The 576,716-nt window shown below is 41.3% G+C and overlaps 1 protein-coding gene and 1 non-coding gene across 5 annotated transcripts; one reads left to right on the top strand and one right to left on the bottom strand.

Annotated features, from left to right (window-relative positions):
- Positions 1-148,183: 148,183 nt before the first annotated feature.
- On the top strand, positions 148,184-448,545 carry FSTL5 (follistatin like 5). Of its 4 annotated transcripts, XM_060278679.1 has the most exons (17): positions 148,184-148,513; positions 183,033-183,173; positions 222,226-222,259; positions 245,458-245,706; positions 305,600-305,796; positions 306,595-306,615; positions 313,006-313,126; positions 347,125-347,291; positions 376,711-376,831; positions 384,539-384,700; positions 385,914-386,048; positions 401,376-401,402; positions 405,052-405,170; positions 414,918-415,067; positions 422,305-422,412; positions 425,558-425,682; positions 445,952-448,545. In XM_060278679.1, exons 2-17 carry the CDS (start codon positions 183,051-183,053, stop codon positions 446,652-446,654), a joined length of 2,562 nt encoding a protein of 853 aa, XP_060134662.1. In that variant the 5' UTR covers positions 148,184-148,513; positions 183,033-183,050; the 3' UTR covers positions 446,655-448,545. The 4 variants fall into 4 exon arrangements, with proteins under 4 accessions (XP_060134662.1, XP_034968705.2, XP_060134663.1 ...); XM_035112814.2 differs by lacking the exon at positions 306,595-306,615 and having other exon boundaries at positions 148,185-148,513; XM_060278680.1 differs by lacking the exon at positions 401,376-401,402 and having other exon boundaries at positions 148,185-148,513.
- A 99,864-nt stretch (positions 448,546-548,409) lies between these two features.
- TRNAT-UGU (transfer RNA threonine (anticodon UGU)) lies at positions 548,410-548,482 on the bottom strand. The gene has a single exon. It is a non-coding gene; the product is annotated as a tRNA-Thr (tRNA).
- Positions 548,483-576,716: the final 28,234 nt, after the last annotated feature.

The raw sequence follows: 576,716 nt of genomic DNA, 5'->3' as shown, positions 1-576,716 counted from the left end.
AATAACATTTCACCAAGGCAACATTTACACCATACACTGAAAGCAATATAATACCACTTTAAAGAGTTATGGCTTCAGGGGTCTCAAATTTCAGCAGTGTCCTGCACAACACTAAAATTTGGTGCCCCTCCACATCTTGCAATCCATTCTAAATAATTGTTGGGAAGTCCCCTGCAGTGGCCCCCTAGGCTCCATGCCCAGAGCGACCCAACTGGTTGCATCTCCCTATACAGAAGATGGCTTCTGTCAAAGAATTCTGGAAATTAAGATGCTGAGAAAGCATCTCCCAGAGCAACAGTTCCCTGAGTGGTTTGGCAACCAATCCCCCTTCCTAGGGAACTCTGGAAATTCTAGATCTGTGAGGGGAATAGAGGCCTCCTAGGGACCTTTCAGCCAGGGCCGTCTCAAGGATATCTGGCGCCCTGGCACCGTGGTTCAAAAATCCCTCCGGCACCCCCCCCCATTCAAAGATCCCTCCGGCGCGCACACACACACACACACACACACACACACACACACACACCTCGTTTCACCTTTTTATAGCGGGGAAGAGGCGGAGGCTCCGGGGCTCGCCCTCAGCAGCCGGCCACCTCCTGGCAGCCCTCACGCGCTGCAAGGGTTTGGCGAAGCGCGTGCACGTCGTGGTAGGCCTTGGCGCTTTGGCAGCTCCCACCGCCATGCCCTGAGGGCCCCCCGGGCAGGCAGCACTCCGATGGGCGCCGCTCAGTATGGCGGAGGTGGGCAAGGGCAGCAAGCTGATGCGGGGAGGTGCAGGCGCAGCCCGGCTGTCTGGCGGGCGCTGCAGCGTGGCGCCCCCTGGCAGCCCGGCGCCCTGGCACATTGTGCCACCCAGCCTTGCCTTAGGGCTGGCCCTGCTTTCAGCACGCTTAATGAACCCACAGTTTCTGAAATTCTTTGAGGGAGCCTCAGCTGTTTAAAGTGGTACGCACAGTGCTTTAAACATATGGTGTGAATGTGAAGCCACAAACATGGCCCAAGATGGAAGCTTTTCAAGGTGTCATCACCAGATATTTCTAACTTAGCTGCTCTGTGATTCCCTCGCACTGTCTCCAGCTGGCTCAAGTGTTGATCCATCCTTCTCTAGAAATGACTAAGCTAATGTGCTTCTGCCTTTGTAGTCAATAGAAAGGCTGACTCCAAAGAAGTGCAGAACCATCAGTGAAACACAACAGATGGCAAACCACAGCAACAAGAGAGAACGGGTGGGGCAGAAAATTGGTAAAATGCAAAATACAGTACATGTACTGCACTATCAGTAAAATCTTGAAGTAATTGGAGGTTATCTTTAATAGCCCAGCCATGCCACAAATCCACATACAGCCTGCTTGAAGGGGAGACAACCATCACCAGCATCTGTAGCCAAATGGCATGATTGCTCAACATTTAGAATTTCTGAGCAGTTCTACATAAATTGAAATGACAGATACAATGCTTTGCTGGGCTAATGGAATAAGTAAGGCCTGCACATTAGGGACTTTTATGAGGAAGGGCTAAATCTCAGTGGTATAGCATATGCTTTGCCGGAAAAAGACCACAGGATAAATACCACGTGTATCTTGGTAAGGCAAGGAAATAATATTTTCTGATGCCCTGAAGAGCTATTGCCAGTTATTGTAGACAACATTGAGCTAGCTGGGCCAACGACCTAACTCTGTGTAAGGTAGATTCCTATGTTCCCGCAGCAAATCTCACGCTCTAGAAAATTATCCGAGACTTCAGAGGACATGCCTGATGTGCTTGTAATTAGAACACACGCCCCGGGAACTAGAGGCACAATATGAATCACATCACTTCCTCCTAATGGTGACATTGCACATAGGAGATATATGCTACATTCTTCTTCTTCTTCTTCTTCTTCTTCTTCTTCTTCTTCTTCTTCTTCTTCTTCTTCTTCTTCTTCTTCTTCTTCTTCTTCTTCCTTTTGCACCACAAGTCTTGGAAAGCTTTTTACAAGTCTTTGTTCCCCAAAGTAAAGTTGAGATGGAAGAGCTACTGAATTGGAATGCAGCCTGAAACAGCAGCTGCCTCCATGCTGGGAGTTAGTCTGAGCACAGTAGCAGAAAGCCCAGAATGGGTGCTTATCAGTTCCAGAACATAAATAAAACTACTCATCCACCTGGTGTTTATTAGCGGTAACCCTTTCATTTTTTGGGGGGGGGGGAATTCTGATCTGAATAAGCATTCCTGAATAAGAATTCCAACTGACAATTCAAGCATAACATTCCTCCCTATATATTTGTCTCTACATCGGGTCAGCTCAGTGGCACAAATGGCCAGTGCATCTCACTGTTAATCCTGGTTGGGCAGGATTGGTCTTGTCTGCTAAATCCACCAGAGTCTGTCTTCACATGCAGGGGATATCACTAATGCACTGAGTGTTTGAGACCATCAACTACCCTCACTTGGTTTAGCTAGCTATTCAAAGCTATTTCCCAGGTTGTGGCTGCTGTCAGATGCTGACAGCTTCTAGGAGGCATAGAGTGCAAGGTGTGGACCAAAGGACAACAAACTACCCCAGAAGGAGCACAATGTGTTCTCCACACTACTGCCCCTCCTCTAACTCCCCATGCACACCTCTATAAATCTAGGATTCTGTGTCTTTACTTGCAAATATAATGCTCGTTTAATTTTATTTATGCTTATATTCTTCATTTATCCACAATATAATCTATTCCTTCCCTGCTTGGAAAATAGAAGATCTGATAGCTTTTGTGTGTTGCAGCACCCTCCCTCTGTTGGCACACAAAAAGTGGCCAATTCTCTGGTTGCACAATCTGATTCTTGAGTAAGCCCCTCTGACATTTGCATTATGTTAAACAGGCACTGATATCGCTGAGGGCAAAGCTGGCGAATGGTACATAGGACATAATTAGAACATACTGCAGCAACCATCTTCTCCCATCTGGCAATATTTTGTTAATACTGCCGAGTGGAAATGTAAAAACATGTTAACTTAAGAGAGGCAAACTATGAAACATTTGGGTTCCTTCTGGCAACACAAACCTTTGGGGATAAAAACGAGATGGGGGATATTTAAAAGCATAATGGACAGAATAAGGCATATTCTCTAGATACAAGAATGAAGTCTCCATTGCAGCATATGGCTGGGAGGCACAAACATTCCTCATGTCTTCTTTGTTAAAGTGGGGAGAATCAAGTCTGCATACAGTAGGAGGTGATATTCAAGAGCTCCTGCTGTTCATAGCAAACATCTGCATGAACTTTGTTTTCTTGGTTGTGTATTGGAAAAACTTGTAAACCACCAACACCCAATCCTACCCTTTCCAGAGGGTAGAGGATAAGGCTGTCAGTGACGATCTTGATGATGATCTTACCTTCGGTATAAGAAACAGTATGCCTCGACTGAGCTTCCTGTAGGCATCTTGTTGGTCACTGTGAGATCAGAAAGCTGGACTAGACAGGCCTTGATTTGATCCAGCAGAGCTTTTCTTAAATGTCTAGAAGCAAATTTCAATCAGTTGACTGGCACATGCCTCCCAGGTGAGTCTGCAGCTTTCTGTTGCAATCCATTGCACAATTACCCCAGATCCAAAGTAGATTCCATTGAATATAACAGGATTTGCTTCTGCGTAGATAGAATTGGGTTGTATAGACACAATCCTGTGCAGCCTGACATTGAAGTAAATCTTGTTGAAGTTAGTGGGATGTACTTTTGAATAATCACTGTGACCTCATGTGGCCTAAACATAGGATCTGGCTGCATGGCTGCAATCCTATATATGCTCTCCCGTTTGTTTCTGTAGCCCTGCAAAAGGAGAGAAAACCAGAGCTGCTTTTCTTAGAAGTGAAATTGACTAGAACAGATGCTTCTTGAGAACCTGCCTAGTTAATTTTGCCACTTCATTGATTTGTATAGGTTGAAGAGCAGCGGTTGTAATTAAGAACACAGAGCATTCTGGCTTTCCCCCTCTCCAGCAGTGAGGCTCCCCATTACCTTTTCTAATTATCAAGCTGGATCTGGGCTAGGGCATTGCACTGTTGGTGGTGGTTATCAGGGGAAACTGTCCTGTTGCTCAAAACATATAGTTGTCTGGGCAATCCATATATCTTTCAGCCTGAGATGCAATCCTTTGCACTGTACTCTGCAGACTGACCTTTGCCTCCAACTTGAGACCTCATATTAAGATTTTGCAATCCAGTATTGCTCTTGACGGCTTATTCTTTAATCCAGTTGTGAGCTATTGTGCCTTAATAAGCAGGGATAAAAAATATAGCACAAAGTGCACCCCATTGTGTTCATTCTTACTTGTAAGTGTGATTAGGATTACATTCCTAGAAACTCAACATGCATTATTGCTTCATCGTAGAGAGTTAACTGTTTCCATTTAATATGCAGTAACTGGATGTTTTCTTGTTTTAAATAAAAGCAACATTAAACCTTTGATTTATTTTACATGCAAAGTTATTGTTATATACTAAACTAAAATAAAGAAAAAAGATAACAATCACCTCTCTTGACATACAACTACACTCTTGACATTCAGTGCTTGTAAGAATATCTTCTCTGGTACAAGACTGTCATCTAGTGAATGCTTTGCATGAGAAACACTCAGCTGAATAGTTTATTTGATGCTGACTTTTGCTAGGGTTGTAGGGGATGGCTTGTATGCATAGGCTGCATATAAAAATTCAAGTACTGTTTGTCATTCAAGATAAAAGGTGTGCGAATTGTGGGCAGATATATTGGGACTTGACAAAAATTAGCTATATCTGAAATATTCTCTGAAAAGCTTGCTGCAAGATATTTTCGAGTTGCAGGAATACAGGCAAATATTTGCTGCTCTATATCCATATGTAAAAAATGTAAAATAAATTTTACATTTGACAGTATCTGAATGGATACTCAAGAACAGTCTGCACCTGATGGAATATGGCATGCAGGTGCCAGCATTTGTTGGTATCTGACAGCGGCACGCAGCTGCACACAGCTGTTGTTGTTGACAAGATTTGATGCACAGCACTCGGCACATGCTAACACGCAATAATGCAACATGCAGCTGTCACCACTTGGCAATGGCATTTGTGTGCCATTTGTATCGGGATCCAATAAGGCCACAACTTTATTAATTACAGGTGTCAGAGGTTTGGCATAGGCACTGGGTACCACACTGAGGACTTCCAGGCCCACCTGCCAGAAGTAAAAAGCTCGGTCAATCTGACAGCAGATGAAATCTCATTTCCAGAGATGAGCAAGCTCTTGGGTACTGGCTAAGCCAAGGGGCACAGAAAAATTATCCACCCACTTACACAAACATGAAGGTGGCAGATGGTTGGTGGAAAAACCGTAAGTGAGCGGCAAGAAAGGCCAATATTTATGGGCAGGGGAGTGATCCCCCCAATATTGAGGAGGTCCCATTACCCCCTGCCAAAGGGTGAGCGCTGGCATGCTGGAAGAGGGTGGGATGCACAGAGGGTGAATATCACCCTCCACATTCCCCATCCCCTGCCACCGACGGGCGAGTGCTCATGTGCCAGGCAGGGCTGCATATGGAGGGCGAACCTTACTCTCTGTGCTCTCCAGCCCCTGCTGTCGGCAGGGTGCAATGGGGAGCACCTGATTTGTGCCGCCATCTTGTTGCCCCTGTCCCAGGGTGAGAGACCGGGAGAAGAAAGGAAATCTTCCAGGTGAAAGCTTGGAGGGTCCACCACTTTCTGTATTAAGAGCTTTAATAGAAGCTTTAATAAAATCTTATTAGAAAGAAAAACAAAAATTATCCATCAACAGAAGTAATTTTTGCCAGTACCTGTCCTCTGAAACACACTTCCTCCTCTCTTCCTTTCTTTTGTAATTGGCGCATTGGCATGAGCAGAGGCATAAGGTGTAAGAAGAGGATCTTTTTTATTATTTCTGCTTCCCATTCCTCTGCAGTTCTATCACACTGATCAGTAGAATGCTGGGACAACATTGGCCACTGGCCTGTGAGAGATGTTCTCCCAAAGGCCACTGCAATTGCATTGCTACACAAGAGTGCGGGAGGAACTGGGTTCTCAGCAAGACACTTGGGGATGTATCTGCACTCAGCTTTGACCATAAGGTGGCATAAATAGTAATAAAAAGTTTCAAGCATATCATCAACCCCTGTCTATTTTCAAGTTGTTTTCTGTGTGGGAGCATGGAATATCAAACTCCTATGACACGTAAATATTATTACATGAAAAGGCAAACATGTCAAATCTAAATAAAGACTTAATGGTGCTTCACAGCCAGTAAAGTCCAAACTGAATCTTTATTTAGAAATTAAAGTCCTTATCCATAATCAAGTTAGAACAGAACACTTGAATCTAGCAAATTAGTGAAATCAAAGTTTGTTGGATTTCATCAGGCTTGGATATGGTTTCCAATGTACATTTAGAGTCATATTACTAAAGATCATTTTCTGAAGCTTATTATTCTCCTATTCTGGGCAATTAAATAAAAGTTAATTACAGTGAAATTAAAATTTGTACATAAGACTATTAAAGTGATACCAAATCCTATTATTATATAGATTATAAAGATGTCTTTTCCGTTTTGCTTCAGCTGTTCCTTCATGTACTTGTTATTTGTAATCATTCTTTGGCCCCCATCCGAACTTCCTTTCAATTATTTTCTTCTTCTCTTCCAGCCTCTTCATCATTCCCCGAAGCTCCCTAGCTGTTCTAAGCCGTTGCCTCTTTCCTGACACATCTGCTGTCATTAGCCTTCCTTCCAGAGAGCGATACATCCCTTTTTAGTTTTGGAGGAGGGGAGGGGGGAAAACACATAAATAGAACTGCAGCAGATTCAAACACACACACACTCACACACAGAGAACTAAGAAGGGAGGTTGAAGCACGACTTTGCTCCTGCTGCTGACTGAATAGCTGAAATAAGATTTGGTGGCAATCGGATTCAGGATAGGCAAGAGCTAACAGGTGCTTGCATCTTCTGACAAAATGACAGAAACGACAGCCTGTCTTCTTCCTTCACCATAGTAGGTGCTCAAGGCTTTCATTTGTGATCACTGGCTTCCAGGAGTTGCGTACACTCTGCTTTGGTCATCTCATCAAAACTCTTTCCTCACAGTGAAGGTTTTGGCCAATCTTTCTGCCTGCATAATAGTTAAGTGTTACCTGAGTTTGGGTGATTATATTAGTTTTTTTAATAGGCCCAAATTCTTCTCCAGCCCCCCACCTCTGTTTGTTATACATGCAATTTACAATTGTGTCAGTCCCAAAAGAATATACATCTGCCAGGTGTTCATAATTTTTGCAAACAGGACCTGTAGCAGAAAGATTCTTCAGTCCTTTTCAACTGACTCATGTTCAGACAGCCATTTCGTTCATATCAAAATGAATCAGATAGCACTTTTTAATATGTAGACCTTGATGGCATTGACTGAGCTGGCTGTAAGAATCTGATTACCTTGTCATAATTAGCACCCCATAAAGAACTGAGCCTTGACTTTGAGTTCATTCAGAATGGTGCTTTCTCACTGGGTGGTATCCAATGGTGTCAGCCTATTGGCAGAAGGCACCTGTCAGTGAAACAAGGAGGGAGAGCATTTTCAGCAATTCCTGTCCTTCTACAGCCCCAGATGGTCTCTAAACCCTCTGAGGTAGATGTGGGGAGGGACCTGGGACTGTAGTGGGTAGAGAGAATTGCTGGGAAATGCCTCCCTCCCTGTTTCACTGATGGATGCCTTCTGTTAGCAGAGCGACACTGTTGGAAACCATATGGATGCATTTTAAATTGCAATGTCCTCTTGAATATGGCAGCTAAACATCACCACCACCACCACCTCCTACTCTTGTCTAAGTGAACACATGGTTTCTACCCATTCTGGGCCCTGGTTGTAATAACTTAAAAATAAAATAAAATACCCTTCCACTTAACACCAGTTGGGTGAGGCATGCAGCGGGTGGGGATTTTGGCCCTCATGACATACATGTGTGTATTGTAGAAACATCTGGCTGGCCGCTGTTGAAAAAGTATGATGGACATTTGCTCTGATGCAGCTGGGATCTTATTGTGTTCTTATAAGATCAGTGGTCGAAAATCTGCTTTGCATCACAGAAAGACCTCAGCATTTCTGCCAGGTATCCTTGGGAATGTTCCTAATAGCTGTTGCAGTCAGTGTAAACCAGATGGGTGGATGTTCTAACTTAAAATAAGCCAACTTCCCATGATTGTGTGTAAAAAGGTGGGTATTTATTTACTTATTCCTCTTTTCCATCTAAAAGAAGTTACGTGCCTGCTGACTCCTAACATTATTGCTCTAAGATGTTGCAAGTTAGGCAAGTACCTTTGACATTGCATGTTTATTGGAATTTCTTGCCCGCTTCATACTGAAGGTTTAGGGCAATTTTCTATATACTGTACTTCAAACAAAGGGGCACAGAATACTACTGAAACAACTGTAAAGTATGAAACTTCGAAAGTCCAAGTTCTGCCCCCACAAAATCTTCTGGCATCACCATTAGGGAATTATACGGCCCACTCTTCACTGCTGGCATGTGATGACTCACTCATTCTGTTACAGGAACATTCTTGAAGAGCTAACGCTTGAGAAACTCTTCAAGTGCTATTTCTGCCATGATAATCATGGTGTTCACTAATTAGGAGCACTCAAGGAATGTAATGAATTCTGTTATTCCATTACTACGTTGTGCTATTTAGGATACTCCAGCCAAATCTTAACAGTATCTTCTTAATCAGTGCTGTGAACTTGCACATTTTTGAGGATTTGGCAATAAGAGGGTTACGCGTGATCTGTGTAGCCTCTTTCCTTGCTTCATTTCCTTCTGTACACACACACACACACATATAAACACACAGACAGATATCAATTAATCAACTTTTCTTAGAAGATAAGGCAAAGGAAGGAAGAAAGAGGGATAGTATGTGTCTTTAAAAGTCGGTCAATGTGCTTGGAACAGACTGTAGCAACAGAATGCTCTGATGAAGGTATATAATTATGCTTTATTCTGCCTGAACTTAGTATGATTTTATGCAGAAAAAAAGAGCATGGTGATTGCTAACAGAATAACTTTACTGCTGTTTCTCCTACATTTTGCCCCGACTCCCCATAAACAAAAAGTCACATTCATCTCTTAGCTTATCTTCAAGATTCATATTCCTGAGCCATTGTAGTTTGCTTGTGACTGAGCCCCCAAATGCATTGGCTCTGGAGAGAGAAATGATTCAAAAGTCCTTGAGTAGCACTTACTGAAGGGACAGTGTGCACTGCTGATTCTTGAAGACTTATACAAGAAATTCTCACCAAAACTAACTTGATTCTTGATGTACCACAAAGGTAGCATCAACAATGAGTATTTGAAGTGCTATTTTTAGACAGTTTGTGCACCAGTTGGTAGGAAAGTTAGAGTCTGTAGTCAACAGTAGATTCCAGATGAATTAGGACCAATTATGTAATCAGGGATGGGTCAGGGAGATCAGCAAAGTTGTGATTTGGGGTGGTGAATATGTGTGCTCTGCCTCCCCCCATCCCTTCCATTTCCCCCCAAACCATTCTCTATCAATAAGAAAAGAAAATGCATCTGAAAATTATGCAAAGGGAGAGACTATTTCAGTGAAATTCTTGGGAAGAGGAGTGAAATACTTATTTTCTACTTATCTTGTTTAGTGCAGGCTAAGTGGGATAAGGGTTCATTCTGCAAAGTGTCTCTCCATTCTGCAGCCAAACCTCTTGGTGCCAAACCTCCCGAAAACCTCATAGCATGCTTGACTAGGGTTTATTGTAACCATGGGGAAATGGAGTGGTTGCCTGTACCATGAACCTAACAGCTGTTCACTTTTTAAAGTGACTTTTTTACACTCAAATAAATCAATGTAGAAAGATTTATTTTAATAGAAACAATTTCAGCATTCTGAACCCAGCAATCTCAGGCATTCATGAGACGGACTTCCTGGCTTCCCATACTTCTGTTAAAGCCCCAGATTGATGGAAAGAATGTGAATGCATTGTAATGAGGCACATGAGAAATTGTGGCAATTGAAAGAACTTGGTTCTTTCATCTGAGACTTCAGTCCTCGGCATTTGTACTGGCTGATAGTGAAATGTAATGCACAAAAGTGATTTCATTATGGTAGTATTTGCAGAGGAGGCTAAGCTTCTCACAGTGATTGGCTCAGCTTTCTCTCTGTCACAGAGGGTTGTTCAATCACAAGGGCTTCTGGTGCTATTAAATGAGTTGCTTTAGAGTGAAGAATTGCTGGCTGCCATCAACTCAGTTGCTGTGATCCTGCGCAAATGCTGCCAAAGTGTAAGATCATAGGGAGAAGAAACAGAAGAAGTAGGATAAAAAATGGCTACAGAGGAGAGCAAATTGAGCAAGGAATGCTGAGGTTCTCATATGGGTTTGGTGTTACCGGTACCTGCCAAATCTTTGATTGCAGGCTTCTGGGTTTTTATATGGGGTGTGATGATGAAGAGGGTGGGATAATAATGCCCATGTCTTGCTGATTTATTAATATGTCTGGTAATTACATATCTACTAGTGTACTACTTTGGATGTGCCATGCTAAATAACTTTTCTTTTTAGTTAAAAGAGAAACCTTGCACATTAAAATTTAGCATGCTAGCCTATTAGCACAGTTGCATCATTAACGGTATGCCCAGAAGGCTGCATAAACTTCAATCTTTGTTTGAATATCTATCGATCTATCTATCTATCTATCTATCTATCTATCTATCTATCTATCTATCAATCTAATAGATAGAAACAAGGCCATATTCATTGTGCTGGACCACTCTACAGCTTTTGATGCCACCAACCAGGGTATGTTTCTAGGCCAGCTGGTTGGGATAGGCCTTGGGGCCTCTGTTTTCCAATGGTCCCAATCCTTCTTAGAGAGGCAGTTCAAGAAAGAAGTGCTGAGGGACTCCATTTGGGTGCCCTGGCCATTGGATTATGGTCTCGCTCAGGTTCTTATCTCATCTCCACAGTTATGAAACCACTGGATGACATATTTGGGGGGTTGCCAAAGGGAAAAAATACATGGCAAAGTCTCAAAGCACTACTACGCGTATAAGATAGATCTTTCACAAATGATAGAAGTCCTTGTGGAATAATAAAATTGCCAACACATATTAATGAATGACAACATGAGAGAGACACTGCCTTAACAGAAAAAACTTGCACTTCTGGAAACACAATGACCATTTGTTTCACAAGGACTACCATTATTCTAATAATAATAAATTGTGTGTGTGTGTGTGTGTGTGTGTGTGTGTGTGTGTTTCTGCCCATTTCTTTTGCTTCTTCTGTTGTTTCATGGTTTTCAAATTATTTTCATTGTTCTTATATTGCAATCTTAATGGCAAAAATATCAACTAAGTTTTAGAGTGATGGATGCTTTAATTTATTTATTTATTTATTTATTTAACATATTTCTCCAATCCTGAACTTCATACCTGGCACTGTTACAGAGGTACAGTGACTTAAAACTGATTGGCAGTTAGCTCAGTTGCCTAGAGCAGTGTTTCCCAACCTTGTGCCTCCAGATGTTTTTGGACTACAATTCCCATCATTCCTGACCACTGGTCTTGCTAGCTAGGGATGATGGGAGTTGTAGTCCCAAAACATCTGGAGGCACAAGGTTGGGAAACACTGGCCTAGAGCATGGTGCTGATAACACCAGGGTTGCAGGTTTTATCCATGTCTGGGACAGCTTAATTGCAGGGGGTTGGCCTAGATGATCCTCAGTGTCCCTTCCAACCATACAACTCCATGATTCTATGGTCCTTGGTCGCACCTGGTATGTGCATATCATGTTCCTTCTGAGTCTATTCCTAACCTGATGCCAAAGTGCCAGCACAGGTGCCAAGGGACCTACACTGTGCTGCAATGCTAAACACATTAATGGGTACTGCAGATCAGAGTAGCATTTCTTCAGTTTCTGACACACTGAGCAGACTCTACTTTCACTCTACTTTGCTGCCTCAGAATGACTCCAGACACCTTTTGTGTTAGGCACCAGATGTGGTAGGAGTTGTACAATCTGTCAGCATCAATCTGTCCTGAATCAACATGATAATTGACATTATTTGCAAAGGAAGATTCTGACTGACATTCATTATTGCATCTGATAATACAGATGGCATATACCACACTATCTACTCACAATAGCTAGTTTCTTGAATTGAAGATAAATGAGCAAGTGCCAGTGGAAAGATGGATTTATGCATGTGGGTGCTGTTGAAATCTTAATGTAACAATGCTCCTATCAGACAGGAAAAAAATGTGAGGAGGAAAATAACATGAATTGCTGGGACTAAGCAAATCACATTGCCAGTTTGCCAAAGCTCTTGACTTTCAACTACAATGCTCATGTAGAAGCTGTAATTGTTGATTATTGGATCTTATCTGAATTAAAAGTTTAATTTCCAAGGTTTTGAGATTATTAAGAGCATGTTTCTAATTCAAAATAGGTTTTTTTGTAGTCCAATCCTAAATATATTTACACAGAAAGAGAGCCCTCTGATTTCATGTTAAGGACTGCATCCTAAACGACATCAAATCATTACCAAGATGGCACTAATAACATGGTAGAAAATGTTTGGTTTGAAATAACACGGCAGTAAGAGTATGAGGATGAAAAAGAAATGTTTCTCAAAACATTTGTTTAGTCAGAATCCACACAAAGAAATAACAGTTATAAAAAGTGAGTTTACAAAGACAATTTCTGCAGTGTTTCTAAGATTCAGAGACCTGCAGCTGGGTATCTCCATGTAATCCTTAGGAGCGGCCTGCAGAGCCCAATTTGGCCCAATTCCTCCAATTGCCTTAAGGTCAGCCCTGATGAGACTGTGCAGGGGTTGGACTGACAAGCCCTGCACCTTCTAGGTCCCTGGTGTCACCATTCAGAGTAGAGACTCAAGGACTTGTTATGGAAATAAAGAGGGGGCACTTATTGGAAATCAATTTTGTCACCTCTTCCTCCCCAGATCCCTAGACAATGGGCCCAGCCACCTTTTATTCACAGCCACATAAGTACTACACTACAGCATGGCCATAAACTTGTACGTTCAGCCGCTGAAATATACATCCAATATGTAGCAATGGAGATTTATGTTACTGCTTTATGAATGAACACGGTGTTTTATGAATGGACTCTGTATTTTGTGAATTACCTAAGAGCCACCAATAGGGAGCTCTAGAATCTGACAGTTAACCAATTGGGTACTACCAAACAGCGACCCCTATTGCTGAAAGCAGGTAACCAGCACGGAATGCTTCAGCTCAGCCTTTGCTTTGACTGAACACCCCCTGCTTTGCAGATAATGGAGAAAGCTCGTAAATTGTATCCCTTTTGGCATCCTGGCCAACTCTCTTATGCTGATGTAAACACTGGTGCACCAGAAGCACAGAATAGCAGCAAATAAAATCCGCTCATACATCAGCAACTGATAAGACTTGTCAACCAGTTCTTCCAAAGTCTTCCTAAATTATGAAGCTCCAAAATACAGGCCAAAAGAGAGCAGGTCTGGGAAAAGCGAGGCATACAATGGGCACCACCAGTGAAAAGCCTGCTCCATGTAACTCCTGCCCTGTCATTTGACAGAGTACCCATTTGCCCTCCTTCTTGAAATGGAATGCTCTCTATTGGGATCTTCTGGTCCAGTACAAAGACCATAAGAAGGGAGAGCAGGGACCTTGAAGTTCCCAACAGCTGTTGATCAATCAATCAAGCAAGCACACAGGTCACCTTTGTCACAGTCAGGATACCTATGTCCTGGCCAGGCTTGCACCCAATCTTGTTTTTGTACAATCTTGTTTGTCCTCGGTAACCAAAATTATATTATCAACATATACAAGCAGAAAAGTTGTTTTCCTTCATTTGCAAGGAATCGTACAAAACAAAGTGGCATTAATAAAGAAAAGTTCCAGGGTGGCAACAGAAAGCAAACTAAAAATGTTTTTGCAGTTCATCAAAACTATCCAGCAATATCAGGTTATAGGAAAACAACCAACTGGTGCTATTAACAATAATCCTTCTAGTTGGTTAATTGGTTTGGCAACTTCCATGCACATGACGTGTGATGCTAGTTATTTCCCCCAAGAGTTAAATGATAAATAATCAGAGGCAGCTACAGGAGAGCTATGAGATTCATGGGAGGGTCAGATGCCTTGTCAATCCCAGCAGGTATATAAGAGGATGACCAGGCCTGCAGCCTGCCCAGGCAAACAAAAACAATACCCCCTACTACAAAGTTTGAAAGGGCATAGATTGTTTAATTAGACAAAGATATGGGAGAAGAGGAAAGTTTTTGCCTGGTGCATAAAAATATATAAAGAAGGTGCCGCCCGCATGAGTCTCCCTGGGGAGAGCATCCCACAAATGGGAACTCATATGAACAGAAATATTTTCTGGCATGTAGTCTTTGCACATCTGGGAATATATTTAGTCTGGTGCTGTGCTTCAGGGAAGTTTTTAGTGTTTGATGTTGTATTATGCTTTTACTATTTTTTGTTGGGAGCAGCCCAGGGTGGCTGGGGCAACCCAATCAGATTGGTGGCATATTATTATTATTATTATTATTATTATTATTATTATTATTATTAAATTCCCCCTATCCATCATGGCCCTGGCCAGCCATACACTGCATGGAGAGGGAAGGTCTGAAATGTGGAGGCTGCCCTACATATATAGGCTGCTTATGCTATTTAGAACCTTGATTGTTTCATATATGCTGATAGACCAAGTTCTTGGTTGAAGATGAGTCCTGCTTAGCTTTAAATACCAGCATTTTGTGGCTTGTGGGTGGCAGGAGGTGGGGTTGTTACGTTGTGTGTGGCAGCAGGGATGGGGCTAGCAAGCGCAACCCTGCTCTTCCTCCTCGTGCAATTTGGCACAAAAGGGTATTGCTGAATCAGACCTGTGTGCAGTAGAAGGAGATTGTGTCATTTGCAGCCTAAATTCCATGTTTGTGCAGATGAATGCAGATTCTAAAGAATGCTGCAATTTCCTGCAACCAAAATTAGTGAGAGGGCTTGTTTACAGCTGCTGCAATCAAACTAAAAAGAGATGTGGCCAAACCGACAGCAAATAGGGCTGTGATAATTTGTCAATACCTTTTAAGGGCAGAAAAGGTGTTCGTTCGTAAGTGGAAAGGCGTGATGAGGCAGGGTGGAAGGAGAATGAAGGGCAAAAGCAATTTAATCAGCCTCTAATTTTATTGTGCTTAGTTCTTCTTTAAAGAACTAAGGACCATAAAGAAGGCTGGTCGCCGAAGAATTGATGCTTTTGAATTATGGTGCAGGAGGAGACTCTTGAGAGTCCAATGGACTGCAAGAAGATCAAACCTATCCATTCTTAAGGAAATCAGACCAAACTGCGGGAGGCAGTGGAAGACAGGAGTGCCTGGCCTGCTCTGGTCCATGGGATCACTAAGAGTCGGACATGACGAAACAACTAAACAACAACTTCTTTAATAGATATGGTTTTTTCTGTGCATCTCCAAAACTAATTGTTGTAATTGTGACAAATGGTTCCTTGAACCAATATGCACTTTCATTAAGCTGTGAAACAATTGCATAGTGGGATTTTTAATTTGTCTGTTTCCTGAACAAAGGAGCTAACAACTTAGAAGATAGCAATGCATACTAGGCTTATAATATAAGGCAGGGATTACTCAGACTGCACTAATTGTTTAGCTGCAATTCATCAGTATGTTAATAACACTGATAGAGCAGTGCTATTAGTCTGGCACCTCTAGGAACACAGTTGTGTTTGTTGTCTATGATGCTCATTCCCTTTTGCAACATGATGACCAAGGCAAATAAGATAAATTCATTAACTGAAAAATAAAATAAAATATTTTCATACCTTATAATAAAATAATTCAGTAAAAATGCATTTCCTACCAACCTCTGTCCCTTTAGGACAGGCATCCCCAAACTGCGGCCCTCCAGATGTTTTGGCCTACAACTCCCATGATACCTAGCTAACAGGACCAGTGGTCATGGAAGATGGGAATTGTAGTCCAAAACATCTGGAGGGCCAAAGTTTGGGGATGCCTCCTTTAGGACATTAAGTCACCATTTGAGAACAACAACAAGAAGAAAAATTATCTCTATTACATTTAACTGATATTTGCTTCAATGAGATTAATATGGCCTGCTCAATTTATGTTGCTGCCTTATCTTAGACTCTCAAAGGCATATTTGTATGCAACATAGTATATTAATACATTAATGAAAACAGATCCAGTAATGAGAGATTAAGATTTAATTTGTCTCAGGCTTTTGCCAAAACTATCTCTAAATTAGCCAAGAACAAAGTGGCTACATTAATCTCTGACAGAGATCAGTGAAAGAGATGAATTCTTCTCCAGAGGGGATCTGGAGATACAGACATGCAAAACAACACTCAGATGCCTAAGGACAATATGAACCTCGGAAGTGAGAAATGATTAGAGCAGATCACAGTCATCTTACATGTGAGTCTTGGGTCTCTTTTAATGAACAAGAGGTGCAGGTGAATCTTCCTTCCAACTGATTCAGATTGCTGCCTCTACCCCAATATTCTTGACTCTATTAAAATTCCTTGCAAATATTGTGCGAAGACTAGAAGGTACATTTTGTGTAACCTACATAAAACACCATGATACGTCTTCCCCCGTACAGTATATTATGAACAGTCACATTTGTCTGCCTAAAATATTCCCGAAAGACACCTGCAATCAAGTTTCCCCTGAAATGTTGCATTTCTTTTCCGAAATCACCATCATTAAGGTCAACAGAATATTGCTGTGATAAAGATAAAGCTTTTCCCCCCACCTTACTTTGGAAAACAGTGAGATATTTCCAGAAGAAATAATTTCCCCCCCTGACAACTGCTTAACAGCATTGAAGCAGACAATTAATCCTGATATGATACTGTCTACCAAAACATAAAACACACACTTACTGAATCAGGCCTCTTCTAGAGTATCATCTGTGTCATTCATTTCTTCTAAGTTAATATCAGGTGTGCTGTCATCGTGCAGCCTTGTCCTCTTGCAGCTAACTCCATCACATCTACAGAAAAGGTTTATTTCTATATTTAGCTTTGATGCAACCAATTTGGCTTCATTCCACATGCATTTCCAGTTGTTTTGAATTTTTTTCAGCTCTGTGAGAAGAGCTGTTGTTGTTGTTGTTGTTTTGTCACTTCAACATCCGGTGTGACATCTCTAGCTTGGATGACCTTGTTGCAAATATCTATGCCAGCTAATATTTTGTACCACACGGCTGTCATTAGCACACAGGCAAAAAAATGTGGACTTCATTTCTTGTTTTGACCATTAAATTTAGTTCTAGGCAGTCTTTCAATGCTAATTAAATGCCAGTCAAGAGAGCTGGGAAAGGCTTTAAACATTCAACACAACCTGACCATTTTGTTAATCAGACATACCATGAAGAGAACGACCAATACTGTTTTGCAGTAATTCCCACCACTTAGGTAGTGCACAGTTTGAACAGCTCTTAAAAAGGTGATTGCTTCAGGTATACATTCATCAGCAACAGTTCCACTTAAGTTGAGTGTGTGACCATAAGGTGAAAAAATTGCTGTTGAGCATTATTCTTGTGCTTCATTGTCTTTTCCAGCCATATTTGACCCATTGGTCAAATGGTAGAAATTACATGTACACATATATTGTTTGTTCATTTAATATACTGCCCTTCAGCTTCCAAGGCTTTTTACAAAAACAAAACACAAACATTGCAATGCTGTGCATGTCTACTCAGAAGTAAATCCCGCGGAGCTAAATGAGACTTGCACCCATATACATGTGTACATAACTGCAGCCTAAGATGATTAATTAAGGTTCCTTTAGCATTAGCATCAATATGCAGCTATACTAAAGTCATTTAATGCAACCAGAAGGAAAACGAAGGAGCCTCAGAGTGATCAAACTCAAAATGGGCTGAGGTGCTGACTCAGGCATTCGACTGACCACTTTGTCATTTATTCATTTTACGCTGTCTCATGCTGGAAGGAAGAAGAAAAGTTAAGTAAGATGAACAGGCACACACTTTCTGCTTTGACTGATGGAAGAAGGAGAGCAACTTGTTTTGCTCTGGTTGATTTAACCAGAGCTATCCATCATAAGATAGCTGGAAACCAACATTTCAGATAATATATAACCAGAAAACTGAATACCAGCTCTTCTCTGGGCCAGCAGAATACCCTGTCCCACTCACTATTCTTCTTTATTTTTTTACAGCCTGCCCATGGATGCTCTGATTAATATGACTGAGCATATTTAATTTGATTACACATTTCAGTTATCGACTGTTCTTTAACAATAGCACTTCATACTGGGACGTGGGCTGGGGCTAATGGCTAATGGCTAACACCAGACCCTCCAAGCATGGCCGTAGCCAGGATTTTGTTGTGGGGGAGGCAGTGTGGTAGTGACAGAGACACAATACACATGTAGACAAGTTGAATCAAAGCAGAAGACAACCCTGGGCAAGCCAGAGAGCTCCGTTTTTATTGAAACCCAGCTTAACAGGTTAATATTCAACAGGAAGAGTAACTTTAGACCAATCATGGTAAAATGATTCCTTATATGCTAGTGTTCCTGAGCTTGCCACGCCCTTTTGATTCCTTATATGGTAGTGTTTCTGAGCTAGCCATGCCCTGAACCTCCCCCAAGTGTCCATCATTGCAGGAGGTGTTTCCCACATGCACTCTGCACGTGCTCTAATCACATGCCTGCTCTCCCACCTCGTGCTCTATCCTGTTCTTACCGGTTTCATCCTGTTTTATCCCCTTTGGTGCTGTCTTGGTGACCTATGTAAGACCCCTAACCTCCAACCTGGTTTGCCAAAGCTGCTCTATCCTGCGCTAAAGCAGCCTGGCTTGCCAGGACCACAATCCCTTGCTTGCTTTTGGCATGGTCTGCCAGTGCCAATCCTAACCAATGCCATCCCTACAAGGCAGAACATCAGTTAGCTATGTATTTTTAGTGATTTGGGGCGGGAATCTGCCCCTCCCTGCCCATGCCTCCAAGTGTCCTTATTTTCCAGGAATAGTCCCAGATTAACAGAAGCCCTCCCAGTTTCTGATTCGAATGTCCCACTTTTCCTTAGGATGTTCCTATTTTTATTGGAGAAATGTTGGAGGGTATGGAGTTATCTAACCCAGAGCCAACGGAAGGCAGCCCTTTATAGGGAAGTGTTTCTTTTTTTTAATATTTCATTTTTTAAAAAAATGTTTTTATATTTGTTGGAAGCCACCCAGTCAAATGGGTGGGGTATAAATTGTAAAATTATTGTTATGGAATTTGTTGTTGTTTAGTCGTTTAGTCGTGTCCGACTCTTCGTGACCCCATGGACCATAGCACGCCAGGCACTCCTGTCTTGCACTGCCTCCCGCAGTTTGGTCAAACTCATGTTCGTAGCTTCGAGAACACTGTCCAACCATCTTGTCCTTTGTCGTCCCCTTCTCCTAGTGCCCTCAATCTTTCCCAACATCAGGGTCTTTTCCAAGGATTCTTCTCTTCTCATGAGGTGGCCAAAGTATTGGAGCCTCAGCTTCACGATCTGTCCTTCCAGGGAGCACTCAGGGCTGATTTCCTTAAGAATGGATAGGTTTGATCTTCTAGCAGTCCATGGGACTCTCAAGAGTCTCCTCCAGCACCATAATTCAAAAGCATCAATTCTTCGACGATCAGCCTTCTTTATGGTCCAGCTCTCACTTCCATACATCACTACTGGGAAAACCATAGCTTTAACTATACGGACCTTTGTCGGCAAAGTGATGTCTCTGCTTTTTAAGATGCTGTCTAGGTTTGTCATTGCTTTTCTCCCAAGAAGCAGGCGTCTTTTAATTTCGTGACTGCTGTCACCATCTGCAGTGATCAAGGAGCCCAAGAAAGTAAAATCTCTCACTGCCTCCATTTCTTCCCCTTCTATTTGCCAGGAGGTGATGGGACCAGTGGCCATGATCTTGGTTTTTTTGATGTTGAGCTTCAGACCATATTTTGCACTCTCCTCTTTCACCCTCATTAAAAGGTTCTTTAATTCCTCCTCGCTTTCTGCCATCAAGGTTGTGTCATCTGCATATCTGAGGTTGTTGATATTTCTTCCAGCAATCTTAATTCCGGCTTGGGATTCATCTAGTCCAGCCTTTCGCATGATGAATTCTGCATATAAGTTAAATAAGCAGGGAGACAATATACAACCTTGTCGTACTCCTTTCCCAATTTTGAACCAATCAGTTGTTCCATATCCAGTTCTAACTGTAGCTTCTTGTCCCACATAGAGATTTCTCAGGAGACAGATGAGGTGATCAGGCACTCCCATTTCTTTAAGAACTTGCCATAGTTTGCTGTGGTCGACACAGTCAAAGGCTTTTGCATAGTCAATGAAGCAGAAGTAGACGTTTTTCTGGAACTCTCTAGCTTTCTCCATAATCCAGCGCATGTTTGCTATTTGGTCTCTGGTTCCTCTGCCCTTTCGAAATCCAGCTTGCACTTCTGGGAGTTCTCGGTCCACATACTGCCTAAGCCTGCCTTGTAGAATTTTAAGCATAACCTTGCTAGCGTGTGAAATGAGCGCAATTGTGCGGTAGTTGGAGCATTCTTTGGCACTGCCCTTCTTTGGAATTGGGATGTAGACTGATCTTCTCCAATCCTCTGGCCATTGCTGAGTTTTCCAAACTTGCTGGCATATTGGGTGTAGCACCTTAACAGCATCATCTTTTAAAATTTTAAATAGTTCAGCTGGAATATCATCACTTCCACTGGCCTTGTTATTAGCAATGCTTTCTAAGGCCCATTTGACTTCATTCTCCAAGATGTCTGGCTCAAGGTCAGCAACCACACTACCTGGGGTGTATGAGACCTCCATATCTTTCTGGTATAATTCCTCTGTGTATTCTTGCCACCTCTTCTTGATGTCTTCTGCTTCTGTTAGGTCCTTACCACTTTTGTCCTTGATTATGGTAATCTTTGTACGAAATGTTCCTTTCATATCTCCAATTTTCTTGAACAGATCTCTGGTTTTCCCCATTCTATTGTTTTCCTCTATTTCTTTGCATTGCTCATTTAAGAAGACCCTCTTGTCTCTCCTTGCTGTTTTTTGGAAATCTGCATTCAGTTTCCTGTATCTTTCCCTATCTCCCTTGCATTTTGCTTGCCTCCTCTCCTCCGCTATTTGTAAGGCCTCGTTGGATAGCCATTTTGCTTTCTTGCATTTCCTTTTCCTTGGGATGGTTTTCGTTGCTGCCTCCTGTATAATGTTACGAGCCTCCATCCATAGTTCTTCAGGCACTCTGTCCACCAAATCTAAATACTTAAACCTGTTCCTCACTTCCACTGTGTATTCATAAGGGATTTGATTCAGATTGTATCTTACTGGCCCAGTGCTTTTTCCTACTTTCTTCAGTTTAAGCTGGAATTTTGCTATAAGAAGCTGATGATCTGAGTTACAGTCAGCTCCAGGTCTTGTTTTTGCTGACTGTATAGAGCTTCTCCATCTTTGGCTGCAGAGAATATAATCAATCTGATTTCGATGCTGCCCATTTGGTGATATCCATGTGTAGAGTCGTCTCTTGTGTTGTTGGAAGAGAGTGTTTGTGATGACCAGCTTGTTCTCTTGACAGAACTCTATTAGCCTTTGCCCTGCTTCATTTTGAACTCCAAGGCCAAACTTGCCAGTTGTTCCTTTTATCTCTTGATTCCCTACTTTAGCATTCCAATCCCCTGTAATGAGAAGAACATCCTTCTTTGGTGTCATTTCTAGAAGTTGTTGTAGGTCTTCATAGAATTGGTCAATTTCACTTTCTTCAGCACCGGTAGTTGGTGCATAAACTTGGATTACTGTGATGTTAAAAGGTCTGCCTTGGATTCGTATCGAGATCATTCTGTCATTTTTGAGATTGCATCCCATTACAGCTTTTGCCACTCTTTTGTTGACTATGAGGGCCACTCCATTTCTGCTACAGGATTCTTGCCCACAGTAGTAGATATGATAGTCACCCGAACTGAATTCGCCCATTCCCTTCCATTTTAGTTCACTGATGCCCAGGATGTCGATATTTATTCTTGTCATCTCATTTTTGACCACATCCAGCTTACCTCCACTCATGGTTCTTACATTCCAGGTTCCTATGCAATATTTTTCTTTACAGCATCGGACTTTCCTTTCGCTTCCAGGCATATCCGCAACTGAGTGTCCTTTCGGCTTTGGCCCAGCCGCTTCATCAGCTCTGAATCTACTTGTACTTGTCCTCCGCTCTTCCTCAGTAGCATGTTGGACGCCTTCCGACCTGAGGGGCTCATCTTCCAGCGTCATAACTTTTATATGCCTGTTGTCTTTGTCCATGGAGTTTTCTTGGCAGGGATACTGGAGTGGCTTGCCAGTTCCTTCTCCAGGTGGATCACGTTTAGTCAAAACTCTCCACTATGACCTGTCCATCTTGGGTGGCCCTGCATGGCATAGCTCATAGCTTCTCTGAGTTATTCAAGCCCCTTCGCCACGACAAGGCATTGATCCATGAAGGGGATTGTTATGGAATAGGACATCCCTATTTTCATTGGAGAAATGCTGGAGGGTATGCAAGACCAATCCACCTCTGGTCTATTTTGCTCAGCAGGCTGCCTGCCTCCCCCCCCCCCCTATTCTAATCAACCCAAAGAAGAACAGAAAAAGCACACAACTAGATACATAGCCTTCTTGTGCGGGTCCATTTGATGGCCCAGGGGAGTGGAACCTGGTCCATGATTAGGGCAACCAGAGCATAGCCCTATCAAACAATTTTTAGAAAAGCCCCCCCCCATATCAAAACCACACTTTTTCTGTCCCACACATCTTTCCATAACCCATTTGAACTTAGAGAGGCTCCTGGAGACATTTATGTCAATTTTCTGTTTTCTGGCCAATCAGGGAAGCATTTATTTTCCAGGCTTAAATTACTGTTGTGGGAAACAGAATTTCTTCGTTGGGGAGGCAGGTGCAGTCTGCGCAGCATATGCATGTTCATTCCATTTGCTCAAGAGGCCCATCATTCTTAATCAGCTCTCCCCCACCCCAACTGATTCCTCTTAGGCCGTGCCACGCTTTGATTGGGCAGAATACTGCCTATTCTCTCTCTCTCTCTCTCTCTCTCTCTCTCTCTCTCTCTCTCTCTCTCTCTCTCTCTCTCTCTCTCAGCAACAGCCTTGTGTTTACACCAGGTCAAATGGGTACTAGTTGCCACTGGTGAGGGTCACATTTGGAAATCTAAAAAAATTGTGAGCAACCACAAAATGCCTATTTCACTGGGGGGGGGGAGCTGAAAATACTCAATACATTTCACAAACAGCCAGAATACTTACCACCCCACTCCCCAATGAAGCACAGGGAAACAATCACAAAGCACCCAAGCCATTGCCACTCCATTAAAAGAATAAAAATTGGGAGAGGCAGAGAACGTTTGCGGGCACTAAGGAAGGGTACCCTGGGGACAAAAGACATCACATCTAGAGGAGAGAGTTGTAGGAAAGTTCTTTCCTGGGTTTTCATGATAACTATTAGAAAGGAAACAACCCATTCTAGTTAAGAGTCTTTGGCAGGCACCTCCAAACTGCGACCCTCCAGATGTTTTGGCCTACAACTCCCATGATCCCTAGCTAACAGGACCAGTGGTCGGGGAAGATGGGAATTGTAGTCCAAAACATCGGGAGGGCCGAAGTTTGGGGGTGCCTGGTCTTTGGGGATCAGACCAAAGTTTTTTTTCTCACCCAGCATCCTCTTTTGCACAGTGGCCCACCTGATGCCAGCCTGAGTTATGGGACAAAGCCACTTTATAGGTCCCCAAAGCATTCAACGTTTCCATGAACAAGCAGAAAAGCATTGTGAAAACAAACCTTTTTCAAGCAATGCTCAGAACCCATCCATATTAAGGATCCTCGGCAGCATGCTTCAGATGAGGCAGCATGATTCAAATGAGGAGTACAGCTTATTTGCTAAATGCAGACTAAAGCACATACGCACAGCTGCTGACCTGCCACTCTAACTTTCTTGGCTGCTATTTTCTGCTTCATCACTTCCAGGAAACAACAGAAGAACAGCCAAACAGCTCAGACAACACCCCATCAGAGGCTTCTAACAACTCTGCAAAGTGGATGGGTTTGTTCAATAAATACAGCTGTGTGCCGTTTAATATGGAAAACTGAATCCGTGTTCTTTTATATACACTGGGATTTTATATATGAAAAGGTATTTTTTTAAAGTCAGGGGTTAAGAAATCCATGCATGGATTAATTTACTTCAAAAAGAATTAAATGGTGCCTTGTTTCTTCATGAAGGGAGAGAAAAACCTTTTAGATAAGATCTGTAACCTAAGTATATACAATATGATTATTGGGTTCACTATTGTGCTACAGTTAGGATGCAGTCCCAAAATTAAGGGGTGTGAGTCCAGAAACAGTTCACCTGCTTTATCCAAGACCTTGCCAGGCTCTGTTGACAAGGTTTTTTTGTGTGTGTCAACCATTTACCTCCCATTGGAAACACTGGGTTGTGTTCAACTAACTTCGGTTCATTCATTTCAATGGGCCATTCCTAAGTAAAAGTTAGTTGAATGCAACCAATTCCTTCTGAATAAAAAGGAAGCAAACTACTGGTGCTCCACAGCTGGTACAATTTTGCCTCTGATTGCAGGACATTTCAGGTATTAGGACAATGTGCCACAACACACCATCTTGGCCGTGAGTCCTGGAAGATCTCTTCCCTGCCTTGCAAGCATTTCCCTACCTAGCCTGGGAAGGTAGGGTCCTGACTGACTGCAGCTACAAGAGCTGAGGCTGCTGAATATTTCTTACCCACTGTTCACCACAAGGTCCCAGGGTCCATTACAACAATGTAACACACAACTATAAACCCATTATAATTTTAAAAACAACCCAGAACAATATAATTTCAGCAAAAGAAGTGGGTCCCACGAAATAAAATGGCTAAATAATATGTTGATACAGTTCCACAATTGGCAATAATGAACATCTTTCTAATTAAAAATAAATATTGAGATGATTTTATTTTTTTATTGTTTAAAAAAAGATGTATAAAAGCAACCTCCACATAGTGGTAGTACTTTTATACTGTAGGTTTGGGTTACTAAATTCCCAGGAATTTACCTTGCTCTGTATTTAATACAAAAACATGATTTAGGAAAATGGAATGTTTTTTGTGGTATAAACTGGGAATGGGGAACTGAGCAGAAATGGAGTCATAGTTCAATTTTAAGAGGTGGATGTGCCTTTTTTTCTGAAACAGAATTGGAAACTATTTCAGAGAACAATACAGTATTTGGAAAACTGGAGCCTGACAGTTACGAGCATTTTCTAATACCAAAGAGCCTTTGTGTCATGAACTTCAATTGTGTATGTCTCAGTAATTACATTTTGAAAGCAAATGAATAAATTGAATTGCCACAATGTCATTCCAGGAGACTGTTTCAAGAGAGGCAATGTATTTTTCTTTTAACCTGGCATTGTCAAGTTAAGTAAGTGCAACTCATTAAAAAGCGCATATTTCCCTCTAAATCGTTGTTCCCGCAAGGGGACAATGACAATAAAGATATCTTATATATCTTATCATGCCAAAGGGTTTGAAAAGATCTGGATTTGATTTAATACTTATACTCTGAATTTCTATTAAAATATTTGAAGTAGTTTACAATTAAAAGCAACAGAAATACAATATAAAAAGCTCTAAAATTTAAATGAATGAATGAATGTGTCGGAATCAAGAACAATGATAATATATTTCATCTAATGCTTCTGATGCTGTGTCCTGGCAAAGGACAATTTCTGGGGTTCTGATTGGTTTTCCTTTGGCAGTCACCCAAAGGCAGTCTTTTTTCTAGGCAGCACCTCTCATCTCTATGGTCTCCCGTGGCCTGCTCTGGACACTGATGGCAACTATCTCTATGATAATTTTAATTGCCATCTGGCTGATCTTTCCTTAACCTGTGAGGCTATAGCAAGGTCTTTCTGACCCTTCTGATGTTTCTGCGTCTGCTGAGTCTCCTGGTACAGAATCACCTGTATTTCAAAGACCATAAAAATATTTGCTAACATTTCATTGGACAACAAACACAATTCCTACCGTAGGACTTTGCCATTTCTGACTGAACACAGCAACTGCACAGCAGTAGGTAAGTGAGCACTGAATAGCAAGCTATTCAGATTGCTATTTTCTTAATTGGCAAGTATTTTATCACTCAAGAAGAAAGCAAATGGGTGGCAAGCTTCTTACATGGAATGTTACTCAATGTTCTTATGCTTCACGGCACTGTGTCTTAATAGCACAACCCTATATAAGTTTGTCTAGAAGTTTTTATCCATCTAGACTTACTGTCAGGTAAGTGTCTTTAGGATTATAGCCCGAGTAATCCAATTGCTAAGAAACAACTAGCTTTACTTACTGATTTCCCAGGCTTCTGCCCTGTTGATGTTAGGGTTACTAGTTTTAAAGGTATTCCTTGTCAGGCAATAAGGTCAAGGCCTTTTCGGTGGTGGCTCCGTAAGGGCTGACCCAATACACTTTGAGGGGTGGGAGGCACTCCCCACAAGGTGCATAGTGCACAAGGCAAGCCAGTTTGCTTTGGCACCTAGACAGACCATTACCTAGGGAGTAAAGGAACAGTAGTGGCAAGTGATGTAATAACTAACAATTTCCTTCCATTGCATGTCACCCCAAATCATCTGCCTGCAGTGCCTGCCTCAGTCCACCTAATGGTAGGGCCTCATCTTTGTGGAACTCCCCCTCAATGGACATATGCCTTTACTATATTTTAAATGGGACTTGAAAATCTTTTTGTTTCAATCTGCTCTTAGATATGATGTTGGGATGGCCATTTAAATTGCTAATTGTTTCATCTCACGTCATGCTGGTCTATAGAGTGCTTAGACTGCAGTTTCATATTTGCAGTTCTAAAGCTGTAGCTTTAATAGCAACTGATAGCTTCAATTCTGTATGTGGGAAACCTTAAGCCCAGGAGCCAGATGGTTATACCTTAATCTTCCCAGCATCTCCCTTTGGGATTCTTCCTGACTCCAGTTGCCACAGGCAGCTTGTTCTCCATCTTCAAGCCTGGATAACAGGACCTCCAGAAGCAGGCATTCAGGATTTCTGCATGATACATAAATTAATAATTGTTCAGAGAGAAATAGTAACCAGTTACAGGGCAGAATAATCCCTGGTGCTGCTAGAGGTACAGTACCTGCTCAATCACCTCAAGATACACAACTTGTTAAGGGCTGTTCATACAGATTGTTGTTTATCTCTGTTGTTCAGGTTGAGGATAGTTTATAATGCAAAGGAGGGGAAATATGCTGAAATATGACCCTTACATGGTACCATGTTATGACAGGTGAAACTAGAACTGATGCAGGGCTGTCTTAAGCATATCTGGCGCCCTGGCACCGTGGTGCGATGGATCCCTCCGGCGCCCCTCCCGCCCCGTTTCCCGGCACGGCGGGCGCAGCACGGCTACCACAGGCACAGCTGCGTGGCGCCCCCCTGGCGGCCTGCGCCCCCCAGCCTGGCCATTGGGCCGGCCCTGAACTGATGCACTGGAAAGGTCTGCCATAGTGAGTTTGTTAGGGCTGAGGTATAGTCACTTTTGGACAGTAAAGGAGAAACTGTTAACCTGCTACAGCCTCTGGCACTCATTAGCTGCCCCACTGGACTAATGGAGAAAGGGCTGTTATGAAACATTTTTATGTCTGGCGTCTGGCCAGAACTGGTTCTGTTGGAGACCTGTAATTGGGAAGGCTGGCAATAGTAGATAAAAAGGAGCTGATAGCTGGCTTGACTCTTCCTAGTAATTGTTATGAAAAAGCAGTGCGCCAGGATATTTTTTTTTGCCACAATGTGTGTGTGTGTAAGAACTGGAAATGTACCTTCACATTCGCGGGTGAGGAACCTTTTTTTTAGTCTGAAGGCAACATTCTGTTCTGGGCAACACTCTAAAGGGCATGTACCAGTGGTGGACTGTACAAGAGTCAAAAGTGGGTGGATCAATGAATGTAAATTTTGTATTTGTACAATAGCTTGTTTCTACAGACATTCACGTATGCATTAAGATTCAACTCACACATTATGTTCAAGATTTTATGACTTGCTAGGGAATCTAAAGCAGCCACAATGAATTAAGGCCACCTTTACCTGAGAGTGTGTCCTCCTGAACTTAATAGGTCTTATATGGGAGCTGACATACACAGGATTGCACTGTAAACCACCTTTATAATAGTAAAAGTAAATTTCACAAAATGGAACAAATTGGTTTCCTTCAAAAACAACCCCATAAAGATTGCAAATCAATTAGATGGTGCATTTCAGCTTTCACCAAATAATCTGCAAAGTACCAAAATGCATTTACATATCTAAATCATTCTACAGTGTCAAAAAAAAACCCCCAAAACATTTAAACAATTTAGGAATGTAACAAACAAACAAATTGCTTATTTGTAGCACAGATCTGAAAACAGAAAGGTATTGCCTCTTCCATCACAAGAGAGACTTCTGCTCCAGAGATTCAGGGTCTACTGATTCCGATGGCCAAATTAAATTAGACGGAATGTTTCTCTTCTCGTAAACATCCTCCCACATATCACGTAGGGATCAGGGTAGGTTTTTTAGTGTGGAAAGGAAGTGTTAAATTTCCCCAGACCTCCAGATGCTTTTTCCTAGCAACACCCCCCTCCCAAACACACACACCTTATATGTGAGTTGAGAGGTGTTAATGGTAGTTCCAGCCTGACTAATTCTGATTCTTGTGCTGTAAAGGTCACAGTCCTAATTTTGAAATGGTGGTATGGGAAGGAGGGGGTGAGATTTAAAGTAAAGGAGGTGAATCCATGATTTACAGTTTTGTGACCTTGATTTAGCCCATGAAGCTGCTTCTTGTGGCCTCCTGCCAGCCCTTTGCCAAAATCAAGCACTTATTTCCTTGAAGTGCAAGACTATGCCTGTTTCCTATTGTGTTCAATGGGGCTTATTCCCTAGTAAGCACGTTTAGGATTGCAGCCTAAGATTCCTTCTCATTCCCAAGTTTATCTAGAAACAGCATAAAATGGCACTAATTAAAACTCTGTGGTTGCTATAGTGAAAAAGTTCTTTCCTTATTTCAGAACAGCTCTGGATAATTGGTACAGTTAAAAAAAAATCCAATGAAGGAAACTTCATGATTATGCTAATATTTCTGTCTTTTAGCAACTGTTTATGAACATTTGCATTTCGTTTGCTCATATCATTTTCTTCCTTCCATTGTTTGGTAGCAGTCCAAGTTTCTGTATACACAAGGAATGCCAACTGGGACGGTATTTGACAATAACCACCCTTGTGATAAGTTTTCCAATCAACTATTTCTGGCTGCAATATAATGCTTCGCAATTGCTGGCTATAGACCAATTCTGCCTTGCCCAAGATTCTGCCAAATGCACTAAAAAGATATTGCAAAACAGTTTTAATAAGAGTGCATTTGAACTCCTCAGCATGCAGTCTGTTTACCTTGTTTTGCTTTACCCACAGATGGTACTGATGCAAGCCCATTCTTTGGGGGCAGAGTATATTTCCAGTCTGTTCCCTATTAAAATGCAGTAATATGCTGGGCAAGATTATTTATGTGTTGTTTTCCTTTTGACATTTTGTGGAGGTGGCAAATGGGCACTGCAAGCAAAGTAAGAGATGCAAAGGCTATAAAATGCCAAAGCAAACAATGCTTCTTGCATTTGGGAAGCATAGATTCCTGGCTGCTGATGGAAATCCACACCCCTACATAGCTGAGCATTATTTTAGCTTACTTCCTTTTTTTCATATTTAGCAGATTAAGAAATAGGCTAAATACTTCATTTTACATTATGCCATTTTTATTATCATTGCCAACTTTCCTGTTGCCTTTTCATACAGCTCAGCCCACTATGCTGTCCGGTAGAGAATATGGGGATGCAACAAAGTCTGCTTAAAATGAGCATGAGCAGTGATGTAGGCCCTGAAAAGTCCCTCTTTGCTCAATTAACCCAATGTAACTGGAGAAATGGCCTGCAAGGTTGATGCTTAAAATTTGTGGAGTGTCAGAAAAATATAGGGACCTGAGTGAAGGGGGGGTCTGTATCTGTATCCCTGAATGTGTTCATTTATTTTGAAAGAATGGAATGAAATCAAATCCAGGAATCACAGATGGTCAGAGTTTCGTTTTTGTGACAGTGAGTGGAAGGGGCCTGGGGCAATTCTTCAAGAGAGATACAGAATACAACATTAAGAGGCAATGTGTAGACTTAGCTGGATGAGTTCTGATGGACATCCATTTTGAAGTAAGGAAGGAGTTAGGAAATGTCACTCTAAAATCTAAAATAAACCTGCCAGGTGACATATTTACGATATCTCATAAATATCTCTGCTGCATTAATCTGTCTCCTCACAGCCACTGCAATTTGTAAGGATGAGCTGAAAGTTATCAGGCATGAGTTTGTTTGTTTTTGAGTGGGTGTTATGTACTAAGCTTGGATCCTAGAACAATAAGCAAGTAGGATCCTAGAATGCAACAACTGATTGGCTTGCAGGAGAAGACCAATCAAGCTCCAGGGAGAAGTTAATCTGCCTGTTAGGCTGGTAGCATTGTAGAATGCAACAACGGATCGGCCTGCAGGAAAAGACCAATCAGGCTCCAGGAGGGAAGCAGAATCAGCCAATCAGACGGGGCTCATTGTGTAAATAATGTATATAAAAGCCTGAGGTTCGGGGGGGGGCATTTCATTCACTGTTTTACAAGCTGCATGAAGTCACTACATGACTCCGAGTATATTTCAGTGGGATTTCCCCCCAGGATAAAGTGCATTCTGGGCATTTTGGAAGAAAATGGTAGCCATCAGCTGGCAGCTGCTAAAAGAAGCACCACCACCCATGCAGAAGCCTGGAGCTCACATACCGTGGAAAGAAGAAGAATTGCTGTGCTATGAATGGTAAGTTGCCCAAACATCTTCCCCCAAATTGCCATGTTTCTCCAAATCTCTACCTATTAAAGAGACAGTTAACTAGAGAGGGGGAGACATTCTCACACAGACCTGTATGTTCACAGGGCAGCCTCCATGCATTTGTGTTGATTGCTAGAACTGTCCACAGCCCACCGATATGTCCTTGAGCCCCTCGATCTTGGTCCCCTATCTAGAGTCAAATAGGAGACCATCCCAGATCTGATCCTGAATTGCTTCGGGATCATAGCTTAATTAGTTTGCGTGTTGTTGTTTTGTATAATAAAATAAAATAAACAAAAGATCATGAGGGGAAACGGTGGAGACATTTCACCTTCTTCCCCTCCTCCTGACTAGAAGTAAGGAAGTTCAATTCTGCAGGGTGTTCCTTTGCAAGTGATTTTTCTCTGAGGAAGGTATGCTTGCAAAAAAGCATCCAACACTTCGCAGGTTCCGAGGACCTCAACTTTTCAGTGAAGGCGTTGCAGGGTTCTGATTCAAGGACAGACTGTTAAGCAGGAAGGAGTCGCGCTCTGTCAGGCTGGAAAGGGGGTTGGTCTGAAGAGAAGAAAGATGCACCCTTAAGATATCCACACTCACTCACTCACACACTCCTACCTTCTCCCATGAAGACTCAGCCTGCAGTCAGGTAACTCTTGACCTTGCTATGGCTTTTCCCACCTGATACTGTCTTCTCCTCCCTGCTTCATGTTCTGCTCCCTGACAGCTCCAGACCAAAATATCTTCCCCACATTTGTAACACTTTTCATAATTTTGCCCTGTTTTCCAATAGTTCAGTGAATGTCAATGTGGTGCATCTGATAAAATAGAGATAAAGGTAAAGGTAAAGGGACCCCTGACCATTAGGTCCAGTCGTGACCGACTCTGGGGTTGCGCGCTCATCTAGCATTATTGGCCGAGGGAGCCGGCGTATAGCTTCCAGGTCATGTGGCCAGCATGACAAAGCCGCTTCTGGCAATCCAGAGCAGCACATGGAAACTCCGTTTACCTTCCCGCTGTAGCGGTTCCTATTTATCTACTTGCATTTTGATGTGCTTTCGAACTGCTAGGTTGGCAGGAGCTGGGACCAAGCAATGGGAGCTCACCCCGTCACAGGGATTCGAACCGCCGACCTTCTGATCAGCAAGCCCTAGGCTCAGTGGTTTAACCACAGCGCCACCTGGGTCCCAAAATAGAGGTAGAAAACACAATATTCCCAACATTCACGAACAATGCCTATTCTGGATGAGATTGGTGGGAGTTTGAGGCCAACAATGTCTGGAGGGGAATAAAGAGGGGCGGTGTGTCCAGTTTCACTGCTTGAGGCAAAGTGGGAAGTGCCGCCCTCCCTTCCGCTGCTGCCGCCGCTGTTGCCACCACACCTGCAGCTGTCGCTGCCACAACTAGTGGCCGCTCTGCTGCCACTGTGCGCCTTGCTGGATGATGCTGATTTCAGGCAAGATCACACTGATTTCGCGGGACCACTTGCCAAAATCATATGAGAGCTTGAGTCCACAAGATCTCATGTGATTTTGGATGAGATCCCACCCAAAACGGACGTGATCTTGCCTGAAATCTGTACCAAAGTTGGTGGCACTTCTCTGCTGCTGGCAAAGGTGGCAGGGCAGGTGGGGTGCCCATGAAAGTACCACCTGGGGTACTACTGACATCTGAAGCAGTGGCACTTTAACTGAAAATTCCAAAATGTCTGAAGTAATGATGAAACTCACCCTGACCCTCCACTGAGAGATTTGAGCTATGCAAAAAGCTGAAAAAGGAAAGACTTGGGGGGGGGGAGGCTGAGGATGATGTGGGCAACTCTTCTCACTGAAATATTATACACTTTATGGTGTTATTAAGAAATTAGAAGAGGGTGGCTTTGAAAACTTTCTGACAAGATTTTGGAACTATTTTATGGAACTAGATGATGTTGCAGTAACTGTCAAAAAAGCTCACTGAGTAGGAGTTCTCACTTGAAAAGCTTCTAATAATCAAAAAGACATTAAAGTGTGATTTATGGATCCATTCACCGCACACACAAAAGATTATGAGAGAGGCCAGGTTTCCTCCCTATAATTAGTAACAAATTGAACTCTTAAGAGATAGCAACAACTAAGATCCAGTTACTGAGGCTCTAGTGAAGGGAGGCCAAAAGTATACATGCGCCTTGTAGTCCATAAATGTTTCAGTTTATATGCCTCTAACTTGGAAAACAGTGTAAAGTGGTACCTTGGTACTTGAATAGCTTGGCTCACGAACAAATCGGCTCCTCAACGCTGCAAACCCGGAAGTGAGTGTTCCAGTTTGCGAACATATTTTTGGAAACCAAACGTCCAATGCGGCTTCCGTGGCTTCTGATTGAGTGCAGGAAGCTCCTGCAGCCAATCGTGCCTTGGTTTTTGAACCATTTTGGGAGTCGAATGGATTCCCAGAATGGATTAAGTTTGAGAAGCAAGGTACCACTGTACTGCTGTTATTGAGAATTGGTCTTAACTCATATAGACTCTAACCATGTGCTCCCCCATAACTAACAACAGCACCAAACCCTTTCACATTTGCCCTGGTGTATACTCCACATAGGATATGGGGCCAATTGCTGTTGCCAAAAAGTGCCTCCTTCAGCTTCCTAATTCCTATCCTATACCAGGGTTGGAGAACCTGTGGCTCCCATGTCAGTGGACTACAACTTGCATTATCTCTGATAATTGGCTATGTTGTCTGGGCCTGATGGGAGTCCAGTAATTTATAGAGAATAGCCGTTTCCTTATTCCTGTCATAGACTGTTGGAGCTTAATTCAGAGAACTGGGATCACTAATCCCACTTCTGGTCCCTTCTGTGGCCAGTCTACTTCTGGAATTTGGTAGTCTGAGGTCAGCAAGAGTTGACTTCATCTTTCATCACTCTTTTGTATTTATTGTTTAGAGTTTGGAGCAAAAACAAAAGCACACAAGATCAGTTGTGAGCTCTTTTCAACTTTGTCACAATGTTTGCAGCTGCCTCCATAACTAAATACTCTCAAAAACAGCCTTGAGAGAGAAGCATGTGAAGATAATAGGAACAGGGAAGGTGAGTTTTATGAATGTCTCTGTAACCTTTATATTCTTAATTTACTTCAAAAATTTGTTTCAAAAGAATATATTTGCGTGTTCAGACCCAGAAACCTCCCCCCTAAAAAAAATTCACACATGACTCAAATTTTGGTTTGGTTTTTGGCAGAATTTAGGCCACAACTTTATTGATTACAGAAAGTGAGCTGTTGCATAGGCTCTGGTTCCAGCATAAGTCAGCCAAGGGTGAACACCTGGATAGGCGGAAAGCTGGGAACAGGCTATGTCCGCCACCCAGATGTCCCCCTGGGCACAACCCCCTCACAGGGGTTGACCAAACCATTTGAGTTCCTGGATTCCTTTAACGGAATACCCTTCACATAGGGATGATGAGAGCGTTCTCCCATCCCTATCACCTGAACCAGTGCCTATCCGCAACCTTACAAGTTGTGACAATTTGCTACATGGCAGGCAAAACCCAAATGGCACCAGCCAACCAGCCAAGTGGGGGAAATTCCTGCCATGCCCCTGTCCCAACGACAGATGGCACACAATGGCATAGCAAGGTCAAGCGCAACAAGCCCTAAAAGTAGGGAGAGGAAGCTCTGGGTCACGTGCATGGGCATATATAGGTCCCTTGATCCGTTTGGACTGCGCCCCATTGGCCAGATTGAACCCAACATCGAGGGACTTACCAATCGGGTGTTGTGGCTGACCAATCGTAGCCACCCACAACACAGGGTGTCAGTACCTATACGTGGGCAGGACAAAACAAGGAAAGATCCATACAAGAAAGTCTACATGTTCTTTGAGTTGGCGATTCTCAATTCTGAAAGCCTCTTGAAAACATTCACAAATCCATTCACAAATCCGTATTCATCCAATTAAGTGAGGAAGAAGTGGCCTGTAGTGTCTTCCTTCTATGCAGGCAGGCTCTGTGTTGCAGAATGGGTGAACACACAGAAGTGTGAGTCAAGGCTAGCAGGTAGGCTTCCTCCCTGGACAAGGATGAATTCATGAACTGTTGTCTTGGGCCCAGTGGCTGCCAATGGGCTACTGGACCCAATCAATATGTTAGCACTAGAGTACAAAGCCAAAAATGACTTTGGACCTGAGTACCTAAAATCAATAGGGGGGTGCCCTGCTGCTGGTGGTACCGCCACTGGCATCTTGTACCTGAAAGATTTTGTTTCTGGCAAATTTGAAAACATCTGTTGTGCAGATATTTGGTTTGTCTTTAAATGTTTTTATTTTTTTGTTCATACAGGGCTCATTTTCCCAGAATGGAACAACAACAACTACTACTACTACAACTTCCCATTATTAATTAAACTCAGGGTTAGCAACCATCTCTGCTGCTGGTATTAGTTGGGTTCGCCCTCATGTGTTCTTTTCAGGAGGTGGTTCATGGATGGCAGGAATCAGAAATATGAATAAGTGATCCTTATAATTTTCAACAGTGATAGAACTAAGATATGAGTGTGATGTTGGACAAAAAGTAGGCTCAGAGTGCCAAGGCACACAGCTATAATGAGTTGTTCAGGAACACCAAGAAAGCAATCAAACAGAGATGTAAAACGAAAATGTTTGTTGATCCATGAAGCTATTGAAAATGCAATTGCTTTAATGTTACACTTGCAAAATCTTTTCCAGCCATGCTCCTCAGACGAGAACTATAAGACACACCATGTGGCTGAACCAACATTTAGCAAGCATAACTATTTTTAGATGTCAGAAAATTCAAACTGTGAATGTATTGGATTTCAGAATGTAGCAGACGGTTCAGTTTTGAAAATCAAAATCCTAGGCTTACTTCAAGCCCCTTTTTGTATCTGAGCCATAACAAATTCGTATTATAACTTTTTTAAGTGTGGCAATGCTCCTTAAAACTCAGCAAGCACAAGCAAGGGATGAGAGCTGAAGAAAAGAGGAGAAAATGTACAGCTCAAGCTGGGCTAGTGGAGGTTAGTCTATTGGTGTAAATGGGGCGCTGCCCCACCAGCCCCTGCCTGGCTGCCTGCCAGCTTCCTCCTTCTTAGTCTCGGTGCTGTCATTATAGAACTCAATAAGGCACGTGGCCTATCTAGTCGAGCATCCTGTTCCAGTCAACCAGATGCCTATGGGAAATCTGCAATCAGGACCTGAGCACTAGTGCATTCTTCCATCCCTCAGATGCGTACTACCTCTGGCCAAAAAGGCAAAGCATTGTTTCTATGATCCATGGAAACAAAGCAGAGCATCCACCATAGCTAGCAGCCACTGATAGGCTTATCCTCAATGAATTTGTCTAAAGCCATCCAAGTTGGTTGCCATCACTGCCTCTGCTTGAGTGAATTCTGTGGTTTAACTCTGCACTGAGTGAATAAGCATAACTCTACACTTCCTTTTTTCTGTCCTGAATCTTCCAGCATTCAACTCCAGTGGATGCCTGTGAGTTCCAGGGTTAAGAGAGTTGTTCTTAGGTCAAACCCTAGGCAACAGCTCATGGTTAGTGAGAAGTGAGCTTAATCATGAGACCACGTTCCAATGACATGATAGTCCAAACCTTAACACATGATAGCAGCAAAAAGGACCGGGGAGGAACAAAGTGGCCATGAGTTCCTCTTCAGGAGCATGCACATTCGTAAGGTCTCACTAAGCCAAGGTTTGACTTTCAGTGTGGTGTAAACTAGGACATCCTTTCAATAAATAATCCCAAAGGAACTATGGAACACACCATTGTTTTAGCACACTCAGTGCAGGCTCCACCCCAAATATAAGCCCCAGGAGCAAACCGGAATAAAGCCTGCTCACCTGCGATCCACTCAACTGGAACCATCCCCAACGGCACCACAGATAGGCGCGTTTGAACAGGGGGGTTGGCGGGAACCCTCCAATGCTCCATGGTACTGGGAAGGCAGGCCACCTCCTGGTGAGTCTAGGCGAAGATCGGGGGCATCGAAAGCCAGGGGCCGCAAATGGAGCCCACCATCGCAAAAGGGGTGGTGAGCGCTTATTTTAGTCAGTGAAGCCACTCTCAAAAGGAAGACTCAAGAATACAACCTTTTTATTTATTTTTTTCTAATAAAAAACAAAGTAAGTAAGCAAGCAAACAAACAAACGAAGCATTTGCAAATGTGCCCCTTAGCTTGTATAATTGATTGACTGTAATATTCCAGATACCTGTGTGAAATGCAAATCAAAGATATGAGGAATGCAGCAAAAACTGTTCTGTGTTGTTTGGCTGGTGCTGAATGTTGTTTGTGCTATAATTAGAGAGAAGCAACTGCCCTGGAAGCCTGCCATTCACCACAAGTGTATTTTCTGCAATGTTTACAGCTTCAATAAAATTGATGAAAAATTTAAATGATGCTCTACAACTATTAAAGGAAAATTGGCTTTTGGACATATCTCTGTTAAGTGGACAATTACCTTTTTCCCCCCAAAAGAAATGCAAATAAAAGCAAATGAAGCAGAAATGGCAATGTTCTGGAGAAAGATTAAGGCCTGTTAAAGGTAGAAATGAAATAACTAGGATGTAGTCAACACCATATTGAAGACCTTAAAATAAGCAATAGAAGCCTGAGCACACATCCGTCCTTGTTCACTTAAACTGGTTCTATGAAAAAGTAAAGTTCCACTAGGTCTGTATACAGTGGTACCTCGGGTTACAAATGCTTCAGTTTACAAACTCCGCTAACCCAGAAATAGTACCTCAGGTTAAGAACTTTGCTTCAGGATGAGAACAGAAATCATGCTCTTGAGGCACGGTGGCAGCAGGAGGCCCCATTAGCTAAAGTGGTGCTTCAGGTTAAGAACAGTTCCAGGTTAAGAACGGATCTCCGGGACAAATTAAGTTCTTAACCAGAGGTACCACTGTATAGCCATCCTTCAGCTATATAGATAGAGTGAAAGCCAATGGTGTCTGTCTGCTAGCGCTGACTGTTACCAGGGCCAGCTCAATACATTTTGCTGCCTGAGGCAAAGGACAAAAATGGCACCCTCCACCACGACACATACAGAAAGCCAATTTAACTAGTCATTGATTCTTACTGCAATGCTGGTAAAAGGACAGTATCTTCCACCACTTGAGGACAGCAGGCTGGCACAGATGGTACTGGGAAGTCCATATGACCCTCACAGCTGTATCCACTCCCTGAACCTCAGCATCTTCCACCTCACTTTACCTCATTGTAGGGCTGACCCTGTCTGTTTCCACTCCCGATACAGCCCCTGTGTGACCCAACATCTGCTGAAGAGAATTAGGGGACCTTTCTGACAAATTTGGACAGGGGGAGGATAGGAAGGGGAAGTCCCATCTACACACATGACTCACATGTTGCCCATAATATGAAATCTCATTCAAATGTATCTATTGGGAATTATTACATGCACAAGATCCTGTGATTTAGTACAGCATTGTGCTGGGATAAAGGATTATTCAGGTACATTCCAGTGATCTCATCAGACTATTATTTCCTGCTTTTTCAACCAGGCAGCTCTTGTGCCTTTGCATAAACAGAACCTAACTGAAAGGAGTATGAATTTATTCATTATACTCCCAATCACTACAAGCTTTTTCTGAGCAATTACAGTAGGACTTACACCCACAAAATGTATCAGAATCCATTTATTCTGTTTATCCAAATTTAACATGCCGTATTTGTCCATTCTTCGTTTCTGACCTTTCACATGACATAAAAGCCACTTCTGGATATCTAGCAGAATACTGCAAGTTTATCACTCACTTCCATGTTATTTGCTTCCATAAACAATATATTTATTTGCAAGCTTGGAAATCCAGAAAACCACAGGAGCTTTATGCAGGACTGTGCACTGGATTCAGCTGAGACCCTGCAGGGTGTGGGGGTCTGCAAGAGACTTTACTTTGGGAAAGCCATTTACACCACTACCCCGGTCCAGGATCACCCTTTCCCTCAACAGCCATTGAGCAGAGGAGGAGATTCCAATTACTTTCTCGCTGCAATACCTACTGGTGTGAATGAAATTTAGTGTGGTGTGGCAGTCTAGAGGTACTTCTGTGTGAAAAGAACATTAGAAATCTGAAGTGCTAGTAACAGAATCAGTAAAACTGATGCAATCAATACTCCATCTGAACACAGCCCATGTTTTGTGCTACTATCTGTTTTAATCCCAAATAGGGAAGCATATACGGTAAACTCTGTGAATGGGCTGACATAGATGACTGGTCCATTGTGATGGGTTTGGAAGGTCACATTTTGGCATGTAAGCAGTATATATAAATAAAAACAACGTGCAGATTTATTCTAGCAATTGGTCTTATCATAAGAACTGTACATAAATTCAGTTAGCAGTTCTCCTTAGTCCCTCACCTTACGTGGGAGAGATGTTCAATCTAGTTTTACATGTTTTCAGGCAAGGAGCTTTGCACTTAAATGAGAAAAACACATGTTTTACACCCACCAATAAATACTTTGCTCTCAAAGGAATAATGGTGAGAGGGGTATCTGCTTAATATTCATATGCAAAGCAAAACAAGTAATGCATAGTCTCCCAAGGAAAGTAACTGGAAGCAATTACCACTCTTTTAAAGGTAATTATGAGTCTAGAGACAGATTAGAAATAACATTTGCTTACTCGCAGTGCAGTTCATGATCCATTTGAATCAGATCAGTCCTCCATACTAATATGAGCTTCACTGAAATTACTCCCCAACTTGTCGTTCAGTCTGTATTTCCCTGGAGTTTCTCTGAATCACATGTAGCAAGTTATATGGAACTCTCCTTCAGTACTTCCACATGGATAACCAAAAGCTTTTTAAAACAAATTAGATATTGTACAGCCTGCGACTGCTTACCTAGCTGAGCCAGTTTGCTTGTTTCCCCTTTTTAAACCTTCAAACATTCAAGAGCTTGCTATGTATTGAAAAGAGGAACGGGCGTCAATCACACCACTCACTCCATGGGCTGATTTGGACAAACACTATGGCTGGTGCAGTCCATACATGTTGGGAGAATACAATCATGCCTTGCACCTTCCAGGCCTGCTGAACATTCATGTGTGAGATATGACCTTTGTTGAGAACCTACACATGTAGTTTGTTGGCAGGCATACAATACAGGAAAATCTCTGCAGAGTTTGTGGCCGTAGTGATTCATAGAGTTTGCTTCAATGCTGCCTTCCCACAGTGTGTTGTACACAAAGCAGCTTGCAACAAACATTCACAATTATCAAAGCACTGGGTTGGGGGAGAGAAGTCAGCCTACAAATTCAAAGAGGACAAAAATAATCAATTTAACCAACATATGATAAATGCAATGCTGCAATGAATAGCGATAATAATCTAGAGTTCAACACATGCGTACAGAGGTTAGCAAACAATGATGTTCCACTGGCTGTTGCATTCCAGGGAGCCTAAGCAGCCTAGCTTGAATGTTCAGAACAGAAGGGTCCTCTCACTAGGCTTGGTGGCTTGCAGCTGGCTACCTTTTCTGTACTCCATACACCTCAGAATTTACAACCATTAAACCTATAGTACCATGATCTTGCTATAGGAGAGTGCCTATGCACAAATGCACAACCGTTTTAAAGATACAGGCAGCAACTATTTTGTGCAGAGGGTCCATTCCTGGCCTTCATGCTGTCAGGTTTCAGGGAATCCTATCCCTCCTATGTTGGCAGCAAAGAAGCAGATTTTAAAAAAGAGTTCTTGCCAATTAGTTTATTCAATAATCACAGCAAGAGGCAAAGGAAGGCGGTCTCTCTCTAGTCTAGATAATGGCGTTGCTATGAGTAAAGCCCAACCCCCTCCGTCTCCCTTATCCTATGTCATCCCTGTGCTGGCTGATCTGAGCTTTCTGCCTCTGAGCGCTCTGTTCTACTACTCTCACTGCACACCTAGTCCTGGGGGAACAGGGCTTAGTTAGTAATGCTCTCCAAAGACACTGAGTCTGTCAGCTCTCTCTCCCCCGGTGCTGCTTCTTCCTGCTGTTCCTCTTCCAATATTTCCCAACTTCTGCTCTCTGCAGCCTCTGAACTATGCCCTTCTGCAAACCACTGATCTAAATCTATACTGTCCTACTGTTCTCAGGAAGGTGCAGGAGAAGGGGAGCAGCCCCCACCATTCCTCTTCAGTCCAGCTCCTGACACATGTGTGTCAACAGAGTGCGCATAAGCCCACCCCACCCCACCCTGTGATGCTCTGTTATGTGCCCCCAATCCACCCCCCATTCCTCCTGTTCTGCCCTCTTCTGGGTCCAGATGGACCCACACATCAGTGGTTGCACATTGGTTGGACACATGCAAAATGGTCGTTGCACACACACAAACACACAAAATGATATCCATGCATACAACATTATCCATAAATTTCATGTTTGCTGCATACAACACCAATATATCACTGGTGAGTCCTGTAGCTTCCTGTGACAATTGTAATGCATGGATCTGCTCAATGGAAGGGTTAGGGAAACAAAACAAAATCTTTTGGGGACCCCCATGGTTCATTGTCTACAAAGCAATAGCTGCTACAAAGCTTTCCTTTTTTGTCTTTGAAGCAAATGCCAAAATTGTTTCCTCACAAATGCAAGCTGCTTTAGGCCAGATTTATACATTTTCTAAGAAATGCATTTGTGGGGGATCAGATTCTTATTCACAAACATCCTAGAAAAACCACAATAGACAAAAAATAATTTGGCATATTGATTTTGGCCTGCTGTGTGAGAGAAGTATTGAAGTGAGTTTCAAGGTAAAACATTCATTTTCTCTGTAGACTAAAGAGAATAAGTTACTAAATTTAGTAGCTGTTGGGTTATTGCAATGAGCCTATTTTAAGATAAGAAGACATGTCTGATTACTTACTTCAGTGATCAGTCTCTCCAGTATTTTATCACAAAAGTCACATTTTTATAACCATTCATTTCCTTTTTAAAATGCAACATAAAAAACCCAGAGCTCTAATCTTTTTCCTTAAAAAATAGTAATGAAGGCAATCTGTAGATATAATCCTGCTTCTATGCTTCCATTTATTTCAGTGCTGCATATGCAGAGGCCCTGCTCCTGAAATCACAGTGAAATAAATGGTGATTATAAAACAAGTAGAGTTTTTCCATGCAGTTTATTTAGATGAAGATCTTTTTTAAAAAGAAAAGAAAATGGAGTTAAAAGGACCATTTGCATGCATTTTGCACAGTATTTTTTTGCTTGCATCTTTGAATAACGTTGTGTGTGTGTGTGTGTGTGTGTGTGTGTGTGTGTTTTAAACTTCCAGGGACATGATTTAAAATATGTGCACAGTCTGTCTGGTGAATTTATGTGTTGTTTGTTTGTTTATGTAGTTTTAAATCTTATATGTCATCCTTTTACCCTATAAAGGAACAAAATATTGCCTCCATTAGGGAGATAATGCTACCAAACAGCCAATCATAGCCTTGCTTCTGCAAAGAATGGGGATGAAATCACCTAGATCACATAGCTGTTCATCCACAAATGGACCTGTATTATACACAAAGCAAGCAAACAGCAAAAGTTAAGAATGCCTTCAGCATTGCTATGGCCTATTCAGAATATATTCACCTTTTAGAATAACGTCCAGTGAACATTTTTGTGGTAAGGATGGTAAAATTATGGCCTTTATGATCTAGCTCTTTCTTGGCTAGGTATTATGGTGAGGGACGCGGGTGGAACTGTGGTCTAAACCACTGAGCCTCTTGGGCTTGCCGATCGGAAGGCTGGTGGTTCGAATCCGTTTGACGGAGTGAACTCCCGTTGCTCTGTCCCAGCTCCTGCCAACCTAGCAGTTGGAGAGCACACTAGTGCAAGTAGATAAATAGGTACCGCTGTCGTGGGAAGGTAAACGGCGTTTCCGTGTGCTCTGGTTTCTGTCACTGTGTTCCGTTGTGCCAGAAACAGTTTTAGTCATGCTGGTCACATGACCCTGAAAGATGTCTGTGGACAATGCTGGCTCCCTCGGCCTGAAAGCAAGATGAGCGCTGCAACCCCATAGTTGACTTGACTTAACCATCCAGGGGTCCTTTACTATGGTGAGCACCACAGTAAATATTATCTGTACTGTTGTACATCTTTCAATCTTACATATGGCTTGTTACATATCTTTATATAACATGTATCTATTTAGCTAACTTAAACTTGTCAGCATAGTTTTGTGAGAACTACTTATCCCTAGGAAGAAATATGGTTGCAGAAATATGAAGGTTGACTGTCCTAGGATCTGGCCAATCATAAAACATTATGCTCTCCTATTTGTCGATCCAAAGCCACCTGGAATGCAATACATGAATATATTGAAAAAACATAAATGTGTCCAATGGATTTCAGCCAGCCTGGACCATGTTCATGCATCATTAGAAAAGGTTGCAGATTGGCCAGATACAGCAATATTATATTATTAGACAATCAGTTTGTCTGATTCCAATAAAATTCTGATTCCAAAACTAATTATCACTTTCGACTTTTACAGCTCAAATAAGAATTTCAGCACTATGTGCAACTTAATAGATCTGATTTAATATTCAAAACACAGTATTAGATGCACACCTTATGGAGGAAATCAAGTAGCCCATCTATAAATAAAAAAAATCATAGTTTTTAAAAGCGCAATAGCATTGGCTTCAGCAGCATGAGAAATGTTGCAGTAATTGACATAATGTTTTACAATTGATCATTATCGTTTATACAACCTCTAAAAATAAAAGTAAGAAACTGAATGAGTGCCAGTATTGAACTACTGTAGTTTTATGATCCAGCACCATGATAAGTTAATGGAAGCAAAGGCTAGGGCAGATTTATATGCTTAATTAGATATTGAAAACATTGATTTCCCCAGGTGGTCACACTGTTTTCAGCTTTTCTATTTCAAGCCATTTATTCTGGTGTCAAAACATTGATTTAAGTGTCTTGAATTAAGACATGTGAGTTTGAAATGTTTAGTCATAATACAGGGCAATCAAGAGTAATGAAATATGCATTCTTTTCTCGCAGCTAAACCTTGGCAACTAATTTGCATTGTCTGCCATATGAGTGAATGTACCTTGGACATTCACGTTCTGCGTTCCATTGCCCCATTCACAAGTCTCACACTTGAATATGGCCAAGACATTTTAAGGGCTTATTTATATAAAGGGTTTTCCTTGCAGCCTCACCCAGTGGCTGGTTTTGTGTGAGTTTTGAAAGACTTTTTCTGACCTTCTTAAACTAGATTTGAGAATTATAAAGTTGGAAGGCCCTAGTAATAAACCTGCATCATTCTGAGTTTATCATACTAACTGGGCTTAAGCTTTCCCAGCTGTCTTATTATTTCTCTCAAAAGGTAATTGGGCCCAAGTAAACTAATTCCATTAATTTCAATGGATCTACTCTGAGTAGGACTAACACTATCTATATGCCATTATATGAAACCTCTGAGACATTAGTTTTGCATGTGAAGCACATAATTCAGGTCAAATAAAATTAGGATAATACGTCTTACATTTGTGAAGGAAATGAGTTTATTCTTATTAGAGACCACTGCTAAACCAGGAGTTTAAGGCCAAGGTATTTAATATGTAAAGGACATCTTGTTATATATTGTACAGTATTAGGAAGTACATGTATTTGAGAAAGAAAAGAACGAACCTTCTGGTTAACAATTCATCCCAGATCACAAAAGACTAAAAATTGTTGACATCTGCTTACTCCTCATTTATGTAAAACGAGTTAGTGGTTAATCAGTCTTGCTCTCAGGGATTAGATATTTCCCTTCAGATTACAGGGACCATTAGCAATTTGGCAGCTTTCACAGAGCTAAACTTGATATTTATGCAAATATTATGCAGCATGAAGGAGCCATTTGCTTGCTGAATTTTATTATGTGCTAGTCATGAATATTCTGACAACTGTTGGTTAATAATAGAAAAGCTGGAAAACCAAGCCTTTTGAAATAAGAATATGTGCAAGAATCAGTATCAAATGCTTCTTGTGTGCAAATGGGGCACTGTGAAAAGACCCAACTTTCTTTCTCACAACATCACTGCTGTTTCTCAGAACTGAGGCTCCATCCACACTAACATCTAAAGCAGTATCATGCCACTTTTACCTGTCATGGCTTTCCTCAAAGAATCCTATGATCTGTAGTTTGTTTGTTTTTTCAGTGTCATGAGAGTTGTTAGGAGACCCTAGATTCCCAAAGTTCCCTGGGAAGAGGCATTGACCATTGAACCACTCTGCAGAATGTAGTTATGGGGAGGTCATAGGATTTATTTTATTCTTGTTTCATAAAATTTATATCTCACTTGATCGTATTTTTTTAAATCCCCTCAAAGCAATTTACAATATGATACTGCTTTAAATGTATAGGGCAGATGGGGGCTCAATTTAAGACTCTAAACTGAGAGTAGATTTTCTTTGCTCTGCGAGTCTCAGAAAACATTCTGTTCCTTGGTCAATCTGAATTCCTGTTTGTAAATTTAGTTCTATCATGTTGTCCAACAAGTATTAAGCTGCTTCATTGTTAAGATAATAACCAGACATACATACTTCTAAGATGAAGGTAGATGGCTACCAGAGATAAAGTTATCTTGGTAGTGACTAGTTATGATGTTGAAATTTGGTTCATTTCACATTTTATTGTGAACCTACCTAATTTGAACTTCTGAAACACAACTGTCCTTCAAAATTCACGCTTGCAAAAAAAAGGGGGGGTACAAAAATGCATACCGTATATAAAGAGAGCAGTGTGCATAAAAGTGTATACATTTGCGAAAAAAGGTATACAAAAGTGCATTGAATTAGATGTTACTTGCAAAACTGTATATTTAAAATTGCATGCTGTTACATTCCACCCCAATCTCTGAGTGCTGAGAGATTCTAGGAGTTTTGTTTCCTTGGAGTGAAGGTCAGCAGAGACTGTGATTTAATTAAGATATATGGTTTTATTTACACATATATACAAACACAAATATATATGTGTGTATATTTACACATATATACAAACGGGCTCATAGGATTAACACCCCAGAAGCTCTTGCTTCTCCATTAGTCACAGCTTTGAATACTGACACAACTGTCAGTTAGAGCAGAGTGGGTTTTTTCATGCTGGAAGGGAGGAAGCAAGCTCCTTTCAGCTGTTCTTTCTCTGGCTTGATGGGGCCAAGTTGATGTTCTCTTCCCAGAAGGTTCTTCTGGAAGTCAAAGGTTCATTCTTTCCATGGCCCTTAGTCCCCTGGCCAACTGCAGAGACCAGAGTGTCATATATTTCATCATGTTTCCAGTGATCTTGGTGTAAGAAATTTTACAGAAACAGATAAAATATTCCCAGTGTTGTCTGGAACTCTGCATGCCCCCTGGTAATGTTGTAAGCTTCCTTGGTAATTTTTGAATACATATTAAGTAACTAAATAAAATAGTTCCCGTGTGGTCTGGAATGCCATGTTTGCCTGAAGACTCTTGGCTGGTTAACACATGCATATAATTTGCTTGATTGTGGTATATTTTAAGGATAGGCGTCAATTGTAATAACTCCAGTGAAAATCTTTATGCTTAAGGTGATAAAATATTAGGAACCTGTTAGTACTTAATGCTGAGTCAGAATTTTGATCCAGGTATTAAACTTGGGACATTTCACATGCAAAGCAGGTATTCTGCTGAAAAGCTACAGTGAAGAAACATTCATATGTACAAATGATTGCTTGCTGTTATGTTCGTTATATGATGTACACCAGGAGTGGGGAACCTTTGAACATCCAGTTGATGCTGGACTGCAGATCCAGGGCCGGCCCTATAGCAAGGCTGGGTGGCGCAGGGCCGCCAGGGGGGCGTCGGGCTGCTGCGCCCGCCAGACAGCCGTGCTGAGAAATGGGGCGGAGGGATCTTTGCACCACGGCGCCAGGGCGCCAGATATACTTAAGACAGCCCTGTGCAGATCCTATCATCCCTGAACATTTGCTGTGATGCCTGGGGCCGTTGGGACTTGCAGTCCACCAAGATATGGAAGGCCAAAGGTTTCCTACTCCTGCATTTCTTAGGAAGAGAACACTGACTGGCTCTTCTAGACAGACAGTATTTTATTGACCGAATTGTACATTACCTATTTCACTCATCTCTAATTGAGAGGGGGGGGGGGTTATTGGTTTGTTTTTGTTCTTGCAGGATCCAAGAAAGCCTTTATTTCCTCTGTTAGTGCTGCCACCACTGAGCTTGGGCAGGAGGATATGCTGGCACTAGTCCTGAGTGGCAGCGAGGGAGCATCCCATGACTTCTTCATGGCCTCTCCATGGTGACTGCTGCTGGCCTCTTCCCTTGGAAAGTTTGTAGCAGGGACTTGAAAGTGGGTAAGAAGGAGGAGGAGAGGTTGACATCACTGAGACACAGCCCCATGCGATGTGCTGGCTCTGAGGGGCAGGCAGAGGGCAGGGCCACCCTGGGTGGGAAGAGAGGAAGAGGGAGTGGAGCACAAAGAATCTTGATTTTTTTAATAAAAAAAAATACTGTGTACGTCTGCGTCTAATCTTGCCCTTTTCTAAAATTTATTTATTGGCGTGTGTTTTTCTTTTTCTAAATCTACTAAAGAATAAAATAAAATTAAGGATTTTTCTTAGTTTGATGGTGTGTGTGTGAAAAAGATACGGCACAGCAGCTGAAGCATAAGGTAAAAAAACCCCTATCTGCTCACTAGCAATGTCCAGCTGTGCCATTTCGCCCAGTATGCTCCGTGCTCATTACTGCTGCCAAAGTCTAAAAAAACTTTCTTTCCAGTTCAAATCAGCAGAGTTTCATCAGCAGCCAGAAAGCTTCAGCCTCCGTGTCTGCAAATAACTGCCGGTGACTCCTTTCCATAGCTGCCAAGTTTTCCCTTTTCTCGCGAGGAAGCCTATTCAGCATAAGGGAATTTCCCTTTAAAAAGGGAAATTAAAACACAGATGTTTATTTAAGAAACTCCGCTGCCAAGAGTTTTTGCTCACTCTCGGCTGGAGAGCTGCGCACACAGTACAGAATAATAAGGATGTCTCACATTACACAGAGAATACAACAGTACACAGCATTCCTGGATGTAGACGTCATAGGCCTGCGATTGAAGGGCAAACGCTGAGCTATTTAACCCTCTCAGCTCACAGTGTGTGTGTGTGCACGCACACTGTGTTGGTAAGATTCCTCCTACTTCTGATAGGAATGCTCTGCAGGGTGGGGACACGAAAAATGGAGGGTCAAGGAGGGTCCATTGGTAAGGAGTGAGAAATTTCCCTCTTTTCATCTGAGGAACGTTGGAGGGTATGCATTGAACACATGGGGCATTAGGTAGGTTGTTAGAAACAGCTGCCTTAAATTTGAATCAGGCCATTGGCCCACCTAGCTCAATAGAGTCCAAGGGCTCTCCAGGACTTCTGACTGGGTTCTGTCCCAGACCTACCTGGAGATGCTGGGGATTGAACCTGGGACCTTCTGCATGCAAAGCAGCTGCTCTACCACTAAGCTATATCCCTATTGGCTTGAAGCTATCCTCTGAAGTCAGATGAATATACAGAAAGACAGAGCCATAGCTATGGGTGGGCTAGCCAAGTTTTTTTTTGCTCTAGGTGAAGCCTCCAGAGGGGCACCATTGAGGCTCCCATTGTGTGTGTGTGTAAAGGCACATAGCTCTTTGACTTGGGTGAAATAAAACTTCGCCTCACCCCTGGGAAATGTACAAGTAAATTAGATGAGTAAACAGACAAATGGTGGTTCAATGAAGCATAAAAGAGAAAGCACACTCCAGAAAGCCAAAAGAAGCAAGGTAACCTGTCCTCATCTCCTTCGCTCTCCTCACTTTCCTGTTGTGCTTTACAAGTATCTTTTCTCATAAAATGTGTCTGAAGCTCCATCACTTTGAATGCTTGCTCAGATTAAAGCATGTATTGAAGGCAGACAGAATGGGTTCAATATACAAATACTGAAAAAAGGCTTCTGCTTAAACCAGCCCCATGCCCATCTAGCCTTCTGTTCTCCTCTCTATGGTTACCACCCCTGATCCAAAGAGACTCCTGGGAAACCCTTCTACCTCTATGTTCATGGGAGGGGGCGTGGGTGGGGGAAGCCCTTATGGAAAGTTCCAACCATTGTCTGCTTCAGGTATAGAAGACTGCAGAAAATACATCACGAGAGAGAAGGTTCACTTTCAAACTGCCCACACAAAATGAAGGTAGCAAAGTCCCTGTGTACATAATTTTACACCTCGGAGATGCATAGCCCACAAATCTCTGGGACTTGTTGCATCTCTCTGCTTGACACAAGAACAGATTTCCTTGGTGTGCACTTGTTGCCATCTTGTGGTTTGATGTGGAATGTGAGCAGAAAAGTGGCAACTTCAGTATCAGTCTTATTTGTATTGAGGGATTATATATAATTTATCCTTTGAGGTTTGCCCTCTCTCTCAATCAACAGAGATTGTAAAGCATTATTATTATTATTATTATTATTATTATTATTATTATTATTTGTATATGTTTCAACAATCCCAAAGTTTTGCAGTCAGTAGCACAGATGTTGTAAAGGTGTGATGATCTGCCATAGAACAACACCATTATAAAAGACAGCAATGGTTACCAAGACCTTGTTGCTGGTTGCAAAGAGGCCCCCATGACAGTTTAAGTTTCAGGGACCCAAAAATATAGGTCTGGTGCTGCTGACAGGTGTCCCCCAAAGGTTGCTCAGACGGCTTTCTTACCCATGCTGTAAAGTGGAACTGCTGTCATGTCACCTTTGGACTCTAGTATTTGAAATCCCAGCTTGAGAAGTTCAAATCACAAGACACATAGTGATGTGCATTTATCTCCAAATTGTTTTTAAGTAAATTTGTATAACACTGGCTGTTTGAAGACATGAACAATCCTATGGGTACTTGTCTAAACTTTCTTTCAAGAAAAGATGCATGTTTTTGCACTGTTGGGTATTTTCCATAACTTAATCCTCAACAACTTGCTTATGTGCGAATGTAAAATATTATTTTTAAAGCCCTGAACCTATGCACAAAAATATGTTGCTCAATCTTTATATTGTAACTGTTGACTTTTGGGTAGAAATAAATGTTGAGTTTGATAAGTGCGCCAGATTTGGTCTAGCTTGTGCTGCCACCATGTGGTCCACTGTGAATAAGCTGAAGCCATAAGATGAATTCAACAGAATGAAATGTGTTGAATGGGGTGGACCTGACTCGGCAACTGTACACTTGAAAAAGGATGCAGATTTCCAGGAGTGACTTATAAGTTGTGTGAAAGCTCAAATATAATATCAGCATTAACAGCTGGGGAAACATTGGAGAAGTGCAATGCACTACCATGCTAATGCAGCTTGTAGTCTGACAGTCATTCGGCTCTGTATGCCAAACAAGAGTTCAGGGTGTATGTGCATTGGAAGCTTGGATAGCAATCTGCAAGCAATGACAGGAGATATGCTTTTGTTTCAAATATGCCTTCCCGGTTATTTTCCATCACTTGACTATGTTGCTTTATCGGGTCCTCCCTGCAAGAGAGGACAGGCATTGCAGTGGGTCCTTGCAATCAGGCCTAGGTGTTGGGGTGGGGACTATTGGAGCAGCCACAACACCCTATTGGTGGTCTCTCTGATGGGGTGCAATTGGGCTGAGGGCATGTCAGTCTTAAGAGTCAGAGAGACCACTATGTAAGCGCTGCACGTGACCTTAGAGATCCTCTTCTTGGGTCATTATGCACCAAAACACCTGCCCATCTCTCCCTAACTTTAGGACTTGCGCTTGACCTTGCTATGCCATCATGTGTCACCAGCTCTTGAGGCTTGGGCACGGCAGGAATTTTTCCCACTTGGCTGATTGGCTGTTGCCACTTTGGTTGTGCCTGCTGCGTAGCAAATTGTCACAACTTGTAAGGTTGGTGGATAGGCTCTGGTTCATGCTGATAGGGGTGGCAGGATGCCTAGCCAACCCTATCCATGGGTATTCCTTTAAGTGGAATCCTGGGACTTCTGGTTGGTCTTCCCCAAGTGGGGTTGTGCCCCCTCCAGAGTTCGGGGCATATCTGGGGGAACCATGGGCCAGGCTGTGCGAGGGCCCCCGTCCCAGATGTTCACCTATCCTATGCTGACTCATGCTGTGCCCAGAGTCAGCGCTACCTTAGGTAGCTTTGGAACCAGAGCCTATGCAACCACTCACTTGATTTGTAATCAATAAAGTTGTGGCCTAAATTCTGCCCCAAACCAAACCAAAAATCTGAGTCTAGCCTGAATTTATTTCTAGGCCAGGTTAAAGGGTCTCCACCTTAAATAAGCCAGGGTGGTGTAGTGGTTAAGAGCGGTAGACTCGTAATCTGGGGAACCGGGTTTGCTTCCCTACTCCTGCACATGCAGCTGCTGGGTGACCTTGGGCTAGTCACACTTCTTGGAAGTCTCTCAGCCCCACCCACCTCACAGAGTTTGTTGTCGGGGAGGAAGGGAAAGGAGAATATTAGCCACTTTGAGACTCCTTCGGGTAGTGATAAAGTGGGATATCAAATCCAAACTCTTCTTCTAGGTTGCCCAGAGGAAGGATTTATTTTCTGTTTGTAATCCTGTTTCTCACTTTGCCCCATTATAATAAAAGAGGATTCATCTGAAAACAAGGCACTGCCTTGTTAGTTTGACTCTACAGTCGTACTTTGGATCCCAAACACCTTGTGAGTCAAACGTTTTGGCTCCAGAACACCGCAAACCTGGAAGTGAGTGTTCCGGTTTGTGAATGTTCTTTGGAAACCGAGAGTCCGATGGGGCTTCCTGCAGCCAATTGGAAGCCACACCTTGGTTTCTGAATGTTTTGGAAGTCGAATGGACTTCTGGAATGGATTCCGTACAGCTTCTGAGGTACCCCTGTACATGAATACATTTGCAAGCCTAAAGCAAACCTGAGCGAAAACTGCTTCTAAATGCTAAAAGCTCTACCTGTCTACTGAACTATTTCAGAGGGAATGTCATTTTTGCAATCTATTTCTCCACTGTTAATCCATTATTTTAACTGAAGAGTGTATTTTGATGTCATAAACAGTCAATTTCATTTCCCCCCTATACACGTGAAGCTCCCTGTGAAGTCCAAGGGAAGTCCAGTATTCCAGAAGCAGCACAAAGGTTTGCATTAGCATTTGTGAATGCTTCATTTGGCCCTGTGCATGACCTCTTTCCTTCTTGGGTAGAGATAATGAGGTTCTCCCATTGACCTGGAAGACTCTCAGAAGAAGAAGAAGAAGAAAAGCTTATATGCATTTATTATAGGAATTTTGCTGGAAATTTATACAGGCAAGTGCCATAGCTCAGTGATCGAGCACGGCTTTTGCATGCAAAACTTCTCAGGTTGAATCATTGGCATCTTCAGGTAAGACTCTTGCCCCAAATGCTCAAGATTATGCAAGTCTCCAAAACACAGAGGAGAAAAACCTACATATGTTGAAAATCTAAAAAAATCAAAACAGAAGCCCCTGTCAGGTAGGGAAGTAAATCAGCCTGGTCTTATGATTATCTAAGGGAGGGCTAAGGTGAGCCTTATTATATTTTATATATATATATATATATATATATATATATATATATATATATATATATATAATAAGGCTCACCTTAGCCCTCCCTTAGATAATCATAAGACCAGGCTGATGAGAGAGAGAGAGAGAGAGAGAGAGAGAGAGAGAGAGAGAGAGAGAGAGAGAGAGAGAGAGAGAGAGAGAGAGACCTTTGGCAACTGTCGATCTGCTTATAAAACATTTGCTTAAATGATTGCATTCTTATGCACCAGCTGAATAGGCAATGATGTGAATCTTGATGCAAGAGGCCTTTTAAAGTTCTTAATCATAAATCACTATGATCCAGATGTTAAATTTAGTCAAAAGAGTTATTGTAATAAAGTTATTCTTGTATAAAATGGAGGAAGCCTTTTTAGCAATAAAAGGTTAATATATGCAAACTGTCAAGCATGCCCATCACTCTGAAATGAAAGCTGGTTAGATGGAAATAGCCTTGATTTGAGATTTAGCTTGTGCATGATGCTTGTTCTTCTGCCAATTGGTATACTTTTCTGTAAGACCAGCATATATTGAACCAGGCAGAGGGCCTTCTCGTTAGTGGTGCCCACCCTGTGGAATGCCCTCCCATCAGATGTCAAGGAAATAAACAACCATCTGACTTTCAGAAGACATTTGAAGGAAGTTTTTAATGTTTGATGTTTTTATTGCTTTTTAAAAGTTTTATTAATATTCTGTTGGGAGCCTCCCAGAGTGGCTAGGGAAACCCAGTCAGATGGGCGGGGTATAAATAATAAATGATGATGATGATGATGATGCAGGCTGCCATAACTGTTGATACACCAAATCAGTGTTATTCTTAGCTATTTTTGCACCTAAGGAATGAAAATATGATTGACATATAGAAATGATGATTGGAAATACTGTAGGTAAATAGCACACCCTTTTGAAATCTGCAATGGCTTCATCATTAGTCTAACCCTGCACCTGATTCCAAGCACTTATGTCATGGGGCAGCAAACCTGAGATTCTTGCCTGCATTTCATTGAGTAGATTCTTATGATTACACTGATACACAATGTGAATTATAGTTGCCGGACTAAAGATTCATTCCTAAGCATGTTTATTTGTTTGCTGGCCCCATTGAACACGATGAAACGTACTTCTAAGTAAACATGTATAGGCTCCTGTTGTAAGGTCAGTGGCTCTTTCTTTCTTTCTTTCCTTCTTTCCTTCTTTCCTTCTTTCCTTCTTTCCTTCTTTCTCTCTCCCCCTCTCTCCCTCCTCTCTCTCTTTCTCCCCACCCCCCAAGAGGTACAAGTTATTTATTTAGGAAAATTAGGGGTGTATATGGGCCACGAGATTCACCTTCCCCCCATATTTGTATTTATTTATTTTTAAACAATTCTGATTGTTTCTTAGTCACTCTCTGCATTGATCTGTGATTTGGGTTTCAATCTAAATCGAAACCCAAAATTAAGCTCTGTGTTCCCCATTCATTCGTACAGGTAATCTAAAAATGGCTATGCTGTTTTCCCCTTTTGGCAGAAGCAGATAAAATTTGCAAACACGGGAACTCCTCTAGAGTAGGTTAACTCTGCCAAATTGCAGACAAATAGATCAGGGGCTTTTGTGGAGGAAGTAAAAGGGTCACTTTCATCCATAATCCATATTAAGGCAATACCTTTATTACTAAAACTGAAAAATATGAAGCTAAGCTGGATTTTTGAAGATTAGAGTATGTTATCGCTTGTACATTGTTATTTTTATTTTGCTAAATATATAGCAGCTTCATACTAGTTGGCAGCGGCGGAGCATATGATAAGATAAGATAAGATAAGATAAGATATCTTTATTGCCATTGTCCCCTTGCGGGAACAACGAAATTACTCGGTTGCTACATCCACTCAGATAAAGCATTCCGCATAATCCAAAATTACAAAAACCTAATTAAAAACAGTAAATATAATACAAAATAACAAGTAAAATAAGATGACTTCAAAGTCCAGGCTTTCCATTTAAGGCCAAAATTGCTCTAGAGAAGAAACTGTTCCTGAGAGGGCTCGTTCTTGCCTGCATTGTTCTATTTCTCCGTCCCGATGGCAGGAGCTCAAAGAAATGGTGACCAGGGTGCGTTGGATCTCTTGATATGTCTAGTGTTTTTCTATGGCACCTGGTGGTGTAGATTTGTTCTAAGGTGGAGAGTGAGCAGCCAATAATGCTCTTTGCTGTTTTAATAATTCTACACAGCCCTGCTCTATCCTGAGAAGTACAGCTTCCGTACCACACACATAAACCGTACGCGAGCACGCTCTGTATCGCACAGTGATAGAAGGCAAGCAGCAGCTTTTGTGGAAGATGGTTTTCCCTTAAAATTCTCAAAAAATACAGTCTCTGCTGCGCCTTCTTCACAAGCCCCCTTGTATTAACACTCCAGGACAGATCCTCCTGTAACTCAATGCCTAGAAATCTAAACGTTGTTACCCTCTCCACACAAATTCCGTCAATCAAAAGTGGCTGGACCTCGTTCTTCTGTCTCCTAAAGTCCTATATGCCCATGCTGCCTAGGGCGGGCATGCTCCCGGTGTGTGTGTGTGTGTTCCTGAGGGGGGAAGGGTGCAGAGAGTGCCCTCCCAGGCACTGGATAGCCGCTTGGGTGCATGGAGTGGCGTGTGTGGCCTACAGCCGGGGGTGGAGCGAGCTGCCCACGGGGGTGGAGCAAGCCGCTGATGGCAGACATTCGGCACGCTGCCCACCCGCCCACGATTCCCAAGCCTCCCCCAGCTGTCAAAATGAAGGGGAAAGGGGGGGATGCCGCCCGGTAAAGTGGTGCAGCTCCCCCCTTATCCCAACAGCTCTTGGGAGTCGCGGACAGGCGGCGCACCAAATGACACCCCCCTCAGAAAAGACACCCAGGGCGATCCACCCTCACCGCATCGCCCTTCCTCTGACCCTGCTGGTAGGGTTAAGTTTGTGTCATGCATTTGCGCTGGAATGGGAGAAAATGCCCTCCAATAGTTATTACCAAGTGAGCCTGTTTGGAATGCTGCCTGCAGTATCATGGAGTGCTTCAGGCGATTTAAAAAATTTTTTTTAAGCAGGTAAAGGTAAAGGTAAAGGGACCCCTGACCATTAGGTCCAGTCGTGACCGACTCTGGGGTTGCGCGCTCATCTCACATTATTGGCCGAGGGAGCCGGCGTATAGCTTCCAGGTCATGTGGCCAGCATGACAAAGCCGCTTCTGGCAAACCAGAGCAGCACACGGAAACACTGTTTACCTTCCTGCTGTAGCGGTTCCTATTTATCTACTTGCATTTTGACGTGCTTTCGAACTGCTAGGTTGGCAGGAGCTGGGACCGAGCAACGGGAGCTCACCCCGTCACAGGGATTCGAACCGCTGACCTTCTGATCAGCAAGCCCTAGGCTCAGCGGTTTAACCCACAGAGCCACCTGATGCAGAGCATCAGGTAATTTTAAACAAAGTTACACTTAGCTTTTAACTTTTTAAAAAAATCATCTGTTGCTCAGCTTTAACAACCGAAATCTTCAAGAAATGTCCAGCACTCCACAGCCTTGCTTCTTGCAAAGTCCATGGCAGGGGTAGGCAACCTAAGGCCCGGGGGCCGGATGCGGCCCAATCGCCTTCTCAATCCGGCCCATGGACGGTCTGGGAATCAGCGTGTTTTTACATGAGTAGAATGTGTCCTTTTATTTAAAATGCATCTCTGGGTTATTTGTGGGGCATAGGAATTTGTTCATATTTTTTCTTTCAAAATATAGTCCAGCCCACCACATGGTCTGAGGGACCAGCCGACGGCTGAAAAAGGTTGCTGACCCCTGGTCCATGGCTTTAGAACAAAGCAATACAGACACATAGAAAAACGCTTTGAATGCATTGCAGGGGTGGGCTTGGATGAGGGCTAATGGACTGAGCAAAAAATCTGAGACACTTTGGGGTTGTGGTTCCTACATCCATGAAGTCAGTAAATAACCCCTGAATGGGGTCACACTCTCCCTTAAGCAGTGGGTAAGTAGTTTGGGGATGTTCCCCAGACCCACTGGAGGTGCTTAAATGTGGCTAGGAGTGCCTTTTAACAACTTTAGCAACTGCCATTCCTGAATTGGGGTAGCTTTTACCAACCCACCTAAAAAGTCATTGTGGGAGAGAGTTCTATCATTGCAGGGCTGCCACTGAGAAGGCCCTGGGTGATCTATTGAAAATGAAAAGCAGTTTAGCAACTCTTCAACGAAATTGAATGGTGAGAAAATGAGATGCTTATTGAATTTGTTGAAATGTGTATAATCTGGTCGAACTCACTGTTGGGTTACAGAAAATCTATGCTGCTATTTTCCACTGATAGTATAACAGCCTCCTGCCGGGTAGCATATTTATAACCCTGGAAGAATGGTAGCTAATACAGCTAACTGAATCAATCCCATCTGGAAGTCAGTTTGATAAAACACCCTATAAAGCTAATATTCTTATATTTTCTCTTTAGAAGTAGTAATTAGCATACTGATCATTTGAAAAATGCAGGAGATATATTATAGCCGACTGTTATGCATAGTGACTCAGAAGGAAGTCCCACTCGGTTCAAGCATGTTTAGGACTGCATCCTTAAATATATTTACTAAAAACTGAGTACAGAATTATCTGTCCCATTGGCTTTTATAAGTGACTTGTGACACGACTGATGCAGCAGTGCTAAGCAAACTTACTAAGCCGTAAGAAATATGTAAAATGTTGCTGTAAATCAATTTCACTAACTCCCACCCTCCCTCTCGCAATCTTCTTGATGTGTTAACTTCAATTGCAGCTTGGATGAAGTTATTCTGTGTTAATATCCTACAAATAATTCTATAATGTAAAATCATTAATGTAAGAAACGAATTGATCTTTAACCAACTGATTTTCCTTATGCAGAATACAAATACAGTACTTGGGTGCAATGTGTCCTGTAAATTTCGTCTTGGTACAAATATCATTTCTTAGTATTGTCCTAATATTATGGAAGACATGTATTGCCATCTTCAGTGCTCTTTTTTCTAGAGAAAGAGGTGTCAGAACTCACCATGAACGTTCTCTTATAATGCCAATGGCGCCCACCTGAGAGGTGCCAGAACTGAGCTCCGGCGAGTTCTGATTGGAAAAAAGCCCTAGTCTATTGGACCTGTTCTCCATTGCTTCAAACAGATTTCCTTCTTTGAATACCAGATCCCCTATTTATTTATTTATAGCGTTTACAACCTCACGCTTCTCCAAGGGGCTCCTGGTAAAACACATGGTCCATCTCCCCACGACCACCCATTAATGCTCACAGCAATTCTCTGAAGTAAGCTAGGCTGAAACAGCAGAGGGAGAAACTTATTTCAGCAACCTCCATGACTAAGTGGGGATTTGGATTCAAAACTCTGACCCTGGGATTTCTAATGTGGCACCCAATGTTGCTAGCGTGCCTGCTAGTACCTAATATGGCCCCACAAAAGGTCTCAGTAAATGTCCCATCAAAAATCTACAATGCAAAAGACACTGCTTGCTCTTCCCGCTCAGCTCCTGTTTGCACTGACTCAACCTGCCCCACACTGAATGTGCCCGCATTTCATTGGATGCCAAGATGGAACATCCACCCACCTTCCCATTTTGAACAGAGGAAAAGTGCAAAGAGTTTCTTTCTGTGATTGAGCGCTGTGTTGACTGATGTAGATCACTTTTCCTCCACTTGTGGGGTGGGAGTGTGGGATGCCTGTACTGTTTTATTGTCCTGTCTCTTTTCCTGCTCTTTTAGATGTGGCAGCCATTTTTTGTTATGCCACAACCCCACAACACTTTCTCAAAATTCCAGATGTGTCCGTGGCCCAAAACCACTGCACTTCATCCTTGCGTGCCCACCTTTCCGTGAAAGAGCAGACACAGGATGAAGCATTGCCTTGTGTTTCAACACAGGCTAACCCTGAGATAAAAAGGATGAAGTAGTACCCTCCCCTGCCTCTCAAAGTCCTGGTCAAACAATAGCCATGCTCCTTCTGCCCTGTGTGCTTCTAGACTGTGTCCCTTCTGTGAGTTATATTTCCCCCCTCTTCAGTCACAAGCTCCCTTTGTGCAATGAGCAGGCAGAAGATGGGCAAGAGTTTAAATGGGTTTAACTTAACAAGGCATGGGTAGGGTCAATCGATACAAAATAAAAAGGGAAACTGAGAGGAGGAGGAAGTTGAGAGGGAGAGGAGGGGCGCAAGCAAACAAACTGGGAAGTGAGGGAAAGGGTATCCCTGTGCCTTGGACCAGGGGCGTAGGAAGAGGGGGGCGATGGGAGCATGTCGCCACCAGCAGCACGATCCCGGTAGGGTGCCATCACGGCTGTCCCCGCCCCCAGAACGCATGCCACGCCCCTGCAGGCGGTGCGTCAACCCCCCAGAACATGCACCACACCCATGCAGGTGGCGCGCTTCGCCCCCGGGACGCGTGCTAACCCCGCCCCCTCCTGCTGTCTGCCCCTGGTGCCGGAGCATGAAGCTCTGCCACTGCCTTGGACCACTACATTTGGCACTAGAGTGCAGAAGCTGAGACTAGCCAGGAACAGGGAATATGCCATAGGATTAGGAATCTAAATTGTTGCAATTGTGTCCTGAATGGGAAACCCAACAGAAGCAAGAAAGAATGTGTTAAACTCCCTTCCCCCCCCTCTCTCTCTCTCTGTGTGTGTGTGTGATTAAAAATACTCCTCTGCCTCTGTAATTTTTTAACTGACATGAGTGCAAAATGTGTGTTAAGCCTCATAATTTTGCATTCATGAGTTACTCCTAATGAAGGTATCGCCCCGATTGTAGCATACAGTTTCTGGTAGAAAGCATGCTTTTATTCTTCTCCATCTCCAATAGATGGCAGTACAGACTTTGAAACCAAGTCACCTTTGATTTAATTTCAGCAACTCTTCTGGCCATTTTCTTATTATTGTAGAGCAATGCAAAAAGCTACATTTCAGCTTGGTGTATTTAATTTGGAATCAATAATATCCACCCTAGTGCCATGTAAAGCATCAAGTGGAAAAAAATGTTAACCGTTTCTAATATTAAAAATCAAATTAAAGTCACATTTCCCAGACATTTCCGAGTAAACATCATTAAGAATGCATTTCCTCCCTCATCTGTACCTCAAGCAGGCATGTCTTTCTAAAATGCCTCCTGGCTGCAATGTGCATTAGAGAGAAGGGAAGCAACACCGAGCTCTCATTTAAGGTTCGAGAGTAACAAAGGTTGGTCCTCACCTTCTGCCAAATATTTTAGCAGCAGGGAGTGACATTTTTTTACCTGGGAAATAATTTATGAAACAACCTTTTTCAAAGGTATCTAAGATACATGCTTCTTGGCATGAGAGGAAGAACGCTGAGAGGAAGAACTTGAGACAAAAGATGAAGAATAAAATGACAGCGTGCAGGAAATTTAATCTCCAGTGTCAGGGAAAAACTCTCTCTCTTTCCCACTCTAGTGTAAGGTTGGCATAAAAAGAAGAAGAAGAAGAAGAAGAAGAAGAAGAAGAAGAAGAAGAAGAAGAAGAAGAAGAAGAAGAAGAAGAAGAAGCCAACTTTGGCAAAACAAGGCACATAACCTGGGTAACCTTGTCTTTTGCTTTTGGATACTTTTTGCTTTTGGATACTCCCTTGCCACCTTCATATATACGTCTTGTCTTCACCTGGATGCTCCGCTGCCACCTATACTTGTCACCGCGCTTGGACAATCCATTCTGTGGAATAACTGCTAACTGACATCGTCAGACACAGTATATTCCAAACTATATATATTCCTGTTAGCGGTGAACAACAAAAAAACCCTCAAGTATTACACATCCATTTGGAAGTACCTTTGAACCAATTTATATGTCATATGGATACCCAATATGAACCACAACATATGACTGAATACATTGAACTGATGTTGGATTGAATCACGAGTGATAGGATGTTTATGGTTGTGTTATTTAAGTTATTCTGCATTATACGTTTATAAATTAGTGATTGAAGTTATTCTGCATTATATGTTTATAAATTAGTGTTTGATTATAGCAGCCAGTTACGCTTGTTGTATAATTGATACTTGCTACTCGTAACCTATGGGACCCAGATGGCACTGTGGGTTAAACCACAGAGTCTAGGGCTTGCTGATCAGAAGGTCGGCAGTTCGAATCCCTGCGACGGGGTGAGCTCCTGTTGCTCGGACCCAGCTCCTGCCCACCTAGCAGTTCGAAAGCACATCAAAGTGCAAGTAGATAAATAGGGACCGCTCCGGCGGGAAGGTAAACAGCGTTTCCGTGTGCTGCTCTGGTTCGCCAGAAGCAGCTTTGTCATGCTGGCCACATGACCCGGAAGCTGTCTGCGGACAAACGCCGGCTCCCTCGGCCTATAGAGCGAGATGAGCGCCACAACCCCAGAGTCGGACACGGCTGGACCTGGTGGTCAGGGGCCCCTTTACCCTTTTTACTCGTAACCTAGGTTTGTGTTGTGTGAGTGACAAAGGACAGCTGGACATATAAAGGGGCCCATTACCTCCAGTAGTTTAGGGCCTCATTAAACCTAAATCCAGCCCTGCTCAGTATAAGACAGCTTCCTATGTTCTTTATATCCCTAGATTTAACCTTCAGTTAGCCGGTGGTGATCACTACCTCCAAAAAGCAGAGGTGCTACAAGTACCCTCATCCTGTTCCACCATTCAGGGCTGGCCCTAAGGCAAGGCTGGGTGGCGCAAGGTGCCAGGGCGCTGGGCCACCCGGGGGGTGTTGCGCTGCTCCACCTGTGCAGCAGCCACGCTCAAAAACGGGAGGGGGGGTGCCGGAGGGATAGTTCGCGCCACATCACCAGCTATGCTTAAGACGGCCCTGCCACCATTCACAGGATGCCTTCTCCTGCTTCCACTCACTCTCAGCCAAAATTACTCCACTTTTGTTTCGCCAGAGGTAGGTCGTGTCAACTATATCATGTCCTCCCTCAAAGAGGGCACATGTTGCGATGAGACCTGGCAACCAAATCCTTGTGTTGTGGGTGGGTACGATTGGATAGCCACAACACCCAATTGGTAGGTCCCTTTGATGCTGGGTTTAATCTGACCAATGGGACACTAGCCAAATGAATCAAGGGACCTATATATGCCAATACACGTGACCCAGAGCTTTCTCTCTTGGTCAGTGCATCGGAACACCCGCCCAAATCTCCTTATTTTTCTGGGAAAAGAGGTGCCAGAACTCACCATGAATGCCTCCCTTATTCTCTTATAATGGCAATGGTGTCCACCTGAGAGGTGCCGGAATGGAGTTCTGGCAAGTTCCAGCTGAAAAAAAGCCCTGCTTATTTTACATAAATCAAATTATAGGGCTTGAGAGGCCAGTATCTTTCTCAACACTACAATGCATAGGTGGGATCCAAACCCTAGCATCAAACTCTATTAACCTCTTTCATGTCCATTCAATAAATTCTCTTTTGATTAAATTACCCTCCCATTTCCCACCTAGACTTGTCCCACATAATTTTCTCCCCATCTTCCCAAAAGAAATAAAATCCCCACTTTCTGTCACACTCCACTTGATTGCAACCAAACCATCCAGGCCCAGCTGTTTCTCCTGCAGTCATGCAGCCTCATCCTATGTACTAAAACAGCCTCTGCTCTCCCCTCTCTCTGCATCCAGTCTAAAGTGGCAGGAGAGAAAACAAAGCTACTGAAAAGTAAAAGAGTAAATGAAGGGGCAGGTGTCCAAACATCAGCCTGTGGTGCCACCATGAGCAAAATGCATGACTCCTTCCTCCTGCACAATCCACATCCTCACATTACAGGGACCAATGCTTTGCTCAGCTCTCATGTGGGAGGGCAGGCTGGGAACAACCTCCATGAACTATTTTCATGCATCTGAACATCACAGCCATACATTCTGACCACCACCTTAAAAGAGGGAAAGCACGGTTAAAAAAATCAATTTCACATTGATTTCTACTGTGGACTTGTTTTGTTTGGGGTTTTTATGTGCCATTAAGATGGCAGTTCAGCACATTGTGTGCACTATACGATGAGCAGCACCTGCTGGTTATTGTAAAGAGGGTCAATAAGTTTTCTTCTTCCAAAGGAAACCCATCTGGTACAGATTGCCTTGAACTTTGGCTGCCTCTGCTGTAAAGGGAGTACAAATATAATTGCTCAAAATTCTCACATTTAAAGCATCGTTTTGAATTACTGTCCTCTGCCACGTCAACATCTGGAATGGGTCCCTTATGCTCTCCCTCTCCCTTGCATCAGCTTTCTGTCTCCGCCTTTAATGTCATTTGAAAGCATCTCTTTTTCCTCCGCTGCTCATGTCTCTTAAATAATAAATAAAAGAGAGGGTAGAAATAAACTCCGAAAAACAGGCTGGTTGAAGTTGAGAAGGAAAGCACTTAAAAAGTGAAGTATGGGAAGTCTGTCGTTGCCAATTATTGACTTTTGTGATCCCTTTATTACTGGTCTGCAAAATGTTCTCTTACTATAGCAATAAATAGCACAGACTTTAAGGACTCTGGAGTAAGTGGGTGGCCCAGCAAAACAGCATGGGCACTTCCTGCCTGTTGCTATTTCGCGAGTGAGATTCAGTTGCAGATTCAGATTGTACAACTGAAGTGGATTTGGTGCTCTCATGCAACGATGCTGGTTCCCACATCTTCCCCTTTAAAAAATTAGGCTTTTGTGATAAGGAAAGTAATAGGGAAATGTGTGGGCCAGGGGTCAGCAAACTTTTTCAGCAGGGGGCCGGTCCACTGTCCCTCAGACCTTGTGGGGAGCCGGACTATATTTTGGAAAAAAAATACGAACGAATTCATACGCCACACAAATAGCCCAGAGATGCATTTTAAATAAAAGGACATATTCTACTCATGTAATTCCCAGACCATCTGTGGGCCGGATTTAGAAGGCGATTGGGCCGCATCCGGCCCACAGGCCTTAGTTTGGGGACCCCTGGTGTGGGCTAACAATTGCTTGTTGCGAAGTCATATAACCTGCTTGAAAACACATCAAAATGAATGCTGAAAAAAATAACTCACATTGTATTACCTCCCCGCAAAATGTGCAAAGAGTTCAGGATGAATGCTCAATAAGCAGGCTAAGACTATTGTGTTGTCCTCATAAGACTCAAGTCCACAACATCTGGAATTGGGGAGGGGTCGCCTAATAAAAGTTTTTTTCCTCCTTATTGGAAGGTTTCAGGTAGGCAGCTGACTGAGAGCAGGCTGAGCTTGGTAGGGCGGTGCCTCACTTGCCCTTATGGACCAACCACCGCTGGTGATGAGTAAACTCATTCTGAAACAAGTGAAAGAGTGTTCATTACTTCTCTCAATACAGGCTCACTGGCAATCTGTATGCATGGTCAATCTGACATTCAGTGCTGATGATTTTCAAAAGCAACCTCAGCACAGTAACATCTATCCTACTATGCTAGCACAGATGGTATAATCCACACCATGTTTTCTCTAGCAAAGTATATAGCCAAAATGACACCCTGCAGATGTTATTGACTCGAACTCTCATCAGCCCCAGCCAGCATGGTCTGTGCTTAAGGAAGAAGGCTGCAGTTCAACACATCTGGCCTCCAGCTCCCATCAGCCCCAGTCAGAGATGCCAATGTTTAGGGATAAGGCATATAGTCCAAAACATCTGGACAAAGGACTGTCTATGTTGACTGCCCCATTCAATTAAAACAACATAAAACCAAGCCATTTGCAACTAAGCCTTCATACATCAACTGTACTGCATAAGCTTCTGCTGTGTTGAAGATATCTTTGCAGATATCCTTGTATGTGCACCATGAGCAGAATGCGGTCCCTTTAGGGAAGAGAAACCTAATCAGGGATAGGTCAGGAGAGCTTTTCTTCTTAGCAAAACTGCAAGCAAAGCACAGGGTGCAGTTATTATCCAGTTTTTCTGCTGAAAAGAAAGCAGACTATCCTGGATACATTATGCTGGGACTCCTGGCACATGTTCGCAACTGTTCGAAACCATTATTTGCAATGGAATTGTCAGTCAATCACAGAGACCATGCTTATAGGTCTTCGCACACCAAACACCGTCTTCCAGGAGGTTTTACTGTATCATCTTGGTAATTTAGTAGCAATGGTTCCCCCTCCCCTTGCTCTCCTTTCAGAATAGGGCATATAAATATTATTGGTATCTTCAGCCAATTTAAGAAACGGCATTTAAGAGAAGTACAGTTTTGTCTGAATGTTATTACATCTCTGTGCTCTTTGAAGTTGATATCATTACCATGAGTTCAGAATAATTATATAGCAGAGAATGGTAAGCTGGAACAAGAAGGAATCTAAATTCGACAGGGTGTTCTGTATATTTTTACTGTATCATTAATTGTATGACAATGTAAGAATTGTACATCTCGTTTAAAGAATCTAACCTTTTACACATCATTGAGTACAAATGTGGTATAAGACAAAGCCATCTTATTTAGTTATTTCAGGCCTGTCAGGCAGAGGCAGCTCCAGAAGTTAAATAAGGAGCTGAGCAAAAAACAAGTAGAAATCAGCTGAAGAATAATTCCCATGCACACTGATTCAGTCATTGCCAAAAGGCTATCTTAACACTTGCTTACAATTCTCAGTCAAATACAAAATTCTGCATGAAGTCCTGTGCTGTATAGTTCAGGTCACCTTCAGGCACTTAGAATATTTCAGGAGGAATTCAGCTGCATAGCAGAAATTTAGGCTTTATGTAACTTAAAGTGGATCAAAGTGCTCTGAAAGAAATCCACTAAAAAAAACAAAACCCACAGAATTTTGTGGTTAGGGAAGTGTTGGGGAAATGCGCTAAAAAGTGTGCAATATAAGACTGATTAATTGGAAGACATGTGACTACCATGTAAGCAAATCAGGATGAATGCTCATTGTTGTATAAGCTCCCTGCACACAAATCAGAACTGTCATAGTCCGGTCGGCAGACGGTTGAAGCCCTGGCGGAGGACGTCAGGACCAGAGGCAAGATGGTGGTGTAGAAGCAGGAACAGGTGCAGGGCTGAGGGTCCAGCAGCAGGCAGTCACAGGGTCAAGGAGCAAGGCAGAGGTGAAGGTCTGGGAGTCAAGGAGCAAGGCGTCGGTAAGGCAAAGGTCCAAGGGTCGAGGATCAAGGTGTCAGCAAGGGCAAGGGTCCAAGGAGCAAGAGGCCAGAGGCAACCAGGCAGGGATAACCATAATAGGGTCAATTTCTTTGGGAGCAGTTAGGATTCAGGTAGGAAGAGAAACTTGTTTTATGACTTCTGCAGCAAGCAACTCGTGTCCCGTCTGTCAACAGTCATAAGAATGTAAGAACATAGGAAGAGTCTAGTCCAGCATGCTTTTTCTCGCACTGGCCAATTAGATGTCAATGGGAAGTCCAAAAGAATGACCTGAGCATAATGACTGCTCCACACATCAATGGGGGGCGGCTTTTGCGTGGACGCACGCAGCCCCCCTGGTCCCAGAGGTGACTCCCTGGTAGTTCAGAGCTGGCATCGCCTTCCCAGGTAGGATGCCAGGGGCTGCGTACCAGATGGAGCTGGTAGACAGCCACCCTGGACACAGAATTAACCTGTGCCTCCATGGACAGCTATGAGTCCGAAATGACTCCTAGACTGCACCCCTGGTCCTTCAGGGGCACAGTATTGGCAATACTACCAATAGCAATAACAATATGAATGTGCAAATGAGAATTATCTCTGTCTCACACTTCTCTAACTGCCTGCACATGCCCACATGGCAAGCATGGCACACTATGCTGGCTAACCTGCAGACAGAAGCATCCAGTTGGACAGGTAATTGCTTTTAAAGGGCTCTGTCTGACCTGCATTGTGTATAGGGTCTGCTCAAGGTAGCTCATAATTGCCTTTGGCTGACATATGGCATTTGCCAGGTCAGCATAGCTGCAGAAATGTATTAGAGTGACAAGCATTACAGACCTCTAAGCACCTAACACCAAAGGTATGTGAACAGGTTATATATAGATTGGGGGGGCACTAAAAGCATACATCCTTTAAAAAATGGGTATGGAATGGCTTTGTAACTCATGTTTTCAGGTTGACTTGTTTCAAATAAACCACAGCTAAGATTTACCACAGTAGGTCAGGTTCAGACAAAACACAAAAAGCATGCTGAATTGAAATTGGAAGCAAAAGCTTCCAAATTCCTCCTCATGGTTGTGATGAAGAAGGAGTGGTGAGTGCCTGAGACTGAGAGTAGGCTCATTCCCGTCATCCTAAACCAGTGCTGGATTTAGGGAAGTGCATGCTGTTCCCCCACCCAGGGTGCTAAGCCAAGGAGGTGCAAAACTGATAAGATCCATAATTGAGAAGATCAATTTGGGGGTGCCAAATTCTGGGCTTGCTCAAGGTGCCATACTACCAAAGATGACCTAAGTCCCCCCTTGTGCTAAAATGACATCTAAATGCAGCCATTGACTTTGCAGAGGTAAATACAACACACTCATGTCTGCCATAGGGCTTATTTCAAGCCACAAATCCAAGGTGAAATGCTCCACCTAACTGACAGATCCTTCTCACATTTTCTTTCAAATGTTGTTCACATACAAGCCCTAAGGGACACAGGCTCCAATGTTTATTAATATGCTAATTAAAACAAAAGTCATTTTGCGCCTTCAGTGCAATTGGAATTGTACCTATTGTCGCCTTGGTCCCTCTGTCAATCTGGAGCTCTGAACAGGAGCTATGTGTGTGCAACTGTCCACACTGTACATGTTTGGGAGGTAGGGCATATATGTGCTATTAAGACTCCTGAATGAAAGTATGGAGGTTGGGAGTTAGGGCAACAAGTGTGGTCCTAATTCTCCTTTCCTCCACGCATTCAACGAGGAGTGAAAAATGACCATGATTGTGAGCAAACCTGCAAAATAGTGGCTGGATTTCTCCTTTCCACTCACACTAGTGTGGTTGTTGGCAGGAAGTAAGGCCTGGTCTTTGAGCTACTGGCACAGCTACAGTATAAAATAGTTTCATTCAGTATATGAACTGAGCATGGATTTATCCGTGATTAAGTTCCATTTCTTTTCAATTAGACTTAAGTGGGCTCCATTATACTTGGTGGTGACCCTTGATTGTGATCCATTTCCCATGCAGGTTAATGGCATAACTTGCATTGATCCTCTGTTCAGCTGGATTGATTCCATTGTTTCTAATTAGTAGAAACTATTCAAGTTATTATTTATTTCCATTAAACAATGGTTCTAAATCCATGGAACAATAGTCCCAGCAGCATGGTAATTATCTGCCCCAGCCATCTATCCCAATATATTTGTTCATTTAGCTATTGGAAGGCTGGGGGAACCTGTTGAACTCCAAGTCCCATTATCCCTGACCATTCACACTACTGGAAGGAATTGGACGGAACTAGGTGCAGTTTCCCTGGCCCTGTTCCATTTGAAAGGGTTGAATTCACTTGCTTTTTGTTATGGTGCAAGGGATAATTCAGTTAGCACAGATTTTTTTCTCAGGGTGGGAACAACAAGATATATATTCTATTGCTTGGCCAAATGTTATTTACGTGAGTGATCCACCAACTGGAGCACTACCTGGAAAGATTTATGTACAGGAAATTCAATAACCATTTAAGGTCAATTTTTCCCATGTGTTATAGTGATAGAAATCTAGAGTAACTCCACAGCATCAATCATGTCTCACCAGATTTATTAAACCCATGTAACTCAGCAGAAAAAAAGATGGGTCTTCCAAATCAAGAAATATAAACCCTATTACATTCTATAGCGCTGGCATCTGAGAAAATGCAGACTGCAACACTGAAAATCTAGGGTGTCCGAACCACTTTGGGTGCGCTGTTTTTCCTTAAGAACTGCAGAGATCCTTGAAAGAAGATAGGCATGTTTCATTGTTTATATTGTTTTCTCAATTATACAGAATTACTCAATCTCCTGTATGATCTCTATTCACAATGAAGTCTAAAGACAATCTAGATGTCACAAAACAGGACAGCAGTGATGGTTTACCCCATACTCTGTTCTTTTGCTCTAACTGTCCTTGTTTGTAGCAGTGTTATCATGTACTTCTATCTAACTTCTTACAATATTCCCTCACCAATCCGCAAAGATTTGTTCCACCCCCAGACTGAGACTGAACATTCCTTCAGAATTCTAAGTTAAAATATCACATTTAAAAACTAAAACGCCAAACCTCAAAAATCAAAACTTACGGTTCAGGTTTCAAGCCATGTCACACTGATTTTGAGCTACCTTAAAAGGGATGCGGGTGGCGCTGTGGGTTAAACCACAGAGCCTTGGGCTTGCTGATCAGAAGGTCAGCAGTTCGAATCCCCACGACAGGGTGAGCTCCCATTGCTCAGTCCCAGCTCCTGCCAACCTAGCAGTTCGAAAGCATGTCAAAGTGCAAGTAGATAAATAGGTACTGCTACAGCGGGAAGGTAAACAAAGTTTCCGTGCGCTGCTCTGGTTTGCCAGAAGCGGCTTTGTCATGCTGGCCACATGACCTGGAAGCTGTACGCCGGCTCCCTCGGCCAATAACACGGGATGAGCGCCGCAACCCCAGAGTCAGTCATGACTAGACCTAATGGTCAGGGGTCCCTTTACCTTTAAGCATGCTGCTTTCTTTTGGCCTCAGATCGCTATTTATAGAGTGGCAAAGGAGGTAATGTGGTTTTGGTGAACATAGCATCTGGATTCTGGAAACAGTACACCATAACTGTCAAGTTTTCCCTTTTCTTGCGAGGAAGCCTATTTCAGCATAAGGGAATTTCCCTTAAAAAAAGGGAGAACTTGACAGCTATGCAGCACACCTACAACTTATGTGAGGGTTGTTATTGTTCTGGGGATAGTGCACAAAGCCAAAATCTTTGTGTATAGATAAAACACACTGGGTGCAATGGCAGGTGGGATTGCCAAAGTTTTTTCACCCGATGCCAACCCCTTTATGCAGAATTTAAATGCACATAATTGTGGGGCAACTATGTAGTATGCACAGGGAGAAATATCTGGTCCACAGGACTAATTCACCCTGTCAGTAGTCCCAGTTTGACCCATGAGGCCATTTACCGAAGCTCCATGCCACAGTAACTAAGGGTATTTGCCCTCACCCTGCCTAATGGCTGGGCTTGTCCTGCTCTTCTGTGATGTAAAGAAAGGGAAGCATATTAAAATACAGAAATCCTGCAACACAACCCTATGCATCTCTACTCATAAGGAAGTCACATTGAGTGTGTAAGATTGTAGCCTCAAGACCTCAGCCCACAGGAAATTCAGTGTATATGGGTGGCCCCATTACTGATCCCAAGCAATTATGAATAGAGTTCCAGGTGAGCAGCAGGGTGACTTAGGAGGGATAGTGTATTTTGTTGTTGTCTGTTTATGTCTGTATTTCCCCCCAGTCTTGGTCTTGTGAGAACTAAAATATGGACTAATATAAAAACAAATGTTCTCCAAAATAAGAGTCACCAGTAATGGTTTTGGGAAACCGATGAATATTGATGAGCCACCAGACTGAAAACAACTTCAGTTCTAAAGGAAGCAGGAGCTCTGGTCCATAAATCATGTTTCTACTTTTCTTCTGTTTTATGCCTGTGAGGGAAAAGCAGCTTGAGAGTGTCCCCAGCAGAAATCTTCAATGATAGGAAGCAAGTGCTGGTTATTCAGGAGAGAATGGAGACATGCCAGATCATTTCATCAGTTCTGAATCAGTACGCATCTGTAAAAAAAGTGGTACAGATTTTTACTGGTTAAAAGCAGTGGCTAAAACGAGTGAGTGTTCCACAGGGATTGCTGTGCATTTAAGACCATTTACCAGAGGTGGAGAAAACAGCTCCAGGAGCCAAATGCAACCTCATCTATTTTTATGTCCCCCAGGCCACACCCCTCAACAGCACTGCTCCAGTCTGCTCGCTCCTTTTTGCCTGTCTTTGTTGTATTGTTATAGGTTGGGGGGTGGGGCTCCTGTACCTTAGAGGAGTTTGATTATTTGGGATATGAAGGGAGGAATACTTAGTCTATGCAAAACAGCTGGGCTTGCTAGGCCATTAATGCAGAGGCATTGAGGGCCATTGGCAATGCAAAAGAACTGTCCTCTCCTCCCCAACCTGAGGTGTAAACAAAAACAGGAGATTTTGAAGGTTACTCCAGGGTGACTGGAGTTCAGGGCATGAGACAAGACAGAGATCTAGCTTGGGCCGGCTAGCTAGCTGCCTTGGACACAGCTGCACTGCTGTGGAAAACAAGCCCCTCTTGAGATGACCATGCTGTAAGATCTGGACTCCCTCCATCTAAAGCTATGACAGTCTCTGCTGCATCTTAATTCTCACAGAAACAGAGACCATGGAAGAGCTCCTTGAACCCCACTGGAATCTTGTTACTGCTTGACAGAGAGTGAGGTTGAATCCCAACCTTTGTAACAGTATCCTTGAACTGTGAGAATGTGTCTTCCCTGGTTTGGGCATGGAGAGATATGTGTGGGCCCATGTGTAGAAGGCACTGACTTTTGTATGGTTGGAATGGTTTTATACCAAGGTAAGAGTTACATCAATTTATCTGCCCACCTTTGCCTCTGGTAATGTTCACTGCTGCCATGCAGTCCTCAAAAGGTGGATACACCTCAGGCTGATACATGTTCCTCACCTCAGCTCTACATTGGCATTGGTCTTAAATGCCTGCTCATGACTCATGATTCCTAACCTAGTACTAACATGGGATGTCAGTCATTATATCTAAGCAGCTTAATGGCCAAACTACATGTTACTGGAGAAATATGGGAGAGGTTTGTGCATATCACTAGCTATCCGCTTGACTCAAGACTTTATTATGGTTCATATATATCCCTCATTGTGGATTTGTCTGAATTTTTGTAAGACCACCTAAGTGTTTAGTGCTTTGATATTTCTTTAAGGGTTCTGAGAACTCTCAGTACAGACTATGGTGATTATATCCTAGCGCAAAATCCAAATGTCACTGTCCACCCATCAAAATAAATGGAAAGAAAGCCCTATAACTAGATAAGAATTCCCAGGACAGCCGCAAAAGGTTAAATCACTCACTCTGTTGAACACATTGAGCCTCTGCACCTTATTTTCAACCCTTAATCTGGGTAATAATAATAATAATAATAATAATAATAATAATAATAATACTTTATTTATACCCCACCCATCTGACCGGGTTCCCCCAGCCACTCTGGGCGGCTTCCAACAAAATATTAAACTACAGAAATCCATCAAACATTAAAAGCTTTCCTAAACAGAAGGGAAAATATTGAGTTTTAATCTTTCCAATCCTGCAACACCTTTTTGAGAGCCTTGTCTTCACAGGTTTATTCATAAGATATTCCAAACAGAAAAAGTCTCTTATGAGCTGTGCTTCAGTTGCAAAGCAATTTCATAATTAAGTGACCCAAATACTGCTAAAACAGCAGTAAGCAATACTATTTTTCTACAAAAAGAGGTGCCAGAACTCATAATGGACACCTTCCTTGCTGTCTTATAATAGCAATGGTGCCTACCTGAGAGGTGCCAGAATTGAGTTCCTGTGAATTCTGGCTTTAAAAGGGGGTGGGGGAGCCCTGGCAACAAGCTAATTCAGATGGATTTCTACCTCCTACTCCCTTTCACACCCAGATTTTGTCTTTGCAAATTTCATATTCATGGATTAGATTTAGAATTTATGGCCAAGTGGCTTTTCAGGTAAGAAACTACACATGATCAATACAATAGTTCAGTTGATTGTTTAATCAACTAGCAGGATGCTGATAATATACCAGTGATGGGCAGAAAGAAATAAGGACAGAAAGCTTTTAAAATAATAATAATAATAATAATAATAATAATAATAATAATAATAATAATAATAGTAAGTTAAAGGAAAAATTTTCCCTTAAAAGCATAATTCTAACAGTGATTTCAGGTGTTCCAGCTTTCCACATGCCATGTCATAGGCAGCTGCAGAATGCTGGAGACATTTTTTAAGAGCAAGAACACAAACACATGCTACCCATGGCAACTTTGTAATGTTAAATTAAGCTCAGTCCTGTATATAATTTAAGTTCAATCCAATGAAAGTATAAAGACATTCAACAGAAGAGCTTCATGAAAGAGACGGGGAGCATGAAGGCCCTTAAACAGATGGAGAAAATGTTTGAAAGACAAGTTTTGGCACAGTGCTACCGGTAATTTAGATACAGGGACCAAGTAAAGTTGGCTCCATCCGGTCAGGAGTGACCCACTTATTCCACTTGTGATGACCATCACACTTCAGAAGCCTAGGATATGCAAGACCATCATAAAGCATACTGCAGTCCCTAGAAATGTTTCCAAATAGCAGCACCTCCACAGTGAGGAGCACAAAATTTGCAAGCTGCTTACTCAATAGATTGACTACCCTGTATGCTGCACTCTATTAACATGCATGCACGCACGCACACACAAGAAAACATGAATGGATGTGTGTGTGTGTGGGGGGGTTATTTAAGTAATTGCATTTTAATATGAAGAGCCACTTGTTTGCTGAAAAGAAACACAGTTTCAACGTGAAAGTTATTGGGGTCAATAGTAAACACTAAAGACCCAGCAGCAATGCTATTGAAGTTGCATTAACCCTATCACCCCCTCATAAACGCCACACCATGCCCGTGATTTACCAGTATTAATTTTACAATTACTGAAAAGCATAATAATGACTTAAGAACATTTTAATTCAGGCAGCCTTATGACCTATTGTACATGCAAACAATATGGCGGCTCATTTCTGAAATGTTCTTTTTCTCCCCTCCGGCCCAACAAATTTATTTGATTGGCTTTGAAGCAAACCTTGGTTTAACAACAGCTAATAGGGTTGCCAGACTCCATAGTGGACAGGACTTCTGTGCCTTTAATTGCCCTGCTCTCTTTTGAGTCTGGAAACCTTAAAGGGAAACCAGCAGACCCTTTGTTTAATTTCCAAGCAAAGGGTCTGCTGGTTTCTCTTTAAGGTTTCCAGACTCAAAAGAGAGCAGGGCAATTAAAGGCACAGAAATCCTGTCCTCTATTGAGTCTGGCAACCCTAACAGCTAAGCACTTTCAGGATGACCCAAAGGTGAATGTAGGAAGGTGGCAAGCAGCAAAGAGACCACAGAAGCTGCAATTTAGCTTTGCATTAGCAGCAGAGTGATGCAGTTTAGTGGTGTGTGTCATTGTGTGTCAACTTTCAGAGTGACCCAAAACTGAGTCAGCTGAGCTTGTAAGTGGTTTGCAAGAGACCCTAAATCCAAACAAGTCAGCCTGTGGAAGCCAACTTTAAACCATGGCTTTACACATTTTTCCATTCATTTGAATGGGACTCTGTTATATCCCAAAATTATTCAAGTACCCTTCTTGTTTTTTTTAAAAAAATACAAGTAACTCAAAGGGTGGGGCTGTGAATGAGGCAGAAACAATGGGGCACAACTGATCCCATGATTTCTGAGGATATATGAAGTAAAACCATTTTGCTTTTAAAAAGCTCTACGGGGGGTTTGGCGGCCATGGGGGCACAACTTCTGGGTAATATTGCAAACCCATTGATGGGAGAATGTTCTGGAACATTTGGCGGTATGGCTACAGACACAACATACCAACATTATCATAACTACAGTGCATAGCTGCCAAGTTATCCCTTTTTTAAAGGGATTTTCCATTATGCTGAATAGGCTTCCTCGCGAGAAAAGGGAAAACTTGGCAGCTATGCTACAGTGATATTAACTGAGGATATTAATCTACATTCCAGCTGAAGGGTATGGTAATTTTGCTTATGAACCAATTAGATACCACTCAGAAAGTATATGCCACTATAACACAATTGCATCTTTTGAGTCACTATGCAAAAAGCCCTAACTTCATTTTTGATTACTCCATTGTCATAATAATTTGGTGTTAAATTGTCCAATCCAAAGTAAGGCTTCAATGCTGCAATACAATATAATCTTGCTTGTCCATAAAAGCTGGTGAAAGTTAAAGAATGCTTGTGTGCATTTCCCACAGCCTGAGTCATGTCCGCTGTGCTCTTAGCTCTTTCATTTTTGCACTGTCTACAAATCAGATTAATACAAACTTTTTGTGCAACTCCTTAAAAGGAGGAAAATATCAAGCTGTGCGTAAATCATGCATAAATGTCCTGCCAACTTAATTAAAGCAGTTAGATTCAAATGAAAGACTTTTGTCACAGCAATTAACAAAAATTAGCATGCTATTATGGAATGTGGACGAGGTTTTCCCCAATTCTGTATTCAATACGAACCCTTGCAATGTATGAAATGAAATGTGCTGAATATAATGAGACCATAATTTTAGAGACAGTATTAGGAAGATACTGCAAAGTCTAAAGATATGAGAAAAGATTATATCATCAGCATTTTGCAGCATATATATATATATATATATATATATATATATATATATATTCTGTGGATGTGAGCATGAAACTAGATTTCATGAGGAAACTTCAGGATTTCAAATCCAAGTTTTCCTTATAATGTTGGGGCTTGAGGAAACTGGTAAAGCGGGGCAAGATGTTTTCCCCTACTTTTACTGTACCATTCACATTCAGCAAACTGTGTTACAGTGGAGGGGGAGCTCACAGAAGAACATAGTTCTAGGATGTTTTTCAGAGCAGGACTGACAATGTTATCTGACCAAGCACCAGAGTAATTTAGACATTCTCATACTTCTGGCAAGTCAATGAAGTGGCCATGTGGCTTTCAAGTTTGTTTATGACTGATTAGCATCAAGGAAACCAATGAGGAAAAATATCAGCTAGAGTCTAGACACCTCCCTCCCCTTTTTATTTCTTGGTTGGGTTCCTGCTTCACATTAGTCATTTAAATGGTAATACTTATCAAGGTTATTTGCAAAGGTGTCAACTCCCTGGGGCCCTGGGTGCCCAAGCACTCACAAAATTCCCCACAAAGGGGCCAGGCACTCACAAAGTTTAGTGCCAGGGCCATGCACACTGCATGGCACCCACAGCCCCGGGCACCCAAGATTGTAGGGCCAAGTTGGCAATCCTGGTTATTTGCATTTCTAATTAAAAGCTAACCATGCCTCTTTAAAGTGGTATGATCGTGCTTTAAATTTTTGTGCAGATTGTGGCATAGTTATGCCAGGGGGAGGAACCTGTGCAGTATGAAACCGTGAGTGGATGAGGAACGTATGACGTGAACAATGAATACAGTTGCTTGGAAACGTGAACAGTTCTTTTTTTAGGGAATGTCATACAATTGTTGTGTAGGCCCTCCAACAATCCCATTACTATTATTTGCATAAAAAATAAAAAAAATATTTGGGTCAACTGAAGGAGGTAGCTAAAGTAAGTGTGTTCAGACTTCAGGTATACACTAGCTCAGGCATCCCCAAACTTCGGCCCTCCAGATGTTTTGGACTACAATTCCCATCTTCCCCGACCACTGGTCCTGTTAGCTAGGGATCATGGGAGTTGTAGGCCAAAACATCTGGAGGGCCACAGTTTGGGGATGCCTGCACTAGCTGAAAACTGCAAAGGCTATGTAGAACAAATTCAGATGGCCAAATACACCTCAAATCAATGGTCATACCATTGCAATTCAACTTATGCACCAGCCAGCATCACTGAAAGTTCTGTCATCTCCCAGGTCCTCTGGATACTTCAGTGACAGCATTCAAATAATGTCTTTCCTTGGCTTTAGAGGTTAAATTGGTGACAGCGGTGCAAAGCCATAATAAGGTCCCTGGGGAAGACCTTATCCATGGAGGTGTTTCAACTTAACCCTGACTTGAGGGCACATTTTCTCCCATTTTTTTCCATTTTAAGATACAACAAAGTTACCTGATGGGAGGGCATTGAGAGACACAGAGGCAGAGAGACTGCTTTGGGGGAAGAAAAAGAAAGAAAGCATACAGCTGGTCATGCAGCTAAATAGCCAATTGAATAGCCAACATTTGTTCTACATGTCCATTATTAAATTGTCTGCTAAGAAGGAAGGCTTCTAGCAGAAGAAAAGAAATGTTTCATAAAAAGTGATGTCCCATCATTAGGGCTGCCTGAATAGTGATACCTTTTTCCTAAGCACATAAATGTATGTTAATGTTATAGGTTTTTGGGTACCAGAGTTTGAGGGTGCTTGGATTTAGTATGTACTAGAATTTAACCAGTGCTTGACTGAATTTAGCAGTGTCAAAAGAGCCAGGACAATGTGAAAGGCTGAGTCATTAAGCTTACAACGAAGGAAGCCATCAACAAGGCAAAGACACTCCGATGGATGCAGAGGGGAGAGACCCTTTAAAGACAATGGCAAAGTTGGGAGGGGGAAGTTTCAGAATTACAGTGGGCAGTAATGTAAGCTGAAGGAAAAACAGTTGCCTTTTGCAAGTGGTTTGCCAGATGGAGAAGGTGGAGGGTCAGAACATTATGAGGGCTGGCACTTTGGATGCAACATGGCACCGTCAAAGAGGAGCCACCTGAAGCATAATTATTTGAACCCATCCACCATAGGCTGAAGTTGTATATATGTGAAAAGAAACCTTATATCATAAAGACACCACAGTCAGACTTCTGAGGGAGGAATCATGGCAGACTGAAGCTCTCTCACAGTTCCTTACTGTCAGAGATTATAGCATGGCATCTCTTTGCAGGTCTTATAGGTACTCTCCTCTCATCTTTGCTCCCACTCTCACCATATCACTGCTACATAGATCTTCCTCTTTCCTGCCAAATTAACTTTGAGTCTCCCCCCCCCACACACAAACACTGCAAAAATGATACAAAGCATTAAACATAAGTTAGATTTTGCATTTAGAGTCATAATTAATATTATTAGCACTAGCAAATAAATCGTTACAATCTGTGGAATTTTTGCAACATTTGGGAATGAATGTATTAGAAATATATTTCCTTCTCAAGGGCATATAGTGCAGTAAAAACAATTATGCCAACAGCTTCCTTATTTACCTTATTGCAGCTATAAACTTACTAGAGGAAATTAATCATTATATGTGAGGAACGTGGTGCCTACTTTTCTCCTGATACCTTCACGAATGACAGAAATAAATACAAGGACAGATGGTAAAATAATTGCACTCTGAAGATATTAGGGCTGTTGAGAGAGCTACCTCATCAACAGTTGTGAAAGCGCCTGTCATACCCAACCATACCTTTGTTGCAACTCCCACACAATGTTTAGTAAGTACCACTGGATGCCTATCATTTACTTAAACGGCAAACATGAGCAGAATATTTATAATATGGCCTATAAAAATCATTTTAATTAATAGACAAGTAAGTCAATATGGTGCATATTAACATAATTAGTTGTCAACATTGCAAGCTTAATTCTGCTCTAATTAGTGCTGTGAAACCTAACTATTTCCTTCAAACTCAAAAAACTTTGGATTCCAAACTGATTGAACAGCCCGCCATAAAACATGGCTCTGAAATATGATTTGAACCAGCTTACATTGCACGGTCTTGCATACTAAGCGAGAACACCGGCCAGTACTGGTAGTTTTGTTGCCTGAAACGAAACCCAAATTCCCTCCCCACTGGGCTCAACCCCTGATCTGCAACATATGTAGCCCTTCTTCACTCTCCATGGTACTGTCTGAAGCAGGGCGCCTTGCAGTTCTGTAGAGTCCCAGTCAGAGTTCATTCTCAGCTTTGCTGTGATCCTTTAAGTGGCTGTGCTAGGGCATAAGCCTGGTATGACAGACATGCTAAGCCTGCCTCTAGCTTCAAGCTGTGGACTTCTCACTATGCAAGTGATAGGAAACTATCTCTAAATCATGTCAAGCAAAATGCTTTGATTTGAACAACTTTACCCTTTGGGCACAGTCCCTTTTCTTTATCTTGTTCAGGTTTAAGCTTGGTGTGAGGAAGAGGCCACATCGCCTCACAACTGTCTTGCCTAGAAGAAGCATTGTGACACGTTGTGGCATCTGACCATCTGATCCACTCTAGGCTCCCCTGTGGTTGCCTAAAAAGAAATAATAGATAGTTATGTTTTGATTTTAGTCTTGTTTTCAGAAGTTTTAAAATTTAATGTTGCTGCTTCGCTTTCATTCGCTTATGATAGGGCCGGGTATGTTTGTGTCGCCTGATCCCTGGAAACAATAATCTCCTTCTGTAGTGTGGGGAACCTTTTTCAGCTCAAGGGTTGCCACCTTCCAAGGGTCGCATGCCAGAGGTGGGTGGGATCAGAGGGGAAATTGTGTGGAGCAACCAACGTAAAATTCACCTTTGAGCAGCAGGCTAGTTTCTACATGCACTAACACATCCTTCTTTATCCTCGTCCAGACCAGCAGGGCTGCATTTGAAGCCTGGGCCTAAGGTTCCTCTGCCCTGTTCTAGTCACCTGCAGCAGTGGTGTTGCAGTACAGTTAAAAGACCAAACCAGCTGTTTCTGCTTCGTTCAAACTGCCACATTAGTGGAGGAAAGAAGGGGCTTGGTCCTTGCTACAACTGCTACAGGCCCTCTCCTCTGGTGCCCTCCAGTCATCTCCTTTGGCATCTTTGCCAACAAAAGTTCCACTACAAAGCAAATCTCTTCCGTTTGCCTAAGAAGACTTTTGAGTGTTTGCTGCAGCATGGTGCATAATACTGTCTTTGTAATTAAATGAAGGTAAAAGTGCTATTTAAGGTTCACAGAAGGTGGGAAGAAAGATACATGGCCGACTTTGAATCTCTTCTCCTGCAATCAAACAGAGTGCCAACAAGGCGCAGGTGTACACCACACAAACAACTAAAATTACAATTGTGATGGATGTGATTATTATTCATCTCAAACAGCCTTTTTTCCCTGACTATTCTAATTAGGTAGTTTCCAGCTGCTCAACATTTGCTGCTGAGCTGCGCCATCGGAGAAACGCATCTAAAACAATTCTGCTACCGACAGCAACTCTTCCTCTCCGAATGTAATTTCAGATGGCAAGGCAGGCAATTATGTGGGGCCTGACATGGGAAGCAACCACTGAGAAATGTCAGGAGGAAATCCTGAAGTAAGTTGTGCCAAAGAAGAGAGGGGATCAGAACAGAAGCAAGTTAGCAGAAGAGCCAGATCCCATGGAGATCCTTCGCAACATTATTTTCTGTTTGATCTATATACAAAATGCTTATGAGTTGTCATGATTACATTTCACATGCTTTCTGTCCCTTTGTGACTGCGAGTGTAAAGGGACATGAGTGACTCATTGACTGGATAAAGGGCTGAATGATATGTTTGCATCCAACAGACAGATATGGCCATGAGTTTCCCCAGATGACCTGTTTATTGAGCAGTCATCCTGATATGAATTCACAAAGCTTACATAGAGGCTAGACTAGATCAAGTCTTTATTAAGCATTCATTGTACAGTTGTACCTTGGTTTAAGAACAGCCCTGTTTACGAACTATTCGGTAGATGAGCTCCGCAAAATTGGAAATAGTGTTCCTGTTAGCGAACTTTACCCCAGTGAACGGACGGAAGCCGAACGATGGAAGGGCGCCGGCGGTGGGAGGCCTCATTAGGGAAGATGCACCTTGGTTTAAGAACAGCTTTGGTTTAAGAATGGACTTCCGGAACAGATTAAGTTCATAAACCGAGGTACCACTGTAATATGTTTGCAGGGCAATGAGTCTTCATCCTGATTTGCTTGCAGGGCTTTTATATGTCTTCCAGTAAATTGTTTGTTCATCTCCCATGTTTTAGTGTATGTTCCTGTCACTGAAAGAATGTCATTAAAAAAAAAAACGGCTTGGTTAGACGCAGGTGGTAGGGTACTTTCATTGCACAGACCTAAATCTCTGTTATTGCACAGACCTAAATCCCTTCCACAAACTGTTGGCAGTTTTTCTTCCACTGATTACTCTCTCGGCCATTCTGAACAGGTCAAAATGCAGTCTCTTAACTTTCCAACTGGGTCTCTGTCACAATCACATAAAAGCCAGAACAGAACTGGCTTCATAATGGATCTCTTTCACACATTTGGGCCATATTTCAAGACATCTGGAAGGTCCATCTACTTGGGTTTTTATTTCCTTTGAAGGGAATGGGGTGGTTACCTCAGAAGCTAACCTAATTATATCAATATATATCTATATATCAATATATATCAATATATATCTATATCTATCTATCTATCTATCTATATCTATCTATCTACACACACACACACACACACACACACACACACTGCAGCTTGCTGACAAAAGCAAAGGAAAACAGTATCTTTCAGCTTACAAATTCTTGGACAAAGCTAACAACCTAAAGAACGAAGTATTTTTATTCAAAGTAAATATTTTATATCATAACTAGAGCCAGTAAAATGTTAATTGGATCAGACATTTTATTTTAATGAAATTGTCTGAAATACAAAAACATCTCTTGTCTGCATTTTTCCCCCATCTGTAAATGGAAGCCCAAATTTAGGTATATTTGTATTTGGCACCAAGCTTTGGAAGATCCCACTGAAATCTTGTTCTTTCCACTCCTTGCTGACCTTACCATTCTTCATCCTGGGATTTGCCCTTTTCCTATCATATACAGCATAAATCCGAGGAAGCTCTGGTAACAGATTTTTTTTTTTATATGCAGCTTCCAGAAGTTTTGTTAGATTTCCGTTGACTACAGCAGAATATAACAAAAGAAGCTATTTGTCTTCTCTTCTCTCACCAAGAATTAAGTCCAGACTCTGTGTTAACAGTCCAAACCTAATTATTTCTTTTCACAAAGCTCCCTGCAAATCATTGCCGAGTGCATTCAATTAATAGAAATTTAACAAATGGTGAGAACCACAAAATAAATGTTTATGGTGATGGTTTTTTTAAATAAAAAAATCCAAACAACCTTAAATTGTAATATGTGGGCTATTGAAAACATTCTTGTTAAAAATACAGCTATTTTTAAAAGTTTTCATAGTTTGAAATTTCAAGATGCCCAAAGCACCTTTGTCATTTTGTGTCCTGCCCTCAATGGAAACCCCCATGCCCCAAACTCTGTAATGTCCTCAAATGTCTTCAACAAGGCAGCATAGCAGCAAAGGTGGGGTGGAACATTTCTTCATAACCTATATATTTCAACATTTCATGGATGCTGATTTTAAGGTTGTGCTTGCACAGATACATCATTTTTGTTTCCGTTTTCAGCACTGGAGGTAGAAGCAGGAAACACTGTTTGCTGGGAGTAGGGATGATGTACAACACCAGACAAACAAAGAAGGCATAGCTCCTGCCCTTGTGTCGAGTGTGTACAATAGAACAGGACATGTGATCATTAATTATCACCCTTAGATAAGGATGTGGAGTGGGACATGGTAGGTGGAGAACTGGTGCCATGCAATTGATAGTGGCCAAGAAAAACAGCCAGTATGGTACCTGCCAATAGCTCCTAATTTCCGAGACAGCTCCTGTTTTCAGTATTAGTCACTGATAAATGACTGTATTTTAGGATGGGGGAATCACTTGCTGGAAAAAGTGGGGAGGCATTTAGGGACATACATAGGACTGGTACCAAAAATAAAGCATCTGTCTCTGGAAATGAGGTGTGCATGTGATTGCCCCCATCATACAATTTATGTTGAATGAATGCCATTTTTGGTCCATTATGATCGTCTTCTGCCTGAAGTTTCTTAGGACCATTCTTACTTGACAAGCCACACTCAACTACACATATTGAAAAAGACAAAATATAAGCCCCTCACATCCGAGAGGTGCATTCTAGGCGCCTTACAAAGAATGAGGCATAGATAAGGCCGGGCTGCAAATATCATGAAGAATAATTAAGCATATGACTGCAAGAAGAATAAAAGCAGCTGTGAGATTAAATTAGATTTTTATCTCATAGGAATTGCAATGATTTTTTGGGGGCGGGGTGGTATGCCCTTTGGCAAAAAGCCAGTCCCAAAAAGGTGGCTGTATTAGGAATATGTTTGCTGAATGTCTCCTTAAATAAACAACTCACATATTTCCTTCTTGAAATATTTTGCAGTCTGTTATTTTGATGTGAGAAGTTAAACTGCAGTCTAACCTGTCAGAATGGAGTAAAGGTATATGCTGTTTTGATTTGTTTTTCAAACAAGCAAACAAAAAAATCTTCAGAGGCCGCCGTTCTTTACTCTGTACAGTAAATAAATGGGTGTGAGATGATTTCTACATCTTCAAGGAAACTAAATAACAAGGACAGAACAGACAATTCCATCAGATTTGCCCTTTAACAACTGGTATGAATGTGCAAAAATAGGTAATATTCAGGGTGTCTCCAGACTGTCAGAATTTTGTGGGAGGAATTTGAGCACACACCACAACTTCAGGTTAAATGGATTAAAGACCATCTCATAGTGCAACAAATCCACTTAATTAAAAAAGAAACTGACTTTGCAGGGTTTAGAAAATAATGGGGAAATGCACTGAGAAATGTAGAATGCATGAATGATGAAGAGGAAGATGTACAAACACACTGGAAGCAAAGCAGGACGAATGCAGGATGCCCTGTAAACAAACCAGAATGAATGGTCAACAATAACTGGATTAAATCTAACCATAAACTTTGTGCAAGCAAATTAGAATGGATGCTCAATGAATATATATCATCTGGAGGAGCCTCCAACTTCATGAAACACATGTAGTTTCAAAATCCAGATGAAAAAGAATCTTATTTTGACTTGAAGGCTACCACGCTGGGTACATTTATGACTATATTTTTAGTCTCCTATTGTATACTGGGGTAAAATGTAACCAGAGAGGAGGGTGATCGATCACAGGGCCATACAAACTAGCTTTTCCTTCATTCCACCAATGCACCTGGTAGCAACAACCACACTAATATGCTGCTTGAGAGCATCACCGTATCTGGTTGGCCACTGTGCAACCAGGATGTTGGACTAAAAGGGCCTTTGGCCTGATCCAGCAGGGCTGCTCTTATGTTTTTGTTACTGTTGATTAACTCTTTGGGTTATTCCAATGCCAGGGTAACTCCAGATGTTACATTAGTGCTGCAGCCAGCCAGCGATTCTTAGAGAGTGGCTCCAGATTATACGCATATTGGCTTCATGCATATTTAATTTGGACATCAGTCATTATTATAGATTGATACAGCTGGTTGTACACTATTCCCTTTTAGCGGCAAAACCTACATTTTAGTGGTGAAGGAAAAAAAATTAACAGCTACTCTCTTTGTGTGATTTAGAAAATAATTGGGGCTGCTGATGAATTTGCAACCAAGCAGTTTGAATAAATCATGACATTATTTGTTAGTCAACTTAAAACTAACAGATCTAGAATAATTTCAGCAGCCAATTATATAGTAAGCCATTCCCTTACGGTATGTAAAACACTGTTTATATCTGCATTTCAGTAGTCCTAATAATCACTGAAGAAATACTTAAATCCCAGGCTCTCCACCCCCTTGCGAATTACGCTGTTCTTGGAATCTGAAACGAAGCAGTAATAGCCTCCCCGTGCAATGCTAGAGTTTAGACTACTTCCAGCACAGCCTTGCTGATCATTTCAGACTCTGCATTATCCTGCCTAGGAAAAGCCAGATAAATACAGAGGTGAAGATATGGGGGGGAGAGAGAGGGGAGGAGGGAGAGGGAGGGAGAGAGAGGAGGGAGAGGGAGGGAGAGAGGGGGGAGGGAGAGGGAGAGGGAGGGAGAGAGAAATATTCGAAGTAGCCACCGGGTTTGTTGGGGGCGCTTTGTGTAACTCATGGAGAGGTAGAAAAACTCCAGAGAAATTAGAAATTTGGAATAATAACAATACTAATTAAACCTTCTGGGTTTTGTGATTCTTGCCTAAAGCATTCTTCCAGCTATGAGACGACTACTGTAGAAATGAATGATGTGGTGCCATTTTTTGTTTGGTTAAGGCCCTCCTGTACATTTTCTAATACTTACAGCTGGTACTTTGAGGTATGCATATGCAACTGCAGTGGTACGCACTTCTCTCAGCAATGTACAATGCAACACCATATGTCAAGTATATTGCTTGAATGATCTCATTGCCCAGAATGCTGTTAGGCTTGTGTCCTGCTTGTGGACTTGCCACAGGCATCTGGCTGGCCAATGTGAGAACAAGATGCTGGGCCACTCAGCAAGCTCCTCTTAGGCTCTTATGTCTAGTACCAATGTGCATTAGCAGATATGTAGAGGGAAGGGAAACAGCTCACAAGACCCCGGGTCCAGTTTCCAGCCTCTTCACGTAAGGCTAGTAACAACCCGCAAGTGAAGCCCTGGGGGTTCACTTCTCATCAGTGTAGACAATTCTGAGCTAGATGGACCAATGTATAATAATGCAGTTTCCTGTGTTTTTAATATTTTCTTCTTCAATTTCTGCCATAATGGGGCGCATACAACCCCACTTTCAAGCACACATTGCATTTTGGTTCTTTACTCCCAATCCAAGAAGCCCTACTACTTGCACCATCAAGCTAAGCATCATTTGACTAACACAGTACACCTTGCTGAGCTCAAAACAAAATAAAAAAAATCCTTCCAGTAGCACCTTAGAGACCAACTAAGTTTGTCATTGCTATGAGCTTTTGTGTGCATGCAGACTTCTTCAGATTGCTGAGATCAGTTAGGGAACTGCCACAACCTGTTGATTGTCAGGCTGCATTCACACGGCACTTTATGATGTTTTCACAGCATTTCCCTAGCTGTTAATTTCCATGTTATATTTGAGCTTTCACATGATGTAAAAGCCATTTCCAGAACTGCAGTGGAATATAGCACATGTTTAGCACTCATTACCATATTATTTGCCAACAGATGTTTTCTGTAAGCAAACAACACAGAAATGAGCACCAAACTTGCCCTATATTCCACTATAGTTCTAGAAGTGGCTTTTACACCATGTGACAGTACAAATAAAATGTGGAACTTAACAGTTAGTGAAAAGACGTAAAAACAGAACAAGCTGCCATGTGAATGCAGCCTCAGCTGATGTGGCAACAGGACTGTCATTTAAAAACTAGCAGCCTGGACTCCAATCTGCTTATTTACAGAGGGCAGTCCCTATTTTCAGACACCTTTCCCCACTATTCGTTCACTGTCCCCTTTGTCTCCCTGTTGCACCCATGGATTAGATGTTTGGGGATGTACCCCTCCTTGTTTCCTGGCTGTTAATCTGTCTCTAGGCAGCAAAGCAATATAAGAGAGGAAAGAGCTTTTTTGGTGTGGTAGGGCTGTAGACAGGCATGAGGCAGAAGCATAGCAAGCCCAGGTGGTACCCGGTGTGGTTTTTTTTTGTCACCCCCCCCCCACGTGGTCTGGCTCTGGTGAAAAGTGAAAACATGAATTGCAAAAAAAACAACCTAGAGCTTACAGAACAAAACCGACTTCAGATATGAAATCAGCATTGAACGAACATATAAGAACAGTTGAAAAATCTCATGCAACAGAAAATTAAAAAAATTGTTCCCCAGTGGGGGGGGGCGCCGAGTGTCATCTCCCCCTCCAGGGTGGCACCTGGGGCGGACTGCCCCCATCGCCTCCCCTTGCTACGTCACTGGAATGAGGATAGGAGTATTCCAAGTACAGTACAGATGAGTATCCCTATTTTCATCTGTGAAACACTGGAACTATGTTGCAACCTTCTGCCCTCTATGTTTTCTTAATGAAACATCAAAACCCAAAATGATCTGCCCGACCTTTGCCTGCAGTATCATCAGCACAGATTCCAAGTCAGTTGGTTTCCCCTTGGCATTCAGGTTTTCGTCCCGTGAAAAGGTCCCTTCTTGCCCTGAGCTTCTGAAAATTACTGAGTATCTCTTTCAGGTCAGACTGTCCCTAAACTATTTTTTTCTTCTACGCTATGGTGTCTACAGCTACGAAGAAAGCTAATGATCTCCCTGTATTGTGCTGATGAAACGTTCACAAGATGCAGGGGACTTTAAAGGTTCTTGGCACAGAGGGAAAAGGGATAGCTGCACAGCAGGGAGAGAGAGGCTAGTTTCACAGATCCTTGGCTTCTGAACAGCCCTTTGAGGCAACAACAACCAAGTAAAAGAGCCTAATAAAACAACATTCAGTACTGCCAGTACCAAAATGTTCAATTGCTGGTTGAGTGCTTGCAGTTTTTAGACACAGGGCTAAGATTCTAAGCCCATTGTCCATGCAAACAGAAGGTCCAAATATAGAAGTTCTAAAAAGGACAGCAGAAGCGGTTCTTAAAATATCTCCCAGCTCTGCTTCCTCTCCCTGCCAAGGTCACACCCACACCATACATTTAAAGCAAATTTATAGCACTTTAATGGTGATGGCTTCCCCCAAAGTTTCTTGGGAGCTGTAGTTTACACCTCACGGAGCTACAGTTCCCAGCAGCCTTAACAAATTACAGTTTCCATGATTCTTTGGGGGAAGTCATACACTTTAAATGTGCTACAAGCACGGATCCTTATGTAGTCAGGAGGAAATTATCAGCTGGACCCAAGGCTGGCAGAAGTATAGAAATATTTAAGGGCTGGGGGAGAAAGAAAAATGAGAAAGCCCAAAGAAGACTGAGCATGCTCACTTTACACATAATGCAGTTTGATGTTGAAGTATAACAGAGAAGGGTGGGAGAGTGGGATGGAGTATCATTGGAAAAGGCGCAGCTAGCAGGCTGGACCATTGAACATGAACATTGCACACTGCAAGACATTGCTGCAAGTCCAATTTGCTTTTTATGATATTTTGTTTCCAGTGTGCTACTGTAAAAGGGACTTGAATGCAAACACTAAAGATAGTGTTTCTTTCTAACAATGAATGCTCTTTTTTGTGTGTCACATTGTAAGCTACCTCCTACTTTGGCTCAATCAGGCTTTTGTATTGAGATTCTGATATTATGGAAATTTAAATTGAATTGCTACATTCATTGATAAAAAAAATCATCTGACATTTGACTAATGAATGAAATATTCTTCAACTGCTTGCAGCCCTAATATTTGCTACACGGATTAGTAGTCCATAAGACAAGGAAACCTTTGGCCCTCCAGATGTTGCCAAACTACAGCTCCTACCAGCCTCAGCAAGCATTGCTAATGGGATAAAGTTCTAGTTCAGCAACATGGCCAGAGGTTCCCCACACCTGCTATAAGACATCACCCTTTTCGGTCTTCACATGTCTGCTTCACAATCATGTCTTCTGGCTATACTAATTGCCTGTCCCCCTCTTTCTCTCTTGCTTTCATAAGGACTTGCCTGATTATTTAAATAATAATAATCACTTTTACTCCTTGAAAAGTTATTTACAGTTTGGGTAAATAAATATTTTATCTTATCAAACAGTGCAGTAGCTGCTTTAAAACTTGCTTACTTTGAACAAGATAATTGCTGGTTAATAAATAACACATTTTCGGTAGCTGGATGTTGCGGAGATGCGGCCCTTCCAACAGCACCATCAGCGATTGCTGCAGAGGGACTGGGGAAATACATTCTTATTAGTTAAGTGGCTGAACTGCTACGAGACAAGCTAATAGAACTGCAGTAAGCTAGCAGTTTAACCCACAGCATGGGTGGTGCTGTGGGTTAAACCACTGAGCCTAGGGATTGCCGATCAGAAGGTCAGCGGTTCGAGTCCCCGCGACAGGGTGAGCTCCCGTTGCTCGGTTCCAGCTCCTGCCAACCTAGCAGTTCAAAAGCACTTCAAAGTGCAAGTAGATAAATAGGTACCACTACATTGGGAAGGTAAACGGCATTTCCGTGTGCTGCTCTGGTTCACCAGAAGCGGCTTTGTCATGCTGGCCACATGACCTGGAAGCTGTACGCCGGCTTGCTTGGCCAATAACGCAACCCCAGAGTCGGTCACGACTGGACCTAATGGTCAGGGGTCCCTTTACCTTTAAGCTAGCCTTAAATGAAATTAATGGCAAAAGAACCAGAAGTACTTTCAAGTATCCTGCGGGGAAATGATGGCAAAGAGGCAGTGTGGTCCATTCTGCATTGCAGTATATACAATGTCTGGGACTTGCTACCCATTGATTGCAGCAGGAATGTAGGATCTCTGGCCCTCCGAGCTTTTCTATCTGGCCCTTGGACAGATAGTGTTTTCCTGTAGTGCAAAGCCACCCACAGTATTTTCCTATGAGTAAGTTTATAAATAAAAAGAATACCATTTCCACCTCTCTAAATGCATAAAACATTTCCTTCCTTTCATTAAACCATTGCTTTTGAGTCTGTACATCTGAAGGAGACACCAAAATGAAATGGGTGAGGGGAGAGAGGTTTGAACCATTCCAAGAATTAAACAACAGATTACCTGTCAAAGACTAAGAACATACCCATCCATTTTCTCAGAGCATCTTTAGCTTCTAATTGTTTTTAATCCATACCTAGAACAATAAGGAACACTACCATAATTGTTATTGTGACGGCCTTGCTGCTTTCTATTCATTTGCTCTGTGGTTGCTAAAACTGTCACAATCCTGTTGAGAAAGCCAGTTTTGTATTTGCAGTACTGTGATGCACAAGAAAACAAAAGAATTGTTTTGATGAAAATAAATGAATGAATGGTTATAACAAAGCATAAGTATACATGGCTCCCTAAGACATCACACATGGAGATTCATGTTTTGTATGTTTGTACAGTACTAGGTTATGAACCATATTCCCATATTTGTTAAGTATGACTGCAGAATTCTGGTATCTCCAAAAATGGTACTCCCTGTTATCAACAGATTGGGAACATGGCTTGTTGGCTAGCCTATCTCAGATGTTCCAGCACACTCTCAGTAGTACTCCCAAGACATGGTTCAAGGCTGTTCTGTTGGGATCTTCTTGAGGAAGAGCTAATCTTGTTTGAGGAAGCAACTACCCTGCATAAGAGTCTGAAGAGATGCAATCCATCTCCTTGGAGTTTGTGTAGCTTTAAAGCAACCTGCTCATACAAGCCCATTAAGAAGGCCAAGCTCACACTGATACACAATTTAATGGTGTTGGCATGCTGTGGTTATCAGTTAAGGTTTCTAGTGTAAAGACACTACTTAAAACCAAAGGTAGATTCTGAAATCATGATCACTTTTGATAGTTGTTGGGAGATATTACTGAAATATTTCAGACACTGAAGAGTCTTCACTAGCACATCAACATAGTGTTTCTCCTGAAGAATCCCAGGGCAGCAAACAAACAAAAGATAAAGCAGTTAAAGCATCTGAAAACTTCTGAAAACAATTCCAATTCACGAGCCAACTGGGAAAGATATTTACTTAAAAGACTTGTTGAAAGAAGTAAACACCAAAAAGACAACAGAGATGGTACCTTATGTTCATCTGTAGAATAGATTCCTTGTAGGTGTCATTTCAGTTTTCATAGAATCATACCCTTTCAACAGTTTTATGCTTATCCAACCTAATCACAATTTCACTCTGTTGGATTTTGCACAAGTCTCATTCAATCTGACATTTAAGCAATAGCCTTTTATATTTTTTAAAAAAGAAAGAAAATAGCATGGGGATACCAATTCCAACAACACATCTGGTTGGCTTTTGGTGGGGGAAATGGGAAAAGGAAATAAACAACAGCTAAAATGATGCAGGACTTTATTTGTCTGTTTTGCTCCTGTGTCACCATTCCTTTTCAAAGATCAGCAAGGCAGTCTTGCTCCAGCCAGTCACCCACCCTGGAGCTGAGCTGATCTCTACATACTTGGACTTCAGCAACGATACAGCATGAGGTGCTCCCAGGCTCCACTATGAAAAGCTGGATTTGGAGGTAATATTAGCCTCCCCTTACATTTAATCTGCCTTACCAAATCAGCTTTCCCACCCGCACTGTCTTTGATCCTCAGGCCCAAGGACTAACTATATTCAGTCCTTCCTAGGTCATGCCACACCCCTCACTAGCCCTCACTGCACCGCCCCCCCCAAGCAGTTTTACCTGGTTGGAATGTGTTCTTGAATGGCCCTGATGCCTCTAGCTTGCCCGGATGGAAAAGTTGGAGAAACCTGGTCTGAATAGAGATATTGGATTCTTGTCTCATTACATGTGCTAAAGCTATTTTTGGTTATCTGCATACTATCCCTTGCTTTTTCCTGTAGGGCTAATTGCAGTCATGAACAGTCGTCAACAGGTTTACCATACCCATTGAGTCAACCACCCATCTCTTACTACCCTTCTGAGAAAAAGCCCACCCCACCCTCCAACTATATATAAGGGTCTGGTCACTTCTGTTTCAGTGTATCTGAAGAAGTGTGCTTGCACACGAAAGCTTATACCCAGAACAAACTTAGTTGGTCTCTAAGGTGCTACTGGTCAATTTTTTATTTATTTCGACTGCATCAGACCAGCACGGCTACCTATGTTTCTGGATGGGAAGGTGTGTGTGTCTCCATGCAAAACCTCTGGCTTTTGTGTGATTGTAAAATATCCTTCTGTGCAAAGGTCAGAATTATATCCCCCAGAAAGTTCCCCATGAAGGAATGTGGCCCTTGAGCTGAAAAGGATTTTCCAACCTTTTTTGTGTGTGCAATATTTTAATATGTTTTAATTGCTGTTGTAACCTGCTCTGAGTGGTAGAAATGTGGCTAAGGGATATTTTTAAATAAATAAAGGACTGGGTGGCATTGGTGATTCAGGAATGGAACCTCACATAAAAAAAAGAGAGCAGACTAAATCCTGTTTCCCATCCTGTTAGTAGGAACGTGCATTTCCTAAAACATGGGGCTGGCCTTGATGTTTAAAAGATTTGAGAAAGATTTATTCATCCAGACAGTATAATCAGACTATCAAAGAAATGAGACACTGGGCACAATCACCACAAATACAGACCTTATTTCGGAGACTTGGGATGTGTAGGAGAGATAAGCCAGCTGAATGATACACCGGAGATTGCAATTTCAACAGCAATTTACTAGAAAGTTAAAAGTAAAAAACCTTCCTTTCACAGAGGAATGTAGATTAGGTTTGCTGCAGAAAATCAGTTTTATTTACTAGAACGGTGACACAATTTGCTTCTAATACACAAACACATATATATGTAGAAACAAGAATATGATTTGTACCGCAGCATTTCAGAACACAACTTTTGCTTTGGGGATCTGTACCATAAACTTGGTGCTGGAGTCCCATGGACTGCAAGAAGATCAAACCTATCCATTCTGAAGGAAATCACCTTGCCGACAAAGGTCCGTATAGTTAAAGCTATGGTTTTCCCAGTAGTGATGTATGGAAGTGAGAGCTGGACCATAAAGAAGGTTGATCGCCAAAGAATTGATGCTTTTGAATTATGGTGCTGGAGGAGACTCTTGAGAGTCCCACAGACTGCAAGAAGATCAAACCTATCCATTCTGAAGGAAATCAGCCCTGAGTGCTCACTGGAAGGAAAGATTGTGAAGCTGAGGCTCCAATACTTTGGCCACCTCATGAGAAAAGAAGACTCCCTGGAAAAGACCCTGATGTTGGGAAAGATTGAGGGCACTAGGAGAAGGGGATGACAGAGGACGAGATGGTTGGACAGTGTTCTCGAAGCTACCAACATGAGTTTGACCAAACTGTGGGAGGCAGTGGAAGACAGGAGTGCCTGGCGTGCTCTGGTCCATGGGGTCACGAAGAGTCGGACACGACTAAACAACAACCATAAACTTGCTTCTGTCTATATCTTGTATCAGATATATACAAGATAATAAGGGATAGGAACAAGGGACTCAAGCACTTCATTTAAAAAAATCTGCAGAAAAAACACACGTGTGTCAATGTATTTTATTTTTTAAAAAGTGAGTGTGCTTATTGCCACATTTTAAAATGTTCTCGAGATTAAGTAGATTTTAAAAAATATATACACTCAGCATTTTACTGAAGTTACTTGGAAATACTCTCCCCCCCCCCAATTTCTGTGTTAGACATAGAAAAGAGCAGTGTGTTATGTTGAATGCAGATTTTCTGCATCACAAAGATTGCTGCCACAACCAGGCACTTTCCAATGAATATCATTATCATACCCATAAAAAGGAAACAGAATCCATAATGAACCAAACTGAACTCACAGAAAGTTTAAAGGCATCTCAGCTAGCTGTGTTTCCAGTACATCAACCATTTCTTGTCCTAGATGTTACCAGTTTCAACAACAAAGAGATAACTACCCCCATGTATACTTGTTTGAAAAGAATTCACAATAAATTCAAATGACACATCAAAGAGGCTGATCCTGGGATTATTATGATTATAGATGATGATCATCAGGGTGCCTGGACCCTGGCACTGTGCAATAGATGCCTGTCCCAAGGCACTTACAAGCAGAAATTCAACACAGGGGGAACAACAAGGAGATGGTGGAAAGAGTAGGCAGGGCTAAGAAGGGAAACAATTTGCTATTGTTTCCAATGCTCATGCTTAGGCTTGGTTGCAGGTTTAGTTGCCATAAGGCATTGATGGCCAAACTTGGCCCCTCCATCTGCTTTTGGACTACAGCTCCCATCATCCCTAGCTAACAGGACCAGTGGTCAGGGATGATGGGAATTGTAGTCCCAAAACAGCTGGAGAGCCAAGTTTGGCCATCACTGCCATAAGGTATAGGAAGTAGAGGACTGAGCCAAAGACATCATGGGAAAGAGAGAAATTGGGGAAGGGTCTGAAGGAAGAGAGATGGTGTCACACAGATGATCCTGGAGGCACTTCCAAGAATATGGGGAGGTGGCAAGGTTTGTGAAGGAAAGTCAGATAGTCATGGTTGGTGAAATAAAGGTCAAAGGTCAAAGGGACAAAGGTCACAGGCAGTGATGCATTAGGATATAACAGCAGAAAGATAAGAGGGAGAAAGACCATGGGCAGACATATGCTGGATCAGAGAATGTAAGTGAAGAACAAAACCAGTCATTTTCATGGGATGGGATTCTTCCACACTAGATCAAGCAGGTGGGGCCTTTGCCCCAGTGGCATATCTTTCCAGGTAGGGTAATTTGTGAGGTCAGACTCAGGGAGCTGGATGCATTAGCTGCTCAGCTGCAAGCTTCCCCTATTTGCCAGGAAGGGTGGAAACCTGAGCTATTTAAACCCAACTCTATATTGGAAGATCTGAGGTTGGGATTCTAGTCAGGCCAGGCCACCACCCACCCTGGTTGCTTATGTCCCTTATCTTGACCTGTTAGTCACTGCTGGGGCCAAGAATGTGTTTTTTTGCATTTCATAGTGGTTGGCCTGAGCATGAGCCTGGAAGGGAGGTCCTTTTGATTGTATTAATTCAGTTCATTTTCTTTGGCAGATGGTTGAAAATACAGCCAATCGGAGGAATCACTGAATAATAATTATGCCATTATGAGAGCAAGTAGGAATTTTAGGACAGCTGTAGGAACTATCTTGGCTTTGAGATCTGAGGAAGGGGCGTCGGCTAGATGGCAGGACCAAGAGGCAGCTGCAAGACAGGCACACCTTCCTCAAGCAGAAAGGCAGCATTGCCTGGAATAGGGAGGTTCCAGGCCAGTCAAGTCAAGCTCAGGGGCACAGGGAGAATAAGGGGCTCTCCTTCCTCACTGGCCAGTTTTAGTTACTGCAACATTTTGCAGGCTTCAGAAAGTGTTAACAAGTCTTAATGGTTAACCAATAAAGTTATGGCTTATTTGAATTCAACATCATCACTGTGTCTGGCTCTTTATTGCAATCACAAAAGAAGCAGCCATAGAGACAGTAACCTCCTGCGCTTGCTACAGGATAGCTTCATTGAGGAAAAAAAGGTTATATTTCAGTGATGATCGAAGAGGGCAAATATCTCACCGGCCCTTTAGATTTTTAGCCTATAGGACCATTGGATCACTAAGTCATATGATGAAAACAGTGTAATGGAGTTGACTAAATACACTGTCCAACATGGGTTGGGGACAACTGGGCTCAAACTGCTGCTCCCATTTTAAGCTCATAGGGTGCTCTTGATTTTTTTTTCATAGGTTATTATGAGGCTAAAATGGCATAATCTTTGTTTCCTTGGATGAAATGTGGGGTGCACATATGAATAATAAAATAAGCAGGATAGAGGTTGACTGGTAATCAGGGTGCATTGGGCTGTTTTACCAATAAAAAAAATACTGCAAAGCATGGTCATCATATAAATTTTCTGCCTCCGATGCCGAAAGGTCTTGGAACCAGCCCTCCTAGCAGTTTCATTGCAGTCTCAGCTTATGTTGCTGCTGAGAATGAAAATCCATAGTACACAAATTACATTGAAGCTGGTTTTCAGATTTTACAGCTTTGGAGAGCTCGTCCCACATTGACTCCTGCCAGTTGCACAGTATTTCTGAGAAGTGTTCTAGAGTGCTCAGAGTTCATGCAGGTCTCTCACACACTCTTTCTCTGTGAACTGAGATTAAAAACTGATAGATATGTGTGTATAGGTGAATTATACAGAGGGGTTGTGAGCCCAGCTTCTTCCTGGCTTTCCATTTTGCACAACAGACAGACTGGCCACCAATTTGGTTCTCAGTATTGCCTCTCCCCCGCAAGCATCAGACAGGCAGCTTTCTTTTAAAAAAAATAAAAGGAATAAAGGGTGAGCATCACATCTACATTTATTCATTTAGAGAAATGAATATTTGTTTTGGGGAATGAAAGTTGTGCTTATGCCACCACAGAGCAACAGCCAATACTTCACAGGAAGATCTTCTTCATTCATGTTCCACCATGCTGAAAACTTGCTGAAAACTTGCACACAACTTTTCTTTTTTTATCATTCTTCCTGGAACAGAAATATGCCTGATTGCAAAGCAGCAAACAAAAAACAAAACAAACAAACAAACAACAACAACAACAAAACAACGCTGCAGCCTGCTAGTCTCACATTATAAAAATTTGTACACACCATGAAGAGTATACCCTAGAGCAGACCTAACACTTCCCTGCAATTGTGTATTGCAGAGATTGGGAGAACTGGGCAAGCTCTCTTTAATGCAAGCTTGACCATCGTTGTAGATCTGATTTCAGTCTTGTAACTGGAGTATTGTGTCTGTGATTTTATATTGTTCTTATTTTACATTGTTTTGAATATTATTGTAAGCTGCCTTGGAAGGGCTTTACCTCGAAAGCTAGCATATAAATGTGTTAAATAAGTAAGCAAATTGCCTGGACTTGAAGCCTTTTACAGGTCTGTTTAAATCTTCCTTTTCAAATAAAGTAAAGAATGGTTCTAAGGTTACATCTGAGCATACCTGAATATGTGAATATGCATTCAAAGTTTTGGAGAGACTGTGTCACATTTCAAGTGCTTGCAAAAATGTTAATACTCCAAACAGAGCTGCTCCTCCACTTAAGTCTTCCTTCATCAGTCTCTTGGTGTCACATACAGCCTTGAGGATGACCTCCCTTTCTTGTATCAACACATTTGACTGCCAAGTAGTCCATTCATTTGAAAAAGGGACTCTGCTGATAATATTTCTGAATGACACTCAGTGCGGGATTTTATTGGAAGACTGCAAAATCGCACTGCCAAGCAACCAGATAACCTTCTCTCACCCCACCATTGACAGAAGCTTATTTGTCTAAACAAATGAGCGGGGGAAAGAGAGAGGACAAAGAGGAGAGCAAAAAGGTTTACTAAACAGACTGCACAATTTTCAATGAAGTATCAGTAACGGACGAGTGTGAATGAGATGCAGTGTTGTAAAAAGAAGAAAGAAAGAAAGAAATTTTAAGGGGCAAGGTGATGGATGCAGCTATGTATCTTGTGTTATAACATTGTAACCTGCCCCAGGACCTTAAGGTGAAAGGTGGTTATGAAATCCAATAAAACAACTACTACACAACTTTGTACCCTACAATCTAGCAACAGTTCCTTTGCAGCAGACTGCTGGGAACAATGTATTTGAAACACTGTACAGTACTTATATGATATGTGACTTACTAACCAGTTTAAAATAGATTCACTGTGGTTAATCGTATAAACATTGATCATAGGCTTCACAGTTTTGCCTCTACAACAGTCTGCGTTCCCAAGAACTATGAAGCAAGCATTGAAGATAGTTGGTTCAGTTTGGGCAAGGCAAGTGTCTTCAGAATTTCACAAAATTGTGGGAGGATTCCGCCCTAGAAATTTTGATTTTTCCAAATTAAAGCAGATTGAACAGCTGCGGCCCACAGCAAAAAAAACAACAATTTTTTACATTAAAAAAGTGGACTTTGGTGGTAAGGAATGTGATGCAAGTTGCACTAAAAAGTGCATTAAGAACCAAAGAAATAAGAACCAACTGACAAGAACCTTTGGGCAAGAAAATTCTGGATGAATGCTCAAGAAACAGGCCATATGAAGGGACGTAGTGTGTTTTCTCCTGAAATGACTGGATGGGAGCTGTTTGCAACAAAGCTGTGGCTATTTTGGAAAATGCTGTTGTAGGAGGGATGGTAAATATCATATGAGAACTTCAAAATGAAAAAAACTACTAAACAGAAGGAACCCTTCTACACACACACACACACACAAGTTTTATATTGGTGTGGGAATGAAAAGGAGGACACATTTGTCACTGTCAAGAAGGAATGCATTGCAAGAAAAAGTAGAGTACTGTGGCCTTGTCAGTGATTTTCCCCTGAAAGAAAAAAGTGCAGCTTCGAGCTTGCTTTGCAGAACAATGTCATTTATTGTTTTGAGAATGGAGAGGAAAATGCTACTGCCTTCTGTAGGATGACCAGGAATCCAAGACTCAAGGAGCAACAACAAAGCTTGTCATGGCATCTTTCCAAATAACTAAGGCAAAGGAGGAACAATTACAATGATTATTCTTAAGAAGTAACTAATTATGAATGCAAAAAGGTTAATACTATTTGAATCATGTATGTTTTAAATGGGGATGTGGGTGGCGCCTAGGGCTTGCCAATCAGAAGGTCGGCGATTCGAATCCCCGTGATGGGGTGAGCTCCTGTTGCTCTGTCCCAGCTCCTGCCAACCTAGCAATTTGAAAACACATCAAAGTGCAAGTAGATAAATAGGTACCACTCCAGTAGGAAGGTAAACAACGTTTCCGTGCACTGCTCTGGTTTGCCAGAAGTGGCTTAGTCATGCTGGCCACATGACCCGGAAGCTAAATGCTGGCTCCCTCGGCCTATAGAGCGAGATGAGCGCACAACCCCAGAGTCGTCCACAACCGGAACTAACAGTCAGGGGTACCTTTACCTTTATGTTTTAAATTATTACATTGTAGCTTTATCTGCAAGTATCATTTTACTGTTGTGTGAATCTTACAATTAGTAGCTGTAAAAGTTAACAAATAAAAATACTTTCTTGGATTTCAGTATTTTTTTCTCCATTCCTCAACTAATCCTAACAGTAGGCTCTCTTACATTTGTCCCTTACTATATGCTTTGCTCATTTTGTTACTTATTGAATTAGCTGCTTAATAAGAATGTGCTCTTATTAACTTCATTAGGTGTTAGATCAGGTCCTAAGAAATTACTTGATCTTGCTCTAATTGAGGTCAGCAGTTGAAAAAGGCAAAAGCCCCGAATGGCCAATGCAATAAGCCATCATGCATAATGTATTGCTAGATGTTTTGTTCAATTATTGTGACAAATGTAGCTTTCCCTTTTCATTAATTTATTCATGACATTCCATAATAAGCCAGGCCAGATATTCAGCAGTCGCCATCACCCCCCACCCCCACCGCTCCTATATTTCACTGGATAATCCAACTGCTGCTTATATGTGCAGACTCCTCACATCCTGTCTGGCACCTATATTCCCAGGAGGAGGATCCATTTCAATGTACTTTGTTTCTTCTAGGCTGGTCTACAACAACGTCCTCTATGTGGGTTTACCCTTGAACACTGACTTGCATTCAAAGAGCACCACAGTCCTATTCACACATTACTTGTGTGTAGTGCAGTAATGTGTCAAGCAAAGAGCAGGGTTGCACTTTAGGGCCTCTCCCTGACGTTGTGCATTTTTTCTTTCACTAATTGCATGGTTGTGTGGGAAATAATACAGTCAGCAAGATGAACCAATGACCTGATTCAGTATAAGCCAGCTTCCTTTGTTCCTGACTCATAATGAGCAAGTGGTTGTGTAACTGAGAGCAACTAAATTATGCCAGTCCTGTAGTGCATGCACTGGTTCCCTCCTGTCTTCCCTGTTGGTGTTTACCGTTTCAACCCTATTGCTTTAGGCCCACCCTTAAATAACACCTCCTTTCCTTTTATCCACTACAGTTTCAAATTCCGCTGCTGATCCCTCCTTCTGAAAAATCCATACTGTACTACTTATATAATGGAATTTGTGGCAGTTTATATTAACAGCCACCATATATGAGATTATGACCAAATCAGAAGAACAGGTCCTCCTAAAGCATATGATCATTATATTCAGTGTGGCACATAGAGGCAAAGGGTTATACCGCCCACAACATGTCCACCTGGTTACTTAAATGCTGGCCTAGTTCTCTCCACCCAACAAATCACACAGTAATTTATATGAATAGACCTAGAATATCAATAATATTGTACAGTGCCCTATAATATAGCACAAAGTGCCTTCAACCATCATTTTGCTCAGTTCATATAACCACAGTGAGTTTCACTCAAAATCCTTCTCACTTATTTTTAACAAGACCAGGCCCTATTCTAACTCTGGGCATTAATTATTTACATGCATCATTTCTGTGGGTACACACACACGAAACAAAATTATTGTAAGAACTGTCTAAAATAAAAACCTATCCTGGGCATAAGAAGGTGGGGTAATGGAAATTGCTCCAAACTGAATTGGCATCATTACAGGGATAAGGGAAAATCATGGTCTATGGTTTTCCAGGGTAATAATTACAGTCACACAAAGTCTCCCAATTACCAGCCACTGCTGACAGTGTTTATTAGTTTGTGTGAAGAAAAGGAATAAAGAACAGAGAAGTGTTTCCAGCCATTTTTAAGCACACCATGGATGAGATTTGGAAACTTGCTTCCTGGCTGCAAAGTGACATTGGTCTCTTGCAAAGTATTTTTGTGTGTGTGCTAATTCTACAAATACCTCCTTCACCAGCAACATTGCCAATATTCTTGCATACAATATGCTAGGTAGAATGGTATTTCCTGATTAGGAACAGAGGTAGATGTCTTGGAAGAGCTGGGTGTCCCTCCCTCCATAAGCTGAAGAACACCATCAACTCGCAGGCCTGTGGTAAAGCCCCAGGACAGGATGGAATCCTAACAGAAGTGCTGAAAGCCAGTTTCAGTTATTCCCTCATGTTGCACCTCCACAATGGAGAGGTTCACATCATTACATTCCAAGAGGATCTTGCCTCCTCTTTAGGCACAGCCTTGGATTCCAACAGATATCAGCCATTGCTCTGCCTCCTTGTGACATAACTCTTCCCTGACATCTCTCACCTTATCTGTGGAGCTAAAGGGGCCCCACCTCTTTGCCATTTCACACAGAGTTTCCCTTGATGCTTTGTGTTATTCTTAATGATTCATCCCCAAGCTATCACCTCACAGAGGTGGCTAGCCTGACTGAATTAGCTCTAAACACATGTTAACTCCAGAAGATTTAGAAGTGTCTCTTATACAGTCTAATACACAGGGTTTAGCTATCATCTCACACAGGAATCCAGTCTAGCTTAGCTAGCTTTTGACAACCCAAGCCTTAATTAAATTCTAGCACCTACTGAACCCAGGAATTTGGGGGGAATGGGCTAGCACCCACAAAATCACAACACTACAATACATTGGGTGGTGTCCATTCTTGTTACTGATTGCACTGCTGAGCATAACTGAATTTACCCTCTATTCTTCTACCAGTACGTTTCCGAGCACAGTTCAAAGTCTTGGTGCTGACCTTTAAAGCCCTAAATGGCCTCGGTCCAGTATACGTGAAGGAGCGTCTCCACCCCCATCGTTCTGCCCGGACACTGAGGTCCAGTACCGAGGGCCTTCTGGCGGTTCCCTCGTTGCGAGAAGCCAAGTTGCAGGGAACCAGGCAGAGGGCCTTCTCGGTAGTGGCGCCCGCCCTGTGGAACGCCCTCCTATCAGATGTCAAAGAGAAAAACAGCTACCAGATTTTTAGAAGACATCTGAAGGCAGCCCTGTTTAGGGAGGCTTTTAATGTTTAATAGATTATTTTATTTCATTTTTCTGTTGGAAGCTGCCCAGAGTGGCTGGGGAAACCCAGCCAGATGGGCGGGGTATAAATAATAAGTTGTTGTTGTTGTTGTTGTTGTGCAAGCCCTTTGCTTGTGTAATGTTCCTTCCACAAGCACTGCCTGGCATTTGCTGAGCCTGTTCAGTCCTCTGTTTTCCATTGATTTGCTTTCTCTCCTGCCCCAGACAAAAGTAAACACCACCAAGCAAAGTGTCTGCCTTTGTCTTGTCTTCATTACCTTTTAGCAGACATGAACAGTTTTAATATTGACTTGGGGAAGCTTGCTATTAACACACATTTAAAAATCCCTGTCCCACAAGGTCAGCTGAGAAGAAGGAAATTAATTGTCACAATTAGCAAATAAATTTGCAGAGACACAGGAGGTAAGGCAGCCACCTTCCTTGTGCTCTTGACTCTTTCATCCTTTTGCCACTCTGTTTGCTTTTCTTGCATTTTTCATGATGCTTTTAATATAGCGACAAATTGATAGTGATGTACTGAGAACAGGACTTTGAGGAACCCCACTCAACAAAATGAGCAGGAATCCCACCCAAGCAGAGCTGGCAGAGCTGGGCAGAGGGACACCTCCACGGCATGCAGCCTCCTGCAGCATAGTAGCTTGATGGTTTTGATGCCCATTTTCCTGGAAGTAAGTCCCATTGAATACAGTGATACTTATCTGTGAGTAGACCTGACAAAGGTTTCACTGCATATTGCTACTGCAAGGAGGCATTTAAAAGTCTGGTGTGTGTGTGTGTGTGAAACCAGGTTGCAGTTTTTGCACTTTTAATTTGATGAAATGAAAGGTTGCTACAATTTTAAGTCTGCTGGTTATTTGTTACCTAACATGATCAGTGGCAAGTTTATTTTCAAGTGTTAACTTTTTGTTTTTGTCACTGGCAATGCTAATAAGGGACTCTGATCTAGTTTACACAGTGCCTCTCAACCATTCTCACAGTGAACAAGAATTCTCACACGCTCTCCCTTTTCATATCTGAATCTCAACATTTTATCTCCTTCACTTCACACCCGTGATTTGAGTATTTATGTAACATTAATTACATCCTTTAATATTATTTCCACAACATGAATGCTAAACAAATTTACATGAAATCATTGTCATCAATGGGATTCATCTCCATGGAAGCATGGTTAGGTTTTGAGGCCATAGGCATGAAAAGGGTGGCTTTGACTTCTTGCTGCTGTATCGTGATGTATAATACATAAATAACCTTTATTAAACTACCCATGGTCATTTAAGGAGGATACTAGTTTTTTAAAAAACATGGCTGAACTTTCAGGACATTTTGAAAAGATCAAAAAGATGGTAACATATAGCACATCAAAGCACAATCTGGTGCTGGTCTGAAATGCTGTATTTGCAACCATTCCAACCTTCACACTTTAAATTAAAGCTTAAGAAATAAACATCTAATTGTTAGTATAATATGTTACCAATAAAGTTTTTCATCTTTGTTTGCCCACTTATGGCAAACTATGTTAATTTGAGTTTCAACCAATATTAGCTGAATTCTGTTTATCAGGAAATAAAGATGTTGTCTGCAAGTCAGACCTCTGTTGTGGGAATATTTTCTGAATCTCTTGTTAGTTATTTTTAGAATTACCTGGCAATTCTTCCTCACTAACTGGTCTCCCATGAGAAACACAGGCATCTCCTGTGGTATATCCTCATGTCCCTGTTCAACATATCAACCATCTGCAGCAGATCTAGCAATTTTTCTTTGGATGAATCTGTATACGCATTATCAATGTGCTAAAAAGGGATGAAATTTTCATTTTCCTCACCTGTGCTACTTTTTTAAAAACAAAAGGAGTCCTCAGGTCACTAAAAATATGTTCATAAGTTAGTCACATATGTGACTGGTGGCAAACTTGCCTACCTGTGCTGCCAGTGTCATGAATACGCCAGCTCCAAGTGTAATTTTACAGCCAGCTGCAGAATGCAGTCAGGAACAGAGAGACTTGGCTTTCACACTGGCAGAGGAGAGCCCACGGCTGCCAGCGTCCACTCCCCCTGACCTTGGATGGCCGGCTGCCAAGGGAGTAACTGAGAGCAGGCTGGAACACAGCCAAAGCTCTCCAGAAGCCCAAACAGGTGCAAAAAGCTACAGAGACAGCCTTTGGGAACAGGAAGGGGATGCAGCTGACCCAATAATCCCAAGGCATAGACAAATAGGATGACTGCTAGACAGGAAGCAAAATAAGAGACGTAAGGGTCGAAGGTTCAATATCTTCTTTCGTCATAGGAAGAACTCTTCAGAAGGGTCAACTTGAGTGATAATGCTGTCAGCTTGGCTAGAGCAGTCCAGAGCTAACTGTTGTTTTTGCAATAAATCCTCCTTTTAATTATGTACACTTACTGTGTTATCAAGCTGGGAACCTGGACTCCTGACAGCCAGATGGTCAAGTCACATGAAAGCATGAAGCTGTAGAGCCCAAAAACTTGGTGTACGTAAGGTGGTGCCCTCCAGATGTTGTTGCAGGTACACCTCCCATCATTGCTGGGCTGGAGCTGATGGAAGCTATTATCTATTAAATATGGTGTATTGCATAGACAACTTTATTGCAGAACAACTGGAGTACAAAGTGGCTACTTTTTAAGGTGGTAATGGTATTAAGATTGGGATCACCCTGAGCTCCTGTTTTTGTTTCACTATGTTAAAAAGGGAAAAAAGGTAAAGAAAAAGAAAAAAGAAGGAAAAGAAAAAAGAAAATGGAATGCAAATTATTTGTACATGACTGGTAGACAAATACCTTGTTCAGTTAATACACGATTGTATCTGAAATCAGCAGAGGTACTGAAAAAACAAAATTGATTAGAAAGGACGTGACTTCTTCTTTGAAGATACAGAGCCATTTTTTCTGTGTCTGTTACCCAGATAGATGTCTTTATTGGTTGAAATTTAATAAAAGAGTCCAACTGCATCTTCAAGAATCATTATTTGATTGATTGAATAATTGATTGATTTCCTAATATTTATCTTGTTTTTCTGCCCACAGATCATCAAGGCAGATTAAGGAAGAATTCAAGTGCTTAATGTAGGCTATGACTAAGTTCTACTCATTCATTTAAATTAATGAATCCAAGTTAGTTATACCCATTAATTTCAATAGGCCGACCCTTTGTGTTTCTCTTTCCTGACAAGCACATTCAAAGCTTTCTTTCTATTTTTATCAGCACTCCAATACATAACGGAATGCAGGATTATTATCTCAGAATATGTCACAGAATAATTAAAAGCACTAGTGAGAGAGACTGAGCCTTGAGAGTGGTGTGAAAAACCTTTAACCACAGTTAATGCCATAGTTAAATTGTTGGCTTGTTTCACACATGGTTTAAGCTGACTACACTGGTGGCCAATTAGTTTCCAGGCCCAATTCAAAGTGCTAGTTTTGACCTATAAAGTCTTTAATGGCTCAGGACCACAGTAATTCAAGGACCATCTCCCTCCATATGAAGTGACCAGGACTCTGTGATTATTGTCTGAGGTCCTTCTTTGTGTGCCTCCTCCATGAGAAGTCTAGAGGATGGCAATGTAAGCGGACCTTGGCTTTCCTGTTTGTGGAAAGCTCTTTTCAGGAAGGCTCTGTGATCTTTGGATGAAAGGCAGCAAGCTAAATCAACCAACCAACCATGGTTTAGTGTTATATGAAAACCAGGGTATTAAGTCCACTTCAACATGGCACTTACAAATATTTGCAACATTTTTAAAAAGTTGGTCTTAACATTATTTGATGTGCCCTTCATGTTACTTGTTGAGGCTATTAATTTTTGATGGAGATTGTGTTTGTGCTTGAGGAGAGGATTCTATTGTCAACTGTTGATCTGCCTTGGTTGGTTGGTTTGCATTTATTATACAGGTTGTATTTGTTGGTTTTTAAGTAGCTTCTTTGTAAATCACCTAGAGGCTTTAAAATAATAATTATTTATGTATTTAATTTGAAAGCTGCCCCATTCCTCTTTCAGCATTTGTATGGATCCTACACTTTTATGAATCTGGTGTGAATAAATTGAAAATGGAGGCCAAACAAAAGAAATCTGGGTATCAGATTCAGAAAATGCAATTCCCAAGCCATTTCCTACTTTTGTCGTTTGGACTTAATGTATTCATGATAACATTTTAACCCCCCATCCAAATTATGGGTCTTGATGAAAATCCAGATTGTTCATTGATGAAAAAGACAGACACGTGTACTTTTCTCTCATGGGTAGCATTCCCTGAAAATATCTAAGCCAAAATGAAACTCAGCAATGGTTATTTTCGGGTATCCAAAGAGCACAATTTTCATATTTATTCAGCACAGCCTGAGGGCCAGAGAAAGCTAACACAATCAGAAGACATATCACAGTGGAGACCTTTTATAAGCATAAATAATACCCAAGGAGGCAAATGAAAGGCAAACAAAAAAAAGAGGCTAAAATAAAAGTCCCCAGGGAGCCTGAGAAACTGTTATGGCAAGAGAAAACATGAAGTCTCCTAACAATCGCTTTTAGTCTGCTGAATAAACCAAATCAGATAAAGGAAAAAGCTGGAGAAGGCCTACATGAGCACTCGTTAATGCCAGTGACAGCTATTGTGGTCAAAAGTGTCAACCACTATTCAGAAACAGTGAAAGGGAACAATGTGAGGGGACAAAAACCCCACTCAGCATAGCTGCTGCAGGCAGGTCATTGCAGATGCAATTGTGTGTCAGAAGAACAGAGCAAGGCCAGAACAGAATTTGTCAAGCACGTCTTTATGTGTAAGGTATTCCCAGGCCCTTGCCACAGACCCCTCGGTGAAAAAAATTGACAAGACAAAAGAAAATGAGGTGCTCTATATTTTTATACAGTACTTCCTGAATATCAGCATGGCAAGAAAAACATGGATGAAAGGGGTGTTATCATTCCACAGCATACACAGTGATTTTAACTGTGGAAAGGAACATTTTGCATGCCATTGTTAACCCAGCTCTACAGGTGAGATCCCTGAAACAGGTGAATTCTTAGTGGCACAAAAATATATATTGACATTTTGAAGCTGAGAGCCTTATTTGCCTCAGCGGGTCTTTCAGTGGCAGATTCCTGCTCTGATGGCATTTGTTTTTCTTTATGTTATGCAGGGGTATACTGTGGGGAAACTATGATTTTATCTAAGCCAACACCTATCCTTGGAAGCAATTTTCAATGTCAGGGCTGAGCTCTGAAATTTGTGACAGTGTGGTTTAGCAGTTGGGGGAGCAGGAAAAAAAAAGTTTGACCAGAAGCAGTAACAACACTAAAATATCAGTCCAGATTAACATGCAAGAGTAGTGCTTACGGTAACATCATATATGGTAGTGTTTAGTGTTGGGCTAGTTAAATAGGATTAAAATCTCACGCCCTCATAAAGATCACTGGGTTATTTTAGGACAGTTACTTTCTCTCAGTCTAAATTACTTCACAAAATGGCTGTGCAGGATTAATCTAATATATGCCATCCAGAGCACTTCAGAGAAAGTGTGAAATACAAATGTAATAGCCTATAACAACAAGAAGAAATTGCATCCAACATCACAGGATGCTGTCAGACTATTGAATGATTCATACTTCTGATAAAACACAGTTCAGCATTTAACATATAAGCCTGTTGCTCCCTTCCCTCCTCAAGCATCTGCTTCCATTTTAAACTTGTCACATTTTGTCATTTCTTTTTTCATATATAAATTTATTTATTTGGTTTTTCAGATTAAAATTTTACAGTCACATGTCCAACATGCAACATCAAAACAAGATTCCAAGGAATCTCTTGGACTTCCCTATTCCCCTTTGTGGGTCCTATTGTTAATCATTTCCTCCTACATCTTTTATAATAATCCAAATCTTTTATTTCTCCATTGTATCCAAAATTCACCCATTAAACTACAAGTGATATTCCAATCCTACTAACGATTTAAACTATTTACCATGGTCTTTAAAATAAGTTTTAAATTTCCCCCATTCCTTATTAAAATTTTGGTCTTTCTGATTTATGATTCTTCCAGTCATTTTAGCCATTTTGGCATAATCCATCAACTTGATCTGCCATTCTTCTCTGGTAGGTACTTTATCTTCTTTCCAACATTTTGTCATTTCTACTGAAACTGATAAGTTTTAAGGATTGTTTATCTGAATGGGATCAGAAATCACAGTTTAATCTTGGCTTGTTTGGGCAAACCACACTTTAAACTAACCACAGTTTGTCTGGGCTATGATGGCATACTGTGGTTAGCTGAAAACGGAACTCAATGCCTCTGATGGCCAGATAAAGAGAAGGGAGCACACAAGCCTGAGGTTTGTTCATGAAATGGTGAACTGTGGTTCATCTTTTAATCTGAATCCTCCACTTTGTCCCTCTAACCCAGTATTGTTTATTCTGACTGACATTAGCTCTTCAGGAACTCAGGCAAAAGTATTCTTACACCCCTTTTGAGCTGGGAATGCCAGGAGCTCTCCCATCATCATTTCTACATGAGAATGTGTAACTGCAACTGCAACACAACTGGGATTAGAATGAAGGGTTTGCGGATCAGATGGTGTGATTTCAAGGGATGCTGGTACTTTTTGAAAGGCGCCTCACTGTTTTTGAAATCGATTTGCCACACATTCATGTTTGTGTTTTAACAACTATGCTTGGACTTCCTAGGTTTATGTGTAGATTTTGGGAACTTACAAAAAGAAACTTTGCATCAGGAAGAAGTAAAACCACAGATTGAATATTATTCTGAACTGATGCTGCCAAAACTCAAATTTAGTTGGTTCATAAATTCAAAATTCAAGGTCCATAAATCCGTAATGTATACTGAGTCCTGGCTTTGTTCCATGTTTTCCCCCAATATTTTCATTATTCAAACCAAAATTGATTTTGAGTCAATTTATATTTTCTGTGCATACACAGTCTGTATGACTAAGCACTCCATCTCAGTCCTTTTGGCACAAGCTCATATGCTGATTGCTGTAACCCTTAATTTTATTTGGGAAATGAAAAAGTCCCATTTGCAATGTGTATGTGCATGGAATGATCTTTCTTTACAGAAACAGCAATGTTGTGGTAAGCAGGCATTGTTTATGTTGGTGCTTCTGCTCATTCTGCTTGTGCTGCATCCATAGCTGCTGTCTCCATCCTCCTGTTGTGTAAGAAAGCCTACATGAAAACATATAAAAAAGCACAAAGCACATGTGAAAATAGGCAGAGAAGGGTATAAGCATGTTACGTTCCCAAGATGTACTTTGATGAAGTGCATAGACAAAAATGTATAGATACTTCATAATCTCAGGATAACAGAACCTTCACCTGAGGTTGCAACCTTGTTCACAAGATCACCATATGATTTCTGAAGTTCACCCACCTCTATTCTGAATGATATAAAAGAGTTCCTTCTTCTACATGGCACAGTCACAGACTTCCTACCTGAACACCATTACTATAAGATTAAAAATTCCCTTGGCTGTCTGCACGACACATTGCAGGTGGATTCACATGGATAGTCTTCCTTCAGGGGCAGTGAAATTATGAACACAAACTAGAGCACTAAGTGTATGCAAAGCCTTTATAGACCTGCTTCCAACACTGAAATTCATCTGCCATTAAAAGATATGCCTACAAAATGTTCTCTCCAAGCACTGAAAAGCAAATGTATAATGCATGCGTGCTAGTTTCAGGAAATGAATACCCCGCCTTGGTATTAATAAAGGTTAGATATATTTACTGAAAGCATACTTTCCAACATTTCACAGATTTAAATATGCACATGCTATCTCAGATCTTCTGCCATGCCAATGAAGACAACACTTTAGTCTCCCACTAATGATCAATACAAGGGACGCAGGTGGCGCTGTGGGTTAAACCACAGAGCCTAGGGCTTGCTGATCAGAAGGTCGGCAGTTCGAATCCCTGCGACGGGGTGAGCTCCCATTGCTCAGTCCCAGCTCCTGCCAACCTAGCAGTTCGAAAGCACGTCAAAGTGCTAGTAGATAAATAGGGACCACTACAGTGGGAAGGTAACGGCATTTCCGTGTGCTGCTCTGGTTCACTAGAAGCGGCTTTGTCATGCTGGCCACATGACCTGGAAGCTGTACGCCGGCTCCCTCGGCCAATAATGCAAGATGAGCGCCGCAACCCCAGAGTCGGTCACAACTGGACCTAATGGTCAGGGGTCCCTTTACCTTTACCTTTTAATGATCAATGCAGTCTAAATGTTCCAAATATCTACGGCACAATCAGCTACAAAGGGAGGTAAGCTTGGGCATTTGCCAACAGACGGCCCACTGTCCTAACAATTGCAACCATTTTAAGTTTGCACAGAGTATCCAAGAAGATCAGTTGAAGGCTTTTCATGTCCTGCATCTTCCAGATATGGGCGTAAGGGCCCCCCAGAACCCTGGAGTTAGAACTGATCTGTGGAACTATCCAGTAATGCTGTACTGGTGAAAGAACCATGCAAAAAAGTTCAATACCCCTAGGCTTATTACAACTTTTAAATATGTTTACATTGGAGAAGGACATGTATAAACCATATATTAATGTGTAAGACCAAGCAGTTATCATAGTGCAGTGTTTGGGCAAGAGCATCAGACTGACAGGTTCTTCCAGTTCAAACTAACCAGCTGGTCTTTGGAAATTTCTTATTGCAGAGATCACAGGGAGAGAAAAAAACTTGTTTGCAGCCAGAGTGCATATGGTGATCCTACTCAACATATAGTATCTTTGGTTCTATCAGTACAACGCTACAACACTCTGGACTAGTGTTTGCCAAAACAGTAAAGATTCCACGAACTGTGCTCAGGACACCTGCTCATTGATGTCTGTGAGGGTATGATTGGGGTGATAAGGATAGAGTGCCCATAAATAAAAGTGGCTTCATTGCCACCCCACAATAACCAGCTCTGTCCAATTTCACTGCTTCGGTAATTCTAATGTTCTCTTCTTCTATAAGAGCAATCTCTCCTGGCACAACAAAGGCTTATATGTCTGTCAATAGGATGTTTATAGTGACTTGATGCTTTTTCTTTCATCCTGATACATCTCAATAACATAATAACGCTACGGGAGTGACTGATTTTTCAAAGTGCTATCATAAAAAGCCATTGAGTGGTCGCACTGGGTTTTGGTGTCAATAACACCAAATGCAATCATTTGCCAACATTTTGGTTCCTGGGGAACAAAACACAGCTAATATGAGGCAACATCATCTAATTTTGTTTTCTAATGAAATATAGTTTCCCACCCCAAAATTCCTTATATGCTTGTGAGCTTCCAACCCTTTCCCCCCACTCCACTGTAATATATGATCATATATATTTTGGAAGGATTCATGGCTCATGTTTCACATACATTCAAAAGTAAGAGCCACTTCATATGTTCTTCTTTCAGACATGGAAGTTAACCTCAATATTGGGAAAATAGTATAATTCACATGCATGGCAATGCAACTGTGTTTTCTCCCACAAGAACATTGAGAGGAAATGTACTGTATGTGTTGGCTTCCTAATTTGTATGCCTGTGACCTGAAACAGACCTGCATAATATTTTGTACATTACAAAGCAAGTGTATGGGGTATAGGGGAGGGTTGTACCTCTGATGAGGGACACATTGGGCTCCTTTTGAGGTAGCTTGTCCACCTTTGGGCCTCACCCTGCACTCAACTCTCACCTGTGGCTCCTAGAAGATGTCAGCATGTGATAGCCCCCACACCCCAGAGAAAATAAAGCATACATGACAGATGGCCACCCAACCTCTGCTTAAAAATCCTCCAGTGAAGGAGAGCCCACCGTCTCTCTAGAAAGTCTGTTCCACTGTCAAACAGCTCTGACTATAGAATGCAATACTGTAATTTAAATTGAAATACATCTCATCACAGGTGATCTGTGCACCTGCTCAGTCGGCTGTTCAGGTGGAAACTGATGATAGGCAGCTTCATGGCTCCTGCTCTCCCTGCTTATGGTTATTCATATTGAAACAGGACTTGAACCTGATGCAGCTTTTCAAACAGAGGACTCCTTCAAATTGAAAATTGTCCTCTGACAGACCTTCAAGCAAAGTCCTGTCCTCAGGAAAGTAAAACACACAACCATCTTTGCCGTCACTTGGGGCTGAGGAGGATTTTTCCTTTTCAAACTGCATTAAGCTTCGAGGTAAGAGATTTTTCACCCACTCTGCATTTTACTGCTTGGGGAATGACATTCCTTACTTAGCAGGGCAGGGGAGATGTGTTTTATCTAGGTGGTAGCAACCTAGGTCACAACAAGCTGGGGCAGCGTAAGGTGAGGGAAATAGGAAAGATAAAATGCCCTGAGGCATCAATTTGAGGGTGAAGGGGAGTTCCCTGGATCAACTTCCCAAGGATTGAAACAGGAATCCCCTTCAGGCATGCCTGCCAGCCTGCCTCCTGTATCCAAAGCAAATATGTTTGTGAGGTAATATCTGTCAGTAGGCCTCTGTCCACACACAGTTGCGCTTACAATGGTCAGGAGCAAGGCCCACTTATAGCTCCAGGGGGTCCAACCCCTCCTCCCATTTCATTGTTTCATTTTGTGGGCCCAGAAGTGGGACACTTTTAGATGTAGAGGTGGGGTGGTAGGATTGCCTTTTCTCCATTTTCATCCCTATCACAGGAAGTTTACAGGAGAATTCACTTCCCCACTCAGCCCATGGATCTTTTCTGAACTTTTAGTACCGATGTAGTTAATAAAGTTGGGCCGTAGTTAAACCCTCAGGTTGTATCGCTTTTCTTCATGCTCCAATATGTGCAGAGTAAAATTTGTGTTGGGGAAAAAAAAGGTAATATATAATACTAGTGGATTTTAGCCCGTTTAAAAACGGGCGCTAGAGGAAGCGGCCTGCCGGGACTGGCTTGGCGGTGGCGGGTCTTCCCGCCACCACCAAGCCAGTTCGCAGCGGGGGCTTTTCGCCGTTTGCCTTCCCCTGAGGGGGAGGCAAACGGCGAAAAACCCCGCCGCGCCGCAATTCGGCTCCGGGACTGGCTTGGCGGTGGCGGGTCTTCCCGCCACCGCCAAGCCAGTCCGCAGCGGGGGCTTTTCGCCGTTTGCCTTCCCCTGGGGGAGGCAAACGGCGAAAAACCTCGCCGCGCCGCAATTCGGCTCCGGGACTGGCTTGGCGGTGGCGGGTCTTCCCGCCACCGCCAAGCCAGTCCGCAGCGGGGGCTTTTCGCCGTTTGCCTTCCCTCGAGGGGGAGGCAAACGGCGAAAAACCCCGCCGCGCCGCAATTCGGCTCCGGGACTGGCTTGGCGGTGACGGGTCTTCCCGCCACCGCCAAGCCAGTCCGCAGTGGGGTTTTTTCGCCGTTTGCCTTCCCCTGGGGGAGGCAAACGGCGAAAAACCCCGCCGCGCCGCAAATCGGCTCCGGGACTGGCTTGGCGGTGGCGGGTCTTCCCGCCACCGCCAAGCCAGTCCGCAGCGGGGGGTTTTCGCCGTTTGCCTTCCCCTGGGGGAGGCAAACAGCGAAAAACCCCGCCGCGCCGCAATTCGGCTCCGGGACTGGCTTGGCGGTGGCGGGATGTTCCCGCCACCGCCAAGCCAGTCCGCAGCGGGGGCTTTTCGCCGTTTGCCTTCCCCTGGGGGAGGCAAACGGCGAAAAACCCCGCCGCGCCGCAATTCGGCTCCGGGACTGGCTTGGCGGTGGCGGGTCTTCCCGCCACCGCCAAGCCAGTCCGCAGCGGGGGCTTTTCGCCGTTTGCCTTCCCTCGAGGGGGAGGCAAACGGCGAAAAACCCCGCCGCGCCGCAATTCGGCTCCGGGACTGGCTTGGCGGCGGCGGGAAAAAGGGGAGGAATTCCTCCCCTTCTTCCCGCCGCTGCCAAGCCAAAGCGGGCCTCCCTCCGCGCCCGCTGCCGCTTCGGCTTCCTCGGGTTCCCCGAGGAAGCGCCGTCCCATGCCGGAGGTGTGCGGCAAGGCTGCCGGGGGGGGAGCGCTTCTCTCCCCCGCCGCCTCACCGCGCACCTCCAGCATGAGACTGGGCTTCGGAGCGGCGGTTGGCGGAGCGGCAGTTGGCTGTTCCCTGTGTCCCGAGAGCACGGGTCCAATCCCTGTGTCCCTGGTTGTCCCTCCGTCCAATCCCTGTGTCTCTGGGGGACATGCGCAGTACCCCAGGGACACACGGGACATCTGGACGCAGGGACAACATGGACATTATTATATAGGATGATGCTAACCATCGCCAAATGTTGGTGGCCACCATCACTAAGAGTTGTATGCAAAAATTTGACTTCTGTGATCAGAGTATGTTAGGCAAATTACGGGGGAATTGCATAAATCCACTAGCTTTTTGAAACAGAATATGCTTCCAAGATTCAGGAAAATTTGAAATGCATTTTCCATACAGGTGTGGGAGAAAGGTGGGAAGGAAAGGGGAAGTGTTAGTCCATGGGGAAATGCTGATAGATAAGCAGAAGAACTGATAATACTAGCCACAAAAACAAGCAGCCGTGGAAAACACTGCAGCATGCCTGCACAAGCAAACTACTGGAGGATGAATCAAACATCTACTATCGAAACCTTCACTAGACATTGTTCACACATTTCCATTCCAAGATGCATAACATTGAAATCTGCACTCTTGTGCTTATTTAATAAAACCTGAGATTCTCAGGATGTCCAATTTTACATCTGTTACAATATTCAGTGCTAGCTTGAACTGGTATATGTCCAGGATATATACAGGTGTGAATATATGAATATTAAAGTATCACACTTTTCCTTGCTGCTGTTTCCTGTTTTTCTGCATATTCAAGTTTGAATTTATTAGGTCTTCCATTGTTGTTGTTGTTTGACTAGAAGAGGGAAATTCTGAAACAGTGCTTTGTTGTGGGCTCAGGTGAAGATGTGGATTAGCACTAACCTGTCCCCCCTTTTCACTTCCATAGAGGAGTCAGTTTTTAATGTAGAAAGACAAACATCTGCCGAATTGTGAGGGACAGGGGATACCGGGAGGTCCCTCCCATCTAATGTACCAGCTCATCGCCAAGCGCTGAGGAAAGCGGGGAGGGTTATGCCTCAAGCGGAGACTCAGGAAGTGGTGACCGAGGCTCCAGCAAGGTAGCGGAGCCCATACACAAGGTGGTACAGGAAGGGGGGAGCAAGGGGGGAAGGCCGATCCCGCCGACCCCGGAATTACGCAAGAAACGTCGTGGGAGGAGATTAGGGCTTCCCAAACTTCTTTGCTGGAAGAAGACGCGCCAACCTCCATTCGGAGGTACTGACGCCTAACTGACAACATGTATATAGATCACTCCGAGCACTGTAAATAATCAGCACTTAATAAAGCCTAAAAAGACAATGCTGTGAGGAGTCGTTACTCTAGAGTAGCCACATCGGCATCTTTGACTTGAATGATACACACTGTGCTTGAAAGGAGTGTGGACAGCAGGTTTCTACAGGAGCTTCATATGCATATCAATGCTTACATGTCTTTATGGATCAGGAACAATTATGCCCACAATCTGCATGAGCCCAGGAAAGTGATATATATTTTTCAGAGCACCACATGCTTATGTAGCATTGAAGTCTGGTTTTTAATCTTCCCCATGGGGCTGGTGCCCACAGAGCTATCTCCACATCCGAGAGGATTCCATGGAAATCTAGTGTTAGTTTTCCTCATCAATAGGCAGTCTCCTCCTATTTAATTCCATCTAGATGCAGTGACAGGTGGGTGAGCTTTCCACAAGAGGAATATGAAAATGGTGGCAGTGGTACTATGAGTGGCTGACATTATAATTGCCCACAATGGCCTGAAATGCCAGGCAGTGACATATCATGACTGTGAGCATTGTGGGCCATTATAATGGTGGCCAACCTGCATTCACTGGAGTGCTAGAAAGTGGGAAGTATCAGTAATTGTGGTATTTGGCAACTGCCCAAGGATGGTGCCAATGTAGGACTTGGCTGTCTGTCCTGGCACATGCCATCTTTTATAAGTGTGCATCATAACTTATTGACTCACAGCTGGGCATTGCAACTCCTCAAATAAACGTTAAGTATGAAGCTTTAGAAATGGAGCAAACCATTTTAATTCCAAAATAGCAACCCTTTTGAACAGGAATTTTGCCTGCTTATGTTCAAAAAGAATGATCTGGCCACATCACGTAAGGAAGTCAGTCCGGAGGAGCTTGTATACATGGCTTGTAATTTGCCAGACAGAAACCTTTTAATTGTTTTTTAAATAGAAGACTAATGAACTAGGGTAATGATTTATAAACCATCTATTCCTCAATACTTAAAAATATATGGCTTTGAATTTTAGTGAGTTCATTAAAAACTTCAATTATTTAATGACAATTGCCAAGAGACCCTCAAAGTTAATAGTGTTTTTACAGCATTGTTTGTTGCAAGAGTCAGCCAGATAAACTGAATAAAACATGACTTAATTTGTGTTACAGCCACAAAACAAAGGGCTCCAATAAATACACACATTTTGTATTGGTTGTGGCCATGTTATAAGTACAGTTTGATGCAATTTTATACAAAGAAAACAACGGTAGCCTTGCAGGATACTTGTGATAACTGATTGCATTTAAAATGTCCACACTTCTCTAGAGGGTATTTGTCTGCCTAGCAATCCAGATTTTAATTGCACAGTGATTTGCTGAAATCCCAAGAAAGATGCTCTTTGCATGCTTCTCACATTTTCGGTAACGTTAATTTCTGAAGAGTACCACACCACGATGATGAATATTTTGCAGACTGCTTGATTGGAGTCCATGTAATAATTTGCAGTCTATGTCTACTTTTTAATAGATGGGGCAATAAAACATATAATTTATTAAACATAGTTAATTCTTTGCATGCAGGTGTAAAATATCCAGGCACATATGAAGTTATGTGTTGCTTTTCCATTTTCAGGTATTTTGTGCTGCAATACTTGAATCAGCATATTGAAGTCCCATTGATTTCCAAAGAATAACGCACAATTGTGAATAAAAGGCCGTTTTCCAGAGCTCCGTATATATTCTGAACTTTATGTACATCCTTGCCATGCATAGATCTGTACCTTTGACTGAATTAATGAGCATGCCTGACACATGGGCAAGCATTATTTGCACACCAGAAGTCCCACACCTGCAAGGAATCAGTGCAAGAGGATGTAAAGGTTTTCAAAATATATTTACTGTTGATATTTTCAACTGAGCCAGGGTTAGTGGCAAGCAGCCATAGAATCACCAGTGCTTTGTAACCAAAGATCTTTTCCATGTGGAATGGCACATCATTGTTCCAGCAGAGATATCATGGTATCAGAAAGGTTAACTTGCAGTGTTTCCTCTCCCAGCGGGAATCTCTCCAAATTGCCCACCGACTGAAGCTAATGGGAAAAGGCTTGGGGCAAAATGTGCACTTTGGTAGAGGTTGACTGTTTAGAAACGATCTGAGAAATGTCTTTTAAACTAGGGTTCCAACAAATTATCCTAAATATGGCCTCAAGTGTAATAGCATTGCTCAGGTTAATTTCCCACTATTCATTTTACAAGAAAAAAGTTAATCCACATTTAATTAATGAGGTTGTGAAGAATTTTTAAACTGCCAGATTTTATTATTCTGTGTTGTTTTCCAGGGATTGCTGGTCTGGGTTTGAGTTGTCTTAAGTGGCTTTTTTTAGTTTAATACTTTTATCTCTCTATATTTTATATTGTGAAATCATAATAATGTTATCCGGACATGAACTAAATGTGCCCCCTTCCCATGAGTCTGGAATGTATGGCATGGAGCAACCCAACACTATCCTATCACCATTATTCAGAGCCCCATATGTGCTAGAATGGAGCTTCTGCTTGTGTGGAATTCCCCATTCACTTTAATGGAAGGAAAGCTTTGCAAGTGCATTCCTTTATACATAAAGTATATGAAAAAGTTTCAGGAAATGGCTTGTGAATGGGGAAGATCCATGTGCTATTTAAGAAACTGTAGTAGAAGATGCCCATTGAAGAGAATATGTTCTTTCTGTGTCATACAATGCTTGTAATTTCACTAGTATGAGATAATACAGGATGTTACAACAAAAAAGCCGGATTTACTATAGAAATCTTATTGATGCTATTACAGCTTAAATCTAATGACAAGTACTTGAAATATGTGAAGGATCTCTAAACATAGTACGAGAGTCTTTTATGGAGACATATCACAAGGGAATCTCAAGGTGCCTTACAATAAGATCAAAAGGAAAATCAATATGGCTGAGCTATAAGCTAAATTGAAATGGAAACCTTTGCCCTTACTCTTAAAATCTCTTACAGGGGGTCCTTATTCAAAAGATTTGGAAGGCAGTGCCGGAGTAAAGCAATGGCTCTGTGTTCAAATACCCCAGTCATAGACTGAGTTTGCCTTGAGAATGGAGAGAATATTATTGACGTAAAAACATAAAGATTTGGTTACAGTTTCGGGAAGTAAATCTCTGAAATGCACATAAAAACACATGGCTGGACTGTTAAAAAAATAAAACTTAAGGTAAATCTAAAGTTATTGAACTAATATGGATAACCAATGTTATGTTTTATATTTGACATTATGTACTAGAGAAACTGGAGAGTGGTAGTTGTCAAAAGAGGAGAGTTGGCAGGGGTAGAAATCATCTAATCAAATCTACGTGCAGTAAAAGTGTCATTAAACCCTGAACTGGCAGGACAACAGGGAGGAGGAAAAGGATCCCGGTGAGGGGTGTAGCCAAGACTGGGACACATCAGGGAAGCAGAGGATGGGGAAGAAGAGGTTGGTTTAGGGATGGAATGATGGAGGATGACGATGGGATGGAGGTTAGTGCACAGGAACCAGAGCCAGAGGGATCCCTGTCTCCATGAACACATGGGCATACCCAGGATCAAAACTGGGGGGGGGAGGCAGGCAAGCCACAGGGTCCGGCCACGCCCCCGCCACCTGATTGGCTAGCTGACGATGACATGGCTGGGATCCCCCCAGGAGGCGTGGTCTACGTCCCCAACCCTCCGGAGGGTGAGCATCCCGGCTGGGGCGGCGGAAGGCGGAGCCTCGACGGGGCGGCAGGGCCCGCCGGAGCGAGTGCAAGGAAGGCGGGATTAACCGCGGGATGCAGCTGGGGCCGGAGCCATCCACCTCCCAGACCGCAAACAGGTTCATGGGCAGTGGGCCTCCCGGCGCCGCCACACTGCCCGGGGGGCTGCCTGGATGCCCGCGCGCTTCGGCCGCCATCGCTGGGTCCTGGTGGAGGGGACGGGGTGAGCTGCTTGCCTTCTCCAGCCGTGATGGCCCTTCAGGTCCTGCAGCCTCTCAGCGCCGGCACACCTGGCGCGGACCTTCACCTGTGACCGGATGCAGGGGGAGGGGTGCCAGGAGGGTGACGTCACAAGAGAGCCCCCCCCCCGCGTCCTGCCCCTCCAAGATGGGAGGGAGGGAGGCAGATGGCGGCGCTTGTTCCGCCGCAGTGCTAGAGGAGCAGCGGGACTGCTGCTGCTGTGTAAAAAAACAGCGGCTGTTTTTTTGTGCCGAGCTGTTTTACACCTTTTTCTTTTTGGCTTCTGGGGGGGGCAGCTGCCCCCTCCTGCCCCCTGGCTACGCCCATGCATGAACATGGTGGGCTCTGAGGCATTGGGAGCCAAGGGAGGGGTGTTCCAGGAGGCTGAGGCAGGCAAGGGCCCACAGCCCCGCTCTCTAGCTGGCCAGGTGGGACTCGCTAGCTCTGGAAGGAGGGGTGTGATTCCTCAGCTGGAGTAGGCTTGGAACAGGTGTGGGTCACATGCCTTGTCAAGCGCAGGCGCTGCAATCAGCATGAAAAGTACAAAAGGACAGCAGAGGCAGAGGTGTTGTGTCTGTTCAACTGCCCACATTGATGGACCTTGACTTGGATACTCCTGGACCTCCACAGGACTGTGTTTTGGGTTTGACACTAGACCATATCCTGACTGCTGGACTTTGGACTAGGCTACTTGGATTGACCCTGGACCCTGTTTCCTGACTATTGGACTTCAGAATTTTTTGTGTGTGGATGGACCCTTGGACTTTGGACTTGGCATACTGACTTGCTGCCGGGGTAGGCCAGGGGTTGAGAACACCTTGGTGTTGTCACAGTGTTGAGAAATGTGGTTTGTGGTGAGAACTGGAAGGCAGCACCCTGTGCTCTTGTATGCCAATCTCCATTACTCTGCTTTACTGTGGGTTAAACCACAGAGCCTAGGGCTTGCTGATCAGAAGGTCGGCGGTTCAAATCCCCACGACAGGGTGAGCTCCCGTTACTCATTCCCAGCTCCTGCCAACCTAGCAGTTCGAAAGCATGTCAAACTGCAGGTAGATAAATAGGTACCACTACAGTGGGAAGGTAAACGGCGTTTCCATGTGCTGCTCTGGTTCGCCAGAAGCGGCTTTGCCATGCTGGCCACATGACCTGGAAGCTGTACGCCGGCTCCCTCGGCCAATAACGCGAGATGAGCGCCACAACCCCAGAGTCGGTCATGACTGAACCAAATGGTCAGGGGTCCCTTTACCTTTTACTTAGGAAAAGAATATGCAAATATACACATGACATTTAATGTGGTGCTTGTTTAAGTGTTCTTAAGAAAACTGCTAGATTGATAATTCCTAAATATAAACATAATTGTCATGCAAGCTTTGGTCCAGGCAGCATTAAAAGATATGTATAGTTGAGGCTGCATGGATTAACCCTTTAAAACTGTGACCAGCAGGGTTCATCCTTAAATCCCGCTTACCCCATGGAAAGTAATATCAGACTCTTATTAGGGACTTGTAAATGCAAAACATCTTCGAAAACCATCACAATAAACCCAGCAATAAACCCAGATGCCAACTTTGCTGCCACATACACCCGGGCAACATCATTACTGGCCCCAACAACATCCAACATACCATCTCAGGACTATTTAATTGCTCATCCTCTAACATTGTGTATGCCATCAAATGCCAACAGTGCCCTTCAGCTCTCTATATTGGACAAACAGGCCAAACCCTACGCCAAAGGATAAATGGACATAAATCTGACATCAGGAACCAGAAGACAGAAAAACCAGTAGGAGAACACTTCAATCTCCCAGGACATTCTATACAAGATCTCAAAGTAGACTGGAAAGAGAAGTTGCTGAATTACAACTTATCACCAAGCTCAAAACCATGGAGGGACCTGGTTTGAACAGAGATATCGGATTCTTATCTCATTATACATGATAAGCGATCTTCAGCCATCTCAACCCTTGCTTTTTCATGCAAAACCATTTGCAGTCGTTTTCGGTCATCAACAGCTATCAGTCAGTCAATCACCCACTTCCACCACCCTTCTGAGTGATCTCCCCTCCCCATCCCCACCCCTCCCCACCCTTCTCTACATAAGTGCCTGGGGACTTCTATTTCACTGTATCTGAAGAAGTGTGCATGCACACGAAAGCTCATACCAAAATAAAAACTTAGTTGGTCTTTAAGGTGCTACTGAAGGAATTTTTTTACATCACAATAAATGTTTTCACAAATAGGAATGTTGACTTGAGGTCACCAATGGAAACACTATGAGAGAGATAATTTCAAAGATAACTTCTGTTAAAAGCTTGGACATATATTTTCCCCTTGGTGCAGTCAGTAGCAGACCTCTGATGCTTATTACTATGATCACATTACTGTTTTCATTGCACTATTCCCATTTTTGCTTTGCTTTGTTACGTTATTTTCCTCTGCTTTCATTGTTACTCATCAATTAGTGGTGAAAATAGCAGTCCTCGAACTAAAACCCCACTGTAATCTACAATAAGATGCCTGTAAATATAGAAAAAGCACAAAATAATTTATGTGATAACAAAAGCATGCCATCCTAGCAGTTTGAAAGCATGTCAAAGTGCAAGTAGATAAATAGGTACTACTCTGGCGGAAAGGTAAATGGCATTTCTGTGTGCTGCTCTGGTTTGCCAGAAGCAGCTTAGTCATGCTGGCCACATGACCCGGAAGCTATATGCCGGCTCCCTTGGCCAGTAAAGCGAGATGAGTACCACAACCCCTTTTACTTTTACCTTTAAGCTGTATATATAGTGTTCATAAACTGAAGAATGGTTTTATTCCTGTAAATTTTCTATCATATTGTAGAAGGCAAAAATTGGGAACTCGCTGCTGGTTCTGTATGCTGGGCCTGCTTATAGGCAGAACTTTTGTTTCTGATGATTTCATTGAGCATATTAAGGGTACACTCCTAACCCCACTTACCTAGGAGTAAGTCCCATTGAATCCCACAGGACATATTTCTGAGTGGGGATACTTAGGATTGTGCTGTAACTCTGGTCAATGATGCACAACCCAATGGAGGGCTGTAGCTCAGTGACAAAGCATCTGTTTTGCACGTAGAATGCCCCAAGTTGCACCCTCAGCATTGTCCCTCAGAGAGCAACAAGTTCTGAGGCTCTACAGCAGGCTTCCTCAACCTCGGCCCTCCAGATGTTTTGAGACTACAATTCCCATCATCCCTGACCACTGGTCCTGCTAGCTAGGGATCATGGGAGTTGTAGACCAAAAACATCTGGAGGGCCGAGGTTGAGGAAGCCTGCTCTAGAAACAAGAGATTTTGTCTCAGGGTAGCCCAGAAGCCCTAGTTCTGAACATAGCTATCTGCAAGATATTTGAGAAAGAGTGATGGAGAAATAGCTCCCCACAAGGCTTGCCATCCTCCCCATGCCCCCTAAATTTTTCTTTCTCTTTCAGAAATATGGAACAAAGCTCACTCCCTCATCAGAATATAACCCCTGATTGATTGATTGATTGATTGATTGATTGCCCTGGCCTGCATGTATTGCTGTACAGCACTGCATGTGTGTGAAAGGTTATGTAATTATAGCTTTGGGTAGCAAAGCACAAACAGATTTACAAATTTGTGGGTGGGTGACGAATTCCAGGAGGATCATCTTGTTAGACCCCCAATAGATTGTAATGGACTGATTTGAAGTCATTTCAGTACCAGGTTGGGGGGGGGGAATTGCCTCCCAATCCTCCTCACCATCCTGTTCTGAATTTTGCCAGGACAAATGTGCTGTCATTGTAAATTCCCATTCCTATTAAATCTAAGTTCTTAAAAACATGAGATATATCTGGGGGAATTAGTATGTGCTGTGGAATGAACCCTCTCCTCATCATTATTTTTCTAATGACCTAATCACTCTGATAGATAGGTATTCATTCAGTCTTTCAGAGCGTAAGGCTGGCTTCTCTTTCTGAGCAAAACACATCAATTTTGCATCTTCAGTGGAATAATGTGGAATAGATGCAGCAGTAGCAATCTGAAAACTGAAGAGGCCCTGGGACTTGATACTGTGTAAATCCATGAAAGATTATCTTGTGCCCCTTCTGCTTAAAGTGTAATGTGAGGCAAGAGAGGTTAACAAATTATCAAATTCAGAGCACAAAGCCAATATTTGCGTTATATTAAAACGAGGTAGACATCCTTGATTTTGTTCCAGTTATCGATCACTCTCATAAATCAATGTAGACACCAAATTCTTTCCAAAGAATAATCAGAGTGCTTAAAAGATTCTCTTTCAAATTTTTCATCCAAATCAAGCAGGATGGATCTCAGCAAAACTACGGGCAGATCAAACTTGGCATTTTATTGGTTTGGTTTTCGTAGCTGAACAGAGGAAATGGTTCACATTTGTCCCTTTCACAAGAAAGTTTCATTGACAAGATTCAGCTAAATTTCCTATACAGCACACTAGCAAAGTTTAATTTTCCTGCACAGTTTATCAGTAGGGTTGCATTTATGCATCTTAGTCCTTCAGCGAATGTAATTCCTTTACTGTTTTTTCTTTTAAGTACAGGGTACTAGAGATGGTATCTCTTATTATTTGCTTCCATTTTATTTTTTAACATTATCAATCTGTTCTTGGGGTCCAATAGCCCCCTTAAATTTCTAGCTGGAAACAAAGATTTTGACTGATTTCAGTTTAACAGGAGTGGGGAAACATAATTATTAACATCAAATTCAGACATAGTCCAACACACGAGATATTAGGGTCTGTTTGGCCCCATAATGTTATTTTAAGAGGAAATAAAAGAAGACAAAACCATTCCTGGATAAAATACTGAGCTGAGAGTAAAATAAAAAATGGGAGGGGGTCTAGTAAACCCTATTAGTCTAAATAGGGTTGCCAGACTCAATAGAGGACAGGACTTCTGTGCCTTTAATTGCCCTGCTCTCTTTTGAGTCTGGCAACCCTAAGTCTAACAGGAATCACACTCAGAGAGAGACAGAGAGAGATGGGTCAGGAGTCAGCCTCACCTGCTGAGCAGCAGCCTGAAGGAGCAGAAGGTGAAGTGACTCCACCTGCTGCTGATCAGCCTTCTTGCTCCTGATGAGAACCAGCTGGCTCCAGCTTTCTTAAGCAGGGCTTCCAGGCTCAGTAAGTTGCTGGAAACAGCATTCGTCGTTCCTGGCCAGTCCTTGCTGCTTCTTGCGACCCTCAGCTTTCTTGAGCCCCAGATCATCTAACTATGTGAACTGAGATACTCCTGACCTTTGGACTGGGCTGAACCTTGCATACAGACTCTGCTTCCAGGTAAATACTGTTAGCATATTCAATTCTGTCCACTGCCCAGCTGCATGTAAGGCAGGATAATGTTGGCTGGTTGGCTGCCTTCTCCCTGCACTGCGCTCTGCTGTGGCTGGCAGCACAGGACTATGACACATGCACACACACACACACACACACAGAGAGAGAGAGAGAGAGAGAGAGAGAGAGAGAGAGAGAGAGAGAGGGCCCTTTACAAATAGGAAATCGGTATTGGAAGATTGCACTAGGAAAGTGTTAAGTTCTGTGTCAAGATAAAAACCAACTTGAAACAGATGCCCTTGTGTATTAATGCCCTTGTGTAACATTTACTGCTGGAGTCAAAAAGACCCCGACAGTCCTTTCGTAATTGTTTTTTTTTTTTTTTTGGTGCACGCATGAATGCACATTCTTTTTTAACAAACCCAGAAAAATACACACACACACACACACACACACATACACACACACACACAGAGCAGTGCTCTTGAGATGGTATTACCAAGTTTTCTACTTTGTGAAGTGGCTTGGGATAGAATGGACTCCATTAAGTTTAAGCATTTGTTAAATCATGTCCTCCCTCAAAGAGGGCACATGTTGCGGTGAGACCTGGAAACCAAACCCTTGTGTTGTGGGAAGCTACAATTGGATAGCCACAACACCTGATTGGTAGGTCCCATTGGGTTTAATCTAACCAATGGGACGCTAGCCAAATGGACTAAGAGCCCTATATATGCCAATGCTCGTGACCCTGAGCTTTCTCTCTTGGTCAGTGCATCGGAACACCCACCCACCTCTCCCTATATTTAGGGCTTGCACGCTCGATCTTGCTATGCCGTTGTGTGTCTGTCGTTGGAATAGGGGCATGGCAGAATTTTCCCCACTTGGCTGATTGGCTGGTGCCATTTGGGTTTCACCTGCTGCATAGCAAATCTTCACAACTTGTAAGGTTGCGGATAGGCTCTGGTTCAGGTGATAGGGATGGGGGAACGCTCTCGCCATCCCTATGTGAAGGGGTATTCCATTAAAGGAATCCAGGAACTCAATGGTTTGGTCAACCCTGCAAGGAGTTGTGTCCATGCCTGAGTCCAAGGGGACACCTGGGTGGTGGACATAGCATGCCCCCAGCTTTCCACCATTCCAGGTATTCACCCTAGGCTGATCTATGGTAGAGCCCTGGGTCAGCGTACCTGCCATGGTGCAGGAAGCTAGTCAAACCAGAGCCTATGCAACCACTCACTTGCTGTGCTCAATAAAGTTGTGGCCTAAATTCTGTCAAAAACCAAACCAAAAATTTGATTCTTGTGTGGATTTATTTAAGGGGGAGGTTTAAAGGTCTAAACAAGCAACTTCATTTTCACATTCATTTCATTAGCGGTAAATCAAATCCCTTTAAAGAATAATAAGTTAAATTTTATAGAAAATAAGGTTAAATACCACAGGAAAACGGAGATGTTTATTGGGCAATAATGTTTTTAAAATATATATATATATGTCAAAACGGTTTTGTTCTCTTTCTAGACTATACAATGAAAAATGAGTTAATCTCAATAGAACATTAATAACAAGAAGCAGAAAGCAGTACTGAATGAGCTTCAGAAAAGAATAGTAACATATAATCTGCATGTACTGTAGGTTCTAAGATGATACATTAGGAAGATGGTCCCCATCTCCTGCCAGAGAAAATTAAAAATGGGTCCTTTTAAAGTATTCATTAAAAAAGTAAAAGGGATCTCACACTGGTGGAATGGAAATTAAGCAGTATCTGCACTGCAGTCTTGAAATCTATTATTTTCTTTTGTGGAGAAGCAGAGATAACCTTTTGCATATATAAAACTGCAAAAAAATGAAATTTGATTTCTACGTTGGTTTTGGCAATGGATTTCATTAATCCATAGGTACTGCCAGGAAACCTAATCCTAATAATTACTTACAATAAATGAAATATTTTTAAAATAATTAGCCATGGATAATTGAGAATTATATGCACTTGACCTTAAATCCCGATTACCTTCCAGAATAAAATTATCTTTGGATGTTTGTGTAGTGTGAAGCTTTGTCCCTCAAATACTGCCTTGTATGACTAGTAGATAACTGATTTGTTGATTCATCAAGCAGTCTGTTGGGGACCATTCATGAAACATAAATCAGTGATTGCTGTATACTGACTTCAGTGTGCTTTGTAACTGGGGGAAATATGACCTCGGTAGAGCTCGACCGCATTGCCCAATTTGATTCATTTTGATGCCTCTAAACTCAAAATGGGGTTTGCCCACACTGGGTAGACCACCTGAATGGGGAGGGGGCTCTCCTACAGCTTCTAAACTAGAAGATATAACACAGCATGATCTGGAAATTACGGTAATTTCCTGCCAAGGGACATGGGGGTGAACTGAACTAAATTGGGACACACAACTACAAATCCTGTGATCCCCAGACATCATGCCTTGCTGGTGATCCGATTTTGAAGGTGGGGGAAATTCCCTAGGAAGGATTCTTAAAAATTAAGAATATTTTACAAATTTATAAACCACTTCACAGCCTGAAACCATTAAAGTACAGGACAAAATCAAAATCAAATACAAAAGCATTATTCTCATTATTCTTAAAAACAATTAAACCAGCCTGCAAACAATAAAACAGAAATGTCTTCAGTAGACATCATGATGCTTGTTTAATTTCAGCTACCGGTAGTAATGCCTCTGAGCAATCTCGGAGGTCTTTTCCAATTTTGGGAGAGGCTGTCAAAGTTCCTGAGTTTCCTGCAACTTCCTCCCCCTTGTTATTGCTTACCCACTTCCTTCTCTCAGAAACTTCACCCACCTTTTCTTCTCTAAGCTCTCTTGCAATGTGTCTGTGTCTCTGTGTGCTTCCAGTGAGGATCCTCCGGCAAAGCTAACAACCAAATGGACTTTGGGGGGAGTTGAGGGAAGCTTGCTTATGGTGACTGATTAATTTCAATTGGCTTGGTGATCACATTGCCATTTTTTACTGCTAGGAAATTGAATTCGTTTCCCACCAATACTAACAGGTACAGAAAGAGTGCATATATTAACTGTTGGCCAACAACCAGTGTGTGACCACATAGCAAGGAACCTCAACATGGGGCTAAGAGCTGAGCACAAGTAACCTGCTCTGGCTGCCCTTGGCAAGAGCATGACTGCTGGATCTCACTATGGGAGTGCCCTTTGATGCTCCCATTGTTTTAATTACTGGAAGCATTGCAGCGCACTGACTCTAAATGAGCTCCTCTCTAAGGACTGGGGGCAGGAGGGGAGGGCAGTTAAGGTCTCCATGGAAGTCTATGGGGATCTCCTCTGTGCATGCAACTCTGAATATGGGGAGGGCTATGCCAATCATATTTTTGACACCTTGCCTAGTGCTTTTTGTTTCAGCAGTCAGGAAACAGACTATGGCTAGGAGTGTTTTCATACAGGTAGAAGAAAGATGATTGCTGATACTCAGCTGTATTAGGAACTTTGAAATCGGATCTCTTCAAATAATCTTTCCACATTGTCAGCTATGGAACATTTGCCACAGAACCCAGTATGCTGCAGAGGGTTATGAAACACCCTCCCCCAAAGCGTTGTCTGGAAAGCGTTGTCTGGTTTTTCTTTTTTAACAGAAGTGTTCTTGTCTTAATAATAATTTTATTATTTATGGGTTTCCCCAGCCACTCCGGGTGGCTCCCAGCAGAATATTAAAAACATGATAAAACATCAAACATTACAAACTTCCCTGTCTGTTGCAGCATGGTTCCCACCCAGAAACACTCAATTGCACCACAATGACATCTCAGGATTATGGACCATGCCATGTGATCAAGCAGACTATAGTTCACCAACACTTAGGCAGTAATAAGTTTGTTAGTCTTCAGGTGCCACAAGATTCTTTAAGATTGTATTTATGTGTATGTGTATATATGTATGTACATGCACAGCTCTCATGCCTTTAATAGCCAGGGCCGTCTTAAGTGGGTTGGGCGCCCTGGCGCCGTGGTGCGTGAATCGCTCTGGCGCCCCCGCCCCGTTTCTTCACCGTGCAGCGCTCCCGCCTGCCGACTCAGCGCCCTGGCGTCCCGCGCCACCCAGCCTACCCCTAGAGCCGGCCCTGTTAATAGCAGTCTTACATGCACAAAGATAAACGTGACTCGTAGCATTTCTGTCTCGTCTGAGTGTTCCCTTCTGTCGCTCCGAATTTTCCCACACTTTTCTTCTCCCCCCCCCAAAGTCTTTTGTCTCTGGCGTGTTTGCTTGCTTTTCTGGGTGAGGTGGGGTGCAGTCTGTATGTCTGGTGCTCTCTGGGTGTGTTGCACTACAATTCCCATCCACACCAGCTGGCGCAAGCAATGTTGGCTGGGGCTGATGAGTACCGTAGTCCCAAACACCTGGGCGGCTTCCAACAAAATATTAAAAGACAATAGTCCATCAAACATTAAAAGCTTTGCTAAACAGGGCTGCCTTCAGATGTCTTCTAAAAGTCTGGTAGTTGTTTTTCTCTTTGACATCTGGTGGGAGGGTGTTCCACAGGGCGGGTGCCATTGCCAAGAAGGCCCTCTGCCTGCTTCCCTGTAACTTGCCTTCTCCCAGAGGGGGAACCGCCAGAAGGCCCTTGGCGCTGGACCTCAGTGTCCAGGCAGAATGATGGGGGTGGAGACACTCCTTCAGGTATACTGGACCGAGGCTGTTTAGGGTTTCAAAGGACAGCACCAACACTTTGAATTGTGCTCAGAAATGTACTGGGAGCCAATGTAGGTATTTTAAGACCGCTGTTATGTGGTCTCGGCGGCTGCTCCCAGTCACCAGTGTAGCTGCCGCATTGTGGATTAGTTGTAGTTTCCAGGTCACCTTCAAAGGTAGCCCCACATAGAGTGCATTGCAGTAGTCCAAGTGGGAGATAACTAGAGCATGCACCACTCTGGCAAGACAGTCCGCGGGCAGGTAGGGTCTCAGCCTGCATATCAGATGGAGCTGATAGACAGCTGCCCTGGACACAGAATTGACCTGCGCCTCCATGGACAGCTGTGAGTCCAAAATGACTCCCAGGCTGCACACCTGGTCCTTCAGGGGCACAGTTACCCCATTCAGGACCAGGGAGTCCTCCACGACTGCCCACCTCCTGTCCCCCACAAACAGTACTTCTGTCTTGTCAGGATTCAACCTCAATCTGTTAGCAACCATCCATCCTCCAACTGCCTCCAGGCACTCACACAGGACCTTCACTGGTTCTGATTTGAAAGATAGGTAGAGCTGGATATCATCATCATTTCAAAAACTAATTAAAATCAGTGATAAGTTGAAAACCAGATTAAAGGACATGCCAACATTCTGCATAGGTTGCCTAAACAAAAACATTTTTAGCAGGCACCAGAAGAGCACAGTGGGGGAAACTGCCTAATGTCCATAACCAGGGAGTTCCCAACTTTGGATGCTGCCACACTAACAGATTGCTATCTTACGAAGGCAGAATAAGTACTATGTGGCACCTATAACAGTGGTAGTTTATTTAAATAAAATAAATTGAGCCAATTGGAGATCATCTGGCATGGAAATGAAGCCATGTGATCAGCTTCACCTTCTTAATTTCTCACCAGGGAGGGGCGAGAGAGGGCAATCACCTTCCTAAACAAGCTTATTCCCTCCCTCCTTCCATTGTTGGACCCCAGTGGTTACTTGAAGGAAATGTACTCTCTGCAGGCACCAGATCATAAACCAGACATTAACGTCAGGCAGCAATGCTAAGCATCCCCAGTTGGAAATAAGCATCGTTGAAATATGTTTAGCGTTGGTGGAAATATGCCTTGATACCTCATGTGGGACAAAGCGCACATACCCAAATGCACTTTGCCTCTTCTGTGCAGAATCCTTCCTCACCACCCTGAATAACACCACTGCAGCCTTATGTACACACACTTTCTTGTTTCTGTGCATGGCAGGGAAAGATGGTTGGTAGGCAAGCTTATTCTGGGATGCCTATCCCCTCATTGAAGAGCCCCTGATAAACTTTCAAAGAAATCCAGGCTTTCTGAAAGACAATTTGAAAAGCACTGTGCTAAATAAATGAGGCCCATATAAGTGGCAAACCATTTCCTCTGCTTCTGTTTTTCTTCTTCTGATACACTGTTTCCTCACCATTATTTACTACCCAGTTCTCCAGCTGAGTCTTACCTCATGATTTCTTTGCCAAACCATTGTCTTCGCTCCTGGTGCAGTCCTATTTACTGGTTTTAATATCGCTTTGAAGTTTGGCCGTAAACATAATAAGTGAGCTATATTAACATCATTTCAAATCTTATTTCAAGGCTAATCTTCCATGCTGTCGGTGCCCCTTAATTCCTGCTCTGACTAGTTTTCTGAGTGAGTGCTTCAATTTATTTACTGCAGGGTGCATTCAGTTCAACACTCACATAAGCTTATCTTAAATCTAGTTCCAGCATGTTGTCATCAAGAAATGTTGCAATCTACTTAAACCTGCTCATAATTGGGCAGTTTTTATGGTGAGGCTGAAGAAGCAGTATTTCTTTAGGGCCTATTAATATGGAGAAAATCCTATATACTAAGAGCAAATATTATCCAATGGTGAATCTGTTAATAGCCTTAATGTCACCATCCATGCAAGTGAGACTCCAGAAAAACCCAAGGATTTCTGATATACAAAAGTCTTTAGAAAAGTCAGGAAGGGGAATCAGATCCCTTAACAGATCATACTCGGAAGGCGCTCCTTAAATTCCCTTGGTGTCCAGAGCTCAAAGCAGTGATTTTGAACTAAATCTGTTTGGGATTTCTTAAGCCACAGCATGATTACAGTGTTCTGCTGAAGCCAACTTTAGGATCTTTCAATAGAAGGACAGGGTATAAATCTAAGCCAGGGAACCCTCTGGGGACCTCATTCATCTGGTTGGAGGGGGAGTCTATACAGAAAAGCGGGCAGAGAAATGAAAGTCTACTTTGTCCAGTAGACTGCTTTACCCATATACTCACACACACATACCCCTCTTATCCTCCATTCAGACAAGCAAGAAGTTTTATCGGAGTTCAAGGACCCATTCCACCCAAGGAGGGTGCAGATCCAGACTCCTTAGGGGTGTGGCCTGGGGAGGGGGGATGTGACCGAGGAGAGCCCCATGGGACAGACAGAAAGACCAGAGGGGCAAATTTGATCCCTAGACTTGAGATTCTCCAACCATGGTATAATTTTTTTAAGAGCAGAGAAACATTGCTGATGAAGAGCTTACTGTAGTTTGTCTCTACACGGAAGCTGTGTGAGCAGAAGTGCCATCTTCCAAAGAACATTGAGGGGCCCCAATGTGATGTCCTGACGTCATTTCTCGCCCAGCTCCATGTTTAGCCTTAACAATGGGCCCCCCAACCCCCTCAAAAACAAAATTTAAAAAATCCTTCCAGAAGTACCTTAGAGACCAACTAAGTTTGTCATTGGTATGAGCTTTTGTGTGCATGCACACTTCTTCAGATAAACTGAAACAGAAGTCACCAGACCCTTATATATAATGAGAAGGTGGGGAGGGGTATTACTTAATTTCATATCACCAGATATAACATGGCACTGGTACCAGAGCCTGCAATAAACCCGGATGCCAACTTTGCTGCCACATACACCCAGACAACACCATTACTGGCCCCAACAACATCCAACATACCATCTCAGGACTATTTAATTGCTCATCTTCTAAGATTGTGTATGGCATCAAATGCCAACAGTGCCCTTCAGCTCTCTATATTGGACAAACAGGCCAAACCCTACGCAAAGGATAAATGGACATAACGGTAAATATGACTTCAGGAATCACAAAACAGAGAAACCAGTAGAACACTTCATTCTCCCAGGACATTCTATACAAGATCTCAAAGTAGCTGTCTTCTTACACAAGAATTTCAGAAATAGATTGGAAAGAGAAGTTGATGAATTGCAACTTACTACAAAACTTAAAACCATGGAGAGACCTGGTCTGAATAGAGATATTGGACTCTTATCTCATTATACATCTCATTTAGCCATCTCACCTTTGCTTTTTCCTGTAAGACCAATTGCAGTTAACAGTCATCCACAAGTTTACCTATCAGCCAATCACCCATTCCCACCACCCTTCTGAGTAATACCCCTCCCCACCCTCTCACAAGAGGGTCTGTTGACTTCTGTTTCAGTGTATCTGAAGAAGTGAGCATGCACACGAAAGCTCATGCCAATGACAAACTTAGTTGGTCTCCAAGGTGCTACTGGAAGATTTTTTTTTATTTTGTTTCAACTATGGCAGACCAACACGGCTACCTACCCCTCAAAAACAATTAAGGGGGCCCGAAGAGACTCAGCCCTCAGGACCCATAGCCTATGTCAGTTAAGAAGTTTGCTTTGTGATCTTTTGGGAAGGGGCTCACAATTATGGTTGCAGAACTGGCCCTCTCCATACACTCAATGTTCAATTTTTGGTTGCTGTACCCAGTGGCTTCTGAGCATATGGTGTACAATGCATATGTTCCAACCAACATGGATCCTGGGCAGGTAGAACAGGGAGGATGAGCTTCCACCACTCTAATATTCCCCTGTTCTCACAATGCATACAAGATGAGTGTGATGATAATTAATTTTATTATTTGTACCTCACCCATGTGGCTGGGTTGCCCCAGCCACTTTAAGATGAACTTAATAAATTGAATTGCCAATTATTATAATAATTTTTGTATAGGAAGATGCCTTTAGCAAATTACCATAACATTGGAGGAATTGCCTTAAAAAAAATCTAAATATTCTTGTAAGCCATAGTTTGTCATGCATTTTCACAAAGGACTTGACATTTTCACCTGAGTTCTAATTGTCCCTTGTTGTGGCATACTAATTGATTCTTTTGATATTGGCTTCGGAAGAAATCACTCTTTTATCTTCATGCTAATTAAGAGAAAGCCTAGAGCTCTATCTTCTAGAAGAACAGGGGGGGGGGAACAATATTGGCTTTGAGTTTAAAATGCACACTTTATTATTGGAGATGGGAAGTGGACTGGTTGCAACTTATAACTCATTACTTCCTTAGGGATAAAAAGAGCACATTGTTTTTGCCATGTACATTTTGGGTGACAGTCCTTGCAGCAGAATATGTTACTGGATAGTCCAATCTCTTTGTACAGAGTCCTGTAGCGGTTCTTTGTTGTCTAATCCCTGTGGCTGTGCAAGCAGGGGAACACATGCAAGCCCTACCCCAAACATAATTGAAAAGACTTATAGAATCATAGAGTTGGAAGGGCTCACAAGGGTAATCTAGTCCACCCCCCAGCAATGCAGGAATCTTTTGCCCAACTTGGGGCTCAAACCCATGACCCTGAGATTACGAGTCTCATGCTCTACCAGAAATTTGAGGTGAGACTTGAATCTCCTAGGGGAAAGGATTCCACAGGTGGAGCACCACCACTGAAAAGGAACTGTTTCTGCACAATAAGTTTCTGCTGTTCATGGGACAGGATGCAGGACTTTCCAACAGCTCTTTAAGCCCAAGCCAGAAGGAACTTGAAGAAGTGTTTCTCTAAGTTTTTGGGTCCCAAATCATTTAGGCCTTTATAAAGGTAAAGGTAAAGGACCCCTGGATGGTTAAGTCCAGTCAAAGGCGGCTATGGGGTTGCAGCGCTCATGTCGCTTTCAGGCCAAGAGAGCCAGCGTTTGTCCACAGACAGCTTTCTGGGTCATGTGGCCAGCATGACTAAACCACTTCTGGCACAACGGAACACCATGATGGAAATCAGAGCACACGGAAATGCTGTTTACCTTCCCACCACAGCAGTAACTATTTATTTACTTGCACTGGCATGCTTTCAAACTGCTAGGTTGGCAGGAGCTGGGATAGAGCTACGGGAGCTCATCCCGTTGTGTGGATTCGAACTGCTGGCCTTTTGATCAGCAAGCCCAAGAGGCTCAGTGGTTTAGACCACAGCGCTACCCGCATCCCTTTATATGCTAATATCAAAACCTTGCATTGGGCCTGGTAGTGCATTGGCAGCCAGTGCAACCTTCAGGGAATCAGTATTATATGACTCCAGTTAGAAACGCTGCTCATTTATCAATTCTCTCAAACGAATTTATTTGGAGACAACATAATCACAAATAAAAATTCAGATTCCCCTATCACAGGCATGTCCAACTCCCAAGAGAATGTGATCTACTCCCAGTATTAAAAAAAACTGGCAGTGATCTACCCATTGTCATTGGAGGGAGGAGGAGCGTGCATGGGGTGGGTGGATTGCCCACAGTTTTTTAGCTTTTCCCCATAACTTTTTGTACACGATAGGGATCCCACAATCTACCAGGATCAGCCAGGGATCTACCGATTGGACATCCCTGCCCTGTCAGAACTAAGCTATCTCTGATCTAGGTTCTATCACTTTCCAACTTGGCCTCAGACAAAATGTCAGTGCTTGGAATTCTGGGCTCCAGTGTCATTTTCATTAATTTTCTCAGACTGCTTAGATGAAAATAGTTCCGTTTCTTAATATGCTAGCTATGTATTGTCCAGGTTTCACAAGCATAAAGAAGGAGAGTCAATACCATGGCTTACACCTGTCTTCTCCCAAAGCCACTCATAAAGTCTGTCCAATACTACACTACTCTTGACCATTTGATTTGTGAGTTCATCATCAATATTTGATTCATGAGACACGGTACTTTCCAAGTATGTGAATATATCCCCCAGCTGGTCTCCAATAGTAATTTCTGGTGGAGCATAAATCTGAAACCTCGGTTGTTTGATATAAAACCTCTCTTTCTCAGGCTAATGATTAGCTCAAAAGAAAAGTGTACAAGCTGCTGAAAAAAGATCCATCACTACTTGTATATTCCCTTGAGAATTACCTACTAAGGACCAATCATCTACAAACAACAATTCCTCAACCATTTCTTCAAGCACTTAAGGTCTCCTGTACATGAATCTGAGGAAATAAACTGTTGCCAAGCTTCTCCTGGGAATGTATCAAACTTCTGTCAATGTAGTTGGACTTTCTTGTCAGCGTAACACCAACACTGGTGTGTGTGTGTGTGTGTGTGTGTGTGTGTGTGTGTGTGGTTTTTGTTTTTGTTTTTGTTTTGTAAACGCAAACCCTCCAACATTCTTCAGATGAAAATAGGGATGTTTCTCACTGCCCCTCCTCAACCCTTCCTTTTTCTCTCCCTTCCCCTGCAGAGCATTTCCACCAGCACTACACCAACGAGACACAGCAGATATCATCCTTAGAAAGCCCCATAATCCTTATTTTAGTTTAGTTTATTCTTTGGTAGATTTCCAAAAAGAAAATCCCTGTCCTAAACACTGACTGGCTGTTTTTAGAGAGCCGAACAGTGTTTAAAATGTTTATCATTGGGAATCTTTGTATATAATCTCCTTGATTTCATTGTAATCTGCATTATCATCATGTTTGTTGCAGGATTTAAGGACACCATTTTTATTTTTATTTTACAGTAGGATAATACCTGCCTCATTATGTTGCAAGGGAAGAACTGGAAGCATCATACCCTAGATTGGAATCTTGGTTCCTTGCCTTCTTTCTCTCTGTTGGAAGTTACTCACCCAGCATGAGTGATGGGATAAAGAATGATGAACTCCGAGGTGAGCCTAATATTTCATTCTGCACAACACTTCATCTCTGCAGTATAGTCCCATGGGAAAGGTAAAGGACACCTGGCAAACAAACATGTGGCCCAAAGCAATTATATGCATATAAGAGTTGGAGTAGTAGAGCAGTTTCTATGGGAGCAACCTGTTTGGCCTGATGAATCCCTTGTTTGTCATCCTGGCTAAGCTCTAGCATCAAGCTACAGCCAAGGACAAACATCCACAGCCTCTTTAGAATGATTGTCTTTCTGACTGGCATCATACCCTACATCGTTTAATAGATCTGATAGGAATGTTTACTTCTCTCAGCTGACATATTGGTTTTTTGTAACTTGGATTATTAAGTTCCTATGAGCATGTAGATTTTTTAACAGGGTGAGAACAAACAATTGGTAGCTTGAAGTCTCAGTTCTCCATTTGTTTCATACCATCAGCTAGAGGGCAGCATTATAAACTTGTAGATGCAGTAGTACTGTTGAGGTCTTACTCTGGTGCCCACCAAGCCTCTGGGCCCTTTCTCATTGCCCCCTTCACCATTAGGACCCTTCCCCCCCTCCTTTGAAAAGTGCAAAGAGCTGAAGGAGGAAGTTGGAAGGGTGATGCTCTTTGCCACTTCCTCTTCTCCTCTATGTGCTTTTCAAAACTCTGTTCAACACCCAAGCTGCTAATCTGAGACTTGAAAAGCACATAAAAGTGAAAGAGGAAGTGGGATGTATGCTGTTCTTCGCACTTTCTCTTTTAGCACTGTGCACACTTTTACCTAAGGCATGCATTTTTGTAAACATTTGTTGCTTGGAGAAGTGGATAATTGCAAAATGTGTATAAGTGTGAATTTTGAATGAGGGCTGTGCTTCAGTTCTCATGTTGCTTCGGAGAGGGCAGATTTGATAGATGCTCCTTTAAATGTGAATCAAATCACATTTCTCCACACCATCCCTACATCACAAACAGATCCAACTTTGGCATCAACTAACCAGATTCAGCTAGCCTTCTAATAAACAGGGTGGAGTAACCTGCAAATTAGAAAAGCACCATTAAACTTAGATCTAATAATTCTCTCTCTCTCTCTCTCTCTCTCTCTCTCTCTCTCTCTCTCTCTCTCTCTCACACACACACACACACACACACACACACACACACACACAGAGAGAGAGAGAGAGAGAGAGAGATGAACCATAGAAGATTACTAAAATTGCTTGTGAATTTGACTTCACACTTGCAACTGATCAAAGGTCTGTGGGGGTTCCTTCTAGGTCAGGCATCCCCAAACTGTGGCCCTCCAGATGTTTTTGCCTACAACTCCCATGATCCCTAGCTAACAGGACCAGTGGTTGGGGAAGATGGAAATTGTAGTCCAAATCATCTGGAGGGCTGAAGTTTGGGGATGCCTGTTCTAGGTGGTTTTCACCCAGCTATGCAGCTGAATGCTGCAGAACACCAATTCCAAAGGAGTGCTGTGGGGGTTTAAAACACTACAACCCCTCTAACTAAATAAGAATACTGAATGCTATTATTAGTTTGGTGGGGGAGTTAAGTAAGCTGTATGTAAGACCTTTTTAACTCCTCAATCCAGCCAGTATTAAAATGTTGAGGTGATGACCTGGGTGATGGGCCATTAAGGGAAGCAAAGGAAAGGGGATCTGTGTGAGATGGCAATTGGGTGGGCCCCCTCTCTCAGTGGAAAGCAGAGTTTGGGCAGTGATGAGACCTAGAAGAAAAGCAGCAAGCTGGAGAGTTAGAGCGATGTTTGATTTCTGTTTGAATCCAATGCTGCAGCTATGGGAGAAACAAGATCCTTTTGGGGTGTTAATGCTGTGAACCTCTCCATCATAGGCTCAGATAGTATATACTGTATGTTTAAATAAACCATATATCATAAAGATACCACAGTCTCTGCTGTGCCTTGTTCCAAAAGAAAACATGAACGCTGGGTAAGTGACTGAAACCCCTGGGATCAATATGTTTGGGGGGGGGATAGAGTTAAGGTTAAAGGAACTGGCAGAAAACAAATATGAGGGAAGGGTTATTGCTAGTGATTTCTTTTCTAGAAAAAAAAAGATGCCAGTACTTAAAAATGACCCTCTCTCCAAGAAAAGAAGAACTGGCAGATACCTAGCATGACTGGACATGCATCTGACCCCTTAACCGGCAGGGGGAGGGTTGGAGAGGGGATTGTGAACAGCAATGCCCTGCACGACCTTAGTGGAGAGACAGCCTGGCCCTTCCCCTGTCGCCGGAGTGAGGCAAGGTGCTGCTTAGCTGCGCACAGAAGGAGACGTTGAACAGGTGGCCAGAGGCAGCAGCTGGTGGGCCAGGAATAGACCAGGCAAGCAGCAAGAGAGCATGCCCACCTAGCACAGGTGGCAGCAGTAGTGCCCTGCTCCTCCTCCTCCCTGCAGCCCACAACATGTGAATGGGTTCCCAAGTCTCCCCCTTCGTGCTGCGATGGGAGTCCACCAACTTGGTAGCCGCAGGCTCTACCAGCTGCCTGCCTTCAAGCCAACCTCTCACTTGGCGCTGGTGGCCGGGCGCGGAAGTGGTACAGCACGAAGGGCAAGCCAAGCACTACTCATCTCCCTCAGTAGTGCCTATTGCACTTTCCATGTTGCAGTGAGCTCCCAAACTCTTGTATCAGTTATTGTTCCAGAAGAGAAGGTGTGAGTGAGAGAGGGAGCATAATTAGAAATGGGACGCTTCTGAGTTTGGGGGGTGACTGAACCTCATGGCTCCTTTTATCCCTTTTGTGCTCCTTAGCTGAGATTTGCGGTTGCTTTTTTGTTGTTGTTTTGGGGAAGAAAAGTGCTGGTACTGCGTACCACTGAGTACCGTCAGGGGGGAAAGCACTGGTTATTGCCTATTTTAAAAAGGAAAGAATTGGGATGAGGCACAATAAGAAAAAGAAGGCAAGTGAAAGTATCTCCTAAGATATTCCAGGTGTCTCGTAGTTAAGATGCAACCCAGGCAAGTTTCTTTTCAAGAAATGAAAGTGATGGATAGATAGTATGACACAGTATGAGGTATCAATTTTAATTTTCGAGTGAAAATAAAACTAAGAGGGAGCCCTATCTTATGAATCATAGATTGCAGAGTACCATATCTGATGAGAGGTTGAGCTAGTTCTAAAGGTGGCTAGAACATATGCAAATGAGAGGAAAGTATTGTGATGGAGTGAGTGAGCTGAATTGTTATTAAGAAGAAGCAATGCTAAAATCTGTTGTTATACTTTATTATAAAACAAAGAAGTGTAAATAAGGTGGGAAAACTGACCTTCTGGAGTAAAATCCAACATTGGTATTCTGATACAAGAACGTTAATATGAACGGCAGAATATATTATTAGCTTATAAAAGCATGAAATAGGACCTAACATCAAGAGCTTGATTCATTCATTTTCCTGTCTCATGTAATTCTAACACCTACCAATAGATGCCCTAAGAGATCTCTTAAAGTGAACTAGCTGGTACTGAAATAAGACCAAATAGTAACCTCAGCCCTTTTTTGTTTATAAGGTGTACTTCTATACATGCTTAAGTCTTCATATTTCAAAGCTATATTGACTACTAGTCTCCCTCAAGTCAGCTCCATTCATGATTTTTTATTCCTAATTCTCATTTTCAATGACAATTTAAAGAAAGTTTATGATCTCATTAAAACATAATCATTTTTAGTTTTACTTGTTCAACTAGTTAATAGATGCAACTTCACATCACCATGTATCCTTATTATTAGCTTATTTCAGGCTTCAATAAAACCAGACTGTTTTTACCAGAAAGAATAGAGTAGGTTGCTGCCAATATAGAATTGCATCAAGCTCTCCTTACTGAATTTAACATTACTAGATGCTGTGTGTGTGGCTTTCTAATATGCATGTTATATGCATAATTAGCCATTGCATAGTCCAAATACGATTATGGTTACTTCCTGTATGATATCTCGCTTCTAACTCATTCTTAGCAAACCATATATATATATATATATACCCTGTTTCTCATATTTTAAGACATACCCATAAAATAAGCCATAGCAGGATTTTTAAGCATTCAAGGAATATAAGCCATACCCCGAAAATAAGACATAGTGATAGGCGCAGCAGCAATGCCGGCCGTGGCAGGAGGAGGAGGAAAAAAATAAGACATCCCTTGAAAATAAGCCATAGTGTGTTATATATATATATATATATATATATATATATATATATACACACACACACACACACACACACACACATACATACATACATACACACACACTCTATGCCTCCTTCTCTGCTTAGAGGTAGGTTAGGCTCAGAGATACAGACAAGCACAATGAACTTTGTGGCTAAGTAGGATCTGAATTCAGAACTTTCCAGTCCAAATGTAAGGTCACATCCACACTACATATTTAAAGCACTCTTAAACAACTTTCACAGTTGTGGCTTCCCCCAAAGAATCATGGGAACTGTGGTTTGTTAAGGAGAGAAACTTAGGAGAGAGTGGCAGAAAGAGAATGAGAATAAAAAAGTGGAATAATAAAAGCTAGAAAAAAGGGGTGAAAGAAAGAGAAAGTGGCTCCAGATAGCTAACATTTATATATATATATATATATATATATATATATATATATATATATATATATATAATAATAATAATAATTAATAATACACATTTTTACAGCCTTCATTTTATAATAAAATAAAAATAAGGGTGTATTATTTCACTTGCAATGGATGACAATAAGAAACAACCTGGAAAATGTGTGTGTGTGTGTGTGTAAAACCTACAAGGGAAGGGCAGTATGCACCTGATCCTCCATTTGTCAGAACATGTTATGGTTAACTCATTCAATCATATTCACTGTGTGAAAACTACAGCTATTATATATTAAAGCTTGACTGTGTGAAATCAGAACCACAGGGACTATCCCAGACACAGCCTTCATATCAATCAAGTAGGCATGCTTATCAAATGGCATACTTATTACCTTAGATGTGAGCGATGCGTTCATCAAAATTATGAGGTAGAGCTATTGCTAAACATGTAGTTCAACTCCCAGCTGAACCTGGTCCATAACACTGCCAGCCTAGGCCGAAATAGAACCTTTGCTTTGCCAGGATGTGGGCTTCCAAAGGGTTAGATTAACTGCAATAGCAAAAGAGTCAACATGAATCGCATTGTTAGAAACATAGGATGCTACCTTGTACCAGGTTAGATGATTTCTCCATCTGGCCTAGTGACTCTGACTAGGAGGTCTTCTTCCCCAGTCCTGCAATCCTTTTAACTGGAGCAAGGATTGAACTGGTGACCACCTGCAAGCCAAGCTTTTGCTTCACCACTGAGCTATGGTACAAAGCCCCCATTGGCAAGCTGGGCTCTCTTCTGTCTTTCCTACTTACATCAAGTTTTAGTTTACAAGCAGCTCTTGCATGGAATTTTTAGTTCTAAACATTTGAAGAAGCACTCTCTGAGGACTAGTGCAGGCACCCCCAAACTTCGGCAATCCAGATGTTTTGGACTACAATTCCCATCTTCCCCGACCACTAGTCCTGTTAGCTAGGGATCATGGGAGTTGTAGGCCAAAACATCTGGAGGGCCACAGTTTGGGGATGCCTGGACTATCAGCATAATCAAGAGGAGAATCCTAGGCTGAACTTTTCTCTCTGGTAGGCTACCTGCTGGAAAGTTGTGTGTGTGTATATGTGTGTGTGCGTGAAAGAGAGAGAGAGAGAGTGTGTGTGTTGTTTGTATAATTTACTATATATACTATATAATTATATATTGGTCATCACCAGAAGCATAGTGCAGAGCACCTTCTGGCTCCAGATGAAATGGGGTCTGGGAATTGTCAACGCTCTTGAGAGGTCTTTCATTCAGAGCTGAGAAGTCCTTCTTGTCAGAGTTGTTTCTCTGAAGTTCTGTTGATGTTCTGAGAACTATTAATCAAAGAAGAATACCTTTACACCAAGCTGCTTCCTGTATGTTCACAATGGAAAAGTAGGAAGCAGATGGTAGAGTGGATAGCTACAATTTCCTTTGCCAGCTTGCCTAGAGCAAAGACCTCCCTTGAGCAGAGGACCGTATCTGCTGGCAATCCTCTACTTTCCATCTATTTTGTGCAATTTGAGTAATGCACTGAAAATGCACTGGAGCAAGGAATATTGCTGCCATGAATAAGGATGGCAGAGCCTACTCTGAACAGAAGATCAGTGTGGAATACTTTTTATTATAAATGATGGTGATTAAGGGAAAGAATTAGGTATGAAGCCTGTCACTCTAACTCAGCCATTTATACACATCATGAGCAGGAGTGGGAGGATCAGGCAATCAATGTTTCCTCATTTTCTTTCCTCATGCTGATTGATCACAGTACTAGAGAGGGAAGAAAGAAGCCCAGATGTTAGGTTCACACAGATGCAGAGGGAAAAAAATATTTTCATCAGAATGTCTGCTGGTGGGGGCACATAAGTTTTGTTTTCTTGAAGTAAAGTAGTCCTCAGTTCATTTCGGTGGAGGGAAGATTTCAGTGTGCAAAAAAATTAAATGCATGCACCTATCTAGTTCTTTTAAAATGAGCGGGGACATTTGTATGGGTGGAGAACTCAAGACGTTTTTTGACTACAGCTTCAATCAGCACTAGCCGGAATGGCCAATGGGCTGGAATGATGGAAGTTGTGGAGCCACAGAACCATAGAATTTAATGCAGGAATATGCAACTGTCCCACACAGGAATCAAACCTGCAGACTTGGCATTATCAGCCCAATGTTCTAACCAACTGAGGTTTCAACAACAACTGAAAAGCAACTATGATTCTAAATTATCCATGCTTGCCTTATGTAATTCAAGGCTCCCATGACTGGGAGGGAAAACTAGCATGTAGCATTTGTTTCTTTTACCTTCCTATGGTATGATGGCCAAGCATACAAGGAAATCTCTTAACTTCCCCGTTTAACTAGCTGGAGGCCTCCTAAACAAGAAAATGTTTTAAATATTTGTCAAATGAGCAAAGGAGATGAATCAAATATTCAATTTTTATGTTATTTCACCTGCCAACCTAATGAATTTTCAGTGTTTTATCTATCACCCATGACTTGCTGCTTCTTAAATCCTTCAAATGACAAATCTTTTAAAATGTAAAGTTAAATAAGAGTAATTGTCCTTGTGTACAAGCAGACTACTCTAAAATTCATTACAATATATCACAAACCCACTTAATGAAAGATACAGGATGCATCCAACTATTGCACAGCACTGGTGGTGAGTGCTTTGAATGTAACTATTAAGGCTGCAGAATGAAAACAAAACAAACATGAACAGCTAGGCAGCATGCATTGGGAGCCGTTAAATAAAACAAATTGTAAAGAATATTGCAAAATGTAGCATATTATAGTGCATCTGGCAAGATACTGTCAAATACTATCCAAATTAAAGAGCTCTGGAAAGCAAAAACAGGAAACTAAGCACTAGGAATTCCTTCTGCCTACCGGCTAATTATGAAATACTGCATATGTTCACCATAAAGAAGATTGTACATGCCTACATTAGAACAAGGTACAAATATATAATCAAGAGACAGTTAATGTTGTAGCACAGCTGAGGCCTAGAAAACCCCAAACCATCAGCTTTAAGCTACAGGGGGTAATAATGAAACAAACTAGTCCTTTATTTTTATTTTTATAAAAACCACTGATGCACCAGATAATGCAGTTGCCTAAAGATTTTCTTCCTTCTCCTACTTTTCTGGAATGTGCCACATGAAAATAAAAGTACATATTGGCTGCCTAGATGTAGTGTTCAGAGTCATTTCCCCCCAATAAACATGTTTTCCCCCCCTCACCAGCAGTAAATGTTGTTATAATAACCCAATGCATAAAGAGGAAAGAATTAACAAAGTTTGTGTACAACAAATGAACAGAAATAATTATAATTAAATGAGAGCTTGTAAAATTAGATGTCACAGTAGGAGTCCAAAAATAGAAAAGAAACAACAGGAATGTGATTAGTAGATAAATATAATTCATTATACATACAGGGAAAATGGAGAATGAGATTTTCCTAATTCATGCTTATTGCATTCTCTTGTGTATATATTTAGTGTCTAAATGATAAAATTGCAGCGGACATGGAATTAAAGAACTAGAATATTTTCATACAGTTCTCTTGCTGTCTGTAAAATCAGCATTCTATTGACACAACATACTATAAATTGCTACAGGTAAAGCTGGTCAGAGCACAGAGGAGAAGGACAAGTTGTCATGACATCATAGACTAATGGAAGCTGGAAATGTACAATTTGTTGGCAGTATCTTAAACCAGCTGCATTATGAGATAGTTTAAAAGCCTATCTGGGTAAATATCCTATGAGCAATTCAAATAAATACCCTAATGTATCCAATGATTGTTTTGCCTTTGCAGACTTGGGACACCTCATTTTTGCTGATCCTCCTCACCCATGTAACCCCCATTCCCACCCCTAGAAGACCCTTCAGCACAGAATGGGATACACTGTGGAGGGACTACAGTGGGGAAAGGGGACTAGCCAAAAACTAAAATACCCTGATTTGTGCTAGCAGAAGGCAACAACTTCATTTTCACCTGCCCATCTGGCTGGGTTGCCACTCTAGGTGGTTTCCAACGCACATAAAAACATAATATAACATCAAACATTAAAAACTTCCTGATGCAGGGCTACCTTCAGATGTCTTCTAAATGCCAGATAGTTATTTATCTCTTTGACATCTGATAGGAGGACTTTCCACAGGGCAGGCGCCACTGCCAAGAAGGCCCTCTGCCTGGTTCCCTGTAACTTCACTTCTCACAGTGAGTGAACTGCCAGAAAGCTTTGGAGCTGGACCTCAGCGTCCAGGCTGAATGATGTGGGTGGAGATGCTTGTTCTTCAGCTATACAAGTAAGGCAAAGTCATGATTGGATGTAAGCCAGCTGTGAGAAAAATCCTGACAATTTGAGTATTGTCAATGCAACTGAAAGGACACATAATTCTTCTTCACCTTTTGTCTCTATCCTTCTCTCTCATCCACACAGACAGTGCCAGAATATTTGTATGATCCTCAACACTACTTTGTGAATGGTCCACTGTGCTTAACCTACATACATTTATGCTTTAACAGAATTATTAGAGTGAGATGGAGATACTATATATATATATATATATATATATATATATATATATATATGCATTTTCTCACTGATCTCATAGTTGTAGATTCCTCTATCTGCACCCATGTAAAACCCTGTCAAATTACGATAAGCATGCTTCCGATGAGGTGGACTCGGGTCCAAACATATGTCACAATAATAGTCTACCTATCCACATAAGCACTATTTCATGTAAGATAATATAGGAGATCTCCAGGCAAGTCAAAGGGACTTCTCAAACACTTTGAATTAAGTACATCATCTGATTTTGCAGGGTGATGCTGACCTGGGATACTCAACACGATAAAGACAGTAAGTATTAACACTGTGGCCTGCTAAACTGCTTTCCAGTGTATTATCATCATTCAGTTTGCCGACTGATGTTTTAGAGCTAATTTCATAACTACCATTTCACTATGAGAATGTAAACACAATATGATCTGAGTTCAAGAGGAGAGCTATTTGCTATTTTGTGAATTGATAATCACACTTTTAAAAAGTGGGGAATTTGATCAAATGCTGAAAGTTCCATGTTGTGTTTGTTTTCCATTTATTTAAGATAAATATTCAGCCACATTAGAGAAACAAAGTTGATAGCTCAAACATTGAGGTCAGAATGAGGTCTTATTCCCTTCAATAAAATAATGTTTATAACACACACACACACACACACACACACACACACACACACACACACTGTAGACCTTGGATGATTTCTGTTAGCAGAAGACCTCTTTCCATTTGTGGAAGGTCTTAAGAGCCAGTGGGGGCTCCAGCTTTAGAAAGCTTTCACCAATTTTCCCCACTTCAGGTCTCAGTCCCACTTGAATGAGAAGTGTTCTGGAGGTCATCAAACCCTCTTATGGCATTGGGAGAATTCCTCTCATGGGAATTCTGAATCCCCTCCAGATACCTTCTTTTTTAAAACTAGCATATTCCACAATATTCACCACTCTGGTCACTGCTCAGATATTTTGATGTTACTCCATGCTCACTTGAACTCAGAAAGCTCATCAACTACTACCGATATTTCTGCCACCATCTGGGATAATAATCTGCTACATGGTACTGACTAAAGTATTAAAGGGACCAAGGATATGACTCAGAGCAAAAAGCATAGGTAGCATTGAGAAACAGAACAAAGTACAGTTTTATTCTGCTGTTCCATGTAAGCTTAACATCAAAAGCACAATTTTGATAAAGCAATGAAATTTGCGTTTTTTAAAAGAATAATTTTGCCTCTTGCTCAGCTGTTCACTCAGAACTCATTCACACATTAATGTTTCACCACTGATACCCTGTTGCTTGATGACTGCTAGTCTCGGCTAACTGTGTGAAGTTTATTATGAAATATTGTACAGTATTTGAGTTAAAACTGTATATGAAAGCTCTTTGTGATGACTGATTGACACATACAGTCAGCACTTGACCCTAGACAACTGATATGGTAGCTTTTGTATGAAGTTGAGTACACTGTGGTCTAAACCACTGAGCTTGCCGATCAGAAGGTCGGTGGTTCAAATCCCTGCGACGGAATGAGCTCCCATTGCTCGGTCCCTGCTCCTGCCAACTTAGCAGTTCGAAAGCATGAAGTGCAAGTAGATAAATAGGTACCGCTCTGGAGGGAAGGTAAACGACATTTCAGTGCGCTGCTCTGGTTCACCAGAAGCGGCTTAGTCATGCTGGCCACATGACCCGGAAGCTGTCTGTGGACAAACGCCAGCTCCCTTCTTGCTACTTCTGAGCAAGTATTAGTGCAGTCAAAATGAAATATGTACATTAGACATAAATTCCACATTTGTTGATGAAAGTGTGGGTGGGCAGTTCATTGGTTTCTGAGCTGCTGCTGTCAAAGATAGACAGAGGAAGTTGGCAGTCTAAGCGTCCAAGTGATAATTTCAGGAAGTACTGAATTTGGTGGTGTATCTGACTGCAGAAATTTACAGAGTAGGGGGAAAGAGATGGTAGATGACTCAGACTCCATCCAGTCAAGTGTGCAAACCCTATTCTACCATATAAGATGAAGGGAAAAAATTGAGGGTAAAATTTTGCAGTGACAATTTCCTTATACTCGACTTCGCTTCATTTGACTTTAGGTAAAGAAGCAAAGAAAGATGCATAGTCAGTTGATTCATTTTGATAAGTTTTCATGCAAAAAATATAGTAGAAAATGTGAAGATGTAAGCATTTTCTGATTTGGTGGGTTTTAGCTTTTTATGTCCTGGGCACTGAATGGGAAACTAAGAGTTAATGTGTCCTCTCTGTATTGGCTGTGTGTAAAAATTTGCTGGCTTATGCTCAGTTGGTTTGTAGCATCTCAACAGGAGATTTGGGGAATTTCCCCCATGTCCTTAAAGACATCGAAAAAGAAAGGCCAGTTCTAGCAGGCAAAAATTTCTCATTTCCTATTGATCCCTGCTGTGAGTTGTATAATGTTACATATCATTATGTAACACAACGTAAGAATTCTGGATTGCTCTACTTTATATTAAGGCTATTCCATACAAACGTACCTGGGACTTGGGAGTAAGTCTTTGAGTTCAACAGGCCCTAATTCTGTGCAGGTAGCACAGGATTGCAATGCACATATATGTATACTGCGAACTTTCAGCACACAAGCAGTTCTTGGGAAGGCTAACAATTGAATATACAAATAATACAGTCAATCAATAAAAATCAGTAGTACAATAAAGGACAGGAGATATAACACAATCAATCAATGGGGAGAGCAAGTAACTACAGTGGTTTACACATGGAAGAATATAATAGACACTGCCTGGCACCAAAAAGGTAAGACATATGTCAGCTGAGATGTCAGATGTCAGCTAGGGGTTCTGTTTGTGAAGGCAGACGAGATGAGTCATATTTGAAGTACTGTACTCCAGACAAACAGTTCAGTATGTGTTAAAAAGAAAACCTCAGCCCATCAAGGATACTATGCAGTTTTCTCTCTGATGGACTAGTTTACTGCATGCAGGGTGGGTTTTTTGTTTGCTTCCCCACAAAAGATTATTTTATTCTTTCTTTCTCTTCTCTTTGGTGATCACTCGTAGCTGAGTAAGATTGTCTTCCATAAACATGGTCTTAACAATGTAAGTGACTTTGGAAGCCAATTCTGGATCCACATGTCCTTCCACAGTGGGGACATTGGTTTCCGGGTGGGAGTTGATCACAGTGTGGATTTGCCAAGCGTGCCTTCCTCTTAGCACATTTCTCCCTTGCACCCTGAGATCAAGTGTCTTCAAAGCCCATGACAGCTTTGGTAAAGGCTGTTCTCCAACTGGAGGGCTCACAGACTAGTGTTTCCCAGTTGTCAGTGTTTATACAGTACTACATTTTTTTAGATTTGCCTTGAGACAGTCTTTAAACCTCTTTTGTTGACCACCAGCATTATGCTTTCCATTTTTAAGTTCGGAATAGAGTAGTTGCTTTGGAATTATGCAGCTTGTGACTCCCTTAATCACATTATCTTTGTGACCTGGGAACCACAACAATGTGTCTCCTTGTTTACAATTACTCCTGCATTGTAAATGTAATTTCAGATGACTCTGAAGCTCCAGTTGTGGGGAGCCACCACTCACAGGAATCCTTCCATCATGTTTTCTTTAAAGATTTCCTAGACTACCTTTGCAGATTGGCAGCCAGTCACACAAAGTGCTCTACCAGCCTGAGCAGACAAAACAGAGTTAGGCAGTCACGTTTTGTGCAGCTTTGGCACAGACTTATGCATGCAAGTCTTAAGCGTCTTCCTCGCCACCATGCCACGTAAACTGCCCAAGCCTCCTTGCTTTTTCCCTTTTTTAGGGGGGGAGGGGCGTCCCTTGGATGAGGGAGGGAAGAACCGCTCCGCTTCTGACAGAGCCGCCTTCCCTGCTCCCGACGGGATGGCTCCCCCTTCCCTGCACCCTCTTCCTGAGGGATAGCTCAGTCGGTAGACTCTCCATCTCAGGGTCGTGGGTTGGCCCTGGTGCTCCCTTCCAACTCTACAATTTTAGGATTCTTCCCTCCCGCCGGCCAGAGCGAGTGGGGGACGGGAGGAGAACTCCCTTCCTGGCAAAGAAGGCGTGCTTTTGGTGGCACGCTTGGCGCTCCCTCTGCGGCGCCGCCTGCTACCACTTGCCGACCCTGGCGGCGGGCGTGCGCTGTCACTACAACGCCGTCTGCTCCCGGGGCCGTCTGCAGCTGCCCACTCCCCCCCCCAAAGCTTCTCGGCTTTATGCAAATGAGGGCAGAGCTCGGGCTGACGTGAGGAGAGAGGCGGGGCGCGCGCGCTGGGGCGGAGTGGCGGCGAGGAGGGAGCGAGCGAGAAGCTGCCGGCTTCAGTGCCTGAGACTCGCGGGAAGGGGAAGGAGCTGGTGCTGTCCACTGTGCCGCTGGTGCTGAACCCGGGAATCCCGCCTGCTCGCTCTCTCCTCTCCTCTCAGCCCTCTTGGCCCCGCCCGCCCGGAAGGTGTCCCGCCCCCCTCGCCCTCCACTCCGCCCCTCTGGTCAGAAGCAACTTGGCCAAGGAGCTTACCGGACGTAAAGGAGATTTTCTCTCTCTCTCAGTCCCGTACTGTGTTCCTTGGTGCTCAACTAAACGTGGACATTTCTTCGGAGTTTTGCCTACCCCAGTTTATTGGGATCGTCCTCCCCTCCCCCCTCCTTTGCAACCTTTTGCATTTTGGACTTTTTTCTTCTCCCCTTTGGTTCCTAAAGCAGAACACCTAAAAAGGAAGAGAATATATATGCACGATCCTTGCGACTAACAGGACATACCATTGTCCCCCTGCTTGCCTTTGGGGACTTTAGTGACTCTTCGATCAGGTAAGAGCGAAGGGTGATCGGGCTTGTGACAAATGCAAGCTCCTTTTGGAATGAACGTGGCTAAGGAAGCGGGTAGAGTTTGGGGGCGATGCCAAGGGACGGGGGAAAGTTGCGAGCCTGTTAGTCCGCAGATTAATGCAAAGAAGGACGGGGCGGGGGGGGGGGATATTTCGGCGGCTCAGCTCAAGATCATCGTGGGCTTGGTAAACAAGAGATGAATGCAGAATGAAGCCCAGGAGGCTGACGAGGTGGGGTGCTCGTGGCAAAGTTTTCCGCACACGCTTCTTCTGGTCGTGGTCTCGGGGCTTTTGAACAATGTTATTTCGCCTTGGAAGGGGAGATCGAGAGGTGTAAACAGGCAGATTGATTTTCGTTCTTGTTCTGGGTTTTAATTAAAACGCGTTAAAGAAGCTCCTCCGAAGAAACGACGGCGTTGGAGGGCGAGTAAATTTCTCATTGATTCCGACGGGAGAAAAGAAGGGGGCAGACAGGGAGGGAGGATGTGAGGTCAGTCTGGGAAGCAGCGAGCAAAGCAGGAATTAGAGAGGATTTGTGGAGGAAATGCCTGATGTGCCCTGCGTGTGTGTGTGTGTGGGTTGGGTGGGAGAGAGAGAGATCAGGCGTGATCCTTAGAGGTTGTGGAGGATGACGATGATCATAATCAGCCAGATCTGTCTGATCTGAAACTTACGAAACTCGGTTTTACAAAGGGCTTGACCCCTCTGTTCCCAAGGTCAGCCCCCAGGATTGAAAGTTCCCCGTTGTCTGTTCCACAGTATTGATTTGGTCAATGTCAGTCAGGCCTTCCCTCCAGGCTAGAAGTAGATGCAAATGTGAAGCTCCAATTTAATAGCACAGTAGTATTACGTCTGGTGTTACAGATCCTCTCCTGTTTGGAAAAGAACTGGGGAACGTAGGCAGATGGAAATGTCTCACTTTTCCACCCAAATTTAACCTTTGGCAAGCCCTTCTCTATTCCAGTGATCTGCTAAGGTAGTTACTGTGAGTTGCCAGACTTCTTTCTATACATAAACGAGAAGAAGCTGGGGTATTTACTATGTGAGTTAAATGCTGATTCTAGAGTGGAAATTTTATAGCCAATTGGGAGGGAGATGACTGAACTGAAATAGGAAAGCAAATTATGTTTCAGCTTGTATTGCATCATGTTGCAGATCACTCGATTATGTGAGAACATGTTTTTTTATTTACATTCTAGAACCATAAGATATCAGTGACATTTGTATTATAGCTGTTGTCCAGCATTTCCCCTATCAATCTCTCGCTCTCTTTTAATGTTTGGTCTGGAAAGAATGAGCAGATCAATGGCAGTTATGTTCCAAAGTATCATGAGTATTTTTTTACTTTAAAATTCTTTATTTAAAGTTGAACTGCGATGTTATAGTTAACATCTGCTGAAATAATGCAAGTTTTTCAGCAATTCAGAAATAGTGGGAAGTAAGATAAGCAACTGTTAGTAGGGAAAAGTTTTGAAAGCTAAACTCCAGTATTATGATCATTTAATATTGAAATTTTAGCTCGAAAAACAATGAATTCAGTTCCTTCCATTAATCAGTTATTCCCCTTTAGTACTTTAGGAATAAGTGTAAAATATGCTGTGTTAAGATTTACAGTCTAATGACTGCACACAAGTCTATTTCCAGGGTATTATATACTTCTATATTAGTGTAAAAAATAAATGAGGATTCTCAAATGATCCCTTTCCTCAATTTGGGTATGAAGGAAGGGGATATGAAATGTCAGAATATCTGTTTTCAAAATATGTGAAGAAAACTATCATTAGTAACTATGGAAATGAAGAAAAGCATTAAGAGCTAGCTCTCTTGCAGTGCCAGGATAGACATGCAGAGGGCCTGAGCTTGTAAACATGTTTTTATATCATAATAAATGCACCCATGCAGGTATCCTGGTTAAATGTTTCAAGTACATATATACAGCTGTGAATGAGTATGTCTTTTGCTGTTAATATAGTCCAGAAAATGGTTTACAATCAGAGCTTTCCAAACTTTTCATGTCGGTGACACAATTTTTAGAAATACATCATTTTGCAACACAGTAATTCAGTTTTACAAGCAAACCAGAGGTTAAACTAAGCCCTTATAAAAGCATTCCCCCGATCACACCTGCACACTGCACCCAACACACTAATGTGACATGACACACAGTTTAGAAAGCTCTGGTCTACATCATAGAAAGTTGTAGATATCCAACTTGGAAAGAGAACTTAATATTCTTTGGAATCCCTAAAAGGAATGGGCTAAGTTACTTCTTCAGTCTCTGCTCCAAGTCTCTTCTTTATGAGAAAATGGTTCCACAGTTGGGACCACAGCTAGTATAAAGATGGGGAGGGTGTGTGCACCATCTTGAGCTCTTTGGAGAAAAGGTGTGATATGAATATAACAAAATATTAAAAATGCATATTCTTCATATGATAGTTGCAACATCATGTGATGAGTTGCAAGTGTAAATGGGTCATCAGAGATACAACACAGTAATACAACTTGAATTTTGTACCATATCATCTCAAGCATCATTCTTTTCAATAGCCAGTTCACAGCTGCCAGCCACCATGTACAGCAGGAGTCAGCAACCTTTTTCAGCTGTGGGCTGGTCCACCGTCCCTCAGACCATGTGCTGGGCCATACTATATTTTGGAGGGGGAAAAATGAATGAATTCCTATGCCCCACAAATAACCCAGAGATGCATTTTAAATAAAAGGACACATTCTACTCATGTAAAAACACACTGATTCCCGGACCATCCGCGGGCTGGATTGAGAAGGCGATTGGGTTGCATCTGGCCCCCAGGCCTTAGGTTGCCTCTCCTGGTGTACAGCAACCAAGTGATGGGTAATGAAGGCCAATCCTAAACACATTAAACTGGATTTAATCCTTTTTTATTAATACAGAATGTCCAAGTTTGTGCATTTAGGACTGGAGGCCTTGTTAGGATGGCAATCTTAGAACCAACTGGATATAAAATAGTATACCTCCCTTGAACAATGGACTTTCTGCAATCTTCAATGCAGTTCTCAACTTCATGATTGGGATTCTCCTTAGCCCTATTAAGTTGTTACAATGTGAGTACAAAGTGGCTCTCTCTCTCTGTGTGTGTGTGTAGCCCTTTCCTCATCGCATGGCTCCTTCGAGCAAATGTTGAATCTTTCAGGGTTCTAAGTTACATAGGAAGCCTACATTAGTAGAGGAGAAGTTCTCTTCCCAACATGCGGAAGGTGATGTTCCCAGTAACAGGGATGTGATGATGGTTTCTGAGTCCAATTTAAAGTGCTGGTGCTTTCCTTTAAAGTTCTAAACTGCTAAATATCTAAATACCCAAATGACTGACTCTTGCCACACCGGCCTACCTGTGTCCTGAAGCAGGAGAGGCCATGTTTCAGTTAGACCTGTCTGAATATTTGAGACCTGCAAAGGATACCATGTGGGTGGTTCCATCACTATGTTAAGTCTGCAGGACAGGAGCAGTGGTACATGAGAGGGCCTTCTTTGTGTGGCCCCTAGGTTGTGGAATGCTCTCCTCTCAAGGATCCATCATTGTATATATTTTGACAGTAGGCAAAGAGATGCCTTTTTTTTTGTAGAGGCTCTTGTGATGTGGAAGTTGAGATCAGAGTATACATTCCATTACACTGTTGTATTTTCTGATTGCTGTTGATTCAGGTTAATTTATGGTCTTGTAATGTTTATGAATTTCATTGTTTGTTGTATTGAGTGGGGTGTAACCTACCCTTGGACTACATGATGGAGGGTGGGACTATAAATGTGTGTGTGTCAGTCAGTCTTTATTAGAAGTGTATTATGTTTCTACAAAGGAGTGGGCCTTTTCCTTGGAGATACCACATGAAGACCTTTCTGTTTCGTACAATCGGAAGGGACCCTGAGGACCACTGTAGTTTGTTTCTGGAATTGTATTCTGCTTTTAGCTTTCTTGTCTTATCTTAATATATTTTCTTATGCTGATTTGTTGGTTTTAAATAGTATTTATATTGTGCGTGAATTAATTTTATTCATACTTTTGTTCATTGCTCACCGAAAACTTTTTATAGGTGGTTAACAAATATTTTTACTAAATGAATGAATGAGCAAATATATATAAACGCTACAGAACATAGATATCCAGATAGTCGGAATAACAAACAAGGCTTTTGATACTACACTATTATAGTGATAAACTCCTGGCACATCATCTTACAGGATTGGGCTGACAGGTTGTAATTAGAACATTTTATTGCCACAGAAAGTCAATTTTGTTCCCCTGACCGTGTTTAATCATGTCCGATTCGAAGTGCAGTGCCTTGGTCACATAATTCATGAGAGTATGAAGTTTAAAGAGTTAAGTGTGAAGCACAGCTGGCAAAACTGATTGCTTGAAGTGTGTTAAAGTTTACTCTATTTGCATTTGAATTAATGGAAGGTGGTGTCCAGCAGGGTTTTATAGAAGGAGATTCTAAAGTGTTTGGCATGTGGTGATGTACTTGAGAAGTACGGTACTTGAACACACTAAATTGAGTGTGATTCAAGGTTGTATGTTAGCAGAGTTGAAGAGCTTTTTAAAAAGTAATGTGGTTATTTCATTGAACAAGGTGTATAAAATTTTCATTTGTATGGGTGAAAATTGTAGGCTGAAGACTGAAATGTTTTCATTGTTACTGAACTTCCATGATCTCTTTAAATAATAAAGAACATAGGCAATGATCATTGACCTAGAAAAGCACATTAAAAATGAAAATTATTTTTTGGAATGCTTGGATGATGAAATGACACCATCGTCATGACTTCATTTCAGGCAGGACCCATAAGGTTTCACATTTTCCTGCATGGTAGCAATTTTGAATACTAATCAGGGCTAATTGTAAAGGTTTAACTGTATCTGGAAAAGTTGTTTGTTCTGCAAACTTTGGGGTGGTTCCATATACCGTAAGTAACCATACACAATTGCTGCACATTTACTAGTCTTCTCCTCTGTAGTTTGCCAATGGGTGAACCATGTCCTCAGGCTGGGATGGTATAGAAGTGGACCTAAGGACTCCTGCTGAGTGACTTATGAGTCATCTGAGTTCTCCTCAAGTCAACACTGGAACCTAGATGCAGGGGCCATGGCACAGGCATTTATAATTCATTTCATTGCGGGGGGGGGGGGCAGCATCCAGGCACACATTCCTTGTCACAATTAGCTGCCCTCCACACTGTACTTGACTAGGTAACCTTCATGTGCTTATTGCAGCCCCTGGACCTGCAAATGATTTCTGGGTCAGTATTTTTTAATTTTTTTATGCATAAAATGAATTTATGTGAGGCCACTTTTCTTTGTGTTGGTTTCGAAAAGATTGTCTTCAGGAGTAGACATACGAGTACAAAACAACATGTTCACCATGGTCGTTGTCAGCAATATATATGTTGTTGTTGTTTTTTTACAGAATTGGCATCAGTGTAAGAAAATGGTGGTGTATGAAACAGTTCTTAAGCTTATGCCTGCGCCTTGAGGTCGTTAATGAACCAGTACAGGTTCATCAGACTCTACTGAGCATTATCCAATTCATGTTGACAGTGGCGTGGCATGTGGGGGCCCACAGGGGTGGTTGCCCCAGGCACAAAATTGTTAGAGGAAGAAAATTTAAACACCTGGTGCTGCCTCAATACAACTGTGCGCATCCATTGCTGGGCTGCACCTCAATGTGAACTAGGAAGTGACCTCTGCAGATAACAAAATGACTCTTCTTTTCTTATCTCTGTGGTTGCAATCTCCTGAGTGACATGGATGCCATTAGGCAGTTGAATGTGCATGTGTAGTCCTGTCTGTATCCCTCCCACCCACCCCCTCTATGGGCCCGGGCTCTGGCAACCCATGATCTTTGTCTTGTTAGTTTCTTCATACGAAGGCCTTACTCTCCATCAAATAGTTGATGAGCTGGAAGCATAAGGATAAGAAAATCAAGTTTTCCCGACACCCCCAAAGAAAGCTTGAGAACTAACATTTTGGTGGAATGGTTATATTTATTGAAAAGAGGATGAACAGGTGTCAGAGGGGCCCTAAATTGGTCAGGGCCTTGGGTTGCCTTCTTGCCCCTTAGGAAATTCCTGTGGAGTTTTCTTCAGGTTAAAGCGTGTGTGTAGCAAATTTGCCACTGTTAAAGGTGGCACTGTGGGTTAAACCACAGAGCCTAGGGCTTGCTGATCAGGAGGTCGGCGGTTCGAATCCCTGCGATGGGGCGAGTTCACGTTGCTCGGTCCCTGCTCCTGCCAACCTAGCAGTTCGAAAGCATGTCAAAGTGCAAGTAGATAAATAGGTACCACTCCAACAGGAAGGTAAATTGCATTTCCGTGCGCTGCTCTGGTTCACCAGAAGTGGCTTAGTCATGACCTGGAAGCTGTCTGCAGACAAACGTTGGCTCCCTCGGCCAGTAAAGTGAGATGAGCGCCGCAACCCCAGAGTCATCCATGACTGGACCTAACAGTCAGGGCTCCCTTTACCTTTACACAAATGAAAATTAAGAAAATAATTTTAAAGAAGCTTTAGCAAAGTAAAGGAACGCATTATTTGCACAAGAAGGTGGAGGTCCAATCTGGTTTTCATGATCACTGGACACATGGCAGCAACTTGGAAATCTGCTGGAAATCTCTGTACCTTTACACCAGTGTTAGAAACTGAGAAATAAAAGCTAGGAGACAAATAGCTCCTGGGACCTGAGTTGTGGGCGCCAAAACAGAATGTCTAGTTATCATTTGAGGCGCTTACAAATGCAGAATCTTTAGGTGTGAAATGTGTCTGGCGTCCTGATAATTTCAAACCCTGCTTCACATATAAGTATGCCCAGGCTTGTACTTTAAGCACTTGACAACATTTAAGATGTTTATGTAAAAAAAATGAAGAAAGATAATAATTTGCATGGTAGAACCTTCAAATGTTCCACATAGCAATTATAGACAGGTTCCCAGCAAATAAACAACAAACTTCATATTTTAATTGCTTAATCTACTGTTTCTAATAGTAATAGTGAAAAGATATCAAATACCAGAGCAGGGGAATATCTCTAACAGAGATCCTGAAAATGTGGGGCTGAAAGCCCTCTTTTTACTATATTTACAATAAAATATAGCTGTACTGGTTGTGGCCAAAACAGACCATTGGTCTGACTAGGCATAAGAGCGCTGTTCCGACTTCAAGGAAGGGATAAATAAGAAAGTAAAGTATTGCCAAATGATGTGTGCTATAAAATGTACCATTCATTTTTTTTCCCATTTGCCCTTCTCACATTACAAAAGACATTCAACTCAATTTAAAAGCAATACATTTAAAAACCGTGAATGTACTTTTTATGCAACCTATAATTAACTGTGAGCCTTCACTGCCATTTGATTCTATTGAAAATAATTACTTAGCAGGACTGAATCATGAACAAAGTAATCAGAGGTGGAGGTTTAAAAATTTCAAACACATTTCTGCAAAAGTTGAAACACTCCTGTGCACAGAAATAATAGTTCATTATTGAGGTTGCACGTGGACTACTCCCCACGCCCTATGGCACAGTGACTTTTGCAACCACTGGCTAGAGCAGGGGCAACCAGTGAGGTATCCTCCAGATGTTGTTGGACTACAATTGCCATCATCCTTGTCCACTGGCCAGGATGGTCAATCAATGGCTCAGGCTAATGGGAGTTGGAGTGCAACAACATATGGAGGTCACAACTTTGGTGATTCCTAAATTAAAAGGATTATCATGAAACTAAATAAGTCCAAAGGACAATCTACTTTTCTACAAAGTATGAATAAAATAAGGTTCATGAATAGGTGGTAGAGTCTTTCATGTATTGTTCAACCTCGGGCAACTCTGTTTCACAGAGACTGAAAACACCCCTGCATTGTGGGGGAGAAATATCTGACCATCTGAATCTACTCTAGATTTAAAAATGTTGACTTTTAGATTAATTATTTGAACAGTACATGTCCACCCCCCAAATTAATCTATTTGAGTCAATGTGATACATTGAGTATTTGATTTGACAGACCAAACTAGCACACAGTTATTATGCATCAGAATGGAATATCTATATATGTATCATTCCCGGTATATGTTATAATTATCCAGCGCACAACTGTGCATATGTATATTTTGTGCAGATATTTTTGAGATCAGTTGTTGTATGAATCATTCTCCAAGAGGGCGAGCTCACCAATCAGATAATGTATAAAGGAAGTGTGCAAAGTGCAACTGAGGTATCAATACAGGTGTTTTTTTTAAGGGTATGCTTCCTATGTGTACCTGTGGCTTCTTAGAACAGTGGCATAATGTGAGAGGTGAGCAGGGTAGAAGCTGCAGGCTTGCTGCCATAGACATGGAAGGAAAAATTGCTTTGTAAGCTGCTGCATCTTCCCAAGGCTTATGTTCCAATGGTTTTAGCCTTGTTCTCTAGCAAGAGGACTGCTGTCTTTTCTTCTTGGGTGTTGCATTTTTAAAAACTATTTTTGCATCTCACTATTTGCTTTCATTTCTCAGTAGTTAACTGCCTTGTTATTTATTTTTAATTGTTGAGGCTTCTACTTAAGAGACAGACTCTCAAAGATCCCGATGGAATAGGTCCTAGGCGACTCCCTTGTTTTCATGAAGGATGATGTAACATCAACTCCAGAGATCAAAAGTCTACAAAACAAAAGGTGAATTGTGGGAGGATAAGGAAAAAAAATACAATTTCCAGACTATGAAGACTCCCGTAGGTCTTTGCACAAGGCACTTCCTCCCTCAGTAGCCTCACCTTTCCAGAAGGAATGGAAAGCTTGTCATGATGTGCCAAAAGAGATGTCAGAAATTGGAGGTTATACTTTCTAGCCCCTCCTGCATTTATTACTTAAAATTGATTTCTGGGTCCCTGTCTCCTCCTCCTGCAGGTAAATTGAGGGAGGATTCTACAATACTAGAGAAGGATGGGAGAGCAGGAGTTGTTTAGAGAAGAGGTCAAATGCACCTACTTCTCTAAAATTGCCTAATGCTCTGCAGTGCACATAAGAGTTTTGCTATCTCATTGTCTTAGCTGCTTAGCATGACATGAAAATTGTGTGGCACTTAGCCTGTGGACCCTGTACTGGCTTCTTGGCTCAACCTTGCAGATCTCTGGGACCACCCTTGCATCCTTTGGCCTGAAAGGCTGTAGAACCTGAAGCTGACATTGAACTCCACCCAATTACTTCCATAACCATCACTGCATTCCATTTGCACCACTTTTCTCATTTTCTCAAAAAGTCAGTCAGTCTTTTGAAGTCCATCTAGGTGGGCAGCCTCCTTTGTGATAATCATGTACTTTGTTTCTCTCCATTGTGTCGCCCTCGTTCTCTGCAAACTGTGAAAATTCTCATGTATCTGCATATTTCCCTAATCCTTTGTCCTTCATAAAGCAGGACATAAGCACTATTTAGGAGTGGAATGGTCTTTCTTATCTTGCCTTCCATTCACCCTTATGCAATGATGATCTCTGGGGCCTCTGATTTTGCCAGTGCTGTTATTATAGGTGGCATACTGATTTGCAGCTACTGCAGCTTTAGGCACAGTTGTAACGAATAACTTAAAAGTGAAAGATTCTTTATCCCTGTACTAATCTCCTGACTCATAAAGTCCCCAGCCAGATGTTTGTTGTCTTTTTTTTAAAAAAATAACCTCACATAAAGCAATCTACAGGGTATTTGCAGAAAGGTCATACAGGCTAACGTTGTATTCCCCCCCCTTCAAAAAAGGACTTCACCACCAACAATGGAGTTATGAAATATTAATCCTTAGACTCTTGGTCGTCCACTGCTCCTGTAATCCATTAGCATTACATTAAAATTCTTGTTCCTTTGACTACTCAGTAAATGGTAATCTGGTGGTTACAATGAAAGGGGAAATTTGTATGGTTTTCCTATTGCTAGTTTTGATAGTGTGTGTATATTTCATTATTGCTGGTTTTGATAGACAAATCTATTCTGGTAAATGCTATGTTTAATATTAATGTGTGGGGCGATTTATTTATTTACCTGGGACATTAGGACCCAAATAATATAAATTATGTTTAATCCTTGTGTTGTGCCAAGCAGTGCCTGGATTGCTGACATTGTCTCCACTGATTTTGTTGTTTGGTGTTCCCTAGCTGCTGCCAGAATGTAATTCAGAGAATTATTACCAGGGAGAAATAATTGAGTGTCTTGTATTTTCATGATCCTTTTGCCTTCAGCAGGGAGGGATGGTAGTGTTATAGGCACCTTACAGCTTTCATCTAAAGCTCCTTATGCACCTGAAATTAAAAAGTGGCACCCCTGTAGGCCAATAAACCTGTGGATTAATATATTTGTGCCCTTTTACATATTTTTTTATTTCTTGGTCTATATTACCTGCTGCTCAGGGCTCATACCTAGTAAATTTCCTTTTGCATATGGATTTTAAAAACATGTTTGTGTGATAAATTCGTTACTGCAGTCTGACAGCTTTCTTTCTAATATTATGGGATTTTGAAACCCTACAGCGCCATACAAAATGAGTTTACCAAGTTGAGCAGGGCTGCTACATTAGCTTCCTGGCAGGTAGGTTGCTGTTGCTGACCAGGCAGAAAAAGGGCAAGATGGCAGGGAGGTTGCTACAATGCAGATGATGATGATATAATAATAATAATAATAATAATAATAATAATAATAATAATAATAATAATAATATTTTTTTATTATTTATACCCAGCCCATCTGGCTGGGTTTCCCTAGCCCCTCTGGGCGGCTTCCAACAGAATATTAAAATACAATAGTCTGTCAAACATTAAAAGCCTCCCTAAACAGGGCTGCCTTCAGATGTATTCTAAAAGTCTGGTAGTTGTTTTTCTCTTTGACATTTGGTGGGAGGGTGTTCCACAGGGTGGGTGCCACTGCCGAGAAGGCCCTCTGTCTGGTTCCCTGTAACTTGGCTTCTCACAGCAAGGGATCCGCCAGAAGGCCCTCGGCACTGGACCTCAGTGTCTGGGCAGAATGATGGGGGTGGAGACGCTCCTTCAGGTATACTGGACCAAGACCGTTTAGGGCTTTAAAGGTCAGCACCAACCCTTTGAATAGTGCTCGGAAACGTACTGGGAGCCAATGTAGGTCTTTCAGGACCGGTGTTATGCGGTCTCGGCGGCCACTCCCAGTCACCAGTCTAGCTGCCACTTTCTGGATTAGTTGTAGTTTCTGGGTCATCTTCAAAGGTAGCCCCACATAGAGCACATTGCAGTAGTCCAAGTGAGAGATGCACTGGTGGAGCCCATTGGTGGGCCTGCAGGTGCATTTGCAATCTGCCTACCTCCCAGCTGTTTTGCCTCGCCCCCCCCCTTCGTAAGCAACAACAACCTGCCTGCCTAGACACTAGCCAAGCTGTTGCACCCCATGCAGAAAGATACTTTGCCTATTGGATTCTGCTGCACTCGGATATTTTAGCACGCATGTGTCTAGAAATGTAGCGCTCCCAGTCCAAAGTACTTTAGAAACTCAGATGCAGTTCCTCAGGCAGTGACTTTCCCATCAGTTCTATGGAGAAGACTGTTCCACTTCTGCCCCCTTTTGTGAACTCGTACATGCTAACAGTGAATTGCTTGATTTGGGCAAATAACTTTTCAAATTATTTCTAATTGATATTCAATGAACAGTGTAAGATGCATATCTAAATTTGATCATCATTTGCATTTTTAGTGAAACTTTGATGTGATTGAACATCCTTTGGCACACCCATCATGGCTATGTAGCATCTTATAATCAATAATGAGCCAAGGCAAAGGATTGGCTCCCTTAGTAAAATTCCCTTTAGTCAAATGTGAGAGTATCAGCATCATCATTCTGCTCTGCTTTGTCGACCCTGGCCAAATTGTTAATATAACTGAATAGTATAACTGAATATAAGACAACACAGTGGAACAATACTCAAAGCTAAAAGCCATACCCCAGTCCCCCAGCTCTGCATCTGTATGGTTCAAAGTTAAGGCTAATACTGAGAGAAACTTTGAGCACTGGAAAGTTGGGCTTATATTGTGAGCTTATTTAAGTCTAGAATTGTAGGTATATATTTCTTTTTCATCTTAAAAGCAACTAAGAACTATGGCTGATATCCAAAGTGCTACTTTTTGACATTCTCACTGTCTTTGAACAGCAGGCTCTTGTGTTATATCACAGATTTCTCTTGAAATATCCCTCAGTTAACCCCCCCAAACAAGTCCAAGCCTCCATTGGGAGCACAGAATTAGCTATACTGTTGTTTGGTTCTTATTTCTTAAAAATAAATTTCACTAAATTAACTTCCTTTTTTAAAATGTATATTAAAAATACACACATTTTCCATGCTCACCAGCAGAGTGATGAATGCTTCTCTTACAAGCCCACACTTAGGCTGGACTGTTTATTCAAAGGGGAAAAGTATGAAAAGTATGAAGAAAAGTGGAAATATTTTTTTTTCACCCACTTCAAGGATGTGACACAATCTATAAATCACTGCTGCAGTGTGGCCTTTTGTTCAGATCAATGCAGGGCAAATGCAGATCAAATTCAGGTCAATTGCACTTAGTGGAGTCTCACTTGGTAGATAGGCCCAGTAGGATTTCTGTGAAGAAAAAATTAGATAGCTCCTGCTATCAGATATATTTTTGGAGAGATTGCAACATAATTTCCCCTACCGCCACCATCATCTTCATGGGGGCAATTATTTATTACCTTTATTCACCACTTACTACACAAAGTGTCCTGAAGCAACCTACATTTTTTTTAAAAAAAGGAAAGAAAGCCCTATACAGTTGGCCCCATGCAAAGCTAAAGAAGTCTCAAGAGGCAATAAGCTCATAGAAGAAGAAGAAAGTTGTATTTATTAAATATAGCAAAAAGAAGATCTACAAACTAATTGGCAAAAGTGTGACCAGAAGAGATTCTGTGTAAATCCGTCAGGGATGTATCCCTTCAGCCCCCTGGGTATGTTTATAGCCACAGTCAAGAATTGAGAGAAGATTACTCTCTCCTTGCTAAGTGAGCCTTGGGTATATGAACACAACACTAAGATCACATCTTTGCTATCCAGCATTCATCAAAATGCACATGTCAGTGCAATCACCACTCTGTAAGGACATAGCAAGGCAAATGATGCATATAGACTGTCCTTAACTCAATAATGCCCCAGTGTACATAGCTTATATTTCATGACCAGCCCTTTCTAAATGTCAAAACCAAATTAGTGAAGCACCACTCCCAGTTAGTGTGAAAAAGAGGGTTCTAAAAAGCCAGCCAGGGAGTCCCTCCACAAATTCCTACTTAGCCTCTTGAAAAGGTGACTAACAGAGCCCCAGCTGCTGTGGGGATGGTGCCACAAAGAGAGTGTGGGGCAGCCTCTTTCTTCCTGGGCTATGTAGCCCATGTGCTTCTCCCACTCCATCCCTTCCTTTGGGAGTAAATCTCCCAAGACTTGTTTAAGCAAGGGCAGATGTAGGCAAACACTCCTCTGCCTCTAGATAGGAAGCCACAATAATGAAGTTGTAAACAACATCAAAAGAATAAAACAACATTATTTACTAAAAGCAAATGGTATAAAAAGGAGAAATCTTACTCTACCGCATAAAAAATGACTATCACAGCATCATTTATTGCAAGTGCTCATCCTGCAATATGATAAAAAGGATGACTCTTACCCCAGCCTACTAAAAGATGAGCACCACAACAGTCTGGGGTATCATGCTACCATATGTTCCCAATTAAAAACCAAGTGCCTGCATAAAGAGGAACGCCTTTGCCTGGCGCCTAAAAGTTTATAATGATGGCGCCAGGCAAATCTCCCCAGAGAGAGCATTTAGGAACAATTAAGCGCTCAGAATATTTATGTGCTTTGAATACTCAGCTTGTTTGTCACCAGTATTCATGAATTTGTTATTGCTTTTGACAAGCCTCTAAGATGCAGTATGAGATTAGTAGTTTTGTTCGTACCTCAGCTGTCCTAATAGCAACCTTGGTGTTAAAGGACTTGAGTTTCCATGCTCCTGGCACACCCGCTGCCCATCCACTAATCACATGCATTATTTTCCCCACAAGTTTTCTAGCCTTTGAATTTCATATTATTTGCTTCATTTGGTATCCTTGAAATAATATTTGTGATGCATTATGGTGGTTATGAGTTGAAGCTGATGTGTCTAGGTGTACAAAAATTATTCCCTCTATCCATTCTATCTGTCATTCCTTGCCAGCTGAGAACATCTTTATTTATTTATACATATTTATTCAAAATATTTCCAGCTCGTCCTTCAGACTTGGATTTTCAAGGCAGCTTACAAAAAACATATTAAAGCCATAGATATAGTAACACCATAGTTTAAAAAAAAAAAATCAAAGGGAGGGATGGAGATTTTCCAGAATTCTTATGTCTGGGGTGGGGCTGTTGCAGCCTTCTAGGTGCCCCAGTGGTGGAAGGGCCCTTTTGCCACAGTTGATGCCCCTGTCTCTTGGTGAGTTCTGCAGAAGGGAAAAGGGTAGTGAGCCTTGGGCAGGAGTAGCTCACTAAGTGGCATGGAGCCACAGCAATAACTTCTCAGCAGGACTGGCACTCCTGTTTCTTGGGAAGGGTGATGCAGCGGCGATGTCAGGGCTTTGTGGGCATGCTGGATTGTGGGAGCAATGATGGTGTATTCAATTTCTATCCTGCTTCTACTCCCAAAGGAGTCAAGTGCAGGAGGAGTTAAAACAATGCAATTTCAAACAAAAAATCATTTGACTCCAATCCATAGAGTGTGCATGAAACATCAGGGGCGGTCTATACAAAGCTTTCTATATTGCCCTAAACCTCTTTTTTTTGGGGGGGGGGATATGTGTGGAACCTGACTCCAACTGTGACATTCACACAAAGCCCCCGGTTGTTCCATGGACTATTGACCCTGCACCACCACAGCTTACCTCTTCCACTGCCACCAACCAGGTTTCCCCGGTAATATATTCAGACTCAGTCAGGTTGTAATGTATTAACAAAGATTCCAGTTTATTGTGAACACAAACAAGTTTTAAATACTTTGAAACACTGTAATCCGATTCACACTCTCTCTGTCTCCCCTCTGTCTCTAACTCACTCTGATTCCTTTGCCTCCCACCCACAAGAAACCAACCGAACTAACTGCCAAACCCCTGTGTTGAGCCTTAAACACAGTTAGGCTCCAACTGACTTATTGGTCAGTCTATTAACCCTTTCTCTCTCTTCCCCAATACGACATCTCCAGAATGAGTGGGCAAACACCACACCAACCTTCTATTTCTCTTTGAGCACCTAATGTCTGAAGGGATATGTGTGCAGCACAGGGTTGACTATTGACATGGGAAGACAACATTCACAAATGGCATCCTTTTACACATGGGGCTAGTCATCCAACTAGAGATATATTTACAGAAGTCTGCTTCCCTGTCCATCTAATTCCTAGAGGACGTGTTGTACTCAAGCTGCCACGCCTAATCCATTTGTAAGCACAATCACACATAAGCTCAGATAATGCTGCCAGGAAACCTTGTTAAGTTGACTAAAATGTGGTATTGGGTATACAATTGCTGGACAAAGCAAACGCTAAAGATTAAAGAAAAAATATATTTGAAGCACAGCAATATGATAGTAAGTAAAATGCGACATGATAGAAGTATATAATATTATGCATGGCATGGAGAAAGTGCAGGAGAGAGAAAAGCTTTTCTCCCTCATAACACTAAGATTCATAGGCATCCAATGAAGATATTGGAAGATTTGAGACAGATAAAATAAAGTACTTCTTGCAGCACATAGTTAAACCCCCTCCCTGAGGAGGCAGTGAAGGCCAACAACTTGGATTGGCTTTAAAACAGGCATAGGCCAACTCGGCCCTCCAGATATTTTGGGACTACAACTCCCATCATCCCTAGCTAACAAGACCAGTGATCAGGGTTGATGGGAGTTGTAGTCCCAAAACATCTGGAGGGCCGAATTTGCCTATGTCTGCTTTAAAAGAAGATTAGACAAATTCATGGAGGAGAGGGCTATCAATGACTACTAGCTGTGATGGCTATGCCCTACTTTGACCATTGGAGGCAGCAGTGCTTCTGAATGCCAGTTGCTGGAAACTACGGGAGGGGAGAGTGCTCTTTTGCTCATGTTCTGCTCCTTGGTTTCCCACAGGCATCTAACTGTCGGGAGTACAGGAAACTGGGCCATTGGATTGATCCAGCAGGCTATTCTTATGTTGTTATGTATTTGTCTGCATTCAGGGTACATTCCCATGGCAAGACGTTTTCATAGGGCGGCTTGATCCAAGGAACTTTGATGCTCTTTGAAATCCAAGGATATGTTTTCAGCCAAGTTAATCAATAAATGTTGGAACTAGGGAACTTTGAAATAGTTCACATTAGGAAGCTTATCATACTCATTTTCAGGTAATAAGCCAAATGAGCTAATATACTTGAGTACATACAGTGGTGTTCCTTCCTTGTTCCCAGGCTGCGTTTATTGTGCCAAGCTATTTATTTCCAAATGCAAGAGAAATGTTTCAATCTACCTCAATCCATCATTTTGAAGCAGATGACAAACATAATTGGGAAGAATATAAATGGCTTCTGAGTTAATATTAAGAATAGCTACCGGAGTGAGCTGAAAACATTAAAAGGTTATTGCCATTCATCCGGTCTTTTAGAACATCCTAACCATCAATAAGATGCTGTGGTACATGACTAAGATGAAAATGCTTAGCTTGAAATTAGTCCAAAATAGAACCTAAAGAATGCAATAATTTTAACATGGACAACTGGGTCCTTTGACTGCATTGCTATCTACTATTTCATGTGCTTGAGTTTAACTTAACTTCCAGGTTTTCTTAAAATTGCTTATGTTCCATCAGCTCAGGGATTAACAGTCTGTGGCCTTCAGGTTGGTGGATCACAACTCCCATCAGCCCCAATTTATGGAATTATCAGGTGGTGTGAGTTGTTGTTGTTGTTTGTTGTTTAGTCGTTTAGTCGTGTCCGACTCTTCGTGACCCCATGGACCATAGCACGCCAGGCACTCCTGTCTTGCACTGCCTCCCGCAGTTTGGTCAAACTCATGTTCGTAGCTTCGAGAACACTGTCCAACCATCTTGTCCTCTGTCGTCCCCTTCTCCTAGTGCCCTCAATCTTTCCCAACATCAGGGTCTTTTCCAGGGAGTCTTCTCATGAGGTGGCCAAAGTATTGGAGCCTCAGCTTCACGATCTGTCCTTCCAGGGAGCACTCAGGGCTGATTTCCTTCAGAATGGATAGGTTTGATCTTCTTGCAGTCCATGGGACTCTCAAGAGTCTCCTCCAGCACCATAATTCAAAAGCATCAATTCTTCGACGATCAGCCTTCTTTATGGTCCAGCTCTCACTTCCATACATCACTACTGGGAAAACCATAGCTTTAACTATACAAACCTTTGTCAGCAAGGTGATGTCTCTGCTTTTTAAGATGCTGTCTAGGTTTGTCATTGCTTTTCTCCCAAGAAGCAGGCGTCTTTTAATTTCGTGACTGCTGTCACCATCTGCAGTGATCTGAGTTAGAGTCAAGCAACAACTGGTTAGCCACAGATTTCCCATCCCTTCATTAACTTGAATTAATTTCACATACAGCTGTGTAGTTGTGTAACTGTAAACTTCAGAAACATATCGTTTATGAACAAAACCATTAGATGCAATGCACTCTATTCCTTTTATAATATTATATAAAACACCAACATTATTTATTTGTTTTCAAAAAGGTCTGCTTAGAAAAAAGAATCCTTCCAATCCTAATATAATTACTGTACAGTATATGTTCCAGTAAGTGAAATCCATCTTTCTTGAATCTCAGCTTGGTACCTCGGTACCATTTTTTTCTGTCAAATTTATGGGTTAGTTTTTCAGCTTTGCTGGCCTCTAGGAATTTGTTTAACAATTCCCCTAACTGTTTGTAATTAAAGGCTTTTTATAATATCGGAAAGTACAATTTTAGTAGCTAATGTAAGATTAATCATAAGAAGCCTTATCGTGAATAGCTTTTTATCCAAGGCAACATATAATGCAGTTGTCAGATAAAAAACCAGATGAACCAGGTTATTTGAAAAATTGTTGCAACCAACAGCGACCACAAGTGTTAAAAGGGCCACCAAAGTTTGTTAGGATAAATGCATATGACAATTATATTAATATAAGTTCTGCTATCTTTAATGGAACTTATAATAATAATATTTATTATTTATAACCCACCCATCTGGCTGGGTTTCCATAGCTGCTCTGGGCAGCTATCAGCAAAATATTAAAATACAATAATTACAGGAAGTTACTAGGAAGTGTGTTTGGGCTAAGAAAAGCAAACCATATACAGTCATACCTCGGTTTAAGTACGCTTCGGTTTGAGTACTTTCAGTTTAAGTACTCCGTGGACCCGTCTGGAACGGATTAATCCACTTTCCATTACTTTCAATGGGAAAGTTTGCTTCAGGTTAAGTACAGACTTCCAGAACCAATTACACTCATATTTCGGGTTAAGTACGCTTCAGGTTGTATACTCCACGGACACATCTGGAACGGATTAATCCACTTTCCAATACTGTCAATGGGAAAGTTCACTTCAGGTTAAGTACGCTTCAGGTTAAGTACAGACTTCCGGAACCAATTGTGTACTTAAACCGAGGTACCACTGTACAGGACTCATCCACTCTTCTGCTTGTCCCGCCACTTTCCCCTGAAGAAACCTGCTCTTTACTGCTGAATTGGAGCAAACATCGATCAAGTTTTCTGCAGATTGACATTTGCTCCAATTCAGCAAACAGAAAACTGCTCGGGCACATACCTAGAAAGCACGAGACAAGAGGAAAACGTCTTGGGCTCCTGCTTTCTAGGCATAGGGAAAATGAAGTGTGGACAAGCACTTTCACAGAAATCAATAATACTAAGGGCTGGTTCACATTCAAATGTGCAAACCCTACTGGCTGCCTGGAATAGTACACTTAGATCTACTAATTGTACAAACCTGGCCTCACTTTTAAAGTTTGGAGCAAGAGTTTTTTATGCAGAATGATGGATGGAATTCAATTTCTAAACTGGATGTTAAAGAAACCATTTATGTTCTTATGGACTGGTTCATGTTTCTTCCAAACCAGTGGCTTTAGTGAATAATCAGCAGGGAAATTTGTCCTTTAAAAAAAAAGCCTGTGGATTTGGGCAGGTCTGTGCTGTACATTCTGACTTTAACTGGCAAGCCCTTCATGCTAATATGAGGATCATCAGAGAAAAGAGCTCAAAATCTTGTATTGTTACTGTTGTTGTTGTTTAGTCGTTTAGTCGTGTCCGACTCTTCGTGACCCCATGGACCATAGCACGCCAGGCACTCCTGTCTTGCACTGCCTCCCGTAGTTTGGTCAAACTCATGTTCGTAGCTTCGAGAACACTGTCCAACCATCTCGTCCTCTGTCGTCCCCTTCTCCTAGTGCCCTCAATCTTTCCCAACATCAGAGTCTTTTCCAAGGATTCTTCTCTTCTCATGAGGTGGCCAAAGTATTGGAGCCTCAGCTTCACGATCTGTCCTTCCAGGGAGCACTCAGGGCTGATTTCCTTAAGAATTGATAGGTTTGATCTTCTAGCAGTCCATGGGACTCTCAAGAGTCTCCTCCAGCACCATAATTCAAAAGCATCAATTCTAATTGAATGTTTATCTTTTTCTCTAATATATCAAAGACATTCACCTTTTTATTTGAATCTTCCAAAATTTACATCCCTCACCCCCAGTAGCTGATAAAATTAAAGAAACAGCCTTACTGACAGTGCTCTCTTCTGTTAACGGATACTGGTTAGTTTCACCTTTGGACTGGAAATAAATATTTCCTTTCTTATAAATAGTTAATCTACAGCCTGATCCATAATATCTATATTGGATGAATAGTCTGAAAATTGTTGTGCTATGATTTAATGAACTATTTACAGTTCCAGAAATATTTGCAAAAGCATCCTGGTGTATTCAATACACATGCTTCCCCCAAAAAAGTTTCAGCAGACAGTTTAATCTGCATTCCCTTTTCTAATTTTAGTTAGCTCAGTTGGTTAGAGTGTAGTGCTGATAATGCCAAGTTGCAGGTTTGATCCCCATATGGGCCACCTAAATATTTTTGCATTGCAGGGGGGGTTGGACTACATGGCCCTTGAAGTCCATTCCAGCTCTACAATTCTACAATTCTACCCTGCTCAACATCAAAAACACTAAGATCATGGTCACTAGTCCCATCACCTCCTGGCAAATAGAAGGGGAAGAAATGGAGGCAGTGAGAGATTTTACTTTCTTGGGCTCCATGATCACTGCAGATTGTGACAGCAGTCACGAAATTAAAAGACGCCTGCTTTTTGCTGCATGAGTCTGTGCTCTTTTGCACCACAATGATACTTGACGTTGGCTTTATCTGTATTAGGAATTAAAAATTAAAAAGTTCTATCAAAGGCTGCAATCCTTGGGATGCAGTGGATGAGAGTGCTTTTGATATGACTCTGCCTAAGTGGGGAGGAAGCAATCACCAGTAGCTAATGGAAAACCCCCAAATGGGTTCTTAGGGGCATATTATGGGGCAGGGTACTGGAGGCTTCGGATGTGGGAACTAAATACTGCAGTTCATTCAACAGGCTCAATCTTCAGGATCCTCAGCAGGTTGAGCTCTGGAGCTGGTGCAGCAAAAATGAACAATACCCAGTGCTGCTAGCCATGTAAAGTAACTAATCTTGACTTGTACCTTCTCCACATTAGTTCATTTCCTTAGTTCCACTATTGTCAGCATTTATGCTTCTCACATACCTCAGGCAAAAGAACATTTTGGCCATCAAGATTCAGGCCCATTTCAGTCATCAGCCAAAGTTTTCTTCCATTCTGCTACACAGCATTTGGGGTGATCTCATTCTCTATGCACACAGATTTGCCTTCAGTACTGAACTGAGTAACATACTTTGCCCCTCATTTTCTAACCTGACCAGCAGGATATGGCAGGGCTTTGAATGTGGCAGTGGCTCTACTACTACAGTCTCCCCCAGCCTCACTTAGGACTCCATGCAACCAGTACAAATATTCCATATAGTTCATTTTGTATTAGCTGCTCCCACCTTCCAAGGCAGAAAAAGCCAAAGGATTCATTTATACCTGGGGGTTGCTTTCCTCCAAACGCCTTCTCGTCCCCCCCCCCCCAAAGACTGAAATGCTGCTGGAGAGCTGGGTGCTTCTTCACCTGACAGATCTAAGAGACCTGCTGGATATAATAAATTACTGTAGTAACTCAAGCCTCTTTCAAGTCTTGACAGAACAAGTGAAATTTCCAGCAGTTATTTCGTACTATGCTACATTCTGCCTTATCAAAAAAGTTGACCTTTCTGGCTTCAAAGTGAAACTCTTTCTTCAAAGCAAGAATGTTTGGGAAGAAAAACCCAAGCAATTAGAAAGACAAAACTCAACACAAATATCAGTATTTACCCTTTATTGAGTGATCACCTTAATTTTTATTAAAGTGGGCTATCACTTTTTTTTAGAGGTAGGCAGTGTTGTCAGCACTTATGTTTTTCACATACCCCAGGCAGAATAACATTTTGGCCATCAAGATTCAGGCTTATTTCAGTCATCAGCAAAAGTTTCTCTCTCTCTCTCTCTCTCTCTCTCTCTCTCACACACACACACACACACACACACACACACAGAGAGAGAGAGAGAGAGAGAGAGAGAGAGAGAGAGAGAGAGAGAGAGAGAGAGACTGTATTCAGGAATAATAGGGTTGGCAGATACTAAAAACCCACTGACTTAAAAAAAAAACCTATTTGAGGATTCTCTCCTTTATCTGTTTGTGCAGATAATAAATTCATAACATAATAAGAGGTCTGCTGGATCAGGCCAAAGGCCCACCTAATTCACCTAATCCAGGCAAACCCCACCTAATCCTGTTTTCACAGTGCCCAGTATGCCTGTGGGAAATTCACTGGCAGGACATGAAACCAACAACACTTTCCTCAGTTGTAATTCCCAGTAACTGGTACTCAGTGGCAGACTGTCTCCGGTACTAGAGGCAGTACATGGCTATCATGCCTAGGGATGGGTTTGCTGTTCTGTACCTGTTTGTCATCTATGCACTTTATGGTAACTCAAACTCAGTCTGCTGCAGTTTGCATTTCATTAGGTTTATGTGAAGTTGTCCCATCTGGTGGTTTGTAACAATTGCAGTGGTTTTTGACCCTTCTGACAGTGTTGCTTCAATAATAGATACAGTACTGATATTTACAACACTGTTGCTGTTATTCATTGCCCATCATCAAGTAGCCATTTGTATGCCCTCAGGGATATTGTTATATGTTTGTCTTGCAGTGCTATCTTAATTTTGTCATGCCCCTTTATCCTTTCTATATTTTTAAATGAATTTTAAAAGGCTTGTGCACAAAGTACTTTGAATGAAGTACTTTGCCTTTCTATTTTACTCTTTTTAAAGTTTACTCAATCATTGATCCTCTCCCCCGCTCCTTTTTCTCTTTTTCTTTAACTATACAGTGGTGCCTTGCTTAACGAATGCCCTGCTTAACAAAATTTCCGCTTAACGAAAGGATTTTTCGAGTGGAGGTTGCCTCACTAGACGAATTCGTTTTACGGAGAATTCGTCTAGCGAATTGCGGTTTCCCATAGGAATGCATTGAAATTCAATTAATGCGTTCCTATGGACAATTTTTTTAAAAAAAATATCAATGCATTCCTATGGTATTCTCTAGACAAATTTTTCGTTATAAGAAAAGACCCCTGGAATGAAATAAATTTGTCTAGCGAGGCACCACTACTTGCAGTGCTGCATTCTCTTCTTGTTGGCTTTACAGTTATATAGTATGATTGTGAAGTGTGACACAATCCCAATGGGTAAAGCTAGATCCACCACCCAGTGCAGTAATTAGTTTTGCTTCCATCCACCATCCTTTCCTTCAGTCTCCTCTCATCCTATGTGCTCTGTAAAGTCATCTACTGGCTCTTTCTTTCTTTTGTCCCTATTCTGATCCAGCAGCCCATTTAGGAATATGTTCCCATCTCCTCTGTTTAAGTAACCTTCCTTATTGACGAGAAAGCTAATATCCCCACTTGCACTATACATTTAAAGCACTTCAAACAGCCACTACAGTTCCCAGGATTCTTGGGGGGTGGGTTGGGGAGCAGTGACTTTTAAGTGGTAGGATAGTGTTTTAAATGTATAGTGCAGATGGGGCCTAGATGTATGTGCACGCATGTTGTGCATGTGTTGTGTGGGGAGCTAAATCAGGAAATGGGGATGGGGAAAGGGGCTTTAATGCATTGCCCCTGCTGTTAGGGATCCCATGCCTGCTGCTGTTGATGATAAGAAGAAAACTCTCAGTGGTGAATGTTAAAAATACCATCTGTTCCACCCAAACTAGTCCAAATGTTTTAAAAACGCACCAATAGCAGAATACTTTTCAAACATTCTCCCTCTTGTAATATTTGTGTCCCATCCTCATACAGCTGATGCTAATTTCCCCCAATGTGCCTTCCAGAAGATATTGAGGAAGCAGCAGTAAGAAGAAACCCAGTTTAGAAGAGAGGGAAGGAGTCTCGTGGGCTGTGGCTATATAGGTTCTACCCAGTAGACCTGATAACAAATACCAATGCTGGTAAATACTGCAGTTTCATGAGATTGAGCTGTAGAGCTTTATGGGAAAACGAGATCAACAGACACAAGTCAATTCTATTAAAAAGACTCCTCTGAGGCCACTGAAGGATAATACCTTTATCGTGTTTCTTTCCCTACAGCATTGCAAAAATGACTATGAGATTACCATCTCAACAGTGTAATGAGAAGGGGTTAAGTCTGTAGTGTTCCCCATTTGATTACATTCCATTAAAATCTGTGTCATAGGAACGAAAGAAGCTGGGTGAAATCATTGCCCCATTTAAGTCAATTGGTGCTTTGAGATAGAAATCAATGCACTTGAGTTTTAGCCTTGACATCTTTCAGTGTTTTGTTTTTAATTTTCTTGCATGAAAATAGATGCACGGCTAAGTTCAGCTTTATTGGATTTGTATTAAATCTGAGTATTTACCAGCTAAATTTTAGCTCCTAGAAAATAATTTCACTCAGAGTGACAATGGAGAAAAGGGTATGACACATACTTAACTATTCCCTTGGAGGTTTGGGCTAATGATAGCCATTTTCAGTCTGGCTGTATATTTGGTCCATTGAGCAAAATGGTCACAGCCCTTCCTTACTGCCAGGCAAAGGCATTGTTGTGTCACAATGATTCTCCACACATTTTCACTATTAATTTAATTCATTCCACATATAAGGGCCAATACACATAATACTTTTTTCAGTTATGATAGATGCCATACCTAGTAATAAATAGCCATACCTATGAAATAAACAGAGCCTGCTATCTCACCTACAATCTTATTCATGTTCTAGAAAGGAGTACGTCAGTTGGCCTGTGTGTCATACCCATACCATCATAACACCTGTATTCCTCATGCTCAAAATAAAAATAAGTCACACCAATCAAATAGGCTGTACTGCCTGAGAGTGTACAGCAATAAGGGCATTTTTCAAAGGTCTTCATTGAGAGGTTCCACTTTATCTCTGCTCTGTTTTCCACAATGACAACATTTCCCAGAATGCACTTGGACCCAGGTAGGCACAGTAGTGTGAGTTTAAAATGATCAACAATATTCATTAGATATAATTAAGGATCTGTGGAGAGAGAAAAACTTGACAAATGCTCCTATAAGTCTGAGTGCTATGAAAATTAAACCAACTCAGATTGAGCTATCTTGGTTTAAGTACCCAGAATAGCTAATTTATCTACTCGTGGCTCGTCATTGCCAACACATCCATTGTTCCTAGGAAATTCTGTCGAGGTCATCCTCTGCTCCAGCTTTGAGGCACTGGTATCTGTGAGTTGAGCAATCATGAAGGTGAGATCCTGTCCCCACTATATAATTATGGGTAAATCATGGGACATGGGTGGCTTGCCGATCAGAAGGTTGGCGGTTCGAATGCCTGCGACGGGGTGAGCTCCCGTTGCTTGGTCCCTGCTCCTGCCCACCTAGCAGTTCAAAAGCACGTCAAAGTGCAAGTAGATAAACAGGTACTGCTCCGGCAGGAAGGTAAACGGTGTTTTCATGCACTGCTCTGGTTCGCCAGAAGCGGCTTAGTCATGCTGGCTGCATGACCTGGAAGCTGTCTGCGGACAAATACTGGCTCCTTCGGCCTATAGAGCAAGATGAACGTGCAACCTCAGAGTCATCTGTGACTGGACCTAACGGTCAGGGGTACCTTTACCTTAATCTGAGAAGCCCCCTTTATATTTAGAGTGTGCTACAAGGTGCTCAACAGATTTCCTTCCCCCAACTCTACACTGGCTCAGCCAGACAACAATTACGGTAGAACTATAACTCAGATCACCCCATTTAAATTCAGTGTAACACAGGCAAAACAACAACAACCTCTCAACACTGTTGAAGGCCAATCAGGACACTGAAAGGGAAAATTCCTACATGGTCCCAAAATTGGCAACTGGCAAAACCCAGGCTGAGGGAAAGGGGTAGAGCAGGCACCCCCAAACTGCGGCCCTCCAGATGTTTTGGCCTACAACTCCCATGGTCCCTAGCTAACAGGACCAGTGGTCAGGGATGATGGGAATTGTAGGCCAAAACATCTGGAGGGCCGAAGTTTGGGGATGCCTGGGGTAGAGTGTGGTTGCTGCCGAAGGCCCAACTGAGAAGGCAGAGGAGAGGCGCGAGAGCCAGATTAAGAAGCCAAGCCTGCACACTTCACCAGGCAGACTCAACATCTGCACATGTCCTATGGGGTCATACTCCATCAATGATGGGCCAAGTGTAAAAGGGCCCCCTCAACAGTTGAGCCTAGGTGGGGGAGTGGATTTCAGTTCTCTGAATTTTGATGCCATGCATTGCTTGATCTGGATTGCCAAAAAGTTCTGGTAGAACATATAGAAGCTGTGCAGTACGTACTTTCAAGGGCACGGTGGAAATCACATAAATTGATAAAGTTCTTTTAGCAGCTTGCTGTAACTAATCTCATCAGTTTGACTCTCTTATTTAGAAACATGGCCCTTAAGGAGAAGTAGCATTAATATTCCAGCCTTGTTGTACACAATAAAGCTGTAATAAAAATCAGATATTGTTTTAAGAGAAGCTGAACTCCTTTCCAATGATTTTTAAGGAAGAAATAATCACCCAGGCAATCAAATTATGCAATACATTTAAGAAACAGTTTGTGTGACTTTGACAAAATATGAAATAATTATTCCGAGAGCAACAAATAGGAGATGCAGAAACCATACACCTGGGATTTAGGCAGTCTTGGTCCTAACAGGAAAGTTCTTTAATTTACATTTTAAGTGCTCATCAAGGTAACAGGCAATGAAGTCAGAAGAATGAATGTGTAATAATTTTACTTTCTCTTGGAGCAGCATAGAAGGGGAAACCCTTCAAGGTCAGATAATTGTAAAAATTCTAATGGCTTTATACTTGCACATGAAACTAAGGTATATGCAATTTAGAAAACAGAGTGGGAGGCTGTGACTGTTCTATGTCTTTATGTTCTTCAATATCTATTTTTAGCACACCTGAGACATTTCTATGACTGTATCATTTTGCTTAGAGGGTGACTGGCTTTGCATAATTGTTAAACTCCAAGGCCAGGACCCAAAGAGCCTCTTAATTATTATTGCAATGGAATTCCAACATATCACTGGAGCTTCAACATTCAATCCCACCCCTGCAGTTCCTTGCGTTGCATTACAGCATCCCCCAAAGCTTTTCCCAAATACATCCCCCTTTATCTTAATCCCTCCTCTTTAAAAAGAGGTCCACTTTGTATAATTTTCTCTGAATATTCTCCACCATATATTTTAGTGGCAGCCATTCCCTCTTCCCCCACAGTACTCCAGAACAACATTAGGTCTGGAGCACTGCAGAGGATGCAAAATTATTAAAGATAAAGTAGCCATTGATACCCTTATTTTGTTTAATCCTCTTTTAAAGCCATCCAACCTTGATGGCAGAAAGTAAGGAGGAATTAAAGAACCTTTTAATGCCGGTGAAAGAGGAGAGCACAAAATATGGTCTGAAGCTCAACATCAAAAAAACTAAGATCATGGCTACTGGTCCCATCACCTCCTGGCAAATAGAAGGGGAAGAAATGGAGGCAGTGAGAGATTTTACTTTCTTAGGTTCCATGATCATTGCAGATGGTGACAGCAGTCACGAAATTTAAAGACGCCTGCTTCTTGGGAGAAAAGCAATGACAAACCTAGACAGCATCTTAAAAAGCAGAGACATCACCTTGCCGACAAAGGTTTGTATAGTTAAAGCTATGGTTTTCCTAGTAGTGATGTATGGAAGTGAGAGCTGGACTATAAAGAAGGCTGATCGCCGAAGAATTGATGCTTTTGAATTATGGTGTTGGAGGAGACTCTTGAGAGTCCCATGGACTGCAAGAAGATCAAACCTATCCATTCTGAAGGAAATCAGCCCTGAGTGCTCACTGGAAGGACAGATCCTGAAGCTGAGGCTCCAATACTTTGGCCACATCATAAGAAGAGAAGACTCCCTGGAAAAGACCCTGATGTTGGGGAAGATGGAGGGCACAAGGAGAAGGGGACGACAGAGGACGAGATGGTTGGACAGTGTTCTCGAAGCTACGAACATGAGTCTGAGCAAACTGCGGGAGGCAGTGGAAGACAGGAGTGCCTGCTGTGCTCTGGTCCATGCGGTCATGAAGAGTCGGACACGACTAAACGACTAAACAACAACAACAACAAGCTTGTGACCATTACTATGAACTTTCTTTAGTCTGTCCTGACTATATTGTATCTTCCAACATACAACTGAAGCTCTCCATGGGCCAATTGCACAATCCTATAAGTGTTTAACTGGAATTAGATCCTACCATGTTCAATGGGACTTACAGTCAGTGCATTTAAGACTGCAGCATAAGACTTACATACTGCAGAGTCTGCTTCTTACCAACATGTGCCTATTCACCAACAAGACCTGCAAGGGTGGGTTATTTTTCAATGTGTTTATTGACACAATTGCTTGGGACATGAGTCTGTATACATATCTGCAGATTACTTCTATGTCTTCAGAGAGTTGGGCATTTCAGAACACAAAGGATTACAGAAAATTAGTTCAAATAGGCTAGTGGGTAACATTGTTTTACTGCGTCCCTGATTCTCTTCTGTAGGAGTTTAGGGATTCAGAGGTGAAAGACTGGGCATCCAGCCAACAGATCCAGAACTTACGTAGGCAGTGTGACCACCTGAATAATTAACAGAGAAGATTTGGGAGGCTTGTGGAGGAGTAAGGGGGCTTTTGGAGTTCAGTATTCCAAGCGTTTACAGGTTTGAGTGGTGAAAGAATCACAAAAGAACAGGGTGGCTTTGAAAGGATGGTTTCCTGGTGATCAAAAGAGGAATGTTTGTTTCGTTTCTGCTTAACTAAGAAAGGGGTGAATCTGGGCTTTAGGATGAGTTTAAAATAGGGTTCTGCACAGGGTCTCCACCGACCCCGTGGCTATGTTCCAGGAGCTCCCTATCAGGATGGCCCAGGGACCATGTGTACTGAGTGGAGGTCAAATGTAATTAAATAAATATTTTTCCATTGCTTAATTATGTGCAGTAGAGAAATCTTTGTTTCCATTTAACAAAGACCTTGGGATCCCACAGAGTCCTGCAGCGTCAGAAGCTGCAGTCTCCAACCAAGGAGCCAGACAAAAGTGCAGGACTCTGAACTTGTTGCTGGAGATCAGGAAATCACTGGACATATCATACCTGTAAGGCTGGAAACCAGATCTTCACAGGCACCTTACCCTGAGGAGCCTAGTGCCCCTCATAAGACCACACTGATCCAACATTACAGGACGAGCACCAAGCAGGAGGCTATGGAACTGAGGCAGTGTGCTGGTTTTCAGGACAGAGGGTTGGCCCTTTAAGAATCTTAAAGTTATCTACTGGTGTGTGTGGGGGTGGACTCTGAAGACTGCATAATTAAAAGCCTCAATTTTCTCTGAACCTCTTCAACAGAGCAATGTTCTTCTCTTGTAGCTATCTGTTCTTCTCTTGTAGCTATCTGTTCTTCTCTTGTAGCTATCTGTGGTCAAGCAACTTCTAATGTGCATTGCCTCATGAGTTCCGACTTCAGACTGACCATGACAGTAAATGACTTTCCAGCATTCTAGACTGTATCTTTTCTCTGTCCTTAGATACCTACCAACTAGGTTCTGCTCAACTTCCAAGTATTCAAATTGAAGCCAATGGGTTATAAATGCTTCACTTTTCCTGTGCTAGTGCTTTCTTTGTCTGCAGATTCCATTTGCTGTTTACTCTGTGAAAAAAGCAGATCAATTCCTATACTTGTTGCCTCCAAAGTCGAGTCTCTAGCTCAGTTCTTCCATGCAGTGGTTCACACTGTGGGATAGATATTTTGGAATTACAAACTTGACTAACAAACCCGTGTGTGGTTCAGTGGATGAAACGTAGTGCTTTCACTAGTGTCGTACCTAGTAGGGTTATGGATTTACACTTGGCATTTCTCCATGCTCATGGTAAACAGAAATCTATACCTTTGGCAGCAGTATGATATTGTTGCTTGAGTGCAGGATTTGGAATGTGAAAATCTGTTGGTTTATTTCTCCAGGTGGTCATGAAGCGCAATGAGTGACCATAAGCAAATCATAATCTTAGCCCATCCCATTTTATATCTCAGCTTAATTTATTGGGGAGGATAAAATGGAATGGCTCCATACCCTTCTTTATTTAAACTTATTCATACCTATACCCACCTTTCTCCTAAAAAAAAATTGAAAGCTGATGACAGTATAAATAAACATGCCAGTCTAAACTCCATTTATTTATCTATATTTGAAAATCTATGCCCTACCTTTCTACTAAATAGCCTTCAAGGTGTCTCCAAGGAACACTAGGATATAAATGAGATATATATTCTTGTTTTTTTTTTCTTACAGGATACCATAAACTGGACCATAAAACTAGAATGCATCTATTTAACTGTACTATGGAATGGAATGAACTATACCATAAACTGGAATACATATTCAAAAATGTATTTTAAAATACAGAAGGGTTTGTAGCTAAGAGAAAGACATTTCTCAAAAGAAAGACTTTGTGTCCTCTGTGTTGGATACAGGAGATTTTAATTTGATGCCTGTACTTTCATGGATCTATGGATTCTTCTAAGCATTGAAAGATGCTGTTCTTCACTACTTTTTCCTGTTGAATGCATTTGATAATGCTTTCCTTTTTTTGTGGGAATGTGGCAAAGATACTTTATCTAAGATGGATGGAAGAATGAGCTGAGCCTAAATAGAATTTTCTAGAAATCTTATGCAAATTGCTTTCTTGGCTGTATATCTATTATCTATTTCTGTGTCATCCTTAAGTAGCAAGAAACAAGGCAGTTATTGATTATTGCGGCTCCGACTGTCTGAATCCACATTTCACGGCATTGGCCTTAATTGTGCAATATGTCAAATATGATTTAGAAACAGGCCAAATTCACAGAAGTTGGCATTCTGCCAAACATGGGATATCCATGCTTCCAATCATCAGTAAATCAAAACTACAAGAGACTATGATGAATTTACTTGAATAGATGTCTTCTGCTTTCCTAAGACATTATTATGTCACAAGCTCTCTCTTTCTAGGAACCCTAGTCAGTTGGGTGTATTTTTGCACTTTTTTGTTGTTGTTTTTAATGCCAAAATTCCACAGGTGAGAAATGCACAAGGATCAGAAGAAAAATTCTGATTCTCAGTGCAAGGTTTGGAATATACCTTTGTATGATGCAATCTAATCTCAGATGTCTTGCCCTGCAATCTTATTGTCCCTAGAAGACAGGCATATCATTGAGAAGACATTGGTCTAACCTTGAAGATGAAAATGTGATATCTCTTTCTCAATATTCTTATATATTTATTTATACATTGCCTTTTCCTGTTATGGGATTCAAGGCGGCTTACAGATAAAAACATAGGGGGGAAAACTATCATTGAAAACAATTTAACATTAATACTGCTAGAAGCTTAGGTGCAATTCGCGGGCAGTAGCACCTTTTACTAGCTTTTGCTGGTAAGACAGCCAAGGCCATTATTAGATTGGGATAGCTTGACTTCTGTTGTCCATGCACTAGTAGCTTCCAGTTTGGATTATTGCGACCTAGAACTGCCCCTGAGGTGGTCCAGAAGCTAGTGCAAAATGTAGTAGTTCGATTGCTCTGAGGGCCAGGCTATTACTATCATGTTACACTGCTGCTAAAATAATTACATGGGCTTGCATTTTGGCCCCCAGGCTAAGTTCAAGGTGCTGGTTTTAGTGCATGAAACCTTATAAAGCTTGGGATCAGGATTCCCGAAAGATCATCCCACCCTTTATATATCCAAATGATCACTGTACTATGCAGGGCCTCCTGCAGATATCATCTCACCAAGACCTTCATTCCATACAACATATGACTCTGGTCTTTAAGTGTGGTGCCTACCTATTGGAATTCCCTCCTGCTCAATATTAGACAGGGTTGACTCTTTTCAGGTGGACCTCCTTCTTCCAACAAACTCTTTAAGAAGAGATCTTTCCCAGACTGCATCTGTACTGGAGATGTTTTTAGATATTTTACTATTTGTATGTTTGCCGTTCTTGGTTCCTTTGGAAAACAGGGTTGGATATCAATTTAAGAAATAAATAAAATCTAATTATGAATTGAGAGCTGTGCCAAATTATGGTTTCCTTTGACAGAGAAAGAGAAATTTAGTTATACAGTGGAACCTCGGTTTATGAACACCTCGGTTTATGAATTTTCGGTTTATGAACGCCGCGGACCCATCTGGAACGGATTAATTCACTTTCCATTACTTTTAATGGGAAAGTTCGCTTCAGTTTATGAACGCTTCAGTTTATGAACAGACTTCCGGAACCAATTACACCCATGTTTCAGTTTATGAACGCTTCAGTTTAAGTACTTCGTGGACCCGTCTGGAACGGATTAATCCACTTTCCATTACTTTCAATGGAAAAGTTCACTTCAGTTTATGAACAGTTACTCCGCGGACCGTCTGGAACGGATTAATCCACTTTCCATTACTTTCAATGGGAAAGTTCGCTTCAGTTTATGAACGCTTCAGTTTATGAACAGACTTCCGGAACCAATTGAGTTCATAAACCGAGGTACCACTGTACTCTAAATGGTATATCAATGACATTCCAATAAATTGGAAACAATCTCAGGTCTACGTGTTTTGCTTTACTTGCATGGTTCCCTGTGTTGTCTTGTCAACAAGCTGCCAGTTATCTATATGAACAGTTGTTTGTATGAAGACTTGTAAAAGCTCATTACAACACTTTTTAATTAAAAGATGGTACCACAAAACCTTTTTGCCAGATTCTTGGGCTAAAATGGTTTGCTTTTACATTGTAGAAAAAAATAGCTCTAGGTGAATTTTAGGTTCAAAAGGAAACTTCTTTGCCTTGTTTTTTTCAATTATTCCTCAACATGAAGCACACTAGCTAAGTATCATTAGTTGCAATGAAATTTTATTTTTGACATTCAAGAAAACAAGCTATCTAGTGGCTTGTAAAATCCATTTTACACCTTGATCCTCAAACTATGCATAGTGTGGCTTACACAACAGAGCTGAATTAGCAAGCTGCGTGCCAGGCAAATCTGTTCTGCTGTGCTTTCCTGTTCATATCTGTAGAGTTTCTGTATATGCAAAGCCATCAAACAGTAATGATATCATTTGTCTTGAGAACAACCTAGTGTCATTAAGATTCCCATTTTACAGATGGAGAGCTGGGGCAGAGAGAGGGTGAATAGGAACTGTTTTTTCTGCTGCATGTGAAAGATAGCTTTCATGTATTTTTAATTGCTTACAATGAAAAGCTCCATGGTTTGTTGCTTGCGTACACCTTGCCTTACCCCTCCCTCCAAATCCACACATTTGCATAAAATTTGCACATGGTAATTTATATCTACAGATGCAAATTTAGAAATAGTTTGACTATCACTGCATCAACTTTTCAAAGTATTTTATTTTTAACATGAAAAATAAGGTTTCAAGCAGTTCTCCCCAGGAGTTTGCTACATTAGTGGCATTTTCCCAGCTGTCTCCAGTTGCTCTAGCCTGCTATTTTAAAAAAATGTTTAGAGGTTCTTTGCTACAGGATCCCATCCATCCAGAGATCATTGAGTGAGCATGATGACCTGAATATGCTGCAAAGCAAATAATAAAATTATGCAAATGAAAACCACTCTGAATGAGGAGGGTAGCAGATACTTTCCCATTGCTAAGAGAACCAGGTCTTCTTCTTCTTTGGCGATCACTCAAGCCGAGTAAGATTGTCTTCCATAAACACGGTTTTAACAGTGAGTCCATAAATGACTGTGGAGGCCAGTTCTGGATCCACACTTCCTTCCACAGTGGGGACATAGGTTTCCGGGCAGGAGTTGATCATGGTGAGGGTTTGCCAAGCGTGCCTTCCTCTTAGCACGTTTCTCCCTTTTGTCCTGAGTTTGAGCGTCTTCAAAGCCCATGACACCTTTGGTAAAGGGTGTTCTCCAATTGGAGCACTCGCAGACCAGTGTTTCCCAGTTGTCAGTGTTTATGCTACATTTTAAAAGATTTGCCTTGAGAGGGTCTTTAAACCTCTTTTGTTGACCACCAGCATTGCACTTTTCATTTTTAAGTTTGGAGAACTATATGAGATATCACTGGCTGGCAGCAGTTTTCTTACTTGCCACACTGAGTTTTTCTCCAATCCAGCTAAAAAGGGGTGCAATTTTTTTTAAAAAAGGAAGTGTGTATGTGTGTGTGTTTTAGAGGTGCAATGTGCCCTGTTTTGGCTCAGAACCCATGACTTTTGCCTCTTAAGAACATGTCTTTTGCCAGAACATATACTGGCAGCTCTGCGAATGCCCTCCTTTGCCACAGTCTCAAAGCAGCCGCTTGCTTGGAAGGGTTCCATATCTCCTGTCCTTCGTAGAGCATAGACCAATGTGCTCCTTTTTTATTGGTTTTCCTCATTAGTAAAATAGACAGACATTCAAAAAGGAATGTGTTTATAAGGAAAAGAAAAAGGTTAGATGCTCTTATCTGTTTTCTCTGTCCTTCAGTGTTTTTAAAAGAGCATTTCCTTTGCAGTGCATTTCTCTTATGTTTCTCGCCTTTCAAGATTTTATTGGTTTATTTTTCGCTGCTCATGTCAGGATATGGATGCTGACTGTTGATTAGAAAATATTGAGTACAGCCCCAAACAGCTGTATTAGCTCCCAGTTCCACCCACCCATATATCTGTATTAGCCCGTGCTGGTTTTCTACTGTTTGTTGAAATCTATAAATTAAATTCGAACTTTTTTAAAAAAATATTTATGGAACTTTAACAAATCCACTATATCTCTGATTCATAACACTTTCCTTTTCATCTTGTTTGTTTAGGCAGAGGGTCTCGAAAAGATGTTTAGGTGGTGGACAATTGTTTCTTTCCTTGGAGGCATCTTACTGGGTGTGGAAGGATGGCCAGCAAAAGAAGGATATGACTTCAAAAGCTATCAGCCTCTTGTACGATTACGCCACAAGGTACTGATGTTCTCTGCCAACACTGTTTTCTTTTCCCTTTTAAATTTTATCCCTAGGGCTGCATATTATTCACATGAATTCTTGTAGAATTGTAGAATTGGAAAGGACCCAAAAAGTCTAGTCCGTGCCCCTGCAATGCAGGAATCACAGCTACAGAATCCACGATACAGTAGATGCTATAAGGTTTACTTTCATCAGTATACTCTTTGGAAAAACAATGACCGCTCCACACATCAATGGGGGGGCGACTTTTGTGTGGTCGCGCGCAGCCCCCTGATCCCAGAGGCGACTCTCTGGTAGTTCAGGGCTGGCACCGCCTTCCCAGGTAGGATGCCAGGGGTCTCCGCCTACCCGAGCCGAGCGTCCAATCCTGCCTGGGGAGGTGTTGCCAGGGGATGGCCAGGTAAGGGGAGGGACTGTCCGGCTCACACAATAGAATTTGAATCTTACCTCCAAGCACCAGTCGGTTCCAGAGCTTCTCCCACCCTCCACAGCTTTCATTCATGTTCTTTTGCAGGTTAACCTTTTCTCTACAGGTACACAGGCGCTGCTACGTCAAGGCCGCTGTTGAAGGGTCGGGAAGGAATTTTCCTGCATTGGCAGGTTTTGCCTTTCCCGTAGCAATATGTCACAACTTTGGCAGTGTCAGGCCTTCGGCAGAATTCTTTGGCGATTTTCCTAGAGGGAGGGGTGTGAGGTGGAGACCTCACCCCCCTTGCGGCAACAAGATCAGGGTATTGGGGGAAGCCTTGACCATGCCAATAGGCGTCATCACTTCCCCCTTCCAGCGGTGGCAAACAGGGGGCAGGCTCTCTCTGCTTGAACATATGTTCTCCAGAGCCAGCCCCAACCCGCATACATGTGGATGACCCCGAAGCCTCCCAGAACCCCGGCTGTGGACTGGGAAGGATAACGCCCAATGCCTGAGCCAAGGTCTCCCTACATCTGAATCTTAATAAAGTTGTGGCCAATTTGAATCCTATAGCACGTTGGCCTGCATTTTTATTCTGCTCAGGGGGTCGCCTGGGGGTTTGGGGGACTCTGCCTTTCCACGCAACATAAAATTATTCATTGTATTTTGAAAGATTGCTAAGATCAGCAGAGAAGCTCTTTGTTCCACCACCCTCAGAGGTTCAGTGGTGATGGTCCAAAAAGGGCATTCTTTGTGGCAACTCCCCCCACCCCCCAAGTGTGAGATTTGCTCCCCATGGGCATGTATCAGGTGTCCTTGTTGAACAGCTTTTGTCATATGCTGAATATGGAGCTTTTTACTCTGGACATTGACAGCTGACAGATGACCTACCTTTATTCTCCGAGTTAAATTGTTTATCAAGTATTAGTCTTATCTGATTTTAAAGTGTATAATTTAAATGGTTTTGCTGTAACATACCTTTATGGTGAAAGACAGCACAATGTATTGTATTGTATTGTCATAGTTGGTTGATGGTATAGCTTACAAAATACTATCCTACCCATTTGTTAAGTTATTCCCACTGTGGCCCTATTGCAAATGCCTGCCTTATCTGAAGTGTGCAATGTAATCACAGGGAAAAATCCAGAATTCACTGACACTGGAGTAGCTTCCTCAAAGAGTAGGTTTGGGAATTACTTTACAGGGTTTTTTTTTTGGAGGTGCAGATTAAGGTTATTTTCATTTAGCCTGCTTTTAAGGATATCATCTGCCTTCTTTATTATGGTTGCTAATGTCAGTGTTTATTGTACAGGTTTGGGGTTTAATTAATTTGTTATCTATACTGTTGTATACCTCCCTGGAATCTCTTTTAATGTAATGCAGTGCAGGAATGTTTCAAATAAACAAATCTTAAACACTGCAGACACTGAGGTTTGGTGCTCAGAAGACCCAAGACTGGAGGGTCTAATCTGGCCCGGCGGTCAATTTAATCCGGCCCCCATGGCAGTATATGTTGTCCCGGGTTAAAATCTTTAAAAAGCTCAACAACTCTGGGGTAAATCCTAAAAAAAAAAGGTGAACAACTTTGGTTGGCCCATACACATGTTCACTTCATCAAATCTGGCCCTCTTTGAAAAAAGTTTGGGCACCCCTGTCTCAGATCATGTACATATTACATACAGCCCAATTGAATGGTACAAATACAGGAATTAAGACTTGGGAGCAGGGGCCGTTTCTTTAAATAGTAATTTGTCCAGGTGGATTTGTAAGGATACATTACCTTTCTGACTGGACTCTTTTCTTTTGTATTGCAAGCAGTAAATAAATAACAAGCACTGAGGCTGTAGTTCATTGCAGTTGAAAAAATGAGTACAGAATATCAACCCCCCACCCTTTCACTTGTTGCTGGAGTGATGGTTGCTTTGCCCCATCCTTTATGAGTGAAGGCACATGGCTGGGGTATCCAAATTCAACAGGCTGAATCCTGAATCCATCTTATGTCTCTGGTTTGCCAGCAAAATACTGACGAGAAGGCTGTAGTTATGTAGAATCTTCAGCTCTGCACTTAACCTTATTTTAAAACAGAGGAAGTACCAGAAGGGAATGTATCTTTACCGCCAGCTAACAGAAGTGGATGTTTGTTGTTTCTGAAAGTTGCTACATTTTGACACACCTTTGAAATCCAATTATAATTTTACTGATATAAACTAGTATTAATGCACAAGAAATAAAGATAAGGGAAATCTCCGAAACGTGGGTATTTAAAAATAATTCCTGTATGGCTTCACATACAGAGTATTCCTATAATAGTTTTGTGTAGTGTTTGATATGCACTGTGATAATCTTTGCAATTTAATCTGCAACCATCAGTAATTCCATATTTCTATGTGTTTCAAGAGATACAATTTTTTTGTAGTGTTTATCACTTATAAGAGGAAAAGATCCTGCACATAGACCAAGCACTGAGACTTATAACTGTTTTGTGGTTTGCTTCCTGATGCAAAGAAAGGACACAATTATGGGCTGGCTGCTTGTAGTTCAATGGGCCATATGATTGGAAGAGAATCAAAGTAACACATTGTTTTTTATTTGGCATCACCAGATTCTGATTTGACAGCAGCCAGGCTGATCCATAAAAATACACTCCACTCTCTCTCTGTGGTTTTTTTTTTTAAAAAAATTAAACTTATGTTATTTAAAAATAAAACTTCCAGTACTTCACCAATATGTTCATATAGAGTTTGAATATCAGGGTTTCTTCTCTTGTGAGGTTCCACACATTCCTCATGTTTCTTGGTGATGTGTGCTAAGTGCCTACCATGTAGACGTGCTTTATGTGCTATGAGTGGTATAAGAAATAAGAGCTTCACACATGAGCAATCTGCATTACTATTCTTGGGGTCACAATGATGGTCAGTTCCACAGCAGACAAGCTGATTGACAGAGGCTGCAATCCAGAAAGTCCCTTCGAACTCAATGGAGATTACTTCTGAGTAGACATGGATAGGCTTACACTATAAAAAATCTAAAATTTCTATAACAGAGATTGATACGATCAATAGAAAGTGTAGAATGGTGTCAATAGCCAACTTCATCATGAATCTACAGTGATTTTGTGGTATACACACAAATTTGTGTGCCCCCTGCTCTTTCTGTTTAATTTTTTTTTGTTTTTTTAAACATACATCTCATTGCTGATACAGTGGAACCTCGGTTTATGAACACCTCGGTTTACGAATTTTCGGTTTATGAACGCCGCGGACCCACCTGGAACGGATTAATTCACTTTCCATTACTTTCAATGGGAAAGTTTGCTTCAGTTTATGAACGCTTCAGTTTATGAACAGACTTCCGGAACCAATTACACCCATGCTTCGGGTTACGTACGCTTCAGGTTGAGTACTCCACGGACCCGTCTGGAACGGATTAATCCACTTTCCATTACTTTCAATGGGAAAGTTCACTTCAGTTTATGAACGCTTCAGTTTATGAACAGACTTCCTGGAACCAATTGTGTTCATAAACCGAGGTACCACTGTACTTCCTTTTTATACCAATTGGCAACATGCAATATTATAAGCAAGGAAAGACCGCATTGCATGATAACGTATCGATCTGCACCAAGCAGTGCTATTTTTCAAGGAAAAAAGAGGTGCTGGAACTCACCCTTGTTATCTTAGAATGACAATGGCACCTACCTGAGAGGTGCCGGAACTGAGTTCTGGTGAGTTCCCACTGAGAAAAAGCCCTGACACCAAGGATGAGCAAAAGGTAGTTGGGGATCTAGTGGAAAATTTAGGTTGATATGTAGTAGATCAAAAATGGTTTCTAAATTTCAACTGCTTAACAAGTAATTGCCTCACCTAAAATAGGTTATTGAAATAAAGAAAGCTACCCAATAGTGGACTTCTATGCAAACAGACTTTGAGCTCTCATCTGTTCTGGTACTGAAACAATTCCTAGGCTCAGAATGTGGTCAAATGCACCATGTTCTTCACTTCAAATTGTGTTTTAAGTAAATAGATATAACTCTAGCTTCCCCACCCACCCAGTGGATTGGCAGAGGCAGCTCCCCACCACTACTGATACTGAACTGTATTACTTATTAGGTTAAATGAATGATGTTGTTCTCTGTGTGAAGAAAGAGAACTAAACTTTGTAGAGTACTCTAGATTTTATTCAGTTACAAATATGTGCATGACTTTTAAATGCCTTTTGAAAAAAATCAATAAACATCTTTTCTCTGTGCTAGAGAAACAAACAAGCTTTTATGGGTAGACTTCTTTTCTTTTAACATCAAAATGAATGTCCCAGGAGGCAAGTCTCCCATTTTTCAAGCTAGATGATTTTGCCTCGATTCCCACCAGAATGAAACTAGATTATTTTTAGAAGTTTGTTTCTTTTTGCAGATAAGTGTTTCAGAGGCAAAAACGGGCCTCCTGAGGGGCTTTCAGGCCCATGGTTTAATAGTTGCTCAAACTCAACTATCATAGGAAAAGATAACTTCAGATAAGTTTGAAATGGAATAAACTTATTTCATACTTTTGTACTTCATTTCATGTGCTCTTTCCTTCTTCAGTAGATTGTAGATGCAAGCGAAACACAGCAAAATCCTATGCATGCTAATCAGAACTAACCCCCATTTAATTCAATGGGATTTACTCTCAGGTATATTGGATTGCATTTGGAGGTTCAATGCAGTTACACTTCCTGATTTCTTAAACCTGGTGAAGAAATGTGGAGTGCTTCCCCCACTTCATCTCTTCCCTTCTCAGCCCTAACTATAGCCCTATTTAGATATTAATCTTCACAATTCTAGGTATCTCAGGAGGAAGAGCTGAGGTCCCATCACTGCTATTAGCCCAACAGCCCTCATGCATTAGGGCTGATCATCTGTTCTGAGGAGCCTCCCAGCACAATTTAGAAATCTAAACAATCAGGGATTTAGATGGGCAGAAAAGCTTCCCTGCTGCAGAAATTCACCACCCCCAACACTTGAAGGATTGCAGGGCCAGCAATGGTGGATGCAGCAGAGGAACTTTTCTCAGCCAAAATGTCTTCACCTGGTGGTTGAAGACCCTACATGGATGGGTGATGTGATCTTGGCGGAAGACCACAAATGAAAAGATGATTTCCATAATCTGAGTGCTTTCATAGAAAATGCTACTTTGGGGATTGCAATACATGTTTGTTATTTTTTTACTCTGCCAGTTGCTGGGAATCTTAAGAAATTATTGAACAGGATGTGTTCATTTTTTAGTCTCTAGTTTAAAACTCTCTACGATAGCTTGTATAATTGATTTAATTGTCTAAGTACCTTCCTTTTTTACATTGTTCTCCTAATCAGTCAGTGTTACCGCTTCTACAGAATCTATTTAATTTTTATGTAGGCAGTATTATAAACCCTGATGGCACATCAGTTAAAATGATTTCTGCAGAACATAGAAACTTCATCCTCTTGTTCATTACAGCAGTATAAAGCTTAATAGACTTATTGCCCATATCTTTCGGAATGTAAAATAGTATGTCACAAAACTTTCTGAAAACTTTCTGCATTGAGTCCTCAAACTTTCTTTTAAACTTTGGCACACCTTTTCACTTGTTTATGGAAGATGAATGTAAAGCAAGAAAATTATTCCTGGAATATTGCTTACCTGGCAATGGTCCATCAACATTTGCAGAATGGTCACTTTCAAGCATTGTACTTCATATGTTTAGCATTATACAGTCTCAATAAAAGATTGCAAAGAAGGGTTCACTTCAGCTTTTCTGAACAGTGCATGTTGGAGTTTTGGCTATTGTCCATCCTTCTGCCTGTCCCTTAGATAATTTTTTCCATGTTTATTTTCCTGTTGTAAATTACTTTATTCTTTATTCTTTAGAAAATAGAACCTCCACTCTGTGGCAAAACCACATGGAAATAAAACAAAGGACACAGAGATTCAACCAGCAAATCTCTGGGAGGGAAAGTGCGTCCCTCTTTCCCTTCGCCAGATCTTTTTATTACAATATCAAAAGGTTACAAAGATTCAAATCATCCAATAGAATTCATCCTAGTTTCTAAAACCCCTCCCAGGTTTCCTCCCACCTTGAATCTGATACTGTTGGGAAGATCTGGAACTAACACCAAAATGCTAAAAAGACTTCCTGGACTTCAAAAGACTACTTCTAAGGACAGGAAAAGGGCCAGGAATTCTTGTAGAGATTAGCACAGGTTTCACAGGTTTCCAAAGGCAAGCAGGAAGGAAGATTTGCAATTGACCTTTTGTCCCTTACAAACACCAAATGGCAATGGCAGCTAGAAAACAAACAGGCACAGATGCCTGATCTTTCGAACTCAGCTTGGAAACGTGATTCCAGCACCAAGAGAAATGGAATTTAGCAAGGAATTTATTCTCAGAAATCAGAATCCCTCAACCCAGGCAGAAAAAGTCTGTCCGAAGAACCCTTGGTTCTAGACCTCCTTCTCAACCACCACTTGGTTAAGTTTTCCTGATTTCCTACATTAAATTCCTAAAAGAGAACACTACACCACTCCACTCTTTCCAGTTGCTTTAACGTTCCCTGGCAAAGATTCCTCTTCAGATTCCATTTCTTTCTTTCTTTCTTTCTTTCTTTCTTTCTTTCTTTCTTTCTTTCTTTCTTTCTTGGAAGTGAACACATAAGAATCTTTAGTTCTTCACAGAAATCATTCAGTGGCTTTTGTAACTTGCATTGATCTCCCAGTGTCAATTCAAGACTTCTTTGGGAGTGTGTAATATCTCTCAGTATATACCAGATCCCTGAGCCTCAAGTATTAACGGATGCAGAAATGCACATTAAACACTGGATCACTTGGATTCCCACAACAAATAAGCATTTTCATGGTATGATTTTCCAAAAACAAAAAACAACCCCCCCCCAAAAAAAACAATCCAGTTGTAATGTTTCATTGTTTGCTTTATTTGGTGGCTGTTAATGTTCTGCTGTAAGTTTAGCTATTTTTATTCCCTGCTCCATAAACTCTCCCAGCCAGAACTAGCAGCTGGTCACTTCAATTCATGTGGGTTTTTAGTAGGAAAAGTAAACCCTGCTGACTAGCTTGTTCAGAATAGCATCCCTGACATCTTGCTGGGGAATCAAATTTAACACCAAGTGCCTTTCAATAAGAAATGGGTATTGTTCTTGTAGGAGCTTGTAAAAATGATATTTTAAAAGGAACTCTTTCCTTTGACTGAGCAAACCATTCCATTTATTGTGTCTTTTTCTACTTGAACAATATTGCAGTCTGTAGGTGCAACAATAGAGCAGTTTTCAGGAAGCAAATAAGGTTCTTGTCTTAATCAGTCTCTTTTCCCACTTTCTTCTTGATAGCTAGCTTTTATGAAATGAAGAAAACAGCTTTATCTTGGGCAATGACTCCTACATAGAATCCTATCTTTATCTCACTCTTGAATATTGCAATTCATTATAGGTTGTCACAGTGGTCCGATTCAAAACCAAACAACTCTGGGTGCAATCCTAACTTCCCAGTGTCAATGTCTGGGTGGGGGGCGGGATGTTTGGCCCTGCAGTATAGGACCCAAGCTCCACCATGCAGTGACAAGGTACTGCCAATGTTTTGATGGCAGGCATAGTCTGCAGAAAGCCATGAAACAGATTGTTTGGGGGCAAAGAGCTGGAGGCTTTGGATCATACATTTTATGACCTTTCTTCATAGTAAACTGTTAGAACATTGTTGGAGACCATGGTGATAAACTCTTTTACATGATCCAAAACCCTGCAAATGGACACTTGGTGCCCAATCATTGGACACTTCAGGTGCACCAGACTGGAGCTGTTGCCGGGGGGGGGGGGAGAGAATCAAAGGGGGAGGGGAACTTTTGTCCAGGCCAGCAAGAACCAACAGAATAAGATTTATAGAGTTAGAAAGTAACACAAGGGCCATCTAGTCCAAACCCCTGCAATGCAGGACTCTTTTGCCCAACATGGGGCTTGAACTCACAACCCTGAGACCCTGAGTCTCATGCTCCACCAACTGAGCTGTCCTTGAGTTTGATGATGGTTCCATCAGTGGCAGAGCTTCATACTCCACCACCGGGGGCAGAGAGCAGGCGCGCTGCCCCCAGTGACGTGGCGCGTGTTCTGGAGGTGGGGCGCGGAGCATGTTTGGGGGCGGGGCACATCATGCACAGTGACATGGTGCACATCTGGGGGGCAGGGCGCGCCATGTTAGCATAAATCCTCTGCATGGCACAGATGCTGCATGTGGATGAATGTTTACTTTATATGATTGCTGTAACTTTCCCACACAGGAGCTCAAGCTGTAACCTGATCTCCTGTCATGTGATGTTCTTTGTTCTGTTTCTACTTTCACTTTCTTCTGAACTGGAGAGTGATGGCTGAACACACACTCTCTGAATAAACGTAGATTAGCACCTACGATTGTTTGCTGTCTTCTTTACCGAAGCCAGTGGCAATAGTAAGAATATTGGTGATTTACACCCCAATATTCCAACAGTGGTAGCAGAGCAGGGGTTTCGATCCGCGGACCTCTGAAAAGCGTGAAAACAGGCACGTAAACAGGCCTCAATCTGCAGCAGCTGATCCTGAGGAATTTCGCCTGCTTGGGAGTCACCGGTTCCTGCGTTCCAGGGGAGGAAGTGCACGGATAGTCTGCGTTCCTTATCACCGGAGCAGTGAGTAACCGGGACTGATTTATAGCGGCAATAAAACCTCTAAAGCGGCAGCTTAATTGCAGATGCCTGCCGAAAGCCTAATTTGCAGCTTCTTTGTACTTTGAAGTCAGAAGCTAGCAGCACGCTTACAGTAGCAAGATGGCTAAAGCCGGGGATTCAGATCAAACACCCAAGAGTTTGTGTCCTCTGTTAAATGACTCAAATTACGCAACGTGGAGTGTTAAAATGGAATGTGCTCTTATCCGGCAAGGACTTATTGAGTTGATTCAGAACGCACCGCCCGTTTTGCCAGGCCAAAGGTGGTTGAATCGCAACGCACAGGCAAGGGCAACAATAGTTCTGCATTTGGACCCATCACAGCTGGTTCATATTCGGAACTTAGATAATGCTTATGATGTTTGGACTCATCTTCGGGACGAGCACCTTAGGTTGCGCACCGGATCAACAATGTTATACTTTCAAAGATTAATTAATTTGCGTCTGAAGGAGGGAGGAGACCTGAGAGCCCATTTGCATCAGATGCGTCAACTACGCCAGGAGCTAGTTGACAGAAACGTCAATTTGGATGACGACATTTATTGCTTTACAGTGCTAAATAGCCTTCCCAAGTCCTATAATGCTATTGCAGCCCAGCTGGGGGCTCAAGACCCTCAGCAAATGACTGCAGCAGGAATTTATGCTTCATTGCTTAATGAGGAGGACAGGACCCGCGCACAGGTGGAGGCCAACGGGGAGCGCTACTCACCCTCACCTGGTGCATCTGCAGAGACTGCACAAGCCCTTAAAACTGTGGTCAGATGCCAGTTATGCAATATTCCTGGGCACACAGCCAAGACATGCAGACGACCCCAGAAGGACTCAGGAAGTCAACAACAGGCTTCTGGGCCTAAGGGGCGAGGCAGCGGTGGTAGCGGCAGCAGCAGCGGCGGCGGCAGCAGCAAGGGCCCTACAGCACGCAAGATGCTTGTAATGCTCACTCAGCTTGATGACCAAGACGACGACGGGTCTTATCTGATCATAGATTCGGGATCTTCGCACCATCTGGTGAACAACAAGAGACTGTTCCAGTCTTTTGAAAAGCTGGACTCCATCGTGTCACAGGCAGATGGCAATTCCTTGAAATCCATTGGAAAAGGAACTATTTTTCTGAAATCTCTAAATTTGAGTATCAGTAATGTGTATCTTGTTCCAGAGCTGAAGCAAAACCTTTTCAGTGTTTCTCAAATTGATGAGAAGGGGTTTGAGCTGTGTTTTCACAGGGGCACCTGTGCGATTTCTAAAGATGGAGAAGTTCTTTTGACGGGACACAGAGACAAAGATAACCTTTTCAGATTATCTTATGATAAAAGTGATGCATGTTTTAATGTTGTTGATGATTGTTTGACAGGTCCAGAGGAGCCTAAGGTGGCAAAGATGCAACCAAGCAAGAAAGGTCTAACACGTTGCTTCCAGATCGTTTCTGCTCATGTTTTTGGTCCTATGCCAGAGTCCCTTGGCAAGGCCAAATATTATCTTCTGATAACTGACCACTTCTCTAAGTATACGTGGTTTTATCCTCTGCAAAAGCCTCAGCAGGCTATTGTGAAATTTTCTGAATTTCATGCTAAGGTTGAACTGAAACATGGTTGTAAAATTGAATGTTTATTGACCAATGACATTCCTCTTTTTACTTCACAGGAGTTTCAAGCTTTTTTTGATGACAAAGGCATTCACCACAAGTTTGCCAAAACTCAGGCAGCTTGGGACAAAAGCTTATGTGTTAAGGTTAACACTGAGTTAGAAGCAGGCATGCAGGCGCAACTGCTGAGTTCAGGATTGTCTGAACAACTGTGGGCTGAAAGCATCTCATTTTTCCTTTACCAGTGGCTCAGACAGGTTCCTAAAGGACAGAAGCGTTCTCCTTATGAGATTCTGTTCCAACATAAGCCTGATGTGAGCAACACTAAGGTTTTTGGAACCAAAATGTGGGTGGCTTCGCTTGAGGGCAAGCCAGTCCAAGGCATTCTATTGGGTTTTGAGGAAGGTCAATACAGAGTTATGTTGTCTTCTTCCAATGAGGTGATTCTTACTCAAGAGGTAGAACACACTCCTACGCCACAAGAAACATATGTTCTTGATGAATTTCCCATAGGTGCCAATGATTTTGATGCTTCCTACACTGACACAAGTGGTAGTGATAATGATTCCTTTGCTGAAGGCTCTACCCCGAGTAGCTCTGAAACAGGGGAGACAGTCATACACAAAGGAACTCATGCTGTTTTTAACAGACCTTCATCGGATGATGAAAAAGTGCTAGAAGCACTTGATTCACTGTTTACCATTGGTAAGAGTTCTCCCAAAAGTCCTGAGGGGGAGAATCTCAGTAAACAGGATTTGCACCTCTCACGCAGGTCTGAGAGGATTAGAAGAGGACCCAAGAGGTATTCTCAGGAGTTTGCCAACACAGCAATTGCAAATTTAGCTGTGCTTAGAACTCCAAAACAGGCAGCAGTCACACAGGCTAAGCCACAACAACAGGTTGTCAAACGCAACACTGTTTCTGTCAACAGAGCAACTGCTCTGGTCCCCTGGAAGCCAAAGCTGGTCAATCCAGTCTCAGAGAGTTCCACAGCAGGAAAGTCCTACTTTGTTTATGACAACTGTCTGTTCACTTCTCTTAATGATGCTCTCACATTTGCATCTTTTTCCATTTCAGGATTCAGGGGAGATGTTAGCATAAATCCTCTGCATGGCACAGATGCTGCATGTGGATGAATGTTTACTTTATATGATTGCTGTAACTTTCCCACACAGGAGCTCAAGCTGTAACCTGATCTCCTGTCATGTGATGTTCTTTGTTCTGTTTCTACTTTCACTTTCTTCTGAACTGGAGAGTGATGGCTGAACACACACTCTCTGAATAAACGTAGATTAGCACCTACGATTGTTTGCTGTCTTCTTTACCGAAGCCAGTGGCAATAGTAAGAATATTGGTGATTTACACCCCAATATTCCAACACGCCATGCGCAGTGATGTAGTGGCGCGCTTTGGGGCGGGGCGCGCCGTGCACAGGGGCGGGGCACGCGCTTTGGGGCAGGGCGGGCAGCGGCGATGGCGCCCCTGGGATCGCGTCACTCGGGGGGCGCCGTCCCCACGCCCCTATCTTCCTATGTCCCTGGATTCCACCACTCTGATTCTCCTTTATTTTCCTCATCAAGTTCCTTAGCTATATGCATGCCACAGGCTAAGGCTGTTTTCAGCTTGTTCATGTTTTATAATAAGTAGGAAACTTCCTGCAAACCAAGTTTGACCATATTTTTGAGGTTAGAATTGTGCATCTCAATCCAACTTCAATCACTTCGGCCTTTACTTTAAAAAAACGTTTGTTGGGGAGAAGAGGCATCAAAGAAGATCATAAAGCACACTTTCATAAAGAAAACAAAACCAAGAATTTATGCTATTTAAAGGCAATATAGTGCATAGTCATTTTATTTCTTCCTTTGCACAAACTGAAATGGCTGTGGAGAACAATCGGTTATAATGAGCATTATTCACCAATGGTCTGTTTTCATAATTAACCCTTTGAGTGTAACATTGTAGGCCACCATCTGAAAATGTTCATGGTTTGCACACATCTTAGCTGGAAACATGTATGAACCAAGTTTAACCATATTTTTGAAGTCAGAATTGTGTATATCAAACAAACTTCAAACACTTTGACTTTCTGTTTCAAAAATAGTTGAGCTTTTTTGGGGTGGGGTGGGGGGAAGGAACATAATAATACCTACTTTCAAAAAGGAAAGAAAAATGAGAATTTGTGAAGAGTTTTTTGCTTTGAAAAACAGAATATAAATTCTGAAAGAAATATAAATTACATACCAGTGAACATTTCACTGCAGAGTTTACACAGATTTAGACCTACAAGGTCTTCTGGGACAAGGTCAGCAGCAAAGTAGTAAACAACACCCTCAAATCAGTAGAGCACGAGTCTCTTAATCTTAGGATCATTGGTTCAAGCCCCACATTGGGCAAAAGATTCCTGCATTGCAGGGGGTGGACTAGATGACCCTTGTGGCCCCTTCAGATTCATTCTTTGATTCTACATTTCAGCCACTTACCATTTACAGCTTGCTTCCTTTACACAAAAAGCACATGGAACAAGCTAACCCAAGAAAATGAAATGAATGGTGGGGTCTGTTTTTTTTAGGTGGCCAGTTGGCTAGGAGTGCCTTTTACCAACTTTGTTGGTAAGATAGCTAAGGCCCTTCCTGGAATGAGATAGCTTGAGCACGGTTGTCCATACATCAGTAACCTCATGGCTGGATTGCTGCAATGCTCTGTGTGTGGGGCTACCCTTGGGGTTGGTCTGGAGGCTGAAGTGGATGCAGAATGCAGTGGATAGCTCGCTTGTGGAGGCCAACTACCACCAAACTATGACACATTGCTTTCAGAATTTGCACTGGCTGCTGATACTATGCCAAGTTCAATTTGTTGATGCTGATATATAAGGTCCTGAGCTGTACAGGGCCTTTGAGAGACCACCTTATCCCTTATATACCTAGAAGGCCACTGCAATCTGTGGGAGAACCCAAAGAACTCAGAAGCCTGTTCCACAGTAACTCAGAGCAGAGCTTTCAGTGTGGCTGCTCCTCTTCTGTGGTATAGCATTCCTATTGAGACATGACAGGCCCTTACAATCTGTACTTCCTGAAAACCATTGAAGACATTTTTGTTCTAATGGTTTTTATCAGCTGGATGAATTGGTCTTTGCCATGGGTGTTTATTTCATATAGATTTTGTGTGGTTTTTTTGTGTGAATTTTGTGAATTGTGCTATGTTTATTGCACATCACCTTTATATGCTTATTCAGAAAGTGATTAATAAATTCACAATAATGAAATAATCATACCATAGAGAACGTTAGCCCTTCAGCCAAGAGTATTTTTCCATGCCATAAGACAATTTAGATGAACAGATCATTGCTGAATCCACAGTGGATAGTATGACCTAGCCACTTGTGTAATGGGGTAGCTGTATAAATTTAGGGTTGGATTGAAAGAAAAACCCTACAAATTGATGGATTTCAGTTTAACAATTCTTGGACAATCCTATATAATAAAGTCCAAGTGTCTCTGCGTCCAGTCCCTGTGTTCCTGGGTTTGCGCTACTGCGCATGTGCCCCACGGACAGCTGTTGGGACTTGGAACACAGAGACACTTGGACGACGACGCAGCCACGACGCCCCCCGCGGCCGCTGTGCCACCCGACGATGACAAGGACGAGCCCAGTCCAGCTCCCGCCACCGCGGCCCCAGAGCCCAATGCCGCCATCTTGGGCCGCCGCCGCCTCCTCCTCACAACCCTCCCTGGCCCGTGAGAGGAGCGGCTTTACTTGCGTTTCCGGTGCGTCCCGTGGCCGAGTTCACATGTGTTCTAGCGCCTGTTGGCCCGTGAGAGGAGCCGCGGAGCCGCGGCTTCCCTCCCTCTCTGCGCTCGGCCGCGGGGCACGACAGGAGAGCGAGTTCGTTTACTTGCATTCCCGGCGCGCCCTGCGGCCGAGCGCAGAGAGGGAGGGAAGGCCGCGGCCCCGCCGCTCCTCTCACATATGTTCTAGCGCCCGTTTATTTAACGGGCTCAATGACACTAGTTGATTATATAAAAGGGATCAAAGTTAGTGACTTTAAGCAGTGGTTCCAAAATGTATGTAGACTGGGGGACGGACTAAAATTATTCTTGCTGCTGCAGTTTTAATCCTCACAGCTATGGATTTGGTACACTAAGTTAATCAAGTATAATGGTAATAAATTATTGATATAATTGTTGATATCAAAATAAGCATAATGGTGTGTTAGCTGCTAATTTGAGCTTATAATTACAGTTTTTACACCTGAATTTCATGCTCCGTATTTATTAAAACAAAGTAATAACAAAAAGTATGGAAATAAAATCTGTGTGTGCCCATGCAATCGAAGAAAGAAGAATTAATGTCATACCAGTGGATATACTGTAGAAAAATGACCCATAATGAAGGTGGTAATTTTTATAAATAAATCTTGGCATTTGTCAATGCTTTAAATGCCTCTATAAATCTTTCTGTCACAATGCTACATTACTGATACAGTATAAAACATGTATTTCCAGTCCCAGACTCATAAAACTGAGTTATATAAGCTTACTCTTGAGTCATGCATTCTTTAAAAAATAACTTCTTTCTGGATCAATATTGTGGGGTCATCACAATATTGTGGAGTTGTTCGACTTTGGAAGTCAAATTAAAATTGAAATTTTAAACAAACAGACGAACCCAAACTAGATTTTAATATAAGGTTTTTCTGAATGGTAACTATTGGGGAGGGGAGTATGAAGGCTTTAGTCTGTACTAATTCATCTTTGTGCAAGTTCTGCACTCATAAAACTGCTAGGACATTTGCAAAGTGAAAGGTGCAGTGTGGTTTCAAATTGGATGGGGGACCTCGTGTTGAGATTCCTGCATTGCAAGGATTGGACTAGATGACCCTTGGGGTCCATTCCAACTCTCCAGTTTTATTATTCTATTAACTCATTGGGACTTACTTCTGATTAGATATGTGTAGTGTTGCACTAATTAACTAGTTAAAAGAGCTAAATCAACTACACTCGTACCTTGGAAGTCAAATGAAATCCATTCCGGAAGTCTGCTCGACTTCCAAAATGTTCAGAAACCAAAGTGCAGCTTTTGATTGGCTGCAGGAAGCCGTGGAAGCCCTGTCAGATGTTCGGGTTCGGAATAATGTTCAGAAACCAGGATCCAAGGTATGATTGTACTACATCAATCTCACTGCAACCGAAATGACTCCTCCAGAGTAAATTATAAGCTAGTCAATATTATCCAGTGTATCTAGGAGTGATCATGGTAAAGATAGTGCTTTACTACTGATGCAGTGTCCTACAGGATAATGTTGTGTTCCAGAGAAGGAAAAGGGGTATTGGGTGGCACAACATAGATTATAGCAGGGAGTGCAAATTTCATCTATAAATTCTAGTTTTGTAACATGGGAGACTTGGGAAAGCTAGCGAAAGAAGAATGACATATGCCAAGTGTCAATAGAGCAGGTGCCAATTGTTTTGATTGTCTCCTGTAATTTCAGAATATGTTTCATTTTTATCATGTTGTGTGTTTGCTCTCTGATCTGAGTGCTGGTGGAGCTGTTCAAAACAGAAGAGAAAACATACAGCAAACTATACTCATGGGTTCAATTTGGAGGGGTTAAAAACTGCAAGGCAAGTTTCCAAGGCATCAGAAAATTCCCAGGGCACAAATTAAACAGGGGGGGGGAGTACCTGACAGAGGATCAACAAAACAAAGACATCATTGAAAAGCATGTGAGTGTGTCGGGAATCTAAAAATCAATACAGTCTTAATCACTGCAGGAAGTGCAGCAGGTGTGACATATTCTGGTATTCTCTGGAAAAGACATGAACATGAAGATAAAATAGATAAGAAATACTCAAGTGGATATGATTTATTTACCATGCAGGGATCCTGCCCATCATCAAGGAGTTTGCTTGATTTTACCCACAACATTCTTGGTAGCTTAAGCTGATATCACTCAAAGCAACTGGATTATTATTGCAAGACTGAATCATCTCTGCAAATTAATCTAAGATTGCCTCCGTAGTGAAAAAAGCAAACTTCGTGTAAGCAGTCCACATGTTTAAAGGAACACATTCTTTACAGCTACATGCATTTTTGCAGCTTATGACATTGCTTGCAATAAAGTTTGTTCTCCAGTTTCTGCATGGCAACAGCAAATATTTCAGTTCTTAACGTAATCTATTTCTCTGAGATAGAAGGTGAAATGTTTTAGCTTAGTTGTCAAAATGAGCCAAACGCTCAAGCAATAATTTAGTTGATTTCCTCCTGGGTTCAATATAACTCTAAAATTGCAATAAAACACATAATGGAAACATTCTCAATCTCAATGACACAAGCTCCACAAATATAAAGATATTTGTCTAAAGCATATTTCAAGAGGGTCCCTCAATATATTACAGCATATGCAGTGGTGCTGTTTTTGCCTCTTTTTCACCCTTTCCCCTTCATACTGCTCCCCTCTGTGCCATATCCCATCCTACTCCAGGAGAGCTCCAGCTCTCAAGAACAGTAGGGTGCCTAGCCTTGCATGAAAGCAGGTGCTTTCTGCTAGCTGCAAGTTGCTATTGGATACAGCTTACTGAGTATGATAGTTTAGAATCTGTGTGAAAAGGACCTTCTGCAACAGGGCAACTAAGTCATAGAATCATAGAATTCTCAGAAAGGACTCTGAGAAACATCTAGTCCAACCCCTTGCAATGGAGGAATATGTAACTGTCCCCTATGGGGATCAAACCTGCAACCTTGGCATTATCAGCACCACACTCTAACCAACTGAGCTATCCACCCACCCAAGTAGATTTCAAGAGTATTGAATGTAATGGAAGAAATAAAATATATAACTCTTAATTGACATGTCCAGTTGCTTATGACTTGAATTTGGAAACATTGTCATTCAATTTGAGAAGCTTACGGTAATATGTTTGAGTTTAGGCTGCTAGGGAGTGCCACACTTGAGGCTAGGTGGTGATCTTTATTGAATAAGCAGCAGTTGGAATTAAAATTTTCCACAACCAAATTCAATGTGTTGCCCACTGCAAAACACCGTCAATTGATTTTTATCACGTTGACAAGCCAATCTTACAGTGCTGCATTTCTGAGTTGTAATGTAACAGTTGAAGTGGCTGTTTTAGGAATATAGGGTAGACTTGTCCAGCTCCTTTCTATTTGCCTTTTGAAAGACCAAACTCCCATTGCCAATGTAAATTGCTGACATTTTATACTAGTTTTAAGGAGAGAAGTATTTTCAAGAGTCCTTAAGGTGTGTTGCAAGAAGTTATTATTAAGAAGATTACACAATGCAAGGACATTCTTGTAATGCTGATATAAAAGGACAATGTGTCCACTGCTGTAACAGCACAGTGAATGGAGTTAAATAAACGAGGCGTCCATTGGCATTGAGACTCCAGTATATCTGGTGCAGGCAGAAAGTTTAGCTTGCAATTCGCAGCATGTCGATCAAGAGATTCAAAGCTTGCTTAACATAAGATAAGAACATAAGATCAGGCTATTAGCATGGCAAAAATATTAGATATATATTGGCTTCCTGATGGAGGAGAACCTAAAAGTGTCAATTTGAGGTTAAGGGAGAGAGAAAGTGACAAAGTAGATGGTGCAGGATACATAATTGTTACCCTCTACGTACTGGGAGGTGTATTCAAGTTTAAAACTCTGGTAATAAATTATAACTCCTGGCCATGTAGCTATAGCGTTTTATTTTTTACAAGCTAGTAGGGCTGTACAAGGTACCCCAGTTTGCTTTGGGGTCTGTATTGCTGATCTTTTGTTTGGAGTTGTGTTGTTTTGCATTGCTGGCTCTTGCTGTAATATAATTGACTGACTGCTTTGGGATCTGATTTCATAGGTTGAATTAGACTCTGTTTTAGACCAAAGTAATCCAACCAGTTCTGGATGCAGGATCTGAATTGTGATTTGGAAATTAGGATATTTGGCACACACATTCACTTGCATTGGACCTTAGTGATATGGTAGCCCTTCCAGGTGAGACTAATCCTACAAAATTGGATATCTGCTAGTTTCTTTTGTCTTGTTGTTGTTGTTGTTGTTTAGTCGTTTAGTCGTGTCCGACTCTTCATGACCCCATGGACCATAGCACACCAGGCACTCCTGTCTTGCACTGCCTCCCACAGTTTGGTCAAACTCATGTTCGTAGCTTCGAGAACACTGTCCAACCATCTCGTCCTCTGTTGTCCCCTTCTCCTAGTGCCCTCAATCTTTCCCAACATCAGGGTCTTTTCCAAGGATTCTTCTCTTCTCATGAGGTGGCCAAAGTATTGGAGCCTCAGCTTCATGATCTGTCCTTCCAGTGAGCTTCTTTTGGCTAGTCACCTTGAAATCTTGTACAGTCTGTTGAGTGTTCAATCCCACCAATTCTCATGTTCCTAATTTGACCTGTTCCATGATGATGGAAAAACAAACAAAAACAAATTGATTGAAAGGTGCACCTCCATCTTCCAGGTAGCTAAGTCAAAAAAGACAGACAGCCTAGCTGCTTGTGAAGGAACACACACATCCTGCTTTCAGTCAGGAGAGAGGGAGATGCCATGTTTTATTGAACATCAGCCCGACCTCTCAAACTTATTTGGGACTGGGTCTGAGGCAGGTGATCCTTGTACTGGCCAAGGGAAAGTGGGCCTGATGGCACCCCCCAGATTGGAGCCATGGGGTGGATTGGGGGAGCTGTGCACAGCTCCACTGAAAAGCAGCTAGGCGGGCAGGGAAAGGGTGGCAGAGGTTAGCAGGCACTAGAATTCGTGCGTGTTGGTCAAGTTCTAGCTCTAGATTGGAAACAGGAGCTTTTAGTGAGCGCAATCTAGTCTCCCACCCCACCCCCTTGGGATCCTTCTTATATGAAGTTGGAAATTATAATTGTAACACTTTGGGGACAGACTGTCTGGCTTTCTTACAGTGTGTTTTGAGCTTCAAACTGCTCTGTATCACTCCTGGTTGACAGAACTTGCTCCGGACTGGCTCTTATTTAGCCCAATTTGATTTGGCCTGAATCGGTTGCACAGCCTTACTAGTTGAAATGCAGGCTTCACACATAAAATAAACCTGAAAGGCTCCGACTTCATAAAAAGATACCATCTTAATTTTGTATTTGAGTTTCTGAAATGTCACACAGTGGGCAGTATAATACTATAATATAATCTCTCATCAAATCTCCTATTTGAATGTGCTTTGTCCTGTTAAGGTTTTATTCAGCACTTCACCAAAGGAAAGAGACAAATTATTAATATTTATAGCACATCCACCTTTTTCTCCATACAGCTACACCACTGCCTTATCTGCCCTTTTAAAAGGAATAGTGTAAATAACAATTCGCCCCTAGAAAATTTTGAATTTCCTTCTTTGTTAATCAGTGCAGGTGGGGAGATGTATGATTCCTTTATTCAATTTCTTTCCCCAAGAAGCAGCTCCAGTATACATGGGTCCATAATTGGTAATGAAGATTAGATATAGTTGGATTTTATTGTCTAATTCTTGTCCTTGTCTGAGATTTATTATGTCAAGTTATTTTTTAAAATAGATGCTATTGTTATTGCAGAGAGCTATGAACAATTTGCTGCATTTGACTTGATAAGATCTGGCTGTTCCCAGCAGAAGCAGAGAAAAAAAGGAAGTACAAATTATGTGACTTAAAAGGAAAAAATGACACTAAAATGCTATTTCTGAGAGAAGGGTTTTAGGGAAATAAGTAACATTAATAATTTTGTAGCTATTAACTACACAGTGGGAATTGTGTGGATGCCAAATTGTACCTGTGCATGCAGGGGGGTAGGAGTATAAATTATGTGTAATTTGGAAAACAGTATTTTTTCCTCAGAGACTATTGAAATATCTTTTAACAAGTTTCATTCTGGGGGAGTGGAGGTGGTAAACCACAGCCCAGTCCTATGCATGTTTACTCTGAAATTTATTGGATGAGATCCTGTGCACACTTGCATGGGAGCAAGCCTGGGGGAGATTAATTTTATTTATTAAAGAGAGGAAACTGTGGACTTTTAGGACTGTGTCCTCACAAGATGTCTTCCAGTATATAAAACACAATGCATCATTGTAAAAACCCATGAAAATTTCATAAAATGTCATTTTATGAAAACACACAAGATAAAACTATAGTAGAGCCTGACAACACTTTAACAACAACAACAACAACAACAACAACAACAATAACAACAACAACAACCCAGCAACAGAACCTTGGAAATAGCTAAATGATTTTAAATAGTTGGCAATGGTTAAAACCCTTTCTAGCCAATGTATACCCAATTTCAAACCAACCCAGTCATATGTCCCCCTTCCCATGCTGCTTCTCATTAATTTCAGGTAGCTCATCACCACACATTACAATTCTGGTCTCCAACCAGGAAAAGCGTTTTGGCATACAGTTCTTTCGCCAAGCTAGTTACTCTTCCCAGTTCTCACTGGACAATGATTCAGTCCTGCCTCTCCCTGCTTCTTTTCACCTCCCACTTGTGGTGTCAGGTAGAATCGCAAATCACATAAGGGAAAAGCAGCTAAAAATGGTGGTGTTTAAATTAAAAAAAAACATTTTAAAAAGTGCAGAAAGCTCTCAGGCCACATTGTAAGTTGTTTTTAGATTTATTTATAATGCACGGTTCTAGGCATGTTATTTATTTGTTTGTTTCCATTTATGAATTGCTTCCCACAAAATATCTCAAAAATGACTATTGAAAAAGGAACATGTTCCACAGGCACCAAAACACCACTACAGATAGGGCCTCTCTGATATGTAATAGGTAGGTGTTCCAAAGCATAGGTGCCACCGCATTAAAGCTCCAGTTTCTACATGGTGGGGAATGAGCCTCTGGATGAGATAATTCCTGCCAATGTTAAGTATTTTCCCTTAAAAATCTGCCTGAAAATGGGACAGATCAAACACAACATGTCGGCTAATAGTTCGTAGACAGTATATAATAGAATAATGATATCATTCAAATTATAGGAATAAGCCAATCAAACTTCATATGTACAATATAACAGTGTGGTAGCGAGGACCGCCAAGCCATGTGTTCAAAACAGATATCTAAGGACAGTCTCACAATACAGTAGTTTCAACAGAAGACATCTCAAAAGTTTCAAAACTAAAGTCTCTCAATGGTCTTTCAAAAGTTTCAATGGAAGACGTCTCAAAAGGACAGTGTCTCCAGAATGATACTACTGTTTCGTAATAGTCTTCGTCAGCCAACATTTTTCAACAGAATATGTAAGTAAGATTCATGCTAAGGATCAGTGCTCACTAGATAGCAGCTACACTATCTAGTGAGCACTGATCCTTAGCATGAATCTTACTTACATATTCTTACTAACTATTAGCCTATGTGTTGTGTTTGTATTGTTGTGTTTGGTTCTTATTGCAACACGGGTTTGTTTTTGGTTGAAAATGGGACAGGGGAGACCTAGGCCTCTCTGTTCTAAGAACTGGGATGGCTCAGAAGTCAGTGGTCCATCCATCCCTGGTTGCAATTAAAGAGAAAAGAGGATGGGGAGTTGGAAAGAGGGGAAAGAGAGATGAGGAACATGAAGCTTAGAGGGAAGAGTGTGTTCTGGGGATCCTGTAGACAGGATCTGTTGAAGCAGGCAGCAGAGGCTAGAGACTGAGTGATACAGCCAGACCTATGATCAGCATCATTTGTTAGGAGCAGGGGATCTGGCGGCCTGTAATGCAGGAAGGATCAGCGTGACATAATCTCATTGTAGCCTCTGGGCAACACCAGCGCAACAAATCAGACGTCATTAATACAGAGGGCTGACAAGGCAACGTATTGTGTAGGGAGGCATACGAGATTAGGAAAGGATCATATACTGAAGGGGCAGTATTTATTTATTAAATAAAGCTGTTTAAAACTTAAGCACTTCTTTCTGGGTTCAAACTCTCCCTCAAAACACGCAATTAGACTGCACATGCGAATCACTTTCCATGGCTTGTGTGGAAAAGGAGGGCTTGTGATTCATTACAAGGTCAGAAACTCCTTGCTCTATTTAGCTAAGCCATTCAAAAGAGGGAGCTAGTTAAATGTGCAACAAATCCGCTTACAAAACTGTTCTAGGTAAAGGACTTGTTGAGGTCATACTGTTAACTAAATTAGTTTCTTTACCTCTGTACTAAACCGGAGAGAATCTTGTATGATGAAATCAATGCAGAAATGCCAAAGAACATTTGTAAGTTTGAGTAAGTATAGTCTAATGGTGAAACTTTATCACAATTTCAGCATGAGTGTGTGTTGTTGGGGGGGGGGGTTAGTGTAGCATCATGATATTGTTTGCTGCTGCAGTAAAATATTGCAGATCTCAATAGTATCCTCAGATATTTTAAATAAACAAGTAATATGTTCCATTATTATGGAAGTTAAATATTTGCATTAAGCATAATAAATATAGTGGTGCTAGGCATGGACCCTGGGACCAGGATAGGTTTCTAGAGCCCCCATTTTGGAGTGGGCTGTAACAGTTCAACATAATCCCAAGCTTTCTGCTCCCTCCTCCAGTGCTGGGGAACTGATATACAATATCAATACTGCGTATAGTTTAAAAATGGTAATAGCAATTGTATTGCTTGCTCCTGGTCATTGTGTGAATTCTTTTTTTATTTTTTAGCTGTCTGTTGGGGGTTCAGCTAGGGTTGCCAGACTCAGTAGAGGAAAGGACCTCTGTGCCTTTAATTGCCCTGCTCTCCATTGAGTCTGGAAACCTGAAAGAGAAACCAGCAGGCCCTTTGTTTAATTTCCAAGCAAAGGGTCTGCTGGTTTCTCTTTAAGGTTTCCAGACTCAAAGGAGAGCAGGGCACTTAAAAGCACAGAAGTCCTGTCCTCTATTGAGTCTGGCAACCCTATTTGGGGGTTCAGCAGAGGGCTCTTTGCCTTAAACCTGGAAATGGCCTTCATTAATACCGTATAAATAAAGCAGTAACGAAGCCTTTCAGTAATTCTTCTATCCTGTTGAGGTACCTGGTCCACTCTACAGAGGAGTGTGTGCAGGAATTAAAATGAGGAATGTGCTTGTCATCGGGTGGAACAACTTCTTAGAATTTAAAAGACCGGATAAAAATAGAAGATGCTGGCAGCTGCTTTTAACCATGGTGCTAATCAGAGCAAATGAGTCTAACTGCAGCTGGAATATGTAATTCCTGCAGGAGCTACTTGCAACCTGCTGCTCATTCGGTCTCTTCACCTTAGGCAGCAATTTCAGGGAAAATGCTTTTTCAACTAGGTGTGTGTATGCATGCATACATTGCATGCATGTGTAAGCTTAGTGACAGTAAATTGGTTGCTTTTAAAGCAGATTTGTCTTCCTTATTACTGTCTCTCAAATTGCTCCCGTTGTTGTGCTGCTATCCGTGGAGTTTGAATTTTGAAGGAAAAAACAGGGCTGCTTTTACCTGGCTGCAGAACCTCCGTCTAAAATGAAAAGGGAAAGGACAGTGTCCAGTAAATGGAGTGGTGTTCCTCCCTAAGTAAAGGGGAATTGCATCCTCCTAACAACCTGCCTCTTATCAGGAGGAAAGCAGAGTATGTTCAATTTCTCATTCTCACTAGCCGGCTTATTCTGTTATAATACCATTCCAGACCAAGTCTCATTTTAGATGGATATCTGTAACTCTCTTCTGCTATGTGCTTCCTGGCTGTCATTGCATATGGCAGGTACGCTTAGCTTAAATTGCTGGGAGAGCTAACAATGATGTTTGATTAATCACTTTAGTCTCATGGAAATCTGCCCTCTCACATTATGCTCTCACTTTCTCCAGATCTGGAGGCTTAATGACATTTCCACACCTGAGTCTTTGCCTTACATCAGTCTATAGCACGAATGTAAAACCCCACATTGGCTGTGGGTGTGCATCTGAAGTCTCTTCTGTAGTCTGTCTAACATTACCAGTATTAAAGCCAAGGGTGGATAAAGGCGGTTGGGTGCCCTTTTGGGCTGCACTTCCCAAAATATGGACCCCCTTCCCCAAAAGGAACACATGAAATAAGGTGCCACCTCTTGTGGTATCCTAAAGGCTAACATGACTACATTGGCATACACATTTGTGGACTACAAAAAAACAAACAAAACCTCAGCATTCTCAGCAAATTTAAAAGCTTTTTTTAAAATACTGATTTTTTTTAAATACTCTGAGCATGTGGGCTTAATTCACCATTAACTCATCAGGGCTCACTTGTTGCCCTAGACAAGTCACCATCTCTTAGCTGTATTATGAAGATATGGAATATGGTTTAGAACTTGTTGTTGTTTAGTCGTTTAGTCGTGTCCGACTCTTCGTGACCCCATGGACCAGAGCACGCCAGGCACTCCTGTCTTGCACTGCCTCCCGCAGTTTGGTCAAACTCATGTTCGTAGCTTCGAGAACACTGTCCAACCATCTCGTCCTCTGTCGTCCCCTTCTCCTAGTGCCCTCCATCTTTCCCAACATCAAGGTCTTTTCCAAGGAGTCTTCTCTTCTCATGAGGTGGCCAAAGTATTGGAGCCTCAGCTTCACGATCTGTCCTTCCAGTTTAGAACTTAGTGCTTATATAATAGACATCAAATTGTGGTTCCTTTAGGCAGGCTGGAATAAGGTGAGGGGGCACAGAAACTCCCTATATCTAGGGTTGCCAGACTCAATAGAGGACAGGACTTCTGTGCCTTTAATTGCCCTGCTCTCTTTTGAGTCTGGAAACCTTAAAGAGCAACCAGCAGACCCTTTGTTTAATTTCCAAGCAAAGGGTCTGCTGGTTTCTCTTTAAGGTTTCCAGACTCAAAAGAGAGCAGGGCAATTAAAGGCACAGAAGTCCTGTCCTCTGTTGAGTCCGGCAACCCTACATCACAGCTTCTTTTTCCATTCCTTCAAAATCTCTGCTGTCCACAGCAAGTATATAATGGGCGAGTGGATGAGGAGAAGTCTGGGAGGAAACTCTTTCATTGTTTATCTTCCCTCCATTCTGTTCAAAAGTCCTTCTGCCATATTTTGTCCTCAAACACCCTTCCTCCAAATCCTGCAAGTAGCAGATAGACTTGCCTTTGACTGCTGCAACCACCTTCCCCCCCCCCCAAAAAAGCCTAAGAGGTGGTTATTTCACAGCCAGAGTGGAAGAGCAGTGACCTTTCAGACTTCTGGAACTGCTCTATATGAAACCTGTCTCCTTGACTTCTGGAGGGAAAAAAACCAACCCAGTCATTACTTGTCTTCTGTAAGGGCTAGATACTTACATTTTTTAAAAAATGAAAGCTCAGATTCTGGGCACCCTAGCATTCATAGGAGCAAATGCATACACAATTGCATTGCAAGATGATTTGTTGTTGTTTAGTCGTTTAGTCGTGTCCGACTCTTCGTGACCCCATGGACCATAGCACGCCAGGCACTCCTGTCTTGCACCGCCTCCTGCAGTTTGGTCAGACTCATGTTGGTAGCTTCGAGAACACTGTCCAACCATCTCGTCCTCTGTCGTCCCCTTCTCCTTGTGCCCTCAATCTTCCCAACATCAGGGTCTTTTCCAAGGATTCTTCTCTTCTCATGAGGTGGCCAAAGTATTGGAGTCTCAGCTTCACGATCTGTCCTTCCAGGGAGCACTCAGGGCTGATTTAGTTCAGAATGGATAAGTTTGATCTTCTCGCAGTCGATGGGACTCTCAAGAGTCTCCTCCAGCACCATAATTCAAAAGCATCAATTCTTCGGCAATCAGCCTTCTTTATGGTCCAGCTCTCACTTCCATACATCACTACTGGGAAAACCATAGCTTTAACTATACGGACCTTTGTCGGCAAGGTGATGTCTCTGCTTTTTAAGATGCTGTCTAGGTTTGTCATTGCTTTTCTCCCAAGAAGCAGGCGTCTTTCAATTTCGTGACTGCTGTCACCATCTGCAGTGATCAAGGAGCCCAAGAAAGTAAAATCTCTCACTGCCTCCATTTCTTCCCCTTCTATTTGCCAGGAAGTGATGGGACCAGTGGCCATGATCTTGGTTTTTTTGATGTTGAGCTTCAGACCATATTTTGCGCTCTCCTCTTTCACCCTCATTAAAAGGTTCTTTAATTCCTCCTCGCTTTCTGCCATCAAGGTTGTGTCATCTGCATATCTGAGGTTGTTGATATTTCTTCCGGCAATCTTAATTCCAGCTTGGGATTCATCTAGTCCAGCCTTTCGCATGATTAATTCTGCATATAAGTTAAATAAGCAGGGAGACAATATACAACCTTGTCGTACTCCTTTCCCAATTTTGAACCAATCAGTTGTTCCATATCCAGTTCTAACTGTAGCTTCTTGTCCCACATAGAGATTTCTCAGGAGACAGATGAGGTGATCAGGCACTCCCATTTCTCTAAGAATTTGCCATAGTTTGCTGTGGTCGACACAGTCAAAGGCTTTTGCATAGTCAATGAAGCAGAAGTAGACGTTTTTCTGCAACTCTCTAGCTTTCTCCATAATCCAGCGCATGTTTGCTATTTGGTCTCTGGTTCCTCTGCCCTTTCGAAATCCAGCTTGCACTTCTGGGAGTTCTCGGTCCGCATACTGCCTAAGCCTGCCTTGTAGAATTTTAAGCATAACCTTGCTAGCGTGTGAAATGAGCGCAATTGTGCGGTAGTTGGAGCATTATTTGGCACTGCCCTTCTTTGGAATTGGGATTTAGACTGATCTTCTCCAATCCTCTGGCCATTGCTGAGTTTTCCAAACTTGCAGGCATATTGGGTGTAGCACCTTGACAGCATCATCTTTTAAAATTTTAAATATTAAATTTTAAATTTTAAATGCAAGATGATATGTGGTTTATTTACACATATATACAACCTGACCAAGATGTGGAGAGTGCAGTGTTCACATTCCAAGAGGGTCCTGTTCCTCCTATTGCTGCAGCCTCAGATACCAAGAGACCCTAACCATATTTGAGGCTCTCTGCAGCTTACTTCAGCTGACCACTGCAATTCTGGAAATTCCCCCCCCCCAACTCTGGGATTGTCTTTTACTAATTACCCAGAGCTCAGTGTGGGATCTGCCCTCTCTGTGTCTGGCAAAGAGTCTTCTGTTAATTGCCTTCTTAATGGGTTAATGACCTTTGTTCGACCAATGGCCTCCATCTGCCAAGCTGGTCTGGCTCATTAACATAAACTAAATCCAGGGGTTTCCATGTTTGGCACAGTTTAGTTAAATCTTGACTAATTCTAACTTTTACTGAATCCAAGAATTATGGGTGACTTACACCCACAAACTGAGGCACCCAGAACCTATAACAACAGCATACAGTAAAGCTGATGACTAGCTTTCATTATCCAAAGTATGTTAAAACAAATGGGTTTGTACACCCTCTTCCACCCAACTTCCTTTTAATTAGTGATTTATGTTTGCAGCATTCTAATAATTCATCTGCATGTCAAATAACAGATGACATTGTGTGCTAGACTAATGAATGTGCCTGTTGGAAGGTGTTTAGATCCCACTGTTTTATTTTAGTAGAAAAGATATAGCTAAGGTTAGATGTTGTGGGAGGATATGGAAGCACAATTTGTTCTTTTTAACTTCAGTTTAAAAAGTTAAAATGTTTTCTACTACAACTGAAGAAACTGATGAGTTTATTCTCTCTCTCTATGTGGTTCTTATTTCCATGGTCTTTGTTAAAATAATACAGCCGTAGATTACAATCATTATTCCAATGGATATTTTCCATTGCATCAGCCACCCCTCCTCCTTTCATGTACTCTTGGCACATCAATCCTGGTCTGTACTAGATCCTGGTTTATACCAGTGTTCTCTGTTTTATCCCAGATGGAGGTACTGTGGTTTCATGTTGGCTGATATAAAAAGCCAAATTTTGTTCCTGGTTCAAGATCTTGCTAAATAAACTCAAATTCTGGACTGAGACAGCACTGAATAAAAAGTGAGCCCACTCAGGTACCTTCTGAGGTCATATTGCCCAACAGCACCCCAAAACCTGAAGCCAGCACTATGTAATCTCCTTACAACCCTATTTTCCCAGCATATATACATATGGATGCTATGCTAATGGTTCCATCTTATATTGAGACATGGTTGGAAGCCAAGGCTTTGATGGGGATTGGTAATAAGATATATTAAACATATTTCATACTTAGAGACCCGTGTATGTGGGTTAACAACATAAGCACACATTTGTGTTCTGGGAGACCGGGTGGAGGGGTGCTGGTCACAGCAGGAGGGGGGACGACTCACTGGATTATTTAGCAGCCTGCCTCATCTCTGTCTCCTGGTCCCTGTCCTCCTCTGCCTCAAAGTCTGGACTGATCACTGCTACAGCCTTTTCCTGCTCACTAAACCCTGTTGCCTCTTCAATTTCTGACACCTCCTTCTCCCAGTTTGTTCCTTCTGACCACTCATCATCGTCCCACCACCAATTCCCTGGATCTGAGCCTTCTTCCCCTGGGGGTTCTCCAGCTGGTGCCTACCACCACTCTTCTCCATCCACCCAGTCCATGGCAGGACATAGGAAGTTGAATTATACTGAGTGAGACCATTGGTTCGTCTACACAATCCTTCCTGAATCTGGTGCCGTTCAGATGTTGGCATGGTCAATAGTCAAGAATGATGAGATCTGTATAAAATAATCTGGAGGGCAAAATATTGAAGAAGCTTGGTCTAAGATGACTGGTAGTGGCTCTCCAGAGTTTCAGCTTTCCCAGCCTTGGCTAGAGTTGCCAGGCACTGAATCTGGGACCTTTTACATGCAAAGCATGTGTTTCAGCCCTTCCTGTCGAAAAAGCAGTGATTGAGCTAGCAACTGCAGTTTTCAATTTGTTCAAAATTATTGTTCAATGTATGACCATGTTGTTACAGCATGCCATAGAAATTGGCATACTGCAGCCTAACCACCCCATGGGCTCAAGGTTGTCAACATTTAGAAATTTAGCAAGTGAGTCTAAAGGAAATAGTTCTTCCACCTTTAACATACTCCAGAGGCTTACAAAGTGGTAAGGGTAGGGCTGCATTTCAAATCAGACACTCCGTGTAGATTCAATATGGGAGCATGTCTTCTAACATTTGCCACTCTCATTGTGATTTTCTTTGCTAGGCAAGATGTTATAACAGGCAGGCATTCCTTACCACATACGTAGTAATTTCAAGCCATGCCTGTGGTGTTCACTCAGCACAGCACTGTACAATGATAATGTCAGGATATCTAATACATCGTAAAAAGAATTGAGCTGATCTTTATATGGAGACTGTCACCCTGACCCTAATCCTTGGAAGTGAATACCCTTGATTTTTATGTAACTCATTTCCAAGTAAGTGTGCCCTGGATTTCAGCTTATAGCAGCTGGAATAAGGAAAGATTATATTTTTACTCTTGCTAAAGCATTTCAATGCACTTAAATCAGGGTTTTTTTTATAACAATGCCAGGTTAGATATATTGCAAGTAGCTTGAAGCTCGTAATATGCCAGAATAGCAATTTGTATGGTCAGCCATCCAGAATCTCTTCTCGTCACAAACCCAGTGGAAATTTCTTCTCCCCTTTTCATCCGCTGTGTATTGAAAAGACTGGATTGAATGCAGCCTGCCTGACACAAAGGAGAGAATTCTTTTCAGCAGCGGTGTGCTGTGCATTGCTACACCTCACTGGTTTGGGCTGACATAAGATGATGAAACATAACATGATGCAACATGGTGCAAATCCTCTGGTATTAGCTTGGCTATTTCACTCTGGGTTCCAACCTAGTTCATACATTTAAGCAAGCTGGGGATTCTGGATAGTAAAATCACTTCTTCTGTTGGTAAAGGCCAATATTAATTAATAACAGTGTGTTGTTTATGTTGCACCACCTCCATATAGTTTAATATGAGGTAATATGACTGTTGCTGTTCTGTGTGCTGCTCAGAGAGCATATGGGCAACCAGATATATTCAATCGTCATTATAATATCTTTGCCCTTTAACTGTGGCAGTGTGCTAGGCATTGTGGAATGGGATGAAAGCTGGAGTTCTGAGAATTCCAATGGCAATTCTTATATTTCTATGCTTTCGACAAATCTATTTATAAGACACACTTTAGCAAGGCATTTTTTAAAAAACATCCATTGTCCAAGGGGTCTTTTACCATAAAGATACAATTATGCAAAATTACTTTTGTGTAAGTTTCTGTTGACATCAGTGAATATTCTCTTCCCCATCTGGTTTGTATAAGAGAGCATCTCTTGCATGGATTGTAAACTTCCCTATGCATACAACTTTCATCTAAAATATGCAGCTGGTATCTGTAGATGCACTAAACTCATACATGACCTGCATATTTATTTATATTTATGCTAGCTGATAGATTCTTCTAAATAGTGAACAGATCCCTAAGTGGTGTGTGTGTGTGTGTGTGTGTGTGTGTGTGTGTGTATAATTTTCAATATATAAAATCAGCAAAATTTAAAATCAAGTATACATAATCTTTGTACATGTCCTTGCAGGCTTGTGGAAACCAAAGTTTTTAGCAGGTTCCTGAAATGGCACAACCACACAAATAGTTTGCAGTTATGCCTGTGCGTGGTTTCACTGTATGCATAGTAACTTGCCCCAGCTGGTTATGGTCTAGCATCAGAGAACTTTAAAACACACAGCTTTGGTACAACAATATGTTCCCCTTCTGGTTGGAGATATGGGACAACATTTCTAAATGTTCTCCCATGGGAAAAAGTCCTTGTAAAGAGAAAACCAGAGCACTAGTTAGAAAGTACTAGCCTAGCACTACCTGTTGTACTAGCTTTCGACATGCAGTAAGGCAGTGGTGTCCAATTTTTTTTCAAAAGGGCCAGATTGATGAAGTGAAGGGCCGTGGGAGCCAACCAAAGGGCCAACCGAAGTTGTTGACCTTTTTTTAGGATTGAAGTTGTTGAGTGTTTTTTTAGGGTTGGAGTTGTTGAGTTTTTTTTTAGGATTTTACCCCAGGAAATAAACTAATAAACTGCGACAGATTAAACCAACCTGCAGGCTGGATTAGGCCCCCAGAATGGATTTTGGACATGCCTGCAGTAAGGTGTTGCTGTTGTTGTTGTTGCTGCTGCTGCATGAGGAATCATTCAGAAATGTAATTTCCCCACCTGGTCAGAAGTGCCTCCTCAAAGAACTGCTACCTCATATGTTTTGTGTCAAAGTGTGTTCAAAGATCTTGTGTCCATTTCAAAGATGGAATTGTTAGGTACTTCATTACTATCTTGCTTCTAACTTGATCTAATTTTTGTTAATGGAGCCAATGGAATTTGGCATTGCAATGATAAGCAGAACTTTATTTTGTAGAATATTCCTTTGGATTACTGGGTAAGGTCTAGTGACTTTTGTTAGGAAGACAGAGAGAACTCTATTGAATGTCTCTTGTTAGTTCACTTTGATGCTCTTATATTTTGTAATTTCCTTTTGTTAGGCAGACCTTGATTGACAGCGGATTGTAATTTGTTCTCATTCTTCCATTGATTTAAATCCTGAGCAGAATTTAACTAAAGTGACTCTGATATGCAACAGAACAGAGCAACGTGTATTCAAGCCTAGGAAGGAATGTGGAAAGCAACAATATCAAGTGAATCTGAAGCTTTGATGGGCCATTTCTGATTTCATTAACACTGGGCTGAACTTTCAATTAACTCTGATGATGCAAGACGACCTGTACCTTTATTCCTCACAGAGGCACGGCATCTAATAACTGCACAACAGGCAGGGGGGGAAATTACCTTCCATGCTCTTAAAAGTAATGAGCCTTTGAGTGAGAAAATGACAAGCTGGTCCCACTCCAAAATTCTTGGAAAACATTTTCAGGCCTCTCTAATTTCTTGTGAATTTTAATACTTATTTGCAGAAATGCCTCAGAGCACATTAGCTTGGAGACTCAGGAAAATCAGCAGAATTATTTGATAATAACTAAAACACAGAAAGTTGCCAGGAAAACTTGAAAATATACACAAGGGGTAGTCTGAAAATCTTGGAACAGGGGAACTGAAACAGGTATTTTTTTGCATGCAAATCAGGTGTTCTACTCCTGAGCTATGGCTCTTCCCTGTAAATACAAACCCCACAGTAACATGAAAACATACAGCATGCTGTCTTTGGGAATAGCTGTGTGGCTGGGGCAACCCTGATTTCCCAGCGCTGATAATATTGTTTGTTGTACTTCCAAATTTGTTTTGAGTAGAGGCATTTCCTGCGAGTGATTCCTTTGTGCCCCACTACCAAAGCCAGGAGACAGATTCCCCCATCCTTCATACTCCTCTCCCATCAAGTAAGTGAATGAGTGGGTGCAACCCTGCTACTGCTGGCATAGTTCGAACCTTCTGGCAGTGGCCAAAAATGGTCTTTTCTGGTTGGTACTTGGTGGAATCTGGGCCTCCTTTCAGGGCAAGGTGCTGGCAAAGGTCTGGCAATTCCCTATGACCCATCACCCAAGTCATTTTGATGGAATAACCAAGGCGAGGGAAGGAGAAGTGACTCTCTCTTTTCCTTTCTTCTGTTGCTGTCACCAGCACTGTTCTTGCCAGGGAAGTCCCAAGTTCCCCTTGGTTTTCTTGGGTGAAATTCTGGAAAATCGCAACCCTGTTTGAGGAAACCGCCAGAGAATTTATCCATCCTCAGTTAGAAACAGCAGATCAGAGAACTACCCCCTATTGGTAGAAGTGTGGGCCTTGAGAATCTCATTTGGTTATATAAGTGATCGACAAATATGGCTTTGGATGGGTAAGAAGCCTGAATGAGCTTGGAGAATGTGCTTTTGTTATAACAGCATTTCCTACTGCTTTGATATACTCATGTTAGTATGTAAAAGCATAGAAATGGCCTTTTGTAGTGGTGTTGTGCTCAAGAGGAAGAAGCTGGTTAGCTAATGCCAATAAAAAATAGAAAAATAGAATTATTGTTAACTTTGGATAAGCTGAGTGGGGGAAGGTTAGTTTACAGTTGAAATTCCGGTAGAAGCCAGCAGGATAATCTGCTTCTAATTTATTTTCTCCTCTTCCCTGCTGTTGCAACTGCAGTGACTATAATCAGTGCAACTACAAATGGCGAACATACTTTTCATATGAATATTACAACAATGTGCTCAACTTGTTCATAAACTCGCTTAGAAAGCAATCCTCCCTTTATATGCAGTTACCTGAGAGTAAGAGTCTTTTAACTGCATGGAACTTGCTTTTGAGTAGACGTGCATAGGTTTGCAGATTCGTGGCTTCTGAATAAAGAATGTTGATTTCCCCCAATCATTGGGAGAGATTTAGCAAGAGAACCCTTTCCCAGAATTGAGTTGAAATTTGCAAAACAAATCACCTGCTTAAATTTTGCCAGCAAAGTGGCTGTTAAAAGTCTCAAGGCACCTTCCAGAAACAAAGATGGTCACCCTATCCTGAACATATTTGAATCACAAGTTGTTCAAAGAAAGAAGTTGGAACTTGAATTTAAAAAAATAGATACAATATTCAGAATTTTCAGGTGTGTTTTGGTGAGTATTGTAATCCAGGCCTTCACAAACCAAGCCAAAGTCATGTAAGGAAAACTTTCTAATTTTGCTGCTTTTTTGGAACTATAAAAATATAGGGGGTTGTCAAGAACCTGACAGGCCACAATCCATTGCTGCATTTTGCCTGGTGCATCACAAGCTGTGCAGTCTGTCTTAACCTGTGCCAAGACTTGTAAACAACGAACATCAGTTTGTTCAGAAAGAAGAATGCTGTGATGTTTGCAAATTGCTTTAAAGAATTAAGCTTCAAAAATCATGTTACAGAAAATCACATTCTCTTATGATAACAGGAAAATAGCTCTTGTTTATTTTTGCAAGTAAATATATGTTTCAATAATATTTTTTAAAACAATACTAATTTGAGGCATTGAGTGTCATTTCATTTGTTGCCATTGCACTCCTGTGCACAACAGGTGATAAAGAATGAATATTTTCAAGGTAGGTTCGCCAAAATTAAAAGACCTGTTACAATAGGTGCTGAATCAAATTAGAGGCTTGGAAAGATAGAGCCCTGTTTGCCAAGTCTCAATTCAACTTTGCAAGTAATCTTGATTTATGTGAAGATTTAGACTCTGATTTTCCAATAAGTTCAAAATAAAATGGTCTTAACTTAAGACGAAGATAAAGGACTCCTCTCCCTCAAATAATTCTTACATCAGACTCTATTATGAAGCTGCCTGTATATCATGATTGAGGGAATGGATGAAACTTGATAACACCAATGTTCTAGACCTGGAAGGGTTCACATGGAAAGGTTAACATACATTGGGATTTCTTAGATCATATTATAAAAAGACCATTATATGAAGTATGGATGAGATATAAAGATTTGTTTGAAAGGAAAATACCGTGGTAGTTGTCACCCCAGGAAGCTTTTTCAGTTAAAAATTAAATATGAAAGGAGATGGGATAACCTATAGAGATTTGATGAAGGAAGACAATAATATAATCAAAATTAGACCTTATGAAGAACTAAAACCTAGATTGTCAGGATGGATGGAATATCACCAAATTAATGATATATTCCTTAAAGTTTAAAAAAAAATGGATTTAATAATGATAGATCAATATTGGAGACTGGGGTGTTACAAGGTCATACAAAGATGTTGTCTAATGTATATGAATTTTTGCTGGAATGGCATACAAAAGATGAAGAAATTAAGGAGGTCATGACTAAATGGGCAATGGACCTAAGATATAATATCGAATATGAGAAATGGACAAGACTATAGAATTTAAGAATAAAATTTACCGCATACATGACCTTAAAAGAGAATTTGTTTAAAATGATGTACAGGTGGTACTTAACCAGTGTGGTGTAGTATGGTGTAGTGGTTAAGAGCGGTAGACTTGTAATCTGGGGAATCGGGTTCATGTCTCCGCTCCTCCACATGCAGCTGCTGGGTGACCTTGGGCTAGTCACACCTCTTTGAAGTCTCTCAGCCCCACTCACCTCACAGAGTGTTTGTTGTGGGAGAGGAAGGGAAAGGAGAATGTTAGCCGCTTTGAGACTCCTTTGGGTAGTGATAAAGCGGGATATCAAATCCAAACTCTTCTTCTTCATCTTAACACCCACCAAACTAGCAAAGATGTACAAACTGAAAAATAAGAACTGTTGGAAATGCACTGTAGAAGAGGGTAATTTTTTCCACATGTTGTGGTTGTGTGACAAGGTGAAGACTTTTTGGCATAGTGTGTATAATGAGTTAAAAAAGATATTTAGGTACACCTTTTATATAAAAAAAAACGGAGGCATTTTTGCTAGGAATGGAGAGGAGGACATTAAAAAAGGAAGAGGAGAGGACATTAAGAAAGGAAGACCAGAAATTCTTCCTGTATGCCACAACAGCAGAAAGAGTACTCTTCACACAGAGATGAAAACAACAGGATATTTCCAACAACTGAAGAATGCCAACAGAAAATATTGGAGTATGCAGAAATAGCAAGGCTAACTGGAAGAATCTGACAGCAGGACAATGAGAAATTCCAAAAAGAATGGTCTAAATTTATGGTATACTTAGAGAAAACTGTACATAAATAAAGACACTCACAGGACTGAAATAAATACTCATAACGTTTATTGTAAACATTTGGTTAGATCATAGGATGTAATGCTGTAGTATAATAAGAAATGTATGTTTAAAGTATAATACAAAAATTTATTAAGGAATTATAGACATTTATGGAATGTATATATAGTGAACACACTTAAGTAAGAGTAATGTAGAGAAGCCAAAAGAGGGGTGGAGGGAAGTTAATTCGGATAAGATACAGATTTAAAGGAGAATAATATTGTTAAACTGTATTGTGTTTAAGATATTTGAAAAAATTAATAAAAATTGTTGCAGGAAAACCTCCAAAATGAAATGGTGTTAAAAGGATAAATTATTGTTTTATTTATAACCAAGCAATTGCTTATCATGCAACATTTTATGTGGGTTTAATTCAATCGACCTCAGTATGCCTATTGGAATATAGAGTTATAATGCCACCTCCATGTGTCTCCTCAGAAGTAAACGCCACTTTCAGTGTCTTGTAAGTGTGTTTAAGATTGCAGCTATAGTTCTTGACAGGGAGTGGGAAATGCAGGGTGAGTCATTTAAAAGAGGCCCCGTGGAACATGTGTACTCCCTATCAGGGCCAGCTCTAGGGGTAGTCTGGGTGGCGCAGTAGGGGGGTGCCGCATGGAAACCGTGTTGCACACTGTGCCCACCCACCAGCCGCGGCAAGAAACGTAGCGGGGCGGGGGTGCCGGAGCGATCTCCGCACCACGGCTCCAGGGTGCCTGACGTGCTTGAGACGGCCCTGCTCTCTATCCACAGGGCTTCTTTTAAAGGACTCACCCTGTATAATATGTAGTGGGGAGCTCGTGCAGTTGTTCAGAACTCTGTGTGAATTGTACATGCACTGTACTTCCAAACTCTTATGTTATAACAGCATCACTATTTTTTATAGAATTGACTTGTCAGTCAAGATGAAATATGCATAGAAATTAAGCTGGAAGAATGCAATATGATGTCAGTTAATGCTTGAATGAGAAATAATGCTCTCGTGGTTGCCTGGATACAAATAAGATGTGTGTCATAGAGGAAGGCAAATGTAAATGAATGAACAAATGAGTTGTCAACTTTAGCTTTGGAGTCTGATAAGGGCAAGGGAACTGCTTGTAAGATGGATGACTTGCAAGATTCATCAGTGTACTTTGTATGTCTTTGGACAGTTACTCAGCTTTTCTATTTGATTTTGAATAACTTAGGTGTTTTGGGGTTTGTTTGTTTTTAAACTGAGTCCTTATTGTTAAGGCTCAGGGTGGTTTACAATATAAACTTTAACAACAAAATTCCAAGCTAAATAAAAGCTAGTGAACACTTGTTTCTATTTAAGAAGCCAGTGCAAATTGAAAGGGGTCTTGTGGTTGTTGTTGCTTTTGCAGGGTAATTGTAACATGATGATCTTTTTCCTGGAAGACACTGTGATGCTCTGGAGCACGGGGGAGTAATGGTGCTCAAAAATTTACCATTCCATGAGGTGGACTGCAGTCCTCTGCAAAAGCTAAAGGAAGCCAGAGGCTTCAGTCAAGCTGCAACTATAGTTATCAGTCTTTTTATTTAGCACAGAACATTGTTGTTGTTGTTGTTGTTGTTGTTGTTGTTGTTTAGTCATTTAGTCATGTCTGACTCTTTGTGACCCCATGGACCAGAGCATGCCAGGCACGCCTGTCTTCTACTGCCTCCCGCAGTTTGGTCAAACTCATGTTGGTAGCTTCGAGAACACTGTCTAACCACCTTGGCCTCTGTCGTCCCCTTCTCCTTGTGCCCTCCATCTTTCCCAACATCAGGGTCTTTTCCAGGGAGTCTTCTCTTCTCATGAGGTGGCCAAAGTATTGGAGCCTCAGCTTCACGATCTGTCCTTCCAGTGAGCACTCGGGGCTGATTTCCTTCAGAATGGATAGGTTTGATCTTGCAGTCCATGGGACTCTCAAGAGTCTCCTCCGGCACCATAATTCAAAAGCATCAGTCCTTCAGCAATCAGCCTTCTTTATGGTCCAGCTCTCACTTCCATACATCACTACTGTGAAAACCATAGTTTTAACTATATGGACCTTAGTCAGCAAGGTGGTGCATCTTCTTTTTAAGATGCTGTCTAAGTTTGTCTAGGTTTCCTTCATGGATCACTGCCTTGTCATGGCAAAAGGGCTTGAATAACTCAGAGAATAACTGAGCTATGCCGTGCAGGGCCACCTAAGATGGACAGGTCATAGCTGAGAGTTTAAACTAAATGTGATCCACCTGGAGAAGGAACTGGCAAGCCAAGAAAACTCCATGGGCAAAGACAATAGCACAGAACATACCATGGAACAATTCAGACCCTAACTGCCCATGTGTGTGAAAGATTTGCAGTAGTTCCTTTCCTTTAAAGCCAAGGCCAAGGCCACTTCAGCAAATGCATGACCCCAACTTTACATCTGAGATGATAGGGAATAGGGGGTGATTCTTGTACTGTACTTGGTGATTTTATTCCAAATGAACCCTGAAGTGGGTTGTGTTCAGAGCTGTGGGGGGAAGGGAAGAACTTTAAAAAACGTTACAGCACATGCATGATTACTCAGAAGGCCCATTCTCTTTATCAGGGCTTACTCACAAGTATTTGTGCTTAGAATTTCAGGATGAGAAGGTGATTTTGATATGCATTACTGCTTCACCGAATTAATCTTGGTGAATTCTGTGGAACTTTCCCTACGGTAAAGGATCAATTGTTCTGCATATACTTATCAACTCTATATGAAAAGGTTTCTTGTCATTGATCTGCGCATAATAAAGTTATTCTTAGCCTATAGGCAGTATAGATGGAGTAACTGTTGCTTTTTCTTTTCAATTACAGCAGGAAAAGAGTCCAGAGAATTCAAGAAATAAAGGTATGTTGCTATGGTAGTAGTTTTCATTTAATTGCTTATTTATGTTTAAATCTTTATAAACCATATTTTCTGGCTTATACAATCTACCCAAGTTGATGAAGAAAGTATAGAATGTTTTTTTAAAATAATAATAATAATTATCGACTTTATTTTTATCACTAATTGGAAGCTAATATACTAGCACTGCATTTTTACTCACAGTGCAGAGATAATGCTACTTTTACTGGTACTTCTGAATATATGAAGACCTGAATAGAATCAGCTATAGGAAATAAGGATACATTGCATTTCTGTATTTCAGAAATCCCTACACATCTTGTTCTTTGAGCATGTTTTGGTTGGCTTGTGTTGTATGAGGAATAAACTGTAAAGCAGCGTATTTATGGAAACTTATTAGTCTAGCAAAAGATAAACTGCTAATGTGTGTCATGGCAGAATGTATAAATTGAGGCGTAGTTGGTCCTGACTCTGTTTCCTAAACTTACACCAAGTAGAAACTGTTGTATGGGATTAAATCTGTACCTATGGCAAGACAAGGAATATTGCCAATGCAAATGAGCTTTGTCCAGAAGTATCTGTAATACAAATAAGAGGAAATAATTTATCGAGTAAGCATTTCTTGGTGTAATTAGTGCAAAATGTTTGAGTTTCACAGATCTGATTACACTCATTGAAGACCTCTTCATTTGAATTGATACAGAATGCTGTAATATTTGCTAGCAGCAGCAATTGTAGGATATGTAAAGTTAGGTAAAAGTTTTCTTGTTCCAGAACAACAAGTGTGTGTAAGCCTTGTATAAAAGAAACAAATCAAGAAATGCTGTGTTTGCATCTTGCACATACTAAAATTGGGTTGAAAAATATTTTATTTTTAGGATTTCAGAGAAAACACACACTCTCTCTCTCTCTCTCTCTCTCTCTCTATATATATATATATATAACATGGTAAGGCCTGTGTTTTGTTGCTGTGGTGAGAGTTCTCAAACATGCTTAGCATAACAAGTATCTTTAAAAATGAAGCTTTTATTAGTCACCTTCAGGCATTCAGTATGAAGTTAAACAGTAGTGGAAGATGTGTTCAGGTGGCAGCACTCGCCTGACCTCTGGTCAGCCATATTAGCACTGCTTACTAGGAGAGATGAGGCAGCAGTGAGGTTAGTGCAGAGCAAACACACCAGCAGAACTACTCTGGCACTTCTGCCAGTGCATGTGCACCATGCCAGCCTTGATACTCCCTCTCTGCCTCTCAGTAAGCAGCAGCAATGTGGTCAACCAGAGATCAGGTGAGCGTTGCCACCCCACTATGCCATCTGCTAATGAGGTTATATGAACGCTCAAGGTGGGACCATGGAAATGAGCACACTAGTTCTACCCTTCCCATCACCATTCTCCTTCTCTTCCATGAGTTGAAGGCCTAAGTGGGGAGTCTACTACATTTGGAAAGTATTGAGAAAATGTCCCCCCCTGATGCAGAAATATATGTAATGTTTAAGACAGCAGACATGCATATCTCAGCCAACAACAGATATTTACAAATCGGTCACCTTGCTGGGGCATTCCATTTCAAAGTTAATGAATTTCCATAGGGGTAACCCTGCCAGTCTTTTGTAGGAAAACCAATAAAGAAGCCTGCTTCTGAGTACACATGGTTAGGCATTGTTAGCCTTATTACATATAGGCTGCCTCTAGCAACAAGCAACTTACACAAAATCAGCAAACAACATTACAAAAAAGGGAAAAGCAGCAAGGCACCTGTCAAGATGGTGGCAATTGTACATCAGTGACTATGCCAATAATATACATTTTAGAGCAATAAATGTATCTATGTACATATAAAGTTTTAAAAAGCTCAAACTAAGGCAGAAGGCATGTTACAAGGGTTGCTGCTATGATGGCGGTTGAACGGGCAGATGGATGGAAATCTGCTTGGTAGTCCATTTTCGATGGGTTCTTCTGACATTCTTAATTGACATATAATAAACACATGGGATACACACACATATATTCCTCATGTCTCCTATTCTAGAGTTCTTATCTACAGCTGTGGGAGCGTTGATATATCCACCATGTGGAAGCAAGGGCTTCCCCATTAATTTCAATACAGGGCAGCTCAATCTATTCATCTCTTTGCACATGCAAAGCTGTTCCCTTCATTGAAGTTAATGGAAGCTCTTGCCAGCACATATGCTCACCAGAGCACTGACGCCTACAAGGAATTAATGTATTAGGGTTAAGAAGAAAATTGAGAATTGGTGTGCATCAGTTTTTCCCTCTCCCTCCTCAATTAAATCCTGTCCTTCAGAATTCATCATGGAGCTTGCTCAAAATAATTTTTGTCACTTGCTTTGTAGGTTTAAGGAGGTGTTAGTAGTACAAATTCGTAGATTTGTGAGTGCTTAAGTTCATGCCTATTGTACCTCCCTGAGAGATACCTCGTACATGTTGTTTTCCACTTTCACAGCATCAAATTATCTAGAAAGCATTTTCCCCCTGCACAGCGGCTGATAGTAAGCAAGCTCTTAAGAATGATTTCTGAGCTTGCTGCTTCCATGCAGTGCTGTATATGCTAAAGGAGGTCACCAGCACTCTGCAAGTTGGCAGGACCCAGCATGCTCAGAGGTTCATTAGGTCTTCAATTTAAGAGACTAACCAAGTATACAGTTGTCAAAGACCTGTAAAATATTTCCAACAACTCTATCCATTAAAGTCTGCCAAGTCTAGTTTGGGGAACAAATCTATGACTCTCTAGCAGCCATATGAAGCATTGGTTTTGCTACATTGGAATGTTCATGCTTTGATACCCAGAAGTGCATCTGATATTTTTTCTCCTGAATTTTCCTGCATGCTCTTGGCATATCTTTATTTGCACTGAAACATAAACATTTACTCGAGGGGGTGAGACACTGAAATACAAGACATACTTTGAATAAAAAAGTGATCCATTTTTCTACATATTGTTTGCAATTTAGAAAAAAAAATTGCTTGTGGTTTTCTATCGCTTTTTGTGTGAGTTACTTCAGGGAATTGATGTAGGCATAATGCTTCTGTTATCAAACTTCAAATCCTGGTTTCAGATAGTACCACACCAAAAACTGACACCCTGTTTCTTGAAAGTTTTATTCCCTTGTTTTAGATTTTTGTTTTTTAAAAATAAATCATTACATCCTGGGCTTACCTTATCACGGCTAGGTAGTGAGTGAGTATTTCTCCCATTCAGCATTCCTCCAGCATTCTGCTTTCTGATCTGTGGAAAACCTGCATGGAGAAGACACATCATGACATCTTCCTGCAGGTTTTAATTGAAGAGTGGAAAGCTGGGCAAACTAGCTACCAAAAGTGCATTGAGATCAGTGAGTGATATTCAGCTAAGTCTTGTTCTGAGTAGACACATTGAAATGCATGAACATGACTAAGGCTGCATACCTACAAGGGGGTGGGGGTTAATGAAAACAATTGGACTTATTTCTGAGTTGACACATAGAGGATTACCCTGACAGGTCCATGCATTTCAATAGGTCTACTCAGAGTAAAATTATTTGATTGAAACGCTGTGTTTGCTGATTTCCTTCCTTTCTTCCTTTCTTTGAGGAAAGTCATTTTACCTCAAAAAAGAGATGAAATATTCGACACAATAAAAAGCTGTCAGAAGTACAGTGGGCAGCTTCTCTATCGTCTCACACTTACAGGAAAGCCCAGCTGAGGACATCATAGGGTTTTCAGAAAGAGCAAACACTCAAGCAGGCTATGTAAACCACTGAAGAGACCATTTGCAGAATAAAAGAAAACAAAGCCAATTCAAAAGGGAAGCAAGTGCAATAAAAACAAACCCGAACAGTTCCCATCAAAATTATCACTCCTCTTTCATAATTTCCAAACGCAATTTCTTTTCTCATTAACTGGTGGACAATGATCGTTAATAAAAAGTTTTGAACCCTAGCTAGGAATGTGAGCTCTGGATAAAAGTAAGAATGGTTTAGCACTGGTGGCAATATGATCCTGAACTGTGATTAAACCAAGTATACGGGATTTGGCTCAGGCTTTGAACTCCTACTATAAATGTTTTTATTTCCATTCGGTTTGTCTTAGGGGTTTCAGAGCAGTAGCCGATAAGTTTCGATCCACATATTGTTGTAATACTGCTTAGTATAATTTGATGGTGGGCAGTTGCTACTTGCAGGGTCCCTTTATATGGTTATTACTGATCATTTCAGTTTTATTATTTTGGGTAGGATTTTATTTACGGGCAGTGCTGGAGGAAATAGAACTCAACTGAGCTATGTCTGCATATTTTGTATTTTAGCTGTTCTCTGGCCTGCATGAGTACGATTCAGAAATGTGGCACACAAGTGTACTGTAATATAAATAAGCTACAGCGGATTGGATCCAGATGGGCAGTCAAACCCAAAGATCATTGGAATCAACAGGGGAGGCTTAAAAAAGAAGATTTGCACAAAAGAGATGCTTTGTGCACAATGCTTCTAAAAGAATCTCTAGTTTAGGATCTGCAGTTCCCCACTAGTCCATAGCTGTCAACCCTCCCGTTTTTTGTGGGAAACTCCCTTATTTCAATCCATTTTCCGCTGCTATCCCGGATTGTTAGATATTCCATATTTTCCCAGATTTGAATCAGCTCCTCTCCCTCCCTGCTGGCCAGGGAGGCTCCACTCACCGCCCGCCCCGCCCCCCGCAAGCGAGCAGCCAGCCGCTGCCTGGTAAAATGCCTCACTCGGCGGCTGGCTACTCGCTCACTCGCTGAGTGCTGCTGGAAATCACCTCTGTGCATGCCCGGGCATGTGCAGAACCGATTTCTGGTGCTGCTCTGCCCATGTCTGGGCACCGGAAATTGCTTCTGTGCATGTCTGGACATGCACAGAACCGATTTCCGGTGCCGCGCCGCTGGGTGAGGCTGCTGGTCCCTTCTTTTTCAATCCGGAAGTTGAGAGCTATGCTAGTCTGTTTTGCCACTCATATGCAAAACTAGATGGAGCCATAGGATAATGATGGGCAGCTCTTTAATTACACTATGAGCTTCTCAACTGTTCGATTCCCTTTCATTTTATGCTTACCTTTAGCAATCAGAATACAAAGCGACTGTTCGCTTGCCGATCCATTTAACAAATGTGATTCTCTATTATTATGAACATATTGCCTGCCTTTTCTAATTTCATTAACAAACATCTGTTCCTTTACTGATCTTTATCTACCAGGAGTAAAGAGGAGACCATATGGGAATAACTTGGTGCATATCTGTCATTCACTTAATTCTCAGAAAACATTGTAAGGCACCTGCACAGTGATTGAAGCTCTAAAGCCAGTCCTATTTGGAAAGACGAGTTGATGGCTGTAGTTGGCTACATAAAGTTGTCACAGGTTGATTTATTTTATTTTATTTTTACACACAAAAAGAACAAAAGTAAAGCAATAAGAGTTGGAAGCAACCAAAAAATAAAATAAAATTGACATGTCTTTAAATAATCCATGGCGCAGAGTTGAAAGGAATCTTAATCTGATTCTGTGATTCTTTGTTCAAAATTGCCAAAGTACACTTGAATGGCTTCAAATGCTGGTGAATGACTTGCAATTGTGAAGATATCATAAATGGTGGGTAGCAGAGCATTCTTAGATGTTTTGTTTGATATTGAACAAAAGGTCCTGGATTGTAATGCAAAATATGTCTTAACCTCTGCATCATAAAAGCATAGTTCATATTGCATAGAAGAACTTGTTTATCGGTTGCAAAACTCCAAATGAAGCGCTGTTCCTGGTACTGTGGAGTTTGAGTAGTCCTCTCTTTGATTTTTGTAGAAACAGTTCTGGTTGTTGATGCATGGGTATGTGAACAAGATTGTTGTAGCTGTGTAGCCTACTACGAGCTCTCTTGATCCATGCCCATCCTGTCTGGTTTGGGTAAGTTAATGTGGAGGATTAACTAAGTGGCTTCAGGGTGTGGTGAATGCTTTGCTGCCTGATCAGGTGGTCCCCACTGCTTTGAAGGAGGTGGGGCATTCCTGAAAAAGAAAAAGAACAACACTCTGAACACAGAGGTTTCTGCCCAATCACTGCCCAGTCAGCAATACACCTTTTTTTTTTTTACAGAGTGATGAAGAAGGTGGTGGGGTTTTTTTGTACACAGCTTAGTGTACACTGCTTAGTAGTGGTTTTTTTTTTTTGCACTGCTTAGTTTTATATGCAGTATACTGCTGCATTTTGTTTTTATCTAGTATTTAAGAAATGTTATCAAATGTTGCATTTTCATTGTTTTATGGGAACCACCTGCAGATGTTTGTTTTATTAAGTAAATTAATAGTTTAAGTGACTTGATGTCATACCCAAGTGAATAGTTCGAAAAAACATTAAGTTTTTTTTTAAATACATTTTATTCCAATTTTCCAAATTCAACAAATTAACAAAACCAATCTTTTATACAAAATCTTATATTCACAACTTTTACCTTGCTCCGCCGAGCTATGACTTCCCCCCCTCCCTTCATGCGGGTTTCTTATTAATTCCTTTTTTTTTGCAGTTCCTTTTTTAACATATTGGTCAATTCGTAAGGTTTATTTTAATCCTGCGAGAGTTTTTAATGATCTACAGTTTTTCTCCATATAGTCCACATATTTACTCCAGTCCTTTTGAAACCTTGTCTCCCCCTGGTCACGAATCTTGCATGTCAATCTAGCAAGTTCAGCATAGTCCATCATTTTTATCTGCCACTCCGCAATTGTAGGTAATTCCTGTAATTTCCATTTTTGGGCTAACAAAGTCCTAGCCGCGGTTGTTGCATACATAAACAGTGTTTGATCTTCTTTTCTAATCTCTCCTCCTATTATTCCTAACAAAAATGCTTCTGGTTTTTTTGGAAAGGTATATCTAAACATCTTTTTCAATTCATTATATAAACTTTCCCAAAATCTTTTAACTTTTTCGCATGTCCACCACATATGATAAAATTCACCATCTTTCTCTTTACATTTCCAGCAACTTTTATCACTCATTCTATACATTTTAGCTAACTTAACTGGAGTTAAATACCATCTATACATCATCTTATATACATTTTCTTTCAAGGCAGTACATGCTGTAAATCTTAAAGTTTGATTCCATAGTTTCAACCACGCATCATATTCAATATTATGCCCCAAATCTTTTGCCCATTTAATCATCACTTCTTTTGTCAACTCATCTTTTGTATACCACTCCAACAACAGATCATACATCTTTGCCAAAAGCTTTGTTTTGCCTTCTAGCACTTCTATTTGAAATTTGGATCTTTTATCCTCGAAACCTATTTTTCTATCTTCTTTAAGCACATCATTTATTTGATGGTATTCTATCCATCCTGTTAACACTCCTTTAATGTCCTCAAAAGGTTTTAAACTCCATCCTTTTTCAGTTTTCGTCAAGATTTCCTCATACGTGGCCCGCCTCTTTTCCATATTTACTTTCTTAACTGTTAATACCTCTGCTGGTGAGACCCACCAGGGTGTTTTAGTCTCTAACAGCCTTTTATTTCTTTCCCACACCTCGTACAGAGATCTTCTTATCACATGATTCGTAAACCCGGTATGTGATTTCTTTTTGTCATAACATAAATATGCATGCCATCCAAATCTATTGTTAAAACCTTCCAAATCTAACAAGTCCGTATTCTCTAGAGTTATCCATTCTTTTATCCAACAGATACAGGACGCTTCATAATAAAGTCTCAAGTTTTAATGTTGCTGTGGACTTCTAAGTGGAAGGGATTTGAATAATAATAGTATTCCTGAAGTCTGATTTAACAGCAACTGTTCATTTGCAAAGGGAGTGCCCCTTTGGTGTCAGTTTCAAATTTAGGTCAGTTGGTAAAGTGTGCTTGGGGCCAGTTGGAAAGCACACAGCATAGTCCAATCACATCCTGCCTAATAAAGTTTAGCAGTGTCCCCTTTATATAGCCATGTTCATTCTGTCCCTTGAGGGCAAATTTCCCTTCCTCATTTCAGTGTAGAAATGAATTCTTCATACTTTTTTTTTTTTTAATGAACCTGTTTGGATATTATTCTGTCCCTGAGAAGACTTCAGCTTGTAAAACTCTAAATAGAGAAACCACCTAGTTTTCCATATGCAAATAAAAATGTTTTCACTTTCTCATAGTAAAGGAACTTAGCTCTTGTCAGAGAGAGGAGAATATATGGGCTTTGCTTTTCACTGGAAATATTGTCGTTGCCTTTCTCTTGTGCCAAGCTCATATTTCACCTCCTTTATTTGGGCCTGATCAGATGGCATAGTGCTCTGTCTACTGAGATAGTGGCAATTTCATTTTTGTCAACAAAAATACAATACTGAGAACAGTGGAATGATAACATCCAGGCTGGATCTAGACACATCAAATAAGCGTTTCAGTTAAATGCATTGTAAATTTAAACAGGGAAAACAAGTAGAGAAAAACGGGATTCCACAGTGCTATCTGTGGCACAATGTTATATTGCATATACAACACATATAAATCACTTTTTCTTTACCAATCTAGCTGAGTCTCCAGTGTCTTATACATATGGTTATTAAGAACAAGACAAGCAGCTACAAGGAGTTCTTCCAATATTGTCCAAAATATTGTGGATTCGGGATAAAATCAGGAGTTTCTTTCTCCAAAAGTATGGAACTGTGTAATTGACAATATGGTAATATGTCCTAGGAGTGTTCATAGACCACAAGATTCTGTTCAGATCTCAGTTTTGTTCTTTGAAAGCTTTGCATGGGATCTGACAGCCCTTCAGAGAAAAATGAAGCTTCATTTTGCCCCATTCACTATTTTGGGGAAACAAAACTAGCTTTTTTCCAGAAATGGATGAAATTTGCAGGCATATTAACCTCTGCCAAGTGAAAAAAAGCCTGTCAAATTACAGAATGGAACCCACTTTCCTGGGGAAATCCCAGAATTGCAACTCTGTAAGGAGACTAGGGGTCTCTCAACAACCCTTAGCACACTTCACCTGTGATATTGTGGGCAACAATTTTACTATGAACTTGGCATGCATTGTAGAGATGTTCCTAAGAAAATAAAGATGCATAATTTCAGAAAGATTGGGATTATGGTTTGTGAGTTTTGATCAGTGGAAAAAACAATGTGGATATTTTGGACCAACAAATCTGTTTCTGTCAATGTAGCATTTATCAAGATTTATAGTCTTCTACAAATGAATGGTTTTTATTTTATGTTTCAAAACAAAACCTCAGGCCCGTGTTTGGCTTATTTAGCACCACAAGTCACAGAAGCTGAGTGCAAACCTTATATGACAGGAGTAGGTGCTTGGGCATGTGGCACAGAGGCAGAAGGACTAGGATGCCCTGCAACTGCTGATAATTAGCAAAGAGTATAGAAGAGACAAGAACAAGGTGATGCAATACTGAGACAGCTATTCCTCAATGCTCTGTGATTGGAGTTCCCTGGTAAAATCATTCTCTCTCTGTGGAAGCTTGCCTTGTCTGTCACAAAAGAGCTGCTCCTTTCCCTACCTTGGCATCTTCCTTAATATGATGTTTGAAGAATGTTTCAAATTTTTCAGAAAAGCTGTTGGCAGCCTTTTATGAAGATGATTATTTAGCTCTCTTAGTTGCTCCAAAGTACCTTGGAAATCCCTGCTCATGTTTAGGCACTTTGGAGAGATCATACTAGGTTCAGATAAGCCCTGAATATGTCTGAAGTGGCTCCACTTTGGTCCTTGGCTTGAGATTTGCCCCAAAATTTTGCACACCCCAATAATCCATTGCAACACTATCCAGTAGCTAAGAACATAAGAGTATCAAGTAATTAATAAAATTTTGTTGTTGGAAAAGAGAGAAGTGTTAGGTAATGGGATATGTCACTGTATTTTTCGCTCCATAGGACGCACCTAGTTTTTAGAGGAGGAAAACAAGATTTTTTTTTTGTTTTCTTGAATTGTCCTAGGCATAGCAGCCAACTCCTAGGTGCCTTTGCCCCCCCCATTAAATATTTGAGGAAACTTCTGCAAAGGGGGAAAGCTCCATTTTTTTGAGGATCAGCTCAAAGTTGTGCAGCTTTTTTTGCAAATGGGAAAAGCCCCGTTTTGGGGGGTCAGCTCACAGTTGTGCATCTTTTTTTGCAAAGGGGGAAAGCTCCATTTTTTAGGGTCTGCTCAAAGTTGTTGAGTTTCCTTGCAAAGGGAAAAAATCCTGTTTTTATGGGATTCAACTCACAGTTCTGCAGCTTCTCTAGGAAAGGAAAGGGACCCATTTCTACAGTTTCCAGACAGATAATCTAATCAGCCAGTCACATGTCATTGGGAAACAAACAGCCTCCCTCTGCAGACAACAATTGAGGGCTAGGCAAGGGGCCTGGGCAGGAGCTAGCTCCCTTATCTCCCTCCCTGATGTCTTGCAATCAGCTGCTGAGTGGGTTCCTTTCAACACTCTCCCTCTTGTTAGCCTTTAGCTATATATATATATATATATATATATATATATATATATATATATATATACACACACACACACATGTACAACCTGCCTTTTGCCCCTGGGCAATTCGGCTCCAGGGGCCACACATTCGCTCCATAAGACGCACAGACATTTCCCCATAAGACGCACAGACATTTCCTCTTTTTAGGAGGAAAAAAGTGTGTCATGGAGCGAAAAATGTGGTACATTGTTGTAGATTATTCCCAAATGCTACTAGGGCAACCAAGTAGACAATTAATCAATAAACTTTATTTGCATAGCCTACAGCCATAGCAACAGAATAGATGCATTATACAATTAAAAACAACATGGATAAAAGGATCAGTAATATGACTATGATTATCGTTTAAAAGGTAGCCCTTAGTCTCATTGCACCCTCGATGAATCTGGAAAGTAGACATGTGAGTTATATGTGTAGTCATGTAAAAGACAGCGTTTCTACAGAGTAGAGAAAGGCAGAAATGCTTTGCAGCTATTATTTTACTAATTCTCTGAAAGAAGGAAGAGCACAGCAGTCCCATGAGATTAGACCACTCTTGAAAGCCACAGACTGAAAATGTTCTATCTTCCCTTGTTACAACATCTATAGCACAGCTGGGATTGACTGTTGCACCACACACACACACAGTGTAAACACACACACACACAGTTACATCGGTGTGCTTAAGAGATAAAAAGTCTTTCATATACAAAAAGACGTGCTATTTGCTTATCCCTATTCAGAAGGTTTCACTGGTCAGTTATTCCCAACCCTATTACTGCTGCATGAAAGACATTTTTCATGGCAAAATGACCCCCAACAAAGAGTCATTGAATTTAAAACTAGTCCAGTCCTCCATTAATAAAGAAAGGGAGGTTATTGGTCTGAAATTGCTTGCAGAGCATGTTAGTTCTACCATGCATAACAGGCTGAGTTGCTGTGAATGTTCCCAGTAGATGGCAGTAGTGTACTCAGTACATTAGCCAGCCCATTACATCATCAAAAGCTCTTTCTTAATTGCCAATTTTCCTTTTAAGAAACTAATGTGTGTCTTTTAATACAAAATATTTAGTCTTGTCATATTGAGCTATTTTCAACAAGCTTCCGTTCCTGAACAGCAATATGGTAGAATCCAGGATACTAACTGTAGAGTGAATTGCTGACAGAGTTTTGAAGACTGAAGTGTTACCTCACTCCTAGCATACAGTTGTTAGTATGCAATACAAGGATGGAGTTTGTTGCCTGTCTGTCCTAAAGATACTTAAGGCAGATTTCTCTCAGGAAAAGCAGATTATTCAGGCATCAGAGTTTAGGGACTTAATGCACTGGAAATCCAGTCTTTATGCACACTGCAGAAATATATAGTGTAAACATTTACTAGCCTTTTTCAAAACTGTAGGCCTACAGAAACTTCATAAGTTGCTTCCTTCTTTCAAAGAATCACCAGCTATCTTAATAAACCTAACTAGGTAGAGTTTTGTTGTCATAGTTACAAAAATCTTGATTAATCTCAAGGGTGTTGGGAGTTGTCCAGAGGATACTGTGGAGGCAAAACAAAATCTCCTTCTTCCTCTTCTACTGTAATGCAGCCTACCTTTAATTTTATACCTACTTGATCTCAAAGTCAAAATAAAGTGTTTTAGGTTGGTCCATCAATGCTCTCAATAGATGGTTAGTCTCCAAAGCATCATACAGTTGTGTGTTTCTTTTAAGGGAAACACTAATGCCATTGTTTGTGCATGTCTATCTGATGGGTTCAATGCATCCTGTGCATGTCTATCTGATGGGTTCAATGGCACTTATTCCAGAAAGTGGATATTGCCTTGCTAAAGAAAAAAAGAAAAGAAAAGAAAAGCTTAATAAGCTTTCTGAACATCAGTTTATAGCTTCAAGTCATGATTGATTAATTTTAGTCAAATATCAACCTTTTACATTTTATTCAATTTTGGATTTTATATTGGGGCCAAATAAGACAAGATTATGGAATCTCATATCACTCTTATTTAAAGAAGCTGCCTGATTTAATTGAGTCCATATCACTGGGGAAAGGGGGTTCAGCTTTGAGCACTGTGCAATTTTCCAATGGAAAGACCTCCCTCCCCCACCCCCCAAAAGCTATTAGTAGGGAAAGTTTTGAGAGAGTGAATTTAATCGGGGAAAAATCACAACAAATGATTAAGGGCCCCTCACTCAGCAGCGTGTCATCAATTTAATTCCACTTATGAATTGCTTCCCATAAAATATGTTTAAGCGATTCACAATAAAAACAACAATAAAAACAATACCACAAAGTGTGTGTGTGTGTGTGTGTGTGTGTGTGTGTGTAAAACACTTTTTCTATATAAAAATCAATTAGAAGAATTTCACACATAAAACCCTGCCCTCATGGGCCAGCCTTGAAAGGTGGGCAGGACTCCTCACCTGTCAAAGTTGGCATGTGGGGTAAGGGGAGAGGACCTGGGCTGGCATGCCAATCCCCCTCCCCCAATAATGTAAAGAGATCCAGCCATGGATCCCTGCAATGCCTGTTAGTTTGATATATTTTGGGTAACAATCAAAGCAAAAAGTACACACAATGTAGCTTTGTCTTTTCTTTAAAAAAGCATGCTCATTTATATACAGTGCTACCTCGGGTTGGGACGCGGGTGGTGCTGTGGGTTAAACCACAGAGCCTAGGACTTGCTGATCAGATGGTAGGCGGTTCGAATCCCCACGACGGGCTGAGCTCCCGTTGCGTGGTTCCAGCTCCTGCCAACCTAGCAGTTTGAAAGCACCTCAAAGTGCAAGTAGATAAATAGGGGCCGCTACAGCGGGAAGGTAAACGGCGTTTCCGTGCGCTGCTCTGGTTCTCCAGAAGCGGCTTAGTCATGCTGGCCACATGACCTGGAAGCTGTACGCTGGCTCCCTCGGCCTATAGAGTGAGATGAGCGCCACAACCCCAGAGTCGGTCACAACTAGACCTAATGGTCAGGGGTCCCTTTACCTTTTACCTCGGGTTACAGACGCTTCAGGTTGCACGTTTTTGGGTTGTGCACCACGCCAAACCCGGAAGTTACAGAACGGGTTACTTCCGGGTTTCGGCACTCGCGCATGCGCAGAAATGCCGAATCGCAACCCACGCGTGTGCAGACGCGGCGCTGTGGGTTGCGAACATGCCTCCCGCATGGATCACGTTCGCAACCCGAGGTTCCACTATACTCTCATTTGTTCTTACATACTTATTCCAGGAATGTCAGAGGCAGTAGTCTGAGATTGTAGAAAAGCCAAGTTAAGAAGTACATGCATAAATGAGATGCCATACATAACCAAATGAGGAAAAATGAAAGAGGCAAATTGATAAAAGGAAGAAAGGAAATGGAAATGCATCATAAAAGAACAGGCCAAGTGTAGGCAGCTAAATAGAAAATGTAGCCTCCTTTGACAACAGCTAAGTCTGCACTTTATTTTATAGAAGGCATTAACTACACATTACATGCAAATACATACATCAGATGCCCCCTTTCCCCCCTTTCCTTTTTTTTAAAAAAAAGAAAAACCACTTGCAAGATGGAAGAAGAAATGAAGCAAAGGGAAAAGCTCTTCAACTTTTTCCTACCACACTGCTTATGAAATGCAGGCCCCCATTCCACTCTCTTCCTTTCCTTTGCCCAGAGTATATGTGGGGTCCATGCACTGTAGTCTCAAAGGCTTCACGGGGTGGGGGGTGAGGAATGAAGGGCTTCTGGAGGCCTATGCTTCATCTTCCAGCCTCCTCTAAATCTGTTTAGAAAAGACTTTCTAAAGAAGGATGCGGCTTGATACGTTCCAGGAGTTTTACTTGCATTTTAGGCTGTTTTATTACTGCTTTATTGCATTTTATTACTGTTGTTTATGTGTATGTGTTTTGCCTGTTTTGGTGTGTGTATACAGTGCTTATTTTTGGGCTTTCGGTTTGATTAATTATCTGTTTTTCTTGCGTTTTGCTTACTTTGAGGTATGTGGAAAGGTGTTGTTGTTGTTGCATGTTTGTGTTTTAAAGGGGGGGGTTCTCCAGTTGTTCTTCTCTGAAATTGCTATTTTGTGATCCAATCAATATTTTCTCCCAGATTTATATATGGACCCTGACCCCCCAAACGTTGCCTGTGATTCAGGGAAAAAAATGATAAGCATATGTTTGGAACAATGTTTCTATAATACATTGTATGACTTCCAAAACCAACACATTCTTCTGTTTTTCTTTCCAGAATTTTCATGCTGGAAATTAAAGTAATCAGTCTTACAGTGATTGTGTTGTATGGTACTTAGGCCAACCTGTTTCTGATCAGCATAATCAGATGTTGATTCCTTGGAGTGCTGCTTATACCTCTGCCACAATATATCTGCTCTCTCAAGCTGCTGAAAGCTATCCACGTTACCTTGAGGTTGTAAATCCAGCGAGTGTGTCTCCGTTTCTCTTCCATGCATATTGTAATTGCAGCAGTGTACATTCATTGCGCAGATGCTCAAAACAAGGAAGGCATTCATTTTGTGTTTCTCAGTCTCTTCATAGGGGTTGGGTGACTCGTTTTATGATCTACTTAGGCTGCATTCCTTTTGACTTCGAAACCACCAGTTTCCTCCTGCTGCAAGGGAACGCTGCACATCGTGTCAGGTCCTCTTACTGCTTATACCATAACTGGGAGCAGATATTAAAGTGAAGTGCAGATTAAAGACTGCTAAAATGCTGCCGCTAACAATTATGGCGGGCCACTATTCTATTTCTCGTTTCTCTCCAAAGGTCAGATTAATAAAGCTTCATGGCACATTAGCATAAAATGTGGGCCTGGCTGTCTGTTTTTATTATGCTTAAAGCCTGGTGTTTCTAAGGAGACTTTGCTAGGACTGAATGCATCCATTCTTCACTTAGCACTTTAGGCGAGTCATATTTAGAACCCTTTTCAGAAAGGGACACTAATCGGACAACTACTGTCAATCAAATCCTTATTGGCTTTTTCAATATGTCTGTGCTCAAGAAGGCCATTTCACTTCCATTAAGGTGGGGGGAGGGGAGGATAAGAACAGCTCTTGGGTAAGTGAAGAAAAAATTGTTTATATTAGGATTGCATTTTATGTTAGTATCATTCAAATTTATTTCGGAAACTTCACATAAAACTTTTTTTAAAAAAAAACACAGCAACAACAGCATAGCTTTCTAACATGCAGTCGAAAAGGCATTTTCCTTTGACAAGCCAAAGTGAGTCTTACACTTTCTTCACAATCCTGAAGCTTTGCTTTTGTACCAGAACATACATAATATGAAGTTCCCTACCAACTACTTATCACAGTGATTAAGGAGCAGCCTTTCAAGTATGGCACACAATATGCAAATGAAACTAGCCCGATTCATGTGTTTTTGTCTGAACAGGGAAACCTAATTACATGTTGAGGCTGCGAATACTGGCACCAGCCTCATCATACTTGCACATGTCAGTCCTGTTGCTTCCATCCTGAACTTCCTGCAGTGAGAGGGAAGGCCGGAAGGGACACTGTAAGCACAGTTCAGCTGGAAATCAGGAACCCTGAGTGATGAGGGTTCTAGATCAGTGTTTCTCAACCAGTGTGCCTCCAGATGTTTTGGGACTACAACTCCCGTCATCCCTAGCTAGCAAGACCAGTGGTCAGGAATTATGGGAGTTGTAGTCCCAAAACATCTGGAGGCACACTGGTTGGGAAACACTGTTCTAGATCATGGAAAGGACTGTAAACATGCAGACCCTCCAACATTTCTCCGATGAGAATAGGGACACCCTAAGCAAAAGTGGGACATTCCGGGATCAAATCAGAAACCAGGACACTTGGAGGGTCTGAACATTTCCAGGTGAATGTGCTTAAAATTACACTTCAGACTTTTCAGTTCAACACTGGAAAGTCACCAGCATATATGCCTATGGGGTCTGAACCAGCGACCAGGAAACAGGCCTGGGAGGGGGGTGGTGGTTTCGTAGTGAAAAGCTTGATGAAGATGTCGACACAGTATGCATCAGCTGTGAAAATGGCAATTTCCTTGCTAGGGATCATTAGGAAAGGAATTGGAAATAAAACTGAAGATATGGCTGGCTTTAAAATAAGGGATTAGACAAATGCGTGGAGGATAAGACTGTCCAAGGCTATTAGCCATGATGGCTATGTTCTGTTTCCATGGCTGGTGGCAATATGCGTCTGAAACCCACTTGCTAGAAAATGGAGGAGGGGTAAATGGTCTTGTGCTTGGGTCCCGCTTGCAGGTTCCCCACAGGCACCTGGCTGGCCACTGTGAGAGCAGGATGCTGGAGTAGATCAGCCACTGGCCTGATCCAGCAGGCTATTCTTGTGTTCTTATAGCCAGTAAAATTAACATTCAGATATGGCTATTTCCACAAATGCTTTGAACCTGAGAGAGCAGCAAATGAGTGGTTGTTTCAGCAGATACTTGGTTCGCATTTACCCTCAGCATTGGTCTGCTTTTGGTACTACATGCAGTGACTTTGTATTCTTCTTGTGCCTCCACTGTTCCTTTAAATTGCTGTGTGTTGTTTCAAGATTGCATTCTTAGCTGCCTCAAGGGTCTTCCCGGCATGTTTTAATAGATAAATTAAAGTGCTACCAAGCAGCCAGTAAAACACCAGGACAAAAGAGGCCGAGGCAGCAATTTTATGAGTCCAGCCAAGAAAGCTAGTGTTGTAAATTGTAAAATGCATACATGACAGTCCTATGGTTTCCTGTCAGGACAAACAGGATCATGACAATACAAGGCTTTTAAAAAGTGTGCATTTTAAGCTTACAATTTATAGAACTGGTGAACCTCAGTGGTTATAAGAGGTGAGCTATGAGTTTGAAGTTTCCCAGTTCAAATCTCAGTGTGGCCATGAACTAAGTTTTCGGTACTACCTCACCATCTACAATATATATTGGGATAATAACACTCGCTTCTCTTATGCAATTGTGGTAAGCATTGCTGAAGTGTGAAGTGCTCACAGGAGGAAAAGCCCTATGTAAATATTATGGCTTATTATTTACTACTGTGAGAAATATTAAAATAATATTTTTGAGCTGCCTTTCTGCCATCTCTAGTGCTAGTGGTGATGGACTTGGTCAAATAAGTGCAGGTACAGGCAAAATTCTCTTTTGGCCTTGTTCATGTGTGATTATACTCATTAATTTGCCTGTTTTTATTTTAGATAGGCCTTACGAAAATTAATCAAGCATTTTTGTATGCAATTCTCCTAATATGCACCTTGTTTTGCTTAACATGCTCCTTTTTTGCAATCCATTTCCCTTCATATAATTAATTTGTGTATATATTTTTCACTAGTTGTATTTTAAACATGCTTTCCCCTACTATGCACAATTTAGTGTACATTATTGCTCTGAAAACTGCAGCACGAAATTCAGAGACGCGTCAATTTCAAAGAATGGCTGTATTTCAATTTGCATATCATTTGGGGAAGTATGGATTAGGTAGGTTGATGTTGAATTCCAAACTGTATTTCTCCCCCACTCCTAGTTGTGATATCACCAACGCTTTTCTTCATGCAAATTCTGAAATCATATTTGTTATTTCTGCAGGCAAATGGAAAGAAAGTGAAATATTTAGCAAGGGGTTAATCTGGTACAGTATTTGCTGGTGCACAGTGAACAGTTGGGTCACACAACCTCTCTATTAAAAGTCCTCCAATTTATGGATTAGCTGGGCTGTGGATTGGGCTGTAGGGTGCTTTCAATGTGCACCAACTGCAGGCTTTGGTTCTAGCATTTGGATCCTAAATATATTGTAGCATTTTTACAAGTTGCAACATTTGACTCCTACCTTTTGGAGCAGCATTTATTCTCAGAACAACCTTGTGAGATAGATTCAGCCAACAAATTTTGACTGGCAACCTAAGGGCTTCTAGTGTGTTTGAAAACTGACTAATTACACTTAGGCTCATAGCTCAAAGTAGACCAAAGACTCTGATTAAATCCTGGTAGGATTAAAAGTATATTTCTTGTTTTCTTACATGAAAACATGACAACCTCCATCAGACAATGAATACAACAAGCCAAAAATCAAGCAGATTTGCCCCATTGTCAAGTTGCTGGTTCACAGCTGAGCCCAAGCTAAGCACTTCAAAGCCCATTTGTTTCCATTTGGGAATGAATGGACTTTAGAAGTCCTTAACTCAGGCTCAGTGAACAACATATATTTTACTTACTCTGCAGGATCATATGTAGGATTTCAGGGCCTGCTTTGGGTTCACTTATTCCAAAGGGATGTCAATGTAGTTTCCAGTACAATCATAAATTAACTCCAGAAGTATTGGTTATATAGAGCAGCATAGTAACTTAGTTTCACAGTAAGTTGAATCTGGAGTGTAAAAGAGGTGATCTTGTCCCTGCCCCCCCCCCTTTCTTGGCTCCTACTGCTGTCCAGCTAGGCTAGAGAGACACTCAGAGGCTGCAACATCTGCTGCAATGAAGGTAATTATCATCATCTGTGCGGAAAAGCAACAACACCCCAGCAATCTCCCTCACCCTTTTAAAAACTATACAGAATAGAAGGATTTCAACTACCATCCTCAAGATGAGGAGAGAGATGGCTTAATGATCATCTCGGGGGGGGGGGGGGGGGTTCAAAAGTGAAGGCTCTGCAAGGAGACAACTGCTTTAATAGAAAAACTCACCACCTTGGTTTGAGCCAGTTTGGCTGAGTGATGATCTCTCCAGTTTACAGACCTAAGCAGTAGTTGCTCTCATGCTATGTAATACACCAGTAGTACTTTCTGTTTCATGCTGAACATTACAAGCATGAGGGGGGGGGGAACCTGCTCTGTGACATAAATGCTTCTGGAACATGGGAGGATAGGAATAAAAGCAGTACACATAAAGTGGGTATTTATTTATTGCACTAATATGGTACTGAGAAGTTCAGATGGCTCCCATATGTGGAATACTGTGATGCTGAAATCGGGGCTCATTGGATATATATAGTCAGAGGCGTACATTTTTTAAGAAAACAAATGGCAGAAGAAAACCCTTTCATATGACATATGTTTAGGAGGATCTAATTAGTATATGCATTGATTTCATCCCCATTAAACAAGAAGCTGTGGTTTCATAGCTTTAAGGATAATTGCCCACTAAAATGCACTACAAATGGGGAAAACCTATAAAAATAATATTCTGCTATCATAATTTTGATCCCTGGAGGTTTGTTTATGCAGCTCGCAATATGATCTAATTAGCAATTTGTTGACCTTCTCCCCTCACAAACAATGAAGAATTCCTGCTACTACTTATAATTAAGTCATCAAACACCTCAAAATAAAAAAGGTATCCATAGCTAAAATTACAAGAATGTAAATAAAATTGGCAGAATTGCTATGGAGCCATAAAACCTGAAGGGAGTATGGTTAAGTGTTTCTAATAAAATCTCCCTTAAACATATTCACTAGAGCTTCTTTAGCACACTTTAATTCCACTACAGAAATAAGACTTCTAATAGTTTTCAGTAGATGGAAAGGATAGTAAATTGAATGTGGTATTAACTTAGGCACTCTTTATAAATGATGAGCAGTGATACATTTAGTTTGTTTTATAGCGTTCCAATACAAATTAACTTCACTGCTTTAACTGGGGAAATATTAATAAACATTCTTTAAATTATCTAGCATTTTAGTGGATTTATTTTGTTTTGCCTTTCCTTGCAAGCTCCAATTATTTCAGTAGATTGATAATATAACGGTCCATAATTTGTGTAGATGGTGAACCATAAGGAAATATAATAAAAGATATTTCATTTTTATAATGGAAGTTCCTGCAAGATTTCATGGGAGAAGATGCTTAAATAATTGAATTTAAAAACTATTGTTGTGTGCTTGTCATACAGCCTTTAAAAAATAGAAAATGTAGTGTAATATTCAAGGTCTTTGCAATACAGCAATCTGGCACCTCAATTCCAGACATGATTTGGGCCATCTATTTCGAAGACGCACGTGTACCGTAGGTGATGGCTGAACTCTTATCATACTTTTCACATAGAAGTAGATAAATAGGGACCGCTCCGGTGGGAAGGTAAACAGTGTTTCCGTGTGCTGCTCTGGTTTGCCAGAAGCAGCTGTGTCATGCTGGCCACATGACCCGGAAGCTGTCTGCGGACAAACACTGGCTCCCTTGGCCAATAGAGCGAGATGAGCGCCGCAACCCCAGAGTCATACACGACTAGACCTGATGGTCAGGGGGCCCTTTACCTTTATAGCAGGAAGGTAAACAGCATTTCCATGTGCTGCTCTGGTTCGCCCGAAGCGGCTTAGTCATGCTGGCCACAACACCAGAGTCATCCGCGACTGGACCTAATGGTCAGGGGTTTTACCTTTACCTTTACTTTACCTTAACTAATCTGAGCTAATTAACCTTGAATAAAATAGTATGTAGGCTAGCATTCAGAAGTCTCAAAGAGTTTAATAGATTGCATGACAACCAATTCTACAAACACAAACACACACCCTCCTCAGCAGAATGAGGTCCCTTCCAGATTGGTTTTTATTTATTTTCTGCCACATGTCATTAATGCAGTAATAGTGAACTAGCAATGAATTTATACTGAACCATCCACATGTATAATAATAAAATCTTTATTGCGGTCCAATGACCCATAACATGGATTCAGAATAAAATACAGATTCATACAGACAACCCCCCAGGGAAGGGAGACTGAAGCGTTATTTGTTTAGTCATGGGTATGTTGATGTGGGTGGTGCTATGGGTTAAACCACAGAGCCTCGGGCTTGCCGATCAGAAGGTCGGTGGTTCGAATCCCCATGACGGGGTGAGCTCCTGTTACTCGGTCCCAGCTCTTGCCAACCTAGCAGTTCGAAAGCATGTCAAAGTGCAAGTAGATAAATAGGTACCACTACAGTGGGAACGGTGTTTCCATGTGCTGTTCTGGTTCTCCAGAAGCGGCTTTGTCATGCTGGCCACATGACCTGGAAGCTGTACACCGGCTCCCTTGGCCAATAATGCGATATGAGCGCCACAACCCCAGAGTCGGTCATGACTAGACCTAATGGTCAGGGGTCCCTTTACCTTTACCTTTATGTTGATCTACTGACTACTGAAAGAAACTTTGCCACGGCCACGGTGATATCATTGGACTTGTCGTCCAGAAGATATTTGATATAGTAGGCTTCAGATTGACCTGGCCAATTTGCCCATAGTGGTTTAATCAACAGCTCCCTAGCTTGATCATATTGTCCGCAATGCAATAAAATATGCCTCATCCAGTCAACCACCCACATGTTGTTCTACAATGCTTTCCCAATGCTACCACATTATTGTTATCGGGAGCAACACCCCACTATATCACAACAAAAGACCCCTATCCCTAAACATGAAAAGCTACAACATTTCAGTAGGATGATAAGGATAAACACTGTTGGAAACAAAGCTGTTAGCCCCCTCCCCCCTTTTTTGCAGGTATGAACAGTAGTGAAAGCAGGATTGCTTATAACTGCCCCTGAGTACAAATGATCAAGGAGGCACAATAAAAAGAAGGGCTTCTGGAGGGATCCTGAGTTACAAGAACTGTCGATACTTAAATAAGATGCACATATAACTTTTATTGGTATAGGTGCTGTTGTGTTTCCAAATGTTGAACTTAAAAAAATGCTATGATGCATGCGTGAGGACCTGGGGAAGGGCCTGTGAGGTTTGGGGAGTGAATCCCAGGATGAGGCCTTCATTGAAGGTGCACATCTGGGCACGGCCCCTCAGGACGTTAAACCCAATTTCCAAGACAGCACCTAAAATCTGAGAACATGACAGTCCTAAAGAATTTCACTCAGTTGTGGCATGTTTGGTTTGGGTAACACTCTTTGGAATTTCCAATGAAGAGTGCTTGAGTAGCAGGAAAGAACAGAACTGGTTTTTGCAGGACTTTGACCTTTAAATGAAGCATGTGAAGAACCACTTTTCAGTGGATCATTGGTCTGATGCAATATGAATTATTTCCTTGTATATGTCCCGATACATATTTAAGACTCCAGCCCTCCATCCAGTTATATATGCCACACCAATGAAATGAATGGGCTTTAGCTTGTGTTCTTATTTACCCCCAGTCCAAGTGGTGTTGGCACTGCCTGCCAATGTTCTGCCTCCTTAGTATCAATGGAAAGAAGGATAGGGACAAAATTAGAATCAGTTGATTCTGTTTGTCATTGGCTCAGGCTCCACCTGCTGTCTGGGCTCCACCCCACCATGCTCAGTAGGAACAAGCCACCGCTAATCAGCACTATTAAATGTCATTAAGTGAATCTTAAATTTTCATGTACCATGGCTGGGTCCTTTCCCCCTCTTCCATTCAGGGCATATACCTCCTGAGTACTTGAATTGTGTACAAGCAATTTTCATTGACAGGAAAATTGCAGAAATTATCACATTGAGCAAGTCTGCTTTCCAAAACAATTTCTTGCAAATTCCAGTGGTGGCATTCAACTAACTTTTACTCTGATAGACATTATTGAAATTAATGGATGTAACTAATATTCATTCATTGCAATGGGTCTACTCTGAGTAAAGGTTAGTTGATGACCACCCCAGTATATACCACCCTTTTCTATTTCTGCCCCCTTACTCTTGTGTAGCAGTAGATGGATATGCAGTAGACTATGCCAGTTTCCAGAATTGTTTCTTCATTGTTTTTGATTATTGCTGAGCCACTTTGTGTATGACAGTAATCCTCAGGTGATGACATACAATCTGATGGTGTTTTCTTATTTTTTATCTCCAGGATACGTGAATCATGATGCTCCCCTTGGATCGTGTGAAAACAAGTATTGTGGTTTGGGTAGGCACTGTGTTGTTAACAGAGGAACGGGGCAAGCAGAGTGTGTCTGCATGGAGCACTGCAAGCCTCACTTCAAGCCTGTGTGTGGCTCAGATGGTGAATTCTACGAAAACCACTGTGAAGTACACCGAGCCGCCTGCCTGAAAAAGCAAAAGATTACCATCGTTCACAACGAAGACTGCTTCTTCAAAGGTAAGCATGTTTGGACAATGCCTTGAAGACTCTAGCCAGCTGCATATTTTGAAGTTGATTCAGCTGGAGTGCTGATAAAATTCTGCACGGTGTATTGTGAAGAAATGGTAGGACACTTTAAGGTAATCTGACAAAAATATCTTCCCCTAGATATGTGTCTCAGCTACGCCCAGTTTTCTCTGTGTCTTTCCTGAGAAGCCTTGGAATATAGATCAAGCGTGGCTTTTGACACCGTTGTAACCAAGATTCCTATGACCTTGGTTTGAAGAGGTGAATAAAACTGTGATAAAATAATGCAGTTCCAGATTTTAATGGAGAAATATGTAACCACTACAGAGGCTGCATGTGTATAGCTTACTGCTAGAGGCCCAATCTTTGAGTTACCATTCTATCTTGCCTTGTTGTCTAAAGCTTTTGTATTATTTTAAGATCCTGGCTGCTATCTTGTTTCTCACTGCTGTTTTGATTCTGCTTTTCACTCTTTTTATCTGTTGGGACAAATATTAATGTTCATTTTGATAATTTTTTTTAAAAAAAATGTTTCATGTGATTGTGAGAAGTCTTAAGGGCTTTTGAAGTCAATACAATACAAAACTAATGGGTGCTGAAAATTCAGAAAATGAGAGCCCATGACAATTTTACAGTGATTGAACTTCTCAGTCAGGTCCATTTCTGAGACCTAATTTATGTACAGATTTTTACAATAGAGTTGCTATTCTCTGATACTGGTTTGAGAAGTACCCGTGAAATCCAAGCATGTATGTGATGCAGAACTTAAGATCTTTCCAACTGAGGAGCCATATTTTAAAAAGGATGTGTGTCTTTAACTCATACAACTAACCCCTCTTCATATACACTTCACCATGAATACAATGCTGCTCGTTAAAATGCCTTCAAGAATTATAATAAATTCATCTCACTTTGATCAAATGCATATGGAGTTACTGGTTAGGTTTTGCTTAAGTATTGACCATTGATTTGTGCCTTTCTGCTTAGTTCATTTCCCCCTAACTTGGTTCTGGAAGTGCTGTGCCCATTTCAACTGCTCTGTTAAGAGATGTGTGCTCTGTAGACAATGGAGTTCAATTATAGACATGATCCTGCACCTCAATTGCATTTTAAGCCCATGTACCTTTCAGTGTCTATCCATAGGGGTGAGGGACATAAGCTGGTATTGTTAAGTGATCTTTAAGTTCCCTCACTGTGAGCACAGAGAAATGATTAATCTAGCAATAACTGTTAGATGTGGTAAGACACTCTTTTTCCAAGCAGAAAACGCACATACAGGAGCATTTCATACAGTACATGAGGCAGAGCTTTTATTTCTGGCAAGCCCAACGCCAAGGAAGAAGTTAAAGTTATGGATACAATTTCAGTTCTGTTAGTACATAATGGAGCCTTTTAAATTTGAGGTCTACAAGATGTTTTATAAGAGTCTGCTTGCATTGGAATAAAATCCAGCCTACATTTTTAATATGAATGCAATACAAATGAGGCAATTTTGTTTTGTTTTGTTGGCTCATCTCTGCAGTGTAATAGAAATGCAGCGACCATTGCACTGCATTTTCTCCGTTCCATAATTGCTGCCCTGCTAATAACTTTTGCATTTGGGGGAGCCTATAGTAATTTCAGTTCAAAAGTTTAGCATAACAGTTGACTGACTTGACTTGTGGAGGTCACGCAACAAAGGAAGTGAAATAGATGCTGATAGGATGGCATTTTAGGAAGAATGCATAATTATTGGAAGGGTGAAAGGTGTGGGAGCTGAAATTAGACTAGCGGTTCTGCATTATACTGAAGGATGCTCTCATATGTGACAACCAGAACAATTAAACTCAGGAACACTTGTACATGTTGTTAATGTGCATTTACATTCTGCTCGATGTAACTTTTTCATTTAACTCCTTTGCTGCAAATAGCTGAGATTCACAGACCAGAGTGCCTGCTGTCAGAATTTGAGTTCTGCTGTCTCAGACCAAAGCCCTGTCTTGTACAGCATCTTGTTTCTTGTTTATCTTCTGATACTGGAGGAAGCATTTAAACATCCTGGATAAGAACCATTTATCCTCTACAGAGTGTGCTTTCTCACCCTCCCGTCAAGCTATTCGTGGGAGTTCTTCATGCATGCTAATTTACTAGTGAACCAGTAGTTTGGCCTGACCACTAATGGACACTGTTATTGGGAAATTAATTATACTGATGAAATTTTGCATGCTTGATGTCTACCTCTCCTTATATACTCCTTTAAAAATAAAACAGGGTGTTTTGACATTTGACAGTAAAATGGATAATGGCTCCTCCAGATGACCTTTTTATGGTGCTTTCTTCCTGATTTCCTTCAAATAAGCTTACATGGAGGTTAGAGCATGTCTGATCTTTATTGGACCTTTGTTCTACTTTGCTTGCAGGATAGTTATACAACAATGAACAGTCATCCTGATTTGCTTGCAGTGTGTGTGTGTGTGTGTGTGTGTGTGTGTGTGTGTGTGTGTGTACTGGTTAATCATTCAATTATCCCATCATTTCCCATGCATTTCCCCAACAGTGTCCTAACTGCAAAAAAGTTTTTTGTTTTTTGTTTAATAAAGTTGTGCCCAGGACAACAGCATGTTCTACTTCACTTTAATTGTGGAAACCTAAATTTCCAGTTTGCATTTGAATCCCTACCACAAAGTAGTGGCACTCTAAGCAATGGAACCTCACGGTTTGTTCTTTAGTAAGTGACCCAATTTGTCTGTACATATCAACTGGAATCTCAGAAATGGCAGCTTAGCTATTGGCTATAGTAGTTCATAATAACAGGAGTGTTCATTATGCCTATCAAAATGTATTTTTTTTTCATAGAGCTTGAACAGAATCTGATTTGGATCATGACATTTTGCAGCATTATTATGGTTGGATTATAATATCTGACTGTAAAAATACCCGTAATTTAAATATTATGGGCAGTATCCAACAGAGAAATTCCATTACTGTGAAGATTTATGGCTTGGCAGTGGAACTTCCTCTCCCTTTCTTTACCCCTGCACCCTGTTAGTCTCTTTTGGGGTAAGGAGCAGATTTGGGGCAGGGTTCAGGGGTGTGCTGGGAGAAGAGACAGTGAAGGGAAATTCTGTTGCACAGATATCTTGGGATACCATATTTGAAACCACTGTATACTAGAATTTAAAAGGGACGCGGGTGGTGCTGTGGTCTAAACCACTGAGCCTCTTGGGCTTGCTGATCAGAAGGTCAGCAGTTTTACCTTTAAATTAGAATTTAACCAGAAAATAAATGGTTTATCTGGAGTCATACTACACCTTTTAAAGCTATGTAAGTACTACTTTTCAGAGATTGTCATATTTCCTGTTTTAACTGTTACTTGACAGAGAACTTTAGCCAAAACTTCTCAGGAAAGTGCTTTTGCATTGGCTCTATGGCAGGCCACCAGTCAGGCTTAACTAACATACATAAAAGAGGACCACAATGTGTCTGTCATATGTTCCTGTGTGTTGATAAAGTACGCACAGATACGACCATGGGGAATTTAATTTGGAAACTTGCTTCCCGCTTATTATTTTGTCACTTTCTTTCTTCTACCCTGCCCCCCCTCCTCCAAAAATAAAGGAAGTGACTCTTCTCCTCACTTGTAAAAGCACACAAATTGTGTGTCTGAGGCAGGGAAAAAGGATAAATTGCTTCCTTGTCTTTCCCTGGTGTCTGACCTGAATTCTTCCTGTGCAGACTCAGCTCAATGAGGAACTCAGTCACAGACCACATCCATCAAGATAAGGGAGATTCTAAACCAGCTAGGTCTTCTTGATTGTTCTTTGCTGTTGTACAACATATTTTCTTATACTTTTTGCTGGCTTGTAGAACAGTGAGAGGACATGAACCATGAGCTAATCTAGTGATGAGCTTGTTAGATGCTGCCAACCATATGTGTACATTTCAATATGCTGTCCTGTTTCATTTCATGGTGGAAAGCTGAAAAAAAGTAAACTACACAAAATACATAAAACCACAATTTTCACATCTCAGCTAAGAGAGATGAAGCGTTTCAACCCGTTTAGTGCTCTCTCCCTTCATTCCATGCTGCAGGTACATTAGTAAATCTCCCTCTGTGTTTTTTGTTCTGTAATCATTTATTTACTCTCAATATTTTGTAATGCTGTCGTCAGATGATGAGTCTGAACAAAATTTCAGGGGAGGACGTAACATTCAGTAACTGAAGAGCAGAGACAGGTATTTGTGATGTCCTCATTCGCAAGTAAACTTAGAGAACAGAATGTGTTATACCGTAAGTTCCAGGGACACTGTTTTGGTACTTTTGCAACTGCTTCTCATTGCTAGGCTTTTCCTATGGAGATATGAAATGGGATTCTGTTCTCATTGACCACCACAATACTGTAGTGGTGGCAGGTAGATAGTGACTAGCTCAATGTCACTCAGTGGTGTTCCTGGATGAAGGGGGATTTGAATCCTGGTCTCCCAAGTCCTAGTCCAGCACTTTAACCACTACACCATGCTGGTAGTTTGTAGGGATGTCTAAACAGATGAACCACAAAGCTTCTGCCTTTTTTGAGTTAACTGGAAAGACAGATCTTTGAGTGTGTTCAGAAGCCACCTTGGCCATTACTTCAGCTGGTTTTCAGCCATCTCCTTCTGCCCAGCACTGTTGCAGGCTGGTCAAGTGAGAGAACAGAGAATTGTTTGATGACAGTAATAAACAACATGCTGTTGATTGGTGCCAACATGCCATTAAAAACCCGCTGTGGGTGGCGATTGCAAATGATTTAGAAAATGTTCCACTCTGATTCTGACAGTGTCCTTAACTGTATGTCCTGTCAGCATGAACGGATGGCTAGCTTCTGCATTCAGAAGCTCAGAATTGTCCTTTATCTTGGGAACTGAACTTCTTTTCTGTGTAACAATAAACTGTGAAAGTGGGCAGTGATGTCATTAGGCATTGCACATTGTGTGGTAACTAGGAGGAAATTCATGGCTGGCAGTTAAAGAGACTTCAGTCAAGGTGTGTAAATTGCACAGTCTGTAGCCCTGCTGATTCACGTCCTTATTGTGGAAATTTTACACACTTTTTTGTTTTTGTTTTTTCCATCTGCCTAGGGCCTGCCCCTCTAAAGTAGCGTTGGAAACACAAATTATCAAACGATTTTATATTCTCTGTTCCCCTTGATGATGCAGACGTTGTGACAAAGATTTTCTAATAGGCGTATATATATATATATGTATGTTATGCTTCTTCCCTGCAGAGAAGGGTAAGTGAGAACAGAAATAGAAGTTCATAGAGACCAAGTCCAACTCAAATACTGTGGGAGGGGTGTCTGCCACTATGAAGGAAACATGCCCATTCTTTAAAAAGCCCCTCCCAGAACCCTCAGCTGTTTGATAACTACTTGCCAGTAATAAATATCCTTTTCTTGGGCAACACAATTAAAGGTGTTTCCTTACGCACACAAGTTGTGCAGTTTTGTGCAGAAGCTAAATGACATTGTTGTCATCAAACTGCCAGCCCTTATTCCCTCCCCCAACATTTCCTTCCATTTAATCCAGGTTTACCCTTTCCTGGGGAAATCAAGTAAGTATAACAACGACATCTTGTTGGCAATAACTCAGTGACCCTTTTGCAAATTAAGGCCCCCATCTGGAAGCACCTAGAGAGAGTGGGAACTGACTGACTGAATATATGTATGAATATAATGGATTATCTAGACCAGGTTATCCCAAACCTGGGTCTCCAGCTGTTTTGGACTACAACTTCCATCATCCCTAGCTAACTGGACCAGTGGTCCCATCTCAGTCTAGCTTCAGGCCTGGTTCTAGCACCAAAACAGCCTGGGTTGCCCTGATTGGTGACCTTTATGGGGAGAGCTCCCTTGTTGACTCTTCTTGACCACTTGTCAGTCTTTGATACCATTAATCATGGTATCTTGCTGCTTGCTGGATTGATACTGGAAGGTACCAAGCTGTAGTGGTTATGCTCCTATCATTGGGGCAGAGTATTTGGACAGAGGCGTTTTCAGGATGTTGATGATATGCAGCTCTATCTCGCAATTCCTTCTGAATCAGAAGAAGCTGTTCAGGAGCTAGTCCAGTAAGCTAAATCTTGATAAGACTGCGGAGGTACTGTGGTACTGTGGATATGTGGCTCTTGAGTCCTGGAATTAGGCAAGTGACCTCTTCTAGATGGGGTTGCATTCCCCATCAGGTATGTAGCTTGGCATCAGTTTTAATTCGATGATTTTAATAATTACCGGTATGTGTATGCTGCTCTGGACTCCTGTGAGAAAAATGGTAGGCAGGGCTGGCTCTAGGGGTAGGCTAGGTGGTGTGGGGTGCCAGGGCGCCGGGCTGGCAGGCGGTGCCACGCGGCGCGCTGCGCCCACCCACCAGGACGAGGGTGCCGGAGCGATCTCCGCACCATGGCGCCAGGGCACCTAACATGCTTGAGACGACCCTGATGGTAGGGATATATATAAAGTTAAAGGGACCCCTGACTGTTAGGTCCAGTCACGGTTGACTCTGGAGCCGGCGTACAGCTTCTGGGTCAAGTGGCCAGCATGACCAAGCTGCTTCTGGCGAACCAGAACAGTGCACAGAAACGCTGTTTACCTTCCCGCTGGAGTGGTACCTATTTATCTACTTGCACTTCGTGCTTTTGAACTGCTTGGTTGGCAGGAGCAGGGACCGTTGCGGGGATTCGAACCGCCAACCTTCTTATCAGCAAGTCCTAAGAGAAAAATGGTAGGGATATATATACTGACTGCCAAATATACGGTTATCAGGTTATCTAGCAACTGAATTGCAACATTATTCTCAAGTCGCTGGGACTAGAAGAAACCCAAGAAACAAAACGAAAGGGCATCACTCCTGGTGGGAAGAAATATTTTTTCTTGTTTTCTTTGGTTATATCCTGTCACACATGGCAAATGAGAACTTTCAATGCAGTGAAAGTGTTTTCATGCCTCATTTCATTGCCTTGAAGATTTTGTAATGATTTGAAGAGGATGACGGAGTAGGCATGGCAGTGGGAATCTTCAGAGTTGGCAGGTGACAGGGAGAGTGGTAGCAGCCAGCTGTACAAAGTAGCAGGTGCCAGGACAGTAGGTAGAAAGCAGGACAGATGGTGACACTTATAGGGTGGCAAAAATGTATATTAGTAGTTGCCTTCAAAGGAATTCTGCATAATGATGCTGCATGGTAAAGCAAGAGTAACATAGCCTAAATGTGAATATGTGCAGTCTTACTATTTTGTAAAATGCAGCTGACATCAGTTTCTTAACCATAGGGACTTTGGTCACATAATTATAGTGAGGCGTAATTATAGTTATATGTACACATTATGCCTGATTTATGCTCAAATGCTTCAGATAATGTTTTAAAATGGTTTGGAAATAAGGGAATCTCCTTTTCATGTTACTCTTGTAGTAGACATATAGTCTAAAATATCAGATAGCAGTAAGTAGGGGGTGTATTTCTTTCTTCATTGCTTTAAGCTGTTGAGTCTTTGACAGGGCATCTTATCTCTCTTACACGACAGAAAAGATGCACACAAGTAGTTGCTTTGGAGACTGAAAATTATAGATTAGTATGCAGACAATATATGAAGCTACAAAAGAGATCACACAAGGTCAGATTGCCTCAAATATAATGAATGGGAAAGGAACAACATCCATATAAAAATATGAATATTTCTGAAAGTAATCTCAACAGTGACTGGTAAGAAATATTTGTACAATAATAAATAGCAAAAATGCTCAGTGTAGTTCTGTGTTAAAAGATGTTACTCTTTGCTAAAGGATGATACTTCTGTAGATAAGAAAGGATAATTTTGCACCTTGACCTTTAATGTATCAGTATTTTAAAGGGACCAAAATAACTTTAGTCTGTGATTGGCAATTAATTTTAATATAAAATCTTAGAGTTCCATGAGCGGATTTCCACTCATATGTTGGGGCACTCTTGGATCTTGGCTCCCTGTTCCACTTTAACCCTCAGATCTGCTCCAGAACACTGGTAACTTTCTGGAACAATCTCCAGAGATTCCAGAGGAAGGAAGATTTTGAAAAATTACCTCCCACACTTCAGTTCAATTAATTTAATTTAATTTAAGCAGTTCTGCTGGATCTATGCTCTCTCAATTTATGAAACAGGGCCTTCCTAATACATACAGAAGGGGTCGTGTGAATTTGGTTTCTAAATGTCAAGCAAGTTCCCAAGTAGCAACATGCAAGGTGTTGTCAGTGCAACATGGAGCGATGGAGAATGAGACTTCTAACTCAGTCAAAATTCTTACGTTATAACAAAATGTATTGGGAATCTCTAGGTCAAAATATTAGGAAGCACAAGCTTATTCCACATACCCCATTCCTCATAATTAAACATCCTTTTATCTCACTCAACAAGGGTATTGAAATTGATAAACTAAAGACCCCAAACTGAAAGCTGGTACTCAAGTGACCAAGCAGAGATGATGATTCCTGGGGAATCTGAAAGCAGATAATTACTGTGCTTCAAACTTACGATATGAACTCTACTACAAAATAGTATCTTAGGAGCAAGGTCAGGTTGTGTGCATAGAATAAAGTGGATAGTTGTGGGAGTTTTGTCTCTCCCTTCACACACTGAAACCACTCTCAGATAGCAGAGGGGATTATTATTAACTTTATTTGGAAATGAGTTCTGAAGCAGCATCCCAGAAAGTAAGCCTTAAAAGTGAAACCCACCTTCCTTTTACAAACTCTTTGATTTGGGGGTAGTAGTAGGGTATGCAGTGACAGGCAGGGCAGTTTCAGTGATTGCTTGTTGGTACTGTAATAACTCCACAGACACCCAATATAATTTAGGTTGGCTTCTTTTGGTTCCTGCCAAATAGGGATATAAGAAAAAAATCATTTCCCCTCCGCCTTGTCTTTGTCACACCCAGCAATGTTTCAGTTCCACTGCAGTTGGTCTTCTGCCCCAAACTACACTATTCATATCACTATCCATTGTGGCAATATTATATTACTTACGTAAGTTACATAATTAATTACATTGCCATTATGTTATTTCACCCCATTCATTTCAATGCAAAGGAAATACAATGCAGATAGTGAAGAAATGTCGGTGGGAAAGTAACATAGGGTGCTGCCTTATAGATCATTTTTCTAACTAGCTTGGTATTATCTGACTGGCCAGTTTTCAGACTGGGGACGTTCCAAGCCCTACCTGAAAATGCAATGGATTGAATCAGGGACATTTTGCCTGCAAAGCACATGTGATACTACTAATCTGTGATACCAAGCTGTGATACTTTATCTTTAATTTTTTTTTGTGATCCACATATATGTCAACTACAGTACACTGTTTATCAGTTACTCCTTAATCATGTCCAGTTCCCTTCGCTAATCACACATTAATCTTCTACTTGCTTTGATGTTTGGTGTGCCCATTGTTCTTACTTCATTTTTAATAGAAGCGCTCTTTATTATACCTTGTATCTGGATAAAAGACAGCATGATCCTTATTGAAGGTTAAATAGACATGACTACTCTATATTGAATGCCGTTAGTGTTTTAATCATTGTAATTGATTTTTTTATTATTTTATTATAACATAAATGCATACTTTGCTTCTCAGTGGTTGGTAGCTGAACTGCTGAATAGGGATAGAAGAAACTGGACATGCATTTCTTTGTAGAGACAAATTCTGTTTGGGCTCCAGTGGACAAATATTGGCCAAACACATTAATTTAAACCATCTTTGTTTGTACTTCTCAAGAAAACATTATCAGCAGTCACCACAACAAGCCTTGTGAGGGATAGGGGAAAGGTGTCCCTCATGCATTTTCTGTTCCTCAAACTCAACCCAACCCCCCACCACAAGAGGCCTGAATAGCATTACAGTGGAACCTCGGTTTATGAACACCTCGGTTTACGAATTTTCGGTTTACGAATGCCACGGACCCATCTGGAACGGATTAATTCACTTTCCATTACTTTCAATGGGAAAGTCCGCTTCAGTTGATGAACAGACTTCTGGAACCAATTACACCTATGCTTCGGGTTAAGTACGCTTCAGGTTGAGTACTCTGTGGACCCGTCTGGAGCGGATTAATCCACTTTCCATTACTTTCAATGGGAAAGTTCGCTTCAGTTTATGAACGCTTCAGTTTAAATACTCCACGGACCGTCTGGAACAGATTAATCCACTTTCCATTACTTTCAATGGGAAAGTTCGCTTCAGTTTATGAACGCTTCAGTTTATGAACAGACTTCCGGAACCAATTGTGTTCATAAACCGAGGTACAACTGTACAAGGAACCTGTTTTATGCTGTCTTGAAATATGAACAGACAAATGTTTCTTACAATATAACCTATTGTGGCAGGACCCAGTTGTAAACTATATAGTAATAAAAGAGACGAAAAGTAAATAACTCCTTATCTTTCAATATCATTGCTTAGAGATGCGCAAACTGACCTCATAATAAGGCACAATTTACTCGGCAAGTTACAAATCTAACAGTATAAACTCAAATGAAATTTCATGGCTGTTGTATGAGAATTTGAAGTATCTTTCATTTTTCTGCACATCTGTAACACAAAATGAATCTTGGAAGCATCACATGAGTAACAGGGTTTTTTGCTGCTTCTTGTATCACAGCATCATGCAACATGGTGCATGCTTCTATGAATGACTGTTGTCACATGGAAGACTTTCTGCAAGTTGGAGTGTGATTTTAGGGTTCTAAGAGAAGTATCTGAATTGCTTGAACATTATGGCATAGTGGCAGTGAACTTCCATGGTTCTTTCTGAATTCTTTATAGTGGTACCTCTACTTACGAATTTAATGTGTTCCAAACGCACATTTGTAAGTAGAAAAAAAATTGTAAGTCGAATCCCATAGGAATGCATTGGGAGAAAAAAATTGTAAGTCGAAAAAATCCTATCTAAAAATTCGTAAGTAGAAAAAATCCTATCTAAACCGCATCCAAGATGGCGGACAGAGCTCCATTCCTAAGTAGAAACATTCGTAAGTAGAAACATTCGTAAGTAAAGGTACCACTGTATATGCTTTTAAATCTATTGCTCACTGAATATTTGAAGACACAGGAACACTCCTTTTATTTAATTCCACCAAAGGTAACTGGACTAAACTGGCTTAAATAACTCAAGTTTTAACTGGCATTTGAATGTTAGGTTCATAAAGTGCAAGAATGTTAACTCTCTTTGGATTTATGGCCCTTTGTCTTACTTATATGACGAATAAGAAGGAAATGCCACCTGACTGCAAATCAGTCACACATCTCCTTTATTAATCTTCATTTCAAGTTCAGCTGTTGTTGAAGGCTAGGAAAACATTTCTCAAGATAATGTTCTTTGCAAATGTGTCCCAGCCTTTTCTCTTGAAGTCTGTATTTAATGAAATTGATAACAAATTGGGCCAATAAGGAGAACTAATTAGATCCACAGGCTTTCTGTTCTTCTATAATGATAACATTGATTTAATTTGAAGCTGTTGAAAGCACATAAGAGAAACAAATGAAACAAAAAATATTGCCCTATAACTAGATTAAAAAAGGGTGCCCCAGGAAATAAAAGTGATTCAGGCAGGACCTTGTGAAACCTTCATTCACTATAGTTTGGGTTTGGACTTTTTATTATTATTATTATTATTATTATTATTATTATTATTATTATTATTATTATTATTATTCATCTTTATTAAGGTCCTGGCAATTAAGTTTCAAACTGTATATTTGCTTTTTAAAAAGAAAAAAGAAAAGAATGAAAATGAAGAAAAAAAACTTTGTTTCTCTGGAAGCTGGAGTAGGTGGCAGAAATATTTAGAGACCAGGATTTTGATTGTCTAGAGGGCGAAAACACACAAACATTTTTTGTGTGAAAATCTGCTGATGTCAGCCTAAAGCAGCAGGGTACTTGTTTCCAATCTGTTAAGAGCTTATGGTGTGTCTGCTTTTGTTGTTGAATGTGAATGTTGTTGAAAATGTTTAATAGGTAGGGAGTGGGGGAAGCAAAACTAATGAATAATGGAACACAGATTGCTCATATTCCTATACATCATATTCCTTAGTACAGAAACTTACAGTATTTTGTCACACTTTGTCTGATGCACAGAAAATTAAACATGTCAGTGAACTCTAGATATGTAAATAAATGTTAGGCAATGGTGGCTGCTGCTCTTTGGGATTGGTAGGATGAAAGACAGGGAGACAAACCATAGCTAATGACTGGCAGAGCCACCACACTGACTGACTGTAAGTATTGTCCCCTCTGCTTTGATCTTCCTGTTGATCTTCCTACAATTGCATATGTTGCAAAACACCAAAGCCTTTCCCCCCCTCTAAGCTACTTCCATTGAAGAGCTAATGAATGCAGGAGCAGGGCAGAGGGCCAGATCAAATCCAGCTGGGGACTATATTCAAACCACAGACTGGTGGGTCCCCCTAAATGCACAAGTTACTAAATGGTATGGACTCTGCATGCCTTTGAAATGTGTCAAGAAACTGCCCTTGATGCAAATGTGCAGGGCAGCAATTTTCAGAGTATATTACTTTAATTTGTTATTTTTTAAAAAAATCTATCCTGGTGGCTGATTCAGTTCTGTCCCAAATATGAAGTCCTTGTTATTACCTAGGTAAAGGTAAAGGGACCCCTGACCATTAGGTCCAGTCGTGACCGACTCTGGGGTTGCACGCTCATCTTGCATTATTGGCCGAGGGAGCTGGCGTATAGCTTCCAGGTCATGTGGCCAGTATGACAAAGCTGCTCCTGGCAAACCAGAGCAGCACATGGAAACGCCGTTTACCTTCCCACTGTAGCAGTTCCTATTTATCTACTTGCACTTTGACGTGCTTTCGAACTGCTAGGTTGGCAGGAGCTGGGACCAAGCAACGGGAGCTCACCCCGTCACACGGATTCGAACCACCGACCTTCTGATCAGCAAGCCCTAGGCTCAGTGGTTTAACCCACAGCGCCACCTGGGTCCCTATAAAGGGGACCCTATAAAGGGGACCCTATATATTTATTACCTATAAAGTCCTAAATGTCTTGTAGCCAGATTGCTTCAAGGACAGCTTTCTCCCACATGAAACTAGCAACATACTACATTCACCATCTCCTGCATGCTCTGTACTTCACTGCTTTAAGAGGATTGTTTGATGGAGGCAGATGCCATTTTCAAATGTGATACCAAAGTCGCAGAACTGCTTGGTTCTTTCCTTAATGATCTTCTGACAGAAAGCAAAACCATGTTTATTTCACTAAGACTGGTGTGCCTATATTGCCGCTGACATCACCACACATGGCTTTGTAAACTTTTCTTAGCTCTCCCTTTTAATTGTTTTAGTGCATTTTGTATTATGCATTTTATTGTTTTGTTTTTATAGGGCTGCGTACGGACCCACTGATCTGATGTGCAAATCTGAATTGGACCCAGGGCAAATCCAGTCCTAATCCAGCCCAGCCTGCCCCTGATTGTTTGTATTTTATAGCCCCGGAAAAAGAAATCTTTGGAAATCCCATTGGCTCAAATTGGAAAACCAAAATGGACATAATATTATTGGTTTTTTCATGTAGCATTATGAAAATATGCAGGCATGCTAGCCCCTATGGAGGTGATCAACCCTGGTAGTGCTAGGCATTTTCATGCTAGCTACCTTAACATGTTTTCAAATTCAAATGGCCATAACATTTTGGTATTCACACATAGGAGCATGTGAATTGTGAATGTGAATAATTTATTTTGATCGGAGACCAGCTTTTAGAACACATTTGAGGGAACAATTGCAAAGGACAAAACATACATATAAAACTTTATAGAACGATAAAAAGTAATGTTAAAAAGTACAGTGAACGTAAAGATACTATAACTTTAAAATAAGCTGCCACAGAGATCTTGCCCTGGGTCGCTCGGGGAACCGGGTTTAAGGACTTTCAAACAAACTAGTTTTGCTCAGGAGAAGGTCTATGTCTGCAGATCTGAACACAGAATCTGGCGACTGTCCGGGTTGTCTTCTGATCTTTGCCTAACAGGAGCAGGATGTATATTTGCTTCTCTGTGAGGTCAGCTAGCCTCACCAGCATGGAATCAAGGATCTCCCTATGGGCCTCTTCATAGAAGGGACATCTAAAAAATAGATGCTCTGGGCTTCCTATTTCCCCCAATAAACAGGCACAGAGTCTTTGGGCGTATGGGACTTTTTTTGTAGGATCCTTCCAGGACCGGCGAGGGCAGGGCTGAGCTTCTGGCGAGTGGGAAAGCCCTCCTTGCGTTTTTGGCTAAGAGAAAGGAGAGGTAAGCTGACGGAGCGGCTATATATCTCTCTGATTCTCATAGGAGCATGAAATTTAATGACATGGTAGTGCTCAAAGAGGGGATTAAACCTGCCAATTTGCAGACAGGTAGCTTTAGGAGTGTGTGTGTGCTAACTACCTTAATGTTCTCTCCCCCCCTTCAAAAATACTTTTTTTAAAAAAAACAACAACAAGTGATGTAAATGATATTACACTGTATGGGTGGTGATTGCCCACTGTGTACAATGTACTCACAATACCTATGTGTGAACACACATGACAAAGTGCTAATGAAGACAGACACAGAAATCAGAACATTGCTAAACAAACCTAACTTGAAACCTAGAGACAAAATTGGACAGGGTGCGCTAAGGTGGGACTGAGATTGATTGGGAAATTGTAAAAATCATTCAAACAGGTATATATAGACTGTGAGGGAAACAAAACAGGCTGCACAAATGCCACCAAACTCCACTAAACTGTTTCTAAGAGAAAGAACTTAAGAGAGTTCTGAATTAATGCATCTCCAATCCCCCCCCTGTAAGCACTGTGATAGGTCAGCTGCGTGGGGTGAGATCCTAGACCTGCAGCTCTCAATAAGCATCTCTCCTCCTCCCCATCTTGACATACTCTTTATGTGGTGGTTAAATTAATACTAATTGCAACAGTTTGGAGGCAGTCTGTCTAGATTCCAGAGAAACTGTTCTGAGCCACAGATCAGCACTAATTGCTACATATTTATTTGCGCTGACCCAGCCCACTCTGTAGCGATTTGTAGCTGCCTTTACACAATCTAGACAGATCAGCCTGAATTAGCCTGATTCAGTCCAGGATTGGCTGAAACAAGTGCACAGCGGTTTGCACCGATAATGCATTGAGAAAATATGGCTCCGGCAGGAAAAAGAAATAGTAAACTAGTGAAAAATCACGAAACCAACTTAGGCAGTGGTACATGGTGACAATAGTACAGGATCTTATTTTATTGGCCTTTCCTAAATTCACAACTGCTAAATGGATCATTTCTTGATTTGCCCATTCCACCAAATCTGCAACAAAGGTCCTTGCCATCCAAATGGATCATAAAATTTTATGGCTCCCTAATGATGCAGGCTACAGCTGTACAATCATCATTTTGAAATCTGAGTACTCTTTGCTCCTAGATCTGCTGTCACTTAATCACACTTGTGGAAGCATCTTTAAGTGTATTTGCTTAAGCAGATGGCGAATGATTCCATCCATCTTCTTTATTGTATGATGAAGTTTTAAAGCAGAAGTTTTCATGATGGTGGAAGGAAAACACAGATTTGTATGATCAATTTTTATATTAAAGAATCAGCATTAAATGTAACATTACAGATATTGCAGGAGGTCAACATCTATCTATCTAGGATTTGTGACATACAGCTCCATCTATTTAATCTATGGATATATAACCTAATGTTACTTTCCTTAATGATTTTGGTTATTTTCCTTTCTTTTTACAAACAAGCCTGTGTTAACAACACACGTACAAGTCCCATTTTAAAAAAAGCAAAACTAGTAATTAGGTTTTGAAGAAATTGCTTAGGGGAGCTCGTGGTTTGGAGGGGGGGTTTTGGTTCGTAATTTCTTCACAGTAGCTCACTTTGCATTTTCTGCTTTGTAGTATAATCAAAGCAAAGTTTTGCAAGGTTTTATACATGCACCCTGATGTTTTCTCAATGCCCAACACACACTTACAACATTTTTTTAAAAAGTGTGAGGACAGTTGTTTGTTCAAATAGTCTGCTTCTTCCATTCATATTAGTGAGGAAGGCATTGCTGGCTCTGAAAGTCATAAGAACATGTAGGCCTCACTTTTCTTCAAATGTCCATTTCGTTAAAGAAAAATGGTTGTACTACTGCATTTTCCAACAGTGTGTTTTACAGCACATTCCTCCGTGCCAGCACTAATGACTTCAAGCAGTTTTGCAGCAGTTACTGCTGCCAAGCATTAGTTGCTGCTGTATAACCATTTCAAGTACAGCCATACCTCATGTTACGGACGCTTCAGGTTACGTGTTTTGGGGTTGCGGACCGCGGGAATCCCGGAAGTACCGTAATGGATTACTTCCGGGCTTCACTGCATGCACAGAAGCGCCAAATCGTGCCGGCGCCTGTGCAGACGCGGTGCTTCAGGATCCAAATGCTGTGGGTTACGGATGTGCCTCCGTCACGGATTACATCTGCAACCCGAGGTTCCACTGTACTCAGAAATGAGTTAGGGCTGGACACTGGTTTCGAAGGACGAATCCCGGCTATGTCCAGAAAATTCCGGACATATGGCAGCCCTAAGCTAAGAGATGTATTTGATTATTGGACCAGTCCAATACTTGTTATAGTGCTGGTTTTGGAGCCCATTATGTGTCTCCCTGAAAAATGCTTTCAATCCCGTGAACAAAAAGTCTGATTCAAGCTTTGATAGTCACTCATCTAGTCTACCACACTCTTCTGTTTTCACAACTTGATCATCTGTCTAGCATTCTGCTACTAAATCAGTCTTGTTTCTTGTTTTCCTGAGCAAGTGATGTCCTTCCTTAAATCATTACACTGGCTTTCTTTCTGTTTATGGTTCCACTTCAGAGACGTTTCAGAGAACTTTTTCAGTTCTTATACTGATTCAGCCCTACCTGTGATCTTTGCTTCTCCAATTCTACTGCTCCCAGATTTCCTAGTCCCTAAAAATCACCCTGTCCTTTTCAGGCAGCAAGGAACAGGTAGGCTCCAGTACTGGGAGAAACTCTCACAACCTTTGACAATTGTTATTTACAGAGTTGTATCAGTTTAAATGGTACCAGCCACGATGGGGCAAAAGGCCACTTTACTTAATCAGCTCACCTGAGGAACTGATTTGGCTTTCCATGTGGTGTTTGCCCCTCAGTTACTCTGCTTCATACTTGAGCCTAATGGACTATAGTGAATCCTGAAGAACAGCTGTAGAGTTAAGCTAAGATTAGCTCCCATCACCAGCAGCTGCATAGATTAACTCATCACTCCTTGCCTTGCTGTTGTGCACAATTTCCCATATGTGATATCTCACTGCCCCCAAGGAAGCCCCTCCTGTTTCCATGTTAAAACATTATTACAAGGTAATAGCTTCCTACTCCTGGGCCTTATTCCTTCTCCATATTCTTCTACCTGCTACAGTTATAGGATAACTTTGCTTGGCTCACCCACCCAAAATTCCTCATGCACCCAAATTCCTCAGGTGAAGAGTATGCCATTTGAGATATTGGTGAACATAGCTCTTTGGCTGTTAACGTAACAGATGATGTGGCTCCTCCCAATTTGGCAGGCACCCCGACTTCTTCCTTGGATCCCTGTTGGTGAAGCCTGTTTGTTGGGTTCAGATAGCTGGTGCTGGAGTGCCCTCTTGTACAGTATACAAATGGTAATTGGAATTACAGGGTGCCTAGTGACATTCCTGTGTGGCGTTGAATTCCCAATACACTTCTGTGTTGAATACTTTCTTCAGTCATTCATTCCCTTGGATGCTCCCATCATCAACACATGTCAGCTCTTGATCTTCCAACCAATCACAGACACTAGCACTGTTTACACATGACTCATCCTTAGGGCATATCTGTGTTTGAGTTTGGGTCACTTCAAACAAACCCTGTTTGTGCAACCTCCGGAGAAGTTGGGAAGCTTCCACTTCTATTTCAGATTGACCACAATTTAGTTTGTTGCATGAACTCAAAACTGTGCATATTCTTAAGTATGGCTAGTTGAAAGAATCTTGCTGTGGTTTGAAGCTGACTTGTTTTAATTAAACATAGCTAAAAATGAAGCATATTATATCCAGATTCAGGTGATGTGATAAGCCATGGTGAATCAAAAAATGGAAACAAAAGCTGCTCAATGTTTTTTGAATGGCAGGAGAGGAGTGGGAGTGTATGAATCCCACATTCAATGGGGCTTGGTCTCTTCATTCTAAAATGTGCTTTAGTGCGACATCCAAATTTCACCTATGTAATAATTTTTAGGGGGGGAAACCTTGAGGGTATATGAAACAAGTAAAGAAATATCCAGGTAGGAAGGATTGAAAAGCCTTCTCTGTGTGTGGAAGATCTGAATCGTTTTGAGGATATTGATAAAATGTAGTTTTGGCATTATTTCCCCAAACTACATGCACTTAATAGTATTTTAAAACTCCATTTTCAGATAACAACACTGCTGTCTCAACTTAAACAAAATAAAGAATACAAAGCTGTTAAAGTGAGGCACCCATCAATTGTACTATTTTCAATTTCCTGGGCTGACAAGTGGCATCAGTTCCTAGATACATTCTTTTGCTGTTATGACAGTAACATCATGTTACAGCCACTGAGTCAGCGTACAAAATTCAGTCTGCAAACAAGTGCAGAATTACAGAATTCTTTTATTATTCATCTTGTATTCCTCCTACCTATTTTAAAAGTTCAAGTTGCATGATATTTTAAAATGTTTACTTGCACTGTGCTTTCCTTCCTGGATCCTGGTCACTCTCTTATCTGTGCCATGACCATAAAATATTTAACATTTTTGTGGTTAATTCTCTGCTGATGGCAGTGGCTGACTTTCCCCAGATGGACATTTCTGAGCTTTGGGAAATTATTGGGGGAAAGCAGAGTTCAGTCCCAGGAATTTCCAAAAAGGCTTGGAAAGACTGAGCCTATTTGGAATAGGACAAAAGTGCATTTTACCCTTGTCTAGTTTTGCCTCCCCCCGCCCCCATGTCTACTTTTGCCTCCCCCTATGCTTTAATTCTCCACAGAAATCCACAAAACTAGATTATATTTATTTTTCATTGCATTATTTGCTGCCATCAACCTTTGAACACATTAATTACTGGAGACTGGCTCACCAAAATAAATAAATAAATATGGAAATGATAATGACTTTTACATAACAAATGTTGTCTCTATTTTGATTACTTTATAGATTTCCATCTTTTATTGGTGAATTTGTTGGTCCTAATACCTAGGTGCAAAATCATTACAATTACTGAAAGGGCTTTCGGTGTTATTTTGCACTATCACTGTTCCTTACCACATCTGCCAATGTTGCTCCCCTTCTTGGCTTTCTTCCCTGGGCCCTATCCTCACCTGATGTCAATTCACACATTTACCAATAAGGTATGCATTTGTGTGTGTGTGTGTGTGTGTGTGTGTGTGTGTGTGTGTGTGTGTGTGTGTGTGTTCTAGCCCTCAAATAGTAGATTTGGAGTTTGAGAACAGTAGATGAAATTCTTAATATGGTTTTGATTCCTTTACCATTTGCTCTCCCTAGACATTTGTGGCATTGCTAGTCCATGGAGGAGGGGATGTCAAAACAGCAATTTATTTGTATATTCCCCACTGCATATAAATATCTCTTTTCAAATGAAGGTTTGATGTTGGCATGCAAAACTATAATCTGCTGGATTAAGTTCGGTTTTCCACCAGTTTGAACTTTGGGTGGACTGAACAGATGACGTCTGTGTCTAATCTGATAGATATGGAATTAGTTGAGGATTTGTGATTTTTCAACATTGCAAGTCAGGGTTGCTTTTTGTCGTTGTTGGAGGAGGGAAACCTGAATTAGACAAGGTCAGTTTGAGGTAAACTAGCCAATCATTAATGCATCGCTTGTTGTGTGGTTCATCTTACCAAAATGAAGAGGATATTGATTTCCCCACCACTCTGGATTATGGTGGGAGAAGCAGCTTGGAAACTGGCATACATAGAATCATGGAATTGTAGAGTTGGAAGGCTCTCCAGGGGTCATCTAGTCCAACGCCCTACAATGCAGGAATCTAAACATGTGGCTCCCCATCCAATTTGAAACCATACCGTCCAGATGAAACATGTACAGATTAATTAATCTGTCAGTTTTGGTTTCTCTCCATTTCTCACTTTTTCCAACTATAAGTTCAGTTTGTATAAAGCCTCAGTTTGCTTTATTTTAGTTTCAAAAAAAATTGTCAGCATTTTTGGGCTCATGTCATATTCTTGTATGCAATCATGCCTAATATATACATTTTTGCAAGCAGTTTTCCTTAAATACTGCATTTTCATAAATTATTTTCACTCATATGTACATTTTAAAGTACACTTTACCCTAATCTACTCATTTTGGTATACAGTGTTTGATTTGAAAGTTGCAAAATTCAGACATGTGTCAATTTTGAAGTAAAGTTGTGTTTGGTTGACATATTGTTTCCGGAACTGTGCATTGGAGACAATGCAAACCAAACTGAATAGTCCTCTATCCCAAGTCAACTTTTGGGGGAAAGTTCTAACCCCTTTGCTGAGTCTTGTTTTTTGCTTTAAAAATAAAACAATATGAGACAAAACTTTCAAACATATAGTCCCTGGCCTGTATACAAGCTATTCCTTGTGATATTTCTGAACATGTGTAATTTGGGCCTGAGATAAAATGATAATTTACAAATTCTTAGTAATGCTGTGGCCTGGAGATGGTGGTTGTTTGGTAAATTTACTTTAGGCTGGAATCAATGTTTTCAGAAGGAAAATATAGTGTAGTCTCCCTGGTCATAGAGAGGTTAATGAGTGGAGTTATGGATTGCATAGATGTGCAACTGGAAGAAACAGTCCCTCCACTTTACCTCCTATTTTTTTATGTCATTCTGTTTTTGAGAGGGATTTCATTTATGCATCGTGATTTGAAATGGCAGTTCTTACCTGGATTGCGTAGATTAATCTTTTGAGGACTAAAGGATTGGTGGTCTTGCCTTCTGGATATGTGATTGGATTGCATAGCTATGGAAAAGGTTTTGTTTAGTCTTGTTTTTTTGAACGACTGAACCAAGAAAAGACAAAAAGAAGCTGAAATAACACTAGCTATGAATAGTTTTTAGAATCCTCATTAAAATGCTCTTATTGTCTTGTTGGGCTTTTATAGTAATGGATTAACATGCTACTGTGCAGTATTACAATTGACAGTAAATACCAAATTATTTCTTGATGCTGTGCTATAAACTGTTGACAACCGCTTCACAAGTTCTCCAGGGGAGACTTTTATCCTAATCTAGCTATACTTTATAGTGCAGATTTTTTTTAAATCTTGATCTATCTAATTCAAATTTGTGCATGCTTCTTGATCTAGGGTTGATCTCCAGGATCTGTGAATATGCCCAAAAGAGGAGTCTATCTATTTATGGAGCTGAAACATTTATAATTTCATTTCTTGACATGCTTTTTTTTTAAAAAAAATGTGTTTTATAGCTTGTGCAATCTATTAGATGCATTATTTGGTTTGAATCTGTTTAAAATTTAGCTTATGTTAGCTTAGTTCTATTGTAACTTTTGCCTTTTTTGCACTCTTGTAAAAATGCTTCCCTCTATTCAGTTTCTTTTTATGTATAGGTGTATCATGAACAACATATGCCTCTCTGAAGATAGGACTGCACATAATTATGCCCTTTCAATTGAGTTGCTGGTTATAATTTCAAAACTTAAAATGTATCTAAAAAAACTTTCTGACAAATTTTCCTACTTATCTGTCCACTGAACCTCAGTAAAAGAAGTGCAGACCTAGTATTTGGTAGCCCAGTGAAGATCATGTGTATTTGTTCGGTGAATAATGTAAATTACACCATAAATTAAAAGCAAGGAAATTCGCAGGTTTTTAATAGTGTTGACTGCCAAAACAGTGTATATAAGATTACAGCATTGAAAGGGGAGCATTCTTGAAAATGCTAGTCCCAGTAACATTTGTTTATTTATTTGTCAAGATTTATATACAGCTTAATTGACACACACACAAAAAACCTCTAACAGGTTTACATTGTGTTCATTGGTGTTGGGGGACATATTGAAAGTGGTAAACAGAATGCTGAACTATTAAACTGCACTGTGTCAGTGATAGCCTCTAGAAAATAAACCCATTGCTGTAAGAACATCTGCTAAGCCTCCATATGTTTGTGTGTGTTAGTGTGTGTCTTAGCTGAACTGATCAACTGAGGGTTAATTTGGGGTTCCATAGACATCTGTAAAATTTTCAGATTGAATCGCTGTGTATTTACAACACCATCTGCTGGACATAAGTTCAGACTACAGTGAGTGAAGAAGCCATGCAGATGGTGTTGATGGCGGGATGATAATAGCAGCTAAACCTGTGGTCTGGCTTGTTAGAATGTGTTGTCATAGATGGGAATTCAAGGCAGGATCCCACCCATGAGAATTTAACTGAAACAATCTTCTCCTCTGATAATTTGTGGACCCCATTTGTTTCCTCATTAATGAGTAGACAATTTTTTTAAAAAAGGCCTGGGGCAAGCAACTATCTCACTTTTACTCTCCCAGTTGCATCGTTCTACTGAAGCAGCAAAAATAACAAAGAAGTTTATCCTATGACGCTGTAAGGATTAACCCATTTATTGTGACATGAACTTTCATGGGCCAAAATTTGCCAAAACCATTTAGCCAGATTCTTATTCAGATGACTAATCAACTTTGTATGTGGGTATATAAAAATGCTCTTAAAAGCATATGCCACAATTAATAGGTTTCTCTTTAAGATATTACAGGACTCTGTTGTTTCATCTGCTTTATGGTAATAATAACACAAGGAACCATTCAGAGTAGTTGTAAAGACTACTGAGATAATTGAATGGGTCCAACAGTGTGTTTGTGAATGAAGGAAGTTCTTCCATGTGTGCAAGCGCCCTCGGTTCAGTGGAGACGCCCATAAGCAGATTCCGTTTAGCCCCTTTATTATATACCACACTGTTCCTGATGATTCACCAAAGTCCCAGAGCATATTTTATTTTGGAGGGAGGGGAGACTGCAAAAAGAAAGGGGAACTGGTGAAAAACCATTCACTTCTGCCCACACTTCCACAGAGCCTCCTCTATATCAAAAGCCTTTCTGTGTTTAAACACTTTGAAAGCTAATACTAATGTAGTTGTGCCTGAAGTGAAATGTTGAAAACCTGCTGCATATATGCTATACAAATGCCATATAGTGTTTTTGTATCTTGAATGTAGCAGCATTTCTTGCCACGTATGTCAATTATGAAAAGCTTGTGACTTGATAAGCTTTCCCCCCTTTTAATAATGGCACCTTATTAAACTGCATTCCTTCCACCTTCTGCCTCACATGCACCTTATGTTTATGAGCTGTAATGAATTACTTCACAGCACATCATGAAGCAGGTGTTATTTGAAGGGTGGAAACAGAGGCATGATGTGGCATAGCACACTTTGGTTGATATGCCACATATAGTTTGCTGTTATTTTCACAATTAAAATTCAACACTTTTGGGATACCTTTGTTGTGCTATACCCAGAGGAATGTTACCCTTTCTGTGTCTTGAGTTAACTCAATAAGGAAGAAGTTCCAGAATTCTCAGAGCAGAAGTATATTGGGAATCTAGTAGAGATTATTTTGTGTGTGTCAACTGCTGTCTTGTTTATGACTAAGATTGATCTGGAAACCTTTAGGGCTAAAGCATTAGATTTTCCAGTTGGAAGTAAATTACTTAATTCCCAGAGTTGGGAGGCTCCAGTATTGTGAAGGGACACAAAAGGTGCATGTTAGCGCACTGAGCAGCAGGTCACATTCTCTTCCCTCAAGAAGCAAGGGACAGCAGTAAATTTCTACTCAAGATGCCAGTCAGTGTTAATTATCTCATCAATCTACAACGTTTAATCACTGGTTTTTATCCTTCTCAGGTTTCTGTCAATTGTAAGCAAGATTAATTGCTGGATCCACATCTGGCTTGATGTCTGTCTATTTTTATTTGTTATCCTGCTTCCACTACTTCCCTGCTTTTTATACAGCTTTACCGCAAACAGGCATGCACAAATACACACAGGTACGCACACACTTCAGCACACACATACATTTTTGTTGTAACACAATATGAAACAATATACACACACATTTCATTAGTGTACCATTTTAAACACAATGACCAGAGTTTCAGGAGTCTAGGATAGAGATATTAAATTCTCAAGAATAATCTTTTGGCGAAAATTCTCGATTAATGAGAATATTAGAGAATTTTCATTTAAAATAGGAGAATATTCATTTTAATGCATCGAAAATAATATAATTTAGTATAATTTGTTGTTTAAGAAAGGAACCACAGTGAAAATATATAAGCACAAGCCTACTTGTCACTTCAAATTAAAAACTAAAACATGTTTTATAGTTAAAGTTAAACCATTCTAAGGTGATGGCACCAGTAATTGTCATGTTAAGGTTTGGTATAAGGAAACTCAGCAGTTAAATCGTATTTTATTATTCCATTAGAACATGTACATTTATAGGACAAGTCAAAAAATACAATTGGTTTGATACAAGTAAATTCAGTAATAGGCTATCTTGTGCCTCTAATAGCTCTAACACTTAGTAACTGCTTTGTTGACTAAAACACCGCTTGATAAATAAAACTATATGCATACATATAAAAAGAAGCCATTAACATTAAATATATTATCATTATATGATAATATATTTCAGTATGTCAATCTCTGTTAAATGGCACCTAAGAATAGAAAAAAGGCTATTACATATAGTTGAAATACATACGAATTCAAATGTTCATCAAATTAAATGAATAGCATTTTTAAAACTTTTAAAAAGTTTTCTGTCACTCACATTTCAGAACTGCCAATGGTGAATGACACAATGACCAGTAATGTAATGTGATGTAAAGGTAAAGGGACCCCTGACCATTAGGTCCAGTCGTGACCGACTCTGGGGTTGCGGCGCTCATCTCGCGTTATTGGCAGAGGGAGCCGGCATACAGCTTCCAGGTCATGTGACCAGCATGACAAAGCCGCTTCTGGCGAACCAGAGCAGCGCATGGAAACGCCGTTTACCTTCCCGCTGTAGCGGTACCTATTTATCTACTTGCACTTTGACGTGCTTTCGAACTGCTAGGTTGGCAGGAGGTGGGACTGAGCAACAGGAGCTCCCCCCGTCGTGGGGATTCGAACCGCCGACCTTCTTATCGGCAAGCCCTAGGCTCAGTGGTTTAACCCACAGCGCCACCCGCATCCCAATGTAATGTAACTGGATCAAATTAAAATAATTACACTGACAATATCACAGCTTGACTTATTATTTACTAGATTTTTAAAATGTGGGTTGTAAAACTGGTTCTTACATTAGAATTTACATTTTGTGGAGAATATTCTCCGGAGAATTTTCTAGCAGAGACTATTCTCTGGAGAATATTCTCATTCTCGAAAATATTCTCCGGAGAATAGTCTCACCTCACATCACTAGTCTATGGTAGCTCCGCAGAATATGAGTGCATAGGTAATTGGCAATGCTAGACCATATGCAGAGTATGCAATATACCAGATCAATCGGGAAACATTATAGAAAAGTGTCAAATGCAAGACCTCCAAACATGGCATGATGCTGACCAACTTGCACTGGTGGATTGGCAGCCCTTTGGAAGCAGTTCCCACACTATAGTAGGCTAACTTAAAATATCCCATAAATAATATAAAAATGCCATCTTGAAAGTTGTAGCCACAAGATGCATTCAGATAGTTTATAAATAGAAATAATGTGTGACAAATTTCATTTATTACTGAACCAGATTTGTTTCTTGCAAAATTTATCAAATATTTACCTGAGGTGGAAGTCCCTAAATTTGCTTCAAATGTTGCTTTAGGCAAAATGCATCAACAACTTATCAGTGTGATTAATTTTTCTTCGATTCCTCTTAGTGAAACTCATTTGTCTTCCCTCATAGTTCCTCAGATGTTTTGCCTGAGGAGAACTACTCCCCTTCACACCAATTAATGTAGAATTTCATCTATTATTTATTTAAACACAGTGTGTGCGCTTGGCATAAATATACAATATCAGATATTTGTTTTACAGTGGAACCTCGGTTTATGAACACCTCGGTTTATGAATTTTCGGTTTATGAACGCCGCGGACCCATCTGGAACGGATTAATTCACTTTCCATTACTTTCAATGGGAAAGTTCGTTTCAGTTTATGAACGCTTCAGTTTATGAACAGACTTCCGGAACCAATTACACCCATGCTTCAGTTTATGAACGCTTCAGTTTAAGTACTCCGTGGACCCGTCTGGAATGGATTAATCCACTTTCCATTACTTTCAATGGGAAAGTTCGCTTCAGTTTATGAACGCTTCAGTTTAAGTACTCCGCGGACTGTCTGGAACGGATTAATTCATTTTCCATTATTTTCAATGGGAAAGCTCGCTTCAGTTTATGAACGCTTCAGTTTATGAACAGACTTCCGGAACCAATTGTGTTCATAAACCGAGGTACCACTGTATTTGTTTCACAACCTGCTCAAGACTCAAGGAAGGTACCTCATTTGAAACACTACCATGCCCTGACACCCCAAAGCCAGCAAAAATGGGCCCAGTCTTTGATAGGTCTTCAGAAGGAAGACTACAGAACAGCCATTGAGATATTGTTCTTACATATATGTGTGTGTGTGTGTGTGTTTTCTGTCTGAATGTGGTACACAGATGATTTTATCCAGTGCTTTTTTCTATAAAAAAATGTTTTGGGGTACCCTTTTTACAGGAAAATCACCATTTTATAGTTCAAATCAAGAAAAATGAATACAGTAAATGGACAAAGTTACAAAGATTCACAAAATGTTTAGGGGCATGCGTACCCCTTTGTCCCCTCCCCCCAGAAAAAAAACATTGATTTTATCATGAGGGCACCCTTGGTTAATCCTAGACACTTCTATGTAACAGAAGGCAGGCAGGAATGATTCAGCTTTTTTTTTTAGCTGGGTCTGAGCATTCAATACTTGAGAATGTGGGTAGCTTCATCTTTAAAATGTATACATTATATGCTGCAACTATAACTGTTTATTTGAGTTCGATTTCCAAGCGCACCCTCTCCTCTGGCAAACAAACAAGAAAAGAATGGAGTTGCTCTTGGTCTCTATCATTCAAAAGATGATATATGCTAATTCTTTAATATTCATAACTTTTCCTTGGGGAGTATTGTATGATACAGTGGGTTGGGAAGGTCCTCATTTAGACTCTTGTTTTGTAACGTAGGATTTATAACGCCCAACAGTCATTAAACGTGCTACACATATCCCAGTTCCCTTTGCCAATTAGATATTAACCACAAGTTTACTGATTTATGCACACATTTTTTTTTGTTCTTCTGGGTATTTTATGCCGACAAATAAAGTAATGACAAACCCCTTATCTGTATTGTAAATGGAACGTGATTAGAATGGCCATCCTTAGTGCATATCAACCATTTGAATGTTCTGTGATTTAGCGCTATTATTCTCCCCTCCAGAAGCAGCAGCAGCAGCAACAGCAACTATGTTTAATGAGTCAGTATCACTCCCTTCTGTGCCCTAATCTATTGTCGAAACCATTCTTCAGCATAAAATCAGATTGCCAAAGAACAGCTGTATTAGTTTGTGTGGAATCTTAAAGACAACCCACCCACAAAGTCCAGCCAAAGTTAAGCAGCTTTGCACAGTGAGCCTCCAGCCATTTCTGTAATCACTGCCACCAAGAAAAGTGTGGCATAATTAAGGGACAGCTGCCATTTCATAGTATGGAACCCACTTCTGTTCATATCACTTCATGCTAGTAGTCAAGGAAGAGCTGTACCCTTCAGTGATGGATAATATATTTTGCAGGCAGAATTTCTCCGGTTCATTCACTGGCAATTGTCTGTGACGATCTCTTCAGACAAGGTTTTCAGTGGTTCTGTTCTCCTGACTATTGGTCCAAAGGCTTTCTTCATACCTTCAGTGTTGCCACTGTCAGCAACAAGTTGAATGCTCTGACACAACTTTAGCCAATAGTTATTGGAACATCATCTGGCAAACCACTAGACATTGCTCCTTGCCTTTCCCAGTGCAACAAGTGTCTGCACACACTTGCAGTTTCCATAGCCTGGTGCTTTGCTTCATGTCCTTAACACTGGCCTCAAACCAGTCAGGAATCTCTTGCTTTATTTTTCCAAAGGAGGAGGTAGCTGTGTTGTAGGTTGCCTCTTTGATGTAGTTCCACCTTGCTATTTCTGGGGCAGTTCAGTAGAGCTTATTCAATGGAATCAGAGAAACGTTAACAAAGTTCAGGTGTGGCTGTTGTAGCAGTGTTGATTCATGACAGCACATTCTGCTTTGTGCTTCGGGGTCTGTTTGGCTGGAGAAAGATCTTGCTCACTACCAGGGCATGATCCATGTTGCATTTGGCATGGGCGGAGGAAGGGGGGCAGTGGGGGCGGGCCACGCTGGGTGCCACAACTGAGGGGGATAACAAAATGGCATGCAGCACTCACCATGGAGCCTGCAGCGCACCTGAGCCACACGTCTCTCCTGGGAGTGACGTGGTGGCTTGGTGCCTGCAGGCTCCGCGCTGCCCCAAACGGTCTGCCCGCCACCTCCCCCTCAGCTGTAGGATGACTGAGTGGGAGGAGGCAAGCAGACTCCTCAGAGGCCCTGCGGAGCATCCTGCCCTGGCTCGTGCCACCCCAGACACCACTGCTGACATTTGGCACTGTGGTAGCTCCCTCTGACATGAGCAAAATTCAGTCCTGATTGCCTGGTGACATCTCCCTACACCCTTTCTCCCCACTCACCTAACTCCTTACTGAAGGGAACTGAAAATGAACTTGTCAAACTGATAAATCCACTGGGAACTGACAACTTTAGCCAAGTAGCTGAGAGTTAGGAACCCTTCAAATGCAAATGAATATGCAGTCAAAATGGTGAATGTTCGTCAACCTTAAGTAAGTGCTATTGCTGTCTGAACCTGTAATATAACACTGGGAAGTCCTTTAGAAGCTGTAATTGTCCAGTTTCAGAAATTTAAGAGTAGTCATCTCTTTGAAGTGGCATAATGGTAATATCTAGCTTTCAAGTAGTTCTTTATGTTTTTCAGAATAAGCATAGTGTACCCAAAAAATAATACAACTTGTCTAATGGACTATTTTCTCCACATGTGACATTGGATAATTATTATACACATTTTTGCTGAACAGTGAGGCAAGAATTCGTCACTAGGGTATACAGCTAAGAGATAAGTGAATGAGACTATTTCAGGGCTCCTGGAGAGGGAGCTGACAGAACTGACTAATCTATTTCCATGGGTTACTATTACAAAAAGGAAAGGGTCAGACGTGAAAGAAGTTAGTATGGTGCGATTCTTTCAAAGTACAGCAGTCTCCTACCACTACTTCTCTTTAACCTTTAATAGAGCTGTGCTGTACTAAAGAGATATGAAAGTCTGTGTAAGGCTAATGTTAATTTGCATCCCATTTCAGAAGGGCAATTCTTCTCACTGCAAATTTAACTTCATCCTCTTTTTCTTCTTCTTCATTGTCATCTAAGCTATTTAGGTATCTAAAGAACTAACGGTGAGGACATCATGGCCAGCTTTCTTTTCATCCCCTCAGAATTTCCCAAGAGTTAGTAAGGTTAATCTTTGACTGTTGGAAGCTGTTGCTTAACAGTGTGCTTCTAACCTGCTTTTCTATAAATTGAACAGAGCTTTTATTGTGTTCTTAGGGTACGAAGGTAGCTGAAAATGCAGTGGCAAGAAATGTGCAAAGATTAAGAATGCACATTTTGTTCCCTTTTTATGTAGTATGAATACAGTGACCATCCAGCCCTTTGCTACAAATATACAGAGGGCTGCAAACTGATCTCATAATCCAACATGTCAGGGACATGTCGTGCTATGCCTGGCCTATTGGAAAAAGATTTCCTCTGGCATCCACCACATGAATGTATATCAGTGGCCCTTCCTGAAAAATGTAGATGATCTCTGGACCCAAGAGGCCTCTCTGCAACAGGCTGGGCTACCCTCAACCTTGCTCCACCCTAAACCGTTCCCCACTTCCCTGATTTGGGACCAAAGTATGCAGCTGCAAAGTTTACAGCATGTTTGCAGAGGAGTTTAACAAACTATATTATACAAGAAGAGTGTTAAGCAGTAATTGTGGTTCTTTCCTACCCTTGCCCCCCCCCCAATTAACTGGCTTCTTGGACTGTCATCTACTAACCAAAAAAATAAAATGACACTAGATTTTTTTGAAAAAGAACTTGCAAACTTTATACTGGAACAAGTTAGTTAATCTCTTTCCAACTCTTCCAGTGATAGGGAATGCAGTTCATCATGGATCTGGGGACGATTGCAATTTTTTGACATACTAAACTTTCACTTCTTCTTATTCTGGATTTTGTCATTCACAGAAAATCCAGGAAGAAATGTGTATTATGGTTGAATGTATTTTTATCTGCATAATTAGTACTAAATATTAAAGTCTACCAAATATCTAAAAATCAAGCAACATCCCCGCAATACAAATGTCATCTGGTATTTTGTTCTACCAATTGCTATTTAGATTGTCTATGATGCATAATTTTGCTCTCTCTCCATCCCGTCCCCACTAGTGCAGGTAATTATAGCACTTTTGAGTATGCACCTGCCCTCTGTGAATAACTATTAAAATGGTCTCTCTCTCTCTCTCTCTCTCTCTCACACACACACACACACACACACACACACACACACACACCTGTAACCAGAATAATATATGGTTCCATTAAGATAATTTGAAATTAAGACATACAGATTATAAGAAAAATAGAATTTAATAAGACTGTGTTGACAGCCATGTATAAGCTTGCTTAGACCTTGCTGAAAACAAAAGGTGAAAAAATACAGGAGTTTACACCAAGCTGCCACATCTTTTATTGTGGTCACAGCATCTATTGCTTATAGCATCCATAATTTTGATGTAAATCAGATCAGGATGCTATAATCAACAGTGAGCTGCCGGGGTACAACCCTCCAGATAATATGGAGTGACAGAATAGCTTAAGACAGCATGACATGTTGTCTCATAGTACCTGTTGCCACCAATCTTGGAGGTAAAGCTGGTAGTCAGTTCCGCATTTTATTGGCCTGTATCATCACAGAGGTTTCTGCAAATTTAAATTTCGATGGGCAATCCTGCCAGTCCCTCCCGGAACCAATTGTGTACTTAAACCAAGGTACCACTGTATGCCATTTGCTCCTTAAAGAATGTGGACAGAATAAGGATGAAATTAGTGTGTTAGGTAAACCTTCTAGAATAACTAAGTGTATGTTAATGAAGACTTTTGTTGTTGTTTAGTCATTTAGTCATGTCCGACTCTTCATGACCCCATGGACCATAGCACGCCAGGCACTCCTGTCTTCCACTGCCTCCCGCAGATTGGTCAAACTCATGTTCGAAGCTTCGAGAACACTGTCCCCTTCTCCTTGTGCTCTCCATCTTTCCCAACATCAGGGTCTTTCCCAGGGAGTCTTCTCTTCTCATGAGGCGGCCAAAGTATTGGAGCCTCAGCTTCACAATCTGTCCTTCCAGTGAGCACTCAGGGCTGATTTCCTTCAGAATGGATAGGTTTGATCTTCTTGCAGTCCATGGGACTCTCAAGAGGAGGCATCCCCAAACTTCGGCCCTCCAGATGTTTTGAACTACAATTCCCATCATCCCTAACCACTGGTCCTCTTAGCTAGGGATCATGGGAGTTGTACGTCAAAACATCTGGAGGGCCACAGTTTGGGGATGCCTGCTCAAGAGTCTCCTCCAGCACCATAATTCAAAAGCATCAATTCTTCGGCGACCAGCCTTCTTTATGGTCCAGCTCTCACTTCCATACATCACTACTGGGAAAACCATAGCTTTAACTACATGGACCTTTGTCAGCAAGGTGATGTCTCTGCTTTTTAAGATCCTGTCTAGATTTGTCATTGCTTTTCTCCCAAGAAGCAGGCGTCTTTTAATTTCATGACTGCTGTCACCATTCACAGTGATCAAGGAGCCCAAGAAAGTAAAATCTCTCAATGAAGACTTAAAATGTGCCTAATATTAGTTTATATTTTTATGCTCGTTAGTTACCATTTCCGTATCTCAGAAAGGGAAATGCCAAATAATCTTATTTTAGCAACAACATCCCCACTGTAATATGTTCTATGATCTGAAACAATGTTAGAACACCAACTAACTTTTAAAATATATAATAAGTGTTTTGAAGAGCTGGAGAATATTTCAACACATATTCTTCCATACTACTACTCCCTTGGCAGGAGGTTTGTATCTTATTTTATTATATACTTTATAACAGATGGATTAATGGGAAATTTGTTGATGTGGAATGAATTAGCTTCAATTAAACTAATGGATTCAGAATAATTTATCTGTGAGAAAAATCAAAGCAATCTATATAAAGGTTTTTGGAAGAGCAACTATGAAATAAATTTAGTGCAAGGTTCTGTACTGGTGTTACCTTTCCACATAGAGACTGACTAAAACTGCAGGACCTGGAGAAGCAAGGCTTGTCAAGTCTGTTAGAAGTGCTGATACGCCTATGTAGTGGAGATGTACACACAGTTGAATTTCTATAAATTGCATATAGTTGGTTGGATTCAGTCATACACTGATTTTCTTCAGCTTGATGGTAAACTTCCAGCAAAATTTGTAGGAATAGCTTCAGTTTGTTTATTTTCTCTAACTAGCTTTTTATGCTCTAAGCAAGTGTTGTGTACCAGACTTCTTTGTTGTGTGATATGTGGCTATTGTGAGCTAATTAGGGTGCTTTAAGTAGAACAACCTTTCTCCTGTGGTTGTATGCAACTTTACATTACTTTCTCTCATTAGCACCAAAAAAAAACCCTTGCAAGATTGGAAATAATATTCACGAAAAGCAGCTCAATCCAGCAATTTAGATTTCCTTAGGGTGAACGATTAAATTTCCACACTCCTAAGTTTAATGACAAGTTCCCCCCCCCTCCCAGCTCATTGATCTTGTGTGTCATGTACGATAAAATTCAGTCAAAATAGCATATGTTTTCTCTGGAGAATTGTACTAACTCTCTAGAAATAACGACACACGGAATACCAGTTTTTAACTTAGATGAGTGTGACAAATGGAAGTACAAAGAGAATTTGCTTTCGATTTTTCTTAAAATTGGAAAAGACCCCTAAGAATTAATTTTCATATTGAGTGACAATATCTGTGCTTGTGAATTATTGTTGCAGCCTCCTTTCTCCCACTCTGTTGTGCTCTGGTGCTAATATTTTGAATTCGGACACCAAGGCTGCTTCTTGTTGCCATTGCGGTTGGAGGATGGATGGCAGCCTAACAGATTGAGGTTGAAGACAGAAGTACTGTTTGTGGGGGACAGGAGGCAGCAGGTGTGGAGGACTCCCTGGTCCTGAATGGGGTAACTGTGCCCCTGAAGGACCAGGTGCGCAGCCTGGGAGTCATTCTGGACTCACAGCTGTCCATGGAGGCACAGGTCAATTCTGTGTCCAGGGGAGCTGTCTATCAGCTCCATCTGGTACGCAGGCTGAGACCCTACCTGCCTGCAGATTGTCTTGCCAGAGTGGTGCATGCTCTGGTTATCTCCCGCTTGGACTACTGCAATGCGCTCTACATGGGGCTGCCTTTGAAGGTGACCCGGAAACTACAACTAATCCAGAATGCGGCAGCTAGACTGGTGACTGGGAGCAGCCACCGAGACCACATAACACCGGTCTTGAAAGATCTACATTGGCTCCCAGTACGTTTCCGAGCACAGTTCAAAGTGTTGGCGCTGACCTTTAAAGCCCTAAATGGCCTTGGTCCAGTATACCTGAAGGAGCGTCTCCACCCCCATCGTTCTGCCCGGACACTGAGGTCCAGTACCAAGGGCCTTCTGACGGTTCCCTTGTTGCGAGAAGCCAAGTTGCAGGAAACCAGGCAGAGGGCCTTCTTGGTGGTGGCGCCTGTCCTGTGGAACGCCCTCCCATCAGATGTCAAAGAGACAAACAGCTACCAGATTTTTAGAAGGCATCTGAAGGCAGCCCTGTTTAGGGAGGCTTTTAATGTTTAATTGTTTTATTTCATTTTTCTGTTGTAAGCCGCCCAGAGTGGCTGGGGAAACCATTTTAATTTTTTTTTAATAAAAAAAATACTAATGAAAATACTTCAGCATTTTAGTTTGGACTTCTCTTTAGTTTGGGATTTTCCATTCCACTTTTAGTTGCAGACATTGGATTCTTGTGTGTTACATGTCTGTTTACATTCCAGCACTGTTTGCTGGAACAAGCGGAACTTCCGCTGTATTGCTTTTGCTTTTCACTCTTGGAAGAGACGACAAGGAGAGAGATGACATGTTTCTTTGTTTCTGATTTATGATAATAAATCAGTAGTTTGCTCATATGTCTTCACAAGCCTCAAGCCTCTTTTTGTTGCGCAGTTTGCTCTGCTAAGTAAAGTGTGCCCATGTCGGCAGACTTTGTCGCACCAGAGGTCAAGGGATCTTCGCAGCGTGATGGCTGGAAGGAGATGATCCAGCTGGGGGCTAGCCAGCTGCCCGTTCGACCCCCAGATGCCAACACTCTTAACATGCCTATTTTTCTGTGCAATTTTGCCTAATATGCAAAACCTTTGCCAAGTGGTCTTCTCTAATATAATGCTTTTATACGCATACTTTTTCTCCCAGATTAGAACATGCTATTTGGCTGCAGAACTGCATTACAAAATTCAGTTAAGTGGGTATTTTGAAGGATGACTGTGTGGTCTGCATTTTTTCGAAAGCATGAATTAGGTTCACCTTTAAATGTGAACTGAATAATATTTCTCCTCCATCTCTAACAGCAATTCAGTGGAAACATTTCCACGCAAAAAAAAGAAATAAAAATCTACACAATTTGATTGTGCGTTCAGTGACTGCAGTGACTAACACAATGTAGATCTAACTCGATTCAGCAAATAAATCAGAATTGTTCATGCTAGTTGTATCTCTTTGATCAAGCTGCCTGTTGATATACTAATGTTTGGCCTTGTTTTAATGCAACATGCCATACCCTGTTGGTGGTAAAAAATTCCCTTCTCCCTTCATGATATTTACATTTGTTATGAATTGGTGATCAAAATAAGTTGAAAGACTAGAAATGTGTGTCTGTTTGGCTTTGCTATCAGATGCTGCAAAAAAATACCCCCAAAACAGGTGGTGAAATCTCAGTCCAGGGCAGTAACCATTATGTTAGTTTGTTCTGCCATACAGAAAGCACAGATGTTAAGTATATGGCAACAAGTCTGTTTATATTCCAGTAGCTTGCTTTTAGGAACCACTTTTCTATCCAAATGTGTTATGTTCTGACATGTGCAACCCATTCCTAATTTCATGATGCAGAACAGAATGGCACGATTGGTATTTTACTATTATTTAAAAAATGCAAATACATATTGGAGAGGTGTGAATGACAAGTTCTGTCTATGTTTCACCAAATGTTTCTATTAAGATTTCGTTTTACTGTGCTTATGCTAAGTAACACCTGTCTTGGGCTGCATAAATGGCTGGGCTCAACATATGGTTAGTGGGGTGATATGTGCTCATGTTTGCCAAATAAGATGGGTATATTTTGAATCAGGGATAATTACCACAATTCCCTCAAGAGTCAAAAGTCTGTACCTTGAAGTAGGATGACTAGCAAGGCAAATCAGCAATGGTTACTAAACCCAGGGAATGCTGTCAGAGGGCGGTCATCTATAGCAGTCATAAAACAGTCATCAATAACGATGTAGTTCTCAATTCTACATGCAGAAAAGTATATTTTCCTACTCTGTTTGTTGCTCTGTGCTTTTCTTCCATTTTTTGCTGACTCCCATGGAGAGGGGAAGCACACTTTCAGCAGGAGCTGATTTTGTTCTTAGATGAAATTAGCTCGGTTGCACATGTCCTAAATGTGGCTTGACTTGAGAACATGAGAAAATATAGTTTCTGCTTGTACCACCCAGAGAGAAAGAACCTGCAAAATGAGTTCTAGGTGGTTTTTAATGTCATTTGAGTTCTTTGACGTTTCTTTGAGTTCTGAAACCTCAGCAAGCCACTGATTATGATGCCTTAGGGAAGGCGGAAGGAAACTTACCACAGAAATTGCCCTTTTATGCCTTCTTGCAGAATTAGAATATCTGAACAGTGCAATGGGTTAAAACCATTCTTAGGTGCACAGCCACAGTCTGTATGATAAACAACCACAGCAATGTTCCAAAGCATAACTTTTATCCTTCATTTCCCAAGGATAATGTGATTGCTGGGTTTTGGTAAAGGCTGATCAAAGTGGAGTAAAATCACCTCTGAATTTATAGCATCACATCAGCTGCTTGCACAGTGTCACTCCCACAAAACAAGTAGAACAGTCAGTTGTAATGCTTTGAAAGGAAATTAAAGTCTTTCTGATTCTGCAAACACTGCAAAAAATATCAATGTGTCTACATCAAAATGTAAATAATTCTTTTTCCAAATGTATGATGTATTTGGAAAGTCTTGATGAAGGGGAAAGCAAATACAGGAAGCTGCAGATTAAGTTTGTAAATCTCTGTGTGTACACACACACCAACCTGCGCTTCTTTCAAAATTGTTGGCAATACAAGAACTAAAACTTTTAGAGATTTTGAAGAGTACTGCCTTAAAAAATAGGAAAGGTGACCTTGATACTTGGTGACTTTCCTCTTGTCTGCTGAATAAGTTATTTGGCATGGAGAAATAAAGTTTCTTGTCAGAAATACTTAACTTCCTATTCAGTTTGCGCACACTCAACGACTTGCTTTGAATAGGACAATATTGGCACCTGAAACCTTGTTTTGTTTTATTTCTGTCTGTAGTGTTGGTGTAATTGGTGATGAGGACATTTACTGACCTGCATACAACCTGCCTTCACAGTTAATGATCAATAATGTGAAATCTAGTAGATACTCGTTTCAACTGGCCTTGCTGTTCTTAGGATCCAACCTCTTTTTGTTGCTTCTCTGAAAACTGAGTCAGTAGAAAATCCATCATCTGTAGACTACAGTCAAAATCAATAAGGGATATAATCACTTATGATCTTCCTGGAAGACTTTCCACAATCACTTCTCTTACGTTTTTTAGACATGCCTTTTACATAACTTTTTCAATCATTCAAAACTTCATGTTAAATTTAATGACTTCATGCAAGACGAATGCACTACACTGCATTAACAGAAAATCAAGAAAACCAGAGATGGGAAGTTTCCCTAGACTTATATTCAATGGTTTTTATTATCTACATTTTCTAAGCTATTATTTGTATAATTATTCTCAGTCCCTAATCTCATTATTTTACATTGCTGTTCACTGAATTCCATAAGCCAGTAATCAGCCCATAACTCTTATACCCCAGACTCTGTATTTGCTTTAATTTTTAAATTGTCCTATCAACAATTAGGAGGAAGGTAAGAACTACATGATTTCCCCTTCTTTCTCTGTTATGTGCCACACATCTTATGTCACAGACTGTATTTCCTTGACCCTGCTTCACCTAATTGGTTTGCAGGGTCGTGAAAATTCTCAGAATAATTTAGGAGATAATAAGGAAGTTGAATGACCTATTCTGAGGGTGAGGGAGACTGTGACATGGGGCTGATACTTTTTTGTGGCAGACTCGCGCCCCCCCCATCTTTAGTATATATTGAAATAAAACCAGTCTTGAAGTTACTTTCATGTAGAATAAACAAAAATAACTATGGCCAACGTCTCATCTCATTATGGAACTGAGTCCTTCAAACCTTCCATCTGCAAGATATCACAGTCCCAAAGACCTAGAATCATAAAGTTAGACAAAATTGGGAAGGACCATGTTTGCCAGCTACATTTTACCGCACCCCACAGAAAGCTGGATCTACAATGCAGGATGCAACTGCAGAATATCTTATAAGTGGCCATTCAGCTTCTCTTTCTATACTTCCAGCAAGGAAGCTCAATGTAGTGTAAAACCTTGCTCCTTGTGACCTCACACAACCTCTTGGCAAACTCCTGTAGACTGCCTCATTCACCCTTTCCCTTACCAAGTATTAAATTATACAGTTGAACTATTTGCGGGGAAATCTGATGTGTATGACAGCTAGAACAATGCAGCTTTAATTAACATTGATATTAAAGGTAAAGGGACCCCTGACCGTTAGGTCCAGTCACGGACGATTCTGGGGTTGCGCCGCTCATCTCACTTTACTGGCCGAGGGAGCTGGCATTTGTCCGCAGACAGCTTCCGGGTCATGTGACCAGCATGTCTAAGCCGTTTCTGGCGTAACCAGAGCAGCGCACGGAAACTCCATTTACCTTCCCACCGGAGCGGTACCTATTTATCTACTTGCACTTTGACGTGCTTTCGAACTGCTAGGTTGGTAGGAGCTGGGACCGAGCAACAGGAGCTCACCTCATCACAGCAATTCAAACACCCAGACTTCCAATCGGGAAGCCCAAGAGGCTCAGTGGTTTAGACCACAGTGCCACCCGCGTCCCCTAACATTGATATTATATTGTATTAAATATGTGAAACTCTTTTGGCTACACACAATAAATGGGCAACATAATGTTTTTGTTAAGATGTTTTTTATTTCCACTTGTGGAAGAATGAAACTATGTTTTATTTTAGTTTTGAAGTTGCTGTTCTGATCAGAAGCTTTAAAAGGCCACGGGGGCTGGGATGTCAAAAGGAGCCTGGTGTGTGTGTGTGTGTGTGTGTGTGTGTGTGTGTGTGTGTATTTCTAGGGCCTCTAGACCAAATGAGCCATGCACAGTTTAGGGTCCCTCCCACTGAATGGACCAAAGATCCACACCTGCACAGCAGCTCAGATTTCATATCTGAGGCTTTAACTGATTGGGAGAAGCAGCTTTCAAAATGACAGTTCTCTTTACAATCCCACTATTTTGGAAGTTCACAAGACCTTTTAATGTTCATTAAAAGTTTGATAAACACTTCTACGCTTTTTCCTTGCTGAATTATTTAAGAGTGTAGTTATTAATAGAGCCTAAACAATGTAGATTCATTTGAGCAGGAAATGAATTGTGGAAATACTTTCGAGAACCATTTAGCAAAGCCACTTATTTAACCATGTGTTTCAAAACAGAGGGGGAGTTCATTTATTTAATTTCCAGTCCCTGGTTTAGGGAATAACGGTCTTCCATCAAGTTTGAGGGAACCACAATTAAATATTCTCTAGCTACAGTTTATATAAACACATTCAACAAATCACTTTTCAATGTAGCAGTTAGATATTTTCGTGGGAGAACAAACATAAGGCATTGAATATCTTTTATCTGAGAACTAAAAGTGGAAATTACATTACTGGCACACAATCAATTATTGAGGGAATTTACTGTTAGATTTTCAAGGGCAGGGAGGCTATTGTGGTCTGCATATATGTCATTAAACTACATTTGTTTGGGAGACTTTGTAAAAACATTAAAAAAAAACACAAAGAAGTAGCTTTGTGCTGCAGATAAAGACGCAATGAGTTGTAGTAAAACAGACTACAGCTTTTACTCAAGAGAAAAACAAAAAAGTTGACTCTGAATCAGTTGTTCTATCAGCTCCACCATGGAAGCTACAAGATGCCGCCACTTCCCAACCAGAGAGAGAGAGAGAGAGAGAGAGAGAGAGAGAGAGAGAGAGAGCGCATCCCATCTTTCATGGGATGCTTAATACTGGCAGCCACACACTAGTGACTGCCAACTAGTGAAGCTGGCTGGACACCTGCTTGACTAACCTACACAGTTTTCCTGCTATAAGGAAGGATGGGAGGAATAGGTTGTGTGGCGATACCCCAATCCTTCCCGGAATAAATAAAGATGCAGCACACATTGCATAAGGTTAATGGGCATAAAAAGGCCACAACTTTATTGACTACGGATGTAGAGAGGTATTGGCTTAGGCATTGGATCTAACCGTCTATATCCGACTCCAGCCCGCTCTGCTGGCAGTCTGTGAAGGGTTAACCACCGTTGGGTGAGCCCTGCAATGCAGATCAACTAGGAACTCACCCTGGGGCCACCGCCAGGGGGCGTGCCTTAGGCCCTCACCTACCACAGCTTCGGACATGGCCACGCCCCCGGACTCCTTAAGGGAGTACCCTTCTGCATTTCGGGGGAGGTGATGGCAGCAACCTCCCCTCCCCACCTGTACCCTTTCAGATATAATCCAATGCCTACCGCCAAAAACCAAAGTTGTGACGAGTTGCTGCGAGGTAGGCGAAAACCACAAGGCCAGAGTCAATTTGCCAAGTGGGAAAATTCCTACCAGGTCTCTCAACGGTGACCAACCAAGGTCCATAGCAATGCCAAAAGGAAAGCCCTGCCTAAAGGGAGGGTGGGCAGGAAAACGAAGTGGCTGGGGGTCAAGGAAAGAGAGGCAGAGTCCCAGCCGCGCTCACTTAAATCAGCGAGCCACGCCCCCTTGGAACGTCCGGATTGGAGGCGCCAAGGGAGCGCTACGTCCGGGAGCCGGCCAATTGGGCTGGGGGGAATGGCAACCATTCTCCCAGCACGTGAATGCCTCGGGGTACCCACAACCCCCCCTCCTTCTACGGCGGAGGGGGCTTTGTCACCACTTGGCATACTGCATGCATACTGCACGAACACACAACTTCCCCTTTGCCCTGAATCACTTCACACATTCTCATTCCCATTCCTGAAAACTGGTGAAATGTCACCCCCTGATTGGCTTCCCTGTGAAAGGGGTGGCAAATAAGGAGAGAAGCTCTAGTTAGTAATATCCTCACATGCTCTTGAGTGGTGTTGCTGAATCAGCTAGTAGATGACCAGGTACTTCTGTTAAAGAGCCACTTTGAGGTACCTCATCTTCTGTTAATTCAGGGTAGGGATGGAAGAATCCGTCAATATTGGTTTCTCTTAATTCTTCCATTTTCTATCTTAAGTGTAAGGCAAGTTATGCCAGTGTTTCCCAGCCTGGGGTTATATGGCCCCCAGAGGGGGCCAGGATATTCCATGGGGGGCACAGGTGAAAAATACATAAATGGGGGGGGGGCACAGCATGAGGCTATGGGACCACAGAGGGAAGTGAGAAGAAAAGATTTTTTTTAAAAAAATATCCTGATTGGCTGGCTATCTGCTTGGCCAATCACAAGCAGGTAAGGGGGCAACTCACCAGGGGTGGCCTAGTGGTTCTTTTTGCCATGTGCATTTTCTTGAAGCTGTCCTGCTTTGTTTCCAGCAGGAGAGGGCGATTGCTGTGGCTCCCGTTTTGACCACTGCTTGTAGCTGCTACCAGTACCGGGTCAGGTGGCACCCTGGACCTGACTTTGCACTATGCGGGGTGCAAGTCACCCCAGTGCCTGGCAGATTGGAGCCTTCGGATGTTGCTGAGGGACGCAGGACCTATCGGCAGCATTGGTCTGGCTCTGCAAGGCATGGGACAAAATCCACCTGTTTTTTTAAATAAATAAAACATGTTCTTTTGACAAACAAAACATTTAAATAGCTGCCTTTCTATGGGGCGGGGCACAGGAAGGAAACAAGGTCAGATAGGGGCCACAGTCAGAAAATGTTTGGAATACACTGAGTTATGCAAGTGTTAAACCTACCTATATCCCGATGAGATGCTGGGAGAGGCAGTGGCATACCTAAAGCTATCTAGTAGTATTTGAACATTTTGATTCACTATTTTGTTTCAGCCGCCACACCTACACTTCTATAATACTTTAATATCCAGTTAGTGTCATCAATAGGGGCATTTTATTTTGTTGTATTTGCATTTTTTACAGTACTTCCTAGAACCATTAATATCTGCTGTTGAGGGACTTGTATTTTGCAGGTGGTTGATTGACATCAACTGAAGTTACAATTTAAATTTCCCTAACTTAAATTTCCCTTCCTCCAAACAACCTGCAATACTTCCGTTTTTCTTTCTTTCTTTTTGTACATGCTTGCTTGACTTGCCCTGTCTGTGTGATTCTCTTGGAATTGTGTTATAAGTGTACAGGATTGAATCTTAAAGACGGTAGCCAAGAGGAATAGGAGAACAGCTTTGTTTTGGATGTTGTCTGGACGGCTAGAAAAGATTTCTTCTAAAAACTTTTAAGTACAATCTATAGAAGACATTTGTAAGAATAAAATGTTCAGTTATAGTAATTTAAAACTCAAACTTAATTTTCCTGTCTAGTTTCCAAAGAATTATACTTAAATGGCTAGTTGGCAAAGAACTCATGCATGAAATTACAGGACATCTTAAGACTTTTCTTAAAAGAATATCAGAAATGTCATACTGGTTTAAGTAATGGCCTTATCTGGACCACTTTCCTAGCCATCACCCTGAGGACTATACATTTTAGATCTACAAACATACTTAATAAGAGTGCAACAGCCTCAAGATTTGGCCATGTTCTGATTCAGCTGCTGTGCTTCCTATGATACAGCTTGGAGTTAATCTGAGCCTGTCGTGTTCCTACTCTCCACCATTTACTGTTGGGAAATAATAATAGAGTCCTATAATTTCCCCCTTTTGGGAGAAGTGGATGAAATCTGCAGTCATACTATCCCCTCTAGAGCTGCTATATCTTTCTGAATGACAGGCAAATAGATCCAGGAACTTTTGGCATTACTTTTGCTCCAGCAGACTCTTGTCTGCAACATTCTTTTGATCTCTTGATTGCTGGGGCACCACAAAGCATTTGAGGGGCCCCTGCTTCAGCTTATGTCAGCTCATACAGAACCTGCTTGGCACTTGGAGCTTATCTAAATCCAATAAATATTTAGGATGATAGCTCTGTTTTCATTTCAGTGGTTTCCATCTCCAAACATTTAAGTCATGTTTTTGTTTATTTATTTCAGTGGTTTGTATGATGCTTAATCACAGTTGTCTCTAAGCTGTGTACGGGAGACCTAAAACAGAAAGACTAAGAATGAATTAAAACTACTTGAGTGAGATTGTAAATCAGTTTCAGGCTGATAGATATACGGTAGTGGCTAAAACCCACATTGCAACTTCATAGTGCAGTGGGTAGCCATTGTGATCCCCCACCCAGTTGTTGTTGGACTATAGGTTTGCTATCCCTAACATAGTTGGCACATGAAGCCATGCATTTGCGTGCAGTAAGGCAAAAAGGTAAAGGATCCCTGGGCGGTTTAGTCCAGGCAAAAGCGGCTATGGGGTGCAGCGTTCATCTCGCTTTTCAGGCTGAGGGAGCCAGTGTTTGTCCACATACAGCTTTCTGGGTCATGTGGCCAGCATGACTAAACCACTACTGGCACACGGAGGACTGGGACGAGTGCCAGAGCACACAGAAATGGTGTTTACTTTCCTGCCCCAGTGGTACCTATTTATCTACTTGCACTGCTATGCTTTCAAATTGCAAGGTTGGCAGGAGCTGGGGCAGAGCAATGGGAGCTCACCCCATTGTATGTATTCAAACTGCCAACCTTACAATAGGGAAGCCCAAGATGCTCGGTAGTTAGACCACAGCACCACCTGCGCATGCAGTAGCTATCAGCTTTACCAGCTATTATTGCATAGTTTGTTTCAATGCTGCTTTAAACCACTTCCATTGGTCTTTTGTAGTGGGATTCTTTCTTTCTTTTTTAAAGCCTGCATCTTGAGCTGCTGCTGGGCTCACATAGCTCTTCATATTGTGCCACTGCAAAATGAAGGTTATATTGTTCACAGCAGCCCAAATATTGGAAGTTTTGGATGCTTCTCACATCAAAATGGAGTTACATTGTTTTAATGGCTTGCTTTAGCAATTTATTATTATAAGACTATAATCCTAACTCCTCTGACCTGGAAGAAAGTTCCACTGAATTCAATAGGATGACTGAAGGATTGTGCTGTGAGTAATTTATCAGGGTAGTAACACTTGCAACTATTTCTACTAACTGAATGAACAATTCATTTCAAGTACTGACAAAGCACACAAAGGTAAACAGATGAGTGAGGGTCAAACTGCTTGTTATGTTTAATGCATAATGTGCAGCTACATTTATCTTCATTTTTAAATTAAAAATGGGAACCCCAATTGTTGTCTGGATCACAGCAAACTGGAAGAGGAGATTTATCTCTTCTCCCAGCTGAGAGCTCCCCCCACATTCATGCATCTATGAACCACTGGGAAAATGCACTAAGCATAACGTGTAGTTTGACTCTGGCAATTTTCCCTAAGGGTGGACCTGTGAAGTGCACAATGAATTAAATGTATTTTATGATGACCTATGCTTATGTTTTAGGAATTCCAAACTTTAATGTTTCCTAGCCAAGTATGTTTGACTTTACTAGGCTTCTTTACTGTTTTTCCAATATAGTTCTTTAAAAAAGAAAATAACCTTACAACAATTCTGACAGGGAAGGGGGGGAACTTTGGGGTAGAAATAGAGACATGGGTACCTATTCTCCTCCTCAGTGAACATAATTTGAAGGTGGAAAGAGAGCTTAAGTCACTATAGTGCTAATCCCTGTTGTTTGTCCTCACCATGTTTATCCTTTATTGAAACAAGAGATCCCATTTTTAGCAATTATGGTAAGTTAGACTGCAGGCAGCTTCAGTCATTTTATTGCATTACAGAACATCGTTTTCTTTTTAGTTGATGGCTGTTCATATAATAAAAGTGGTATCCCCCCCTTCCCCCCCCCCGGGTGGAGTGTGATTCTTAAAGATGTCCATTCTTCTGCTTCATTCCAGGCAATGGCTGACAGGATCTGTTGTCTTATCCTGATTTTCCCCTTTAGAAGCTTTTAGTGAGGACAGAATGTATTCGAACACTTCCTAACTTTATATTTATCCAGAGAATAGGCACTGTGCCTGTTTAAATGTGTGACTTGCAAACTCATATGGCTGCACAGTGGTCCATTAACAGTCATATGCTGTATCTATGAATACCTTAGGGGTTGATTCGAGTTAAGAAGATGCCACATGTGATTTTGAAACTGGCAAAAACTTGGCATATGGTATTGAAATAAACATTACATTGACTGTGATCACTACAGAACTCACAAGAATTAGGAGCTATAAAATATTTCATATTTGATGTATATTGGTATGTATTTATTAATGGTTTCATCTGGACTCTAGACTGTTTTAAATTGTTTTCTGGACATAATAATAATAATAATAATAATAATAATAATAATATTTTATTGTTTATACTGCACCCATCTGCAGGGCCATCTTAAGGTCATCGGGCGCCTCCCACTCTTTTAAAAAAGAAAGCTCTTACCCGTGCCTCACAGCGGGGCCGCGCTGTGCCGGAGGCCGCTCACTTGTTTGATGCCGGATTGAGTGGGGGAGGGGGTGTCGCTGCTCCACGCAGCCTTCCTCCCTTCTCCCAGCGGGCCCGGGTGCCTTCCCGGCCATCTCCCGTGACTCCGGCGCTTGCTGGGTCCACGGTCGTTTCCTTCCCGCCAACAGGGCGCTGCGTTTCATTGGTAGAGGTGCTGCCATGTGGCGTCGCCTCTACCAATGAAACACAGCACCGGGGGGAGGGATGACCCTGGCGCTGCAGAATGGAACAGGGTCCTAGTTCCCCTGTTCCGCTCGCTTACTTCCCTGCTCTCCCGGCGCAGCTGGTGGAGGGAAAAGGGAGGCTGCAGTGCAGCTCCCCCACTTGCTGGGGCGCCCCTCAGCGCCCTCTGATTGCCCAGGTGCCCTGGCGCAACGCGCCACTGGAGTCAATGGGAGAGCCAGGCCTGCCCATCTGGCTGGGTTTCCCCAACCACTCTGGTGGGCAGCTTCCAGCAAAATATAAAAATAATAATAACATGTCAGATATTAAAAACTTCCCTGAACAGGACTGCCTTCAGATGTTTTCTAAAAGTTGTGTAATTCTTTATATCCCTGACATCTGATGGGAAGGCATTCCACAGGGCAGGTGCCACTACCAAGAAGGCCCTCTGCCTGGTTCCCTGTAACTTGGCTTCTCACAGTGAGGGAACCGCCAGAAGACCCTCGGGAGTGGATCTCAGCGTCCAGGCTGAATGATGGAGGTGGAGAAACTCCTTCAGGTATGCTGGGCCAAGGCCGTTTAGGGCCTTAAAGGTCAGTTCCAACACTTTGAATTGTGATCAGAAACATACTGGGAGCCAAACTAGACATTATGTTATTCTTGTATTCAGCCACAGATACACTGTGTGGCATATCCCAGTCTCAATTGGCGGCACATATTTGCAGTGGGAAGTACTGTAACCTGTTCTCAATGGTGGCAAAGAGTTAAAGAGCCCCTCCCCACATAGTTGCAATACAAATAACCTCCCTGCTGACTATTTTAAAAATAATAATGTTAATGCATGCCTCAACTGAAGTTCTGAGTATTTTTTTTCTGACTCTGCCTAGAACCTGGGTATCTATCAACTCTTCTGTACTTGTGCCAGTACAGATGCTGTGTTTGATGGGTGTTAAGCAGCATCTGAAAGGTCATAGGCTCCTCATCTCTGTTATACCTTGGACAGCATTCCATGAGTGCATTATATTATACTGGAACAGTTTCAGTATAATAAGACACTAATGGTTAGGGAACAAAGCTGAGTTGTGTTTCTACCCTACACTCTGGATAGAAGGCATCATCTCTGTCTGGTAGGTTGATATTCAAGGGACTAGGATAAAATAGTGTGTTCCCTCCTGGCATTTAATCAAGCAAAAAGTTCATAATGTAATGCAGAACTAACCTTTTGTCCACGGCAAGAGATTGAACTCACTCTTGCTGTAAATTAGACCAGTCACACCTCTACAAAATCCTCCAGCCATCTGCCATTGCTCAGTAAATCCTATTTTATATTTCCATTAATTCTTATTTGAAAGATTGAAGTAGTCCACCCAGCTGCTTGACAGAAGCATCTTGTCTACAGGGAGAGTTAGCGGAAATGCTGAAGTGATCCTGAATAATTTTAATTATGTGTGAAAAAATATATTTACAGGTGTCTGGTTGGTGTTTTTTTTTTAAACGATTGAGTCAGAAAGCAGTTTGAAAGACTGCAATTCAAACAAACATGGAAAAGGAAAAAAGATGCATTTAATTATGGAACTTTCTCTACCAGAAATGCAGAAGAATTCTGAAACTAACCCATGTGAAACAGTAATCTTTCTGCTTGCAATTTCTTGGTGATGGGAGCTGAAAAATATTTGTTAAATACAGCTGGGATAAGACAGTTTGTAGATTTAATGGTGACTGCAGCGGCTCAAAAAGAGCCAAAGGATTTTGCAAATGACACCTGGCTGAATGTATAGATCCTATATAGCAGCAGTATCCTTTAGGATGCCCTCTAGATACTGAATCCAACTCCCACTGTACTGAGCCAGCGTGGTTAATGATCGGGGATACTGTAATAGGAAGATGTCTCCCTTTAATACCTGAAATATAATAGATTTGAGAGACCAAAAAGACAGCCTATAGAATGCCAAATTTAGTGACTAGGTTAGTAACCTATTTTGTAGATTTTACAGAAATATCTTCAGCTGAAATATCTGATCCTTCACAACAAAGGTAGAATAAGATGGTTAATCTTACCTTCTAAGGATAATATTTTAACAGCTTCTGCATTGAGGAAAGTATGATCTAGATCTTGTGTTTCCTGTAAACACTGTCATGTGTATCTAGCCATGTCAGAAGTGACTGAGGCTGAAATACTGTACATGTCTACATAGAAATAAATCCAATCGAGTCCAGTGGGATTCCTCCCAGGTAAGTTAGTAATGAGTTGCAGTCTAAAACTACTGTTCTAAACCCACATTTGCAACCTATTTTGAGTGAGATTGTAACTAGGTAAGAACACATAAACTGTGCCAAAGAGAGAAACAGCACCCCAAGCCAAGGGGTGCTTTAAAGCTTCTATAAACTTCAGAGATCTAGAGCAAAAGTTTATGGCAGTCTTTGGTTTGATTTTATTTAACCATTCTGTATCTTGAAGCGTACAGATGCGGTTCCTCCCCCTCCCTTTCATGTTGTCTGTCTGAATAAATAGTGACAGGTAAAAATTGTCTGTGTCCTGTGGGAGAAGAACTGACAGCAATAGCTGGTCTGACTCCACTGCGGAGGAAAATGCAGAACTGATCTGAACTCTTGTCTTGGCCTTCACTTTCAACAACAATGTCCTTAGGGATGGGCTGCCTTTTATATTTCTCATTTCATCCCATCTTAATAAACTCCTTGAACAGAAGGGATGGAGAACGGCGTGTTAAGTTATTCCATTTATACTTGCTTGAAGTTGCTATAATATGGGAAACAAAGTGAATACAGCCTCATTAGTGATTAATGGAATTCATTAGGAATTAATGGAGCTAATTTAATCTCCATCAGTCCAAATGGACTGGCTTGTAGAGTGCATATGTAGCATGTAACAGAGGTCTAAATATAATTACACATGATAGGCCTTGCTGCCTTACATGCTTATTAATGTTCCTTCATTCTGAAGCAGCTTAACATCATAAATCCACATGGCTCATTCAGCATCTGTAACATACTAGTATGTGTTTAAATTTTCAACAGCAGTTTACGTGTTTTATTTTGGAAGAAGACTTTTTAAATACTTCCAAAATGAAATTTAGGAGTTCTCTGGGCCATTTATGACAGTGCAAACGTAAATGAGATTTGCAAGTCTTTGTAAAGATTTCTTCTCTCTTTTTTTTTTATTAAAAAATCAAGGTAGCACAATAATGCTTATGATCACAGAATCGTAGAAATGTAGCGTTGGAAGGGACCCGAAGGGACATCTAGTCCAACACCCTGCAATGCAGGAATGTCAGCTAGAGCATCCATGGCAGATCCAACCTCTGCTTAAAACCAGCTACAAATCCATCTCACAGTTACTTCATTCAACCCACATTTTACCAGCTTCCTCACAAGAATATCATGGGGGGCTTTGTCAAAAGCATTACTGAAATCAAGATACACTGTGTCCACACAGCATTCACCCAATCCACCAAGCTTGTAAATCCATCAAATAGAGTTTATATATGAGAATATATATATCTATATATCTTCATTTCTTTTACTGGAAGGAAATAGTTTTACCAGCTAATGATTCCCAAGTTACTGTTGTCTTTTAAATCTCTCATTGTCCTTTCCATCACCCTTGACCATTCTTCCAAAAATTTGCTTCTTCTGTTGCAAACTTCTATTGCAAACAGTGGTAACCAGTGTTATGCTCTTCAGATACTGTTGGACTGCAACTACCATCATTCACTGATCATTGATTGCTCTTATCTTATTCAGGACTGTTGTCATTTTTTCCCCAGTTGTCATTTCCCTCTTGCATTAGATATATATTGATGCTATCTTCATTTCATTTCAGTACAGCAAACACATTTTTTAAAAAAAGCAATCAGTATATACATTTTGTTAAATACGTATGTGTTTCTGTGTTCTTAGAAAAAGGGGGAGGATCTTTCCATTAGTAAAACATCATATCATCTTGAGCTATTTACCAAATCTTAGAGTGACGGTTATACTTACAAAAGGATGTATCATGTTGTAGCTATTCGTTTCTCAAAACAGCCTTCCTATTCAATTCGTGTATCCTTCCTTGACAATATGCCAGCTTTGGAGCTGTGTTAGAATTGCATTGTTCAAAAATGCATAAATAGTAGCTACTCCTGATAGAAGTATGAATGAGATAAGTGCTTTGAAATTCTAATGTCAATCTTTTAATGTCTGTTTAATTCAGCCTCAATAGTATTTATCTTCATGGGCACCATATATAATTTAAGTGAGAATAAATAATTTGTTTTGTTTTCAGAGGCATTGGAAGTTCCCCTATAAGCTGGCAGTGCAAACCATAACCGTGTATGTCATAGTGATTCATAAGTGAAGAAAGTAGTATTGGACTCTCAGGGGGTAAAAAGAGATCTTATGTAAATCTAATTCAAATTTGAAATGGTGGTTTCAAATGCTAAGCCTAACTTTAAACTGCAGGAACATGACATGTTATTTACTTGACAAAATATTGATATGAAACCAGTTTATATTTAGGTATTTCTTGTCTCGTGTTATTTCAGATAGTAGTGCGTATGATTAACTGCTTTGCAAAAGATGAGTGGAAGACAACCCCTAAAATGCTGTAGTTTCATGCTCGAAAAGAAAAGGACCCTAAAATCACAATATTTTTTTATGAATGAAGCGGAGTTCAGATGATCAACCCAGTCATTGGAAAAAGTCTCAAGGGAAGTCACAGGGCTTGTGGGCTAGCACCCCCATTGCTGATGCACTCAGACGCTACACCCTGTTGTCCAGATCTCTGGCGTGCTCCTCTACACAAGGAAGGGGGACCATAGGCCAATGGGGGAACCCTCATGTAAAAGAGCTCTACATGTGTAGTTTAGTACACATGCAGAGTCATATCTGGTATGCTGCGAGCATGTGGGCATTGCTTCTGAGTACAGTGGAATCTCAGTTTACGAACACCTCTGTTTACGAATTTTCGGTTTACGAACACCGCAGAGCCATCTGGAACGGATTAATTCACTTTCGATTACTTTCAATGGGAAAGTTCACTTCAGTTTATGAACGCTTCAGTTTATGAACAGACTTCCGGAACCAATTACACCCATGCTTCGGGTTAAGTACGCTTCAGGTTGAGTACCTTGCGGACCCATCTGGAACATATTAATCCACTTTCCATTACTTTCAATGGGAAAGTTCGCTTCAGTTTATGAACGCTTCAGTTTATGAACAGACTTCCAGAACCAATTGTGTTCATAAACCGAGGTACCACTGTATGTTGGCAGAGGCGGTTGGACCAGCTTGTGTTTCCATGTGTTTGGATTTGGCTTAAAGGGCTGTTTTGTATATTTCAATTTGTGAGGTGAAGTATACACATGTGTTGCTTCTTTCTGCTACACTGGGTAATTTGCAAATTGAATAAATAAGCTCTCTCTGCCATCAAGAGGAGGTGTGTAAGTTTCTTTCTTTTTTTGCATTTTGCATTATGGTGAAAGACACAGTGACTTAGTCATCCTCCTGAATCATGTGGGATGTCCCAATGAGTTATTTCATTTATTTATTGTTGCCCTTCATCAGCAGTGATCTCAGGGCAGCATACAATAGCTATGTAAGCACTATTGTAGCCATAGATAAAGTGCAATTTGAATATAATAATAAATATAGAAGCATTTAAATCTGAAAAAATATATAAACAATTTTATTAGATGTCTCTGCTCCTCCTGCTGACTACCACTGCGTTTATTATTATTATTTTTAGTGATGAGGCAACACTCCATGTTTCAGAGTCAGCTCAGTAACTGTTTCTTAGCAAGCAATGGGGGTTGGACTTACCTGTATTCCAAGATTTCTTGCCTGGTTGATAAAGTTGAATGATGCAAGCTGATGGTACCACATGCAAGTGTTCTCATTGTATATTATCCCTGAGGAATTGTAGTTCCCAGCACTGGACATGGCAAAGAGACACTTGGAAACTGCCAAAACAAATACTCCCAGGAACAAGAGAGGTGTTTAGGTTGGGATGAGGAACATTCGGATTTACAAGGAATAAATGACAGAATTGACCCAAATAGAGATAGATGCAGGTTGGTTATGGGGGCTTGTTATGTTGTTCACAGCAGTCAACAAGAATTTCAACAGTAAGGAGTTTAACAGGCAGCTACAAAACTGAGGCTGGGATGAATCCCCCTGCTCCAAGTTTCCTGAAAATATTACCATCCCACCAGAGTGGGGTGTTGGTTTTCTGTTGTTATACTGGAGAGAAGAGAATTTCCCCTTAAGAAAGGGTGGTCAGCTGAAAGCTGTGGACTTGTGCTCCTTCCAGCTGGTAGGGCACTATTATGTCCACCCTGAGCTGGTTTCATCCCCCCACAAAAAAGCAACAAAAAACCCCCCAAACCTGGCTCTGTTTTGTCCCATTTACAGGATTCTTCTTCTTCTTCTTCTTCTTCTTCTTCTTCTTCTTCTTCTTCTTCTTCTTCTTCTTCTTCTTCTTCTTCTTCTTCCTCCTCCTCCTCTTCTTCTTCTTCTTCTTCTTCTTCTTCTTCTTCTTCTTCTTCTTCTTCTTCTTCTTCTTCTTCTAAAAATCCTTTAAAAATCTGCCCACATTTACACAAAGATGTTAATCAGATGTTCCACGGGCTGCCTCTTTCTTCCTTTAACCTTTTAAACACTGGAAGCTCTTAAGGAAACTCTATATTCATGCAGTAAAAAAGGGGGAGGCTTTTAAAATGCTTCCAGGAGGTGACTGTATATCTTAATATGTAGAACCTTCCCGGGGAATTGTACAGGGGGGAAAGATGGCTGTCCCAAAAAGTACAGTACAGACATGTGTGTAGTTTGGTCTGTTGATTATGCCACTTCTAACATTCTGATCCACATGTGGGCCCAAAGGGTGTGAAATGGGAAGGTTCGCTTTCAAAGGCAGAGAGGACCAGAATCTTCTTCAACCCCTTCCTGGGATGCCTTTGGAGTGATTCCCTTGTAAGTTTTATTAAATAAAACAAACAGAAATGTATCCTCACCTCTCCCCTACCTAATCTTTTCTGAAAGTTTCAATTCGTGAAAGTTTCATTCAACAAAAGGTCAGCAAATATTTTTTTTTAAAAAAAAAATGTTTGGCACTGCTGTATTAAACAGTTTCTCTGTTTGTCGACCAAACATGCTCAAAAAACACTTTTTGCTTTGTTCTTCTTCAACTAAGAATAATCTCTGCTCTGAATATGTTCAATTACAAGCTGAACTGATATTTTATTGAATCAATAAAATTGAAACGGAGATTTTATTGACTCAAAAACCTCAGTTGTGGGCCTAACAAAAGCATTACTATTTTAAAATTGGAAGTTTTACAGTCTGTAAGCCAAAGCTTAACAAAGCCACTCCCCTTCACAGGAGGGAGGGGTTGCGGACTGGCCTTATTGGGTTCCTGATTTGCAGTTTTCTTTAGGAAGAGCATTTCCAGTTTTGACCAACTGCCTACACTCTTTCCTTCACAAAGTGAAGGCTTTTTTTAATTGCAAAGTGTAATACCACATATCCACTATGCAGAAGACTTTGAGTAATGAATATTGGACAAGGCCTCCATCTTACATCAGCAGCCCTTTATTTGTTTGCTGCATGCAGTCTTCGAGAACCTAAGAAAACTATTTTGAAATTTTGAACTTAGGTTATTTTGGTCAGTAAAAGTTCAAAATAGCAACACAGACTTTGGATGAAAATCAGGAAAGAACTTTGAAGTTCTATTCAGCTGTAGTATTCTGTGATGAGAGCCAATGTGGTCTAATGGTTGGGGTATTAGACCAATACCTGGATTCAAATCCCCACTCAGCCATGAAGTTCACTGGGTGACCTCTGCCCATTCACTTAGTTTCAGCTTAACCTATAGCACAGAGTTGTTGTCAGGATAAAACTGGTAGGAAGAGGAACCACGTATGCCACTTTGAACTCCTGAGAGGAGAAGGTGGGATATAAATGTAATTGATGAATAAATCAATAAAGCAGAAAACAGAATACCGTAGATTCATTTTCCAGGGAAAACAGGAAATGCCCAGAAGTCCACACAGATTTCAAACAGTGCCACTTCTTTGAACCCACTTCCTTTAATCTGGGATGCGGGTGGCACTCTGGTCTAAACCACAGAGCCTCAGGCTTGCTGATCATAAGGTCAGTGGTTCGAATCCCCGCGACGGGGTGAGCTCCCGTTGCTCGGTCCCTGCTCTTGCCCACCTAGCAGTTTGAAAGCATGTCAAAGTGCAAGTAGATAAATAGATACCGCTCCGGCAGGAAGGTAAAGTGCATTTCTGTGTGCTGCTCTGGTTCACCAGATGTGGCTTAGTCATGGTGGCCACATGACCCGGAAGCTGTCTGTGGACAAGTGCCGGCTTCCTTGGCCTATAGAGTGAGATGAGCGCCGCACCCCCAGAGTTGGCCGTGACTGGACCTAACGGTCAGGGGTACCTTTACCTTTACCTTTAACACATATATTCACAAGAATGACTGTATCTTGTTCAGTTCATACCTTTTTATAAATAGTCCTGTATTTAATTCTGTATTTAACCTTACAAACAGAGAATATTGTTTAGTACTTTGCTTGTGTGTAGCATCTTAGTTTGAAGCCCACTTTGAATCACTACCTTACAATAGTTTCAAAAGTTACTACCACAAAGATGCAGTGGCTTATGAAACACAAGGGAACAAATATGCTCCTTTTTGTTTGTACTATGACAAAAGAGCACCAGTTTTGAATAATTACTTCATATACAGAAAAGGAGTAAAGTGACATTCTTATTGGTTCACTGTCATAACTTTGTTTTTGCATATGTATGAGGGGGAAAGGTGGATTTATGATCTCAGCCCCCTGTTTGAAGCCAATAAAAAGCATGACATAAATCTCAAGTATTGAGAAACAAATTATGGCATAGATTGGGGGGGGGAATAAAATACAAATTGCTTGAATCTATGAATCATTTGAATGAACCTTTGAAAAATAGTCAAAAAGAACACGGGATGGAAAGGTTAGCAGAAGTAACTTCCATTAGGAGTTTCATTTAACCACACAGTGATTTAGTAGAATAGAAAATCAAACCATTTTAAAATATTGAATAGAACTAACATTAAATTCTAGACAAAAAGCCATGCTGGTCTTTCTCAAGGTCCTTCTTACTTTGTTGTATGTCCCATTGACATATGTCACATCACTGGCTGCCTGTACTTATTTCCTGGTAATGTATAGCAAACAAAGTCTCTATAATAAGCGGGGTTGAATAGACAAAAAACTAGCTATTAAAAGTGGCAATGCAGGGAAAAATGCAATGATTCCTTTTGTTTTCTGTAAATATGGTGTGGTGAAGTCGCTATCTTTCAACAAACAATTGCCCTAGTATGTGAAACATTTCCAATGCAAAAAGGAGTGGGATTTAAAAATAATGGCCACTACTTTACTGATGAGCAGTGCAGGCTGGAGATCCTTCAACTATCCACATAGTTGGCTTCTTCGTAGGAGGACTAGTATCAACCATTTGGCAAATCCTGGGCCGATTTTTTTCCTTCTTCTATGTATCCAGACTAGTCAAACTATAACTTGAGCTGTTTGTTTCTCATGGCCAAATCAAACATGACAGAGGCAGACATGTTTGTCCACATGTCTTCTTTCTTCACATATAAAATGGGAAGTAGGTGGTCTAAGAAGTGTGTGGGTAAGGTGAGCTGAACTATCCACCACCTTACCTGCTCACTGGTTTGCCTCTTTTGGTATTAAAATTTAACCCGCTCTTTCCCTTTTTATTATACTTTTTATCTCACCTTCCTCCTAGGACCTCTGTGAAGCACACATGGCCACCACTGCTTTTATCCTCACAATGGTACTCTGAAGTAGGTTAGACTGAGAGCAGGTTTTTGACACCTGAGGTGAACTACAAAATGGAGTCCTTGGTCCCTCACCACCAGGAAAGAAGGGGTGAGGAAAGATTTACACTGGAAACACAGTTCAAATCAACCTTACCTGATGGTTAAAGCTATTAGTGCTAGAATAAATAACTTGAAAGCTGGTAGATGGATAGTAGCTACGAATACTACAAGTAAAATGGTATCATATTGCAAGCAGTACAATAAATTGCTTGCTATTTTACTCAGGCCACAGAACGTTGTGTGGCTCCATCACAATGGTACATGTCAGGCCATTCAGTGCTAATAATTCCAATAAGATGTAAACTTTCGTTACAGTTTATGGATTGCATTCATGGTCTTCTCCACAAATAATGGTGGATTGAGAGAGAGAGAGAGAGAATCTGTAATATCTCTGAAAATTCTGTTCTTCCTCTAGTTATGCTTCTAAACTTATATTCAGTCACGTTAGTTCGCTTGTTATGTGAGGACAAACCAAAATAATACAGTTTTTATGAATATTTGTAAAGCCTCTGGGAATTTGTAAAATTACAGTGAGTGTCTATGTATGTTCTCTTCTTGGTAAAACTGTGAATGTCATTTCCATGCTGTACAAGTGAGGTGTAGAAAGAAAGGGGGAAATAACATTACTTAGGGTCAAAAGAATACAAACATAACTGTGGGAAATAGCTGGAAATGAGAGCATCTTAATTAGGACTGCTACCTGACTTTTGAAAATGGAAAATGAAATTGTGTGCTTATAGATTGCAGATGATCTAGCTCAAGACTCCCTCCCTTACACTAAACTATCACCATTATTGTACATTATGAGCATAATGACAGGCTTTCAGGCAAGTTGTTTAAATATTGACTTGATTTGTATAGGCTTCTGACTGAGATGGGAAACATGCTGGATGGCTTCTTTAGTAGCATGACTAGAATTGTAATTCCAAGGCTGGGTGATGTTCAGAGTGAACAGGTACTTGCTGAAGGAAATTACTGCTATTATCATGTTGGAACGCTCAAAATAGCATCTTTAACTGTTGCTAGTATCTCTAATATATTTCCTAGCAGATGTGATCTAGAAACATAATGAGTTGGGTCCAGAAAAGGTAGATAAATCAACCTTACAAGGGCTGAAAACATAACAAAAGCACCTGAATCATAGGAGCTCCCAAGTCTGACTTTCTGTGACAACAATTCCACAACTGTGGAAACTCTCCTCTTTCTTCATTCTTATTTGCCTTACAATGAAGCTGGGTGGGGTTTTTTTGGTTTTAATAAACCATTTTGATTAACAGTTCACATTCTGTGTGCGTACAGGGTGGTCCCTCCCATTAGCAGTGAGGCAGTCACCTCAGGTGGCAGATGCTAAGGGGCAAGCAATTGTGATGAGATGCTGGAGTACAGAGCTATCAGGCATGGTCTCTGTTTCCAGTGTTGAAGTAAAGTTCAATATCCAGTCCAGTAGACATCTGGCACCATCTTGCCTTCCCTCAGGCAACAAAGTGTCTTGGTGACCTAAATGCTGTACCCAAGTGTGTGTTTGTGTGTGTAACTAGTAAGAATGGGGAAGCACAGTACCCTTCAGGAAGAGTCAGAATTTATATCCGTGTCTTCCTCAGAGTGGCTAGTTTTGTTTAGGGGGTTTATTTTAATAATAATTAGAGATGTGAAGAAGGTTGGTACAGCTAACAGTTTAATGCAAACTTGATTAATCTTCCTTTCAGTACAGTCGTACCTCGGGTTACATACGCTTTGTGTTGCATACTTTCGGGTTGCGTACTCGGCGGACCCGGAAGCGTTTACTTCTGGGTTCGCTGCGCACACATGTGCAAAAGCGTTCTGCGCAGTTTGCATATGCGCAGAAGCAATCTGCACAGATTGCACATACACAGAAGCGTGCTTTTGCAATTGTTCGGGTTGCGTACTTTTCGGGATATGTACCACACCCCGGAACGAATCAGGTACGTAACCTGAGGTACCACTGTTGCACCTTAGAGACCAACTAAGTTTGTTATTGGTATGAGCTTTCGTTGCATTTTAGTTCATATTATTTATTTATATTCATATGTTATGTAGTATTAATATTATTAATTTTTATCTCATTTTCCCATCTGTATTCCACTTTCTTCTCCAAGGAGCGCAAAGCAACATACAATGTTCAACAATACAAGTGGAAGCTCGATGGAGCAACAGTGGAACAAGTTTCCAAATTCCAATATTTAGGCATATTTTTTCAACAAAACTTGAGATGGAAAGCACAAATTCAATATCTCCTCAATAAGGCTAAAACTGTGTCCCACGCACTTCTCCAGTTTAATTTCACAGATGGGGCTCTGCATGTGCCTTCGGGGTTGAAGGTGTTTAATGCGAGAATAGCTGCCATACTCGATTATGCTGCATCACTTTGGGCTGCTTTGGCAAATTTTCCCCCTCTTGAGACCCTCCAAAATCAATTTTTACTCCACCTGTTGAAACTTCCCTCATGTGTGAGCAATGCAGCTATACGTCTGGAACTGAAGATCCCCTCGCTAGAGACACTTCTGTGGAAACGGGTTTTCAACTACTGGCTAACATTCTGGCACAGATTACCTGATTATTATCTAGCCCAATGTTTATGGTGTGACGAATTCACCAGTCCCTGGGCCAGCAAGATCCATGCCAAGCTTTTGCTTTTTGGAATCTCCCCCCTGGAAGCTTTAAATTTTGATCTTACCACAGCTAAAAAAATTATCAATCAGAGATTGGATGACACAGAGTTGCAACATAATCTTATGTTGGGCGTGGGGGGGGGGGTTCACCTCGGCATATGGGCGTTACTCCCGCACATCACGTTCCAGCTTATTTATCATCCCTCTCTATTGCCAGCCATCGCTTTGCATTTATTAAAGCACGGTTCAATGTTTTTCCCTCCAACGTCTTTCTTCACAGATTCTCTAAGGGCCGAGTCTCAGTTTTATGTTCCTGTGATAACCAGTCAACGGGATCCCTTCAGCACATAGTGTTTACATGCCCTCTGTATAGTGCTGTCCGAAAAAACCTATTGAGTCCATTAGTCCCAAAATTCTCTGGACTTCCAGTAGAGACTCATCTCGCCCTATTATTGCAAGATACTGAACCTTGCAAGTGGCATGATTTTTAACTTCTGCTCTGTCCTATAAGAGGCGAAATGGATTGTTACATAAATTCTGAAAGCTTTTACCGTATCGTTTTTCCTAATTTATATTATCTGTAATTATTATATTTTTAGTTCTATGTTTATTTTATTAATTGTAAAGCAAGTATGTCTCGCTGTGTCTATTTTTATATGTATATGAGCTTAAAGCTGAAATAAATCATTCATTCATTCATACAATGTTCTCTCTTGCCCCATTGTATCCTCACAACAACCCTACTGGTATGAAGTACGTTAAACTAAAAATGAGCAACAAATCCAATGAGCTTTAGTCTTGAACCGAGCCTTTAAAATAGCCTAGTAGTGTTTTTTTCTGGGTTCCCCCCACCCCACAGACTGCCTTGAATAGCTCTAAGGATTTTATATATATTCATCCATTTAGTGGAATCAAGCATGCAAGGTTGTCTCTTATTTCAATTCACTAATCACTGTGATTCATTTAATCTAAAAAATGATGCCCTCTCTATACCAGAATTAATTTGCCATACTTTTCTTCTGTATGAACTTAATTGCTATTTTTAAATAAATAATGGATGTAATTGATGACTTTTAATTATATATTTTTTCATTCCATATAATATAATTTATGTGAAAGAAGCTTGACATGTCAATGGTGACAGGTTTCCGAATGCCCCCTTTACCTCTGTTTAGTGAGCCTTATTAGCTTCTGTAATTGACCCATTCTTCATACTTTAGAACTGAAATTATTTTCAAAGACATATGAAAAATGTCATCATTAGGAAGTGATTGAATTATCTGAGTAAAACTCACATGCATAACGATTACCTGGGTAATTGTATTGACATTTTAAAGTAGAAAATTGAACTCTCATTGGGTAAGTTCAGTGGAACTTTTCACTTTTCTCTCAAAACTGAATTTCAAATTGCTTTATTTTGTTATGCACATGCTTTTCATCAACCAAGTTTGAACAGCTTAACTCCTTGTGCGTTAATGCTGTCATATTGTTCTAGCTTCTGAGTTGTCATTTATGCTAATTATTGATATTTATGCTATGGACTAATTCCCACACTATTCTAGAAAATAACTATTGTATCTAAGCATATGTTGAAGTGCTGGCTGGAAATCTCACATATGGACAAAGCCCAATTTCATTGCATACTTCTGAAAAAACAGTCAAGTTCATCCATTTTCCCCCATTTGCTTAATATCTATATTGTTTAAGATATATATTGATCTAGGCAAAGTTATACATGCTTAAGGGTCAAAATTCAGTTGTAGCATTTGTGCTAACAGAAACAGCCTGCCTTTTGTAGGAAACCATTTTTAAAGATCTAATTCAAATAATCTTAAATATCTTATTATCTTGGCAGGGGGTAACTGTAAGTCAATCGACTACAATAAGATGAAAAACTTTCTGCTGGATCTCCAGAACAGAAGATACATGCTACAAACAAGAGAAAGAAGTGTTGAAGATAAAATGGCTTTGAAGAAATTATTGGTGGATCAGATGTTTAAATATTATGATTCAGACAACAATGGTCTTGTGGACAGCAATGAACTGACACAGGTAAATGCTTTGATTACATTTTTGTTGCTTCATATGATAAGATCTCACCAGGAGATTACATAAGACCATAAGAAAAGCCTTATTGGGTGAGGTCAAAATCCTATCTACTCCAACACTATGTTTGCATAGTCCGCAATTGTGGATCCCAGCAGCAGGCATTCCGATCAATATTGGCTCTGACCGCAGAAGTAGAACATTTTCTAGGAAGAGTAATCACATGTGTTTCAGTTGTTTTTAACACTTTAAAAAATACAAAGTGAGATTGGTTTGTTCCTCACCACATATTATTTCAGCTCCTAAAAGTCTTGCATTTATAGCTTTGTGGGAGTATAATCAGGGCTCTTGTGTCTTTGATTGCAGCAAATACAACCTATACAAATATTCTCTTAACATTAGAAATAAAAGGTCCTGTAGATACTTAATTCACTCTGTTTGTACATCACAGGGACTGGAGGATAAATCCATCTTTATTTCTCAGACAAATGATAGCTAGTCATTTCATTCTAGGCCATCTGTGTATTCTACAAATCCAACATATCATTTTACATGATTGACAGCTTTTGTGCAAGCAGAACCAGCCTGGAATAGTAGCCGGGGTAAGTAAAGTGTAAGAAATATTTGCTGAATGCTGTAGATAAACTTGATTATAGCTGGGTCAAGGTAGTGTCCTTTAGCATCGGTTCAACCTTCTTTATTATGATCACTCACATTATTGATATGCCTTAGTACAGAGATCATATTGCTATGTAGGACTAAAATTTGAAGTCTGAAAAATGTCAACTGTTTTATCTTTTACAGCGGCCCCCACTCCTGAATAAGGTAGGCACAGATTCCATAGAAAGAGACCCTATGTTGCTGTCCATATGACTCAAACCAAGGGAAGGGCAAAAAGCAGTTGGACCCAGTTCTAGATAATCCCATTCAGTACTGAATGCATAGTTCCTAGTGCTGATTTAGTATGCAGCTTGGACGGCATAGTTGATGCTACCAGTCATTGAAGGAGTGGCAAATTTTAATGTTGTCCTACCTCCCTTGTGAGCATGAGATTGGTGGTGGTCTCACAACCATCTGATCTGTTGTTGAGTCAGGAAAAACATTATCCCAATAGCCATTTGTTTCTACCATCCCTATTATTTCAGTATATATGAATGAGCACTCCCAATAAACCCCAGATATAGCACAGGGATAACAATATTTTATGTCCCACCCAGTTGATGGCTGATCAACTAGGCAGCAGAGGAAAGTGGAGTTGGTTCCAGACCCCAAATTTCTATACTGGCTTCTGCTGTTGTGCTGCTGTACCTGGTTCAAAGTGTTAATGCTAAGATGCAAAACCCTAAATGACCTTGGACCCAATATTTGGAGGAACATATTCCCAAGTACCTTTCATCCTAAACTGTCAATTAGTGGGAGAGGCCCTGTTCATGGTCCATGAGATGGATGGTAACACAGAATCACAGAATTGTAGAGCTGGAAGGGACCCCAGGGTCAGCTTGTCCTGCACCCTGCAATGATAGAAATTATTGTCTGTGGTGGCTCCCCATCTTTGGAACTCTCTCTTCTCATCAGATTGTCCCCCTGCTTCAGCCGTGTACACACAAAATCAAAACTCATTTATTTGCCCAGATCTTTGTGGGATAATGAGTGTCAGGTCCCTATCAGAAGCTTTATCCGCTATTGTCTTTGTGATGTGTTGTGATTGTCGTTTCTTTGCCGTTTAAAATTATTCTTAGGTTTCTTTGCTATTTTACGTTGTTAGCTGCCCTGGGCCCCTGGGAGGAAGTTGTTGTTTAGTCGTTTAGTCGTGTCCGACTCTTCGTGACCCCATGGACCATAGCACGCCAGGCACTCCTGTCTTGCGCTGCCTCCCGCAGTTTGGTCAAACTCATGTGCGTAGCATCGAGAACACTGTCCAACCATCTTGTCCTCTGTCGTCCCCTTCTCCTAGTGCCCTCAATCTTTCCCAACATCAGGGTCTTTTCCAAGGATTCTTCTCTTCTCATGAGGTGGCCAAAGTATTGGAGCCTCAGCTTCACGATCTGTCCTTCCAGGGAGCACTCAGGGCTGATTTCCTTAAGAATGGATAGGTTTGATCTTCTAGCAGTCCATGGGACTCTCAAGAGTCTCCTCCAGCACCATAATTCAAAAGCATCAATTCTTCGGCGATCAGCCTTCTTTATGGCTGGGAGGAAGGATAGAATGGGAGGATAGAATGGAAAAAGAATAGAAAGATAGCTAGGTATTTCAAACAATTTACCTCTGTGATTCACAAATTACATAAACCAGAATAGAGGAATGATTAATTTTATATACAATATCTTGGCATAAATAGATTGTGGAGCACAATCTAAATCAGCAAAGTTGGTCAACAGTTCATTATCTTCCCCCAAAGCTCTGGGTTATAGGTTGTGGCTAATAGGATTCATATTGTCACTCCCTTTCTGATCTATTGGTGTAATAAACTTCCCCAAAGCATCTGGTAATAGGATTGCTTAGTAGGCACTGTGGGTATTTTACAACCCCACAGAATCAGACCCTAAATATAATCGTCAATCAAGGGCTATCATGCTGAAAGTCCCCCTGTGAATCTCTGGTGAGGCAAATTTACTTGCATGTTTTCTATGCCATGAAAGCAATTACAATTCCTTGCATAGTTGTAAATTCAATTTCAATTATTGCAGGTGTCAATGTGACTGCTTAATGCTGAGAGGTGGATACTTAGAGTACCAGTTGTTTTATGGGAAGACACAGTGGTAAAATGTACTTTACCAGTGATTCATGCATTTGTTTCGTTACCAAGGAAATATATTTTAATGAAAAGTAAAGCTTATTCACACATTCTCAGGAATGGCATGCAGAATGCACAGACAGGGATATATACAAATGTATGCTATGGTCTGCCTCCATGGTTGGAGAAGTATGTTTCCAGATACTAGTTGCTATTGCACACAGGTCTTGCTTGTGGGTTTACCACAGGTATCTGGCTGGCCCCTGTGAGAACAGGACTAGATGGACCATTGGCAACACCATTGCTATGTAACACCATTCAGAGATGATCTAAAGAAAAACCAGCAAAGCAGCTTTTCTCTCTTGCTTTAATTACAGCATTTCATAGTCTGGACATTTACAGCAAAATACCAAAATGAAACAAGCACGTTTTCAGCCTTGATAACTAACAGGCGAAACATACTCTGAAGTATGTGCTGTTGCACAACTTTGATGCCTGAACTACCAACTCTCATTCTAGCCTACCTCAGAGGGCTGTTGTGAAGATAAAAGTGAAGACAGCCTTGAACTCCCTGGAAGTAAAATAAAGATACAAATATACAACAGCAACAAATAGATGCAGTTTCACAAATCTCAGCAAATCATACATATACACATAAATCATTTTGCCAGCCTTGACTGGAAAAAAAGTTAAAGTACCACCTGAAGGAATATTGACTTGTTGCAACTGTAAGATGTTTAATTATTCTATGGTTGTATTTGCTTATTCGTTTTGCATTTTTCACCTTCTGGGGTTACTAAGTATTAATAAACAGCAGACCAGTGATGACAAGCAGACCAGCAATGGCTATGTGGGAGACGTGGAAAATAGACATGGAGGGACTGCAATGGCACCATTCCCCCCCCCCCAGTAGGAAGGAAATTTCATTCATTTCAAGGCAGTTACTTCTGAGCAAAACATAACAAACGAGTCAATTATGTATTATTCTGTAAAGACAGCACTTGGGAAGTGAATGACATGGGCATGGCCAGTGTATAAGACTCGCATCTGTTGCTGTGCCCACTTTTTGTCTCTGGCCCCACCACTGGCATGTGACCCAGAAGGTACCTCAGGAGGGAGCATGGCACTTAGGCTGAAAAACATTCACTGTCCTTGGTTTAAACCAGTGGTCCCCAAGCCTTTTCAGGCCACTTCCTGCTTGGTTCCATAAACTCACCCCCAGCGCTCCCTACCTCACAAAAATCGTTATTCAGAATAGTGGTTTGCACGACCCACTAAGGAAGTTAATAACACCATAAACTTTGAAACAGTAGTGATTGATTGCACATTTATTCAAAATCCATTGGAATAGATTTAGTTGGATTAATTCAACAAAACAGATTAACTTTCATCCAGTGATACCAGGAAGGATCTTAGACACCACATTTAGTAACTACTTCACTGTTGAGTAAATTCTTAATGTGATGGATGGACTTGATGAAGTGGTACCTGTTTCCCAATGCCTGGTTTAAAGTCACTTAAATCATCACCTACAGCTCCCCCTGCCTCTTAGCAAGCCCCCAGAGGGTGGCACCACCCCCTTTGGGAACCACTGATTTAAACCAAGCATCCACAACTTGCTGTTTTCCATAGGTTGCTGGTTTTCAACTCTCACCAGATGCAGCCAGCATGGGAAATAGGGTGGCGGAAGTTGCTTAAAGCATATAGAGAGCACAGATTGCAGAAAGCTGATTTCAGAGAGAAGAAAAATGTCACCACAATAAAAGCCTCTATCTCAAAACTTGCATAAAAATTGGGGTGGTTTGGGATTAATTATTATTTTTAATGAATTTATATACCACCCTTCATCAAGAGACCACAGGGCAGTTTACAGCATAAAACACAAAATGCATAATATAATCGTAAAAGAAAACAAAGAGAACTCCTCCAAATGTTTCCTCCAAATTCTCATGCTCCTAATTGGGTGGGTAAGGGGCGCTCACTGCATCCCCCCCCCCAACCCGCTTTTTGGCTTTGATAAAACCAGCAGCTTTTTTACGTGTGCTGAAACTGCTGTGGAAATTATACTCAGAATAAAATGAGTCCTACAGTTGAAGGCTGATTTTGCCCATCTTCACAGAGCTCGTTTACATAGGCGATAGTGAATACTAAGGCAGTTCAGACTGTGCTTTTATCAAGACACATTTGATAGGTAAGACACTTAGAATCAAAGGACATAAAATTACATTCCTGGTGGTCTTTCTGAACTCCTCGAATAAACATTCATTTGCAAAACCAGAAAGAGAACAAGCACCTTCTATCCTCTCATTCCATGCTGGATCATTAAACAAACACAAGTCTGTCTCCGAGTAGGGTAAATTTACCAAGGAAATTTTTATTTTTATTTTTTAAGCCAGTTAAGTTGCAATGGAAACATCCTTACTAACCTTTTTTTAAAAAAATGAGGGCAGTGTAGGCATTCTTTATCATCCAATTTTGACTGACAGCATTTTTTAAAAAATAAACAGAATGAATGTAAATACATTATAATTGCTTTTTCTGCTTATAAGGAGCTACCTTTGTTTGCGAGAGACTGACATTTTTAGTGCTGGTCTGAATGTTATCCAGCAAATATTTTTGGTGTGAAAGAAGTGGGTTGGGGCCCGGGAGGGGAGGTTTTTGCAAATGCTGAAATGCTTTAAAGGTGGTCTGTTTTGCACAACTGGTGTTTACTGGCGTTCACAGCCTATGTGAGCTGCTGCTTCAACTTTATTGTTTTAAAACTACTTTTTAAAAAGTAACACCAAAACCACCAGGCAGCTGCTCAGATCCGGGTACATGATGGTGTCACATGCATTTGTTAAGTAAGCGGGAAACGAGAACTTTCAGCTCAGATTTAGGGAGGGTTGGCTTAAAACACAGTGAGGTCATTTTATCTTGCTGTGTTTCAAGGAGAGGGGGTATTTTCACCCAATGCACATTTCCCTGTGCCTGTAACACACACACACCCAGTCAAGCAAGCTGAGCTGTGCAAAGTGCCCCTGCAGTCAATCAGCACCAAGGTCAGTGGCTAAATGCTGTGTCGGCCCTAGAAATGTTCTCAGTCTCAATGCCAGGGCCAGTGGCTCCTGGACACCAGCTAGCTACACTGCAGTCTTCCACCCCGGTGGTTCCAAGGTGTCAGCAATGATGGCTCTCCCAGAATGGAGCTGGCCATCAAAATGGACTGAGCGGTGACAGTAATCACTTTAATTCAGTTGTTTCCTTAGTTTACGTAGTCATTTAAAGGTACCTATCACAGGGGCTGTAAGAGTAGTACACAGGCTTTGCATTCAGAAGGCCTTGAGTTCAATTTTCAGCACCTCCTGGTAGCATTGGGAAAGACCCCTGTCTTAAATCCCAGAGAGCCACTTCCACTTGGTATCAACAATATTTAGCTAGATGGAACCAACAGTCAGATTCTGATGATCCTAGAGACTAAAGAGAATTAGAGCTGGGTATCAGCATTATGTCGACGAACAATTTCCATACAGTCTTAATCCTGCATTTTTGTGTAAAGTTTAATAAGCACGGGAATGAAGGCAGAACCCTGTAGAATTTCCTACAGGATATTTCCCATGGGACAGGACAGCAGTTAACCGGCACCAATTTTTGGTACCTTTTCGTAAGATGGGGTGAGAAACAACGTAATCCAGTGTTCTAATTCTCAACACATGCATGTGGTCCAGAAGGACAGCACAGTTTATAGCAAAAACTGCTGAGAGGTTGAGGGCAACCAAGAGGATCGTAATTCACCTACCTCTTTTCCAATATAGGCTGTCTTTCTGAGCAGCAAAGGTAGTTTTAGTAGCTGTGTAAGTTATGTGGCCTATAATGGTGATGATAAAGTTGCCTGATTTTTCCTGATTCCTCGCTGTCACAGTAGGTCACAGACCACATCTCAGGCATTTCCAGAGGGTCTACCAAACAAGAAGTGGGGGAAGGGTGACATACTGGAGCAGAAGTGGTAGGAAATTCCCCTTGGATAACTACCACTGCATTCAAGAAATATTAGGTGCCACACTCTGACGTTTGCATTAGAATGCTAGTGGCAGAAAGGAAGGGCTTGCTATTCTTCTTCCATGCATGGTGAGGATATATTAGACTCTCTCAGTTTTCTGGGAGCAGTATCTATAACAAAGGTGAGACTGATTATCCTGACAAAAAAAAAATGCCTTTCAACAATCCAAAATGCATAGTTTGTATTTCATTGTTAGCTCTTATTGTATGTCCATAGAATTCCAAATCTAAATGTGCATAATAAATGAAAATGTATTATTATTTTTTATGAATGGCACTATATAATTACAAAGCAACTTGAAATTTCTGACTTTACACAGTTCTAGTTCATTGCCCTACAGCATCCTTAAAATGATCTATTAAATGATATTAGGAATACTTAATTATTCCATTCAACTCTTAGAGCTCCAGTGTAATTTCATGGTTATACTTTTTCTTGTCAGGTAATAAAACAGGATGAGCTTGGCAAGGATCTGTCTGACTGCTCTCTTTTCGATCTCTTGAAATATGATGATTATAACGGTGACAAGCACTTAGGCCTGGAAGAATTCTATAGAGCATTTCGTGAGTACAATTTCTGGTTTTATCCCCAAATTTCCCTCGGTGTATGATTTAAAAAAAAACCTTGGTGTAATATTTGAAACAGATCTTACAATTTTGCAACTTTTATTGAACTGAGGCCTACTACAATAGAAGCCCACCCTTATTTAAGTATTTATTAAGATAACGGAATATTTGACGACTATCTTCTATCTCACAAATGCTGGTATAAAACCAATAACAAATAGCATGAATGAAGAATTTTTCTGCACATACTGACTGCTTATGCAAAGGTGATTGGTGTGGAGACTGGAGGAGAAGGGTTCATGTTATTTTGGTTTTTGGTTTTTTCCCCCAACCTGGCACCTTCCAGTTGTTTTGGGCTTGAACTTCCATCACACCTGACCATTGATCAAACTGCCTGGGACTGAGTGGGAGTTATAGTCCAAAACATTTGGAGAACATCTGTTTGCAGAAGACTTATCTACTGGGTTGGCATTCAGATCTGTGCACATTTAAATCCAAATCTACAAAACCGACCCCAAAACAATATATGAACTGAAACAGAGCCAACTTTCTAAATTCACACTTGTCCAAAATTTGCAATGCAATTCTCCAACCAAACTGTACTTACAAACATGCTTTTATTATTGGAACTTGTGCATAAAAACATTAGTTGAATAACATACAGAAATGCAATATATCAAAAGAAATTGCATGCAAAAATGTGTACGTTAGTCAAAACTGTGTATATAAATGTCTTTATGAGGAGAAATTCACACAAAAATGCTGATGAATTTGCATGAATGTTGTTGTTTTTTAAGCAAAGTGCTACAGAAACATGGGGAACCAAAGTTAAGCATGGGAAAATGAGAAACTGAGAGAACCAAAATTGGAAGACTATAGTGGATCTTGCTCTCTTATCTTTTTTGCTTTCTCGTTATTCCAAATCTTGGAGAACATCTACTTACCACAGACTCTTCCCCCCACCTCACTTGCCAGACCCTTCTGATTATGCTGTGTGACACCCTTCTGTTTTACTTCCTTTCTGTAAATGCATAAGATCATAGTAAAGGTAAAGGTAAAGGGACCCCTGACCATTAGGTCCAGTCGCAGACGACTCTAGGGTTGCAGTGCTCATTTCGCTTTACTGGCCGAAGGAGCCGGCGTATGACTAAGCCACTTCTGGCAAACCAGAGCAGTGCACGGAAACGCCGTTTACTTTCCTGCTGAAGCAGTATTTACGTACATGCATTGCATGCTTTCAAACTGCTAGGTTGGCAGTGTTAATTAATCTGTAAAAACTAGTTCTCTTTGCTTCCAGTCAGTAGCATCAGATTATACCTCCTGTTTATCTATAAGAATGAAAGGAAAGGAGAAAGAGAGAAAACCATTTTCATCACTCTGATTGAGGGTACAGAGGCTACTAGGTAATCTGTTTAAAATTATCTTGATTTTAGCAAGCTTATGTAGTTTTGATTGTCCTTAGGCAAGCTTACTAGCACAGTGCTTGAGAACTTCTGCCATATGTTTACAGACCATGAAAAATAATAGCCTGAAAAATATTTGAATATAGGGGTCGGGGGGGGGGGTCTACAACTGAAAATATACATTTCAATACTAGTGTTTGGGATTCAGGGTCTTTAGGAATTCAGATTTCCTTTAAGTTTCCTTTCTGAAGTCAGTTAGGCAATTAAATTCTGTTTAAATATGCAGACAGGACAGGAGTGTGAAACCATCATGATTAATTATCACTATTGTTTCATTAGCATTTCCTAGTAGGGGAGGGTTTTTTTTCAGCAGTGTAGTTAATTAGAGCTTTGACTGTCATCTGAAGATGGTAAATTCAGAATCAAACATGACTGAAAATTACTTTGTGAGTTTTATGATTTGGCATCTCTAAGCCAATAGGGATTTGGATTCTGCAGCTCAAAAATCAATTTTCTTTTAAATAGTTTTTAATGGGACTGTGCTGAATTTTCTCCATTTTCAGTACAAAAACAATGCTTCCTAAAGCTTACCTATTTGACACTGGTTCATTGTTCATAGCCCTGATCAGCTATGTGTTTAGCACATTTTTATAAATATACATGTCTCATTATGTGGTAAATTAATGTAATTGAGGGCAAACTAAGCTAATTCAGAATGAGAGAAATCTTATTCAGAAAACATCACTTTAAAGGAACTTCATAGGAGCTCAGTGACGTTCTCACATAATCGTATCTTATGGACTGCTTAATGACATCTCTATCCCTAGGAAGAACAGTGTTTTTAGTATCCAACGTCCAGCTATTTGCAAAGATGCTCAGAATAAAGTACTGCTCCCACTATCTGATTGACAGGTGTGCATACATTTTGCTGCTTGACTATATTTCAGGGTGGCATGTCTCTGTACGGCTCCCCAGTGAAAAGGAAATGGTGGGGGGAATCATGTGAAGGATTTCTGAAAGGAAGCACATTTCAGATAAAGGAGAAAATGTTACTAAAAATGTCCCCAATTTTCTCACTATTACAAACATTTATGTTAAATTAGAAGTGTTTGAAATCTACTTGGTGCTCTCATGCATAAAATTTTGATCACCACAGTACACAACTTGATTGGACAAACTTGAAATGAAACAAAGTGTACTGATGAAGCAATGGATGTATTTAGCAGGGAGTAGTTGTTAAATGGGTGAATTGGCCACCTTAGCAGAAAGATGTGAGCACTCATAGGCACCTTTGAAGGGGAAGAGTGTAGTCTGGAAATCTGACTACATGGCTGTGGGATTGGCTGGTATGGTTAGGGAGTACCCTTGGGGGTCAACCAGTAATACCTACCTAGAGCTGTGGGGTCCTAGGAGGGGGTGGAGCAGGAAGGCTTCCCTACTCTCCTGAAAGGATGGGGCACGAGGAGGGGCAACTTCTTAATCTTGGAAGGTTCCTTCACCTAGTTTATTGGTTAGATCACACATCCTGTGTGCCCTATGCAGATTGGTTTGGGGTTCATATGAATAAATTTGACCTACTCGACCCAATCTCTTTCTTTCCTGTGTGGTCACAATAACAAAGCACGGCAGAACTAGAGCAAAAATGAAATGGAAGCTTTCAGGGATGATCTCTTGAGAGGCGAAATTACATGTGCTAGAACAGGCATCCCCAAACTGCGGCCCTCCAGATGTTTTGGCCTACAACTCCCATGATCCCTAGCTAACAGGACCAGTGGTCGGGGAAGATGGCAATTGTAGTCCAAAACATCTGGAGGGCCGAAGTTTGGGGATGCCTGTGCTAGAAGCTTATTATGTGGGCCCAGGTTCACCAAGATCGGAGGTACAGGGGATACTGCTGTAGTAGCAGGCGCAGAGCCAGTGTTGAGGAGAGACTGAGTTATTTTTAGAAGATGAAAGTAAGTTTCTACCTGTCAGAGGGTCGTTGTGGCTACTCTAGAGTAACTCTGCCTGAGTCCAGTTTGTCTTCAAAGACGTTTATTGTGCTATTTATTTACAGTGTAGAGACAGCTTAAAATATGACTTCTCATCCCAAATCAGAATCCGGCAATGGCGTACATCTGTTCCTACACCAGCAAAGTAGTCTGGGCACCCCTAAACGCCGCCCCCTTGACCTGCGTTGCGGCACTCTCCTTACTTCTTGCGCCGGAAGGAGTGATGCCCTTTCAGCTTCCTCCCTAAGCGGTTGGTGCCCTGGCTCTGCAACATCCCTGAGCATCTGTCTGCATCCCTCCACTCCCCGAGCTTTCCCATTGTTCCTCCCTCTGATTTCTCCCCCCCCCCCTCTGGCTGCTTCAGAACCACTGGTGCTCTCTGTACTTGACAAGGTGGACGTCAGGATGATGAGGGCTGGCTCCCTGTAGGGAGTCACCCTTATACTACCCCTGTACCTGTGTCATATAATGAAAGTTATGAAGCAAAATGTGCAGACACCACTGAAAGCAGTTATTTTGTGAGATATGATCCTGGCTGTGCCATGGTTTGTGTGCTTTCTCCAGGCCCTGACCCCAACCACCACATACTCAGCAGAAGGTTCCAAAATGGACCTCTGTCTGCGTACAGCTGTATGCACAGAGAACATTGAACACAATTGGGAATTCTACATGAACAAGTCCCATCATAACTTTTGATGAAATCACAGGGGTCAGGGGGAGAGGGCAGGAGGCACAGTCCCACTCACTTTCCATGCAGACGTGCAAAAGAAGATGAGAATAAGTTCTTTCTTTCTTTCTTTCTTTCTTTCTTTCTTTCTTTCTTTCTTTCTTATTATAGTCTTTATAATAAGACTATATGTGTTGTGTATATTTTCCTGATATTTCAATATTGCTCTGACTAGGAATGCTTCTTATAGCAACATTAATTTTGTGTTTACTATTTGTATGATTTTTGTGTGTGGATTTTAAAGTTGAAATAAAAAAGTAATTTCACCTCCCTATTAGCATACCTTTATGAAATAAACATCAAGGGAATGATCTCAGGTAGCCTTTCACAGCAGTGCACAAAAGTCCCATGCTTGCAACAAATAAGTAAGCAGCAACAACTTATTCCTTTGATCACTTAAACAGATGGAAATGTGTAGTCCCTTCACTTTATGGAAGCGGCAGAGAACAGAAAGTCAATAAGAAAACAGAATTGATTGAATACCGTGAATACAAATAACAAGGCTTTATTATAAATAATGCAAGTAACATTCCACACGCATCTTTGTAAAGTGGAGGAGAATCACCAACATGACTTGAACTGTGAGTTGTCCATCAGATATAACACAGAAGTGTTTTTGAGGCACCCTATGAAATACAATCATATTTATTCTGAACAAAGTAGTCATTCGGTTCTTAAATGCTGCAGAATATTCAAGGAACAAGTCTTGTAATTCACGGCACACAAATACACATACAGTCATGGTATTTTTATTTTGTAAGCTGCTTTGGAAACAAGATGATGAAAAGCAGGGTATACTTTTTAAAACAAGAACAAACAAAAGTAATTAATAAACAATGGAGCATCCTTATTCACTGGTATGAGTGCCAGTGCTGGAAGTGTGAGAGGAGAGCGGGCTGTGCAGACATGCCCCATCCTCAGCATGGCACATGCTGGCTTGTGCCAGCTCTGATAGATGTGCATACAGCACAAATATCTGCAGGAAGGAAGCCTTGGACTGTTCAGCCGAAAACCTGAATGCTACTTCTGTGCTGTGCAGGAGGACATAGAAGGTTGGCACAAGCCAGGGAGCAAGTGGAAGATTCAGAACAGTCCTGCCCACTTGTTGATTCAGTTCATGAGCAGTAGCTATGACTAAGGTTAGCAATATTGAAAAAGAAAGACAAATGCATAATACAATCAGGCTTTTATTATATTAGATATAGTACCAATTCTTAGGGCTAGCATGAACAGTTCATTTTTTATGAATTTGTAATTCAGATATTATGGAAGAAGTACAGTGCTTCCCTGCATATCATTGAACCTTTGACTTAAATTAATACGCACAGCACTGTTAGATGTTTCTAGTGATCTGTGCAGTATCACATGTAACTTTTTTTTTACTGGAAAGTGTCTGTTGACTCTGGCAAGAAAAGGCACAGTTTCACCTCTATATCCATGCAGTGTGTGGGGTCTAGTTTAAAAATAATGTTCAAGTTGCTTTTCTTCTTCTTCTTCTTCTTTACTTTAATTGGATGATGGTCTTTGAGAAGGATTCAGCAAGATCCTATCTCTGTTATAGAACTGCTTAGTACAACTGCTTTGTCATAGACAGGAACAACTAAGCTTTAGTATATTTACCCAGTTGTATTGGTTAAACCATAAGTATCAAAATAAGGGTTCTTCAAAGATAGTTTTTTTAGAAAAATAAAATAAAAAACCCACCCTACTTAATAATAATGTTTTTGACCTATTTGGAATGCATCAAAGGAAACGAATCAGTTAAATATCCTTAAAATAGCTTATATTTTGAACAATGAAATCGATTCATATTTTCACATGTCCTTTATGTGAAAATATAATGTAAATGATACCGTGTACTGATGGCCATACATAAATGCCTTCCCTGGAGGAATTCTGGTTGGTTTTGTTCCGTAGCTGAAAGAATACTGTTATGATGGGAATGGGGGGTGAAGTACAATTTTAGATGATTCCACTATAAAGTTCATTTCCAAAAGTAATAAGCACATTTAAGTATTACTATAGTATTCCTTTGTAACTCTTGACCTGTCTTTTTTATTCTGTCTTTCATGTTGAGCTCTTATAATGTACTTTCTATTGTGTATCATTTTTCCTTGTTCACTTTCCATCTACTTCAAAGACCTCAAAAGATACTATTGGTGACCAGGTGAAATAAAAATGTAATGTAGGCATTTAGAGGGATCTTCAGAGAAATAATGTCGATGAAATGGTATGCCCATAATAGTGCTCAAGAGTTAGAAGCAGGTACCATTAAAAGAAAAGAAAAAACATCAAGTTTTAATAAACTTTTTTCATTATTTTCTTTTCTTCCATGGAAGTAAAAGTAGTGTGTATATATATATATATATATATATATATATATATATATATATATATATATATATGTTATAGGTCCCCTTCCATTCAAATGCTCAGTCAAACATGCTAAGCTTCATCATCATAATCATTTATTATTTGTACCCCGCCCATCCGGGAGGCTTCCAACAAAGATTAAAATACATCAGTCAAGTAGCTGCATTATGTGTGGGTTTTGGACCAGGTGTGGGGTACCTTTGGCTCTCCAAATGTTGCTGAACTACAACTCCCACTAATCATGGCCATTGACCGTGCTTGCTGGGGCTGGTGGAAGTTGTAGTTCAGCAACATCTTTTTTAAAAAAACAACGTTGTGGAATCACAGGAAAGTAAGTCATCAAAAAGTGTAGGAATGCCTTTGACAGCTATTGAGAAATGTGTGCATTTTGTATACTCAAAAGAGTACAACTGGTATACACTAGTAGTACTATGTTAGCTGTGCAACAATTAATATTCCTTCTGGGTTCAACCTTCACTTGGGTCATTCATTCATTAGAAGCCAGGTCATCTTCTGTCTGCTTCACTCCATTTGAAATAGGAGAGCATTAATACTGGAGAGTCTTCAGTACATGGTTCTTGCAAGGATTATTGAGGTAATGTATTTGAAGTCCTTTGAACACCTGCAGAGGAGGATGTTCAAAACTCCCATAGTCTCACATAGTAGGCATGCCCTAGCATTTGGGAGTGTATGGTTTTTTTCTACAAAGAACCAGTGACAAGCTTTAGATAAAGAGGGAATTATTTGTGTTCCAGATCATCCAGGCGTTTCACTTAACCAGCATATAGCAATGCTAGTTGCTAACAGCTATATTTGTGTTCATCACTTCAATACACACACACACACACACACACACACACACACAATGCCTAACTAAAAAGCTCCCATTGTGAAAACTGATTACTTCTGAGTCACTGATAGATTTTGGAAAGTCTACACTCAAAATGAAAAATCTTTTTCTTTTTCTTTTTGCAATCCTACTTGTGGAAGTAGAATGCATCTTTCATTGACTATGTCTTGAGAACTGTTATGAAGATTACAAATGGAGCTTTGTATATCAGATTCCTTCACTATGTGTTAATACTGAAACACTCAAGATATGAGGTTTTTTTTAAAGGCTTAGGCCTTTTGCCAACCATATTCTGCTATATTTTTGATGGTTATTGTGTATTTTTAAATGCACAGTATATTTGCTGTGGCTGCTGACTGACTTGGACATTTACAACCATTGTGATAAAATCCATATTAATTCCATCAGGAGTACTGGGGAAAGATCTACTAACTGTATCCTCAAATTCTTTAGAACTCAAGGGTTGTTTTTGTTTTGTTTTGTTTTTTTGTCCCTGTGGCCCTAAAATTATATAAGGCCAAAACGTTGGCACAGCTCCTTTATGGATCCTTTTTGGGCCCGCCATCCTCTTCTTTCACTCCCATCGAGAGAGTCCAATCTAAATTTCTCATAGCCCTTTTACAAGTCCCCAGATGTGTTTCAAATGCATGGATCAGATTAGAAACAGGGATGATGAGAGTCGAGGCTCATATTTGCTTAATATCAACCTATAAGTGGTTGACACTGAAATTGCTCCCCCAAGGTATAAGCTCCATTGATTCTTTGTGATCGGTTCCAGTCTGGCTGGCAGATAGCTGTCCTGACCTCTCTGCAGAAATTGGGCCTTGCTCCTCAAGCCATCCTAAATTTGGGATTGGATCAAGCAAGATCCATGGTCAAGCAAAGAATTATGGACATAGAGAAACAACAGGACTGCTTGAGGTCCCCTGATTACATAATTGCAGAACACGAGAGATATGTTGCTGTCTCGACAGCATACCTCCATTTCCTCGTATCCAGAAATGCAAGAAGGGCCTTTATTCTTGCCAGATGTTCAGCTCTGCCCTTGCTGGTTCTGGAAGGATCTTTTGGAAAAGTCCTGTACGCTCGGAGACTTTGCACCTGCCCATTAGGGGAAATAGGAAGCCCTGAACACTTTTTTAAAGATGTCCTTTTATGATGAGGCACATAGAGATATCATTGACCCCCATCTGGTGAGGCTTGCTGACCTTCCGGACAAGCCTAAACTCAATTTTCTCCTCTTAGGCCAAAATCACAAGATGACCCGGATGGTCGCCAGATTCTGCGCACGGATTTGTAGGCATGGAACACCCCTTGGAACAAATAGACCGCTAGGGAAACTGCCGTAGCCGGCCTCCTAGTTGTCCCGGGGGCAATCTGGACGTTAGTTTACCCCTAGGTCTTTTTGTGTTCATGCGACTATTTTAATTTTAATCTATAATCTATAAATTTTAATCTATAATTTTAATATATAAATTATTGTATATTGTTTTACATGTCTATTTCACTCTTGTGAAAGCAGTCTCAGTTGTGCTTCTGAACTGGTCCTTGACCGTAATAATGAATTATTACTATTACAACCATTGTGTTGAGAGGTGTGACCCCATAATTTCTTTTTGTAAAAATAGTTTGTGGTACAATGTGGAGGCCTTTAAATGGAAACTATTCCATATATTTGTAGGTAAACTGAATGAATAAGAAAAAAGAGTGGAAATACCATAAACAAAAACATAAACAAACCTTCAGTATTTTAGATCACAGGTTTATAAACCTAGTGATTAAAACATAGGCTCTTTTCAGGCATTCACCCCTATGTGATTAAAATGAGGTGATAAGGAGGTGAATTGGCAGCATACTTGTGATAAGGAAACTGAGATCACTTACTTTATTTATTTGTTTATTTTATATCCCACCTTTTTCCCAGTGTAGGGTCCAAGGCAACTCACAACATGAATTAAAACAGATACAGTACAACTAAACACCAATCACTATAAAAATGTTTGTTTGTTTTTTGGGGGGAAAGAAAGTAAAATAAAATGTAAAAGTTGACAAGTTAAAAGAACACTGAATTCTAATACTTAAAATGATTTAAAACCATCACCACAGAAAATAAAATGTGCAACATTCACCCTCAGAAGACCCTGCTATAACAGCCGGCTAATAGCCAAAGGCCTGGCTTTGCCTGCCAGTGAAAGGAACACATTGAAAAGGGGCAGTATAGATTCCAGTGGAAGGGAGTTCCACAATCTGGAAGCAGTCACTGAAAGGGTCCTTACAAATTGTGCAGGTGACGGTGATGGATCGAGAAGAAGGCCTCCCCAGAAGATATCAAATCCCAGGCAGGCACATTTAGCGAGATATAGTTCTTCAGATAGCCTGGACCAAAATGAAACAGGGCTTTGTAGGGCATAACTAGCAATTTGAATTGTTCCCAGAAATGGGCCATTTAAAACTTTCCTGTACAGGGCTGCCTTCAGATGTCTTCTAAAAGTTAGATAGTTGTTTATTTACTTAACATCTGATGGGAGAGCGTCCCCCAGCTACTGAGAAGGCCCTGCCTGGTTCCCTTTAACATCACTTATCACAGTGAGGGAACGGGCAAAAAGCCCTCAGAATTGGATCTCAGTGTCCTGGCTGAATGATGGGGGTGGAGATGCTCCTTCAGGTATATAGGAATGTCAGCTGTGCTCTTGAATTTCCCGTTTCATTAGCCATTGATTCTAGTGACACCTAGTAGGCTCACTGCTTCCTTAAATGTTCCATGTGAGTTAAATGCAAGCATGCTATATTGATGTTTGATTATATATATATCCTTTGTAAACATAAACATTAGCTTGGGATCTATACAGTCGTAAAACAAGCTGGAAAAGGTGCCTATGGTAAACTTCTGACATTTAAATGAAATGATTTTGCCTGAGCTAGCCATGTGCAAACACAACAAACATATACTGACATTGATTTTTGCATAAATTCACTTTTCCAGTTGGATAAATGCATGAAAAATATACAATACATTCAGTTGTAGATTGTTAGCCTTTAAAACCAATTATTGCTATTTATTATGTGAGCTGACATTTAAATGTGGTATAGATGGAGGACTGTGGTCTCTGTAAAGCCTGTAAAATCAATTTTCAAATTGAAATTAATCAGGAGTCTTAACATTCTGTCAGAATACTGATGTGTGTTTGCATCTTCTTAAGCCTAAAATAGCTCATGTGGTCCCAATAACTGAAGGCAACCTCACACAAAGATGTGGCATGCCTTGCATCTTAAAATAAGTTAACTTAAGGGAGTTCATGAAGTAATGTCTTTAAGCTGCTCACCTGTGATATTATAGGTTAATATCATTACTTCAAAATGTTAATTGCAAATACCACATTTGAATACACATGTGCTACATGTACATTTGTCAGGAACCCAGGATTGGTTAACTCAGTTGCATATGTGAGCTTGCCTGTGTAACATATTTAAATGGCTCTTAAGTAAAATTATATTCAAGTTTGTGTGAGTGTGGTGTAATGACAGAATGTACAGTAATGGGCTTCTTCCAGTCCACCATGTATGCCTGCAAGCACTGCTTTTTTTCAAGGGTACATAGCAGCTCCTTATTGTTGTTGTTAAAAAAGTGTGGCACTTACTGTAACAACTTCATGGTGAGTAAAGGTAAAGGTAAAGGGACACCAGATCATTAGGTCCAGTCATGGACGACTCTGGGGTTGCGGTGCTCATCTCGCTTTACTGGCTGAGGGAGCCGGTGTACAGTTTCCAGGTCATGTGGCCAGCATGACTAAGCTGCTTTTGGTGAACCAGAGCAGCTCACAGAAATGCCGTTTACCTTCCCGCTGTAGTGGTACCTATTTATCTACTTGTACTTTGATGTGCTTTCGAACTGCTAGGTTGGCAGGAGCAGGGACCAAGCAATGGGAGCTCACCCCGTCGTGGTGATTCGAACCACTGACCTTCTGATCGGCAAGCCCTAGGCTCTGTGGTTTAGACCACAGTGCCACCCTCATCCCTTCATGCTGAGTACCGGCACATATTTTTCTAGGAAAAAAGCACTGCCTGCAAGGGTCCACATATGTCTCTAGGGAGCTCCACCATTCCTTCTGAAAAGCAGGCAGGCACATATTAGACCATCAGAGAGAATAGTGTCCCCATCAAGCCTTCTTAGTTTGGTCAAGGAACAATTAGTGCATTTATCCAGTTGCAATGTTATGGCCAGTGGAAGTGATGATACTCCAGCTGAACTATTTAAAATTTTAAAAGATGATGTTGTTAAGGTGCTACACTCAATATGCCAGCAAGTTTGGAAAACTCGGCAGTGGCCAGAGGATTGGAGAAGATCAGTCTACATCCCAATCCCAAAGAAGGGCAGTGCCAAAGAATGCTCCAACTACCACACAATTGCGCTCATTTCACATGCTAGCAAGGTTATGCTTTAGATTCTACAAGGCAGGCTTAAGCAGTATGTGGACCGAGAACTCCCAGAAGTGCAAGCTGGATTTCGAAGGGGCAGAGGAACCAGAGACCAAATAGCAAACATGCGCTGGATTATGGAGAAAGCTAGAGAGTTCAAGAAAAAAACATCTACTTCTGCTTCATTGACTACGCAAAAGCCTTTGACTGTGTCGACTACAACAAACTATGGCAAGCTCTTAAAGAAATGGGTGTGCCTCATCTGTCTCCTGAGAAATCTCTATGTGGGACAAGAAGCTACAGTTAGAACTGGATACGGAATAACTGCTTGGTTCAAAATTGGGAAAAGAGTATGACAAGGCTATATATGCAGAATTCATCATGAGAAAGACTAGACTGGACCGGAATCAAACTGTGGAAGAAATATCAACCACCTCAGATATGCAGATGACACAACTTTGATGGCAGAAAGTGAGGAGGAGTTAAAGAACCTTTTAATGATGGTGAAAGAGGAGAGTGCAAAATATGGTCTGAAGCTCAACATCAAAAAAGCTAAGATCATGGCCACTGGTCCCATCACCTCCTGGCAAATAGAAAAGGAAGAAATTGAGGCAGTGAGAGATTTTACTTTCTTGGGTTCCATGATCACTGCAGATGGTGGCAGCAGCCACGAAATTAAAAGACACCTGCTTCTTGGAAGAAAAGTGATGACAAACCTAGACAGCATCTTAAAAAGCAGAGACATCACCTTGCCGACAAAGGTCCGTATAGTTAAACGACTGAACAACAACAATGTTAATATGTTCACCCTTCTTCTCCAGTCACTTAGACTATCCACAGTGTTTGCTTACCTATGTGTGGTTCTCTTTGGAAGAAAGCACTTTCTTTTATGATTCGATGATTCTAGAAGACTGTGAAACAGAGTAAAAGTTCAAAGAACATTAAGTGCAAATTTCAAGTCTCGCTGAAATTCATTGAGTATCTATTATAAATAACAGAAGTCGGTGACATATCTATAATTCTTTATGTGCATGCTTGAATATCATTGTTTTCAAAAAGCTTTGAACGCACGTAACTTACTCTGTGCATGTAGAGAATTACATCACTCTCATCTGTCTCAAAAAGGCTTCAAACACAGAAGCTTCATGTAAATTATGTAAATCACAAATTCTTATCATTGAGGTTGCCTGCTGTGTCCTAAATCTTTATTGACTGGGGATTAAATCTCAGCTTCTAATATTGCTTGGCATAGGGAATATTCTTAGAGTTTTACATTCTGGCAGACCTTAATGGGAAACGATCTAACTTCTAAACTTATCAACTGCCAAAAAAGTTTCTAGTATAATAAAGTCAATGTTGTACAAATTGGATTAGAGACTTAAGGCAACCATGTTTATATACCTGAACTTCCATAAACCATGTTTATCTATCTTAACTTATACATCTGAACTTTTAGATACAAAGATCACACTTTTTTGCTTTGCACTAAATAATAAAGTACAGCAGAAACACAGGGTAGGACATCCCTTCTAGAATGGGAAAGCTGAGTGACATTTTAAGGGAATCTGATTAGTGGTGGTTGGACAAGCTTCACTTTCAAAAACAGGGTTCTTGTTTTTTAGCTTTCCTAGAAATTGCTTGAGATCAGTTGTGCATTGTTTGCTCCTTGAGTATCCTTGGAAAAAAAACCCCTCAAACATCAAGCATATCTTTTCTTCTTCCAGTTTCCCCAAACTGCTTTCCAAGAGGGGGGGAAAAACGTGCCTCCTTCATGTTCTCAAAGGTAATGGGCTTTAGGGAGACCTCACTAACAGTAGGAAAGGCCGAGTATCTCCTTAATTGGAATTGATAGTCTGGAGTATGTTGAGGAACATCATTTTCTGGTAGGGAGAATGAAATTTATCATTTTTTTCCTGCTAAAAGTGGGAAGCATAGCTTGAAAATGATGATTTGGCTCAACTATTTTGGCTTCTACTTCTTCTGGCCTCTCTCTCTCTGTTCTCCTCACACCCCAACTAATATTAAGGGGAAGCTACAAATCCCATGTTTCCTGGCAGAAAATTATGTTTCTGAATCTGCCCAGGAGCATCTGTCCCAGGCAGGGCAAGGCGGGGCAGGCCTATTCTGCCTTTAATACCCCACTGCCCTTCCCTCTTATTGAAGGTACAGGTGTTATTTATTTAGTGTTACATGGAGAGTGGCAGTAGATGTTCTCTCAGCCAGCTCTGCACGGTTGTGACTGCCCACAAGTCCAAACTGTTGCATATTTATTAATGTGACATTTCTTATTTTTCCTGAATTTGCCCGGTTGAAATCATTAGTAAGTAAGTAACAAACTGATGGGTAAACATGACAGGGTATTTGCGAAGGGTCTCCTCTGCATAAATAATACTTTAAATCAAAATGTCATTAGCATTCTGAGATAAGGGTGATATCCAACGTTAGTCTTAGGAGCAGAGTAGGCTCATTGAAATCAGTGGACTAATGGTGAATAACACTCGAAGTATTTTTGAATTGGATTGTTCTACTTAGGTGTTTGTCTTTCATGCCTTTCAGAGAGATGTGTGACTTTGAGCTGTCAGTATTTCAGAAGTAATACAGTCTATAATTTAAACCCTGTGCTTACTGTACCTTGCGCTTCAATATATTTCTTTACCCCTAACATCTTGCACGATGGTTCGGGGAGAGAGTTCTTATTCTTTCCCCATACCCACCTTTCTAATTTATTTCATCACAATAAATATTATTGAGCAGACCCAGACACATAACGCAACGAATCTTAGTATTGGGCATTTACAAATTTGCCAAAAAAGAAAGGAAAAGATAAAAAGAAACAGTGCAATACTCCATCAGGGTGACGGTGCTTTTACAGTCCATTTATACTGTCATCAAAGACCAGTCAAGATGGAAGCAAAGAGAAAACCAACCACTGTATTTTATAAGGAGCATCAAGCTTTCATTCTTCTTGTCTCCAGGTGGATGCACATAGTATGTGAAGTGCTGAGAAGTGGAAACATGAATGGCTAGGGCATCCATTTTTTTTGTACTTTTCAAGTTTGGATGCAAAGCAGGAAGATAGACATATTCCTTTTTTAAAAAAACAACAACAATTTTTTTATTATTTTCCTCCATGAACAACATTTCAACATTACAATACCAAGCACAAAAACTCTCTGCTCTGCCGAGCATACGACTTCCCTCCTTCCCTTCAGCAGGTATTCCATTTCAAATCCAATCGTGCAATTTAAATCTTTAACCTATTGTCCACATTGTAGGATTTATTTCAATCCTGCTAGCGTCTTCAAATTTTTGCAATTATCGTTCAGATATACAATAAATTTACTCCAATCCCTTGGGAATTTCTGATCGTCCTGGTCTCGGATCTTGTAAGTCAGTCTTGGCAAATTCTGCAAGGTCCATCATCTTCGTCTGCCACTCTGCAATAGTAGGTACTTCCTGTTCTCGCTGCAACTGTGGCATACATAAACAGTCTTTGATCTATCTCCATGATTACCTTTCCCATATAAGTGCAGGGGTGGGGAGAGGGATTCATGAAACACATGAAACTGTCCTGAGGGAAACCTCCCAGCCTCAAATTGTGAGCTTCAGGTGTGTTTCAATGAACTTTAAAGATTCCATGGGTGTGGGCTCTTTCCATACTAGCAGCTCAATTTGCCAAAGGGATCAGAAGCCCACAGAGTTGAATTTGATTGCCTGGATCCGTTTGTGTTTTGAGATTCCACCATCACATTGCATACACACGAGAACTGGTATGGAGTGGGCAGAAGTTAGCACCTGTCATTTAGAAACATCTATGGGCAATGCCTGGTGTCATTTCAGGAAGAGTTCTTAGTTCTTATGTGTTCTAGTTCCTATGTGTATGTAGACAGGATTTCTGAATATAGCACCTATTGCCTTTATAGGTGTGTATGTGTGTTTTACATGTAGGCCATACCAGTTAGGGTTACAATGCAAAAAGAGCACTGAAGAGCTGTTTTTTGTTGCAAAGCAGGGAATAGCAACATTAAACAGGAATTATTTGTGTATGAGGCAGAAGTAAAGCTTGAGACACAATCGAGGGAAGGAAGGGAAAAGTTCAGAAGCTGCTACATTTTAAAATTATTAAACAAGGTGAAGTGCACCTACATGTTTCTGCAATTAAAAATGCATATGAAAAATGTGAACTGGATTGCAACAATCATTTTGTTCTACCAAAACCTTTAAGCATCTTTGGGCATGGCGACATTTGTGTTAGATATGAGGCAGGAGGTACTGACAAATTCTGTTTATCTTAGAAGCTGCCCAAGCCACTCTGTATCAGAGCTAAGAAATGTCTAGTCTGGCATCTTCTTTCCTTCACAGGCAAACAGATGCCCTCAGAAAAAGCACAAGCTCAACATAAAGAGAAGCCCCCCCCCCCAAGTGGTGTTCCCCTGCAACTAGTATTCAGTGGCATAGTGAATATACAGTCTTCCACCAAGGAACTCTCCATCTGACTATCTTCCAATGTGATTTATGCAATCATCTACCAGCAATGTCCTTCGACATTTGGGATAGGATAAATGATCCAGTTTTCATGCAAAATAATAAATGAGGGATGAGGGACCTGTGGCCCACCAGATGTTGTTGGACTCCCACTCACATCAGACACAGCTAACATGGCCAGTGATTGGGGTGATTGGAACAAGAGTCCAGAAACACCTGGAGGGCGACAAATCACCCATCTCTGTGTTACTACCAGGAATGTCACAATTATTCAATCAAGAATAAATTCCCCATGGGCCTGGGAATGTCTGACGTCTCTACTATCAGTATCCCCTTATCACAGGATACCTCAAGGACCACCTCTCTCCATATGAACTCATCTGGACCCTGCAGTCACCACCTGAGGCCCTTCTCCATGTGCCCCTTCTATGAGAGGTCTGAAGGAGGCAACGCAAGAACGGGCCTTTTCTGAGGTAGCTTCCCATTTGTAGAATGGGAGGTTTGCCTGGCACCTTCGTTGCATATCTTTAGGCACTAGGTGAAAGCACTTGTCTCTAACTAGGCCTTTGACTGATTAAATATTATATGGCTTTTAAAATTGTGTTTGGGTATTGATTTGTTTGTTTGTTTATTATTACATATTTTGGGCTTTCATTTTGTAATTTTATGCTGTGAACTACCCCGTGATCTTTGGATGAAGGGCAGTAAAAAATAATAATTGATAAATAATAAATAAATAAGTTTCCGGGCGACCTTGAGACAGGAGAAAATGGTGGGTGACCAGGAGATCATTTGCAAGCACTAAGCTGGATGTTCACAAAGCTCTCAAGCCTTTTCTCAGAGTTTGCTTGGAACTCTTAGAAAGGTTTGACCACTCTTGCGAATGAGAGTGTGATTCTTGTGCCTTCCTCCCATGAGTGGAATCAAGAGTGAACCAATTTCCCTCATGCAAACCCCTCCCATGCTGCTTCAACCCTCCACAGCATATTTGGAGGGGCACAGGGGGCTGCAAAAGAAAGGGAGAATCTGCTAAAATTGACACTCCTACCTTCCATTCACAAGAAGCCTCTAGTCTACTGCATCAAAGAGCATTCTGTGAGTGGAGGGACACAATTGGATACAGTTGAGTTGCTTGAATTTGTCTAATCCCCTTTTAAAGCTATCAAAGCTAATAAGGACATAAACTCAGGTTATGTTCATGTACATAAATTCTGAGCCACATTTGTTCTAACTTCTGTGGGATTTTTAAAAAAAATTCCCAGATGGATTTCCTCTTCAGCGCTTGATATCTTAAAGCATCCTAGGCATGAATGCCTTTTTGAAGAGGGGCATCCTTTGTAGGCACTTCTGAAGAGAAATCCTTTTGCTTTCTGGAGTGCAGCAGATTGCATCAAATTATGAGTAGTTTCAAAACATTTCCCAGGAAGAGTGCTTCTGGCCTTTTACTAGAGCCTCCCCCTCCCTCTCCTGGCAAATCACTGCTTTGATGGACCATTCAAACAGTATTGCTTGTGGATGAAACACCTACAAGTTTCTACTGTAGAGATTGCACCTTAACCTAATTGTAGCCGGTCTGTGTTCTTCTCTTCAGCACCCCACTTAAACAGCCCTTGAACCATTTCCTATTGTCCAGTCAGAAAATATCTTCAGGCACAGAAAAGTTATAGGATATAGCACCACTTTTGATGCATTATACAACTTCTTCTAGAAACAGTATCCCCCCCCCTTTGCCACCTCATTTCAGTCTCCTGCTTCTAGTTTCCTTCATAGAATCATAGAATTGTAGAGATGGAAGGGACACAAAGGGTCATATAGGCCAAGCTCATACAAAGCAGGAATTACAGATACCGGTAACTTTCTTTCTTCATTTATTTCCTTTCCTTTATTTCTATTTCCTCATGCCATTGCTCCCAGTTCTGTTTATAATTTGAGCAGAGCTATCTCTGGATTAAAATTCAACTTGCCAATTCTGATCCCCTAGAACTTTATATAGTCACAGATATGGTAGTAAAATAGCATTATTAAGATGGAACAACACTTTCTGTTATTAGACAAAAATGTTTACAATTGAATTTGTTTTTTTATTGTTATTATTAATGCTGACACCAGGACTACTACTTTGCAACCAAGCCCCCCATTTCCTGAACTCTCTTTGTGTTTGTTCACAAATGCAAGCATATTATGCATTACATTTCTAAATGCCACAGAATTGTGTCAAGCTAATTATGTTCTCCATCACATATGCTAATTTGGTTGGTTCTTCGCTTTTGTTTCATATAATTAATTGAATTAAGTCAAAAGTCAGTACACAGGGTTCCCCCCCCCTCCTGAGTTTTTAATGTATCTGTTGACGGGTGGATGGCCTATCTTCATTTTTTCATAGCTCAAGTTACTTGCATGTGTCACCTGGTAGTCTGCATCTGGAAATCAACCTTGACTTCATGCCTTATTGACTTAGTTGAATACCTTAAAATAAGAAACAAACTCAGGAATCTCAAGACACCTAAGTGCTGTTAGGTATCAACATTTTTCAGTCTCCCATTGAGATTTTCCTTTTCTTTCAAGCACCTCCATGTGGGAATGTTACATGGGACTCTATATCCATATATAGTTCTTATTCCAGAAATATGACCTAAAATGTTCTAAGCTGGGCAATATTGATATCCTCATGTAACATTTCCATGTACAGATTTTTTGTGGTTTTCTGTAAACCACTTTGATGGTGGAAATGCAGTGAATACATTTTATGAATGAATGCATAAATGAATACTATTAAGAAGAGTATTGGTGAGCACAAATTTTTAGGTTGGAATAAACCAAAAGGTGCTTTTTTCCTTAAAGAAGAGCATGATTTATTTATTTTTTTAAAAAAGTAAGCATTACCTCCCATAGGATTAGACTTGGGGGGGGGGGATCTATGTATCCAAATACTTATACACTTAATTTCTTCCTTCCTTCTCAAGTTTTTACTCCAGAATCAGCATGGTTTTCTATCCAAACTACATATAAACCCAAATTAAATCAATACTGTGTCCCTAGCATAAAGCTAACCAAGTAATAAAAACTTTGGTTTTGTATCAAGTGAAGTTGTCCTGTTTACACAAGGACTTCTACTTGAGCAAGAGAACTTCCCTTTTCTCTCACCATCCACCCTACATGCTCCGTATCTTTGGAGCCTTCATATGGAAGTGCTCCCAGGCAAAGGGAAGGACAACTATTGAATGTCTGGCAGTGCTGCAATTCAAATGGAAGGCATACTCCACTTAGACAAAACTGACAGTCCTAGCAGGAGCACAGAGAATTCCACTTAGAAGGAGAAGGTGGAGTTCATTTAAGATAGCTATCTTCATATAATAATCAGAAGTGTTTGGGGAGATGTGAGAGATGGAGTTGAATTGCTTGATCTCTTATTTGCAATCAAATAAAGAGAACTTCAGAAGTGCTTCATTCCTCTATATTGAATTACAGAGTGGCATGGGACCTAGAAGGTTGATCTTTACTCTGCCCTCCCAGATAATAAAGGATTGAGCCTAGGCACACAGACATTGAATTCTCTTACACTCCATTTCATGACTATCTGGCTATAGGAAACTCCTTGTATTTACTATGCTGATTTGGGACTTTCCTCATTTACCATATGTTGTGGTACAGCTGCTGTTTTTGTAGTGGATTGTCTGCACCTTGTTGCACATGTCACTGCAATTAGCAAGTGACTGGGGGTTTTCCTTTCCACACTAGTGGCAGGTTGTGCCTGAATTGAGAAAAATTCAATGGCTGTAGCCCAACGTCCTCTTGTGTTTCTCCAGCCAGAAAATGTCAAATGTTCTGAGTATGTGCATGGGGATAACCCTTTTAAAAAAATACCAATTCCCTGTATTCAGAAATTCTAATTTTGTGGGAGTACAGTGGTTACAAACTTAATTCATCTGGAGGTCCCTTCTTAACCTGAAACTGTTCTTAACCTGAGGTACCACTTTAGCTAATGGTGCCTCCCACTGCCCCAACACTGCCGGTGTGTGAATTCTGTTCTCATCCTGAGGTAAGTTCTTAACCCGAGGTACTACTTCTGGGTTAGCGGAGTCTGTAACCTGAAGTGTTTGTAACCTGAGGTGTTTGTAAGCCAAGGTACCAGTGTATAGAAAATTAGAAGAGGCCCTATGTGTCTGAGGTATGGTGGGCCTGGTTATTGTGATAAATTTTTGTATTCAGTTTAGGATTGTTGCCATGGGCCGTACTTTGACTCAGTACAGTCGTACCTTGGATCCCGAATGCCTTGCAACTCGAATGTTTTGACTCCCAAACGCTGCAAACCTGGAAGTGATCGTTCCGGTTTGCAAATGTTCTTTGGAACCCGAACATCCGAAGGGGCTTCCGCGCCTTCTGATTGGCTGCAGGAGCTTCATGCAGCCAATGAGAAGCCGCGCTTTGGTTCCCGAACATTTTGGAAGTCGAAAGGACTTTCGGAATGGATTCCGTTTGACTTCCAAGGTACGACTGTATCATCATCCCTATCTGCCATCTCTCCTCTGAACTGTGCTCACAAACTGACAGCTTGCACCAGTCAGAAGGAAGTGGTACAAAACAAATGTCTCCCAAACTACACCCACCAACCCCACCTGTTCCATGCAGAAACCAGGAGAATACTTGTACACTTGCCACACAAATGGAAATATTGATGATCCATTCTGGATCCTTCACAAAATTTGGATTTTTTGTGGTAGAAGTAAAAGTAGCTTTTGAGTACATTATTCAAGGATACCAGCTGAAGAGTGATGATGCCATGAGGGGAAGCAGCAGCTATAGCACTATATATGGTAAATGCGGAAAGTCCCATTAATGGGATGCTTTCTCTCTATTGACTTCAGAAGTTTGTGTTTTCCTTTGGCAAGTTGGCCCTGAAGTTGGAACGGTTTGTGCTAGCTGTGAGATAAAAGTGCTGAAAATTTTGCAAGCTAAGATGTTTAAATTGTTGCAAGGCTAAATACGACTTCTCCTAAAATGATACTTGTTCTGCTATACTTTAACATGTGTACCCAGAGCTTAGTCAGAAATGACATAGATGGGGTTTGGGGTTTGGGTCAAACTTGTTGAGCTTCTTTTAGGAGGGAGGGAGGCCCATTTTTGTTTAGGGCTTCAGGTCATAGTTCAGCTTTTTTTAGGGAGGAGGAAAATTTTGGGTGAGCTTTTTTTAGGGGTGCCAGTGATCTAGCAGTGATCTACCACAGACATCCAGTGATCTACTGGTAGATCACAATCTACCTGTTGGACGTGCCTGCTGTAAATCAAGCAGAGAGAAAGCTGCTTACAAGGCTCCTTCCTCTTGCTGCTGCAGAGTTCCAGCATCACAGCGTCACCCAGAGGCACCTGACACATAGATGTCATGACTATGGGTATGTGTTCCTACAGTATATACTTCACCTGTCCTTTGCTTGCGTCTGTGTTTGAGGTCATATCCCTTTCTTGTTTTGTCTTTGAAGAGATGTTTAAGGTACCTTCTAAAAAAGGACATTCTACTAAGCTGTGATACATTGGAATTTGGCTTGGGCAAGTAAAATGTACACAAACCCATAAACCTGTCGTTTATGCAAATTTCTTTCCCCCCATTTAAGAGGATATTTACATACACACACACTTGGGATAGAGGCCTGAGTACTGTGGCTGTTCTGATTGAAGTGGGATATTTGCAATGGTAAGGATCTCTATTCCAGCTTCTTAGATGGGGGAGGAAGACAGCTGGCTGAGAAAAATATGCAAATAAAGAAAGAACATTCCAAAAAAGACTCTCCAAACATATTAGCTTAGAATAATGAACATTTAATATTTTCTGGAAGGCATCCAAAATGTTCAAAGTTTTTATTGGGTTTGTTTTTTGTCTTCATGTATGGTTGATCTTTTCTGTTTTGTTTTGAAAATGCAGTTATTGCCTGCAATAAATCATTGGATTTGCACTTGAATTCTGAATCCCTTATAAAACAACAATGTTACCAACTTTCCTCATTTGAAACAATTATTTGCTGGCTCTTTGTGATTCAGATAATTGCATTGGCCTCTAGCAGTGGCAGCAATTTGAATTCCCTATAGTCTATCTCAGTAATAATTCTTTAGTTTTAATGCGTTCAAACGAAAGAGTTTCTCCATTGCTTGCTTCTCTTTTCTCTTTTCTTTTTTTACTCCAACAAAAAAATGTTGGAGGCAATTTGTTCAGTCACATTCTTAACACTTAATTCCACAGCAAAATATATGGAAATCAGTTATGAATCTTATGCTGATCATTATGTTTGTGACAGGTAGAAACCTGGGAGGAGGGTGTGAATCTCAGAAAATATTTAGGAGTTGTGGGGGTGGGGAGGAGACTTTATGCTCTAACAGGCTGCTAATTGCTGGAGTGTCTGCATCCTTTTCTTCTAGGTTTGGGGAAGGACCAGGTATCTATAAGATATGCTTTTAGAAGTGGGATGATGGGCTAGATTTGTGTTAAAGGAGCAGCTTTTGGGGATTGTGCGACATTTGTCATTAGGGAAATGTGTGTGTGTGTGTGTGTGTGTGTGTGTGTGTGTGTGTTAAAATTGTTCTAAACTTTTATTATTTACGACTCTTACATTCTTAGAAAATCTGAATGGATTGTAATTTGGCACTTGAAATTTGTGAAGTTTACTGCAATACTAAACTTTATATTCCCGATGTAAATTGAGGCTTGGTGTTATTATTTCAATTAAAATGCTTACGTTAGGGGAAGGGCATTGCTGTCATGAGTTTTGGGGTTGAGTAAATAGCCACGTAAGCTTGTCACGAATGAGAATCTTGGTATATGTTTTCTGCACATCTATTTCTCTCTAGCTGTATCCGCTGCATCTCTTGACAGGACCCTGAGACTTCCATCTTCTCCCTATTGACATTTTGCTGAAAGAACTATTGCTGTACCATCAACCTTTTGTCTGGAGACTGCTGTCTGGACAAGTGTCTCTTAAGAGCCCATCTTTGTAGTTTTGTAATAAGTCAGGAGTTCAATATTGATTGATGGAAAGTTGTTGTCCATGCCCCCTCAGTGCCTGAAATGTATTGCCTATGCAGTTCTTCCTGTCTTTTAACATGGCAAAAAACCAAAACCAGAATCCAGAGCCGTAGAGCAGCAATAACCTAAGCCCCTGTTGCTGATTAAACAGTACCACATAACTGGGGCTTTACTATTGTTTATGTATGATTCTTGATTTAATTCAAATATGAAGCTTAACAACAAATCCTGTTAAGATTGTGAAATATTTAGCCAACCATTGTTTGTTTAGTAATAAAAAAGATCATTGTATATAGGGATTTAGCATAGCTCATGCTCTAGAATGAACAGATTAGAAGTTGCTTTATTTGTAGATCCTTTTGTTGTAAGGAGGCTCCTCTTCTATAAAATCTATTTCTGCCATTTGTGAAGGTAAAGGTAAAGGGACCCCTGACCGTTAGGTCCATTCACAGATGACTCTGGGGTTGCGGCACTCATCTCGCTTTACTGGCTGAGGGAGCCGGCGTACAGCTTCCGGGTCATGTGGCCACCATGACTAAGCTGCTTCTGGCAAACCAGAGCAGCACACGGAAACGCCATTTACCTTCCCACTGGAACAGTACCTATTTATCTACTTGCACTTTGACGTGCTTTCGAACTGCTAGGTTGTCAGGAGCAGGGACCGAACAACGCGATCTCACCCCGTCACAGGGATTCGAACAGCCGACCTTCTGATCGGCAAGCCCTAGGCTCTGTGGTTTAACCCACAGCACCACCCGCGTCCCTTTTTCTGCCATTTGTAGTCTCTCCTAATACAACAAAGGTAAGAAGGCATTTTGCCTTGGAGTCTAAAACAAGTTAACTTATGGGTGTTGTTAAGAGGAAATTTTTCCATCTCCTTCCTTCTGCAATTCCCCCCTCCCCCCAAAACAACTTTTTGGAGCAGGAGGCTGCTAGAGGGTACTGGAAACTTCTGTGTGTTCATTTTAGGTTAAACCTATATTAGGATTTTGAATGATTACTCCCCCCTGGACTCCTACTCTGAACCTCTTAAGAATATTCACTGTTTCCTGAGATGTAAGAAGGCATCATTTTCCATTCCACCCTGTAATCATCACATGCAGCACTGTTTCTGTTCTTCTGGACTCATTTTCCATCTTACTGCCTACTGTCACAAAATTATGCAACTTATGTAATTAATTATGCAAATTACATAAGTTATGTTGTGATTATGTCCCATTCATTTTAATGCAATGAAAACACAGTGTGGATGGGGGAAAGAATCTACGGTAATCAGTTATGTGCCATTTGTAGGCTGAAAGCAAAAACAACAGTGAATACCAATAATATTTGTTCTGGACAGGGAACGAATAAGTGGACGTTGGCAATTTCCAGTCCTCTTTCTGTTTTCTTTGGAATTCTTGGATATCTCTACCTGTCTCTGAAACATTGTTAAAAAGCCTGTGCAACTGAGCATCATTTTCGAGAAGGTGGGGGTGGAATTTATCAACACCTTTAGTCAGTTCTGACCTTTCCAGATGTCATTGTCAATTCCCCTTCACCATGTTCAAACCCAGGAATGGGAAACTGAGGTCTGCCAAGTGAACTCCAACTGCTTTCACTGCCAGCTGGCATGGCCAATACTCAGAGGTGACGAGAGTTTAGTCCATCAACACCTGGAGAGCCACGGGTACCCCACCCTGGTCTAAGCTGCCCAACTATTAGATTTGCCTGTATCCAGTCTCTCCATAAACTTACTGTTCCTATTTTCAGTCTGGGTTTTGTACAGATACACGGTCTTGAAAGACCTACATTGGCTCCCAGTACGTTTCTGGGCACAATTCAAAGTGTTGGTGCTGACCTATAAAGCCCTAAATGGCCTTGGTCCAGTATACCTGAAGGAGCGTCTCCACCTTTGAGGTCCAGCGATGAGGGCCTTCTGGTGGTTCCCTCGCTGCGAGAAGCCAAGTTATAGGGAACCAGGCAGAGGGCCTTCTCGGTAGTGGCTCCCGCCCTGTGGAACGTCCTCCCAGCAGATGTCAAATAGAAAAACAACTACCAGACTTTTAGAAAACACCTGAAGGCAGCCCTGTTTAGGGAAGTTTTTAATGTGTGATATTTTAATTTATTTTAATCTCTGTTGGAAGCCACCCAGAGTGACTGGGGAAACCCAGCCGGATGGGCGGGGTACAAATAATAAGTTGTTGTTGTTGTTGTTGTTGCTTTAATATTTTGTTAGAAGCCGAGCCAGATGGGTGGGGTATAAATAAATAAATATCTAGTGGTTAGGGGGAAAATATTTCTAAGCTCAGCAAGGTGATAGAGCAGTGGCACTCTGAGAATCACTCTTCACTTTTATTGGGTTGAGAAAATAATGTCTGAACAACTTCATAGGGGTTTTCAGTTGGGAAAACGAGGCAAGCATCTGGCAGGGATGTACAAGGTGTCATACGGTAAGGTGAGGGGGTTAGAACAGGTGAGCCTTGAAGGATGCCTTCCAGAGCTTGATTTCTATTTATTCTGGGAAGGACTTCCCAACTTTTGACTTTCAATACTGTTTCTGACACTCTGTGATAGCTGCAGGCAGCTTGCTTATTTCTTGTCTGCTAAATAACACTGATAAAAATGCCTATCTCTGTCACATGAGAGTTGGGGAAGGGGGTGAGAAATCACTTCACTGTAGGTTGAAACTGGAAATGTGTTACATTACGTTATCATGGTATCCGTTTCTGTATTAGCCCTTTTTTATCACTCCCACTGGAAAGAGGCGCTACAGTATCTAACTGCAATCAGTGTTGCTGCTTCTTTTCTCCAGACGGCTGGCCCAGAGGTGTCTACCTTTCTGACAAAAACAGAGTTTAACTTTTTTTTTTAAGTACCTATTTTGGCCTGATGCCTAGAAAACAACAAAACCTCTCAAAGTCAAGTTGGCTATTTTGCATAAGGGGAATTTACAAAGAACTAAAATACACTTTGTGGTTTGTAAATAACCTCAAATCTTTATGTGTTTAGACCTTTAAACCTGCCTCTTAAATAAATTCAGACAAGACTCAAATTTTGGTTTGGTTTTTGGCAGAATTTAGGCCACAACTTTATTGATTACAGCAAGTGAGTGGTTGCATAGGCTCTGGTTCGACTAGCTCCCTGCACTGTTGCAGGTAGCGCTGACCCAGGGCACCAGCATAGGTCAGCCAAGGGTGAACACCTGGATAGGTGGAAAGCTGGGAACAGGCTATGTCTGCCACTCAGATGTCCCCCTGGACTCCAGCATGGGCACAACCCCCTCTCAGGGGTTGACCAAACCACTGAGTCCCTGGCTTTCTTTAACAGAATATCCTTCACATAGGGATGGTGAGAGCTTTCCCTCATCCCTATCTCCTGAACCAGAGCCTATCTGCAATCTTACAAGTTGTGACGATTTGCTACACAGCAGGCGAAACTCAAATGGCACCAGCCAATCAGCCAAGTGGGGAAAATTCCTGCCGTGCCCCTATCCCAACGACAGACACACGACGGCATAGCAAGGTCAAGCACGCAAGCTAAAAGTAGGGAGAGGTGGGAGGGTGTTCTGATGCACGCACCAAAGGAGGAAGCTCTGGGTCACATGCATAGGTATATATAGGTCCCTCAGTCCATTTAGCCTGTGTCCCATTGGCCTGATTAAACCCTGCATTGAAGGACCTACCAATAGGTTATTGAGGCTATCCAATCATACCCACCCACAACACAGGGTTTGGTTGCCATGTCTCACCACAACAAGTGCCCTCTTTAAGGGAGGACCCAATTTGTCCATATGCAGAAAGCTCCCTGTGAACAACTGACAAAAGACAGTATATACTGGTGTGCTCTTTCACCCTGCATCAGTGTACACCTTTGCAGTGAAAATAACATGTGAAGCAAACCTGTACATCCTTATGACTCATTTTCCCACTTCAGTTGCATTATTACTATTATTATTATTATTATTTATTGAAAGGAGGATATAGACTTTAAGAGCAATGCCTGAGGTTGTCAGTCAGTTTAGCCAAGGATAACAGATCAGTGCAAGCTTGTAGAACTGTATGGAAAGATAAAGACTGTAAATTAAATGTACAGTGGAACCTCAGTTTACAACTACCTCTGTTTATGAACGCCTTCGTTTACGAACGCCGCGGACCTGGAAGTGTTTACATCCGGGTTCCGCGGCGTCAGATGCGCAGCTCGCACACGTGCAGAAGCGATCTGCGCAGCGCGTGTGTGCGCAGAAGCGCTCTATCGTGGAACGGATTGCGTTCGTAAACCGAGGTTCCACTGTATACAGATAAGGGACAATTCAGAGATGTCTTCAAAGCTGAGCCTGTGGCTTAATATTTTTGTAAGGAAGAAAAGGTTGCTTTTGAGGGGTGATTCAGGCTAGTTTCTTGGTCTCAATAAGCCGTCTCTGTTATATCTGGACAAAATATTGGTACTGCAGGGCCTTAGCTTTTCATTGCACATGACTTTTTTAGTAGTTAAAACTATCGGGGTGTGTGTGTGTGTGTGTGTGTGTGTGTGTGTGTGTGTGTTTTGCTTTTGAGATTCACGCATACCATACAATGGTAAGGGTAAATAGGTTAAGGGCTCTCCACAAAAGCAAAGAGAATCCAACAGCATCTATATTTTTTGCCATCAGAAAGATGTTTGAATCTCCAGTGGATTATAGCTGCTGTTCCTTCCTTGAAGCACTGAAAATGAGAAGCTGGAGTTATACACACACAGACCACTTGATATAAATAACTCGTAGGACTCTTATACCTTAGCCTGCATCTCTGCTTTGCCCTAAAAGACTCACTAGTACAAACACTCAACAACAACACAAACTCTTTCTACCCAGTGGGTTTTTTCTTCTTAAAATGAAGCTGTTGAGACAGCAATCATTTCAAATTATAGTATTTGTAATATTTTAAATCTCCTTTCACAATCCAAGCATGGGATATTTTTAAGCAAAATAATTATGGAGGAAAACTTTTTGTTGCAACTTTGAATACTTAGGCTGCATAATTTGAAAATTGAGTGCTTGTGTCTGAAAAAAAAAGATATTCTCATTTATGAATTTAATTGCAAGAAAAACATTAGTAGGGATCGGAGAGATTAATGTATTCTGGGTGTGTACCAGTCCTAAATACTTGTGTTGGAATATCTGTCTGAAATGCTGGAATTCACATGTATGCAGTACAATTCCATGGTACATGGTTGGCATTCAGGTGGTGCTGGGATGTATAGCAGGTAGGATGTGTAGTCTGAACACAGGAACCATGGCACAACCTTTGCTGCCCCTGTTAGGGTATCAGGCAGCATATTATAACACCCTACACAGGTATATCTTGGTAAAGCATCATGCATTCATGGGACTGCCAAAGCCAGTTGCCAGCTAAGAAACAGTACCAGTGTAATGCTATGACATAGCACAAGAATGAGGTAGAAGGTTACAACAGAGCAGGATCATCCTGTGCCATCTTGAAGTTTTCTGGTTACTGCAGAGCTAGCTATGTGGTCAGTGCATGCTGCTGGGTGGTTATTTTCCACTGCAAACAGTACCTTTCTATACAGAGGGTCACCCCTGCATAATTGGACTGAGCATTGAAAACACAAGGGCAGTTGTTGGCATCCTTCTGTCTCGACAGACAATGGAATTCACATCCAGGCGTGAAGTCAAATCAGTGTTAGCAGCACTGAAATAACCTCCCTGGGGCTGAAGCCTGGACAGTGTGTCCTGGGCTGCCCAGATGAAAGACACACACACCTCCCACCTCGGCCTCACTGGTGTGGTCCAAAGGAAAGCAGAGCAATACCTTTGACACCAGCTTAGCTGCAGGAGTTGCCAGAAGGGGACATACAAAGCACCATGTTAGGGACTCCACTCTGGATTTGTGTAGGGTTTACTCCTTAGCCTTTTCTTCTCCTGAAAACATCTCTCAAGGCAGCAGTTTAGGATCAGACTTTTCCTTCTCCTAGATGGGCTAGGTTGACAAACCGCACCTGCCCCTCACTTCCTGCTACAGCATGTGCTTCTTGACCATTGGATCCACTATTGAACAAAAAATATTGTGTAATAATTGCAAATAAAACCTCTTCATCTAGAATGTATGATGGATGGGGAAACTGTGGTCCTCCAGGTGTTGCTGAACTACATCTCCCATCATCCCTATGCTGACTATGACTGATAGCAGTTGGAATCCAACATCTGGAGAGTCACATGTTCCCAACTCCTGCTTAAATCATAGAGGTGTAAATCAAGGTTTCCCTGTATTTCACATGGATGTGGCTTGCATCTCCAAAAACAAATAAGATAAAGTTTCATAATGCGGACAGGCAACATTTCCCTGCCTATTTATGTTCTTTAGGCCTCGTTCCATATTGTGACACATGGTTGTGTTTTTGAAAAGAAACTTAACACTATAGGATTATATATATAATGCATTTTTAACAATGCAATTCTGTTCTTGTCTACTCGTCCTACTGCTCAGTCCATTGTGTTCAATGGGGCTTACTCCCGTGAGGTAAGTGGATATATGATTGCTGCCCAAAGCAGGTTTATTAAAGCTTTATTCCCTAAATACTTTGATTTATATTTTGATTCAACTGATTGGAGAATATTAAGTTTCATCTGTTCTCTTCTACATACGTTTTAAAAATGTATTATGTTTCTTATTATGTGAATCTGAACAAAGTGAGCTGAAAGTGAAACTGACATTATACACTACTGAAGGAGCAATAAAAGGAAATAAAGATCATATGCAATAACACTGTACCTTTATCACAAATATATAAAATTACACTAAAACTACAAAGGAGCAAAAGGTAAAAATTATCCCATCACAGCACTTTGTTGTTGTTTTATTTCAGAGTTTTATGGTTTTCTCATTAAGAGTTTGAAAGTTGCTGTAGATTATATACAAAGGATGCTTCTATGTTGTTTGAGGAGGTTATTGCTTTTAAATTACATTCTAAATAGGCAAACAAAATGAATACAGGTTTAATGTGGTCTTAATTCTATCTAGCAAGCTCCAGTCTGGATAATGTTTGTTAGCTCAGGCTCAAAGGGGTGTTTTGTGGCTGCAAGTGAATAAATAAGTAACTGAATGGGAAGACTCAAAATGTATAGTTGTTAATTAAAAAGCATATTTGCCATTATACATCCTGTGGAATATGTTCCCGTTTTAATATTTTATCAATTGAAATGTAATATATACAGATGTTCATATATTCACTTTTTCTTTCCCTTGTCTCCCCCCCTTTCCCCGCCGCCACCAAAAGAAAAAAGTTTATTCTGCTTTTTCTCTTAGCTACTAGTGATTAAGTGATAAAGTATCGAAGAACTGGAATGGTACCAATGCTACTTTTCCATTCGCTATCAGTTTTGTGCAACTGAAACTTTGGACAATAGTCTGATTCATTTTTTAGATCACAGCTACTCATGACTTAACTAAATCTCTGCTTAGGAAAAATTGCCAATGGGTGGCATGGCAAGCGGACATGGAACTGATGACAGTATTTCAGAAAGTAATTGGAAGAGTTGAGCCATGTATCTTTCTTCCACCCTTTTTCCAGTGCAATGGTTGATGGCTTCTTAATCCACCCGATAAGGACTGGTCTGTTCAGCTTGGGAAAGTTTTTGGCAAATGTAACATAGGCTCCAAATCTATATCTCATTGAAATTAGAATCTCATTGAAATCCCAGTCTGATGGATTGTGCTCTCAGACTTGTCATAAACCAGCCTTGGTAATAAAAGGTACATTGCATACTTGTTGCTACTACATCTTGAGCTCACATGAACAATGGTTCCATTCTGATGTCTGGCTCAATGTCCTTGTCAAATACAGATTCAGTCTACAGTAATTTTAAATAGTTCCACTCAGAGCCACAATAGTCATTTGTTATTCCCTGCTCCTGACAAGAGAATTAGTCAGTGCTAAATGTGCAGGATTGCCAAAGGACACCTTCTTAGTAACTATTTTTTGTTGGTTATGATATGTCTAAAGATACAGAGATGAATGTGTGTCTTCCTCTCCATAGATTCAGCACTGGAGTTAGTTACTGATGTGGGACACACATCCTTTACTTTTTGTGGTATGCAATTAAAGGTTTTGAACCACTTTTTTGTTTTTTAAGAATACAGCACAAGCAGGGTATCTGTGAATTTCATGCTGGTATGAAACTGAAATCTTGCTATTTTTTCTTGCCAAAAAAAGGTGCCTTTAATGATGCAAGCTTTTTCCCTACCCAGAACTAGTGGACTGTTTGTTTGATGCTTCCTTTTGGAAACACATTAGACAAATGTGCTATCTCTTTAATTGTGCTAATTACAAAGTGCTCTCTTAATTTGGCTAAAAGGAGCCAGTTAAGGATCTTTCCATGTTCCTAGATGGATGTTCTACCCCCAATTGAAAGATTAATGCCTGCCTTACTTGAGACTAATTTGTTGTTTGAGCAATAATGAAGTAACTCAAAGCTCCTTTAGGCCACTTGTCACAAAACATTTATTGCAGAACATTCCTCTTAAGTCTACTAGGACTACTCTAACATGGATCACTATCTTCATTATTTGCTCAGTCTACCCAATCTTAAGCTCTTTTCATTTCAATCCCATTGATGTTAGTGGAGATAAAGACCATGTGATTCTGTGATTCTATGTTAGGCCAATTTACAAACCATGCTTTGCAAAGTTGTACACCCTTACACATCTTATCTTTCCCTTCTCATGCATGAACCCCCATTTCTTTCCATGGTTTTCTGAAACCATAGTTTAGTGTTATAGTGGCATGCACATGAATATGGTTAAAGCCAGCTAAGATTCCGTTGTAACCATAGCTTGAAGTGGATTGCTAAACAAGAATGATGAAGGGCTCTTGGTTAGCTTCAGCAATATTGGCAATAATGTCAAAGTAATGCTGAAACATGGTTAAAGCACACAATGGAAAACATGGAAAATTATTGTGCGAGGAAAATGGGAGGGGAGGAAGCATGGGTCTGTGGCTGTTATGTTTGAATGGAGCCGAAGTGTTGAGCATATGGTTACATCTCCTATTAAAATCAATAGGAATTTTATACGTATGCAACATCATGAGTTGTGCCAGCTTCCTATTTGTCCTCTCCCTTGCTTGCATGGTGCAGCTTATACAGCCAACCATGAAGAGCTCTTCCCATTGTTGGCTGGTAGGCAGCCCACGTCTAAACAGCCCCCATGGCCAATCCCCAGAAAGATGCTTAATTGAGGAGTTACAGGGGTGTGATGAGGGTATAGCAATATTTTGTTGCTAGTTGTTACTCTGGGTTATTTTTCAATGTAAAATAAATTTCTCAAAAAAGCAGTAAAGCCAATAAGCAAAAATGATCAATAACTCTTCTTGACAATGTTTGCCATTTTTCTTGTGAATAGTTCATCATCTATCATTGTATTTGATTACAGTTTACAAATCCTTTACATATTGCCACATAACTTAGACATATCAGTTGTTGACTGGTTGTAGCATGAGCTTGTCATCAGTTTCTGATTTTCACAGTGAGATTACAAGTAATTGGCAGTGGATTAGTCCATGAACCATGGACCAACTTTGAGCCACTTCAGATGTTTGCAAGAACACATTGTACAGCCAAACATTCCACAGTGCCATGTCAGACATGAATTGTGAGACAGATTCATAGAAATAGAGACTTGTAGAGTTGAAGGGACCATGAGATTCATGTAGTTCCTGCAATGCAGGAATCTTTTGCCCAGCTCAAACCCATGACCCTGAGATTAAGAGTCTCATGTTCTACTGATTGAGCTGTCCCAGGTTCATCCCAGATAGGAGTTTCCATCAGAAGATTGTACAGCATGTCTCACTGAACATTAGACGCATATTTTAATGTCTAGAAACCGAAACAGAGAAACATATGGTAGGGTAATGTTGACTATGTGTAAGTCTTATTTTAGTTAAGTGTACTCAATTTCTAATGAAGATGCCCCATCTTTGCAAACCAGATTTTAATTTTATTTGTTAGTATTTTTTAGGGGTATGATGATGACACCAATGATTATTGTTCATCAGCCTGGCCTATTGCATATAAAGTAATGAACGGGTTGGGTCTACTATTAATATCAAAAGTTGTATGCAGGTCAGCAGAGCTAAACCCTCTAGCATCTTACTTCCTTGTAGTCCTCCGGGTATAGGGCAGTATATAAATTCAATAATAATAATAATAAAATGTAATCCAGCTCAGAAGAAATGTGCCTGAAGTGATTGACCACCAGGAAGTAAGGTGGTGTAAGGACCAGCATCCCCAATGATATACTTCTTTTGATTTAATAATTGACTTCCTGACCCTATTTTATTTGTTGTGAATGGGGCAGATTCTTGGACCAAACCTACATCATTATGTCTAATTTAACTATAAAGGGGTATTTAAAAAACAGCCCCCCTAATACTCATGCTATGAGTATGTTTATCCAGAAGGGCACTACAAAAATATTGTCAAGGTGCTCAAATATTTGACAATATATTTAATGTACTTTTGGAGCCGGTGTGCCATGTTCTTTGCTTTTGAAATTATTTCATGTTAGACGCCTCTCTTCTTACCAAGCAATACTTATCAGTCAATCTAATTGAAATGTCATGCTGACCTTTTATTTGAAACAGTTCTATTTCCTGACTTCATTTGGAAATTATTTTGCCTTTAATTGAAATTAAAATCTTAAAGCTACCAGGGTGAAGAAACCCTGTATGCTAATTAACTTTAAATGCAACATATCTTTTACAGAAGTAATTCAACTGAGTCTGCCAGAAGATCAGAAAATAAGCATCACTGCAGCAACAGTAGGACAAAGTGCAGTTCTAAGTTGCGCCATTCAGGGGACCTTGAGACCTCCTATCATCTGGAAGCGGAACAATGTCGCTCTGAACAACTTAGATTTGGAAGACATCAATGTGAGTGATAAAGGACTCTCGAGCTACTTAATAGAGTCATTATAAAACCTTTGCCATACAAACTAGAGCAGTAGCATTTGTCAAACTGACAACCGCTCCTCAGTGTTGTTCCTCTTCTGACACATGAGTGACCTCCTGTTCAGGTCAAAGGGTCATGCTGGAAATGTCTCTTGAACTTAAATGACGGCTTCCGTTTTCAGATGCTGAACAAAAATGCAAAATGTAAATTCTCGCCCATTGGCAATACAGATGATACAATACTCCTACTTAAAAAAAGAGAGAGGAAGGAAGGAGGTACAGGATCGAGGGTAAAGAAACAAATGGATTCACCCCATAGAATCAAGCAACGCCTTATGTAATTCGAGAACTGGCTTGGCTGTATTCTTGCTGTCACTTTGACTTTGTGTGAGGTTCCATTGTTTGTGTGTAATTTCTGCCAGGTGAAAAGGGCATACCTTTATTATCCTGAGTGTTCCTAACACTAAATCATTACTCAACTAGGCATGAAGGTGAAATGGTCAAACAATTAACAAGATCTGACAATATACAGTGGTACCTCAGTTTTTGAACATAATCCATTCCGGAAGACCGTTCGACTTCCGAAACATTCAAAAACAGAAGCATGCATTTCCTGGAAGCATTTATATCCAGAAAACTCAATTCGGAAGCCACATGGCATGTTTGGCTTCCAAAAAGTGTTCAGAAACCGAAGCAGTTCCTTCTGGGTTTTCGGCATTAGAAAGTCTAAATCAGGGGTCAGCAAACTTTTTCTGTCCCTCAGATCTTGTGGGGGCCTGGACTATATTTTGAAAAATATATATGAATGAATTCCTATGCCCCACAAATAACCCATAGATGCATTTAAAATAAAAGGACACATTCCACTCATGTAAAAACACCAGGCAGGCCCCACAAATAACCCAGAGATGGCATTTAAAATAAAAGGACACATTCTACTCATCTAAATACATGTTGATTCCTGGACCGCCCGTGAGCCGGATTTAGAAGGCAATTGGGTCACATCCGGCCCCCGGGCCTTAGTTTAGGGACCCTGGTCTAAATGTTCGACTTCTGAGACAATCGAAAACCGAGGTATTACTGTAATAGAGAATACATTATTACTTGTGATCAAGTAGGGTGCTCGCTGACATTTGCTGGAGACTCCTGTTCCTCATACTTTCCTGTCACTGCCTGTGTTCACCTTCCATCTCCAAGTGTGGTAACTTGTCAATTAACACAACGGTCCAGATTTGGAGGAACCAATAGACTTGCAAGTTTGACCACCTGGCTGCTGGGAACAAGAATTGGAGCTCTTTGTTAAAAACCTGTTGATAAAAGGGTCATCATTGGATCTATAGTTTAAAAGGTTGGTGCATAATCTGGTCTATTTCATAAAAATATTTTCTTCCAGAAAGACTGAATAACAGCTGCCACATTATTAACTTTCTAAACTTTTTTTGTAGTACTGTACCACCAGCTATTCTTACATTTGCAAGCTTATCTATCTAATAGTAAGAGCAAAAACAATCTTATTTTTTATGGTAGCAGGATCCCAAGGGATGCACAAAACCTTTCCCTATCTGCTGCATTTTAGTCATGGAGCTGAGACATCAAAGGAGCTGAAGTAAACAATGTGAGATTCAGATCTCATACTGCAGTCTGCTTGGCCTGCCTAAACTTCACTCCATGGGGTCTCATGAATTGTTATGAGAGCTTGGAGAGAGATTAGAAATAGGCTCTGGTTGTATACACACCATGGAAGTTAGGCTGCAAATGTGTTACAGCCTTTTTAGGCAGGGCTGAAAATGCTTCCATGCCTTCATGAGCCCAATTGTCTCATGTGAAAGGGGGGCATTTAGAAACATTTTGGGGGTGTGGGCTGGGAAAAAGGTGTGTGTGTGTGTGTGTGTGTGTGTGTGTGTGTGTGTGTTACAATGAGGTGCCGGAGTTGTGGCCAGTCTCTCTTTTGCAAGGGAGTCTGCTGTGTCACAACTATCATGAAATACATGAGAAATTTTACAGGTTCTCCTGGATCCCAGTAATTTTCACCCCACCTACCCCCAGCTCAAAAAGCCGAAAAAAATCTTGGCTGAATATGTAATTTCTAGGTTGATGTAAAGACACTGGGGGATGAAGCTGTAATTTCATTATTTGTTCATATAATATCAGGTCTTTAAGTATGTGTGTAGCTTTCATAACCTCCCATTCAGCATAAGGTTTATTACATTTGTTCATTAGCATCATTCTCGTTGTGTCTTGATGGCCAGCCTTAACTGCATAGTTCAGTCTTGTCAAGGAAGAAGCTGCTTAACTGATCTTTGGTCATAAAGGAGGAAAATAATTTCTGCTTTTAATAGCACATGCACTGAAAAACTCAAAAGTTAGTGGCAAGGCATAAAGAGACCATTAAAAAAAGAAAAAAATGATACACTTACTTTTGTTTGCTTTAAAATTATAATGCAGCATATTCTTCTCATATTGCATATATATTTTCTTTATGGTGAGTTGGCACTTGCATGGGGTTTTTGCACCCAGCTGCTCCATAATGTAGGATATCTATCTGAATCCTACCAAATTTCAGAAGGATTAGCTATGGTAGCTTTCCCACAAATACAGCCTTTATACTGTTGAGGTGAGTTGGGAAAAAAACAATTGTTTAATCTCCCCATGTGTTTTGTGGGCATTTGGTTTGAAAATAGAGAAGTGATAGAGGTGTCCCTAAGTAGGAAGCTTGCCAAATTTCACAGTGATAGGCCCAGCTGTGTTTGTTCTGGGCGTGTTTAAAGTTTTGTTTTGGAGGTGAGCTTTACCTCCCTCGCTGTGGCTTTGTTTTTGAACATGATTCAGTGGCATTATGAAGAAGCTCCCAGGTGGTAAAATCACAGAGCAGCAAGATTTGAGGCGTAGGCTGGTGTAGATGTTGGAAAATCCCATCTTGCACATCCATACCTCTCTCACCTCACACCCTCCAAGCTGTTTCTGCTTCTTGGGGAGTGAGAGGGGGACTTCTCATTCACATTCCGTCCTTCATGTGTAAAGGTAAAGGTAAAGGTACCCCTGACCCTTAGGTCCAGTCGTGACCGACGCTGGGAGTACAGTTTCCAAGTCATGTGGTCAGCGAGACAAAGCCACTTCTGGCGAACCAGAGCAGCAAACGGAAATGCCATTTCCCTTCCCGCTGGAGCGGTACCTATTTATCTACTTGCACTTTGACGTGCTTTCAAGCTGCTAGGTTGGCAGGAACAGGGACCGAACAACGGGAGCTCACCCCGTCGCAGGGATTTGAACCGCCGACCTTCTGATCGGCAAGCCCTAGGCTCTGTGGTTTAACCCACAGCCCCAACAGCGTCCCACCGTTCATGTGTACATTAGGATAAATTCATTCTAAAATGTTGGTGAATTTTCATGAGGCTTTTCATTTAAAAAACAATAACAAATTGAAGTGGAAATGTGGAAAACTAAATTTAAGAAACCCAAATCAAGATGTTCACCCATTCCTGCCTTCTCAGGTATTCACCATCCATTTCCTACTCTAATGAGTGCCAAAGCCTTCACTGACTTTAATGGATCTGGATTTTACCAGTTACACATAGGCAGAAATTTCAGTATATTCATGAAACCTGCTGAAAGTCAAACCCTGTGCATGTTTACTCATGTGTAAATCCCAGTGATTTAAATGTGACTTAGAAAGCAATCCAAACCCTGATCTGCTGTGTGGAATGAGCTTTTTTTGTGAAAGAGCTGTCCCTCCATCACACTCTGATGGTGGATGGCTTGCTGCCACCAGAGGTCCCAGCTGTGCCCAACAAAATCATAGATGGTTAGAAGCTAATGCTGGTGACATCCCCACCACAGGGCATTCTGGGTTGGGTGGGGTGAAATTGGGGTGACCAAGGGCCTAATGGATCTTCAGCTAGTAAAGGATGGTGATGGGCTACATCCTAGTCTTTGCTGTGCCATCCTGGGGCTGGTGCAGCAAAAGATATGAAACAAAACCATCCCGTTCACCTTTAACCATGGCTAGTACTAGTAGCAGGGAATGCAGTGTTGGCTCCTAGCTGAGAGTTAGCAGAACTCACTTACTCCCTGGTAAATATGCATAGGATTGCAGCCTTGATGTTGGTCAGTTAGATTTTAATATAGTTCAGGTTGCAATCTTAAACGCACTAATTGAATGCACTGGGATTTACTTCTGAGTAAACATGCATATAATTGACTAGGCGTAGGTGCAATAATTACAGACTAGAAAGGTGGATTTCAAAGCATTCTTATGAGCTGAGGGTATTTTAATCTGCTTTAGTGTTTAATGAACAGATGACAAAGGGGTTTTAGTTAATCAGGATGAATAGAATCGAACTTCAGTGGTGTTGTATGTACAATCTAGGTGTGACACTGTCAAGGTGTGCAGCTGAGCTGCCTCTTTTACATGTGGTTATAGCCTTCCCTGCTGATCTGTAGTAAATTAAATACTCTGCTAAATTTTTGACACCTATTAAAACTTCCAGCTTCAGAATCTTGCACACATAGCTGTGATGAAGTCATTACTTTATTTTTCCCCCTCCTAAATAGAAATTAAGGCCCGAGAGAGCAGCCGAGTAATTGGATAGGTCCACTGAGGAGAATTGTGCTTCCAAATTGCACACTGTGGAACATGAATGTAGCACTTAAGGATACGGAACTTCAAATAAATGCATTCAGAGAGAATGTGGTGCACTGTGGTTTATGCAGCACTTTAAATACCAATTCATTTGTTGCACTTACTAAGGCAATTTCAGCACTCAAAAAGCCTCAGCACTGGTACAATTTCTTCTGTCTCCAGAGGTGGTGTTCTTTGTTCTCACCTCTAGCTATATTATGAGCTATGGTGTATTTGTTTAGCAGTGAGAGCTGATTTTAAATCACAGTATACAGAAGTGGGGGGGGGGGAGTATTTGTCTGTATTTTCAAGCATAGAAAGTCAGGTAGAATACTTTCAGTAATCATGCTAAGATAGGGGAAAATAGATGAAAATGACTGGCTATTGGATACAATGGAATTAAATGCATATGGTTGCATCAGCTAGCTGCAAGAGTGCTGGTTTGATTTTTAATTTTTTAACATATAGCAATAGGACTAGTGAGGAGCATCAATGATCTTGTCAGAAGTAAATGAAGTGTTGTCATTTGCTTAAATAGATTATGGGTTTTGCCACTTCAGAAGTGAGGTAGGAGGTGAAGAAGTGTCATATTCACTTGTCAAAAGTCTTCTGTAGTTTTGAACTATATATACTAAAAATTACTTAATATTCTGTGTGCTGCCATGATCTTGTAGATCAGTCAAGGGAGCCTTCTGACACAAAGACAGGGGGCCTGTAGCCCTCTGGATGTTGTCAGACTCCAACTTCCATAATCCCTGACCATTGTCTATGGTGGCTGGGATCGATAGAAACTGTAATCCAGCCACATCTGAAGGGCCATGATTTTCTCATCCCTAATCTAATTTGTACTATCCATGGAATCAGAGTTTCCTGTGGTTGCATCCTAGCTGTGCATGTGCAACCCTCTTTATTTCCCAAATCCTGTGTACTTCCAAAGGCAATTTAATAACTTTTCCGCTTGGGCAAACAACCAGGCCATAAGTGTGAGTTAGTTTATCACATGTTTATACAATGTGCACATTGTTCATAATATTATTCGAAATAGTTTCATACTGGTGTTGTTTTGGTATGGTTGTTTACACTCTTAAAACTTGGGGCTAGGGCAAGTCATATTGCAGTCTGTTTGCAGTTTTCCATAGATATGAATGGGGCTGAGTGCAATTTTGCTCACAACTTTCTGCATGATCCCTTTGTTTTCTGAATCACTCCTTGTTTCCTGAATCATACCACAGCCTGGATTCCTATTTTTAGTGATGCTATAATGTGATTTGCAGCCCAGTCTTGTGCATGTCCGCTTGCATGTACAGCAAGTCCCTCAGTGGAGCTTACACCCAGTTAAAACGTACAAAAGCTTGCAATTGTACAGTGGAATCCAATGTGTGGTTTACCACCAAAGAGGTCTCCATAGAATTGTAGCCTAAGAGGTTTTTTTTGGGGGGGGGGGAGGGACACAGAGAGAGTGAGAGTGAGATCACCTTTTCCATTCATTCCTTGAACCTTTTGGCTCACACTAATATTTTTTATCTGAAGCCAGAAGGAAGATCCTGAAGATCAACAACAACATCCTATCTCATATCAACATTTCAACTAACATGACTCGTTTGAATGAACAAGACTTTCCCTACCTAACATAAGTTTCTGAATCTATTTCTAAGCCAGTGGTTTATTCCTCTGAAATGCCAACCTTTCTTTTATCTTTCTTATGTCGCCTCCCCCAAGCTCTGCTTTGTTTAAAAATAGTTTCTGATACTGTAGGCAATTATGAAGCTAATTTTGTCCTTTTCTTAAACAAAGCAGAAGCTGCCTCCTGATTCTGCACATTTGTTGTTGATAGTCCTCTACACAATTATGCCTTACTTTGATGCCTGTTCCCTTTGTTCTATTTTTAAGCCCTGTAAAGTCAATAGCGATTGAATGTTCTTGCCTCTGTAGAAATGTGTGGCATTTCAAGAAAAAGGAAGCTGGAGAACCCATCAAGGATTGTTTCTTCTTTTTAGGAGACAGTTTGTATTCCCAGAGCTACGCTTTCCCCAAATTATTCTTTGGAAAAACTGTTCATTATTTATTTCTATTACCACTGTAGCTTTTTCTTGTAGCTTTCCCCAGAGATTCCACAACACTTCTTTCATTTGTGCGAGCCCGCTTGCTCTGGGTACATGACCATAATTCTTATACAAGGCTTTAGTTCCACAAAAAAGCTAGCTTTTTAAAAAGACCTGAAATTTCCTTAAAAAGGGGATTCCCCCTCCAATACCTTCTTTCACCTTATTTAAGGTAAATACCACGTACTACACAAGGATTGGTTCACATATGCACCCACATTTCTTGATTCTTCTTCATTATTTCTCCCAATGCTATTCGACAAGTATATGAAGCCATGGGAAGCAGACATGAGGAGTTTTAGAGCAAGGTGTCATTAGTATGCCCAACTCTATTTCTCTATTACTTCTGAGTCAGGAGAGGCTTTGCAAGTCCTGGACTGGTGCCTGGATAGAGTGATGGACTGCTTGTGAATCAATAAACTAAGCTTGAAACATGGAAGCACGAAAAACTTGTTGGTGGTGGTTTCCTTGTCCAGGAGATAGGTCATCTGCCTGTTCTTGAAGGGTTTGTACAAACATAGACAAACTAAGGCCCGGGGGCCAGATCCGGCCCAATTGCCTTCTAAATCCGGCCCACAGACGGTCTGGGAATCAGCGTGTTTACACATGTGTAGAATGTGTGTTTTTATTTAAAATGCATCTCTGGGTTATTTGTGGGGCATAGGAATTCGTTCATCCCCCCAAAAAAATATAGTCTGGCCCCCCACAAGGTCTGAGGGATGGTGGACCAGCCCCCTGCTGAAAAGGTTTGCTGACCCCTGCTCTAAAGGAACAGGTACTCAGTCTGAGAGTACTCCTTGAACCACTAGAGGACCAAGTGATCTCTGTGGCAGGTGTGGGTTTTATTTTACCAGCTCCAGTTAGTACACTAGCTCATGCATTAGTAACCTCAAGTCTGGATTACTTGTAGCATGTTTTGTATGTTTCTGACCTGGTAGCTGGTCTGGAAGCTTCAACTAGTGCAGAATCCAGTGACTAGACGGCTCACAGGAGCAGATTTCATGTGACATGTTCCCCAGTGCTGCACTGGTTGCTGTTTCCCTACTGGGCCAGGTTCAAATTCTTGTGTTAATCTGTAAAGCCCTAAACAGCTTGTGCCCAAAGTACAAAGCGCATGTACTGTATATATGAACCAACCCTTGTGTTATGAACTTCTTAGCCTTTAAGCAAGGTTAAAGAAGGTATAGGAAAAGGCCCTTTCTCCTTATGCTTCACATCAATCATTGGTGATTTAATAGTTGGTGGTTTAATTCTTCAGAAATGCATATATCTATTATTATTGTTTTAAAGTAACCAAAACAAAAGCAGCAAATTACTTCTCTGAAATATGTTATGGTGTGGTTTCTGACACAAGCATGCAGCTATTAACTAAGCATAGCAACAAGATGTCTGACTAATGTGTCCCCACAGCAACTTTGAAATAAGATGTGTGACTAAAGGCATCCATGGAAGTAGGTTTACAAAGGATTTTCATGCTTAGAACCTATGCAGGACCATTTCCTTTGAAATTACGCAAACCCACTCTAGCTGCAGTGAGAGGTCAATCATGCAATGGCTCATACCATCATTAATTCAACACTGAGCCAGAAAGAATATTGCCACACATAAAATCACCAGCACCAGCTATTGCAGGACTGGCATGTGACAAATTACTTATCTAGATCAACCCATGCTTAACTTGTGCATTATGACAGGATTACAGCTCAAAATGGCATATCTGCCACACTTTTTAGGAAATGGCTCTTAACATTTTTCTAAATTAAACTTCTTACTGATCCATCTACCCCTGCTGCTAATACCATATATTCCAGCTACTCTAACCTTTATTGATGGTGTTCTTCAGCCTAGCTGATTTCTCTTCCTTCATTCCAAGTTCCACAGCATATGTAAATTTTATCAACATCCTGTGCATTCCTTCTTAGTTGTCATTTTTATGCTGGGTTAACATCTATCTAAATACCATAGCTCTCATTTTTCATCTCTGCATTCAGAATGGTTTCTATTCACAAGAAGAACTTGATTTCAGAATCATATCATCCTATATATATTCAAATAACTCCCTGCTCACCAACTTCATATTTTCATGCTCTCATATAATGTACTATACTCTGAGTGGGAACTTTGGGAGAATCTGAAGTTTATTGTGCATTTTTGACTTCTGATTTCTGTGCATGGCAATTTTAATTTATAGCTTGCTCTTTGTGAATCCACATTTGCCCATAGATATGAAATTAGAAACTTTGGAAGCAAGCCTAGTAATTTCCATGGAGCATATTTCCTTGTAATAGCTCAGGTTCCAGTCTAAAAAAAACACACCAATTCAAAGGTGCAGTAATATGCTTTATATATTGCTATAACCTCCATTTTGTGCATCTATCCAAACAATGACCAACAATGTAAGTTTTGGCACCATTAATCTCTTGCCTGTGGGAGGATAGGGATGAAGGAAACAAAAATCAGTCACTACCGGTATCTTCCCCTTCCCCACTAAATATACAATAATATTGGAACTGCTAGTGCTGTACCTGCATGCATGTTTCTAGTTCACTGCCAAAATCCATGCCAATAACCACTGAAAGGTATCTAGTCCCTATGCCAGCTAGATTTGGGTGCTAGTGCTTATTCACTCAGCTATGCTTGAAGTGAAAGGATCGCTGCTCCCCCCCCCCCCGAAAAAATCATGTAGTAAAATGAATTTGCAATACTGTTCAGCACATAATTCCAAAAACTGGGGAGTGGGGGGGGCGAGATTAGAATAAAATATTTCTTTATTTTCAGAGATTACTCTGAAACCAGAAGAATTGTATTTGCTGCACAATACTCACAACCCTTTCAGAGGTACCCAGGCTATAAAATAAATTTGGGACCATCTAGCAAATAAGAGGTTTTTAAAAATGGAACACTTGTGCTGAGGCACAACAGTCCATAGAAATATGTACAATTACACATTATATACAAAACTAGAGAGATAGATGTGGCAAATGTAGAATATCATCAATGGCATAAAACTGACAACGGTCCATGGAACATTATGGAAACATGTTTGGATAAAGCTGTAAAGGTATAGCCATTGTGCTGTGATATTTGTAGCTAAGGACTTTCCCCTTATGTATTTCCTTCATTTGCAAGCGCTAAAAAGCTTTTAATAAAGACAACTACACACACACACACACACACCCCTGTCTATCTGTGAATTTAGCTACCCACAAGATTTAACACTTCCCTCAAGGCAGTTTCCAACAGTTTAGACACATCAAACTATAATGGTGCTAAATGTTTAGGTTTAGTAAATATTAGAATTTAATTAGAACTTGCATGTTATGACTGGGATATGTTATAAGACAGTCACAATGTGTATTAGAAAGAGGGTTCTGCAAAAGGTTTGAGATGTTCAGTTAGTGTGTCAGACCTTGACATTGTTATCAATATTCATGTGTATTGGAAAGTGTAGACCTACTTCTGAGCATAAGCAATTAGCATGTGAATAGTTAAGTAAACTAGGTAAGACCTAAGTGTTTACCAGTCTGTAATCCTAGTCCCAGTAGTGATGTATGGAAGTGAGAGCTGGACCATAAAGAAGGTTGATCTCCGAAGAATTTATGCTTTTGAATTACGGTGCTTTTGAATTATGAATTATAGTGCAGGAAGATCAAGAAGATCAAGCCTATCCATTCTGAAGGAAATCAGCCCTGAGTGCTCACTGGAAGGACAGATCCTGAAGCTGAGGCTCCAATACTTTGGCCACCTCATGAGAAGAGAAGACTCCTTAGAAAAGACCCTGATACTGGGAAAGATTGAGGGCACAAGCAGAAGGGGACGACAGAGGACGAGATGGTTGGACAGTGTTCTCAAAGCTACGAACATGAGTTTGACCAAACTGCGGGAGGCAGTGGAAGACAGGAGTGCCTGGCATGCTATGGTCCATGGGGCCAGAAAGAGTCAGACACGACTAAGCAACTAAACAACAACAATCCTAGTCAATCAGCAAGTCTTAATGTAGTCAGGAGAACTTCTTTGCTGGGTGACACCTGGGGGGGGGGTGTTAACCATTAGTACTTTTAAGCATCAAAATAACTGTCCATTAGAATGAAATTGAATAAAGGAGGCTTAGCTTTTAGGAATAGCAGAATTAGGAGAGATGCCTTTGACTGAGTGCTGCACTGCTGTGGGGAATAAGCCTCTCATGAGATGACCATGCTGTAAAATCTGGACTCCCTCCATGCAGACTGAAGGTGTAAATATGTGAATAAATCATATTTCTTAAAGCCACGGCAGTGTCGACAGTGTCTCAGTTCTCCAAAGGAGCACAAACCCTGGGTGAGCACGTAGAACTCCCTGAAATCTTGCTACCACCCAGCAGAAAGTGGAGGTGGAACCCAACTTTTGTAACAGTATTTAGCTATCTACCAGTTTTCACACTTCCCTCAAAGCAGTTTCCAACAGTGTAGACGCATCAAAATAGAAATTTGAATGTGTATTTTTGACAGAAGATTCACATTCAAATAACAGTTTGCATAAAAATACACATACTAAAATAAGATGAGAAGTTTCAACAGTAGAAATATTTCTCCATCTTTAGGTGGGCCTTCTTCCTATGCCCTGCAGTAAGAGGATAAACTTTACTAGGCTATCTTTGAGCTAGATGCAGTACTTTTCATAAGTTGGTTCCCCCCCCTATAAAATTTATTAATTGGTTTCTTTGCTCACTTTGTGTTTCTTATGGATCCTAGGGAGAATTTTTTATAAGCTTTTGTGAAGCTTTTTGAGGCAGTGACAGTATTTTACAGCAAACATGCCTCTTCAAGGACCTTATATTAAAGCATGCTTCATTTCTTTAGTTTTAGCCTGTTCACATTGTTCATTGAGATTCTTTTCTGAATATGCTTTCCTTCCGTTCTGGAGCTTAAGTCAGCATCCCAGATGCATAAGTTGCCTCTTAAAACTGCCTTGTTCCTGTCATTTTCATTTTTATCTCTTGAGTGTTAACGGAGGAGCTGTCAGGAATTCCAGTGGCGTTTCTCATCTTCATTCTCTTGCTTTTTGGTGTGCCCATGGGCAACGTTACCCTGCTGCTTATTTATCCTTACGACTGTACCGCCTTGTTAATAATGCATGTTCTTTAAAGTTGCATGTTCCATCATATCTCTAAATATGTCCCTGTAATGAGTCTGCTGGGTCATCCCTTTTCTCTTCTCAGAAAATTTAAGGCGTTTCATTGCGACCTGTGCTTCTTTCCAGCATCAGGTTTCTCCATGCCTTCCCAAGCTGCAAACCTGTAGGGAATCCCACAATCAAGAAGCATGTTTATTCAGAGATTCAGCATCTCCCTTGCCCATTTCTTCCAGATGTGTCCCCTTCTTAGTCTTGTGACTGCAAAAACAACCATGAATTTTGTAGCACCTCAAATTTTGTAGCACATTTGTTACGCCAGAAGCTTTCATCAACAAATGTTCATTACATCAAAAATGGATACTATTGGCCTCAAGTCCTATGCATGAGCTATATTTAGTATACGCTGGTCATTGTGGAAAGAAGGGTGGTGGATGAGATAGCCTTATGTTGAATCCAACTTTTATTAATTAAAGGTAACTTTATTAAATTCTGAGGAGAAGCAGATTCTAATACCTGAAAGCTTTTGCCGTTATATTTTCTTCCAGCTTTAAGGTGCTTCAAGATTCTAGGTAGTATTTAATTTCTGTTCGTTCTTTGGTATAGCATCTTAAATAGTCAGCCCTCACCCATTGCAACCATACTCTCAATAGCAAGTTGTTAACAATGCTGAATGCTTTCCTCAACAATCTTAAATCTGGTTCCTGTGCCAATATGTGCCAATTCTTTCTTCCTTTTTTCATTCCCCTTCCTAGTCCTAAAGCCATCATCTTTCTCACATGCTCCTCTAACCCTCCATTTTTTCCTATTAACCCCTTCCCACCTTGCCTCCTGACCTCCTTTTCCCCTCTTCACTTGCTTTTTGCAAGACTGTAATTTTCACATCACTGAATTACTTCCAAGTTTCCATTCCTAAAGCGATTAACATGCGCATCAGAGGTGTATGCGTTTGCTAGTCCGCTGAGGCCGAAAGCCAAATGCTGTTAGCATTTAAGTATCAATGTTTTAAAATCTGTGGGATTAAAAAGTAGGCTCTTGAAACCAATTTTCCTACTATATGATTTCACTTTACTAAAGGTCTTGTTACTGTAATGAGTTATATGACCTGTCAGAAAGTGTTGATGATATGAGTATAATTAGAGTTAGATGTAATTGAAATGAGAGGTTAGCAAGTGGCATCTGGAATAAAAATGAAATGTCTGCATATTGCCTCATAAGTGAAGATCAGGCTGAACTTTTGCCTAAAATGCTGCTTTCCCTGTTTTTCAGTAATCTGAATTTCACAGTGGGGAAATTAGAGAGGCAGCTAAGAAAAACAAAGAATGCTGAATTGATATTGATAGATTGTGTTCCGATGTAGCTTAACTCTGATTTGTTTGTACATCTGAATTTGACTATGCTCGCTTACTATTGTTGTTTGGGGTGTGTGTCAGAATTTACATTAAACAGTGGCTTGCAGTGGCAGTTTGTGCCTACTGGACTTGGTGAGGCTGATAGCTAGGATGTCAAAAAGACATGTTCGCTGAAGTTAGGGGGCATGGTCAGTGAGGCCCAGGAGAAGTTGCCACGCTCTTGTTCTTTCCTTATATGATCAGTGGAAACAGTTGATCCTGGCAAGCATTAACCACTCTCAGTCTTAACCTGATAATTGCCAATTGTCTAGTTTTTAATTTGTCTGAATTAATTTTAAGATGTATTTTAATTAATTTGATGCCTGTGTTATTTATATGATGTTAGCCGCTCTGAGCCTGGCTCCGGCTGGGGTACAAACAAAAATTATTATTATTATTATTATTATTATTATTATTATTATTATTATTATTATATTCAAAAACATTTTTTTTACCCCTGGATTCTGAGGTGGGACCATAGGGATGCTTGTGGTTGACTGAGCTGTCCAGAGATGACTGACCAGCAAAGGAGATAGGCAGAAACAAGTCAAGACCAAAGTGAGGTGTGTGTGTGTGTGTGTGTGTGTGTGTTGCATATGAATGCAAGAAATGGAACTTGAAGGACTGGGCTATAACTGTCTCTGTGTGTTGGGGTTTAGGGCAGGTAGTGCCCCACTTCCCCTAAGTTAGGTGCCTCCACTGGTGGTCTGTCATTATGCCTAAATCGAATGCCTAGCTTAATCTTAGTTTGCTGTTCCACCCTATGGCAAGCAAAGAACAGGAAGGAATAAATAGGACTTTCTAGTCCTGCTGAACCTTTCTTGGTCTACAATATCTTCCTAAACTGTGGTGAGTTCTTGCACCCTTGGTCGTTCTTTGGTCCTGATTTTGGACATGCTCCTGAATCTAGCCACCTGGTTCAACTCCACCCACCCACTTTTTTGTCCTCACTTCTGGTATGTGCACATTTTGTTGCTGATTTCATTTGAATTGTCAATTTCAAAAACTCAGTGCTTAATAGGAAGCAGGAAAGCATCCACTCCTACCTGCTAGACCTGCCCTCCTCAGTATATGCAGACTAGGGTGATGACTTTTTTACAACCTCATTTCCCTGTATCATAATTTGATGAGCTTTCATTAAAGATTAGATAAAATCTTACCTTCAAAGAGATTTGATTAAAAAAAACCTCACACACAAAATGATTTTATAAATTTTATTTATCAGTTTTTTGACCATTTTTGAAGTCACTGTAAGCAGATATAAAATTGAACCCAAGCTTTAGAGTTGCATATATACAACATTATATAGGGCCATCAAACACACAAGAAAGCTTTTTTTAGCTGCAGTAACAGTATAGACGCCGCTAGAGGACGATGTTTTGCTACCTCTCCTGTAGGTTCTTTTCCCAGCATGCCCGGCAGGGTCTGCTGGCTGAGTTTTGAGGTCCCAAAAAGGGGCTTTTACCTTGCGCAGGTGTGACATTTGTATACCCTATGTTGCTAAGAACACTCCCCATTGTGGAATGTGGCGCTGTGTGCAAATTTGATATGAAATATATATAGAATTGTTAATACAATTTTATGAAATGGTAAAACGGCATGCAAAAAAATTAAAAATGGTTTGTGCATAACCTTTTTTACTATTTCAATGGAATATACCTCATTTTAGTCATTAATAGGCAAAAGTTCATCCATTTGTGCTACAGGAAATAATTTTTGAGAAAAAAAATTGAAAAAGACATAACCCTAGTGCATACAGAACAACTTCTGGAAAGGCCTACATGCATATTAACCATATTGTGTATGAGCTTTGTAGAATTGATCTAGGCTTCCTTGATCATGCATGCCTATGCACATACAGTACTCATGTATGCTCTTTCAGAAATCATGAGCACATATAGAGAGTGGGCAGGTGCAGAAAATCTACCTATATTTTTACTCAGGTTCCATGTATGTAATTAGAACACGTGCACATTTATTATATTAATGTAGACTGATTTGATTTGATAGTCAAACATATGAGCTAGTTTTCTTCCAGTCATATATAGTGGGAAGTTTTCCTCCATTATTACTGAATACTGTAGCAGCTGCTACACAAAGCCTGAGAAAATAGTTGCTGTAGCATAGTAAAACATTGATGTTGGGCAGTAAGATGCTATAGCTATATTGTGCAGTAAATTAGTGGTGACAACATTTGTGTTGTCCCAATCTGAAGATCAGTGTTAAACATATATATTCAGCACCCCAACATTTAATTGGTACAATTCATGATTTGCCTTGCATTTTGCATTTTATATTACAACTAGAGTGCTCTGCTTATGTCAGTTACTTAATTCGCATTGAATAGCGTTAAGGCCTTTGCTAACAAGGAAGTTAAAATGAGTGTCAGGTTTTGATAAGCCTTGACTGTAATTAAGTAGTTTAGGCAACTGTACCATTTTCACAAGTTTTTGTTCTTCCCCCTAAGCAAGAAGCTAAGGATAGTGGAAGCAATGTTTTTCATTTGAGTGTGTGTGTTGTTAATATATTATATGCTGTCAACATTTAGTAGAATTTTAACCTAACATGTCTGTGATATTTTTAACCATATTGTCCTATTTTCTGGGGGCTTTTGTCATATAAAGCTTAGTGAATTGCAAAAAATAAAATAAAATGCAATTTATGATCAGTGCAGATTAATAATGGGTGCTTCCATCATGGCACTTCATTGTGGATTTGGTACTAGGGATGGAAGGATCTACAGTGGTACCTCGGGTTAAGAACTTAATTCGTTCTGGAGGTCTGTTCTTAACCTGAAACTGTTCTTAACCTGAGGTACCACTTTAGCTAATATGGCCTCCCACTGCCGCCACCGCCGCATGATTTCTGTTCTCTTCCTGAAGCAAAGTTCTTAACCCGAGGTTCTATTTCTGGGCTAGCGGAGTCTGTAACCTGAAGTGTCTGTAACCCGAGGTACCACTGTATTCATTTTTATTCCTTCCATTTCTCATTTTTCCAGTCTTAAATTTAGTTCTCCACATTTCTGCAGCAATTTGTGTGTGTGTGTGTGTGTGTGTGTGTGTGTGTGTGTATATATATATATATATATATATATATATATATATATATATATATAATCCTCATGATTCCCCCCCCCAATTATTTTAGTGTGAATTTTTCCTAAGGGACAGTTTGACTAATGGACACATTTTTGAAGCCACTTCTCTTAATATAATGCATTTTATGTCATCTTCACTAATAAATTCATTTTTATGCACAATTCCCCCTAAGGTATGCATTTTCAAAATAATGGTTTTTTGGAGAACTACAAGTTTCCTTTTTTTCAATCAAAGTGAAATTCAGCAATGACTTTGTTCATCATGAAGGATATGTTAATGATATGCTGACCTATATCAAGTTGAAAATACAAACTATTGTACCTACTAAAGTTTCCAGAAGACTTTTAAATTGAGGTCTGGAAAGAAATCCTTTTAACTCCATCCATATCCCAGGGAAAGCATTGGAGTGATGTTTATGTATACTCTTCAGGTAAATAATGTGGAATGTCTTTTCAAACATCTATTAACACAAATGGCCATGTCAGTAATGATAAGGTAGATACAGAGCAAGCTAGTTGTATTTGAGTCCCATTGAATTCAATGCAAAAGTTTAATGACTAAGTGTAGTCTCATATTTCATAGTAGTACTAATATCCTCCATTTTTTTCTTTCATGGAATTAGTGAATTGTAGAGTTGGAAGGGACTAGTCCTGCAATGCAGGAATATGCAGCTATCCCATACGGGGATTGAACCTGCAACCTTGGCATTATCAGCACCATGCTCTAACCAACTGAGCTAACTAATGCATTAGTGTAAGATCCCATTGTTAACATAAAGCAGCACAGCCAAACATTTGTTGTTGGGGTAGCTTCTGAGTTTCCTCTAGAATGTATAAAAGCACCCTAAACTGCAACAATATCTAAACACATTTTGGCTAAGAAGCTAACTTTGAAAATGACATTTTGATGCATTTTGTATTCGACATAATGCCTTAAGAAAAATGTTATGCCTTTTGGGCTGTTTTATCATTCCCATGGAAGGGAATATTGTTCCTGGTAATAAAAAGCATATTTAGTTGAGAGCTTTGCTGCTTCTATAAAGCATATACAGTAACATAATGTTTGCAGGGATTTGCACAATTATTGAAACACTCTTGGGTAACGTTTACCATGAAACGTAGGTTTTAGAGCTCAGTGTGTTAACTAGTTCCATTGATTTTTCCAAGCAGACTCTCAGAGTAATGTACTGAATTTAAAATAAAGGGGAAAGCACAGAATTTGGTGGAGAGAGGCAAGTATGTGGCTTTGGAATGGCATTTCACGAACCACAGACACTGTAAATCAAATGGCCATTTAAATTAGATTACAAATGGCAGCATGGCGGGACAGATTTTCTGCATGGGTTCTACATGTGAAGCCACTTTTTGTTCAAAAAGAAATTATGCATGGTGTGGATAATTGTGGGTAGAGAGATGGTTTTCTCTCTCTCTTTATAATTATAAAATTTGAGGTCACTCAGTGAAACTGATTGGTGGTACCTTTGGAACTAGCAGTAAAGTAATCTGCTTAAAGGTTCAAAAATACTAGAAAATGGTAATCCAAATGGCATGATCAGTTTATACGCGGTACTGAAATGCTCTACTGGCCCTTCAGAGCAGGCAATATTTTAGGAACAGTTGGGGTGTGTTGTTCCTTTGTACAGTAGTTTAGTAGCTACTAGTAGCTTACTAGCTCTGCCTTCAGGGGATTCTAAGTTCAATTCCCAGGATCTCCAGGGACGACTAGGAGAGACTTATTGTATGAAACCCTGGAAAGATGCTAACAGTGGTTCTGACTCAGTACATGCAGCTCCCGCTATCTGCTTGCTCGTTGAGCAAAAATTTGGTTATCTGAACATAAAGAATTACAGTCCTACCTTGGATCTTGAATTTCCTGGTACACCTACGTTTTGGCTTCCAAGTGCCACAAACCCGGAAGTGAGTATTTCAGTTTGTGAATGTTTTTTGGAAGCCAAACATCCTATGTGGCTTCCGATTGAGTGCAGGAAGCTCCTGCAGCCAATCGGAAGCCACGCCTTGGTTTTTTAATGTTTTCGGAAGTCGAACGGACTTCCGGAATGGATTACATTCAAGAACCAAGGTACGACTGTATGCCCAAACCTCGCTATATACACCACAAATTCAGATATCCAAACAGTGCTTCCAACCCTCCCTCCCCCCCTAAAAGTGCACATATATCTGATATTTAGGATAATGCTTTTCCTATCTGATGGTGTTGACTTCATGCAGGACATGAGGGCAATAATGTTCACTTCTGATGAAATGTCCATGAATGTTTATGCCATAACAAATTTGTTAGTCCTACTCTGTATTATGATTCTCTTCAGAAACCAAACAATCATTAATTTAAATAACACTATGTACATTTAATATGGATCCAAGTTCAGGAAATCATTTATGAAACAACGATGACTTGAGTTAGTTGCTGGAGAAAAAATAGAGAGGGGGCAGACTCTTGAAATACTGTGACAAGTAGCATGCTGTCAACAGTCTGGGTGGTATCCGACTTTACATTTCCCCCCTCCCCCGCCCTGTTTATAATTTTCAGAACTCATATTGAAGATGTCTTTACATTTCAAGCTGTTTCTTCTCCTAAACTTTATGAAGATTGTGCAATTATTACTGAGGAATGTCAAAACAGTGCATGGCTAAGCATTAAACCATGTAATGTATGTTGGATGGGGGTGGGATATACTAGCACTCTATAGTCAAATTGCTAAATAGCTTGCATTCTGCAGACAGAAATACATTGTGATGAGGAATAAATATAACTTGCAAACAGAAAATAAGAAATTTTGCTTCACGAGAGAAGAATGAAGTAGGGGAAAGGCCAAATCAGTGGATTCTGAAGCATGAGATATTCCATTTCTTGTATTAATTTTATAAACTTGATATATATGCATATTAATCTGGGAATTTATCTCTGTGAGTTTCCTTTTATGGATAATTCACTTGACCATTCTGATGTTGGAACAGGACCAATCATGCAAGTAAGGATTCCAAGACTATATGAGATGGGGGTAGGAAAAGAATGTACAGTTAGTATTGGTGAAAGAGGTTTAAAAGGAAAGCCCTCACTTTGTTATTGGGATAAGATGGCATTTCTCAGGTTAGTGAGTAAGGATTGCATCGGGATGTATTATGATTGGTTCAGCGGGAGCGCAAAAGGGGATCAAATTAGTGGATTGGTGGTGTAGATTGTAATACTGGTAGATTATATGGCACTTGCAACAATAATTGCTGAAAAAGTTTTGATGTGACCAGTTAAGGAAACTAGAGTCATTTAACTTGAAATTATGTTATAGAGGTACATGGAATTGAACTGCTTCTTGCCATAGTACATGGTGTGGATATTAAAGTGCCAATGTGCATATGAGCCTACTTTGTGATTGTGAGTTAGACCGGAAGTGAGACCAGACAGTAGGATCAGTAAAGATCAACAAGGTAAGTCTCTAAATTACATATCCTTCCAAAATTAGATGAATCATAGCAAATGCCCTACCAGTAGCTTCTTTTCTGATATCTCAGTAGATGAAGTTTGCATTAGGAGTGCATTTAGAGGGTTGCCTAGAGAGAACTGAGCCCCAAGTCTTGCATTCTGTTCCCCAGAACTGTTCACTATGCTTCACTGGGCATTCTGCAAAGTGACAATGAGAACCACCCAACATCTTAATTGTCCCTGAGACCTATATTTGCAACTATGCATTTGAATTATATGTACATTTTCTGCAGACTTGCATTATGGGCCTGTGCCTTGAGTCTTTTCCTGAGCCTCTTGGGCTTGCCGATCAGAAGGTTGGCAGTTCGCATCCCCGTGATGGGGTGAGCTCCTATTGCTCAGTCCCAGCTCCTTCCAACCTAGTAGTTCGAAAGCACGCCAATGCAAGTGAATAAATAGGCACCGCTGTAGTGGGAAGGTAAAAGGTGTTTCCGTGCATTTCAGTCATGGTGTGCTGTTGTGGGCCAGAAGTGGTTTAGTCATGCTGGCCACATGACCCGGAAAACTGTCTGTGGACAAACGCCAGCTCCCTCGGCTTGAAAGCTAGATGAGCGCCGCAACCCCATAATCACCTTTGACTGGACTTAACTGTCCATGGGTCCTTTACCTTTACCTTTTACCTTTTCCTGATAGTGAACTGGCAGATTTCAGACTGTTCAGGATGTGTGTGTATAACTCATGATTCGCTAGAGGATGTAAATTCAACACAGCCAATACAGGGTGACATTGCACATTTCCAGGAATGCTGTAAAAGGAAGCATTACTGAGTTAGACCTTTTTGTGTGTCTGGATCTGGGGTAAGAAGCAGCAGGGCAATGTGCACTTCAGTCATAGAGAAATGCCCAAATTGGGAGCATGCATATGTTCCGGTTGGTTCCATCTTCACAGATAATGCTGGAAATGGAAAAGAGAGAGGCCAGTTGACTTGTGGTCCATTTTATCTATTTTTGTACTCCCAGGGAAGGAAATTAGCCAGCTCATAGAATTATAATCACAATTTAGCATGTTTATTCATCAAAATACATCTGCCTCTGCCTTTCTCTTACGTGACTTTTATCCAATGAAGCTCAAAGTATTTAATAAAAACAATAAATACAGTGACTGTAAACATGCCTAAAAGCAGCATAAAACAGCTTTAAAAACAGCAGCGGTGACAAACATCACATACAAGAACACTTTTCAATAGCACACTAAAAAAAAAAAAAACCAAGCAAACTTGAATCACTCTCTAGAACAGGCAAGTCCTGCATTGTCTCTTAAACACAGTCAGGGATGTGTGCTCGCATAACTCAGCAGGGTTTACCACCCTCCTATTCCCACTTGCATTATACACCAACTGGCATATGAGATGCAGCTATCTGCACAAGATGCTTTAAAAGCCAGGATGCAAGGCCACAGCATATCAGTGATAATACACCCATGACAGGAATGAAGTTCATCATCGAGGGTGGGTGTGTATACATGTATCTGAAGTAGTGCACGTCACAAATTGGCTTCCAGCTTTGCTCTAACTCAGTACTGCCAATCTTTGTTAGGAGCCCACACTGTGAACTCTACATGCCTCATAATTACAATCATCTGGGGCCCTGGAAATGGACAAATTGCACAATTTTAGGTTATCATCATCTTTTCTGCATGTAGTCTTGATGTGCAACAAATGTTCCTGGCTTCCATTTATTGTTCAAGCTTTGCTCTTTGCAGAAGCCAGTAAACGAGTTTGAAAGTTGGAACCGAGGGGTGGGGAGGGGAGAGGGGGCTAATAATAGCTCTCTGGGATGTACCACCTCAGATTGCAGGTGGCAGTTAGCGTGCACAAAGGAAAAAAGACTTTTAACCAGTGGCGTGCGGTGAAACTTTTCATAGGGGAACAGTTAGGGCCAGAGACACCAGCTTGCAAGGCGATGGGTGGTGGGGCTGATGTCACATCAATGAGCATCATGCCTCTTTCCCTAAGAAAGGCAGAAGCGTCCCAGGCTTTGGGAAGGAGACACCAAGCCTCTGACAGGATGCTGGAGCCGTGCTGCCTCCTTCGTAAAGCTAGGCAGGCTTTGGGAAGGTGGTGGGAAGGCTTTTGGACCCAACAGAGCATCACACCTCTCTTCCTAAGGCAGGCTTTGGGAAGGAGGGAACTAGTCTAATCCCCCTTATTCAATGACTGCCTGCTACTGGTTTTAGCCCATATTTCTCTCTGGCTTCTAGTTTTCTGGCAGGGTTTTTCTTTTCCTTTTTTAAAGAGAATGTGTGAGGCCTCAGCCTCCATCTAAAGTGCTAAGACACAGGCTTACCACTTATTTGAGAAATCAGGTTCTTCCCTAACAAGAGGGCACATGTTGCGGTGCGACCTGGCAACCAAACCCTGTGTTGTGGGTGGGAACATTTGGATGGCCACGAGACCCTATTGGAAGTTCCTTGATGCTGGGAGCAATCAGACCAATGGGATGCCAGCTAAAGTTCATCGGGGGACCTCTATTTAAGCCCATGCACGTGTCCCTGAGCTTTCTCTTTTGGGCCAGTGCATGGAAACACCTGCCCACCTCTCCCTAATTTTAGGGCTTGCACGCATGACCTTGCTATGCCGTCGTGTGTCATTGGGACAGGGGCGCGGCAGGAATTTCCCCCATTTCGTTGATTGGCTGGTGCCATTTGGGTTTTGCCTGCTGCATAGCAAATCGTCACAACTTGTAAGATTGCGGATAGGCCCTGGTTCAATTGGATAGGGGTGGCAGGATGCCCAGCCATCCCTATGCATTGGGTATTCCTTTAAGAAGGAATCCACGGACTCATGGTTGGTCTTCCCTGTGCGGGGTTGTGCCCTGAGCCAGAGTTCAGGGCTCATCTGGGTGGAGGTGTGGCAGACACCCCTGCTTGCCTCTGTCCCAGGTGTTCACCCAAGGCTGACTTATGGTTGGTGCCCAGAGTCAGCACTGCCTGCAGGGCTGCAGGTTGCTAGTCAAACCAGAGCCTATGCAACCACTCACTTGATTTGTAATCAATAAAGTTGTAGCTTAAATTCTGCCAAAATCCAAACCAAATTTTTTAGTCCTGTCTGAATTTATTTCTAGGCCTGGTTAAAAGGTCTCCACATGCAAAAGATGAGAAAATATTTAATTAAATTCTCATGGTGTTTGTGTGTACCCTTTTTTCATTCTACCAGTAATTTCCCTGTTGATCTGCTTTCTGCAGCCTTCCTGAGTGCCCATACAGTGGTACCTCTGGATACATACCTGATCCGTTCTGGGGTGCTGTTTTCACCCCGAAAAGTACGTATCCGGAGTGGCGCTTCCACGCATGCACGAAGAGCCGATAGAGCGCCTCTGTGCATGCGTGAAGTGCGCAGAATGCTTCTGTGCATGTGCACGCAGCGGAACCCGGAAGTAAACGCTTCCGGATCTGCCACGTACTTAAGCTGAAAATATGCAACCTGAAGTGCAACCAGAGGTATGATTGTACTTTAATTAAATTCCATGGTAAGAAACATGGGGATTTTTCTGATCATGGGCAGCCAGGAAAACACTTTAGAATAACAAGGTAAACTCAAAAACCTTGCACACACTGAAATTCTCAAGTAGCCAAATAATGATGCAAAAACAACAACAACTGGAGTTTCTTTTGCAGAGGAAGAACACTTTCCAAAAAAATTGGACAACAGATTTTGATACAGCACAAACAAAAAAAGTTTCCATTTTGATATGTCTCTGAATTCTCTGTGCTACATCTCTCTATGCATGTTGACACCCAAGGAGTTTGGGGAGATGAAAGAAAGTTGAGAGAGAGCAACTCACCACTCATTTGCTTGCTCATATCCCAAGGATCTCTTGATCCTTCTCTGCCAAGCAAACTTTGTAGACCACTAATATTTAATAAAAGTAGCAACAGCAGGGTCTGTAATCATTGTCTAACCATGGTCTGTTACACATGCAGAGCAATATTTATCTTTGATTTGTTGACTTGGGACTTGCTTTTGTTTTATTGTCTCCTTTTGATTTCTCTGTGGGGTTGTATATAACTTCCTTGTATTTTAAGTGTACTGTTAGTGCCAGTCTCCAGTATAGTCCTCAGAGAATAATCATGAGATCGGTGTTTCCTTGTGGTATAATTGTCAAGGCTTTTCATAGCTTAAATGGAAAAGCCTCTAGGGTGAGTTGCTTGCTTTTTTTTATATGTATAATGTTTATGTGGCTAGTTCTGAAACTGAGCTGTCACCAAATCATATTGCAGGCAATTTCAGTCTCTTGTCAAGAAATTGCTGGTGAGAAGCTGAGACCAAATCACTTTCTTATCAGTGCCCAACTGTAGTGAATGAATTGTGTGAAAGATTGGGCAGGGTGAGGCTGCTGCCTCAGGTGGCAGAAGCCCCCGAGATGCCACCCCCATGCCTGCCCTGCCACCTCCGCCAACAGCAGAGAAGTGGTTCTGTCATTGGTGCTGACTTCAGGCGAGATCACGTCTATTTGGGGTGAGATCTTACCCAAAATCACTGAGATCATGTCTTAACTTGGTGCCAAAGTCCTTTGTTTAGGATTTCATGAAAAGACAAACCCACCAAAGCCACCCCTCCCCTCAAGAAACAGAAACGGATGAAATGATAGAGATGGATATCTGGACATTTTCAATATTTTTCAGTTGTGTGGCAGATTCTAAAGTATAAATATTCAAAACAAATAAAGCCCAAAACATTCAAATCCATGCATACCATAATAGGTACAACACATCCTAGGAAAGAATTCAGTGTTGAAATTCATTTCTGCTTGTCTGATAAAATGATCTCCTCTCTCCTCCTCCCACATGTTGTTCTGGGAGATGCCCTGATCCTGCACAAGCCAGCTGGGAGGGGAGAAGGGGGAAAGCCCCATGTGGACGTCTTTACAGGACTGCTTCCAGGGCCAGTTAGTTGAATTGAGCCCTTAATCTCCCTCTAACCTATAACAAACACTATTCTGCTTGTCACCTTCACGCTGTTGACTGCTCATTTATGCCCAAAACTTCTGCATAGGGGCCAATGTGCATACAAGTCTACTGCATTAGTTTTGTTGTTAAGTGATAGAATCTAAGAAATTACTGTGAGGTTGATACTTACATGCATTGTTTTACAGTTGAATGCACCATCCAATTCATCAACATATGGCAAAGCAAGTGTGCTTGTGGCAAGGAACAAGCCAATTCCCTCTCCATAGCCTTTCTACACCCAGAAGCTTGTCTGAACCAGGCCAATATGCCACTGCTTTGAGAATAGTGTCAGAATAGTGTTTGAGAATAGAGCCAATGTGGTGTGGTGGTTAAGAGTGGTAGACTCGTAATCTGTTGAAACGGGTTCGCGTCTCCGCTTCTCCACATGCAGCTGCTGGGTGACAATGGGCTAGTCACACTTCTCTGAAGTCTCTCAGCCCCACTCACCTCACAGAGTGTTTGTTGTGGGGGAGGAAGGGAAAGGAGATTGTTAGCCGCTTTGAGACTCGTTCGGGTAGTGATAAAGCAGGATATCAAATCCAAACTCTTCTTCTCTTCTTCTTCATCTCACCTTATTTAGTTTCCCAGTTTGAGCTCTTTATCATCTGAAGGCTTTTAAACAGATCAGAAAAAGTGCTTTGCTATGTTGCTGTATCCTTTAATTTCCTGTTATGTGTTGTATTTTTAGTGTTGCATTAAATATTGTACAACAGAAGTTATCTCTCATCGTAATATACTTTCAATGGGACTCCATATGGTCCTAGCTAACAGGTTGTTCCAATTAACTTACTGTAGTTTTATGAAAATATACCACACATCTATATAAAAGAAACACCCACTTGGTACCTAATAACATTAATGGTGTTGAAACATAAAAGCCAAAATAAGAATTAAGAAGAAACTACTAACAGCAAGTGTAATGGCCTAATTAAGTCATAGTTATTAATCATACAGTACTATTGAAGACTTTCTGGATTTGATACTGTGTAGACACAGGAGAGTACTTCACATACAACTGGGCTCAGCTTGTTTTCTTCTTTTTCTTATTGCAACATTTCAAGTGTTGAAGAGGAAGTATGCAGTTCAGTACCTTGTTTAAATCCTATCCAAGTCTGAGGAAAGATTCATACATGTTTTATAAGAATACAGGGTCCTGGGAAAATGATATATATCAGCGATATCAGTTACTTCTTAAAAACAGAAGAACTGGGTAGCTTCCATGTCCTATCGTATATTCTGTTTCTGTTTACTGTGCTGATTATATATTTTTCATGCTTAATGTGTTCTCTGGACCTTGTTGGAGCAGAAAACTAACAAATAAAACTTTACGGCTAGAAGATGATTCACAGCAGGCCTAAACAACTTGTGACCCACCAAGTTGAACAAAGATATGTCATTCATTCATGATGCTCTACCCGAAGCTCAGTAAATGAACGTCCTGGTTTTGCTGACCCAACTTGGATTAAAGGAATAGGACAAGAAAGTTTCTTTTTTTTTCAACATACTTTTTATTAATTTTACAGAATACAAAAAACGGTACATACATAAACACCTTTTCCACCTCCTTCCTACCCACCCACATGGGTCCTCCCCTGCCACAGAAGTATCCCATGTATGTGAACAGTCCGAGATGGTCCATTTTATGCTTGGATTTCTGTCCTCCTCCCCCTCCCCTGACCCCAAAGCCCCCCCCCCTGCCACCAGGGAGCTCCAGCAAACCAGGGCAGTACGCAGGAGGCCATCCATCCAACCATCTATTGTCATACCAAAAAAAAAAGAAAAAAAGAGAAATAGGAAAAAAGAGAAAAAAGAAAGGGCAAAAAAAGAGAGAAAAAAACAATACAAAACAGAAAAATTTTTCTTACATTCATAATTGTAAAACCATATTTTGTGGGCTTCCCCTCCCCCCTTCCCCGGTTTTCATCCCTTTTTTATCATCTGCAACAGTTTCTTACTTTATAAAAATACACCTTTATATCTTATACAACTTATAAATCAATTGTTAACATTTTCATCTAATATTCAAATCACCGAAAAATCAAACTCCCATTTTATCTTCCCGTGCCTAATTTTTACTCCCTCTATAAGCCTCCATATTTTCACATTTTTCCAAAATCCATTCACTTTTAAAACTATAACTATTCTCAATTTAACCTTACATCCCCGATTACCGGCTCCACCCTCCCAATCCAGCAAATTCCATAATCAGCAGACCAGTTATAAACCTGTTAATCCATCCTTATAATCACAACATCACTTTCCCTTCACCCCACCCCCTGTTTACAGTCTTTTGCCATCCAGGCCACCATACAAGACCCCTGAATTTCTTTTCTTCTCTGCATATTTTTTCCTTCTTCCCTGTGGGCGTTCTGGAGTTCCAGTAATACCAATCGTGCCCTCCTCAAAGGCAGGGCACTCCATCCAACTTTTTGTAGGGTAAAGTCATCATTTTTTCCGTGGTGTGTTTCATTTTGTGTTGAATCATCACAGTCCTCATCTTCATCTTTTCCTTCCAAATCACAGTCACCATCATTGTCATTCTCACATTCATCTTTTTCAGTGTCAAAAGCTTCATCTTCTAAAAAATCATATTCTGCCATCACCATCTGAAATTGTTGCTGTAACTCTTGCCGTCGTATCTCCTCTTGACATAGTTCTATTCTTGTTTCCCACATTAAGGTCAAAACAGACCGCTGGAACTCAGGGGAACACTTTTTTGTTGACATAGTTCGATCCTGCCAAGGTCAAAACTTGTCACGTGGGGTGGAGTATGATCACAGTTTATTTTCTCGACTCCATTTTAACAAACTGGCTGCATTCTTCAAGTCTTATTAACAATAAAGTTCGAACTCACATTTCACAGACATTTAAACCCAAAAAGAAATTCCACAAAGTCCAGAAGTACAAAGTGAAATAAAAATTGACTTATAAATCCTGATCAACTCACTGGGTTGTCTGGGCTGCCGGCTCCCGAGGAAAAGAGAGGTTTTTCTTAGTCATTACCTCTTGCTGCAGGGCACTCACAACCACATTCTCTCTCCCCTTTCACCCTGCATCAAAGGGGAGATTCTCTTTGATGCCTTTGAGGGATCCTTTTGAATTGCAAATCTTCTGTTTACGGCTTCGGGTTTCTATTTACTGTCTCTTTTATTGCCGTGGGGGGGGGGGTGGCTTCCTCTTTTCTCCCCTCTCTCCCAGATCCAAATTGTTTTATAATCCAAATCGTGAGGTTACTTACAGTCTTGTTTCCAATCGTTTTATTTTCGGAAGAATCCAGCGCTCTCCGCCTTCGGCTTGAAGCTTCTCCCTGCTAGAATAACGTTGCCGCTCAAAATGGCCCCCGCGACTTCTACCCTCCTCGCTCCGGAGCTCTTATTAGAGCTAGCCGAAGGGTTGGGGAGTCCGGATTTGGGCTGTGCCAAGCAAATTAGCCCCCGGGACGCCCTTCCCGAGGTTCTAAGGGGCGCAGCGTCGCTCTCGCTGCCCTCCCCACTCCTAGCAGGGACGGGCCGTCTCGGAGACGAGACGAAACCCCGCTGATCGGCGCTGGCGCTGAACCCGGAAGCTAGGACAAGAAAGTTTCATGTGGCGTAAATGGTTGATGGGCCGAGCTGTGCTTGGCTTGATAGGTCACAAGTTGTGCAGGTCTGATCTAAATATGCATTCAAGGTGTTGAAATGCCAGGCCAGGACTCATAGAACATAATCCTGCCCTCCCTTACATTGATTGCTGGGTGAGTAAAGTGGTATATAAATTTGTCTCCTCTGGTCTACACCTACAGATAGGAATACTGCTGTGGGCAGGATCACCACCACAGCAGAAGGCATGAACTATGGTTAGTGAGTAGTAAGCTACTAGTTGTGGAAAGGTGTGGAAAACTCCAAAACAGGGCATTTGGCAGCTTTGGATCCAGTAAATCCAGTGGCTGCAGTGCTGGATCTTCTTGAAGGAGCGTCTCCACCCCCATCATTTAGCCCAGACACTGAGGTCCAGCTCCGAGGGCCTTCTGGCGGTTCCCTCACTGCAAGAAGTGAGGTTACAGGGAACCAGGCAGAGGGCCTTCTCAGTAGGGGCGCCCAACCTGTGAAACCCATCAGATGTCAAGGAAATAAACAACTATCTGACTTTTAGAAGACATCTGAAGGCAGCCCTGTTTAGGGAAGTTTTTAATGTTTGAAGTTTTCATATGTTTTTAGTGTTCTGTTGGGAGCTGCCCAGAGTGGCTGGGGAAAACCAGCCAGATGGGTGGGATATAAATAAATTATTATTATCTTTACTACATGTGTGCTTCGCTGACGCCTCATTAACACTGATCTGCCTGTCACTTCAGAAGGTCCACGGACCCATTTGCAGAATCAGAATTTGCTCCCAGCATCCCCTATGTTGATCCACATCATTTTAATCACCTGTCAGTTGATCTTCAAATTAGCTGCTGTCTTTGTGGTTTGACACATTTCCAGTGTGACTTTGATATCATGTAGGTTGTTGACACAGTAATATTATAATATTTATACTGAAGAGACTAGAAACTCTTTAAATTCATTGGTATTTGTATCGTACCTCTAAAGTGAATTGAGCAGCTGTTGTACTTTTTGTCCAGGTACTTGTGATCACCTTCTGATTCTTCTTTCCCTTTAGGATTTTGGCGATGATGGGTCCCTGTACATTACTAAGATCACTACAACTCACATGGGAAATTACAGCTGCTATGCAGATGGCTATGATAAACTTTATCAGACTCATATTCTTCAAGTAAATGGTAAGGGAAAATGTTTGATTTGCCAAGTTGTGGTGCAGTCTCTAGATTTAATTCAGTAGACTGGGTTTCTTAATTGCTATATGAAAACCAAAAAGCAAAAACAGACATGGATGATAGGTTTTCATTAATATTTTCTCTTCTATAAACAAAGCTACAGGAAAATGAGATTTAATCACAGCATGTAGCAATTCTAAACAATTAATTCTTATTGAAAATAATAAGGAAGACCACACAGTTTATTTACTCTGTACTTTGAGCTCTTAATTGTGTTAAACAATGTGCCTTCTTAGTATTCTGTTTGTAAAATAATAGATATTTAGGGAAAACATGGCTTTGAATAACAGATTAATCATTTTATTGCATAGTGCAATAATCCATTTGTAGTCTGTCTGTTTTCAATAATGTGTCATGCTTTCCAGACAAAAAGCTGCCCTCATATTAAAGAAAAATAGGACTTAAAATGCAGAGCAACCTAATGCTTCCAGTAAGCCATCATAGACCTACTGGAACTCAGTAACAATGAACACTATTGTCTCTGCTTAGTGGCTTGAAATGCATGTGTTTTGGGTAGTATTTTGAAGCTCCTTCCCAAGCGATCAGATTATCTAATATGTATTTTGCTTTATTGAATAAAATGGTCAGAGGTCTCTATGAATATTTATTAGCTCTGTATGTGTCAATCATTATGACTTCTTGATATCTAGGAAGGAGTTGAGACTTATTAGAAGGGTGCTACTTCATCAAACTCCATAAAAATGCAAATAAAAGGAGGCAATTTTATCTCTTTAGGCCAAAGGATCAAACCAATCACCTACCTTTTTTCTCTGTCAATTTAAAGGAGGTGGGATTATTGGGGAAGAAGAAGGGCATTGAAAAAGATAGATTTTTACAGGGCTATAATGTGCCATGTAGTTCCTTACATTAAGGATACATCTCTCTACAGTTAATGCAATCACTGTGACCATGATTTGACAGTACTCCTGTAGCTATATTTTTGTATTTGCACTTTTGTCAAATCAGATTGTGACCAGATGAATATATTGGGATTTACACATTGGAGCTAAACTGGGTCAAAATGTGAAGCTTAATGCATTGGTCAGATGAAGCAGCAATTTTATGGATTCTGTTTGTAGCTCTAACCACTGTTTTCCTAAATATTGGCAAATGGAAGCAAAGAGGGCACTGCTGAAATTGGAGACCCCCAAGGTCTTCCACTGCTTCAAGGAGGGAGTAAATATGTATGTCATAGTATCCCTAGAGAACCATATCTCCCCACCCTTCTCACCTTACCTTACATACTGCCTAACTCTAAAAATAGGCATAACTCTTTGTACTGAATGATGGACAGACCCTTGGCTCGGCTGCAGTGAAAATAATTTCCATGCCTTCAAAATAATAGACCTGTTAAGCCTATTGACTTGATTTTGTTTAGCGTAAATGTTTCCATTCTCTGCTGGAGGCAAGAGCATCTATTTCCAGAGAGAATGGGTGTGCTGACCAAGGTCACCCTTTATGACCTTGTATCTAAGTACAGGTTTGAGTTTTGGTCTCCCCATTTCTAGTCAAAGACTCTAGCTATGACACAACACCAGCTCTATTGCATAGTGATGGAATTGAATTTCTAATTAATGCCCACAATGAACCCACAATGGAATCTGGAGGAAAGAAGTTGGGTAGTGTCTCAGCAGATGTTGCAAGGAAAAGAAACTGAAACACAGAGACTGTGGAAGCACTTAACAGGTCAAGAGCTGGAGTCAAATCAGGTCCTTCAGAACAGGTCCCAGGAAAGGAGATGACCTGTTCTGACAAAGGTTGGTTGAGCTCTTCTGTAGTCTCTCATTGGCTCCACACCTTTTCTGCCCGTAACCTGGCAGCCTGTTTTCTTTGTTGCTGGGCTGTACAATGCAGTCATGCACAGATTCAGTGGCTTGCGAAGCCAGTGGAAGCAAAGACACTGGCTCCTCAGCGTCTGAAGTCACTGGGATTCCTGGTTGATGGATCTCAGGTTAGGCAGGAGCCTGATGGTTGGACTTGGTCTCTGTGAAGTCAGGGTCCAGATCCAGTGCTTCTGGGGACGGTGCTGCCTGATATCTGGAGCTCCTTTCCATCTAAATCCCTTATGAGCATATGGTAATGCAGCTAACGAACCTGGATAACACTTCTTTTTTGTGATAGGAAAGAAACCCTTAGTAAATTTTCCTGCAAGCATGTTACTTTCAGTTCAGTGAGACTTACTTGTGAGCACATGTGATTAATCAGTGTGTAAATCAAATAAAACTTTTAAACAAAACTGGTTTATAGATCGCCATTTTGATCCAGATCTATTCTTCTCTCACCCCCCCCCCACGGCTTCCCCCCCTTCCCCTACTAAGAGAGAGGGAGAAAGCGAGCACAGTTTTATTTTATTTTATTTATGAATATTCACCATGTTGACTTTTGAGTTGATCTGAGTGTGGAAACAGAATGAATGAGGTAGGACAGTGACAGGGAGCAATTGATGTTTTTAATAATGTCATAGGCAAGAGGCATTTGCTCTTTTACTGACATACATAATTTATAGAATTCAGTCTATAATTTTTCATTCAAACTTTGCTTCATTTTCAAAGAAGTTGTTGTTGTTGTTGTTGTTTAGTCGTTTAGTAGTGTCCGACTCTTCATGACCCCATGGACCATAGCACGCCAGGCACTCCTGTCTTGCACTGCCTCCCGCAGTTTGGTCAAACTCATGTTCGTAGCTTCGAGAACACTGTCCAACCATCTTGTCCTCTGTCGTCCCCTTCTCCTAGTGCCCTCCATCTTTCCCAACATCAGGGTCTTTTCCAAGGATTCTTCTCTTCTCATGAGGTGGCCAAAGTATTGGAGCCTCAGCTTCACGATCTGAAGTACAATGTGCAAATAAAACAACACAAGTCCAATAGCAACTTTTCATACAACATTGATAAGTTGTTGTTGTGATATTATCTTAGCGTTTCCTATGGCAATTTGATGAATAGTGGCTCCCCGAATAGAATAGCGACAAAATTTAGAAGCAGAGAAAATTATATATATATATATATATATATATATATTAGATAGATATAGATATATAGAAAAAAGAGCAATACCTGTAAAATTTCATTTTAAGTAAATCCATGAGCACCATTCAGATGAATGGTTAGGGAGAACATTTGAGTGGGAGAAGATGTGACTTGGAAGTAGGACCACATCAAATGGGCTTTCCCCCTGTAACCCACACATTCAGTGCAAAGGTTTGAAGGATGAATTTGGACCATCATGTACACAGGCTTCCACACAATCTGGAACCCTAAGCAGTAGAAATCAGTCCTTGTCACCCTACCAAGAAATTTCAACCCAAAGAGGCTTGCCTGGTGCCATCATTACATGTCTTTAGATTCCTCTTTACCCAGGCCTTCAGCCACTAAACAATCTGTGGCCTTTTAATGTATTGGGGGGCAGTTATTATGATTGTTTCTGTGATTATTTTACTGTCTATTTTTATTATACTATGCAAATGATTTACTAATGTTATACACCACCCTGGGATCTTCAGATAAAGTGGGTTATATAATTTGAAACAACAACAACAACAACAACAGCCAGTCTCCTTGCAACAACCCCAATTTCCCCAAGTTTGTGAAAGGAAACATAGGTGAGGAATGTGAATAGCAACACTGGGATTCAGGATTAAGACCTAGACACTAGCACCAGCATGCTAATACCAGTGTTACTTAACACTGGGAAGCACTGGAAGCTGCATTTCCCTGTTGCCAGTTGGCTGCTGCTGTGTATATGTCCAGCAGTTTCCAGAACTGAGTCTGGGACTTAATATCCTTCATCGAGAAAGGGTGGGATAGCAGCATGAAGCATGGCTGCAGGGCTTTATTGTGATGTATCTGTCATGTATGATCTAGTTGAGATTCCTACATTGCAGGTAGTTGGACTAGATCAGGCACCACCAAACTTGGCCCTCTGGCTTCTTTTGGGACTACACCTCCCATCATCCCTAGGTAACAGGACCAGTGGTCAGGGATGATGGGAATTGTAGTCCCAAAACAGCTGGAGGGCCAAGTTTGGCCATGCCTGGACTAGATGATCCTCAGGGTCCCTTCCAACTCTACAATTCTATGCTTCTATTAGGACTGGTGGGATAATAAGCTGGCAGCTTTTCTTCTGGGTACAACAATAAAGTCCCTTTAGGAAGCCTATGACCATGAAATAAATTGGTTTACCAGGATAAGGATAAAAACCTGTCATCTACCACTTCAGAAATGGAAATGAGGGCATACTAAAGCACTCAATTCCCACACTGAGAATCAAGGTTCTACTTCACATTCTGAAGGTTGTACTCATTATTTGTAAGTTGCTTTTCCAGCTGCACTAGGAAAAGCATGATTGTCCTAAGATAGGTTGTCAACAGTTCAATATGCACCTCAGCAGCTGCATTATGGGGAAATTCAGAGCAAGGCGCTGCATGGTGCCTTTGCACTCCCATTATATGCATCTACAAGCGCAAGAAGCAGATAAGAGGTACACCCCACACTCTGAGATTTAACTCCCAACTACCAGAAAACAGAAATTGTCTCTGATAAATAGGAACAGCTGGAGCGTATGATAAGAATCAAGATTAAAGTTTGTTATTTCTAATTTCCTCCTTCAAAAACTATTCAATGCTTTTCATTTTGCGTATGATTATTACTGAGGTGCAAAATGCATCAAAGTCATTTCTTTCTTGCCAGCATAATTATAATGAGGGTGCCATGCTGAGCCATTTCCTTTAAACAGTTGGGTTGCATCGGAAAACAGATAATCCCATTTCATAATAGTCAAAATTAATAATTTATGTTTTATCATTTATATTTTCTCCCATGTCAATAACTGTGCTCCAAGATGGTACTGGAGTGTTAGGGTGTTGTTGTTGTTGTTAAAAAATATATATCTAAAAGTATTGAAAAGTGCATTCTTTGTATGACTGATTTTTCTTTCTCAGGTAATATCAGTTACATCCATAAGAAATTAATGATCAGCTTACCTACTCTCCCCAGATTTTGGAGGAAGATGAAAACTATTAACAACAGTATTATTTAATAAGATCACTATTTTCCCAGTCATCCCCCCACCCTAAAAAAAAAAATCCCTGTGAAAATGGGGACCATTTCCTGCTGCTTTCTTGGGAAATGTCTCCACCTACATGATTTTCATCTCAACTTTATTTAACACTGTGTTAAACTCTACATACCAACTTTGGGAAGCAATTCCTGTGCAGCCCTCCCCCCCCCCACCTCCAGAATGTGTTCCTCTTTTGTGAAGACATTAGCATTTCTGTGAAATTTTCAAGGGAGAGTGTTTGATAAAGCTGCAGCATGTCTGAGGAGTGAGTATGCGGTTATTTCCTTTTCATAGTTCTAGCATGGCATTCCACAGCCTCTCTAGATTCCTGTGGTTCCTGGAACAGCCCTGGGAAGTCATTGCATTGCAACATTCTCACCTGAACTTTCCAGAAAGAGGAGGAAGACACAGAGGCTGCATGTGGAGTGCCTGAGAGCAGCACATTCATTTGTTTTTTGAAGTAATATCCTTTCTTGCACCTCTGTCAGGTGTTCCACAAGTAGCGTTTGTGAGAAGCCCACGAGGGAGGGCCTTTCCCACAGCACACAAAGCTGGGTTGTTGGCACTGAGATCACACTAGAATTATGAAAAGGAAAGAGCCCAAGCACCCAGGCCTTGTCTGTCTTCACCGAAATTCTCCCCTTCCATAGCTGCCAAGTTATCCCCTTTTTTAAGGGATTTTCCCTTATGCTGAATAGGCTTCCTCGTGAGAAAAGGGAAAACTTGGCAGCTATGTCCCCTTCCCACATTTTTAAAGAAGTATTTTGTACTGCCCTTCCCCCCAAGAATGGCAAACAAACCTTCAGCTGAGATTATTAGCACAGCATTATATAATCTACTCTTGAATCCTTTATTTGTTCTTGGTTCCACTGGAGGATCAGGAAATGATAATGCATTTTCTTACAGCAGCTAGGAGGTATACTAGTTTAATGGGGTAGAGAGAGATTCTAGCGACATTAGTGTGGCTGTTATGAATTTGCCACATCATGTTTATCATAAAGTTAGCACATTTTATTTGAGTAGGGGAAGGTAAGCAAGATAATATTAAATTTATTGGAAAACGGTACATTTTCATCATACCAGAAGTTGAAGGGGCACCATCAGAACCATGTGGTATTTGGAATGATTTAAGACTCTTTTGTAAGGTATTATCTTCCTTGTGTGGTTTTCTGTGAACTTGTGTTTTTCTTATGAGATATATGGGGGGGAAAGATGTCCTCAACTGTTTTTTTTCCCCGTCTCTGCGTTCTTCCATCCACACATTTAGCCCTACATGATGCATGTATGCTAGAGCTGTATATGTGCATTTGGAGTTCCTTAGATTGTGAACAATATCGCTGGAAGCTTTCCTATGAAATAGGTGGCTACATGGACTTTGATACCTACAGTTACCTCTAGATTATCACTTTTATTTTTTTCTGTTTGAAAAGAGTTAGCACAAAATCATACAATGCAAGCATTAAAATTTAATTAGTAGGGATCTACTGCAATCACAGTGAAAGTAAATAACCTGAAGAGATGGGTGTAAGCAATCCATTTTAATTAGAGAGCTTTATTGCTAATGCAGAGGTACATTTGAATATGACAACTCTTATTTTACAATTACATCACACAGTAGTTTTGTCTTACACTGTAAATCCCAGGTGAGGTAATAGTATAGTCATAAATGACTAGATGTAATCCTCTGGTTGCCACTCAGCCATGAAATGTGGTTTTCCCCTCACTAATTATGTATTGATTCTGACTGTACGAGTTTAATTTTCTCATGCAACTTGGAAAGGAAGATTAAATATATTTTCAATGCAGAAATATTTATCTACTAACCCTGGGTATGTAGGCAAATTGCAAATGGCCCTGCATGTTCACCCTTCCACAACACAGGAAAGGAGGAAACTGCCTTATACAGAGTGAGACCTTTAGTCCATCTAGCTTAGCATTGTGTACACTGATGGACAGGGGCTCTCTAGGATTTCAGACAAGAAATCTTTCTCCCAGCCCTACCTCAGGATACTGGGGATTGAACCTGCATGCAAAGCAGCTGTTTTACCACTGAGCTATGGCCCTTCCGAAATTGTATGACAGAGGTCAATATCTGCTAGGAAACATTTACATGCACACATTCATAATTTTATTGGTATGCCACCTTTCCACAGTTCAAACCATGTTCAATGTGGCTTACAACATGAAGAAAGGCAAAACTACAAGAAAACAAAAGCAGTAATAAACAATAAACAAAACATTAAAATACACAACCAAACTGAACAATTTCCACATAAATCACAAGATCTAAAATAAATATACAAAAAACCCAACGGCAACTACCCCTCCTCCTCAGCAAAAAACCCCCGGAACAAAACCCCAGCCCAAGAGTCTGTTCAGCAGCCATAGGTTTTTGTAGCTGGAGTCAGTCAGGGCCCAGGTAGAAAGGCCTACAAGGCAGGGAACAGGTCTTCCAGGACTCGTGGCCAAGATGGTCAATGTCATGATTTCCTTCTGCTTTGCCAATGATACACAGCGAAACAATTGTTATCACTTATTACTTTTTAAAATATGTTTGCACTTGCATTCCATTTGATTTATCATGCTTTTTGTCTATTTCAGTTCCGCCAGTCATAAGAGTGTTCCCCGAAAGCCAAGCAAGGGAGCCTGGTGTTACAGCCAGCCTTCGGTGCCATGCAGAGGGTATCCCCAATCCAGTGCTTGGCTGGTTGAAGAACGGGATTGATATAACTCCAAAGTTATCTAAACAGTTAACTCTTCAAGGTAAAAGCATAGACATGTCTTTTTATCTGCACTACAAAGACTTTGGAGAGCAACGTGAACTTTTAAACTGGTGTAATTTATTCATCATGCCTTCAGGCAGAGCCTTGAGCAACAGGTATGATGTGTTAACTCCACCTCAGAAGTGAAACTGGCAGTTCTGAAGTCTACAAGTAACATGTTCTATACAGTGTATGTTTTCCTTTACTTCTCTGTCCATAAGTATTTCCAACTCACCTTAGTATGTTGTGCGAGTGTATCAAGTAATCGTTTTAGGAAATTGTCACAGGTGCTGTAGCGGCTACTCTAGAGTAACGACTCCTCACAGCGTTGCATTTTCATGCTTTTATTAAGTGCACACTATTTACAGTGCAGAGTCAGTACTATGTACATGTTGTCAGTCTAGGTCAGAACCTCCGAATGGAGATTCGCGCGTCTTTTTCCAGCAAAGTAGTCTGGGAATACTGAATCTCCGCCCCCGGCACTTCTTGCGCAATTCCGGGACCGGCGGGAGCGGTCTTCTTGCTGCGCTTTCCTTGCTTCCCCCTTCCTTTCCTAAGTGGAGCAGTGGCTCTGCTACTCTGCCTGAGCCATGCCCTCTACTTCCTGATTCCCCGCTGGAGACATCCCCCTCCCCGCTCCCACTGGCGCTGGGAGAAGAGCTTGTGCTTAAGATGGGAGGAGGCTGTCTGTAGCTTCTGTCGCTCACAGAAATAAGATATCTTTATTGTCATTGTCCCCCTGCGGGAACAACGAAATTACTCAGTTGCTACATACCACAGTGAAGTATTTTCCATTTTGAAGCGGTAAGTTTATTTAAAAAAAAAAAACCAAGCACATGCTGTTTAACCAACTAACATATCTTCTCCTTTAATATGTGAATATCAGTTTCTGAATTAGCATTTTTATAGACCAAATCCATTGCCTCTCTCTACCTGAGAGTTCACATGTGCATTGATTGAGCTATGATGAAATGTGCACACATTGGCAATGAAATAGAAAAAGGCATTGCTCCTCGCTGATAGCAAGCAGAAGAATGTGCATCATTTGTGGCCACATTTTATATTCCCCCCCCCAAGGTAGGGGAGTTCAAGGAGGAGGGCCAAAGGTATTTAAATGGGCTGGGCTAAAACAAATGCTACCTGTTTCATCTTGCGAGCAAAGTGACACAACAAAAATCATAACTCATGTACTCCTTTTTTTCTTGTGCACCCAGCAAATGGCAGCGAGGTACACATTAGCAATGTACGCTATGAAGACACAGGAGCATACACCTGTATTGCAAAGAATGAAGCAGGAGTGGATGAAGACATCTCTTCACTTTTTGTGGAGGATTCTGCTCGAAAGACACGTGTGTACTTTTTATGTTATCTCATACCTAAAGAAGAAAAGCCATTGATAATTGATAGGAAGTAGTTAGAAACCGTAGGAGATGCACATATTAGAAAAAAGTTTTACTGTCTCATAATATGTTTTGAGACATCCCTTGGAATGTTCTGATTGAGGCTAGATCATCAAATGTGGCAGATTCATATAACTGGAAAGAGGTCAAATCACTGTAGCCTGCTAGTTTTCCCAGAACATCCTGTGCAAGGATTGCCTTGGCATCCATGTAATTGCCACAGAAATAACAGTCGCTCAAAAGCAATACTGACAAAAGCAACAACAGATCCCCATTTAAGAGGTAACAGAGGCTGTCTTTATTTTCACTTAATCTTCTTGCCTCTCATTCCTCAGGGGAACTGATTTGTTTATGAAATCTATGAGTTTTCAGATATAATTCTAAACAGCTCTTCCAGGAACTTAGGGTGTCAGTAACTGGCCAAACAGCCTGACTGAACCTGCAATAAATATCTTGTCTTCGGTTTGGTTACAATAGTGTGGTGTGTTTGTGTGTGTGTTTGTGTGTGTGTTTGTGTGTGTGTGTGAGAGAGAGAGAGAGAGAGAAAAGGTGATATTATTAATTTAAGACTTTACTGCCTCCTTCCTGCTGCAGTCTCCAGAACTCTCTGAAAAGCTGCTTTCCAGAATGGTATTTGGTGTGACATGGGTGGAACAATAAGAAATCAGGGGCCACCTTTGTACAAATTGTTGTTGTGGTTTAGTCGTTTAGTCGTGTCTGACTCTTCATGACCCCATGGACCATAGCACGCCTACAAATAGGTGTGCTTTTTAAGGAACCATTGGATCTCAGTCATTAGCATCTAAGGTCTGAGGTCTGTTCATTCATATTTTTGACTTTATTATCTGGGAACGCATTGGAAATATTATGGAGGGGACATGTGTGGCTTCATGGAGACAGCATAAATATCAACAACAATCATTTCCTTAATTTGTGCCATATTTGCTTAAAGTGTGTGGTTTACGGAAGACGTTGAAGTACTAGACATCAACTTTAAGTGTTGACCAAGCAAAATTCCATTTCCCAGTGCTTTCTGTGCCTGGCTTATTGCCATGGAAGTGTCAGGCATCAGAAGTGGGGAGAGAGACGTCCTTTGTGCATCTACATTTTTTTTTACAATGGTAGAAAGTGTAACTAGATAGGAATGGGGGTTGGATGCAGGGGTGGGTAGGTGGAAAGAGAAATGTAGTATTCACTTTGGCGAAAGTGAAATGTAGTATTGTTTTGAAGTGAGCATTAATACTCCAAGGTTTGTATAAAACTTATAGAGCAATAGTATACACATTTGCACAACAGAAACTCCCACTGTGTTCAATGGGGCTTATTGCCAGGTAGCACTAAGGTGTAGATTGGCTTCCCATTGCAATTAATTTTTGATTGATGGTTCTTGTAGATCCTTGAGATTACCTTTCTAATTCTAATGATTGGAGATGGAAATGGTATTTCTAAATGTGAACTTCGTTGCTGAGAAAATTACCACATATTCAAATGTTTTTCCAACCTTCTGCTGCTTCTCCTCTCCCCAGCTAGGATGACACTGACATTGTCATAGATATATAGAAGGAAGCCCAATTATAGTTACAGTAGTCATCTATGTCAGTACATCACTTCTAAGAATATTTCATAGCATTGGATACTATTCAATAATTTGATTATCTGGCTGAAGAATAAAACACTACTCAATATATTTGGTGGCCTCTTACAAGTAAATGTCGCAAGTGCCATCTGTCTACAAATGGCAGCTTCTCTGCCATGTTGTCTAGGTGATGAAGTGAAATCGAATGAAATTAATAGTCTCTAGTGAGGCTGTTTACCACCTGGTAGCAGTAATTCTTACACAGTCAAAATAGACCATCACAGTGCCTAATAAAAACTTGTCATTACAAAACGGATATGTCTTCACTCTCATCCCCGCATCATAATATTCCTAGAAGCTGTCCAATAGGCTTGAGCCACACAATCTTGTGCCCAGTCCTACTGAAATCACTAGAGTTACATATGCTCAGGTAGATGCAATACTCCTCAATACGACTACTATTTTAAAGAAAAGAGTAGTTGATTTACACAATGTGAATTTTGCAGGTAACCTATTAATACAAAAAAACCTCATCACACATTTTAAAGCCACTCCTGCCATGGGCAAACTGTGTTCAGAATCTCTGGCTGTTTTTTAATTTGCTGTTTAATTTGCTGAATCTCTGGCTGTTTATTTTGCTTTTACCAATAAGCAGCCCCATATGGCAAATGAAGTTATGTTGGGAAGGTGTGGGAAGCCAACCCTCTCCCCCCCCCCCCATCCCTTTACTAAATGTTATCTGCTAAACCTCCATAAATGGTGGTGCTGCCCGAATGGAGAGGATTGGTGCACAGAAATAAGAGTTCAGTGCCCTTCTCTTGCTTATGAATCATCTGCTTAAAATCACACACACCACAACCAATTCACACTTACACTATGCCACCCGCATTCTAAGGCAGGATGTTAGCAACAAAAGAAGCTGCCTTATAGAAAGTCAGGCAGTTGGTTTGCCTAACTCATGGGAAGGCAAATTAAGGCCCGGGGGCCGGATATGGCCCAATTGCCTTCTAAATCTGGCCCGCGGACGGTCCGGGAATCAGCGTGTTTTTGCATGAGTAGAATGTGTGCTTTGATTTAAAATCCATCTCTGGGTTATTTGTAGGGCATAGGAATTCGTTCAACCCTATGTATATGTATATGTATATGTATATGTATATGTATATGTATATATATAGGCTGGTCCCCACACAAGGTCTGAGGGACACTGGACCGGCTCCCTGCTGAAAATGTTTGCTGACCCCATACCCAATATTGTCTGCTCTGAGTCTGGCAGAAGTTGTCCAGGCAGTATGTTCTCCTTCAGCTGCTGTCTGTTCTATTTAAGAGGGGGAGGTGGTGCCAGAGATTGAACCTGGATCATTCTGCATGCAAAGCATGTTCTCTACCACTAAGCTTTGGTCTCCTCACATTATGTTTGGCTCCTTTTCAGTGGTAATCTCAGTGGTTCCTTCCAACTATTCCACCAATAGCTCCATGCTAGCCCCTGCCCTTTCTTCTTTGTATGCTATTCCCCAATCTCAGTATTCATTATCACTACCTCCCCTGCTCCCTACTCTTTGTGCATATTTTTTTTTTTAAAAAAAGGACCATTCCTCATGTTTCAGCTGCCAGTCGTCTCTGGGAAGCTAGACAGAAACCTGAGGTCCTGTCCCTTCCATACCTTCTAGGGCAGCCGTCCCTGCCTTTCATCTTTTTATTATCAATGGTCACAATGTTGAAGGAATGAGAGCAAGTGACAGAGCACATGTCCCTTTGCTTCAAACTTCTCATAATATGTTCCCCATGGAGCTCATTCATTGTGAGTTATTTAGTGGATGATAATCCTGATCTACCTCACAAGGTTGTTTTGGTTGAAAGAAACAAAGATATTGGAACAGTTTGTTTTCCTAAAAGCACCATATAAAAGGGAAATAATGAATAATTGGTTGCAAAGCATGAAAAATATTATTCTTTCTGGAATTAAACCTATGAACCTGACTAGTAAAAGTTAATAATATGATAGGTAAGGATATGACTTAGTTCTTATTTTCTTTTTATAAAATAAACTTTAAATCTGAATTTATAAGACATTCAAGAAGTACTACAAACCATAAAATGTGAGGCAGGTGAAATGTTTTTTTGCCAAAGCTGAACAAACGCAGCACAAAACACCAAGCATGTTTTTTACTTCCGTCTCTCAGTCCCTTCCTTCCCATCTATCAAGCTAATTTGGAACATCACCAGCCAGCGCATGAGAACATAAATCACCTGTAAGGACCTCCCTATGGTAGGTCGCTTTTAGTAGAAAGCTCAATCCTGATAATTCTAGCATTTTCCTTGTCACTGTGCTTTAGTTTGCAAGTGAACAGAACAGACATTTGCTGTGAACTTCAGATTTGATTGATATTTGGGGTTTGCCTTGTAGAAGTCAGAGCTGAAGTGATTGCTATGGCAAAAGGATTAAACCAAGAATTGTAAATCTGAAAAGTAATATTGTTTTCAGCAATAATTTACTACAGCATGCCCAATAATTGTGCCAAGCCTCTTAGTTGCATATTTACTTGGTTCTCTCGGAACCAGGTAGCAGACATTCTGATTTTATTGTAAATATGAGACAATCATGCCTAAGTTAAGCACTTTGAACTTACTCCTATTGATTTCAATGAGAAAACTGAAGTACTTGTTTTGTTCTCTCCCAGCGAAATCAATGGAACTTCAAGGTGCTTAACTTTTAAAAGATAATCTTTATGGTGAGCAAATATACTAAACATTATTATTACTATTATTTTTAAAAAATATGGAATCTGGTTCCCTCAGTCCCATCTAACAATTTTCATCATGGCACCCTCATGCCAGAGTTCTCCGTCAGTGCCCTTATTTGAATTTTTCAGTGACCTATATTGTGTTATTTGCAACTTAATCTGTCAGTTCCTCTTGCACAATGAGTATACCCAGTGCTATTTTTGTAGAAAAAGAGTCACCAGAACTCACCACAAACACCTCCCTCCTTCTCTTACAATGGCAATGGCGCCCTCTTGAGAGGTGCTGGAACTGAGTTCTGGTGAGTTCCACCTGAAAAGAAGTCCTGAGTATATCTAATTTCATAGAATTGTAGAGTTGGAAGGTACCCCAAGGGTCATCTTGTCCAATCCCCTGCAATGCAGGAATAATTTAATACTCACATGCAAAAATGTTGTTGAAAATAGAATGATGATAGTGACAAAGGAGGAAAAAATGAAAGTCCAAAAGTTTTCGGCAGGATAGGTAAAGGTAAAGGGACCCCTGACCATTAGGTCCAGTCGTGACCGACTCTGGAGTTGCGCGCTCATCTCGCATTATTGGCCGAGGGAGCCGGCGTATAGCTTCCAGGTCATGTGGCCAGCATGACAAAGCCGCTTCTGGCAAACCAGAGCAGCACATGGAAACGCCGTTTACCTTCCTGCTGTAGCGGTTCCTATTTATCTACTTGCATTTTGACGTGCTTTCGAACTGCTAGGTTGGCAGGAGCTGGGACCAAGTAACGGGAGCTCACCCCGTCACAGGGATTCGAACCACCGACCTTCTGATCGGCAAGCCCTAGGCTCAGTGGTTTAACCACAGCGCCACCTGGGTCCCTACTTTCGGCAGGACAGTAGTGTATTATACAGAAGTGGCTTGGTGACCTTCCTGCTGCCTTGCCCCTCCCCTCCCTCCTCCCAGTAAGCAACAGTGACCCACCTACCATGAAGCTAGTATATTGACATTAGAAGAGAAGTGATGAGGAGCCCTGGCTCTCTCCTATTGTCACTCTCTGCATGTTCTTCTTCCTAACGGCTGCACCATCAGGATCAAGATTAACCTGTGCTGCCATCATACAGTTCTTTTTCCATTGTTCTCCAATATATATACCTGCTCCATTATTCTTAGGTTCTACTTTTGGCAAAGTAGCCCTCCGATGCGTAAATCCATCACAGAACACTTGAACACCTGCTTTTCTGGCTTTGATGGGTAAAAAAGAAAGTGCCCTAGTTTAGTTAAATGTCTTCCAACCTGCTATCGAGAGAAAGTTCCATGTGGTCCCGACATCAAACCTGCCGCAAAGCCTGTTCTGTGTTGTAGAGTTATACAACTTTTATGAATTAATACAGATGAAAGGTTTCGGTCATAGGCCTCAGAAGCTTTCTTCTTCGTCTAAAGGAATGTGCAGTGAGGCACAGTGTATATATAAAAAAAGTTTCACAATATAAAGTTCATTCTTGACATACCTTCTCACCACAGCCCTGGAGACAGCTTTTTGGACCTCATGCATCATCTGCTTGCCACTAAAGAGGAGCTTGGGAGGGCTGGATTTTGTTGAGTGAGATAAAGGTTCTTCTATCTCACTGGGCTGTACAGAAGTAAAAGATATGAAGCATCCATTTCTCTTCCACTGGATTTCTTTGACAGTAACAACAAAATCAGAAACTCCAATTTACTGGTGAGAAGTGTTTAATATCAAGCAAATCTTCAAAGCATTTACATTATACTTACACTTAGAATTTGAGATTAGATTTTAGAGATGTAATAACCTACAGTGTGGTTTGTTAAGAGATTAATATGCCATCTTTTATAGCAGGCAAGAAAATGGAGTGATGGATAAGACCTTCAGTGGACTATGTGATGCCTGTTGCTCTTAGCAAGAATAAAAGTAAATAAATAGTCTGAGCTTTGGCTTTGGTTGCAGTTGGAGGATATAATTTTATTTTAAAGTTTCCTGCAGATAACACACTCTTGTCACATTTCTGCTCCCGAGAGAAGCCAGTACTACTAAGATGATAACAATTCATCATCAAAATGGAAATTCAAGATTAAAGTCAATGAAAAACACTGTGAAAGCATTTTATCCTGCAGTTGTTACAATCTTGTCTTCAAGAAGCAATGAGTTAAGCTTCTTTGACAGCTTGGCGCAATTTTAACAAAAGATGGTAATCTGGTAAACCCTTTTGACACTCCTATTAGTATTGGAACAATTTAATATATCTCTCAGTCCTAAGAGATTTTAAAGTCCTTTGTATATACGTAACATGCCTGTTTGCTTACCTGTCAACACTTATTTTATATGTATTGTGTTCCAGCCTAATCACAGAAATATAATAATTAACTCCGCAAGAGACTTCATGCAAACTTCAAACTTCAGAAGTCATAAACTTAGAGTTGAAATGTGATTTGGAAATAAAGTTACATCTCAGTCCACAAAACCATGCCGTGTCCCTGTGAGCCCATAAACTGAAAGATAGCAAGGCCTGTTCAATCAGACCAAAGGCCTATCTTGTTCAGCATCCTGTTCAGACAGTGGCTTATGAAAAGCCCACAGACCGGGCAAGAGTGCAACAATGTTCTCCCCACTTGGGACTCACAGCAACCGCATTCACAGCCATACTGCCTCTGAGAGTAGAGGTAGAACATAGCCATCACAGCTGGTAGCCATTCATAGCCTCAACCTCCGTGGATTTGTCTGTTCCTCTTTTAAAGCCATCCTCTTTGGCAACCATCGCTACATCTTGTGAGATCATGTCTATTGGTACATTAGCTTCATATATGTGATTAGGAGACCTTAGCATTCAGAGGGTGAGTTACACAATAATAAGACAGGTATTTCTATTATCTTCCTAAAGGACAAGCAGAGGAATCCTAACCCCTGATCTATGCTACTGGTAGGGTTTCAGGTTTCATGAAGGTATCCCTCTGCTGGGCACATTGCAATGGATCAACTGGAACCAAAGCCCTTCCAATTCTGAGGAGGTACCTGAACTGTGTCCTTAGGCTGTGCCAGTTTGCATAGCGAAACACCCCACTCCACCTTGTGCATTGACCAGCAGGAGCTGGCAGAACTGCAGATGTGGTTGGAAAATCCAGCCCAAGCTAGGATTTCTCCTTAGACTCATTTGGTTGGGAACCTATAGCTCATAATAGAACCCTGTTCCTTCAGTCTGTGGCATGCACACACAGGCACTCAGATTGCCACCTATAGGGAATAGGAGACTTGTGTGCCCCCTTCCATAGACCTATCCAGCTCTTCTCAAGGTCTGAGACTGCAAACCTAACCCTGGGGGTAAGCCCTGTGGAATTCAGTAGGATTTACTGCCAAGGATCGCCACCTGAATAACTAAAGACAGCTCTGTTATGTCCTAGAAAAGATTTCTCTGTGCATGGGCAATGTACCTGTGGCAGACTAAATTGAGCCACTACTATTTTAGTGTCTCCTCTCTGTTGTTATCCTTTCTTTCACAACATTCACAATGATTACTGAGTGTATACTGTGGTGGTGTGTTTGTATAAATTATGTTAGCCACAGAAGGATAATATACTCCAGACCCAGACCATGCAACCATCATCTGAAGCCCTTCTTCATGTGCCTCTCCCACAAGAGGTCCAAAGGGTGGCAACACAATCTTATATTTCTTTGTTGTGAACTACCCAGAGATCTACAGATGAAGGGTGGTATGCTAAGTAAGTAAGTAAGTAAGTAAGTAAGTAAACAAAGAAGTAAGTAAATACCAGTAACTCCCAGGGTGTACTATAGAGATGGTGATGATGATGTTAAAAATAAGACTGACTTAAGACATAACAACCATAGAGGAATCATGTGTGACTTACTATTCTTCCATCACTATAAGATCTCCCACCCCCTGTAGGTCTGTTGAGAAGGCATTTTAAACCCTCATGCTCTCACACATCTTCCAAAGGGGTTCTGTCTCTTCCCAGAATGTGTTAGTTTCCTCATCTTAAGTCATGTGGACATCTGAGGTCACCGTTATTGCTTTGATCGATGAACTCTCAAGGATAGCCTATGAATATATTTCAAACTTGGATCCCTGTTACTTAAAGGCCTCAGGATGACATTTTAAATAGTCTCTTTATTCATGTTTGAAACAGGAGAGGAATCATAGGCATATCCTAACCTTGAGGTCCGTTTATTTGGGTGACACTTGCTCGTAATAGAACTGTGGGAATTGGGCTATCATATATATTGTACATTATCATTGCTGTTACACTGTAACAACATAATAAACTGCTTGAACTTCTGTGGCACCAATTCCCGGGTCACAGATGTAATATAAGATGGTATTCAACTCAAAGTAAACCTATTGAAATTAATGGACTTAACTTAGTCATGTTCATTAATTTCAGTGGAGCTGCTGTGTGTAAGATTTAGCGCACGGGTGTCAAACACAAGGCCCGGGGGCCAAATCCGGCCCGCCAGACCTCGTCATGTGGCCCGCCGAGCGCCCCAACCAGCGGGACCCAGCAGCGGGACCTTGCTGCTGAAGTGCCGCGCCGACAAAGCACCGACAAATAGCTGGGGCGGGGGGTTAGAAAGGCGGCCAGAGCAGCGCTGCGTGGAGCGCCCCGAGCCACAGCAGGAGAAGGAGGAGGCAGCTTGCCGCGTCAGCGCCCGGCAGCGCCGCACGGAGAGTCCCGAGCCTCTGCGACGCAGCAGTGCTCTGTAGCACTTTGAATCCTCCTCCTCCTGCCACGGCTCGGCGCCTGGAAACGGCGGCTGCTGCTGCTGCTGCTGCTGAAGCACAGACAAAGCACCCAGCAGCGCCGTGTGGAGGAGGAGGAGGATTCAAAGTGCTACAGAGCACTGCTGCGTCCCAGAGGCTCGGGACTCTCCGCACGGCGCTGCCGGGCACCGACCCGGCAAGCCTCCGCCTCCTCTTGCCTCACCTCCTCCTCCTCCTACCGCGGCTCAGCCTCATGAACGTGAGCTCAGCAGCGGCTCAGCCTCACGAATGTGCAACTCTGAGGCTTTACGCACTTCTCCTAAAACAGACATCCGCTGCCTCACGCTGCACGGGAAATGCTTTTTGCCCCTGGGTCCCTTCGCACTCTTTTCTGGCGCTGAATGAAGGCAGCGACCCCCCCTTCCCTTTCTTTCTTCCTCTCTCTCGTTCTTATTCTTTCTTTCCCACTCCTTCCTTCCTTCTTTATCTCTGTCTTCTCTCCCTCTTTCTTTTTATTTCCTTCTTTATTCCTTCTTTCCTACTCTTCTTTCTCTCACCTCTTTCCTTCCTCTCTCCCTCCTGCTCCCTCTTTTCTTCCTTCCTTCCTTCCTTCCTTCCTTCCTTCCTTCCTTCCTTCCTTCCTTCCCATCTTTCTTCCTCTCCCTCATTCTTATTCTTTCTTTCCCTCTACTTCCTTCCTTCTTTCTCCCTTTCCGTCTTCTCTCCCTCTTTCTTTTTCTTTCCTTCTTTATTCTCTTCCTTATTTCCTACTCTTCTTTCTCTCCCCTCTTTCTTTCCTTCCTTCCTCTCTCCCTCCCACTCCCTATTTCCTTCCTTCCTTCCTTCCTTCCTTCCTTCCTTCCTCCCTCCCTCCCTCCCTCCCTCCCTCCTTCCCTCCCTCTCCCTCTCCCTCTCCTCAGAAACATAGGATGCTGCTTTATACTTCTGGCCCTTAAACCCTGGAACCAGGAGAGCAGCTTCAGTGAGTCAACCTCAGCCAGTCCCTTTGGTGAAGGGTGGTGGCTCACTGGCAGAACATCTGTCCTGCATGCAGAAGGACCCCAGCATCTCCAGGTACCAGTAGCTCTGCAAAGGTCCTGCATGAAACCCTAGCGAGCCTCCACCACCCAGTGCAGTTACCAAAAATCATTTTTCAATAAATTGTACAATAATTGTACATTTGAATATCTACTTGCCATTATTCTGACTATGTTTCTGCTTTCAGAGCTAGTTATTACTTACATTATTACAAAAAACAGTAATAATTGAATGCAGTGACAATAATTTATGATAATAAAGAGTGGACACATCCCTTTGAGGATGTCCAAACTGCTGATGCGGCCCCCGATGAATTTGAGTTTGACACCCCTGATTTAGCGGAATAGCATCTTAGGTTTTCAGCTATATTTCAAATAGATATTATTGATATTTTTATTATGATGATAATTTTCAAAAGCTTACTTTGAACAATAAAGGTTAGATTTGAATTTCCTCTGGAATATTTTTTAAATAATGCTGCTCCGTTTCAGGCGATCTGGATTTCATGTTGTTTACCTGTTAATGAAGTGAGAGGAAAGTTTGCCACCCAAATATTTTGCAGTATTTTACAGATGAGTTGCATACTTGATGCCCAATTAATATTTCATCCTGCATTTTTTATTCTCTAACATCCATTACAGTTCCCCATGTTACCCAGTTAAGCAGCTGTGACTCTGTCACATTCTATGAAGCAACTTCTATAAATCCTTTCATCTGTTCACCCACAGCAAGCTGAAAATTATCTGCTTCCTGCATTTTGTGTCTAGAGGCTATGTTTAAAAAATAATATGCTTTTTCGCTACCATTAAATAGATCAATTTCTAACACCAGGGCCTCTTTTGCATGTCAAAGTCCTATCACCTAAGAAGAGGTTATGTGCTCTGAATGCTACTGACTTCCGAGGTTCATGGCCATCTTCTCCTGCCAGGCCTATAGAACAGCATAAGGCTAAAAGCTTTTTTTGACTCTGATTTATAGTCTAAAATTCTTTCACAGGGTCTTTCACAGGTCTCTGGTGCATCTCATACACAACAGTGCCTCTTTACCTCATTGATCTGGGAATAAGTTGTGCTGGCATTTTATGATATGCCTAGGTATGCAGAGATGAACAAAGACTTTCCGGGGACTCAATCTCAAACAGATTTTTTAAAAAATAAAAACAACTGTTGGGGTCATCTTTGTTTCCAAAGCCCATAAAACATCTGTAGATTACCAAGGGTTTATTTATAAAACAAGATTCAGCAGTTATCTCTGGGGTTATTATTCTAAGGTTATTGTCTTAAGAGAAAAACCCTGCCTACAGAATTTACAGAGAAAAGAAATTTCAACTGTGGGGAAATTATGCGGTCTGTAGAACTCTGTGGTTTCTATAGATAAAACACATCGTTTTAATTATGTTGTAGTTGGAGACAGATCTGCTGCTCTGTGAATCGAATGGAAGGGCTCTTTTCATTCTGAACAGTGAGTTGGATCAAGCAGAGGTGCCCAAAATGGACACTCCTGCAGATGAAAGAAGGGATGTTAGTTTTGCCAATTTACCTTTCCCTTTGTAGCCCCCCATTGGCACTTCCCATGCTGGTACCCCAAGTACCCAGAAAATATTTTTGAAGGCATTGGGCCAGGCATCCCCAAACTTCGGCCCTCCAGATGTTTTGGACTACAATTCCCATCATCCCTGACCACTGGTCCTGTTAGCTAGGGATCATGGGAATTCTAGGCCAAAACATATGGAGGGCCGCAGTTTGGGGATGCTTGCATTAGGCTCTCCATGGAACATATCATTAAAAGATATAAAGAATTAATGATTTAATGCGACAAAGATTGACAGTTATGGAGTTGTGGAAAGAGGCACAAAGTTAAAATGGACATATGCAGGACCTGTGGCAAGAGGCTATTCAGGCCAATGGAATAAACCAATGTTAGTGTGAAGACCCTACAATTTTAAAAGACCGAGGGGATGGCAGCTAAGCAATGGGTGGGCAATCTAAAATTAGCAGCAGAGCTTCTTTGGATTCAGGAAGCAAACAACAGAAAGCAATGGAGAGAACTTGAGGATGTGTACAGCCGAATATGGATGTGAGATGCTACAAAAGAAGACAAATGTGGAGTTCCACACTGCACAATTCTGGATCCTATCCATGGCTTCTTTTTTCTGGAATTTAAGGTGGTATTCAACTAATGTTTATTGAGAATAAACCCATTGAAATGAATGAATTTAAGTTAGTCCTGTCCATTAATTGTGATAGGTCTCCACTGAGTAAACATTAGTTGAACACAACCCTTACTAAATAATAAATACAATTCTACCACTTTCTTATAACTCCACCAAGGTGGTATATAGGAAGCAGAAAATGCAATCATGAACTCTGGCTGATCCAATATTGGTCGTGGATTCATTTTTACCTGACTGGGATCTTAGACTGGATTAGTCACATTTACTGATTGCATATTATTTTTCTGTAGGGCAGCCCCTAAAGAATCTGAAACTTCAGTATATCCAGGGACTGCTTTTTGGGGGGAGGGGGGGAGGAAAGGGATCTGTTTTGTCAGGAGACCTACAAGCTTAAATGGGATTCCACCCCTACCTGATCTCCAATATCCTGTCATGGGGACTTCAGTTGCAGAAATCTTCACAGCACTTTCCTTGATACCTCAACAGTCATATTGTGTATCTAGGCTGCCCTCAGATTTCCCTCTCCCACCTGGGATTTGGATTTTTTGCCTGTTATCTCTCCTTTCCAGCTTCTTTCTCAATCTCATACTGTGTACCAAATCACTCAATCCTATTACGTTACAAGTATGACTTTACCAATGATTGAGGCCTTGAACCAAGGCTCAGAGGACCCAATCCTAATTAAACCTGTGTCTTCTCAGCCATGAATCTTAATGATAGCAGAGATAAAAAGAGATTCAGAACAAAGTTGCCACAGTTGTTGTTGTTTTGTATTGTAGTTATTGTGCTTTTAACTTGGCATGATATACCAAAATCCAGGTACAGATCCCCCCCTTTATCCCCTAAGCCAGGGAAAATAGCCTATTGGTTCTTATAAATAATAATAATAATAATAATAATAATAATAATAATACATTTTTATTTATACCCCGCCCTTCCCAGTTCAGAAACCCGGCTCAGGGCGGCTAACAACAAATTTAAAACACTTAATTATGATACAACAGAAAAACAGCATAAAATACACTATAAAAGCACGAATAACAATAAACAATAAATAACAGAATGTAGCAGAATTTTGTTGTACTAAAAACTGTGATACATTTTCTGCATAACTGTCCTTGAACTGCAAATATACTCAACCAAATATTGATTCAGTCAATAAAACTTGCCAGTTAATGCACAAAAATGTTGCAAAATTATCAAATGTGTCTGTTAATAGGTAGGAAAGTAGTATTACATTTCTTTAGATGAGACTTTTTACTTGTATAGTCATTGGTTCATTGCTCTCAAAGTAATTTAGCTACAGTTTTGGTAATGAACTTACTTGTTTCGAATGATAAAAGTGAAATATTCAGATGATCTTACAGAATACAGAGTGTTTATTGGATTAATCAACTCCTTCCAGCAATCTCAATGGAAGTTACAAACTAATAATATATGGCTTGCTGTTTCAATTTATTCACATTTTTTTTCTGAGGGGGTCAGGATGAGAGAGCAATAAAGGTCTGAAAGAAGCATAGTTTTATTCGCTGCATGTTTTTAATGTATTTTTATCGTGTTGGAATCTATTGGTGGGTCTCTGGACCACAATAAAGAATTCAATTGAATTGGAAGAAATTTCCTCACAGATAGAACTCATCAGATTAGTGTTACCCCATTGAAGCTCCATCCAAAAGAAGTAAAAGTATCCCTTGAAACATGCAAGAGAAAATGTCCTTAAGTTTTGCAAATATTTGGCCTGAAAGTTAACAGAAGTAGGGGAAATGCCAAATAGTGTCAGGTCTCGCTGGCTACTGAAAGCAAATGTTTAAAGTCCATATTTTTTATGCACTGAATAATACAAGATCTATCTTTGCCAGGACCAAATGTGTAGTGGTGAGGGGAAAGAGGATGGAGAGACCCAGAGCACAAATATAAATATAACTTCTTAATGCCAAGAATTTGCCTTCCATCATTATTTTTAATACTAAACATGAATGAGTGGTTATTAGTTTGGTCATGCTATTACTGATACATAATATAAGGGTTTTGCCTTAAGCCTACCGGCCCAATGTAACAGGATTACCGGTAGCTCAGGAAAATGTTTGGATTTTCAGTAGAGCAAATAAGATTCCTGCATAGCAGAGACAAAAATAACTGGAGGAGGGAAACTAATTAACTTTCTGCCTGCCTTTTTCTTAAAATTCTAAGAAAAAATATTGATGTTCAAAAGTTCTTTTATACTATTGAATTCTCTGATGTATCAGTTTCCTGTGAGTGATCTGTTTCTGAAATGTCTTAGGAACTTTTAACTTGTACTTTGATTGGGTTGTGTCTGCTTTTGTCAATTTATTTTATGATCATGTCTGAATCTGCCTAGCTATGCTTCTAAAACAGAAAAAAATGATGTCATAGGTTGGATAATAAGCATTTGGGGTTCTGTTTCATTTTTCAATTGTAAATGTTTAAACCCAAACTCAATGAACTGGAGCTCAAATCTCAATAATAACTATCTCTTGTAAATATACTAGAAAGTCTCTCTCTCTCTCTCTCTCTCTCTCTCTCTGCTAAAGAAAATCATTGCCTTCAGTTTTGCCTTTTGAAGGCTCTAAGAAGCATCCCATAAGCTTCAAAGGAGTCAAGATCACGCAGAGCAGTTCTAAAGTGTCATTTGAATGCACCACTCATAGAATATTTTTAAATGTTTCACCTCTTTGAGATGCGATGAAGTGTTCTCCTTTAGAATTATTCATTCTAAACACAATAGCACAATAAGACTAGCTGAAGTATCCCTATTGTCTATATTGCCACTTAAAAATCTTTTTTTAAAAAAAAGCTTTGTGGTTCACATTAGCTTATTCATTTTCATTGAAACATGCTAGATTCCGGTCATAAATATCAAGTAAGTATATATCTAGGAGTCAAACAATCAGAATTTTGGGTAGATAGTTGATGTGTGCAAATCAATCTTGTATCATGTTCCTAATTTTAGAAACTGATGTGCCATTGCGTGTTATTTTCATACTCATCTGTGTCTTCTGTTCTTTTCCTCTTACATGCTGCAGTTGCAAACATACTGTGGAGAGAGGAAGGTACTAATATATATATATATTTCCCATCCTGTAGTAATTTTCTTGTCTGGTGTACATATTAAATTTGTAGTTAGACAATAGCTATAGCAATTATGTTTTAATTATGCATTCATTCTTCACAAATAGATCTTTGCTTCTAATTCTGTTATACGGTGTGTCATTGTCATGGATAGGGAAAAAAAAAACCTAATTATTATTTGGGGTGGAGATGAATCCTTGGTTGCAGTATCTGTAAATCTTTATCTTTTTCTTCTCTATTTGTACCTAAGAATAACCCATGTTTCTAAAAGGCTTACGGGCATATATGAGTTACTGTTGAAACTCCCTGTGGGGACTGTGCCCTTAACTTGTCCTGTTGCTGTCATAAATCATTTGGCCAATCAGCTTATCTTCAGTCAGAATGTTGACCCAGGAATGTGAATCATTCTTATTTTGCCAAGACTGCTATATAGCGAAACTCCCAGAGTAACAGAGAAGTGCTGTTATCTGATTACTTGGTGAGACAAAACTAAAAATCTTTAAAACTTGGGAAGTGTGTGTGGAGTGGGAGAGGGAAGGTTGGAGTTTACCAAAACCTACCGCTTCTGATATAGAATATAAGAATACAGCCAGAAGTTTTAATTGCATTTATTAATTTTTTTACCCTGCCGTTCCTCCCAAAGGAGTTCAAAAGACTCTATGACTCAAGTGATAGGCAAATATCCTTTAGCTGTTATTTTCTTCTCTTTTTTACTTTTCATTTCTTTCTTTCTTTTTGGTGATAAGCAAATGTCCTTTAGTGAGTTCAGAAGCAACATATCATTTATTTACTAGTTTCAGAGAGTTGTCCTTAATAACTCATTCCATATGTCTAGTTTAGTCCCTCAGGTCTCACCACACATAGGGCACATTCAAAATATAAGAGAAAACAATGGGCAAAATAGTCAATATATTAAAGAGGAAAGCAAAAAATAGATCCTGAATTATAATTTAAATTTCCAATAATCTAAATCTTGAACGTACAATGTACAAATATTCAAATTCCTCAGTTATTACCTCCAACAAAAATAACTGTTTACATTTTAATTATCTGGTTTTGGAAAAGAAATATTTACATTGCTCACATCTGAAACTGAGATGGTTATTGGCATACTGTTTTCTATAGGGGTTTAAGACGTATCATGGAAAAATCTTGGAACAGGCCCATTGAAATTAATGAACATAAGTTAGTTATGTCCATTAATTTTGATAGGTCTACTCCAAATCTTACTAATATTGTATGCAACCTATGTGATTTTCAGAATCAACAGACACAGTTAAGTGTAAATGAGTACAATGGTACCTTTGGTTGTGGACGGGATCTGTTCTGGAGGTCTGGCCGGATCCCAAGGTTTTTGCAACCGGAGAAACCGCTTCTGCGCATTCGCGTGTGGCAAAAACCCAGAAATATACTTCCGGCTTTGCCGCTTACTTATCCTGAAGTTTACATAACCAGAGGGATATGTAAGCGGAGGTACAACAGTATAGCAAAATAGTAGGTAGGTTTTTAGAAAACATGTCAAAAATCAGAATTAGAGTGAGAAATTCAGCAGTTAGAATGCATATGCTAGCTGGAACCTGTGCAACAGAAATAGAATGCTTTATAGCAGGCAATGTCTGCATGCTCTTTACTGTTCTTCAGAGAGATTTGCAATTTCCAAATGTCATGTTTTATTCACTGTCTTTGCTAGCAAAGCACACATACATATAGGGCTGCCAACTGTATGCTGGCACCTGTTCCTATGCCTTGAACAGACATTAGGTGACAGTGCTCCAAGCTGAGAAAAAATTCACTTGCTGATTTCTACAAATCAAGCTGCTATTAAAGACACAGGAGCTACTTGTTTTGGGGTTGTCTCACAACTATAGACATATTCTTGTCAAAAGTAGATGTCTACTTTCAGTGCAATATTGGGGTATATAAAAACCAATGACATAGAATGACCATTGAAATGCAGTGGTTCCTTTGAATAGCCATGATAACATGTTGAGTTTCAGAGAAGCCATTGGAATGTGTCAATGTGTACACATGTGAAAAGACTTGTCACTTGCTGGATACATTTTTGTTTTTAAACTGGCCTTTTAATTTATTCCCCCTACCCTTGCTGATTTTTCTTCTTTTCTTTTATAACTTGCTTTGCTTTATCTGCCATGTTTATTTTTGATAGCTGGCTTTACAATTGCCCTTGTAGGCAACCTTGAACAGTTTGGTTTTTAAACTAGAAAGATTCTAAACACTCAGAGAGAATTCTAGCTATTCCAGATGACCATTTCTTTGTTCCTCCAAAAATACATAGCTGTCTGCTGGGTCTGTGTCAGCTGAGTTTCTGAATGGACATGCAAACAAATTGACAAGGGTCGGGTTCTGCTGAATGCCCTTGCCACCCTTTATTCCACCTTCATCTGCATAAAAAAAATCAATTGAATTTCTGAATGGCCCTATAAATGCGGTGAGATAGTTGCATCCTGCTAAATTTCCTTTAGATTTGGGTTTTGTAGTCTGCCAGGTCAATGAACAGATTCTGCATTCAGGTCACTGTGAGAAATTGAGCACTTACCTGTATGAAACAAGGAGCCGTCCCCAACCAAGACCTTAGGAAGCTTACAGTCCAACCCACCACTTCTCCCTGTCACCATTTTGATACCAGATAGTCTGTATCAAGAAAACCTACAAGAGATCCTCTCAGAAACACCACTAGTATTTCTGACACCATGTCAAAGGAGATTCCATCTCTAGTACTATGTAAGAAATATGAAAAACTGAAGCACCAAGACAAAATAACTTGTGCAAAGAGGAGGTTGGCCATATAGGAACTCTTTTCTTGGCTTCCAGTTCTGTAGCCAATTTGTGAGAATGATGCTATTTGTTCTGTAGTGCAATACCAGATATAATGGAGGGTTCCATGAATATTTGTGCAACAGAATGATCCTACTAAAGTGTTTCAAAGTATAGAGTTGTATGCAAACACTTTGACTGACACAAGCCAGCTAGGATGTTCACTTTTCATTGAGCCACTTGCACCATATCCCAATCTGTTCCAGCAGATTCCTCAGCACCTTGACTTTTTAAGGGGCCAAGCTCTGGTGCCCCAAATTGAAGGGACAAAAGTACTTTTTGTTACAGCAAAGCTGGATGGGGTGCAACCATAAAATATATTTTCATATGATAAAACACTTTTAACAAAATCACTTAGAAACCCAAACCCTCCATAATTTCTGTGTTGCCATGAACCTCTAGTTTACCTCTTCCAGCCTTCACAAATGGCACAATGAGAAAATGTAAATAATGTATTATTTCTTGTTGATCCTAAATGAATTAATAATTCCTTACATTCTCTTTTGTCGCAGGTATTTTCAAAGTATGCCATATATTTCCAGACTAATATTCATGAAGCCATTTTGCTTCTCAGGGGGGTTAAAATGTGAAATCTTGTATCACATTAAAGTTTCATTTTAAGTCTACAGTGTTTTTTTTTTTAAAAAAAATAATCCCACAGGATTAGTTTAATTAATTTTACACACATTAACAAAATTTTATCTGGCCAAAAAATTAGTCAAAGCTTTGGTGCATGAACTTTCCCCCCCCTGAGTGGTTTAATTTTGTACTTTTAAACATGTTTTTGTTCCTAAGGTCTGGGAATTGGGAATATGTTCTATGTATTTTATGAAGATGGAATCAAAGTGATACAGCCAGTGGAGTGTGAATTCCAGAGACATATAAAGCCTAGTGAAAAGCTCCTTGGATTCCAGGCAAGTATTCTGAAACATCTACCGTGTTTCTCCAAAAATAATACACCATCTTATATTTATTTTTCCTCAAAAAAACAACAACACTATGGCTTATTTTCAGGGGGTGTCTTATTTTTTTCCTCCTCCTGCTGGCATTGCTGCTGCGCCTATCACTATGTCTTATTTTCGGGGTATGGCTTATATTCCTTGAATGCTTAAAAATCCTGCTATGGCTTATTTTATGGGTATGTCTTAAAATATGAGAAACAGGGTAGTTACTCTTTCCTTCCACCATGCTTGATATTGCAAAAAGCAGAATGTGCTCTTTGAAATGTTCTATCTGCTAATGAAGCAACGGTTGACAAATGTTCCCTGCTCTTTTCTGTCATTGGGCCTCCACAACAATAGAAGACCCTGACATGATTGGCTCCCAAGAACTATGGGCAGAAGGAGAAAATGTGTCCATGCCATGGACTATCTTGCTCAAGCGCATGTGGAAGTCTTGTCTCAGTATGGTGCTTAGCAGGGGTCAGCAAACCTTTTTAGCAGGGGGCCGGTCGACTGTCCCTCAGACCTTGGGGGGGGGCGGACTATATTTTGGGAAAAAAATGAACAAATTCCTATGTCCCACAAATAACCCAGAGATGCATTTTAAATAAAAGGATACATTCTACTCATGTAAAAACATGCTGATTCCCAGACCGTCCGCGGGCTGGATTTAGAAGGCAATTGGGCCGCATCCGGCCCCTGGGCCTTAGTTTGGGAACCCTACCCTGTGCTACATTAGCTGTGCAGCCATGGCAAAGAAGGAAGATGCAGGCTGTAACAACCAAACTCTAGAAAGAACTCATGCAAAGGCTTACTACCGTTAATTTTTGCCATACTTTGCAAATAGGTCAAGCAGTGATGAGTAGGTCAATCTGATCTTACCTTGGATTCTGAGTAAGAAAGCCACAGGTTGCTTCATTGCCATGTTACCCTACTTTTTATAAACTTTACTTCTATGTACCCATTTATGTGCGCCTGTGTATGAAGATCAGATAGACCAGGGGTCGGCAAGATTTATCTTGCCTGGGCCGGATCGGTCCCGCAGAGATCCCTCCATGGGCCGGCTCATGTGGGTGTGTGAGCGCGCCTGCCCATGATTTTTGGCATCTGCGTCTATGCAGATGCTATTTCCAGCACTGTGGAAGCCAGTCCCCACGCCGCGCTGCGCTGATTTAGCGCAGCACGCGAGCAGGCAACTCGGTTCGGGAGCAGCTCATGGGCCGTTCAGATGACCTCCGTAGGTTACCTCCGGCCCATGGGCCTTAGGTTGCTGACCCCTGTGATAGACGAACACAAAGACAGACAGGTAAAGGTGTAGATAAAGACAGAATCTCATCTAGTAAGTGGACCTTACTCCATTAAACTTCATGCCACAATAACTTGGTTAGTCTTTAAGGTGCCACTGATTTCTTTGTGGTTTTCGCTACAGCTGGCCAATACAGCTATCCCTCTGGCATTCATGCAAATATAACTGTGGGTTACCTACATCCCTACTCACATATTCCTATGTTTCTACTCTTCTAAAATCCACACAAAACAAAACCCTTGGGCTAGATTTGCTTCTGTAATGATAACTGCCAAAGTTAAAAAATATATACAGATATACAGATATATGCAGTGCTCAACAACAAGATAAATTTTTACTGCATGTAATTATACTTTCAGTAGCTAATCAAGCTTTGATTTGTGCTGCTTAACTAAAATTAGTTCAACATCACTAAAAATAAGTCAAAGACCCTTTTTCTCTCTCGTATGGACGGTTAATTTAAAAGCTGATAATTTAAGAAGTATCTGAAAAATTTACCGAAGGAAGCTGAAAATGAGAACAGTGAAATGTAAAAGTATTCTGTGTAGCATTTCAGAATTAATGATAAGTTGAGTGATGAATAGTGAAGAGAAGTACGGTAATTATAATGTAAAATATATTAGGTTTATTTTTCGTCTCCATATTTAAAGCCTCTTCCCAATACCAGAGATAAAATTTAGGAGAGGGAAAGATTCAGTTCATGAAGCAAGGAAGTGTGTAGGTGTGTGCAAATTACACAGGCAGAATTCCATTTTCCTTTAGATAATCCTCTGCCTGAGTTTTTAGGCAGCTTGATCTGTGCTCTCTTTCCTTCAGTATCATCAGACTCTCACTTCAATGAAAGGATCTTGGTATTTTCACCATAGTCACATTGCGTCATGAATTCTGTAGTCTATTGCACATGTGTGGTTTTTTTTTCATTTGTGAGGATGAACAACTTATCACAAGAAAGTTTTTTTAAATTCTGTATCAGAAGAACATCTAATTCACTGAGTGAATTTTAAGCAGTTTGTTGGTTGGTTGGTTTTGAGATCAGAGCATATTTGGGGATAGCCCTCAGAAAATAGAGTGTAAAATTCACAGTAGTTGATAGACATTTCAAAGGTACTTATATCCAACCCATGCCTCAAGTTTAATACAGTGTCTTTCCAACTCTTATGATGCATTCCTGTTTGCCCCTTTGCACATTTAGACTGAACACTTGAATGGGGCAAAATCTGAAAAAGGACATACACCACAAGTAGTATGTTTAAACTACTCTGCCCTTGCAGTTGGAAAACAGCCATGCAAATTTATTTTCTGCCTGCCATGCAAAATTATTTTCTGCCTACCCCCCCCCCCCACTTCTTTTGGCCATGCAACTTTACTGGTTAGGATTTTATTATTATTTTTATGCCTTCCTGCATAGTGCCTATAAATCTGCTGCTGCTCCATAACTTGAATTACATAGCAAGGGAAAAATATTTTTCTACTCATTGCTTTGAATACAACATGCCTTCAGGCAACAATGCTATGTTGTTTAAAAAAAATCCTCAATAGAATTCCGTCCATGGAGGAGGAAAGTATGTTTCCAGCTCATTGGATTATGCATTATTTTAATACATATATTTCTGCTGCATAGACTGGCTCATGAGTGTGGATTTCAAGCTGCTTTTGAGCTAAGTATCTATTACTACATACCACATTAAATGCATAGCGTTTTGACGTGACAGTTTCCCTAGATGCAAGTACTGAGAGGCTTTCAAGCTTTTTAGAGTCCTCATTCTTACTAATTTAATTTGTCAATGTGTTTATGGCATTGGTTGCCCCAAAGCAGCGGTTCCCCCCCCTTTTTTTTGAGCCACCGCCCATAAACCCCTTGGTTCCATAAACTCATCTCCAGGACTCTCTAACCTGTAAAAAAGCATTATTCAGAATAGTGATTTGCATGACCCACTAAGGAAGATAATACCACAGCAAAATTCAAAAGAGTGGCAATTAATTGCACATTTATTCAAAATCCAATTAATACCATTTAATTTAATGAACTTGATTCAGTGACAACATTTTTAAAAGTCTGATAGTCAATTACAGCTCCAGTGCCCCCCCCCTGCAGCACTTCTTAGCACTCCATAGGTAATCTTACTGCCCCTCTAGGGAGCGGTACTGCCCACTGTGGGAACCACTGCTCTGAAGTGTCTTGTCTATTAAGAACTTCAGGCTCGATAAAAAGAAACAAGTGAGTACAAGTAAAGCAACTGCTAGCCATATTCCGCAAATGCTTGCCCAAGAGTTGGTGCAAGATATATGGGCAGGTTCTACAAAACTTCTCATGAATCTTGACCAGCTAGAATTTCCACAAGCTTTCATGGAATCTCTTGCACAAGGAGAACAACATCTTTAGCATTTGTTTCATCATTATTTTTCATGCAACGCTGTAAAGCAGCCTTCTTATGAGTTGAAGGTATCTTTCACCTGCAGAAGTTCACCTTTAGATCTAGCAGCTTCCACTTTTAAACTAATTATAATTCCCCATAGCTTCCAAACTTTGGTTATTTCAACAATGGTTTGCTAACTTGCCATGATCCTAAACCAAGTTCAAGAGTAACAAAGAACAAGGTTGTTTGAAAGCAGAAATTAAGCTTCCAATATCATCACCGCTATATATAGTGGAGGAGACAGCATGCAAGCCCAAAGCTGACTAAGGCTTCTTCCTTAGCACTAAATCGTGGTTTAGCTTTGCTTGTGAACATTACAAAGGTTCATTGATTGTCTGATGTAGGAATCAAACACTATACATTGGACTTAAGCATATTTGAAATAAAGCATAGCTGTTTATTTGCACAGGGATGCTCTGTTGAACTGAGATAGAAACATGAACTTTTAAATGAAGAAATAAATAAGCAAACTTGTACTTGGTCAGTTGTTAAAATGTTAGCTCAGAAAATTAAGTAACAGTCCTTTCTCATCTTCAGAGCTTACTAGATATCCTTGGCCAATTCTGCTTTCTCTCCAAACCTAATTTATATTATTTAGAAACAAAACTTTCAAAGTTTCTTGCAGATCAGTCATGTAACAAATTATTTACATGTATCTCAGCTAATTAATAAAATTTGGATTGACTCAGGATCTACTGAAATAAGAGGCCGTTTTTATACTGACTAGATAGCTTGAATATGGCATCCCATACAACTGAATTTTGCAAATCAATTTTCTTTGTAGATCTCATTCTATCTCAGAAACGACCCTCCAAAATCACCAAATATTTTGCTTTATTCCATCTGCTGGTTTGAATTAGACTGAATCACTTTCTGCTTAGGAAAGTGTCAAAAAGCAGTGAAATAAATTAACATTTTTATTGGATATTATCAGATGTTCCTCTTATAAGGAACCTAAATTGGAAAAAGGTGCATCAATCACTTTTTAATTAAAAAGAGAATTTGTTCCTATATTTAAGAGAAAATTGTTTTATCCCATTATCTGACCACTGGGGAAATTCTTAATGGAGCTTTGCATTTGAAGGTAAAGAAGAGAATGCTAAGCTTAACCTTATATAAAAAAATTTTAAAAGTCATTTCTAAAACAGAAAATACTTCATTCTGCTTTCTGTTCCCATCTATCAAACTATTTCTGGCATCAGCTATAGTCAGATTAATGGATCTCATAGCTTAAAAATAACTGAGGAGAAATTTTTTGCTTAGGAATGAAAGTATCATTTGGCTAAGTTAATATTTAACAGCAGATATACTTAAAATTGTGATATCAAAAACATATATGTACATATTTCAGCATGCTATACAAATAACTGAATATACATAATACGGTATTTGTCCCAGCTGAGGCCACAGTGAGCGAGGTGTCTTCAATAACTTTACATTTGAGTATAGTGATCTGTGATGGATCTGCCCAATTTATCCATAGAGTGCCTTCATTTTTCATTTGTTTAAGCTTTTCAAGGGAATGTTACAAAAACAACCCTGTAGCTTTGGCAGGATGAGGTCAAACAAGTTGAATTCAGCTAGATGGATGCTTGTGTGGTCAAGTGATTTGAACATGTAATACCTTCAATGTGGCTGCCTGGTTGTTTCCAGTCCCAATTGGTGACCCTTAAATAGTCCTGAATAGTTTGGGATCACATTATTTGAAGGACCACCTGTAGCCATACGTACTTGCTCAGTCCTTAGCATCAGACGTCAGAGTCCCTGCTTGCAGGCTTACACTCAAAATCTGTCAGATTGGCAGGATCAAGAAATGGTGTTATTGACAGTGGTCCATCTATGTAAAATTCCCTCTCCAGGGAGGCAAATCACCCTGCTTTAATGTTGGCATCCATCAATCTCAAGAGACAATGGTGTGTGCCTCTGGCCACGCTGGAGAATCACAGCACCTGCTTATAACTGCTGCCTCCTGCCTTGTTTTTGCTGTTGCCTCTTCGATGTGCTAGCCTGGACAGTGTGTATGGCAGTCCTGGGCTGCCTAGATGACAGTACCCCACTCTTGGCCCCTCTGATATGGTCCAAAGGAAAACAGAGCAATATGTTTAGCACCAACTTGGCTACAGGAGTTGCTGGAAGGAGGCATACAAGATGCCATCTAACTGTCTTAGGGACTCCGCTCCAGATTTGTGCAGGCTTTACTGCTTAGCCTTTTATCCTCCTAAGTATGTTCCACAAAGCAGAGGGTATGGATTTTCCCTTGGAATGAGTTTAGCTGCAAGGCAGCTAAGACTTAGGAACAGAGATTTCCTTCTTCTCAAGGTTGACGAGCCCCATCTACCCCTCAGTTCGCTTTACAGTACATGCAGAAACCATCTTCTCGACTGTTGGACCCACTATTGGTCTTGTCCGCTCAATCTGCCAAAGCCTGTCTTTGCATGCAGGGGAACTCATGGAGGGTTTGAGACCCATCAGCTAACTTCAGTTGGTTTAGCCAACCTTTTGAAGTTGTTTCTCAGGGTGTGGCCATCATCACATGCTAACAGCTCCTAGGAGAGACAGCTCTTGAGAGCTGAGTGAAGAATGGAGACCAAATATGGACAAACTACCTCAGAAGGAACACAACATGTCACATACCAGTAGTACTACCCCTAATACCCCATATACCCCTCAGGGAATAAGAGGCAGGAAAATGAAAACCTCCTCCATAGGGGAACCCAACTTTCGAGAATTTGAATGGCAAGATTTAGCACAGCATTAACAGAATCATATTAAGCATTAATAGGAAATTGAACCTTAATTTTAGTATCGGCAAGTACTCTTTTGCTCAAAGTTGGTCAATTCAGAGAAACCCTTTTTTAATGTTCCAAAGTATTATAGAGTGGTTTCAAACAGACACATTTCCCCCTAAGATTTAATAAATTCTGAGCAACAAATAATGACTGCTAACCTTCCTTGTAAGTGGATACATTCTAAGCAGGACTCAGAAATTGATTTCTGTTCCACTCTGACATGTGAAGATTCAGACAGTGCCTATACTGTGTACTAAAGAAAAACCATCAAACAGAGATGCCACAGAATGCTCAGATAAATTATAGCATGTGCCTCTTAAAAATGTGCTTTCTGGTATTCAATCCCTCTGCATGTCACAGGTGCTGTTTTTTCCTCTATTTTTCATTTCAAAGAAACCTCTGCACAAAGAAACAAGATATTTGCTTAGCAGCTCATCAGTGCCTGCTGTTTATTCCTCACTTGAAGTCATCATCCTCTGACACACCATAAGTATTTCTACAGCAGCCTGCTATGATGTGTCAAATAGACGATATTAGGTCAGGAATAAGCATCAGATATATGCTAAAATCTTGTTTTGATGAGCTGTCCCAAGTAATAAGATGAAGAAAAGATGAAGAGAAATCTTGGCATATGTGACACATTTCTGGTCCAAGCAATTTTCAGAACTGGAGTATGAATATTCTTCAAGCATTCTTTGAAGTGTTAGAATGTTTGGCACACAGTTAATTTTGTAGTACTGGTGGATTTACTTCATATCCACTGATAAATAGCAGTCTGGAAGATCTACATGCCTTCTATTCACACATAGTTGCTGGCCATTTGCCTTTTGTGTTGTTACGGCTACATAACGCCTGTGGATTTTCAGAAGACATTACAGTCCACATATCAGCTGCCAGATTAATAACCCTGTGTTCATACAAATCCTTTAGAGCATCTGGAATAGACCAGAATAGACTTTCACAAATGATAATTGTAAGGGGGAAGGCTTATAGGGTACAACCCCCCCCCCCCAAATCAGGTCGAGCTCCTCCTCAAGCAGTAAGTCAAGCACAGGATCAGATTACAAGAGCCGGGAAACAGAAAGGGAGAGCCAAGGCAGACAGCCCTTGCTCCAAGGGGAGGGAGAGAGTGAAGGGGAAGAAGGGACCAGCAGACAGTCAGTTGGAAGGCCATCCCCCCCCCATGCCAGGATTGAGGTGAACGGCTCTCCGTCGGAGCAGGGGGAGGCGCTTCACAGTTCCCAGGCTGTTACGGTATGTTGGGCGCGGAACAGAAAGCAAACATTGCGAGATTCTGACTCAGACTGAGGCAGACATGTTTTATGGACACTTGGCACCATAGCTGCCAAGTTCTCCCTTTTTTAAAGGGATTTTCCCTTATGCTGAATAGGCTTCCTCGCGAGAAAAGGGAAAACTTGGCAGCTATGCTTGGCACTGTAAGTAATATGCACTAATAAAAACATCTGAAAGACAAGCAGGTGTGGAGGGTCGTTACTCAAGAGTAGCCACAACAACCCCTGACAATAATGGTTAAGTTTTGGTCATTTCTCTTCTCTATATAGCAACTGAAAATCTGCAGTGACGGGGCCCAGGTATCCTCCTGGCTCAGTTCCAGGGAATGGGAATTAAGGGCACTGTTTTTGTTGTTGTTTAGTCATTTAGTCATATCCGACTCTTCGTGACCCCACGGACCAGAGCACGCCAGGCACTCCTGTCTTCCACTGCCTCCCGCAGTTTGGTCAGACTCATGTTCGTAGCTTCGAGAACACTGTTTTACACTGCATCAAAAGAATGGCTCACACAGTGGGCCAGAGTCACAAAAATCAGAAACAGCATTGTTGTTGCTGACAATCTATGCACCAGCCGAGCCGCTCCAGAAGTCCCAGTGGTGCTTGTGCATAAGCCCAGATCACCACTGGCTCCTCCTCCTGGTAAGCAGCAGTAATGCTGCTACTGGGATACTAGTACAGTGGTATCTCGACTTATGAAGGCGATTCGTTCCGCGGCGCTCTTCGTAAGTCAAAACCTTCGGATGTCGAAGCGTCCATTTTGCACATGCGCGAAGCACGATTTTGCACTTCTGCGCATGCATAGACCATGCGCACGGCAAAAATACTTCCGGGTTTGCCAACTTCGTAAGTCCGGACCTCCGGAACGAATGAAGTTCATAACCAGAGGTACCACTATACTGTGAGCTTTTGTGAGTACTTTTATCGCTGCTGTAGTAGTAGTAGTAGTAGTAGTAGTAGTAGTATTCTGGTGGGAGCCACCCAGAGTGGCTGGGCGGTGTATTATTATTATTATTATTATTATTATTATTATTATTATTATTATTATTTGTTACAGGTAGGTAGCTGTGTTGGTCTGACGCAGTCAAAACAAAATTAAATTTTATTAATTAATTTTTATTAATTAAATAAAATTAAATCCTTCCAGTAGCACCTTAGAAACCAACTAAGTTTGTCATAGGTATGAGCTTTCGTGCGCATGCACACTTCTTCAGATACCTTAATTATTATTATTATTAATTATTATTATTAATTGTTGTTGTTGTTGTTGTTGTTGTTGTTGTTATCTGCTCCTAGAATATTACAGGTGTATGATATTTTCTGTCACAGATTCTAGAAATTAAAGGGACAGGATTCTAGAAAGTGCATTTCATGCCATGCACAATACTCTGTTTATTCCTGGGACACAGGAAGCTGAATATATAACGTCAGGCTCTTTTTCTGTTTAACTCATTGATGTCTATTATGACTCAGAGCAGCTCTCCAAAGTCTCAGATGATCAGATGATCTTTCACATAATCTGATTACTTTAAAACAGAACACAAAAGTGGTTCTGGCGGGGACTAAGGCACCTCTGTACATAAATGGCATCATAGAAAACCTTGGAGGTTTTACAACTAGCACATCGTCCATTATGCTAGACAGGCATATAATTTAACCTACATTAGATAAATAACTTCAAGAGACAAGCTAATTTTTTTTGAGGGGGGAGGTGGCTGAATGTTCTTGGATGAAACTGAATTCACGATTTGAAGCTAGTACAGTTAGTTCCTGAAATAGTTCAGGCTTTGCCTGTTCTTCTGGCATATTTTGAGCTTGCATTTGAGTCATGCAGAAATGTGGCAGAGTTGTTATGAGCACCCTTTAGAATTATTGTGGTCTTAGAGTGATTTGTCATCTTCCTTTCTCCTTCATTCTAGGATGAAGTTTGCCCTAAAGCTGAGGGGGAAGAAGTCCAGCAGTGTGTCTGGGCATCTGCCGTTAATGTAAAAGACAAGTTTATATATGTAACCCAACCCACCTTAGACCGAGTGCTGATTGTTGATGTGCAGTCACAAAAAGTTGTTCAGGTAAGTGTTCTTCCTAGGTAAGAACTCTTTTCTTTCGTTTGCTGTACAATGCTACCTCCACTTACGAACGGGATCCGTTCCGGAGGCCCAGCCGTATCCCGAAAACTTCGTAACCGGAGGCGCCCTTCTGCACACGCGCATGGCGCGACTGAGCTTCTAATGGGGGTGCCTCGTTCGCAACCCGAGGATTGCATTACCCGAAGGTAACGTAACCCGAGGGTCCAATGTATAAGGTAGAGCAAAATGTTGGATTGAGGCCTATTACTTATTCTTTCTCTCAACAGGCCATGACATACAGTTTAAGTTTTAGACGCTTTTTATCTGTGAAAAGGGTTAGCCAAAAACAGAGATTCAGACAAGAATTTTCACCTTTCTCTTGAGAACAAAATCATGTCAGCACTCTGTTTCAGAACACAAAGAAGTGTCTTAAAATTCATTTCAAGATCATAAGATTTGCACTTACTAAAATATAAATGTGACTTTCCTGCAAGCAGCTGTGCTTCACTTCATGAATAGGCATAATACAGTTGCTAAAAAAATCTGTTGTCATCTTCATAAGAAGAAATAAAATTTGAAAGTGATTGAAAGTGTCAGGCACGGCTGCTATTAAAATTTTAATCCTTGCCAATATTCCCAGTACCCTAGACTTCTTTATAATATAACAGACTCTAATATACAGCAAATGCTTGTACACCAGTGCTCATGGTTTCTTTCTTTTTTTATCGTGTATCAATATGACAGGTTAAAAGAAAGATAACTATAATTTATTTTAAATCAATCCTAGAACGCCGTCATCATAGCGTTCAATAAAATACAAAAGAAAGGTTCTGTTCATTTTTAAGCACAGAATTATAGTTGGGGAAGCAGCTGGAAGACTGCATAGTTCACCTGCATTTCTCAGAATGTAATGCAGCTAATCAATAATAGGCATTATTTTTGTTTGTCACATTTCTGTCTTGTCAAATCCAAGCAAGAGAAGAATTTGTGGGTAGCAATGCTCACCTAGTATTCAAGGTGGGTCCAGTTTATGAGTTTCAGGGACATTTCTAAAGCACAGGTAGTTCACAGCAAGAGGGTTCACAGCACTTCTCCTTTTTCAGCCTGAGGGCCACATTGCCTAGAGGGCAAGCTTCCAAGGGTCACATGCTGTGGAGCCTGGGAGAGACAAAAAAAAAGTGGTTGGAAGAAGGGATGCTACTCTTCACCTATGTACCAGAGGCTAAATTTCAGACATACAAAATACCAAAATTTTAACATCTCTGCAAGCTTTTACACCACCTCATACATATCCCTCCAGAGTCATCAACCAGGCAGGCAAGAACCATTTTCACCAATCATTGACACAATATGGCCATGTAAAAGCACCAGAGGAAGTTGTGGTGTGTGGCTTGAGGAGTCGTCCCATGGCCACGTGGGCCTGGAGAGCTGCATTCAGCCCTGGGGCTGATGTTCTCCACACCTGGCTTGTCTGAATGAAACATCATGTTCATGCTTGCTAGAACCTGGATTTCCCTATGCAGTCCACAACTACTTTGGATGGCCATTGTAATGTGTTGTATCCAGTACAGTGGTACCTCGGGTTACAGACGCTTCAGGTTACAGACGCTTCAGGTTACAGACTCCGCTAACCCAGAAATAGTACCTCAGGTTAAGAACTTTGCTTCAGGATGAGAACAGAAATCGCGCGGCATTGGTGCAGTGGCAGCAGGAGGCCCCATTAGCTAAAGTGGGACATGAGGTTAAGAACAGTTTCAGGTTAAGAACGGACCTCCAGAACAAATTAAGTTCTTAACCCGAGGTACCACTGTATATGCTTTGCCTTAGACTGCATACACACTGTGCTTTCAAAATACATTTGAAGCATATTCTTTCCGCCAAAGAATTGTAACTCACAGAGTTACAATTCTCAGCAACACCAATTAGTTTCCAGGCCCAATTCAAAGAGCTGGCATTGATCTATAAAGCCTTACATGGCTTAGGGCCTTCATACCTTCATACAAACCAACCCAGACCCTGCATTTGTCATCTGAGGCCCTTTTCTATGTCCTCCCTACCTGAGAGGTTCAGAGGGTGACAACAAGAGAACAGGCCTTTTTTTGTGGCGGCTCCCCATTTGTGGAATGTTCTCCCCAGAAAGCCTCGTCTGGTGCTATCATTGCCTGTCTTTAGGCACCAGGCAAAAACATTCCTCTTTCCCCAGGCCTTTGGCGATTAAATAATTTATGGCCTGTTAAAGGTGTGTGTAAGGGGACTCTTATTATGATTATTTTATTATTATGCTGTCTGTCACTATGCTTTGTATTGTTTTTATTATTATCATTATGCTGCGTAAAATATGTTTTAATGTTAAACACTACCCTGGGAACTTTTGATAAAGGGTAGTATATAAATTTAATTAACAACAACAAACTGCAGTGCCCATAATTCTTTTAGTGGGGAAATGAAGCCTTAGTGGAAAGTGTTTCTAGTTGTGCAAGACAATTCCCACTACACATTTAGGCCTCTTGCCAACCCCCTCCCAAAAGCTGCTCCTGGGGGGGGGTCTCTCTGCAACAGAACGGACTCTTGTGCAGAGGAATGTAGTAGGCAGGCTGGTGTACCCTGTTGTGAGTCCAGAAACATTGCCCACCAAGTCCAAGACACAACCCTTCTAATATTAACATTATAACAAAGTTTATTCTCATTTAAAGAGGACCCCCGGTACCATTTCTGTTACATTGATTCTCACACATTTCTGCAAGAAGGAAATTCCTTTAATAAACTGAAATATTAAACTACATTACAGGTTTTTTTACCCTTGATAAAAATCCTGTGAGAAAACGGAAAGAGGCTTGTAAGATTTTTAGCCAGGGTGACAAAATATAATGTATAAAGTTCCCACAAAAAGTTGCCAGCCATGAAAGAAATATCAATTTATCTCTGTCATTTTACAGTAGAGATTTCAGCACTGAAGTATAACTAATATGAAGTACTTTGGCAGTTTTTAGGGAAAGAGTTGGCTCAGCAATGCTTGTAATATCATAGAAACAATCCTGCTCTCTTATCCCATAATGATATGCTACTGTATTCTTTTTGCAAGCCCCAGGAGTTATTTTTCTCTTGCATTTAGACATAAATCTTTAAATATGGGAGGCATTTAGATTCTTAGCCAGTCCTCTTTGATGGAACTATTTATTTTTTCTTTCCACATCACTAAGATGTCTTAGCATAGGAAGGTGCAAGAAGTCAAATATGCACATTATTCAGAAGGTGGATATCTTTTGCTCTCTATTTACTCGAGAAAAATTGCATACCTTTCTTGGTAAACAAGTCTAGATGGTGCCACAAGAGGTGATCTTGTCAAGCTATAATTGCATGCATGGAAAAACATGTTGTTGGAATACAATCCTGTACCTGATTGATACCCAGCCTCCCCCACAGGAACTAAGGGAAGGGACCAGCAGAAACACATGCAATGCGCTGGTTGATCGTGCCACATCACCTTTTCAGCATCCTGATCTCACATTGCACCTGCTGGGTGAGGAAGTTTGGTGTGCAGTTACTTAACAGATTGGGCAGAGGCAATTTTAAGCACGCCAGTACAATGAACAAATCTAGCTTCAGTGATTTCTCATCTTACATAGAAGCATTTATACATCCATGGCACCCACGCAGTTAATATCCCATGTAATAGAACATCTCAGATACAAGGGACATTTCGGAAATAAAGTGAGAAGCAGACCTAGCACACAGACTAATAGAAGAATTGTGCTCTAAGTGGAACTATTTAGATCTGCATTTTCAGTTTCAATGGGTTTGACCCAAGTCGTCTAGTTTGATTCCCTTCGATTTCTTTCCAGTGGTTGAGCCAACAAGAAGATGTTGTTTCAAACATGCACAATTTGCAGTATCACAACAGTTGGTTCAGGCATGAAAGACTATTGCAGGTGTTATCTAGCAGCATAAAAAAAGAAAGGTAACCCAGTAGTAAACAATTGTCCTGGAGTTTGTCTGCTCAAGGAGAAAAAACGGCTTTGGCTTTACAGGAAGCTGGAGTTTTTTGCAACACCTCAGGTGTATAGTTAAGCATCACCAGTGGTCTCTGCCAGCCATTAGCACATTATCTTGAGGATCTACATCATTACTTTAAATTAGATCCACTTAATTAGCCAGCTGGTACTCTTCTTGTCAAACTGATAAACAAGCTGTGCTTCACAGTTTCGTGATAGAAAGACCAACAAACAAAACAGAACAAAGAGATAGAGGGGCTCCTTTTAAAACAAAAATACAAATGCAGCCCTGATAATGGAGTTAGTTCATTGACAGCAATAGAGAAATTACAATGGAGGGCAAGCACAACATCCAAAAAAGAAACTACAGTACTAAAATGTTCTCTAAATGGTCTCCTTTCAATGGACCAGATTCTGACACAGTTACCTGCCACAATAAAAATAGTGGCAAGGATTAGTATTATTTAATTGATTGTTCTAACCTGCTTTTTAGTATATACAGTGGTACCTCGCAAGATGAAATTAATTCATTCCACAAGTCATTTTGTGGGGTGATAATTTTGTCTTGCGAAGTGTGGTTTCCCATAGGAATGCATTGAAATTGAATCAATGCATTCCTATTGGGGGGGGTGCAAAAAAAAAGGCACCGACTCACCCGGAAGTTTTCAAGGCTCTGGGGAGGGGGAAGCAGCAGGAGGGCCAGGGGTCTCCTCCCGCCGCAGCCTCCGCTCCTTCAGCCTCCACTGTTCCCGCCAAGGGCCGCCTGGCAAGCCCCGCTGCTGCTCCTGCCAGATCCCGCCAGCCCACCAGGGAGGAGCCGCGGAGGCCACCATGGCTGCCGAGGAGGGCAAGGCCGGAGCCACAGAGGAGGCAGAAGTGGCAGCTGTGGACGTCACCAGTGGAGTCCTAAAGGTAAGCGGTAGTGCGACGGCGGTGGCTTCCCTTCCCCTCGCGAGGCTGCTTCGTTTTGCGAAGCACGGCCATAGACGGCTTCATTTTACGAGTCGTCCAAAAAAACGCAAAACGCTTTCGTTTTGCGATTTTTCCGTTGCGTGAGGCGTTCATCTTGCGGGGTACCACTGTATACCCTCTGAAGGCAGGTACACATCAGTATAATACTACATCATTACAATTTCAATATTTAAAATGGCTGTAAAAACTATTAGCAGCATTCAGATGGTAGCAACAGATAGAACAATTCTTAAGAAGCATATAGTCACCTGAATGCAGGGTAGGTGGCAGGTGTGTGTGTGTGTGTGTGTGTCTTTCAGGCATTCCTAAATGTCAGGAGAGAATGTGCCCTATGTATTTCCCTGAGAGGAGCATTTCAGAGACAGCAGGGCTACTGCAGAGAGGGCCCTGGGCAGGTACAGATAACTGTAGGTGGTCTTTCTGATAGCCCATTCCTTTTTCTTTTTCTTTTTTTGAGCTTTAAAGGTCAATACCTTTATTTTTAAAAGGTCCAAAAGTGAATAGGCAGCCAGCATAACTAGTGTAGAATAGGTGTAATATATGAAGAAAACCTGGTTCTGACAAGTGCTACGGCTGCCACATTCTGCTCCAGTTGAAGCTTCTGGGCCATCTTTAGAGTGCATTGCAATAATGTAGTGCATCAATGGTGCCTTCTACAGATAGTTGGAGATACAGTTGGCATACCAGCTGAAATTGGTAAAAAGCACTCTTGGTTACTGATGATACCTATGCCTCGGTCAAAAATGCCAAGCCCAGGATGATTCCCAAACTGCATACTTGGCCCTTTTGAGGTCTAAACCACAGAGCCTAGGGCTTGCCGATCAGAAGGTCGGCGATTCGAATCCCCGCGACAGAGTGAGCTCCCATAGTTCGGTCCCAGCTCCTGCCCACCTAGCAGTTCGAAAGCACGTCAAAGTGCAAGTGGATAAATAGGTACCGCTCCTGCAGAAAGGTAAATGGCATTTCCGTGTGCTGCTCTGGTTCGCCAGAAGCAACTTAGTCATGCTGGCCACATGACCCGGAAGCTGTCTGCAGACAAACGCTGGCTCCCTCGGCCTATAGAGTGAGATGAGCGCTGCAACCCCAGAGTCGTCTGCGGCTGGACCTAACACTCAGGGGTACCTTTACCTTTACCTTTAAACACACTTACTCCATTTATATCAAGCTGCTGCTGTGTTTGTTTCTGTAATTCTGTAAGCACCCAGTGAAGACTTTTTTCTTGTCCTACCTCTCTCTGCGTGCTTCTTCTACTTTGCAAAGCAGATGCACAAAATTGTTTGAGTGAAATATATTAGTTTTGTTTTGTTAAAACTTACATGAAAGCTATGATCGAATACTGTAATATACACATAGAACAATCACAGTTTCCTTCTCTGGTCACAGTGAATAATTTTTGCAGATTTATTTTTGCTAGTTGAAATTCTTCAATTTGCTATTAAAAAGGAAATGGATCACTTCAATGAATCCATGGATAGTATATTCCACCTTTTTTTTCTTCATTTGCAACTTTTAACAAAAGGAAAAAGATGTTCACCGATAAACCAAGAAGCATACAATCTAGGAAGAAGGGTAAATAAATAGTTTTCTGCCTTACCACTTTTGTTTCAAGCATTTTAATAGCTTTGTTGCGGCATACAGCTTAATTAGGTGGAGACGGAACGTATATCCATGTCACGTTGTTCAAATAATGAGCAAAGGTGTTTAAGCAGGTGTGCTCTAGCTTCAGATTAATTAGAATGACATCAACAATTGAAGGCTTCACTGGGGTCTAATTTTCACTCCAAACCTGTGCAATATTTACATTACAGTGGTACCTCGGTTTATGAACACAATTGGTTCCTGAAGTCTGTTCATAAACTGAAGCGTTCATAAACTGAAGCGAACTTTCCCATTGAAAGTAATGGAAAGTGAATTAATCCGTTCCAGACGGTCCGCGGAGTAAGCGTTCATAAACTGAAGCAAACTTTCCCATTGACAGTAATGGAAAGTGGATTAATCCGTTCCAGACGGGTCCACAGAGTACTTAAACTGAAGCGTTCATAAACTGAAGCATGGGTGTAATTGGTTCCGGAAGTCTGTTCATAAAATGAAGCGTTCATAAACTGAAGCAAACTTTCCCATTGAAAGTAATGGAAAATGAATTAATCCGTTCCAGATGGGTCTGCGCCGTTCATAAACCGAAAATTCATAAACCGAGGTGTTCATAAACCGAGGTTCCACTGTACTATAACATTAAAGAAAAGCTGGTTGTTTCCTTGTTTCTTCATATTCTTTAGGCAGTAAGTACAGATCCCATTCCAGTCAAACTTCACTACGACAAATCGCATGATCAGGTATGGGTGCTCAGCTGGGGAAGTTTGGATAAGAATTCTCCTACACTACAGGTGAGTATTTTTATTTCATTGTTTTAGGTATAGCCAAACTCACTGTAGAATCCTTTGATGCACATAGATGCTTCCCAACAGCAGTTATCAATGAATTTTTAAAGCTATCTTGTCAGCAATAAGACTTACAGTAGTAAGAAATTTCCTTCATTTGTACGTGCTCAAAATGTAGAAAACCTGCAGTGGGATACTTATAAACTATATCCCCAGTTGACACCGCCCCACAGTTGAATAATGTCAACATTTTGAATTAAATCTAAACAAACACAGATTTTAAACTCCTGTTTGGACTGCATTTCTCTTACTTTGGTAGTTACGTGCAGAAGACGGAGCCCCCAGTACTATTTCTGGTGGTATTTCACACATAAGCACATCAAAATGGCTTCCAAGTATCTAGAGATAAATCACAACAAAGATTTTGTGTCTTCTAGTTGTGGAGCAGAAGCCATGGGTAACAGGTTGGAGACAGGGAACAGAATCCAACCCTACTTACAAATCTGGAAATACATTTTTTTATTGTTGCATTTTTTTATTGTTGTGCACCCTCCCAGGCTCCCTTCAGTGGAAGGGGAAGGCGTGAAAACAAAATGAAGTAAATAGAAATAGCATTTTGTATGGGTTCATCAGGCAGATCTGCTGTAATATTTAAGGATTCTGTATTGATAGGTCCTAACACATGAGCATTGGTGAGGTTCATAGTTGATGATCAGGTGGAAAGATCCAGTGAAATGACCTGCAATGGAAGCCGCTCATGGGCCTGGGGTGGTGCGCCCAGGGGCTGGGCAAGCCACCTATTGGGGTGGGACGAGGTTGGGGTGAGCCATCCATAGGGGCAGGGTGCACCATGGGGCCTCCGGAGTCTGCCTGCCTCCTCCCACTCAGCCACCCTACAGCTGGGGGGGGGAGACAGCGGGCGGACCATTTGGGCAGCGCGGGGCCTGCGCACACCCAAGCCACCGGTTCTCTCCCAGGAGAGACGCGTGGCTCAGACACGCTGCAGGCCCCACAGTGAGTGCCGCCTGGCATTTTGTCACCCCATCAGTGGTGATACCCAGGGCGAACCGCACCCACCACACACCCCTTCCTCCGCCGCTGGTGCTGTGGAATGTACCTCTAGAAAAGTGACATTAAGCTATTACTGTGATGCCCAAAGGTACCTTACCAGCAGGAGAATTTTAAAGAGATGACCACATGTGTACACAGAACTGTAGAATTAGAATGGAATGGAGCCTTGTAGGCTCTCCTGTCCACCTCTGTTTGATGCAGGAAACCTATAGTAGAAGCATCCCCTACAGATGTCTGTCTAGCCACTGCTCAAGGAAAAATGCCTTCCTATAAGCACCAATAGTTACATATTTTTAAATATATAGAATAAACAGTAATTTTTTCATCAGAGCTGCTTTGTTCATAATGATTCCTGACTGCATGAAACCAGTAAATCTCCAGGAATCATTAAGTTGTAGCAAATACAGACAAATGTGCATTCCCCTGAATGCAGGAGCTGTGCAATGCTTCACATCCCTTCTTTATTAGAGCCTGAGCATAATTTGGATTGCCTGTGAATGTTATTTGCTGAAGTTGGTTATTTTTGAATCATTTGTTTCAAAAAGGATCAGAACTATCAAACTGATAATGGGATTGCATTGAAAGAATCAGCTTGTTTTCGCAGGGAGACATATTTTCAAATGCAGGCTGACATATATTGCTATTGATTATGACTCGGTAGCTGATTGCAGTCTCCAGTGAGCTTTAAGCATTCCACTAGATGCACTATTATTGAAAATTACTTCAAAATATTTATATGAACTTCAGGGCAAAATGGGCAAGAAGATTGATTTCCTTATATCAAATACATGCTTTAATTTGGATGGAACTCTATTAATTTCTAACCTGGCAGCCCAAATCTTGGGTTGCTGTGCAGGGATTGCTAGGTCTGTGTAATGCCATAACCACTGAAGTTGAGGATCTGGCCCAGCACCATGGCAATTATATCAGCCACCATCTCTGACTGAGGTAACAGTGCTATCCAAAGTTGTTAGTGGAAAAGTAATAGGTAGAGAAGTGGGGAATGGGGGGCAGCAGATGACTGTTTGCCCTCTTCAACTCTTTGGGTTAAAAAGGAATTGGGTATTGTGTATTTGTTGTATTTTGTATACTGCAGTAAACTGTTATAATAGGATTGGCCTTAGCATTATATCAGGACCAATATTCCGGACTTCGGCTAAATCTGTGCAACCACTCTGCGTATCCTTGTTTCTACACAGATTTATAAGACTGCAATGTGTTATTTGCTTACTTCAGTAGAAACTATTGGATTTAGTTTTAAGCACTGGTATTTAAATTTTTATTGTTTGCATCAAAATGTAAGGATTGCTCATATAATATTTCTCTGTACATGCACTATTAGTCCAAGCTGTCTCCAGGTACAAATGCACTTGGGCAAACATAAAATGTCAGCTCCTTATTTCCATGGTCACAGGAGCCAGGAAACATGCTACAATACTACAGTTTCAGAAATGTATATATTTCATTTGTGCTAAGGGATAGATCCACATTCATCTTATTTTACAGATTTCTTTAATGTATTAAAAAAAACCTGATGATAATATTGTTGCTGAATTAAAGGCTGTCTATCATGTTATCAGGCTACATATTTTTGTCCTGTCAACACAAATTTTGAGCAGAGTTTACACTATCACTGAAAGTGAAATTTGAATGTACCTACCTGAAAGTACCAGGTAGGTTCTGAATAATTCTGAGGGAAGAATAATTCTGAATCATTCTGAGGGAAGAAAAAGACAGTGGAAGAGTTAGGATTTCTCAGAGGAAGTTCATAAACTCTTTGTAATAAACCTAAAAAGCTGAATATATGTTGATCTCCTAGACTTTTTTTGCTATACAACCCACTTCATTCTTATTTCTAATTGAGGGTTTGAACCACATGCAAAAGAACAAATAAGCTGGGTATTTAGAAACATATACTTTCAAAATGACGACAACAACTGCATCAATTGCAGTAACTTTGTTTGAGCCAAGTATTGGAATGAGTTGTTGGTAGCCTTGCCTTTAACATATCAAATGTAATTGATTCAAATTAGATTTTAAAGACAATGTGAATAATTGTCCTCCACAATACATCCTCCAGGTGATAACCCAGGCCAGTGGGAGTATTTCTCATCATACTATTCATACTCAGCCAGTGGGGAAGCAGTTTGACAGAGTGGATGACTTTTTCATTCCATCTACAACCCTCCTCATCACTCACATAAGGTAAGTGACACACAAACTAGTAAGAGTTCTGGAGCCAAGGGTTTGTACAGAAATTTCTTACTTACTTATTGGATTATTCTTATTCTTATTCTTATCATCACCATCCCATCCTTCCTATAAAGAACTCAGGGAGCTGTGTGTGTGTTTCTTTTCTTTTCTTAACAACATTATGAGGAATGAAGGTTAGCCAAGGGAGAGTCACTTGGTTAATTTCATGGTTGGCCAGAGATTTGAAACTATATCTCCCTGATCCAAGTTTAAGTATATCCACTAGACCGTGCTTGTTAAATATAACATATCCCTCTTCTGGGCTTGAATGCTCCTGCAGAAGCCCACAGCTCTTTTACCATTCTGCCCAGTTCCTCTCCTCCAATGTCACATTCATTCTTTCCCTGGGTTTTGGGATAGGTTTCCCTGTGCAGTTGTACCTTGGAAGTTGAACAGAATTCATTCCGGAAGTCCGTTCGACTTCCAAAACGTTCGAAAACCAAAGTGCAGCTTCTGATAGGCTGCAGGAAGCTCCTGCAGCTAATCAGAAGCCACAGAAGCCCCGTTAGACGTTTGGCTTCCAAAAATAGTTCGCAAACTGGAATGGTCACCAGAACAGGTTTGCGGCATGTGGGAGCCAAAACATTCAAGAACTAAGCTGTTCGAAAACCAAGGTGTGACTGTAGTCCTATATTCAAATACGATGCCCTCTCAGTCCTCTGATCTTATGAGCTCCACCTTTCTTTCACAGCCCACTTGCATCCTATCCTTAGACACTGTTATTTTATTTTATTTTTTAAAAAAATCAGTTTCCACAGACAGAATACACCTTTCTTGGGCTGGAATTATCTCTAGAGCTAGGGGGTAGCTGATTTATGAACGTGTGTCTCTCTGATAAACTGTTGGCCCACTGTTTTAAAATGTATACTGATTATATGGTTTTTAATTACCGGTACTTTTGAATGGCCTGATTTTACAACATGGTGTTGTTTTTGTTTTACTGAATTGTCATAAATTGCCCGAAAAGCCTTGGGGTTAAAGGGCAGGATATAAGCCACATAAATAGGCATTCATAAATAAATATCTAGTCTGAGGGCACCTTGCTCACTTCTGCCATCTCCTTGTGAGACGTTGGCATACAATTTTGGGGCATTCATCTGTGTGCCCACTGGACTTGGTGGTTCTTGGATTCTCACAGGATTCCACGTACTCAAACCTTAACAAGCCTTTTTACCTGCTCACACGTGATGTCATATATGATGTCAGGTGATTGGCAGGTGGGCTTGGCTTAGCCAAAATGGCCTGATGGGTCAAATGGGGATGCTTGATTGCCTTAAGTAGGCCTGCTGCAAGCTTGCGGTTCCCTATCTCTGGTTTAGCATGTCTACATAGGTGGACATGCAGTGCTTTTTGCAATAATTAAAAATCTAAACATGGCCACGCAAAGACCTTTTTCGTTTACTTTCTCTAGCTTTTGAGATGCCGTGCTAGTCCTAGTTGACAGTTTTATGCAACTTTTATACTTTTGTGGCTACTGTTTGTTTGTTTGACTTGTTAGTTGCTTGTTACTCAGAGGTATATATATATATATATAAACATACGGCAAATACATTTATGTTGCACTAGTCGTCAGCAGAAGGGACAGGAAATGATCCAGGGGAACATTAACCCTGAAAAACAAAAAGGGGCAAGTATCCAAACACAGCTCTTCTTAGAAAACAAAACTTTGCTTAAGGTCAGAAACAGGGTTAGCTAGAAAAAGCAGTAAACGCCCTCTCTCCAAACTAGGAATCCCTAGTTCTAAAGAAAACAGAGCACGGCACAGAGTTAGCAATATAGAACTTGTGGTCAAGTCCCTAGTTCTCTGCAGACCTGTTTAAACCCCAGCCATAGAGGATACTTCTATGTGCTCTGGTGTGTTACTGCTGTTAAGAACACACAATAGGGAAAGTACTTCAGTCCTGGGGCTACGCAGTGCAACTGCATCATATCTCCTTCTTTGCCTCACCTAGAGAGTTTTAGTCCTTATGTTTATTCCTTCCAATGATTCTTCTGAAAGTTAGTTCAAATACATGAGCTCAGTTTTCATTCCTGTCAGGCATGTAAGCTTTTGACCTCAACATCAGCTTTACACAAAAATGTTCACTCCCAATGAACTTATTTGAACATTATAAAGAATTTTGGTTTTAGATCAATTTTTTAAGTAGCCTTTGACAGCATATTAAAATAAACCAGAAATTAAATTATAAGCCTGCACAGACCTGTTTCTCCCTCCCCCCTCCACCTCTAGAGAAACATACTGTATTTTAATTTGTCCACTAAGGAATTCAACGTTCACTAATTAATTGTGCCTTGGTTTAAAAACCTGGAGTGCTGGTTTAAATAAAAATGAAAAAAAATCTAAGTATTGTGTCAAGAAAGGGTTTAAAGGCTGTAATCTCATTGAACTTGATGGGACCTACTTCTGAGTAGACACATATAGAATTTAAAAGTAGCTGTCTTTGGTGAAAATGCTCAACAGCAATGCCAGCACAGAAGGGACATTAGGAAGCAAACATGATATTGCAACCTAGGGATGGAGAAGGAATCTGTTTTAACAGGATTTATGCTCCTTAGCTTGGCCTTGACAACTCAGACATGTGTTTTCAGCAGGGCCGTCTTAAGCATATCTGGCGCCCTGGCGCTGTGGTGCGAAGATCCCTCCGGCACCCCCCCCGGCCCCGTTTCCCAGTGCGGCTGTCTGGCGGGCACAGCGCGCGCCCCCCACGGCCTGGCGCATTGCGCCACCCAGCCTTGCCTTTGGGCCGGCCCTGGTTTTCAGGGACCATCTTACTCCTGTGATGATGGTAATCTATTTTAACTATTTCTAATTTTGAATTATTATAACCTGCCCTGAGATGCACTGGTGAACTCTGGGTGGTGGTAGTAATAGTAGTAGTAGTAGTAATGAAATTTAGAGTTTGTGACCTGGTCAATTTTTCCCCATATCAGACTGCCTCTTGAATTGAGTTCTTGCTTCCATCCAAGCCACTCATGCAAATACATATTGAGTTGACCAGACCACAGAGTGACTCTGGACAGATTGGGCTGCTCCCTGAAGTGACAGATACAGCTATCAGTCTTCTACTGGTGCACACTCCTTTTAAACCCAACACTAGTGAGTGAGGTACCCTGTTTCTCCTATTTCAAGACGTAGTCATAAAATAAGCCATAGCAGGGGTAGTAGATGAAATTAAATACAACAAATAAAATGAAAAAAATGGCATAGTTTCCCAAACTTTCTCTCAGTATTGAAGCATCGCTTAACTTCAACCTGCATTTTATCTTGGTGGCAATAATACATTTAATTCAGCAAAGCTTTGTCAAAGGTAGCAAGAATAGGGCCCTTAATTGTCCCCGCATGTGTCTCTAGACAGGCATTAAATTTCTGTGAGGAATGAGAGAGAGAATATCAAAAGAGAGATATTTAGAAGTCTATGGAGCAGAAGGGCTGATTATTTTAGCTCCACAGTTCATAAAATTAAGAAAAGTAAGATAATTGGAATAAATTAAAGGCTCTAATTATAATATTATACAATGTTTCAAAGCAATGTTAAATGAAATAATTGTAAAATATTCATTCCCAGTCTTTGGCTGCTTTAACCTTTCTAGCAGGTGTTATAAACATCACACATTACCTGCCTTCACATGTGCAAGAATGAACAATCAACCTACTGGTGTGTTAGCCCAAAAATTAAATAGAATTAATTATTCTGTCTTTGAAATAGCTCTCTTTGTCTGAAGTGCTAATAGACATAGGGGCAATATTCAATCAGAAGCTATTCTGGTTTTAATTCCTTCAAACATTTTCAAAGTCTTTAAATGTGACAGATAAAGGAGAGTTGGAAAATATAGACAGGTGCAATATATTGCATTGGATTATTGGTCCATCTGCCTCAGAATGTTCCTCACTGATGGGCAGTGCTTCTTCAGGGTTTCAGACAGGTGACCTTCCCAGCCCTGCACAGAGATGCTGAAGACTGAGCCAGGGGCTTTCTACCTATAGACCAGATGTCCTTCCACTGATATAGGGTAGGACTTTGTGTTCCTGCACCACTCAACTTTCTTTGTTCCTGAATTCTAGACTTCAGGGGATGAACGGAAAGGCCCAGAAGAAACAGGATGGACTCCTCGGGATGGTATAGTGCACCCTGTTTCCTGTAACCCAGAGTCTTGGAAGCTATGACCAAGAAACACAAATTAATGGTTGGGCTACAGTATTCCTACACTTCTCTTTTTTGTGGCTGCTATACTGGAGATATAAGTTAATGAGGTTAGATGGAATGCTTAGGATGCTGCTAACTCTATTATATGCTGCCTCCTCCATAGTTTTTCTTGCAGCTACCCTATTGCTGCCAGATTACAATATTTTCTGCAGATGGTTTCCTAGACAGCAGTCTGTTGCCACAATATTCCAAATCCTTGTATGTCAGACACTAGTGAGTCATACTTTGGATAACTAAGATTGCTTATGTCAGGAAAGCTATGTTTTCCACATCCTATATAATAAAGTGCAAGTGTCTCTGCGTCCAGTATTCCCTGTGTCCCTGGGTTTGCACTACTGTGCATGTGCCCCACGGACACAGGGATTGGACGCAGAGACTTGGAACGCACACTGGCGTGCGCACTCTCCCCACCCTCACCCCTCTGCCAACCGCCGCTCTCGGCCGGACAAGCGCCTCACTGCGCGAGGAGGAGGCTGCTTCCTTTGCCGCTGCCGCAGAAAGAGACCGAATCACAGCCTTCTCCTGGGCGCCCGCTGCCCTGCTGCGCAAGCGCTTCTCCAAACCCCGGGATGTCTCCTTCCTGTCGGCGGCTGGGGGAGAGGAAGGAAGGAGAAGAAAGGGCTGCTTTCTCCTCCTTCGTGCCTGTCTCCCTGCCGCCGACAGGAAGGACAGGTCCCGGGGTTCGGAGAAGCGCTGCGCAAGCACTTCTCTGAACCCCGGGATGTTCTAGCGCCTGTTTATTTAACGGGCTGAATTACACTAGTTTTTATTATAATTTCAGAAGCTGGGTAGTTGACAATAGCATTGTCTCCGTACCCTTCCCATGTCCTTTGGCTGGCTCCTGTAGGAAAGAGAATGCTAGACTAGGTAGCTGGTTTGGTCTCAACCCAGTTTTTATATGTTTGCAAATCAATGCATTCACAGAAAATGGTTCCCAAAAATGCAGCTGCAAATATGCCACAATTCGGCTAAGCTTCATGGCATTTGCGGTCCTCCCTTGAGCAATGAAGGAAAAGAAATAACACCAGGCTAACAATCTTCTCAGCGTGCAAAAGCGAATCAGAAGCCATACTTTAAATTTTACACTATCTTCTATATTTATCACACTCTGGAAGCTGGTGGGATATTTGCTGATGCAGAGAGACAGCCTACTACTCTCAGGAGATATTCCTTCCCTTGGGTTAGACTGCAAAAACATTTAAGGGACAGCTGCAGTAGTTCACTTTAAAACTAAAAAGAAACACAAAACTGCCACTGTCCCACTTTTCTTTGTTATTTCCTTCCTCGTGACATTTATGGCAATGCAACATATGTATCAAATGATAATACTATGTGTCGCCCATTCTTGCTTTGCCTCATTGACTGGTGAGGGCAGGCAAATGCATGACAAAAGAACATCACATCATGTGTTACATTGAATGTCGAGAGGTGGAAGAATCAAAGCTACACAGAACAGTAGCAGTCCTGCGTCTCTTAAGACATCTTCTCAATGGCAAGGGAGGAAAACCAGGAAAAGGTGTCCAGCGTTTGGTAGAAAGGTTTGCTTTTCAACTAGTGACGATCACTGACTTACAATACCTTGGCTATGCCCTTCAAAGTCCCAGTTCTAATCTTTATTGATGGGGTAAGGCTTTGGAGATTTAGGCCAAGTCCGTCCTTTGATTTGTCCAGAACATGGCCAGTCTAATTAGTGGTTGGTGTCATTACTTGTGCTTTAAAAGGTTCATTGATCATTCTTTGGCCAAGCAGAAACAGAACAGACTGGCAATTCCCAAAGTTGTGAGTACAAGTGGTGGCTGAGTCTCCATGATAGCGGTAACTTAGCTGAGATGCTGTTCTCCTCCTATCTGAAAATATATCAGTGATTCAATTAGCTTATACTGTAATGGGAATTTTTATGCACTACTAGTGAACTATATCCCATTATTCCAAATCAATGAATTCATCACCTGACTCAGTTCTCTGTGTCTGAGAAAGTTGCATGCAGCTTTATGTCTGAATAACCATACAGCATGCTAAGACTCAAAATGCATTCAACTATGGCATATAATACCCACCAGGCAACACATTACCCATGCCATCCTGAAATCAGCAGGCACCTTGCATTTAAAACTCTTCTAATTAATCATAGATATGTCAGATACATCACAAAATGAAACTCCAGTAGCAATGCTGAAATTTTATATAGTTCATAATCATACCATCAATATATATGCTGCTGGAAGCCCTAGTTACAATTATATTCCTTAACATGGATTTTAAACAAGATTTATAATAATCATAGTGCAATCCATAACAAAATTATTTCCTTAAAAACAAAGAACAATTCAATACTTGTATTATTTGTAGGATTTTTTAAAAGCAAATCTATTTTCAGCTTCTACAAGAAACATGCTCCCTCCACACTTTGATTTTAACTGATAGAACCACCGCTCATTTGCATATACATTAGCTGAAAAGTAATCAGACCCAAAGCTGTTCATAATCTTTATCAAACAAGGGGGGGGGAAATGCATGTGACCAAATTGGAATTTTAATCTTCTTAATCTTAAAACCATTTTAAGCTAAAACTGCTGTGCAAAATTTAACTTGACTTAGTTTGATTGGTTTCATCCACATCATTGGAAGCACAGGTTAGGATCTACTCATGTACAGTGAGGGGGGAAAGTATTTGATCCCCTGCTAAATTTGCCCGTTTGCCCTCTGATGAAGAAATGACCAGTCCATAATTTTAATGGTAGGTTTATTGTAGCTGTGAGAAACAGAGTAACAACAGGAAAACCCCAGAAACCCAGAAGACAAAAGTCAGAGATTGAAGTGCATTATAATGAGTGAAATAAGTATTTGATCCCCTATCAACCAGCCAGATGTCAGGCTACCTGGTATCTTCACTGTATGTAACGAGCTGAGATTAGAAGCACCTGCTGTAAGGGAGAGGTCTTACCTGTAATCCCAGCTCGTTACAGTACCTGTACAAAAGACACCTGTCTACAGAAGCAATCAATCCAGCAGATTCCAAACTATCCACCATGACCAAGACCAAAGAATTGTCCAAGGTTGTCAGGGACAAGATTGGAGACCTGCACAAGGCTGAACTGGGCTACAAGACTATTGCAAAGCAGCTTGGTGAAAAGGTGACAACAGTTGGTGCAATAATTCGCAAATGTAAGAAACACAAAATAACTGTCAACCTCCCTCGGTCTGGGGCTCCATGAAAGATCTCATCTCGTGGAGTTGCAATGATTAGGAGAACAGTGATGAAGCAGCCCAGAACTACATGGGGGGAACTTGTCAATTATTTCAGGGCAGCTGGGACCATAGTCACCATGAAAAAAGTTGGTAACACACTACACCGTGAAGGACTGAGATCATGCAGAGCCCGCAAGGTTCCCTTGCTCAAGACAGCACATGTACAGGCCTGTCTGCAGTTTGCCATTGCACATCTGAATGACCCAGAGGAGAACTGGGTGAAAGTGTTGTGGTCAGATGAGACCAAAATCGAGCTCTTTGACATCAACTCAACTCTCCGTGTTTGGAGGAGGAGGAATGCTGCCTACGACCCCAAGAACATCATCCCCACCATCAAACATGGAGGGGGACACATTATGCTTTGGGGGTGTTTTTCTGCTAAGGGAACAGGACACCATCACCGCATTGAAGGGGCGATGGATGGGACCATGTATTGTCAAATCTGAGCACCTCCTTCCCTCAGCCAGGGCATTGAAAATGGGTTGAGGATGGGTATTCCAGCATGACAATGCAACAAAGGAGTGGCTCAGGAAGAAGCACATTAAGGTCCTGGAGTGGCCTAGCCAGTCTCCAGACCTTAATCCAGGCATGTCAAACCTGCGGCCCTCCAGATGTTTTGGACTACAATTCCCATCTTCCCCAACCACTGGTCCTGCTAGCTAGGGATCATCGAAAATCTGTGGAGGGAGCTGAGGGTTTGAGTAGCAACACATCAGCCTTGAAATCTTACTGACTTGGGGAGGATCTGCAAAGAGGAGTAGGACAAAATACCTCCTGAGATGTGTGCACACAAGAAACCTCTGTAATTGCCAGCAAGGGTTTTGCCACCAAGTACTAAGTCATCTTTTGCAAAAGGATCAAATACTTATTTCACTCATTATAATTTACATCAATCTCTGACTTTTGTCTTCTGGGTTTCTGGGGGTTTTCCTGTTGTTATTCTGTCTCTCACAGCTACAATAAACCTACCATTAAAATTATGGACTGGTCATTTCTTTGTCAGAGGGCAAACGGGCAAATTTAGCAGGGGATCAAATACTTTCCCCCCTCACTGCATGTGATCATGTGGGACTTACTTCTACCCTTGGAAAGAGAAAGATGCTAGCAGATTTGAGCCTTGATACTATGGCCATGGGCCATCTTTTATCATGAGCACTAGAAATGTGAGCAAGAAACAGAGCTCTTACCTATTTTTTTTTTTAACTGAATGCTTAGTGCTAAGCACATGCCTTTAAAATGTCAATATAATCCCCGTACCAGGTTCTGAAAATTGATTTTTTCGTAAAACCACAAGTTATTGATGGTCTCTTGTCAAAGCTTCACTAGATGGTCATTTGTAGTTTGTGAAAAGCCTTGGTCACCTACTGTTGTAGGTTGGGAAAGCCTATAAAACCCTCCCATACAGTTGTCTGTCTGTGATAGAAATGGAATTATTTGTACTCCCCTTGAAGTATGTTCATATGGAGACCTATATACACATCATTGTGCTCCTGATACCTCTGCAGTAATGACCACAGTTGTTCTTAAAACCAAATGCCATTGTTGTTACTCACTCATGTAAAGGGCTCCGGTAGGCTAGACACTGAAGAAACACTAGTTTGTAAGAGTTGCTAGGAGAAGGTTATAATTAGTGGGTCAAGACTGATCTCAAAAAGGAATCAACTCAGAGAAATAGGAAATGGCTTTACACCAACTTCCCTGGGGCATTAAAAAATGTTAAATGGAAGCATGAGCTACTGCAGAATTAATGTTGGGTTTGGCTAAGCCAATGTAAACTGAAGAGAGTCTGAATGTGGTGGGATAAAAAGAAAGCAAAGACAATTAAAGCTCAGAAGGTTGTTGTTTGCCTTTCTGAAGACCAATAATTACAGCTTTAAGAATTACAGCATTACCAAGCTTAAAACCATGGAGAGACTTGGTCTGAATAAGGACACTAGATTCTTATCTCATTATACATGATAAAGCTTTCCTTAGCACCTCAGCCCTTGCTTTTCCCTGCAAGACCAATTGCAGTCGTTAACAGTCATTAACAGTCATCAACAGGTTTACCACTCCTATCAGCCAATCACCCATTCCTACCACCCTTCTGAGAAATACCCCTCCCCACCCTCTGACTATACATAAGGATCTGGTGACTTCTGTTTCAGTGTATCTGAAGAAGTGTGCATGCACACGAAAGCTCATACCTATGACAAACTTAGTTGGTCTCTAAGGTGCTACTGGAAGGATTTTTTTTATTTTGTTTTGACTGCGTCAGACCAACATGACTACCTACCTGTAACTAGCCTTAAGAAGTTTTATTAAAATTGATTTTATTTATTTGACAAAATTTAGAAACCACTTGATTGTAACAAAACCTCCAAGAAATATCAATAAAAACAAGTAATTAAAAACATTTTAAATCAATTAAAATCAGCAGTAAACTAAAAAGAGATTAAAACATATCAGCATATGCATGTCTGAATAGATATATGTAAACAAAAAAAAAAAGTTTTGAGCCGGCGTCAAAGAATACAGTGAAGGTTTCTGCCTGATGTCAATAGACAGGGAGCTCCGAAGTGTATGTGCTGCCACAGTAACAGAATAATTTCTTATTAAGTGCGGAAGGTTTTATGAATTTATTTGAAGTCACTGATAGGCTGCACTTGCAACCAATTTAGCTTTTTCAGAATGTGATTGGGGTGGGAAGAGAGTATACATCGGGAAGCTAGAAACTTCCAGCTTCTGCATATTCCTGTCCCTTGTGCCCAGTGGAAGATGTTACTTTAACCCCACCTGCGCAAGCAGTTCCCTGCTGCTGCAAGGAAAACATGGGATAGGATGTGTTGACTGATGACTACATATTCAGTTCCTGCAGATCTTTTCTTTTTTATATATAAGAAATGATGAGAAATTTCTCAGCTCTTGCTTTTTGAGCAGATCTCTGCTGTCTTGCTGAATTCACACAGAGAAGAGAGATATGAATTGTCTCTCTTGATTTCTTACTTTTCACAGTGTCTCACCTCTCTGTGTCTTCAACAAATTGTCAAAAGCAAAACTATATGTTGTTCTAAATTGGTTCTCTCACTAAAAGAAATGTCCAGTTATCTTTTGCATGTGTCTGACCAAAATTCCCAGTTCTAGCTCACCCACAGCAGCTAGACTTCCCGAACCCTTTCTAATCTTCAGCACAGTATATTCTACTACTGATTTTCAATGTCTCCTTTTCATGTTTGACACAGTGTAGTCCAGGAGAAGTCAATACAGTGCTCTTCAGATGTTGTTGGACTACAGCTCTCATCATCCTTGGCCATTGCCCTTGCTGACTAAGCTTGACTGGAGTTAGCTATCCCTGTATAGCCCACTGCAATTTTTTCAAGGGGAGTCCAATCACTTCACCTGCTCTGAATTTACTCTGGTTTAATCTATAGTGCTATGATCAACATCCCCATTTGAGCTTCCCTCTACCTTTATCTACATTCTTTCTTCTAACTCTGATGGATTTCACTTCTGCTTCCGCATTACATTCACATTGAAAACTATTTCTTTAGTACATTATGTGTAAATATCACTCACTCTTTTCTTCATGGGAGGCAACTAGCAGTAGGTGAAGCACAGCTTAAGTATTCGGAAACACTGAGCTTGATGAAGAGAAAAACGCTTTTGTCACATTTTGTCACAGGTTTGCTTTCTTTTGAAGGATAGTTTTATTGGAAAGCATTCTATTAAAAAAAAACAAGTGTTTGAAGTCTACTACACAGAACATTGTTTGTCTGGTCCATTGCTCTGTGGGACATTGTTTCCCAGAGCAATATAATGCCAGAACTTCTGCATTTTAGGGGAATGTTTACTGGATGGCTCTGCAACATATTTGGCTAAGCATGGATAAATAGTTTAGACATTGAGGCATGACCCACAATTTGCTTCATAGTGTTAAGCTGCTAGATTACTGGCATTGTAAAACTAAACAAGTAATAGTGCTTTCCCCCCAGGGAGTTGTGCTACGACTAAATATCCAGGTTTATTAGAACTCCGTGTACAGAACCTGGCACATTACCTTTTCCACCGCCCAGCCATTATTGTATACAAACAAACTATGTGACACAACGTATTTCCAGGATGCTTGAATTTATCCATCCATGTTGACAACATTAACTGATAGGGGATGAAACAAAATAGAAATAAAATAGAAAAATTCCTTCCAGTAGCACCTTAGAGACCAACTAAGTTTGCCATTGGTATGACCTACATTCCACCAAGGAAGTGGAAACTCATCACAATAAAGCCAGTGAAATGTTGAAAAGTGTCCGCATTTGCTGTACAACAGATACACCTCAGTAGGGAAGCTTTGGAATTACGAGCTAGATATCAGCATGGCCGTGTCTTGAGAAAAGAAGAGCAGTCTAAGATGTGGCATGAGCAAAATGTGGATTTCATATTTAAAATGTAATTATAAGTAGTTACTTGAAGTTAGAAGTGCAAATTCTGCATGTGATTGTCTTTGTCTATGTAGAGGTCATATTTGTGGAGATCTAAACTTAATTAGATAAGTATGCACCTTAAAGTAATCTCCACTGCCAGTTCACTTATCAATAGGCTGTAATGATCACAAGCTGCCTTCTTTGATTAAACTGTCTTTGGCAGACATTATCATACTGTGCCGAAGCACCATGCACATTTACAGCACTATATCTATAAGAAATACAAATATTTCACCATGACATTCCAAAGCTTTATTCATGAATATTCCATAAGTAACTTTGATGACTATTCCTGAAAGTAACATTTCAACAAAATTACCTAGAGAAAGTCTAGCTGGATACACAATGTACCAAAACAGTGTGTTGAAGATACACCAAAAGATGAAGTGTGTGTGTGTGTGTGTGTGTGTGAGAGAGAGAGAGAGAGAGAGAGAGAGAGAGAGAGAGAGAGAGATCGCCCTTACAACAAAGGGCACATATTTAGCAATTTGGTCCAAATGAAACCAATTCTAGATTTCTTTCAGTATATTAGGCATTTTAGAAATCAAAATCAAAACTACATTATTGCTATTCATTTGAATCTTTGCCCAGCAGACTTAGAGACAAACTAGATGATACACTAGTGACTAGGAGATGTCATTCCTATGGCAGCTTGACTGAAATGCAGACATTGGGGACTGAAAAACTGTTAGCAATTGTAGGATATTGGAAAGGGAATGCTTAACGCTTTCCAATTAGGCAGTTTTTCCTGACAAAATGTCTCTCCCCCCCCCCCACTTCTTTCACATTCACTGGTGAAAAGATAGCACCATTTACCCCATACAGGTGGGAAAATAGCTTGTGAAGTGTGACGGATTGGGCTGGCTTGAGTAGAACTCCAGGGTGTTAAGTGTTAAACCCAGCCTCTTAGTTGATTGACGACATTCCATTCCATGAGCGGCGGGACAGCCACGGGTTTAAAGAGGATGGGTAGCCGTTAATTCGAGGAGAGGGGGTTTTGGGAGCGTGAGCGTGTGGGAGGTGGTGGAGTAGGTTACTAGAGCAGGTGTAGATGAGGAAGTGGTTAGGTTTGTAATTATATGATTAACAAGAACAATTCTAGTGAAACCTCATGCTTGTACACATGAAATTTGAACGCAACTGTTAAGATTTTAAGACATTAAATGTTAAGTTAAAGTGCCATTTAAACTACGGTCTGTGTGATCTTTCCAGCAGAGGTATCTATTGCTCATCTGGTGGGGATACTCATTAAAAGGACAAAACCCCTTTCTAAGGCAGAAAGGATAGTTTGTTGTCCCTTGAGTGCACCGAGAGGGGGAGGAAGAGGGAGACTGGTTCAAGGGTGACACAAAGTTTCCTCGGGAGGGGGAAAGTTTCACAGTGGGGAAAGCTCATGTGAGGAGAACCCCTTACTGGTGTGTACACTAAGAAAAGTCTCATATTCACCCCAGAGCTTAAGAAGATACCGGGCCACGTTTGGGCTGGAAAAGTACTCTCATTTTATTTGTAAAACCCACAAGGGATAGGGGGATTACAATAAGGCTATAGGGAAGAGTGGAGAGGTTTAGTGTTACCTCAGAAATCCCTATTAGTGCTTTTTATAATTTGAGAGGTTTGAAAACAAAAGGCGTAAGGTGGGGACCACTTACGTCGCATGGAGCAATTCTAAGTAGAAGAAAAGAGCCTTTGGGAGAGATTACCTGATGCTTCATCTTGTTTGTCACTAATATACTCACAAAATCAGTTCTAGACTTGCCTTTCAGCTTAGCCTAGCAGTTCTGTTGAATTCCAGAGTCAGGCTTCCACTTGAATGCTGTGCTCATGTTCTGGCAGCCTCACTGGCCAACATCAGGTGGCTATTGGACACCCAGTGCTCTTTATGAGGGGTGAGGAATGGTTTTCAGCCCTTCAGCCACATTCTGCAATGAGCCAACTCTCTAGGGACATGGAATAGCAATGGGTGTGATTTTTTTTCCTGCACATTCACTCACATCTCTGTCCTGTATCCATGCAGGAAGCAGGCATTATCATAATTCAAGGATACTTTTCAGCCAGTCAAAAGCTCTCAAGAAGGGTGCAGAACAGGAGTCGAGAGGTTTGGCCACGGATGTGTCCTAAGAGCCGGTTAGAGAGGCTTTTAGGGCCATGTTTGGCTTCTGGACCTGAGAATTACAACTTTTATATACTGTATCATTCAATACAGGAGCTTCATCTGATTGTCCTTTATTCAGGCTGCCCACAGCCTGCCATGTTTCACCTGCTCTAGCTTCTTCTTTTTTTAGGTATTACTGTTGTTCTGTAGAACAACTAATTCCCACTTTTCACTGTTTTGGAGGGATGAAGAAAGGATCCGTATGCACTCGGACAAAATCGTGTTGGTGGTTCTAAGCCAGGCACCGTGCATGATATTATTGCACAGGGGAGACATGAGGGTTAGACGCCTCATAAATATTAACCAGGGATTAATGAACAGTGGGAGGCCTCCGTATATCAATCTGCATGAAAGGGAAGTCTGCATTAAACATGGCACTTTTTACATATAAATCACTGGGGGAAACTAAAGGCACTCTGATGTATCACTTGTTGTTCTACGAGAGACCTACTCATAAAACAGGTTTATAGTACATAAGCCGCAAGCATAATTTTATGGCACAATTATAAGTGACTCCAGGTTTTTCCCCTAATCTTTAAAAATTAAATGCTTATGAAAGGTACCAGATTAACGGCTCTGAAAACCTGAAGCCTTCTATTCAAACTACAGCCTGAAGATTAGACAGCCTCAGAGATACTTTCCTAAAGAATCTAGCTTAACTTCCTTTGACTGCAAGAGGTCTCTGCCGCTTCAATCACTGACTGTTCTGTTTTAAGATTGTGTCAATGAAGGGGACAATTTAGATTCACCTTTGTACAGGGGATATTTCTCTCTGAAGATAGAAGAATCAATACATATCTTGCAGGTTGCTCAGATGTCAGCCCTTGGCAAGAATGTTTGTTCACTAATGACCTAGCGCAAATGCTAAAGGCCACTTTTCTGGGGGAAATTATAGGACTTGTTGCCAGCTTCGGATCTATCAACAAAATGCAGGCATCTTCCTCTTTAATTGCTGGACTAAAATGTGAGTGTGAGTGGCTGGCAGGGCTTTTTACTGACACTTTGCTGTTACCCCATTTCCCATTTGTGTGGAATTATAGAACTGTAGAGTTCCAAGGGGCCCCAAGGGTCATCTAGTCCAACCGCCTGCAATGCAGGAATCTCAGCTAACAACCTCTGCTTAAAAACATCCAAGGAAGGAGAGCACCCCACCTCCCGAGGGAGACTGTTCCACTGTCGAACAGCTCTTACTGTCAGAAAGTTTTTTCTGATGTTTAGTTGTAAAGAGTTCACTATAAAAATAAACCCTCAGCATACATAAACAGTGTTCTAAGAAGAGATAGCCTTACCTTACATTAAGGTAAAGGTAAAGGGACCCCTGACCATCAGGTCCAGTCGTGACCGACTCTGGGGTTGCGCGCTCATCTCGCATTATTGGCCGAGGGAGCCGGGGTATAGCTTCCAGGTCATGTGGCCAGCATGACAAAGCCACTTCTGGCAAACCAGAGCAGCACATGGAAACGCCGTTTACCTTCCCGCTGTAGCGGTTCCTATTTATCTACTTGCATTTTGACGTGCTTTCGAACTGCTAGGTTGGCAGGAGCTGGGACCAAGCAACGGGAGCTCACCCCGTCACAGGGATTCGAACCGCTGACCTTCTGATCAGCAAGCCCTAGGCTCAGTGGTTTAACCACAGTGCTACCTGGGTCCCTACCTTACATTAAAGAAAGGCTTAATTTTAAGGGGAGCGGGTGATGATACTCCCAGTTACATACATGTAAAAAAACTGGAAGTTCAACATTTTATGTTCAGTTTGATCAATTGAAATAACTTCATGCAAAATCATAACAGATGCAGGATAAATTCTCCTCTTCCATCAAAATTTGGCCCCATGGCAATATTTTAAAACATTTATATCACATAAAGAAGACATTTGGATCTGGCAGTCCTTACTCAGAAGAGATAATGAGCTCTCATGATCCATTAGTTTGAATTTCTTTGGTGTTTGGCCATACACAATCTTGTAATAAATCATTCAGGAAAAGGTCACCCATTTTCTTCCTCATTGTGTTAGTTCTTAGGTTATGTAGCAACTATACATTCTTTATCTGGAGAAAGTGAAATCAGATAGGATTCCATTATGTAAGGAGGCATAGCACCATGATGTATGTTTCATTAGCCATCCTTTCCTTTATTTGTTAAATCACCCTTCACATTTCTAGCATGCTTTAATTTTTCTGCATTGCAGCAAATCACATTCTTTTTGAGATGGAGCAAAGAAGAGTTCCTTCAGTCGGGAATCATAAGCAGATATTAAAAATCAGCATGTACTTAACCGTACTCTGTCAATCTATTCCACCTTCTCATCCCTGCCTCACTATCAGCCTTATTTGTTGTTAATCCTATTAACCTGCTGGTGCTATTTGTCAGGCTTTCCAGATATATTAGCAAGTTACAGCAAAAAAACTTGGCATTGAGGATCAAAGGGTTGGAGAGGGGGGTGACATTTAGAGACGTGCCAAAGCATGTTGCTAAGAAAAAGCCTGAAAGTTCCACTTGTGTTGTAGTTAAGAATACTGTAATAATGTTTTTTCTGCAACGATATAAAATATTGTAGGTGTCGTATGTACAATACAGTATTTAATGATAACCAGAGCTATTGTGTGAGTGTGTGTTTAAGAATCTGAATACTGTTGAGCTAAAATTAGTAAACAAGTTATACCATTTAAAATCTCCAGCTGTACACTAGAACAGTTCCTTATGAGAGCCAAGGTAGTCCTTTAACAGCCGTCACATACCAGCCTGTGTCTGCATACTTGAAGTGCTGAATACTTTGCAATGTGTCTGACCAGCAACTGGGGTGGAAGCCTGTGTAGTAATATCCATTAGTCCTGCTCCATTTCTACTCAGCTTTGTGCTTCGAACCCCAAAACGCCCTCCCCAATATAAATAAAAACCAAGTGACAAAGAATTAAATTTAAATGGTTTTTGGGGCATAATTTTGGCCACAACTTTATTAAAATACATCAAGTGTGACTGGTATTGGCTTAGGCATTGATATTAAGCTCTATCTGGCCCCTGACCCAAAGCAGGGAGCCAGGAAAGGTTCCAACAGAGGGAGCTCCATCAATGTGTATTGACTGGGCATCACCCCTGGGGTTCCCAGGTTCTGATATGGCCCTCACCCCTCTGTCGGGTTTTGGACAACCCAGAACCCGGATTCCTTTAACAGAATACCTTCTGAAATTGGAGGGGCAGGCGATGGCCAGACCTCCCCTCCCCCCCCCCCGATTCTTTTTGACCAATGCCTAACCGCCAAACCTTACAAAGTTGTGGCGATTGCTAAGGAGTAGGCAAAAACCAAGTGGCTACAACCAATCTGCCACAATGGACAAAATTCCTACCTGACCCCTGTTCCAAAACAGACGACCAACCGAAGTCCAAAGCAAGACCAAATAATTCCTAAATAATGTGTGGGTGGGTGGGTGTTCGGCAGTTTGAAACAAGATAAGATCCCCAGGTCACACTGCCGTTAGCAAATATGACAGCCTCGCCCCCAGGCCGGTTGGGGAATGATGTTCTGGGACCGAGCACAACATGGCCCCTCTGTTAAGAGGATCCACCTTTTCATGCTTGTCTCATATTTTCTGAAAACCTCAACATAGTCAATTTCCTTGAGTAGGGGCTTGGTTCTTATGCCTAAAGGTACTTTGAAAATGAAGCAATTTAGGCCTTAATAGTTGGGAGATGTAATCCTAAATCGTTATGATGAGGATTGGAATCTAAATAGCAATGAGCATTGAATTCATGTTCATGGGGGAGAAACGAGAATGAACTAAAATATCTGAGATGTATTGCATACTCCCATTGAAGCTGTGTATCTCTTCTGGTTTAAGCAACAGTTAATTGATTTTAAAACTGCATATATGAAATCTCGCTGGAGTTATGCCATAGCTGCCAAGTTTTCCCTTTTCTTGCGAGGAAGCCTATTCAGCATAAGGGAAAATCCCTTTTAAAAAGGGATAACTTGGCAGCTATGAGTTATGCACATCCAGAATAGTGTACCATTTCCTCTTAATCACATGGCAAAAAATATATTCCAATTAAACTTCATAGGTGGCTTTGATGTATGTTGTTCTACTTGGAAACTGAATTATAATTGCAGAGAAGCTATAGGCTTCACCAGCAGTTTGATAAGAAGAATTTGTGACTTGGGAATGTTTCATCACTTGATGACTGCAGTACACACTAGTAACTTGCACCTGTAAATAAGTTATCTCAGTTAACACCACCAACATTTTCTCTCCCATCTCCTCAAACAAATTGCTTTTCAGTGCCATCGGTTCACACATTAAACTGCTCAGCTTCATTAGGTATAACTATACATTAATCTGATATAAATTATACACTTTCCTGAGCACCCTCTTAATCCAGGTGGAACTTTTTGGTAGTACTACACTCAGCTATGGTATGTTGTCCCCAAGGAAGCTTGACAGGCCCCACATTGTTGTGCTTTTGGCTTCAGGCTAAGCCTTTGCGTTGTCCTTCCTGGCCTTTTAAGATCATGTTAATTTAATCCCTTTGGCAAAGATGATTCTTCTAAGCTCCCATTTTTGCTGCTTGTGTTTTAAACTCCTATGAGATCCATATTGTAATTTGTTGTTGGGGTTTTATCAATGGCCAGTCAGTGGCGAAGCTGCATGCTCGCTACTGGGGCAGATAGCAGGTGGGGGTGTGACTGGTGCCCCTGGGGGGCGTGACACACATCCCGGGGGCATGGCACACCGCCTGCAGGGGCGTGGGGCACATCCTGGGGGCATGGTGCATCACCTGCTGGAGTGTGGCGCACCGTCTGTGGGGGTGTGGCGCACCGGGGGTGCACGGTACATGCCCAGGGGCGCCGCGATGGCACCCTACTGGAATATTCAATTCAATTCCATTTTTATTACAGCAAAAGCCAGCAATACAAAATAGTGTATACAGCAATACCGGAATAGTGGTGCCGGGGGCGGTCCTCTCCTTCTACACTCCCGTTCCTCTGCCGTTGTGTCCAGTTCTACTTTCAAGTCTTGGTTTTACCATTTTAAACCCTAAACTGATTGAGAGAAGGCCAGCTTCTCATTTACCTTTTTAAACCTTAAGACTCTCTTCAGAGGCCCTGCTGCAGGCAGGCACCAGGGAAAGAATGTTTTCAGTAGTGACACCCAATTATGGAACAACCTTCCTAGGGAGGCTCACAGGGTGCCATCTTTATTATTCTTTGTGGCACCAGGTGAAGACATACCCAGGTAAGCAGCTTGTGTAGTCAGGGCCTCTCAAGTTTTAAATCTTTCCCCTTTTTAATATATAGAAGTGTTGTGTGCTCTGTTTGTGTTGTATTCATTTAATTTTATTTCATATTTTATTTTCTATTTACTTTTTATTGTAAGCTGTTGAGAGAGCTTTGTGGGGATGTCATATAAGTACATAATATGATTGGTTTTTTTAAGATTCATTGTGGACTTTTAAATGTACTGTTGTTATGTTTTTAAGCTAAGTTGTATGAGAAAGCTACATATGAGGTGACTAACAAGTACAGGATTTGAGTAAACACTTACAATTAACAAAATTAAATATAGAAATTAAAAAGACGATGTAAAAATGATAAGAGCATAATAACATTTAATTTTAAGGAGTTTAAAATTAAGATACAATAAAGCAAGCAGAAGTTAATATGTTTAAAAACCAGAAGAGGAAGTTGAGGAAAGTCATAGGTGGGAGGGGGAAATTTGGGAATTGTATTTATTTTTGTTATTTGATACGGTGTTAATATGATAAAATAAAATTCAAAAAATAAATATTTAAAAAACAACAAGTACAGTGGAACCTTGGCTGTCAAACATTTCGGTTTTTGAACGCCAACAACCCAGAATGGAATGCTTCCATTTTCAAACACGCCTCAAAAGTTGAACGGCTTCCGAGGCACGTTTCTCCATTTTCTCATTCGATTTTGCCAACCGGCAATTGCACCTCGGTTGTCAAACATTTCGGAAGTCGAACGGTCTTCTGGAACGGATTACGTTTGACAACCGAGGGAGCACTGTATTTTTAAAGAGGCATATGATAACCAGATCTCAGATATAAGCAAAGTTTACATGTAACTCTTTGTGGAGATCTTTAAACACTGCATTTGATTTCCCCCCCTTTGAATTTGTGTTTTGTCTCATTTCTTTTAGGTTTGGATTTATTCTTCACAAAGATGAGCCTGTGCTCCAGAAAATAGATCTTGAAACTATGTCGTACATCAAGACAATTAGTTTAAAGGATTACAATTGTGTTCCAAAGTCTCTGGCTTACACACACCTTGGAGGATATTATTTTATCAGCTGTAAGCCTGACACCACAGGAGCTGTCCCACCGCAGCTTATAGTGGACGGTGTTACTGACTCCGTCATTGGATACAATGGTGAAGTAACAGGAACTCCATATATCTCTCCAGATGGTCACTATCTAGTCAGCATTGATGATGTGAAAGGTCTCATGAGGGTCCAGACCATCACAGTTAGAGGAGAAATACAGGATGCCTTTGACATCCACACCAACTTGCACATATCTGATGTAGCTTTTCAAGCATCGTTTACCGAAGCCCATCAATATAATGTATTTGGTAGCTCCAGCACACAAACTGATGTGCTTTTTGTAGAATTGTCCTCTGGCAAGGTGAAGATGGTGAAGAGTCTTAAGGAGCCTCTTAAGCCGGACGAATGGCCGTGGAACAGGAAGAACCGCTTAATTGAAGGCAGTGGGCTCTTTGGTCAGTACCTGATGACGCCTTCTAAGGAATCCTTGTTTATTCTGGACGGACGGCTGAACAAGCTGAATTGCGAAATCACTGAAGTTGAGAGAGGAAACACAGTGATTTGGGTTGGAGAAGCATAAGGAACCATGTTAGATAACAGCCGAGTGAATAGTTTTACAGTACATTGCACTTAACTTCATCCTCTAACTTGTCACTGTTTTGTTTTGATTGTGTTTTTTTCTTTTTAAAAAAGTTAGACCCTTCTGTACATGTTGTGTGGCTGACTAAAATGCAATTTTGGTGATATAAAAAAATGCTGAAATTGTGAGTAAACATTTTGTGTACTATTGATGACCTCCATAGGGTGATTTGGCCAATTGGTGAAAATATTAAATGTTTAAGGGACCCTCTACACATGAACCATGTGTTGACAAAATGATGCCACATTTTAAAATGAAGACTTTTCTTTTTTTTAAGGGGGGGTGTCATGTTGACTTAATCCTATTCATTGAATTGTTAGGGTACACTCTACGTACAACTTTAGATTTCTTTAACTGAAGCATTTTGTCCTGCCCTGTCCACTATTTAATCTTTTTGTGCCTTGAAGGGAAATGTCTCACAAGGAAAGAGAAGCCTAGGAAACATGTAATTGTATTCCCATTGTGGCTGCAGGCTTTCTTTTTCCCTGAAAAGAAGCTTTTGATATCTCAAGTTTTTCATCTCCATCAGGTTGCAAAGCATGGTTTTTTAAGACAAAGGAAAAGTATATTTGCAACATCTCTTGTGTTGTCATTTTTTATTACTGCAGTTTGAGGATATGATTTTTATTTCAAGTTTCAGTTGAAATTCTGTTAACTGCTCAAAGAACTTTGACCCTTCTTTTTTTGTAGCAGAGTTAGGCAATTATCTCCTCACCTCTAAAAGACTTGTGTCAACAGGGAGTTTTGGTTCCATGAAAGAAAAAATGTCATGCGTATCTTCTTAGAAATGCATGTTTTCTCTAACTACCAATACCAAGAAGATTCACTTACACTGGCAAAAAAACTGTTATTTTTTAAGAAAACCAATTTGTTACTAGAGGTGCATTTTTAAGGAATCTGTATATCAGTGGAACGGAAAAGGTGGAGATTAACAGAACAATCCTATACATGTCTAAGCCCTATTGAGATCAGTGGTCCATACTCCCAGATGTTACTCGTCAAATGATGTTCCTAAGCTTCTTAATGGAAGTAAAAGGTCTACTGAAATCAACGGGACAAACCTCTAAGCAAATATGTTTAAGATCACTTTGCTAGATGCTAGAGCTTCTACATGTACATTGTTTGTCAAATAGCTGATTTTCCTTGACACTTTTAATAAAGCTCAGTAAATTTTCTATCCTGCGCCTCCCATTAGATCACTATTGCAAGTTGTTGTCTTTATTATTATTTTTTGTTTAACGAATTACTGCTCTAGTTTCGAACATTGCTTCTACATCTCTATAAGGATAATAAAGGTTCTAAAATTTAGAATCATTGTAGCCACTAGAATCAGGAAAAAATGATTTAGCAGTAAAAAAAAATTCTTCAGATTTTCAGTAACAATATAGGTGGTTTTGATTTTTTTTTTTTAAAGAATGTGTTTCTTTAAATAAAGCAGGCTTTTCAGCTGACCTCTGTTTATTCAATGCAGTCAGAAGTTTTATTCTAATTCTACCCTAATGTGTAAAGCTGCTTAAAAATTTGAAATTTTCTAGCATTGTATTTTCTTGTGTGTAATTAGCATCCTGCGCTGTGATACAGTAGAATTCTCTTTAGCTTAAAAAGACTGGCAGATTTAATTGAATAAAAGAATTGACTTACATTTATACCTACTGAATCCTTTTAACCATTTTTTCCCATTGTGAGCAAATAATAATAATTTCCCACCACTGCCATGTAAACTGTTTGTTATTCAATGATTTACAGTCATCCGTTTCTTCTACATTATTTTCTTCTCTATCTTTACACCATGTGGGTGTTCTGTATGTAGAAAATGCTTGATAACGGAGAATAAACCCCTTACATTTTAAATGTTCTCGCCTTCAGTTGATATGCCAACAAATATACTTCTCTTTTCTTATAAGAACCACAGGAGATTGTAATGAAATTCTGTGAGGCGGGGATAGAGGGGGGAGATCCACCTTCTTTACAGCAGCTGACACTGTCAATCTTAATCTCTCTCTTTTTGATTGGCCTACCTTAATTTCTCTACTTCAGTTAAATTACCGCCAGAAATTTTGGGTTTTGGGTTACCCATTCGGTAACCAAAAACAATATTTTGGTTACCGAATGGGTTTGATGTGTGCTACTGTCAGATGGATTTGCAGATGGTTGGGAATGTGTACTCAAAGTGTGTTCACCTGTACCATATTGGCCCAAATATAAGCCACACCCACAAATAAGCTGCACCTTTAAAATTCGGGGGGGGGGGAGAATACCAGAATATAAACCACTCCCTTAAAATTGGAGAGAAAAAGAAAAAAAGCCACGGTGATTAGCCAGCACTGACACTTTTTTGGCACCTTAATCACTCTGACGCTCAAACCAACCAGTGGGTTGGGGGTTGGCACCGGCAATTGTGCCCCAACTCCCCAATCCGGCGCAAGCACTCAGTTCTGAACACACTGCACACCCACCTCCTGGCCCTACTGCCCTGAACAGGGGGCAGGAAGTGGCCGGCACCCCGCTCCCCAAGCAAGCACTGGTGCTGGACCCTCAAGTGTGCCATCCGCCATCCTCCCTGAAGCTACCACAATGAACGGGGGTAGCCATTGCTGCTGCTCAGCACTCCGTGCCCCACCAATGCTGGTCAACAGATTCCAGGGAAACCATTGGGGGTGGGTGGGGGTGGAATAAGCCAATTTTTGTAAGGTCGCGAATTTAAGCCACACTTTTCACGGTCAGAATTTGGGGTGGGTGGGGAGTGCAACTTACATTCAGGCCAATACAGTAATTCCAACAAAACATCAGGAAAACTTTCTGACAGTAAGAGCTGTTTGACAGTGGAAAAGATTCCTTCGGAAGGTGGTGGACTCTCCTTCCTAGGAGGTTTTTAAATCAGAGGTTGGATGGTCATCTGTCATGTATGCTTTAGTTGAGATCTTTGGAGTCCCTTCTAACTCTACAATTCTACGATTCTATGATCAAGCTTGATGGGAGTTTGGAGAGAAATACTGCAGGGCCTAGTGCATGAATTTCTATGAGTGATATCAGTGACGGGGTGGAGGGAACCCTAATCAGATTTGTGGTAAACACAAACTTGAGAGGGATATAATAGCTAACACCTCAGAAGCCTGGAATACAATTCAGAATACACTCAATAGAATGGGAAATGAGGCTGAAACTAACAAAATGAAATCTAGTGATGATAAATGGATAGTTTCACATTTAGATTTTTTAAAAAGCACAGGAAAAGGATCTTCAGGACTGCAGTCAATCATAAGCTGAATATGAGTTAGCAACTTGATGTGGCTACAGAAAAAAAGGCTCATTCGATTTTAGGCTGCATTCCATGTCACAAGAAGCACTAGTTTGTACTAGTCATTTTGCATTATTCGGAAAAGCAAACTATGTGGGAAACATTTTATAAGGAAATGTATATTTAGGGTGGTTTCAGCAAGATTTTACGCAGGAGTGACCCATTGAAGAGGACAAGACTAGATGTAATCAGTTCAAATTATAGAAGAATAGATTTCAGTTAAAATTAAGAAGCACACCTTGATGATGAGAGCAGTTTGACAAAGGGACCAGTCATGAGGGGAACTTTCACTTACAGGAGGTCAACAAGCAGAAGATGGGCATCATCTGTTACTTCTGCCCATTCAAGATTTCAAGCAGTGGATTGATAGCCTATGATGAACTCTGTAAATCTGTGAATAAATTATTTCCCCCACTTCATAAAAAAGGAGCAAAAAAATGTCAAAGGAATTTCAACACAACCGTCCAGCTACTTTGCCATGTTCTCCATTTACATCTTCAATATATAACAAATACGTTGCCCTTAAACCACCAATGTTACTGTTAGTTCAAATTTACAACTCGAGGGGCAACTCTACAACATTCTTTTTTAGATTATTGGATGCTGATTTATAATTGTTTGCATAAGCAGGTAAGTGAATCTGATAACAGCAGTAATAAGAATGATTGCACAATATATATATATATATATATATATATATATATATATATATATATACACACACACACACACACACACACACACACACAGTATTGAATTTTGTATGAGTGTGTAGTAGAAAAGAACATGCATGCTCTGAAAATACCGATATCCTCTAATTATTTGCATATTTACAAACACTCCTAAAGTTTTGTTCCAGCTATGGTTCAGAAGTCGTGTCATTGTTTTTTTTAAAAAAACAAAACACACACAACCCTGATATACAGGGGTTTGTTCCATGGATGATCTTCAACTGTACCAAAATTGTAGGCTTATACAGAAAAGTCAGGGTCATGATTTGAATTATGTAAGGATCCCACCAGATATAGAGCTCTATCTAAGCATGGGCTTGCTATTCTCTTTCTGGTTTCTGCCCCACTGTTATCTCCCCTTCTTTCTTGCTCTCTCCCCTGCTCAGTCCTTCCTTCTTATCTTCAGTCTCTAGTCTAAACCCTCTCCAAACTCAGGCTATTGCTCCTCTCCTGCTCCTCTCCTCTCCTCCCAACCCAAGTAGATATCCACTTTTGCCCCAGCCTACAGCTCTTGTCTAGTTTGGGCTTTTTTGGTGTGTGTGTGTGTGTGCGTGTGTGTGTGTGTGTGCCTTCCATGTGTCCTCTTATTCCTTCTCCTCGGTTTCTTCCTTCTCCTCTGTTGTTCTCCCCTTTATAATAATAATAATAATAAATTTTTATTTATACCCCGCCCTCCCCAGTCAAAAACTGGGCTCAGGGCGGCTGACACCAACAAAATTACAATTAAACATAAAAACAATGAATTAAAATACAGATTAAAATACAGTATTAAAATTTAAAGTGCAGCCTCATTTCAAGTAGTCCATAAGTCCAAGCCACTTTCACCTTTTCTATCTTCGCCTCAAATGTTTCCTGGATCCCTGCCAGTCTTTTGACAGCAGGAGTATAAATGTCCCTTGAACGGCAACTGGCAGAAGGGGGGTGAAGTGGGTGCGGTCTGCCCCAGGTGTCAGCACTGAGGGGGGTGACAAAATGCCAAGCAGTGCTCACCGTGGGGCCTGCAATGCTCCCAAGCCATGCATCTCTCCTGGGAGAGACGCGGTGTATTGGGTACATACAGGCTCCGCACTGCCCCAACGTTCCGCCCACTTCCTCCCCTCCCAGCTGCAGGACAGCTGAGCCGGAGGAGGCAGGCAGACTCCGGAGGCCCTACGGTGCACCCTCCTCTGGGCTCACCACTCCAGGCACCCAACTGGCTTCCTCCACCACTGCCTCCTTTGCACCCCATCTCTTCCAGGTTCACCAGATTCCCCTACAGACACCTGGCGCTTCTGTGGATATTGTTTCCACCATGGCCTACAGCCAGAACCAGCAGCACCAAGGTAATGAGGATGGGGCACACTTGACCATGATCACCGGTACCCTATCTTTATAGACAACTCTTCTCACGTGAAGAAAATTGCCTTAGCTTCCCAGGAAAATCTCTCAGGCATTATTGATCCTCCCTTTCTCTTTTCATTCTGCTTATTGATTTTCATTTTAAGCAGGTTGGTAGCAAGTGCTGCTTCACTCATTTCTGGCTGGTGATTAGTAATAAATATCCACACAAAGGGATATCATTATCGGATTCTGCAGGGCTGATCTGTAAACACAAAGCAGCTCATGAGAGTCAAATAAAGTGGAAGAAAAAAGGACATGTGGCGATGCAGCAACCAAGAAACCATTTTGCACAAAAATATTGGCATGTCAAAAGTGTGGGTTCTGTGTGGATTTCTGCAGAAGGTAGTTATCTGGTTGCATTTCCATCCAATCAGCTTGCAGTTCAGCTCATATTTGCCAAAGCACTGGGGAAGTTCAGCCATAAATGTGGGGTAGGCCTCGCAAGTGGTGGAACCATCACATGATACTTTTTACTCTGAACATTCACCATTGTTTCTCAGCACACAATTATCCTTCAGTATTAAAATACTGAGAAAAACACACATGCATACACACCACATTCCAACAAATCTACCATAAATATGGGTTCCTTCATAAGGGGCCACAGTCATGACCCTAGGCTGAAGGTGCATCAGCTGAATCATGCCATAAATAATGAGAAATCTGTGGGAGTGTTTTCTGATTTACGGCTAGAAAATGGTTTGGTGGACTGATTCAAAACTTGGCTGTGTAAGAGAGGAATGTTTAAGGATGCTCCATGCCAACACTGGCATTGAAAGAATTTTTTTTTAATACTTATGTTAAACACATTAAAATGTGATGAAAATAAATTGATGTGATACTCATGCATGTTGATAGGTCGGTGTGTGTTTTTCTTCCATAGATTTTTCTGGATGTTTTCCCCCCAGAAATATCTATCAATTTGTATTCTGACTTTGAGGAAACATTTGTTGTTTTAGATCAATGGAAAATTTGGTATGTACTTTTACCTGTGAGACATTTTGCAGGGGTAAAGTTTGGTAATATGGTGCCCTGAATGAGAACAAAATTTGGTGTGTCCCCCTCCCCAGATATTTCTTATTTTCACCATAATTCATTTCGGTACAGGTTTTTTTTTTAAAAAAAATGGATCTTCTCAGTAGGTACCCATATAAATAGGGTTATCATCAGCATCACCACCACAATCGTCATTATGCCCCCTTGGCATGGCATTCTAAATCTGCCCTAAATCTGGCACTGCATGTTTGTAGTTTAATTAAAAGGGCCTGTTTGTGGCCAATGTTAGTCAACAGAGTTGCTTATGCTATTGTCAATGGTCAACCATTTCTGACCAATATTAGCCTCTAGAGGTATAGAACCTTTGCTGTTTCTAGGCAAGATTCTGATAGACCAGGCCTCAACCATGTAGCCATGTAGAGTTTACAGATTAGGTAAGCCAAGAGGTTAGAAGTTAGGTATAAAAGGTGATGGGAGGAAGAAATCAAAGATGAGTACCAACAGTTTGAGAGACATGGGGGGGGCTGGATTTCTGTTGGACAGCTTTGAAAGATGCAAAAGAGCTTTTTAGGGGGGGAACCTTCAGGAGCATAAGGTTTATGGGACAATTGAGTGTGGCATATTATTATGTAAACATCATTTTAATACTGTGGTAAGTGTAAGAAGTAACAAGTCATGCCCTTGTTTTTGATGCAGGTCACTTTGAAGAAGAATGGAAATGGTGGGTAAGGACCTCTGCAGCCTGCAAATTCCACTGTCAAGTCACAAGTGCCTCCACTATTATTTCTGGGCTGGCAATTGCATCCCAACTCTTAACCAATGGGATTAACTAAACCCTGAAGTCCCCAGTTGGCTTCCAATGGAACTCTGGTGGCACCCTGACTATAAAATTCCCTCCTCTTGGAGGCATGTGAATTTCAGAGCTGGTTGAAGATGTCCCTCTTCACTTTAGCCTTTGGGAGAGGTCTGTTTAGGCCAGATCTGTTTAGGCCAGCTGTAGTTAATAGATGTTTTTGAGGGAGCAGCATAATAGGATTCAATTTTAACTTGGATTTAATTTAAGGTTACCAGATTTTTTTTTCAATGAATCCAGGGACACTTTTCAAATTCAATGGATTTTGTATGGGGACTGTCCCCCCAGGAAAGGGGGACATCTGGTAACCTTAATTTAATTAGTTAAATTGCATTCTATAGTTTTAATGTGCAGGTGCGTATGTCTGTAAACCTTCCTGGGATCATATTTGATGAAGGACAAGTAGATACATTAAACATCCAGCTCCTGAGTGAAAAGGAGGATTGAAGATTATCACACATTTCATTATTCTTACCAAATACATCACACTTACAAAGCTCACAGCCAGTATCTTAACATTTATCTCTATATATCTATCATGTTTAAGATGCCTATTTTACTAGTAAAATTGCAACCCCTGTACTGTCGACTGCATCAGTGCTTTTTAAAATAGGGAAAGATGATTCCCACACAAACACCTCCAGCCAAGCAGCACTTGACAATACCTGGAAAATTTGGTTCTTAACAGAAGTCTGAAGCGAACTGAAATTGCCTTAGTATATTTCAAATGAGTATGTGAAAAAAAATCATGTCTTGCTCATGAATATTAAATTTATTCTTATTTTAATCTTCTTGATGGAGAAGGGGAAACCTTTTGCTATTAGGTTGTTAATATTCTTTCCCTTTTAAAAATCTTACTGATGGCCATATCTGATGCATATCTTGGTGCTACTGAAAGGCATTGTTGGCTCAGCTCCCCTCTAAATTCTTCCTTCATAATTAAATTTCAGGTAATTTCTCCCCCTTTTAATTAAATGAGCACTGAATGTGTAATGAAAAGCAATGTATTTCTCTGTTGAAGGTTCTTCAGAGGGATTTCTTTCCCCCCCTTTTTTTACAAAATGAAAATCCAATTGCTGCACCAAAGGAAAATTAACTGTAATCTTGAGCAATAAGTGCAATGACTTGGGAACAATAAACAGCAGCGCAGTGAAGTGAAAAATAGTCATGCCTAGGGACGAAGATGAATCAGGACTGATAGAAACTTTGGAGTAAGTATGGCAAAAACAAACAAACAACCTACCACTGAAAAATATAGGCTTCCTTTCCAGGCAAAAGGCAGCAGGCATGTAGTGTTTTGTCTCAAAGTGTTCAGAGCAGAAGTGAGGCACCAGAGGACTTCAGAAACTCTTACTGACAATAGTCCAGCAACTTTATTCAGAAACAAGTGTGATGAACTTATGACACTATGAAATTAGGTAAGGATTTTTTTCCCCAGGTTCATTACCGTTAGCCAAAAATTCATCAGTAGTTAACATGTTCTAAAGTACAGCTAATGATCAGCAATTCACTCAGACGTTGTAATTGAGATCTGGTAAATACTACAAAACCACTGAGCCTCTTGGGCTTGCCGATCAGAAGGTCAGCGGTTCAAATCCCCTTGATGGGGTGAGCTCCCGTTGTCCTGTCCCAGCTCCTGCCAACCTAGCAGTTCGAAATCACACCAGTGCAAGTCGATAAATAGGTACTGCTGTGGCGGGAAGGTAAACAGCATTTCTGTGTGCTTTGGTTTCCATCACAGTGTTCTGTTGCACAAGAAACAGTTTAGTCATGCTGGCCACATGACCCAGAAAGCTGTTTGTGGATGAACACCAGCTCTCTCGGCCTGAAAGCAAGATGAGCGCTGCAACCCCATAGTCGACATTGACTGGACTTAACTATCCAGGGTTCCTTTACCTTTACCTTTACCTTTTTTACCACACAACTGTAGGCATGCCATGTAGATCTACAACAGGGGTAGGCAACCTAAGACCCATGGGCCGGATACGGCCCCATCGCCTTCTAAATCCGACCCACAGACAGTCTGGGAATCAGCGTGTTTTCACATGAGTAGAATGTGTGCTTTTATTTAAAATGCATCTCTGGATTATTTGTGGGGCATAGGAATTTGTTTATCCCCCTCAAAAAAACAACAACATATAGTCCAGCCCACCACATGGTCTGAGGGATGGTGGACCAGCCCATGGCTGAAAAAGGTTGCTGACCCCTGGTCTACAATCTGGAATATGTTGTGCGTGCTTGGAATGAACTAGTTCATTTGATATTGTTGAAAAATATCTGAGCTAAGCCTGAAAGTCATTACCATATTTCCAGGAGCTAAGTTCATTTTGTGGTAGAACATTGGATGATTTCTCATTCATTTTCACAGTAAGGGAAGAGAGGGGCAGTCAGAAGGGGGAAGAAATTGATCTTCTCAGACTGGAGGAGCAACAGGAGAGAGAAGGGCCATGGCCTACAGTCTCAAAGTCAGAACCAACCAAGCCTATGTTCTCACTTACCAGAGATGTAAGTCGAATTCAGCCAACCCAAATTCCTAGTGGGATTGTTTTTCTCTCTTTAAGCAGTGAAAGAGAGCAAATATCTGAAGCATGAAAGCCAGTCAACATGGAATGAGCAGAACTTGGCCATGGATGAGGTGAATCTTTTGCACCCCGAAAGATGGGGTGAAGAAGCTGTGGTGCTATTGGAGGAAGATAGAATCGGGATTCAAGATGACTTTAACGGGTTGGAGAACTGGTTCCAAACTAAAAATGAATTTGAATAGGGACAAACTAAAGGTTCTACACTTAGACAGGAAGAACCAGATGCACAAATATAAAACGGGGAACACCTAGCTTACTAGCTGTACATGTTGAAAGAATTCAGTGGTCTTGGTGGACCATATGCTTAACATGAGTCAACACTGTGATGCAGCAGCAGAAAAGGCTGAATCAACAGAAGTGTCCAGATCAAGGGAAGTAATAGTACCACTCTATTCTGCCTTGGTCAGACCACACCTGGAATACTGTGTCCAGTTCTGGGTGCCACCATTTAAGAAGAACGTTGACAAGCTGGAACATGTGCAAAGAGGGCAACCAAGACAACCAAGGATCAGTAAACCGAGCCTTATGAGGAACAGTTGAAGGAGCTGGGTATGTTTAGACTGAGAGGAGATATGATAGCCATCTTCAAATATATCAAGGGCTGTTACATGGAAGAGGGAACAAGCTTGTTTTCTTCAGCTCTGGAGGGGAGGACTTGAACCAATGGCTTCAAGTGACAAAGGAGATTCCAACTAAACATCAGAAAGAACTTTCTGACAGTAAGAGCTGTTCAACAGTGGAACAGTCTCCCTAGGACTCTTGTGACCCTTGTGGACTTTCCTTCCTTGGAGGTTGTTGTTGTTGTTGTTATATTATTATTATTATTATTCCCCTCCCATCTGACTGCGTTTCCCCGCCACTCTGGGCGACTTAAGCATATATAAAAACATAGTAAAACATCAAGCCATCTGTCATGGATGCTTTAGCTGAGATTCCTGCATTGCAGGGGTTGGACTAGATGGCCCTCAGAGTCCCTTCCAACTGTACAATTCTATAATTCTATGATTTGGAGAGCCATACATAGGTTCCTCATTCCTGCCCCTGAGAGCCAAATTCATGCAGAATCCAAATGGGATGGCATTCTATGCAATCTTCATGATGGTGTGTGGGTGGCAATGAAGTGTTTTTAAACAAACAAACAAACAAACCAGTGATTCATTTAGGGATTGTGTGAATTGGTTCTTACTCCGTTTGATTTACTGGCATTAGAGTCTGATATATATTTTTTTATAATCTATTTTTATTAATTTTCCAATTAAAACACGATTATATCACATTCATTATTTCGAATTATACAAATACATATCAATTAAACCGAATATTATGCCAAATCATATAATATTTTCTGGAGTTCTCATGCTTCAAAAATTTGGGGATTCCTCGCACCCGTCTACTGCCGTCTTTTTCTAAAGTCCAAATCTTCTCTCAAAATCCAAAATAATCCTGATCATTCCCCACCAGTCACTAAAATATTTTCTTCTTTCATCCGATTTTTTCACAGCTGCTGAAATAAGTATCAAACGAGAGTTCACATAAATTCTTTCTCCTGTGAGTTTTAATCGTCCTGCCCCCCCCCCATATATCTTCTGTCTGGAATGTCCTGTTGCGTCAGCCTTTCAGCACGGAGCAGCGCCATCTTAAAAAGCTTAGATCACTTTCGTTTTCTTAAGCTTTTTATTTTTTAAACCACCGATCTTTGTAAAATTTACAGCTTTTCCAGGCAAAGAAACAGCAGTCACCTTATGTATATACTCTTGATAAGTTTGTGGCTCTCCTTGCCCTGTAGCTGAACTTAGCTTCAGATCGCTGTTCGAATTCAAAGTGCGTCACAACCATAAATCCACCGAACGCATTCCAGGGACTCCGACCATCCAGTTAAAGGGGGGCCTCTCTCTTCAGTAGTTTTACAACTTCAAAGGATATGCTCAGTAGAATAGTTTATAGTTCATTACTCACTCAGGTATTCTTTATCTCTCATTTGTTCCAAACAAACAAGGACGTCCCGTCCAGGAAGGTATGGAGTAACTCGTAGAGTATATGAAAAAAAAAATAAAAAAGTTCGCTTCCCTTCTCGTTACGTCCCCATCAATCTTTCTTCCAGATAAAATACAGCTTTGACTTCTCACCCTCAGCAGCACAAATTCCTTGGCAGTAAACAGAGCTTCTTCCCCTCCTTCCGAAGCATGTCCATGAATACGCCTAATTATCTTCTTTAATCATGGAGATCCCGCTCTGCAAGTTGGCGTCCGGGAGATCCGACATTTCATGAGTGCTCTCAGCCCAGCCCCCCCCACTCCTTGAACAGTCGGAGTGGGTTTGGGGGCATCGCGGGCCTGCAGGCCCTCTCCGTAACCCCCGGAGAGGTAAGGGGGTTGCCTTTAACTCCCCTGGCAACCGCCGAATTCCTCATGAAGGTCGGAGGGATGGAACAAGGGTCAGCCATTCCTGCAGGCGGAAGCGGAACCGGCATTAGAGTCTGATAGTACTCAGAGATCAGGATTCAACACTTATTTTATTGCATGGTTTAGAAAACAACACTGGCCCCATTTCCACATCTGTTTATATGAGTAACGATGGCCTTGACCTGGCTGGCTCACAAGACCATTTTGAAAATTAACGTGGTACTGATGGTAGCACATTATTAGCATCAGCTTCAAATGATGAGTATTCATGTGGGTTGCGTAATTTTCTGGAACATTTATCCTGCCTCATTTCTCCAGCTTTCTATATTTTCATTGCTTTAAGTCCTCATTCCAATAAATATGAAAACTTTCCAAAAATAATTTTAACAGCTTTAAATCCCTGCTAATTTTCTAATCTCCAAATTTGAGTTTTTAAGTTAGCTCTATTCTCATTTCAATTAAACTGCTCTTTTAAGCCAGAGACCTAACATTTTTGGGTCAGAGATTCATTTCATGATTACTGGTTTTCATGAACAGATGGAAATTATGCTTTGTTTTGCAAGGATTACCTTCAATCTGTTGTTTGTGTTTTCGTGTCCATTTCACTAGTGATCATTTATCTGCTTTCAACTCAGTTCCATGCATGTTCAACCTAACATCCATTCTTGTTTCATTCAATAGTAGGTTGATTCCAAATAACTCCGGGAACATATATTTATTTTAACAAGATCTCCCCCCTATAAATTCATATATTCCACCCCCTGACACTTGCATGTAAAACAGAATTAAGAGGCAAGGAGTTGGTTTGTTTTTCCATTGCTGATCATTCTAACAGGATAATTTCTGTTATATATTTTGAAGTTCCCTAATGATTCCCTGCTAACCATACAGCAATCTCAACGAAAGACTGATAGCTTATCTGCAGATACATGACATTAGGAAGCCATCAGAAATCATATCAGCATGTGCGGCACTAACAAACCAATAAATTTCATCTTTCTCTCTCTCTTTCTATATCATCTTTCATATAGGAGGAATGTAAGATGTGATTATTCTACATTCCTGGCTGGCCTCTTACTTCATAATACAAATGTCTGTACAGGCAGAGGGAGAACATAAAATAATTGGATAACTTTATCTCCTGCTGTCCTAGAAGGTAATAACTATTCCTTGCCCTACCCTCCACCATTTCCTAGGCATGCAATTAGGAGACAGCTGTGGGTTAAACCACTGAGCCTACAGCTTGGTGATCAGAAGGTCAGCGGTTCAAATCTCCGCGGTGGGGTGAGCTCCTGTTGCTCAGTCCCAGCTCCTGCCAACCTAGCAGTTCGAAAGCACGTCAAAATGCAAGTAGATAGATAGGAACTGCTACAGCAGGAAGGTAAACGGCATTTCCGTGTGCTGCTCTGGTTCGCCAGAAGTGGCTTGTCATGCTGGCCACATGACCTGGAAGCTGTACGCCGGCTCCCTCGGCCAATAATGCGAGATGAGCGCGCAACCCCAGAGTCGGTCACGACTGGACCTAATGGTCAGGGGTCCCTTTACCTTTAAGACCAATATAAAGCATCAGCACAATATTTAGTTATTTTGCGACTCAGTTTTTTTTCCCATTTTATATATGAATTGCAATCTTCAGGGGAGAAATGTGTTGATTATGTAGCCAAGAAAGCATCACTTATGCACAAGAGAGGTATCACCAGACTCGGGAAAATGTCAAGGTTTGTTGAAGTACAAAAACTATTTAGAGAGGCAACGAATCCAAGATCAGCCCATTGAGGATTGAGCAAGTTCAGTGGCCAGGAAAGATGGAGGAGGGGATGAAATGGAGTATTCTTGGCAGGTGGGAAGGACAAAGGAAATAAGTTTAGGTTTTAAAAGGGTAGAATGAAGGATCCTTTGGCTTGGACTCTTTTAACTCCCAAGCATAACTGACATCAATCAAAAGAGAAACTCATAACTAGCAAGATAAATAACTATTGAAGAAGGGGGAGGATCAACAAAAAAAGCTATGAAACAGCCATATGGATTTTCCATATGGATCTTAAAACCTTGTAGAGAAGTGGTGTAAGGGAAGAGTAGCAATAAATAATTTTGGCTTCTATATAGATGGCAATTTTCTGTTTGCCATGTTAACACCTGTCGCAGTAGACAGCCTAACATCACAAAGTTTCATTTTGAAACAATGCAGGAACTAAATATGCTTGGCTTTGACTGCAGGCAGTGCATATTCCCCCACCCTTCCAACTCTTAGCAGGCTTTTCTGTTGTACAATAGCTACATTTTGATAACAAATATTCTAAAAAGAAGGGGGGAAAGTTCACTGGTTTCTTTCATTAGAACTGAATATTTACAGTCAATGCCGTATTCCTGCTTTAATGGGGAATAGCAGCATAGTTTCAAGAAGGGAAATGCTAGCAACAGACAAAAACACACAAACACGCCTGCTTTTTCCTGATGCTTTCTTTCACTTGACCCTTGAACTGCTGGGAATATTCACTGTGATCCATTATCTTACTGGCAATTCTGAAGCTTTCTGCCACTGTCAAGCTGGTTGAACACAGCTTTGATCTGGCTCACCGTATTCTCAGACTCTTCACATCAAACATATTACAAGCTCGCCAAACCCAGCAGGCTTTGATATTGTGCGTTTCTCAAGCAGCAGCCAAATTGTAAGGTGCTTCCGAAAAGCAGGAGGTTTTGGAACTATTTATGATACAGTATGTGAAGCGATACTGGCCAAAGGGGAAGGAAGCAAGAGCCCACTAGCTACACGAAAGCCCTTGGGCATGCCTAAATTTTCTCTCTCCCGGCCAAGGAACTCCTACACAAAAAAAGACAGAATATTTAGCTTCAGGGCAGGATCTCCGCCACACACATCAACTCTCCTCAGCTTAACACACTTAACCCTGGCCACAGTCTGCCGCAAACCAAAATCAGGAGCAAAAGAGATACAGTCCACAACGGTGCCTGTAAAACTGGCGAGTTTGTAGGAAACCCGCCTGTAAGCCAGCATGTTAGAAAGAAGCAGGCTAGACAAAAATGCCATATATAATCTGAGTGAAATGCGAGCAGATGGGAAATGAACAGACAAGGGAAATGTAGCTCTAGGGAGGGCACAGCAGGTGGAAAAGCTTCAGACTTCAACTCTTTTTTACTTAATTAATTTAAGCTTTTTATTTAATTTATGAATAACTGTTTAATAAATAGGATATGATTTCAATTCTACCTCAGGTGCAATGCCTGCATGCAGAAATATTACTGTAGGACTCACTTCTGGTGTGTTGCCTTCATCATTTGTACAATAGGAGGATGTATCCATGCAGGAATGAGAAGTTTGTGCAGGCCTCCCACATCCCCATCCAACTCTTCATGCAAATTACCATTAATAATCTGAGAATCATTAATTCCATTGTGCAGGGAAGCAGAGCTGGATGGGAACACGGGAGGTGTGATTAAACAAAACGCTGTATACTAGACAATTGCACATTAAAATGTGTATATTATGGGAGAGATTCACTAAAATTCTGATGAATTTTCATGAATATATTATTTCCAAAGAATAATTTGGAAACTGATGCAGAAATGTGGCAAACAGAACTTGGCTATAAAAATGAGATGGTGAGAGAAATCAAAATTGACACACTTATCCATTGCTAAAAGGAAATCTACCATCTGCCCCTTTAACGCAAATGCTATCCTCATCTTTTTAGCCGTGTTCTACCAGTCTCCATATTGCTTTGCTTTGTCTTGTAGATCTTCTAAGTTCTTGTTCACTCTGTTTGTGTCTTTCTGATGTTTCTTCCAGATCACAATCATATCAACCCGTTGTAAAGATACTACTTTCTGTGCAGACTGTCACATGTTGGGTTAGAGCTCCTTAGTGTGGCATGCTCTGACTTGAAGATGCTGTGCTTTCCTTTTCTATTATTGGCCATACAAAAGTGGCACTAAGAAGGACTGCAAAGCGTCTTTCTTAATAACTTTTATAGTCTGTGTTCATGCTGAGCCATCATAAATGTGCACCTGCTTATTTGCCTGTGAGGGTTTTCACGTTCTGTGAGCCAATGGCATGCTATTATTTAATATTTATATTTCATACTGCCTTACCAGAAGTGTACTTCAGACTAGCCTACTTCTGGCACCATGTGTTATTCCTAGTGTTATGAAGCAATGCTGGAAACGGTTATATGTTAATAGCAAACACTGTGTTGTGGCTTTGCAGAAGACTATTCCCTATTACGATGTTAAAGAAATCGAGCTGGTAAGAAGCCTTATTGAGTTAAATGGAGCTTGCTCCTAGGTAAAAAAGGTATAGGGTTGCAGTCTTAGATAACACTCCAGCTTGTTCTCTTCTACTCCCTCTGTCTGCTACTGCCATTATCCTTTTAATCATTTCTAATATATTTGTGTTTGACTGTTCCAGCCCATCTGTTATAGGAAACTTATCCTCTTATCAAAGACCACATACATTGAATTTGTATGTGTGCTTACAAGTTTGATATTAGGGGTATTCACACATTGCATTCCATGAGTGTTCAATTTGTGTACTTGTATACAAAAATAGCTGAGCTTCACACTTGTACAGTAATTCACATGCAGTGCTCAATGAGCATACAATCTATGTATACTTGTGATACACTGTAGTTGAACTGCACAAATGAAAGAGTCTTTCACAGAAGTCTTTCATGCGCATCTGTAGAGACAGCTTGTACTTGGGTTCAGTGTAATGTGTAACAACCCTACTATTATGCTCACATGAGCAAACCCCGGAAATATAGGCTGTCCACTTCCATCGCCAGACACAGATCGATATATGAGACCAAACTCACTTATAGCTGTTAAGACTATGAACTGAAGGCCTCCAGGTGTGCCTGGAGAGCAACACTTTTAACTTTTTCAATTCTCTTCAGTGAGGGGTCTTAGCATACTTTTTGGGTGCGAAGTATTCAAATCTGCTATTATTTTTGTGGTTAGACAACACTTAGCCTGGTAAATCTACATTTGATTTAAAAGCACATAAACTCTTCTTGGAAAACAAAAGAATTTTAAGTTTGCCTTCTGAAAATGTCAGATAATGCTATAAAAATGGTTTCTCTGCATAAAACATATCCTATTAAGCATAGGTATAACATTACCTTGGAATCATTAGAAAGTAATGACATCAGTTAATAAGAAATTTAAATAAGTTTCATCATGTTTTGCTTTGTTTCTTTCTTGGACCTCATTTGCCAACTTGCTTCTTGGCCTCTGATGGCCAACCCAACCTGCTTGGCCTCACCCAACCTGCTGGTTTATATATACACCCAAGCTGCTGCCTCTGTGACTTGTTTCACACACCTCTCTATAGCCTGAGCACGACAAGGCCACTGTGACTCTTGCATGGGCTCATCAATTAACTTCTTTACTTCTGCTGCAGTAAATTTACATGTCAAAGAAGGTTCATATACCCCATCAGACCAGTCTACCAGCTCCAACAGGAACAAAGCCCTAGGGTTGATGGAATGTGTCTTCCTCATACAGGAAAATCTCCTAGTGTCTCATCATCTCCACCTCTCAAGTCAATGTTCTTTTGGACACCAGCTCTCCTCTCATCACTGTCATCTGAACACAAGAGTGTTCTCCTTTGCAGGGATAGTGCAGACAAACAATGGATTCCACTACCATTCTTACAATGTTGAGGGTTTTTTCTTTAAGTCATGCTTTGAAACATATATGCGACAAAGCCTGTTTGCTGTTGTTAACCACCTGGAATGGCTCACTGGAACAATTTCAAGAAGAGGTAGATCTGTGTGAAGTTTTCTTGTCCTTGTGTCCTGTGTGATCTGATATCTGTATGCTTGAATAGTAGACAAGAACCTTTATGACATTGTCACTTAGTGACATAAGAGGCTCTCCAGTTGAGAGTTTGGCGAATGAAGGATCAGTTTCAAGTCTGCAGTATCTTGCCAATGTTACTTGTCAAGTTCTGTGATCAAGTGTCACTGAGGTAACACTTTTGGCATGGAGGATGTCAGATCAGCTCACAATCAAACTTGACCTCTACCTAATGCATGGTACCAGCCTCCCAGCCAGTGTTAACATTCCTAGAATCACTTCCAATGACCTGTCGGCTCTCATCAATGCCTTTCTTCTTCATGAAATCTAAAATCTACAAAATTATTATCAATAACTTCAGCAGGTTTTTCTTTCTTTGTGGTAAAGATATCTTCCACATGCCTCACTGCACAAAGAATAATGCTGTTCGGTGGTGATGCTGGAGAACTGCTTATTGAACTGTCTGCTCTCAGCATAACTTGAGTTGTATCTTCCTTGTCGTAAAAGAAGATGCAGTTGAATCAACCCTTCTGACAAAGATAATCAAATTCCTGATGATTTCATAACTTTTTCTTGGATCTCCTCTTGTCTCTTGTCTCCTTCATGATCAGGCCAACCCACCTGATGATCTGCATAGCAATATTATGTATTTCTAATGTGTTGTACTCATTTCTTTTTATTATAAATGGAAAATGTACTTGCTTTACCTCATATCAATTCACAACTCCCATCATTTCCATTTGAGCACTAGCCATTTGTTCTTCATTTTCATCAGCAGAGAAAATTATTTCATCTAATATCATTGAAGCATTCTGCTTACTTCTCTGCTTATATTCAACAAGTCTTCTTTTCTTGTCTTCTTTCCACTTTTTGTTAGGCTCAAGCATATTACTTGGCAAATGTTTTAAATGACCTTTATGCAATTTTGCACACATATTTTTCACAAAAAATTAATAAGACAAGTTTAAAATTGAGAGTTAATAGAAATTACACAAAAATGTAAAAAAAGGGGTCAACATTTTTATGTAGTTGTTTACCAAGCAAAACTAAATTTAACCAATATATATTTTGAATTCCTATGTCATGTTACAACTTTCAAGCACCCCTCATTTTTAGAGATTGAATATTGAAAAATTCAACACAATTACTAGTAGGAAAAGTAGGGTTACACAAGGTAAAATTTGTGAGAAAAAATCAAGGGGTTAACAACAACAAGCACTCACACTTTACATTGTGGGTGCTCTTTGCGGGATCGTGCATGATGCTACAGTTCCCAGGGAGCTTACTGGCAAACAGGGGCTGGCTTGCCTCTCATTGTTAATTTCTGGAGGTTCACGCCCAGCCTCATTAATCAAGTTTCTTGCTGGGAGGTGGGGCCAGCCCCAATTATAAATAGAGGGTGGAGCCGACAATAGCCAAGCAGTTGGCTCTGGAGATTCATCCTCTCTACCCTCGCTTTGTTTAATGTTTCTTGGTTGTAGGTTAACTTTTTCTTCCTGTTTAGTGGGTGCTGCTACGGACTTTGACTGGTTGCTGTTGAAGGACTGGGAAGAATTTTTCCTGCATTGGCAGGTTTTGTCTTCCCCATAGCAATTTGTCACAACTCTGGCGGTTATGGCTTTGGGTGGAATCGTTTAGTCTTTCCTTCCCTACAGGGGAGAGGGGCGTGAAGTGGTGACTCACCCCCCTGCCACGTTGATTCCAGGGTCCCCTCTTAAAGGGGTTATATACAGGGTGAGTCTTTTAAAAGAGGCCCTGTGGAACATGTGTACTCTGTATCCACGGGGCCTCTTTTAAAGGACTCACCCTGTATATGGGTGTCACTGACCATACACTGAAAGGTCATCAGTGAACTACCCTGCGTGCGGGGATATGGGCTTGGCTGCCTGCTACACTTACGTCTCGCAGAGCACCCCCATATCCCATTTACCCTGATGAGCCCCAGTTCCCCCCGGCTAGGGGGCTGGGAGGGATACATGCCCAAAGTCTAAGCCAAGGTCTTCCTACATTTGGAAGTTTAATAATGTTATGGCCTAATTTTAAATCCATATAACATTGTCAAAGTCTCTATATCTTCCTTATGATCCCTGGGGGCTGGGCCTGTTGCCGCCTGATCACGCAATAACAATTCTAATACTAATATGATGATAAACAAATATCTTGTGTGGGTTTTTTTAAAAAAAATTAATGGTTTTAATTGACTTTTAATTGCTATTTTTCTTGGGGGGGGGGAAAGGTGCCAGGACTCACCATGAACACCCCCCTTGTTCTCTTAGAATGGCAATGGCACCCACCTGAGAGGTGCAGAAACTGAGTTCTGGCAAGTTCCTGCTTTAAAAAAAAAGTGCTGTAAGTGCCACACTTTTAACAACAACAAAAGAGGTGCCGGTTCTGTGTACCCTTGATTACCTCCTGGAAAAAGCACTGTTTTTATCTATAATTATATTTGTACATTGTTTGGGGAGCTTTTTGATCATTTCCTAAATCATCATCATCTCTTCCTGCTCTTCTACTAAATGTACTAAGAGCAGTAAACAATAATAAACCCAAACAGTATACTAAGTAAACCATGAAAAATCATGATAGCAAAACAAGTGCAAAATAAGATAATTATGTTTTGCAGTAGTCACTGTTGGAAGCCTCATGTATGCAGTCTGTAAAACTTAAAGAACCGTTTCAGAATTTAGACGGATTGAAAATGGCTGGTGTTGGGAAAATTGTTCCCCCTTGTTGTTTTCTTTTTCAGCATTAAAAAGAGAAAAAAAGATCTCTCTGCCGTCCAAAGCAATGGAACCTGCACATTTCCCCCCTTTGTTCTTTCAATAAATTATTGGGCAATTTAAACCAGATAGTGTTCTGGTGCTTCTGAGAATTGCATGTCAAGGCATGTGGTAACGTCTACTTCTTGGTTTTCATCCCTGTAATGATTTTGAAGAACAACACTAGTAAACAAAGCCCTACAGGTAGGAAAATAGGCTTTCTTCGGGTTTGTTGTATTCATGCTGCTCAGTGTGCATTGAAAATCCAATTCAGTGTGTGCTGCAAAAAATGTGCAATGAAGGGTAGTTGGTTTTGTAAAAATGGAAGGTTTCTAAATAAGACATTTACCCACACAATGTTCTCTGCTATTTTAATGGACAAAGTTTAAATGGACAATGATCTTTCTCAAAACAAACAAACAAACAAACAAACAAACAAACTTTCTTCAAGGTGGCTGACCTACAATTTCTTTTATACAATGCAGTCTTTATGCAATGCCATTTGAGGAAGGTGGGGAATATTGCTTCTCCCTCCTCATGTTTCTGACCAAATGCAATTTTTCTCCAGGGGCACCTATAATTCTGGCCAATTCACAGCTTATCCACGTACTGAATAACTACTATTGCAAACTAATTCTCCTATAGATTAGGACTACAACCCTTCCTTATGTGGGCACAATATCCATGGATGGAGGGGTTCCCCATAGGACTCCCCCACCCCACCCTTGCTCTGTAAACATGAGGGCACATGCAATGTTCCAGGATAGACTAGGAAATGGGAGCTCTGCATCTTCCATCCCATTCTTTGCTCAGTCAAGCTCTAGAGTAAAGTGTAACTTAACCAAGTGGAGATTGAGGCTTGGGTCAGCTTTGTATGGCTCTCCTATTCCCTACAAAGCCCTAGTGAACCAGTTGTATGGTCCTGAATGTGTGGAGTAATAAATAAATAAATCTGTTCACCCCTCAGCAGATTTCTTTCTCTGCATGCTGGAACAGCAGCACACAGAAGAGAGTTTGGTAGTTCTGTAAACCAAAGACAGAAATCCCTTTGTTGAATTGATTCTATGTGACTATGATAGCATTGCTAGAGTCATTATGAAGTGTACCAAAAGCTACAGCAAATTCTCTTAAAATATTTTTTGCCATTTAAATCTGAACATATTCCCAGGTGGGCCTTTTAGCATTTCTTCCAATTTCATCTTTTCCCCTGAAATGGTACCCCTCATGATAATGAATGAAAACCTGAGTTTTATTTGGTTTCTTTATTAAAAGGAAATTCAGAGTAAAATTGAGAGATCTTCTTCTCCATGTAGAAAGCGAAACATGAAGAAGCAGGGGAATTCTGTTCCTTGACTTCCAACTATTAATGAGGGCAGTGTTGATCAATAAATAAATATTATACTGGTATTTGAATATTTGTGCCTTCTCTCTTGGTTCTCTTCTGAAATTCTATGCAGAGTTAAATGGAGCTGCATTGAACACAGGGAGACTTTTGAGTAAGCATGCTTAGGATCACATTGTTAATTGCTTGAACTCCATATTGTTTTGAAGATTTGGAGTGTTCCTAATTACTAATTTAGGCAGTATTCTAAGCAGGAGGGAAATGATGATATGTTATGCCTAACAGGGCTTGAAAAAGAAATGACTACTTCAGTTGGTTCACAAATTTTCAAGGTTATATCCTTTGAGTAAATGATGCATGTGGTCTTGTGAGATCTCTTACATTACAGAGAATAGCCTTTTTGAATTCATCCGCCTCATTGTGAAGCTCTCTAAAGACCCCTTTCCATGTTAGAATGGTCAGTAACAGAAGTGAGTTGACAAGTTACTCCCCTGACTGAAATTATAATGTGGAAAGGGATTATATGTATATATGCCTACTGGGAGCTCAGGCACAGGCCTGCCAAGCTGCTCTCCAAGTCCCAGTTGAGAAAACCTGAGACTTCGTGTCATGCATTTGTATTTGTATTTTGTGAATGCATGGGGCAGGTCTCGTCTTTAGCCAAGAAAGCAACATAATCCATGAAGTCCACTAATGTTGTTCACAATTTAGACCTGCTGGGCAGAGATAGGATTGCTCCAAAGTCTTCTTGCATCAAATATGTGTCAGAGAATGGCTTCTATGCTGGCATAGCACCCACTGTTGTGTGCCAGCAGCATCTATCTCCATTGGAACGATTATACTAGAAAAATGCTGTCAGCGCAATGGGGAAGTGGGTGGAGTTCAGATTTTGTCAGGGAGGAATTCTGCCGTTCATCATGTAACAATCTCAGGGCAGATCATGACATTCATAGTAGCATGGAAATCATAACTCTATCACATCATCTTGGCTGTGAGTCCTGGGAAGAAGAAGAAGAAGAAGAAGAAGAAGAAGAAGAAGAAGAAGAAGAAGAAGAAGAAGAAGAAGAGGAGGAGGAGGAGGAGTTTGGATTTGATATCCCGCTTTACCACTACCCGAAGGAGTCTCAAAGCGGCTAACAATCTCCTCCCCCTCCTCCCCCACAACAAATACCCTGTGAGGTGGATGGGGCTGAGAGACTTCAGAGAAGTGTGACTAGCCCAAGCAGCTGCATGTGGAGAAGTGGAGACACGAACCCGGTTCCCCAGATTACGAGTCTACCGCTCTTAACTACTACACCACTCTGGCTTGCAGGTCTTTTCCCACCTGGTCTCAAAGGGTGGGGCCCTGACTGACTGGCTACAAAAGCTAAGGTTGCTGAACAAACTATTGGGCTGGCATATTGAGATTTCCATATAAAACCAAGGTAAGGTAAAGGTAAAGGGATCCCTGACTGTTAGGTCCAGTTGCGGATGACTCTGGGGTTGTGGCGCTCATCTCGCTTTACTGGCTAAGGGAGCCAGCATACAGCTTCCAGGTCATGTGGCCAGCATAACTAAGCTACTTCTGGTGAAACCAGAGCAGCGCACGGAAACACCGTTGACCTTTCTGCTGAAGCGGTACCTATTTATCTACTTGCACTTTGACATGCTTTTGAACTGCTAGGTTGACAGGAGCAGGGACTGAGCAACGGGAGCTCACCCCGTCGTGGGGATTCAAATCGCCGACCTTCTGATCGGCAAGCCCTAAGCTCAGTGGTTTAACCCACAGCACCACCCGCGTCCCTTCAAAACCAAGGTAGCTAACCTTTAATCGGAATACAATTAATACCAAAGCTGTGTGTGCACTTTGGAATGCCTGGTGGGATGCAAACATTTTAAACTGGTGATGAAAGTCGGGTAATACTGATATCAGGTAAAACTCAGGGGGAAGAGTGATCCACATCTGTGTTTCAACCATCAAGAAGGCTCTGTCACATGTTCCTGGTATGCCAGGCTTTATTTGGTGCCAATGGAACCAGAAGGGTGTAATGTGAAACCTGAAAAAAAAGAGGCAGCATACATAAAAATATGTCCACGGAAGTTAATGGAAAGCCCCGAATGCCTGAAAACAAGCAGCTTTTTGATGGGAATTTGGTGATAGATTGACAAACTGCATACAGTCAGGAAGAACAAAATGAAACAAAGAGCTGATTAATAACGCTTGTCCTCCTACATGTTTTATAGGTACACTAAAGATGGCACTCCACTCTGCCTCTTGTTCCTCTCATATTTCCTTGCAGGATATTCATCTTGGAGCTAAATAACCAATAACTCCAGGAAGATCTCACACAGCCATCGCCAGTGTAAGTATTGCTACAATGACAACATTATTTTCCTCAAATCAGTAGATAATGTACTTCCAAATATAGATACCAGGGAGGTTGCCATTTGAAGAATACAGAACTAGCCTGGAATTAATTATAACTGGGGGGGGGAGGAAAAATTCACTGAGCAATTGCATTTACCTGCTGGGATTCTGAGTAGTAGGCAAAACTAGTTAGATGAATGAATAGTCTGGTGTCGTATACAGCAGCTACTTATTTACATTCCAATACTGAATAAACATTATCCAGTTTTCAATAAATATATGTTCCTGTTGTTATCTATAACTTATTCTAACATAATTTTACTATTTCTGCTCTCTGCATTTTTAAAAAGACATTCATTAAAGCAGTTTCAGCATTATCCTTCCACTTATCTGCTATATGCAGTGCATTGATCTGAAACAAATTATTCATTATCTGTTTCAGTTCCGCCCTCCAGATAATACAAATGTAAGACCTGCAGATCCCTTGGCGAATCATATCCCAATATTTCCCTGATTTGTTTTGTAACTTTCCCCCAGAATGTTTGGTGTTTATATATATTTGTTGCAATGCCATCATATATGCATAAAAGCTGTTGGTCTGTTTTATAATTCACATTTCCAGGGTTTTTCCATTGTTGAAATTAGGTTTCCATTGTTGAAATTACATAGTGTTAAGTGCTGCTGAAACATATTTGAGAGACATATTCCTTCAGGATTATGCGTGTCAGTTTATAGGTTATATTATACTAAATCAATTCTCATGTATCTTGCAATGCAGCAAAACTCCAAGCCTTCCTCCCATTTAGTTTGATATGGGCAAGTTGCCAGGAAACCCTGCCATTATTTCCTTGTTCGATACCTTAATAGATTGTTTAATATTGTTTGTGGCCCAAGTTTCTCAAACTTTGATCTTGCCCTGACATGTTCCATGATTAATGTGATAACTATGCGTCTTTCAAAATATTGACAGAAAGGCAGTCTTTTCATTTTTATATTGATTGCTGCTTCTTGCAACAAAAGTATCTGATCATTACATATCTTGGTGATATTATGGGTGAAATCCAAAGGCCCTCCAATGAAACAGAAACTGTTTGTGGAATGGACTAAGGTTCCCTCTGTAGCCCCCCCCCAAATCCTCCACAGGCCGCCCCCAATCTGCTTGAGGTGGTTCCCCCCTCCCAGCAGATTTTGGAGTTTGTTTGAGGGCTACTAGAGAGGAAAGGAAAGAGAATTTCTATTGCAAAAGTGAAAATGTTTTCCGGGATTTATCGAGACCTACATTTTTCTATTTATGAAATATTCATGTTAAAGATTAGAAGTAGAGGCTCAATTTTGATCTGCACATATCCCAGCTTTCATTGTTAACTTTGTTCCATTTTCTAACAACAAGGCATGGAGTTGGATCTGTGGGAAGAGTTCCTCTCATATTAAGGGCATGATGGAAGTTCTGCCTCTTGCAGCCTTATTCCCCCTCCCCCAATCAAATGCTGCAGATGGTTGGGGACCATAATGCAATACATAGGGGAGTTCTTACATTATCATAATAGGCTATTAGGTTTCTCCAGTTTAATTGTCATGTGCAAACATGAGCATATTGACTATTAATATATTGACTTGGATCGTGGGTGGTGCTGTGGGTTAAACCACAGAGCCTAGGGCCTGCTGATCAAAAGGTTGGCGGTTGGAATCCCCACGACGGGGTGAGTTCCCGTTGCTTGGTCCCAGCTTCTGCCAACCTAGCAGTTTGAAAGCATGCCAAAGTGCAAGTAGATAAATAGGTACCGCTACAGTGGGAAGGTAAACGCCTTTTCCGTGTGCTGCTCTGGTTCGCCAGAAGCAGCTTTGTCATGCTGGCCACATGACCTGGAAGCTGTATGCCGGCTCCCTCGGCCAATAATGCAAGATGAGTGCTGCAACCCCAGAGTCGGTCACGACTGGACCTAATATGGTCAGGGGTCCCTTTACCTTTACTAGCATACTGACTACATTCTGTTTTTCTAAATATACACACATTTAAAAGGCTAACTCCAGGCAAATTGTAGTCATGAAATGATGATGGTGATGACTGATTATTTTAAGATCAGGACAAAACACAGAGATTATCTTTTTGACCTCACCACAGATGCCTATTGGATATCTTACCCTTTCTTGAAGACAAATTTACTTCTGTTGTGCCTGTCACCAAAGCAGACAGGCACCATGTTACTTAAAGCACCTGGAACTGATATCACAATAACATGTTTGTCATTTGGATACACTCAATCAACACTACTTTTCATCGTCTGATGAAAAGGATTGCTGTTTATGACTTCCTAAAAATGAAATTATTAGCCTCTAGCTTTGAATGTTCCAACGTAGATGCTGCTGGGCAAATAGTCCCCAGAAGCATTCAGAGAGGAACATTTCTAACTTTTTTATAACATCATCTTTTACCTTTATGATTTGCTGCTTTGCAGATTGATAGTTGAGGGTTTGTTTTATTTTACTTTATTCCTGCACAAGGAGAAAGTTTGAAGCATGTTCTGTCATGGGCGTACCCAGGATCAAAACTAGGGGGGGCAAGGGGAGGGGCCAAGGCACGGAAGGGGAGGGGCCACAAAGTGGGCGGGAACGGCGAACTCGCGCTCCGCCGGGCTGTGCCCCTCCCTAGAAGCAGGGCTGGTGGGCGGAGGCAGAGCCCAGCCCAGCGGAGCGTGAGTTCAGCGTTCCCGCCCACCGCGCCGCGCTCTCTGGTTCCCCGCCACGCTTGGCCTTGCCAGAGGGCGCGACGGGGAGCTGGAGGGAGGGCGCAGCGCGGCGGGCGGGAATGGCGAACTCGCGCTCCGCCGGGCTGTGCCCCTCCCTAGAAGCAGGGCTGGTGGGCAGAAGCAGAGCCCAGCCCAGCGGAGCGTGAGTTTGGCGTTCCCGCCCACCGCGCCGCACTCCCTGGTTCCCCGCCGCGCTTGGCCTTGCCTGAGGGCGCGCCGGGGAGCTGGAGGGAGGGCGCGGCGCGGCGCGGCGCGGCAGGAATGGCGAACTCGCGCTCCGCCGGGCTGTGCTCCGCCTCTGCCCACCAGCCCTGCTTCTAGAGTAGGGCAGCTGCCCTAACTTGCCCCGTGGTGGGTACGCCCTTGTGTTCTGTGCTAGCCATCACTAACGTGGTGCCTTCCAGATGTTTTGGCCTATAACCCCCAACAGCCTCAGCTTCCCAGCTGTGGAAATTGTAATCCCAAACATCTGCAGGGCACCGAGTTGTTGAAGGCTGGTCTATGCTTACCTCAGAGTGAGGTAATAAAATGCTGATTGGCAAAATGGACTGTACCACTTCAAACTGCATGTAGGGTATACATTTTTTTTTTAAAAAAAGAGTTGTTGTTGTTGTTTTAAAAAGAGAGTTTGACTGCATAACACTTCCCCACACTTAAAAATCTAGCTTGGCTAGTTTTCTACTTGTCAATATTTTTGTTTTGTTTTAAAGGAAGTATCACAATTTCTCCACCTGCAGGATAAAGTTGTGTTGTCAAGCACCTCAACATTCTGTCTTGTTATTTCCATTTCATTCTGAGGCATATGTTGAACCAGCCTCACACATTCCTTTGGAGGAAATGGAGAAGCAACAGCTTGACTTGAAAGCCTCAGAAGGTTTGTGTACCCATGTTATCACCAGCTGTTATCAGAAATTAAACAATATCTGTGTTTTGATTTTTTTCTTTACTATTACTCATTATATAGTACAACACAAGAAGTACAAATGCCCACCATCTGTGGTTTCCCTCCCTCATTTAAAATACTGTTTATTGAAAATGATCAGAAGTGGACCAGACAGAAGAATTTGCTCTTCCTGGTCCTCTCCTAGGACTTAAAAGGCGGGCCCCATCTGTTCTCCTTACCTCAGACCATTCCAAGATTTCATTTTCATTAAAAATATTTTATTCATGGAAAATGATTCGGACTTGGTTCAGATGAGCAACTTGATCATAAATAACTGAACCAAATTATATGCTTTGAAAATAGCAGCTTGTGCCTCGATAAACCCCATTGCCTACCCTTCAACTGCCCTGATTAAATTGAGACATCCCATGTGAGGTCACACTCTCATGTGTTTCGCCCCAAAATATGTACTTTGGGGCTCAGTGATCTCACACAGGTCATATGAGTCATGTGGGAGTGCAGCTGGGAAGGTGCACATTCCAGTTTTCGGCCTCAATTTGTTGGAGTGCAGGATCAGCAGCACAGACTCTTTGCTATGCTTTAGGTTTGAAGTCCAATGTTGACATAAAGATGTGATTCTGTGTTCTTGGGATGCACAGAGAGGTTGCACAGAGAAGGAGGAGGAGGAGGAGGAGGAGGAGGAGGAGGAGGAGGAGGAGGAGGAGGAGGAGGAGGAGTTTGGATTTGATATCCTGCTTTATCACTACCTGAAGGAGTCTCAAAGTGGCTAACAATCTCCTTTCCCTTCCTCTCCCACAACAGACACCCTGTGAGGTGGGTGGGGCTGAGAGACTTCAGAGAAGTGTGACTAGTCCAAGGTCACCCAGCAGCTGCATGTGGAGGAGCGGAGACGCAAACCCGGTTCCCCAGATTACGAGTCTACCGCTGTTAACCACTACACCACACTGGCTCTCAAGAGGGAGAGAATAGAGTAGACTTGACAGCAACTAAGGCTAAAACCTGGGCTTAGATAGGCATGTAGTAGATCCAAAAGTGTGTTTAGGTGAGACAGCATGATGACCAATGAGAGGAGGTTAAAATGAGGAAATGAAAGGGGATTGGATAAATTCCAGCTAGGTGTGCCTGGGCATTGGGGAGGGGTTACAGGAGAGAAGATCCAATAATAAGGCAGGTAAGGTTCTGCTAAGATGTATATTGGGGCATGTAAACAAGGATTATTCAACTGGAAGATTTATCTTATGGATGCTCTTTCTGAATGTATTTATCTTTCAAGAACAATACCAAGTGTCTTACTGGTGACTCATGTTTTCTTGCATATACTATTGTTCCATCTGGTCTGTATCCAGGAGTGGCCTGTCTCATTTCACCACCTGAAACAGGAAAATTGCTCCTGTCAGGAATGAGCCAGCTCCAAGAGAAGGTTTGCAGCAAATTGCAGAAAGTAGCCAAGAACAGGGAGACTTTTGTGTTAGTCAGACAGGGGAGAGCAGACAGCTGCAGACTTTGGCTCTTCCTGACCTTGACATGCAGGATGGTAAGACAGTAATAGAGAGCAGGCTAGAACACAGCCAAACCTCGCTGGAAGCACAATCAGGTGGGAATAAACTCAGAGATAGACCTGGAAGAGGCTGGAGCTAATCCAATAAATCCTAGGAGTCGGCGAATGGGAGGGCTTCTAGATTGGAAGCAAAACAAGCCACGTAAGGGTCATAAGTTCAATATCTGCTGGAGATGCTGGAAGGGGTCTTTAGAAGGGTCATCATGAGTAATGATACCAGAGGCTTTGTTTTTGCAATAAATCCTCCTGTTTAATTAGCTATGCTTACTGTGTTATCAAGCTGGGAACCTGAGAGCTGCCCTCATTGCTGAAGCCTCACTTACTGGGGTTGTGTTGTGGGAGCTTCCAGCAAGTTCTCATGAGAACTTGCTGGAAGCCGCTGCCATGACACCCTACTGAAAGGGGTGGGTGGGGTGCTGCAGGATTCTATCACCTGAGGCAGCTGCTTCCGCCTGCCTAATGGGTAGGGCCAGTTCTATCTGCCTCCATATTTGTGCAGAATTTCTGGTTGATGGAGAAAGTTTGTCTCTGAAGCTCAATGCAGGGGCTTTTAGATGCGTAAACCTTCATTTGGTGACCTTTTGATTACCAATCATTATGCCTTATTATCATTATTGCAACCCAGCTCCCTGGTGAGTCCATCAGTCAACTTTCTGGATACTCATGACCTTGCTGACAAGAAGGGCAAGCATAGAGAAATCAGCTACAAGACTGGATGTAACATCAAGACAGAGTGGTCATTCCCATGTTCCTGTGCTTTAGCCAAAGCAATCTTTGGTTTGCCCCAAACACAAAATGGAGGCTAACAGCAAAAGCCTTGTGACAGCATTTTCATTCATGAAGGTTGGTTTTGTGTGTTATTTTACTAGAACATCCATGCATGCGTAAAAAATAGTAAAACACCACACACAAAATGATCTTGATGCAATCATATGTATGTACAATTGCTTTTCCTTTTCCTTTTGCAGTGCTTTATCACAGCAAAATAGACAAGGAAAGACTCATAAATGCATAACAGGAACTCAAAGAGGCAGGAAATTCCACATGTACTGCACTCAATACAAAATTTAAAAGTTTTTTTAAAAAAAGGAACAATGAAGGATTCCTAATGCATCAGTTCCACTTTGGAAACAAGATGAGATAATTCAGAACTACAGCGAAACACCTGTATGAGAAGATCGCTGAAATCATCACAAGTTACTAGCAGTCTCTCTTGCCAAAGTGTTCATAATTCAAATTATTCATAATGTATCACAGCTCTTGTGCATAAGGACTCTTTTGTAAGTCAAAACAGTTAGTCATACAAGTTCTCTGGAGAAATGTTAAGGCACCAAGAGAGAAAGGAAACAGGTAAAGTAGTCTAGGTTTATTCTATGTCCTTCAGCTGGTTGTGATAGTTTCCCCCCCTCCCTCTATTGTAGTCAGAATCAGCAGTTGGTTGCTTCTGAAGTTAGAAAAGTAGATATATTCAGTATTCAGAGGAGAAGCATGGAGAGAGGATGTAATGTAGTTGACAAGTAAGGAATCTGTTTTTGCAGAAGCTGCCTAGATACTTTAAAAAGAACTTTTGGACACCAGAGAGAATGTCTCACACTGGGCTTTCACATCATTAATCATGCTAGAGGTGGCTATTGGTAATGACAAGCTGCAAATCTGTCCCACTGATTATTCTTCTATCTCCAAGTTTTAAAAGTAGAATTTGACTGACATTCGTAATAGCCTCTCCTCCTCACTCATATACACTGCTTTTTAGTCTCTGGTACTAAGCACACTCTATTTTTGGCCTCCCTAATCCCTATTTCCATTTTTCCTCCATCTGCCTCAAAAAGCACTAGCTGAAGACCAGCGATTATTACAGAAGGAGTGAAAGGCACCTCTTGCCCAATGAATGCATGAAACGGCTGGCTCTCCGAGCTGGCTGTAACTACCTTGGCGGTGGGAAACAATGTTCTACATAACTGCACAGGCAGCAAAGTGAGTAATGAAATCCACAGCTTTTATGAAAACCTCAAGGACAGAGATAGGATTTTCTCCCTCCACTCTATCATCATTCCAGATGAACTATCAGCTTATGGAGTTAATATGGTAAAATCTGTAATTATCTAATTGCTTCTAAGACTAGGGAAGCAAGCTGGCTCACATTTTGCTTTGAACTAGTTAAGCACGAGGCCTGTTTCTGCTTGCTATTGCCTGCCTGGTGTCTGTTTTTATCCTCTACATTTGCAAAGAAATCAAACATGGGGAAATGATGCCTCAAAGCCCGAGGGCCACATTTCCTTCTGAGCAACCTTCCAGGGGCCACAAGCCAATGATGGGCAGGACCAGAGGCAAAAGTGGGCAGGGCAATGAATGGAAACTTTGGCTTTGTACAATAGGGCAGGTTCTACACACTGGCAGAGGAGCAGGGGTGTGTGGGGGAGCACACTGCCCCCGGCGGCATGATCCAGGTGGAGTGCCATCGCGGCTGCCACCCCTGCTGGGCACCACGCCCCTGCAGGTGGCACGTCATGTCCCCAGGATGTGTGCCACGCCCCTGTGAGTGGCACGCCATGCCTCCAGGACACATGCCATACCCCCGAACATGCACCAGCCATGCCCCCGCCTGCTCTCCGCCACCCGCCCCCCCCACCGGAGCTTGAAGCTCCACCACTGGTTCTACACATGCTCACTTGCCCATCTCTACCATCCATCCAGGGAAGCAAGAGGTGTGATTCAATGACATATTCCAGCCCAGCAAAAGCACGCAAGGAGGGCATGCAGCAAGACCAGTAAGTGGTGCAGGGTCTGACTGAGGAGAATCCTGAGCACCAGATACAGAGGCTTCAGTGAGGGGCACATTTGGCCCCTTGGTCTGAGGTTCTCCATCCTGGAAACAGAAGGTGCCACTAGAGCTACAAGGAAAGTAGTGGACCCAAAAACAAAGAACTGCTGTGCTCTTCCGTGTCCCAGTAGCAGTTGTGACTTTTCTGCTTCCCATAAGCCTTTCCTGCCCATAAAGGCAACTGCTGGAGAACTGGCCCAGAATCTGGCTTTTCAGAAAGGAAGGCACAGCATCATTAGACTTCTCTCCTTCAAATGGAAGGCAATCTTATGTTCCTTACTGCTTTGGGAGTGGAAAGGAAAACTATACTTGACATTCTCTCATGATAATGGCAGCATGAGAAATAATTAGGATTGAGTAGTGATGAAACTCAGTCTACATGTATAATGTCCCAAGCTTTCAAATGCTTTCTTCAACCTGAACACCCGACTCTTTAGCTCACTCATTATGAATGCTACCAAATTTTCATTTGTTTGAATGCGGGTCTCTGTGAAGCTTTCAAAAACCCATGTACCTTTAGTCTCTAGTACCACTTGGAGCAAGTCCTTTAACATCTTCAGATGAAGGGATATACTTTCATCTATTTACCAATATTAATGTTTTTTTCATTATTCAGAGGCATCTTTGTAGCCAATGGAGTTTGCCTCAAGTCAAATTTTGGAAGGTTTTACAAAATAAATTTCCCCCTTCAATGTGAGTTTAGAAGGGTTGACAACTGAACTATAAAGAGATCTTCAGATCTAAGTGAGTTTCCAGAGGCACCAACAATATCTTCACACTTAAAAGCAGCAATGTATTTGATGCACATTCCTCGTACTGAAAAGGAGCAATGTATTTGAGGCAGATTCCTTACACGCTGTTACACCATATTCCCCTCTCTCTGTTTTAAAGTGAGGTCTGTTATTACTGCACATTTTGTAAATCAGTTGACTCCTAACACCCCACTCCCACACACAGACACAAACTTTGTCCATTATTTTTGGTAGCCTTGGATATGGCTATGTTGTTACTGCCCAATGATCATTTGTGCACAAAATGCAGGAAGCTCTTTCCTTCAAATGCTAAAAATTCTCTTTCAAAAACCACTTGCCTCCAGCCAAGAATCAGAAAAGAAAAGAGATCTTGGTTTCTTTTTATTGTGCTTCTTCCCTTGAAAGACTCTGAATAGCCTGCATTGAAATATATTCTATTGAAACTATTTAGGTTTCCGTGGTGGAAATGTTCACTCAATCTCCTCCACAGAATATTGATAGTCTTTCTCTCTTTTTATTTTGTGAAAGGGAGGCAGCAACTAAAGAATATATTTCAATTTCCCAGACGGAATACATAATTCCAAAAGGTTTCTTGTGGCACTTCCCCCCCTCACTATTCACATATTCACTATTCACATAAGTTTTGATTAAGGAGCACACCTTTTACTGTAGCAGGCAAAATGTACACATGAGAAGCTACAGCTTTTGAATTGCACTTGGAAAGAAAGGGCAGCTAAGACGAATGAATTAGACTCCTTTTAAAGTATATTTTGTGTGAGTGACTATCTAAAGAACAGTCTTTCAGGGACCACATACCAATCTATGGAAACAACCTGTGAGTAAGAGCTGCCCTATGTGTGGATGACTCTCATTGACTGGAGAGATTTTGCTCACCACCAGTTGCTTCTGGTGACAGACTGTAGCACGGAAAAATCTATGTCCAGAGTAGATCTCTGCATAGTGGCATTGTCTGTGCTCTCCATTAGGTATGGAGAACCTTTTTTGAGCTGACGTCCACATGACCTGACTGGAAAACTGATCGGTGTTGCATTATGCATAAGACCATACCCACATGCAACCGCCCTCAACACACACAAACACACAAAGCTATTTTTCATGGAATAAATTTATTTCTTAAGAGCTTCACACTGATTTCACCTTCTCTTTCTTCTCATGCTTGAAAAAAATATATCCCCAAACTCAAATGTTAAAATACTGTTACAAAAATTGGAAGCCACCCCCCACAGGGCCACAGGCATCTCAAGAGGGGCTTGTTCCCCATAGCAGTGTAGCCCTGGAACCCAAAGCATCTCACCCAACCTGCCTTCAGCTACTCTGCCCAAGATGGATCTATTCTCTCTTCTTCTTCTTCTTCTTCTTCTTCTTCTTCTTCTTCTTCTTCTTCTTCTTCTTCTTCTTCTTCTTCCCAGCACACCTTGTTCAAGACTCTCTTTCCCTGTCACCTCACCCTATCACCTTGGCAACCCTGTCTTCTTAGATGGGCCATCAGCACCCTTTGTCATGTTAATAGTTTTGCTTTTCACTAGGCTGGCCAGGTTGCTTTGCATAAGCCAGCTCAGGGATTCCTTGTCTAGCACAGTTCTGCAGTGAGTATTTTCATGCATATCCCAAATAATCAAAATTCTACCATTTATTAATTTCTTGGGTTTAGCGGAGTCCTCCCTATAACACCATGCAGGTGCAAAATTCATGATTCAGCTATGCGTGCTGTAAAACATCTGCTGTGGTTCTTGCGGTGGCAGTTAACAGTTGCTATCCAAGTTTGCTGAGTGGAAAAATGGATACAATTTTTGTGGGTCCTGGCAAGCCTCCTGCTCAGGCAAAACACTATAGGAAATCAGAGATACTACTCAGCATAGCTGCCAAGTTATCCCTTATTTTCAGGGATTTTCCCTTATGCTGAATAGGCTTCCTCGCGAGAAAAGGGAAAACTTGGCAGCTATGCTACTCAGCAATGTGCATGGTCATGTCTAGGTTGCCACCAAATTTGGAGTGTCCTTCTCAAGTAGAACATATATAGTCTAAAGTAGGTGTGGTTGAATCTTCCAGTTTTGGGTTCTCTCAATTTCTCATTTTCCCAGTCTAAAGTTCAATTCTCCACATTTCCAAATCAGTTCGGAGTGCTTTTTAAAGTTCTCTTGAAAATTCATCGCCATCTTAGTGCGAATTTCTCCTAATATACCAATTTTTCAATGCAATTCAAGAAACACATATATGCATGCTTTACCCTGAGACATGCATTTTTTTTTCATTCAAATTGCTTGACAGGAGAACTTCACTGCAAAATTCAGAGAAGTGCAGACATTGAAATATGATTGTGCTTTGGTTCGTATATTGTTTCAGAAAAACTGAATTAGGTAGCTTTGCCTTCAAATACAAACTGAATCAAATTTCTCCCCCACCCCTAGTCTAAATCTGGGGCAGCCAAAGTGGTGCCCTCCATATCTTGACAGATGACAACTTCCATCATACCTGAACATTGACCATGCTGGAATTGACAGCAGTTGGAGCTCAGAGGCATCAGGTGGACACGCTGTTGGTCTACTCTGGTCTAAAGCTTTTTGATGTGATTACTGAATATTGTCTATAGGGCTTCTTACATCCGTATGTGGAATCCTAGGAACTGCTAAAGTGAAGTAGGTTTTTTTGTTTTTGTTTTTGTGTGCGGCCTGTTGGTTTTGTGTGTTAGCCTCTAGAAATACTAAGAAATAAATTATAAAGAAATTAATGACATATACCTGCAAATTAATCCCTTTAAGAGGAATGTGTAAAATTGAAAGAGTAAACCCTATTGAATTCAGTAGGATTTGCTTCTGAGTACACATGGTTAGGATTGTGGCCTAAGTGTGAAGAAGTGGCGGTCTCTGGATCTCAGGAGAGGTCTAAAATGTGATTAATGTACTATTTCCTGGGTAAACGATTCTTTTTGGCAATTGTTTTTTCTAAATAGTGTATATAAAACTACAAGTTATCCTATCATCTGTTTTAAAATGACAAATCTGGTGCTTAAAAAAAAAGAGATGGAGAGGTGCCGGCTGTGGTGGGGAGCTCTCTACTTCACAATGAAATCTCCTTCCCAGTCATGAGGGATCTTTCTAGTCTTACTCACTATGTAAAGAGACATTGAAAGAACAGTCTCTCTATTACAGGGGATATATTACTAAAATGTGATTTATATGTAAATGCCAGTGACCTGATTTTCTTCTTGATGTAGTCTATATAGCTGCTTTTGAATGGGTGGGGTGTGCCTGTGTGTTTTGTATTTTGCAAACCTAGCCATGGCTATCAAGCTAAGATGTCCTCTAGAGGCAGTGTGTGGGTTTGGTTGAGCAAGGCTTATGGAATTATATATTTGAATCAAAGTTGGGAGTTTAACTTGGGGTCCATACTCTTGGGATTCCACAAAAGCTCCACCGAGAGCTCTTTTTCTTTTATCTGTTTTCATCTTGCCTTCCTTGAAACCTTGCATCACAGAGAGACCGTGAGGAAAGGAAAGGACGGGTCTCCTGGCGGATCCTGTCTTATGTATTCAGCCAGAGGGCTTACTTTAAGTTACATGAGTCAAGAGATATTCTGTCTCCATAAGAAGTTAAGTGAGTTGTCAGGCCTGACCCCTGCTGACTGGGGAATGAGGGACCAACATCAGAATCATACAAGAAAGCTTTATTTCTGACATGTTTGGTGCAAGAAAGAGATTCATTAGAACAAAAATCCTCCCCCAGAAGCACTTACCTCAAGCAGGTACTTTTATACTCTAGCACATATTTGCTTCTGCTCCCTCTTGGTGTAACTTGTCCAATTTTTAAAAATAAAAAAATACCAATTCCTTGCTCTAGAGCAGGCATCCCCAAACTTGGCCCTCCAGATGTTTTGGGACTACAATTCTCATCGTCCTGACCACTGGTCCTGTTAGCTAGGGATGATGGGAGTTGAAGTCCCAAAACATTCTGGAGGGCTGAGTTTGGGGATGCCTGCTCTAGAGAATAATAGAACTGTAGAGTTGTAAAGGACCCCAAGAGTCATTTAGCAGGTACCTCGACTATTGATATGCAGGCTGAAAAGTCTTGCCAAGCAAAAGTCATACAGATTAGTGGAACAATGAAACACCCATTACCTTTGTTTGTGGTTGTACTTATGCTGACATTGTATCACTATCAGGGGTGTGGAGCAGATTTGAATTAATCCTAACACCTGAGCCAAATAGTGGTGCGTCAGAAAAATTCTGGGCCTGTCCAAGGTGAAGCAAGATCTGTATGAAGTGCCACTAATGGAAGTGGGGAACCTCCCCGCTCCCCAAGTTTCAGTGAGTTGGACAGCCAAAACAAGCTATAGATATTAAAGCACGTGTGTGTATGCTTTGTATATCTCTCTATTTTTGGGGGGGTGGGAATTCATTAATCTCTTAAACAGTAACAAAAGACACGACTTTTTTTTCATAAGCATATCCTATATTTCATCACAGCAGCTTGTAACATTCTGAATGCTGGTTCTCCCCCCCCCCCTTCAAAATGAGGCTCCATTAAATGAACTTGAACTGAGCTGTGAACTGAAAAAGGGATAAACGTGAACTGGATTCATTCCTTTAGGGACATGTTGCAATCGAACAAAACCTAATTTATTTTTAAAATGAACTTTACAAGCTCTGGTTGGCGCTAAACCCTAGTCTTTATAGGCTTGTACTGCATGTCTGATTGTGAAGCGTTTCCATCTGAATTTTAGCTGCCTGTAATAAGATTTGTGCAGCTCTTTTTGAGAAAAAACATTGTTTCATGTCTTGTGGATCCTTAACTGATGTGCCCACACAAACAAAGGAAGGTCCCTTAAGATAAAAATCAGCCTGACAGTTTGATGGCTCTCGTTTTTGTTGATGTCTTAAAAAAAACTACCTCAGGGGTTTATTTCTTGTGCTGACACCTAAATATTATCTAAGTTATGATGGACACTCTTAAATACTCTGTGGAGCCATCCACTTAACTCCCTTTTATCATAGTTCTCCATCATGGCCCTATAATACATAATTTTGTTGCAGCTGGAGAGCCCTATATTAATTATGCTTCATGGCTATTAAAACCCAATCTTGTTCTGAGTCAGCCGGTGGTCAAGGCTCATAAGCTTCAATGTCCTACATAACAAAAGGTGCTAGCCACCCATTTAGGAAGGGGTAGGGACTGAATGTCATCCCTTCCTGAACAGGACTGCACACTTGGCTTCTAATCCAGCAACAAGAGGCAGATGTACAGGCACAGACAGTTAGAAATATGACCAAGCATTAGGGATTGTTATACACACAGCACCTCTTGCCCAAATGTGTGTCCAGATTCAGTAGAGGAAATGCATAAGGAAATTTGAGCACTTGGGGCAGTATTCTGGCATACAGTTCTTTTCTGCCACTTTCATGAGAAAATCACAATGAAACAAAAAGGGGGTGTTTGATATGTTGAATGACATCCACGGTTGTGGTATATACCATGTCCTCTGGCAGGAGTGAAATTCACACAAGTGAAATTCATGACACAGAAGTATCTTGACAGTTCCATTATGCAACAGATAATGCAGTGTGAACGGAACATTAGAAACTAGAACAGAAGTGCTGACATTCTAAGCAGGAAACCTAATGCAATAACCCCCACTTCTGAATGCACTCTTAGTCTGATGGACTTTGTCAAAAGCTTTTTGGAAGCCCAGATATAATATGTATTTTATTCCAAGAATAGGGGATTTCATGATCTTGTAATGACAGGCTCCTCCTTAAAAATAAAGTCAGGGAATTAGAAAAAATCTGCTTGTGCCATCATTTTAATAATGTTATGCTTTTTTTATTTTAAAAAAAATGAATAATTGAACTTTTTACACAGTCTGAGTTCGCTTATAAAACGAAAGCTGTTAAACCTTTTAGCTTTATGACTTCTTGATAAATGTAGGCAGTCTTTGGGGTAATGTTTTCCTCCCCTCTTGCCTGAAACAAATTAATTCCAGGGCTAGGGCTGCAGATAAATTGTATGATATTTTGCTTTCAGAAAATACTCTTTTTACCAAATGGAAAATATTTGGCAGGCAGTTAAAGCTAAATGTAAAAAATATGATTCCCTGTTAGTTCCAAGATGCCATAAATCAAAACATAAAGCCCGAAACACCACAGTTGTGTGTTAGCATTTATTAGAACAACAGGACAGTACTGCAAATTATTTAAGAAAAATGAAACATTACAAGGCTTTTAAATGTGACAGGAGAAAGTTTTGTCCCTGATAACAGTTATGGATAGTTAAACTAGGGAATCTGGTGAAATAGAGGGTGTAGCTGAGCCAACACATAGGGTGTTTTTTAAACTGTGGCTATAGAATTCCTGCTGTCATTTCCATCTTTACAGTTAAAGACTCTAGTATTGAGCATAGAATATTGAAGAATAGTTCTATTAAACTGCAGTAGAGCATGTCATTTGATCCTGGACCTCTTTGGCTGCCAGAACAATTTTTGGAATGGTATGAGGCTATCTCCCTTTGGCGGATTCAGATCCTGGGTTGGGGCACTTGTCAGATGGGGATCCAACTTCTTGAACGTGTTTGCGCAAAAAGAACATTGTCAAGTCCCCACCCAGGCATTGATAAGGTGGATCCTCTTAACAGAGGGGCCATGTTGTGCTCGGCCCCAGAGCATCATTCCCCAACCAGCCTGGGGGCAGGGCTGGCCCCGCCCTCGGCCGGTGGAGTCATATTTGCCAATGGCTTTAGCCAATAGGCAGTGTGGCAAGGTCTAGGGGTTGGGAGTTAAAATACACGGCAGCATGACGTGGGGATCTTATCTTACTTCGAACTGCCGAACACCTGCCTGCCGACCCATTATTTAGGAATTCTTTGGCCTTGCTTTGGACTTTGGTTGGTTGTCTGTTTTGGAACAGGGGCCGGGTAGGAATTTTGTCCATTGTGGAAGATTGGCTGTAACCACTTGGCTTTTGCCTACTCCTTAGCAGTCGCCACAACTTTGTAAGGTTTGACAGTTAGGCATTGGTCAAAAAGAATCTGGGGGGGGAGGGGAGGTCTGGCCATCGCCTGCCCCTCCAATTTTAGAAGGTATTCCGTTAAAGGAATCCGGGTTCTGGGTTGTCCGAAACCCGACAGAGGGGTGAGGGCCATATCAGAACCTGGGAACCCCAGGGGTGATGCCCAGTCAATACACATTGATGGAGCTCCCTCTGATGGTTGTTTACCCTTCCTGGCTCCCTGCTTTGGGTCAGGGGTCAGATAGAGCTTAATACCAATGCCTAAGCCAATACCAGTCACACTTGGTGTATTTTAATAAAGTTGTGGCCAAAGTTATGCCCCAAAACATTTAAATTTAATTTTTTGTCACTTTGTTTTTATTTATATTGGGGAGGGTGTTTGGAGGCTCAAAGCACAAAAGTTGAGTACACTTGGGGTAGCAATGACAAAATGCAAAGCATCCAAGGTGGCAGACCACTAAGGATGTCAGAGGATTCTGACAAAAGCAGAAACAGGAGCAGAAATGGCATATCTTTGATTATCCACCACATGTCTGGAATCGATGCCAATGCCACTGAATATGATCGGCATTCACTGTTGTTGTTGCTTTCAGTCCACAAATGATTTGTGTTGTGCTTCCTTTGCATTGGTATGAATGGAGTGATGTAATGACAACATAATTTTGCCACAGTGGACAGCGAGATGCTGGAAGATGAACTGCAGTGGAATGGAAACAATGGAGAATGATGCCTTCTTTCATCCCTACAGGTTTGTGGTGGTAGTGGGATGTATGAAGTCACAGGGATCATTAGCCCACACTTTCCACCTGCTTCCATCTATTCCTACCTCATATTTCAGGTCTTTCCTAACTCTTTCATAAAGACAAAAGGCGGTAAATAAAGTGTCTCTCCTCATGCCAAGAAAATCATAGGCCCATAGAATATGGGTTTTTATTTCTTTAATAAAGGGAGCTACTGTTTAATATAAAATGAGTATAAAAGAAATCACACTGAAAGGCAGCAAGTGTATACAAGGATGCTGTTCACTTGAGAATTGAAAGCATTATAAGCTTTGGGATTTTCCGCACACAGAGAAGTATAAATTATGGCTGACCAAAGCAAGTCTGCAAACATCTCACTGTGCTGTTGAGAGAGGAGGGAGGAAATCCAATAAAAGAATGGAGTAACTTTTAGCAGGCAATAAGTTATGATTTGATTCCTCAAAAAAATGTTTAAGGAAACCTGTTTTTGTGGCATTCTGCAGATTTGCCTTTCTTTTGCTAACTCTCAATGTGTGAACTTTTCCATTTAATCTGTCAACTCTGCTGTTCGTTCTGTAAAGTAAATACCTTTCTATAGAACCAAGGGCAAGGTGTGAGAAGTTAAAAAGATAATATCTTTCTGTGCCATGGAATCAAAACCATTTGCATGGCAACAAGAAGTGTCCTGGCATTTGTTGTTGGGTTTTTCCCCCAGTGGCTGTTCCTAGCTCCTGCTCCTTCAGTTCAAAAACACACAAACAGAAACAGGGTGCCAAATATATAAAAATATAGTACCACAGTCTTCAAATGGAAGGTGCAGCGCTCTGTTGTTGAATGATCAGTCTCTTTCATTGGTGTTCGCCTACTGCAAGGCACTCTGTGTGTGGTTCCACAATTATTTGATACTTGACAGCCCAGTATTCCTTGTTATTCATTTTTTAAAGCATTGACGTCCATTTGTATTTCTCAAACAGAGAATGAAATAATAATTTTATATACAAGGTAAAAAATAGATATTTTGGTGAAATATCCCAACAACTATCTGTCTGCACAAAACAAAACATGAGAGGAACTCAACTCCTTCCCCTTGCATTTACCTCAGGCTAATGTTGCTTATGGTGAAACAACTAAAGGCATGTTTTGAATTTCCTGGTTGGGCAAAACATGGAAGAAGGGAAACAGCAATTGTTTTGATGAAGCCTAGCAAAAATTTCTTACAGGGGTTCTGAAGAGTCCCATATCAAACATTCCTCTCCATTGTATTCACCTGCTTATAAAGCTTTCACAACAGTGCAACATTTTATGGCAGGTTTAAGATGTGTGGTGTAACATCTTCCCCCTGGAGACTTAGTGACTTACTTCACTCCAGTATGTATAATAGCACAATACTTCAGATAAATTCTGTCACAGCTGCCAAGACTCCACTGCCATCATAGTGGTGGGAGGGATGCTTCTGTCGGGGTCACCTATTGCCAGGTGAGGAATCTATCCTATTCAGGGGATTCCTTGTGCTAGCTTCCTGGGACTATACAATGTAAGAAGATATAATGGCAATTGAAAACTGCTGTTAGCTCAGTAAAAACTGAACCAGACTCCATTTAATTGAAATAACTGCCGTGCGTTGACACACTTCCTGAAACTTCAAAGTGTGAGGAACAGATGGGCTGTAAGAGAGAGAAATCCTTTTGGATAAAGAGTCCCAAAACATGCTATAATTAGTAGAAGCATCAGGGAAAATTATTAACACAAGACAAGTAAATTGATCAAAGTTTTCTAAAAGATTGTGAGATTAGTGCAATGTGACAGTCCTAATTTGAATACATTTTCAGTCTCCCCCCTTTTTTGTTAATTAAAATTTTATTCAATTTTCTTTTTCTATCATTAGATACATCTCATATCCATAACATTTATATAACATTCCCTCTTCCCTCCCCTCCTGGGCTTCTCCCAACTTCCACTTCTGATTTGTTTTTCCCTTATTACACACTGCTCTTTCTTAAAAGATACACTATATTATTTCTTTATCTTCTACATATTTTTTGTTAGTAAAGGTGTGAGTGTTTATTTAAATCCCGCCATCAAGTCAATAGTCTTCCTTTGTTTCTGCAAGTATACTATAAATGGTTCCCATTCTCTTTCAAAGTCACTGTTGTCCTCTCTTCCTAACTTGATCCAATCACAGGTCCATATTAGGGATGCAGCTTCATAGTATAATTTTATATCTGGAAGTGAGAAACCACCTCTTTAACATCTGTTAGTATCTTTTCTTTTTATCCTTGGCTTTTTCCCATTCCAGACAAATCTTGAGATCTCTCTCTGCCATTCTTTGAAGCATGCATTCCCTGTTATTACTGGAATAGTTTGGAAGATAAATAACATCCTTGGAAGTACATTCATTTTTTTATAGTTGCAATTCTTCCCATTAGAGAGAGATTCATCCTATTCCATATTTCCAGATTTCTTTTAATTTCATGCCAAGTTTTTTCATAATCATCTTTAGAAATGTTTTTGTTGTTATCCATACTCCTAAATACTTTTTTGTATGCTCCTATCCCTACCATCTCTATTATTTCTTTCCTTTCCAATTCTTTAAGGGTTTTTAATAGCAATTTAGTTTTGCTTTTATTTAATTTAAATCCTGCCACTTGACCAAACTCTTATATTATATTCATTACTTTTGGGAGAGTTTTCTTTGGATCTTCCACAGTTATTTCCAAATCATCTACAAATGCTTTCAATTTATGCTCATTTTTCTTTACTTTCATTCCTACTACTTCTCTAACTCCTCTTATCCTTCTTGTCGGAACTTCCAGTACCAGAACGAACAACAGCGGTGACAATGGACATCCTTGTCTTGTTCCTTTTTGGATATTGCATTTATCCGTTATCACCCGATTTACAATTATTTTTGCATTTTGTTCTGAATAAACAGCTTGCATTCCCCTATTAAAATTTACTCCAAACCCCATCTCCTTCATCACCTTCCTCATGAAGCTCCAAGAAACATTATCAAATGCTTTTTTCTGCATCTATAAACATTAATGCTGCTTTTTTCTCATTTCTCACTTCCAGGTATTTTTCAAACGGGTGCTTAACTCTCCAGATATCCATCAGTTTTACTGTTTCTATCATTTTTTTTAAAAAAAAAAGTTTTGGGAAGCCTACCTTCTTTCGTGCCTTTTTTCCTGATCGTTCTACCCTTCTCTAGTGATGGGACTCCATGCAGGTCCCCCATCACTATTATTTTCTCATCTGCAAAATCTAGTAATTCTGTTTCTGACTCTTGGAAAATTTTTGATTTATTTTCATTTGGCGCATATATCCCTACCAAAATTATTTTTTCTCCCTTCTAATCCCCAAAACAAAATATTGCAAAATACCATCTGACAAAATATTGGCAATAAGAAAGCAGATTGGCATTCTACCCTTCAGTCTTACTAAACCAGTGGGGTTTCTCCCCCCCCCACACACACTCACATTTTGTTTATGCATCTTCTAAAATATAGAAAAGGCCTGCAATTCCAATTGCAATCCAGAACTGCACAGCATAAAGGCCAAATTCAGACAAACAAAGTGAAACTGTGCCTTCTCTTTGTCAAGGGGGGAGAGATGAAAAATGTTTATGGTGTGATGGGATCAAATTAAGGATTAGGAAAGTGATGATGTGGTGTGAGATGAATAAATGATTAATGGGAAGACGCATATACACTCTGCAAGCAAATGAAGATGAATGCTCAATAAAGACTGAACATAGTCTAACTGCTGCATAGGCTTTGTGCACACAAATCAAGATGAATGCTCCATATACAAGTAATCTGGAGAAGCACCTCAAAGGAGGATACCATAGATAAGGGTTATAGCCAATGCTAGTCATACTCAGAGTGCACCCAATGGAAAGCAATGGATTTAAATCCTTTTACTATCACTTAATCAATCAGCTGCAATGTTTATTACAGGTGTATCCCATCATTCCTCGCAGAGCATGGGACAGCTAACAGAGTCTTAATCCACTTTATCTTCTTGGACTCCTTGGATTTTGAAGTGTGTTCATGTATTTAGTTACGGAAAAGTTATATGCATGAACCAGTCTTCTGACTTGTCCATGGAGATGCACTTACTTTATTTCTTCAAAGAAGTGATGGAATCTGCCCCGATCCACAAATTTTGTGTTGATGCTTAATGATGTCTAAGGGACACACACTTTTGTTTATTGAAGGTAGGTGTCTGTTACGAGCATGCATAATACTATAAAAGGAGGGTTATCCATAAGAATAACTTTAAGAAGCTATCAGTAGCAATCCTATATGTTACGATCAGTAACACCATACTCCTTGCAACTTTCACCAAGATGAAAATAGAACATAAAGCAGCTGGGGTGGAGAAGGGTCCATTATGGTGAATTGATTTCTATGTGAAAGCTGGTGAGGAAAGCCAGGTCCAAATCAACTCACATGCAGTTCTAACAGCATTCATGCTGTGCTTGATTTATCTAATCAACAACATTATACACCCTCTGGACCTAAATGTAACTCAGACTGCTCCTAGGTGAGCATGACCTACAGAGTTCTCCAGATAGATCTCCTAATGAGTTTAGAGCAAATAATGATGAAAATCTAACCAGAAGAGAAAGGTAGCGGTGCAAAGGGCATGGTCAATAAAATGTTTACAGAGCTATACAAACAATGCAATTTCTTCTTCCACAACTTAACCTGAGGACTAGAGTGAAGGGAATTTTAGTTTAATTTGTGCCTGATTTACTTTTGACCTTTCTTTTTAAAAGTAATACAAAAGGAACTGGATGGCTTAACAAGAGGAACAATAAATAATCCTGCATGATTTATTTACTCATTTACGATTAAGAAAGTAAAGGTCAGATAATCAGGCACTGCTTTTCTTTTCTTTTTCCTTTCTCAGTTGCTTGCTTTGGAACAAATAATTGCATGCTTAAATTTGCATCTCTTTTAGACAACTTCACGTACTTTAGTCCATAGATAACTTATGGAACCAAAACCTCACAAACGAACAAACATGTGCAGAAAGCAAACCAGGTATCAAAGGTCTACCTGTATCATTCATGTTCTGTTTAATAAGATAAATGTATTATGCACAGAACTGTTGTGAGCTACATGAAATGCAAAAATAAAATATTCATATCTCTATTTATATCCACAGGGGACGCAGGTGGCGCTGTGGGTTAAACCACAGAGCCTAGGGCTTGTCGATCAGAAGGTCGGCGGTTTGGATCCCCGCGACGGGGTGAGCTCCCGTTGCTTTGTACCAGCTCCTACCAACCTAGCAGTTTGAAAGCACGTCAAAGTGCAAGTAGATAAATAGGTACCACTCCGGCGGAAAGGTAAACAGCGTTTCCGTGTGCTGCTCTGGTTCACCAGAAACGGATTTGTCATGCTGGCCACATGACCTGGAAGCTGTACGCCGGCTCCCTTGGCCAATAACGCGAGATGAGCACTGCAACCCCAGAGTCGGTCATGACTGATCTAATTGTCAGGGGTCCCTTTACCCTTTACCTATCATAGAATCATAGAGTTGGAAGAGACCACAAGGGCCATCCAGTCCAATCCCCTGCCGAGCAGGAAACACCATCAAAGCATTCTTGACATATGCTTGTCAAGCCTCTGCTTAAAGACCTCCAAAGAAGGAGACTCCACCACACTCCTTGGTAGCAAATTCCACTGCCGAACAGCTCTTACTGTCAGGAAGTTCTTCCTAATGTTTAGGTGGAATCTTCTTTCTTGTAGTTTGAATCCATTGCTCCGTGTCCGCTTCTCTGGAGCAGCAGAAAACAACCTCCCTCCCTCCTCCATATGACATCCTTTTATATATTTGAACATGGCTATCATATCACCCCTTAACCTTCTCTTCTCCAGGCTAAACATACCCAGCTCCCTAAGCCGTTCCTCATAAGGCATCGTTTCCAGGCCTTTGACCATTTTTGTTGCCCTCTTCTGGACACGTTCCACCTTGTCAATATCCTTCTTGAACTGTGGTGCCCAGAACTGGACACAGTACTCCAGGTGAGGTCTGACCAGAGCAGAATACAGTGGTACTATTATTTCCCTTGATCTAGATGCTATACTCCTATTGATGCAGCCCAGAATTGCATTGGCTTTTTTAGCTGCTGCATCACACTGCTGACTCATGTCAAGTTTGTGGTCTACCAAGACTCCTAGATCCTTTTCACATGTACTGCTCTCAAGCCAGGCGTCACCCATCCTGTATTTGTGCCTTTCAATTTTTTTGCCCAAGTGTAGTACTTTACATTTCTCCTTGTTAAAATTCATCTTGTTTGCTTTGGCCCAGTTGTCTAATCTGTTAAGGTCATTTTGAAGTGTGATCCTGTCCTCTGGGGTATTAGCCACCCCTCCCAATTTGGTGTCATCTGCAAACTTGCTCAGGAAGCCCTCAAGCCCATCATCCAAGTCATTGATAAAGATGTTGAATAAGATTGGGCCCAAGACAGAACCCTGTGGCACCCCACTAGTCACTACTCTCCAGGATGAAGAGGAGCCATTGATGAGCACCCTTTGGGTTCGGTCAGTCAGCCAGTTAAAAATCCACTGAATAGTAGCATTGTCTAGCCCACATTTTACCAGCTTCTTTACAAGAATATCATGGGGCACCTTGTCAAAGGCCTTGCTGAAATCAAGATAGGCTACATCCACAGCATTCCCTTCATCTACCAGGCTTGTAATTCTGTCAAAAAATGAGATCAGATTAGTCTGACATGACTTATTTTTCAGAAACCCATGCTGACTTTTATTGATCACAGCGTTCCTTTCTAGGTGCTCACAGACCGTTTGCTTAATGATCTGCTCTAGAATCTTTCCTAGTATTGATGTCAGGCTGACTGGGCGGTAATTGTTTGGGTCCTCTCTTTTCCCCTTTTTGAAAATAGGGACAACATTTGCCCTCCTCCAGTCTGCTGGAACTGTTCGCCAGGAATTTTCAAAGATTATTATCTTTATTTATCTCCACAGAAAACCACTCCTCCTTCAAGAAATCTTAAGAACTATTTTTATAAACACGATCCTTAGCCTACATCTAAAGGGGAGCCTCTTCTCCTGCCTCCTGAATATTGCTGAACTACAACTTCCATCTTCCCTGACTATTGGCCATGCCTGCTGGGGCTGATATAAGCTGGAGTCGAAGGTCACCATCTCTGATCTAAGGTTATAGAAGTTAGAGAGAGAGAGAGAGAGAGAGAGAGAGAGAGAGAGAGAGAGAGAGAGAGAGAGAGAGAGAGAACTAGTCCTTGAAATACATTCACCTTACATATTAGCATCCACATGGAGAGTTCCCTACCACCATTTCCCACTATCTCATTTGGTACAGCTCAGTGTGTGGACTGCAGCTATTATGTGGTAGTGATTTTCATTCCTTCCTGGTGAATTATGACCAGACCAAGGAATGAAGAGACAAGATACATAAAATAGGTTGCACAAGTTCACATTTATTAACATAACATCTGCAGGGTGAATGGAAATGTGTGGGAAACTAGTCTCAATTGACTGCCATGGGCAAGCCAAAACCTGTTGATGGCAAGGGGCATGGGAATGCATAGCTCCAATGACTGGTCCTCAGCCTCTGGTGAGGAGGGGGGCCCCACAGTACCAGGCAGATGAGGTAGATTGGCCACAAGAACATTCTTCTTCTTTGGGAAGATACCTGTGTAGAAAATAAGGCTGGAACAGAATTCAAGGAGAAATAAATTTGGGAAAATCTGTGGGAAATCAATTTTTGGTGAGTGGAGGAGGATCTGTTTGGGAAGTGATTCTGTACTACACTTGTGGCACAAAAATGGTGATTTGGAAATTGTAGAATTAAGTATATTTCTCCTGGATCACATATTGAGCTGTTCTCAACAGCAGCCAGCCATATCCCCATGGGAGCTGATAAGCAGGTCATCTAAATGTTAGACGTCTTTTGTCCTTTGACCGAGGAGAGGTATGCTATTTTGAATAAAGATGTTTCATTGAGATTCTCCCATTGTTGCCCAGCTGATTGGCCCAATTCTAGCTCATCACTGTAAACCTTGAGATGTATCTTCTTGTCAGAGCTGCCCATATAGATCATTCTCTCATCTCAGCTAGATGGAATTCCATGTTATCTGTTCTGAAAGGATCTTAGGTTGGCCAATAATGTGTTGGATCCCAAATCCAACACTAATGTGTACCACAATCTATATTATCTATTTATAAGTATTAATTCTGGACTTTGTTGGAATAAAATTTGCACAGTAGGGGGATTCCTCTGCTGTTGCCAGATGGTATTTGTGTCACTTCCACATCACATGCAAATCCACCCAGTGTGTTAGATATCCCTTCCCCTCCCACTAAATCTGAACTCGTAATATCAAATCTTGCTATATTGAATACATTTATTTCTATTGAATCTAGATTCTTGACCTTTATCATTTATGTTGTGCATTAGCTTAGCTTTGATTTGATCGTTTAATATAATCCTTTAAAAACTTCCTCTTGATGCTTTTCTTGTTCAACCTGTGTAAATGTTTGAAAGATTTAAAAGAAAAGAAATAAGGTGAACACTTGACTAATAGGCTCAATTTTCCTGAATCATGTCTCCTCTCTGTTTCCTCTTACCACTCTAAATATACCCAGCTCCCTCAACTGTTCCTCACAAGGCTTGGTTTCCAGATCCTTGATCATCTTGGTCACCCTCCTCTGCACAAGTTCCAGCTTGTCAATATCCTTCTTAAATTGTGATGCCCAGAACTGGACACAGTAGTCCAGGTATGGTCTGGAATCCAATTTTCATGTCACCGGGGACATGGGTGGCACTGAGGTCTAAACCACTGAGCCTCTTGGGCTTGCTGTTCAGAAGGTTGTCAGTTCGAATATGCACAATGGGGTGAGCACCCATTGCTCTCTCCTAGCTTCTGCCAACCTAGAATTTTGAAAGCACGCCAGAGCGGGTAGATAAATAGGTCCCATTGCCGCAGGAAGATAAACTGTGTTTCCATGCACTCTGGCTTCCATCACAGTGTCCTGTTGCACCAGAAGCGATTTCCTCATGCTGGCCACATGACTCGGAAAGCTGTCTGTGGACAAACGCCGGCTCCCTTGGCCTGAAAAGCGAGATGAGCGCTGCAACCCCATAGTCAAGTATGACTGGATTTAAACATCCAGGGTTCCTTTACCTTTACCTACCATGTCACCACTTTGGGTAGTGCCAGGTCATGGAGCTAGAGAAGTGATGATAATGGGCAGAGATGTACTGAGCATAGCTGCCAAGTTTTCTCACGAGGAAGCCTATTCAGCATAAGGGAAAATCCCTTAAAATAAGGGATAACTTGGCAGCTATGGTACTGTGTGTTGAATTTTTCAGAAATATTCTTTTATGGAGCTACTGATTCTCTAATATTACATACTGAGAAACCTCCCTTCCCTCATAATATATTTGGATTTTATTTTGTTCTTTCATCCTCCTTCTACCAACCAATTGCTTGTGTGAAATAGGAACATGACTGTTTGTGCAGGTGAAACATGGTTGCAAGAAACTGAACCTGATGATTTTATGGGAGACTTGCCATTTAAACGGTATGTCTGTTATTTGCACAGTACAATGAAAAATCAAACCAGCACAATACTGGTACAAGACACTGGAAAATCAGATTGAAAAACTGAAATGAAAGCCTTGGGGGCAAAGTTCCATTTGCAGAGTGTTTGATAGGTGTCCACTTTCATTTCTAACAGGACAAATAGATTACACTTTTGCAATAACTGGATGATGCAATCTAGAGTAAGAAATAGTTCAGACATGAACTTTGGTTCCTATCCAAGTATGCAGAAAGAGATCCAAACTATTATTCTAGATTTATTTTAGAATATTGCTAATGAATTTTGTGCACATTCAAGACAACAACAGCAATTCCACCATACAAAAACGTTTATTCCTTTGAGTTATATTGTATATTGTATATGTGTATATTGCCTTTTGTATATTGTATATGTGTATATTGCCTTTCTGCAGCCGTGCACCAGGAGTGATACTGCAGGCTGATGATTCTGATATAGCATGAGAGCTGATACACAGAGAGATGCTCTCTAAAGTCCAAGCATCCCAGGACATGAATGGTATTCAATGTTAAAACTAATTCCTTGAATTAGGCTTGGAAGCAAATAGGTAGCCAGGTTTGTAGTGGGGAATATTAGTTAAATCAAAACACCAGAGTTGTGAGGGGTTTTTTTGGTTTGGTAAATATTTATATCTGTACTAGTTCTTAGACCTCTTGGCAACCTCTGATATAGATGTAGCTAATGTGGTGACCTCCAGATTTTGATGGACTGCAGTTCCCATCGCCCCTGACCAGAGCCCATGTTGGCTGAGGTTGGTAGAAGCTGCAGTTCAATAATATCTGGAGGTCAGCATGCTGCCAACCCCTGGATTAATAATGCACAAAGAAGATATCCCCAATGAAACTTTTATTTTTAGCATGCATTGGCTTTATATGGGAATACTTGCCAATGCAATATGTGTTTGAATTCCAAACAATACTTCATACATAATCGAAATAAGGTTTCATATATTCCACTAATCCATCCAAATCCATTTTTAAATGGGAAGACAATCTGCTAGAGGTTAGTGTATTGTGATAAACAAGCCAGTATGAATAGCGCTTCTGTGTGTGTCTTGCAACCATTTGAATGCACAGAAGCGTGACTCTATTTACATAAGTTTTGGGGTGTGAACAGACCCCCGGAACAAATTCAGTTCCTATCCGGAGGGTCCACCGTATATCCAATCTGGGTGTGAAAACTAGCAGGTTAAAAGCAAGTTTAACCTAGTTTTGTTGTTGTTTTTACTTTGTGAGCAGAATGCGCCATAGCAAAATGTTGCAAGCCTTTGAGTGTCTCAGAAGGAATAAAAGCCACATTTGCTATTTATTTGAGACATACACTGTTGGACAACAAGCAATGATGATTGTGTGTATCAAGCATCTGTTAGTGCAGGGAAACAAGAAGCATTTATATTTGAGTCAGAATGGGACAGCAGTGTTCATTAAACAGCAAATACAAAAAGCTTACGTCTTTACCTTTTAAGCCCATGGATTCTGTTCTGATTAGTCTGAATGGCAACTGAAAATCATGCAAGCAGTGTAATAGCAAGTGATACACAGGAGGAACATCCAAAAGAATGACATTGGTGGGATTTCTCCCCACGTAAAAGTTAACTGGAGTTATTGCGTTTTAGGAAGAGGTAGGACAGAACAAGCAAAAATGTCTATTTGGAATAATAAAATAATCAGTATAGACAGTTGCTGCTGCCTGCATTAGAAATAAAAATAAAGTCCAGACAAAATAAGCATGTGTCAGGTGGCTGTAAGCAACTCCCACAGCCGGTTGCCAGGAACATACAAAGACAAGGAACAGTTCTTACCATCTACTTTTTATTCAATATTTACAGAGGGAGGCTTGGAACATTCCCCACCCCGCTTCTCTCCCACTTCCTCATTTGTCATCAGCATCACCTTCTCTATGGGTACTGCTTAGTGCCATCTGTCTTTGAGCTCTTTGCTCTCCTACTTTTAAGTCTTGCCGGGTTCTGGGAGATGGTGGGTCTGGAATGCTTTCTAGTGATAGCGTGTCAGCCAGCTGCTGCCCCAGCTCTGCCTGCTCCTCCTCTTCCATTATTTTCCAATATCCCCCCTCATCTTCCTCTGAGCTGTGACCTCCCTCAAACCCCTGTTGTGATTCTGAACTGTCTTCCTCTTCTCTGGAAGGGTAAGGCTGGGGAGGCGGTCTTCACTATTTCTCCTCTGCCCAGTCACTGACAGCATGTCATGATTTATTCACTATCCAGAAGTTGCTGAACTCAAACTCCTATTGTTCCTATTGGCAATACAGCTGCTGAGAGTTGTAGTTTAGCAACATTTGGAGGGTCAAAGGTTCCTCACACCTGTTTTATTGGATCATTTCCTTCCTGCTTTACATTTCCACAGAATTCACAGTACCGATTGTTAAGGCTGGAGAAGAAGGGAGTGAGTGATTACATTTCAATCTTCTACTGCAGTTCTTGTGCTGCATCCACCCAGGTATATAAAGCCAGAGATATTAATCCTTCACATGAGCTGAAAGGCCAGAACCAAGGGGCTCTCATCCTGTGGCTTGTCACCTGTACCACAAAGACTGTGGCAAATAATCAAGACGCACAGGGCACAGAGTTGTTGAGATTTGCAGGGTGTTTTTCTGGAGAAGATCGACAGAACAGCTCTGATCCTGGTCAGGACTTCCCTATTGTTCCTGCAGCTTACATGACTCCACCCTCTTTATTACTTCCAAAGAAAACTTGCACAGGAGAGCAAGGAACGGCCTTCATTTGAAATCCTTTGGGATTCCGTATTTGCTGCAGCAGCTGTGTGTTCAGAGATAATCTAAGCCTTAAGGCTTATCTGAAGTTTCTACAAGAGTGGTGGTTGGCAGTTTAAACTGCAGTATGGGGATTAGGCGGTGCTCCCTTGTTGAGTTCTCTGGGTTCCATTTATACTTTCTTGAATTCTCCTTTTTTAATTATATGGATTTATTTTTAAACTTCTCTGGGTGACCGTGGCTGGAATATTTAAAGTTTTATTTTTTCATACCATTTTACATTTTTAATGCGCGCTCTCTCTCTCTCAGTTTTTTTTTAAAGGCTCAGGTTACATTTCTACCACAACCCAATGACAAATAATTTAAAGTGGGTAAACTTTAGAGGCAGAACATACATTCACAATACCAGACTGTAATAGATTTCATCTCCTAAAGAAGGAAGAGGCACAAGTGTCTCCAGAGAACTTGAGATTCCAAGACTAGGAAGGAAAACTCATAGGCAATCATAAAGGTTTCAGACAAAAGCAAATAGGTTTTCATACAGTAGCCAAACAATGCTTTTTTGCTGCAGAAAGGGTACAAAAGGTGTATTTCAACTGAAATTGAAACTAGCTGAAGCGGATGCTCTCTGTTCAGCTGCTTTAATTCAGAAAGAAAATACTAATAATAATTTTCCAGGTAAATATGTAGTGAAAGACTGTGCACCGATCCCAGGAATACATTTGTACAGTGGTGGCTGGTGTGGAAGACAAGGTGGCTAACAGTAGGTGGCACTAGAGCAAGTAACAGGCAGAGACAGAGCAATGATCATCAGAGCCAACCAGGGCCGGCTCTAGGGGTAGACTGGGTGGCGTGGGGCACCAGAGCGCCAGGCTGGCAGGGGGGCGCCTGTCCACCAGGGCGAGGGCGCTGGAGCGATCTCCGCACCATGGCACCAGGGCGCCCAACATGCTTGAGAAGGCCCTGGAGCCAACTAATTCTAAATTTGTCCCAATCCTTCTGCTGAGTTCTATGAGGGCAAAACTGTGGCCAAGGGGAAGGAAGCTGACAGCCAGGGCCACATCCTGAACTGCTGGTAAGCAAGACGGCAAGTGTAGGTTGGCTGAGGGCAAAGGGTGGATGGTGGGATAGCGCCACACTTGCCCTAATGGACCAAGCTCCCCTGCATTTATAGTTGTAGTTGTCACCTCATGAAGCAGCTTTAACTGTTCTGAGACTCTCTGTGGTCTGTCTGCTTTGACTCACATTCCCGTTTCGGTGGTTATTCAGCTTCTGAGCTTAAAAACCTCTCGTGATAGAGAGTCTACCACCTTCTGAGGCAATTTGTCCCACTGTCATACCATCTGGAAGTTCTTCCTAATGTTCAGTCTTAAGCTCTTTTTCTTATCATTTGAATAAGTTGGTTTGGGTCCTGCTTCTGAGTTTTGCTCCATCATCTATGTGATACCCCTTAAAATATTTGAGGAGAGCTCTTCTCAAGGCTAAACATATCTAGCTCCTACAACTTTTGTTTATCGGTTTCCAGGCTCCTCCCCATGTTTGACACTGTTATCCTTCTTAAACTGTGATTCCCAGAACTGGGCACAGCACTGCAGGTGACCAAAGCAGCATAAAGTACTACCATAATTTCTCATTGCCTGGAGACAATACTTCTGTTGATGCAGCTAGAATTGCTTTTGCCTCCCCCTTCCCATATGCTGCCACATCACACTGCTGACTCTTGTTGAGCTTGTGGTCTGCTAAAATCCCTGGATAAGTTTTTTTTGACATGTATTGTTGTCAGGCTAGATGTCACCTATCTGACTCTGACTCTTCCATCTGACTCTTCCAACCTACATGCTCAACTTTACATTAATCTCTGTTGAAATTATTTGTTGTCATTGTTAGTTTTGGCTACTAGTAATCCATCTTCCACGATCATCTTGAATCTTCTTTCTGTCATCTAAGGTATTAGCTTCCATACTTTGTTTGATGTCATAACCACGTTTCATGAGCATCCCCTCAGCTTCTTCTTCCAATTAATTTATAAAGATGTTAAACAACACCAGGGCCACACTGCTAGTCACTTCTCTTACTGGTGAGGAGCTGTTCATTATCATTGTTGGATATGATCTATCAACATTTTATCAGCTACCCAGCAAAAAATATCACAGGGACCTTGTCAAAAGCCTTGCTGAAATCAAGATATACTAGGTCCATAATATTCTCCTGATAAATTTTTAAATTGATCAGGAAAGGAGGTACAGTTAGTCTGGTGTGGGTAGTTCTTAAGAGACCTGTGTTGACTTTTTGTAATCACACTATTCTCCTGTGCCTATGTTCATGGGCAACAGAGACTACTTAAGGAATAGCACATGGTAGTTTGCAACTCATCTTCAGATGATAGGGTCATTTTGTAGGTGCAACTGGGAAAAAAGAGCTATTGGGGGTCCAAAGGGGGCTTCAGGATATTTGATGCAGCAGATTAACATGCTAGAGACATAATGTGAGCTACAGAGGGACATTCTGGTAGAATAAAAGGGGAATTATGTAATGGGCCTAAGTTAGCCAGTCAGCTATTTTTGTTTTTTGTTTCTCTCCTTCTAATTGGCTGGATAGAGATGATTTGTTACAAAAAGCCCAACATGATCGCATTCTACTGTACTTTGGCAGAGCCAAATCAAAGCAGCCCTCACAGGTAGTAATGAGAACTTCAGCATAACGATATTTTCTATGGAGCATTTCTAAGATGTTCCCTGCAGTATTTTAAATACTAGTCTTTCAGAGAAAAGAAAGCTATGCCACAGCTTTTAGTTGTTGTAATAAAGCACTCACCAGCTGTTCAGCCCATTTGCATTGCTCCAGGGTTTTCTCCTCCTTGGGTTGTTGATGCAATCTGAAGTTGATTTCATTTTTCACAAGAGCAGTGAGATGCATACCTTCAAGAGCACTGGGGCAGAGTGGCATAATTTCCATTCTGAACTCAGAAGCAAAACTTCCAAAGGACATGGGGCTAAATCCTTCTTAGCTTACCCTCAAGACAGTTTGGGTAATGTTCAGTGGTTTGGATAATGTTCTGTATGGTATCTGCTTAGTATTTTCTACCCAACATAGTTTTGTTGCCATCATATGTGAAAAGCAGAAAGATCCATGAGGAACTGTAGCCAGGGTCAATGTTTTTGAGGTGCTCGCAAGCACTGGATCTCTGATTTCTACTTCACAATGTACCAATATAAGCTTTCATTTGATAGCGGCTTGTGGGGGTGGGATCCATGTAAAACTATGCAAATCCAAAAGATCTATTTTAATATTTTTTGGATCTAAGTTTTAACCAGATCTCTGTGTGTGGGAGAAAGAGAGAGAGAGAGCTTTGTGTTCTTTTACCTGTTGAGGGGAAACATGGGGGTAGGGAGGGGCAAATCTGTCAGTTTTGATTTTTCACTTTTCCAATATTAAATTCATTCATCCACATTTTCTTTTTCTTTTCTTTTTAAACTTTTTATTAGTTTCTCTCTATACAAACATAGATATACAACATATGTTGTATATACAACATACATACATTTGATTTTCTCCTCCTCTCTCATAACATTTTGCAAGACGGAAATATATAAGGGGAAAAAAGAAAAAGAAAAATTAAAGTAAAGGAAGAAAAAAGAGAAAGAGAAAGAGGAAAAAAAGAAAAAATAAGAAAAATACTATTACCAAAAAAAACAACGCACTCCGGCAATCTGTATACAAAAAAGAGCATCAGCAAAATAAAAGAAAACAAAAACATTGACATCTTCTTTGTCTAATTATTCTCTCTGTAATCTATATATTAACCTTATTTTATCACACAATTCTGGATTTCTGTATACATCCCCCCCCCCCCAAGATTCAAATTAGGTTCAGCTTTAGTCTGCTATTAGGATTTTGGGTGTACCATTACTCTTTATATACTCATCAAATATCCTCCATTCCTTTTGTGTTTTTTGTTTCGTTAGTCCTCTTATTCTTCCTGTGATTTTTGCTAACTGTGAATATTATATCATTAGAGTTTGCCAATCCGTTATGCTGGGTGTGCTTTTATTTTATCAATTTCTCGCAACCAGGACTCTTGCCACTACTATTCCACCTGTACATCATTTTTAGGACATTTTCTCTTAGATTATAACAGGCGGTAAACTTCAAATCCTCCCTCCACAGTCTTTTCCATTGTTCCATCATGACATTATAACCCAGATCTTGGGCCCACTTCACCATTACTGATTAACCACATTTTCAACTTCTCTCTATCTCTCTCTATCTCTATCTCTATCTCTCTCCCCCCCCCTCTCTCTAAATAAAAAGGTCCTGATGAAAATTCAACATTTTGGTAAGAAATTCCAGGGAAGACTGAATGTGGTTCCGAGTGCTCAACCACTGCAAATGGTACCTTCACCATTGGTAAGTGTTCCTGGAGAGCTCTCCATGGCCTCTGTCAACTCTCTCTGGTGTACTGGTGTACAGCATCCCAGACCTTTAGAAATATAAGGGATATGTGAGTTTGTGGAGGTAGTTGTGTTGACATATTTTCCTAGCACAACTTTTTCTATTTCCTTGTGGCTTCCTACTGTTTTGAAAGACAGCCAGTTCTTGTCTTGAAAACCCTAGCACATCATATTGAAATCCTTTTATTTTCCATCAACATTTCTACAGATTCTGCAAAATTGCAACAGAGGTCTCACCTTGTTTCCTTTCAAATTTCAGAATTTGGTGGGAATCCAAAATGATATTGCCTAAAATAAGGAGTCACTTCTTTCTCAAGGTTAACCAAAGAACACCCTTTGGGGCCATGGAAGAATTTTATATTTTAACTAGCATTATGTCCAGAAATAAGCAAGATCTTTTCGGAACAAGCATATTTTCAAAGTATCTTACAATCCAAATTTTATCTCTCATGTTTTTTGTTAATTTCTACATTAAAATTAATATAATTCCAAAATTAAAAGTCAGAAGCGATTTAATTGTGCTACATTTGCGAATGAAAGGCAGTAGTTTTCTCTCTCTCTTGCCACTTTCTCTCTCATATAGATAGACAGATATATAGAGAGAGAGAGAGAAGCATTATACATTGTACCTTAAATTGTGACTGATGACGAATCTTTGGATAATGGTGTCAGTCCAATTAAGTGGCTTTGTGACATGCTTGAAGCATTTATTGTTATAAATTTAATAAGAAAAATCAGCATTAATATTTTAAAGCATTCGGGCAAAAGGGAAAAATACAATTATTCTGAGAGAGAGAGAACACAACATACTCGGATATGCAAACAAATAAAGGGTTTTTTCTTATAGTTATTGGGGATTTTACCAAGTTTTAAATTTTTCATGGTTTCTCACTCCCAGCTCTACACACTACTCCTCTGACTCCTATTTTTCCTCTCATTTGAGTGTTGTGGCTTAGTCTCAGACTTGGTGATTAATATTTAATGAGCAAATGTCCGCCTTCAATTCCAGCTATTTGCTGGATAGCGCAGTTATTATGTGTTCACTTGCAAATTTCCTCTTCTGTGTCTATGGTCTTCCACTGTGGATTCCATTATCCAGAGAGCTATCTAGACTGCTATTGATCTTATTTAAGTATCAGTGTTTTGAGCTGTTACATATTGTTGCTAATATATGGGACTTAACTTCAGTGCTCATCTTCTGAGTTATCGATTCAAGGGGGCTGCACTGTTAACAATGGGGAAAACTTTCTTCTTACAATTTTACCTCAGTGTTGTTGTATTTAACCCATACTCTGTTAAGACACTTCTCTTTGCAACTTCAAGTGCTTTGTATGTGTGTGTGAGACCACATATCTGCACCCCTCTTTTCTGTTCTCCAACCCACAGCACCCTCAGCAGGACCTCCCTATCTCACCGTGTCTCTCAACTATCCCATTTGTTTTCACTCCACAGCTGTCTCTATACCCCCGTGTTACCCCTTTCCAATTATTACCCTCATTACCTACTCCTTTCTCTCTGTACTTTCACTGCCCACTTCACTCCTTTTCTTTCTACAGTCTCTCTGCATGGTTGTGTGTTGTGTGCTCTGATCTGTCCACCCATTCTATTCCTCTTCATGCAATTCATCAGCGACACCAAGTGTTCCTCACACGGACTAAGCACCAGAAATGGAAGGAGTGTGCACCATTGCTATTGGACTTCAACAGGATGGAAAAGAATCGTCCTCAATTCCACCCCATATCTCTGAATCCAGAAAGGAGGAGCAATGCAGGCATTTCTTCCTTCTATACTTCCAACTTCGAGCTTGGAGTGGGCCTTAGATAAACTTAAGTGTATAAATACACAAAACTGTAATTGATATTGTGTGTGTTGGGTTGGGACACTCTGAGAACTTCACCCCCAGGTTCTGCAGTAGCAATGGATGCTTCTGATCATCTGACTATTATCAGTAGAATCCATAGCTGCCAAGTTATCCCTTATTTTAAGGGATTTTCCCTTATGCTGAATAGGCTTCCTCGCGAGAAAAGGGAAAACTTGGCAGCTATGGTAGAATCTAGTAGACCAGGAATGGGGAACCTGGAGCCACCAAGTATTGCTGGGCTAGAACTACCCTCAACTTTGACCATTGGCCATGCTGGCTGGGATGGATAGAATTTGGAATCTAACAACTTCTGGCTTTGCTGAATATCCTTGTCTCAGCCCCCCCTTCCCCCCACTGTCCAGACTTTAACTTGGGAAACTGGGGAGGATGCAACATCAGAGTGGTGGTGGAGCATGCTTGCATCAGAGTAAGATATTAGAGGATGAAAAGCCACAAATGAACGTAGGGTTGCCAGACTCAATAGAGGACAGGACTTCTGTGCCTTTAATTGCCCTGCTCTCTTTTGAGTCTGGAAACCTTAAAGAGAAACCAGCAGACCCTTTGCTTGGAAATTAAACAAAGGGTTTGCTGGTTTCTCTTTAAGGTTTCCAGACATAAAAGAGAGCAGGGCAATTAAAGGCACAGAAGTCCTGTCCTCTATTGAGTCTGGCAACCCTAAATGAAGGCTGCAGCAAAACCATATGTCTATAGTGCCCTGTACAAAAACAAAAATTGAACAATGAAGAATTCTTAATAAAATTGTATTATTAGTTCTGTCTTGCACGGCATTCGTCTTGCGAGGTACCACTGTGTGTGTGTGTGTGTGGTACCACACACACACAGTGGTACCTCGCAAGACGAATGCCCTGCAAGATGAATTTTTTCGCAAGACGAATGCATCTTGCAATCTGATGGTGACTCGCAAGATGAATTTGTTTCGCGAAAAACTCGTCTTGTGAATTGCAGTTTCCCATAGGAATGCATTGGAATTTAATTAATGTGTTCCTATGGGCAAAAAAAGAAATTTCAATGCATTCCTATGGGAAACCACGATTCACAAGATGATTTTTTTGCAAAATGAATTGACTCGTGGAACAAATTAAATTCGTCTTGCGAGACACCACTGTATATATCCACAGAATTAATAACGCCAAAATCTTGGGAAGAATCTAGACAAGGAGAATTTTGAACGCATCCCCAGTAACACTTCAGCAGCAGCAGCTATACAATTAAAGCGGAAAATATGACTTTGAAACTTCATGTAGTTTTAATTACAGGTACAGTATCCCTATTTGTACATTACTGCTGGGCAGTGTCGTATGTTTTGCCCCATCTCTTTAAGATCAGCCACACAAGACTAGTTGGAGAAGCAAAGCAACATACATTGCAATATGAGGTCCTCATAGGGCCATAGAGGTTTACGTCAAGTTTAGACAGGGCATTATAGCAAGCACCTTTCAGGGTGTTTAAAGCAGCGTTTCTCAACCGCTGTTCCGCGGCACAGTAGTGTGCCGCGAGACACCGGCTGGTGTGCCGCGGCGTGCCGGGCTGCCAGGGGCGCCGAGCCACTGCGCCCGCGGCAGTCGTCCGGGGCCCGCGGCAGTTGCGCCCGACTCCCGAGCCGTGCGGCGCCTGAGGCGCCCGTCATCACAGCCGCGCTGTGTGGGAGGGGGCAGGGGCTGACGCTGACGCTCCCGACGTTCGGGAGTCCTTTGCGCATGCGCAAAGCGCAGCTGTGGACTCCGGCGGTTTCTCCCGAATGTCGGGAGTTGTCCGGCGCCCTCCAGACGGCCGCGAGGCGCCCGCCGGAGTCCACGCTGTGTGGGAGGGGGCAGGGCTGACGCTCTCGTGGTCTCCCGACTCTGCCAGCCAGGTCTCCTTCTCCCGACGTTGGCAGCCCGGCGCAGCTCACGGGGTGCCCAGGGGCCATCAAGGCAGGTGCTCGGCTCCCGGCGGCGGCCCTTCTCCCGCCATGGCTGCCGCCGCGCACCCGGCTGGGATCCAAGCAGGCGGCCGCGGGGCGGGTGTGTCGCTGGGTCCGCTCCTCCTCCTCCTCCCTCGGCGGGGCTATGAACTCCGTGTAGGTGTGTTTAAACTTTTATTGATGAAAAGTAAACTCTTCAGCATAAGTCTGTCATGATATTAACACGTATTTTCATTTTAGGTAGGCTAAATCATTTCGATTAATGACACAGCACTTCCTGTCGAGAATCCCAGCAAAACAATTTTGCATAGGTGTACGCCACACATTTCATTAAAGTGCGCATCCAGGGAATCCCCCCCCAAAAAAAACCCCATTTATTGAGTACATAATCATAAAAGGACTTTTATTCATCAAACTAATGAAACAAAAGTTTCACTATTTCTTTTAAATTAACAACCAAACTTTAAAAATACAATCTTAAGTGAGACACAAATTACTATCTTTTTGGCAAGTGTTTCTTACAGTCATAATTATATAGTCAATATAGGGCGGCACAGAGTTAAATTTTTTAACTTTTTAAATGGTGGTGTGCCTCGAGATTTTTTTCATGGAACAAGTGTGCCTTGGCCCAAAAAAGGTTGAGAAACACTGGTTTAAAGAGCTTTACGTACACAATCTCAGTAATCGCTATAACCAAAGGTGGGTCAGCGGTGTTATCCCCGCATTGCAGATGAAGAGGCTGAGGCTGACAGAAGTTTCCCTAAAGCCACCTAGTGAGTTCATGACAAAGGTGAGACTGAAGCAGGGACTTTGGGGGTCAGGCTTTAATGTCATACCCATTGCTCTATTTGCAAGCATAGCATCACACATCACAAAGACAAGGCAACACACTCTGTGCTGCCAGTGTAGTCCACAAAGGGAACCTGCACTTCTCCCTTCGCAGCATGATGCATTTAATCTGTATCTGGCAATGGGGCTGTTTCTTACTGCTTCTAAGCAACGCATGAAGCTATTCTAAAGGAGTGGGTCTAACAGCCCCCAGACAACTGAGGGGTTAATATCTGGGAGTGTTCAACTATTGTAGGAAGACATAAAGCTAGTTATCGCTGTTAAATTGATGGATTTTGATATCCAGCAGAGCTAGGAATTATAGTTCTAGGCCATTTTTTTGAAGGCGTAAAGATTTCTTTTTGAGGGGGAAGAAAGGATTGAGCGATCAGAAATAGAGTACTTCTGTTTGACTGTTCACCCAGGGATAAAGGACTGTTTGCTACTGTAGAATTTTGCATGTGAACTAATAATTAGTGATTCCAGCTATTGCTTAGCTTCAGCAGCTTAGTCGCTCCCAAAAGCATGTGATGCATTGAGATGAAGGAGCATCAGAATCTGCTTTCATCTGATTATTTATGAGCAACCATGTGCATTTGTTTGCAATAAAAAACAAAACAAAAATAACAACTGGCTTGGGCTATTGTGCTTAATATCTATGTACTGATTTTCAGGCATTGTTGCAGGTAATGATGAAAGGGACATTATAAAAAAAAGGCAAGCATTATGATTCACGTGTTACAGAGAGGTGAGAGGATCTGGTTTACCTAAGGCCTTCAAGTGAGACTTACACTAAGGATGAGGAACCTGTGGCCTTCCAGATGTTGTTGGACTATAGCTCCCATCATTCCTAAGCATAAGCCATGTTGAATAGAGCTGATGGAAGGTCCGCTCATCTTCAATGGCAGCAGTTAGGCATTGGGTAGGACTTTGTCTTGGTTGGAGGGGAGGTTGTAGCCTCTGCTTGCCCCTCCTTGGTTAAGGGTATCCCATTAGAGGGATCTGGGAGGAGTAGCTTCTGCCTGATGCCCAGATGGAGGCTAGGGCCATAGCACTCCCCCCAATGGGGACCCCTGAGTAGGTTCCATCTATTTGATGTAGGTCATAAGCCCCCCCCCCCCCAGTTGTGGTTTACAGTTAGAAGCACTTGCAGAAGATGGACTGGAATGGTATAATTTGGCTTCACCCAATGCCTGTGTCAAACACATCTGTAACCAATAAATATTGTGGCCTATTTGAACCCATAAACTATATGCTGTTGTCTTGTCTGGTTATTCACTCCTTAGGAAACTGTGGGGTCACAGGGTCTTGGCCCACAATTGAGTTCCAACATCATCTGCAGGGGCACAGGTTCTCCATATCTCTCTGCTCATACTAGTACAGTGCAACTCTACACACATCTACTCAGAACTAAGCCCTGTAGAACTCAATGTGGCTTACATTTGAGTAGATGTGTAGGATTATACTGTGAGCCACTGTACCAAAGCTGGTATGGGATGCGGGTGGCACTGTGGGTTAAACCACAGAGCCTAGGACTTACCGATCAGAAGGTTGAGGGTTTGAATCCCTGCAACGGGGTGATTTCCAGTTGCTCAGTCCCAGCTCCTGCCAACCTAGCAGTTCAAAAGCACATCAAAGAGCAAGTAGATAAATAGGTACTACTACAGTGGGAAGGTAAACGGTGTTTCCACGTGCTGCTCCGGTTCGCCAAAAGTGGCTTTGTCATGCTGGCCACATGACCCAGAAGCTGTACTCCAGCTCCCTCGGCAAGATGAGAGCCGCAACCCCAGAGTCAGTAACGACTGGACCTAATGGTCAGGTGTACCTTTACCTTTACCATAGCTGGTATATCACATTTATGCTAACACAGTCCTATTGAACTAGTTTATGAGATGCATTAATAGAAGTATGCACTATGTTATTTGTGGATCCCAGTCCCCAAGTGGCATGAACTTTTAAGCACCATCAGAGACCCCCATCTTTCCCTGGTGCTATGTCAGGTTTTCCTTAAGTTCAGATTGCATACAAAGGAAACACAGCCATCACTCCAGTCATTCTCAAAAGTCCAGCTTATGCAATTTACAATTCTCTCATGATGCATTGTTCTCAGATGATCCCTGGAGATTTAAAGTAAAAGAATTCCTTCCAGTACCACCTTAGAGACCAACTAAGTTTGTCATTGGTATGCACACTTTTCCAGATATTTATTCATTCATACCAGGAATGTATTGTAAGAACCATAAAGCTGCTGCTTCTTGGCAGCAATTTCCTTTATTGCAGCTGCAATCATAGAAATAGCCCACCCAAGAATGGTGGTTGTATTAATAGAGAGCTAGTTTATAGAATAAATTATCTACGTGGATGGGTCTTCAGGGTCATCTAGAGAGCACTAGGAGGAGAGAAAATAGAATGATTGTATCAATTGGAAGAGACCTCAAAGATAACTTAGTCCAACCCCCTGCCATTGTAGGAAACATGTTCATAGAAAGTTATGTGAATGTGTTGTAAGCATCAGGTGGTGGGTTTTGCCATGTTGTGTCAAGCAACATGAAAGGTAGAATCTTGAGTTACTCTGTTGACATGGAAGTCAATAGGTGTCTAATCTCTTATTAATATTTTTATCAGAAATACATGCCTATTGAGATCTCATTTCTAATCAACGGGAGGTAGAAGGCTGCTTAATTTCTTGAATACAAAGCAAAATAAATACTCAGGTTTATTCATAAATTCAATTATTCTAATAAAAGCAAACTAATTATCCTTGTCTACGGTTACTAAGGCTTGTTTCTCCCAAATAGCTTTCAAAAGAGTAGCACTGTTATGCTGTTTTTCATAATGCTAACAAAGCTAAACACCTTGGATGTCCTCCAGGACAACAATCTTCTAGCTTTCTCTGAAACTTCCTGAAACATATGTGGATAATTTCCGGTACTTTTGGAATGGAGCTGTGTCATACTATCTTGGGCTGATTCTTCTTCCAGGCTGTTTCAAGTTCTTGACGACATCATGAATGCATGCATGTTGCTTTTGCCTCATTTTGCCACAAACAGTTTATGTATTAGTAAAATACTACACAAAAGGAACATTGATGCAACCAGTTATCACATCAATACTATTTTTTTCCAGTGTATCATCAAACTGCAATTTCACTTTGATATTGTGGGATGGAGGGAAAGGCATGAATATACTGAAAGCTGAGCCAAACTATCCATGAACATCACTTTACAGAATTCAGAGGTATATAATTTGAACAATTGAGGGCTTACAACATTTCCTTTTACTAAAGAAAGTAGAAGACTAAGGAATTTGGATTTTGGAATCCCAGTTATGGAAAGTTCTCCCCAGTGAGGCTCACTGGCTGCCTTCTTTAGATATATTTAGGCATCTGGCAAAAAGATTCCTCTTCTCCCAGGCATTTGGCTAATTAAACAATATACAGTATGGCCTTTTAAACTGGGGGGAAGGGAGTTAATGTTTTTGTTTGCTATGATGTTTGTATTTTTGTGTTTTTATATTGTAAACCATCCCTGAACTTTGGATGAAGGGAGGTACAGAAATTTGATGATGATGACGACGATGAATTTCAGAAGCTTTTCTAATCTTTGGCCATTTCTTTCTTTTCCTGTAATTACTTTATCATTTCATTGGCACTTTTACATTGTACAGGACCTTTATCAGCCTTTACTTATCTCATTCCACTTGAATGCTAATCTTTTATACCCCTTCTGTAATGTAGCAATAGACCACAATTTTTCAAAGGGACAAATGTAATACAGTGGTACCTCGGTTTATGAACACAATTGGTTCTGGAAGTCTGTTCATAAACTGAAGCGTTCATAAACTGAAGCGAATTTTTCCATTGAAAGTAATGGAAAGTGGATTAATCTGTTCCAGGCGGTCCGCAGAGTACTTAAACTGAAGTGTTCATAAACTGAAGCGAACTTTCCCATTGAAAGTAATGGAAAGTGGATCAATCCGTTCCAGACGAGTCCGCGGAGTACTTAAACTGAAGCATTCATAAACTGAAGCATGGGTGTAATTGGTTCCGGAAGTCTGTTCATAAACTGAAGCGTTCATAAACTGAAGCGAACTTTCCCATTGAAAGTAATGGAAAATGAATTAATCCGTTCCAGATGGGTCCATGGTGTTCATAAACTGAAAATTCATAAACCGAGGTGTTCATAAACCGAGGTTCCACTGTACTCCAATTCACACTCCATCGCTTGGCAGATTTAATGGTAGGTATATTTTCTATGTATTTGTCTATATCAATCAATAGCTTAATGGACTATCCATGTTTGGAGCCAGTATACTTTTAAACACCAGATAATGCTGTCCAAAAAAATGAAAAATGACAACCTATCCCATTGACTATTGGTGGAACCATGACATCTCCACTGGAGGAGAATTCTTATTCAAATCAAGAAGGGCTATACTTATATTATTGTGATTTCCTGCTTTTGCATAAAATCCAAAACGGGGAAAAACAACAACAACTCTCACATGCTTACAAATAATGGCCATATATATATGGAGAGTTTTAGTGCCTGCACAGACATTGATTGGTTTAATGAGACGTGGTAGGAAGAGCTAGCTTTAATAGCTATTATTTTCTCCCATAAACACCTGTTTCACTCTTTTTCTATTATGTAGTTCATCTTCTCCTTTTTGCTAAAGTACTGCAATGTTGCATGTGTTTACTTCATTTTAGCTTTTGTCAGCTGGGCAATTTGCAGTGTAAACTCCCAAAGAACCAGAAATTAACTATAAACATGGGCTGAGCTCTGTCATTGATTTTCACTCCCAAATCTTGTAGCCACATAATTATAGCATTTCTGATAAGGATTACATTCTCTCTCTTAAATTCAGCAATCTAAAAGTCACGTATTGAGCTTTACACATTCAGAACATTTCACAACAATTTGGTCATCCAGTTTGCATAGACTGTTTCTAATGATCATTTATAAATGTATGGTGCATCATTTTTAGTGTTATTACCAGTAATGAAGAGAATTCCCCCAGTCAGGCTCAGTACTGGCAAGGGAGGAAAATAAACCATTTGTTTCATTGCTCACATTCATTTTTGTTTCCATTTTTTCTTCTAAACTTTTGGTTTTGCTGCTGCTTGTGGTAGTTCACTACACTGGAACACACATCTGCAGCTGCCTCCTGAAAGCCACCATATTATTTTCCCAGAATGCTCTGCCTATTGCATTATTCGGGGGCAAAAATTGATAGCTGCCACAAAAATAATAGCTGGCTGACTGGCAGCCAACATTTTTGGGGTAACCAATGTCATTTTCCTTCCACCTTCCCAAATGTCCCAGAATGTTACACAAAAGCATTCTGGAAAAAGAAAATGGCAACTGAATGGAAGCAGGCAAGAAGATCATAGGTATTATAATCCCATTCACATATGTAGACTACTGAATGGATACAAAGGGGATATGAGAGAGAGTGAAATGAATCCTATTCATAATCTTGGTTTTAATTTTGTGATAAATGAAAATTGAACTCCATTCAGTTCATTTTGTATTCGTTATAAAATAAATGCATGCCCCTTCTTTAGTATACAGAAAATGATGACTCTATATAATCCAGAAAGCAGATTACAAGGCACCAGCAATCTACTGGCCATTCCTTTCCATAGGAATTCAGAATTTACTATTTGAAATAGTCCTCCATTTTTTTCTGCTTGTAAATCATAAAACTTTATAACATAGATCTTTCAAATGCCTGTGTAAAAAACCAGAGATTACATTAAAATGTGATGAGAACAGAAGCTACCTCTTCATTTTTAATTACCTTTCTTGTCAATAAACATAGGAAAGCATGGAGATAAAATGCCTGCTGGAATCTAGGAAATTATATGTGGAAATGCGAATAAAGCAATCACAACGTATTTCATGCTGTGGCATACAGTGGTTGCCACACAAATTCTCTGTATAACACACCTTGTCTAAGGACACAACTTGTTAAAACACCATCTGAGAAAATAATTCATTTAAGACCGAAGGAAGAATAAATGCAATGGAATACAACATCGTAAGGTCAGCAGTTCGAATCTGTGCAACAGGGTGAGCTCCCATTGCTTTGTCCCACCTCCTGCCAACCTAGCAGTTGAAAAGCATACCAGCGCGAGTAGATAAATGGGTACCAACACCTGCAGAGCCAAAGGTTCCCCATCCCTACTTTAGAAGATGTAGTGGTTAAAAGGTATTTTGAAAATGTGAGCCTGCCATTTCGTAATCTAGCTGCACACTTTTAGGCCACTGTTAGCCAAATACTACAACTAGGAGAGATATTACTTTCTTGGGCTCCTTGATCACTGCAGATGGTGACAGCAGTCACGAAATTAAAAGACGCCTGCTTCGTGGGAGAAAAGCAATGACAAACCTGGACAGCATCTTAAAAAGCAGAGACATCACCTTGCCGACAAAGGTCCGTATAGTTAAAGCTATGGTTTTCCCAGTAGTGATGTATAGAAGTGAGAGCTGGACCATAAAGAAGGCTGATCGCCGAAGAATTGATGCTTTTGGATTATGGTGCTGGAGGAGACACTTGAGAGTCCCATGGAATGCAAGAAGATCAAACCTATCCATTCGGAAGGAAATCAGCCCTGAGTGCTCACTGGAAGGACAGATCCTGAAGCTGAGGCTCCAATACTTTGGCCACCTCATGAGAAGAGAAGACTCCCTGGAAAAGACCCTGATGTTGGGAAAGATTGAGGGCACTAGGAGAAGGGGACGTTAGAGGGCAAGATGGTTGGACAGTGTTCTCGAAGCTACGAACATGAGTTTGACCAAACTGCGGGAGGCAGTGCAAGACAGGAGTGCCTGGCGTGCTCTGGTCCATGGGGTCACGAAGAGTCGGACACGACTAAGCAACTAAACAACAGCAACAAGGTTATGGAATTCCACGATGTTCTTAAGTGGCCATATCATGGATCAAGGCTGAAGTAGGGTGCAAGGACCTGCAAATTTTACATGTCTATATGTTCTAATATATCAAGGTAACAGAAATATGGTTGAAAATGGTTGTTCCAGCAATACTCTGTCATTGCTTGATAAGTGGCCTATAGAAATTATCCGTACTCCACTGACGATTAGTTTGTAGGAAGCTCAGTCTCTTTACCCATTATTTACTGTGGTAGCAATGCTTATGTGGGGAAAATGTCATTGCGACAAAAGAAATATGAATATGAAGTGTATTGTAGGAAAGGTCATTAAAAACCCAGAGCTAAATGGAATCGTATTAAAATTATATTTTATGAATATATGAGTGGCAAGAATGTGCCCAGTTAGAGGAGAAAATGAAGATGATATATTAAGGCAGCAAGCTACCTGACTTATGAACAGAAATAAGCCTTATAAGACAAAGTTCTACTGTACGTGATAGAAGTTAATAACCAGAAACATGATCTAGTAAGTCTTTTTTTAAAAGTCAAGAGATGAAAGGTTAATGTGGTAATTAAAAACCAAAAGAGATGGATACTAGTGACTTTTGAAAGCATAAAAGTCAACAATTGCCAACAGTTCACACTCTAGGGTACATTGTATCTTCTAAGAACATCCCCCTTTGAGTTTAATGAAGCTGCACATTGGTCTCTTGGGGTGTGCTGCTTTGATGAGTAGATATTCTGCCTTGGGCCTGCTACTGAGTTCCATGCAGTTTCCCATCTTTTGTATGGCCGTTATGGGCAGCCTAACGCCACTAGCAAAAGGGAGAAGATTTGAACATGCACAGACATATCATCAGCTAATGAGTTAGCACTCTATAACAAGCTGAAAATAGCTGTGTTCAGGCACTTACCTGAACACGCAAAACAGGTAACACACATGGGGCAAGGGTGCACACATCCGACATCCTCAGGCTTTTGAGTAGCTCTTCATATCTTCATGAAATTATCACACAGGACTGAAGACAGTTTTTAAGCACGTTCAGCTGAACACACTTAGAAAGATTCCCCATTATCATTATAAGTCAGTGGTGGGCCTTAGGGTGTGGGTGCACCCCTTTCCCACCCATAGTTTTATGCTGTGAATGCCTGAACACTGTGTTCAAGCAGACACTTGTACATAATGAGCCTTTATAGCTACCAGCAGGTCAGCCGAATCTTCAAGCTTTTCAATGAAGTGCTTCATCACCCTGTCCTGAATCATCAGCGTATTCAGGGGACTCAGCTACATTGGTAAAGAAACAGTGATTTGAATGTGCTGTAAACATGGGCACCAGATGGCACCAGAGAGCAGGACATTTTAAAACATGGTTTTCCATAGGGATTTCTTTCTTTTGTTATAACGATCTAATTTCTGATTTCTTTATAGCGTCCCGTTCCCCCCCCCCGTGTCTATATCCACTCCAAGCACCCCATTAGAGGAGTTCCCAACATGTCATCCACAGGTGTCAGTTTGCCTGCCAGTACCTCCTTTAGCAGGACGCGGGTGGCTCCGTGGTCTAAACCACAGAGCCTAGGGCTTGCCAATCAGGTCGGCAGTTCGAATCCCCGTGATGGGGTGAGCTCCTGTTGTTTGGTCCCTGCTCCTGCCCACCTAGCAGTTCGAAAGCACCTCAAAGTACAAGTAGATAAATAGGTACTGCTCCGGCGGGAAGGTAAACGGCATTTCCATGTGCTGCTCTGGTTTGCCAGAAGCATCTTAGTCATGCTGGCCACATGACCCAGAAGCTGTACGCCTGCTCCCTCGGCCAATAAAGCGAGTTGAGAGCCGCAACCCCAGATTTGTCCACGACTGGACCTAACGGTCAGGGGTCCCTTTACTTTTACCTTTACCCCCTTTAGCACTAGTGAGAGGTATCAGTAAATATTCATTCTGCATTACACCATGCCCTCATGGCATCCAATTTGCAATATACCACGCTCCACAGCAGCTATTTTGTGACTGGGACCCAAAACTCCAAATGTAACCACTGTATCCTCAAGGGTCCGGTCACTGAGCAAGGGAAGACCATGCAGTCTTGCTCAAGGGCTCTCCCAAACTTGTCTGTGACTCAGCTCAGACTGCCAGCCACCCCTCAGCCTTGACCATCAATCCACAAGTCTTTTGGCTACCTGAAACTCTACATGAAAAATTCACAGAATCATAGAATCGGAAGGAAACCAAGGGCCATCTCGTCCAACCCCCTGCATTGCAGGAATCACAGCTAATCCTGTTCATGTATGACACAGAAAGCAGGAACAGCTGGCGGGAGACAAGACAGAGGCTGCAGACACACCATACAGTTAAAGTACACCTCCTCACAAAGAATCCTGGAAGCTCTAGCTTTTGGCTCACGGACCTACAATTCCCGGCACCCTTAAGCTACAGTTCCCCGATTCTTTGTCAGGGTGTGGAATGGGCTTTAACTGTGCCTTAAATGTGTGTACACAGCCAGAGTAAGATCAGAGCAGGGGTCACTGCACAGTGGCGGAGCAAGCAGATCAGATGCCTGGGGCAGCCTGTGTGCCCTGCACCCAAGGGTGGGGCCAGCTGCCTGCGGTGCGGTGCGCGCCAGAGCCGGATGCTCCAAGGGGCCTCTGAGGAGTCTGCCTGCCTCCTCCCACTCAGTTGCCCTAAGGCTCGGGTGTACTGCAGGCCCCATGGTGAGTGCCACCCGGCATTTTGTCACCCCCCCTCAGTGGTGACACCCAGGTCAACCCGCACCCCCTTCCTCTGCCCCAGCCCATGCAACATGGGCTATTGGAAGAGGTCTTGTTGCTGCCATTTCTGTGGTTCCTTCTGCACCGTGGCTGGCAATGCCCACCGTGGTCCTTTCTGCCCATGTGATTAGATTTAACTATGTGGTTATATGCCACATAAGCAGCATCTGGGTATATCGCTGCATCAAGTCATGGAGCCTGAGAATTCCTCTGTTGTGATTCTTGCTTGCTTGCTTTTTCCTTTTTCCTTTCACAAAGCATAGTACAGGAATGTAGCTGCTCTAATCTTAGATGGGAAAGTTATTATGACAGTATAGCATCTGACATCCTCAAACCTTCAGATACGGACCATTAAGTAGGCTTTAGTGTCTGTTTAGTGATATACATAAAGCTTTCAGCCACAGGAATCATCTGTGCTCATGAGGAATGAAATATACAGGCTTTTTTCATAAGCGACTTGTATGGATAGATCCATGTTTCAAGAAAATACAAGGATTCCATCCACCTCCAGTAGAGATTATCCTTGGGGAAAAGAGAGAAAAAACTTAAAATGATGACTCCACCAGGGATACGCCATACTGTGGATTTTCCCCCCTTTCAATTTTATGAACTATCCATCTAAACTATTATAGATGCCACACGCTTCTCTTTTCAGATGAAATGTGTAGTACTTTGGTGATAAACGAAGCATAACTTTAAAGTTATGTGAAATATACAGCTGGGAACTGAGAATATTTGCAGTTTGGAAAACAACCCATCATAGAGTCTTTTGTAATCGTTGCATAAATGTGATTTTTCTTTGAACCTGAATATTGCATTTTCTAGGCCCCCTGAATTCTAAAGGGATATCTGGAGGTGAATATCTAAGGTGGTAGGAAGTATGCAAAGCAAAGCAAACTATGGCCATCATACTTCTCATCCAGTTACAGGTAGTCTGCAATCACATGTATTTTATAAAGTGCTTTATTTATTACATGGGGATCTTTCCCAGTTTCAGCTAATGCATAGGGCCGCTGTTCAACATTATGCTTTCTACTACAGTCAGGGCCGTCTCAAGCCGGTCGGGCGCTGTGGCGCGGAGATCGCTCTGGCGCCCCCGCCCTGGTGGGTGGGCGCAGCATGCAGCAGGGCTTCCGTGAGGCTTCACCGCACAGCGCCCTCCTGCCGGCCCGGCGCCCTAGCACACCGCACCACCGAGACTACCCCTAGAGTCGGGCCTGACTACAGTACAGGGAAATTCTGTGCTAGCTACTCAGAAGTGAGATGCATTAAGAAGTTCAAAGGGACTTATTCCATGTATAGGATAGCAGCTTAAATGTCACTCCAACTACGGTAGCTTGGGAGAAGATACTACCTCATTTGACTCTTTTGGGTACTGGCCTGTACTTCCCTGTGATTAAACTCTGATGCAATACCATGTGTACAGTTCTATTTCTCTCTACAAGGAAAAAAAATGTTACACACACACACACACCATCCCATTCTTCCTCCAAGAAGACCAGGCTAGTGTATATGGTCATCTCCTTGTCCTTTGAGCCTGCATTCTTAAGCACAACTGCACCTCAATTCAGTCGAAATTTGTTGTTGTTTAGTCTTTGAGTTCTGTCCAACTCTGTTTAGGCAAACACAAATGGTGATGTTGATGATGACTTTGTTATATCTCACTCATTTGGCTGGGTTGCCCCAGCCACTCTGGGCAGCTTCCAACACATATAAAAAAAACATAATAAAGCATCCAACGTTAAAAGCTTCCTGAAACATAAAGCAACTTGAGTCATGATGCTTTTATTGTTACCAGATTAAATTATATAATGGAAATATAACAGTGAAGTTTTCGAATTTAGTAATAAAAAAAAATTAAATAACTTTACTCAAGCTGTGACTAAGGTTATTCTCCCAGTACAATCATATCTGCGGAAAACTGCAGAGAGGGAATATAGGTTTTGTGCAAAGTACAGTGATACTTGTGTCCTGGAATGCAACTTGTGTTTTTGAAAAAAAAAATGTAGAGTACATTATGAGAAAATCTCCAACTTTAAAAACAAAACAAAACAAAAAACAGACAATCCTGATTCTTTCTTTCTTTTCTTTTCTTTTCTTTTCTTTTCTTTTCTTTCTTTCTAGGCTCCACTCATGGAGGGAAATTGAAACAGGCATTGTGGTCTCAGTTGAGCTTCGGTTAGATGGTTGCATGAATAAACCCCTTTAACTGTTTGGCACAGTGCTCCGTCTTTGCTAAGATGAGAATGGGGACTCAATTACTCTGTTATCCCTAGAAAAGATGGCCTTTTCAGGTCTGGATTGTGGTGTGATGGAGCAGAACAGGGAATATCTACTAATGGAATAATAAAAGGATTTCTCCTACTCCCTACCCCCGCTTCTCCTTTCGGCTAATGAAACTCCTTGTGGGATTTTCAGGGACTGAATAGCTGGCATTAAAATGTTAAATTTTGAATGGGGAAGGATCATTAATAGGCATGGCAAATACATTCTCCCCCCTCCACTGTCCAAATGTTTAGAAGCTAAAGAGCTCATTCTTTACCCTTTGCTGCATCTGTGCTTTGAAAATGGCAATGTGAATTCAAGTAGCTGTTGAAATGTCTAAACGTGTTACGAAATATTTCCAGCTGTGGGTCTACTTTGTCAGAAATAACTTTTAGCTTATGTGCTCTGTCCCATTGTTCGGTTCCCTTTAGGTAATTAAACTCAATTTTAGATAGCATTAGAGCTAAATTATGTTGGTAATTATAGTACAATGATAAAACCCCAGGCTATTGATCCTAGTGATATTTGTACTTATCTTTTATTCAGTGCACTGTTTGAAAATGATTTATTACTGCCTTAGGCCATAGTTAGTGAAACGAAAGCTCTGAATTTAGAATATCTATTAATACCCATTGGGGATCCAAAAGGCTCTGTCTTCTATCTTTGTCCTAAGATCATAGTTACATATGTGATTGAATGGAGGAGGAAAGACTCTTTAGCCACACTTTTTAACAAATAACCAAGGTGTCATCAGATTCTTTTTATGCACCATCTGTGCAGTTACAAAATTAGCGGCTCCAGACGGCGAAGAAAGAAAGCTATTTAAAATGGTCAGCAGCATTTTCTGTTATTGCATTCATTTCAGACTAGTTAGATATGCCATGGTGGTGGCGATATGTGCCTTTTTGTAAAGCTGCAATCCAAAACTCCTGCAGGATACACAGACAGAGCTTTGCACAAGCAGATACTTCAGTGTTAGGATACTTGTGTATCCTTACCATGTCCTTTGAGGGCTGTTACTCCTCTTCACATGCCAGCCACACGCACCAACATGTTTGGTGATTTTGCCCTTTTATATTGTTTTCATTCCTGCATTGTGCTTTTATTGTATGTGTGAGGGACAGGGGATATCGCGAAGTCCCTCCCCTCCTGAGTTCAAGCCCGTCCCCGAGCAAAGGGGAAAGCAGGGAGAGTTCCGATTCCAGTGGGGAAGCAGGAAGTCGTGTCCGAGGCTCAGGCAAGGTAGAGGAGCCAGGGTCCCAGGTGGGACAGGAAGGGGCAAGCAAGGGGGGAAGACCCATCCCTCCAACTCCAGAATTACGCAGGAAGAGGAGGGGCAAGAGGATGGGTCTGCCAAAGCTTTTGTGTTGGAGAAAGACGCGCCAAAAGCCATTAGGAGGTTCTGAAACCGACTGACAACATCGCTCCGTGTAAATAGCAATGACTTGAGCACTGTAAATACGCAGCACCAATAAAAGAATAAAATGCAGAGCTGCGTAGCGTCGTTACTCTGAAGTAGTCCACTCCGGCCACTGTGACAGCAACCTCCTAATCATTTTTGGGCTACTTCGGAGTTGCCGGGATGAGCGTGTCCGAGGCGGAGAAGTGGCGGCAGATCGCTGAGCAAGCCCAGCTAGAACTGCAACAGCTGTCGCTGCAGGCGCAGGGAGAATTGAAGGCAGCTAAAGAGGAGACTAAGAAGGTCCAGGACGACCGGCTACAACTTGCGGAACAGGTGAGAGAGCTCCAGGAAAAAGAGCAGCATTTAAGGGCGGTGGCGGTAGACCTCCAAAACAAGCTGGATGCAGAGAAAAACAAGGCGGGAGGGGCTCCCCAAGTCCAAGTGCTGCCAGGAAGGAGAGCAGGGACCCTTGTAAGCAAGTTCAATGGAGACCCGAAGGAGTTTCAGGGCTTTGAGACTGAGATCGTGTATGCTCTTGAGCTGCACCAGAATGAGTTCCCCGATGATGAGCACAGAGTAGCGTTTATTGTGGAACATCTCACCGGAGCAGCCAGGGAGTGGCTAAGACCATTAATCGCAACCAAGAATCCTTGCATGAAAAATGTCCAACAATTTCTAGAAGGTTTGAGGACGATGTATTCGTCCGATAGTCATTTGGACCAGACTAAGGAGGAACTGCATAATTTACGCCAAGGAAATATGACAGTTCGCGCATATTGGGCGAAATTCACCATGCTGGTGCACAGACTGGGGTGGGTTTTGGATTCGCCTCCCATGCAAGCTGCGTTTTACTTGGGTTTGAGCGAGGAGGTGAAGGATGAACTCTCGAGAGGTCCAAAGCCCAGTACTATGGATCAGCTGAGCAAAGCAGCTCTGGCGGTGGGGGTGAGGCAGGAATCCCGGTGGAACGACAAGCAAGCGACGCGCGCAAAGCGGGCTTGGTTCCCACGGTCGCAGGAGAAGCCACTCCCTCAACAACCCTTTCAGGCCACGCCTGGAGCCAGCCAGGACCAGGAGCCCATGCAGATTGATAGCGCGCGCGCGCGGGCTTTTCAAACCCCAGCGGCGCCAAGACGCAAGGAGGGAAGGGGCGGGAATTGCTTTCTCTGCAACTCACCCCAGCATCTCGTCAGAGACTGCCCACATCGCAGGGAGTGGCAAGGAAAGGCGGGAACGGTGGTGCCCTCCCCCACTGACGCAGCACCACAGCAGGGAAACGGGAAAGCCTGGCTGCAGGAGACAAGGGGCAGCAGCCAGGCACAGTCAGCAGACAACAGCCCCAGCCCGCCCACCCGCACAGAGAGGTGCAGAGCCAGCCCACCCCTCCCAGAGCAGGAGTGGTTCTAGAAGTGACGCTAACGCTCCCAAATGGCTATCCCCTGACGGTCCTCGCCTTAATTGACAGTGGGGCGTCCGCCAACTTCTTCTCGAGAAGCTTTGCAGAAGAGCACCAAATCCAGCTTTTGCAGTTGGATTTTCCTCTGCACGTAGCAACCATTGACGGCAGGGAGCTGCTGGGAGGGGCCATCACACATCAAACCCCCCCCATGAGAATGACGGTGGGAAGGCACTCAGAGACACTGGCGTTCAACGTCACCACCATCTCAGACCCCCCCATCGTCTTGGGCATGAGCTGGCTGGCGCGCCACGACCCCTCCATCAGTTGGCACCAGAGGTGCATCACGTTTGGGTCAGACTTTTGTCTGGAACATTGCATGCAGCACCAACCAGGGGAGGGGCCTCCGATAGCCACGGTGGCCACCATGCATATCAAAGGGGGTGAGGCAATACCCAAGCAGTACTGGGACCTGCAGGAGGTCTTCAGCGAAGCGGAGTCCGACCACCTACCCCCGCACAGGCCTTTTGACTGCCAGATCAACCTGGTGCCAGGGGCGACGATACCCCCAGCCAAGCTGTACGCCATGTCAGACCAGGAGCTGGAGGATCTGCGCGCTTTCATCGACAAGAACCTCAAGCGGGGGTTCATAAGGGAAAGCAAGGCAGCAGGGGGCAGCCCGGTCTTCTGGGTGGACAAGAAAGACACGCAACAGCGCCGTCTTGTGGTGGACTTTAGACGGCTGAATTCGGTGACAGAGCCCGTGGCTTTCCCCATGCCCAGAGTGGATGATCTCCTGACAGCGGCACGCAGGGGCAAGATTTTCACCAAGCTGGACCTAAGGGGGGCGTACAACTTGATCAGGATCCGGGAAGGAGATGAATGGAAAACCACGATGTTCACGCCTCTGGGCTCTTTTGAATATCTGGTGATGCCCTTCGGTTTGCAAGGGGGCTCAGCATGCTTCCAGGCCTTCATGCACCACGTCCTGGGGTCCCTCCTCTTCAGGAAATGCTTGGTCTTCCTAGATGACATCCTTATCTACTCGAATGACCCAGTGCAGCATGTGAAAGATGTCAGGGAGGTGTTGCAACGCCTGAAGGAGAACCACCTGTATGTGAAGCTGGAGAAGTGCAAGTTTCACACCAAAGAGGTGGACTTCCTGGGCTACAAGCTGTCAGACAAGGGGCTGGCGATGGACAAGGACAAGGTGCAGGCCATCCTGGACTGGCACAGCCCCAGGACGCGCAAAGATGCCCAACGCCTACTAGGCTTCGCTAACTTCTACAGGAAGTTCATCAAGAACTTCTCTCGCGTTACGGCTCCCATCACGGACTGCCTGAGAGGCAAGCAGAAGTTCAAGTGGACACCAGAGGCGCAAGCAGCGTTCGAAAGCCTCAAGAGAGTGTTCGCCTCAGACCAAAACCTGTTCCATGTGGTGCAGGACGCGCCCCTACGCATTGAGACAGATGCTTCTGAAAAAGCTGTGGGCGCAATTTTGTTGCAACTGGACGCCAACAGGGAGTGGAGACCCTGTGCCTTCTTCTCCAGGAAGCTGACACAGCCTGAACGCAACTACACAGTGTTTGATAGGGAGCTTCTTGCGATCTACGCTGCGTTCCAGCACTGGCGACACTTCCTGGTGGGCGCGAAGCACCCCATCCAGGTGTGCACAGACCACAAGAACCTGGAGTTCTGGAGAACTGCCAGGGTGCTCAACCAGCGGCAGATACGGTGGGCAGAGTTCTTCTCGAACTTCAACTTCTCCATCCACTACATCCCGGGGGAGCAGAATGTCAGGGCGGATGCCCTCTCCCGCAAGCCAGAGTACATGGAGGAGGAGGCGCCACCAGCCCCAAGGCACATTTTCCCCCCGTCGGCATGGTCCTGCGGAGCAGCTGTGGTGAGCGAGGCAGAACTCACAGCACTGACGGCAGCGGATGAATTTGCCAACCGCATCTTCAGAGAACTGAGAGGGGGGAGGGAGCAGGCAAAAGACTTTGCAGAACGCAGAGGGCTGCTTTTCTACAAGGGTGCGCTGTACCTACCCACCACCCAGCTTCGACGTACGGTCCTCAAGCAGATGCACGACAACCCTACAGCGGGGCATTTTGGAAGGGACAAAACCGCTCACCTAGTCATGAGACACTTCTGGTGGCCAGGGGTGCGGGAAGATGTTCGAGACTATGTAAGGGGCTGTACCACCTGCCAGCGGGCGAAGGTGGTCAGAGCAGCGCCGCCAGGGTTGCTGGAGCCCTTAGCCACACCACACAGGCCGTGGGAAGTGGTGTCCATGGACTTCATCACAGATCTGCCTTCGTCCAGGGGTAAGACTGCAGTGTTGGTGGTGGTGGACCTTATGTCCAAAATGTGTCACTTTATACCGTGTGCCAGGGCAGTCTCGGCAGAAGAGACAGCCAAACTGTTTGTTGATCACATTTTCAGACTGCATGGATTACCTTTAAGGGTTATTTCGGATCGTGGCCGCCAATTTGTTTCCAGGTTCTGGCGGCGGCTCATGAACCTCCTGCAGGTGGAGGTCAGCTTGTCGACGGCTAGACACCCGCAGACCAACGGACAAGCGGAGAGGGTCAACGCCATTCTGCAGCAGTACCTGAGATGCTACGTCAGCCAGCGGCAAACGGACTGGGTGGATCGCTTGCCACTAGCAGAATTTGCCTACAACAATGCAGTGCACGTCTCCACAGGGGTGTCGCCCTTTAAGGCCAATTACGGGCGCGACCTCAGATCTTTCCCAGAGAGGGAGAGGGAGGAGGAGGAGGAGGAGGGCCCACAGGCTGAGGATTGGGCAGAGGAACTGGAGACGGTGCACCAGCAGCTCAGAGAACACTTGGAGAGGGCCAAGGAAGCGTACAAAAAGGGGGCAGATCGCCACAGGCGACAAGGGGAGGTCATCAGGGTGGGGGACAAGGTGTGGTTGTCCTCGGAGGGCCTTCCCACCAGAGGGAGGTGCAAAAAGCTGGCACCCAAAAGGCTGGGCCCCTTCACGGTCACGCAACAGGTAAACCCGGTGGCATACAGGCTGGCACTGCCAGAGGACATGAGGGTGCATCCAGTGTTTCATAGATCGCTGCTGTCGCCGTACAGGGAAAGCAGCAGGCTCCGAGACGGCGAACAAACCCCCGAGGGAGGGGGGGAGAGGGAAGGCAGGGAGCAACTCAATGAGGCCACGGCCATCCTGGATTCAAGGTGGGGGGTGGGGGGACTGGAGTACCTCATGGCATGGGAGGATGCTCCACCGTCCCAGAATGAATGGGTCCCAGCCACTCAGATACAGGAGGAATTCTTGGTGGAAGAATTTCACGCCCTCTTTCCCCACAGACCCAAGCCCTGGCACATGGAAAGGGAGGGGGAGGAGGAGGAGGCACGGGAGAGCAGCTCACCATGGCGCTGGGAAGCGGAGTTTGAGGAACCAGAGGATGAGGTATGGGTGTCACCGAGATCCACCCAGTCAGAGGAAGGAGCAGATTGGCAGAACGTTTTTACCCCCACCAGCTCTGACGCCACGGACTTTTTGGGATTCCCGTCCGCCCAGGCGGAAGGGGGGGGCTCGCAGGACTGGGGGGAGGTATTCACACCAACGGGCTCGGAGAGCACTGAGTTCTTAGGCTTCCAGTCGTCACCGACACATGGGGGGGGCCTGGGGAGGGGTGAAGGAGAGCTTGGGAGGGGGGTGGATGTGAGGGACAGGGGATATCGCGAAGTCCCTCCCCTCCTGAGTTCAAGCCCGTCCCCGAGCAAAGGGGAAAGCAGGGAGAGTTCCGATTCCAGTGGGGAAGCAGGAAGTCGTGTCCGAGGCTCAGGCAAGGTAGAGGAGCCAGGGTCCCAGGTGGGACAGGAAGGGGCAAGCAAGGGGGGAAGACCCATCCCTCCAACTCCAGAATTACGCAGGAAGAGGAGGGGCAAGAGGATGGGTCTGCCAAAGCTTTTGTGTTGGAGAAAGACGCGCCAAAAGCCATTAGGAGGTTCTGAAACCGACTGACAACATCGCTCCGTGTAAATAGCAATGACTTGAGCACTGTAAATACGCAGCACCAATAAAAGAATAAAATGCAGAGCTGCGTAGCGTCGTTACTCTGAAGTAGTCCACTCCGGCCACTGTGACAGTATGCTTCTTTTGTATTAGGAAAAGTAGTTAAAGTTTTGGTACTGTTGTGAGCAGCATGGAGCTCAACTGAGACCCCATCTGCAGTACAGCCGTACCTCGGAAGTCGAACAGAATCCGTTCCGGAAGTCCATTTGACTTCCGAAACATTTGACTTCAAAATTGTGGCTTCTGATTGGCTGCAAAAAGCACCTGCAGCCAATCGGAAGCTGAGGAAACCCCGCCAGACATTCGGCTTCCAAAAGAACGTTCGAAAAACGGAACACTCGTTTCCGGTTTTCAATCATTCAGGAGCCGGAAGGTTCGACTCCCAAGGCATTTGGGAACCAGGGTACGACTATATACTTTTAAAGCAGAATCCTTATACCAGAGGCCCCCAAACTAAGGCCCGGGGGCCGGATGCGGCCCAATCGCCTTCTAAATCCGGCCCGCGGACGGTCCAGGAATCAGCATGTTTTTACATGAATAGAATGTGTCCTTTTATTTAAAATGCATCTCTGGGTTATTTGTGGGGCCTGCCTGGTGTTTTTACATGAGTAGAATGTGGGCTTTTATTTAAAATTCATCTCTGGGTTATTTGTGGGGCATAGGAATTTGTTCATATTTATTTTCAAAATATAGTCTGGCCCCCCACAAGGTCTGAGGGACAGTGGACCTGCTGAAAAAGTTTGCTGCCCCCTGCCTTATACATTTAAAGCAGAACAGCCATGGCTCCCCACAAAGAATTACCCTTTCAGTGTGGTTTAACAGTCAGTCCCTCTTCAGTGGGAACTCTGGGAATTGTAGTTGTGTGAAGGGAATCAAAGTCTCTCCTAACCTCCTAACCTCTCTCTGCACCCTTTACAAACTGCATTTCCAAGGATCATTTGCGGTTTAAAGTAGCATGTATCAGCATGATACTAATTTAAATGTATAGTGCAGATGGGCAACACAGTTGCTGGAAAGCTGGCATATTAAATCAAAATCAATGTGGAGCTGCTCCCCGCAAGGGGAATCTTGGGCAAACATGAATTATGTGCAGGTTGATAGCAGGAGGCATGGCTGTTGAGCTTAGTGACAGAGGGCAGGACTACACAGTACTATTCACCTTAAAATGTGTCTAAAAATGGATGAATCTGTCCATTTCAGTTTGTGATTTATTTATTCTAAAAGACCACATGAAAATCTATTGGCATTTTAGTGCATTTCCCCCCTAAAATTTTGCCTAATATACATTTTTTTTTTTTTTTTTGCAGAACAGTTTCCCATAACATTATGCCTTGGGCGGGTTGTTCTTTTCATTAATATCCACATTTGTGTGCATAGTTTGACCCAGTACATGCATATATATTTTTACACATTACTTGGCTGGAGAACAGCAACATTTGGAAAATCTTGGCGAATGGCCGTATCTTTGTTCTTACCGGTATATTGTTTTGGGAAGTGCTAATGAAGAGGGTTTGCTTTTAAATATAAACTGAATCAAAATTCCTGCCCATCCTTATGTATGAAAGGGTTCATCTGACCACACCGTCTTAGTATATTTCCTAATCTTGAAGAAAATATTGCCCTTCCTTCTCCTATAGAATTTTCCCACAATGGTGAAGTTCTTAATTGTGCACTCGGTGTGCTGCATAAAGAAATGTTTTATTTCTAGTGATACCAAAAGTTAATAAATCTTCAAGACAGACAAGACAAGCTCTTCTTCATGCCACACTTACCAGTAATTTATGGAACTCTCTACCAGAATATATAGTAATGACTACTAGCTTTGATTACTCTAAAAGAACATTTGATAAATTCACCATGGGAAACCACTGTCTGGTGAGGCAACTGGAGAAAGACAGTGTCTTCTGTTCATTCCCTTGTTTGTGGTCTTTGCAGAGGCAGCCTGTGGGAAATGGGATACTGGATAGAATGACCTTTGGTATGATGCAGTAGCAAACACATTGTCAGAAAAAGAAATTGGGTGCACTATCAATATTCCCAGTGTTATTTTTCTAGAGAAACAGGTGCCGGAGCTCACCATGAACTTCTCCCTTGTTCTCTTAGAATGTCAATGGGGCCCACCTGAGAGGTGCCAGAGCTGAGCTCTGGTGAGTTCTGGCTGAAAAAAGCCCTGTTTATTAACAAAAACCAGCATTCCCTCATGGAAACTACAGGGTATTGACAACTTTTAGTGAACATCTTGTAATCCTGTTAAGTTCCTTTTTGACTTGAAAAGTATTCAAGAAATGTTTTGACATGAATCAGATCAATAGTTTTGTTCCAACTCAAGCAGACATACAAGTGCACTGATGAGTTATGTTGACAAACTACATTTTGTATTTTATGGTTTTGCAACGGCAGTCAAGGACAAGAAACACGTTGCCCACTGTAGCAGAAGCAGAAAGAGAGCATGAGAGACTTGGGGACATTGTTGATTTAGCCCCTCGATCCATCTAGCTTTGTATTCATAGGCTGGCCACTGTGAGCACAGGGTGCTAGACTAGATGGGCCACTGGCCTGATCCAGCAGGTTATTCTCATGCTCTTACAACCCTGACCAGCAGTGGCTCGCCAGAGTGGAAAGGTATCATTTCCATTCCTATCTGGAGATACGGTACCAGGGTTTGAGCCTAGGGCCTTTTTCATACAAAGCAGATACTCAATTGCTGAGCTCCTCCTCCTCCTTCCCTGTTAGAAGAGGGAATGTTTACTGCTTCGATAAATGACACAGGAAGGCCTCACCCATAAGGCTTCCTGAATTGCTACATGGCCAGAGCAGTAACAGCAGCACTGAAGGCCTTGCAGAACAACTGCGGGGGTTACTCTGGAACTGCAGAAGCTGCTCTATGTCCTGCTGCCTACCTGGCCCAGTGGAGATGCAAGATTCAGCATACAAACAAAATCAGGTATGGTCAAATGTAGTAAGATCTGCCTGAATGAGCCTTCTTTAATAGCTTCATAATATTTGATAGTTGATGACAACATGGTGATATTTAATTGGGTAATGGCTGACTGTTGCCAGCGCCGTCTTAAGCGCCCCCGGAGCCGTGGTGCACCGGATCCCTCCGGCGCCCTCCTGCCCCGTTCCAACGCCCTCCCACCCTGTTCCCAGCGCGGTGGGCGGGTGGGCGTCGCGCGCAGTGCGGGCGCAACAGGCGCTGCTGCGCGGCAGGCGGGCAGGCGCAGCTGCGCGGCGGACCGGTCGGCCAGCGGGTGGGCGCAGCTCGCGGCGCCCTCCTGGCGGGCCGGCACCATGGTGCCCTGTGCCACCCAGCCTGCACGTAGGGCCGGCTCTGACTGTTGCAATTCATAGATTACAAGCATCACACTTATGAGCCCTGCTTCCCACTGTCAATGCTGGGCTACCTATAACCACTTGACGCAATAAAGGTCCAGATCAGTTCCATAACCATCTTCCTACTCTTCTTTCTTTGCTATTGGAAGGTGAACTTGACCTGAACACAAGGTTGGAAGCTCTAGCTCCATCTTTTTTCTTAGCCTTCTTTGATTTGATTTGGCTACAATCACAACTCCACTTACCTGAGAGTGAGCCCCATTGAATTCTGTAGGACTTATGTCTATCTAGATTAAACTGTGACGGTCCAATTGCATACCCACCAACCTGGCAGTAAGTCCTCAATGGGACTCACTTATGCATGGACATCATAGGATCATCTTCACTATCAGTCCTGTATGTGGTATGCAGGATAGCCATTCAAGTCTTACAGGACAGGCAGAATATAGGGAGGAAGGACTGAGACCCCAATAGCAGCAATATCAAAGCAATATCTGTTCCTCTATTAGCAAAATTTCTTTGTGGGTGTAAGACTAGAGACAAAAGAAGGGTTACTAAGAAACAGGAAGGAGGCATGCTTGGGGAGACCCCAAGTTTGCAAGAGTACAAAAGGGGACCCCCCTAAAATAGCTTAAAGAGAACTGAGCATGCTCAGTTGCCACAGAACACTGGTTTTTTTGGGGGTGGGTGGGTATAAAATATGTGGGAAGACAGAATGAAATGAAGACCATACTAGACAGTGTGAGATGGTAATTCTCCATAAGATCAATACCTCTTCCTGTCAGTAATAGGAAGACAGATATTTAAATATGTACATTGTAAAGTGTTAGTACATTCAGATCAAGAACGTTTGAAACATACCTGCCGTTTGTGGAAATTTCTTGGTTGAATGTAAACAAGGAGATTGTCATATTAGACAAAACCTGAATCTTTATTCAGAAGAAAATAGTACTCAGTGTAGTTTCCTGGAATAGTCGTAAATATTTTGGGCTTCCTTGGTATAGCTGCTAGTTTTTCTTATGCAGCCTCCTCATTTTGGGCAATAGAAATCCCAGGAAACAACTTTTCATTACAGAAATCTCAGCGTTACGGAATATTTTCATTAATTTAGCACTACAGAAACACTCTGTTACCAGTAGTGGGTTAATGAAGGGAGTTAATGGTAAACAAGCACACATTTTATAGATATTTGCTCAACTCTGGGGTTTAGCTTCAGAATGAAACTGATGACATGCTTTTTGTGACAAGCCAGTGAATATATTTCATTGGTCCTTTCTGACAGCTATGCGGGGTATGAGTAAAATTAAATCTCTCTCCAGGAGTTTTAATGAAGCCTGATGGGACTAGTGCATTACTAACATAGTATTCCTAAGGCTAGCTTTTGGCTCCCAACTATCTATATCAAGAAGATGTTTAATTAGTTAGCTACCTTACACAACTGTGGAGGTTTTATTTATTTATTTTTTAAAAAACCCACATAATTTTACTGAATCAATATCATCTACATTATTTTGAAAATTATGCGCTTGGTTTAAATACTTTTATTTTAGAATAATGAAAGACACTTCAGAACATGACACATAACGTGGCACACTGCTACATTGTGTGCTGAATATAATAACAGCATTATTTTATTATTGGTACTTTAAGGTCTAAGAGTAGACCAGAGGAAGAACGCTTTTTCCTCTCATCTGAGCTCTACACACCAACTCCAAGGGGCCAGAGCAGAACACTGTGAAAACAGACGCCACCTCTGTGAGTCCCTCCCTCCCACACACCAATACACATTGACACAGAAAATTCATTTTCTGCAGTGTTTACATTTTACAGTATGCAACACAACGTGCCTATCTTTCCATGTAAAGACATTCCATGTAGGTCAATGACTTTTTCAATTTTCTTGCTTTTAATCATACCAAAAGTTATTATTAATTTCCAGACTTCTCTCAGCCAGCCATTAACTATTAGGTGCGTATTTCTCTTCCTTCCTTCCTTCCTTCCTTCCTTCCTTCCTTCCTTCCTTCCTTCCTTCCTTCCTTCCTTCCTCCTCCTCCTCCTCCTCCTCCTCCTCCTCCTCCTCCTCCTCCTCCTCCTCCTCCTCCTCCTCCTCCTCCTCCTTCTTCTTCTTCTTCTTCTTCTTCTTCTTCTTCTACAGCTATCATTAGTACTGCAGATATTAGGAGGCTGCTAATTAGCAAGAGCTGTTTTAGCAGAACCTGTCTTCTGTTCATGGCTCATTTGCGCTATCCCTACCAACAGTGTGAAAGCAGACATTGATGGGGAGAACCTACACTTAGCATTTGGGTTGCAAGCTCAGTATACCTGCTAAAGATTTAACTGCATCTTGATCTATGTCATTACAAAATAACCTGAGACAGGAGGAAAAGTGTGCTGCACTGTTGCTGTTATTTGGGGGTGGGGTGGGGGGATGGGGACTGGCTTCAACCTGAGTTCACAGGGTGGTGTACAAAATTGCAGTAAAATAAAACATAAGATCAACAACAAAAACATAAAGACATCCTCTATCCTCTATCCTCAGATTCAATGCCTCTATCCCAGGCATGAGGAATGTCAGCTTGGTGACCAAATGTGGCCCTGCAGACCTCCGTATAGGGTCCTCTGGACCCTACACATGCCATAGCCCTTCTTCAGGCACACAGACCCTCTCGCCAACCCACACCTTTCACCAGCTCTGCTTCAAACTCTCCTTGAATATTTTTGCTTACCTGAAGTGTGTCCTTGAGCTCTGATGATGCTGTTTGCTTACCTAGATGCAGGGCTCCAGGAGGCACCCTGCCTCTCCTGTTGCCACCTCCCCATTTTGCCTCATGCGGTAAAACGGGGCACACCTCCCCTAAAGAGAATAGTGTTTACAGAAACTAGCCTACAGTACAACAGGTAAAATTTGCATTTGTTGCTCCACCCATTTTTTCCTCTGGCCCCACCCATCACTGGCACATGACCCCTGGAAGGTTGTCCAAAAGGGACTGTGGCCCTTAAGCTGAAAAGGGTCCTTTCCCCCACTGGCTGGCAGACACTTGCTAGGGTTTCAAACAGCGGTCTGCACAAGATTGAACCTGAGACTGAACCTGGGAACGTGTTGTCCAGCAGTATCCCTTACTGAGGTGGTCTCTGGCATGGCAGCATTCAGGGAACCCAGGGTGATAGTTCTGGGTGACTTCATTATTCACCGGGGGCAGCCATGGGATGTTGTAGCCTCCATAATAACCATGGAGCTGTATCAAATGGTGTTGCAGTTTTCTACATAAGCTTCCAGGGACATGTATCTTGCTTAGTCGAGCGAAACAGCAGGAAAGTGTTTATTCTGAAAGGAGAAGGAAAGTCCAGGCTCTCTGTGTACAGGTACTGTCAGATTTGCTGCAGGTTTTTTGTTCTTGTTATTTTGCTAAAAGGAATGTAGTTCAGGAGGGCAAAATGCCTTAGGGAAGAGTGTTTTCTGAATGCCTTTTGCCCACTCACTGCTAGAGTTGTTTAAGTTGTTTTCTGTGAAATTCCATTCAGAGGACTGAAACCTGTCACTACTTCCTGAAATTTACTATGGCTCCATACAATATCTTCAGATCCTTCTCCACTAGAATTTAATAGTCACAAACACTTTGAATGGTAGGCCCATTTGAAGAGGGGCATGAGGGACAATTGCCTTGGGCCTCACATATGCATGGGAGGGTGTCACCTCAATACTGGCATTGCTACATTGTCAACTCATTTTCTCCCAGAATTTTCCTAACTTCTCCCAGAAGCTCAGTAATTTCCATAAATTGAATAGGGTGGGCATTTTTTTTCAAAAAAAGTTTTAGATGATGACATGGTGAAACTGGCTGAGAAGGTATGTGTCATCTGGAGCACGAGACTACACATCCACAGGCCAATTCTATGTACCAACCACTCTGTAATTGTTGTGATTTCTCTGCCCCACTTTGTTCATTTTTCTTCTATTACAATTTCAGAAATGATGGTACACCTGGCATTGGTAAAAGAGTCAGGCAATCCTATTCCTATTTACCTGAGTGAAAGCACACAACTTAGTAGGACTTGCTTTTCACTAGACATGTATAGGATTACACTGACAGAGGATATTTTGTGATTTATCTGTGGCTGCAACACTAATGTTTCCTATTTCTCTGTTTGAATGCTGAATCTGCCCCTCCTCTACACTCTAGGTAAAAATGAATACAAAGAGGTAGCAATTAGAAGCAAAATGATGAGAAGTGGGTCCATATGCTCTCTACAAATTAATTGTGAATATTTATAATCTGGTATTATGAAGCTATAACTATTTCCCCAGTAATTCATGCACTTGGATAAAAGCTCCCTGGGAGAGAGCACACTGAAATCTATAATGTTTTTCTTATTTTTTTATTTTTTTTACAGGCATATGTTGTATAATGAAGTTCATATAACACCTTGGTGATTAAATAAAGCACCAGCCCCTTCATTCTTTTTTCACCTCATTAAGCATTTTACAGCTGCAGCTAATGAGAGAAAATAATCAATAATTCTGAGACAATTGAAATGGACTCTTATTAAATTCAGGTCATAGACTGAATCTACAAATTCTGCTTTCAAATTGTAATTTACATTTTCCTCTCACATCAGGGGCATATGTAATGTAACACCTTAGCATAGCTGAAATAAAGATTTAACAAAATAACTTCATTAGAGTACATCCCAGACCACGTTAAAATTGTGTTGTATTTTCACAGAGTGAATTTCATAAACTGACAGGAGTGTTTTAAACAAGAATGTTTTAAACAAGAAGAAACATACTATCTCTCCAAGACTGTTTATTTTTCCAACCAGAGGCTGTCCTCAAAAGCTTTAGAGAGCTTTTAGGAGGAGAAGAAGCAGAGGCTAAACACCCTAAACACCTGTCAGACAGTTTAGGATGGGAGATTATCATAGAAGTCTTCCCAATGCCATTGGAATAAGCCATGAAGCCTCTGGTACCTGTACCAGGAAACATTGGCCCATTAATTAATGGTGTCCCTCCACCTGCACAACTATTCTCTGTCGTGGTGTGTGTGTTTATATTCTTCCCACATATATTGTTCTCATGTATGTGTCAATATATTGTTCTCATGTATGTGTCATGTCAGCTCATCAACACGAAATAGTTCTTTTTAGCAGAGTTGTTTTACTTGGCACACACACCCTATATTTACACAAAGGTTTCTCTCTCTCTCTGAGCCCAGTGAGGGCTCTTTGCTTCAAAGTCCTTGCTGTGTTTAAGCCTTCAGCCAAGTTCTAAGTTCAGTTGCTTTGAAAACCCATGGCCACAGTTATAGGTAGTATTCAGCTCTGTATCCTCTGATGATGGAATGCATTCTTCAGTGGAATAGGGAGAGAGGTAATTTCCAGTGATTCCTTCTCTGACCTGCAGCTTTTTGTGTCACCCCCCCCCCCAAAGCTGAAGGGTTGGGGGACACAGGGGGCATCAAGAAGGAGAAGGAAGTAGCAAAATTTGCTTCCCTCCAGGTTCTGTTGCTAGATGCCTTCTGCAAACTGAGAAGGTAGTGTTGGATATTGTGTGCTTGGAGTTCAACTGTTACTTTACTGCTTAATCACTATTTTCTTTACTATTCCTTACTAACAAATGAATTTTAAATCAATTATAAATAATAACTCATCCGTTGTAATACATGTTATTTAAGAATAATAAACTTAAAGTCTTTATAAACTTTAGAACTATTTCCCATACTTGAAAATACTCAAATATTTGCGGTCTTCAGGAACATGAAATGTTCAGTCATATTCCCGTTTCATATGAAATCCTTGCAATCTAAACAAATTAATTAAGTATTCAGTTTTTAAAACTGTAATCTGACTGCAACTCATCTAATACTGATTGCAGAGTAGCAATGGTTGGGTTTACCAGACATTCATACTGATCTTTAGCCAATTGGATATGAGAAATTATTTTTAACTTCTGTTATTCAATTAACTATATCCCCCCACAAAATTTTATGTAATGGTTTTGTCAATATTTTCCCCTTAAATATAAGTTTTTCTGAATGCATTTCAATTGTCAGCAAATTAAGTGAATATTTTATTTATTTTGAAAAAGCCAACAATATATTCTGGACAAGTTATGCTAATTTTTCGTTTTGTGCTCACCATGACATTACTTCCTTGGGTGCTCTATAACCTGTTGATCATTTAACCCATATAACTAACAGGATAATGGTTAGGATACTGAAAGTCTAAGTGAAACAACACTGTAAAGTGTGAACTTTGTGACAGATTCTCAGATTCAATTCTGAGAGAGAGAGAGAGAGAGAGAGAGAGAGAGAGAGAGAGAGAGAGAGAGAGAGAGAGAGAGAGATTTGAGACTAGGCATTTCGAGGCAATCTGGTTTTATGGGTTAGATAGAGGCACAAATGTTCAAATGGAGGGGAGGTCCTCTAAGGAATGTTGGCAAATGACAGTTCAGATTCCTCAGTATTTATAGTATTAATGTTATATAGCATATTATATAGTGGATTGACCTTTTCTACAACAAATGGCACTAAAATTAATGGTCCTGATCTGTGTAATGTGTGTATGCTTTGTGTTTCATAGTGATAATGCTGATTTATGTTTAGATCTAAAATGAATGTAACGAAAGTGATAGCTTCAGGGGAAAACTATAGCCAATGTGGTAAACTCTGTGTATAATAATAGACTGGGTTACCATAGTAAACTAGTTGACTAGTTTTAATTAACACTTTAATTCATAGGGAAGCTTTTTAAGGTTTAATGTTTTACTATGTCTTTATATTTGCTGGAAGCCACCCAGAGTAGCTGGGGCACCCACTCAGATGGGCGGGGTGCAAATAATAAATAATTATTATTACTTGAAGGGGGGTGGTCCATCATAAAATCTGATGAGCATTGAAACGTGGATATTGCTCAGTTTTGTCAATCTATCTTAAATTATGACCTCTGTAATAATTTATTTATTTGATCTCACTCCAACACAAATTATAAAAGGAACATATGTCCCTGGTGTGCAGCTGTGGATTCCATACATGTTGCTTTCTGTTAGAATTTCCAGGTATGCACATTTGTGCTATCAATCAGTCAATCAATCTTTCTGCCTGTCTTTCTTCTTCTTTATTTATTTAGAGCAAAACCAAAACTCAGCCACCAATTTCTACACTGTTGTTGCTCTGTTGACCAGCTGGCACAGTTTAGGGGCAGGAGGTGCCCAATGCAACTGATCCGCCAGCAAATTAAGTATTTGCTGATGAAATGAGACCAGCTTCCTATCTCTCTGGCTGACACAGACTGAAGGAATGGCTTTTCCCAAATGCCAGCTGTTGGGAGAAGATGCCTGATGGAACTGGCTTATCACAACAGAACTGATGGAGTGAGCACTGCTTCCTCCTCCTCCTCCTCCTCTTCCTCCTCCTCCTCCTCCTCCTCCTCCTCCTCCTCCGTACCTGATGGCATCTATCTATCATCTATCTATCTATCTATCTATCTATCTATCTATCTATCTATCATCTATCTATCTATCTATCTATCTATCTTCTATCTATAAAAATGTAGGCATTGCCCACACGAATGAAACAGCCTTTCTCCATAACCACTGAACCGTAATGTAACAAATTTGGCCACAACGTTCCATGCCCACCAGGGAGGGATCTGGCGTAATTTCCCCCCCAAAAAAAGCACACCTTTCACACCTAAACTAATGATTAAACACAAAAAAGTGGCGCACAAATTATACATCACCAGCAGAAGCGCTGAATACTCCAGCAGCATCCAATAGCCGTGCCACCAGATGACATCACAAAATTCCACAGCAACCAACTGAAAACAGGCCTTTTGCAACAAGGCCCAGCTTTTTCAATAGGCTGCAGTGTTGCCAAGCAGGGAAAAACAAACAGAATAGGGCATTTCACAACGGGAGGGGGGCACAGGGATGAGGCACAACAAAGGGAGGGGGAAAACACATAGTCATGGGGGGGGAGGACCCTTAGTCAGCCAAAGCAGTGGGGGGGGGTTGGGACAGGCCAAAACTGAGTAGGCTGCAGCATTGCCCAGCAGGGAAAAATAACTGAAAACAGGCCTTTTGCAGCAACAAGGCCCAGCTTTTCCAATAGGCCGCAGCATTGCCAAGCAGGGAAAAACAAACAGAATATATGGCTTTCACAACGGGGGGGGGGGGGGTCACAGGGATGCGGCACAATAAAGGGCGGGAGGGGGAACACATAGCCATGGGGAGGAAGGAATAACCCTGAGTCAGCCAAAGCAGTGGGGGGTGGGGTTGGGACAGGGAAAACTGAGTAGGCCGCAACATAGCCATTGGGGGGAGGTAGGACCCTGAGTTAGCCAAAGCAGTGCGGGGTGGGGACATTTTCAGGAACACACGTGGATGGGGGAGTCTTATTTTTGAAACTTACAGTAGGGGAGTCAGGGTTGGGACAGGGCAGGTGAGGGGACTCTAAAGGGAGACTCTGAAGGTCCATTTAACAGAAAAAGGTCCATTTAACACAAAAGCCACAGCAACACGTGGCCGGGCCAGCTAGTGTTGGATAAAAGGCAGAGAGGGAGCATGACAAACATGAGGTTAGATGCAGTCTTGGTAATGCTTTGTGTAGATGCATTGAAATTGACAAAATGTAGATTAGTTATATGAGTTACTTAAGTCCCACTGATTTCTGTTCCAGGAGATGACATCATGGTGACTTCAGCTACCAGTATGACTGTCGTTGCCTCCTATGGTGCCCACAAAAGATCTCGATAAATGCTCCATCAAAAATCCATGACTTTCACTTAGTAGTTTACAATTGATCACATTGGATAAATCAGATTTTAAAAAAGCAGAAAACAAAAACAACACCCATTAAAACCATAGAACATTAATTGAAACAGACAAAATATTACTAAAACAAGTGCTAAGCAAACAAAATATCCAACATGACATATTCAAATACAAAATTTTACATGGATGTACAGTATGCCATATAATTTTTCTAGTGTACAGTGAGACTTGAACTTATTGTGGAGACCACACACTGGTATGGTTTCTCTCTCATGCAGATTAACTTTTCCCAATAAGACCTGAGTTGCATGTGAAGCTCCTCCCACAATCGACCGCTTCCAGGACAAGCCCATCTATGAGGCCAGGTGAGGCGACTGCCTCAGGTGGCAAGGTCCACTGGGGCAGCAGATCTCAATGTTGATGTTTCTTTCCCTCCTTCTTCTTGAGTGGGGAGGGGGGCACTATTTTGGGTTCTGCCTCAGATGCCAAAATGTCTTGGGCTGACATCAACTTCTTTGTGTTTTTTGGTGAGTGGTGAGAACCCTGACTGTAGCTTTTCCAACATCTTATGCATGTAAGGCTTCTCTCCAGTATGGAGCCTTTGGTCTGCAATGAGATATTCCAGTTGCCTGAAGCATCACCCACAATTAGTGCCATTGTTCAATGGAGATTCTTCCAAAGCCTTGTTGAACTGTCTCTCCAAATAGCTGAAGTCAATTGAAATTTTACCACAGCCTGTCTGTGCACAGATCCTGAGTTTTCTTGTGCATGCATTTCTCAGTAACAGTAGGGCTACAACTGTGCCAATGTCCTCTCCCCCCCCCCCCCATAGACTGGGCACTGAAATGGCTTCTGGATTCTGCATGGATATCACTGTCTTCAAATGATTAGAAAAAATAAATAAATTTAAAACTGCAAGTCTGCATAGCCCCAAATGCCTTGCATAAGTGATTTGACAGAAATGAAATTCAGGCCTTACTGCATTTGTTCAAATTTATTTTGGCTAAAGAGTCGAAAGGGAGAATTCGCCTTCAAGAGCACAAGTCAAAAGATCAATAGAGTCAGCATTTCAATTTACACTTTCCTTCCCAGCTCTAGAAATCCCTGATCACAAAGAGATGTTGTATGGTATTTTCTTGTACATTAAGAAAGGCATTTAAAATATACAACACAGGCTTTGGGGAAATTGTTTAGACTCTCTTTTGCAATCCACCTGACTAAGCTTCTAAAACTGCATTTAATCTTTGTTTTAAAGCATCAAGTAGCCTGTCATCCCACCCCTTTGCAACTCAAGGCATAGTTCAACCAACTCCTGACACAGAAAAAAGAATTGCACCATATCCATGGAACCTAAGGCTGAACTGTTGTTGTTGTTGTTTAAAAAATGCATTGGGAACCATACATCTCTCCCTCTCTCTTGATTCAAGTGGTATATTTGTTTTTGCTCCTTAAGGCATATTTCCATTATTGATTCCAAGTGGGGAATATTTCACAGATTGTCTTATATAATGGCTACAGAAAGATGATTTCAAGTTATCTTGGGGCCACTGTGTTCAAGATCTATCAGCACCAGCCCCCTCTGTGCAATCTATTCACTTCTTTGCCCACTGAACTTCCAGGGGCCTACGCATATATCCATGTGCATATATTAGAAGCTCCAGTTCATGCAAATGGTTCCCTTTGGTGCAAAACATGTTCCCAGGGTTGAGAATCTACCTGACAAAATCTCTGCCAACCAATTTCAGGAGGTAATCTGTCTTCCCAGATGCTTGATAGATTCTGTCCTCTGCCCAGTTTTTCCATCCATATTTATTGAGCAGTAGCTAAAGTGAAAGTCTGTACACATCCATCCATCCATCCATGCATTTCCAACCTGTTATGCAGCTGCCCTGCCTAGAGTCGTGCCAATGGGCATGTTGAACATGCTTGCTTCTACAGGGTGTCTTTTAAAAGAGGCCTCGTGGAACATGTGTACTCTGTATCCACATGGCCTCTTTTAAAGGACTCACCGTGTACAAGGGTAGTGGCATGGATTCATGTCATGTTAGCATGCAAGGTGAAAGAAGGCACAAGGAGGCAATGAGCAAGACATTGCATGAATTGGCTGACTCACCCCATAGATTTGCTGCCTGGCACTCCGCTGACACATGGAGAATCCACACTGGCTGTCTTGCCTACACAATAATCTGAGATGAACTCACCATTTCCTTCTGCATCCTCAATACCTGCCTGCCTTCTCTGTTTGACTGCTTAATACCTCTCTTGGATTGGGAAGATAATTGACAAGGAGCATTACTTAGTATTCTCATTCTCTGGTTCTCTCTGTGTGTTTAAGCTAGAAAAAGGATCAGATCTTCTCCAGTATGTGTATGCCCTGTTTAGAAGTTTGACCATATAGATCAGCACATTGACATAATGAGGATCCTCAGCCCTTGGAACCTGTGTTGCCAGGCTATTTGGAATAAATCACACCCACTTTCCCCACACCTGAAGCTGCTCAAGGGAAGAAGAATCCAGAGTGTAATCTAAACATGCTTCTAATTCTTATTTTTCAACAAAATGTTTGTACCTTTCCCTGCTGCCCATAAGTTTTCCTGGCTTGAGCTGCATCTGCAGAGAAAGATTACTCCTTTGCAGCCATGCCTTGACTTCAAACCAATGACACAAAGGGGTATTTTTTATTTTACAGCCTGTTCTTAAACTCATGCTAGACTACAAAGGAACAATCTAAAATAAAATATATCCCAGTGTTTAGAATAGGTCTGCACTGCAATTTTTCAGAAGACACCCCCCCCCCGAGATAATTCTGTGATTTCCTCCACCCTGCCAGAAGACAGCACTGCAGAATTTTCTCTGTACTTTCCCCATCCTTTTTTGTGTGGTTACAGTCTTTCTCTCTCACCATGCCTGGAACGATGCAAAATGATTGCCAGGTTGCCAGCGCAAATGCTGTGACAGCCACTTGCAGAAACATCAAAAAAACCTTAGGGGGAATAATATGTTCTCATGTCACTGCTAATGGCAGCCCTACCCCTGAGAAACTCCCCCCTTTCCCCCTTCCCTCAGCCCACAATAGGGTAGAGAATTTCAAGAGGCCATTTTCACACAACTCTAGGTTTTGTTTTGTTTTGTTTTTCTAGTGATGAGCTAGGGTCTGCAATAATTTACTGAAGAATTATTCCCCATTTCAACCTTGACAGAGAGTTGCACCCTCAGATGTTAAGGTCAGTAGCATCTTCTTTCACAAAAGAGCACATTATTGTTGGAAAGCTGGATGCAAGGATCATAAATCCATCACTGGCAAAGAAATGTGCTCTTCACCACACTAATCTGTGGACCTCATCTTCGGATAAGTACAACCAGTAGGGTTCTTGCAACATCATACCCTTTTTCGTTTGTAGAGAATCAGAATTTCATCTCCAGCAATACAAAAGCCTTTTCTGATCTTATGATGGAAAGCTCCTTACAGCTTTATAAATCACTAATAACACACTGAGTCAGGCAGCTCCCACATCCCTTCTTCCATGTACCTAGCAGCACTGCAGAGGCTCGGCTGCATCAATCTTCAAAATGTACAAAAATGTACAATTCCTACTGCTTACTCATCCACTGTCTCTAAACTTTCTTTTCAATACAGGAGACACAGTGCACTTGAAGGGGAAATTGTTCAATAAAGTAATAAATTTCTTACTCATTTCTAGAGAGGTTTGTGCTTCAGCTGTTCACAGTTAAATACAAAGCTTTTGTTTGCACTGATAAGTTAAATCTAACTTGCAATCTGCACTTTGAGTATTTTTTGTTTATTTGTTTAAATACCTTTGCTAGAGTCAAATGTTCTAGTAGTTTGCTTTTATAGAAATTCCCAAAGTACAAACCAACATCCCAAAGTCTGTGCATAATGGATAATTTTTTGCTGTCATTCTCTCTGTCATAACCAAATCAACAGGTTTATGGGCTATTGTTGTTTTAAGTATGTATAAGACACATACGTGGGTGGCGCTGTGGGTTAAACCACTGAGCCTAGGGCTTGCAGATCAGAAGGTCGGCGGTTCAAATCCCTGCGACGGGGTGAGCTCCCATTGCTCGGCCCCAGCTCCTGCCAACCTAGCAGTTCGAAAGCACGTCAAAGTGCAAGTAGATAAATAGGTACCGCTGCAGCGGGAAGGTAAACTGTGTTTCCGTGTGCTGCTCTGGTTTGCCAGAAGCAGTTTTGTCATGCTGGCCACATGACCTGGAAGCTGTACGTCAGCTCCCTCGGCCAATAGAATGAGATGAGTGCCGCAACCCCAGAGTCAGTCACGACTGGAACTAATGGTCAGGGGTCCCTTTACCTTTAAGACACTTACATCTTGGTTCATGTTACAAATTTATGTTACAGGAAAGATGTATTGATTCCATAATGGGAAAGTAAAAACATAAGCAACTTCCTGCCTGCATTCCAGGCTACCAGATGCACCCCTGACTGTATTTTATATGTGCTCTGCCTTACAATAGGAATAAATCAGAGCCTGCTGGATCAGGCCAATGGTCCATCTAGTCCTGCATCCTTTTATCACAGCGGGCAACCAGATGCCTATGTGAAACCTGCAAATAGGACCCGACTACAAGAACTGTGATTTCCAGAAAATGGTATTCAGAAGCATTATTACCTCAGGCCATGGAGACAGCACATAGTCATCATGGCTTGTAGCTACACATTCAGTCTCAGATGCAAGCAGGAGGATAGTTTATAGAACTTTCCCTCACTGCAAACTTTCTTCTGGCAGTGCTCTGTCCTGTCCCTGTGCTTCTGACAGTCCCAAATGCAGACTGGGTAGTAACTGTGGAGTGAATTAGGGAAACCATGCCAGGTTCTATGCCTGGGGTAGGTTTGGCAGCCTTCTTCAATTTGGCATCTTTCAGAAATTTTGGACTACAATGCCCATCAGCCTTAAGCAGTGGTCAGGGGTGATGGGAGTTGTATTCTAAAACATCTGGAAGGCATCAGGTTTGGGAAAGACTGGTGTAAATAGTTGGAACTCCAATGAATGCTTTTGTTTGTGAACTTGCACAGTTTAATGGCATTGGGTAAATATGACTTTAGGCTGGTGGTTCTCGCTAACAAGATGATTCTCATCTGTATCACCTCTGTTAATGACAAACTGCATTTTGTATCACGTGTAAATTGCTACAATAATTTGGTTGGGAATGAATCCATCACCAACATGGCAGGTGATAATATCACCTTTCAATGAATCATGGCTTCACTGTCTTTTGCTCTCTCCCTTATTCATGATCATTAAGTTACAGGTAGGTAGCCGTGTTGGTCTGAGTCGAAGCAAAATAAAAAAATTCCTTCAGTAGCACCTTAAAGACCAACTAAGTTTATATTTTGGTATGAGCTTTCGTGTGCATGCACACTTCTTCAGATACACTAGAAACAGAAGTGTCAGACCCTATATATATACAGAGGGTGGTGGGGGTGGGTGGGAATGGGAGATGGGCTGATGGGAGTGGTAAACCTGTAGATGGGTGTTAATGTCCACATAAATCTGACATCAGGAACCATAAGACTGAAAAACCAGTAGGAGAACACTTCAATCTCCCAGGACATTCTATACAAGATCTCAAAGCAGCTGTTTTATTACAGAGAAATTTCAGGAACAGACTGGAAAGGGAAGTTGCTGAATTGGAAATCATTACCAAGCTTAAAACCATGGAAGCACCTGGGATGAATAGAGATATCAGATTCTTATCTCATTATGCATGATCAAGCTTTCTTTAGCACCTCAGCCCAGGACTAATTGCAGCCATCAGCAGCCATTAACACCCATCTACAGGTTTACCACTCCCATCAGCCCATCTCCCATTCCCACCCACCCCCACCACCCTCTGTATATATATAGGGTCTGACACTTCTGTTTCTAGTGTATCTGAAGAAGTGTGCATGCACACGAAAGCTCATACCAAAATATAAACTTAGTTGGTCTTTAAGGTGCTACTGAAGGAATTTTTTTATCATGAGCATTAACACCTTGATGGTACAGGAAAGGTCAAAATGAAATGCATGCATTGCTTGTTGCATCCACCTGAAATTTGCTATTGATCTGTCCATTTCTGCCACCAGAAGTAAAAACAAACAAGCACCCTTCACTCACAACTCATCTGAACAGGAATAGGAATATCAGTATATTTTACAATGGAAAATCTGATAAATCCTAGTGTTTCCATACAGATAGTTCAATTAGTTTCCCTTTATTTCCTTTCAGTGCATCTACATGACAGCTGGTGGTTGATCAAGCCTACACTATATTCCATTTCCTTCCAAGGTAAATAGTTCATTTTTTATCTTACATTCTTCCATTATCTCAATATAGGTTTTGAAGATCAGAACACATGCATTGTTAGGCTGGCTAAACCTTTCACATATTTGTGAGTAACTTTTAATCATATAACAGCAGTGTTGATTCCTGGATGATTTCCCAAGCCCTGCTGGCTTTTATCTTAATGACCCTTTTATTGATATGTAATAAGGTTATGGAAAAAGATCAATGATTGCATTTACTCTGTTGTTTCATAATGAGGAGAAGAGTTGGGGAGAAAATTGTAGTAAAAATGTTCATTGGTTTTAAAAAATGTAAATTGCTTTCAGATTCTAGCAGACAACTTGAAGACATGATGTAAATACAAAGAGGGAAATAAGATGGCAAAATAAATAGAGAGAATGCAATCTACCAGCCAACCTCTACTCATATTGATAATGAGGTTTCAGAGCTGCCTCTTAGCAGAAAAGTTTTCCTTCTTTAGTCTCCAGAGGAAATTATTTGTCAGACACTTCTCTCATTGCCACTGACACACATAGTCAATTGTGTGGAAGCATTTTGAGTAACTGTAGTTGTTAAACTTTAAATGTATTAATTGTTTAATTGCTATATTTGTGCAATGCCTTTCAGTAACCAAAGTACAACTAATTAAATGAAATAAAGCCAAGCAGATCACAGTAGTCCTTTTGTTTCTCAATGTCTTACTCCTTCCCCACCTTGCAGCTGGTAAGAGTGGGAATGACATTTGCACTGGTCCCAGTAGCAAATTATTTTTGTCTAAGCCAAGGGGAGGCTGCCTCTAGTCAGTTTTGTCTGATATCTCCTCCTCTCCCTTTTCAGCTGTAACTTGGCCAATAGTCTGGCCTCTTATTCATCATGGTTGGACACAAAGGAATGGTGGAAGGAACCAGCTGGGGAACCACCAAGGGAAGAAGGTTCAGAGCCTGGGGAGTGTTGGTGGGACAACACTGACAACAGGGAGCAGACTGAAAAGAGAAGGTGTTGAAAACTGAAGAGGTAACAGGCCTTAGTGAGCTGGGAGAGTCTGTGGCAGAGAGAAGTTCAGAATCAGAGGGAGAAGTCTGATTGCTTGGGAAAAGCCCTGGAGAGGAGAGGACTTAGATGGCTGTGAGGAGGCAGGGACTTTCACTCTCAGCAACTGATTTTCATTGAGTAAGACTACTGGAAATGAGCTGCTCTGTGTCACGGTCTGGTTGGCGGGAGGTAGCAGTCCCGACTCAGGACGTCAGGACCAGAGGCAAGATGGCAGCGTGGAAGCAGGAACTGGACTCCAGGTGGCGTGGGGCTGCGGGTCAAGCAGCAGGAAGTTGCAGGATTGAAGAACCGAAAGTCGGAGAATTTTTTCTCCCAATGCATTCCTATGGGATTCGACTTACAAATGTGCGTTCGGAACGCATTAAATTCGTAAGTAGAGGTACCACTGTATGTGTCAGCTCTATGGAATCTTTTAACTATGTCTAAAATTTTGAGAGTTTCCAAATGGGGCTCTCCAATAGCTTCCAAAAAATGTAGTAATGTCAAAATTAACAAAGATTGCACAAATAAGTGATGGAAGTGAAATGTTTTAATTAAGTTTGTTAACATTTATTAATTTTTTGTAAATCCATAAAGGGAAATGTTGATGTGTTGGCAGTTTTACCATCAGCCATTCTCCAAGTCCATCTGCAGCTCCTTCTGCCCATTCTCTCTGTAAGGAAGAGTCTGACATGCACACACACCAATAGACCCCTAATTATACTTTTGGGTGGCTTTTAATTATCTGCTGCTTTATTTAATCAGTCTTGGCTTTAAAAAAAAATCAGAATATGCATCTATGTATAAACAAATAAACAGTGCTGCAATTTTCTGTCTATGTGCTTCATAATAGCTAAAATTATAATCCTATACTTGTATACTTAGATTTAAGTTCCACTTAGTTTCAGGCAAAGAAGCATAGGGCTGCGGCAACAATATTGTAGATCTTTCATAGAATCATAGAGCTGTAGAGTTGGAAGGGACCGCAAGGCTCATCTGTTCCAACGCCCTGCAATGCAGGAATCTTTTCCCCAACATGGGGCTTGAACCCACGACCCTGAGATTACAAGTCTCATGCTCTGCCAACTAAGCTACCCATAGTCAACATTACTTCCAATTAAGTACAGTGTTATACCTCGGGTTACAAACGCTTCAGATTACGTGTTTTCAAGTTGTGGACTTCAGGAAACCCAGAAGTACCGGAAAGGGTTACTTCTGGGTTTCACCGCTCGCGCATGCTCAGAAGCACCAAATCGCATCATGCACGTGCGCAGACGCAGCGCTGCAGGTTACGAACACTGTGGGTTGCGGGCGTGCCTCTGTCATGGCTTATGCCCGCAACCCGAGGTTCCACCGTACATAGTTTATTTCCATGTCATGTAGTTTTCCTTTTATTTAGTAACATTCTTCATGGTGTGTGTGTGTGTGCGTGTGTGTGTGCGTGTGAACAATTATGCATTGCAGATCACAGGGTAGATAGCTTGCCAGATGTGAAATTTGCAGATGTTGCCCATCTCCTGGATAGCCTGGTAGATAGTGCTGTGGAGGAGTCGGTGGTCATGGTGCCTGTTGCCGCCAATGACATGGGGCCATGTAGCTATGAGGTTCTAGAAGCAAAATTTAGGTTGCTAGGTAGGATACTGAAAACCAGGACCTTCAAGGCAGCTTTCGCTAGAGAGATCAAAGCACTACAAGTGCCAAAGACACTTGAAAAGAGAGACTGTATACAAATGTCTATATGCTGGTGTCGGATGCCTCCAAGTCAAGATGGGTGAACTGGAGTTATTGGTCTTGGAGGATGGCACTGAAAGAGTGAGCAAAACTTAAATAGAGAGAACCAGTGGGACATAGATCTAAGAGGGCATCAATCTAGTAATCACCAAAGGGAAAGAATCATTGTGGGTGGTGATACAACTCAGCTATTTGCACATATTGTATACTCATTGCGAATACCCAGGTACCGGTATCTTCTGACAAAAGGCTGTGTTCTGTATTTCCTTTCTCCCTTATTTTCATTTCCCCAAACTTTATTTCCCCCCACCCAGGAGCTCTATGGATTCTGTCAGGAAAATCTGAGACTCTCTCTGCCAGCAGGACCGTTTCCTATTTATTTATCTCTTCTCCTGCCCCCTCCTTAGGTATTAGTAGTCTCTTTTTTCACACTCCCAAGGCTTAAACACTATTGCAGCATACGTTGAAGGTATAATCCATTTCATAGCTTAGTTCCCATGATAGCATGCTTTCTCATTAAGGCAGCACATCATTTTCTCTCTCAGCCATGCATATTAACAGTTTTCATACAATGTGAAAACTCTTTGCAAGAAATCAGGCCATTTTTTAAAAATTAAAAAAAGTTTTTAATTTAAACATAATAGACACTGCAAATGGTCTGCAAATCCCAAATACACATTTTCCCCCTCAACTATTTACTGGATAATTTCCCCATGGATGGATGATGATAATAATGAGATCTATGGGAGAGAATCTTGCTTGAATTTCCCCACAAAATGTATTGATTTATCTCATGCCTTGGCTGTTGCAATGGCCTAGGAAATAATTATTCGATTTGGATGTTTAATGACTATTATGGTACCCTCTTCCCCTCTAATACCTGAAGTCCCATTTAGGAAACGTGATACTGATAGATGAAGGGTACTGATAGATGAAGGGTACTGATAGATGAAGGGTAGTTTGGGTCATCAACTTCTATGTGAGCACTATCTCAAATTCTCTTCTACTCTTCTAGTAGTAGTTAGGTTTCTAATAAATTATCAGCTAACTACTGCTTACATTGCTTCTGACATGGCAAGTGCTAACTGAGTAACCATTTCAAAACAACTTATGCTGCAAATGTATGGGGAAACATGCAGTACTGAAAAGAAGGCAAAAATTAAATCCACATTCAAATAATATTCTCTGCAAATAGTGCAACCCCACAAGAACAGGTGACAACGAACAATTGTCTTTCATCTGCTTATGACTTGGTGGGGAATTTTTTTGGCCCAGCAAACCTGATTTTTATCTGCCTTCTGCCTTGCAGGCTGAGTTTGACAGGTAGGAGAGAGATTCCCCTGTCAATCATCTAATGCCACAGTGATGTCAGGTGATTGACAGATGAGTGGTCCTGCTTATTGTAAAAGTTGGCCCATGGAATGGGGGAAGATAGTGACTAAGCAGGATTGACCTCATGCATCAACTGATGGGTGGGGAATTCAATCTTGCTTTCTGTGGGGTTCAGGTGCACAAGAGTCAGGTGTCATGTGTTCCAAGGAGACATCCTGGCAAGGCTAGTCTGAAATGAAGGAATGGGATGAGGCTGTGGAACTGAATCCTGGGAAAGGGCCCAGACATTTGGGAGGTTCTGATCAGGATGCTGGGGAGGGGCTGAGTAAGATGTAAGGAAAATGTCTCTCCTCAGCACCGTAAGTCATCCCAAGAACTTGACGTGATTCTACCATAGCCCCCCATCACTGAAGTGCTCCTCACCTCCATGGAGGTAACTGAGACCAGATGGGAAAAGTAAGCCAGCTTCAACTCCACCTCTTCTTCAAGGATGTGCTGCTGCATGTGTGAACATGAGCAGATTGAGCCTACTTCCAGGAAGGCCTGCTTGCTTGCTAAGTCTCAAGATTTGGGAGACCAACTAAACGAGTGATTGTACCTGCCTCACTCTTCCCAACCTGAGCATGTTAAGGGGGCATGTTAAGTGTTGGGACAACAACATCTTAGCTTACACCTAACCATGTGCCTGAAAACTCTGTTATAACAACTGACTTGCATACCTTGTAACCTGATTGATGTTCAGGCCGTGTAATGATTTCTGGAATAAAGTGTTTGGCAATAATCAAGATGAAAGTTCAGGTGCAGCAACCATGAGAGCAAGCCAAGCCATTATGAGGATTAATAAAACCCTTGTTCATTTATCTTCCCCAGATGATCTCACTCTGCGTATCCAATTCAGGCTTTGAATAAAGAGACTTGTATGCATGTAATGTTTTGTTTATACCATATATAGCAATGGGAACCATTTTTGTCTCTGGGGATTTGGATGGCAGACACTCATGCACATCTCATAATTCATTGCAGACATGAGGATTCTGGTGTACACACAAAACAGACCAATCACAAGTCTACTTCACATACAACAAGCAGAAAGGCCCGGACATCCTACAGGCTTAAAACTTGATTATTGTGAATTATACTTATAACCTGCCTGTTTGTCATTATTGAACCCAAGGTGGGGTATGTATGGCTCCCGAGTAGCCACCAATCTAGGCATAGAATAGACCCAGCTTAGTTTCAGCAAGCTGGTGTTTTTGGACCATGCCCTAGGTCATGCAATATCTTGTAATATATATTAGAGTCTTATTGAAACCGCAAGTGTCTTGAAAGATCGTGGCCTTTTCACTGAACTATTCCTCATTCAGGTAAAGAAAAATCTTGTTTTTATTTAGCATAGTTTAGTGTTCTTCAGTGAGCTGCTAGTTGTTTAATCAGGTCATTTAACTCATCAAAGAGAATTCTTAGCAATGGCCATCATTTCCCCTTTCAGTTATGCAATTTTAAAGTCTCCTAATCAGAAAAAAAGATCATTCAAAAACAAATTATGGTAAATTTTCGGTAGGTTCATTACAAGCTTGACATTTTTATTATTTTCATCAAGATGATGAGCGTTCCTATATAAAACCTCAAGGCAGGGAATATTAAATTAAATGGGTAAATCACATTAAAAAATAGTTCATAGACTTTGCCTTCATTATGTTGCCCAAAATATGCCCTGTATGCAGCTTGTGAATTAGGCTACTTATGCATTTAAATTGCGTAGGTTATGATACATATTTATTACATTTAAACTAGGCAAGGGTTTTGTTTTGGCCCAAGCAACCTATTAAAGGGAAAGACTGAGCAATTATATTTCACTAATGTTTGTTTTTTTAAAAAAAGAAGCCTACATTCTGTTATTATTTTCTGATCTCAGCTAACTCATTTAATTTGGGTTGAATAAAAGAGCAGTTGTGATGGACCATGAGGTAAGTTTGGGTGGTTTAGCAACCAGTGCTGAGTCTGTGGTGGTTTGTATAACATGTCATCTTTTTAGGGGTTTTCCTGCTGACTAGAATTTACAGCTGCAACATACAAGTGCCCAGCCATCCTTTCTAAATTTCCTCACATAAATGGTGGATCCCAGTGAGGGCTGCCTTTTTTTCCTTCTTGGTTGTAACGATAGCCCTCCCTCCCTATTGTTAACAATGGATGGTAACAAACGTTAATCATACTTGGATTACGACGATTGAAATCAATGGACCTAAGTAACATGTTCATTGATTTCAATGGGTCCCTACTGAGAATGAGCTAGTTCGATATCACCATATGTTTTCCATTGGAGAAAGAACTAGCTTAGAGAAGCTCAGCTGCCCCAGTGCCTTGTTATTATCATCCAGCGCAAGCAGAGGCACTGGTAGCAATTTATTGCAGACTTTACACAAAAAAGCAGAGTTCTTGGTATCCAAAAACTCAGAAATTATTGTTAAAAACATGGAAACATAAACATGAAACAGCTGTGAATTGATTCATCATTTAATTCCCCACAAACCTTACTAACTTTCCCCCCATCACAGACTCTCTTAACTCGCTCGTCACACACTCAATCTAGTTACCTCAGCTCATAATGTACATGAAAGTCGCTGCCTTTTTAAACTATGGTTTAGTTCTGCCATCACTCGAAAGCAGCTGCTCTCAGTGTTCCATAAGGTGTAGGACAAGAGTGGGCATGGCTGGCCCAGCCATTAGGCAGCATGAGGCCACTGCCTCAGGTCGCCGAAGCCCCTGAGGCAATATCCCTGTGGGTGCCCTGCCAGAGGCAGAGAAAAAAGCACAGCCATTGGCACTAGTTTGGAGTGAGATCATGTAAATTTTGGTGGCAATTTCACTCAAGATCAAGTGAAATCTTGCAGAGATCCTACCAGTGGCAGCCATAGCTGCCAAGTCTCCCGTATTCCCTGGGAAACCCCCGTTTTTCCAGCTGTTCCCAGCCGGAAAAACTTTTTTTTGTTTTTCCCGGTTTATTCTGGTGCGGCGGCCATTTTGGAACTGGGCAGAGCATGCTCAGAAGCGACTTTTGATGCTGCTCCGCCCAGTTCCAAAATGGCTGCAGCACAACTTCTGAGCTTCAGTCCATATTTTGCACTCTCCTCTTTCACCCTCATTAAGAGGTTCTTTAATTCCTCCTCACTTTCTGACATCAAAGTTGTGTCATCTGCACGTCTAAGGTTGTTTCTTTCGGCAATCTTAATTCTGGTTTGGGATTCATCCAGTCCAGCCTTTCACATGTTGAAGGTGTCCAACATGCTACTGAGGAAGAACGAAGGACAAGTACAAGTAGATTCAGAGCTGATGAAGCGGCTAAGCCAAAGCGAAAAGGTTGCTCAGTTGTGGATGTGCCTGGAAGTGAAAGGAAAGTCCAATGCTGTAAAGAAAAATATTGCATAGGAACCTGGAATGTAAGATCCATGAACCATGGTAAGCTGGATGTGCTCAAAAATGAGAAATATACACCACTTGATGATCGTGAATGATCAGTAACTTAACAAGGAAGAAACAGAGCTGCAAGGGACAGATAAAACTTGTTGGACAATCACTTTTGTCACCTGTTCGAAAAAATAAATTGAAGCTGATGTCTTCCCAGTTCCTGTGGAAATACCTCAGGAACTTTGCAAAATTCACACACATTGGTGGAGCAGACAAACAAAATCTCTCCAAATGAGGAATGATGTTTTGTAGAGCTGGGAAATACATAGCGGAGCATTTAAAATTATTTGGTTTCATCCAACTTTGTAAAAGTCCATAACTTTCCATTATAATTAGTTCATTGAGAAAACGTGGTTTATATTCAGTGAATATAATGCATGTGGGAGTCCTTTTGTTGTCTGTAAGCTTTGACCATTCTATGGCATTCATATTTTCAGATGAACCTCACTCTTTGAATTCAGGTTGTCAGAACATATCTTTGTCATGCCAGATTAGCTTATCTCAAAAGACATGCAAACTTACCTCGATATCAAAAAGCACAGAGTCCACAGCAAATTATTTCCACTCATTCTATCTTCAATACTATGATCATAAAAGTGAAGTAGTGAATTAATAATGTGTGTGAGAGATACTGATCTGTTTGCCTATGGATAAAAGTTATTTCAAAGTCATATCTTGTTTATCTATGACTATTTTGCCTGAACGCTTGCATATTTACCATCTAAAATAGTGTATTAGAATCCCATTAAATTTATTTCCATAGCTGGCTATCCTCATAGAAATAAATTGCTGGCTTTAGGCTCCCTACTTTAGTAATGTAAAGACTACAGCCTTGGTTATATGAACTCCCTGGAAGATATCAATATATGGACAGCAAAGAATTTGTTTAAAGTGATCTTCTCGTCTTCTGTTGTCCCCTTCTCCTTGTGCCCTCAATCTTTCCCAGCATCAGGGTGTTTTCTAGGGAGTCTTCTCTTCTCATGAGGTGGCCAAAGTATTGGAGCCTCAGCTTCAGGATCTGTCCTTCCAGTGAGCACTCAGGGCTGATTTCCTTCAGAATGGATAGGTTTGATCTTCTTGCAGTCCGTGGGACTCTCAAGAGTCACCTCCAGCACAATAATTCAAAAGCATCAATTCTTTGGCAATCAGCCTTCTTTATGGTCCAGCTCTCACTGCCATACATCACTACTGGGAAAACCATAGCTTTAACTATACGGACCTTTGTCGGCAAGGTGATGTCTCTGCTTGTTAAGATGCTGTCTAGGTTTGTCATTGCTTTTCTCCCAAGAAGCAGGCGTCTTTTAATTTCGTGACTGCTGTCATCATCTGCAGTGATCATGGAACCCAAGGAAGTAAAATCTCTCACTGCCTCCATTTCTTCCCCTTCTATTTGCCAGTAGGTGATGGGACCAGTTGCCATGATCTTCATTTTTTTGATGTTGAGCTTCAGACCATATTTTGCGCTCTCCTCTTTCACCCTCATTAAGAGGTTCTTTAATTCCTCCTCACTTTCTGACATCAAGTTTGTGTCATCTGCATATTTGAGGTTGTTTCTTTCAGCAATCTTAATTCTGGTTTGGGATTCATCCAGTCCAGCCTTTCACATGTTGAAGGTTATTCCATATCCAGTTCTAACTGTAGCTTCTTGTCCCACATAGAGATTTCTCAGGAGACAGATGAGGTGGTCAGGCACTCCCATTTCTTTAAGAACTTGACATAGTTTGCTGTGGTCGACACAGTCAAATGCTTTTGCGTAGTCAATGAATCAGAAGTATATGTTTCTATTAAACATATTAAAAGAAAACAAAATCAAAGCAACACAAACACATAATCTAGTAAGAATTTATATCAGGCAAGGGGGAGTGCATTTTGGAAAGGTAGGATGTAAGTTTAAATACAGTTACATATATGAATTGAATATGAATGATCTAAACGTAATCTAACAAGAATGTATTTTCTTCTAGGAACTGGGGATACACCCATCCCGTTGATGTTGGAACCAGAGTAACGGGGAAGTTTCAGACCAGCCAGATCCATTTATAAGCAGGTGGTGGAGATTGTCCATGTTTTTTCTCATATTTGTATGCTCCAGAAAATTGTGCCATATAGAAATAAACTTACCCCCTTCTCTCTGACTTCTAATAAATATTACCTTTTAAGCTAGTTTCTCTGGAAGATCTGTTTTCCAAACTACATGATACAAGTAGCTTAGGTTTTTATATCTTTCCAGAACCGTGCTGTGGTGGACTTTGCAGCTTTTAGTAGATTATATTAGTCCCTTAATATGAACCCACACTTTCATGCAAAAACAAGCTCAGGAAAGCCAACCATGGGGGCAACCTATTGTGTTGTTTGGTTCCCAAAGCAGTTTGGTGGGTTTTATCAAACTGTTACAGATTCCCAAGGGTAACTCCTTCATATGATCCCCCATTCATAATCAACACACACACACACACACACACACACACAACATTTATAACTCTACACACATCCTGTTTTCCATCCATTTACTGAGAATGTAATCTGTTTAAAATGTCTTTGCTTAGCAGTGATTCTGAATTTCATGCCCTTGACACAAAATTAAACCTTGACATGTGGATCTGATGCCAAGCATTTCAAGTAGAAGCTTAGAATTATCTCCCTTACTTCACAGCAGGTGACTAATACCTACTGATCCAGAATGCAGATTTTAGTCAAACTGCATGCACACTAACTTAAGAGTCACATATTTAGCAGTGCCCTTAATTTCTCTGCTTACCATTGCCGCATGCTGTTTCAAACTGTTGCCATTTAATTAACTGATAAATGAACACAACTAAATTGCTCCAATCTGCAAAATTTATGTGCATACGTTACACACACTGACAGTAGCCCCTAGTGAGGCAAATGCCCTTGCTCATTATATAGAACACGTATGCAAGATTTTGCAGGTTTAGGGCTTAACACTGATACTCGTTCTGTTCAATTACTGCTGGAATAATTACACAGATAGTACAATTCTGTATTACTGGCTGTATGGATAGTACCTAAAGTGTGAAATATAAAAAATAAACTGCAATAACAGAAGTACTGCAAAAAATCTAAGCTTTTTATGTAAAAGTCTGAAGAAATAATACTTTCACTAAATTAATATTGAAGTATTCTCATTCCTTTTGGCTGTTATTGTCCCTTTGATGCATTATTTTGCTGGCCTTCGCAGTCATTGAATGTCCAAGAATAATGAAAGCTTGTCAGCTCCACTCCTTGGCCTGCATGCATTTGTTGGAATAGGACCAGAGGAATCTGTGATGCTCCAGATGTTCTTGGACAGGGGTGCCCAGGTAAGCTCTTCCCTGCATAATCAGTCACAAGATGTGGCACACACTAATCACCAAGGTGGGACTAGTAGACAAACAAGGTCTGAGGAAAAGACATGGGAAAGTAAAAATAGTCAAAGACAAAAATGGAATTTCATGTGAAATGATTTGGGAGGACCTGATTGATAAAGATGGCACCTTGCGTGAAATGATTTGGGAGGCTCTGACTGTTAGAGAAGAAACAAGAAGGGAGGGCAAAAGGTTTAAGATGCTACCTTATGTGGTGGCAAAGCAAAAAAAGGCCTGGGAAAAAATACTGGTATATAAATATTTGAAGAAGTTGTGGGAAATGATTGTTGTTAAAAAAATTAAAGTTATGATATTGAGATGTACAGGACTTCATGGATTGTTTGAACGGAAGACTTTGTTCTGATATGCGAGATTGGATTCCAGGACAAGACCAGCCAGCCCCTATGGAAGGAAGAAGCCTCGGCCAAAGAACATAAAGAAGGTAAAGAAGAAGATGGGGGAAATAAATTATTGAACTATGCAAGACAAATTATTACAAAAAGGCAATTGTTTAAAGCATATTTTCTAAGCTTTGTGTACAGATTTTTACATTAGTCTAACTTTTAAAAGTCACTTGTAATAAGGAGTTTTTTAAAAATGTATTGTTAAGTATATAAGGTTTTATGGACGTGCATAAACAAGTATATTATAATGGAACCAAGAGGGGGAGTGGAGGGAAGTCGACCAAAATTTATGGTTCAATTTGGTTATGATTTTTTCCCCTGGTTTTTTTTGTATTGTTATTTTCTGGAAATCAATAAATTGTTATCAAAACAACAACAAGAAGAAGATGCAGCACACAAACCATTTAAATAGCAATTCCCATCAACTTTGGGAGTGGCGTCCCCCTCAAATATTTTATTGTGGGAAGGCAATATTGGCTCCTATATTGTTGGACTACAACTCTCATTATCCTTAACCATTGTCCATAGCTGGCTGGGGCTGATAGGAGTCCAGCAATGAGAGTACCCCTAAACATTTTTTAAAAGAAAAAAAAGCACTGCATAAACCTACCATATATTGTGCTCCTATTCTCCAGAAATGATTGAAATGGCATTCAAAAAATTTCCACCATGAAAGAAAATTCTTATGGGTGTGGTTCAGGGGTTTTGCTGCACTTATGTTTGTTGTATTGTGTTGCAATTTCAAGGTGGCCAAATTTCATTTTTCTCATTCTAAAAATCATCCCTACACTGCCTTGCATTCTGCAGCCCACTAAAACGTCCCCATTTCCTAAAAATCTTCATACACACAGAAATGTGGGGAAGCTTCCTACTGAACATCTTTTTTAAAAAGTGAAATCATTTTACTTTTCAAGAAATTGGTGTGGGATTATTATGTTAAGAGCTAAAGTGTTAGACTTCTTTTAAAGACAGACTCAGGTAGTGCACTGAGCTTGGGAGCTAGCACTCCCAGCTTCCTGTGCTTCAGTTAAAGCTCAGGTCAAGACAAAATGAGATAATTTCTGCCATGGTTTTTTCCATAACTGACCAGGAAGGCTTCACAGCTCTGGATAAAAGTTTAATGGACAGAAATGCAGAAACCACAACCTCATAGCAACAATATGGTAAGCTTAAATCTACATCTACCAAAATTCTAAAAAGCCTTGAGTAAGAATTGGTGTTGGGCAGAGTGGTGGGGAAAAGAAACCTCCTTCTCAGGGAAAGAAACTTTTTGAGGAATTGAATGATAGGTTTTGGCAGTGCACGAGAATAAAGCTATGAGATGCTGCTGGAGGAGGAGATCCCCGGGGGGCGCCGGGCCCTCTTCGACAGCTACACCATGAGAGGCAAGATTTAGCAGTGTAACAGCTGTTCTAGAGAGGTGCAGAATCAGAGACCTGTATAAATAAACTGGCATGCATCTATCATTTAATTTTTTCCTCCTGAATTCTTATGAAAGCTCGTGGCAAGTCTCTGGAGACATTAACAGATCAGTTTTCAGTATATCAAAATGGATTCCACAGTCACCTTATAGTGTGAGGCTATGCTGCAGAACCATCATGATGCAAACCATTCAGGCTACTGGGCAATGTTATGATAAATCAAATATTTGTTCATCTGATTTTCAATTCTTTGTATGTTTGGGTCAGGAACTGCAACCCATGTTTATCATCATGTTTTGCATATAAGCCTGCCACTGGTCAATACTGCAAAATATTCTACTTTTGTTTTCATGGGTGGTGTTGGGGGAGAGATAATATGGTTATATGTGTTGATCTGAATGTTCATTTAGTTTGTATGTTAGCTAATAAGGCATTTGGCAGATTGTGAGAGACTGACAGGCACAGTTTAGTTTCATATTTCACTTGAACTTGAATCTTGAACACTGGTCCTCAGTATTCATTATGGAAAGTTGAATAATACTATGCATAAACTGGGGTAGGAGTAGCTGATTGTCACATTTCAAGTCGTGACAGACCTTTCTTAAATAATAATTCAGTACACCATATGTGCTTAACCAGAGGCTAAGAGCTACTGAAAAATTGTTTTCAAGATTTAATGGATTAGTTTTATAATCTATCTCAGCTCCGGAATATATTTATTGAAAGCATTCACATCCCACTCTTCATAAGGAAAAAGGGTTCCAGGAGGGTTTTGTTTTTTTACAAACAACAATAAGACATGTTTGTGTATTTTTGTGTGTAGGCATGTTCAGAGCATGTGTCACTGACTATTCAAAAACTGCAGACAAATTTCAAAAATCAAGCAATAAGGAGCAAGGTTTCTATTTCAAGGGGTGAGGTTTCCAGGCAAATTTACACACCAGCACTACTTTTGGGCAGACAAATCCTATGGAGGACACACAGAGGAAAAAACCAAGCTGTTATTTCCTATGTTCTGCCTGCTTGTGTTTCCATGGAAGGTGTGTGTGTGTGTGTGTGTGTGTGTGTGTGTGTGTGTGTGTGTGTTCCCCCAATTTATTTGATATTTTATGGTTAGTTTCCTGAAGAATCTTCCCTCCCATTGGTGTCAAAGGAGTGGGATTCAGCCAATCCACACCCATTCCTGGCACATCTTCCACTTTAGTTGCTGTAGATCATCAAATGGAAACACATTGTGTAGACTTTTGGCACTTGAGGACAAGTTAGAATTTGCGAAGTACTTATCTTTCAGAGGAATGCAGGGTAAGTTTTTGATACACTTTGAAGGAAAGTGCTGTATGCTTCCTTTTACCTCAGACTCTCCCCACCCCTCCAAGCATAGGAAACCAGAAGTTTCAGGGGCATGGTAAGCTCTGAGAATCTTATATCAGTGAAGACACCTTTGTCTTTCTTCAAAATTCCTCAGATATTTCACTTAAGGAGGAATGGTCAAATTCTTAGAATTTCATTTTTCGAAATGTTTGTCCAGCATCTTGACTACTGCTAAATTCAGCCAAGGAAAACTTCTCATTTGCAGAAATCCTCCAGTTTCTCAAAAACAAAAAACAAAAAAACCAATTCTTTCACCCTTGAGCTATTCACAGAGGGAAAGAACAAATAGTATGCAGCTTCTGAATCTTTATTTTTCCAGGATGTTTCCCCTGGTCTGCTTGTTATGATACTTTGGATTGTTCCTAACAAGGCAGCTTTTTGCATTATTAATTTTATTGCGTGTTACCCAGTACATCTTGGAGAATATCACATTTGTCAACAATAGGTGCTGTTGTGGGAGTAGATGGGCAGATACACAAAAGTGCAGCATGCAGCTGGAGGAGTGAGGAAACAGTGTTTTAATGTCTCAGATGCAGAAAGGACCAACAATTAAATGTGTGGATCCTTGAGACTAGGCTGTTGCTTCTCTAATCTCTTCATCTGCATTATAGCTACATAATTAACACATGTGCTCCCTTTTTCTCATGTCCACAGTTTAGCTCATTGTCAAAATGAAAATGCTGGACATTTGTGCTAATTCTATTAGCAGGATTCTTTTTGTGCTGCTGAAACTGAATTCCAATTAAAACTAGTGTTGGGTCATTTGAGGTTATGGTGACCTTTAATTGACTTTCTGAAATTAAACTTTGTATGCACATACTGATCAAACACCCTTCTGCTCATAAGAAATACTTTCTTCCTGCTTTTTCATAGTAAGGAGTTCTTTGTGGGAGGCACTGTTGTTTGCAGGTCCTTGTGCGCTACAGTGGATGGAATCTTTATCTGGTCACATTTTGAACACCTATTTGGGTTTCACATTTTAAACCAGAGCATTGGATAGCTACATGCATATGCAAATTCCAACCTGCTAGAACTCAGCAGTCCGGCCACCTTGGAACACATGGATATACAGCATGAGCAAAGACTGCCCCTCTTCATTTTATGCAAAGGAGAGAAAGATGAGAAAGGTAAAATATCTAACCCAGTTTTCCCTCCCACTAGCACAGACACAATCAGTACTTTGTATTGTTCCCTTGGTGTGTGCCCCAGCAGGGGGAGTCACCATGAATCTGGGCCAGACCTTCATGATTTCTTAGTTAAGCCAAGAAGTTTTATCTATCAGACATTCTTTCATGAAAATTACTGAATTATGCAAAACTAATACTCCTGTTTTGAAAGCAGTGTTTTCTATTGCCTCTTTAGTTGTTTGTTTTCCTGTTTCTGTTGCTTTGAGATGACTGTGCATCCGCCTAGACCTATTGATGCTTGAAAGCTCATAGAAAGCTTTCCTCCGGCTTATATGTAAAACAAATAGTGCATATCCATTTACTTAATATTCTCGAGTAAGAAACAGATTTTCTTCCCAACCTCTTCTTTTCCTTGGCCTCTTTCAAGCCATTGTCTTGGGTAGTGAATTTTTTTAGCAACATTGGGCCTAACCTAGTCATGTTGAAGACCACTCACTGTATTTATACCTAATGCTCAGAATACAATTGTTATTGCCATGTCTGTTCTCAAAAGTCTTCTGTCAGTAAGATAGAAAATAGTTGAAAAGAGAAGAGCGTCAGCACAAGAGGATATTGAAAAAGCAGCTAAGCCAGATATTGCAGAACTTATGACTTTACATTTTGCAGAATTTAGGAAAGGATTGGAGGAATCTATGAACAGACAATTTTCGGAAGTTAGGTCAGATATAGAGAACTCTAAGGAGGCTCTATCACAGAAATTTGACAAACTGGATGAAAAAGTAAATGCCCTAGAAGGGAAAGTGGTGAAATTGAAAAAACAACAACAACAGAGGAGTTAGTTGAGCGTTTAAGGGAGGACCAAGGGGTTCTTGCTGGGCAGTAGGGGGCCTGACTGAGAGACAAAATGAACTTGAATAACAGAACCTACTTCTCCAATTAAGATTAAATGCAAATACGGTTCAAATAAGGATGTAACTGAAGAAGGAAAAGGAGCAAGGCCTTGCCAACTATGTGAGTGGGATTTTGGCGGAATGGATGGGGGAAAGGAGGGGATGGAATAATTTATTGAGAACATTTACAGAGTCCGAACAAGAGCTTCAAGAGAGAAAAGACAGCCACCAGATATACTTCTGACTTTTGTAACAAGAAAAGTTAAAGATGCAGTAATGCAAAAAAAGCTATGAGGAAGGTCTGGTGGTTGAAGGACAGAAAGTTGACATCTTTAAAGAAATCCCATTTAAATTGAGAATTAAAAGAAGGAAATATGGAAACTTAATAACAACCCTCAGAGGGGCAGGGATAAATTACAAATGGGAATTTCCAGAAGGAGTTTCCTTTACTTACAGAAATAAGAGATACAGGCAGATTAGTGACAGACAGTCAGGCACAGGAGTTTATAGAAAAACACAGCAAGGACCCAGAGCTTCAAAGCTCGGGAAGAGATTCCAGAACCCCCTATGAGAGGCAAAGAGATGAATTGGAAAAAATAGAAGGAGCAGGGCAAGAAAGCAAAAAGGTTTTCAGTGAAGTAGAAAATGGCAAACCAAATTACTAACCTGGATTGTGAATGGTTTAAATAACAAAATAAAAAGGAACAGGATGGACAAGCAGGCATGGTGAGAGACTTCCGGAGCAGCCCGTCTACAGTTGGATGGGGGATCTGTGCTCCTGATATCTCGAGGCAGACCCGGCGTTGGAGAGGGGCAGAAACAGGCGACTAAACCCAACCTCGGGGGGGGGTTCCTGAGGGCAGAGCCCATGGCGGTACAATAAGAGGTCTCCCAAAGTGAGAAAACAAAGTATACAGTCAAAAGAGAAGAGCGTCAGCACAAGAGGATATTGAAAAAGCAGCTAAGCCAAGGGAGAATGGTCAACATATAGAGATTTATTGGTAGAACAAGAAGGAAAATTAAAACTTAAAGAATATGAAGAAATAAAGAAGCATCTTCAAAGTTGGTTACACCATAGACAGCTAAAGGATATCTTTAAAGAGGACAATAAGAAAGGTTTTCATATTTGGTTTCCAAATTCCAAAAGGAAGTGATAGAAGAAAATTCAAAACTATTAGAAAAGGCATATAATATCCTTTTGGAGTGGGAAACTAAAGATGAAGAAGTAAAATTGGTAATGATTAAATGGGCTCAAGATATAGACCACAATATACAATTTGAAGATTGGATAAAATTGTGGAAAGTAAATTTGAAATTTACAGATCGTATATTGTTGAGAGAGAATTACATGAAGATGATGTACAGATGGTACACATCACCGGTCAAATTGGCAAAAATGTATAAAATGAAAAGAAAGAGTGTTGGAGGTGCGAGACTGAAAGTATTTTTTATCATATGTGGTGGGATTGTAAAAATGTAAAACTGTATTGGGAAATGATATATAATGAATTGAAGAAAATGTTGAAAATAACATTTGTTAAACAACCAGAAGCCTTCTTGTTAGGTATTTTAGGCCAAGATCTGCCAAAAGAGAAGAGGACACTCTTTATGTAAGCCACTATGATGACTAAAAAACAACGGCAAGAGAAATTGATGAACTATGCAAAACTGGCAAAATTGACGGACAGACTTCGAGAAAAAGACAACAGTGACTCTATAAAAGAGTAGGAACAATTTGTAACATACTTGCAGAAACAAAGGAAGACTATTGACTTGATGGCAGGATTTAAATAAACACTCACACCTTTATCAACATTTGAAACAATAAAAGAAATGATATAGTAGACTCTTAAGAAACAGCAGTATGTAACAAGAGGGAAACAAACCAGAAGTGGAAGTTGGGGGAAGCCCAGGAGGGGAGGGAAGAAGTGATGTAACATAAATGTTATTGATATGAGATGTACTGTATGTAATGATAGAAAAAGAAAAGTGAATATTTTTTTTAAAGAATACAATTGTTATTGTTACTATTGCTATCATCATCATCATCACTACTACTACTATATTTATTATTCAACTTTTGCCAACAGATCCCAAGGCATGTTACATTTCTGAAATCAGAATTAAAAACAGTGGAAACAGATTAAACTCATGGGAATAGAGTGGGTCCTGAGAAAACACATATCAAGTGCCAAAGGGCAGGGTTAAGAGGTACATCTTCAGCATTCTCCAAAAGCTGTGCAGTGAAGAGACCAGATACCTCTCTGTGCAGAGGGGATTCCACAACTTAAGGGAAATGTCCACTCTTGAGCCACCTCCCACCTTAACTTCTGAGGCAGGTGAGACAGCCCCATGGTTATCATAGAAGCCATGGAGGCCCATTTGAAACATCATCAGCACAGATATTGAAGTCCCCTGACACTACTGTGAAGCGGTCCCCAACACTGCATCTGATATTGATTCCATAAGCTCAGTTAGGGAGGTCACAGTACGGCCAGATGAAGGGGACAGGACTCTAACAACATCTGTGTTCCTCTGGGTGACCAACATCCGTGTTCCGCTGGGTGACAAAGTCAAACACTCACATCAGGAATGTTCTGTTCTCTCCAACCATATTGAAGGACTACATTTTCCTGCATTTTGATCATTCTTAAATCACATCCTTTACCTTCTTTTTGATGCATTGGTATGCTAACATTTTTTATTGATTACAGCTATTTGACGCTGCATCATTTTATCCTGACGTCCAGAATTAGACTGCATCGTTTTGCCATTCCGTAGTTTCATTTTCTCATACTAATGACATGATTAAAAAAGGAAAAGGTGGTGTTTACTTTCACTTTCTGAAAACTATACTGCACTTAACAGTAGTAATCCCAGGTATTGCTCCCATTCCCAAACTGAAATTACAGAGACCAAGACAATCTGTTTTTCATACTGTATTATTTTCCTGGTGGGTTTTTATTATAGAAAATAGGCTGCCTGCTTGCTAACTTGTCCTAGACTTGTTAGATCGTAGGATCTGTTACACCTGAATTCTGTTGACAGGGTTTTTTTCTACCCTTCCCAGCTCCATCCTTCGGCTGTGTTCTAATCTGTGTTGAGAATTATGAACCAGAAGAATTAAGCAGAGATAACATATGCAAACACTGAATATAAATCAGCAAACTCTAGATAATAAAGATTAAATCCAGATAACTCGGGGATGAAAGATCTTCCTCATGCTCATTAATATGTGCTACGTGTGCATTATAATTTCATTCTTTCTTCTTTAGTTGCATATGCACAACAATGGCAATTTAAGGGGAGCATATTTGGTAAAATAAAAGGCAGCTGTAAAGCTATTTCTGTGCTAAATTATTCCAAAAGGCAAAACCGGCAGGATTCAACCTTATATTAGCAGAATAGTAAGAAAGTAAATATTTGCAGTTCCAGTCAAAGTGAGCCTGAGGTTGGAAGGGCTGGGGCACATGTACTACAATCATGTGACAACATCTTGGGATCAAAATAGCCACAACTTTATTGATTACAGATGACAGGAGGCTTTGACATAGGCATTGGGGTATGTATACTGCATCTACCAGCCCGATTGCTGACTGATTACTTCATCAGGTTCAAATAGGGTGTTCCCGCCATGTGGCCATTTGGGGAGTTCTATCACTGAAGAATTGATGCTTTTGAATTATGGTGCTGGAGGAGACTCTTGAGAGTCCCATGAACTGCAAGAAGATCAAACCTATCGATTCTGAAGGAAATCAGCCCTGAGTGCTTGCTGGAAGGACAGATCCTGAAGCTGAGGCTCCAATACTTTGGCCACCTCATGAGAAGAGAAGACTCCATGGAAAAGACCCTGATGTTGGGAAAGATTGAGGGAACCAGGAGAAGGGGACGGCAGAGGACGAGATGGTTGGACAGTGTTCTTGAAGCCACCAACATGAGTTTGACCAAACTGCAGGAGGCAGTGGAAGACAGGAGTGCCTGGCGTGCTATGGTCCATGGGGTCACGAAGAGTCGGACATGACTAAACGACTAAACAACAACAAATGACCCTTTAGCCCCTTTGTGGGCATTCAGACAGAAATCTTCACCCTGGGACCCTTTACTGGGTTACTCCTGTAATCCTAGTCATACTTAAAGAGGGGGAGAAATCCAGACACTGCTACTGGTTTCATTCTAACAGTTAAATGGCTCATAATGCATAAACAAGGTACATAAAATGCTTGAGTCAGGAAGTTTGGAAAGGTTTCTAAACTTTGCCTGTGGTTTTGCTCTTCATAAATTATTGACTCATTCTTCATATTTGAGCAAAACTTGATTTATACTGTGACATTTCTGTATGAGTACAAGAGGAGGCCATCATACACACCAGCTTGCAAGGCTATATAAGCAATTGAATAGAGCTCTTACGGATTATTTCTCCACAGAGCTGAAAAATAGGCCTTTTCACTTCACAAATGCTCAAAGTACAAAGAGAAAGTTCAGTATAGCCTTAAGGCGCTCTGGTTAATCTGCAAATCATTTGTATCCAGCCATGTCTTGCAATCCATTAGTGTGCCATGTTTTTATGGGAAAGAAGTCCAGCCATTAAGTTGTACTTCTTAGAACAGCCTGCTGATTTCTAGATTCATGCATCCTTGGTGTACATTTGTCTTTTATTTGGCTGGAGATATGCCATAGAAATTCTTGGGTGTAGGGGACTCGGTGACAGCATAATCATGCATATTGTATCAGAGTTCCAGCAGGCAAGCACATTACAGAAAAACAAGATTAATTTACTTTGGCAGCACAGACACAGCAGCATTATATGAATATTCACAGTTTGTATTGCTTTATGGACTTTTAAGTTCATTTTTATGTGTTCTGTTCATAGGTTTGTAACTTTATGTGTTCTGTCTCAATTATTATGCTATGGTGTACATCTCTGATTTTTTGTTTATGTTTAGCACAATTGATTTTGCTATTACTAATGGTAAAAGGAAACAAAACCACAATGGGTTGGATCCAGATTGAATTTAGTTCCCACTGAAATCAATGGGACTGAAATCATGATTAACTTGTCCTGTTGGTCTCAGTGGGCTATATCCAACACAGTGCTAAGTAGTACCTTTTGCACATGGAATGACTTCCACTGCACAATGGGACTCTCCACCCCTCTCCACCTCCTGTGTGTTCCATAAATTCATTATGGGTTTTTTTGTTCCTGTCTTGGTGGGGGGGGTATTGATGTGTTTTGGGAATTTTCTACTACCCAGTGGTCCAGAAAGTGTCCATAGACCAAGAAAGGTTGTCAACCTTTGGTCTAATGACAACATAGGTAATAAGTTCAGGAGACAGAAGTAAGAAAAAATGCTGACAATCAGAGCTATTCTATACCTTACTTTTTAGGATAGATCTGAAATGAGGAGTGTGTGTAGTGGGGGAGGGGATAGTTTGCTCCCATGAGTCAGGGGTCCTCATTTTAGCAAAATTTGTGTACATATGAGAAAAGGGCAAAAATACACCTGCCATTTTGAAGGACGTAGTTGTAGCATTACTATAATATAAAGATGCAGGTGAGATGTCATATTTTTGAATTGTTCTCAGTGTACATGGCTTCCTGAATGTAGTAAACTCTCATATGATTACAGGGAAGTACATGCTTCTTTTACATGTGCAGGTTTACTATGCAAGGAGTGTTTTAACAAAAGGGAAGATTAAAGTTCATACCTATGACAAACTTAGTTGGTCTCTAAGGTGCTACTGGAAGGAATTTTTCATTTTTTGTTTCGACTACGTCAGACCAACACGGCTACCTACCTGTAACATCTCCCACTGTACCTTGAAGCAGTGGAGTCCCAAAAACAGCCTCCACCTGCTGCTGCATTCTGTGTTGTGGGCAGCTGATATGTGTAAATAACTAGAAAAAGAAAACTCCATGATTTAAAAGGTGTAATGGAAAGAACAGGTTGCTTTCCAATACAAAGCTTCTTTAAAAAAAGAAAAGTAGTCCTGTTTAATTTGCCTTGACCTTCATATTACAAAGCAAAGGCATTTCTCAGCCAGCCTGGTTTCCTTCCACTGATTTTTTCCCCCACTGCAAAAGTCTGTAATTAGAAACACTTGAACCAGAAATGACATAAGTCAGGTAACTATATAGGGATTTAACATGAGACAGGTTTTTCAAGCCCTTTTGGGAATACTGCCTTTCAGCCTCATCTTAGTATTAAAGTGCAATTATTTTATGCCCTGAATGCTTTTGACAATACAAGTAGGAAGGGAACACTCCTGAAATATCAAAAGTTTTGAAATGAAATCTTAAAGAAGTGCAGATTCAGAAGCAAATCTACACCTACAGAAAGCTGTCTTGACTTTGCTAATAAGGGTTCTACACAATTGCCAATTTCTGAATTTCTATCATTTCATGTCACACTCAACCCCTGAATGTTAACTGCATTCTTTACTCCCTCTCCCTCTCTTTGGAGAAGGCTATAACCCCCAGGGCATCATCTGGATGTATATATTTATTTTGAATCCACTCTATTTAAAAGGCATACCTCAATCCAGGAGAGTATTAAGGAATATGAAATCAGTGGAGGCATATCTCTGAAAAAGGATAGTGTTTTGCCATTCATTTGTTCATTTCAAATATTTATAACCAAACTTTCCATAAATTACTATCTACTGGGCAGCTTTGCAACAATTCATTTGAAAGCATAATAGAGCATTTACATTAGAATGGCAACGAATACAAACAGCAGAGTTGCACTTGCCCTGTCCAACATTTTGGGCACAACCAAGGAGTCCTTGTCCCAAAGGAAGACGGAAAACCAGTTTGATGAGAATCTAAAAGATTATCAAGGTCAGCCAGGAAAGCCTAGAGCTGGACCACCACTGTATGTTCCAGCACTTTCCCCAATAACAGTATGTCTAACATTGAGCAAATGGCTGGCGATTTCCCTTCCTCCACTGCCTGGAACACTGAGCTGTGGGCTGTGTCTACTCTATTCTATGCTTCACTATCACACGAAGTTGACATGGCCACTAGCTTAGATTGCTTTTAAAGGATTAGGCAGACCCATGGAGGACAGGTTTTTCAATGGGCGCTTTCCCATGATAGGCATGCTCAGTTAGTATACCTCTAACTAATATAACTCTAATATAATAACTCTGAATAACTAATATAACTAATAATAACAGACAACATGTGAAGAACGATGCCTCCCAACCCCACTTGTGAAATTTGCGGATGAACTTGATTGACCAAAGTTGGAAACAGGGCACCTCCAGATGTGGTAGACTACAACTCCCATCATCTCATACCACAGACCATGCTAGGTGGGGTTGAAGGGAGTTGGCATATAGGGAGTTGCCTGCCCCTGCTTTATTGTGAGAAATGAAAAAGGGTATGTTTCAATTAGGTCTTCTGCAGGCAAGTTCTGGATCAGACCGAAAGGCTGTGTAAATGCCACTGGTTTTAGCTCTTGAATAAGAATGTTCTAGGGACCCAGGTGCTGCTGCTGTGGGTTAAACCACAGAGTCTAGGGCTTGCTGATCAGAAGGTCAGTGGTTTGAATCCCTGCAACAGGGTGAGCTCCCGTTGCTCGCTCCCAGCTCCTGCCCACCTAGCAGTTCGAAAGCACACCAAAGTGCAAGTAGATAAATAGGGACCGCTCCGGCGGGAAGGTAAATGGCGTTTCCATGCGCTGCTCCGATTCACCAGAAGCAGCTTTGTCATGCTGGCCACATGACCCGGAAGCTGTTTGCAGACAAACGCCGGCTCCCTCGGCCTATAGAGCAAGATGAGCGCCGCAACCCCAGAGTCGGACACGACTGGACCTGATGGTCAGGGGCCCCTTTACCTTTACCTTTAATAATGTTCTATATCCTAGTGAATCTGTAATTCTTTCAGGATGCATTCCTTTGAAGACAAAAAAAGTCAAGTAAAGCATCTTATAATGTTAAACTATGAATAAAATATAAGTCATTTCCCTGCCCTCTCTTCTTCATACATTGTATGTAAGTGCCAACATATGAACCTAAGGAATAAGACAACCTTCATGACAATTTAATCAATACCAGAAGCTTGGTGCAAACTCTGATTGGTGATGCTATTGACTAGTCCCCAGAAGCATGATATCAGCTATCAGCCTCATTCTATACAAATCTCTTTTCTAGGTAATATGTGGCAAGTGCTTCCATTTTAAAACATGTCATTCCTGTGTAATTGTTTTTCAGTGCATAAAATAAGGCATTTAACAAGGTTGTCTTTCACTCTGGGTGACGGGCAATAATGAAACGAAGCTATTAACTGTAGATCCTCTATCATGTTTACACTAGTTTAAAAAGGAAGAAAATAATTTTTAATTGGCTTCTTTTTGACAGGTGTAGATTCCATGACAAACAACTATGTATATTCCACAAGATTAAAAAGAAATGAGACCATATTTGATTTTTCTTATCTGTTTCTAGTCAAACTGCTTTGACAGCTGCAAGATATCTGGGCTGCTTCAAGCCAAGGAAACTGATATGATGGTTGTACAACAGAAAAATATAATGATGCAGAAGATTTACTCCCAAAGCTTGTCTTAGGAAGAAGCTGTCAAGGAAATAATAGTTTTCAAGAGAACTAAAGCAATATCCCTCTATATAAAAAGTTAAAGAAAAAGTGCACATATCCTAATAGATAGTTTTACTGCTAAAATTACAGCTGTTCCTCTCCTGCAATTAATCCCACAGATTCTCATCATGTTGCTACTGCTAAAAGTATGTATCAGAAGTGAAATATAACTTGTAATTGTCCAGTGCTTAAACTCTTTCTCTCTTTACAAAACATAAATATTTGGTTCCTTCCTCACCATAAATGCATCATATGACAAATAAGGTGCGTATCCTATAAAATATTTAATTAGCTTGAGGTTAGCAACAGGTGGAGAAAAACTCTGAAACATTATTAGTCGTGTTGCTGGCTTTTTACAGCCTTGGTGTAACTGGTCTCCATATTGATGATTTTTTTTTTTAAGAACAGCACAGGCTGGATCTCACACCAAAGAAACAAAAAGAAATTAGCCCAAAGCAAATATTGATCTGCCCCAGTATCCTTCCAACAATAAGTTGAAAATTGATCATAGAAAACAGATAGAGGATTTTGAGCCAATTATCTTTATTCTTTTCTGTGGGAATATTCTTTTCTAGTTTTGATTTTTTCCTGTACCAGTAAAATGGGTTGTTGTTTCTTTAATAATAATAATAATAATAATAATAATAATAATAATAATATGGTTGTATTTCCTTAACATCATGAGCACAATCCATTTATAACACTGTTGGCTTCACAACTTCCATTCATTTCTGTTAGATCTGCACACCACTTCTGCTTGCTAGATGGCTTCCTTGTATGATTTGTGAAAGTGGACCATTTAGCAATTATGTTTACTGTACTTGGTGTTGGTTGCACTTTGTGCAGAGGGTGTGCACAGGACTGGAACTTAAAAGATGGAAATGACTAGAGTTAGTGCTTTTTTTTCTGGGGGGATGCAGAGGTACGCATACCCCTAAGCATTTTGTGAATCTAAGTTTAGTCTCATTGAGGGGAAGTATTTCAATATGAATAGGAAAATGAGAGTACCCTTAAACCCTTTTTTTAATAGAAAAAAACCACTGACTAGAGTGCACCATCACTTCCAAAACAATGAATTAATAACAACCAACAACAAATCCGTTTATTGTGAGGACCGTGCCTGTACACAAATATCAACACAACAATCATTAAAAATATTAAAATTCATTGCATACTATCCCAACAAAACCTTCATCCCACAAAACAGGAAGAGAGTTAAACAGACGGTAAAGGGGTCTTTACTTTGTCATCCATAAATCTTTCCCTAGCTTTCATGGCCTTCATCACAAAGACCGCTACCACATGGGAAATTCGTGGGTTAGCATCAACTAACAAAAATTTTACTCTATCTTCAGGATTGATTATAGAGTTGGGTATAATTTGCAGCATTGCTTCTCTAAAGCCCGAGTAAATGGGGCAATATAGGAGGTAATGTATAAGATCCTCTTTAGTTTTCATGAAGCAAGGGCATAAACGGTGTTCTACTGGGATTTTTGTGAATCTACCGGTCAAGTATGCAGTTGGCAATATTTGAAACCGGGCCATAGTGAAAGCTCTCTGAAAGGTGGGATCGGTGATATCCACCAGGTAGTTGGCACAGATTTTGACTGCCTTTACTTGGGAAACCAGTAGGAAAACCCAGAATTTTTTTATCTTCGTGGTGTCTAAAAAGGTGTCTTTTTCAAAGATCCATTCCCGAACTTTATGAGGGCTCCACAGTTTGAGAGTATTAAACTCGGGTAGATTGTATCTGGATAGAATATCTGATAGATTTTGATGCCAAGTAGTATTATGTTGTAAAGATACAAAGGCTTGTTTAGCCAATAAGGTGTTCGTGGCATCTGCGAGGTTGATGAAAAAATGCAGAAATCTTAAGTGGGCCCTGGCAGACACAGAAGGTAATCCTACTTCCACTCTTAAGAAAGCTGCCGGAGTACCCTGAGGGAGGCCTAGAATTCTTCTGAGATAATTTTTTTGGAAGATTTCAAGCCATTCTACCAGCTTCTGATTCCATCCCCAGAGTTCTACCCCATATAGCATCTGGGGAATCACTTTTCCAACAAAAGCTTTTTGGATCACCAGTTACCCTCCCCTCGTATAAAAAAAACTGAGCAAAGCACCGATTGTCCTACGTGTTAGAAGGGTTACAGCCTTGAAGTGGGCAAGCCAGCTAGATTTATCTTGGAAAGTGATACCAATATATTTTTTAAAAAGGACACTGTTCAATTATGTGTTCATCTAAAGACCATCTAAATGTGTGGCTTAATAACATCATTAGAAAGTATCATATTTGACCAGGGCTTAGGTTTCTTTTTTCTTAAAAAAATGATTTAAAGAGGGAGTCATGAAAAACCATGACAAGTTAGATAAAACGCCAACATTTTATTTTTGCTGCATCTACATGTTATTGTTTACATGTGGGGGAATGACTAAAAAAAGAAAGTCATCTACATGAAAAACTCCCACCAAATCATCAACCGGTACAACAGACAATGTGCAGGGCTAGTACCTTCCTACCTGGTGTGCTAGGGTCTTTGTACCTGTACACGGGAGAGGATTCAAAATTGGTGTCTTGGGACTGGACGATTTCCACTTGCGCAGTGGAATGTTCCTTCCCTCTCCTGCTCCTGCACACACCCTTCCCCACCACTGTCACAAAATCTGCACCAGAAATGTGGAGGAAAACCCAGAGCAGATCTGGGGAGTGATGTGCAGGGATGAGACTGCAAGAAATTTCAACTCATGAGCAGAACTTGCTCCACTCTTGCCGTGTCGGATTGAGGGCGCTGTGGGCAGTTCTGGTACACAGGGCACCAAGCCAAAATTGTGAAGATCCAGAATGGTGAAGATCCATTTGGGAGCGCCAATTATTGGTCTTGCACCATATTACCAAAGTCTGCCTCTGACTCATAGCCCCTTAGCTAGGCATAGGCAAACTCGGCCCTCCAGATGTTTTGGGACTACAACTCCCATCATCCCTAGCTAACAGGACCAGTGGTCAGGTATGATGGGAATTGTAGTCTCAAAACGTCTGGAGGGATGCGTTTGGGGATGCCTGCCCTTAGCTGTAGTCTGAAATAATACATTACCATTTCACCATTTTTCATTTCATTATGCTGCTTGTGTAGTCCTGTGTGTTTATTTTTTTATAAAAAAACCAACATGATGATTATATCTACCACATATTTTTGCATTTGTTTTAAGTCCAAGACCCTTTTCAATTTTTTTTACAGAGCAGCAGGTGTGAATACCAAAAATTAAAGTAAACAACAGACACCTCAACAACAAGTTCTTGCTCTGATATTTGCTTCTCATATATTTTTTTTATTGTATGTTTCAAGAAGTGAATTTTTATCCATGCTCCACTCTGGGAATATGTATCTTATTGAACAGCTTCTCTGTCCTCACCCCCTCCTGCAGTGCACAGTAAGCCATCTGCAAAAAGAAAAGAAAACTGGTATGTAGCCAAATGCAGACAAGAATCACCAAAAAGCCTAAAGATTAGTTTGTGCTGTGGGAAAGTAGCAGTTCACAGCAACTTTCTCTCCCTCACCCCCTTCTCTTTGCCCTTTTGGTTGAAGGGCACACATGGGTTATTCTAAATTCATCAAACAACTTGGTGTTGCTCACTGTGAATTAAGGTGTCTGAGTCAGACAGTATATCATTTTACAGTCAGGTGTGAGATAATATGTAACCCATATAAGTTGCTGGGAGTTTTATGAAGATGTGTTGCTATATTTTTATTGGTGTCGGTGGAGAATCACACGCTTGACCAGTTGGGCAGTGGTAAAAATGTTTTTAAATGTTTGAAATTATATGTTGTCAGTTTTATTATACATTTTTAGATAGCAATTAAGATAAGGTGAACCTTTATTGTCCAATTGATTTATTTAGTTGATACCGTTATACAGATTTAATAAATATTTTCAAAATTTGTTTTCACCTCACATCTAAAATGAAGCAAATCTGGAATTAGGCAAATTTCTCAAGGGAGGCACCACCTCAGAGAAGGCCCTTTCTCAGTTAACACTCTGAATGCTAACTCCTCAGCCCATTCATAAACAAATCAATTATACATCTGCTAATCAATCAGACAATGAGGAAAGTGTCTCTACAACCATGAAATGACATGAGGCAGCAAGACAAGGAACAAATGACCTCCATATTCACGAGAAAACACACATAGGAGTGAGTTTTCAAAGAGCTGGTTATCTTTAGGGAAGCTTTTAATGTTTAATAGATTATTGTATTTTAATCTGTTGGAAGCCGCCCAACAGATTATTATTATTATTTAAAATGAATTAATGAAATGTTTAGAATTTGCAATTGTTCTTTAGATATTATAGCAGAGGAATCTGGGTATCTGGTGGAAATGGTCACCTCATAGACCTATAGAATGAATTCAACAGAAGCAATATTTGGTCAAGAAACTCTGGCTAATAATAATAATAATAATAATAATAATAATAATAATAATAATAATTTATTATTTATGCCCCGCCCATCTGGCCGGGTCTCCCCAGCCACTCTGGGCGGCTTCCAACAAAAGAATAAAACACAATAGTGTATTAAACATTAAAAGCCTCCCTGAACAGGGCTGCCTTCAGATGTCTTCTAAAAGTCTGGTAGTTGTTTTCCTTTTTGACATCTGTTGGGAGGGCGTTCCACAGGGTAGGCGCCACCACCGAGAAGGCCTTCTGCCTAGTTCCCTGCAACTTGGCTTCTCGCAACGAGGGAACCGCCAGAAGGCCCTCAGTGCTGGACCTCAGTGTCCGGGCAGAATGATGGAGGTGGAGACGCTCCTTCAGGTATACTGGTTTAAACAGGCCTCAACATCTTTCTTAGGGGCAGAAAGGACTCTCTGTGCCTGGACTCTGGAACGTCGGAAGCAGAAATGTTGACATGATCTTAGTTGAGTTAACCCAGTGTGTCAGTGTGCACCAGTGTGGAGATCATGCAGGATTTGTTACCTTTTAAGAGCTAGTGGCTTTGAATGACCTTCATGGGTTTCACATGCATCTTGATAAAGCTCAGGAATGCATGCCAGTCAATCCCCTAAAACAAAGGAAAGAAGTTTTGTTTTTGTTTTGCAGTTTCTTCCTTCTGCTCTAGCATTTATTGATTAATTTTAAATATTTATATTCCACCTGTCATGCAGGCATCTCCAGGCTGTGTCCAACATGAATACAAGATGCAATATAGAATTTCAAAATGCAAACACAGAATACCATAACATTTAAATTCAAAATTGTGTGTGAATCAAGCCTATGCTTACTTGGTTGCACTGAGCAACTCACAAACGCATCTGTATATGCTTATACAAAAATGAATGTTAATGAATTTTTTTCTTAGAAGTATTATTATTATTATTAATTACATGAATATGTATAGTGCCCTTCACCTGAAGATCACGGGGAGGTTCGCAACCGAAAAATACAAAATGAGAACACAAAATATATAATAAAACCAGAACAAACCAACAATACCTCTCCCAAAAACACATTTAGAAATCCATAGAGTCTTAATCAGCCAAAGGCCTGGTTAGAGAGAAACATTTTTGCCTGGTGCCTAATGATATGTAATGAAGGCGCCTGGTGAGCATCCCTGGGGAGAGCATTCCACAAATGGGAAG

This window comes from Zootoca vivipara, chromosome 9 (genome assembly GCF_963506605.1).
Source record: "Zootoca vivipara chromosome 9, rZooViv1.1, whole genome shotgun sequence".
Lineage (NCBI taxonomy): Eukaryota > Metazoa > Chordata > Lepidosauria > Squamata > Lacertidae > Zootoca > Zootoca vivipara.
This window is presented reverse-complemented; position numbering and strand designations above follow the sequence as displayed.

Excerpts from the sequence above, each read along its gene's own strand:
- FSTL5 (XM_060278679.1), top strand. The coding sequence starts at position 183,051 with ATGTTTAGGTGGTGGACAATTGTTTCTTTCCTTGGAGGCATCTTACTG. Across the intron at positions 384,701-385,913 it reads TAAACAGTTAACTCTTCAAG|CAAATGGCAGCGAGGTACAC; the intron begins GTAAAAGCATAG and ends TTGTGCACCCAG. Across the intron at positions 422,413-425,557 it reads AGAATTCTCCTACACTACAG|GTGATAACCCAGGCCAGTGG; the intron begins GTGAGTATTTTT and ends TACATCCTCCAG.